We start from the raw sequence: 576,716 nt of genomic DNA, 5'->3' as shown, positions 1-576,716 counted from the left end.
CCTATTAGACTAACAATAAAATTATATGTAAGCGCAAATTGGTGTAACTGCCCTCCAACACTGGCTCAGCAAACACTGGTGAATCCAACCGACACAAATAATTGGCTCGCAGTATTTGCTAATGTGTTGCGCCAGGATCATGCTGCATGTCTCATACTGGTGCAAAGAAACAAGCTCTGCTGATCATGCAAAGCTTGGATAGCTTTCAGTATGCAAGACCCATAGTAGCTTCTATGCACCGAGGAAGTAGGCACTATTCCAGACATGTATGTGGAGCCAGTGAATGACAGGCCCACATAATATTCTTGGCCTAAAGGCCGCAATGACATTACCTCTTAACATCAGTTCTAACCAACTCCAAACACAACAAGCAGCCCCTCCTATGGGTAAACAGCCCACACCCTCATGATCCCCCAAGGACCAGCCCAGCATGCATTAAGATAAGTCCAACAGGCATCATGATATTAAATGAAGACGTCATAGAGAGGGATCACACTGATAACCGAAGGTTAAAGTAATTGTCGATGTCCTCAGGAACAATAAGCATGGACAACCCTAGTCTCATGAAATATCATCTTATTTCTTTCAGCCATTTTTACCAAATCTTCTATTCAAGAACACAATGTTCACATCTGTGTCAATGACAAACAATGAAATAAAATGGAGATTAATGTGTGAACTTAATTGGTTCTGTATTTGGATTAGACTCATTCAGTTATGCAGCTATAGCTAATTTTGTGTACATCGATTATATATTAGTGCGCATAGAACATGTATTACACAAATGATGGAAGGGTCTTCATTTAGGGAGTTTGTTCATGCCTCAGAAATGCCTTTCTAATTTAAACAGGCTTTTTTTTCTGGCAAGAGAAGGGAATTTTCAACCCCTGATCCCTCGCGCTCTAAAATCTTTCATCTTTCTCTCTCTCTACCATTACTGTCACCCCCAGCGGTCTCTCTGTTGGCATTTGAAGAGCTTTTAGACAAGGTCACCTATGAATAAGACATGCTTATTCTCCTCACATCATTGCCGCAACCCCGTTTTGCCTTACGTCTCCAGTGGTTGCAGCTGCCTCTGCCTGGCTTTCATCCTCTATTCATTAAACAAGAGATGACTGGCATTTGCTGTTAATTACTCAAACCTTACACAATTTATAGCATCTGCATGCTTCTTCGATATGGATGTAACATATTTAAAGTGGTGGTGAAAGCCGTGTTCATGATAGAAAGAGAAAACTGTCAGCCTCCTTGTTCTCACCATTTTTAGTCTCCGATCTCGCTTTGCGTGTATTCATTACTGCTATTCAGTGTACAGTCCTCTGCAATGTCCAGATAATTGCTTTTTATTTTTTAGGTGTACGCAAAGTTCACAAGGTTTTCTCAGCCAATACGTCTTTTCTTTCTTTAGATTGTGCCGGATGCGGTCGAGATATTATGAATGGCCAGGCTCTCCTAGCTTTAGACAAACAGTGGCACCTTGGCTGCTTCAAGTGCAAAGCTTGTGGGAAAGTGCTAACTGGAGAGTACATCAGCAAGTAAGTAATGTCCATTGGTTTGAGCTTGTATTCAAATGGTTGCATTTTTTTTTAATCCTCAAGAGTAGACTTTATACAATCAAAGGCTTGGAGCCGATTATGATTGTTGCAAGTTTAAAAATAACCGATAACCAATTCTGATCACAAGATAAGGCAGTATATTGTTTTTTTAAAATATCCTTTTAATTACAGCATTTACATGTGTACTGTGTATAGAGTATCAACAAAAATAATTACATAACGATAATGTGTAAAAAATAAAGGATTTTTGCGATGTTTTAATAATCTTTGACATCCTTAAAAGTTACAGCGATGCACAAGTAAAAACATCAATAACCTTTAGAAGGCATTTAAGAATTGGCCAGACATAAAATGAAAGTTCATTCAGGGAAAACAAAATCAACTTCAGAGAGAGACATAATGGAGGAAACAACTTACTTTAATTAAATTACTATATTGAAATTAAAATTAAAGTATTAAGTAAGTAATACATATAAGAAACTATCGCTACAGCAAAAATGTGTATTAACTCTATACTTTGAACAGTCATCAGTGTGAATACAAGATATAATGTTGCCCCCCACAACCTTTATACAAGATTTAATTTGCGGAACAGATCAATGAAATAAACAATTGCTCAGCAAATGACTACAGCTGATCATCGACCTTGCATAAAGTTGTAAAAATCCGCATTCCTGATAAGAATACGTACACAACAACTGTTGCTGAGTGTACAATGGCAAGCTGAACTGAACTGAACTGCACTGCTTGGCGGAAACCTGGCTGGATATTTATTTATATTCCTGTATTTTTAGCAACTGCTTGTAAAAAGAATGTTCCCGATGTTCAATGCTGACTTCCTTCACACAGGGATGGTGCGCCGTACTGTGAGAAGGACTATCAGATTCATTTTGGAGTGCAATGTGAGGCGTGTCACCAGTTCATCACGGGCAAAGTACTTGAGGTAGGAGACAAAACCATTAGCATAAATGACAGTTGAAGTACGTTCAAAAGTTGGAGAATCTGGCTAACCGAAAGTTGTTCTTTTTTTTTTTTTTTATTTATTTCAAAATGTGGATTTATATAACATGCAGTGAACATCTAAATTCAGTTTGCCATAAATGTAGTTTGTTAATCTGTGTTGTAATCTCTTCAACACGGAGCCAAACGGTCTCTTGACATGAACGTGTTCTGCTAAAAGATTAATTCTGGGTAGATTTTCAGCTTTTTAAAACTCTAAATGCTTGCATACTCAAGCTTGTTTTGCCACCAATTACATAAATATTACATAAAATACCTACTGTGATGTTTCAAAGCCATTATGAAAGTATTTCTAAAGCATCCCAGAAACTGGTTAAAGTCTGTATAATATACGGTAAATGTTATGCTTGTTTGCAAACGTAATCATTCAACGCTTCAGGCATATACAGTAGTAGTATTCCCATCAAGCTTGACTGCCCAGCAGACAGTGATCCAATCAGACAGTGCGTCATTTAATGGTATGAAAATGTTACTGCCAGCTAGCCAAGCTTAGAGTAATCCAGTATTAAGGGTGGACTATATGACAATAGGAAAAGATCTCTGCATCTCCCTCCTCAGCTGCTGCCAAAGCAACAGCGCTGCCAAAGTGATGCCAGGCTGTCGACAGTTTAATCAGGGACATAAGTTAAACATCTCTTGAACACTACTGTCTTGATGAATACCATGCTTCCTAAGAACACTATGAAATATATGTATCATTATCGTAGATCACTACCACCACCACATAAGCTTCATGCCACAGCTGGCTGAAATTAACAGCCTTGATAACGTATGAGTATGGTAAAAAGAAGCTCTCCGACCGAAATATTTTAACGCAAAAATGTCACTATCCTTGATTTTTTTTTCATTCTTTACAAAATTGTGCTATTACTCACATTTGTCATGCATTTTATGTTATCCTGCACTTATTGCACTTGAGTCTTGTTCAAATTTATTTGAGCTCATGCGTCCTATTTTTCGTACTATACGGCACAGGGCAGTCTCAATGAACAGGTCTGTTTCGGGAAATTCCCAAATGTAGGGCACACATTAAGGGTAAAAAAAAAGGCAAATAATGCATGTCAACTCAACATTATTTACATTGCACTTTAAACCAGCAGTTTCTCCATAAAAATTCTAGCCTTTATTTCTCCTTAAAGACTCTAGTCTTTATAGAGAAACTGCAAAAATGAAGACAAATACAGATTTTTTTTTTTTTTTTTTTTTTTTTTTTTAGTAGCATTAGAACCGTTGAGCCATGAAATATTTAGAAGCATTCAATTGCACATTTATTTTTTTCAAGAGTCCAGACATTTAACCTCAGGTACTCATTGATATACAGCATATATTTTTTTCAGTTTTTTTTTTTTTAGGTTTTGCTAAAGGTTCTAAAAATGGCAGGCACCAAACTAATTAATTACTAAAGTACTGGATTACTTTTGGTAATTAATTAATGAGGTAAAAATAGAAAAGGTAATGAAGTATTAAAGTAATCAATTACTTTATGTAAGGAAGTGCTTAGCAATTAATTGAGGAAATTAAGTAATAAAGTAATCTATTACTTTGGGTACTTAAGCACTAGAGTAATCCATTATTTGGATAATTAAATACTAAAATAATAAAGTAATTCATTACTTAAGTAATTAATTTATTTAGTAATTACTTTACGTAATTAGGTATTACAGTAATCACAGGTACTACATTACTAAAGTTATTACTTTAGACCCTCCTTTAGCCAAAATCATGAATTTAAATGTGGAAAAAAATATCTATACTTTAAATACCTGGTTTATAATGTCTGGACCCATAATATTGTAAAAATATGTTTCTGGAATTGAATGCATTAATAAGCATGAACATCATGCAATAAATGCATTGTCACAAGGTCTCACAACATTTTTGGAACAACAGCTCAGCTCACACTACCGTCATAAAATAAAATATAAAATATTGCATAGTGCTTATCATGATGCGCTTCGATGCAGACTTTAATAAGCAGTGCATTTTTGACGTTGAACCATTTTGAACAGCAAAGAGAAATTTCACACGGAATTTACATTTACATACAAGTCTGAATTTAAGCATACGATTCAACAACTAAAACAATCTTTCCTGTTCATGACTGTTTAAATAACTAACAGTATTTCATATTCTCTGAAAGACATTTTGGCTGCAGCTATTGTCAGTCCCTTCGCTGGATCTGATGAAACGTCCCAGGGTTTAGTCGGCTTTGGGGTTCCGAACATAGCTGAGCGAATTGGGATTATTTGGGTTTATTTCCTGCCTCGCTGCTACAGATGTCATTGATCTTCCCATTTCTCTGAAGTCAGGTCTTTTCTTTGTGCCGTGTGTTTTGCAGGCAGGAGATAAGCATTACCATCCCAGCTGTGCGAGATGCAGCAGGTGCAATCAGATGTTCACGGAAGGAGAAGAGATGTACCTGCAAGGTCAGCACATATGTTCTGATGTCATTATCCACACGCCATTTACCACCAGTTATAAAAGCAAGAATATTTGGTGAATTTAACTGTAAATAATACATGAAATGCAAATCAAATAAACATTGAAGTTTTTCTTTGTAGCTTGTACATATCACGTGAGGAGCCAGAATTTGGATCCAGAAGCGGCTAAGACACACAAGTGGAAATGTAGAACGTTTTTATAGAGAAAAAGCCTACAGAAAGCATCGGAGACTGCTTCCCAAAACTAGATGAAGCTGTTTCTGGAGAAATTGTGCGTGAATGCTTCAGGCTGATTGAAAAATTATGGAAGTGTATGGAATGCTTTGAAATCATAGAAGACAATAGAATGATTTGAAATAATATTAAATGGTATTGAACAATGTGGAATCAACAGGAGAAATAGTGAACAATATGGAATTATAAATGATCTTGACTTTTTTTTTGCTTTTATTTAGAAACATGGGGAAAACCATTATAATGGGGTTGAGAGGGAAAGTGCAAAAATATTAAAATGCTGTCTTTTTTGTAATTAAAAAATGTGGTAGGAATAAGCTGAACAGTTTGAAATCAGTCTGGAATCATTGGAAAAATTAACAGAAAAAAATAAAAGCATTTTATTTTTGGCTTTTATTTTGAAATTTTGAAAAATACAGTGGTAAAGACGAGCTGAAGCGTTTAAATTTGGAACTTGGGTATTATATGAAAAATTGTGAAATTACTGGTACTAGCAAACTAGAAATTTTGGCATATTATTTAGACTAAATATGAGATGAACAATTTAAAGCTGGAACAATGTAAATAAGTAAAAAATATATAGAAATTAAGGGTACAAAACTAAAACATAACATTTGATATTCTATTAGACTTTTTCAAAAAATTGTTTATGTTTTGTGGAAGGGGTGAGCTAAAGAGTCCAAAACTGTAACGGTAGGAATGAGTCAAAAAGTGAAGGTAATCTGATGTATAGTGAGAAAATGATGGGGATTTTGTGGATTTAAAATGTGTGAATTTTTGGAATGAGAAAAAACAACCGGGAATGTGTCATTCATTCCTTCTACAGTATATCACAACATTACGTATTTTCAACATACGCTTATGGTCCAATCGTCAGATTTGAGTAGAATTTCTCTCAAGGGAGAAACACGTCAGCAATCCTTTTCCAGAATTGCGTGACACTTAAAGGAGTCTAAGTGCTTAGACTTAGGAAATAATCCTTCCATTGTGTTTTTTTTTTCCAGGATCAACAGTGTGGCATCCTGGCTGCAAGAACACAACTAGAACAGAAGAGAGACACAGGGAGCGGGTAGGATTCTGCTTGTTCCATTATCCTTGTCTTAACCCTGACTGAAAGCCCTTTCTGTTCAGGTCCCATGACAACATTCTATGGGAATGGAGACCATTTCTGCATGTGCAATGAACAATTTCTATAAGGACACTCCTTTGCTAAGTGAAGAAGCTTAGGATTTAATCACATTTGGCTTGCTGCACACTTTTTTGACATTGCATTAGTACACCTGAACATTATGCTGAGATTCAAAAATGTATTAAAAAAAGGGAGATGAAACCAATGATTGTTTTAATAATCAATTAATCTGGCAGGTGCATTGTTGATTAATAGATCAATTTAAAAAAGAAAATCATCCCTTCATTAAAAAACATCAAAACTTGTTTTTCAAAGTGACATGTGCGACAATGATCTTTTATGATTCATTTACTGCTTTGATCAAGAGCGTCACAAAATTGGCTATAATATTAATGGTTGTTTCCCAAAGTAAAAGCAAATGCTTGTAAATGTCTTGTTTTGATTCAACAATATGTTAACCAGTCTCCTTTCATATAGGACAAAAGAACTCTGAGAATCTTCACTTAAGAAAGGCAGAAATTCTGAGGATTTGGACACTTTAGGTCTCTCAACAAGTGGTTTGAAATAATGTTTCAACCAACCACTTGCAAACCAGTCGAAAGCATTTTTGGATGAATTACAATATGCGTATGATTTGTTAAACTTTGAAACCAAATCTGAAGTGGTATCTTAATGGGTACTTTATTTTGCAACTCCAGGAGATACATTGCATCGCATCATCTGTTTTATTTCTGGCTTGTCACGGGCACACCTACAAGACATGTGATTGACGCCTGCTCTCATTGGTCGATGGTCACGCCAGGAGCCAATCACGTGTTTTGTAGGAGATTGATGATTGATGGATATCCGGGCAAATTAATATACACAATTAACATTTAAAGTATTGCCACTTTGGCTGCGTCATTCATCACTGATCATTGATGTTATATGTGTACCTAATGTTTTGGCCGTTAAGTGCATGCAGGGGCGTCGTAAGGTGAAAACAAAAAGCTGTATATACTTTCCCAAAATAATACAGCAATGTTGGGGCCCAAAATACAATTTTTTTTCACTGAGACCCAAATCACTTGCGCCGCCCCTGAGCAACTTTGTGACATTTGAGTCGGACTGGAGAGAAACAACCCCTGTGTGATGTCCTGTGAACCCCTTCTCCCTTCCTCCACAGCTACTGCCTCCGTCCCTCTTATTCCTTCAAAAAACAGAAAGGCAGGTACTGTATTCGCTATGGACTGCGAGGTGCACCATTGTGTTCCACCATACACATAGTTGACAGGGCATTGTCTGCTGCCATCTGATGGAGAAAGCTTACAGTGCCCTCTCCTTGTTTCCACATGCACTCATTCAGAATAATGACGAATTTGTCTTCTATAAAAGGCCCATTAACCCATTAGGTTCCAAGCTCATTTGATTTTAGCGCATTCAAGATTGTTGCTGTCATCCAAACAGTTCATTTTTCATAAACCGGCAAAGGCAAACTCTTCGACGCACTCATTCACTTTGCACAATTGCAAATGAATGACCTCATCGTGAGTTGACACGGTGAAAAGATGTGAAATTGCTTCGCATACTTCCCGAAACATAAATACAGGGGTTGCAAATCTCTGCCATCACTCATGCTCATAATGGCTAAATGATGTCGCGCTGGAGTGTTTTGGTTGATAATGCAGTCGGTGAAGATAACCTGCCCAAGTGCTTTGACTAAATGTCCTGTTTGTATGCTTTTCCCTCCTGCAGCCAACGAGATCGTCATCTGAGAGTATTTGTTCCAGACCTGGTTCAAGCATACCTGGCTCACCGGGTCACACAATCTATGTAAGACATAGCACCCTCACATACCCACTGTATGCACTGTATGTCTCTGAACGTGCCTTTTCTTCCCTCTCTCTGAGTGCCAAGATCCTTTCCTACCCCGTACAAGTAATTGTTATAATTACTCAAGATGGGAATGCTTTTACATCAGCAGTATCTCTTTGCTCATGTCTGTGTGTGCATGTTTGTCTTTATTTGTCTCCTTAGGCAAAAGTAGACAATGAGATTCTTGATTACAGAGACCTAGCCGCCATTCCAAAAGTCAAAGCCATTTATGACATTGAGCGCCCTGACCTTATTACCTATGAACCTATGTACACCACCTCCCTGGAGGAGAAAGATGAGAGACGCGAAAGTGTAGGAGAGGTAAAGCGGACTGCATGCTTCTCCCCGTGAATGTGTGGCATCCTTGTGCTCTTGTTGAACAGCAAGAATGCAAATACAAAGCTGATCCTCTGTTTTGTTGTCAAATGTGAATTACTCTGGTTAACATTCTGAAAGAGTTGTTTTTTTGTCAAGATTACTGGTGTACTTTCTATGTCCGCTAATGAACTTCCCCATCCCTTACAGCTCCTCAATGCCAGGAGGGAGCGCTCGCCTTTGCCTGATGAAAAGGTGAGTTGTATCAGATCCTGCATCAACCATTCATTTTCCGTCCTGCTTATCTTGTTCAGGTTCGAAGGGAAGCTAGGGAGTTAGGAGGAGAAATGTACACAAACGTCCTGGATCCTCTAGGATAAGGCAGACAAAAAAAATTCACACTTTCAATTCACATGTGCTAGGACTGTGGGCGGAATTTGCCTCCAGACTACAGATTTAGTGTTGTTTTATTAATGTCCAGTGTCCTTGGGGGTATGGAAAGGTATTTACACATAAAATGTATTAATGTTTTTTATTCCCCAAACTAGGATTGGTGCAGCAGCTCAAATGTTTCTTGTTATGAAGTGCTATTGTGCTCTCCTTAAAGTGAGGCTCAAGTCAAGATGTTCAGTTTTTCACCAACAATCTCATTTTATGTATATTGCTTATGTAACTTATGTAGTTTTTTAAATGAGAAATTATAAAGATTATATTAGCGTTCAATTTGATCAACTGACAAATGACAAAATGCACCCCGGAAATGAACATCTGGCAGCAACTCCTTCTATCTTCAAATCACACGGGCATGATGTGGACAAAATTTGTTCATTCAAAAACATTGTACGTACATTGCTCTCATATGACAGATAACACGAAATAATAAAATTAAAAAAAAAGAAACTAAAATGATTAATAACTGAAATGTTAACAAGGCAGCACTTTCTTAAACCATACTCCTCTTCTTTCCAGTATTTTAGAACCATGTCTCCAACCCTGTCCAATGAGGTGAGCTGTTTCATCAACCTTCATTGTCTTCTTACATAGCATTCTAAGTACATAGTACTGTGTAAAATGTCACCTGTAAAATTTCATTTTTTTTACTTCCCATATGTATCTTTGTGTATTGTGTATGTCAGGGATGTTATGACAAAAGAGATCGCATTCTCCAGAGGTCCACCAGTCAGGGCTCCTTGGGCTCACCTGTTTATAATCGCCATGGTTACACCCCTACTCTGTCACGGTCCCCGCAACATTTTCACCGGCCAGGTGAGTCCTTTGCGGATAGTCCATGCACACAATTGTACTGATGATTTGTAATTAGGTAAATATACTAGTCTAGTAATTTTGGGTTCTCACTTCCTGTTATGATTTTTACCACGTTAAAAGGAAACCACTGAAATTGACTGGTTGGGTGTTATAGCTTTCTGTGATTGATCTGAAAAACATAAGTGTGTCATAATCCCATAGCAACCAGGCAGCCAATTTGCCTCCTTGGCATGACACTTCCCTTCCTTTAATTGTATATATAAGATTACATCTATATTTGATTTGACCTTGCTTCTGATTTCTTTGCTCTTTTCAATGCCTGCAATCTTTTTCATTTCCCCCCTCACTTTTTCAACCTCTATCACTCTCCCACAATTGGCCACTCTGGCGGCTGCTGGTGGGGGTCGCGTTCCCTTCCTCCCCGCAGAAGTTCTGACAGGCATGCAGAAACTCTGCTCTTCCTTGTGCAGTAACAGTGTGGGCTCCAGAAATAGTGACTCCCGCCCCACCTCCCCTTTTAGACACCACTTCCTCCCCCATAGTCAAGGTAAGACCCCTACCCAACAACCACCACGCCTGTCTCACTCCCCCAAAGAAAGCACATCAACTCCATTTCAGCCCGGGATGCAACCTCATGTGGGTTTCATCTGTCATTTTGGACTCGTCAGCATGTCTCAGTCAGATCGTGCCAGCATTCATGACACTGGCGCCACATTACTTCAGCATAAGCAGATAACAGGCTCTTGGTGTTTGTTTATTTGCTGTTTGCATGCCATTGAAAGGTTATATTCATCCCTTTCGGCTACGGAAGAAAAATTATACGATTTTCCACATGAGATATATTACCATTACTTTAAAATCGTAATGTTGTGTTGTGTAAGTTTACATAGCGGTAAATGTTGCATTGTTGGAGGCCTAGTATTTAGCAAGCAGTCATGTAAACGGAACAAATAAGACTCGTCTCCATAACGTACCATGACATAACTAACATTGACCTTAAATTCGCCCTCTTTGTCCATTTGCGTTGCCCCATTCACACTGGTTTCCCTTATGCATTTTTGTTTACATTCCTTTTTTGGTTCTTTTCAATGGAGGCACTGACCCATCAAGTGGCCGGAGCTCCCCTCTCCCACTTCGGCCCGACAGCCGGCCGGGTACACCGCCTATCTCTCTGACCCCTAAACATTTTCACCTCCCAGGTAGGAGCCGGAGCACACCCTGTCGCTGCTCATCCATCCATCTATCTATCTATCTATCTATCTATCTATCTATCTATCTATCTATCTATCTATCTATCTATCTATCTATCTATCTATCTATCTATCTATCTATCTATCTATCTATCTATCTATCTATCTATCTATCTATCTATCTATCTATCTATCTATCTATCTATCTATCTATCTATCTATCTATCTATCTATCTATCTATCTATCTATCTATCTATCTATCTATCTATCTATCTATCTATCTATCTGTCTGTCTGTCTGTCTGTCTGTCTGTCTGTCTATTTGAATGCTTGCTACATTGCTTTTTGCATTGCTTTTCATCATTTTATTTCAAACATAGAAATTAATTTGAGTTAGGATCTGTGGGAAAAACTATTATATGATAATTCTATAGTAATATACAATTTATGTATTGAATGTTGGTTATGTGCTTAAAAAATGCTGAAAGGTATTTAAATGGATTTTCTATATTTGACACATTTCAGATCAGGGCAGTAACATCTACAGGAAGCCTCCCATCTACAAACAATATGGTACCTTTTCTTCTATTTACAGTTTCTTGTCTCATCTGAATTGTGACTAAATACTGATGTGAGTGATTCATGAGTCAAAACGTGTGAAATTTTCAATGTCTTGTGTTGAAAATGTTTTATTTAAACTATAGTTACCCACTCTCAGTGTATGTGCACTGTTTGAAGTCTGTCTCTAATCGACTTCTACCTCACCTGCAGCATTTATCCATCAGAACAAATACCATAATGATCGGAACCTTTTTACTGATACCTAATGGTTTATAATGCGTTACTTTTGCCGGTAAATCAAATGGAACGATAGGGATACAAGTTATGTTCAATACTTACTAAAGGGTTGGGGTATTTCACATTCAATTGAGATTTTAAGACAGTCCAAAAATGCACTAAAGCTCCTTCAAGTCATCTTAATTTGACCTTCTTAACCAATATAGATTATTCAGATTCTGTTCTTTTGGCAGAACAAATAAACTTTTTGGCTTAATTATAGTTTGAATGGCCACTGATCTTATAGAGAGACTAAAAGGGCCACAGAATAGCATAGAACTGGATGTCCTTGAATTTTTTTCTTGAATCGCAGTATATCTGTTGTGAATTTTGCCATTTAGTCTCTGGTTAGAGGACCACTAAAAGGACTGGAACACTGAAAGTTGGTCATTTGCATTCATATGACCAATGTTCTCCTGTTAAGAATATAATACTTTTTAAGTTCTTCTTGAATCTTATTGTGTGTAATGTAGTAATTCCAAAAATTACAGCATTTCTAACTCAGTTTAGCATCAGGCGACGTAATCTTTTTGACCATATAAGTGTGGTTTATAAGTCTGAAGTGACATCTTCTGTACAGCGACAATTCCAAGTCCTACCTATGAATAAATAATCGCTCACTGTCACCTACATGAAGCTGACTCTATGAAACTTTTTTTTTTTACTTGTCCAGTAGAAGAAATGCTTTGCTTTGTGTAGGCCATACGTTGCTCTTACGTTTAAGCTATGTGGTTGAGCCAATGTCACAAACGCTGATAGATCAGTTGCCATGGTTACCAACCTATATACAGCTGCCATAGCACGCCAAAGCAAGTCGGCTGATGACATCATCAGATCTGCCACCTTCCCTGCTGCCCATGCTCCCTCTCCAGATGACAGCTCACTGAGCGAGGGTGATTGTTGGCCCTCCTCTAAAGTTCTATTAGGTACAGTCGGCTCCTAATGGGCATGCTTGCAATGCAGCCATCTAGTGGCACAATTCTTCCAACTAATTCTTGTTCCCCCTGGAGCTGCTCTAAATCCTTTACTGCACCCTTGCTTTGCTTTCAAGCATTCTTGGAATCTGACACATTTGTTATCGCGCTTGCCCGTAAAGTGCTATGTTTCTTTTGCTGCCACCATTTTTTTTTTTTTTTTTGCTTAAGGTAGCATCATTTGCCCTCTTTATTGCATTATACCAACACAATAAAGCCACAAATGGCTTAGACAGAGATAACTGAGACTGACTTCAAACTGACATGTGTCCATGTGTCTTACATCTGTGCTGTTCTGTGTGTTAGACGTGCTGTAAATCCAGGGGAACATGATTGAAGTCACCAAAATCAACATCACATCATGTCAGCGTACCCAAAGATAAAAAAAAAAAAAGTCCCGTTTGTCTGTCCTGTCAGCTCTGTCTCACATTTGTGTTCTTTTTTTTTTTTTATAACCCTGTATGTGATTTTCTTCTTTGTTTGTTTTCACAATGTGTGGAAATAAGTCTTTTTTTTCCATGTTATTTATAACTTGTTGTATGTCAGTTGCAATGCCCAAATATGTTTACCTCATGATATCCTTCTGCAGAAAGTGACCGTACTCTGAAATTTCTTATATTTTTTTGGGTGGGCTGTATGTGGATTCAGGAGGTACAGAGGGGAGAAGACGATCCAGAGAAGAAGAGGAGGAAGATGCCTTGAAAAGAAAGCAGCTTCAGGAAGAACACCTCAACAAGGTCGGTCAGATAATGAAAAACCATACGGTAATTAGATACTCTACTTTGTTTTGTATTCTGAATTGCCCTGTTTGGAATGAAACTTGACTGAAAAATGTCTGTATTTAGATTCAGTCAGGCTTGGGAAAGCTAATTCTCAGGGAGGAGATGGAAAAAGAGCAGATTCGGGAACGCCAGGCAAGAAGTGTATCTGCTCAGCGCTATGACACCAAGCAGGATAATGGGGATGCAGGTAGTGCGAAGCATCCATGTCTTTTCACTGAATTCAGCTATTTCTGATTTGATTTGATGTTTGCAGTGGATAACATTTTCTTTGGAACTTTCAGATCCAACTTCTCCAACTAGAACAAACTCTTTGCCTGGATATGGGAGGAATGGCCTTCACCGGGTAAGTACACTTATCATACTCAAAGCAATCTTACGTGTAACGTGTGTAGAAGACGTGTAGAAGTTTCATGTATGTCCCATTGTTTTTACAATGCAATTATACATAAAATAGTATATTTTTCGGACAATAAAGTACACATAAATAATTTAATTCTCTCAGAATTTGACTGCGCTTCAAAATCAGTTGTCTCTTATGTATGAATGAAGGAGGTTTGACTTGCTGTACTGGTTTGTTTCTTTTAAACCTGCTGCACTGAAGCCACTTTTGCTGTTGGTGTATATCAATCTTTTGATCCACCACAACAACACAATGTATCTGAATTTAAAAAAAAAAAAAGTTTTTACTGAAATGTTTAGATGAGATTAAAAAGAAATTAATTACATAAACCAATCATGAATCTGAATTAATTCATCACTTTTTAAATTTTTTTTGGGCAACACTACCTTATAACTATCTGTTATATATGTAAATTTCCCCAAAACATAGCTTATTCATGGAGTCTGTGCCTTATAATTCGGTGCATTATATTATCCGAAAAATATTACACATGGTTTATATGTTAAACCAAACTAAGCAGATTTCCTCCGCCCCGCAGCCTCAGTCAACAGATTTCACGCAGTACAACAGCTACGGTGATATGTGCGGAGGAGGCAGAGGTGAGCACAGCTACCAAAACATGTTGCACAATCAAATTTCACAAGAACTGTTCCTTTAGTCGAATGTTAAGATAAAGCTTTGCTTGAGGTTGCCGTGCATTTTAAACCCTCTGTTTAACGGTGCCCCCAATGCAATGTGTCATCGGGGACATGTGTTATACAGTAGCTAGTACCCTGACAGGAAACGTGACAGCAAAACCATTAACTGTGAGTCTCATTTTCTGTCCCATTTTGTCCTGCAGAGTTTCAGGTATGTCCCCCATCTGCTTTTACACATGGCATGCTCCCTCACTTGGCTTCACAATTTCGCTTGCAGTAGGCATCTTGCTCCGAATGCACACTCTCCACTTGTGCTACATGCTTGCGTCGTTGTCGAACATGTTGTTGTATTGTCATCTCCTTGTCACCTACAGGGCATGCAGTCAGTTGAAATGCACTGCCCGGTAGTTGAGCAACTGTATTCTACGTGCAAATTGCAAGCATCACCTCATGTGTTGTTTTGTTTGTCTCTATACCGATGTCATGACCCTAGCTAAATGTTAGATTTCAGCATTGTTTATTTTTTTTCCGTCAAAATTCACCTCAGGGACACATAAACATAAACTGGAATAACAACTGCCCATCTTGAATACTAGGATCCGAAGCGGTAGTCAAGCTCCTTGCTCCATCCAGTGAAAGTGTGCCCAATGTCCTAAAACGACAACATACTCATGCCATTAACCCTGCAGCCCACTGCAGTCCTGCCACTATATTATATTTGTTTATCTTCTATTCTTTAGCACATTAAGGATGGCCGTGCAGCACTTGCAAGGATGGACAGGGGAGTATCTATGCCTAATATGTTGGAGCCCAAAGCAAGTACCTTCTTCTTTTTGTACTGATGGCAACACTGTGAACAACACTATATGGACAAAAGTATTGAGACACTACCTTTTCAAGTGCCTAATAAGTCAGGGTTTGGACTTGACTACTCCCGGTAATTGTCCTCTTGAATCTTAATAGTGCAATGGATGAAAAGAAAAAAAAAAACCTCATATAGTCTGGAATATTTTTTACAGACCATTTAAAAACCCATGTGCCACGATGGGTTCGGGTTGGGTTAGGGTTAGGGTTCATGGTGCAAGACCACCCCCAAAATTGGATTGTTTTGCCAAAAACAACCTAAAAAGTCAGAGGTCAAATGAACCTAAATATTGGGTCAGTCCTTTTTTGGCCCGTAATTTGGTTATTTTAGACCTAACTGTTTTTAAGAAAGTTCCTTGAATGCTAAAATGGATATTATTTATGTTCCTTTCTTTAGGTACAGTACCAGTCAAACATTTTAAAATACCCATTATTTCAGTGATTTTTTTTTTTTAAATTATTTCCTGAGTTGTAGAGTAATACTTAAATCTTGAGTGATCTTATGAAGAAAAAAATGATAGGATTATTTGGTAAACAAAATATGTTTATCATAAGAGAATATGTTTTATACTTTTTGCCCAGAGAGCAGCCACTTTTGCTCCGAGAACAGCATTGCAAATTGTGGTATTTTCTCCATCAGCTTAATGATGTGGATGATGCTTAATGGCGTGAAATGACTTTCAGGTTACAGGTGTGCATCATCAAGAGCCAAAAGCTTAAATGTCTTACCGGATAATCTATAGGGAGTTAAACTTGGAAGTGTTTCTAAACATTTGACTGGTACTGTACAGTGGCAGTGTTAGCTATGCATTTGATAAAATGTGAAACTCCTCAAACAGGGAAAGATGTGGGAGTAACGTAAAAAAGGGTGAAGATTGTTTTCGAAAGAAGGCCCCTGTCACCATTTGTACAGTCTTATATAAGACAATTTAAAAAAAAAAAAAAAAATTGCAAAAGAGATGCAAGAATTTGTATTTACAGTACTGTGGAACCCCCTTAAAGTTAAACCCAAGTTGTTCATTTAGTTGTTCCAGCTAAATGGCAGCAGGTCGCTCGAGAGGAGACACACGTGTACACACCCACAGAAACTGCACTGTGTTTTTCCCCGCTCAGAATGTTTTCAAACTTCTTTACTTGGTCCCCGATTGTTGTTGTTGTTGTTTTTTTTTTCTTTTTTTTTCCAAGGTGCTTTCATCTATTGCAGCTCAGGATTGTGACGTTTGTCACATGTTGCAAGTCGAATGAATACAATCTGGCCGTTGAAGTCACATGTCTAAAGATTGAATACATGTCTGATTTAGGACCACATACCCAAGTGGCCAGGTCGCATTTGAAAACATCGGCTGAATTGTTCACATGGATGGGGCAAAAAAAATCTGAATTGGGTCACTTCAAGCTGCATTGTGAAGGTATCCTTTTGACTACTGGGGATGGGCAAGTATTGATTCCATGTCTTGGTATTGAGCCAATATGCAGCCATATTTCAAGGTATTGGTACTTGCAATGGCAGTTGATACTAGTATTGGCAACTTTCTTGGCGCAGTTCTGCGATTGCAAACTAGAAATCACAAACTGGGAGGAATGAAGATTGCTATTAATTTCAAGAAATTTAAAGGAAAATGCAATAACAAAATAGAGCTTTCTTTAAAATTAGCTGTCATTATGTTTTGTGGGCAAAATTTGTGCCTCAAAATTACTTGTAGTATAGATACTTGTTTTGTGGGCAAAATTTGTGCCTCAAAATTACTTGTGGTATAGATACTTGGTATACTCTAGAGTACTTGTATGGTATTGGGCTGAAAAAAGGGGGTTTCAAACAAGAAAGGTATGTGTAAATGTTATTCTGCTCACCCATAACCCTCAACGAAATAAGCGGTAGAAAATGAATGGATGAATGATAATTTAAATATCATAAAACAACTCATCATTTGAGAGAGAACAGAAAGTAAAATCAAATGACTCAAATGGATTTCCCTGAAGAATTTATTTCTGATCTTTTGATCCAAACCTTTTCGATGTTTTAAAAGCAGGAAAGAATCCCATCAATTCTTCTGCATGCCAAAAAAAGTTGGCCATGGTTAAATGTGTGCTGGAACTGCTTGAGGAATACCCCTTTCTGTTCCAACATGACTGCACAAATCAAGGCCCATAAATCCATCCTTATATGTGTTTGGTGTAGAAGAACACCATCAAAAGCCCTCGAGATGAACTAGAGCAGAAATAATGTAATAGCCAGGCCCTCTCTGGCCTGCAAGTGTTCTTCTGGGTAAATGGACAAAGATACAGCCATACACTCCAAAATCTTGTGCACTTCCAAGCTAAAATTGTCAGGGGTCCCAATACTTCTGTTCATATATTGTATGTTAAAAAATGTACTGTACAGCAAACCGACACCGACAATACAGTTAGCTCAAAGCAAAGGTTTCAGCTACCCTATAAACAATTTTTTTTGACACATTGCAAAGAGGTTTGTTCATAGATAGAAGCGCGGGATGGAAGTAATAGTGCAGGGACATTGTATCTAGTTCCCAAGTTTGACAAGTTCCAGATTTAACATGCTGCTTTTCTGCAGTCACTTTAGTGCTTAGCATGCCGGCTTCTTCATGTTCATCTGCACATAGCTTTGATTTCTGGTGGCTGGATACTGTATGTGCCATACAGTGAAGAACCAACGCCTATATCTCATCTAAAGCACTCATTACCACTGTAGAGTACATTGTAGATGAGGCGTACCAGCGCCACAAAAGATGTATTTCAAATCCAAACTTTTTCCCCCCTTCAAAGACTAACACGATTCCTTCAGCCTCTTGAGAGACTGAGGGGATTGCGAGCATGCGCGTTTGACATGGCGAAGCAGCTACAGGTTTTCTTGCTTCTATGTAGTCTCCACTCTTCCCATACACTGAATGAAGCAAATACGGCAGGGTCTCTCTGGAGATACGGTGCTTGATTGCTGATACGCCTCATATCGAGGAACGCGATCAAAATGATTTGGGAATTCAACCGCCTTGTTAGCTTCAGACTTGGCTTTGTCAGACCTCTACATCGAAGGCTCTGGCGTGCTGTACTCAGAAGAATCATTTCCGGTACTGACTCCCCTAGCAAGCTGGACTCATCAGAAGATATTCGTGTACTGTAAAAGCATGTGGACCAAGCATTAAGAGAAATTCAAGCTCACAATTTTGTACATCAAGGTGGTATTGTAATTTGGGTTTGAAATATATCTTTTGTGATATTTGTTCTGGAACTTTTCTGACAAAGCCCATAAGGATGAATTGGTCGGAAAATTAAGAGAAATGCTAGCACGTTGCTAATCATACACATTGCTACGATTTTGATTTGCTGCTTCCTTCTTGTACATGTAAATTTAGTTATCCAGGTTGTAGTTTAGTCTTCCATGGTGAACATTCTCGTGTGATTTACCTGGCCAATTCAACGGATTTTTTTTTTTGGAAGACTCATATACCACAGAAGGGCGAATGTGTCCGTAAAAGTGGCTGCTGTTTTGATCTCATCGGAGTGTGTTCAAGGCCGCAAACATTTGCCAAAATTTGACAGGGATTGCCGCAATGTAGCCAGTGATCGCCAGACACAAGGAAATTTTGAAGATGCCATTAAACATAGCTTGGGAATATGTCAACAGCAAAAGAGTCTTGTTGGCCAAAAAAAACAAATAAAATCATGGCTGCTTCAAGCTGAAAAGTTCATGTGTTCACTTGTGACAATGGCCCTCCTGTGTGGAGTTTGCATGTTCCCCCCTTGCCTGTGTGTGTTTTTTTACAGGTGTTCCTTTTTCCTCCCACATTCCAAAAACATGCTTGATACTGTAGGTATATTGGACACTCTAAATTGTTCTTACGGGTGTGAGAATGAATGGTTGTCTCCTTCTTTGTGCCCTCTGATTGGTTAACAACCAGTTCAGGTTGTGTAGGTGGTTACAATAATGGATTGATGAATGAATGAATAAAACTGTTGCAGAGCATTTGGCAACCTTTGAGGACATTTTGGCAAATAATGGCGATCTTGAACAAACCTTAACGAGATCAAAACCACCGCTACCTTCGATGACACTCACCAACCTTCACCCATCCGTGGGATAAGGGCTTAGAAAATTATTATTGTTATTGTAGCAATACTATACATATTATATATGTATTGTATTCCTATTAAACATATGAAAAAAAATTTAGTCATCAATTTAGTTATAGGCAAAATATGAACTTTCTCCTAATGTAAATGGCTAAAATTCTATAAATTGGCCTCAAAATAAAATACCATCCTTACGTACCTGTGCCCACCTATTGTCTCTTGATCTTTTGCATGTTAGCGAATTCACACAAAAGCACCCCAACAGTTTTTCCCCAACAAAACCCAAAAGGACTGTTTCCACTGTCAGTCAACCTCCTGTCACATAGCTGTTCTCCTGACGAATCTTCCCTTTGTCACAATTTCCAGCACATCCACATACAGTTATTGTTATTTAGTCAAAGATGCTAATGCTAACACAACTTGGGTGTGTGACCCTGTGCACTGACGAGTGTCTCCTTCTGAAGGTGTATCCCTATGAAATGCTCATGATAACCAGTAGAGGGAGAGCTAAACTGCCCAGGGATGTGGACAGAACCAGACTGGAGGTATCGGTGTTTGCCCGCCATTTATGCAAGATTTTCAAATTTTGTGTAATAGCCTGTTACACGAATAGAGCAATTAGCAGGAACGTTCACTGCTTCTCATCATTCTTGCAGAGATCATTGTATAATGGCTTTGGTGCTAACCCCCACCTCCCCTCCTTTGTTGTGTCCCCTTTTTTAGCGCCACTTAGCTCCTGAAACGTTCTTTGACATCTTTGGAATGGAGATCCAGGAGTTTGACAGGCTTCCCCTGTGGAAACGCAACGACATGAAAAAGAAGGCCAAGCTTTTCTAACGCTCGCAGCAGCATGCATCATGTACACTCAAACAGACCATTTATGAGAACAATCTAGCTAGAAGTGGGTTTGTTTCCTTACTATTTTCCCCCCTTACAATCTGACATGAACTCTTTTTGCTCCGACACTTCCTGAAACTGTGAGCGGAACGGTGCGACTCATTGGATTTGCGCAGGAAACTCGTAATGTAGACTCGATTTCACGTTCGAAAATGACAAAGAATGAATGAGAACAAGGATTATGATATTTGTATTGATGGCGCTTGTTTTTTCTTGCTTTGCTTCCTTCCTTTTTATGCTTGTTGCTTCCTGCTATTTGTTGCTTTTGACTCCTGTGGAACTTTGTAAGTGCAGTAGAACCTTATGGCACCACAGAATGTCCACGCTTGTAGCCTGAACATATGTCTGCTTTCCTTTGCTTGGACTAAAATATATTTGGTCCAAAGGTTGCATCAATTGGCTCAGTGAGTCTTTGAATAATACTGTAGAAGTAATTTAAAAAAAAAAAAAGTCACTGGGAAAGCAGTCAACCGACTAGCCGTTGAAACAGATTTGCTGCCTCTACATGGTAATGATCTAAGCATCTACACGAAGCCTTCATCTTGACTCCTGGACATGCCAGCTTCATTTTCATTAGCCCATTATAAAGAGAAAACGGCACTCTTCTCAGGCTCTCTGAAACATGGCCAGAAACTTACCCTTTACATGTGTTGGATATATACATCTAAATATATTTTGTTGCCATACCCAATTTACAATAAGAAATAATTAAATAGTACACCTAATGTAAGCAAGCCTGTGTTTGAAAGTTTGTTTTTCTTTTTTTTTTTTTTTACAGTGACTCAAAACCTACACTGCCGATTGTTGTTGTTGAAAACGAAGCCAATAAAGCTTTAAATCACCATGAATCACACGATCCCCAGCTATACCAAAGCTACTCACTGCCTCTTTTCTGTTGACTTTGTGTTTCTCGATCAAGCACACTTACACTGGGTGAGAGGTTGTCCGAGGACAAGGTGGCTTTTATGGAGCCAATCAGGAAGTCCGCACATTTCATTTTCGGTCTTTTGCTTTAAAACATAGTATTGTTTGAATTGTTAAGTGTTGCAAGGTTAGAATAAATTGGCAAAAGAAAACATGTCAAATTGACTTTTTTGTGTCAGGAGTGAGGCGCCATCTTTAGAAACAAAGGTGAGTCAGAAAAATTCAAGCTGTAGACTGCACACTACAAAAGTCATATTACTTTAATCTATTTCGTCGACATGAGAGATGGTGCAAAGTGTAATTATGTATTCTCCTTTTCTCCATTTTTTGGGGGGGACATATTCGGTCTGGCTGCTCTATCTATTGGGGAAGTTTCTAAAACATTTCAACCTTATGAAAAATGAAATTATGTACATTTTGCCACTAACCATCTAAATAAAAAGATTCAATTTGATTCATACTTTTTCAATTTAAATATATTGTTGTTTAACAATACCTAGAAAGGTAAAAATTACTTTGGATATATGAAGTCTGTGATTAATTTTAGAATTTATTAGATGGCATGCACATGCTGACCAGGCAAATGAGATGCAATACAATATGAGAAAATAATTATATTAGCGCCGTTAAATTTCTGCGGGTAACACAAAATGTTGTCAAAGGTGTTGAAGTACTTTTTGTCATATTAAGAAATTTTTTAATAGCTTAATTTGATAGAAAAAGAGTAACCAAATGTTCAGTGGCCTGTGTAGGCGTAGGCAATACAGTAGAGTATAATGTGAGAAATTGTCTAAATCAGCGTAAATGACCTAAGTAATTGGTTACTGTGTCAATTCATAGTAAGTCTTTATTGCATTAAGAAAATAATGCTTAATATGAACTGTTCAGTCATTATTTGAGGATATTGCATGTTCAATATTTGCACCCTTCTCTGCAGGATTTGTTAAAAAGTCATCAAGAATGTCTAAAGATGAGGAGGGACATGGTGAAAGACAGACAGAAGAATCTGGCCATGCAACAATCAGAAATCACCGTAAGTTCTCAATGGGAAAAGTCCCATAACATAAAAGCTAAAATATATATATATATATATATATATATATATATATATATATATATATATATATATATATATATATATATATATATATATATATATATATATATATATATATATATATATATAATATATATATATATTGCTGCTCACTTCAAATCAAGCATTTCACTTAACTCTAAACTCAGACCAACTGGACAAGAGGTTCGAAATGCACTTGCAACTGGAGTTCCATGTTCATTTCCTTCTGCATACGTACATGGTCACTCACACTCAAAATATCTCTGAAAAAAATCACCTACTAATCTCCATAATGTTAACCACTATTTTGACTTAAAAGCCAGATAAGTGCGTTGATGACAATCTACATGTCTTTGACCTTAAAGAAAAACAAAGTGATTTATGAGTGCTTGTGCCTCAGAAAAAGTCCTATGTGCTAAAGGAGAGCATAATAAGAAAACATCTGGAGATCCAGGCCATCCTGGACAAGGACTTAAGAACCACGCTGTCACACCTGGAGACTGAGGAACGCGCCGCTGTTTCGGCACTGGACTGGCTCATGGAGAGGAACCGATCTCTGATCCAGGAGCTCGAACGGGACCTGACTGGAATCACAGCATCTCTGAACCATGTGGATTTGCATGCTATTGCACCGGTGAACGTGCATGGGCTAGAGTCATACGCTTCAAATCATACCTTTATAGTGTGGAGTATATGCTATCAATGGCAGGGTTTTGGGAAAAGACAAACATTCACTCATTCAAAACAATTCCGTCTTCAATTCACCTAACACAGTGGTCAGCAAACTTTACTTCTCAAAATATAAAAACGGTCAAGAAATCTGGGATATTTAGTAAAGGTAGCTGTACATAAAGAATAAAAATAGAATGTCTTTAAGTATGGGCACATAAAATTAAAGCCAACCTCAAATGATGTACCTGCAGCCACCCAAAAATGCAATCCATAAGACCATCTGTCATCATTGTATTACGTGAAGATCATGCAATCAGACTTCCCATTGAATTAAGGACTATTTCACTTAATTTAAAAAAAAATATATATATATCCACATTATCATTAATTCAAAGGGCGTAAAAACTTTCAAATTCAAATGCTCTCAGACATAATAACTCATCAAAAAACTCAAGCTGTTAACTTTTAAGAATGTACAGTTCTGAACTCATAGTCATTACAGTTTTTAAATCAGCATTCACATCATAAATTTACCTAAGAAGATACCAAGACGTGTAAAGCTGTCATCTTAGATTGTAGACCCCTGACCTAGCACATGATGCCCAGGGGCTGCAGAAATACTTTTAAAGATTAAAAAAATAATAAAATGTTTGTACGAAACTACTCTGCCAGGAATAGCTGTGCAATACAGTACTTGAGATTTTGGAATCGTTCAATATGAAGTTAATACTGGTCCCAGTATTGTCAATACTGAGCAAGTACTTTTGTGTTCACAAAACATTATGGAATATCATTTGCCCTAATAATGACTTTTGGTTTTAAAACAAAATTTCTTTCTGAGGTCTTGACTATTCCATAACAGTATTATTAAGTTCTACAATTAGCATGAATAAACTAAAATAAATAAAGTGATTTTCAGTCAGGAAAACCTGAAAACGAAAGTTTGTAAAAATCAATAAATTGTGCCCCAAAAAAGTATTAAACAACACTGAAAATACAAATGATTGTAGCTATAGCATAGCGTTGTAACCCTAACCCACGCCCTCAAAAGGGATTGCATGAGACGCCCCTGAGAATCCAAGATAAATACAGAGAATAAATAAGTCTAAAGGACTGATACAAACTCATTTAAATATCAACTTTTGTATCGATTCTCACGATACTTTGGCTCGATCAGCCCAGCCCTACTGCTGAGTGAAATTCCAGTTCTGTGTGGTTACAACATTGCTAAAGCAACTTAGCAACTTATATAACGGTGAATGAATACATACACTTCATTTTATCCCATTTTTCTCGCTTCTTTACAGCCAGACCACCAAGGTGCAGCAGTGATAGATAAGTATGTGACACCATCACAATTTAACACCAACCATAATGAAAAAATATAAGTATTAATCAACGTGGTTCCATTTTAAACTGTCTACAGAGCACCAGATTCACTCAGTAAGTTAGAATGTTGCAATGTGAGCTTGGACGTCACCAAGGCTGAGCAGATTCTTAGCCTCACCAACAACCTGCTTCTGCTCATCTCCTCCCTCACTCCTACCATGAAGAATCTTGTGAAAAGCTGTTAGTTAAACCACAAATTGTACTTATGGCAATTTCTTAATGGTTTATTTTCACTGAAGTGATGTAGGATGTGTATCTTCAGATCGCAGTGACGTGTGCTTGGATCCAGACACAGCCCATCCCAAGCTTCTCATCTCTCCCGAAGGGGACAGTGTCACCTACACAGACACGTGGAAGGAGCTCCCAGACACGCCTTCCCGCTTTGACACTACCCTTAATGTCATCAGCTTGCAAAGCTTCAGTTTTGGCTGTCATTACTGGGAGATGGACGTGAGCGGCAAGACCTACTGGGAGCTTGGCGTCACGTATCCCAGCATTCCACGAAAGGGTGACACTGAGGACTGCTGGCTGGGTCGAGGAGATGACTCGTGGTGCGTGGAGTTTTTTGCCGGAGAGTATACAGCCTGGCATCGAGGGGTGCCCCATTGGCTGCCTGTCACAAAACAATTCTGTAGAATTGGAATTTTGTGTAATTTCTCAGCCGGTTCGGTTATGTTTCTGGGGGCAGACGATATGTCACCGCTGTTTTGTTTCTGTGCTGGGAGTTTCTCTGACAGCCTCCACTTAGCTTTGTGTCCTGGCCATGACCACGGCGGAACCAACGCAAAACCTATTGTGATCTGTAATGCAACATCTCCAAATGCTTAAATAATTTATATGGGGCTTGGCATATATACAAGTGAAAATATCCATCCATTTATTCTTTTTAAATTGTATATCCTTCTGTGGTTAATTTGGGTACTTCTTGCTGTTTGCCAAACTGTCTCAGAGACAGTATGGTACCCTTTTGCCACCACATCACACGCAAAATAGCACCTATGGGCAATGTAATTTTTAATTCACCTCAGATACACAGTTTTAGAAATGTGGAATAAAATTGAATAACTCAGCAAAACAGAAGCAGAGGGAGATCACCTAGCTGAGATTCAAACCCAGAACCTTAGACTCAGAGGCAAATATGCTAGCCACGGGATGACCACATTTTCAAAAATGAAATCTGGGACAGGACAAGTTTGCTCAAAATGAAATCTTCAATTACTCTCACCATGAACTATTAATAACGAATGTGATCTCTGGTTAATCTGGTGACCGGTGTTTATGTTGTTACTTTATCTCAGGGGTTCTCAAAACTTTTGGATTCAGAGACCCCTTTTATAAAGCTAATTTTCCAAGCACTCCCACTGCAAATGTTTGCAAAAAAAAAAAAAAAAAATATTCACCTAAAGTGACAAGTATATTTGTTACTTTTCAGCTATACTGCAGTTTAGAAAATAAAAATTGCACATCGCACGCTTCCTTAAAACACACCGGGTCCATTTATCTCAAAAGTTGCTGCCAATTATTTAGTCAAAAACAGCATAATAAAATTCAATGCCGCTTTAGCTTTGCTGGCTTCATCGTCTCATTAGCAAACAATTGTATACTCAAAATGCATTTTGACAAATTTCACAATTGTTACTTTAAAAAAAAAAAAAGCCCGCGGACCCCACTTTGAGAACCACTGCTTTAGCTAATGTGAAATTCTATATGAAAGACCATTAAACAGGTCAATACTTGATCCTGGTGTTGATGTTGGTGTTTCCATGTACCCTCTGCAATATGTTCACAGACGAGTCATTGCTGTTTGGTATACTGAATTTTTGTTTCTAATGAAGTTTAAGATGCCCAGCTGTGTCCAGTCAACTGTTTTTCTGCTTCAAAAGTAACGATGGTTAATGTGAGCTCCTTTTTTGCAAAATCTTGTTCACAAAACTGAACATCATTTAGCACAGCATACCCCGCTGTCCCACATTGGGAACACGCCACCAGAAAGTTCATCTTCCCTATGATCTGACTCAGTTTTCCATGATTTGTCAAAAGGGAGCAGGAAGCAGTTCCACTTCCTTTTGACTTAAATGTGTAATAAACTCTTGAATTTCCTTTTTGATTTATTTATCATATAAACTGCTATGAAGGCTATGTGACTGACGAGCGCATGCTTCAAATATTTGGCTTGGTGGACTAACAAAAAAAAAAAAAAAACAGGCATTGCAAGTAGCATAGCAAAGTTTGGGTTGCCAGTTGTCCCAACATTTCAGAGTTTAAAAATGACCTTTACAGTAAATTAGTCATTCATATGCATGAGGAAAATGAATTTTGTTCTGAGGGTCTATTAATTGAGCTTCTCTAGAAATGTTCATATTCAACAGAATAAACCTGTATAAGCTTCAGACAGGTCAGGCAATGTTTTCATAGCCTTCCGAGCCAATTAGGGTCATAATAATACCCAATACATAGCGTTTATGATGATTTATTGAAAAAGCTGGCATTTAATTTGGTCCTTTGTTGACGCTTTGGTCAGTTTCATTGCTATATGCCTCCTGCTAATAATAATGTGTTGAAATTATGGAAGTACATTCCAACATAATGCCTTCTCATGTCTAAAATGTCTGAATATTTAAAAATAATTTGATCTAGTAAAAAACCACAATATAACATCCTAAATCCTCTTGATCCACCCAATAGATTGGGTTGTTATTATGGTGCATTCGTTGGGGTAAATGAGTTGAAATAGTAATGGGAGTTTATCTTGACAGTGAGCCAATGTATGTAAATCCAAAGTCTACAGCCAAACAAATAGGTGCCTTGCAAATGAACTTTTCCCTGAGGGGCACAAAAGGGGGGGTGTTGAGATGCAGGCATGCAAGATTCCATGTGTGCATTACTGTACTATAACAGACAAAAACAATCAAAAAGAGGAAAATACCATCAGAACATAATAATCATCATTAATTCTCACTATAATAATACTCATCAAAACTTCCGCTTTTTCCTTTGTTTGCAAACTTGAATAGGAGAACAAAAAAAAGAAGGGTCTTTGTTGTTTATTATTAATATGTTCACTGTTTGCTGAACAATATTCTATTTGTGCCTGCATAAGAATCTTCAAAAGTATAGAAAACAATCAATATCATCGACCCGCAGGATGCTGAATCAAAGGTTAGTGTACTCATGCAAACGTTCACAAAAGTGAGAGCGATCTGTTCCTGCACACTCTTAGTTGTCTACACGTCGTCTCATCTGCTGCCATCATGAACCTGAAGCTCCTCTTCTTTTGCCTCTTTATTGCTGCGATCCTCATCCCTGCCGAAGTATGTATGGCTGTTCATTACTGGCGTTTATTTATTATGGCACAATTTTTGTTGTTGTATTGCCTTGTCTTTTGAATAAATTGGAGCCATTTACCAGCCGTTTTTCTTCCAAATGAATCTGTAATGCAGAAATAATGGTGACTAATCACTAGTAGAGTTGCTGTTGTTTTCAAAGCTGGAAACGTTTCATAGGAATTCATGAGAAAGAGTTTGAAATGTTTAAATTAATGTGAGAGAGCTGCAGAATTGCAGGTTCATTTATAACAGGAAACTTGGTTGTTTTTGTCCTTACGAAATATGACAAGTTGAATCCGTGAAGACATGAGCTTTAATGCCATATGAAGAGTTTAATTTAAAAAAAAATCTTTTTCCATTGCAAATAATAACCCCTAAAAGACGCTTATGCTATTCACCAAGGAATGTATTTGACATAGATTTTAATTTTGTTCAGATGAAACCTCACAAGCACAAAAAGCATCATCGCCATCTTGATCATCATGATCACCATCATCATCGTCGTCGCCATGATCATGGACATGGCCCTCATGATATCAGGGGTCATAAACGTGGGAAACATGCAAAAAGGAGAGAACGATTTAATGACATAATTAATGGTAAGTAATCCACATTTCATGTTCTTTCATGTCACTGATTCATATATTTGTATCATGTCACGCTTTTTAGACCTCTTCTTTAGAATTTTGGGAGGTTCTGTTGATGATGATGATGATGATGATGATGACCCAAATGAATGGCTTTTTGACCTTCAAGAGCCAGCGGGTGAGAAACACTCAACCAAAGAGTGCAGTTATTTTATGTACAATATGATTTGGTAGAAAAAAGGTGCTATTTATTTTCCTACAGTTTTTCTATTTGTTTTCCTACCTTTAGGCCAATGTAACCCAAATCCTTGCCAAAATAGTGGCGTATGCAGGGAAAAAGGAAAGAATAAATTCAAATGTGACTGTCCAAAACATTTCAAGGGAAAACGCTGCGAGAAAGGTGAGAAAACATTTTGCAGAAAGCGTTAGAGGTTAGCAAGAAATAACTGAAATATAACACAATTAATATTCCAGGCCCAAAGTTTTGCAAGAGAGGCGTATGTGGCCGTGGCGAGTGCGTGTTGACTTCCACTCGGCCTTTTTACGAGTGCAAATGCAAGCATCCCTTCCAGCCGCCAAATTGTCAAACATGTGAGGAATCCTTGCTCTATTCACGCTGATGGCCTAACTTGCTGAAGGTTGTTGATGGCCTGTACATCATGTTCACTCTTTTTCTATAGTTTCTGTTTGTGAGCCAAATCCATGTAAGAATGGTGGACGGTGCATCAGGGATGATAATGACTTTGAGTGTGAGTGTCCTTCAGGCTTCAGAGGTCGTTTCTGCCATGTTGGTAAGTGTCACATGTCATAAAATGAGGTCTGTTGAGCAAAGCTGTGTATAAGATGCAAAATGAAATAAGAATTTTTTTTTTTTTTCTATAAGCCACTATGATTCATAAATCATATATTACACATGTGCTGCCCAACTGGTCTGCAAGTCATAGCTTGATAGTGGCAGTTATGCGACAGAGCTAGAAACTCCCATACTTTTTGGACCATAAAGCGCACAGAATTATAATGTGCAGTGTCAATGTGCAGGTTCATTTTTGGAAACATTCATAAATGTATAAGTGAGTTATGAAGTGCATTTCAAATCTAGATTTGATTTGATCGGTAATCGGTAAACATTTGTGTACTGAATTTTTAGGGAAACATTTTTAAAAATACATGAAATTAAAGATAAATTGAAAGCTGAATACTATACTGATTTACGTTGCATATTTTCGAGAAAATTTAAGGTCTAAAAAGGACAATGTGTAAGATCTAGCAACCTCTAGTGGTGAGCAAAAATTAATTAATCTTGAAAACCCATTATGAATTTCATCCATCCATCCACCCATTTTCGATTGCCGCTTATCCTCACTAGGGTCACTGGCCTGACATGCCTACTATAAATTCAAATAATCTGCAAAAAAACTTGTTTTAGTCACATCAATATACATTTTTCATATAATTGTACTTCTCGTGATCTCTAACTACATACATAAATCCTGCCTGCCTAACACGGGGCTGACATGTTTCACTGCCATCTTTGTGCTAGGGATAACCGAAGAATAAGAACCAGTCTAGTGGTAGTAGACTTGTGGAATGGGAGCTCTCGCTAATATCTGCTAGTCTTCTATGGTGTTTGCCATTGTATGCTAGTTTACATGGGATATTGATGATTGCAGTGACGCTCTATGTGCAGTACATTAATTGATTATTGTAATCTGATCTTAATGGTACGTTATATCTGGCAAATTCTTGAAGTGAGAGTGTTATGATTCTCAGGCCCCAATGACTGCTTTGACGATGATGGAGAATCATATCGCGGCACGGTGAGTGAGACAATCAATGGCGACGAATGCCTTCATTGGAATTCTCACTTCATACTGGAGAAAGGAATGGATCCTTTCAACTCATTTGAGGACAGTGACGGCCTTGGCCCACACAACTTCTGCAGGTCAACTTTTTCCTCCAAGGATGCCGAAGAAAAAAAGAAAGGCATTAAGTGAGATGTTTTCTATACCCCAGGAATCCAGATGGTGACTTGACGCCATGGTGTTTCTTCAGAAGAGGCCGAAAGCTGCTATGGAATTATTGTGATGTAGATGAGTGTTCTGAAGGTACGTAGACTTCAAGATGCAATTTAAAATTACACATTACTTATGTGAGTGACTATGAATTCTTCTGGGTGATGCCAGATGGAACTGCCCCTACATCTCGTCCAGTTCCTCCAGCTCCTCCAGCTCCTCCAGCTCCTCCGGCTCCTCCAGCTCCTCCAGCTCCCCCAGCTCCTAGTGAGCCTTCTGATCCAATATCCCCAGCCACCACCTCTCGTCCAGTTCCTCCAGCTCCTCCAGCTCCTACTAAGCCTTCTGATCCAATGCCCCAGCCAATGACACCCGCACCAACGCAAAAGCCCGCGCAGCCTCCACAACCCAGTGACCTTGCACCTACTTCTACACCTTCTCTACAACCGTTTAGCACTTGTGGCAAGCCTCAGCCAAAGAAAGTCATAACTCGAATCTTTGGCGGATTGAAGGTATCTCCTGGGGCATTACCCTGGCAGGTGTCCCTGCAAGTGAGACCCAAGAAATCCATTCAGCCGTACAAGCACATATGTGGAGGTGTTCTTATTGATAGTTGCTGGATACTGACAGCTGGACATTGCATGTAAGGGCAATTCTTGACATACTCATTTTAAAAATGTTGCAAGTGTTTTAGATGTAACGTTCATGTGTTTGAACAGTGAACAGGCAAATGATATGCAGGTGGTTATGGGAGGTCTCGCTCTGGACACTGATGAGCCTACTGAACAGATCTTTAAAGTTGGAGAGGCTATTGTGCATGAGGACTACAGGGAGACTCCAGTATCAGTTCACAATGACATAGGTGAGCCCTTTTCATTGATGTGACCTTGCGGTGTTTTCAAGAAATTTGAGGAATTGCGATTAATTCATTAAGATTTGTAATTGATCAAATTAATATAATTTCAATCTCACCTAAATTTTGTGGGAAAAGCACTCAGCAGAGCTTTTTTTTTAAATTAAATTCAGATACATAGTGTTGCTGTGGAAAATCAAAGATTGGTATATAACAACAAAACATTGGCTTCACTGTCATTTTTCTCCTTTAACAATGAAGTTGTAAACAACTCCTGCTGTATTTGAAAACTTTCTCTAGTGCTTGTTGCAACATTTATTTTCAATTAACAGGAGGACAGGTGCTGTTTTGTCAACGCCAAATAGCGAGAAATCATTCAATTAAATATCCTGTGTATCACAGATTTGCTCAAACATGGGTTGTTCTGGAGATTATTTTAGCAAACAACTTTGCTATGCCTCGCTACATTAGCATTTTTGTTGCTACCGTTAGCTGTGGTTGCAGTCCAAGCCGGCTGCTTTACATTTATGTGGTAGGCTAAAATTGAGCTGCTTCTGTGGGAAGCAAGTTCCCTACAAATAATGCATGTCACTTTACCTTTATCAAAGGTGCCCTCAGGGCATTTTTTAAACTTCAATTTGCTATTCAACGAACCAACAACCTCACATGCTCTTCTATTTTCATAGTCTTCCTTTTGAGCTTTTTCACCAATCCACAAGAGGAGACTATCAGGTTATGCCAATCACAATGACAGCTCATGAGTGTTCACTTCATGGTGTGTTTTTCCACCTCCAACAACTCAAGCACAAGAAGCTTGATGCATAAAATAAGACCTAATTATCATAAGAATGCATAAAGTAAGTGATTAAGAATGAGACTCGCGCCATTAAATAAAATAAAAGCTTTAACCATCAGTGCAATCAATTGATCGCAATCAATCTGTGAATATGACACCCGGGGTCTTAACCACGATCAATTTGTGGTTTTGTCTGTGAAACCTATGTAGCTTTTTGTATAACAACTCATCTCGTTGCAAAATCTCCATATATTTTTGGGCTCTGCAGCACTTACTACAACATGCCACCAAAACTCTAGGAAAGTGGTAGTGTAAACTAATTGGAATAAAGGAAGGAGGTTGCAGTGATACAATACTGTATTATATATATGTAATAGAATGCTGTAAGATTTAAGTATTTTGGGATTATTGTCGGTACAGTATGTCACATGTAACATAACAATGCACAATTATCTGTTTCTGTACAGCATTGCTGCGACTGGAAGGCACTAATGGTGTTTGTGCCAATGAGACCCAATTTGTGAAGGCAGTCTGTTTGCCTGAAGGTCCACTAGATGATGGGGAGGAATGTAAGATTTCTGGATGGGGCGCCACTGAGGAATGTAAGTCCAATTTCCTACGAGTCAAATGAATGACGAAACAGATATTCTAGTTATATTAGTGGTAAAACATTTCCGTTCAAAAACCCTTGACTCTTATTGCTGCTATTTTGCAGCTGACTTTGGTTCCAACCATTTGCTGGAGGCCAATGTTCTGCTGATCAACCAAGAGAAATGCTCTGAGAGCAACATTTATGGTTCAGTTTTGGACAAGAGCATGTTATGCGCTGGGCATTTACAAGGAGGTGTTGATTCCTGCCAGGTGAGCGAGGCAAACGTCAAATGCTAATACATACAACGTTACATTTTTTAGCGTGGCTGTGAGTTTACTGGCTGAGGCCATTTGTTGTTTTAGGGCGACTCAGGAGGACCTCTGACCTGTGAACAGAACAACGTCCATGTGGTTTATGGTTTGGTGAGCTGGGGAGACCAATGCGGAGCGAAAAATAAGCCTGGGGTGTATTCACGGGTCACTCACTTCCTGGACTGGATCAAATCAAAAACTCAAGCATCAGCTTAATAAAGAGTACTTACAATACAACTGCATCCAGTGGAACTTGGGGCCAGTGATTCGCTGAACCTCACTCATTATGTGCCAAGCTTGTGTATTTGTGCAGTAGACTTAGTTTTGATTTTAATGTAATTTTATATAACCCAGGCTTTTATTTATAAGGATAACATCAAGAAGTGTTCTGCCGCACATTTGTTCATAATGTGACAATAATAATGACGATGCCGTTATGAATTACATAAAAGCTTGGAGTGAAGAATGCTTTGGAAATTGCTATTCTTATTTAATTTAATTGACTAAAAATAAAGTCTGAAGGTAGTTTTTCTCAAAAATTGGCTATGTTTACACATATTATATGCCAGAAAAATAGATTTCATGAATCTATGAGTGAACAAAACTTCAATAGGATTTTATTTCTCATTTTCTCTATGATCTGTGAAAGTAAACAGCGAAACATACAAAGATGCAGCGTCACACACATATTCCAACTTGATTGGGTAATTGGTCCTGCAAGCCGCCCCTGCAAGGTACACTGAGATGCGACACCGAAGGCACAGATGACCTCGGTGCTGCATTGGGCCGAAGGTTATGTAGTGAAAACAACTAGACACAGACAAGGTCATTAACTCTGTCAACTGCGTGAGAGTAGTTTGCGCCAGAAATGAATGGATTAAATATTTACAGTGTATTTTGGTGTCGGTTACTGACTAGTTAATATCTAACGTTCAACACCATTTACAGTGCATTCTGAAAGTAGTCACAGCACTTTACTTTTTCATGTTACAACTATTTGTCATGTTACAACTTCTATCCAAACTGTTTTATATGAATCCCTGAATTCAAAATTCTACACAGAATGCCCCCATATTGTTAATGTAAAAAAAAAGTTTTTTTTGTTATTGTTGACATTTTTGAATTTGTTAAAAATAGAAAACTATGAAATCACATTTACAAACACGTTCATAGCCTTTGCTTAATACTTTTATTGGACATCTGTGTACAGCCATTTCAGGTCTCTCCAGAGATGTTCAATTGGTTTCAGATCTGAGCTCTTGACATTCACAAATTGGTTCTGATTGCTTTAAAGCATTTACAACCTTTGCCATGAAGCTCAAAATTGAAATCAGGTGCACCCGTTTTTCACTGATCATCCTTGAGATGTTTCTTCAGCTTAATTGAAGTCCACCTTTGGTAAATTCAGTTGATTGGACATGATTCGGAAAGGCTAATGTCTATATAATGTCCCACACTTGACTGTGCATGTCATAGCACAAATGCCAAGCGTGAAGTCAAATTAATTGTCTGTAGACCTATGAGACTGTCTTGAGGTACAAGTCTGGGGAAGCATACAAAACGATTTCTGCTCTTTTGAAGGTTCCAAAGAGCAGTTACCTCCATTATTCATAAATAGAAGAAACTTGGCACCACTAGGAGTCTTCCTAGAGATGCCCGGCCTTCTTAACTGAGCGATCAGGGAGGAAGGGCCTTAGGAAAGTGACCATGAACCCGATGATGACTCTGTTGACTCCAGCGTTTCTCTGTGGAGACGGGAGCCTTCCAGAAGGACAACCATCTCCACAGCAATCCAATCAAATCAGCTTGTTAGAGTGGCCTGGCGAAATCCACTCCTTGGAAAAAGTAACCTGACATCTTGGCTGGGATTTGCTCAAATGCACCTGAAAAGGACTCTCAGACCTTGCGAAGCTAAACTCTCTGGTCTAATGAGACAAAGATTGAACGCTTGGGTGTGAATGCCAGTTATCATGTTTGATGGAAATCAGGCACCTTTCAGCACCAGGCTAATCACAACCTTACAGTGAAATGTGGTGGTGGCAGCATTTTGCAATGTAGATGTTTTTCAACAGCAGGAACTGGCAGACAAGTCACGATGGAAGGAAAAACGAATGCAACTATATTGAGATATCCTGAATGAAAACCTGCTCTCGCGTCCTCTTGACCTCAGACTCAGGGCCAAAGGTTCATTCTTCAGCAGGGTAACGACCCGATGCACACAGCCAAGATCTCAAAGGATTGACCAATCTGTGAAACAATCAGAACCAATCTGTGAATATAACGTAATATAATGCAAATGTCATGAGAAGCCTTTTTCACATTGTCATATTGGGGTATTGTGTGAAGAATTTCGAGGTCAGACATAGATTTAATCCAATTTGGAATGAAGCTGTAAAGTGACAAATTGTGTGAGTGAAGTGCTGTGAATACATTACGGATGCACTGTATACATAATACGACAAATGAGAAAGTCACTCGTCACTTCCATCCGTGTTGACACTCCAATCCCAGGGGTCCTTAATCCAAAACATGGTCAGGGGCTGCTTGTTCAGTCCATTCACATCAAAGCAGGGGTTGAACACTGGGAAAAGAGGCTCTTTACACTCCACGCAGAAAGAGTGAAGCAGGGTCATGGTGTCTGCATTGTAGAACGACAGCTCCCCCTTTGGGAGATTTGCCAGTATGCCCAACTTTCTGACTTTATTCCCAACTTGCAGTTGTTTCTCCTGGGTGTCATGGCATGCCATGTACTGTCCCTCAGCATGGTATATGCACCAGGACGTCTTATTCACCCCCTGACTAGAAGGCCTCCGACCAGCCTCTCCAATAACTGGACCAGTGGTAACACCAATCAGCCAGTATGGTTTCTCCTGTACGATGACTTCCCAGTAGTGTCGTCCGGTGGTAAAACTCTTCTGAGCCAAAACACTGTATTGGGAATCATAGGGCGGAGTGGTTGCAGCCAACCTGTCAGCTTGCACTCCCCAGCACACTTGTCTGCCATCCTGAGATATCTCCAGCTTGGGGTGTGCTGTTTTCAAGTCGAGAACAGGACAACTTAGATCTAAAATGACACATTAAAATGCAGAACACGATTATGGGGGTTTAAAAAAAGTTGTCTTTAAAATTGAAAAACAGTTTTCATTTTTTTCAATTTGTTTGTCCCACTAACCCTCAACCCTGAGAACATTGCACAATTTGGAACCTTCATCCAAAATCTTCAGATAAAGTACACCTCAAATCAAACAAAGTTGAGGTTGATTTCGGGTGTGACATAACGTAATTGCTGAGGAAATGAAAGCACCTGGATGCTCAATAGAATATAAAATATGAGCCATTAAAATGAAATGTTACAAACAACACAATGGAAACTTGAGAAACTATAATGCCCACACAGGATGGCAGAGAGACGTTAGCTTTTACTTAATTAGTTGATCAAGCAAATGTCCTTTTGGAAAATGGCAGTAGACAATCAACATAGCAACCATATGATACAAAATACTGGTACTAAATTAATTACATAAGTGACAAAATAATTTATTACTTTAGGTAAATATGTCCTGACTAAAATAACAGAAAACTTGAAGTCCTTAAGTGATTTGTCAATTTAATACACACTAAAAACTAACCCTAACCCTAAAAAAAACAATAATGGGTCAAAAAAGACCAGCCAAATATTTGGTTCAATTTGACCAAACTTTCTGTGTTGTTTGATACGAAATAGCTCAATTTTTGAGATTGTACAAAACGTTTTTGGGTTATGTGCAAAATAACCCAGAACGTTGGCTCAAGTCGACCCAAATATTGGTTTGGTTCTTTGTTGCCTAAACCAATAAAAGTAATAGATTACTTTAGTGTTTCAGTACAAAGAGTAGTCGATTGCTTTATCGAAATATATATAATATATATTATCTAAAAATAGATTACATAAGTATTAAATTATTTAGTATCCAACTACATTAAGTAAACAATTACTTTAGTACTTAATTCATTTTGTTTTAGCCATTTTTAGACCCTCCTGGAACCAAACATTTGAAAAAATGAGAAAAATACACGTATAAATAGGTACCTGGGAATTAATGTATGGACTCTTTAAAAAACAACAAAAAAAAAAGGATAAATGTCTTTGGGATTGAAAAAACTAACTAGGGATAAAATATTTTTCAATTTAAGTAAGATAGAATTCTTCTAGCATCACAGAACTCATGTAAGAGTTTGGAGTTTCCAATATAATTTTACTTACAGGACCACATTCGAGGAAAATGCTGTGATAAAGCAACTGACAGGTCATCCACCAGCTTCTCTACTGTTTTCATCTTGCCAGGTTCGCACAGCTCCCTGTCTATTTGCTGAATTGGTTCCAACTTTGGAGGTTCACTACAATTCAAACGGAACACAATCAGATGTAACAACAAATGTCCATCAAATTTGACAACGGAAACATGAAAGACAAATTTACTCACCAAAGATTCTGGGCTGTGATTTGCTGTAAATAATGCAAGCTTATGAATGTAACTTGAGATACAGCCATGAAGTTTCAAGAAGTTTGATGTGCTCCACAATATTTGAACCTACCTGTATAAAGCTCAAGTTATGCGTTTCTTGTAAAAGTAATTTACTCGAAACTCTGAGGTCATCTATTTCCTTGATGCGAGCCTCCACGATTCCTCTCTGCGCTTCCAGCCACTCGCTCATGCATTCTTCTTCTTCATCAACGATCTGCATCATCAGACGCTCGTCACCATCCATCACAGCTCGGATCCTGTTGTACTTGTCAGAGATTCGCTCTCTGAAATCTGCCGCTGACATCTGAAAATGATTTTTTAAAGAAAATGCTAGAATATCAATTAAAAATGTTACAGTCCCCTCCAAAAACATTTTAATCTGGCAGTTTGTTAAAAAAAAAAGCCAAGTAAATCAGTGGACCTAAACCCAATAGAGCATGCATGTTGCCCCCTGAAGAAGAGACTGCAGAAATCAAATTGTCTACTTTACATCACAAAAAGAGAGAATCACCATCTAAATGCTTTTGAAGGGGACTGTGTTTGGTGTTTTAAAATGACATACCACTGTTTGCGTGTACATGAACTCCAAGTCTTTGATGGCGTTCTCTGCTTCACATCTCATCTGCAGCAGTTGTTTCACTGTTGTCTCCAACATGCTCTAAACAGATATACAAATCATTCTTGAATCCTGGCCTAGAAACACACTCTGTCAAAAACATGAATGACCTTTAAGTCGGTGCAAGCTTCATGTAGCTGGGCAGCTTTGTGATTCTTGTGCGCGCCAACCAGGACACACAAACAGCAAACAGGTACTTTCTCTTCCAAGCAAAAAAGTTTAAGCTCTTCGCGATGCTCCTTGCATTTTAAAGACAGCAGATCCTGTGTCACCTCCACCACGGTATGCTCCCTCAGAGCAGATCTTTGCTGGTGCAACAAGGCATGAGCCTGGCATAAAGAGGCGTCACAGGTCAGGCAGGTTCGGATAGCTTCTGATGGTGCATCAATGCAGTGGTCACAGCGAACAGATGACGAAGATTTGGTTTCTGTCAGTTGCAGCGATGTTGCTGATTTCAAAATGAAGTCCTTCACTTTGCTTTGTAGGCTTGCATCTATCTCCAGGGTGAGGTTGGATGGTAGCAGAATCTGACACTCTGGGCAGAAAAGAGGACCCTCTTCACAGACAGCTTGGATGCAGGTCAGGCAGAAGCCATGTCTGCAAGGGAGTTTCACAGGATCTGTCAATATATCCTGACAGGCAGGGCACTTTAGAGTTTCTTCTACAGTCCCCATAGTTTTGCTTGGCCCTGCTATGGTGACTCTGCAAGAATGCCTTGCGCTGCTTGTCCTGCTCATGAATGTTTCACAGGCCTCTTTACGCATGCAGAGCCAATCACGTGCCTCGGTATCACATTACGAAAGATGTGCTGATATTTTTCCATTTTATGGATTAGCTTACATCGCAACATCATTTCATCTTGTTGAGCAACATTTTAACATTGATCCTGCAAAATATTACATACATATTACAAATTACACAGAAGACAAACAGGCAGGCAGGCAGGCAGGCAGGTAGGCAGATAGATAGATAGATAGATAGATAGATAGATAGATAGATAGATAGATAGATAGATAGATAGATAGATAGATAGATAGATAGATAGATAGATAGATAGATAGATAGATAGATAGATAGATAGATAGATAGATAGATAGATAGATAGATAGATAGATAGATAGATAGATAGATATGTAGTACAGTACTTGTGCTTACTGTGCATAATAGTACACACAAACACAAGTGCGTTGACCCAGGTATGTGTAATTCTGTGCAATATTTTATAACGTAATCAAAATTATGCTACTACTGATAGTTGTACTTCTTTTTGGTCATAGCTTTAGTCAATTTACTTGCTTCTTCATGTCATACAGTAATCCAACGTCGTTACTGTCATGACCTGCCACGTCTCCCCCTTGTGGGGCTTTGTCTTATTGCAGGACAGGCCTGACCCAGTAAGGGGTGGAACCACCGGCTGCGCACCTGTTCTCAATTCTATCATCTATTTAGCGCAGCAATTTTTGACGTCGCCGTCCTGGTGGTTCCGCCCTTGTCGGGTTTTGGTTTTATTTATTCTCTATTCCCGGTCGCGTGTTACGTGCTCCTTTTGTTATTAAATTTCCTCCTCATTTGTTACTTTGTGTTCAGTCTCTGTTGGGTCCATACACGCCCGTTATTTCCGGTGTCGCAAAGCGTCACAGTTACAATCCTTTGACCTGACTGTCAAATGTAATTTCTTTTGAGTCCGATTTAAAAACTTAACATAGACGTGCAATGTCGGTGATCATGCTTAATGTTTATTGTTTTGCTACACTTTACGACAAACGACGGTTCGATTTTTTTTTCCAATTGTAAATTGTTTTCCCATATACAGTACAGTATTTACATGACGGTATACAGTACTGTCTTTGCCTACGCCAAAAGACTGAAAAGTACGTTGCGGTGCTGTGTAACCAGAAATCTTACGTAAACATCATTTGTGAATTTCAGCTCCGTCGCACTAGCCGTAAACGTGGGCTGTGGATGTGGCAGCTAAGTGCTGTCACTGACTACGTGTCTTCGCTCCAGAAGTTTACTCAGGTGTATTTGGACTAATTTTCTCTCTTTTAATCATTACCAGGTAAAGGCTATTTAATTCCCTTTTGCTCTTGAGCGTTTTGCAATATTTGCATGTATTGGGAACATAACTTAAGCTAATGCTAAGCTAGCTGACATATGTAAACCTAGCCTTTGCATGTATAGAAACGTGCAAACTGAAACGAACTAGAATAGGACTGCTTATCGTATATGCAATGGGATCTGTTGATTTAATCAGTACCAACTGTCTATATATTCAAAGGTATTTTTGTTTTGTTTACATTAGAAGCCCATCACCCCACATCAACATTCTAGATAGTTAGGTCACTGGCAAGTTCTTTTTGTCAAGTTCAAGCACCTTCACCGTTTTTGAGACAAAAAAATCCATCCATTTCTGTAATGTGTTTCATCATTCCGTGATAGCTAGACTCTGTTCCAGACTTTAGGTGCCACGGCGAGCCATCACACCCAAAAAGGCACTTAGTCCATTAAGCCAGATGTCCTGCATTAAAATATGTATTGCTCTGTGTTTGTCACATTTGATTTTAGGTCTCAGTGAGATGTTTGCCAGACTCTACTTGGGCTCTATCTTGCCATCCAGAATTTGGCAAGTGAAAGTCAATCCTGCCACCATCAGAACATTTTCCCAAGCAAAATGTAGGTAACACATGTCTCATAATATAGCTACAACTTACAGCATTTCAAATTCTCACAAAATTTCTCACAATAGGACTTGCACAATATAAGATGATGCAACATATGATTGAAGTGTAACTTCAATTGATAGCAAGTAATGTTGTCAAGACATCAAGCATTGTATAATAGTGTGTATCTGATTTCAGTACAGAAAAATGTTGATATTTTTTTCTGGTGCATAGAGATGAAGTGGTCACACAGGTCCGCCAAAACAAATCGTAATTTTCTGAATCTGATTGTAGGTGCCAATATTCACAAATATTTGACTCATGCATTTAAGATGGGTTTTGTTCTATCTCTTGAATGACTGTCACGATTTACCGGTAAACCATTAACCGTTTCTTTCCAAACACGCCCTTCAGTCTCGCACCCACGCTCCCATGGCAAGTCTTTTGCCCATCGGAGTGAGTTAAAGCAAGCCAAACGCATCGTAGTGAAACTCGGCAGCGCTGTGGTGACACGAGGTGATGAATGCGGTTTGGCGCTGGGACGTCTGGCCTCCATAGTTGAGCAGGTAATGTACTAGTCAAGTTGTTCATCCCTAGCCTTATAATACCAAGGACCATGTTTCGTTTAAGATACTAACTGGTTGTTCTGGATTGTGTCAGGTGGCCATGCTACAGAATCAAGGGAGAGAGATGATGATTGTCACCAGTGGCGCTGTAGCATTTGGGAAACAGAGGTTAAGACATGAAATCCTGCTGTCTCAAAGTGTCAGACAAGCTTTCCATTCTGGCCAAAACCAGCTAAAAGAAATGGTAATTTATTACTTTAGAAAAGTGTCTATTCTATAGTCACCTTCACATGTGTGCCTCATTTTGCAGGCGATTCCTGTTCTGGAGGCAAGGGCTTGTGCAGCTGCTGGACAGAGTGGCCTGATGGCATTGTATGAAGCCATGTTTACCCAGTATAGCATCTGCACTGCACAAGTATGCACTTGAGTTCTTTTTTTTTTTTTTTTCTTCAAATTACGTACAGCTGCTTGAATGTGATTATCACTGAAGGCTTTTTTACTTTTGTGTTTTTGTAGATTTTAGTCACAAACTTGGACTTTCATGATGAGCAGAAGCGACACAACCTTAACAGCACTATCCTTGAACTTCTGCGGATGAACATTGTCCCCATCATTAACACTAATGATGCTGTTGTGCCTCCACCTGTTCCCAACAGTGACTTACAGGGCGTCAACGTGGGTACTGAGTGAAGGATATACTAGGGAATGCAAAGTGTGTTCCATGTTGTGTATGGGGATTTTTGCATCAAATGAAATACCTTATAATATTTCTATTTATTGCAACATTCGCATTTTGGGCATTTTTGTTTTTTACAGGGATTTTCATTATTTTCTTTGGCTGTATTTTGAGTATTTTCTCCATTATGATGCATGTTGCACATTCCTTTTTATTTTAGCTTGAAAGAGGTGTACTTTAACCATTTCATGAGACCTGGCATCTTTTACTGTATAACATCTATTTGCCGCCTATCAATTAAATCATAATTAAGTTTTTCTTATAGACTAAATGATTTTATACTTTTCAGGTAATAAGCATCAAAGATAATGACAGCTTAGCTGCCCGTCTGGCTGTTGAAATGAAAGTGGACCTCCTAATTGCCCTGTCGGATGTTCAAGGTACAGAATTATCAGATTGACCGTTGTCTGTTAACCCTTTCACTCCCCATTTGGACAACACGTCCCACAACTTTTCAAAAAATCGGAGTGGTTATAGGTATTGTAGCAATAACATGAAATGGCATTCCAGCAGTTTCTTACACACCTATACAAAGATACTAGTGGCATTTAGCAACCTTTCCAAACACAAAAAGCCAGTACTGAGCCAGCTATCTACAAGCTATATTGCGTGCAAATTCTCATGAATTAACGATCTAGTACTGCGGAAATATATTGACAATATGTGCTACATATGTGTGTTACGAGAGATTACATTATTCTCATGTAGGCGTTTTGTGATAATTTTCACTACTCTGGCACATTTTTTTTGTACAAGTATCATGGTCTTTGAGATTTACAGTCCCGATGGTATTTCTTGGTGGAAATGGAAGTGGGAATTTTTTAACTAATTTCCCAAGCATCCTAGACTTAGAAACAATATCTGCCATAAGTTAAAAAAAAAAGAGTGAAGGAGTTAAACAGATACATAACTTATTTTGCCATCAGCAGAATGAGGTACGTAACTTATTTTGCCATCAGTAGAAAAGAAAATACGGTATTTTGTCTATAACTAATTTGGTAACTATATTGTTTTTCATGTGCAAGTAATGTCTTTAAAAACACATTTTGGCACTTGCTGTCGACGTAAAATGACATCACGAGCTCGGGGCTAATGTAACAACCAGTTACGGCTCACCTGCTTTCTGGATTTGGTCATGTGTCGTTCGCAAACTGTGCCCTGATTGGTTGCTTACATTGATTACAATTCTCAGTTAACAGCAAGTGGCAAAATGAAGGTATTCATTGTAAATGAAAATAATTTATCAAATTAATTATAGATCAACTATAAAATTTTCCTGCTGAAAATGAAAGTAAGTAAAGTGTTCCATTAACAGTAACATTTCGAATTTTCAACTCAACATTCCACGAATAAATGTCTCAATACGTACTTTCAAAATCATGAATTATGGGATAAAATTACGTATTTAAGTTTATGTTATGTCATGGACTTTCTCCAAGTACTAAGGCTTCTTTCCACATTCCAAAAAAACAGATAATGTAGCGTAAATGTAACTTCAAAGAGTGGTTTATCTATATCTGCCCTGCTATTTACTGGCAACCGGTTCAAATCGTGTCTCACTTACCACCCAAACTCAGCTAGGTTGGCTCCAGCTCACTTTTGACTCTAGAACAACTGCCATTGAAAATTAATACATTTGCAAAATCATAATCACATGAATCCAAGCAGAAATTTGTATTAAATATGTTTTTCCAAATTTTCAAATTTGGTAGCTTGCCTCATTTTATTTTTTTAATTTTCAAAACAAAGTCTGCATTGTTTGGATGTAAAGTTAAATGTGAACATAAATAAATAAAATCTCTTCCACAGGCCTATATGATAGTCCACCAGGGTCAGATGATGCCAAACTAATTGATATCTTCTATCCTGGAGACCAGCAATCCATCACTTACGGAACCAAGTCCAGAGTTGGCATTGGTGGCATGGAAGCAAAGGTTGACACGAGGCACACAAAATGTCATCATAGATTGTAGATGGACTTAGTGAAAAGAAACATGTGACTATTGATTAAATTCAACAAGGTTTTGTAATCCAGGTCAAAGCAGCCCTTTGGGCGCTACAAGGTGGGTCATCCGTGGTCATTGCCAATGGCACAGATCCCAAGGTCACAGGTCATGTCATCACGGACATTGTGGATGGGAAGAAAGTTGGTACCTTCTTCTCTGAAGTAAAACCAGCAGGTGCGGTGAACTAAATGCAAATGATTTGTGATCATGTATTTGGATAATGAGGGTGATAAATATTTGTGGGTTATACACTTGTTACAATCAGGTCCCACTGTGGAGCAGCAGACAGAGATGGCCCGTCATGCTGGAAGAACTCTAGCCTCACTGCTGCCAGAGCAGGTAAATTCCTTCTTCCCTTAAACTTTTTTCAACATGAAATTTTTTACAACATTTCTTTTAAAGTGGCACTATGGATTATTTGCAGTTGTTGTTTACTGGTGTTACGTGAATGCAGCATGCGCACTACGGCGTCACAGAGAGAATATACTTTAGAAGCATGAACCATGCGAGCAAGTGAATGATCGAATACAAGTACAATTCGCCATATTCAATTTGCCATTGGTTCCAGTGCATATTAGCGTTGAACCTACAAAACTTGGGCAAATATGTCAACACTGTTTAGTTACCCCGCGCTTCCGCAGATGAAAAGAAAATGAAAACACAACTCGTACCAATTAAGTAGAATACAGAACAGTGATCCAGGAGGATTAATCATGATTAATCACATATTTCAACATCAACAACGATATTTTACAAAGCTTGTAACATATATTTACTTGCCGTAAATGCCTTTATTTATTGTCTTAGTGCCAGCGATAATTCAGTTTGGTTGCAGCGTAAGCAGAGGTCAGCTTCCACAGGAAATACATAGAACTGAGTTCACAGAGTAAATTAATTTTACCTCTGTATAAAATTTACACTAATCTCCAAAGTTAACTTTGACATTTTACTCTGGAAATTATTATTTAGAATTATTAGAAATTATTTATTGATTGATTGATTGATTTTTGCTACATGCCTAGAATAAAGGTTACGCCATAGACCAATTGTGCACATTTTATGCATTTCCAGAGAGGAGAAATCATCTGCAGTCTTGCTGAGTTGCTCACAGAGAAAAAGGATGAGATTCTCAGTGCTAACAAGAGAGACATGGAGATTGCGACATCATCAGGTAAAGATGACAAACGGTTCATGGAAATGACTAAACACAGGCTCCATATGTGTCAGTGAGTTTGTCTTATTCAAACTCAGTAGCTATAATTTTGGTTTCTGTTTGTGATGGGTTTATGCATGATTGTGAGCAGGGAATCTTTGTTGTGGAATATAAGCTCAGAGGGTACCAGTCTTTTCTGTGGCTGAGTAGGAAGAGTAAAAAGTTCTATGTCCATCACTAAGTAATGTTATTTTACAATTGTTATTATTCATTTGTTTCCATCGGAATTCTTCACAGGCCGCTTCTCTCAGGCTCTAATTGACCGGCTGAGTCTGTCAACAGCCAAACTTAACAGCCTCGCCATCGGCCTCCGTCAGCTGGCTGTGTCCTCCAGGGATAGCGTGGGCCGGGTGCTGCGGAGGACCAGGATTGCAAACAACTTGGAGTTGGAGCAAATCACTGTCCCTATCGGCGTCTTGCTGGTCATCTTCGAATCACGTCCTGACTGTCTCCCACAAGTAATAATCACTGGGGGCTTTTTGCGCTCATAATGATCGTTCTCAATGCCAGCTATGATTTGAAATTGGATTTGAATGGTGTGTTTCAGGTATCTGCTTTGGCTATTGCAAGTGGAAATGCTTTGCTCTTGAAGGGCGGCAAAGAAGCTTCCAACACCAACAGAATTCTACATCAGCTCACCCAGGAAGCACTTTCCATTCACGGAGTAGCAGATGCTATTCAACTGGTGAGATTGGAAGTGTTCAGTGATGTACAGTATAGTTAGCGAAAGTTTACCTGGGCTGACAGTCTTTTTTTTTCCTCGACTATATTATGCAGGTTAGCACCAGAGAAGAAGTTGAAGATTTATGCAGACTGGACAAGATTATTGACCTGATAATTCCTAGAGGTTCATCTCAATTGGTGCGAGACATCCAGAGAGCAGCAAAGGGTATTCCTGTACTGGGCCACAGCGAGGGTGTCTGCCATGTCTACATTGACAGTGAAGCAAGCATTGACAAAGCCGTTGAAATTGGTACGAAATCCTGTTCTATCTGTACTGTTTTAGCTACAATTGGCTTTTAAGAATTGTGTCTCCAGGCATTCAATCACAGGTACACACAAATATATATATATATATATATATATATATATATATATATATATATATATATATATATATTTTTTTTTTTTTTTTTTTTCCTCAAGAGTTCGGCTAAAGAACGTTCTAAAAATGTCTGGTTCTAAATTAATCAACTAAAATCAATTACTCTAAGGTAATTAAGTACTATTACTTTGTAAGATTAAGTACAAAATTAATCAGTTATGTAATTACGTTCTAAAATAATAATTTTATTCTAAAACAAAATAATCTATGAATTATTAAATACTAGAATAATCAATTAGTTTACTGAAGTAATAGAGTCCTTTAGGTACTTAAAGGAAATAGGCTCCTCCTCAATCTTCTATCAATGACAGGTACTAAGTAAACTTAAGTAATCAACTAAAATTGATCACTTTAGATACTAAAGTAAACATTGAAGTAATGCATCACTTTAATACATTGATTTAACGCCAGATGTTTTTACACTCTTTAGCCATACTTGAGGGGGGAAAAAAAAAAAAAAAAAACAGTACCTGGATGAGTTAATGAGAAAATGAGTGTTTTAAACCACAAGCATTTTTGACCAACGAAATTACCTTAAGAAATGTCATCCTGCTCATCTCCACAACAAGTTGTTTTACAAACCTGATAAATGACTCGAATATCATATCATTTTAGAAATATCCAAAATATTAAAAAAAAAATAAAAATAAGGTGAGACTGAAAGTGTTTGACGTGCAACAACTTACATGTACACATGAATGCATTTGATTGCAGTCCGAGACGCTAAATGTGATTACCCAGCGGCTTGCAATGCCATGGAAACCCTGCTCATTCATCGAGACTTATTGCGAACTCCAATGTTTGACCAGATCATCGATATGCTGAGGACAGAACATGTAAGATAAATGTTGTCATTTCTGGGATTTGTCCATTCAGCCCAATATGGCTGAAATATTTTCAATTTCCTCTTTAAATATTTAGCTTGTAACCAAAAAATGACTCCAATTTGCCATTTTGATTACTTCAGGTAAAGATACACGCTGGTCCCCGGTTTGCATCGTATTTAACGTTCAGCCCATCTGAGGTGAAGTCCCTGCGGACAGAGTACGGGGATCTAGAGTGCTGCATCGAAGTGGTGGACAGCATGCAGGAGGCCGTGGACCACATCCATAAATACGGCAGCTCCCACACCGATGTCATTGTTACCGAAAATGAAGAGACGGCTGAACAGTTCCTGCAGCAAGTGGACAGCGCTTGTGTATTCTTCAATGCAAGCTCTCGCTTTGCTGATGGCTACCGCTTCGGTCTCGGTATTGGCAATATTGATTTAACCTCGTAGTTTGAGAAAATTATAAAAATCAAGTGAAAGATTCAATCCAGTCTTTATTTTTCCAGGTGCGGAGGTGGGAATCAGCACAGCACGTATCCATGCCAGAGGTCCTGTGGGTTTAGAAGGGCTACTGACCACCAAATGGGTTCTTCGTGGAGAAGGTCATACTGTGGCCGACTTCTCTGAGCAAGGAAGTATGAAGTACCTTCATGAAAACATCCCTATTCCCCAAGGGAGCTTCAGCTAGGCTCCTGCTCAAACCTCTATCAATGACTCAAGTTTGTGGAAATCACACATCCAAAGTTTTGTGTCTGAAAGGAGCACTTAACTGCTGCTGCTTCATTTCTTCAAAGAATCAAGCGTTACTGCAGAAAGCTTGTATACAGAACAGAGGCGCACATCTGGACTCTTTCCAATTCAAATGAGAAAAAATGCCATGGCCAAATATTCAGTAGATGCCCAGCAACTCCAGTTTCGCCTCCACTGATAAAAAGGTCATCACAGAAGTGATTTTTAACTTATTTTTCTACACACTCTCTCCATCATTGCCTTTTTGTAATTTACTGTAATAATTTTACAGTTCTGTGTCACAGATATGTATTTAGTGGCCAATCTTCCTATTACAATTTATTTGAATAAATAGCTCCTATGGTGACGCGTACTCATTTCATATTTCCTTTGTTAAATTATTCCTGTGGGCTCTTATGGTCTTTTCTGTTTCATTATACACAATTCTGACCAATATCATTCCTAAATGCTCAACACATAACTGGTACCCATATCTAATGTCTTCAGTGATGGACAGTACCAGGCTGCAAATATGACTAAAATACAAAAATACAGTACCAGTACTGTTTTACAACAACTTATTTAAGTATGCTTTTTTTCAGGTATCTTTCTTTGGAAGAGCCTGGATATTTGTTTTTCTGTTGTGTATTTACTAATTTAATTTGAGAGCAAATAGCAGCTCTTTGTATTCCTTACAGTACTTTGTCAAATGTGTAAATAGAGGTAAAGTATACCATGACTAACATTGTAGCAGATTTGGGTGATTTAAAAGGTGGAAAAAAAACAGTATCATTCTGGAGGGGCCTGAACTTGGAAGATTTTGATTTGTCAGATTTTGATTTGTCAGAATTTAGCTTGTATCAGAGGTGTGCACAGATTTTGTTTACCATCCCATTGTAAATGTGAGCAAAAAATTGCTTTACCTTTTTATATGCTATTCAGCCCGTCTGTACACCTTTTTTGCTACCAAAGGTGCTAATCAGTACACAAGAACGTATACAATTTCAAAACAAAAACATTGCAAGGATTTTTCTAAAATTAGTTTGCATTTTTTTCTTTCTGTGTTTACGTTTTTTTTTTACCCCCAGCCATACAATTTATGCACAATGATTGCGTTTTTAGCGTTTTGCAGTTTGAAATATTCCATACTTGCAACGATTTTTTTTCAGTGGGTTTGTGAATATTTGTGCGTGTGTGTGTGTGTGTGTGTGTGTGTGTGTGTGTGTGTGTGTGTGTGTGTGTGTGTGTGTGTGTGTAGGGTAGCTCCCCGTTTTTGCAGCATCCGGTCGATTACAACGCATTTGCCACCGTAGTGAATTGTTTTTATACTGTCTTACTAGCCTCAATAAAGTTTTTTGTTTTTCTTTTTTCTTTCATACGGAACGCTTGAGCGCGGTCTGACCAGCACTCTGATCGATAAACAGTGCATTACGGTAAACTGCCAACGAGCGCCGTTGGCCACCTTCAAAGTGAGAGCGTATAACTAATGCAACAATGACTGCAATTACACTGGGAAAATATATTAAAACAAAGTTACAAAAACGCTATCCTGCAATCAGAACAATTCTAGGAAAGACAGGGTATAGAACGGTATAGAGATTCAGGTATACATTTAGCCAGATCCGGCGTTGCTTTTCAAAGTAAAAGGTCTCCAAATTCTGCAAGTGACCATTGCACCTTTAATAATAATAATAAAAAAAAAAATCATAAACAAAATTAAAAATAGCAAAATTAATTTGGATTTTTTGAAGATTTTTTTTTTAATTCGGCCGCAATTGTTCAAACTGCAAACTTTTTATGTTTTTATTGAGAAAAGTATCAATGGATCTGAATGAAAGTACCTGTGCAAAAGTCTTGCTTTGATTGAGTCTAGTTGCAAGACAACATTTTTTTAAATGACTTTATAAAATCCAGTGTAATTGCAGTCATAGCTGCGTTATTGAATTTTATTTTGAAGGTAATCAATTGCGTTTAGGCACTGCGCGTTACCGTAATGCACAGTATTGACAATCGAGGATAGTTTGACTTCATCTTGAGGAGCGGAGGCTGGCCTGACAGCGCAGTTCACTAGCGCTACCGTGGTGCTCTGACAAGCTACCCCCACGCATCTGTCATCGTTTTTGGGACTAAACATGTCAGGAAACAATTCCTATACTATTGTCGAATACTTCGGCGGTGACGACGGTTATCGCTGTGGTTACTGCAAAAATGAAAAGGGAAACTTTTCGCATGGTAAGTCTCATACAATAGCCTCGTGTAGAAACCATGCTAACAAACTAGCGCTTCCTGTCAGCATTCGCCGATCCCTTATTTTTGCATTTTTATTTTTTTATTTTTATTAATACATATATATATATATATATATATATATATATATATATATATATATATATATATATATATATAGTCAGACGATAAAACATGAACAATGTGTCTTAAATGCCTAATGATAATATAGACGATACTTGGACTGAACTATTTTGTGTCATTTTTGCCCTCTTATTTTTTTTAAACTGAAGTTTTCCATTCACTTCTGAAAAAAAATCAATGGGCGTCGAAGATTATGACTTTTGCACGAAATTAGACGAATCGAGTGTGCAACATAGTTGATTTGCAGTTTGACTGCGAACCTGCTGTTAATTTAGCATCGAGCGAGCCACTTATTGCTTGCTCACTGGCAAGGATGTGTCCGCCCATGCAGTACTACCACTGCTGTGTCATGCCTGCAAATTTTCGTTAAAGTCTATAAAGTGTAGCAATTCGACGAAGGGTTCGACATTTAGCTACACTGGCATATATCTCCTCACTGCGTGATCAAAAATTAGCTTTCCGGTACTATACTAATCCGGCAGAGTTACTGCACTTTTGACCCAAATTTGGTGATGCATTCGTGGAAAGTGGTAAATGGGAGTGATTTATACCACTTGAATTTGCCAGTTACGACCCGAAAGAGGTAAATGTAAACAACGAAGACGGCTGTTTCCAATAGTGATGTTCTGGTTCATCACAAGTTTACAAGACAATTTGACCTCAAGCAAACATTCTTCGTTATTTTCTTAAATGAATGACTTGTCTCCTAATTTATAATGTGTCCAGTTTCAGCATCACCCAAAAAAAATCTATATTGATCAAGCAACCCAATTTGTTGCAGAGCAGCACGATTTACAGTGTCAATAGGATGAAACAGTTTTGTTATAATTAGGGCTCAGGCGGTACATTACACAGCTAGTGAGTGATGCAGACAAGTGTTTCTCTAATCAGTGATAATCTGGACTAGTTACATCATGTGAGCAGCAAGAATTGTTCAGGACTGGAAAAGTAAGCAGCTAGTGACGAGCTGCTAGTCATTCCTGACTGTATGCTTGCTCCCTATTTAGACTGTGTTTGTACTTTCATGCTACCGAGTATATAGCAGTTGAAACATTTCTCAGAAGTTAAGAAAATTTAACTAATGAGTTGATAAAATAGTGTGGCGACGGATTAAAATGACAGAAAATCAAGTGTTCCTTCTGGTTTAGTCCTTCATTTTTTTAAATGTTTTCGTCATTTAGCAGTCCTTCAGCCAAATGTCAGTCAGTACCGACGGATAGCGATGGCCAAGTGGGACTTTATTGCAGCTCTGAATCTTTTCACGTGCTGGTTCATTGCTCGGAGCCTCGATGACACAGTTTAAGGAGGACTTTAAATGAAGCACAACAAAGTCGTATTGAAAAATCAAATGACATTTTATTCTGTAGCATTCATATTTAGATGCACAATTTATCACAAGCATTAATGGATTGTTTGGAATTTGATGTTCTATGCACATTCTTGTTTGACTACACCAGATGATTGCATGGTTTGTAGTCAGCACAGTAATAATATAATTAACATTAATAACAATAATGACTGCAAACGTGATATGCGAATTATCTATGTATTGTTTGATCTTTCACATTAAATCTTAGTTTTGATTGCAGACCCAGTTGAATAATACTGTATTGTTTACATACCTTTGTGAAGGATTCCTGCGCGTTCGGGTATGAGCCGGGATAAACACACATGCACACGTTCATCGCGTCAACAACACTTCGAAGATTTATTATTACCAAATTGTCTGATGCAGTTTAGTAGCCAATTATCCAAAACAGAGATCTCTGGATCATTCCCGTGTCACGGTGAGAATGATGCCGGTTTGTCTTCCGGTCTCATCTTTTGTATTCGCCGGTCCACCAAAAGGGGTGGTCCCATGGCCAGGTCAGCAAGTTGTTTCCGGTCCGCTGCTGCCCTCTTTCGGTTGGAGGGTTTGAATCTAGCCACCTCAGTACCTTGGCGAATACTCTTGGAGGTCCCCACAGTCCGAGACCTGTGGGCGTCAGTTGACTGAAATGTGTATTCGAGGTTGAGAATGGAACAATGCGCAGTGGAGGCGTTTTCCTTCACTTCTAGGTGTTATGGCGTCTGTAACTGCAGGAGGGCCCCCTGGGGGGTGACCAGACCACAATGTGCAACTGATCTTATTACAAGTCAAGAGTGAAGAAGAAACTACCAATCTATACTACACTAGAATAGCTCCAGAGAACATTAATAAAGCTTCATTATCATGTATAAAAATCTATAAATCCTTCAGTAGCTATAAATCTCTATAAAATGATCTATCTTTCTGTCATAAAATGCAACAATCCATTAATGTGGAAACAAAATGAACCGACAATCTGAAACTTGACCAACTCCCTCTCAATGAAAACCATTTCAAATAAGGACGCCGATCTCCGTGGACGTTCGAGCCTAGCGAGTGACTCGACTTTAAACAAAGCAATCAGTTGATTTGAAAGTGTGTCCGATGTCATTTGTCGCATGACCAAACCACGCCCCCGTGCAGTGATACGACGCAATTGCTTTCTGAGCTACGGCGCATGTGTTGGAGCTTTCGCGTGTCAACAGCCAATCACTACCAACAGACTCCCCACTGATCCACTCTGATAAACGGTTGCATGTATGCCAGTTGTGTAACCTGGTTAACCTTGAGGTGCACACTACAGTTGTGATGATCAATGTAGCTCTCAATATGTGTTCATGATTGTAGCAGACAAGGTCAAATGTCGAAATGGGATATTCGCCTCCACTCTTGGGAACTAGGATGCAGGCTGACGTTTTTGTAGATAAGTATGCATGTGTTTAACAGGGTTCTATGGGAATGTTTGCTTAGCATTACTTTTAAAAAGATAAAACCCACTTTGGACACAACTGGACAGAACTGACGCACTGTGAAAAGGCTGCGCAATATAAACTAAGTGACTCTTAGTCATGCATCTACAGAAAAAAATACTTCCATTTTATTTGGATACTTCTTTTTCTGTGTGTTTAGTAACTGTACTTGCAATCATAAGATGAGACAAAATGTGTCTGTCTTGATTTTTCATGAAAGTATGTGTTTTTTGCTTAGGTTTTGTTAATCTGAACTACAATCTAAACAGACTGGCTGCTTTATTTAATATGTAAATGTAAATACCTGCAAATAATATGATTTTGTCCCTGGAAAAAAAGAAAACTATTGCACTGCATTTCTCCAATGTAGCTTGATAATATTTTTTCTTCAGGTATGTGGTCTCACGCCATGACAGTACAAGACTACCAAGACCTCATAGACAGAGGATGGAGAAGGTACAGCACCTAGCAATTTATGTTAGCATCACAACAATTTTCATCTGACAATAAGCACACACGTATATATAGTGAAGCCCAAAAATGTGTTTTAAACCGTAATTATATATTTCACCTTGACATATCCATCTTTTATTTTTCTTCAAGGAGTGGGAAATATGTTTACAAGCCCATAATGAACAAGACATGCTGTCCACAATATACCATCAGGTAAACATTTTCAAACATGATGCTGGAAATGCATGCTTATTGTTATTTGTATTTGTGAGATGACAATTATAAAGATTTTTTTTTGTAAATACTGTATCATGTTGTAACCAAAGCTGCTTCTCTGTGCTCTTTAAGATGCCATGTTCTAAAATTCCAGCCTTCCAAATCTCATAAGAAAATCTTAAAGAAAATTAATAAATTCGTTGGGAAAGGAGTATTACCAAAAGTGCAACCTGGTGAGTTTTCTTTTGAATCATTTTTGTTGTTGTATTAAAGTGTGTTTATATTTATGAATTTTATCCCCTAGTGGTTGTATTATTTTGCTTTTTACATTTTTTTTTTTTTTTTTTAAAGGAGATCCCGTTGGTTCTGTGTACGAAGTCACAGGTCCTCAAGAACCAAATAAAGGAATGGAGTGTTCTATTACAGACATTGAAAAGGTATTGGAGTGTCCAGTTGTAAGAAATGTTGAGCGAAACGAAGTAGATGTCACACCCACTGGCTCAAAACCACAGAGAAAAGAACCAGGTTCCATCCCGGATGGTAGAAGAACAGCCACAGCTCCTAAACCTGGTAAGAAATCAGATTACCTATTGCGTGACAAGGGTGACTCTGTGATACACTGGTTAGCTCGTCCGCTTCACAGTTAAGGGCCCCCAGTTTGAATCCAGCTGGTGCTGGCCTTCCTGTGTGGAGTTTGCATGTTCTCCCCAAGCCCGCCTGTGTTTTCTCCGGGCACTCCGACTTCCTCCCACACTCCAAAAACATGCATGGCAGGTGTATTGGACATACTAAATTGTCCTTAGGTATGATTGGGTGCGTGGATGGCTGTTTTTGTCTGCAATTGGCAGGAAACCAGTTCAGGATGTAACCCTGCCTAGTGCCCGATGTCAGCTGTGATAGGCACCAGCAAGCCTGCGACCCATGTGAGGATAAGTGGCTATAGATAATGGATGGATGGATATTGTGTGACATTTCTGTTTTTGGGTGGTTAGTATTTCTGAAAGAGTAGTGATGATTTCTCTGTATAGTGTATCCTTAGTAGATTGTGCTCTTGCTGAATTAGCACTATGCGGATTGTGACCAGCAACTGAACAATGACTATATGAAACATCAAATGTCATCAAGTTAGAAACAAAATAAAAATTACATCTTGCAACTGACAATCTGTCATAGTTTTTATTTTATTTTATTTTTCCCCCCATGAGGCTGTGATGAACTGAATCATTTGAAGCAATTGAATGTTGTTTTGGTACAAGTACACCCACAACAAAGAAGCTTGATTGATTGAGCCACCCACAACAAAGAAGCTTGATTGAGAACCTGGGCGCTAAGAAACAGCCTACACTATAAACCCAAATGTTATTTCTACTTAAATTCAAATGCAATGCTCTTACACTATATTTAAAAGGTTTGTTGCACAATTTGAATAATTCAAGAATGCACTACTATTTTGGGTGTGTACTACAATGCGTTAATAGATTTCACCTTAAAAAGTAAACATTTGTAATTTAGTCTAAACCCACACCCCTATTCTAATTCAAAAGGAAGTGGGATTAAGTGGTTGCCTGTCATGAATGACATCAAGGGCTGGAAACACTGGCTACTGCCATTTTGGATCAAGACTAGTTTGTGTGATATTCTGATAGTTAAGTTTGTGGTGAAAAAGTTGAGAGTGTATTAACTGTGCAAAGCATACAAACATGGTTAATGTCACAATTAGATGCTTCTAGAGGTTTCCTTTTCCAATCATGCTTGGCACTGAAAGAGTTAAAATTGTGATCAGAATTCATGCAGTCTTGTGGTTTGATTGTATTGTTGTACAATCCCATGGCCTGCCAGAAGGAGGCGGTGTTATAATTTTGCTGGTGCAGTGAATGCACGTAGCTTCTTATATTTTCTCCATTATCATACTCTCACATGTCACCATCAAACTTTTAATGAGATAATCAGTCATCTTTGCAATGGCTCTGCCAGCCATATTTCCCTGTTTGAGAAAGCTGTTACTTTCCAGTGAACCTTAGAAAGTGCCTAAATTCCCCGTTTACTGTTAAGATGAGGTATCCCTCTCTTATGTTGCTGCAGGGGAAAGTTGGAAAGTGAGCTGCTGGTTGTGTTTGGCAATTTGACAAGCAGGAAATGGTCCTCGTTTCCTTATTGCTCTAAACAGGATGTGGGCGTATAAACTGTTGACACGGGATGCCCGGAAAGCTGGAGGGCTTGATAGGGGATCGTAGTGGAAAAGAAGAAGCCGGAGTAGGGGACTGCCGGGGTGCCACACACAATTTTAATGTTCCAGGTCACACTTAGTAAGGAGCCGTTGAGTATTTTTTGCATTCCGATAGCCTACAGGAAAGTCAAATGGAATATTGAGTATTTGGGTGAAAACAAAAATCTTAGTTTTTTTTTTTTTAATTGGTCGAAAAATAATTAACATAGAAGACTAAATACTGTAACACATTTACACTTAATTATCTATGACCAACTTTGAGAATTCTTTTTGATGATCAAACCTTTTTTAAACTTAAATTTAAACTGCTTAACTGCACACCACTTTTCTCCTCCTCCTCCAAATCGTTCACCATAAAGTTTTGTTTACGGGATGGATTTGCCGACTGAAAAAGTCCATTTGAGTTCAAATGGAATATGATCTGTCGGAACAGCAACTGTCAGGCTGTCATCATCAAAGTGAGCAGTCATCTACATCTAAGTCAAGCTAGACGCAGCGTATGTTAAGGTCAATATCGCGTAATCAAGTTGTTTGTTATTGCCCCGAATTGGCAAAATTTGAACGTAATTTCAGGACAATGTTGTCTTGTTTGTATTAGGAGTTGGGAGCAACAGTTGTAATAGATAAACTAGTCTGCTGGAAACTGAAATGCTGCCAGGAACAACTTTACAATAAGTGTACCAAGGCATTTGTGGCCATATATTATTTCAGACTTAAACTTTATTTTAAGTTGGCCTTCTCTGCGCGTTTCCAGCGTGTTTAGTGTTATGCAGACCATTACCGAAATGCCCAGAGAGTTAAAAAAAAAAAAAAATCTTTTAAACTGAGGCACGCAAAATTCATTGTTTCGTTTCAGCCCTGTCAATGAAACTCAATGAAATTGGAGTATGTGTTCTTATGATAATGACAGTCCACACATGCAAGATTGAGCTTTGTGAAGACGTGCATCTTCATTGCTTTTATGACTGTCTCCTCTCTGTGCGGTGCAGGTATCGGAGTAGACCCCAACAGACCCCCTTGTCGGAAGGCCAAAGATTTAAGGAAGGAACGGCGTCAGCAAAAAGAGCAGATGAAATGTAGCGTTGTTGGGGTCTCCTCCACGTTGACCACTAGTCCTCAGACTGCCACTCAGACAAACCAAATCAAAACCTTGGAAGATTTCCTCACAGAGAAATGCACTGACAGTCCATCTCATTGCCTTGAGGTAAGCCAATAGTGCTTTCCGTTCTCCTTTTGTGTGCGACTTGAAATAAACATTTGCCTTTTATGATGATTGCATCAATCAAAACTAAATTTTCACTTCCATAATTATTAGCCTGAGTTGCTTCACCATGTTTATTATGTTTGGGAGATAATTGGCCAAAGCAGAGTCTGCGTTTGTGTGTGTGTTTGTGTGTGTGTGGGTCTGAGATCAATGGAATTGCAGACACACCACAGACTTGGGTCACGTTACCCTGATGGTGACATTAAAACTGCTGCTCCCACATCAGTATGAATGGGAGGAGAGGAAAAAGAAAAGGTCCATAGATGAGATTGGCGGAGTCATGTCATTCTTGGTTTTGACCAAGACTTGAATCAGATCCAAACTCTCGTCTTTTGTTATCACACCCTTCTCACGGATGTTTGAAAATGCATAAAGGATCTGGATGCATGCCTCTAAATTTTACCGTTGATCGCGTGCCACAGTATATTGCGGGCTCATTTTTCCAGGACAATCATGTCTAAACTACTGTTGGTGATCCTGGAGCCAGACTTGATTGATTAATGAAATGTTTTGAAATAGTTTAATTGTACCCCAAAACATGTATATACATTTTGGAGATATAGGACATCGCAGGAAAAACAAAAACAAAATTAGGAAAACAAAAGAATATCTTAATCGGCATTCACGTTTTGATGTCACTGCTGTAGAATCCGTCTTGTTATAGATTGCTATCAATTTAACCAACTAAATACTATCCTAATGTACGGTAATTATTTTTTTAGTTTCTAATCGGATGGTGTGGTTCAGACTTCACCCACCAGAGGGCAGTGGGATGACATGATTCTTTGCACTTGTAGGTCTCATTGCACTTTCCAAAGCATTTACTGGTTACACAGCTTCCTAATCAGCTTTTATTTTCAAGCGTAAATAAAAGAAGGGAAAAAATGAAAAAAAAAAAGCAAAAGTTTAGTCAAGAATCAGGAGAAAACTATACGCAACACAGCCCAGTGGAATTCCTTAATGAACTTAATATCACAGAATTGTCAAAAGAGCAAACATTAAATGTAAAGTGAAATACTTTCAGTAGAATATATATATTTTTTGTCACTTACACCAATGTGAATAGTGTGAGTGTATATACATATCCAGTCATGGTGCAAGTTTGTCATTTTCTTTAAAAGGTGTTGCATGATAATCACATTTATGTTTGTATATTTTGGCTCTATTTGAACATTTTTAGGATCCAACTATTTTTGTAATGTTGTAGCACTGTTATGATAGCTCAGAAAAAGATGAAAAAAATCTCACCACGATGCTGTGAAATGTGGCGTGCCTCAAGTAGTTCATCTTGTCAAAACACATCTTTTCATTTATGTGAACTTGTTTAACCAAGACAAATAGATGGCTATAGTCATATGAATCTAGTCCTTCCCAGTCTAAATCCAATAAACCCCCAAGCTCCAAGCCCCCATCCAATTTGCCTCAAAGACTCAATTGACACATTGTCTTTGGCTTGGTTGAAAAAGTGGCATAAGGCAGAATCTCAGGAAATGAGTAATTCCTTTTCGGCATTAGAAACACTCACTGCCTTTCTTACTGTTATCGGGCTATCTTATCTTCACCAAGACTGGCATGCAATACACACAATTGAATGTGTGAATAATATGCATGAATATGTTTGAAAGAATCTGTAAAAAGGAGCAAGATCCAACATGCATCAACAAAGATTTTTGAGGCATTTCGATATACGAGTATTTTCTTTTAAAGAAAATAAATATTTTAGTCTTAGCGAACCACTGGAAATGGTTGTGTTGCTCTTTGTTTTCCAATCAGTTTGGTAACTGAAGGTCTTATGTTTGTGTTTTTACAACATGCCTTTCCTTTTCAAGCAAAAAGGTCCATAAGAGCAGCAGCTCTGTAGAAAAACAGATAAATATTGACCGTCAAAGAATATCAACCAAGTACGGCTTGGCATTATTATGGCAGTGAGCAAGGAAAATGTATTTGTGTTTGTGCAACTCTCATGTCACAGTGGCTTCATATCTGTCCTCGGAGTTGTTTTCTATTTTCCTATTGTACTTTGTACTCTTTCTGCAAAACCCCCATTTTGATATTAACTATGTTTTACCCCTCTCCCTTTTTTTAAATTTTTTTGTTTTTTTTGTTTTCTGTTTTTGAAGGTGAGGCTAGTGCGCACCAATCCCCCTTGCCCACAGTTCAAAGCCTCTTTCGATGCCTCCTACCAGGTGTACAAACTCTACCAGATGACAATTCACAAGGACCCTCCTGACAAACCCTCCGAGAGCCAGGTTAGGGGGATGCAAGCATAGGTCAAAGTGCTCTTGGCCTTCTGATAGTGGGTGGTAAATGATGGATATGCATCTAGAGGGACATTAAAAGCAACAATGACAGGAATAATGATAGCATAAATATTAATAGTTATAATTAGGGCCGCAAAATATATTGCAAAATATCACAAAAAAAGCTCATACGATATTTATATCGCAACAAAAATGAGATAAATTAACATGAAATTGCATCCTTATATCCGACTGACCTATCAGATATTAGCTTAAAAGGCGTTAATAGTCTGAAATTGCCATCCGATAGGGAACCCGTATCTAGCGGGCATTATAAACACTAAATAATATTGATTTCAAAAAATACATGGACCCCACTTATTCTGCTGCGTGAAAAATCATTTCTTTAATTAGATATTAAAAATGTTATTTCTTAAGGTAACAGTATATGTAAAAGCTTGCAATGTCTTTGTTGCAATGTTCAACTTCCATATTACGCGGTTCCATTTTGTGCTGCCCAAATTATACTGATAATTATTTTGATTTAGATGCAATTTGTCGTCCCTTCTCTCTTTTAAGGATGCATTTGTTTTATTTAGGAGAAGTTTGATTTCTGCTTCATGACATACAAGTGTGCTATGTATGTGTAGATGGCTTATATCGCTTTATATACATGAAGGTAAAGCCATCACTTTAGGGGAAATATCAAAGATGTCAGTGTAAGAGGAAAACCATTAGGCTTCAGTCTGAAATCACATGTATGTGTCAAAGAAAGATCATCAAAAGGGAGATAATGAGGTGAAAATGCTTCCATACGCCAGGGTTGAGAGCAGTGTTTCTCCAGGTGTCTTGAATTGGCTGCCTTGAGTTAGTCGGTAGGGTGTTTATTCTTGTCTGGTTTTTGAGGGACAGCTACCCCCCCCCCCCCCCCCCCCCACACACACACACACACACACATTTTCAATGTTTATACTCATCAGTGACCCTTTTATCACCTATGTTCATGCTATTTTAGGTTGGTAAACATAGCATTGTAAATGTGCTGTTCTACATTATTATTATTAGCATCTTCTACAGAATCCCGTTGGAGCTGCTATGACACTGGGCACGCTGCAAAAGTTGCTCTGAAAGGAGTCACGGATTGGGTCGTCATGCTCATGGTCTGCTCCTCTTTCAAAAAGTCTTAAAGGTTGACAATGCTCCATCTGTGAAAAATAGCATTAGGGTTAGGCCTGGGTCATGCACTAGTCTCACCTTCAAGTTCCCCGTTCGAGCTTACCAATAGCGTGTACAGTCAGTCCCCCTCAAATCCTTTTATTTAATCGTTTTATTCCGTTCATTTGTACTTTTTGTCCAGCAATGAAAAGAACATACGCCATTTGCGGCTGTAACCCTGATCAAGGTAACAATGGACTCTAAGTAACATAAAACATTGCTTTTGACCTTCATTGCTTTCCCCTTTTACACTTTTGTGCTTGAAGGTGAGGCTAGTACCAGTCAGCTTTGATGACCCCCAATTTACGGCATCCTATCAGCAGTCTGTGGCCCTGTACACCTGTTACCAGATGGCCATTCATGGGGATGACCCCAGCGAATGTAGTGAGAGTGAGGTACTGCACGATTTTTACTCTGTGCTTTATGCCATATATACAATATACATATACAGTCAGCCCCCGGCTTACGAGCACCCTGATTTGCGAACAATTCGCCTTACGAGCGTGGATCAGGGAGATTTTTGTCCTCCGCTTACGAGCAAACCTCTCACCTTACGAGCATTCCGACAAACCAGCCACTGAGTATATAGAAATGTTCTCGCCTAACTGCGTCAACATATTCAGCAGATGCGTCATCCACAATCATTAACAGTTACTTGTGGCGGTAACGTGAACGCTATTGGTCTTACAACCTCACACTGACTGTCTCACTCACGGTGTCTAAATATATTACCATTTAAGTGTAGTGTTTGTACAGCTAAAGGGAAAAACAGCTGACATGAAATTAAATGTGCCGATTGCAGGACAAAGAATTGTCATTGGTTTAAATGTGTGTTTTTTTTAAATTAATTGTCAATACATTCCAACCGTTTAAAAAAAAGTGCGAATAATTATCAGTCAGTCAAGGAGACGCCAATATGCTATTGGTCGATTAAGGTCACACGGTCTCACTCACGGAGATGCTATTGGCCGGCGTCACACGTCAATCACAGAAATGCCGATATGCTATTGGCCGAACGCCTTTATCTAGCTTGATGGGACAGGATGGAAGGAAGTAGAGAAGATGAGTGAAAAACGGAATGTTTTGAAGACTTTGCAAACTTTATCTGTTAGACATAGCTTCTAAAATTACTAGCAGCGGTAAAGGAAGAAATAAGAGGATGATGTTTTAGTATCTCCGTGATTTGCACCATGACTGAAAGAGTTACTGTAACCCTGTAAGACCAATAGCCTATCTGCGTTGCCGTATTAACTCATGACGTTAATCTCTACACCCTGTTATGGGTGGTATTACAGTGCTATATAATGGTTGCTTGACAAAACTGCATGTCATGTTAGTCGGCGACCTCCCGACATGCTTTGGGACAGCGCCATTGTTGCAATTCTGTGAGTTGAAACCAACAGAGAACTGACGCTCGAACAAGCCATGAGTGTGGTGCCTAGTTAATACAACACACACAACTTCTCCTCCGCCTCCACCCAGCTCAATTCACGTCGGGAAAAACAGCTGACATGAAATTAAGTGTGCCGATTGCAGGACAAAAAATCGTCACAGGTTTAAATGTGTTTTAATCAATAAGATGTCAATACATTCCAACCGTTTAAAAAAAAAGTGCGAATAATTATCAGTCAGTCAAGGAGACGCCAATATGCTATTGGTCGATTAAGGTCACCCGGTCTCACTCACGGAGATGCTATTGGCCGGCGTCACACGTCAATCACAGAAGTGCCGATATGCTATTGGCCGAACGCCTTTATCTAGCTTGATGGCACAGCTGGTTGGGATGGAAGGAAGTAGAGAAAACCCTGACTGAAAAAGTTACTGTGACACTGTAAGACCAATAGCATATCTGATTTAGCGTATTGACTTCGAGCATTCATCTCTGCTCATCTCTGCTTATCTCAGCACAAGTCACGTCTTTCCAAAGGTAAAAGTCATTTTTCCTTTGTATTTGTTATTTAATGCAACTGTACAGTAGATTATGTCACTCAATATTAATATATGTATACATCGTGATGATTTTACCTAAGGCTTCTGCGCGCGTTGCACGCATTCACGAATTAACATGGGTTTGGATTGCCCGCTATACGAGCAATTCGAGATACGAGCGTAGCCGCTGAACGGATTAAGTTCGTAACCCGGGGGCCCACTGTATTTTTAAACCAACAGTACACTGCTTTAGCCATTTTTAGTAGTGAAAAATCCTATTTTGTCAACAATTAATATGATTACTAAATTAATTTTCTCCAAAAACACATTTCACATTTCATTTGCAAATGCAGTTATTAAGCAGACATTATGCAGGTATTAATTATAGATGTAAAATAATTTAGTTATCCAATTATAGACAATATTTTTTTTGCTGCTAAAAATGGCTAATTAAGTGAACTGACTCCCTCCTATGTATTAAAAAAGAAAAATCACGGTGACAGTTTGTTTTTTAAGAAATCAAATAACAGCTAAATGGTATAAATTGGTTAAAAAGAAAAACTATTAATCTGCCACTTATAAGAATACAGTAGGATAACTATTTGTTTGTTTGCAGAGCATGTATGTACAAGCAACAGATATTTTTAATAAGCATAAAAAGAAAACCAAGTAAAGAAAAGAAAACATACATGTGTATATATATATATATATATATATATATTAGTGCTCATTTTACCTCAAAGTGTTGGGTCCCTGGGACTCGCAACACTAAATAATTATGGGTCCCATCAGATATGTTTTGAATCCCGCGGTAAAAAGGACAAAATTTAAGATTCAAACTGTATTTACTGTGTTTACTGTATTTTTTAACAAATGTCACAGTAAAATGTATTCAAATAATAGAATGAACTTGTGGCCTCTGTCATAATTTTCTTCATAGATTTGATATAGAGTGTAATGTTCCATTTTGGTAGAAAAGTCCACTCAGCTCCAAGTCAGGCCGGCATTGGCGCTGGGTCGTTCTCAAAAGCCAAAAACCTCTTTACATCTTTGGTGCATAAGAAAACAGGAAATAGAGTATGAAGTACGAGCATTTGTCATGGTTTTTTGCAGTGTACAGTTTATGCCCTGATAAATTTGAAGTGGAGCAAATTAAGTCAAGTCAGGATTCAGAATGGCTAAACTCTTTCCACAAACCTGAGTTGGGCCAATTGTCCCAGAGGGCTGGAAAAACAGCTACCGTTCCTCCCCAAACTTTCTGCCAGTAGACCTTTATAAATGACTAAATTCTTTGTTTTCAAATATAAGGTAATTCATTAATTCTAAATGTAGTATGGTTTGGGAAAGGGCCACTGGTAGATTCTTTCCTAGTGCCTTAATACCGGCACTTCTGCTCTGTTTTATAACCTTCATGATCGGGAAGGTGCTGATTCAAGAACAATCTGTTTCTCTACTGTGTTTGTTTTGACCAACTAAATGATGGAATTTGTTGATGTTTTGTCAGTAGAATTTGTAAATGGCGTGATGCCTATTGAAAAGAGCATTGCCAGTTACTGTTAAGGTAACTCGAGTGTGTTCAAGGTAGGCCTCATTGATCTCCACAGTTGCAGATTTTTGTTTCTTGGACTTGATTAAGAATACATTTCAATTTTAAATTATTTTTTATTCAAGTTGATTTGACAATAATTTGTGCTTCAATCGATAGCTATGCAAACTCTTGCTCCTGTCTGCTTAGCCAGACAGAATGACAAATGAAGGTATTAAAGCATATTTTTATTTTTTTTTTATATTTGAGTTTTGAATTACAGTTTTCTCTCGCTACTTTGTGCTTCATCTTTCACACCCTCAGATCTTTGCATTTTTCTTTTCATTAAAAAAAAAAAGGAGAGCGGTGAGGATGAAAGAAAGCATCCACCTTAGTTCGACGTCTGAGGTCCGTTAGTCCAAGGGCAACCCCAGTCCCACCTTATTCCCCGACTACAGCCAGGGGATGGAAATGGGAAGAGATAACAGTACAGTTACGGTTTAAGGTTTAATAATTGAAGATATAAGTAAATATGTTTACTGCAGCAATCTTTGTCTTAAATATGTAAAATTTAAATACTTTTCATATTTAAAAAAAAGTCTGGTACCCACATGCGGATGAAAATTGGGGGTGGGTGTCAAATTGCTATTACCCTTGGAAAAGGACCTCGCGGAGGTACACATGGAAGAGAACATTAATTTTAAGAATGGTGTTTAGGTGAATAAATAGCTAGTGGTTGAAAAGAAAATATTTACAAAGGTGATCTTTTTAATGTGGATTTTCAACACTTTCTAGATATTGGTTTTGCTTCCATACTTTAACAGATTCTGCATCCTTCACCTCTTCTTATACGGCACAGATCTAAAAAATAAAATAAAAAACTAGCCCTTTTCCACAAATCTTTATGAAAGGTCACTGAAAAAAACATTTAACTTTGGTGTGAATGTGGATACCAAAACTTATTATTATTTTATTTAGCAGAAACTTTTGAATCTACCACAACCCACTAATGCTGAGTCTTGGAGAACTGGGTTGGATGGCTCTGTGCTGCGTGTGTGCATTTAATCCGTTTTGAAAAATACACTGTATTTAAGAGCACAAATGTCTAGGGTCCAAGGAATTAAGTCTAAGCAAATGAGTGTGTTTATTCGTACCGTATGTGTACATTTTAGACTCTAATCGTGCACAGATGAGTGTTTACTGTTGTAAAACGAAATAAATAGGAAGTGATGTCCTCCATGTGTTGCCAATGAGAACGTTTCGTAGGGTACTTGAGACACAATCTGTTTGCAGACTATTGTGAGGTTGCGTCAGAGAAAGGAAGCTGTGATTGCATTCACATGGTATTGCCTTGCTGTCAACATACCTCGGCGATTGCACCTGCATGTTACTGCCTATAGATATTCTTTTTTACACACTCAATTCATGCCATAAATAATGCACCTCGGTTAATATTATATTATAATATAGCCGAGTAACCAAACAGTGACTGCTAAACCATTGTATAAGCTGTGTAGAACTGTGGCGAGATTGTGTTGTAGGTGATTTTTATACACCATGTTTTTATGGACATAAATAGCCTTTCTCGGAATTTTTTCATTCAATTTTGTCGTATTTTCCGGACTATGAGCCGCACCGGTGTATATAAGCCGCACCAGCAAAATATGAGCAAAAAAATTATTTTTGTCAATAGCCGCACTGGACTATAAAACGCAGGTAATAAAATGAGATATTTCTGTAAAAAGATGGTACATGGAAGTTTATAATTTTGTTTTTGTTATTTTATTTTGTTTGTAATTGTTTGCCAACAGCAACATCCTCTCTTTAACAGACTGAACATGCCTGCATGTTTAGTCCCAAGATATTTTATAGAAAGGGGATGGATGGATAATTTCAACACTAACAGAAAACTGTTCGTTAAATAGCAGGTCCAAATCAAAATAGCATCAATAGCATCTTTTCTTATCTCCCTTTGTGTGATCGATTAGTTTAGTTAACATAAAAACACATTGCACATAAATCATATCTAAAATCATAAATACATTAAAAAAAAGACCTCAGACTGTGGCAAAGGTTCATTTTTCAGCTGGACAAAAACCCAAAGGTCAGCCAAAATCTCCCAAGGATGTGCTTCAGACCCACTATATGAATATCCTGGGGTTGCTCTGAGTAGATTTTTTGTGGTAGATTAGTTTGGAAAGAGGCTGTAACACAACAAAATGTGAAAAAAGTAAAGTACACACATTTGCTTGCTGGTGACTAGTAAAAAAAAAACAAAAAAACAACAACAACAGATAAGCCACACTGGTCTATAAGCCGCAGGGGTCAAATCATGATGAAAAAGTGCAAGGTGACTCTCTTTATGAGGTTCTCTCTTTACTCTCAACATAAAATACTAACGTTTATTGAGTAGTAGGCTTAGTAAAGTAGGGAGTGTGTAATATATTTTGAACTGGTCTAAAGTGGCAACATCGTTTTTGCGCAAGTGGGAAAGTCAATTGAGGAGAATACGTGATGAGGATTTTTCAGAGTATCATCACAATTTCTACAAGTCCTGATAATACAAGACTCTCCCACTTTTTTATGTTTATCAGGAAGGTGGTCATAAAAGGTTAGATTTCCCTGGCCCATACATGAATTTCCAATCATATTACAGCAGCGCTTGTGCTTTGAACTCAAGTGGGATTGATAATATACTGTAGCTGCACACTGCCCCAACTCATAAATGAATGAATGAATAAAATTAGAAACACATACCGGAGATAAAAAAGTGGGTTTGAGACTTTAATGAAAATAATAAGAAAAGAATAATCCATGTCAGAGGTGAAAATTTAAGCGTTTTAAGTTTTTTAAAACTGGTATACTGTCAAAACAGAATGCCAACAAACACATTCAAATTCAGAGACTTATTTTTATGTTGTTTTTTTTTTAAGAGTCCAGGCAGTCAGTCCCATTTATTTGTTTAAAAACTTCGTGTTTGGCAATGAGAGTCTAAAGGTTCTTAAGTAATCAATTTATTTTGGTAAAATACTAAGGCAATAGACTACATTAGGGAACAAAGTACTAAGGAAAGGTAATACTTCTGGTAATTAGGTACTAAAACAATTAGGCTACTTAGGTAGTTAAGTATTAAAGTAACTGATCACTGCAGGTCATTAAGTACTGTACTGAAGTAATATATGATTTCAGAACTTTATTACTTAGAGTGCCAGCCATTTTTCAATCCTATCTTGAAACCAAACATTTGGAAAATTTTGGGGGGAAAAAGGTTCTGAGCAAGTATGAAGACCATCCACAAGATTTGCAGTTGTTGATTTGTAATTTTTTTGGCATCAAATAAAACTGGATGCAAAGCTTAACAGAAAATAATCTCCATCAAATATTAAGTAGGCTAGATAAAATTGTACCCCCTGCATGTAAACTAGGACTTCTTGCAGAGTTTTTTTTGGATCATTTTAGTTGTAAAAGAAATGCAAGAAGTGGACTGAAGCAAATTAGAGAAATGCAATTGTGCAAAGTCAGTCGATAGTGCTTTTCTATTTTTCTTGTTTTATGGAGTTCTGTTTTCAAGATGTAGAACTTCTGCAAACACTGCTCTCAGTACTGATAGAAATCACTCAAACAGTAGAGAGGACACATGTTTAATAAACATGCAACTGGAATATTTTTATTGCTATTTGTTTTTATTTTTGTCATACAATGATAGCGCGAGTGGCAACAACAAACGTTTGTTGGCCATACTTTGACACATACATGTGAATTATGAGACATTTCCAATAAAGCATTCTCGCTCACCCTGAAAAAAAGGCAACAATTATGGTCCCTACCAAGTATCTAGACCTAAAAGGATGGAGAAAATGGAGACCAGGTTGAAACATTCCTCAGAACTGTCACAATCATCTTCTTATCTAGTTGACTGCCCTAAATGTTTTCATTTGTGTAAACCTTAAAATGGCCCTTTGTGACTGTTGGGTATTTGATACTTAAGACTTTGGTGAAGATGAAATTGTGCTAACTTATTTTCATGACAGAAATATAAATGATTTTTGTGTAATGTTTCTGATATTTTTGTAATAAGGTTAACTCACTTTTTTTTTTTCTTTTCCATCACCTGCATTCCACTATAGTTCCGGCGATTTCTCTGCGATTCACCGTTAGAGGTATGTATTTCCTTTGAGTTTTTCACATTTTTTAAAAATTTGTCTTTTCAATGTTTCAGAATCATCGTTTATTCCCCCAGATTATTTTCTTTGACACCACATCACTTATAATTATAAATAAATATAATTAAAATGTAATTTCCTTTCCACTTTACATTTTGTGCTATAATCTCCAGTTTCAAGCCCTCCAGCTAGGGTGAGTGAGTCGTGTTTGAGGGATTCAGGAAAAGGGTTAGTTTTTCATTACCCAGTACGAGTGGAAGAATGAGCAAAAGTGAAGTTGAAATGTGGTGTCCAGATTGCATCGGGATTGAAAAATGCCAGAAACAAAGCTAACACTGCTCTTGATAAAATGGGACACACCTGCTATGTGGCCTGGTATTCTAAAGTTGGCTATTTGGTTCCCTGTGCAAACATAATGCAGGTTCTAGGTACTGTTAATTTAACAATAAAGGCAAAAATCTGTGTCTTCTATGCCATTGTTCACTTCTATGTAATCGCTAATAAATGGAGAAAGATGTGCTGAACAAGCTAATTATATTTTAGCGTCAAGGTGAAGTAGATTAACTACTCATTTTTCAAGTACCTGCTCACTTTGTGGTTGATCTTATGCCCATCTAATTCAGGAAGAATGGCCGAATATCTGCAAAATAGGGATGCAGTTATTCAGTAATTTCGATATTTGGATATTCTTGGGAAAGTTGAAACCGAATATTGAGTATTTAGAATAGGTGCCTCTTAAACAAATATAAAATCTGTTCTCTAAAAGCAGTTGTCTTAAAATTACCCAATCATGGATCAAAAAAGGACCCACCCAAAATTTGGGTCAATGTAACTAAACTCTCTAGGGTGTTTTGCTCAAAACAATGGCGTTATTTTGTATAAAACAACTGAAAATGTTAGGTCAAAAGACCCGACTCCACAGATGTTATCTACCCTACCCTAATCTGTTGTACTCGATAAATTCCCAGTTTCTGCCCAGAAATTTAGTCGCATGGGCGTGAAGTGAATATCATCTTCTAGTTGATACAGTATTCCATCAGCCACAAAGCAAGCACCGGGTAAATAATTCTTCCACACTCTCCATTGTTTATGTTATTGTGTGCAGAGCACGCTTGCTATGGTCGCTGTTAACATGACGTCAATGGCAAGGTGAGGAAAGTCACGGTGGAGACAGACGCAATGTCCTTTGGTGTAGAGCAAAGTCGAGAAGGTTAGCTACCATAGGTGGCAACATGGCTTAATTGACCCAAGTATTGGGTTGGTCCTTTTTTAACCCAATGTTTTATACAGTGTAGAATATCTTGAGTAATGGGCCACTTGGCATTTCCAATTCTTATTGTCTTACAAATGTAGAAAGAGGACAGAATTATCTTTAGTGAGTGGCCCGGGACGTTTTTAAGCTGAACCCAAATCCGACAGCCTTTAAACCCTTTATTAATTGTATGATGGTTGGTACGGTTAATCTTCGGTAGACTTGGCCATGAGTAACATGTATTTGCAGCCAGGCGTCACTGAGCCCTTAGCAGGCATTGTGAACTTCAGCCTCTATAAACACCAGTGGACATATTAGCTCAGGTCAATTATACCAGTACTCAGACCCGGGAAGGGTACACGGAACAGCAACTTTAATTAGATTGAGGTGCACACAAATCCCTGTAGTTTTGGCGTGTGGCTTCCCTTGGGTCTTCCTTAATGGGCATCATTAGACTTTTTAAGATACAAGCTTTTATCACCTTGTCAAAGCTGGCCACGCACATTTAAAAGCCTCTCCCATGCACACTCCCTCATGTGCTGCTTTCACTCACTCTCCTCAGATGGACTTAACATGCCTTCTCTGTTCATATGAGCCTTTGTTGCCCAGTCTGTTTTTATTCCAGTTTCTGATCTCCCACCCGGTCCTCCCTGCTCATGTCAAAGTTATTGTACGTGGCTTTTCTGTTTTACCTCCGCTTGTTAGTCTCCATCTGTTTCCAATCTGTGGCCCATTAAAATACATACACTCGCCACATGGTGTGTGTGGTTCACATTTTGCTGCATTTCTTCTCTAATGTATGCAAGTCACTTAACTGTAGATATTTAAGGCCTGTTTTTGCTTGTTTGTTTTCGCCAACACTGCAGCCCTTTCGTATTTCAACAGTTACATGTGTTAAGACATACTTACAGTACATACTCTGACATCAATTAATTTGTGCTGTCTGACACTCATTTGTATATTAGTACCTGTTAATGTGATGAACAGCAGCCATGCATGCATCATTTCAAATGTCGCTTGTGTAGCAAGAAGGGGCGTATGCAGTACAATTTACAGACCAGATGTTCATAACGTGACTGAAGGCAACACACGCCAACTTAACCAGTCAATGAAAATGTCACTTTTTTAGCCAACGGTATTCTAATATTGGCACTACATCTTGTCCTTGTAATTGAAAATGTACAATTTATTCTTTGACTTTCCAAGAATTGTGTCATTGCACATCTCCTTGTACGAACTAGGAGATTTAAAAATCGTTTTTTAATCGATTAGTTTATTCATTACGGTTAGAAATAAAATATTTATATATTATCTTATGTTGAACGAGAGTTGGAATTGATACTATTGTCTTTGCTTATTATCTTCTATACCTTTGAAGTTTTAGACTCTAACAAAATTGCTCATGCTAACCGGTTAGCAATCACGGTTACCATTAACTCACTAGCAATTACTGTTTAAGGTCAAGAAACTCTAACTACAATTTACTTCACATAAACAATGTTATGAATATTACACGTGTATTAGTGTAAATAAAGTCATTTACAGATGATGCTTCAGCAATATTCTAACTACTATGAGGTCAATAACTTTCTGTTTTCTTTTTTTTCATCTTCTTGATGTGCCGACAGAGCATACTCCATGCTTGACTGTAAACTAATGGTTAAAATTTGAACACATAAAACCGAGCCACTACATACTGTTTTCAGTGAAAGGTTATATTCTCGGATAATACAGGCTTTGTGCTTTTTGGGAAGTTCTTAAATTTATTTTGGGAAGCTCCATGTGATAATATTGCTTTTAATGAAAGCCCGCTAACTACTAAATCAGTAAGTGCATTTTAGCACACAAATGGCACCTTTTCAGCCAAGTCGGTGGTGCACGGTCAAGCAATCGAGCCTTATGTCAAGATGGTCTTTGCATACATGTTTTCTTTTTTCTACTGCTGTAGTGTGGCTTTTCCCTTTAACAATAATTGAACATTGCTCTACTTTTGTTACTTGTTATTAACTGTAAATGCTCCCAAACTTGTGATTTATGCTTTTTTCTGCATAGTCTTTCTCACTCGCCAACATTGCAACACTGCGTACATTTGCAAAAAGGTCAGTGTAGAAAATCGCAGAGCAAATATGGTTTTGGCGAGTATTTTTTGTGACCTACTTTATTTTTTATTTTTTTTACCTTATTCCCCCAGGCCTTATATACACTTTTTGGTTGTATTTCATTTTAATTGAAATGTTTAGTTTGTAGTTCTTACATATTCACTTAGCAGCCAAGACAACTGGCAGCATCCCTCCCGTTAGTATCAGAGCGCTCCCAATTTCTTTTCTACTATGGTGATCATGACACACTGAGTTCATGTGACTGACAGTTCCACAATAGGAATTGTCCTTATATAGGGAAGCTTAACTCAAATATGTTTGATTCAGGTTAAAAGACAACCACTTCCTCACTGTCAAAGTGTACTGCTCACTTGCTCCAGTCTTTTTGGCCATATGTGAGTGATTTGGGGAGCACATGCGAAGCTCTGGGGTGGTTTGAAGTGTTCCAGAAAAGTTTAGATTACGGTGGCAAGGACACGACCATTAAGTTGTCGTGTGAAGTGACATGCAGGTTAGTAAGAGAGCATCAACCTTGAACATCACATGAACCCATAAACAAATAAACAAACCTCAGACAACCATTACATCTGCTGTTCTTACATTCATATGTAATTGTAGTAAAACATGCACATTCAAAGTGGGATGATGAAAATGTCTGCCCTTTTTTTTTTTTTTTTTTTTTTTTAATTTAAACATGTTAATTATGGCACAGAGACACGCACACATACGAGGCCAAACTTTCTTGGGACCTCTTTCAAAGACCCCAGTGTTTTTAAGGGAAGCTGTGCCAAAAAATAACAGTCTGCCTGCTTACGCAGATGGAAGTTTCATCCAGATTTACACAAACAGATATATGCATGCCCATACACAAACATACACACAGCCTCACTTGAGGTTTTTTTTCCCTTATTCATTGGCTGCTTGCCAACTTATAAACACTAATGTGGAGCGAACCTACATCAACATTTTAATATTGTTAACCTCTGATGTAGATAAAATTGAATGTGATTTAGTTGACAACAATTTTGACTTCCAATAGTGAGGAAACAAACTTGAAGCCAATTAGTCTTCTGAAAAATCAGTTTTGAAGGCATGTATTTTGTATGGTTAGTAATCAGTTTTTATGAATAAGAGTAAATATGCACAACATTCTGAACACACAATTGCACCGCTTTCACATTGTGCAATCAAAACCATGGCGGGATATATGTTGTTCCATATTTGGTACATCATACACTGCTGTCATACTAATCGGTTAAACGCAAGCAAGCATGTACCTCCCAGAGCACATTATTTAATACCAAATGTTGTGAGCAGACATAGACATACTGGAGAAAGTGTGGTGGCAATCCACAGCTGGCTGGTAAAATGCCTTTTTTGTTTTAATTGAAAAGTTTTCTCCCGGAATGTTTCTGAAGCCAGGACCAAATCTACCCCAATTCTCTTTTGCTATTGCACACAGTCCACATTTGGGACCCATTAGCAGCCTGAAAGTGAGGCTACTGTACACCCCCACACATAATATGTGAGGCCTGGCTGAAAAGAATGTCTTATTATACATCTATCACAATGGCTTCTTATCCATCTTCTGTATTTCATTCCAGGCAGAGATCTCGGATGATGGGCCGGAAATGGGTTATGGCTCCTTTCACCAACAGTACTGGCTAGATGGCCAGATAGTGGCAGTGGGAGTGATTGATATCCTGCCTACCTGTGTGTCATCTGTCTACCTGTACTACCACCCAGACTTTGCCTTCTTGTCTCTGGGGTCCTACTCTGCTCTCAGGTTTGTTGTCAGAACTTAGGCTGGTTGACCACTGCACTTTGGCTTCCCTTTTTGAAGAGCAGTCAGCTGATTGAATTTTCAGTTTAGGACATGGACTTTAAAGAACACATTGTCTCTAGAAAACGTCACAAGTAAATGGACATTCTGCTGACCCTGTGGAACTGCACTTTTTATTTGAAATTTGTTTGAAAACCAAGTGAAATTTGAGCATTTTTGTTATTTTGAAAATTTATTGAACTTCATTTACTGTAGGAAACTAAACAGAGGCTTCTACTTAGTAAGTTTTCATTTTGCTTTTTCAGACATACTGAGGATCCTGGTAACTCCTTGAACTTTTACAACAAAGAATGGATGTTTCAATTTCTTAAAAAAATACTCCTAAGAATCACTGTCATAGCTGCTTTAAAGTTTGGGTGTTTCAATTCCTTAAAATATACTATTTATCTTATCTGCTTTAAAAAAACACAATAGGTTATATCTAGTTTCTATCTGTAATTTATCTTAATTGATTAGCAGATGCAGTTTTCAAACTGTGGTTTAGATGGTGACAGATGTTTCTGTCGAAACGATATTAGAGCGCACATACAGGATGCGTGCATATGCTGCACACGCTGCTGGCACATTTATGGCAATTCCAGTAAAGTGTACCTCAATTAAATGGGGAAAACGTTTTCAAATTGATGATGGTGACCAGTATGCCTTTATAGGTGATTTTGTGTGTGCAATCCACAAAAATGTGAGACCTGTCTAGACAGGTGGGCGCTGCTCATATTGAGGGGATACTTTGGTGATTCAAAGTGCACTGCTTCCCACCACTCATGTTTTTATCCCAAGTTTCATTCAAGAGTTAGACAAAGTGATTGGGTCTTGGAAGACATAGCCAGAATAGCCCGTGTAGCCCAGTAATGCATATGTGTGCGCATTCGAGTGTCTGACGTCACAGAAGATTCAAAGAAGGCGTACGTGTGAAAGTTACGGACCACCACTGATATATTGTACATGTATACTGTACATCACATACCAATGTTGTACAAGATTGCTGAGATCATGTTGTCAGAATGAGACAACTGATCGCTTCCAAGCTATTTTGCATTTCCAATGAGTACAAGTGAACGGGTCATTTAACTGTTCAGTTGCATATAAGTGTAATTCACATGTGCAAACTAAGGAGGGTGGTGTTGAGTATGTTCTTCCATGAGACTTAGTAGGTACTTGAAGCAGTGTAGAATAAAGGACAATCCAGTAATTCATTTTTTAATTTTTAAACATTATTCTGCTTCTTTAATTGCCACAATTGTTTTCATTCCAAATTCATCAGACTGCAAGAGTGTATACCTGCCACACATTTTAAATTTAATTTAGGTGTAGCATTTAGATACTGGCTAGTCACTGGACTATTCTAATAGTTTTTGTTTTTGTTTGTTTGTTTGTTTGTTTTTTGCACCAATGAAATGCTAATGGTTCAATTCCCTGTTATTATTGGACAGTTTTGAATCAAAGTAAACTATATTTTTTCAAGCTTTAAGTCCTATTATCTTAATTTGCTTATTCTAGCTGAAGATGAACTTGTCTTGTATGTACTGCTGTGGCAAACATGCTTCACCATGGTGACATTGCTTTCCCATAAATTGATTTGTTTGTCAAATTATGCTGTTCCGTTTCATTGGTCTGAAATTTTCTTTACTATGAGTAATATAAGTGATTTACACACTATATACCAGTATATTGCTGAAAAAAAACAACTAAATACTCCACTAAAGGGCATCCGTTTAGCCACCTGTTACCTGTTTTTAGAATCTTTGAGTTTTACTAAACAAACCCAGAATTCAAAGCAACGAAGCAAATCTGGGTCTAGGTTGAGCAAAGATCATCATTTTTTTTTTGTGCTGTCATTTATTTTTCCCCATTGTGACATTCCAAAAACACCACTCAAGGTGCTTTTCAATTGCTTTTCATGGCACCCTTTCTAAAATGCTGTAGATTCATACACAGTCTGGTCATTACTTCGGTTTACAAACCATCCTACCCATCTAATTAACACACTTGGTTGTTTTTGAAAAATGCTTCCTTTGGTCATACCAGGCTGCACCCCCTGCGTGTGTGTTTGTTCGTGTGTGCGCACTCATCAGGGCTTGATAATTGGCTTGTGCTGGAGTGTCAGATGGCTGAAGAGGGGATAATAGTAAACTCAAGCTGCTGCCATTGGGGTGCGATTGGGGGTGTGAAGGGTTCAAGAGAAAGACGGGGGGGTCTTCAGGGGTTTTTGTGAATGGACCCCTCGCTTTTCTCGACAAACCCCGCTCCCCCTCACTCAATTCAGGCCTTTTGTGATGAGGGGATGGGAACCCAGGAACCTGGCAGCAAGTGGGTGACCTTCTAGCACCTCGCTGTAGCTGCCTCTCCTCAGCCTTCTTTTCGCTTTCTCCAACATGCTCTTTTATATTCTCCTCTTGCTCTCTCTCCCCTTCTTTCTCCCCCATTTTCCAGTTTCCCTGGCCTGCTTTGTCACATGTCTTATTTTTCAGAGCATCTATTTTACCTTTAGGCCTCTTTCTCTCACTCAAAAGTATTAAAAGAGTTCTCCCTCTTTATTTGGGTGAATGAAAGGTGGTAGAAGGAAAGGTGAAACAAAAGAAGGTGGAATTTAGTTATGGAATGGCGAAGGAAATGGCAGATGGAAGGAGAAATGGAGAGTTAGTAAAAGGATGCAATTAGGAAGAAACCGCTGGGGGAAATAAAGAAGGCAAGACATTTACTGTATTTGAAGAAGCTGAATAAATCTTCAGTGTTCTAAATCTTTTTTTACCACCTGCTTTTGTGCTTAACGCCTCAGTGCTTATATAGAGAGAAGGTCATTGTTTTTGTCTAATGAAATGAGACAAGAAAAGCTGCCTCTAAGTTTGGGTGTTTACTTCCTCAGCTTGGGTTCTGGTTTTAACTGTTTTGCAAGGACATTAGTAAGACACATTTATTACCTCATATCTGCATTATTTGCTGCTTGAAAGGTTGCACCGAGAAATTGATGTTTGTGTAATTTGTTGGCGTAATTTTCTCAGTGATCTTTATTCTTTTTTGCATGCACAGGTCTTTTTATCTGGATCACATCTAAATCACATCTTCAAAAATCACATCTTCAAAAAACTATGACATTCAAATTCAACAAATTTGTTTTTGACATTTATTCATGTGTGACATATTTTAGCCTTGAATGTATTCATTGGCAGGGTCATATAAATTCTGTTTGGCTTTGAAAATCTTACATGTGGATCACATTAGCCGGTCTTCCAGCATTTTTTTTGCTAAGCAGTCTAATCGGTATTTCAGTCACCAATTACTTGGCCAATTAAAGCACAGTAATCCTGTATATTTGAAAACTGTAAGGTAAAATAATATGCCATTATAGATTAGTCGAACAAACTATAGTTTACATTATACTCAGAAACTAAAATGTCCAATGGTCTAAAAATGTTATCCTGTTTTGTTTTGGTTTTCCCCATTTTAGGGAGATTGCTTTCACAAGGCAGCTACAGAAGCAGTCCCCAAAGCTGTCGCACTACTACCTGGGCTTTTACATTCACTCCTGTCCTAAGATGCGATATAAGGTATTGCTGTTTTTACCTCTCATAAACACATTGTTCTTTGGAGTATATTTTTTACACAAATTTTAAACAAATATTTTGAAATGACACATTATACATTTTTTTCCATAAATGTTTTAAAGTATGAAATGAAATATGCATGTGCGTGGTGGTACCACTGTTATGTTAATTTTGAAGGAGGTCTCCACATGACCTCTTTTCATCTGTGAAGCCCTTTGAGACTTCGGTGATTTAGGGCTATACAAATAAAATTTGATTGATTGATTGATTGAAGCTAGTTTATAAAAATACTGATATCTCATCACAAAATGGTGCAATATATCTAATTAAATAACTCAGTTTAGTTACTGCACATACTTGTTTGTATTCTGTGTATAGAATAATAATGAAAATATCGACATAAAATTTGTCAAGCATTTTGCCGTTTTAGGGAGATTGCTTAATGGTCTTTGCCATGCATAAAACTGACAAAGCTGCACAGGTAAAATTATCTTGGATCATTCAAGAACTGGCCATTAAGTGAAAGTTTAGTCAGGTAAAACTAATCAAATTGAAATAGAAACAATGGATCCAGCAGTTTACTAACATTACTTCATATTATAATTAAGTTACTTTACAGCACAAAGTAAACACCGCAAATAAGGAACTGATGCCCCAGCAAACATTCTTCTAGCAATAAAATGAGCAGTCACACTCGTGCTATTTGCATTATCACTGCATACAAGTGAATTGCAGATAGATCATCCAAAGGTGAAGATAGACTGAACACAGATCCACTTTTCTTAGTCAAATCTATTAAAATCATTAAAACAAATCTCAGGAAAACGACAGACAATGCAAAACAATTGCAAAAGTGGAAAACTACTGTATTGACCGGAGCAATTGAAATTAAAGTCATTTGTGAAGTTAAATTGAAATATTGATCAATTTGATCAAATTCAGTCTTATCTTATTCCTAGTCATGTTTTGTCTGAAACTACCGTTTCCACAGTACCTGTGTTGGAATTAAACCGTATTTCTGTTTTTGTGTTTTTGCAACTTCAGCATCATGCTCAGAACCTCCACATTTCTTCCTTTTTATCCCCTTGGGGGGAAACACTGAACAAGGGTTAGAAGGTTGCCGAGTTCCCACCTTGGGCTCTTACATTGCCTCAGAAACCCTAACCCATCACACACGGCTTGCGCTGCGTGCACCACACAATGTCTCTCCCTCCATTTGCATATGAGCCTAAGCACTTCATTAATGCGCACACATACTGTGAAGTTGTTCAAGATGGAGTGCCCCTAAAATCCAGCATCATTGTATTGGAGGTTTACTCATTTCTGGATCTCATTCTTGTTGTTTACCTCTACCCATCAAAGGACCAGCAATTGAACCCTGTTGGACTCCACTCAAAGCTCTTCAATACCACTCGTTTTTTTTTTTGTTTTTTTTTTACCTCAACAACATTCACTTCTCCCTTGGTCACATTTTCCTGGGACCTCTAATGTGGTACACTCAGAACTGTAGGAAATTATAGTAAAATTATGTTGCGATCACAGACGGACTGCAACAAATTATTTTCAAGCTGTTTCTCAAAGCGTTCTGTCATTTTCAGTTTAATACTCTTTTATGGTCCATATTGATGTGCTTTTTAAAGTTCAACTTGCCATAAAGTGTGAGAGAAGTGTGACTCTTTAAAGACCGATCAACTAACACGTGAATTATTTTCTTTTTGTTTGCATGTCAACATTAATTTGACAAAGAAACAAAATAGATGTTCTATTTAGCCAAGAACTGACCAGCGCGGCATGTGTTGAAAACGAATCCGAGTAGTGCTCGCACCCAAGATCAGGGTTACACAAGATTTGGAGGCCAGCCCAGAAGAGGAGGTTGCCTGGCCTGTGTCAGAGCATCTCCTTTGTTGTCAAATCCGAGACTGCGTGTCCCACAGGGCCTTCCTGGTTTGGCTGGTGGTTTTGTGGACGGATGTGACATCCTGCCCCTGGCTCTTGTCGTTGTCCCTTTGGCACACCCTGGCCTTCTGATGTTGAGCTGTGGGGAGCAGAAGGTGAAGCTGTTGGACGCTAAATGAGCCCAAAGGTCTCAGGCCCTCTGACCCCCCCCTAAAAAATGCCATCTGAATGAACCACACTTCAGATGTATTGATTTGAAGTACTTTTTTTTATGTCAAATACGGTTCCTTCTCTCTCATGCCGCATTCAGATCGAAATTGAAATATTGTGATGCAGCAGCTAGCTTGCTTCCCACTTCAACAGGTTAACAAACTTATCAGACTCTGTGCTTGTCTTGCTCCAAACCATCTATTTTCTGGCTCTGTCCTGGTACGCCTCGTACATCTGTGGGTAGTCACAAACGCCAATGATTAACTACTCCTCTATTACTGCACGTTTACTTGCACAGTCAGTGTCTACTGCAACCACATATTGTTGGCAATGTGACGAAGTGAGGTGAGAGAACTTGCTAAGCTGACGTTGCTGCCAAAAGTTAAATTCAGCCTTTCTTGATCAAATTGGGCAAAAGACCACAATTTTCACTCCAAACAACTCAGCCACGCCGCAGTCATGCAACCACGCTTTCCTATGTATGGAATTACGCCTCTGGGAACACCTAGCACGTCTTCCAATCTGCATTAAACATAAGTTACCAAATTTGAACCCGCAATAAATGTTGTCCACAATCTCTAGTTTTTTTTGTTTTTTTTTAAGTTTAAATCTGCGTTCTGTCATTGGTTAAAATCAGTTTAATGTAAACTGCTCCAAAAATAAGACAGGCTGTTATCAATTTGTGGCACCCTCTGAAGATTTACCTGTAAGCCTATTTGAATAATAAAGATCTTCCCTTTTTTCAGATACAGTGACATCTGTAGTTCACGCTCTACCTGCCTATGGTCCAGAGTTGCGGGTTATAACTTGCAAAACATCTCAGGTAGCAGGCTGAATGCATTTTTTTCGCCCAAGGGGCCCCTTCTGCAGTATGTTATGTGTATGGGAATGTGACCTCACATTCTCAGTGTCACTTGTACATCTAGGCAGATTAAGAATGACAGTGACTGAGTATGAGATGTCTAGTTGTGGACTTTCCACAGATGCCCCCCTTAGCCTTTTTTTTTTTTGGTCGCAAGCACATTTTCATTTTGTTTTGGTCTTTCTCTTTGACTACAAAAGACCTACATACATTCTAAATGGTGTCATATACTTCTCAGGTCATACAGGTCTAGACACAGTCACTATTGTTTAAAAACAACAACAATAAACTGGTATCTTATTTGTGGTGATATAGGAAGCAAGCAAACCAATGACATCAAGTATGGCCTAATTCAGAACTAAGCATGTCAGCAGATTTCCTTGAGTCTTTTCTGGGATTTATTGAATAATTGTTTGCACTGTATTTCAGCAAAAGTGAGGATATTGTTTTTCCACTTGTTTTTTTTCAGCTGTTTGGATCACTTTTGTGCCATTCTGAATTAGTCTAAGGTGTTTCTATGTTGTGTTTAATGTTGTACTTTAGATCCCATATCCAGATTTGAGATTATATTTGAGATTATTTTAATTTAAACATACTACATTTGTTTTAATCTTTAGAAATCCCTCTCAGCTCCATTTTCAACTTGTCCTCTGGTAAAACGTATTCATTTCACTCTCTGCCCTGCCTCCGTGGCAAAATTTCCAACTGTTTGATTCAGCTCCATAGGGGACCACCAATGGTGTACCTACTCAACAGACATTTGTTTAAATATTTTTTTACCATTACCATTCTTTTTTCTCCTTTTTTTCTGCCCGATCAACACTTTTTTTCTTACCTTGTCGTAGTTGTGTATCTAACAAATCACTAACAGACTACAACCTGGTCTTGTGGCAACCAGCACTTGGCACCCCTGGGAGTAGTACTGACAGGGTGAGCGTCTGACAGAGCAAGGTTCAAAGGGTCAGGTCAGGGGAGATTCCGTTGCATTGTGGATTGAATGATGCAGTTGTGGGGTGTGAGTGGTTGCGTGGTGCAAGCAAGGGGGTGGTTCGAAGGTCACAGGGCTGAAAGTGAGAGTTTAGAGATGGTGTCATGCTGAGCAGATCCAGAGTCCTTTAGCTGCCAGCCTGAGGTGTTTGCCTTGCCATTACCTTTGCCAGTATTTATTTTTTAAAACTGCTCCAGCTGTTTCATTTCGTCTGAAAAAACTGGTCAATATTTGTTAAGGTATTTTTAAAATCACTCCTGAATTGCAATTAAAAAATTATTTTTGTGTTGCTGGGTGAGCTAGATCGGATGCATGAGGTGGACTTGTATAACTAAAATTGGTTGTAGCTCCACTTTTTTGCTGGAATGGGTGTATTTGATTCGATACAGTGGACCACAGTATTGTGGGCTTGTCTACAAGTATTAATGATGCCGATCTAAAAAGGTTTAGATCTTATTTGTGTTAACCTTGATTGCTCGAGTCCTGCTCAGCCCCTATATTGTATGGTGTTGCACAGGGTTCTGCTGTTCTGACTTTGTTTGCTACCCTTAGGTTCCATCCTTAAAAATAAATAAATAAAGGTTTTCTTCCACTGCAATGTGAATGACAGCTCTTATGTCCCACTAAGCAAAAAGATCCTCTCACCTGAAGGTCACTTTTTCCCTGTCTAGAGGACATCAAAGCTTGGGTGTCACAGAATTTCACCAAAAAGAAAAGTTATGGTGTTTGGTCCCAATGGCCCTTGTACATCCCACCTGTTGGCCTAAGCCCTTTGGCATTTGGACTAAAGCCAAGAGTCTTAAACTTTGGTTTCAACATAGACAGTGGCTTTAAATTGGACTGGTAAATTAGTACTATTGTTAAATCCAGGTTGCGGCACTGGTTTTAAAGTGCTTTCTAAATAAAGTTGTTGAGTGTGAGTCAGGCTTGCATGCGTGTAAAGACCAAACGTGATAAAGAGATAAAGGTGCCAAAGCTGTGAAGTGATACCCATAAAAGCTATAGCATTGGTTCTCAGGAGCCACTTGAAATGTGATCTTATAAAAATATTTTCTCCTCATTAACCTGTCATCCATGCAGCCATGACGCATTTCTGGGCGAGGCTGAGCAAGGGGTTGAGTGGGTTGGTGTTGGGATTATGAGGGCTGTCTTGGGGCCCACAGCCTGGATACTTTATTTGAAGGCTGTACTGCGGTTATACGTTGACTAGGGTGAAACAGCCTTGGCGGGCATTGTGTGTTTAAACTACTGGCTCTAGTATAAATCTCCTCCAAAACGTAGACTCCAGACATGTTCGGGACATTTGTAAAAGGACCTCCACCACTACATAAATACACACATTGTTGCGGACTGCAGTGAGAGTGAGAGAGTGGGTTTGTGTAGGTCCCTATTCAGAGGCATGTCTTGTTTGGACATGTCTTTCAGTGGTGCTATCCTCGTGTCCAGGCTGCTTGGTGCTTAGTGTTATTTGTCTAGCAGCATATGTATGTTTGTGCATTGTGCTGTTTACATGTTTCCATCAGCAATGATCCTTGGTGTGGCCACAATGTGTACATTTCAACAACCTTTAAAATGGGAGTATTGTGAATGTTGTATGTTTGAGATGGAGAGCAGATGGAAGGATCATGGCCTATGTTTATTGTTTTTACTTTTTTTTTTTGAGTGACATTTGCTGGATCTGACCCTAGGTCAGGGCACAACCCCACCAGGCTAGATTAAGTCTGCAGGGCTATGGGTCACACTAGACCTCTTTGTATGAAAATTATTTTTCTTTTATGGCCTGAGTGAAAACCAACTGAATAACTTACTACAGATGACCTTCACGTTTGACAAAAATGCCATATTGTACTGTTGGGTCACAAGCGCTTGTTTATGTTATTTCTACGCATGACCAAACTCAAATACAACCCCCACCCCCCTTTTTTTGTTTTAAACATTCTACCATACGCTTTCTAAAACTACTGTTTTAATGTACATTTGGTGCATTTATGTTTCTTACTGTAATATCCACATTACGTAGCTTATACACACTTGCAGGGAATGAGAAGCCTAAATTGGAGGTTCAGTAAAGGGAAAACTTAACGAATGATACCAACAGGAAATAAGCAGCAGATGTGGATGTTGCAAAAAGGAAAAAAAAAAAACCCTCGCACCACAGACACTAAATTCAGTCTTCTCGTCTTTCTTTTAGCTTGCAACTTCAGACAATAACTCTCAGATTCTCACACTGAAATGGTCCTTTATCCATTAAATGCTCTGAAAAATATTACCTCATACCTCTCAAATAATAATTTACTTAAATATCAGTCATGTTACTTGTGCGAATCGGAGAGGACTCAACTATTGCTAAGGTTGATGGAGGCTGATGGAAAGAGGAGACGATGACAGGTTATAGATCCCGACTGTCTGTGCTATTAGGTTGTATTAGTTTCAAGAATGTGTTCTTCCAGTTTCTCAATGTTATTAAATAAAGATTGTTTATTTTGACTGTAATCCAAATTGTTTTCTCATACTAGCCTGTAACTGGAGAAGAAGCAAATAGATGTCTAGGTTTTCACAAGGATTCCTTGTTCTTTGTAAAGTGCACTAGATTAGTGTGTGATTAATTGGCATTCTCATAAATGATCTCTATTGGGCTGAGGCAATGCTCATATCTTGAGGTGTGCAGGAAAACAAGGTCAGCATCAATTGCAGAATGCCTGAAAAGAACAGAGCTTTTGAGTGACATTTGTGAGGTTGATTTATCTCTCTATTGGCAGAAGAGTTCATCCTGTCAGCATTTTTTCCACTATTGTGTAGGCCTTGTTTGAATATGTTTCTCTTAATGACTGCAGTTGGGATGAATTCAGTGTTGAACTAACAATGATATTTAGATGGAGAGAAATAAATTGACAAATATACAATGAAGCATAACTATTACAAAGTTTGGTTAATTCACTCGCCCCGATGTGACCTTATCAGCTTTCCTACCTTTTTTTTTTCTCTTGTTACCTTTTGCCTCACCTCCTGTCAACCTCTTGAGTTTTCAAACCTTGAGAAGTTCTAACATCCTTTCATCACTGGACAGTCTTTGCTCACTCTCAGACTGTCCTCAAATCCATCCTTGTCTGAGTTATATGCATGCCTTTTTCTGCTTCTTTCATTCATGATCCTATTTTCTTTTCCTTCAAACAATCTTTGAAAGGTTGCTTGTCACCAGCATTATGTCCATCTTTGTCTAGACATGCAAGGATGGAATGAAGAGGGGAAAACAAAACAGCATGGTGACTGATTGGATCTTGCCCCATCATTATTAAGGTCCCTTCTCACCAAAATTACCATGGGCTTTTACTTTATGATACAGATATTTACAAAAGTACCACACAAAATTCCCCTTTGTCCTTCATTGTTGTTTTGCATTCACATTGATGCATTAATGTAACAAAGTAGATAAAGACGATGATTATTTTTATTTGTTGGTCGTGTGCACGAAATCTGACCTCAACATTTCACACATAGCAGTGAACATTTACTGTAAGAGACACACACTGTTAGTGGCACCCATTGGATCAGGGGGGTTTCCTAAATGCCCTTGGAGCAGTTTGGGGTATCGGTGTCTCATACTTTGGAAGATTACTGTTGTTGTGAAGCATGTTCGTGCAGTGCAATTTAGGTTTAAGCTTACCCTAACACGTCATTATTTCCTGCATTCACATTATGGTTAGAAATAGGACTCTATATAACTCATTCACTGCCGTTGACTGCTAAAGTCATCAAAGATCTGACATGCATACACAATCTCTGTATTGCTCCTCATCATATTCACAACTTTAGACCGAATTTTATTTTGGTATTGAAAATGTTATGCTCATCTTTTTCTAGCTTTGTTTCCTTAGAGGAAATGTATGTGGATGGTATAGCTCTCAACTGTCCTGGAGCGGTACTTTATTAGAATAAGGGAATAGATATTATTACAAACTTTTGCCAGTGTCCATATTTTATGACATTTACATACAGTATGTTCTGAGGTAATCATTAATAGTCATCCCTGTATTCACACCTTCATTTACTTTGTTACCTATTAGTTGGCCAAAGACCAACCAACTTTTTACATATACTTTGACTGTAATTTCAACTTTTGGCCTACATGAGTGGAAACTAGAGACTTTAAGGAGGGCCACTTCGCTTCTACAAAACTTAACATACTTGGGTGTATTTTGTCGTTTGTAAATATTTCCGATTAATTTTTACAGTCCATGTATTTCTTCTTCGGCCCTTACGTTTCTTTGTTTATTCATGTTGGTGATGTCTAACTAGAGGTACCCCAAATAAGTTTCTTTTCATGTCCTTGTTTGCCCTATTGCTGCAGCCATGAATAGTGCATGCCTTTATCATTGTGAAATGATTGGTGGAAAGAAAAGAAGGTTGTAGAGACACACAATCTACTCCGCTTTTACATTCGCACACTGGGCCGCAATGCATTTACATTCGCGGCCATGTGGCGATCTTAGTCGCAAGAGTTTTGCAAAAGGTGGCAATACTGCGTTGCTATCAATGTCAATGCATCGTGATAGCCACTCTGCTTGTTTCGGTCAAGGCACTGGCGAATTTTCTTTCAGTGTCTTTAAGTGGCATGGTGTAGCGTACCTGGACTCTGCTATCTGTAACATTTTGCACCACATGAGAATCGCAATTTTGTGAATGGATTTTTTATTTTTTTTTTTGCACCCTTTTCCTTTTGCCTCACATCCATACATTAGTTGGCCTGTGTCATAGAGAAGAGTAGAAACATTATTAGTGTTTACTCTGGCTTGTGTTTGGACTTCCTTTTGAAGAACATTCATAAATATATATCTTTGTCCTGTTAGAGCGTAAACATGACCAGCATGGAAAGAAATCTAATTGGAGAAATGTCTCTCATCTCCCTCATTACACCCTGCAATGATTTCTCTTTGAGCTGAGCTGCAGAGGCCTGCAAAGAGGGAAATAAGTGTGCTTTTCAGCCAAGCAGGTGTGTGTATGCATGTCTATTTAGAAGTGTTTTCCAGCAGTGTTGAAGGAGTCTATACAGGTGAGCTAGAGTGTGTGAGTGTCAAGTCACCTGTGCTGACAGTTGAAAAAGGCTCTAAGCTGTTGGGACATGGAGAGCATCAGGTCCATGTGTGTGTCCGTTACGACTGAAGTTGCAGAAAATTCCACCTAAATGCCGTCTGTTAGCACAAGCACTTTAAGCATGCTAGTATCTGTTTTATGCTCACATGTTTGTTCTTCATGTGTGATTGCATACGTTTGCTCATTTGGTTTCCTTTTGAAGAAGTCAAAACCGTGGACATGTTTCACCATATATTTTGTCACTTGATTGTAGAACTGTGAATCGGATCTTTGTTGTGGGTGCCTTTTTCTTTTTAGCACCATTTTGTCTCTATGAAGCCAAATGTCAGGACACAAGTCCTTAACAATCGTCTCTCCTCTTTTTCTCATTATTGTGTGTTTGCTCAACAGCTGTTTTTGTTCAGGTTGGTCAACACTCCAAAATCTTAAGTTAAATTCAGGGTCATACAAAATTTACAAGAACTCATCACAACGTGCGGTCGGCTTGTTCCTGCTTTTATTTTGCAAACAACTTATGAGCCGAGACAAAGGCATCACGGTTTAAGCAAAGAAGAGTCTGATCCTGTGCTCAACCCTGATGGGAAATCACTGTTTTGTGGGAGTCATTTTAAAACTTTTTTCACCTTTGACCTGAAAATCTTTTTTAATAGTTTTTTACGAGGATCGCAGGTTACAAATGCTGTCGTCATACAAGACCCTTCAAAAATTAATAAAGTCATTAGTGTGCTCATGATTGTATTAAAAAATTCATATAGACAAAGAACAATAGTCTTTTAGGTTTGTCTGTTATTAATTATTATTTCCAATTCTAAACTCTGAAAATAATTCAGTCAAAAACAACTGTGTTCTAAAACCGAAAAATAATTAAGGAGAGCAAAAAGATGACGTATATCAATGTTTAAATAAATGTTCATTCTCAGAAATGTTGTCATTGAAGACCGTAATTTGCCGAAAGCACATTGACAAACTGCAACACTTGAGAGAATGTTATTTGGACGAATGAGATAGAACTTGAGCTTTTTTGCAAGTCACTTCTGCTCAAAGATTAATCACACAAACATCATGCAAAGAAAATAATGCTATACCTATTTTTAAGTGTGGTAGATGTTCTGTTATGTTTTAAGAATATATTGCGCCATTTGGTACATACAGAAAATGTGCATGGCACAAAAGATTTTCACTTAATACTGTTTTAGTAATATGAATGTATTAAACCAGCACGTTTTATGATATCGTTTTCCAATCTCAAAATACTTCTATGACCATTTGTTTGGGGGTGTATTTCTCTAAAAAGAACAGTACCAGCTATTTGGCCTATGTATGTACGTATCTTCATTAAGAAAGAGGCATATACCATAGATTAGCCCTCTCAAGATAATCTGTGCTTTCTTTCTTACTATTATAGGGACAGTACCAGCCTTCAGACCTGCTCTGCCCAGAAACCTTCTCCTGGGTACCAATCGAACAATGCCTCCCACACCTGGAAATTTCCCGATATGCCCGATTCAACCCAGATCCTAATAAAGGTAGAACAACTCACCTGTGTCTTTTTATGTTAGCCCTTGAAGTTGTTGAGTAACCCCCTCCCCCAATCATTTAAAATATTGGGACACAGCATTCGAGGAGTAACTAAGGAGAGGAAGGAATGGGGACAGAAAGAGAGTGGGGGTGATTCTTTATACTGGAGCTGCAAGGAAGGAGAGAGGTTCTCTGAAAATAGATCTATACTGACAGGTAAATAGAGGCAAATGGGAATTTATAAATGTGAGAGACAACCTAATATTGTCTTGAGAGTGATGTCATACTTTGAAATCCTTCTATTTAGCAGTAGTTTCAATAGTTCCCTCCTTCCACTGCTCAAGATGCTTCCTGTCCTATGACTGTACTTTTAGGCATTGGTTGCCTCATTGGTATATGCCAAGTCTAATTAAACATCACCTGGTTTTGGATGTGAGTGGTTTGAAGATTAAAAAGCATTAAAAAAAAAAAACAAAAAAAAAAACAATTAGTTTCTTGCCGTTAACATTACTTTCAGTTACTTGTCAGCCAGATAGTCATGTTAGACATTTTCTTTTCATTAATAGTCTTAATCCATCAGTAGACACAAACACCGATGATGTGTCATGGTCAGAGTTTATATTTGCTATGACAAGTTTATGTTTGTGGTGCCTCCATTCCTCCATGGTCTGTTGATCTTGGCTGGACACGGACATTATTTCGGGCCTAACTGTCCAAACTCACTGTCAACATGTTTCAGTGCTAGTCGTCTGGATATTTTGCTCTCAGGCAGCGTTGTTGCCAAGCTTGTGGGCCTGGGCATCTGCTGGTGTGGAGGATTCGGACCAGTTTTCCAGAAATACGCCCAGTGATGTGACCAAAATGGCCCTCCCAAGTGTCATAATAACAGCATAGCACATAATTTAGGCTTATGTCCACGACCTATGCAGTGATTTAAAGACATGTCATGTCGTCACCGAATTTGTGGGAATAGGCCTTTTCCAACCAACGTGTATAAGTCCAGGCCGTGCAGAAATAAAAAGGAACATGTAAAGAGAGCTAATCTAATGTTTAAGTAACCGTCCAAAGCAGGCCCGCATCGATCACATTAGTTTTCACTTTACATGCCCGAAGACGTGGCCTCTCACAAGTGTATCGACAGTATTTACTCATTCTGCACAACACATACGAACTATCTCACGCATTTACTGGCATTGTTTATTTGAGAGTGAAAAAAGCCAGGGTCATTGTCCATTCTGCTGAATAAACGCAGCAAAACAATGTTTCTAAGGGGTCAACCCATTAAAGTAAACTGTGTACTGACCATGCATGTGACATGCACAAACTTTGACTTGACATTTTCAAGATCATTACCTTTCTGGTGGTTCCTGATTTGAATGTGAGCGTTTCGTACTGTTTTTTGCCGTCTTCCTACTACATAGATCAACAATAGGAATACCTGTCAGTACCCGTCAGTCTCCTCATTCTATTTTTCTCTCTTGTGCGCGCAGAAAAATATTGTCCCTAGTTACAAAAGAAAAATCAGGATAAAAGGCAACATTGTTGGCTCATGAGACAGCAGTGCTTGCTCAAACAGGACTTTAAATGTAATGTTATCACTACCCTCGATGCCTATTTTTTTTTTTTAACAGTTTTTGATTTTATTTTTGAACTGTATTATTATGCCGGCTTGTGCACAATGGAGAGACAATAGTTATTTGCACTGATGTTTACTGTGATCTTGCACTTTTCATCTTAAATGCTTCATCCACACTTCCCACCAACAGTTCAAAGCGTAGAACTAACTAACTAAAATTCACATTGTCGGCTAACACATAAAAAACATACGTAACCACTTTGTGCTGATGTTAGCACTTTAGCGAGTTACTGAATGACATCACATTGGAAGCACTTTGCATAACAAGATAATCCAAAATATTATTGCTCCCGTGGACTTGGAAATCATGCCTAGATCAATAGAAAGGTAAAATAAAAACGTACAAAAATAAAAGAACTAAAAAGGTCTGTCCACTCATCACCAACACACCAGCATCATCTTAAGTACAAGTTCAAAACATTACATTATGTTAATTACATTAATTTTTTCATGCAAGGCATTTGAATAACATTCACAAAATTGAATACTTTTCGCTGTTACTATCTTCAGGAGATTCTCTGCTCACGTACAAACAGAAAAGAGTAGCATAACCTCCGTGTTTGTGGAAGAACGTACTTCATACAGTATATGGAAAGTAGAAACATACCCTTTACAGAAAGAAATCCCGAATCGATGATTAACTATATTTCATGTAGATAAGATATTCCGATGATGGATGTCTGGATCCTATGATGGCAACATTTTAACGCAGCCATACCTTAGTCAGTCTTCTGTTGGGTTTCTTGCTGGAAGGTAACATTGTATAGAACTATTGTGTCAGAGAAGTTCCAGGACTGGTGACACAAAATGTGTATTTCAAATATAATAAAATACCAACTACAAATTTCCTCTGAAGTAATCACCCTTTTCTTAACTCATAACTCACTTTCTAGGCTTCTTTGCCATGCCTTCTTGTGCTCCTGGACGGGTCCTTCTGGGATTCTCCACAGCACGTCACACTGAAAGGAAGCTGACTGACATGAGGTCTTGAACCCTGTTCATTCAGTCAAAGACTGTCCCAATACTACACCGACATGTTGGCCTTTTTCCTTTCACACGTAAACCACATTCGGTCTTGCAACAAGAGGTTCAAGGAAGTGGTCATGTTCAAAAGAACTAGCTGGTGTGCCTTTGAGCGACATCCGGTGTTGAGAGTATTTTAAGTTCAAGATGCATAAAAAGAGCGACAAGTGTGGCGAGGTGTCAAGGCCCCAAGCCCCAGCCCTGACCCGCTCACTTCCAGATCGACCCTCAACACTCCTCTTTCCCCGACCCTTGAACCCGGATGCTAAAGAGATGTGACCACAAAGCACGATGTCACTGGACGTCCGGTAGAGAGACGCACAAGGCGATAGTAAAGGCTGTCTGGATTTACTCAAACTGCGGATGATGCATCAATAAGGAGACGCAGAAAGAGTGGACGTGAAAGAAAGTTGTTTATATTTGCAGCGGATGTTTGGATTGCTGCAAGTGAAAGGAGGCAAAGGACCTTATGGCTCCACTCTGAATTTTGGTCTGTATTAAAGTGGAGGTTAATAGTCTATCTAAGAGCTGCTACACACCATTAAGCTCTGCGCGATGTTCACACAAAATAGTTTGCACAAGAAACTGATACTTTACACTGGTGTCAGGACACACCGCAAGTGTAGCTGGTCACTAAAATGAACCGAAGAAGGCAATCTGAGATTGTAGCTTAGAGGCTTAAAGTTACTTTTAATTTTACTTTTAATACAGTATTTTGTCATCAAGTCCTTCTTAAATTAAGATTGGTGTCATTCCATTTTGTGTTTCGATTGGATTTTTATCAAGATATACATTACTTAATTGTTTGTTGAATATGAAATTTTGCATCAAATGGTCCCATATTTTTAAGAGAAGGTCAATTCAGGAATTTTATGAGCAAATCTTAAAAAATAAGCCAACATAAAAAATATATACATGCATAAAATCTTCTGTCAAGATGTTTGAATATTGAATTATTTATGATTGAACATTCAATTTGATTGACTGCTGTAGTCGAAGAGGACTCGTGCATGATACACGAAGAGAGGAGGCTTCTGCAGCACACTGCGGTTGCATGTTAAGGCAAATGACAGGGGACGGGGAAAAAACAATTACCAATTCTGATAGATTTGGAAGGTTTTATATAATTATGACTATTGCCAATGCGGTTATAGGCTCGCGCTTTTGTCTAATATTCAAATGTCTTGACGGAGAAAAAAACAGTTCCTGGCAAATGTTTTTTTATGCCAAATCTTGGCTGCAATAACAAAATAGTATGATAATGCTTTGATTACGTTTTTTAGGGTAATTGTGACCTAGCATTTATGTAAATTAAGTTTAAACACCTCCTGTGTTCCTAAATTCCTAAATTTGCTGCAAGCTGCGCGATGGCTTGACCTTGATGTCAGCGGTACCTTTGAGTTGTATAGCATGTCTTACCGTGCTGCAAGAAAATCACAGGAATGGCTCGAGGAACCAAAGAAGGAGTTCAAGATGTTTATTTGGCCTTCACATTTCTGCTCAAATGAAAAAGTGCTTGGGGATACATAATGGCAATGGAATGTTTTGCCATAGACCAACAGTAGATCGATGTCTGTGTAAATGGTAAATTTATAATAAATATAAGATGTGGTTACTGTGTTATGGAAGACTGTGAAGTATGGAACTCTGGAATGCTTTTTAAAATGAGAAAGAGGAGAAGCGGTATTACACCAACATTTATAGTTTGTGCAAACAGGCGCCTTAATAGGCAAATTACTTTTCCAGCAGTATTGTGAAATCTCTGAATCATAGCCTTCTCTTTCAGGAGGTTTACTTATAAATATTTTTAAATGGATGTGGCATAGGTACTGGAATAACGGTCTTTTTAGGAAATGAGACTGGCTTGAGAATCAATATCATTGGCAACATAGGGCTATGCAATATATCATATTAATATGTCATTTTAGAAATTGAACATTTGCAAATTAGCTAAATTGGGATTTTGCAAAAGTGGCAGAATGCTGAATGGCGCTTTACAAGATCTGTTTACATGAGGTACTAACATCCGATTGTGGCATTTAGAAGAATGGTCCACTTTTTGGAAGAAAAAATCGGGTATTTTATTTACGCTCGTCCATGGCACTGAATGAGTTCAAATCATACTTTTCCACAATGTTGGAGGATGTTTTTTGGGGGGGCCTATGGCAAGATTATAAGCACGGATTCTTTCTTCTCATACACAGCTTATGTATTTCACATTGTATACGTAGCTTGCACTTTTCCCTGCTGCGTACTACCTCTTCCTCTTCTTACTGGCGCCGGCTGTGGGTACTTTGGCTCAGCCTTTCTCTTCAGGAGGTGGAGATTTTAATATCAAAGAGAAGATCATCATTTTTCACCCTTTTTCCAAGGACCACTTTTAGCTGCACATGCACTTTTGAGAATAACAGTGTTTTCACAGGCCTAATAAAAGCTGGCAGTGTATGACACAGGAGCTAATGAGATGCTGACGTTGACAAGCCAACACTGAGCAAGGCCACATAAACAAGGCAAGCTAACTAGCCCGCTCATGCGCTGCCATGACTTCAAGTTTAGGGCAGAGTGTCGTTAATTTTCTCTGGAGCAAAATTGCTTTCTGCTCCTCCAACTGCTTCTCGGAATAATAAAGCAACTTTGCCAAGAGGTAAGTCCAGGGAAGAGAAACTGAGGCTAGTTTATTGCGTTACGCTGCAGTTTGTTCCTGAGTTTGTTTACGTGTGCATCTGTGTGTCTGTTTCCAGGAGATGTTCGGGTCTTGACAGATGTGGGCAAAACTCTGGTGCTACACAGACGGACCATCATGCCCTACGCAGTCTATTCCCGCAAACAGAAAGGCTCGAGTGACGAGACGGAAGTGAGAGAATACGCGAGTTTGGTCGGCCAGGACTGCGCTGAAAGAATTTTGCTCTATCGAGCCTAAATCGGAAGAATCGCAATTCTGAAGCTTTTATAATCCATCCCCCAGCAAGAATCTGTCATTTATACCTAATTTCTACCGTTCAATAGACCTTCAGTAGAGTTGAGTTAGTTGCATTTCCACTGTCAAGTTTGGCAAATGATTTCCCCATATCATGTCGTAGGTTTGCGCAAGAGGACATCCAGCTACAGTAGATGCACGGCTTTTCAAAGCCCACCACGTCAATTTGATGCCAGAAATTGAACATTTTTTTTCAACAGAACTTGTCCTTTGCCAAACTGCTATGTTTCATTCAATTACAACCCCCCCCCCCCCCCCATATTCAATTCAATGATGATCATTTATATATATATATATATTTTTTTTTTTTTAAATCAAATGTTTGGCTAGAGAAGGGGCTAAAAATACCTGGTACTGAATGAATTAGGTATTAAAGTAATTTGTTATTTAATACCTAATGCTTGCATACTTTTGTTTTTTAATTATTTATTATTTATTGAACTCTATTAACTAAAGTAATTGATTACGTTAGTCCTTCATTACTTAAAGTAATCAAATACTTAAGTACATCATGACCTAAATTATTCCATTGCTTTAGTACTTTATTACCTGAAGTAATTGATTACATTAGTACGCATTACCTAATGTCATTGCGAACCTTGGTGCTAAATTACCTTAAAAAAAAATTTTAGTACTGTATTTACCTCATTTCATTTAGAACTACCATATTTTTTGGACTATAAGATGCACCTGTATATAAGCTGCAGTAGCAAAAATTGAGCAAAAAAAAAAAAAACATCTTTTGCCATGGACAAGCCGCACTGGACTATAAGCCACAGGTACTGTATATGGTGGTAATATGAAACGTTTAAATTTTCTTTTTATATTTTTTTTATTTGTCCACCAACCGCAACATCCCGGTTATAAAGTTCAAATTCTGAATTTTGGGGGATTATATTTAATAGTTTGGATGTTCAACATTAGGAGAGTGTCGTTTTTATTGTTCTGAGTTAACCAAGATGGCCGCCATCCTGGGTGGAAATGTGACTGAGGGCTCATGAGATGTCTGATCAGATATCCAAGATGACCGCACGTCAGGGTTGATGGGAAATGGAGTCTCAGTGTATGTGTCCAAGATGGCCCCCTGACGACCCCATGGGAAATGAAGTACTTTGTGTAGCTAAGAAGTAGTCAACGAAGGCTGAACGCGCACACAATGAAAGACCTTATTGAAAATGAATTGGTTTATTAAAGGTACAGTATGTGGAATTGTGGGAACATTTTGAATTCTGGTAATAGGTAAATGAATACACCAATGAATTGGCGGGGAGGAATGGAATCAATTAGAGTTTGAACGGTCGGAATCGGATGAAGAATGACGAAGCCAGAAGGTTTCAAAGTTTTGGCAAGAACAATTAACTGAGGATTTATGGTTAAAAAAAATGTAAAAAATTAAACATTTTTCATGCAAGGGTGTTCTTGGCGTTCTTACCCATAATGGGAAACACCTAAAAAATGGAACGATAAGTATAGGTCGGACGCAAATGGAGATATCACAAGAGGAAACATAAAAAATCGGATTTTTCGCGAATTTTAGGGGGCTATTACTTATGCAAAACAGATGCATTGTGGGTAAATGAGACTCTGAGGTCATAGGCAAGGTCAAGATGAACGGTTAAGCGCTGAACCGGCCTGAATCGGACAAACCCCTGTAGTCATTAAAGTGAAAAAAACTATTTTTTGAATTTTGTAAAATATCACAAAATTTCAAAAAGTGAGAAAAAAGTACACTTAAAGTTCAAATTCTGAATTCTGAACATTATATTTAGAGAAAATGGATGGATAGATACAACCGGATACAACAGAATTCTGCAGCCTTTATTAGCAGTTCAAACTCAAAATCAATCATTTGATAGCATTCCGTCTACCATTGTTTTATTGAGAGCATATTTTAGTGAACAATGCACACACTGTAAATGAATATTATATACAATCATAAATTTATAAATACAATCATATATACTGTATACCGTATATCAAATTTACACGTCATAAACTTTTATACAAGATCATATTCAATTTAGACATTTTTTAAATATTTTTAATAATATATTTTATAACTTTTTGAGCAGTTATTGATTCACATCTTTTCAGTTCTATTTTATAGTTCTTCCATAAACGGACTCCTTGAACACACATTTGCTTGACCGGTGTGGAAAACCCGCAGATAAGCCGCACTGACTATAAGCCGCAGGGCTCAAATCATAATGAAAAATGTGTGGCTTATAGTTCAAAAAATATGGTAAATATGTCTGGGATTGAATTGAGTTAAAATGAAGAGGCAGATATTTTCATTATGGTTATTGTCATGGTTGATGTACAGTTCAGTATTGATACTTTGTATATTCATGATATAAAATTCTACTTCTATTTGCAGATTTAATGCAGTGTCATCAGTACCATAGCTATCTTATATAGTCATCAGAATAAATGTTTACACCAATTTTCTACAGGATTTATTTTGAGGACCAGCAAGCCTGTGACCCTTGAGGATAATCGGCTCGCGAAAATGATTGATGGGTGGATGGATGGATTTATTTTGTGCAATTGTCTTTTTGATTCATCATTACATTGCTCTAGATATAAAAAATGCATTGTGCTCCACAAAGGAAATACATTTGGCTTCTTAAAAAAGAGTATTTACTGTTTAGGTCTTTGTTAGAAAATAGCAAGTTTTGTTGAAGCATTAAAAAGTTGAACCTGTGCCTTCCACAATTTTGAAAGATAATTACATTCACCAGTGATGATTATAGTTCATTTTGAGTTCATCATGTAATTTATGATAAAAACTGAATTTCCTAAGATTTGCGTGATTAATGTAAGCTCTAAACATATAAAAGAAAGAAAACCATGGAATAATGGCATTTACTGTATACGTCAATGTTTGGCACCTAATGTCTTATTTTAAATTGAGAGGACAACTTGAAGACTTCACAGGCTTGAGACAGTACTGGATATTTTATTCATTATTCAGGCATTGTTTTGAGAAATCGCATCATTTAACCATGTTCTTTTGGAGCGTATATTGATCATCGACATGTTTATGGATGAATCACCCCCAAAAAAGGAATATTGACCTCCTATCACAACCATATTTCCTTCATGGCCACAATAAAAAGGGCATCAAGACCAGCTGTACAGTACCAGTACTTTAACTAACAGTACTGCTTGGTGTAAATGTAGGTTTTTGGTCTGGCCCTGTAGCTTTGCTGCCACTCTCTGTAGTGCCTCTGTGCTTATATCGTCATTCATCACAAATGCCACTCACATACGGTATTACCCGCATAGGCATGTATATGTGTGTGCATATATATATATATATATATATATATATATATATATATATATATATATATATATATATATATATATATATATATATATATAATATTTGCTTTTTTCAAATTTTGTTGTGTTACAGCCTCTTTCCAAACTAATCTACCTCAAAAAATCTACACACAGCAATCCCAGGATATTCATATAGTGGCCATATAGTCATTAAGTGGGTCTGAAGCAAATCCTTGGACATTTTGGCTGTCCTTTGGGTTTTTGTCCAGCTGAAAAATGAACCTTTGCACCAGTCTAAGGTCAAGAGTGCTCTGGAGCAGATTTTCATCCAGCATATATTTATCTATATTGTTGCATTCTTTTCTCCTCCTATCCTGACTAGTCTGACAGTACCTGCTGCTGAAAAACATCCACATAGCATGATGCTGCCACCACTATTCTTCATTGTAAGGATAATAATGGCCTGGTGATGAGCGCTGCCTGATTTGCTCCAAACATTCTTTGTCTCATCAGACCAGAGAATTTGGTTTCTTGTGGTCTGAGAATCATTCAGATGCCTTTTGGCAAATTCTAGACGAGCTGCCATGTATGTACCTTTTACTAAAGAGCATCTTTCTTCTAGTCGCTCTATCATACACACTTGATTGATGGATTGCCTTCTCGAAGGCTCTCCTCTTTCCTCAGAGGAACGAACGTGAAGGGCTGTTAATACTTTCCAGATGCACTGTATGTAAATGTGATTTATTAGTTTTTCTATTTTTAGTCAATTTAAAATATGTCCAATTTTTCTTTCACATTGTCATACTGAGGTGTAGTGTGTAGAATTTTGAGGTAAGAGATTAACACTAGGGCGGCTTGGTCCAAGAGTGGTTAGCACGTCCGCTTCAGAGTTCCGAGTTCAATTCCCGCTTGTGCCAGCCTTCTGTGTGGAGGTTGCATGTTCTCACCGAGCCCGCATGGGCTTTCTCCGGGCACGCCGACTTCCTTTCATATTCCTAAAACACGCATGGTAGGTGTATTGGACACTTTAAATTATCCTTAGGTGTGATTGCGTATGAGAATGCTTGGTTGTGCCCTGCAACTGGCTGGCAACCAGTTCATGATGTCCCCCGCCCAATGTCCGTAGACCTAAAGAAAATGGTTGGATGGATGAATATAATTTGGAATGAGTTTGTAAGATGACAAGAATGTTGAAAAAGTGAAGCACTGTGAATACTTTACATACGCACTGTACTATATGTGATGTGTTTTCACAAAAGCAGGCAAACGTCGAGGATTTTTAAGTTAACAAAAATGCTCATTTTGGAGGGAGGTGGGAGGAAAAGTGTGAGCGACGTACATGCATGCTGGAGTACAAGAGAAGCAAGTCATGCGCGCATGTTGACACGACATGTTAAAAAAATAAATAAATAAATGAAGAAAGCAAAATGACTGCAGCATTGTGAACTGTGCTTCCCCATCATTATGGGCTTTAGTTTGGGCTACGTGCGATAGCCACTATGACGTAACTAAAGCTCTGGAGAGAGAATCCCCAGTTTCTCCTGACTGCAGTCAATGGATGTAAACAGTAATGAACAACACAGGTTTAGTGGTGAATTACTTTGTGTTTCTGTATGGTGGCGGGAAGTGGAGCTTGAGTTGAGGCTGCATATATATATATATATATATATATATATATATATATATATATATACACACACACATACGTTTGGTGTGACCTCACAGCGTTTATTAACCTTAAACGTATCCTGTGTATGCTTAGGTAATGTTGAAAATAAACATGTGCAAATGTCTTTCACAGTTAAAAAATAGGGTGTATTTTTAATTTTCTATCATTACAGCTCAAAACCTTATCATGATAAGTCACAGTGTGATAGCACTTTTAACAGCTTTTGTATTCATAGATAAATGTGCTTTTGTTCAATTTTGATTGTTGTATTGATCAAATAAAGGGCTGTATATCGCCTGCTGGACCATGTGCTGTTCTATTTTTTTGGTTTTTGTTTTCTCAAAACTTGCATTGAGACAATCTTACTGAGATTCCTGAGAAATGAACACTATGAATGTATTAAAAATGGAGCAAAGGACATGCTTGTTTTGTAAAAAGAGTTGACGGGAAGACTTGTTTCTGTTGCAGTCACGTATCTGAACAGCTCACAATCCCGTACAAGTTCAAACCTGTCTGCCTTCAACCAAACCAAAGAACACTTGACATTCACTCCTCGGCATTTTACCGTCTTTAAACTCAGTCTGGTTTTTAAGATCTTACTTACCCTTAGAAATTAAGACTAATGGACAATGCTAATTTTGCCAGATTGTAACATTAATGTAGGTAAGTGTCCCAAGTTTGATTGTGTCCCACAGTTGATATGATTCCTAGCCCCACACAGGCACGATTCCGGCACTCTGCAGGACATTTTTCTTTTCACTGAAACCGGAACATAACCGAAACCTAAATTCTGGTTAATTCATGAGTTATTTCTTGCTCCATGTGGACATTTTCTTCTTGAGTGGGATTTGATCGTCATCAGGACTGTGTTGAGTTTAATGAGGAAACATATATACACACACACACACACACCCTTGGCGCTGTCATGAGAAGTTAGTGTTGGCGTTTGCCACGTAGCACAATCAGCATTAGTGCTGTGTAGACTTGTCAAAATAAGTGACCCAGACGTCTCAGCTGGTTTGTAGTGAGTTCACAATATAGCATGGCACAGCGTGGCAGACTTTCGATCCTTGTACACAAAGTATGAGGTCTGCTTTAACCTTTAACTACCCTAGATCTTATTCTAATGTTGGAAAATGAAAAGAGGAAAAGGTGAAGTATGGTCCTGTGATCACGTTTAAAGATGCACGTGGTTGTGTTTTTAGCAGGTGTGAGCAAACACATAATAGGATAAAACGTGTATGTCAAAGATTAAGTCGTCAGGCTTGAGTAAATAAAATTAGACAAAGTGATTTCGATCCAGGTTTTTGCTCAAAAAGTGCTACTCTTTTATTTAGTAATGCAAATGAAGCTATGATGTATGGGTGATTATGGTATTTCTTGCATCAGATAGATTTTCCAACCATGCATGAAGCGTCCTCTGTTTGTACATATGGAGTTTAGTAGGCCGTGACGTGTTTTGAGCATGCATTCTGTATTTCACCAGTGGAACAGAAACTATGCTATCATACTTTTTTACTTTTTTTTTTTATGTCTTAGGTTTAATTGCTCCTATGTGTGGGCTTTTGATTTAGTTTGTCGCCTCACACCAAATTTGTTGTCACCATTCCATCTGTCATGAATGTTTAAACTGTACATGTGTTGTCTGCTACATTGTGATGCAGACATGCATTATTGGCTGGTGTTTGCACTGCACCCACGCCCGGCCCCCCAAATCAGCGGAAGCTCCCAAGCCAGAGGAAGTGCCAGGGTCTTTTGTGAGCAAGGCCACCCTGGACTATGCATATCTCATTCTAAATGCCTCGTCTTTCTTCTGGGGATTATGGAAGCGGTCCCGTGGGGGGGGGGGGCACTCCTGCAGGATCTTGATCACCCGGATTCAACACTCTAGTACCAGATTGATCTTTGGTAAGAAAAGGTTCTATGTCCTTGGAGATAAAGCTGAAGACGATTTCGATATGGAGCTTCTGTTTCCAGTTTGCATGTGTGGTAAATATCTACAAAGCATAAAGTTAATGTGTAAAAAAAAAAAAAAAAAAAAAAAGTATAACAGTGACTTCAAGGTGACTGACAGGTGAATAATTTAATTCATTTCAGTATTTTAGTAAAAAAAAAAAAAAAAAAGTAACACTTGTATGTGTTTCTCATTTGCAATTGAACTTTTACACTTTAATTTTTTGAGGTCTTAATCAGACCTAACACTATCAGAATCATTGGGGCCGATCATGATCGCCCAGCAGCTTGTTTAAAAAGTAACCGATCCAATCACAAGTATAGAGTAATATTTCTATTTACCGTGAAATAAGTTGTTTACTGTGTATTCTTGTATATGTTAATTGGAGTCTCAACAAAAATATTTGTGAAATAAAGCCTTTTTGCCATGGTTTAACAATCTTTAGTAGGCCCACAACTGACAGATATTCAAAGGTAAAATGACTTTACAACACCAAGTAAATACCGCAAAAAAGGAACCGAATGCTACAGCAAACATTGCTATAACTCATTAAAATGAACACCCACACTATTGCAAATCAAAAGCGTAATGTAATTCCTCAGAAAATTCAACATATAATTTGCGGAACCCATCCGTGACACTATTGATCTCTGGGTAAATTACGACATTGCTCCAGATCACGATGTTGAGCAAAATGGCCAATATCAGACATGAGCAGAGTCTAATCTTCATGAATTTTAATCTCTTTGGCGCAGAATCCTTTTCAATTAGTAAGCAATGTTCAACATCTTAGAATCTGAATATGATGAACTAGTATTGCTATGTTAAATGAAACATTCTTCTGCCATTACATATACAGTGCATGACAGCACCCACTTTCTTTTAATCCAACCGAAGACTAATGGAGACAGGTCAACTTAAGTGAGGTAAATGTCGTCATTAACACCCTCAGTGTGTTTGTGCTCGCCCCCGTCCCAAACACATAAATGTCTCCCCTTGTCTTCATTGTCCTTTTTCCTGCCTCTCGGGCTTAAGCTTGTATATCTCACTCTCTCAAAAGGGAGTCATACATATTCTTACTGGCATTAGAATAATAATGGCTCCGTGTGAATAGTCAAATCTTAAAGCAGTGGTGGGAGTTGACCAACTAGCCTCCTCTCATATGTGCGCTGTCTCTCCTCCAGGGAAGCTAAATCTTCTCTCACTCCCTCTATTCTTGCTGTTTTTCCCATTTAAATCTCATTTATCTCCAGCGAGGAAGCTGCCCTCATGTTCTATTGAATGTGGCAAGGCTGCTGAGAAAACAGGTGGAGGTTCGAGTCATTCCCTCCCAGGCCTGGCTCATGAAAGCAATGGCGCAGTCAATATTTACAGAGCTTTAAATCTTCACCTCTTGAATGCTGTCCTTGTTGTTGAGGGGGGTGCTTGGCATCTGATGGGGAGGCCGGCCTGTTTTGGAAGACTGAACATGGCTGTCCACTTAAGATGATAAAACTTGATATTTATGGCTTTATGACACTGACGCAACCGCAGTTGTGTTAATGACGTCAGACAAGGGGAGAAAGAGCGAGAGAGAGAGACGTACTGTACATACATAAACTGTGTCACTCACTCATTCACTTACTCACTCACCCAATTATTACCTCCCCTGCATTTCTTGGAATGTGGGAGGACAATGGAGCACCCGGATAAAATCCACGCTTGCATGTTGAGAACATGGACACGTGGCCAAAGTCATACATTACCCTACGACAAAACGTGACAACTTCACTGAGCAATCAAATACCAGATGCGTTGCTTTTTAGACGCTATCTTTGTTAGCCAATGCTAATCATCGTATCCAACTGCAGAATCACTTCAAATTATGCGTTAGGTTTGTAGCGGTAATTTTAAGGGTTAGTGTCTACTGGCTCCTCTCAAGGCCGATGAGCAGTGGCTTGACATAGAGACCCTCCTGGATATCAGAGATTCTCACCCTATCCCTAAGGGAGAGCCACTTGTATCCACTTATATCCGGGATCTCGTTCTTTCGGTCATGACCCACAGCTCGTGACCATAGGTGAGGGCAAGAACGTAGACCGACCGGTAAATAGAGGGCTTTTCCTTTGGGCTCAGCTCTCACTTCGCCACGACAGACCTGTACGGAGTCCACGTTATAGCGGACGCTGCACCAATGCGTCTGTCGATCTCACGTTCCATCCTACCCTCACTCATGAACAAGATGCCAAGATACCTGCCTCCACTTGGGGCAGGAACTCATCCCCGACCTGAAGAGGGCATTCCACTCTTTTCCGACTGAGGATCATGGTCTCAGATTTGGAGAGTTTTGGATTTGCATATGTGGTATGGTGAATCATTGCAACAATTGCATACTGCCACAAAATCCAAATGCTACATGTGCTGAAGATGACCACTGATTGACATTCAACAAAACAATTCCTTTGCCGTGACCTCAGACATTGTTGAGGACTGTCTAAACCACAATTGTTTGAAATATTCCTCTCATTGTTCTCTGCTTGGACTTGTGTCTCTGCTTGTGTCAAATAGCACATTCAAGTCTCGATTTTTACTTTGCGGTCTCTTCATGGCGCCCTTGAATCAAACCAAATTAGGACTATGGCTAGAATCCCTGCTCACACCAAACAGCGAATGTGATTTTCTCAGCAATATACAGACAGAAGATTATGACTGACCCCAGAAATGTGCCATGGCATGCAGCCTGGCCGGCTCTCATCCAGTCACTGTGGCTGCTGGACCGCGGCCCATCGGTGGCTTGAACACCCTCATCAATCTTGTAGACAACTATCATTTCCACATTGCTTGTTTGACTCTGTTGGCTCCATTTTGCTTGAGAACTTATGCAACATTATTTGTGATGCAGGAAAAACTGTATTCTTTACGACATTTAGAAAATACACAGACTTACAGCAGGAAAAAAACGTTTAGCATATCACTTCCATCTTGTGTTTTTGAAGTCTAGTCACATTGCAACAAAGTACTTGCAATGTGCTTAACATATAATTAATTGTTGGGTCCCTACAATACATCAATTTCAAAAGTGTCTTAATGGTTAGAGGAATTTTTGAACCCTTCTTTTAACGCATTCTATGGTATGAGCCAACAGGAGGGGGCCACTTGGTGAAAGCGCATATTTTACAGGGGAACCAGAAATGAATGAAAAACTAAGAAGAGTTGTAGGTTCATTTTTCATGTTATTTTCTACAAAATGCATTGTTTGGAAGTGCAACAGACAGAATGCAACTGAATATCATGCTGTGAAAGTTTGTTTTGCTTTTTTCTCAAAATGGGCGTTTCACAGAGATATGGCCTTCAAAATAGAAAAAAAATGAATTCGATTTCAAACGCGGGTTTTCTCCACATTGTTTCTCTATGTACAATGAACAAAAAAAAAAAAAAAAAAAAAGAAAATCAAAGATTTCACCAAGTGGTCCCATTCTTATGCCCTGTGCTCATTTGCGTCCATATTGAACTGCTAAAGAAAGAAACACTCTTTTTCTGTTTGAGCAGAACTAACAGACCCCTACTCGGGTCAGCATTTAAGTCCACAGCAAATAAAGTTGCGGTTTTAGAGGCTTTCTTGGAAAATGGCCCCTCGACTGGCTTGAAAACCACAAATCCTTGTTTTGGACTGTTTCCTTTGCTGAATGCTCAAAAATCAGAGGGTATCAAAAGGCAAATAGAAGAAAACATGGAGCTTTCTGACAAACGAAAGACTGATTCTGTTTATATGTTGTTTTTTTTTTGGTCAAAAGTAAGGAAAAAAGGGAAAGATGAAGAATGGGGAGAAATAAACATCACTGGACTGGCTGGCCTCCTATTTCATTTGGCCAATTGAGGCTCACAGCTATTACAGCCCAGTCATTACCCAGGAATCCGGAGTTGGGAAAATAAAACCATGCTCTTCCTCCCTCTTTTTCTGTACTTAATTTCTGCCTCCATTTCTATAGCTTAAGCTTTTTAACACAGTTGCCATTTTACTTACTTTTTGTGTACATTGTCTTTTGACCCTCAGACCGATTTCCGGCTTCTTCTGCTCTATATGAAAGGCTGTGCTGCATTGATGGACGATGTCAGCTGATTTTAGGTGGGAAAAAAAAATCAAACAATTTGCCTTGGATGACTATTTTAGGTTGTTGTTTACAAAACAATAGGTCATCATCCCAATGACCTAACAAAAACTCTGCTGTGGGAAAGGAAGTTGAAACATCCGTAGGTTAGCTAGGTTAGTAGAATTATTCTCTCATCTTCGGTAAGAATGAGAAGCCACATTGGTCTGCGGTCTCCGCGTTTCTCTGCTCGGTAAATAGAAAAGGGAAGAAGATGGTCCCCACCACACACGGAGAGAATGCGAGAAGGATCAGTATCGGAATCAAAAACGTCTGTGCGGGAAATAGTTCGAAGCTTGGTGCCAGCTTCACCACATATGATATGAGATGGTGGAGGGAGTTCAGTGAGCTAAGACTATGAAGCAGCAGCACTGCTTTTATATATGTTTTTTTTTTTTTTTTTGGTCATTGTCCCATTTTGGATGTTTTTTTTTTTTTTGGTCATTGTCCCATTTTGGATGAAAATGTATCAGCAATGACATTAGATAGAGACAAATTGAGTAATAGGTCTTTTATGAATTGCATAATCCATACCACATTGGAACCTAGTTGTGGTTGCTGTGGAGCTTAGCAACACAAACTGGATACTGTCCTTATCTTCTAAAATGGGGAGCAAACCTTTTGTTATGCTTGGCTATTCTAACAAGCATGACATATAAAGGTGTCAAAGTGTGTAAATCTGAGGCTGCCCTTCAGACTAGGTCATTTTCTTACTGAAGACCTGTCATCCTTTTTCTTGTGAGTTAATTTCACCTTAATTCACCTTCACGTCATAAAAGTAGCTGGTCTCAGAAACATGTTCTTGGCCTATGAGACAACTTTCCATCAATCTAATGTGTGTCTGGCAAAGGGACTCTGCTGGCTTAGACGTCCACCTCCAGTCCTCAGTAGAGGGGTGAGACACTCGGCTGTGGTCTGGTACCTGTCTAGAGCGAAGAGAATTGTTGGTACATGGATGGATTGGGAACATTTTTAATAGCCTTTCAGGGCAAACATGTTGTGTAATAGCACATGTTAATTTCAAGAGGGAAACTGAGAATTCACAGATAAAAACGAATTTGGTGTACCTGAAAATATATTGGTCATCGTTTTGAGATCTACATTCACTGTCATCACAGGACTTGAATCAGGGGAAGCATTTGGACTCTTTTTTTTTTTAACACCAGCTTTTAAATGCATTTTCAAAGGCAGGTATCCCCGGAGTGACTCTACAATTGTCACGGTTTTAACCGGTTCAGTGTTTTTTTTTTAATTTAATTTCATTTTTTTAGTTTTACAGCAGAGGTCTTTCGGTAGATGCATATTTTTATTTTCTTGATTTTTTTAGGACCTCTACAGTAAATCGCGATGATGCCGTGTATCCATTGTCTGCTTACAATGTAGCCAATTTGGCAGATATCTATTGTATTTGTTTTGGGTTTTTTTTTTTCTATTATGGGTTACCTTCCAGGATCATCTGTGTCCCTGTTCCGCAGGGCGTGTGGCAGCAGTGGCCCCCCTTTTAAACAAGCCTTCTGGGCAGATTGAGCAGAGAGCACTCTCTCTTTTTTTATACAAGCTTGAGTTTGGCCTGGTTGGGACAGTAAGAGACCTTTTTCATGAATGGATGAGTTCGACTCAATGGGCACCTTGCCTGCACTGGGATCCATTTCTTGCAGTGGTGGACTGACGAGTTACGATAGTGCCAGACATATTTTCATTCGTTGATGAATGGCAGGCCGTTTTTTTACATGTCTGTTGATGAGAAGGCCTGAGGGGCTCTTGTGGAGTTCATGAGAGTGTGGTCTGGAGGGTGACTGCCTTGTCAGTCTGAGAGTAGTTTGACAGACAGAAAGGCTGCGGGAAGGCTGAGGCCATCCAGCCCCTTCGTGACCTAATGTGTTTTTTTTTTTTTTTTTTTTTTTATGGCTTTATTAAACTGCAAACCCCTCCTCACCCCATGCTCAGGAAACAAATTGAATGGAGTGAGCATGCCAATTTTTTGTTAATCTAATCTACCTGTAGCCATCTGGCCAAAGTAACTTCAAGTTACTCTGTATAAGCAATGGGACTGCTTCTTTTACCAATCAGATTTCAAGAATTTGATTGTCATCATTGTCCACCCTCTGAGTGCTTAGTCAAAGCAAAATTTGTTACAGCTAGCTTTGACTAGCAAAACGTTTCTGTAAAATACAACGGCCCTGAAGTGCAAATCAGAAAAGCAAATAACAAACAAAAGAAAGGGGTAACCAATAAAGAAGGCATTTTTAAAGACAATATCTAACATCAAATCCAAAATCATGAACAAAAAAACAAGCTAAAGAAACTCTTTTAATGTTCAGAATGTGACTCTTATTCTTATATCAATACTTCATTGTCACTACCCTTATTGTCCTATTATTGTTATTATTGCCTGAAAGTAAGTCTGCTTGGCGTGAAAAGAATAAGAATTTCACTGTGTAGTGTTACTATGCTTATGACAGTGAAACTCTTGAATCTTGCATATTCATATTAAAATACAGAGCTCAAGCCTTTTAAAAAAATGATCATTGTGACAGCAAGGTGCCCATTAAACTGACATTTTAGGGATGTTTGGAGAAGATTTGTTGCATTTGTTGCAACTTGACTTGGAATGCTAATGTGAGACTTTTAATTGGGGGCAGTCTCAAGCCCTGTATCACAGTTTGTAATGGACCGCTCTAGTCCCTGTGATGCATTTTATTAAGTTGTTTGTTTTTGGTGATTTATTTTCAACTGGTCCTGTTGCGTGCTGTTAGGTTGCATTTTTTTATTGAATTGGCGGTTTATACAATTGTAACGTGATAGTCAAATATTTGATGACAGTTCCTTTTGTGGTTGTCATTAGCTTGTATACTTAATGTTCTTGCAAGTGGATGAACTGTATACATATTTTATAAATGGATCAAGTAGCATTCAGGCTGTGAAAAAATTGGAGACAAATGAGACGGATTGAGAACAAAACGAGGCTGAAGGTTAACGGGTCGGGGGGGTTGACAATAATACAGATTTGAAACATCGTCAAAACTTTTAGGAAAGAATGTGGTATGCTGACAAATGATCTTCCATGCGAAGCTGAGTGTGGTCGATGCAAGTCCAAATCATAACACTGCAGTCAGCAGTATCATGAAACGAAAAAAAAGAAGTCTCCTAATCATAGTCAGACATTGTGGCTCGTCACCACATGCATCTCCATAAATCCTCTTCTAAGTCTGATATCAAGGAATCGTCCACGTAGCTCCCTCTTTGTCAGACAAGCAAGGCAATAACCTTAAATGTGCCAGAGGGGCCAAACAGGCCAAGCGCATTTATACGGGGTTGACCTTTCACCTCTGTAACTGGTGTTAAGGGCAGTGAGAGTTAGATGTGAGGTTCTATGTGTGTGCACTAAAGAGTGTGGCTGTCAAGGTTGTTCTGGTCCAAGCTGGTGCGTCTGGCCTCCGCATGGCCCCTGTTCTGTGCGACTGCGTGTCTGGCTTTGCTTGTCTTGCACACTCCACCGTCTTATTTATGGCCTGACAAGATCTCAACCCAACTGCCTGAAACAATGGCGGAGCTAGGGGAGTACATAACCACTATACAATATATTCCTACGCACATGACTGATGAACAACTTGACTTTATCGGACCGTTCTCAGAATGAACTTTCCGAATTAAGTTGCAGATTCAGTTGCCGCTTCTCCAGAGACTTGTCAACAATAGTTAGCCCACAGTTGTTTCCTGATGCTGTGTCATCATTGATATTTCTGTGGGACAATTGTTTTTTTCTTCAAAAGATATTCTAAGTAATATGCGTGCTTGGCATTAAGCATTGTGATAATTATGTGCAGACAAAGCAAACAGTCTTTTCTCAGAAGTAGCTTCCAAAAGTAGAAACATATTTTACATACATACTTACATACATCCAAACATATTTATTAACCATGACCTTGAAAGAATTTCAAGTAAATTAAAAATATGTATACAAATTGAAGTGATTGATGTGAGCATCTCAGGTTTGATTTCAGTACAGTAGCATGTTCCCACGTGAAATCTGTTTTGCAACATGTGTGGGTCGAAGGAAGACTGACAGTACTACAAAATAAAACGTAGGATATCAAGTATTATACTGTATTAAACAAATGGCAATGAGACACTTTTTGATCATCTTTACCTGCGTGAGCAGCATTCGATATAAACAACGCTGCATTCTTTTTTTTCTCGATTGAAGTTCTTTTTGGTGAAATCAAAACAAACATGGTGGATGATGTTGTTAAAAATGTTTGTAAGTAGTCAAGTTTTGTTGAATAAAAGTAGATGGATGATGATTGATGATGATGCATCTGATGGAGGCATTTTGATTTGAAAGTCACTGCTTATAGATACAAATTATGCTCCTCACGTGACATTTGAACACATTCTTGAACACAAATTAATGAAAACAAAGAAACATGGCTGTAGCGTTGTGTCTGACAGACAACAGACTCACAAACATTTCAGAGACAGCCAACAGCCAACATCGAATGATGTTGTTTTCTTGTATCCTTGGCTAAATAATTAATAATTAACATTAAAACATCGTCCATCCTGTCTGTTACAGACTTGCTTGAACATGAAGTGCTCTCAACATTAGTTTGGCTCACTACATTCACATCTTTGTTGCTATTGTTAGCTGGGGCTGCAGTCTCAGCTGAGCGTTTTGCATTTATGTGGAAAGCTGAATTTAGGATGCTCCTTTTGAACATTGTTCTTAAAGAGGCCTTTTCATGTTTACAGGCACTTCTATTGTTACCTCTACTAGAATACTTAAACATATTCAGCAAACAAACAAAAAAATCAAGCATTTCGTTCTTTCACACTGCCTATGTTACTGCATTTATTCTTTTTGAGTTTAGACTTGCATATGTTGTAATTGTTCATACTAATGGTATTGTTTTTGGCAAGACATTTTCTGCACGCTTGTAGCATAGTTCTGCCAAGAAAACCTGTGCCAGTTTATGGCTCAATAAATTAGCTTAGAGCATTTCATTCTGACAAGCAGACCCCAAATGAAACAAGAAAATGTCTCTCAATAACCGATATAGAGCTACAATAAAGGCTGGCCATTCGATGACAAATTAGCATCAGAAATATCACTCATAAATAGACACAAAAGCATAAAATGAAAGCATTGTCACACCTATAAACAATTTATATTTTATCACAATGCAGGCCAGGTCCAGATGCACCGTTTGGAATATTTCCGCAGTTTTCTATTTTTTTTTTTAGATGGTATTCAATCACTTTCAGACCAACATCTTGCCACATGTTGTTCCTATTTTCTTTGATCTGCAAACAAATCTCAATTCTATATCAAGTACCCCAACTTTAAGGCACCAAAATAACCTTTTTATTGATGCTAACGACCTTCATGCCGATTTTGTATGTGGGACAAGCAAGAGAAAAGAAAGATGAGTGCTTCAGAGCACACCCCTCTCTCTTTTTTAGATGCACCCCTCCTTTTTTTGTGGTTAAATGCTGCGGAAAATTGGATGTCCCGGCAAAGCAGAGGTGGATGTTTTTCCCTGAAGCAGAGTGCGGATGGAGCACATTCCAGGGGAAAGCTGTGTAAATCCCTCCATTGATTTGGTGCGAAACCCTCCTGACCTCTGGAATACATTAGAAGATTAGCTATGTGCACACAGTTCTCTGGGCTCAACCGTCAGCCTATTCAAAGTCCATGGCAGAAGCAGGCTGCCCGTGGCCCCCCAAACACTGAGCCCGGACATCAGGGGCAGATGGGCCCACACCCACTCTTCTACTCTAAACCCAATTACACTTTTGTGTGTGAGTGTGTATTCATTCACGCGCTGGTAGTACCTTAAAAACATGTTTACTCCGCTTGCAACTGAGCCACCCAAACTGGGAGTTTATTGTGAAATTCTTTCGGAAGATTGTTTTATGTAGTTGTTGGTTGACTTACAAAAAGATCTAGATTTCCTGGTAGGCAGTGTTCTGAATATTTGTGGAAGTTGTTTTTCAAAGGCGAGAATTGGCTGGTGACCACTTCAGAGTGTTACCCCGCCTCTCACCCAAAATATAGCTGGGATTGGCTCCAGCACGCCCACCATCTGAAATACGGGTAGGCCGTACAGATACTGAATGAATTAATTAAATGCTTTTCTAAGATAGCAAAGATACTTAAATAAAAGGGGTGTCAAAATCACAGATTCTTTGTGATCAATTCGATAATCAAATTTAAAGCGTTATTTTTTTTCATCTCTTAACTTTCTGCTTTCGCTATGCTGATTTGATATGTTTTTGTGCATTGTGTTTAGGTAGTTGAGGGGCAGACGACAAAGGTCAATCACAGCTTGAAGTAGAAACAGGCTGACAATGCCTGTTGTGGGTGGGAGGGCAAGTTCAGTGGCAGAAGAAAGACGTGGAAATGGAAAAGCATATGGGAGTCAGCAGTCGGATGATTGGTAAATTCAACTTAAAAAAAAGTCGAAATTGCGCTTTTATGAAGGTAGAGTAATATGCATTGTTTGTAAGGAGCAACCGGCTTGAACTGAAGCATCCTAAATTCAGCCTACCATATAAATGCAAAGCACCCAGTTGAGGCTGCAGCCACCGCTAACGATAGAAAGAAGACACTAATGTAGCATGCCATAATAAAGCTCTTTGCCAAACTAATGTTGACAACATTTCATGTTTGAGCAAGTTTGCGACGGATGTTTAATTTCAATGTTATTTTCTAAATATTTGTTGACTGCCAAAGGGAAAACAGCACTTTTTCTCCTGATAGTTGAAATTAAAGGTTGCAGCCAACACTTGGGGCTAGTATCAAATACAAGGTAATGTAATGTAATTCTATAATGTAAATTAAATAACTGAAGCCACTTTTATGTTGTTGTATATCAATGTTATAATCCACCACAATGATACAATGTATACAATTTAAAAGAAAACATGCTGAACTTTATTTTTAGTTGAGATTAAAATCAGATCCGTCATTTTTTTTTAATCTCTTCAAACTATATTTTATAACCACCAATGTGTCTGAACCTAGGCAAACTTCATTTAGCTGTGGACACTTAGAAAAAAAATAACTCTTGTGAAAGCTTGGTGTAACTGCTTTGATCTTATGATCACTGAGCTGCAATTATGCCCAGTGCATGATGGTTGTCAGGATGGGGGCCTGGCCTGGCCTATCAAAGTTGTACTAGTGATTCATTCATTTATGTTATTTATGTTATGTGTGAATAATTTTTTTTTTCTCTGAAAACACATAACAACCTACGACTATCTCTCCATGGCTAAGTTAATGTTTACACTGCAATCGATGGGGCTTCTGAGAGTAGGTAAACAACAAATGAGCATTACTACCTGAAAATCCGATCAAGCGCTCACTCGGCGCAAGAACCTTTTTGAAAATAGTACCCCGAGCCTACAGGTGTCATGTTCTCACTGCACCTGTGATTTATTCCTCATAGTCAGCTGAACCTTGGTTCATGTTCCTCATTCTTTTTGCTCACTCTTTTTCCTACCATTCCTCCCTCCTCCCCTTTCCTGCAGCTTTTCTGTTTCTCTGTCTATTGGGTATTCTTCTTTTTCCTGCTCCCCCCGCACAGGTTTATTGTCTATGCTGCATGCACTTGGCCTCTCACGGAAGAAGCAATTGCACAAAACCTCCAACTCAGCTCTGCATTTGAGAAGGGGCGTGAAACCTAAACAGGCCCCTTTCACCCCTGTGCTGGCTTTTGTCTGCATCAGAGGTGTCAGAGGTCACCGACCCTACAATTTCTCAACCTATCATCTCCCATGACAGGACCCTATGAATTGTCAGGCCTGTTTCTTTGGTCGTTTTAAGTTTGTTCTCAAAATGGCAAATTGGAGTTAATTTTAAAGAATTGCGTTTCTGCAAAACGCAAATTTGCTATGAGCAATTTCATTTTCTATTCATTTTTAGTACTAGAGTTTTCCAAATGATGAGAGGATGGTGGGTAAAAGGAGGGGTTCTTTTGCCAGGGTTGTCAGTGCAGTAGCAATAGGGGAGGGGTGCTCAGTGTTGAACATTAGGATTCTCAAGGATCGTCTTACAAGGTGTGTCTCCTTCCCTGACTTTCACTGTTACAGTAATTATAAGCATCAACATTTTCTTATGTTTCTCACCGTTTCATCTCTCTCAAAAACTCTCTCCAAATTCCAAACCTCATAAAAGGTGTCAAAAAAATGCACAGTTTTTACAGAGGGACCACGAAAGGTCAATAGGGTTTTTAGCAAGGGAAGACTAAATAGAATCAATTTGTATCATTGCATGTTTCTTTCTTGATAAATTCCACTGATGATGATATTTTGGACTTCAGGATTCAAAACAAATCTTAGAAATAAAATGAATAACAAATGTGAAAACAAAAAACAACAGTTGTTTCAAGGATATCATTTTTAGTTGGACTTCTCAACAAACTGGAGTGCTGATTACCCCGTTAATTTTAGTTCTGTGGAATTTTGAGACAAATAAATCCAAACCTATGGAGTTGTGTTTTTTCCCCAAGTTTGTTTGCTGTTGTACTTATCAATTCTAAGGTAATAATCACTTCTGTGGCATTTGGTCGTGCATCTGTTCCACGGCAACAAGGGTCTGCTTTTGAGTCCCTGCTCAGTTTTAATGTTTTCCCTATACACATTCATACTCCAAAAAAGTTAACTGGACACTCTAAATTGTTCATCGGTCTGAATATGTGTGAGGGTGAATAGTTGTTTATCTATAAGCATCACAATTATTCTGACAAACATGTCCACGGCTGCAGTTATGCTGTACTTTGCGACACAAACTACATTTAGTCTACTTTGTTGAAATGTTCTCTGTTGAAACATTTGTGCATAGTGGCCTCCTCCCATTTTTCCAGCATGACATGACGATGATTGATAGAATCTGCACAGGGTATCCAGCCTGCTTTGAAATGAAGTGGAGCATACAACTTGATTAATTCATTTATGCAGTACATTTTTTAAACAGGGACATCCATTAGTCAACACATGTTCAGACATCTACTCCAACAAACATTTCTATATATTTTCCCTGGCAAGTTTCGGAGTTTAGTTCACCCTTAATCTTTTTTTTTTTTTTTTCTTTTTAATAAATGATTTGGACAAAAGCCGTTTTGTCTTGAGGTGTATTCAGCTCTGCGGAACAGCTTTTCCAGGTGCATCCACTGTTACCTCCCTAGTTAACATGCCTGGAGGAAATTTTAAATCCATCCTGCTTTGCACAACTCACGGCTTCAAACATTGCTGACGGCAAGTTGCTGGTGGAATTAGAACCCGGCAAATGCTGAGAGACAAGTTTTTCGGGGGGTGATGCCAGAGCTCAGGAACATGATCGGGACTTGCAAGATGTGGGACATAATGTAAATCTGTCAGCCTGAAGCGCTCAAGTGGGCATGCCGCAACCTGAAGCACTGAGTGGAGCCAGCTCACTCACAGTTGATCCTCTGTCAGGAAGCACAGGAAGTGCAAATATTAAACATAAACTCATAATGGAATGTTTGGTTCATTTAATTTGGATTTCCAGGGCAGAGTAACTGTCATACATGAAGCTTGTCGAGGCATATACCGGATGAAGTGCTCTTTTCCACACCACCCTAAACCCATTTAGATAGTTTTAAAAAAAACTTGTTTTAAAAAAAAAAAATCCTTGGTAACCGATTCATGAGCTCAGTCAGAACACGTTTATCAAAAGGTGGTGTGTGCACAATAAGGCGCTTGGAACTTGTTTTTGTAATATGCCGTCTATCTAATTTTAGAGCGTTTCATGTTTTCTTTAAGAATCGTTCTATCAACCACTGGATGTTGTGCAGACACAGCTTGCATCAAAACAATCAAAGTGCAGGGCCCTGGCAAGGAGGTTATACCTCAGGAGACCGTACCTCCCAAATTAGACCGTAGATTGGCGTTCACAGTCAAAACAGTTGACCTTAGCTCACCTCACTATCCCCTAAAAAAACATATGCTTTGCCTCACTGCCTCATTTTATTTTAGCATGGGCAACATTCACAAACACACAGAAGTAATTTAATCTTTCTATCATTGGACCAAAATATACCGAGAAACAACAGACAGAATTAAATGTGGGAGGTTGTGGCAAACAGCACATAGTCAGGGTCAAGCCCAGAATTGGCACTCTGCACAGTAATTTAGGTGCAATGACGAGGGTTTTTGGCCAATAGTGGACAAGAAGAGAGACTTTGGGTGGGATCGTAGAGGTGTTGTGTGCGTCGGCGGTAATAACTTGTTGATGACATCAGAACATAGAGCAGAGTCTTTTCTTGGCTTGTCGGTTAAAGGTCAGATAGTCCATTCGCTGACCTTGTGATTTATTCCTTGGGCCCCTTCGATCTATAAACACAATGAGAGCTATGTGTATGCTGGGAATTTGCGTCTTTCTAAGGTGGCAATGTCAAAATGTCCCTAAATACAAATAGTTGGCTTTCTCAAGCTTATTTAGTGCTTTTTATCACAAATACCAGTCACAAGAAAGAGTGAATGATGGGCAAACTATGCTCATTTACATTCAAGTGAAAAAAAAACGTTCTGATTACAAACAGATGACTTGACAATAAAACGAAAGTCCATCACAAAAGTCCCTCAATGAGAAATAGTCCCTCAATGTTGTATTAACAATAATTACTTGTCCTGTGAGATATTACACCAACTGCTTGTTATCAAAGACGGAATGGTTCTGTTCAACGTTTAATTTTTAACCTGGCATCCTGTTGCTCCCAGGAAAGAAACTCCCGGGACCACTTTAGTCAGCAGAAATGTCTAACCTGCTCTGTTTCCCTCCAACAGTTCGACCAATTGCCAAATTATTTTAATTCATTATACTAAAGTCCCGAGTTCAAATCCAGCTCGATCCAGCTTGTGTGTAGTTTGCGCCTGGGTTCTCTCCGGCCTCCCACACTCCAAAAACATGCATGGCAGGCCGATATATCGGACATTCTAAATTGTCCTTGGGTGTGAGTAAAAAGGTTGTTTGTCCCTATGTGCCCTGCGATTGGCAGCTTGGGTGTACCTCGCCTACATCGATGTCTTTGACATTGAAGGAGTTAAGGTAATCCTTTGAAGGAGCGTTTTTCATCTTCTCATCATAGATGAGTGTTGGAAAGACTTAGCATGTATTGCAGCACAAATGAGACTTACTGTACTGTATAGAATGACATATTTGACAAACATTTTTCATTTAATTTGAATTTAGTTATGAACAGTCAGCATTTGTTTGCATGTATGAATGTAAGCATGCGGTTGGTAACTCCAGCTCAACTTTGGGGAGTTAAATAAGCAAATGCTCAGTTCTGAGCTGAAAACATCAACTTTCTCCCCTTTTGCTTTTGTGCTCAGCGTTTAGCTGAGTTGCAGACATCTGAGGTATTTCAAACACTCTTGAGTATTGAGGTGGAAACATGTGCGGAATCTGGAGGATTGACCCTCTTCACCGCTGTCCTCTCCTGCTATTCATACTCTGATCGGAGCGAGGTAGGCTGGCCTTGATGCCAGGATGATGTTGGGACTACAACTCTGGATAGCTGCCCCTTGAGCTAGTCACAGCAATCACTTAATATCGAGCTGTTTACAAAAGTGCAATAAAAGCTGATGCTGATGTAAGACTAAATGTGTGCGTAGGTCTTGTCAGTGGAAAGAGGATGATGTAAGATACCAGTTTTAATTCTGTGGTGGGGGGAAACAATTCCACTGTGACATAAATTTGGCCAACTTTTTATTGGAAGATGGGTTTTGGACTTCCAAGGCTTTGAAGGTTGGACTAACATGAAAGATATAGCGCGATACTGTATGAAAGTGCATTGTTTAAGCCAAAATTACCTGTTATCCGTAGTGGGAGTTTTTGACTGTCTCGTGATTTGATTCAGTTACAGTTTTTAGGTCTATGATTTGATTCAGAATTGATTTTTGATTTAAAACGATTCTGTTGAATTCACAAAAAAATATTTTGCTTCATTCTTATAAATGTGCAAAGAATCATCATAAAACTTCATTCTGCTTTGCAAGATAGAATAACAAAAGAAGACAATGCTTAATTTGTTTTTGTTTTTTTATATTTATTGAGCATGCATTTTTCAAGAAGAATAGCATGTGGACAACTGCTACTCTTTGACGCTAGCGATACATTTTTTCAGCTTTTATAGAATAAAATAAGATCAAACAAAAATAAAGAGCATCTGTATAATAAAATGGTGGAGCAAAATACCTTGTCATTTCACAACAAAATGCAATCAATCGAAATTTGATTCATAATGAATGTTGATTCAAAATTATTTGACAGTGATTTCTGCTTCAAATCGATAGATGTGCAAAGAATTGTCATGATCTACTCCAATTTGTTTTGATGGAGACATGATTAATGGAGACATTAAAGTGCCATTTTAAAATTGTTACATTTATTGAGTTTCTATGCGTAAAGAGAGGGTCTTTTGCCACTAAAACAGCAGCACAACTGCTTCTCCACTCTTTATTTTGATTCATTGGCATGCCAACCACTAGAATGGAAGGCAGAAGCATCTTTATTTGATTAGGCAAGTGACTTGATGGATCATTTATTGTAATTAAGATAAATATCAAAGTAATTACACCCCCAACATTCTTCTTGATATAGGTCAGCTTTCATATACAATAGATTGAAGCCCACATTGTTGAGATGTTTGCCATTATTCACGTGGAATGCATTTTGGGAGTGACATGATGTGATAAAATAAATGCAATTAAAACGGAGTATTGAAGAGGGGTAAAGTTAGCTGGTAGTAACCAACCCTGCGAAGGCCAATTTCAAAATAAAATCATGCCATTGCATTGATGTCCATGTATTAATTGGGATGTTTATTTTGGAGTCTTTACAAAACACCATCAACGTGTGATGTAATGTTTGTTGTCTCTTTCTTAGTAGTGCACATTATGGGTAGTTAAAAAGAAGCCATCAGCAATCTGATTTGTTTTTTGTATTTATAAAATCATTAATAAAATTTTACATTTAATTTGAATTGTATAAAATGAGAATCTTGATGCTTTTTTAAAAATATTTTTTTCACTCCGATTGTTTATATCATACTGTCAAAAGCTCTATTTTTATGCCCGAATATTCCCCGTCGAGAAGCTATGTATGTTCCAAATTAAATCTGATGGCATGTTTCTGCCTACCTTGCGCTGCATTTTGCCCCCAAGCCTGACACAGATTTAAGCATTTGTTTCATATTTTGCACAGGATGTGACTCACTTGTGTTTGATATTTTAATTATACAGTCAGTGATATAGTGACGGTGCGTGGAGGGGCCTCGCTCGGATTTGTTGTAGTCCACTTACAACAACATATCGCTGCCATTCATGATCAAGCTGAGGTGGGCGAGCCTGAAAAGGACAAGCGTGCTTTGTGCTCTTTGGATATTTCTGTTAGGCCTCCCTACAGAAGGACTAAGTTTTGCTTTTCTGGCCCAGTTGACTGAAATGGAGTGGAATGTACTGTATATATAAACCACTGCAGTAAAATACATTGCACTGGTTGACTGGCTCAAATGAAGGAACATTCCACAAACACCTTCTGTGATTAGTGTCCAACAACTTTGTACACCCTCAAAATGTACAATACAGAAATGAGAAACAAGAGCTGTATGTAAATAACCTCCGTTGCAAAAATGTTCAATTATGATTGATGCTGTCAGATGAGTGTCAACTGTTAATTTACCACTAAGCAAAAGGATACTGCCATACCATAAACAGAATAAGCAGTCTAGAAAATGGATGGCTATACTATGGTTTGGACAGCTCTTAGCTTGTGGCGAGGCTACAGAATAGTGGTTGCTGCTTTTAATGCTCCCAAGAACATAGTGGCCGCCATAATTCTTAAATGGCAGAGGTTTGGAACAACTAGGACTCTTCCTCGAGCTGGAGCCTATCCCAGCATAATAGATGGACTGCACCCTCAACTAGTCGCCAGTCAATTGCAGGTTGACATGGACACTGAGTAGGAACAGATGCACGAAAAAGTGAACAACTGCATTATTACAATTTCCTCTAATGTAAACGGCATTCATACACGGTACATAATTCAAATTAGAAAAAGTTTTCTGTATAGCCAGCCTTCTGGATATTTCTCGTACCTCTGGTGCTCCGCTGAGGTAATTATATACTCATGCAGACTTTCTGGTGAAATCAGCATCCAAAAACGAATAGTAGAGCAAGGATTTACTTGGCTCAACTTTTGAAACAGAAATCACCTAAGCGGAATATTGTGTTGCGTTGACACAGCTGAAGCAGTTCTGGGGAATTGGATGCCTGACGATGTCAGCGTGACTGCCTTTTCATTTAAAGTGTACCTGTGGTGCTGAGAAGAAAAAAAACAAATTAAGTTAATTAAGAAAAAATGCATCCAAACATGATTTTGGTTTTGATTATTGTCTCAAAGCAAGCTTATAATTGCTCAGGGAACCTATTTGTTGAGACAACATGTGTGCTGCCATACTTGCCAAAAGATACTGTATGTGACATACTGTAGCATCATTGACAGCCAATCCTTTCAACATAATATATAGTAAAAACAACTCAACAATTTATTTTGGGTCAAACAAGGTTCTTGCTTTATTGTGGTAACAACATTCCACAAATGTATATGCGTATCTTAAAGTATCTCTGTTTTGTAGTTGTACCCTAAAGAAAAAGATATATACAAAGTTGTGTTTTTTTTACAGTGAGAATAAGCCACGATTGTCCAGAACATCTGTCACTTCATGAAGTATACATATCACCAATATCACTGTGCTCTTGGGAATATTAATTACAGGGTTTTTTTTAAATTAGCATTGCCCATATAATTGATGTATTTAAGCAGCTCCATCGACCCCATGTGTAGATCTCAAAACTAATTTGCATTGCCAGTTTTCATCCCTGATACGTTATCAAAACAGCCTAAAATGCTTTTTTTTATGGGGTGGGGTGAAAACTTCCTGGGTGCACTTTTCTACAACAGCGGGCAGAACAGAATGCCCCAAGTAAGTTATTATCACTGGCTTAACAAGAATAGAGAGTTAAACGGAAGACATTAGCTGGCCCAAGGACAAAGGGAAGCTAGTTGTTGATTAGCTCACTTCACCAGCATCTTTAATGCGGGTAGCTGCAGGAGGGATGCTGCAATAGCACAGGGAGGCATTAACAGTAAGCAGAAAGTGCCTCAGCGTTGATAATATGCTCACATGCAAGCTTTCCATTGATGACTTACAAGAACAATAAGAGAGAATCAATGTGTTGCTTTCAGATGCTGCTAAGATTGCGTTGCCACGTTCTACCCTTTTCATTGCCTTTCATTGTTTCTAACAGAAGAGCAGCGGGACGAAGGAAGCAAGAGGACCAAATAAAACATTGTACAAGAACATAAATGACATGTTGATGGATACCACAGTGCCGGGCATTGGCTCCGTGCTAGTTTGTGGTCAAAAGCTCTTCAGACGCGGCTTTTCCCAAGTTGAAAATTAGATGCCCAAGCCATGGAGAATCATTTGGAAAGGGATAATACATTATGCAAGAGAGAAATACAGTGTAGGCTTTTTTTTTGCCACACTTGAAAAGTCAACACAAGATTCCTCCTCCTGAGTCCAAATCACATTTTATTTCAGGTCACATCTACTGGATATTCTGATTGCTCCTCTGGTAGAGGCGGAGGAGGAAGAGGAGGAGTGCTAAATTACCCCTTCGCTTCATAAGATGTTGAATGGAAGGGACTCATGCACTGTCTGTAGCCTTTTCAGAACATCTTGAGAACTGAATCAGCACAGCAGACCACTTAAGCAACAGGGCTGAGTCATGGGGGACCAGAACTCATTCTTGTGTGGACTGCAAAGGAAAGTTGATAAATATATCCATCAATCCACCTGTTTTCCTGTTCAGGCTTACAGCAGGGGCTTGGCACCATCCCACTTGTTGTTAAATCGACTTATTCCAAAGTCTGCCTCAAGGCACTTCAAAAATAACTACACATACAAGTGCGCTTCAAATTTGCCGGGTAAAAAAATGTGTATAAGAAGTCTTTTAATTAACTGATTATTGCGAATAATCGGAAGTGTAATTAAACAAATTGAAAAGTGATCAACAGCTGTCTCTGTCGCTCTAATTGTTTTTGATAAGGTAAGGTTTGTAATGAGAAGTAAACGTTTTGGCCCTTTCATATACAGTATTAGCTAAATTTGCATGATACTTTGGTATTTTGTAACACAAAGTTTAACAATTCAGCAGTAGTTACGCCACTGCAAACTATTAGGGCCACCACAATAAGCACAGTGGATAGGTAAATTGATACATATCCGTTCTCTCATTCATTCACTCATTTTCTGTACCGCTGGTTTATTGGGTGAACACAAGTTCAATTAGTTCTGCCTCTCAGTAGCTACTTTGCTCTTAGCTGCCAGTCTGCCAGAATATTTGTGCAATAGGTTATTATCTAGCATGATCATCCTTTTTGTTGTATGGTGATAAACTGTTGTGTGTTATCGACTTGATTCCGTTTTAATGTGTCTCCCTGTGATAAGTGAGGCCATAAAAAAAGTACTCATCTGTTTGTTTCTGGGTCAGGTGAAAAAGGGCTTCATAAAGTTGACGGATTAAAACAGCCATCGGGTATGTAGTGTAACCATCAATGGTTTTACAGGGACCCCGAAATCAAATCTTGCTCTGGTCCCACCACAGAGGCGTGGGTCAGTTCTGCCTCGGGTCCGTTGTAGAATTTGAGATGTCTTGCCTTGTACACTAGAGGGCGCTCAAACTGCGGAGCCCGTTGCGGAGTTGCGTCTCCCGCTTTGAAGCGAGTTGAACACGGTCACACACGCTTGAATGGTTGGATGGGCGGAGGGTGGAGGCGAGGCCCAAAAGCACTGCGGCCAGGAAGCAGCTCAAATTTCAGCGAGGGGGAGCGATGAAGGAGGAGGGAGGAGAGCAGTGTGCGGAGACGTAAGAACGAGAAGAGCTAGTAAGCCTGACAAAGCGTCTGCGTAAAACACTGCGAGGAGAGTCGGCAGAGAGAAGAGGACACGGGCTGATGGATTTTTAAAACATTTTGCATCGGACGTCTGTACCATTGTACCTTCTAATCCTACATCCACTTTCGCACTGACTTTCCTTTGAGTTGACAAGTGCACAGCTGGATTGTTGTTGCGCCCTGGAAGAAGAAACTTGGTGACGAGGAGGAAACTTTCAGGGCTACTTTACTGTGCCTTTTCCCGACTCCACTTCCACGGATAAACGCGCAAAAGTAGGATTTCTTTGCATGGCAGCGGACTACTCTGCGAGTCAGGCTTGGAATATATTTCGTGATTTGTTCTGAGTGGATTAGTAAACGCCAGACAGGTTTTCTTTTCGGAGCGTTGAGGAGTTGGGAGACATTCCTCCGTCTGGATTGAGCCCATGTTCTGTCCTCCCTTATCCCTGCATGCCAAACAGAAATCCACGATTTTACTCCACTCTGGTAAGTGTTTATTTTTATTTATTTATTTATTTTTTGGTGTATGATCCTACTCGTAAAGAAAAGATTCCATTAACTTTACCCGGTTTCGCTGCACTTAAAACACCTTTGTAAATTTTTGGGTTCAAGATAAGTTTTCAATACCAGATCAAAATGCATTACACACAACTTTAAAATATTTCAGGACAGGCAATGTCAGCATGATAAACTTCTCTGAAACTTCTCTCCTGGTACAAAAAAAAATACCCATGTTTGTTTAGGAAGGAGAAGAACTATACAACACCTTGCATCATCACTTTGGAGCCCATTAACGTGGGTCCTGGTTATTTATTACAATGCTTAATTTTCTACATAGCCTTTATGGTGCCAATTATCCCGTGACTGCAGTTGTTTTTTTCTCTGCTTTGGTGCCGGGGCCCCTTAAATCACCGAGCAGCTCCAAATGACCCCCCATTGAGGAAAAGCCAACTGATTTGAATCTCAATAGGAATTCAATCAGCGCCAAGAAATTTCATTCAAAGTCTGCTTTAAATGAAGGCGACCCTCACGTTTGGAGCAAAGCAACACGCTCTGACACTATTTTCTGCTCAAGTCTTTTTTTTTTTTTTCTCATATCAGTTTGATAGTCATTTGTAAATTTTCATCATTTTGAGTTCTACTAAACTGAAATGTGGTAAGATTGTTACCATTGTTGTAACTTAACATTGAAGAGTATTTTTCGCATTTTTAACGTTCTCTTAATACGATCCTCGTTAATGCAAACAATAGTAAAAAAATATAGAACTTAGGGAGTTGGGATACCACTTAAACATGCAGATACATTTAAGATCTTCCAGTATGGCTACCATACCCACAACAGCACAGCTATATGCATTAAAAGTTCCAATAATAGTGTAATTTTTATAGTTGATTTGCATAATTGAGTCACTGAAATGCACTAAATAGCAGAGGCGTGCAACAGGTTTGTTGCATACTCTGTGCACATGTAGGATAAGATTTACTGAAATTGTAGAGGTTGAGAGAAATTTTTGATATTTCGATACTACGGCCTAAAGTGCTAAATTAATATGTTACAATTTTGAAGGTTGTTGTCTAAGCTCATATTGCTGCAGTAACTAAGAATAACATTTGAGTTTGGTTTTGTATTCACTGCTGGTGTCTCACAGCTTCATCACATCTTCAGCATCAACTTGTTATATAGTATTGTAAAGGCTTCCACGTTACTGTTCCCCTTCATCCTTAAATCAGACGATCTAGCAAAAAAAAAAAAGAAAGACCGAAAAAGCACCTATGGTGCCTTGAGTAACATATTTGTCTTATTCCACTCTCAGCCCAGGTGATCAGGTGAATTCCGGTGCGTGACAGTCCAACCCGGCAGCAGTTGATGGTTGGGCGGACCCCCTCAGATGGGATCAGTGTCCAGGGGGCGGCGGAGAAGGGAGGTATGGGGAGCACTGGCCCCCTCTAACGGGATGGCCTCGTGGGCCTGGCTGCTGGCTGCCGTCCTGCTGTCCCTGTCGACTGTCAGTCTGGCCCGGCCCCCCCTCACTGCCACCAAGGAAGTGGAGACCACTCTGGAACCTGAAGGTGAGCATCCGGAGCACGTCAGGAGAGATGAGTTGAGTCGCTGATGTGGCGGTTTTGTTGGGCTTGCTTTAATGAAGCAAATGTACACGGGTTGTGGAATGCGAAGGCCGCGTTGAGTTAATGCAAACCGTTAAAAAAATACAGGATGAATATTTTGAGAGAGGACAACTGACAAGCCTTCTATATTGTTGTCTGCTGCAGGTTGTGCGTGAGTGTGAAAGGCAGGTTGGTTGGATGGGGTTTGGGTGGGACATTGTTTATGCTGGCAGCACACTCATACCCTGCTCGCTTGCCTGGATTTAAGAGAAATGGAAAAGGAGAAACTGGAAATAGTACCCTATGCGTTCACTGTTTTGGGAGTTAAACATTTTAGCGGTAGATTTCATATATTTCATATATATATATATATATATATATATATATATATATATATATATATATATATATATATATATATATATTTATATATATCAAATATATATATTTGACTTGCTGGAGTAATAAGTAGTGGTTCTGTGAGAAATCGTTTAGATGAAGTATATTTGGTGGAACTGTTAAAAATACGCTGGCACCCAATGTGTTTTTGTGTGTGCACAGCAGCCAGACATGAATCCAGATCCCTATTTCTTTTACCTAAAATGATCAGTAACTAATACTGTAATTGCATGTGGAAAGAATGCAATTCAGGAGTTGATGGAGGCAGTTTAGTTTGAATCTTATAGATTGGACTTGCCAGTTAACTTGGCATTCTATAAATTGAGATTTACCCTTGTTTTTGTTGCTAGTCATTGCTAAAACTGTGTTTGTTGTTATTTCTGTGAAAAATAACATTCCAAAGCCTTTTGCTGTACTTTCATCAGCATGCTAATTGTTTGTTTGGAAAACAACAAAACATCACTTTTCATCCACCCCCCACATATCGGACTTCTCTTGTCCTTTGCTTTAGAAGTCAACAATGATTGTTTGTTGTGTTGATGAGAGGGTGTCTCGCTTTGCTGTGGCTCAGGGGACGAACGCGGGGTCAGCGAGAGTTCTTCAACCCTCCAGGTGTCTTTTCAGATCATTTGTAAATATTTGACTTATTCTTGAAATGAGATTTCATTGTGTTGGACTGCGTAGTAGTCTTCTGACTATGATTTGTAGACGTTCATTCGTGCAGGATATGGTTCAAATTCACCGTCTTCTCCGTCCTGGCTCCACTGGTGTCACCTGGAGGGCGTACATGTCAGGGAGACAGAGTGGCTGCTGATCCCACCCTCTCGGTCTTAATAATACCCCCCTACGGAGATGTTTGGGATTCCCTCCAGCTCGCTCTGCCCTGCAGCTATGCTACGTGGACGCGTGGGAGTAAAATAGCTTCAGATGGGTGAGATTGCGTTTCAGGGTAGATGAGCTTGTGTGGCCCTGCGAGTTTTTCTACCTGTAACATTTGTAGCCAAGCCAGTGTGGTGGTTAAAGCCCTACACAACAGAGCCATTGTTGTCACTGAAGCCGCTGTGGTATCTGTGGGAGCGTGTTTACCTTGTCCCGGCGCACTCCCTTTGCACTCTGACAATGGCACCAAACACAATCATTTACATTGAGTTTCTGCGGTTCACAGGCCTTGCTGAAATAAATAAGAATAAAACTGGCACACTGAAAGCGAGTGCAGCTGACAAAAGTCAGTCCATGACTTGGCCCCTGTCCTGCTTTCCCTGCCAAACTTTGTTCTTTAAAAAAACATTCTGTGTAGCATGGAGACCAACTTTTCCAAATAGTTGAGTGCTTAGATAATTACAGACAGCAAAGTTGAGCCTTTCATGTTGAGACTGACACAACTAACATTTGGAAGTTTTTCAAGAGAAACAGCCTTTATTTGTTTCTTGGTGGCCGTGTGAAAACTGTAGTCGTGTTCTTGGCACGGACTTGCATTTGCTTGATTCCACAATGATTTTGAAACAAAAAACAACTGCATGCATGCTGTAAGCAGTCATGGTCATGGTGGTCAAGTGTTTGTGAAAAGATCCTCTGGGTTTTGCGGGTTTATTGCCATTTTGTAGCACTGTGCTATCTCATAATGGTAGGAGGGCAGCTGTAAAAGTATAAACGTGTCAGTTGGCTAGCTAGTGACACGCAGAATGTGTGTGTTTGAGGGGGGGAGGGTTTTGTTGTTGACAATAGACCTGAACTCCAAACCAACACCTTAAGTGTCGCTGATCCACAGCAGGAGGCAGAGGTGACGAGAGAGGAAAACAGTAATATACCAGTGTAAATTACTAGTTAATAGAGTTTGCTTTTAACACATAGGTGACAGTTCTTTCCCTGATTTGTACTGTAACCGCTCACATTAGGCATACACTTGTAAAGATGATTATTCATCAGCTGTTAGCTTTCTGAATGACAATTTAAATTAGGCGTGGGCGAAATGGTCAAAAAATATAATCTTGCTTTTATTTCCTCCTAGTCATTCAGTATCATTATGATTCAACTTTCTTTCAAAGTATTAAACCTAATGAATTGGAAAAAGGTTTGAGTTAATAAAAACTAAATTTTTTGCAACAAAATTTCAATTTGTAAAATGACAAATTCAAGTAATTTATCCTATTTATTGCCCAGCCCTCATGGACATTTTCTTTCAATCACTGTTCTCAAATGCATTCAACAAAAAAGGACAAAAAACAAGCTTTTTTCATGGCAGAAAGATAAAAATATGTTGCTTTATAATGGTAGTGTGCGTTAAAGTTAGACGATTTCATGTTTGGCAATGTATTATTAAGGGAAGATTAAATTGTGCAGGTGTAGCGTTTAGACAGCAAGTTGGACAAGTGGTTAGCACATCTGCTTCACAGTTCTGAGATTGAGGGCTCAAATCTGGTCTTTGGCATTCGCGTTTATGTTCTCCTTGCCCAAAACATGGCTGCTAGTTTCATCATAGACTTGAAATTGAATATGAGTGTGTACAGTTCAATTGGCTGACGACCAGTCCAGAATGCATCCCGCCTCGTGCCAGAAGTCAGCAGGGAAGGGCTGCAGCGCACCCGTGACCCTAATGAGGATAAGCTGTATAGAAAACGGATGGATAGAAGTGTAGCGTCAATCTTGTGGCTGATAAGTGTACAAAATAACATCCTTCACCTTTATGTGAAAGCAATAGAATATGGCATAGAAGCAAAGACATCTTTTGACTGAGCATCTTAACCTAGAAAAAGATGAGAAACATTTTAAAAGGGTCTGGTGGGTTTCAAGGAAAAAGTTGATTGGGAATGGCTGGGGGGGGTTGCAAAACGAAGGGGCTGTTGCCATGGATTTTAGCTGGGGGCTGGTTCACGGAGCCTATCCTTTGTCATCGCATAAAAAGCAAAGAAGGGATTTGAATGTGAAAGGACGAAAACGAGAAAGAAAAGAGGGATAGACAAGAAAGCAAAGGAAGGTCCTGGGATTTTCTACGTGAGCAGGATGCAAAGGATGAGGAGAGGAAAAAGAGGGATAAGAGGAGTTACACAGATAATGTAATTTGGTAATGTGTGTGTATGTGTGTGTTCATGTGGGTCCTGAGATGAGATGAGAAGACACAGGAAGTAGACTTTCAGCTAAATAATCCAAATGTGCCTACACTTCACCATATGCTCTTTTTGGGTAAAAGAAGTTGGTGCTATTTGACATTTTGCAACTTTCCACATCACTGCTCAGTCTTGGCCAATGAGATGAAGCACAGACCAAGAGATAAGTGCTGGATAGGATGGCAGAGATGTTTTTAAAATGACTTTTGCCCTTGACACATATTTTAGCCATTTTGATAGCGGTAGACTCCTCACACGAGACACGTGAAATACGCGAGAAAAGAAATGGACGTTTTTCAGCAAAAGGACTGACGGTGATGACGAAGCTGATTGATAATGAGCAAACGTGTGTGTGTGTGTGTTTGTAATAGAGAAGAGCAAGATTCCCTCCCCCGTTCCTGTGGTGCCGAGGGGGATGCAGCTTTGCAAAGATGAAAAATCTGCCCTTTCAACTCTTCACCCCAGCATGCGTCCTTCCACTTGTTTGCCTCAATGTGCACATATGTGATAGACACGTTTGTTATTATTAACCCCGTGTTCATGTTTATTTAATCTCCCCTTTTAAGGCTCCTTGCGGTTGCTGATGTATTCTCAGTATGTTAAAGTGTGCTCACATATGAACAGTCAGGCATGCTGAAGGTGTTAACAGGGCCAGGTCAGCTGGGTCAGGGGTGAGAGTGCGGAGGGGGGTGTTTGGGACGGGGGAAGGAGAGGGAAAAACGGAAAGCGAGGTGAAAGAGAGAAACGAGGAGGCAGTGGGAGCTGGAGTTGATGGAGTGGCACAGATGGGCTCAGCAGAGATAAAACAAGTGATGAGGGCAGAACTAACACGTCGATGCTTTCTTTAATTAAGCACACCATTTGGAAGACCACCTCTTTTTCTTGTTTATATTTATGTAACACAATCTGTTCTCGGATTGTCGTTTAGCCCAGATTTGTAAGGATTTGACAATAAAAAAAAGATTTCCCGTGGGAAATACTTGGAGAAGCCAGTAGCTTTTGACCAGCATTAATTGCCACACAAGCGTAAAATGAAAGACATAGCAAACTTGTTAAGCCATTTTCAGCAGTTGAAAGTTAACATTTGGCCAATAATTAATTTGATAGCTAAATTATTTTTTACGCACAATTCATACTTTTAAAAACACATTTCGTCTCCTGCTGTTAACTGAAAATGACATCACATGTGCTCAAGGCTCAGGTAACAGCCAATCAAGGCTCACTTCTTTTTTGTACTTGGTCATGTGATGCTTGCAAACTGAAACGTGATACCTTTTTAAATTGACAGCAAAGGGCGACATGTGTTTTGAAAGGTATTCCTTGTATATAAGAAGCTACCCTTGGTGTCAACTTTATAACAAATGATGAGATGCTTAGTGATGCATAGTGATGCATAGTGCATTTTTATTGTAACGCCCATTGCTTGGATTAGTCATTCTTTTGAAATATGTACGGTAAAAAAATGATTGCTATATGATTGCTGAGTTACCTCTCACTGTGTCTTTATATCTCTGGAAACCTCCTCGTGTTTGTTGTGAAGGTTGTACAGTATGTTTACATCCAAGTGTTGTGTTGCTATGCAAGGAAGGAGTGTCTTTCAGTATCTTCTCTATAAAAATTAATCACAAAGCTCAAAAGACCTACAGAATGGCAGCTTCTCGTCATAAAATGTGGCAGGGATGGAGTTCATTCCTCCGCGCGAGTTCTTTCCTCTTATCAGACCACACACGCGGCTGAGGGTGGTGAAGGAAGGGTTAATTATTTCCGAATCGAAGTAAAGAGAGGAAAAAAGGACAATGCAGCAACTGTACCTGTGTGTGTTTACTCACCCAAGGGGAACGTTCTGAGGCATGCACATATGCCTTGGCTGCTGGCTCGCAGCACAATTTCCTTTCCTGTTGAGGCTAGAGTATGTATACTCTACACTTAACACGCACACATACACAGAGTGGGATATCGTGCGGGTGTAACGTGGTTGAAAAAGGTTTTTTGTTGAGGCACAGGAACGGTGGGAAGGGCCAATTTCTCCATAATTATACTCTTTGACTTGAAGCCATTTGCTCAAAATATCCATTCATCACCTTGCTTTATACCATTACTATTACTACCTTTTTCCATTTTCCTGTCGCTTTCCCATTTTTGTGCTGCAATAAAGAGCATAACTTGGATTATTGCCGTCAGAGGGCTTTGAACAAAAAGTTGAACATTCACTGTTTTGTAGCAATGAAGCCACAGCATTGGGTTATTGAAGCGTGACCTGGGCCCATAACAGCCATCATCGTCTTTCAGGACAAAGTGTACACACAGGTATTCACTTTCACATTTTGATTTTTCCTTCTGAGGAAGGATCTCCGCTCTATTTGGAGCGGAGTAGTGTTTTGATCCTCTTCCTCAGCCAGCTGAAATTGCCCAGGAGTTGTAGATCTTCTACGGACATTCCATAAACGAGAATAACAAAAGCGGAAATGAAAAACATAAGCGTCAGGTCACTGCCAGGTAGAGGGTTTAAAATTTGAGATGACACACAGGGAAACTGAGAAAACCCTCCCCAAACTAAACACAGAACATCTGCTTCTTTTCCCTTTGCCCGGCAACTTCCGTATTAGGGTTGCTGAATTCTTAAACGCTCACGATCATGCATTGGTTGATTTGGAATCTGACCAATTGTAGACTATACTGCGGCTTTTGCATGCTTTCCAATCAATGCCAGTCACTCTACATTTTATATGTACACTGGTGTTTGATAAGGGCTCTGTTTCAATTGACTCACTGGGAACACATGAGGGTGTTTACACCTTATAAAAGTACTCCTCTATTTTGCTTTGCCTGCTTCTGAATAAGTTAATTGACGTGCATCCATTTGGTGGTGTTGTGGTGTTTTGTTTCTTACACTATGGCTTTTTTCTTCCTCTCTTTCCACCTCCCCGTGCACCCTTTCCATCCACTCCATCTCCCCCATTCTTCTCCTCCTCTTTCCCCATTCGCTCTGCAGACGCATCCAACAAATACCAAATTTCTAAGCCCACGCTATGTTCTGTGCACCCGGGAGAGGTGTTGAAGCTGAGCTGCCCTCTGCCGGCAACGGGGACCATCACCTGGACCAAAGACGGCAGCTCTCTTGGCACCAACAACCGCACACTCATAGAGCAGGAGGTGTTGCAGATCCGTGATGCCACACCTAAGGATTCAGGGCTGTATGAATGCACCAGTGTGGGCAAAGACACGGTCTGCTTCATAGTCAATGTCACAGGTGAGTCAGGGACCAGGCAGGGCAGGACAGGACAGGACGAATTGACATGATTTTTTGTGAAAGCCACAAATCCTATGTGGTCTGTGGTGCTACTTGGTGGCAGAGGAAGGTTAGACCTGGTATTTTTCCATTCATTGGAAAGAGGAAAAAGTCTAAATGATGAGAAGGAAGGGATACATCTTCCCAAAAAAGAATATTTCATTCTGGAGACACGATCAGTAGCCCTACATAAAAAATGCATTCGGCGCGACAGATGACGCTCACATACACACATAATTTGTGGCAACAAGCTTGAAAATTAAAAAACTACTGGCAGCCAGCGTTAAAAACAAACAAATGAACAAACAAAGAAAGAAAAACCCAAAACATTGTAATTCTTGCACCCATTTCTTTGTGAAGCGGGATTTTCTACAATGTTCTACTGCGGCGACCAAAACTAAGTTATGGTGGAAAGAAGACACAAATAACACACTTGTTTAGGGTTGCAGCATTTAAGTACTTTTCGAATTCCAAATCCGAATTGGATATCCAGTGTTCGGATTAAAACAATTACAAATCCGGAAGACCCAATATCACAGTTCCACTTAATTATGAAAATGTTTGTCGTTACAAACGTTCATACATTTTGTTTGGTCAACTTATTTAAACTGTGCTTAGCAGCGCACTCCTTTCCTCTCAAGACATTAGACTTTAAAAAAAGTTCCCACCATAAATTTTGGTCTATGAGACCAATTTGCTAAATGGCCTGAGAAAAGGGGGTCAGTAACCCGAGGTACTCTGTGCAGATGCCATCTCATCGGGGGATGATGAGGACGATACAGAGCGAACAGAAGACACAGGGGCGGACGGAGAACAGCTACGTGAGTATGGGAGGGATTGGAAAGCATGACCCCACCTCAATGAGTCATTTGCGTTTTGAGGACAGTTTTCTTTTAATTATTTTTTTACTTAGTGTGGTTGATTTGTTGGGAAGTTTAAATAGAGAGATGTTTCAGATTATTTTTTTTTTTTATGTGATCCAAATGAGAGAAAAACTTTGCTAAATTCTCAGAAATTGGGGTTCAATATGAACTTTGTCTCTCCTGCCACAAGTTACACTAATGTAGCTTATTGAGTTGATTATTGGACTCCAGACACTCATTATTAGAGTAGCAAAGAGAAAGTCAAAGAGAAATCTGTTTTGTAGCAGTGGCATTTGTACAAGCACATCTGGGAGTAGTAAGAATTAAAGTCATTTTAACTTTGACACCGGTGCTGATGAGTGAGAGATTGTTGAAGTAGATGGCTTGGTCTCACCATAGCAATGACAGCGATGCTATTTTTCAATTACAGTGCAGCATCACATTTCTTTGTTTATTCTTTCTTTATTTTTTAACTGAGGTTCTTATTGTGTCAACATAATAGGGAAATAAGAGGAAGTAGAATGACTTTATTCTGTTGGGTATAGTACTGGTAACACCGAAGCACAAATTTCCCTCCTCACATTCCTTTCTGGACTTATGCTGTGTACTCATGTGTACTAGAGGCTTCAGAGAATACACGGATTCCTGAAATTCCTTCAGCTTGTTCCGCAGGTAGCCAGGCCTCTATAGAAGGCATCCAGCTAGCCACTCAGTCAGCTGGGCTTATCTATTACAAAAGACAAACATCTGGACCTAGTTACCCTCACGATGGGCTGTGTGTTTGTTTGAGTGTGTCTGTACTATGTATGTGTATGAAAGTGGAGGTTTTGCCCAAGTATAACTGTGCTAGTAATGTGTTTATGGAGCCATATCACACACACATGTGATGCTGCACATGCGCGTGCACACACGTTAACGTTCAAAAACGAGCTGAAGGGAAGATGAGGGCTTCCACATCTTGTTAAAATTCTCCACACACAAAATGAGTGCTTCTCCACCTCCCTGTTTGGACTCACCATAATTGCCTGAAAACCATTAAATATGGGGGAGGATCTGAACAAGAACACTGCAAAATTGGGATAGGAGAAAAGATCCAGACACTTTGCTGGCAATAAACAGGTTGAAAACCAAAGGGCAGCTGTTCTGCCTGTACAGTTCCGTTTTCTTTGAATATAGAATACATTTTGTGACACCGTGACTGTGACGAGGAGCTTTGTCCTCCAGCTGAGTTTGCACGAGGCAGTGCCTTTTCATAGTTGTGGCTGTTTCTTTTTGCAAATCCAGAACATTTTGAACATCATAACACTGATTTACAGAAGAATAAATAAATAAATACTGACAGATAGTTTGTTTAGTTGGCAGCGGTAGCTTTGTGGAAGAGACACGAAGGAGCCTCTTCATGTGAGGGAAGCTGTCTTTGGGAGAAGGGTGGGTAACGCTGATGTCATGCAGAAGGCAAAGAGCCATGTGTTTGTCACAATTTTTCTGCTTGAGAGCTTCCTTCAGCACGCTTTACATCATCCGTCGCAGTTGGTGGACCTCCCCTTTAAAGAAAACTCACATGATCAGATTGTAAGGGGAAATAATAGCCAAGGAAAATCAATTTTTATGACACTAGGGAAGACTGAGCAGAATTAGTTGCAGAAAGTTAAAACCCGATTCAAACAAAAGGTGACTTTTCTCAGTTTTTGCAATAGATGGATACATCAATTTAAACAGCAATAATAAGGATAATAATAATGACTATTTTGTTTAAATACGAGCAGGCTTGAAGAACAGTTACCGACACAAGGACTATGCAAGGAAGAAACACACATTGGCTAATAGTGCAGCAGTCAGATAACCTGAGTTGACCATCCTCAGGTTAGCGTCCATGACTGCGGATCCAGATGCATTAGGGATGGAGAGAGCAGGGTGTCCCGGGCATCGCAGCAGTTGGCCATTTCATCCCGTAAGAGGTTGGAGGGTCATCATGTTTGAAGTGCTGCACCTCCGGACGGAGGGCATGGGAAAAAGCAGCGTTCACCTTTCATGTCATAGCTTCATCCTCCAACCTGGCTACCACTTTGAGGTCAGAGGTCATTTGGGTGAGACTGGAACTGTCTTCATCTAATCTGTGTGTGGGAATGGGAACACTGCTGACAAGGAGAGTGGAATTGAAGACAGTGAGGGGTAAAGATACCAACGAGAAAAGGGAGTAAGATAGCGAGAGTGAAGGGATACAAATGGAATGACTAATTATAGATGGGCACTTAGCATACAGTATGCTACCATCCAGGAAGTTTTCTTTCCAAATATGTGCTTATTGTCTATGTGTAAATACAAGAAGAAAAAAAAGACTGGACTTAAAAAGTATCAAAATTAATCGACAATTGATTTACAAATTATGTAATCTAGTAATTTGGAGTTATTGCTTAATTTAGTATTCTTCAAATCCTATAAATCCAGCGTCCCGACAGTAAATTTCTGTAGTCCTTCATGAAAGCAGAAAATTTTGGGGGTGGTTAATCAAAATAAGGTATCTGCAAGTATCTGCTTTAACTCTGAAAAACAATGGCAGCACTACATGCGATAAATAACTTTTAAAACCAGAATTTCTGCAAAATTCAGTTTCTTCAATGCCATTTAAACAGGCAGACAAACCAGAATAACCTCATTTGGGTTTTTAAAAACCAATCTGAAACAATTGAGTTACCCTTTGTCTCAACAGAATACATGTAAACGCAATCGGGCCAGCTACTCTGTGCATGCTCTAACCACACGGAATTTGGGGTCTCGATACAAATCATATGTGCGGCAATGCTGTTTATTTTGCCGAAGTGAGAGTGTTACATGGCTATTTTCTGAGGAGCCCAGCTTTAATATAGCGAGTTCTTCTTTGCATGTTAAGAAACAGGGTGAAACTCAAAACACTACAAAGAACTTCGCTTTGTGAGCAAGGGGGAAAAAATTACTTCGTTACTGTGGCGAGTGACATGAATATAGTGTTTTTGTATGACAGAAGAAAGTAAGGAGCCTATTTGCGCGATGACGTTGTCCGTGTGTCATGGTTTCAATTGGGGTAGCACAATTGCCAAAATACATACACTACTCCTTTGCTAAAGCATGTGAACGGACATATTCCAAATATTTCTGAAACTAGAATTTTGACATAACCCACCCAGTCGTTCTCAAATATGACCCTGGGGAACAGGCTTTGCTTTTGCTGTGTGAGGTATACAGTAATTGCACATCCACGGCACCTGGTGGCACTCTTTTTAGAAAAGTCTGTGCGGGTTATAAACTTCTTAAATTGCTGTCAAAATCAGCTCATTGTTTTTATTTTTTCTTCCGGTTTGTGTCATATTGCTTTATTATTATTATTATTATTATTGTTATTACTTTATTATTGTTATTGTTTATTATTGTTCAGGTTTTTATATTTTTCCAAACACTACCAGATAAGAAACATGCATATCACTTTATTATGAACAGTAATCAGAGAAAAACGGTTTTGCCAAATACTTGAGTGCTCAATTAAACGGTATCTGATCTTTTGATTGATTAGAAAAATCAAGAGTATCGATATTCAATAGATTATTGCTTTTAAAAAATATATATATTTTTGAAAGTGACAGCCCTATGCCTCTACATTGAGCCCATGGACCGTAATTATTTGTTTGAAGACAGTTGTAGACTTCTTAGTGGGAATTTCCTATGTTGTTTGGCGGTTATGCAAGAGAGGAAGTGATGGTGTGGAAGACCGTTTAGGTTGCCATTAAAACTTTCTCTTTTTCCTTCTGAGCTCCATCTGCTTTGGCAATCTTGCTCCCAGGTGCAGAGAGGATGAGGCGGGAGGGGTGCTGTGGACAAGATCTAGCTAGCTGCCTGCTCCACAGAAATGTGGAGAAACAAACAGCACAGTCAGCATGGCAGACAGATGTCAAAGAATCAATAGGATTTGATGATCTAATGAGGTCTTTTTTTGGTAGCGTCTATTTTCTCCTTTGACAACTCATAATTGTTTTATAAGGGCGATATGCATCTGTGGTCTGCATCCTGCCAAGTGACAGGCCCATAAAGAGGATCGCTATGGGAATTGGAGGAAGTGAAGAAAAAAAGTTGAATAAAATGGAGTTGAATGTTTTAGTCCAGTTAACCTCTTGGCAGTAGCCATGCACATTCTCCTGTAAAGCATTTTTTCCCCGATCTGGAAATTACTGAGGAGTTTTCAAGATGAAAGTGTGTTCTATTGTGCGCTGATGGGTTGTGTTATTAAGTCAGTGAGTTAATCAGTGTCATCAAGGTCTTTGCTGGGACGGTTGCTTTTTGAATTGGAGGAATGCCTGCTCTTGGCTCTCCTGCAGCTCCACTTATCAGCGTCTTGGTTCCTGAGGCCAATGAGTTAAAATTGACGACACGATTCAGGGATCTCAGTCTAAGCCAACACCAACTGTTGTCTGTTTTCAGGCCCCCCATACTGGACCTTGACTGCAAAGATGGAAAAGAAGCTGCATGCAGTGCCAGCTGCCAACACAGTCAAGTTCCGCTGTGCTGCAGGAGGCAACCCCCAGCCCAAGCTGCGCTGGCTCAAAAACAGCAAGCCTTTCCGCCAAGAGGACCGCATGGGAGGTTATAAGGTAGGACAAAGCTTCCAAATATCAAACTTGTATCTGTCACTGACGTCAGGCTTTCCGTTTTCCCTGCTATGGCCTTTCCAGCTATTTGTGATCATACTGATGAAGAGAGTTAAATTTGGTTTTCTCATCATTCTGAATGTCCTTTCACCTCATTTTCATGCTCCAATGAAGACAGAGGAAGCGAGGGCAGGTTTTCTGGTGTGAAATTGGAATTGCTCATCCTTGAGGTAGCTCTCACCAGGATACCTTGCAAAATCTCACAGTAGAACTCATTAGAGAACCAAGCATGGGACTATCCCCAAAGACAGTATTGAAAAATTAGGTCGTGTTAGGATTGAACTAAGAGACTGAAGTGCCTCAATCAGGGAAAACATGTTGCGCTTGCTTTGATTCATATGCAATTGCTGTATGATATTCCTTGTGATTCACTAAATGGTTAATGAATAACTGCAGGAGGTTTCTGTTGAGCCCGTGTATGACACAATTCTGCATGGTGTTGTGATTAAACTTAATTAGAACGAAACTTAATTAAAACTAATGAAGATCCTCCTCGGGAAGCAGAAAAAATTCTTTTGCAAACATGAAAGATTTGTTTGAGCGGTTATATGATTCAGACAATTACACACAAAAAATAGCCAGGTGAAAATGATACATTCTGCCTGTTAAATAAACCTTTCCTTTTTTTTTGTCAACAATTGTTAGACAAAGGCTTTACCTGAGCCCAACCCTGTGGCATAATCGCCCTCCCCTTTGTGTGATATGTAGGCTTGTCTCGCTTCAATCATTCTGTATGTGGACAGAAATCGTTTTTATTGTTGGTCGCTCATGTGGGTCCCATACCCTGATGCAACTCACTTAGCTCAGTGAGATAATAAAAATAAGTACTGAAAGTTGTTGTCATTTTACCTTGACCTTCAGTTATTTTTATTTCATTGGAATGCTTAAAAAGATTTGTCATCTACTTCTACCTTACTTTTGTTTCTCCGGGTTTGATTTTTGATCTGTGTGACTGCTATTTTCCTGTGCTGGTAACTCATTTTAAGCCCCTGACTTGCTTCCGCAGGTACGAAGTCAGCACTGGACCCTTATAATGGAAAGTGTGGTTCCATCGGACAAAGGCAACTACACTTGTGTGGTAGAGAATGAGTTTGGATCCATCAGCCACACCTACACCCTGGATGTTGTAGGTCAGTTGTGACAACACAAATATTAGTCCATGCTATTAACCTAAGGGCCAATGTTTCTCACGATAATGTGTGTTTGTGTGTGTGTGAGATTTAGTCAATTAGTTGATAATTTCTGAAATGTGTTGTTCAGGTAAGACTTACATTTTTCTTTAGTCAGTTAGAAGAAGCAAAACTTTGTAGTATATCATGTTATCACCTATTTAATGTAAATTAGGGATGCACTGATTTGACTGAAACTGAAAATAAGAAGAGTTTGTCCGAAAACCAAAAAAAAACAAAAAACAAAAACAAAAAAAAACCGAAACCATACTCTTTTATACATCGCCTTGTGGCAGCCAATTGACTTCAGAAATGTACTGTAACATCACATGCAACATCCTCCAAACGGCAGGTTTATTCTATTATTTATTCTATTATTCTATATTTTGATGAATTGACATACAGTAATTCCTCGTTTTTTGCGATTAATAGGGGACCCCCCCCCTCCCACGCAACAAGTGAAAAACCACAAAGTAGCATCGCTGTGCATAAATAAATTGTGTGAAATATGTTTAGTGAAATCCTCCGTACCTTTCTTTCCCACTCCACGTTAGGATTGAGCGCGGGAGTACCGCATTGCATTATGCCTGCTTTGAGGTGATGGTCCTTTGGAAAAAAAAAATCTGTGATGTAGAAGCCATGATAGTAGAGGCGCAAACTAGTGAAGGTTCACTATACCAACCACTAGAATGGAAGATGCAAGCCGAAAATTTTGCCGGACCAAAAATTCTGGTGCATAACTTATGAAAATACACTTTTAATGATCAGTGACCTTTTTGAACAGGTTCCAATGAAGATAAATAGACTGAATACGACTCTGGTGTAGCATGGAATCATTATTTTTATTACAATTATTTTTTTTGTGTTACTAAGTCAGGATCACACCGAATGCTTGGGTCAGCACTACTACACTGATCAAACTTGGTCAACCCTTCTTAATGACCTTTGGAGCCCACAAAGCAAAGTATTTTTCTGCTGAGTTTGTAGAATCAATAGTCGGCAGCACAACAGTAGGATAATGGCTGAGGATCAATGTGAGCATGCATGTTAGGGTGCAGGCTGTCTCTTGTTAGTACTCGCTCGAATCGCTTACAAGTAATCACATGGACTCACTTATCTGACTGAAAAGGTCAATAATCCACAAACGGGCTGATGTTCAGCGACAGATGTTTGATCCACACAAGATGTTTACGGGTCCACTGCTCACTATACTCTGTTCTGCAGACAAATATTACCCTACTTATTATTGTCCTGAACAGACCCGAGCACGTTTGCTTCCAGTCGTGTTTGTGTATTTTACCAAATGGAGATTCATTACCTGAAGGTTGCTGCACAATCAGTGCATAGACAAACGCACATAAATACACACTCTGACTCCCTAATTCAGGCCCCCTGCTCTAGTTGACTCTGCAGTAAGCCAAAGCTGTGCTTTGGACTGCATATTTCTGTTTTTGTTCAGTTTTATAGCCAAGCAGTAAAGACTCTAAACGTTCCACAGCGACTGCCCCCTGCAACCTCTTGCTTCATTTTACTTCTTTATAATGTGGTGCACGAAGGGAGAGCAGGGGCTTTGGAACAGAAAAGGAGGGGAACGGACAGAAAAGTGTGCTCTTATCAGTGTTTTTTTCCAAATGACCCACAAGATTGGTTGTTAATACAAGGCAAAACTCGTAACTTCTGGCTCAGATTGGCCCTGTGAAGAAAGGACAGCGGTTGGATAACCATGAGTGGACACGCATCATGAAAAGATGCACATGGGGAGTCAAAAGAGAGTCTCGGTGGCCCTCGGGCATTTTGACAGGTTCTTCTTGCCGTGCTTGAGTTCCTGCTCAGGTCATCACATTCAAAATCGGCCTACTATTAGCTGATAGCTATATGAAAAGTCCTCTTTTACTTCCTACGGTATATGGACTAAATTATAAAAGTATTTCCTGTCATTTTGCTTGAGAGCGGACATTCTGTATCGATTTAGCTTTATGTCTGAATTGACGTCTTCCTTTCCCTCAGTATTGCTCTCTTGTGTAACGGATAGGATGTCTTGCCAATGACTCCTGTCATATTCCGGTAGAGTGTATTTCCACAGGACATTAAATGGTGAGAAATTATTATGTTTCGCCAAATAATTTTTATTGTCGCTTGCAGTTTTACATTTACATTGGGACAAGAGTGACTCTAGTCTCCCTTGCTATATCTGTTAAAAGAAGCAAAAATGCAGAGTTCTAGACCTCCTTAGTTATCTTGTATGCCACTGAACTTACCTTGAGGCGTCGTTTGAAAAAGGCAATGCAGTGCCTCAGGCTGAGTGATGTCATTCCATGTGAATGCGTGTGTGTGTGTGTGTGTGTGTGATGGCAGCGAGTGGTTGCTGTCAGTGTGGGGGTTGGTGAGCTCCTCAGCACGCTTGTGGCGGCCCGGTGCAGTTTGAAAGGGAGCATTGTTCAACAGGTCTCGCTCTGTTTGGATTTGCAGTCCAAATGTTTGCCTGCAGAAGAATGCAAGATAGCAGGACATATGTGGGGGTGCTGTGAAGGTGTTTCACTTTCCAACACACATGCAAGCGTAACTCTTCAATTGCCATGCCGTTTAAACGCCTAGTTTTATGGAAGTCCTCCTCCAGCATGAATTCCTTTAAGGATATATGGCCATGTCTTTGTATTATATGAGGCCTCCAAATTATTCCCCGATAAGAGGACAGGAGTCATGTTTCTGCTTGTCCAGATTTACCAGGAAATCTTTGGACACAAAAGTCAGGAAGTCCTGGAGATACTGTAATCGTTAAAATGAAATGAACAATCTAAAGATGTTTACCATCTGGTTTCAAGACATTTTACTTGATGATAGCCATTCCCACCAGGTTGAACAGTTCTAGTCGCGTGTGCTTCCACTGCAAGCTATGTGGGTGGGATGACAATATTTGTGTCAGCAGTGTAAGAAGTGTGACCTACTAATTATTCAACAAAGAAAAGGAACGGCTTACAATCAGAACAACAATGGAGTACTTCTCGTATTTGTGTACAGTACTGTAAAATCCAATTTTTCACCAGCCCGTAGAGTTCAAAACTGAAACTAAACAAGATAAGATTTGTTTTTGGTTGGAATGAAATTTGAGGCTTTGTATTTGTTGTTGTCTACACACACCTGTTCAATTGTTAGTTTTTTTTTGTTAAGTGAGAAACTGAGATGGCGATAAATTGTCCCATTATTAATATGACCTGTACAACTCCAGTGATTACAATGTTCTTTTGCTTTGGACACTGGAAATAGAACAATATGAAAGCAATGAAACAATGTGGTGTACTTACTTTTTTCAAGTTAGGATGTGGCTTTGTTGAGGATTGATCAAATTCAAACATGCTAAATGGGAGTCAGGACACACCTGTCACCATTCCGAGGGCCACTGATATATTTACATTTTAGGTGGTCTAGTAAGCTTTTCCTGTAATTGTGCTTGTTTTCTAGAAGGAACCTGAAAATATTGTGCTAAGACTGACGGCTAATTTGAAACACAATTCACAGCTGCAAAAAAAATAAAAAATACAATTATATATATATATATATATATATATATATATATATATATATATATATATATATATATATATATATATATATATATATATATATATATATATATATATATATAGTAGTCAATGAGTTTGAAAATACTCCTTTTGGTCTATTTTTTTTTTTTTTTATAACCGATAAAGGGTGTGTATACTTTTCATATCCACTGTATTTTGTGTATGTCTGTCTAGTTGGGTTTGAACTAATAAGCACCTTCCTTTTATGCAGAGCGGTCCCCCCACCGGCCCATTCTTCAAGCTGGTCTGCCAGCCAACACGTCTGTCTATGTTGGAGAAGATGCCCGCTTTGTCTGTAAAGTGTACAGCGACGCGCAACCTCATATCCAATGGCTGAAGCATATCACTCAGAATGGCAGTCGCTATGGTCCCGATGGGCACCCTTATGTCAAAGTGCTGAAGGTACGACGACGTATGCATTCTTATTTGATTGATATTATTCTCCCTTTTTTAACCAGTGCTCCACCATTGGCTGTGAAAAACTAATGATGACATTCCCACCTCACCTTTATGTTATATTAGCAGGTCTTACAGTATCTATTGTGGCTCCTGATAACTTCTTCCTCTTCTCACTTTTGCAGTTTAAAGAAGCCTTTGTTATGATGTTTGCATGTCTATTAGGGATGGGATGAGATCTTTTATGTCGAGATCTTGTGAGATGCCAATGAGATTTGTCGGCATGAGATCACAGGTTGTAGGGCTACAAGTGCAATGCAATACACAGCATAATGCGCTGACTGTAAAACATGCCGCGCTTCATAAAAAAAAAAAATATATATATATATATATATATATATATATATATATATATATATATATATATATATATATATATATATATATATATATATATATATATATATATACACAGTTGGTGATTCATTATTAAGTGGAAATTTGTTTTTGGTCCTCTGTGTTTAGAGTTGTTTTTCACCAAACAAAACAAATGTTTGTTTTTAAAGAGAATATCTATTTACTCAATAGAGGCAAGCCTATAGGAGAAATCACTTAATACTTTCAAAGTATAGTTTGGTTTTCCAGTTGAAGAAATGAATGGTAAAATATTGTCGTATCAAATAGACACTGTTTGGAAACACTGCAAAAAAAAAAAAAAACATTACGCCAAGCTATGTGCCTTAGGTTAAACCAGCTCAGCTGCAGCTAAAAAATGAGCTTGTCACAAAAGTCTACATTTGCATGCTAGCTTTTTAATTTTCTTGCAGTCTTTGCAATAAAAAGAACAATTTTAAAACTAGAAAATTTAAAGTGGGCATTATTCTTAGGTTAGAAATGTTGCCAAACTCTCATCTCATCTCCTTGTAGACTCAACCTCCTGAGACATCTGGTCGCATGGGATTTGTGTTTCGTCCCATCCCTAACATTTGTATGTTTCTGTTGTTGATTTCTCATAATGTGTGGATTTCAGCGTTCAGGCATTAACAGCTCCAACGCTGAGGTGCTCAACCTCACCAACGTGACCCCGGAAGATGCCGGAGAGTATATCTGTAAAGTCTCCAATTATATAGGGGAAGCCAGCCAGTCAGGATGGCTGACTGTCATCCCAGGTAACCCAAAGAGCTGACCGGCCTTCTCGCCTCCCCTGGTGTGGTTTCCTGGGCTTCAACCCTGACCTGCTGTTTTGTGGCGGTCCTATTGGGGGTCTCTTGGTGATCCGGGCTCCTCAACATTGTCTCTCCTCTAATGCTCCAAGTTTGTATTGCAGCCGCTGGGAATTGCTCACCCTTGGAAGCATTGAGCGGAGCTGCCTACTGAAACACTAAAATTGTCACAGCCAACACATTTGTTATCTATCTCTTGTCTTGTATGCTGTGTCAATACATAGTGTGTGTAGCAGTTCTCTCCTTGCTCTCTGTTTGTGTGTGTGCATGTGCCTGGTCTAATGTAGGCATTAGACTGGCCTCTAGTTATACTGTGGTTCTTTGGTATGGCTATGGAATGTTTTATCTTGTTATGTATTTGCTCTTAATTTCACGTTTTGGTGTATTGGGTTCTTTATTGGTCTTTTGTTCATCCCGCATCTCTACCGTGTTTCACCCACCTGATAACTTTGCTGTAGATGGGAATTCAACGTTGGACACCACAATCTTATTTCTCTTTGGTGCTTTGGGTCTCACTTTATTTCTCCCCTCTGCCCCCCCCCCCCCCCCCCCATCTTTCCTATGTGACCCTGCTTTACACCCCACCCCCCACCCCCGCTCTTATCATCTACCCTCTCCTTCTTCTTTTCCACATCCTCCTTCTTCCTCTCTCCAGACCGCGGGTGTAAACACCACAGATAAGGAGATAGAAGTTCTCTACTTGCCCAATGTAACATTTGAACATGCTGGGGAGTATACGTGCTTGGCGGGTAATTCTATTGGGATCTCCTATCACACTGCTTGGTTGACGGTGCTTCCAGGTAAATACACTGTTTGCTGTCCTCGCCTTCTATTTTCCCCAACAACATAGTCCAACATGATTTGGATTTTGTGGTTTCATTGGTCTCCAAGGCAGGTCTTCCCCACTGGAGCAGAAGGCACATAGTTCAAATATTCGATTACTCAGATGAACTTGCATGGTCGTAACACAAAAGATGGCGTCATGCAAGAGCAACAAGGGGCATATATTCTTTAATATGATCTAGAATGGAAAGCTATTGAGAGCTCCAAGCAGATAAGAGGGTCGTTTGCAGACAAATTATTATAACTCGGGGACGGAAGTGGATCTCCCAGAGCAGCTTGAGTGCCTCCAGACTCCAAAGGGACGATTTGTCTCCCACCTTCTTCTGTCAAATCTCCCTTCCTCTTGGAAGAAAGCACTTCGGTGCCAAATATAACTCCATTTTCACTCTTTTCCTGGCTCTGATAATTGTCATCTTTTTGAGTCTTTATTTCTATTTGAAATAAAGAGTGGAAGTTAAAGCTCATTTTATGCATGGAATTTGGCTTTACTTTCTAGATTATCAGAGCCCAAACTCATGTTATGAAACAAAACGTCATGTACAGTATGTGAGTGCTGGTTGTGTTTATTGATCAAGTTTGTTCATGCTTTTTCCGTTCACTGCAGCACACCAAACCAATTACATTATTATGCTTCAGGGTCATAGCATCAAATGCAGCCACCAACAAGCAGCAAGTGCCACTAATGTTAAATAACTACTCTAATATTTTTTGTTTGAACAAACAATACACATTCTTAGCCATAGTTGAGCTGTTGAGCCATAACAAAACAACTATTAAGCCTTCAGTGAAAAGAAGAAAACAAGATACGATGCATTTATGGTAGTCACGTCAAAATAACATCAATAAAGGTTATAAATAGACTTTGATCAGGATGATCAGGATTTTTGGGGTTCATCATGATCACCGATCAGTGAGTTTTCAAAATCACCAATCCGAGCGACAAGTTTGGACAAGATGCGTTAATAAATAACTTGTTAAATTCTTGCTTATAAATGGTTAGACTGTTAATAGAGTATCATATAATATTTATAAAATAAAGCATTTTTGCAATACTATAACAATCATTCCTAAAACTATAAAATCAACAGTCAGCCTAGTGCAGTCTTGCGCTGCAAAACATTAATTCAACGTATAATTTGCGAAACAGATCAGACATTGATCGCTCGGTAAATTATGACATGAAAGCCGATTTTGCAGCAAATCACGATCCAATCAATCATGGTCAAGCTGATCAGATCAGCATAAAGTCTAAAAATGGACACTTTTATATTCATTTACACTTATACAACTATAACAAACCAAGACATCGTGTGAGTCACGATTCAGACATTTTTCCACTAAACATTTTTCATTTCATTGTGGCCTTAATACATTTAAAAAAATTTACTCTGGTAGTACAGTGTTCCCCCATTTGATGGCCATTACACAAACATAAATTGTGTGTATGAAATTGGGTTCATAAAACCTTACCTACCCTTCTTCCCCATGCCCAGTAGTCTAACGGTAGTACGGAGACTGAACAGGCATTTGCCTCTTTTTAGGCACAGACATTATTTTCTTTTACAACATAGCAGTGGTCTAGTTTTAAGCAAGAGTGCCTTTATTTGTGGCTTAACAAGAGAGAACATTAACAGGCTGTTTAGACTGGTTCAGACTGAGCGTGGGCGTGTTATTGCAGTACATCGAATAGGCTCCGCTGTAAAGCAGTCACAATAAGTGCTGTAAACATATGTGTGTGTGTGTGTGTGTGTGTGTATATATATATATATATATATATATATATATATATATATATATATATATATATATATATATATATATATATATTTTTTTTTTTTTTTTTAACAAAAATGCAAAGCACTGAAGCCACAAAAATTGAAGGACAAAGAGGCTAGGGAACATTGTAGTTGTTAACCACTCTATTATTCTCAACTATATCCACCAGCAACCTCCTCCTTTGGGTATGTTGTATGTTTTTGAGCCCAAATGGATGTTAATTGACTTCATATTGCATAAAATATACATAATAAAAAAAAATGAACATTTGAGGTTCCAAGTGTTAATAGAGCAGCTCATCTATGAAGCGCAAACACATCTTCATGCGTTCATGTCTTGCACTCTTTGGTGTGTGAAATGAAGCGAGGCATGTGTTGTCTTTTTCTTGTTGTGCGCATATTAGCTCCTCTCTCCTGCGGTACACTTGGCATGCTGCTACCTGGAGAAGAGAGAGTGTTTCGTTAAGATTGCTGGTGATTACATTTACATGAATCACCCCTAAAGCATCCGTGTCTATGTTGTTCTGTGTGTGGAGATTCGAATGAAGAACATCTATGTGCAACAATGTGTAAAGTGTGTGTAAGCACTTTCCTTTAACCAAACAATCTCTGTTTCACTGTCCCCTCTTGACTTTCATTAGCCGAAGAGAAAAACGTGGAGCCCCTGTCTCCCGATTATGTGGAGATCGCCATTTACTGCGCCGGCGTCTTCCTAATTGCCTGTATGGTGGGCATTGTGGTGGTGTGCCGAATGAGGAACACGGCCAAGAAACCCGACTTTAGTGGCCAGCCTGCAGTTCACAAACTGAGCAAACAGATCCCGCTGCGCCGCCAGGTAACAGAAAGTAGATAAAGAGTTCTATGGCATTTAACACCTCTAGAGGAGCACAACAGACACACAAAACAAGACCGAAATATTGTTTTACAATAAAAATCATTACGCGTGGTTGGAAATATTTAAATACACATTATAAATCCACATTTAAAAATCTTTACTTCGAACCACGTGTTTAAAAACGACTTTCTAAGGCAAGACAACTCTACTGTGAATTTGTGTCGAGTCATGCTTTTCCTTCAATTGAAATGACAAAGGCACCAAAAAGTTTGGTGAACCCTGCAGAGTGGATCCTGCGTAAAGGTAAGGTGAGGGCGAAAAGGGAAAACAAGAAGCACGGAAGACTGCTTATCTCACATTCTTGGTGTTCACTTCTTCACTGTACTCAAAGCAGATTCATATCAAAGAAGATAAGAGAGGAACTTCTGAAATCAAGCATATTAATATGCTGTTTGTGCTACCATGACTGATAATAATCAGTACAGCACTTAAATGATTTTTGAACCTTGATAGTGGTGATCAGCCGATCTGGTTGTACCCATAGGTGTCGGCTGACTCCAGTGCTTCCATGAACTCAAACACGCCGCTCGTACGAATCACCACTCGGCGAAGTTCTGCGCATGATGACCCGATCCCTGAGTATGACCTTCCTGAGGATCCACGGTGGGAATTTGCCAGAGACAGGTCAGAGAGTTGATGATTGTCCTCTTTGTCTGAATATAAGTCTTATTTATTAAACTTCTGTTTTCCTGCTCGACTTAATCGCATTGGATGTTGTGAACCACAAATTATGTACAGAATGCTTTATTATTCTTGAAAGTAATCACTGCAGATAATGTAAAGATATACTAAATGTACTTACTAATTTGAAAGTTTTTTTTTTTTTACTACCTTTTTACATTTAAAAACATGTTTTTCCACTTGCTGTAGACTGAAAATGACATCACATGTGCTTGGCTCAGGTAATATCCAATTATAGCTCACTGGTGTTATAAAGGTATAATGTGTACATGAAAAATAATTTAGCTATCAAAACTATTCATTGAATCCCAAAGACATATTTTTACATTTTTTGAGTTGTCTGTACATTTAATTCCAGGTAGTTATTCATATTTTTTTTTTTTTCAAAGATTTTCAAGTGTTTGGCGGTAGGATTTGAAAATGGCTAGTACTACATTAAGGGATTAAGCAATGTGGGAATAGATTAATTTACTACTTATTTTAAGCTTAGTTTAGGGTAATTGATTACTTTAGCACTTGTTACCTAAAGTAATCAGTTACTTCAGTACTTAATTATCTAACAGTAGCAATTACTTTAGAAATGAATTAGATAAAGTAGTCTATTACCTTAGTACTGAATTACCTAAAGTACTCAATTACTTTAGTGGTTAATTATCTTTATAGCCAAACCCTTGATGAAAATGGAAAACTGAGGCAAGATGACACATAAAAAGAGAGAGAGAGAGATACTGTATATATATATATATATATATATATATATATATATATATATATATATATATATATATATATATATATATATATATATATATATATATATATACTGTATATATATATACTGTATATATATATATATACTGTATATATGTTTTAATATAATATATTATGGAATAAAATGGAAGCAAAGAGTGAAATTTTCTTAAGGCTGAATTGATGGCTTTTACATTTGTGTTTGGGCCTTTATACTGGTCTTGTCACCCAATGCCTGAGGGATCATGTTGAAATTGCAGAATGCTGAGGAATGCAAACATTTGCGGCTTGTGCGGAGGAAAAAAATAACATCAATTATGTGTGGCTGTATGGACAGAATGGTGGCCATTGAGTGTGGCGAGCGTGTGGAGACAGATAGGGGATTGTGTTACTGTGGCAGGCTGCTGGCCTCAGGTCCCGAGTCTTTCTCGGCCTGCAGTGAGAGTTTACATGGCCAAGTTGTTGAGATTTATGGGTGGGACCAACACTTGTCAATCAAAAAAAAAAAAAAGAAAAGAAGGAAAAGTAATTACAACCAAAACATGCCGATATTGTCATTGGAAAAATCTTAAATCTACTTTCTTCTATTTTTTTCACTATTCACCCACACGTAAATCCCACTAAAAGCTTCATGTGTGAACGATGCTTAACTGTAAGATTTACAGTAACAATAGGGTATACCAAACATAGGTAATTACATTTCAACGTGGAACTGTAGTGAGGCCGGCCAGTGTGGCAGCGTCTTGGCAACAGTCCACCCGTCCCAAGTTAATGTGTCTGGGCTGAGGGAGCTTGCCTAATGGCACAACTAAGTGTACATTAGCATTTGCCAAAGCATTCGAAACAGTCTTAAAGTGAGTGCCTTCCACCGGGATTTATCAGGCTTTTTGCCATGTCCACCTGCAGACAATGTGAAAATAAAGCATTCACCATTGTCTGATGGAACCTGCACGAAGTGACGCAATACGTGTATTGCAATATTATGTTCAGTATCCAATATATCGCGTATCGCTTTTGAAATGCCTTATTTTCACAGTATTTTGTTTTTTTAAATCGATCCGCTCCAGAGTGGCTTTCGTATCATGAGTTTTTGTCACATGATGAATCGTGGTTTGCATGCAGTAAATCATTCCAAGCGCTTCAAAAACACCACATTAAATGTTACTATATGTTACCTTTCTAGTGAGGCTACTTGGCAGCAGTGGAGGAGGGGAAACAGCAGAAAAAGAAAACTTAATGATACGAGGATAACGTTTCCTTTGTTTCAGACTTTGTGGTCATATTTTGGGCTTCATTCTCCTCACCGTCAGAGTGTTCAAGTCATCCGTAGTAATTTCCAGACATTATCCAGACATAATCCGTTAACAAGCAGTAAAATCATATGTTGCGTTTAAATGGGAATTTTGTTTTTCAATTTTTTAGTTTATATTTTTATATGCCCAGTGATTTATTATTATAAATTATTTATATTTTAGATTTTAACAATAGATTTCTCCTTGGTTTTTGTAGGGTTTTTTATTTTTTTTCCCCACCAACGTGGGTAATGTCACAGATCTGTTTGTTTATGGGTGAAGAGCACTTTCACCAGTATCCTGTGCTGGCACGTGTGGCAAAGTGCTAGCTCTGTATACCTGCAACATCAGTGCCATCTGAAAGAGTATACTTACTCTAACTGCTGGGGAAACCTTTACATAGTCAAGGGCATGCTTGAAAAAAATCAGAACTAGCTATTACAACAGTCTTTGAAATAAAATGTGTTTTATTTGATAATTTTATCCGCAGGTTGACCCTGGGCAAACCACTGGGTGAGGGCTGCTTCGGTCAAGTTGTAATGGCAGAAGCTCTTGGCATTGACAAAGACAAACCCAAAGAGGCTGTAACCGTTGCTGTCAAAATGCTGAAAGGTGAGTGGTTCCCGCGGTACTGAATTTGTATCTATAAATGCCTAACTTGGACCAAAAACCTGACTCTAAAAATGCCGGTATCCAACTTCAACTGTGTATGTGGAAAACTTGAGAGCATTTTGAGAGTTCATTGCAGGCCGAAGAGGAGTCATTATTATTTGTTATTGGTGCTCGCCGAACGACACCTATGGGGATGGCGGGTCGGCTAGGTAAGGGTTAGAAGTGGTCACATAGCTGACCCCAGAGCGGCAGCTGTCTGGAGCTCATTCAGCACCCGCACAAAGACGCGAGTCACACCGTTATTAATGAAAGCGGCAGCAAAAGTGGGCTAAAGCAGCAGAGCGACCTTTCCTATAGAAACTGGCTCTTTCGTTAAGCTCATGTTGCCGAGGAATGCAGGCAATGCCATTCTAGCTGTGCGGATACAACCGCTCTCCTATGAAAAGTGAGCTTGAGCAACAGATAATGAATCCAGATTGAGCATCTTTAAATCATTCCTTTCTCCTCCCCCACTGGCACCGAAACGATGCTCCCGTAGTCTGCGCGATTAGCTCCCCTCGGTGTTGTAACTTTAGTCCGCATTGTCTGTCAGCTGCATTTAATCAAAGCCTATTACAAAACAAGGTACTGTCTGACCGGCTGACAATGAGCTCTGAGTCAAGGGTTAGAAGGAAGGCAGGGCGTAGGCGTGTTTGTTTTCCCTGAGCATCTTTTTGATTATTCTGCTTCCACTTTTTAGACGACGCCACCGAAAAGGACCTGTCTGACCTGGTGTCAGAGATGGAAATGATGAAGATGATTGGAAAACACAAGAACATCATCAATCTGTTGGGGGCCTGCACGCAAGATGGTAAGCAAAACGGAAACGAAGTTTGTTTCCACTTCTTATTCAAAGCTCTTTTTCTTTAGTGGGGTGATTGAGTGTTTTGTTTTTGTTTTGAACTTTGGTTTTATGCTTTTAAGTTTGTCTTTTGTTTATTGCTGGACTGTGAAGGACTTTGACATGAAACTTTAGTTTCTTTTAAATAATGTATATAAATGAGCTGGTTAAGTATGGGCTTCATTTTCCCTTGGAGCGCCATCTGAAAGAATATACTGTGCGTCTAATCATCTCATCATTACATATACAATGAAGAGTAAATTGATGGATAACTAGAATTGAAATCAGAAGCTAAGAATAATGATTTGTTCAACATCTACTTTTCTTTGTTAGCCTTTTTCAGCTGTAAAAAGTTCATATTTTGTCTGTTATGAACTTATTCTATGCCAACCATTTTCAAACCATTTACATATTCCAAAATAAACAAATCTGTAAATAAGCATCTTCAATTGAATATCTGGATTCTAAAGATGTATAAACATTTGTTTGAGATTGAGAATTAATTTAAAGACTAAATTATTTTTCACGTACAATTAATACGTTTTATGGGTTTGATCATGTGACGGTCATTAGTGATTAGTCACTACCTGCTCCCTGAGTACTTATGATGTAATTTTCAGTTGATGGCAATAGGAAAACGAGTTTTTAAAAGCATTAATGTGACATAAAAACTAATGTAGTTGTCATTTATAATTATAGGCAAAATATTAAGTTTTTACTGCTGAAAACGGCTAAATGAGTCCAGTATCATTTGCAATTACTGTAGGTTCTGGTCACAAGACAATACTCGTAATATCCCAATTCTATTGTATAGTCCATTTGACGATTTAAAATTGTGGTAGCAAGCATCATGGAAGTTGGCATGCTTGATTTGGTTGACGGGGTGTCCTCGGCTCTATACATACACAGTAGATGTTGCTTTAAAGCGCTGGCACTTAATACATGTTTATTCAGCTACATTCAACAAAAAGATGCCATGGGTTCTCCAATGCAGGCCCACTGTACGTGATCGTGGAGTACGCCTCCAAAGGTAACCTTCGGGAGTATCTCCGAGCCCGCCGGCCCCCTGGAATGGAGTACTCCTACGACATCGCCCGAGTGTCTGACGAACAGCTCACTTTCAAAGATCTGGTCTCATGTACTTATCAAGTGGCACGAGGCATGGAGTACCTTGCATCCCAAAAGGTAAGATGTTTGGCACAAACTGAAAGCTACCCCGGCAGATTTTTGGCCCAGCTAATGTGTTGTATGGAGAAGGTTTTGCTATGGCCGACTCTTGTGAGTCACTGTGGGAGTTTTATCTTTTAAAAACATTGATGTCACCCCCCTGTCCAACCCCTTCATTGTGTCTCATCCCATGACAAAGGCCCCTCTGTGTGCAGGATTTGTATTTTTTTTTTCCACAATAGTAGTGCAGCCATGATGTCCAAAGAAAGCCTCACGCTCTCGCTCACTGTTGGAATGTGACACTCTCGCTCGCACACACACACACACATTCTTGCACATGCGTGATCCGCCGAGCTCCGGCTCACCACTCATGTAGCAAAGGAGGAATCCGTTTTTTCCGACACGTGTGACACTAGTCAGAGCACTGCTACCTGTGTCCAGATTTCAGAGTTCATTTATTTGTAGAATGACATAAATGTCTTCTTCTCTCGCCCTCATTTTTTCCACTTTGTGCCCCCCCCCCCCTCCATTTCTCACTCTCTCCATCCTAGTGTATACACAGAGACCTGGCAGCCAGGAATGTCCTGGTCACAGAAAGCAACGTCATGAAGATCGCTGACTTCGGTTTGGCCCGCGACGTCCATAACATCGACTACTATAAAAAGACAACCAATGTGAGTCATCGACCTGCAAGTCGCACACATGGCACCATGTTCGTTGAGGGGCGGGGGACCTACAAACATTGATTTATTTACCCGTCCTTCAAATTTGCGCTATTCCCTCATTTTTCTTTTTCACTCTTTTCTTGGACTTGTGTCTTGGCAGAGACCGCGGGTTCCCAGGCAGCCTGTGAATGTCGGGATTCTGTAGACTGCCTTGTTTGTCCCTCTGCCTCCTTTAGTTTCATAGGCACTTATACAATTAGCCAGAAAGAGGGAAACAGTGAGAGGGGGAGCAGTTTAAACATAATTGACAACTCCATAGTGGCCCAGTGGTGTCTTTCTTTCCCACCGCTGAGCAGCCCAGTCCGCACGCCCTCATTTAATATGCATGCTTGCCTTTTCATCCCAAGCACAATCATGCTGAGAACAGGCTGTCAACAACAACAGTAGGCAGTGATGTTGAGAGTAATGATGATTATGACAATGGCAGCCTTGACAATGATGACGACCACTTATGTTAGATATACACAGAGCTGCCGTTGTTGGGCTGCTGTTGTTTTAATCATCTTTATTTTCGCAACATGTCAGCATCGTAATAGGATTTTTTTGGTGTTACAATTCTATCACTTACGTGTGACTGGAATGGAATATTTATCAATGCATGGTTGAGTTGAGGCGTTTCAAGCACATGGGAATGGTAAATATGTTTAAATTTTTCATATTTATTTTGATCATCAATGAATCGGAAAATGTTTTCATGTCTTTATTCAAAAATGTCATAATTTCAAATCGACATAAATTATTTAGAGATTGATTGCAATCAATTACAGTCAATTAATGCATTCTTTATGAATTGCATTAATACCATTGTTTTTATTTTTTATCTCTATATTGATGCCTTCTCTATGCTAATTTGATTTGTTTTTATGCAATGGGCTTCTTGTGCTCGAGTTATTGGGTGTAGGAAAACAAAACAAAGGTCACACCCTAAGGAAGAACACTGATAGGCTCTTGTGGGTGGGAAGGCCAGTTCAGGATTAGAAGGATAATGTGAAATGACGCCATGACGGTACCTTTGATAAAAGTAGAGTGATACTAACCTTACCACAGAAGCAGCTCAGGTTCAGCCTGCCACATAAATGCAAAGCTCCAAGCTGAGACTGCAGCCAAAGCTAACATAGAAACAAAGACGCTATTGTAGCAAGCCATAGCAAAGATCTAAGCCAAACTAAACTCAGAAACATCACGCATTTGAGCAAATCTACAATGGACAGAATGAACGAGGTTTTATTTTAATGTTAAATTCTAATTATTTGACAATTGAGAAAAATAAAACAGCACCATTCCTCCTGATAGTTGAAACAAAAGGTTGTAGCCAGTACTTGGGACTAGTCTCATATACAATTAAAAACAGTACATAGTCTTAAAAATAATGGACTAATGCCACTTATTTGATTGTTGCCTGTCTGTCTTTTGATCTGGCACAATAACATAATCTTAAAAAAATACCCCATAGAGGATTTTTATTGGAAATATTTAGATGCGATTAAAAGTATTTAATGAGATCAATTAATTGGGGCAGCTTGTTGGCAGTGGTTAGCACATCTGTCAGTAGCACATCACAGTTCACAGACCTAAATTCAAATCTACTTCGCTCAGGCCTTCCTGCGTGGAGTTTGCATGTTCTCCCCGACCCCGCATGGGTTTTCTCCAGGCACTCCGGCTTCTTTCCACCCTCCAAAAACATGCCTGGCAGGTGAATTGGACACTCAAAATTGTCCTTAGGTTTGATTGGGTGCGCGAATGGTTGTTTGTCTCTTTGTGTCCAGCAATTGGCTGACAACTAGTTTAGGGTGTCCCCTGTCTACTGCCCAAAGTCAGCTTGGATAAGCACCAGCAAACCTGTGACCCTTGTGTATAAGCGACTCTAGAAGATGTATTGATGGCGATGAATTAATTATCGATCTTAATGAATTAATCCCTCACTTTTTTAAATAGACTGACCACACTACAGAAAGTAGACAAATAAATTCGTCATTGTTTTATAAAGGACAAGAAATGTTTCGTCTGTTGGCTTTCATGAAGGTTGACAGAATTCTGTTGATAGTTACCCTACAGAAATTAAAACTCTGAGGATTTGGAGAATTATAACTTAAGGAAGGTATCCAAATTATTCATCAATTATACAAAATGTTCTACTCTATATCATGGATTTAAATGGATCTCCTGGATAAATGTATCTTTTTTCCGCACACTCGTTTTAGTGTTCACTTAACTAAACAGCTGGATGAATATGCCATCAAACAGGTATTGATTGTGACTGGCTGTACAGTTTTGCCTTCCAGTCATAGCTTCAGAAACACAAAGACACATACCGTGCATTATCCAAGAACTTTTCATCATCTTTATTGCTTGAGCATTCTACAAGTAAATGCTCCTCCGGGAATGACTCTTCATGCCCCGCCTTCTTTGTAACGATCTCCATGCAGAGAAAGAAATGCTGATAGGACAAGAAATGAAAGTCGATTGAGCATTTTGTAAGACTCATTTTTGTTTTTTCTACAGGGTCGTCTTCCTGTAAAGTGGATGGCCCCCGAAGCGCTTTTTGACCGGGTCTATACTCACCAGAGTGATGTGTAAGTAATTTTTAACAATAAAATAAACCTAACTGTCCTCGGGCAATGGTGATATTCATATAATCTGTAATTTTCACGTTCATACACGCAATGCCCTGTGTAGCTGCGGGGCTGTAGATGGATGACGGGTTGAGGTGTTTGGTGGGTGGAGTGCTTGCCGCCTATAGGGGGCCAATGCTGTCCGGTTTGTGGCAAAAGTGAGGATTTCACGCTAGACTTGTAGCCAATGCCGTGTTACTAATCTGAGCAGCTTCAAAGGGCTCGGGAAGGAGCCCAGAACCCACCAGTACCTACTCCCCCACTGTTTCACATTTTGCTTCTCCGTCCCAGCTTCAGAAGTCTCCCCTGTTTTGGGGCCCCCGCACTCATCTAAGTGCAACAAAGCTGCAGCCCAGCATCTCAGTCCACTTCCTGCTTGAGCCCCCCGTCTTCCCCTCACTTTGAACACGGGGCTCATCGTTTTGAAGATGCTCTAAATAATCCTTCCCACAATCTTTCACCCACACCATTCTTATTTTCATTCATCTGGTATGTGAATTGCTGACCCGTCACTGTCTACTTTTTTTTTTTTCAAGTTCAAGAACACTCATTCTAAAAAGAGAACAAAGGGAGAGCATAACTCCCTTTTTGGTGTTTGAGTCATATGTGACCTGACAGCGTCGTTTGAAGTTTCTGCTCCAGACGCAGGCGGCAGAGGGTGCATGTGGCAATTAGGTAAATGCCTTGCAAGCCGACATCAAGAAAAAGATTTTGCGTCCACGTGCATTTGTGCGTCTTAGAGTCATGCACCGGTAGCAGTCTCAAAATGGAGCTGCTCCAGTTAGGTTTTGGAGTGAAATGACTTCGTCTCAGTCCACATCTGTGAGTGTTTATGGATATGTGTGTGTATGCGCTTGTAAAGAATATCTCGATGTGCACGTGATGCCATTCATGTTCCACAGAGCAGCACCAATCAATCATAACAGGAGAGTGGATGGGAATCCGGGCGGTACTCTTTGTTCGCTTAGAGCTAATTGCATTTCATCACTCACTTTTAGTAATTGTGTTTTCCATCACATAACATATGAAAGCAAAAACAAGCAGGCTGTTTGGCAATTGTGTGTGTGGAGGGGTGCTTTTCAATTCAACACTAACAACAGGCATAGGCAATCCCCACATGACATCAGATTAAATGAATACATGAATTACAATTAAGGTTGTGCCTTGTTGATGCAGACCAGAACGATGGCATCACGGTCACAGTTCTTGACGAATTAAGTTTATGCATGAAGTTTGGACACCTCTGAGCTAAATATTAAAATACTTTCTAGACCATTTAAGTAAAATTGGATAATTACACAGTTGTTTGGCAATCCAGTGTCCACAGTACATCAGAAGTGTTTGTAAATTGATCAGTTTGGTGTTGTTAACTGGAATATATAAAAGGCGAAGTAAAATGTGACATGACATGATGTGTGTGGTGTGTGTCCTTGTTTGTTGAGTCAAGGATGGGCGCACATGGACACAGAGGTGCACGGGAAACGGGGTGACACAGTGCTGAGAGGCATTTACAAAGTAGCCTAGAAAGGAGAGACGAGTGTGTCAACAAGACAGACCAGCATGAAGCTGGTACTGCTTGTGTAAACAGATGGAAGAAACTGATATATCAGCAGTCCCACTCGCCTGTTGCTGCCTTGATGCCGCTAGCACCTAGCTAAATACATCTGTGTTTGTAAGCATACTTTTGTGTTGTGTTACAACATTGATAGACTCATCTTATGTGGGTCCAGTGTGTCTAAACTTGCCCCACATCAACAACTGAATCATTGAGCATAGATACGGTATTTATAACAAGGAAGTCATTAATAGTAGGAAAGGTCAATTGTTTTTTTCTGATTTCTATGCAATTTGGGTGACCCAGTTTGTTTTGGTGTGGAATGACTCAACAATGCTAGTCTGTGTAATTTTCAGAGGAGGCACAAAAGCCATTGTTGAGGTCAGGGCCGGAGTGGCACTAGGAGTGACTTGGTGTCATTAGATGAAGGATGCCATTGACACTAGAAAGCATATGCGATCCAATGTAATATGGAAATAAACATAAAATTATGCAACTTGAAGTAAGACTTGAGGTTTGCTATGTTTTCTCTTTTTTTTTTCATGAGTGCCTTTTGAACCCCCCTTATTACACGCACGTCGTGTTTGATGACGTTGAGGTGAGCCCTTGTGGATGGGCCAGGCAAATTCTTCCTTTCTGTGCATCACTTTAAGTGAATGTGCTGCGCCACTGTTGTTTATCGTTTCTGTGCTGTGTTCTCCCGACAGGTGGTCCTTTGGGGTGCTAATGTGGGAGATCTTCACCCTGGGGGGCTCCCCATACCCTGGCATTCCGGTGGAGGAGCTCTTCAAACTACTCAAAGAGGGCCATCGCATGGACAAGCCTGGCAACTGCACCAACGAGCTGTAAGTCGTTAATCCAATCGAAACGAGCACATTGGGCCTCTTACGGTGCCTCATCAGATCCATGACTTGGGGCCTACTCTGCCTCCTCTGTCCATTCTGTCAGTTCTGTCACACAGCTGACACTGGCTGCTTGCTATCTGTGTCTGTCTTTCACTGAGAGCACAATGGGACTGCTTTGTATGGGTAGCTGGAAATAGTAGAGTGCCAGGGTGGCAAAATCAAGTCTGACAGTTTCAGCAAAATCTTTACTGCATGAACAATGGTTGTAGACAGTCCATATTGAAGAACGCTCCATGATACTGTAGTATGTTATTGCGCATTACTGTATCCTAGAATCGCTAGTGTGCCAAAAAATGCCATTTAAAATCTATATAAATTGTCCGAAAATCATTTTTAGAAAAAAAAGTCGCTTCCTGTCAGCTTCCATAAAACCACGCCAGGCACGCACTGTTAAGACAACATCATGTCGCACGCCAATGGCGTGCTGTAAATGGCAACTGCAAAATAAACACCACATCCAATAATACATAGACATCAATGCAATGGCTGTAGTATGCTTTTATTTTGAAGTTGGACCTTTGCAGTGTTGGTTGCTACCAGCTAGCTTTTTCGAGATTTAGTTTTTATTGCCATCACATCACGCCTCAACATTAAAATGCCTCCATTAAAATAAAAAAAATTCAATCGCTCATCATGTAATGTCAACAGCATGCTGAAGAGGGTTAGGGTTAGGGTTAGGGTTAGGGTTAGCACCAACTTCAAAATAAACTCACCAAATAATTAATGGACAATGCAATAGCCATAGAAGGCATTCATTTTGAAGTTAGCCTTCGCAGCTGAGGTGGCAAAGTGGCTAGCTTGAGTCTTTGCGCCTTTTTGATTGCCTTTACATCACATCTCTACCATTGTCATTAAAAAACTCATATTCAATCGCTCACCACATCACACGCCGACAACATGTTGCGAAGCCCGATCAACATAAACACATCAAATAATACATGCACGACAATGCAAAAGCCAAAGAAGGCTTTTATTCTAAAGTTAGCCTTTCTTTGTAGCTCTGGTAGTGGAGGGGCGAGCTTGAGCTTCCTTGACTCTTCGTGACGTTTTTATTGCTATCACAGAGCTACCAAAATCACAAGACTGCCATTAGAAAAGTCATTTTTAATCACGGATTAAAGACGCTAAGAAACTGCTAGTCAATTGCACTGTCATTGTACAATACGGCACAAGTATCCAGTTAGGTACGTGGGGAGTTCAAAGGAAGTCGGACAATTCAAACTCAGACCAAAAAAAATGTCCATCTATGCATGATTGTTGACTGCAAATATCTAAACAAATGTGGGCTTTCTACCAAGCTATAAAAATTGAAATTAATCAAGAGGAATAATGAGGGGTGAAATTATTTTGATATTTTACTTAATGACAATAAATGGTCCATCTAGTCACTGAGGTTTACAATACCCAATCAAATTACAGAGTTTGCATCTTTCCTTTTTGCAGTTGATAGGTCATTCGAATAAAATAAATTGAGTAGCAGTTGTGGTTCACACGCTGTTTTCGTGGAAAAAGGTGATTTCTTACAATTCGAAATGTAATAAATGCAGGAAAAATTGACACTTTAATGTGTCCATTTGTCTTTATGTCTTTCATTTCATACTGAAGTAGATCCTGACGGTTATTTTTTTATGTTGTGTCCCTCAGCTATATGATGATGAAAGACTGCTGGCACGCCATCTCATCCCATAGACCAACCTTCAAGCAGCTTGTCGAGGATCTGGATCGCATTCTCACCCTCAGCACCAATGAGGTTAGTTCAGCATCAGCGGTTTTCCACAAAGTTCCGAGAAGAGTTCAGGGCGGTTTGAAACCGTACTGCTCTAATGTTATGGTTTCCTGACAAATGGAAGTCGACCTTTTGTGAAAATAAAATGGAATAATATGATACATTCCTTCACAGCGTAGCATGAGTTTTGATCCAAGCCAAACCATACTCTCGCCAGTGCATGCAAGGTTCAGCGGAATGTTTCTCAAACCCTTCAGAGCATAATCCAGGTTGCGGGTACAAAGCATTAGTCGTGACACCCACCAACACACATACACATACAAAAATAGTCCAAAAGATTTGATCCAGACCCTCCAAGGACCCGTAAATATGACTGATCCTTACAACCATGCTCCCTATAGCGGAGCCCATTCCTCTTCCTGTCTTTTGTGGTATATGCTAGCTGAGCAGAGGAGATGGAAAGCTGTCAAAACTAATCTCTGCTCTGGAACTCCATGAAATGAAGCCAAAAAAGCCCAACTTTCATTTTGAACTTTTGAAATGTAATAAACCCCCCACCCACTCTTCTCTCTGCCCTAAACCATTGGCAGATGTGGAGGTCTTAAGGAATGTGAGCCTTTTCTTTTTGAGCTGAGAAAATGGAAGCCAGTGCTCTTTTCTAGAAAACCCACAATAAGGCGTCTTTCAAAAGCAGACCCAGAAACGGCCATCAAAAACAAGGCGCAAGGAAACAAATGGAATACACAAGCTAGTTACAAGGGAACTCGTTTGGAAAGCTCATTTGGCCACATAAACATACTCAAAACAAATACAATAGGCTTTCAAGTTTTTGCTTTGATTTTGGACACACACAAAAAGTTAGATTAATTCAAACTGTCAAGGGAACAAATGTAAAATTTGTGCAAAAGTTGTGCAATTCAAATTTTCTTTAAATGTTGCTGTTGTGGTTTAACATAAAAGGAAGAGTTTGCAAAAGTGTTTACCCGGGGTTAAAATACTGGAGTATTTTTGTTTTGGATGTGTTTCTTTAAGTGGCTTGGCTTAGAACAGAACATGGTTAAAAATCTCACGTACCTATTCACGCGTCTTCATGCACTCCCAGTGGTACTCATTTGAGAACTGTTGGTCTGGGCCATCAGTTCTCCAATGCAGTATGGGTATTCCTGGAAGTACGTGAAAACAATTCAGGGGGTATGTGAGATTTTAACTGGGGTTCTGCAGGTATCAGCAAATTATTACTTGTTAGTGATGCAACTTAAGACAAATTAAATTTCCACGTCTGACCATATGTACGGTACAGGCCAAAATTTGGTCACGCATTCTCATTCAATTTCTTAAAGTAATTATGACCACTCATTTTTCTTTAGTTCACTGAAGTTTAGCCGTAATAAGAATTTTAGCAGTTGTCCAGCAAGACTGTCGGCTGTGTATTAACCTGACTTCCACACAAGTCAACTGATGGTCCCAACCCCATTGATAAAGCAAGAAATCCCATGAATTAAGCCTGATAAGGGACATGTTTGAAGTGGCAACCATTTCAGGAGACTACCTCTAGAAGCTCATCTAGGGAATATTAATAGTGTGCAAAGCAGTGATCAGAGCAAAGGGTGACTCTTTGGAAGAAACCAGAATATAAAACATGTTTTCAGGAATTTCAACTTTTACGTACGTTATAAAACTCCTCGTGTTCATGTATGGTTTTGATGACTTAACTGATAATCTCCAATGTCATGAAAAAAAAAAGAAAACACAATGAATGACATATGTCCAAACTATATGTTGGAGGTTGGTGACAAGAACAGTACTTTTTTTTCTTTTTCAAATTAACAGCAAATCAATTGGAAAATAAATTAATTTGTGTGTCCCTGCCAATTTTGTTTATCAGATGTAACCAGTCCCCACAAATATATACTTTTACTTTATATTTATTGTACTTACTATTGCCAGCATGTGTTTGCACCATGTTGTATGCCTTTATTTTGGGACGCTTCACACTAATGCACATTTTCCATCAGGGTGTACTGTACATGGTTGCAAAAGATATTTCACAAGGGCTAGGTCATTGAAAAACTGTTCTAGGCCATGCCCCTTAAACAAACGATCCAAAACACAAATACTCCAGTATTTACACTTTATGAAACCTGTTTACATTTGTACATTTAAATACAATGTCCCAACCTTTTTTGCTTGTGTATACAGGAGTACTTGGACCTGTGCCCCCCCACAGAGCAGTATTCTCCAATCTTCCCCGACACTCGCAGCTCCTGCTCCTCCGGGGATGACTCTGTGTTCTCTCACGAGCCTTTACCGGATGAGCCGTGTCTTCCCAAGTATCAGCACATCAACGGCAATGTCAAAACATGAGCCCCCCCCCACACACACACACACACACACACACACACACACATCCCCCAGTCTTTACTGAAAATCCAAATCTCACTTAGCAAAGACACCTTGCCCTGAAAAATTCCCAGCTTCCCGGCCTACCCCATTTTGTCCACCTTCTGGATTCCGGCTGACTTATGGACCAATTTGGGACCAAGCTGGCAGCAGCGCTGTTGCGCTGCGATTTGCATTCACTACATCCTACATGCCCTCGTGTCTTAAGAAGAGGATAGTGGCCTGACAGCTGAGCTTTTTTTTTTTTTTTTAAGAATGGATGAACTGGCATTCCCATGGGTCCTTATCTCTCGCTTTTCATATTAACAGAGACTCTTTTATGCATATAAATATATATAAATATATCAGTTTATTCACAAAGAGGTTTGGAATGTACAAAGTTTGGAGACCTCATTCTAGTGGCTGTCATTCCAAGACTTTTATTTGCTCCTGGAGGAATGTATGGACCAATATGAACTGAAAGAAGAGGAGTGAAAATAGGAAAAGGACTAAGAGACAAAGCTTAGACTAACAAATCAGAGGAAGAGGAGAGCGCGCGTAGAAACTGCTTTCCTGTTTATTTTGTAATATGGATGCCTTTTTTTTTCCTTTTCTCTCTTCCAATTATTCTAGAGAAGAAAATACACTATAATGTGTAGTTCTGGGTATATTTGTAAATATCTTCAAATATGTATAAATATATATATTATATATTTACAATGATTTTTTTTTTTGTATGAACTCAAAAATAAAAAGGTACTTTCCCCACCTTACACCAATCCCCTCCACCCAGCTTGAAGTAAATAGGCAGGTTTGCACACAGTTTATACTCACATAACACATTCACACACAAACCTAAAAACCTGCCTCACACTCACTTAGTAACACATGGTTAAGTATTGGCTTTCAGGGATTGAGGTAGCATGTTAATTTATTGACTTGTGATATTTGTATTAATGAATAAGTGTGGAGAAAGAACAAAATCAGTATGATGTTATTAATGGTGAAGATATCTAAATAATCCTTGAAATGTATGGTAATTTAAAAAAAAAGATCTTTCTGCAGTAATGGGAAAAAATGGTGTATTTTTAGGGGTTTGACAGAACCGCATTTTCTAAGTTTTATATATGAATGTGAATATTAAGTTAAAATTTGAAATTTTGTACATTTTATAGCAAGCTAATTCTTTTGTTACGTAGACTTTGATGACATTCTCTATCCAGACCTTTAATCCTGTCTTAGCTTTACTTTAGAAGGTGAAAGTTCTGCTCCAAGTTTTAAGACACTAATTCTCCACCGCTTCTTTTAGATTTGTCCTAGAACCCATCTTAACTACACAATCAAAGGCTTAAAGTGTATGAAATCATTGTGGTTTTATTTTCTACTGGACCAACATTAAGCTGTTCTGTTGCAGATGTACCTGCCACATTTGCAAATAAATCATTAAAACCACATACATCTTTGCCTGTGATTTTGATATTTTGTGCTAATAATAGTTGCTGGGTCCTATTCGCGCTCCTGTGATGATTTCAAAGTGATTTCGGTGTTATGTTTACATTTTGTTTAAAGAGAAGCAGATGCATATGTCCCTTTGACAATGTACACATTTGAAAAATGATGCAAACCATAATAGTGATAATAATAACAACAGTACATGCTGTTGGTAATTTTAAAACCAGAACAAAAAAATGCTATAATTATGACCATTTTCCTGTTTGGGAATACCAAGTTATAAGTTATATTTATAGCTCAATGAAGAAATACAAAGAATTTAAAAATTATAAAATGTAAAAATGTATTTTGTAACCACATGTATTTACAATCATTAATAATAATGTATACTATATTAGCACCAAAAATATATATATAAATAAATAAAATATATATATAAATATTTCGGTTGAGGTGTTTTGTCACAGAACATAAAAAAAGACTGGTCCTTACAAAGTCTATTAATAATGCAGACACTGTCCATTGGCTTGTGTAGTTTTTTTGTTTTTGAATGAAATTCCAAAATCCACAATATTTTGTACGCCAGCTACATCTCCTTTGTTGTTTGTCTTCTATGTTAGAAAAAAAATCACACATTTTACTTGTATGCTTTGATTCTCTATTTACAACGTAGTTTCAGGAAAATTCAGACTTCCTGAACTTCCGGACAAACTGCTTTTATTTTGATTTTCATGTATCCCATTTAGGGCTACCAATTGAATTAAGAATGGGGCTCATCTTAAAATCTCAACCTCGCCTAAATTGACTTTTCCGAGAGAGCCTTTCTTTGGCTTATATCACAACAATATGGTCAATACTATCAAGTTAGCTGGGGAATCAATGCAAGTGGTCAAAGCAATTCCATTAATGAAGAAAGAACTCATCATTGTCATGATTGTGCAATTGTGGCCTGATCTGCAATTGGACAAAGATCTATTGTTAGGCCCTTGGCAGGCTCATGACTGGTCTGATTAGCTGATTGATTGATTTTATTTTATTTTTTTCACTATCAGAACAGATTTAATTCTCCAGAGTGGGTCTTTGGTTTATCTGCATTGATTAACGTTAATCAAAGTTGATTCATTGGCTGGGGTTGCTAGAGTTGGTAGCATTGGTTCTACTAAATATAGAACAAAAGGCCCGTTGACACCCACTGACATTGAGGTTTTTTTTTTTTTTTTTTTGTAAACATCACCTTCCTTCAACGTCTTAGAGTAGTTAAACATTTTCTGTTTTGATCAAAATGAATTAGCCACAACTGCAGCCTTGTGTTTTTGTAATTGGAACCTTGAGCTTTTTCAACTCCAAATTAACAACAACTCTGTGTGACACCTTGTTTATACTAAATTGATGTTTTTTTTAGTTTTTTTTAAAGGTATCTATTTATTTTTTCGGGACGGGGGGCAGAGGTTGCAGGTGGCAGCACGGTGGATGATTAGCTCAAACGCCTCACAGAGCAGAGGGCGTGGTTTGCTTCCAGCTCTGCCACCCTTGTGTTTTCTCCCTGTGCCTGTTCTTTTTTCCTGGTACTCTGATTTTCTCCCACATTCCAAAAAGTAAGCATTGTAGGTGTACTGGATATTCAAAATCAGGAATCACCAACCTTTTTGAAACTGAGAGCTAATTTTTTGGTACTGAGTAATACGAAGGGCTACCAATTTACATGAAGACAACAATTATGTTAATGATTTCTCAAACTAATTAAGGAACAGCTGTAGTAAAGAAGAAAATCGAGTGTAAACATGTAATGTAAATGTTCTACAATGTTCTATCACTTGTAAGCTATTTATACAATAGGCTACTCATGTGATCCTTGGGGGCTACCTAATGCCTGCGGGCACCATGTTGGTGACCCCTACTTTTAATTGCCATTTTGTTTGTGAGTGTGAATGGTTAAGTGTGCCTGGCAACAAGGTCATGATGTACCTCACCTACTCCAGTGACACTTGTAAGGATAAGCAATTACAATAACGTATGGATGGTTGGCTTGAAGCCATTGTGTTTGGGCCTAATGTTGAGTATACTTAATAATGTGAAACTACAGAACTGCCAATGTGGAGTAAATATTTATGACCAGCAAATGTTTGAATGTATTTGCAAGTACCGTGTTTCTCTGTGTTTCAATTTTACAAAAATGCATGTGTAAGTCAACCCCCGACGCTGTCCAATAAAAACACATGATGTGTGTCATTAAAATGATGAAAAAAATTGTAATTTTCGACGCATTTTGTCATCGTATTTTGTATAATATACTGTTGCGGTTTTGGAGGGGAAGGGGGCTAAAACGGGACAAGCGCGAGGCGATGTACGTACGAACGTAAAGCCAAACTGAAACGCATAAAACGATTTCAGGTTTCAATGCTTTATTTTTTTTGACACAGCTGAATACGAATTTTTTGAAAAGCCCTAAACGTCATCATGACTATCTGACACAGCAAATAGCTCCTCCCATTTAAATTCCAGACGTCCTTTCCTTCCTGCTCGTCATTTGTGCAAACATCACACAACGTTACTCTTCCACGGGTAGTCATCTTCGGACCCGTCTAATTTGTTTTAAGTGGAGGTCCATGGAAATGCTTTGCTGAAGCCTCCTTTAGCCAAGTGACGACTGCTGAGATCAGAGCGTGGATCAGTTGCTCTTTGCAACCCACCTGCTGAAATCATGCAACTGCTCTCACATTTTTGTCTTGAACAGACAAGTCTAGCCGTCTTCTCCTTTTCATATAAGTTCCAATGTATTTGCAAGTGTGTTCCAACATATTTAAAAGTTGGAACGTTTGAATATATTTGCAAGTAAGTTGCAATGTATTTGAAAGTATGCTCAAAGATATTGCAAGTATGCTAAAATATATTTGCAAGTACGTTCCAAATTACTTTCATTTGTGTTTAAACATTTTTTCCTCTCAAAATCTTTACTCTATATGAGCATCTAAAACAGGGCTTTCAAATTCATTCTTTTTCAGTGGATACCCCCCTAATTCACTATCTATGTTTTTCTTCTTGTGTTGTGTGGCATTTGGTTATCAAAAATAATAGTGACAACAAAATGTTTTATAGTTTTGATCCTTCAAAATAGGCCCAGATAACAGCTTTGCTTAGCATGGCATATTCAGCATCATGATGTGAATGGTTTATGACCCGTAAAAACCCTCAGTTCACAACTGTGCATTTTCAAGAGTATGAATTGAAGAGATCTTTAATTTCTTGAGCCATGAATGTGTTTTAGATCATTTAAATTTGAGGGTGCTTATTTTCGTTTATTTTCAAAAGGGGTTGTTTGCAATATTTCAGCGGTAAAACTGTGGACATTTTGAATATTTGTTATGGTGATGCCAGTCGAGTAAGCCATGCAAAAGTTACGGGAAATAAAGTGTTTGCCATGCAGTTCTGGCAACCATATAAGTCGCAAACAACATACTCTAATGAGCACAATACATCTTTATTCATCCTATCACCAGCTGTGATCCCCAGAACACAAGCACATACAAACTAGTCACGTCTTCCACTGGGACGTGCCTCCTCATGTCTCCGGAAACCTGAAAAAAAGCTTGGAGGGAAAATTCCCTCTAAAAAGCATTCCTCTTATTCCATTGAAAAAGGCAATGAAAGCATCTAAAGCCCTTGAGGATTTAAGGAGGGGTCGGGGGCAAAATGGAGCGAAGCGTCAGGATAAACTACCTTAACCTTCATTCAAGTGGAGTGGAGGAAAAGGTAGTCGGATATCCATCCGCACTTGTTAGTGCACACGTTTATTAGACTGGCTGTCTACTGGGTATCACGCTGTTGGCACACACAACGAGTGAGAGAGGTGGAGGGGCATTAGAGGACTAGATTGTTCCATTGTGACATAAAGCCACTTGATTGCATGTTGCATTCGGAAGAAATCACATTATGGGATCTCTGAAATGTGAAATAAGAGATGTTTAAACCAACAGCAGCTATTTGTTATCTGTTGTTAATGTGTTGATGAAGGGTAAGATGGAGTGGACACCTACAAACCCACTCATTCGTTCATCTATATAGCAGGTCCTATTTGGTGAAAAAGCATACAAAACTATGTTGTTGATTTGAAAAATTAATTGTAAACATTGCCAGAGAGCTTGCTATTGGCCTTAGTTTGTGTCTGGATACGTGCTTGCTGTTTTTCTCCAGGCTCTAATTCCCAAGGACTCAGTGAGCAGTGCTATTTTTCTTGACCTAATCTGATAAACATGACCTTCCGCAGTCACTCAAAGCCTTAAATTACTTTTTCATTTGAAGAGCTTTTGGCTCCATATGCTGGCAAGATTAACCTTTGAACCCCAAATATGAGTTTGGTGTGACTTATGGGGCAGTAGATGGAATATGGGAAAAAAAAAAGATTACATGGTTTTTTAGACTTGGGGCCGTCATATATATTTTGTCTTTTTGGAAGTTAACCCATTTTAGCCATTTTTTTTCCTGGACATGAAAACATCCGAATCATATGCCATTGGTAACCCTTTGAAAGAATCAAGAACTTTTTTTTTTTTTTTTTTTTAAGTGAAATAGTTGATGAAAAGGTGTGTTTTATGACTGGTCACAACAATGTAATTTCTCACTGTGCAAACATACCAAACCAATTTGTGTAAGTGCAAATGCATATATCATTGTAAAGATCATGTGTATGCAACATCTTTGTTCTATGTTTATTTTAACATACTTTACTAACCTTTTGTTTGGGAGCTTTGAGGCTGTCATCTTACTCTCAAAGTGCAACCACAAAGTAAACAGCTCTGGTCATGTGACAACATTCTGTAAACATGTGACATTGCACACATTTCATCTACACATTGTAGTATTTCAGTACTGCATGAAAATGATTGAAAAATGATTTATAGATCTTCTTAAATAGAATTTTCTTTACGGTCACTTGGGTTGGTGTTGTTTCTTCCCGTCCTTCAAAATCCCCCCCCTGTGTCCTTCATCCTTGCTTGGTCCTCCCTTGAACAGCCATCTGGTGAAGCCTGGTGTGTTAGCACAAATCTTGGCCCTCTGGAATGTCAACAAAAGGCTTTACTTAAAGCCAGAAAGGTCCATATCCACTGGAGATAAGACCCTACCAAACCTGGAGAAGGAGACGGGTGTGCTTCACTGCGATGGAGTTAGAGGGCAACTTTCATTTAAGCAAAAGTCCCAAGTGACTGCGGTAGCCCAAACCTAATCCTGATGAATATGACACCCTTTAACCAATTGCTGAAGCCAGTTCAACGGCAAGAAAGATTTACAGAGGAACCACCAAACACTAATTCAGATTTCAACTTCGCTACCTAGAATGGTCATACATTGGCTTGTTTTTAATTAATTAATTTAGAACATCATTCTCTAAATGGTTTAAAAAAAAAACACTTAAGAGTGTATGTTTTTTTTATCTTAGAAAAAAATCAGTTTATACATACAAAAATTACCTTTGCTAACTAAAATTTCATATATTGCTTAAAACAATCATAAATGTATCTGTATACAGTAAAGCACAAACTACATCTACATTTGTATTGATGACTCGATCTCTACATGTTGGCAAAAAACAAGTCATCACGAGCAAGGGGATCGATCCAAAAATGTTTTTGTGTTTGTTATGCTGAAAGTGTGATAGTGACTGTAGAACCATTTAGATATGGGATAGGCTAATACTGTGAAGAAAATTTCCTCAGCAGATTTGTAGTAGTTAACATTCATGCGCTTGTATGATGATTACAAATATTAAAGGGCAAGTGGCCTGAAGTTGACACAGCAATTTCCATCTTTTCATGTTTGAGCTGCCAGCTGTATGTCAAACAACAAGTAATGGTGCATACTGTGATGTGTTTTCATTTAGCATTATTAGCGAGTAACTTATTTTTATGCATGCATCGGTGCATTGCATGAACATAGTCCATCCAGAGCATCGTATATTTCTTAAAAAACATTTTTGGAGTTGAATTCGACTGCACATTCCTCACGCCTGCCTTTGCATAAGGTAGCAGATAATGAATGGTTCAACACAAGGTCAGAGCGTGAGGGACGGCTGTGCTTGTGTTTGATTATGTCCTGGGAAGGCACCATGTCTGGTTCTGCATGGAAGGATTACCGAGTAGACTGGATGTTTGTGTTTTGGGACTGCTGTGCATGTATGAGTAAGGGTGAATCAGCGTTGTTAGCCTTTGGGATCTTCTAAACATTTGCAGTTGTGGCTAACACGGCCCATTTTTGAGTCCGTTTATACACTGACTGTACTACGTCTGAAGGTCTGAGGTAAGAGCACTTGGTGTTTAATCACTGGAAAAGGAAGAGCAAGATCTAAATTGTTTAGAGGGAGACATCAATCCAACCTGCCCTTCCAGAACTGAAAAAAAAAAAAAAGTTTACTGCTCTCATTATGAGTGCTAATCCATTAAGATACATGAGGTTTGATACACCTCACTTTCATAGCATGTTTAACAGGTCTGGGTGTGTCCTATAAATGAGCTTACTCATAATGTCACCTGGACTGCTATGCAATGACAACAGCTTCAGGCACACTCCCCTTTGGGCAGTCCTGCAGAGATGATGTCACTCACAATCATGCCTACAAGTGTGTCTGGCCAATCTGTCAAACATGACTCTTTTATTTTTTTTTTTTAATCATATGCACAAACAAACATAATGAATAATTTGGCTAAATGTTCAAACCTGTGACTCAAATGGGTTGGGTTTAACAAAAAAGTTTTCTGTTGTCAAAAGATGGACAGATGATTGAAAAAAAGGTCATCTCAACGTAAGTTTAAATGGTGTGTCGTTCACAAACGAAGTGAATCTTTTGAACATCTTCAATGTGAATGATGGGACTCCAGTCTTTTGTAGGGAGCCGTTCCTCCCCCTTGCCGCCATTCAACCCATCCATACATTTCGGAGAGCGTGTTATTTTAGCAAATGAGTGCCATACAGTAGTAAGTGATTTTTGTTTTTTTAAGCTCTGTAGCAAGCGCGAAAATGAGTCTCACAAGGACCAAGTGGAGATAGCAGAAAGGGAGGGGCAGAGGTAGAGCTGCAGAAGATGGCGTGTAGACTAGATTTTATAGATGGGATTGCTTTTGTCAAAACATTTCAGTCGCAGTGTGGTACACTTGTGTGTACAGTGTGTTAGACAAACTATATAAGGCGTCCTACATGCTTATGTATTTACTTGTGTTCTAAAGAGAATAACAAGTGTTTGAATGTTTATTTTTTGGACTTTTTCATATGTCTAAATGAAGCATGTTTGGCACAATTCCCAACATGCCTCATTGTATTTGCAATGTATCACTATTCCCAGTTTTTATTGTAAGACTAAAAATGTTGGTGTTTAAAAATAAACCCCCAAATATAAAAGCCATTTTTAACTGCTCTTTTTAGTGAACGGTTCATGAATTAACAATTCCCTTTAAAACCCTTTCACTCACTTCAGGACAATGTGTCCCACAACTTTTTTAAAAATCACAGTGGGTATAGTAATCAGCAATAACATGAAATGACATGAAATGACATCCCAGCAGTTCATTACAAATCTATCTACACATTCTAGTGGCATTGAGCAACTTCTCCGTACACAATGAGCCAGTGTTGGGCCGACTGTCAACAAGGTAGGTTGCGTTGTACAAATTCCTGTGAATTAACCATCTAGTACTGTGGATAAATATTGATAATATGTGCTATATATGTGTGATACCGTAGATTACACCAATTACTATGTATTCTAGGCGTTTGGTGATCATTTTCACTTCTCTGGCACGTTTTTTGTACAAGAATTATGGTCTGTAGGATATACAGTTTCAGAGGTATTTCTAGGTGGGAATTATTTTCAACAAATTTTCCAACTATTCTAGTAATATATGCCTTACTTTTTTTTTTTTTAGAAAAAAAAATCGGTAGTGAAAGGATTAAAGAGCGTAAAAGTCCCATCGGTAGTTCGGTTGGATTCACAATTGGTATCAACAACTACTGTTACGGAGTATTGTTCAAACATTTCAACACTCAAAGAGCAAATATTTTTAATGCTGTACAATATTAGACTGGATTCTGCTCAAAGATAAAAAAAAACAAAAAAACGTACGGAATTCCTTGTAGCATTTTAAGCCTATAGATAGTATTGTTGGAAAAAATATCCCTTGATAAGGAGACACTGTGAGAGAACACCTAAACCAAAATTAGTAACCTCTTCATTCCTTTACAATCCAACTGCTTGAGAAGAGAAAGATTGTTTTAACAGTAAAAAGCCTGTTGTCTGCTTTTGCCTCATGTCAGGAGACAGTGGACCTAAGCACTTCGGCTCCACTCATACTGTCATGAGTAAACACAGAGCCCAGTCAATTAAACAATGTGTAAAAGCGAAGACTTCTCATAAATGACACTGAATTGAAACTGTGCAGGGGAGCACTTTGTCACCATGATGAACTCAAGAGTCTGGGGGCATTCAATAAATGTGACATCATAGTGGAGACTTAAAGCATTAGGCGAAGTAGAAAAAAATGATGGTTTGGTGCTATGTAGTGAGAATGACGTCAAAAGTGGTATTAATTACTCTCGTTGTAATCCAGATACCACACAATATGACTGTAAGTATGGGATATACTGCAATTCTATATCACAGAAATAATTGGTCATTACTTGACCAAATGTAATGAACAATGAACAGATTGAAAACTGGTGAATTTTGCTGCTTAATTCATATTTCACAAACTCAATATGAATGAGGACACCATGTTTAAACTAGTGGGGTTACATAAAAGATTTTAAATTTGTGAAGAACTCATTTTACTTATTTATTAGACTCCATATTAAATTTATTTTTCCTGCCAACACCCAGTTATGATGGAAAAGTAATCTTGTGTCCGTTTTGTGTGTTGACATTTTAGAAACAGTTAAAAACTTATCTATTTTGCTTTTTCAATTCTCAGTGTAATTATTACAGTGAAAGTAATTAAAGAATTTGATTTCGGTTGATTGGTTGGTTGAAATTTTCTGATTTTGGTTTGTCAAGTAAATAATAAGATGTTTCCACATAACCCCTGCAATATGCACATGAAAGTTAACAATTCAAGTTCCTTTTCAATTGATTTATGTATAAGTCATGTTATGTATCAGCTCATTTGTGTCGCCTCCGAGGTGAGTTGAGTGGCAATGTGCCCTTGCTAGAAGCTAATTAGCCAGCAATACAAATTCAGCATTTTATCCCTTAGTGTGCAATAAGGGTCTTTGGTGACCATTACATTTAATGTTTGTGTACAGAAACAAGTCCAACACCACTCAACGTCTCATATCTAATTTGCACAATACAACACAAAGGCCAAATAACTTGCGTTTGTCAAAAAGCGCACGTCATCATGTGTATCACAGGAAGTCACCATTTGCATCACCAAATGATTTTAAGGTATGCATGTCATTGATTGAGCTTTTGTGTCAAGATGTCCCTATTTGCATCACTAAATGTCATTAAGGCTTGTATGTCAGTTAGCCTTCATATTGAATGTCATTTAATAATGCATGCCAACATTTGTCCTCCGTCCATCCATTTTCAATCGCCGCTTACCCTCACTAGGGTCACAGGTTTGTTTCACTAGGGTCACAGGGGACACCCTGAATTGGTTGCAAGCCAATTGCAGGGCACACAGGAACGAACAACCCTTCACGCACCCAATCACACTGAGGGACAATTTAAAGTGTCTGATACACCTGCAATGCATGTTTTTTTGGGTGTGGGAGGAAGTCGGAGTGCCGGGGAGAACCCACACGGGCTCGTGGAGCACATGCAAATTCCAGACAGGAAGGCTGGAGCAAGCTGGAATTGAACTTTGGACTCTGAACTTTGAGACGGACATACTAGCCACTCTACCCCCAAGTCACCTTAAATTGTCATTAAGCCATTTATCTAATATATAAGTTGAGTTCTTTCTGTGAAATATTAGTCAGATGATAACATACTCTTCTAGACATGACTGCTTAGGATGTTTACGCTCCAATCCTGCTTGTTTTGTTAATAAATAATTGGAATTAACTACTTGCCAGAAGTTGCTTCTGGGTCCTACTGCAGCAAACCATGACAGGACTCCTACCATTAAAATGGTTTCATTGGAAAAACAATGACAAAGAAACACAGACTACATAAAAGCAGGAGAAAACAATGGGCCTGGCAAAATCCTTCAGGATTTGAGACACAAGGCTGAAAATGGGGACTGTCCCTGCTAAAACAGAACATTGGCTCACCTTATTGTACATGCACAGAGTTCAAGTGCGCAACACAGCTGATTCAGTTACTGTGGGAGAGTTTGGTTCACTCGCAGGTTCACTGTCATCCCTTTAATGGACACACACATAGCATACATGCATGTACAGATATGCAACATAAAAATGGGTGCAAATGTCTGTTTTTTATCACATTCACTTGGCAACTGATGAATGCAAAGGTTGAACCAAAGCCCACTTTTGTGGGGAATACTTTCCATCCCAGGCTCCGTGAGGTGCTTCGCCCCTCGCTGTGCACTAAGAGGGAGGCAAAGCAGCAAGAGCCCCTGAAAAGGTGCTTTGTGCGAGTTCAGAAGGGCCTGAGGCTTTCGTCTGTCAGAAGTTGTGGTTGTAGGCCAGCAGCCAGGCCTTCAGACGCCCTTGCTGGCAAAGACTGAACTATACCATCTGGAATGACGGCTCCTTCCTGGACGTCTCCGTGGGCTGCACTCAACCAGGCTGGACCACGATGGTGAAGTCTGGCGGAGACCTACTAGGAGGCTTTGTTGTAATTCTCAAGCTTTGGAGACTTAAGTCTGGGTTTTCATTCCCCAAGGGAAAATAACAGATCCACACTCTCGGATGAAACTACTTCAAGCGACAAAACTGCAAAATCATTAATTGCGATTCTAATAAATATGAGCAGAAGATTACATGGCACAGTGTATGATTTGTTAGCTGATGAAAAGAAGAAAAAAAAATGAGGCATAAAATGAGTCACAATCGTCAAATATGATATTATGTTAGAGAAATGTATCATACTTTTCTTTTGCTTTTACTTTTAACCTCAACAGGAACTACTATGAGAGCCAACACAGGTGGCGCAGAAATGATGCTCTGAAGAAAATCGCACCCTGACTGGCACTCCTGAGTTACCTCCATTTATATCACCCCAGAGAACCAGTTACACAGAAGTAACAAGTCCTGTCATATTTTTAACAATTTACGGCAACTAAGCAACTGCACGGAACATACGCTAAAAGACATATATTCATGGAATGTGTTCTTTCAAATCATCTCCTGGATTGCCCAGATATACAAAAATTAATACCACCATGAGCTACAAATGTAACCGATTTCTCATGTACAATTGAGTGCCATGTTGGTAACCTCTTCCACACTAGCCTAAACACTGGTGTTCCTCAGGGATTTATGCCGAGATATTTGAACTATTTACAGCAACTAAGACTGCACTGAATTGAGACCATATTTTGGAACTGTTGGGCAAATCAAGCCCTGGATTCCCCAGACAACTCCTAAGGGATGTGTGCTGAGACATACAGTATCTCATCTGTGCTACCGTCTCCCCCATCAAAATAGGCCTCTTCTCTAATTAAAGTCGGCCTTAATGGGGGAGGAATTCATTCTTACAGGCCTGCATTTTTCAAATGACTTCAATCTTCAAAACATGTAGCTCTGCACTTGTGGAGTACATGAACCACAGACTCTAATCTGTGTTCAATGATGGCAAACAAACGACAAAGGACATAAAACACAAAGTAAAAGAAATAGAAAACTATTGCTATTGTCTTACACAAGAAAGCAGATGTAAATTTTTTACCACTCGATATGGGGTTATCTATGATTTCACTGCTTCACTATTACTATGAACTAAATCAAACCTTGTAAGTAAGCCAACTCTGGTACATTTATTGTGTGAAGGAAAGGCTTTTAAGTACATTGTGCTTGGGTTTTCATGTGGTCTCTTCCTCTTCCCTGAATAAAAAAAACCCTTCGCCTTTTCAAGTCCACAGTTTAGCCCCGCTGAACAAAATAAAAAGCAAAAAAAGCTTAATATGACCTCTCTCGTGTGGAAACATTTCCAAGCCTCATTTCTATCTTGTTATGTTGCATTCTAGCTGGTAACTTTTTTGAAATGTCTTTGTTTTGGCATTAAGGCTAGTAGCAGTTTGGACTAAACCAGACTTCCTGTCTGTTTTGATGCTTTCATTCTTCACCCAGTGGCATATTTTTCTTTTTGATTTGTTTTTCTTAATAGGCTGTAACATATGATTGACTACATTTTGTCTGGAATTCTTTTTCAGGTTAACTCTTTCATGTTTTGTTGTTGTTGTTGTTAATGAATAATTAGCATATTTTTCAGACTAGAGGCCAGCAACATCCTATCTTCAACAGACTGAACATGCCTCCATGTTTAGCACCAACATATTTATAGAAATTGGATGGATATTTTCAAGACAGAATACTGCAGAGTTAAGTAGCAGTACAATTTCAAAATCAAGACCTCCATAGCATCTTATTCTGTCACTTTTTGTTGAATTGATTGATCATTTTGTTAACATACAACACATACAGTAATTCATGCCATTCTGCCTCTTACTACATGCATAAATAATATTTTGCACTTTTTTGCACTATATGATATATGCACTATATTACTATCACCATTGTTTCTGTTGTTGTTTTATACTGTACTATATATATATGTATAGTATGTATGTATACTACATATGTACATATGTATACTAATACTATACATATGACAATAAAAACTCTTGGATCTCTTGAATACAATGTTACACAGATAAACAATCATATAAATCAAAATTATTTGTCACAAACTTTTATAAAAGATTTTGTTCAATTTATACAAAGTGTTATATGTTTAATACTATATTTTTAAAACTTATTTGAGCACAGCGATTGATTAATTTCTTTTCAGTTCTATTCCATAGTTGTTTCATAAATTGATACCTTTAACAGATACACACTTTTGCTACATATAGCTATTTTTTTCTCTCCTGGAAAAAAGTTGCGAATTATAGTCCGAAAAGTTTAACTGTTTTGAAAACAGTGATTACTAATGAATGGAATAAGGTAGAAACTAACATCTTCTTTTATGTTTGAAGAATATAATCTAATCTTTCATATTGGTACCAGGCAAATTTGCATAGACATAGCACCCAATATTTTGTTGACCTTGAAAGATGAGTGAACATGCTCAAAATCGGTTGGCATTCTTAGGGTTGCCTTTCCCGAAAACACTTGGCACTGAAAACGATCAGTTAAAAAACAAACAAACAAACAATACAACACAATACAAAACATAATCAAGAATAAGCACCGGATCTCCAAAGCATGTAGATTGTAGATTAAAGGCAGATTTTGATCATCATTGACACATTTCCAACAAGCTAAAAATGTTGTCATAATGCGGTCCTCCTAAAGTTTGAGGTCGAAATACTTGAGACATGCATGTAAACATTCAGTCGGGTACCACTCTTCAAGAGACCACCCTCAAAGACCACGTCCCCCACCTTTCACCTCGTGATTTGGAGTGGGTCAACTTGGTGTGAAGCACTCAAATGGCCCTGTTGTTTACAGTAGTGTTAAGTGCATGCCCCTCCAGGATCGGTCGCAGCCATAATCCCCTCTTCATTGCCACTGAGGCCCAGAGTGTGTGTAAGTGGACATGGGTGATGGCAGACAGGGAACGGCTCACCAGCCCACCCATCCGTTTTAGCCATGCCCCTTCAAACACACACAGCACAATATTCTCTCTTTTCTTTAACAATCACAGCAGCGTAAAGAACATTTTTTTGAATACTTGAAGAAATTATTTCATACTAAAATCCAAACCCATCTTAATTATTTCCTTACTCTAGCCCAAACATTTTCCCATTTCCCCAAAAGCATTGTGATAGTGACTAGCAGTCTCTTGTCCCTCCTTGAAACAGCCTCCCCCTTTCGCTCTTTTTTATGTTATGTCACCTTATAAATTCTTTACAGTCTTCCCAGGCATCGCGGCTGCTGGTGCAGTCAGCGGTTTAAAATTCATACGGGATTAATTTGTTTTAAACATTTTTTTTACTAGTACCAGTTTACTGATTGGCGCAGTCCCTGTTTAAAGAGACATATTGTTGAGGATCTAAATAGAGTTGTCAAAATATCGTATTTTTCGGACTATAAGTCGCTAATTTATCCTCATGATTTGAGCCCAGCGGTTTATAGTCCAGCGCAGTTTATCTACGTTTTTTTTTTGTTTGTTTTATTTTGTTAGCCATCAGGAGACAAAACTTCAAAAGTTTTAAAAATACATCCAAAAAATACATACAAAATTTGGTAATATATCGGTGTAATGCTCTCAATATATCAACAACTGTAGCAAATTTACACCAGCTATTCTTTGTTTTGTTTTTCTGAAATTTGTGTTTTGAAGTGACGGTCCTCAATTAACCATTGCTTCTTTGTTGTGGAATGCCGTATGTGTTGCTATGTGTTTATGTGTGCGGATGGGGGCAAAGTGTAAAAAAATACAAATAAAAAGGTGTAAATGAGCATGTCACGAATACCTCCATATTGCCATTGTTTTTGTCAAATAAGCCATGTTCACAATGCAGGTTAATTTTTATTTCTAAACTATGCACACGTCACATTTTTTCTGTGCTTTGTGAACAGTACAATGATGCATAATGACCAGTTTTGTATATGGTTATATATTCGACAGGTACTCAGTGCGATGCTCGGGGAATGCTCAAGTTCAACTGACCCACGGGTCTATATGTTAGGCCATATTCACTTCCGTGAGATTAAAATAGAATGGCTCTACTGTCATTGTACAACAGTTATAAAATGAAATTGCGGGTGTTGCTCCATTTGCTGCATAGTAGTAAACGGTTAAGAAAATGCGCAACCATCTACATGTAACGAAGACCTGTTATAAATTTAGATCATGTTTCAGACCACTCAGCCCAGCTGCTGCTTGAAAGGGGCAAATTTTGGTCCCAGCCTTGCTCTCAAGTCACATGGGTAGAGGAACTTGCGGTTGAGGAGGTTTTATATACATTTCTTCTGAACCAATCACAACATGATGTTCTATTGTAAATTAAAGTTAATGAACCAATGGCAAACAAAAGAGATATCACTGATATTGAGCAGTGTACTCTAGATTATAAAGTTTTTGCCTTTTAGAATGGTGCAGCTTTGAACATGTATATCTACCCATAAAACACTGAAATGTCATTTTTTGCAACTTTTACTTTCTCTTAAACACCTCCTCGTCAATGACTTTAGCCAAATAGTGAGCTGGCCCGCCTCTGGAAAGCAGTCAGTTTGGGGCCTCTCGGAGGTGTTTGCCAACTATGCTTTAAATTGTGCAATTAGTGCTGAAGCAGCGGATTCATCCTGTACGTAAAGTGGCATGAGTAAGTCTTCATTTTATGTAGGGCCTCGAGGGGGTAAATCCCTATAAAAGCGCTTTAACTACAAAAACACCCCCAATCAGTTTTTATATGCAAATGGTAGAGTACATTCATTCCAAGGTTTGTAAGACATTTACTGAAATGAGGCCATTTTAACACCTTGCTGCCATCTCCAGGTACACATGAAAATGTGTAAAAGCTATATGCAAAAAGCCACATTTAACACATTAAACACCAAGCACCTCTTTCTTATTTGTATTTTCTGCTAGCATCTTAAAGGGTTTTCACTTGATTTAGCAACATAATGTATACTGCGGAGAGCAGAATTACGTAGACCTGCTGCAACCCCCGGGCAACAAAAATAAACAATGAATACTAAGAATGGACTACACCACTTATGCAAACACCAGTGCAAATAGTGCATTGCGCAACCAGAAAGCACATTTTTTGCTTGTTTGTCTTTAGATCACACATCTAACAAACACAAACCTGGTGTGAGGAAAAAAAAGAAAAAAAACAGTGCTTGAATGTGTATCAAAATCACTGATCCCAAATACTGCCAAACCCAAGCATGCGAGACCGTAGAGAATAAGTAAACGCCATCCTATCAAACACACCACAAAATGTATTATTCATGCACACCTTTTTGATATTGAGTTATTCAATTAATCTTTACAAGTATACCTCTAAAGAATAAATTTGGAGTTCAGGTTCGGTCAAAATGGAAATCTCTTGTGGGGAAGAATGCACCTTCCACACAAACATATTTATTCCCGATTAAATAATATGAAGATCTAATCAATGAGACTACAGGGCGAGTACAGAGATTTTATTTCGGCATTTCACTAAGTCATTGCAGCAAGCGTTTGTATGTGGGTACGCCACACGAGTTATGCCCCACAATGGTCACCAGCCTGTGTCAGAGCCAATATGAATAGCCAAAGAGATGAACCTTCTATCGGCAAATGATGCAGAAAAAAGTAGAGAAAAAAAATGCCTACAGAGTTTTTCTAATGCTTTAAGTACTTGTTTCGGTTTTGTCCAATTGATGACAGTTAAAAACATGCCTTCATTTGGAGAATTCCCAGCACAAGTACAAGCTTGGGTTTGTGTTTTTTCAGCTGCATGTTCAAAACAGGACTGCATGTGCAAACAAGCTTTCTTCTCATTCGTTGAAATTTAGTTGGTATTAGGCTGTAAACACTGAAATCTGTGTTCAACCCTGTGATCGACCAAATGGATGTTGTCCATTCAGCATGATAAGTATTACTTGCATGTTCATAGTCTTTCAACATTCGAACAAAGCTGAATGAACAGCTTTAGACTTTGTCCTGAATAATAACAATAAAATCGTTCGAGTGAAATTGTTGTTGGTTTGTGAGTCTAAAAGCATGCAGGAATGCTGACCCGCACTGAAATAATTTGCAGCATTTGGTTAAATGCGAGCCCGGGAAGACTACTTAAAAGTTTTAATGGGCCTTTTGGAACCACTGTTAAACCCCGGTGGAGCACACCTCCCTCTCCCAACATAGCCAATGTCTCCATTCTGTGGCATACAGTAAAATTATGGCCTAATTAAGTTTGGGGTCGAAGGGTTGGAGGGGTGCTTAGGTTTCAGGGTCTAAACCGCCGCTGTTGGTGCGATACTATCAGCTCTGGCTCATGGAAGCTCAGTGAAACATTTTGTCTTCACCACCCCCCTGCCTCCGACAATCTACGGAGGCAGACTTGTTGGTGCCATTACCTCCGAAACCAGTAATGGAGTCAAAGGAGAAAAATGAGCTCTTTAATATAAAATGAGCTGCTGTGGCAAAGAGAAGTTTGGGATCGTTTTAATTCATTGCAAAAAAGGGTGCTTAAATTTGTCAGTGCCTATAATTCTCCCTTGTTGCCAACGATTAAATCTCACTATTGCATCACACGGTAAATAAACCGAAAGCAACCAAACGGACATTAACGCGTTCCGATGTTACAAAAATGGATAAACAAATGCAAAATGGGCCATCTTTGTTAGAGTCCAAGCAACGATTGTTTCAACATCTTCCCCCGACTCGGTGGATGTTGTTCCGCAACCCCAAACAAATTGGTTCATTTGTGACAGCGTCATGATGAATTACAAACGGTGTCTGTAGTGTGTCAAGAGGCGGACAAGACAAATGACCCAAGTTGTCTCAGAAACAGGATGATCACATCTAACGATGCACTACCGACCATATGGTGGCACTTGACTGAACTCTTCATCAGCATTTTATTGTTTAATTTCATACAGTGTGTATGACTTCGTAAGTAAGGGATCTGGCAATATTGACTCTATGAATGCAATTGGGATTTGTGCGGTGGATAAATATTTACAACCCAGATAAACTAGTGAGATTAACGAGGGATCGTAGGATGACGAGAGCGGGAACCGTTGGTGCAATTTTTTTAAAACGATACGCGGCGTGAAAGGTGTTTATTTAAGTTGATGTGATTGTGTCCTGTACATTTCTGTCACAGTGTTGCAACATTTTCAAACTCAACTAAAACACGACATCCCATTTAATTTACAGGCTGAAAGCCGAGCACATGACATATTATCTATCATGGAGTGAAGGAGCTGGAGCTGCCGTATATGAGGTTAGTGTAAAGTTACCAAGTGGACGATTCGCCACTCAGCTAACAGCAGGTTGATTCATTGTGGGGGTAAAAGGTGATCAATGGTCCATTGCATCAGATAAGCACCTGGCTTGGTGGCTGAAGAGATCCCCTGACGGGGCTCCGATGTAAACAAAGCAGTCTTGGAGTTGCCCACTGGCGTTGGCAAGAAAGTTCCACACAATGAGGGCTTGTGAAGCGAGCGGATAAGTTGGACACGGGTCAGCGGGACTACGGAGGCAATATTATGTCATTAGCATAAAAAATAAAGTGCTTGATAGATGATGTGATACCGATCCCTCTGTGTGTGCTTATGTGCAGCGGGGATGTCAAAATTCAAGTGTTGCATTCCGGAGGAAAGATAGACATTGTTTGGCGGTAGTGTTGACGGATGACAGGATAATCATTTACAGATTGGAAGCCGACAGGAACTTGCGAGTGATCTTCAGCACCTGCTGTGATCATTGGTCCAAATGTACGACTCAGCAGAAAAAAAAATCGACCCCCCCATCCCAAATGGACAATAAGAAAAAATACACACTGATGTGTATTTAAAAATGCAGACTGTTACAACCAAGCAATTAAGGATGCATAGAAATAAAAATGTTGGTCTGAATCCAAAATGAGAGTCAAGTTGTTCTTTTTATCGAAAACAAAAGTGACCAGGTGGACATTAGACTGTAATTCAGTAAAATGTTACAATAATGTCATCTCCATACTTTTTCTTCATACAGTATGTCAGCTCTTACATTTTGATTGGAAGTCCACATTGTTTAGACATTTCCAGTTATTAACATTTAATGCTCTGACAGACTTTTCTGTTTGAGTTTGAAATGTCATTGTATTTGAATGAATCACATACATAATTGGTGGCTAGCACGAACGCTGAAGATTTGCTTCGTATCAATCAATGGAAGCGTCATTGATTAGCGGTTTCTTAGTGTCTTTAAGCAGTGACTGAATATGAATGTAATGGTGTGTTGGTTGGTAGCTCATTAAAACAGAGACACTGGGGCCTATGCAAGCCACCTCTTTCGGCCAAAAACCTCTTCTTATTGTTTTGTTGCCATTTTGGGCTGAAAAAATTAAATGGCCCAGAATTTGGTGCATCCCTACTTTGAATATTTCTTGATAATTGTACAATTTTAAGCACAAGGTATTTATTGCACGATTCATGCTATGATAATCTATAGTTGCTCATTATGTGTGTATGCTTTGAAGGCAGTATTCTAGCCTACTAAAAAAGAAAGCATTAATAAGACTTTGTTCTTTTTGAACAAAAGTCTTGTTTTTCTTTTAAAAGCTGCTCAGTGGACAATGTTCTACATTCATATTTTTCTTTCTGTCGGAAAATATACAATCAGTTCAGCAGTCATAGCTTTTCATCGTGTATTTATACATGATATGTGGAAAATTGGCTTCTGTTTTTTTTCTTTTTCTGTGGTATGTGTAGACCAAAAGTGAGGGGAAATGAAGGAAAGTGTAACCCGCAGCCTTAACAAACGACTCGTTCATGCCTATACTGACCGTGATCCAAACAAACTCTGCTCACCAGCCGTGCATTTAGTAATTGAGATATGATCTCATTTACAAGAGCACATTCTGATGGACTGAAGTCTGTGCGTGCGTGCATGAGTGCGTCCGTGCGTCCGTGCGTGAGTGAGTGAGTGAGTGAGTGAGTGAGAGTGAAGAAAAAAAAAAGAGATACATGTGAGTTCTTGTGCATACAGTTTCCCCATATACCGCTCCCATAACGACATAATGACATGCATGTATTGTATATTTTGACTTATGAATGACCATCACATCGTTCTTTAAAATCACACAATGTATACAGTGCAGTTTACATAGCATTTTCAAATACCCTAATTTGAACAGAGTTTACTCTTCTGTACACCGCCCTGGGCTTGCCAGACGATATTGGCGCAATGGTGTGGCCTCACTTTGCATTCCACTGTATTATGTCCTTTGTGGCCTAAGGCAGATATAGCTTAGCTCTCATTGACAATAACACAGTTCACAACGTCCTAGCATGCGCTAACACGTGAACTTGAAATGTTGTACCCTTATGTGATGACTGAACTCACAAAGCCAAAGAGATGGTGACCATATGTGGGAGGTCAGAAGGGGGAAGAAGCACACTAATGAAGACAAAGAGAGTAAGGTGCCAGTCAACACAGAAACTTGAGCTTTAATCTTGATAAAGGGCTGTCAGCTGGAATGAGTTAAGTAAAATCAACAATGACACGATTGGAGGAAATTGTTTTTTTGCAACTTCGCCACCTTGAGAGATTTCTGAATTATCCTCTTGGCACTGAATCAGTGAAAACACCCTATCACATAGGATTTGTCTTTACTATACTACATCACTTTGGTATTCAAGATCATTTCACATATACTATATAAACTTTTCGGCAAAAGTTAGAGATATTCAGAGTCAGGAAATTTCATGATGAACTTACAGTACAATGCCCAATGAACTTTGCTGGTGGATTTGATTGAACTTTCTAATTACTTTTCAACTTACTGTATTTTCCGTACTACAAGGCACACCTGAAAGCCTTAATTTAAAAAAAAAAGCTGTTGGTGCGCCTTATATATGGATCAATGTTGAGATTGGGATTCGTAGATGGGGAGCAAACTGATAAAGTAAGCTTTACCTGTTTCTTTTGTGTGTTTACAGTTGAACAAGGTTGGTCATATTGACATTGAGTTATTATGCTATTGAGAGTTTAGAGTTATTATTTGAGTTATATTGTTATTACTTTGAGTATTACTATATTGTGATTGAAAAAGTTTGAAAATATGTCATTGATTGAGGGTGCGCCTTATATATGGAAAAAGTTTTAAAGCATGTCTTTAATTGAGGATACGCCTTATAAGCAGGTGTGCCTTATAGTACAGAAAATACGGTACATACCAAGTTTGCACCACCGTAAGTTGACTTTAGCCGCACTTCAGCAAGAAACGCCCACATGCAAAGATTGTCTTGACATGTGGTTCAATTTTTTGTCTTGGTGCACTGCCTAGTGGCCAAATGGCTGATACAATCTATGTCTTAAAAAACTCATGCATATTCATTTATTAGTTAGTGAGATTTTATAGAGGACAATATCAGCATAGGGAGTATCCAAAGATTGAAAGACTAAAACGTGTCACTCCAAAACAATCTGTGGTCGCTCAATTTTAGGTGTTCACATAAGAGAGAGCAGTTAAGCACAAAACGTGCCCAGTCTGCTCAACGGGAAGAAGAATAATAAGAAAAAGAACAGCAAAAGAAGAAAAGTAACAGGAATTAATGTTGGAAGGATGATGGTATGAACACTTTGAACAAACACATACAGTTAAATTAGTCGGGTACACAATTGAAAAAAATAAAAAAACATTTGACAAAGAAATAGTCTGATCTGAGGTAAGTTTGAAGTTGAGGTATGGGCTGGCTTCCAAAACTCAAGTCAATTTCATTTTCGCTTTGTCTTAAAGCACATTAATTCGTCTTGACACGTTGCGCTACGGGAGAGATTATACCAATCTCTATTGATGTGATGTTCTCTCATGAAACCAAGACATAAACAGGCTGAGACACGTTTTTTTTTTTTTTTTTAACTGTGGCAACACAGCGAAGCTGTGAATGCTTCTGCCTAAGTCGCTGTCCTGGTCTGCTGGGATAAGTAACATTGCCTGATATACGCTGCTGTACCAGGTGACAAAAACAGAAGTGCAGATGCAATATGTGATATGCAGACCTTGCATCAGAATACGCTGTATTCAGCAATGGGCCTCCCTTGTATGTATGACAGGCAGAGTCAAGGGTATCTAGATGATGATACTAACAGAGCACAGGAAGGAGAGGGGGGGGGGGGGGGGGGGGGTGCTCAGTTTGTGAAAGAAAATTGGTAAGTCAGAAAGACAGAAAAAAATGTTTTCCTGACCTGCAGAGTAGATCATTGTCACTCTGAGGTGTTGTCAGGAGACCGTGTGCTCCTTTATTGACTACTGACGAGAGATCAGCTGGATCAAGGGTGTCAAACCCAATCACACAGGGAGGCAAAATTCAAAGCAAGCCTTAGGTTGGAGGCTGAACAGGATAAGCGTTTCCCCAGCATGTTTTGCTAGAGTCACAATGATCACAATGAATTACTGGCATGCTATCATGCCTCTTTAATTTGACCTTTTTAAAAAAAAAACATTTATTTAACAAACATAGTGTTAATAGACGTCTTATCAAGTAATTTACAGTAAAATCATTGCTAGCACGGGGGCGGTGAAACCTTGCGTTACAATGTTAGGGCGATTCATTTCAGTCTGTGCTGTAGTAGCACCAAAAGCCTTTATTCATTAAACTTCACTGCATTGGTTGATTTTACGCTGTTCCTCAAAAAGTTCCACAGCCAGATGAAATTATGTACTGACCAGATGTTTCCCCCGAGCCGAGAGTGTGACACATATGAGCTAAGTAGATGAAGGAATGTGTAGAAATGGACACAACCTGACATGGATTGGTCCAGCGAAGAATAGTTAAAAAAAATATATAATGAATAAAAAAAAAAAAAAAATATATATATATATATATATATATATATATATATATATATATATATATATATATATATATATATATATATATATATATATATAGTGTTAACATTTTCATTTTATTCTTCATTTCAGATGTAATAAAGATGTAATAAAGTGTTCGCTGCTTCCCTTATCCAAGGAAATTGGATGACAATGGCTCTTTGAATGTTAAAGGTTGCTGATCCCAGATCAAGTCACTTGAGTATACAATACCTAGTCACTTAACTAGGCTTCTGTCTTCTATGCCAGTTGTTAGTATGACAATGCATCAAAAATAAATCTCTATATGTAACATTTACCACAAAAATTGCATTAAAATCAGTCCCCTTTGAACAATAATTAAAGCATTGAATAATATTTTTTTAAAGCCATTGTATAGTTTCATTTGATTTCCATCTAACATTTGAAGACCGATGCAGAACAATTATTGTTATTCTATACACCTGAGAAGGTGAAGGAGGCCGCTTGGCAGATTTTCAAAGGGCAACCGTAGGAGTATGCTAAAAATGTTTTCACATGTGACAGTTGCAGATTGCAGCGGGAGTCTCCTCTTGATGTGACTCATACTCTTTAGCTGCTGCAGCCAATCATGGTCCACTTCCTGGTTTGTTGGCTTCAGTAACACTGCAAGTTACTGCAGCTAATTACTGCTGATAACGTGGCTAACATTTTTTTGCTACTTTCATGGAGGATTTTATGAATATTGCTCGAGGTAGGACACCGGTAGCTGTCGAGCTAAAGTCCAGAAGGCAAACCAATCAAACTTTTCGCCCACGTCCAAACAAAAAAAGTCAGCTGTCTGGAGGTTTTTAGCGGAAACCAAGCAGGCGACATTGTGAAAAAACAAAGAACTGGTGATGGATAAATAATGTTACAATTTTGCCTGATTATGTTCCCATCATGCTCAGAGAGGAACAAACTGGCACACGTTTCATGCTTTCTTATACAATTTGGCTTCTCACTTGAAAAAGTTATTTTCATATCTCGTTGGTGATAAAAAATTCTGAAAAATATTAATATTTTTTATTTGGGCAACAGTTTTTCACATAATACTGATATTTCTTTTAAAATGACAATGTATCTTGTTCAACTTTTTTATGTTCTTGTTTTATCTTATTTTATACTTTAAACGCGATACAATTCATAGCAAAAGTAGCTTCAAAGAGTAGGAGTTGTCCATGTTATTTTTTTGGGGAAAAAAGCATGTTCCTTACACATAAAAACTTTCCCTTTCTTGATCTGTCTTGCAAAACACACTGAAGTTGTATGATTATTATTTTCACATTTATGAATTGAAGCAGAAATAATTTTTTGATTGAATCGAATCCAATCATTTTGAATCGAAAAACATTTATGAATTGAATTGATGAACCCAAAGAATCGAATCGTGAAACAGTCAGTTCAAAATCAGTTTTCAAAATCAAAATACAAAATACATACAAGATTTATTTAAGTTCATTCTATTATTTCATTAAATTTTACTGACATTTTTTAATGTCTGTTGTTGGTTTTTACTCATGTCTTCTAAATGCAGTTTGAGCCCTAGACTTACTTTGTCTTTTTTATTGCAGTTTTTTGGACTCCAAACATTTCTGTTGGGACTCATAGTTTTTTAGTATTGTGAGTCCCGGGGACCCAACAGTTTTCAGTGGTAAAATGAGCACTGCAGTTAATCACCATTTCTCTGTTTTCCCCTCCAAATCAAAATTACCTCACTGATTTCATGATTATTAGAGTCTTTAAGAAGATTTTTTTTATTTATTTATTTTTTTTAGATTCATCATTTATTTATTTTATTTTTACAGTAGATGAGTAGCTGCCAGGATCTTGAAATAAGTGTCGCGTAAGACCGTATTAATTTTAAATGGGGCAATATTAGTCAAAGAGGCAGTAAATGGCCCCATTCTAGTCACAAGCTGAGTCATTTTTACTACCTTTAGATTGGATGATGCAATGCTTCTAAAATAGACAATTTATTTGCATCGATTAAAAAAAAGCTTCTACTTCTACAGTCCCTGAGTTAGAGTATTAGTGGTATAGTTTTCACTGCCACACCTGTTATATCTGCTGAGCAATCGACTCCATGAAAATTACTCATGTTAGTGCCAATAAGACACACAGAGCAGTTCTGACTTGTCGAAAGACAGAGAAAATATGATCACTGGATTGTCATGTCTCATCTACTACATAAACCTCCAAGGGCAGCTTCTCAAAAAAAAAAAAAAACCTGGGTAAAGTTCAAGTGTTTCATTTACTATCCTGAATCCTACTCTGAGAGCACAGATGTATCTATCTATCTGAAATAAAGCATACACTGACTGAAGTCATTTTGAAAGATGCAATTCAATCAAGCAAACCCTCAGCCTGAATAGCAATATTCTCTTGCCCTTAATTTTACAATAATTTATAAGAACTTGAATGATTTTCATGTCACTGTGTATGAGTTATGATAGTCAAAGGTTTTAAGGCATAGGAGTGAAAGCGTTAGTAATTGGTCCCTCAAGACCAAAGGGCCTTATGCTTCCATGCGCGTATGAGAGAAAAGGTGTGCTGCAGTGTGCGTTTTCATAAAAAATATGGATTTTATGTAGGGCAACCGTAAAATGTGGAGGTCCAGTGCCAAATGCGGGGCTGCTTTCCTCTTTAGGACCTGGACAACTGTCTGTAATTGATGGAATCTTGAATTTTACTCTCTAACAAAACCGTAATCATGACCTGAATGAAGCTGAACCACACTCAGGTTCTGCTGTTGGAGATCAGTCCAACACACCAATTACTCAACTTCTCAATGACTTGAAGGAAAAAATTTAAAAAAAATGTTTTTAGTGGAGTCCTAGTAGGCGTCTAGAATTTATTTCAATTAAAATGCTGTGGCAACAATGTAAAAAGACTGTTTGTGATCAGCAACCCTCCCGGTGTTGCTTATTTGTGGCAAATCTACAAGGACGAGTTGGTTCAATCGGCTTTGATATCTTGGGTTAAGAATGTTTTCATTCAGGGCCAGGTAGCTATAAATAGTTGTTTTTTTTTTCTTAATAAATATAATTAGAGGAACAACTTCTTTCAGTTAAATTGTTAGATTTTCTCAGAATGTGGATTTAATTTCATAACAAAATGATTGTGAGAAGCCACAATAAAGTATAGCGGTTTCAGAGAGACTGAAATTTTCTTTTGATTTTAACCGGTTTTGATTTTCGGTGGTGTCATGTTTCATCTTTGCCACTGAGGGATGACAGCTATTATGGTCAGAAGTCACAGAGGAAAAACAGCACGCAGGAATAGATTGTCTTTACCACATAAGTATCCAAAAGAACAAACACCATGATGCTTCACAGGGAACCACACTTCACAACAATTTCACACCAATCGATTGTGACAGACTGTGCAAAGAGGCCAATAAAGTGGCAAGAAAGAGTGAATGGGTGATTGGGGAGAGAAAGAATGGGAGACACAGCTTAACTCTTCTGTTTTTGGTAAACACAGTTTATTTGATGAACAAAACCACTCATTGGTGGCACTCATGAATTGCATGTGACACACAATCAAGCTCAAATTGAGGTATGCTAATAAGGTAGAGAACTTACTAAGTCACACTTTACTATTAGCTTGTATTGACATAATATTTTATGCCTGAAATAAACAAGTCAGTCTCAATGTATCAAGCGCTACTCAGGTTACTCAAGAAGGTTAATCAATAAAGCAAAATACGTGGCTAGTTTTGTGTGAATATATCGCGTTATATCATTTGAATTCATCAAGCTTTATTTCATGGTTGAAGTGAGTTGATGAATGTATTGTCTAATGGAGGTCAGCAAAAGCTATATTCAATTGATTGGGTGGGACTTTTTTCATTGCACTTAATATCACCATTATTTTCAGACTCTATATCTTGTGCAATTTAAGTCATTATATAAAAAGTGCGAGATCAGGATCTTTCTGTTGTAACATATAACCTTTGTACAACTTGCATGATCAGTGGCTTAGGAAATGCAAACATATCGTTGGGGCACACTCAAAAGAGAAAATGCGGAAAAAAAACAAACAAAAAAAAAAACATTGTAAGAGCTCAAACCTGAAGGAAAAATAGCACTACTCAAAAAAACTCTAAAAATGTACATTTATCATCAGTGGTAAGCAAGTTAAAATGTGCATGAACTCTAATCTGTAGCTCTGCCTATTTTGTTATGTTAAACATCCCAGTTTAACAAAAACTTGAAAAATCATCAGCAATTCTTAACTAAATACAAATGATCATCAGTCATATTCAATTCAGAAACATGCTGAGCACAGTTCTGTCCTTTACTTGTGTCTTGGGTGGAAACAGCATATACTACACAAAACAGTCACTCAACTGGAAGTAGATTTTCTCAGGCCTTCTTTGCTTCCTCACATCTCAACATTTCCCTGTTAATGTCATCTACCTTTTTACTTGAATGTGCATCTGGTCCATCTTTTGGCAGGCGCAAAAAAATGCGAACATCTCAGGCCACGAGGACACTCACTGACAGATGTAATTGACATTTGGCTGGTAACAAGAAGCAGGAAAACCTCACAGGACTAATTCAGAGTTGACTGAGACCTTGGCACAGGAGACCAGCATTATAAGGTGAACCAGAGTTTCGAAGCAGATTCCCGGACAAAGGTGTCAGCTCAAAATCTTGTTTGTTCAGATCTATAACTCAGGATTATCTCAGGACGTTCAACCTATCTTGGCGTTGTCAGTCTTGGAGCCATTATGGGTAGAGTGTCACAGTGGTCTGATACCCTGAAAGGTAATCCTTTTCTAATCTACTGACATTTGAGTTCTACAGCTTGGAACAGTACTTTATTTGGCCCCGAAGGGAAAACAAACTGTTACCTTAGTGTAAATTTTACCTTGTGGGTGGAAATGGACTCCGCCTAATAACTATTGTGACTCTTTGGGATCATAATGCAAGCACAAGTTGCGTTACCGTTCCAGTTTTTGTAAGATAAAGGCGATAATCCTGCAAACTGCACAAACAAGTGTGTGTGCATGTGTGTAACTTTGAATGCGCTCGAAGCACTTGTTTTTCCCTCTCCTCGCGACGCAGCTCGTGTTCATTTTACCATAAATAACCCTAAATTGCGCAGCATCCATGTTTCACCAAGTTTATGATCGTGTGCATATCCCAAATAAGCATAAGCGAGAATTAATGAACGAGTCAAATGGAATACTGTTCCATGTTCTCAAACCGGAGCACTCAGCTGTCTACCTTGCCCCTCTTAACTGAAGCTGGAGACATCATACCTTTTACATGATCCTCTCCATTTTCGTAATATTCCTGTGTGAACAAAGATGGAAGTGGTTCAAGTCTGCCCGCTCCTTTTCTTGAAAATAACGTCGTAACAACCTCAGCTAATGCGAGCTGCCGTCAGTTGCATCAGGCACTTAACTGACTGCCAAGTGTCATCCGCCCTCTCGCTCGTCCCGTTACGGTAATTCGTGTCAGTAAGAATATGGACGATATAAAAACGCACACCTGTGGCTCATGTGGCTGACAGACCATTCTTCTTCGAATGGTGTCGAATAAAAACAAATAATAAGTTATCATTTATGGGACGCATCCATACTTTCCATACATCCGTACATATAAAAAGTGTGTCTTATATTTGGGGAATTATGGTAATTAAGGCACCTGAGTTATGGGGGTCCTCTGGACTGTGCAGTTGCTTGCGTCGTTTCTGGCTATACCTATTGCTGATGTGCTTGCTGTGTGTTGCAGATGTACGGAGACCATTTTTTCACTTCTCACCCCCTTGCATGCTTGGCTTCGTGCGTGTGAGGATCTCAACGGGTCGCAATATAGGAAAGATAATTATCATGACCTAGGAATCCAAACCTTGCTTGGTGGATGGTGTTGCGACTGTGCTTGGATTCTTTATGTTGTCTGTGTCTTTGGCCTTTCATGTTGTCATACATCAGTATATGTAACAACGTGTCACAGAATGCTGTGCATCAACTTTGCTAAATGCGAATGGAAAGAAATGTAATACAGCTAATTTTTATTTTTTGAGAAAGACAAATTCTTTGGTGTTCTTAGGTTTTCAGGCAAGTGTAACACAAAGCCTTAACATTGTTTTGTATGTATGTTAGTTTGTTATATATACACTCATTTTCCGGCGCCAGAAAACAAAATGTAACATTATAATGTACTATAAGGAGTGTCTAGTGTTGGGTTGCTCTTTTGGGAAAACTTGTTTCTCAATCAACAACAGCAATCTGAGCGTTGAGCTCAATGAACCCAAGGACAGAAGCTACGAGGGAAAGGCTGCCATTGGCTGGAAGCGTAAAGGAATCCTACAACAGTAGCTCAGGTGACAGTGTACGCTTCTATTTTGACACAGTTGAATGAGCTGCTCCATGCACCAAATACATTTTGGAAAGGTCCTATAATTGCAAGCATGTGCAAACGTTAGAGAATGGTGTTTTCCATTTGAAAACATGACTATGAAGTCATTCGAAGTCAGTCTTTTTATGAGTCCGCCGTTTGTGTTTATACTTGTTTATGAGCATGCGTGCTATGAATGTACAGTGTAACTGTAAGCTACTGTGTGAGATTGGAGTGGGTTAGAGCCTCTGGTCCGTCTTAATGTGAGCTACCGGGGCAGAACGGGAAAGTCGATCCACCTGAGAACTGCCCAGGGAATTGTGGATCTTTGTGCTGAGGAGAAAGGCAGGACCCTCCAGCGTGTGTCTACTGAATAAGAGCCACTTGTGCCATTTTACACTACACACAATACCTCCACCGTAGGATGAACCAATCGGATCAACGGCTATTCTTCACTGCTGTGCTGTGACCTTGTTTACCAATACCAGCAATTATCACGACCCAAACCACCCTCACCTGACGGATAGACAACACCAGGAAACAATGGGAACACCGCATACCGTCTATCCCTAAAATATATGGCCTAGATAGCAATGTTCTCGTAAGGCCTGCAGCTGCTTTACATTGAATCCCCCATCTATTTAAGCCAATACTCACAACAGGCTATAATTTGCTTCATGGAGAATAATATAAGGCATTCGGAATAGGCAGATTGGGATTGGGAAACAAATACTGCTTTAGCATTCAGCCTACAAGTAAACTTGAACCTACCTAAACATATATTTATTTATTATGTACCGGTAACTTTGGAGCTTCCAACGTGATGTAAACATTTTAGATTGGCAAACTAAAATATTTCCAAGTGTAATCGTATTGTGCATATATATAATTGTACCAAACAAAGTTATTTGTCATGTCTATACTGAAGGAATTAGTCACCCAAAAAAACCTTTCAATGTCTACGCAGTGCTTTTTTACACCACTGTAAACTGCAACCACACTCTTAAACATATTTTTAGATAATATCTCTTCAGTGTCAATCAAAGTGGAGAGTTAATATGAAATATGACACCGGGCATTTTGTTACTGTTCATTAGATTGTGTGAGTGTAGCTTATGTTGTGGCTAGAGGGCACGCATTGGTGTATCGTATTCATTCTCTTCAGAAATGCCACACTTGAATCTGTGGTTTGTCTTGTTGAGACAATTTCAGAAGGAATGCTTGCTCGGAGGATTAATGATGACACATGACAGGTAAGGCCTATGAGGGCTTTTGGAGAAAAGTGAGGGGCCATGGGGGTAGGGGGGCGTCAGGGCAGGACCAGACACATGTGGCTACATGTGGAAAGCAGTCATGGTAAAATAGATCTTTGTCTAGTTGACAAAACAGCATCTCACATAGGTGAGTGCACACCTGACATAATGCAGTATATTTTTATAACAACCAAACCAACATAAAACTAAATTGTGTCCGCCTCACAGTTCAGAGTCCCGCGTTCAATTCCAGCTTCCTTCAGCTTTCCTGTGTGGCGTTTGCATGTTCTCCCCATGCCTGAGTGGTTCTCTCCGGGAGCTCCTGCTTCCTCCCACATTCCAAAATCGTGCATGATAGGTTTAATGGACTCTAAATTGTCCTTAGGTGTGATTGGGTGCATGAATGGTGTTCGTTACAGTGAGAATAAGCAGCTATAGAAAATAAGTGGTGTATTCATTTTTGTTGTCAGCGGTTTAGGAATCATTGGCTGTGTGTTAAGTTATTTTGTTGGGGACAGTAAATGATATAACTTAAAGGACAATTACAATAATGTGTGGGTAATTCTCACATTTTGTAAAATACTGTACCAACTCATAATAGACCTCCTCTTAAGAGTGTCTTTACTTTTTGACAACGGAGGGCATTTTCTGAATACATTGGCCTTTACATCGTGCCCCCACTTGGTTAAAGTGGCTGTCATCCACCAAAAGACACAAAGTGAATTAAACAATAAGAAAGAGGGAGGGGACACTGTTAAAAGCTGCTGTCAATCCCCCCTTTGACCTTTACGCCTCAACCCTCTCCTCTGCTTGTTGGTCATATATTAGCATTTCCATTTGTTTCTACTTCCCCATGACAGTCTGTGTGTTGTTCTATGGTCGGTATGGAGCACTGCATGAAACCGTCGGAGAGGCGGGCACAAAGGTAGGTCTGTTTTTCCAGACGCAAGGCAGCCGTGCAAAATGAAGCGTTGGTTTAGCCCGTGACAGCCAAAATCGACTGAAAGTCGTGTGTGCGTGTGTGTACTGTATGCGTATGTGTGTGTGTGTGTGTGTGTGTGTGTGTGTGTGTGTGAGCTGCTCCACTCTCTGCAGGCAGTACACCCTCCTCGAGCCAGCCAACACCTGAAGCCTATTAAACATAAATCTCCACTGCGCCATAGATGTAACCTGAAACTCGTATTGCCTTTTGGAAGGGGGGGGTTCATAAATCTTTTTGTCTCCCCTCCTGGTTCCCCGGCATTTCTGATATATATCCTGCAGAACGTTGTTTACATTTTTAAAGCATTTTCAAAATTAAATCTGTGAGCTCAGTTCTATTCACTTCCTGTGGCAAATGCAGGAATCAAACTTTATGGAGTGACCGGCATCAAGACAGACAGAGATGGATGTTATCAAAGTTTTGCTTTTAAAAGTTGGTCATGGCTCCCATGGAAAAAATAAAACAATCTGTGCTCTTTGCAAAAGTTAAAAAACTGTATTAATTGTACTTCTTTGGCAACGGAAAACAAGACAGGAAAACAATCATTAAGTTAAAAGATCAAAGAAAGCTATCAAAACAATTTTTGAAGTTATTTTTTTATTCAATTATGCCATGGTAAATTCCAGCATTTTACTCAAGTAAATATCCGTTACAAGCTTTGTAGGAAATAACTGTTGAAAAATGTGACTTTTTGCATTAATTTGTTAATCAGTTAAATATTTAACCGCTTGACAGTGTTAAAAACACGTCTTCATTAGGTTAATAATAGGTGTGCTATGCATCATCAAGTTGAGCTGAGAGCAATATGAAAACAAACAAGCTAATCCTCTCATGAAATTTAATAAGAGGTCATTAAAATGTGAAACAACTCAAGTCCCTGCTTGCACACTCTCAAAATATGGCAATACTCATTTTGATGGAATGTGTCACAGCACAAGAAGGATTTTCATACAATAATAATAAAGTGTAGCCAATCATTTATAAAAAAAAAAAAAAATGCGGTCACCTTTATTTGAACTTAGGCACTTTCAGTCAGGATGAAATTTTGATAGAGCCAAATTGAATTGAATAATGAAAGATTGAGGAAAAAAAATATCCGTTCTGATTGAAAAAATATATTTCTGAGAATAAATACAGTATAAAATAAAGGAAGCGATCCTTGGTTGGGGGCATTTGCTTTATCTTTGAGATGACTATACCAGCAGGAAAAAGCAGAAAATCGATACGACGACTTGCAAGTACACCAAAGCACTGTAATATATCTGAACATCTGGGTGCTATTCCCATCCAAGCTAAAAGACACAGCGGCAGGATGTCTCAAAATGGTGGGGAGGGAATGGAGCGCGGGGGGGAGCAGGGGGCTGGTTTGAATTTGCGGCTGCATCGCGAGCTGCCACTGCCAGAGCTCTGGGCTTAGAGCCGCAGAGTTCACGACATGCTTCCCTCCCTGGAAAGAATGACTGCAGTAAAAACCACTATAAAAAACGGCCAGCAAAGTGATGTGTGTAAATAAGTGTAATGAGTGTGCGCTTGCTCTATGTGTGTGCTTGGGTGTGTGTGTAATGTGCCAGTGGACAGATTGGCAGAAAGGGAGAGTGGACTCGAGACGCGTGGATGTGTTATGATCCGGGGATGTGCACAAAAGACCCTCTATGCAGGGGCACCCCATGTGTTAGTCACTTGCTCAAAACACACGAACGCGCACACACACACAAATGCGACTTAACTTAAATTTCCCCTATGGGAGCTCACATAAATAATGTGACAAATTAAAAAAAGTGAAAATGTAGACGCAAAAGAAGGACAGAAGCTTATTGTATAGTGATTTCTTCTCTGCAGCAACAATGTTTCATTGTTTTTCAGAGTTGGGGATAGTGGAAACCGCAGGCACTGCGGAATGTGCGGGTCCACTTCATTACCCTCATTTTGTTCCATTTGAAACACCCTTGTAATAATAGTTACACTCACGTACATAAACACAACAGTGATTTTCATTGGCAAGTGGAGCCTTAATGACATCTGCTCCCAACAGACACAACAGACACCGACGTGCTGTTTTCGACTGAAAGCAGACCATAAAAGTTGTCCTTTGGCTCTTCATTTACATGACAACCGCATTTTGGAGCTTGAAAGTGCAAACCTTTGAAAAAGAGGGGTCACACGGTAAAAGTTTTAAAACAAGTCACTTGTCTTTTACAACAATAAAACAAAAAACAAGGCCACCTTATTTATCATTAATGTGACACAAACTATAAAACAACCTTCCCCAACCTTTTTTTTTTTTCGCTCTCACAAGGTAATGAAGTGGCTGGTGTGGCTATAAACAATGGAGATAACCAAAATAAAGTTGTACAGTTATATATTAGAGTATAGGTGTCGAACTCCAGTCCTCGAGGGCCGGTATACTGTAATCCCTTCTGATTCAAATGATTAGGATCATTTTCAAGCTCCTGCAGAACTTGCTAATAAGCTAATCATTTGAATCAGTTGTATTAGGCAGAGAGTGATTAAAAATAACAGCTACTACCAAAATTTACGGTGTATGCATTAATACATGATTAATGTGATATACTGTGATATATATATATATATATATATATATATATATATATATATATATATATATATATATATATATATATATATATATATATATATATATATATACTGTGTATATATATATATATATATATATATATATATATATATATATATATATATATATATATATATATATATATATATATATATATATATATATATATATATAAGTTGACTTTTACTATGGATCTTATTCTAATAGAAAGCTTATATCCAGCAAATCCTTACCACTTCGAAAAAAGTATAAACCGGAGGAAAGTGGGAAGCCACCATCAAGCAGAAACGTCCTCTAAATCTGCTTGTCAGGTCTTGCTAAGCCTTTCCTGCAGACAATTTTCCATATGAAGTTCTGCTAACCCATAAATAAAGATTAACTATCTGAGTCTATCATAAGAATGCACACAGTGATGAGAAACATACGTAGGAGAGGTGATCTTAGTGGAACGTTATCCACTGATGGCCACAATCCTAAATGGACCCCATTTAAGATTCCAGTGCTCCTTTCTGTGTTTCATTCCCCAATGCTTCTGATACAGGCGTTAAGCAGTTATTCAATTAAGGATACGTGCGTGCGAAGTCATGTGAAGCCTCTCTCAAATCAATGTCACCCCGTCAACGTTTTGTGACTAATGATTTTAGTCGAAAAAGGAACAAAGTAGCTCCAGATGTAAATTCCTCAGGTAACTTTAATACGTTATTTTTTCCGGATGAATGCTCTTGAAACTTGCGCTGGACATCTGTGCAAGGCTAACAGGCTCAAGATTTCTGCTTGACAAAGGGTCAACTTAGACAGCCTTAAAGTATTGGGTCTCGTTTTTACATGTATGTTTTATTTAATATTTCTTCACTCCAACTCAACCAACATTTGGCTGGCTTGCTCAGGTATTAGCAGTGCATCACATGGGGTCCCTGGGGTTGACATGAGCAGAGGAGACAGCGAGACTCTGGATTGCCTCTTGGGGAATGATTCGACGTTTTTAAGCGGCAGTCCGGCAGCTGGTTGCTCAAGTTGATGCATGTCCTTTCTGCCAACAATAATTTCCTTTTGCCTACAGGAAGTGATGTGGTGTTGTTGACGAGCTGTGCTGCCCTTGCTCAACACTACTCTAAAGGCTGAATGTTAAAGAGGTCCAGGAATATTTATTCATGCCTAGGACTGGAATTTAATAAATTGGATGCAATTTAGTCCATAATATTTTGACTGTGTGAGATTATTTACTTACAGCAGCAGGTCACTATCAAAGAATATTTAAAATAACCCAATTTTACTGCTTCCCATCAGCATTAATTTATCTAAAAGACTAAAAAGCAAAAACACACAAGTACGGTATGTCCTTTTGTGGAACTTAACAATCTTCTCGTTCATTTTTCATGGTGCTTGTTCTCCTTGCATGGCAAACCCTCAGTGAAAAGCCAAAAGTAAAACAAAAATTCAACAGATTCTGAATTATCTCTTATTATTATTTATTATTTATGTTGTTTAATGTTACCTGTAGACAGATGAGTAATCTATATTTAAATTGTAAGATATTGACAGCTGATATCCCATTTATACATACATACATACATACATACATACATACATACATACACACACACACACACACACACACACACACACACACACACACACACACACACACACACACACACAAACATACACGCTACACAGTTAAAAGGGGAGAACTTGAATCCAAATGTTATTCGTCATCTTTGTTATTGCCAGCAAAATGTAGGAGCATTATTAAGTCACTATTTTGTTAGGATAAAGTTATTGTTGCGCTTGGAATTTCAAATCAAAAAAGAAATCTGTAATGACACTCACCCTTTGAACAATATTAGCTTAAATCTAAGACTATTTTGTCTGGAGGAAGTGGCCAGATTGCAGGTTGAGCTACCCCACTAGGCTGGCAGACCGTACAAAATCTCTCAGGGTAAGAAGCCTCAGGAACTCCTCATTGGGTGCTTCTTGCAAGATTTAATTCTCTTTCTCAGACCTGGATCATCTTTGGAACCACTTTTTAAAAAGCTGTCATTCCGTACGCTGCTGTCCGCTTGCTCAAGGCGCCTCTTAGCCCTCAAAACAACACCAAAGTGACCATGCACTTGGATGACACCAAATTCTGGTCAGTGTACGTGTACAGTATGTGCTGACCAAGGCTTGACATAACAAATTGATGAGAGTGGTGCAAAGTAGCAAATGCCTCACACATATTTCCATTCACTCCCTCTGCTCTTAATGATCTTGGCAGTCCATGGTGCAGCAAGATACCATAAGAAAATAAAGTGCGGGCCTCTCTCGCACATATTGTTCTGTGCCAGGACAAACATGTTGGGTGTTATTGTAGAGAATAATTACATTCAGTCGCAGAAAGGCATGGCTTTAAAACACCCTGTGAAAAGAAGTACAAAGGCTGGGTGGAGCATATTCTCAAAACAAAGGGGCACACATTGTTATTATTTCCACTGGTTTATCTTGTAATTCAATAGAACAATCAACTTCAGATATGTGAGATGATGTCTGCACCTCTATCAAATTCACCAAAATCACATTGCGCCACAAGTCAGACTTGGTTTTAGCGAGCCTCAACAGCATTCTCGGTACGCCGATGCGACACGCATTCCCAAATACATTCATATACACTTGTCCAGCACCAAAATAAATATTCACACATTTTCATGCCAAGCACACATGCAACTGTACATAAAAACAGGACCCCAACTATTGGGGATGTTTGGGGTTGCTCTGATAGTTCTGGACCTGGACAACTTGCTGTGACTGATGGTGACTGATATATTAAGTTCTTTATCAGAAAATGGCAAGTTGACCACCACCAGTACTTTGTGACTCCAAGCTGAGGTTCTAAACTGGATTCTGCAGGACAACAATCTCAAACATACCAGCATGTCAACTTCTGAATGACTTGGAAAAGAAAAAAAAAAAGAAAGTTTGAGTTTAGCCTTGCCAAAGTTCAGAATTAAGATGGTGTTGCTGTGGATAAGATCTCACAGGAGTTTGACAGTGTCATTTTGCCATAAACATCTGAGAATTGGAAAAATGAGCTACCGACACGTTGTTTTAATTTTTTTCATAACCCACAGTATTTACCGATATACGTGCGGCGCCATGGTCATGATGAACCTTCCAAAATAAAGGGGGATATTGTGAGCAGAAGTCGTCTGACCGCTGTGCAAGTAGTCTGTCCCAGCAAAGAAAAGTGTTTGTTTGTAATTTTCATACAAGCAACAATGAATTGTACCCTTGGCAAATAGCTTCTGAGAAACGCAGCAATTATATTGCTGCAAATATATATTGTTTGCATCTAATTGCCTGACACCTGTTGAACGCTCATTCTTGGCACTTAAGAGCGTTAAAACTTATGTCTTAAGTGGCTTTTTGCAACCACCTCTTTGTCCATTGAAAAAGGACCTAAACATTGATAGACATTGATAGAGCCATTGAAGTCTCCTTGAGGAAAGTAAGACGAATGGATTTTATTTTCAAATAACGAGGCACTGTGCAGCTCCCCACTGGTGAGTACAAATATTTGTGTGTTTTTGATATGTTTTTGTCATGGCTATTCTGAGGCATATTAGATAAGAATATATATTATAGGACATCACTGAAGGCCAAGGGTTGAAATGCACAGCTGGCCTCTGTTCTTCAGACATGAGGAAGTCTCATAGTCAGTCATAAAAAAAAAAAAAAAAAAAAAAAAAAAAACATTTTTTTTTTCACTTACACCGTATGTGAGATAATTTGTGAGCACTCTTTGAGAAAGGTACTAATTGAATATCTATTTACTCATCTCCACATACAAACATGCTTGTGTGTGCCTGTGTGCACATACATGAACTTCCAAGCAAACACTTTCACCAAGCCTCGCTGTTCGTCTAAGGACCCCGTTGTTCGCAGTCCAAATGGCTCAATTTATGAGCAATTTATGCTCAGACAAAACGTCTCACTTCCACAGCAAAACAAAATCCCTCATTAAGAAGAAAAACAAGTGGGAGGAGATAAATTTGGTTACATTTGCCTAGCATGAGACCCAAATGTGTACAGTCATGTTGTGTTCCCAAGATGTAAGACGCGATAGATGCATCAACGCACTCATTTTGTCTGAATGCGCTGACTGGGTGTTTAGACGTTCCATTTCACAACAAATTTGAAAGGTTTCCGTTAAAGAAACCAACAACACATTTTTACCCTCTAGCAGTATTTCAGTCATCACACGTAGCAACAACTCGAAGTGCATTTTCAAGCAGCCAATCAGCTACCCATTAATCATTTTAATGAGTCTGAAGGAGATGTAAAAATGGGGAAAGAAAAGAGACTCATGCAAATGTTGTTGTTTTGTTTTTTTTTAATTGATGACTACTAAAGACCAACGGCTCTTTCCAAACAGGAGACAACAACATGTGTGTCTTGTTGACTTAATCTCTATCACATTGGCACATTAATCTGTGTTCAGGGGACACCAGGTGATATATGGCATACTTGAATACTTCCCATGATGAATCACTTATCTAGCTGAGATTCGTTAGATGTAAAGCTATTCAAACTGAAAAAGATTTTTACAAGCCTTAAATAAAATTGCACAACTAGTTATTTTAATTTTAAAGTTTATACCATGTTTAACTATCTTAGATTGCTGCAATGTATTTTTACTATTGATAGACATGTAGGCAGCTTGCAATTTCTAGTGGTCGAGTACTGGTAAACAGATTGAAGACTGTGCCTACATTTAATTCAGGGGCCTAGAAGCCACAGGAAGTATGCATATCACTGCACATCAAATTTTAGAATGTTGCTACATACACTTCTTCTAGTTATTCATATCTATCTATCTATCCATCATCCATCCATTTTTCTTTTGCAAACTCCGGCATCTGTGGTACAACAGTCCATTCAACATCAATCTCTATTGTGTAATTTTTACAATATGCCTTTCTGTACTGACTACCTTTCATCACGTTCCTGGAATTTAGTTGACCAAAACGAGACTGAACTGTATGGATGAACAGAGTTGGTGGACATGTGTGCTTGAAGAACTACTGTGGAAAATAAAAATAGTCTGGACCAAAAAAATGTTTCAGTATGGTAGCTATAGCTATACTGCTCAGAATATCATGGATAAAATGGGTGTACAATGGTGATGTGCTGATGGAAAAAAAAAAAAAAATCTCACAGATACCTTCTTTTGTAAATTTCAAATTCTCACAGTACCTGTGGGACACCAAGATGGATGAGTGTCGAGCCAGAACAGGAAGCACAGCCTCCGGTGTGTCACCTCAGAGAGAATACACAGCAAGAGGGGGCGATATTTGTCCGAGGGCTGGGAACATCGCCGACGCTGTTTAGACAGCCACTCAAGTCTCTTTCCCGCTATAACTCTCCGAGTCGTCTCCTTCCACTCGCAGCTCCCGGAACTGGAAGCAGAGATGACAGAGCCAGAGCAAAAGAAGTAAACACATAAAATTGTTAGACATTTGCAGATGCAGATCATCTGCCACTAAAAATGTAACTGTCAAAAATAACTGAATCGGGAAAAATGATATGGAAATAAACATCATCTCAAGTGAGATTAATGCGCGCTGTCATTTGCTGGGCTGTTTAAATATCCAGGACAATTCATCGACGTTTACAGATGAACTCCTCTGCATGCTCCTGCATGCTGTTGCATGCTGGAGGAAATGACCTTAGTTTGGATGAGAGAAATGGTGCCTTTCCAATTAAACATGAATTCGACAGGCAAATATTCAACTTAAATGATTAAACTAGTTTATCACAAGTCAAATAATTGACACTGAAACTGAAACCAGAGAAGATTTACATAACTGAGTAAAGATCTTTAAGTCAGTAAAACAGCAAAAAAGAAAATAAAGAAAAACAAACAGGAGGTCATGTTAATCATTTCAAAGAAAAGGCAGAATCACGACATCCGGGCAAGAATTTTGTGAAAATGTAGGCCTATAAGCAGTATGCGCCGCCTGCACAGACCTAACTTACGCGAGCCATAATAACAAAGTGCTCAGACGTGGGCCCCAGAGTCCGTTTACTCAGTGGCGCAATGTTTGTGCTCTCACAGGCTACACGGCAGCCCTTATCGGGGGCCCCGGCATGCTTCACTATGGCCTTATAGAAAGCCGTGGCTCGGCTCTGACACTGCAAACAAGCTTCACAGAGGAGGGAAAGAGAAAAAGTACAAGGTGAGGAGGTAAAGTCAGTGGTGAACAACAGAGGGTTGTGGATATTTTCCATAAAAGGGGCCTCCCGGAGAAAAAGAGAAGTGGAGGGTGGAGGTAAAAGTCTCTGTCATCATACCCTGGAGGGGTGTTGGCTTTGGCTGCAGAATGGTTGGATAATAGCAAACCTAAGACCCTGCAGACACGCAGGGCTTGACTGGATAAGGCTCAACTAGCGTGGCAGCCAAAAAGACGGAAGGGTGTCTGGGTCCCACACGATTTGCAGACCAAAGACTGGATTGATCTCAACATGATTGCAGATGTTCACTTGAATGTGAGAGTCATTATTGCATGGGAAGCAAGAAAATCTCAGAAAAAAAAATATTCCTGGAAATTTAGTCAAATTCGTTCCAGCTTGTTCATGTAATTTTTTTTGGGGGGGGGTTGATTATTGAATGCAGAAATTGGCATTGACGCTATTATTTAAAACGTCCATATTTATCAGCGCTCATCCGAAAATCTAACGTTGTACCAACTTTAATGGAATTCAGCAAATCGGTCTCATTAAATGAGGGAAAATCCCAAATTTTTACATGATATATTAGCCCAATCCAAAATGAAACCCAATATTTCCCCTGCAATAGATTTGGTTAGTTAATGCCAGGGAATTTTGCGGAAATGTTCTGAAAAGCCATTCAAAAACATTGCTCCAGCACCCACAGTGTAACCAAGATGCCTTCGGTCCAACCCGCAGAGACTGTAGCTTTCCTCCGCCTTCTCTCTCTGGTTTTCCCTAAAAACCAAAAGCAAAATAGAATGCAGGCTAACCAAACCCATAAAGAGGATACACAGACAGATTCATTGCTCATTCTAGTCTCCAAATGTCAAAAGATGTTAAGCGTATTCACTCACACAGATTCCGGTTGATGTGCCAGAAGGACCGATGCGCATCCAAACTGCATGAGGCTTCCTTGCCATTAGCCATAACTTCTCCCGAAATATTTTCACTGACAATGACCCCTGCCATTATCCCGGCTCACCGACCGCTGCCTTGGAAGCCATCAAAGAAAAGAAACAAATGAAGCTTAGACAGCTTGTGTATTAACAACTAGAGAAACAAAAAAAATATTATGGTGATTACCGGCGTTGTTAATTTTGGACAGCTGTGGCCAAAACTTCACATTGAGTGATGGCCTTTTTACAGTGCCCATGTTACACCTTTGTACAAATCTGCAAGGAGGGAACGATGAGAATTATGGGAATATTTGACCGTCTCGCGATTCGATTCAGATTTTGGGGTCTGTGAATTATTTCGATTTGCAATTCAAAACTACTGGTAATTTTAATTGAACATGATTCGGTTGACAATGATTTCTGCTTCACTCTTTGGCTATAATAATGAATCTTCATGATCCACTCCAGTCTGATTCACAAGAAAGAATGACAAATGGAGCTTGATGTGAATGAAGCGAGTCCTTTGCACGGCCCTCCGCTGTGAACAATGGCAACCAAGTCTTTATTTTGATTCATTAACATACCAACCACTAGAATGGAAAACGAAAGACTTTTTATTTGATTTGGTATTGGAAACATAAGTGACTTGTAGACCATTTATCGTAAAGAAAATATTATGTGTGACTTGGTGCGTGAATGGCTGTTTGTTACTTTGTGCCCTGCAATTGGCTGGCAACCAGTTAAGGGTGTCCTCCACCTACCGACTCTTTTGCGGCTACAGAAAAAGGATGGATGGCTGGATGGAATAAAATATATAAAAATAACTTCTCCCCCATCACTTCACAATTTTTGACATGTGTCGGTTTCATTGGATTGATAGAAATATTGTTTAGAATTTTGGAGTTGTTAACGTTTAATGTATGGATGAACATTTTCTTCTGTTGAGTTGAAATATCCATCTGCATTTGAATGCATCAATGAGTTAGTGGCTAACACTTATGCTGAAGACTTCTGCCGGATTATATCATACAATGATACCGTAATTAACTTGTGGTTTCTTTGTTTGTTTGTTTGTTTTTTTATTGTGATGTGATGATGATTGTATCTGTGTGATATAGCTAGCAACTGAGTAAAGCTAGCTTCTACACAACCGCTGCTATGAAAACTAACTTCAAAATACTGTAAAAGCGTACAATGGCAGTGTGTCCGTGAACTCTTGGATCACGTCTCAAAATATAGTTACAGAAATGCTGGAAGGAAGCGGATTTCTTTCTTTTTTTTTTGTATTTATAAAATCGATTTTGGGGGACCTTTCATATTGATTCTGAATCCTAGCCAATAAGAATCTTGATTCTATTTGAATCGAATTCTTGGGGCACATTTTAGTTCAAAGCACGCCTGTGCATGTGCCCATTATAGACGCTAAAACCGCTCTAGTGGAGACAAATGTGAAATGTAAGTTTCTTCCTTGCCTTGGGCAATACCGCTTCGCAATGTTTTGTGGGATTCAATCATTCATTTAATGTCTATGTCACTCAAAAATGTTCTTTTTCAATCTAAAAGCGTGTAGTACAAAACAATCCACAAGTTGCATGTTTGCTCAAGGCGGGGGTGAGGCCTGCTGAGCTACAGCGTGCTTCGAGTTTCCAGGAAGGCCACCTGAGCTCCGGAGAGCTTGCACACCTGTTCTCTGTTTGGCCAACAGCGCACTCATGGCACGGTCATGCGGTCCATCGCTATCGCTGACGATCTGGAGAGCAAACCAGCACTTACCTCTTATTGGCTCACGTAGCAGACATTGAGGCCAATTAGAAGTTCACCCTCCGGTTGTGACTGAGTCGTCTCACTGGACGGCTGCTGCACTTCCCGGAACGGTGTGAACCAAGCAGGAATTAAACTTCTAAGCAAACATCACAGGACATAAATTCACATGTATATACCGAATAGAGGTGTTTGCCCAGAGGAATAAAGAAGGTGTGGCAGTGGCTGGTAAAAGCTGCAAAGCTCATCAAATCCATTAAGTAAAATGGAGGATTTCATGCATGGTTTGTCAGCTGTGCATCAAAAGTCCTCACGGTACTGGGATTCGTGCAATCAAGTAAGTGTGCAGAAGGCCTATCGCTAGTGACATTAAGTGCTTCTGACGTCAGTCTTCAGCCCATGCTATAACAGTGTCAATATACTGTACAGTGGAACATCTAAGGTTGAACAGTTTGATATGTCAATAAAATGTAAAGACGTGCCTGTAATTAAGTCTGATGAGGCATGGTGGACCCAAGGACAAACTTGCAGTCAGGGAGTTGATTCTCTTTTCACAAAACCTACAAAAATAGTCTTTCCTAGTTAACGTATTACCCATTGAATTTAGCAAGCAGTACTTTTGTTATTACACTACCATTGGATGGAAATACATTCCTTTGCAAGATGTTTAGAGGTGCAAAGATTAATGGACAATCAGATTAATCGATACTCAACTTAATGAAGAATTATTTTTACATTTTTAACCAGTGCATTGTTTAGATACCTTTTTTTAAGCTTCTCCAAAATGTTTTATCCGATTTCTAGTCCACCATGAAAGCAAAACGAGCTTAGGAAAATCAGAAATAATACCTAAATAATGATTTTGTTAACATGAATGCAAATAAACATCATTTCAGCTGCCGTGAGAAGTGTAGACAAACTGAATGATGCATTCTCATCTCACATTTCACTCATAAACACATTCTTTCAAGTAGATAGCAAACAATTGTTTAGCTGGGTTATTTCAATTTCAAATTTTGCTGACTGTCAAGGCATTCTTGAGGATACAGAAGTAATTAAAAAAATATATTTTCCATAGATCTTTACTATCCTAAGTGAAGGGAAGCCAGCGAGGGCTCAAAAATACACACATACACACATTTTTCTCTTTCCTTTGGATGAACTCATTGGTATACGTCAGCAAACTGCAAAGTTTGACCAATGCAATGATGATTACTCACAGACTGACCATTAACACTGAGAAAGCGCGGTGAATATTGATGCAAGCCTGGCAACATTTGGACACCATCACACGTACATACACACACACACACCCGCACACACACCATCTGAAACTTCCACTTAGTAGCCCTGTGTGACGTCATCCTCAAGTCTGCATGCTGAGTTTGTGTGCACGTGAGAATGTGTGAAATAGACCAACAGCTGAAATGAAATGTACCCAGACTGGAGTGCTGAGGGAAATAAATTTAAAAGAGCAATAAATGTCATCTGTTTTTGTACTTTAACCCACGAGTACTCAACACGTTCTCATACATGTCAAATATTGCACCCGTTATCATGTCAGTTGGATGATGCGTTCAGATGAGTGGGTCGAATCAGATTAGGAATGGGCTGTCACTATTAAATATTTGTATTCCCTCAGTTGATCAAAAAATAAATGGTTGTTGTTTATTTAGTGTTGTGTAGTGATTAAAAATGCTAGACAACAATTGGGTTACAAGAAAAGGCTAAATTGTAAAGACAGCTCACTATTTTATTCCAAATAAAAAATACGACAAATGTTGAAACTTAGATACAAAAATTAAAAAAAAAAAATCAGTTGAATTACTGTAAAATTTGTCAATTTTTCTATATAAAATTTAAATATAGCAATTCAATGTTACAAGTAGGGCTGTTACAAGTGAATATTTTAAAAAATGTACTCGTTGAATTTTGTATTGATTATTCAAATCAATATTATTTATGTGTATAACAATTCTTTTCCAGTTTTTTATTTCCAAATTATTGTTGTTCATTTGGTATGGTGATAATAGGAAAAAACAATTAATTAAACGATAAAACAAGAGGGAGTGCTGTTGTACAAAACCTTTCGAAAACCATTCAATTACTGGTGTGATTGTCATGTTCGCTAACTAAAAGCACATCTTTGCTAAAATCTTATTTAGAAAAAGACAATTAACCTGCTTTCATGGACTAAAATTAGACTTCAGAATAATTACTGCTTAGAGTTTGATATTGGGGGATTTGAACATCTTCAAGTTAACATATCTCGTCATAAGGATTACTCGATTATGAAAATAGTTCACTTTGATACTCGATTAAATGTCGATTGTTCAGTTAATTGTGAGCTCCAAATCAGATAATACTCAGCAAAATAGTTGTATTCAGTCAAACATTAGATGAACAGTGAAACTATGAAGTTCAGAAGTATTGGGACAGTGATTGACATTTTATGGTTTTTCCTCTTTTACAACACTTACAATGGATCGGAATAAAGTCTTTTTGATGGCCATTTTGCGCAAATGACTTTGGTTTTTAGGGCTAAATAGTTTTATTGGCACAGGTATATCTTACTTAATACTTAAAATCCTTTTGCAGTCAGTGACTGCCTGAAGTCCACGGACACAGGCTTTGCTTTTAAAATAAGGCCAGTGACTTTGTAGATGAAGAATATTGCATTTCTATGCCTTGAAAACATTTTCCGTTGCTATTACAGTGTGTTAGGTTCATCCTATCCATTTGCATTGTCAAGATGCATCCATGCATTGAATATTATTGAACGCAAGTATTGTTAGCCCTGCACAGTCCAACTCGCAATTCATTTTCTGCAAAGTCCTGGCGACATTTAGTGGTCCACAGTTTCACACAACAATCGAAAATCTAAAGCCACAGACATTATCCTGTAGCCGCTCTATCAGTGAAACATCTAAGAAGTGAAAAATGAAATCAATGAGTTACATATGTTTGACAATGTACAATGATTTTTTTTTTTCTCCGCTCAAGAAAATTGCTCATGGATTGCATTGAGGGGCAGCCAAGCCACGCTGCAACGGCTAAAAATCAGACACGCAGGGCACGGTCCATCTGAAAGTCTTTACGGGCTTCGGTCTTCGTTTCATGTGAGCCTTCCTCGGTCGCCCCGCTCTCGTCATCCTCGGGCTGTGTAAGCTCTGTGGTTTTGGCATGCCAGCACGCATATCACAGTGGCTCCTCCTTTTGCGGGGATCCACTTTTCCACTCCCACACGGCCACAGTTCACAGATCAGTTATCGTAATTATCATTTCACCACACAGAGCCATTATACCGAGCTGCTGCCACAGGGTTTGGAATGCCAGTTTTGTCTGTTTGAGATATTTTGGTTCTGCGGTGCCTGTCTTTAATTTTCCTCTTTCTGGCCATTCGGTCCTGGGAAAAAGTAACACACAAGGATAGGCGACGTACAAAGATGCATTAGAGCCTACAAAAAATACAAAGGCCACCAAACTAGACATCCTTGATGACTTTGTTGCGCCAAGAAATTACGTCCAGAAGAGTTATCAACATGACAAGTGGCAACATTGGTGGAGTCTAACTCTTCCTGAAAACAAATTCAACTTACCGTCGGCGAAAGTAAACATAGCCAGTGCGAGGATGTTTTCACATTTTAGGCTACTTGGTTTTATCCAGTCCTTCTCAAATAGTGGGACGGATGACCCTCGGGAAAAAGGCTTTGCTTTTGCCAGGGGAAGTGTATATGCAATAAAAGGATCGGCATGCATTTTTTTTTCACACACTTTAATGCAGTTGGTAATTTTTTCTGTTTTAGACTAACCTTGTCACGGGGGTGCACGGCGGGTGTGAACGCCGGCGTGGTTGCGGAGGACCCAAAAGCAGGGGAGCGTCGGGACAGGGGGTTGATGAAATCCATGTTTATTAATACAACGAACGGGAACAAAAAGCGGGAAAAACAGGACGGCAAAAACTAAGGGCGCAGGCAAGCTGGAAAAACGGAAAACAAACACTACGGGCAGGCTGGCAGGAATGCACGAAACTGATGGGCGAGACGAGACGGGACTACAAGACGACAATGACCTGACACGACAGAGACAATGATCCGACACGGGCTGTAACAGACACTAGGCTTAAATACATTCACAAACTAATCAAACTAACACATGGCAGCTGGGCAGGGACAACAGGCAAAGGGAGCAGATTGGAGGACACGAGGCGCAGGTAACAGACAGGTGGACTAAATCAAAACTAACGCAGGGAGACGCGACAGGGGCAGAAACCGGAACTATAAACGTAAGCAGAAACAGAACCCCTCAAAATAAACCCACAACCCAACAAACCATGACAAACCTGTAACCTTCAAAACGGTGAAAAATGTCATCAACAGTTTCTGAACATTGATTTATATTGCTTTTCTCTTTAGTTAATGTTAAAAGGATACAGTTTTAGGTTTACTTATACAATTTTTACAGAGAATAATCATATTCATTGCCGGCGTGATGAGTGGTTGGTGAGGCGTGAAAGATTTTCTCTTCCCTTTGCAAAATATAATTGAGAAACAGGGGTTTAATCTACTGCTTCACTAGCCCCATAGAAGAGGTTGTACATTCTTTTTCAATGAATTAAAAAAAAAAAGGACCATTTGGATACTCTTTTTTTTTTTTTTTTCCTATTCTTAATATATCAGCGAATAATTGAATCCGGACTCGGTACCAGCAGATTTACAAAATCATGTCAGTTGGAAATGGGCTTGAGTGCAAAAATTGTGACATTCCTATATAATCTGTGAAGATGATGCGGCGATAAATTACTAATTTGTGTTTTGTCATTTTAGGAAACCACATGAACTTTCTGGCTATTTTAAACAGCACACAGACGATTTTATGTGCCAAAAAGTACAATTCACAAATGAGTTTACATTTCACCAAGCTTAGGATGTTAATTCTGGCTTGAGGTTTAGTCTGATCTGGCCTCCGTGTCAAACAACAATCTACTGTGATTGCACTTAAAAAGAAAAGCTAATGACTTGCTCACAACCCTCTCTTATTTCAAGGCGTTTTCACACTACATTAAACCACATACTCATCCAAACTCACTGCTGTTGCTAGTCACATTTCCGCCATTGATATAAAGCTCGCCACAGGAGTTTGTAGTGAGGCCTGATACGACCTGAATAGTGAAGCTATCAAATGTCTGTTTCAGAAGTATTGGGAGAGACATTTTAAGTGTTCCATTTTTACATCACAATACTGTACATCTGAACTAAAACAATCCTTTTGGTGGCCATTTTCTGCAAATTTCTTTGTTTTCCAGAGCACAATAGTTTTTGGATTCAACATGCCGTAGCAAGATTCTGATGCCAACGTGAAAGCTAGTGTGACGTTTCCACTTTCTGACACAAGCGATCAGCAAGATATTTAGTATGAGGGCAACAACTGCCATGAAACATATCAGCCCAAAGTGTGGGCTTTTCAATGACTGTGATTCCACAACCATGAAATGGAAACCTTGTGCCTATATGAGATCTTAAATCCAGGCAATGGCCTCATTATAAGGTTATTAATCCTCTCATGTTTTTGTGTCTTCAGTAGTTGAATTTATGCTCAATTTAACACATTCATGTTTAAGTTGCACTTTTTTATTTGTTTTTTCAGACAAACTGTGACTTTAGGTGTGTACAATGACACCCAAGCTGGTTCCACTTGTAAATTGCGGATCTCATCTAGGAATTGTGAAAAAAAGAGACGTTGTCCACTTATTACAGAAAGTGTAGTTCTGTACTGGGTTGGGTCTTATAAAAGTGCTTAACAAATAAAGTTGTATTGTATTGTATTGGATTGGATTTTTTTTTTCCTTCCCATTATTTGAAAGCAAAATAGACAGGTTGTCCATCAGTCCCAACCTAGTGCCCACCTCTGGTAATAACGACACTATTTGAATCATGAGAAGAAGAAAAATGGATTGACTTACCACACGATATGGATATTATGTTAAAATACTATAAAGATTGTGAAGCTCAAGTTAATATTTTTTAACGTTCTTGTTTGCGGTTCTTCCTACTCACTTATATCTGTCAGAGACAAGCCTGGTTTCCATTTTACCATCTAATGGCTGCAAACTACTTAATGGGCCAAGAAAACAAACCCAGGAGTATCATTTGTTTCCAGGTGGTAAACGTTAAAGCCAGTGCAGATTTTCAAGTCTTGTTGACTTGTCGGGACTGATGTGCGCAAATCTAAAGCTGCTAATGTGAAACGCTCATGTCACCATTCATTTTAATCCGGCCTCAAAGCTAATTTCTCTGTTCCATTTGATTAGTTTTAGTTGAGTGGCCCTGTTGATACACTCTCGGGATCCTGGAATAGCGCAAGTCGTCAGAAGTCAGTGAGTCTGCGCTCACGGAATCTTCAGACTAAGCTTCGAGGCTGAATGCAAAGAATCTTGCCTTGCCTAAACGGGTTTCCAAAATCTGTCTTTGTGGTAAATGTCACCTGGTCCAGGTGCGCTTTCCCTTTTTGGAGAATAAATGAAGTTGTGCTGAAAAGCGGTGATGCTTCAGGGCGGCTCAGGTTGCCCAGCAAGCGTGTCCTGTTCCTGCTGAGCCTCCCTCTTCCAAATGTTCAAGCAGCCATGTAATGAAGCCTTAATGAGTCTGTCATTCCAACTGTCACACCTCTGACATTGCAGTGTGCATTACTGAGTGAGGAGGGCCAAATGTGGAATGTCAGGAAAGTAAATAAAAATTAACGTCACTTTATGTATGAACCAAATGAGTTTCCTTAAAAGTGTTAGCTGTTTTGAGTGAAAGTATAAAGGGAATTAAAGGATCGTAATACTAATTACAGTCTTCTGTAAACATTATGCAAATAATTGATGTTCGCATGAAAATGAATGCTTGTTGTGGATATTGCTATTTATTTCCTTTTTTTAACGTGGGCTAGTTGGATTTTTTTTTGTTCTTTGTTTTTTTTTTTAACTTCAGTCAGATTGTAGATTGCACAACATATTTTTTATGCTTACATGCTTACAAGAGCATGTAATGTATGTACATAGATTCGCAATAGATTTGCAAAATTTTGTCCTAGGCAAGGTTGCATGATCCCTTCTTGCGTCAAAATCAGCCCTCAAATTACTCCGAAAATCATCCAGGTCAAATAAATCACATCACACATGTGAAATTCACATTTTTTTTTCACTCACAATGCACAAAATATGGTATTGTAGTGTGTCTGATAGATCCAATCCAAGCTGCACCTGGTAAGAGGATAAGCTTTTACCTTTGTTTGTGTGCACAAGCAACTTTGCACCCACTTTTAAATTTAACTCGATGTTTGGTAGATTTTTGACTGTAATTAACATGAATACATGTCCTTGTTAATTGACAGCAAGGAGCTAGAAGGCTGTATGAAGAAAGCATACAAGTCTACAAGGCGCTTTGCCCCTTTATAGAGACAGAAAGCCTTTCTCCTCTTGCAGACACAGAGAAAATGTTTTCATTATACAGAAGTGGAGGAAAGGAAGCAATAAGAGAGGGAATAAGGTGGAAAGAAAAGGGATTGTGCTGGGGTGGGGGTGTACAGTCCACTGGCCCAGTCCACAGATTGCCTGATTAAAAGCATGTGCAGTGCACTACTTCCATGCTATGAGACAAGTCTGAAGCAGGCACACATGAACCAAAACTTCCTCCAATGAACAGCTACAAACAATAGAGGCACATGCAAACATGTGACAGTTTAATATTCCCATAGTGGGACAACAGCAGTGTATGGCCAATGAATTGTTGAGATGACAAAATATAGTTCTAATTAGGAAAAAGCAGATAACGTCCATAAATAGTGTGAGATTTTAATTTTTGAGGTTGTAATATTTCAAGGGTACTGAAACACATGGAACTATTCAAGGTGCTTGTGGGAGGGGACTAAGGAGTAAGGACGTTTTCATACCTCCATCTACGAGGTTACTACTGTTGGCGCCATCTGGAAAATTCCAAATAACAATGCGGCTAGATGAGAAATTCTGACCTCCGTGCTATTCTTTTATAGAAGCTGGCTCACGTAGCGGACACATAACCTCCTGTTTGGATGAGTCGTTAGTGATAATAAACACACTCATGAGAGACAAATAGTGTGTGTGTGTGTGTGTGTGTGTGTGTAGTGAAATAGCGTCCCTGGCTCATGACGCAAACGGGAAGAAAGTGATAAACGGAAGTGAAACAAATGAAAAGATCAGCAAGGGAAATGTTAACCCCTCTGAGAGAAAATATTGAATGTGCATACAATAAACGTTTGAATGATATCCCAACCAATGGAACTCCAGCAACGATATTTTTCTCCAAGTGGTTTTCTATGCTGCCAGGCCTTTGAAGGCACTTGAAGCAAGACAAAAGAAAACAACATGACGGGAAATGCCTGACCATAATGCAATGAAGTTGTGCTTTTTTTCCCCTTCTTCATATACACTTTGTGTGCGTATTCTCTTCCACTGTGATCGTGTGGCCTCGACTGTGGAATATCAAATATTTATCCAATCCCTGGAACACATTGCTCCGTCTTTTCTCACTGGTGTGGGTTTCAAAAACACACATGCTGACAAGTTTATTTCTAACAAAACATTTTTAAGGGAGGATGTGGGGGGTGGAATTAGTGTAAAAACACATCCATCTTTGTGTGTCAGCGCGGCCTTGACACAATAGGGATTTTGCATGGCACAAAGCGTTAGCAAGCAGCACCAACACGGACAGTAAATACAAGACACTTCAAGGTTCTCTGCCAATGAGACGCCACATCTAAGGCTCTTATTCCCCTAGTACTGAACATTATATCTTGATTCATAGGCCCTACCTGTGCATGAATGCAGTCAACAAAATAAGTTGTCAAGTAAAGTTTATTCATATCCCCCTTAATCAAAAAGAGTGTAAAGAAAAACAGAGCGTTCGGTTAATTTAAATATTTATTATAGCCCCAGTCCTCGTTTTAGTGTTCCACTTGTCCAACATACGAAGGGAAAGGAGGCCAAGAATTGAAGAGTGCATTGTTAAAAAGTGCAGATACACTCAACCAGCTGGGGAGTGTAGCTCTTAAACTTGCTATGCAAACTCTTGCCTGTTTTCATATGTCAAAATTTATATGGGACAGGATAGGAGGCGCCATAAGAGATTTGCTGTTAGCATAATGGGTGGGTGGTAAAAGTACTTCTCCAAATATTTTTGTGATAACTGGAGCAAACAGTTAACGTACATATGGCTATTGTAAACATGCCGGGCCTGCTTGTGTTATGATGCTATGCTTCTATTTTTTTTCCTCTGTGACATCTGCCCAACAGGCTGTGATAGTAAAGTGCAAAGTCTTACTCAATCCTTTTATGTAAACATAACATTTTTGCTGCACTGTGACGAGTGAGCTTACCTGTCACGACTTGAAATTTGCTGAGGTTTGAATTTGTCAGGATGTACCACACTTGTAACAGTTAGGAGATGCTATAAACAATTTACTGAAACAATGTGCAGTAGTGCATATGTACATACTGTATATTTCTTATGCGCCAAGCAGTGCTGGGAATGTGGGGACCGCGATTATTGGGGAATCACCTAAATGTCCTGGGACTAGTGGTCACTTCCTCCCACGCCTACTGAGCGGGCATTTGTGTGCTCCGACATCATGTCTGTGGTTTACCACACTAACCGCTTGGGGTGACCGGGTCGTTGAGGCTATGGCAGTGGTCCCGCCGTCTTTACACTTGGGGCGTCAGGCCACTTTTCAAGCCTGTGGGCTGCCTACCTTCTACTACCACAAAATGGAAGTCTTGTTCCGATGGTCTATGTTGCTGAAAGAGAGGAAGCTGAAACCGGAGGTTGGTTTTCGTGGCCAGCGGCTCTTCAATGAGGCACGGGTGGAACTTGTTGCTTTGCAGGAGGCAAGTTACTGCCTTTTCTGGTCCCCTATGGTGGACCATGGCAGTCCTTTGGGACTTTGTCATGACCAGGTTGCTGTCCACTGCCTACTTCTGGCTATTTTGGCATTCTTTCAGGGTCTCCTTAATCAGTCATTGAATTGACAGCATACTCAAATAAGGTTGTGATTCCTGACCAATACTGTACTTTGCATCATATGCATTGGCATGAAGCAGAAATAAAACAATTTTCTACCTAAAGTTTTGATCACGCGCGGTTTTCTATTCAAAAAAGGTAAGCTATTCGACCTCAATTCCCCCACACCCAAATCTATATTCGATTCCATTGTGGATCATATCTAAGAGAACGATGTGCAAATGACAGGCTGATCAAACACATTGGGAAGACATCAGCAAAGAGCACAACCATATCTGCTCAGACCAGTATGGAGTTCCACAGTAGACGTTTGGTCATACTCATTTATGATAACCCAAATACAACAAACCCATTGGCCTCCATCACTGTGATAACAAGCTGGCGCCACAGCTGATATCTCACAGCAGCGAGTGATTTGGGAGAAAGCACGTCTGTCAAGAAGATAAAACTGCAGCTAAGCCAGAGTTCTTTAGTTCTAATGGATCCCCAAACCCCCCAAACAAGCCTTTACACTCCCCTTGGCTGCCCAGTCGTCAAATTTGCCTGCCTGAGGAGACCACTACTCCATCCAGAGGCCCTGGTGTGATACCGCCGCCACTGTCAGGGTGATGGAGAGGGGTTATCACCTCTAACACCTTCCCTCCTCCAGAGAAAGGCCTGGGAAAGGAGAGGAGGCCACATAGATGGAGGAGGGCATGAAGTTGAGCATTTACGCTATTTCACACAAGAACAAGCTTGTGTAAGCATTTTGGGAGGTTTTGAAAACTTTAGTTGCACACAGAATATTCATTACAAGGGAGCCATGGAGAATCTCAGTTTGATGTCTCTCTTTTGAGCCTTATTTTTTTTTTCCAGTAATAGGGATTCTTCCCAACACCATCACATCCTTTTCATGTAGCAAATCCTCTGTAGACAATATCTGGATGCTGCTGATCATGACGTACCTACAAATTAAGAGATTTTAGTCCGGGTGTTGCACAAACATATACATTTGGATATTTGGATTTGTTGCATTACAGTAGAACCCTTCTATAATGAAATCATGTTTGTTTACAAAAAGCATTCATTTTCATACTTACATCAATTGCTAGCAAAATGTCTTCATCCATCTTTCATTATTACTTTTATCCTGTCTTAAAGTGAGCTCTGCGTGGCTCCTCACGTCAAAATGACGTTGTATCAGCAACTACGCCCTCTGCGCAGAGTCCACGCGGGCCAGATCTTCCGCAACATGTATCTTCCGGAATTTCTATACAAGCTGAAAACATAGCGGACAGACTATTGCTTATATAAGTTCACCAGTACAAACTCCTTTATGATTCTTCTGAAAAGGACAAGCGTGATCTAAATACGTAAAACAACTCCTGATGAGTAGTCTGTTAGGATTGTTTGAATCTACCTCTGTTGTTTAAATGCTGTAGAGTTTATTGATTGCCACCTATAGTATGGGAGAATATCATCTGACTTAGGGGAAAGCCGCTCTTAGTAGAAAGTGCCACAAAACACATGCCGGCGTGTCAAGAATAAACCAAGCTAGATATTTGCTGCAGGCTGGTTTTCTTTATTGTGAATTTGAGTACAACGGAAATGCAGGAAAAAAAGAGAAATTTTATATATATATATATATATATATATATATATATATATATATATATATATATATATGTGTGTACACACACACACACACACAAGGAATATTAAGTTCTCTCAACTGTGAAAAGAAAAAAGAAAGTTAAAATACAGTTTCCATCCCTTACAGTTGGTATAATCTACGTCATTAGATTGTAGATGTGAAATCACACACAAATGTGCACACTTGCAGTAAATCTGGTCCAGGCTGTGAAAAGAAGCCAAAATACACTCAACTAAGCTACTTGATCTAGCTATTTATTGATGATGAAGACTTCAAACGTGTTGAAACTGGAGCCACATGCACCTCTTAAACCATGGCCAATGCAATTTTCACTAGCAGGCAGGGAGGGGGGCCATCAGAGGTGGGTAGCGTTTATTACACGCGGTCACTACGGCACAAACCGATTCTTCCTCAGTGATGACCCACAGAGAGGGCTGAAAGATGAGTCGCATTCTTTTTTCGAACCCCCTCCACATTGACCCCCCTCTCCCTTCCCCGTTCACCCACCTAGTTTATTAGTTTGCCTCTCTATGACAAGTATGCAGTACCCTCTTTACCTGTCACACACCCACCAAGCCAAATATGTTATATTACTGGCTAGGAATGTATATCCCTTTTCTGAGTACAAAAGCGACCATACATCAGCTTGGGCCCATCACTCATGACAGAGGCCCCTCATAGACACTGAGCACATTTGAACATGGAATCACGCTTATTGATGAATACAGCACGATGAGCAGGCAAGGAGACAGCAAGCCATCTATCATTGCGAGCAGTAATAGAAATAGGCATTATTAGACGCCGAAGTGACTGTTGCTTCTCTAGAAGTGTTTTTAAAGGCCTGTCATATTGTACCTCTGGACTTGACAAATTGCAGCACTGAACATCACTTTATGCTATATCAAAGAGGCTTGCTTGTCCATAGTGACACTCTTCACACTCACATTCACACCTTCTGAAAAAAACCCACAAGAACTCCTGACAGTAGACCCAGAACTACAGACCGGAGGGCAACGTGCTAAGCTTTGGGCCATTTGCTATTTTAGAAGACTTCTTCTTCTTCTTTGCAATTCTAAAGAATATTAACATGAAGCCCACTCAGTAGAGCTCAAGAGCTCTCTGCCAAGGTGGAAAGAATGTGGTCTACATATAAACACAATGAATTACTGGCAACGAGCACTCTAAAATTATATTACTCTATTAAAAAAAAAGTACGTTCTAAGAGCAGTTAATGACTTTTTTTTCTTTAGCTAGTGGAACTGGCAATACAGTTCTAGGCTTAAGAAACAAGCAGCATTCTGTCAGAAAAAGGCAAAATAAAGTTACTACATGTGTTGCCCACCGCAAAGTTATGAATATGCAGGAATAAATTGGCACCGTCGTGTTTTTGCTCTTGGAGGTTATATTGATAGGCAGATTTTGAATAAGGACACTGAAACGCACTTTCTCTGAGGGTCACTTCACTGGCCAGGAATGTGACCCACCGCAGGTCTCCAACGAGCTCTACGGTTCTCTGAGGTTTTGATACCCTCAAGTCCAGCTGGGCTTTACTTAAAGCCTTTCTGCCTCCGCAGGGCTATCGGGTTACTTGGATTTTGGGTCAGCTAAGCACTCCTGGTTCCACTTTTAAGAGCAGCCATTTCATTATTTTAGATTTATCACCACCATGTTTGCCTGTTGCTCTGTTTTCCTTACAAAAGTGCCTGCTTAATTCAGAGCATCCAATAACGAGCAAAGCAAATTATTTGACGGCACTGCAACTTTGAGCTGTTCCCATACAGTCAGAATTATGGGCTGTGCAGGGGGCCATGCGAGAAAAAGGGGAAAGGTTTTCCTTAGCGAAACGATGTTCTCAGCGGAGTGAACAGCTCTGCCTATCTATCCCATCTTTACTTGATGGACTGACTGAGACCCGCACCCTGCTTCCAGCAAGTCCCAGGGGAGTGCAGACTTGCCAAAATTGTGTCATGGATGATTTGCAAATCTTTTTAAATCTAGCATGCCATTATGTGATTGTTTACCTTACTGAGGCAGAACATCATTAGGGTATCATTAACGGCGGCATTTGGAGAAGATCCATCTCTTTTCCCCCGCTGCCGGTCGGCCCTCGCTTAAGGGGTAGGAAAAAAAAAAAAACATGAACCCTTTTGTGTCCCTTTCTAAATCATTGCTGACTGCAAGCAGAGGTCGTGCAGATACAGGACATACCTGTACAACAGTATGCAGAGGTGGGATGTAACAAACAATGCAGTACCACTCAACAGTTTGTAAACACTTTCTATGTTTTTAGTTTAGTTTTCCTGAAAAGTATATGAAAATAATCCAGAATATGCAGCTACAAACAATTTAGATTCTTCAAAGTAGGCACCATTTTGTAAGATTTTCTCATGCAACTTTATGATGTGAATGTTGTGTCATGACCCTGAAAGTCTTCCTCTATACAGCTGTGCATTATCAAGTGGTGAAAACTTTGAATTTCTTGACGTCTTGAAATACATGTACTTGAGTAGATTTTCAACTATTTAGTTGATTTACAGTAGAAGGTCTAGTCCTATCTGTTTTTTACACATTACTTTAACAAAGGAGACATTATTTTTTTTTAACCTCCGCAGTTTTTTCCTTCCACATAACGTAAACCGTAAACAGAGAGAGGAAAAATAAGTTGCGGTTTACATCGTTAAATGGATGTGTTTTGGACTTAAAAGTCGCTTATAACAATATGGAGGAACAAGAATTAAGGAGCAAAAAAACAATGATGAACAACAGATTCAGTTATGCAAGATATTGCGTTCCCTGTTCAAGGTCAGACTAAACACAACAAACTCTTGCCCCACCAAAAAAAAAAAAATCTGGAATAACACTTTTTTTTTCAGGTGTTGTATCGCTTCACAAATGTTTTTTTAAACTTAGCTGAATGCAGGAGCAAAGCTTAGGAAACAATGTTTTAATAGCCCCCCCACCCAAAAAAAAAAAGCATGCGTTAAGTAAAAACAATTCCAAAACAAACAAACATGTAACGTTACTCTTCGGTGCATCACCCACCAAATGGGCCGTGTGATAATTGACGGGAAAATTATTATCTTTGTACTTCTATACAAGACAGCATTACCTGCTCATTAAAATTGATTACATCTTGATCTTCTCAACCTGTCAGCACACTCGTCTCCTCATCCATCGCCATCCAGCCTGATGCGACACCTTTCCAGATGGTCAACAGTTCTACCTCAATGAACTAATGAAATTGATGGTCATACAATATGTAAAAAAAAAATGTTTTGGTGTAGCGGTGGAATCGGGTGTCGACACTGACTCCAAACTTGCGGCGGGTGTCAGATTGTCACCGTGATAGTGGATCCTTGGCGCCAACCAGCGAAAATACAGCCACGTGTTATGAAATGGGCCTGAAAACCTTGGGACTAAGCACGCATCTGAGCCAGTCAGAAGACACATAGCATGCAGACGCACTGGAATGTGGAGCTTTTCAAAAGAAATCAGCCAGAGATCCTGTGGTTAAACATGCACTTCTAGAGCAATAAATGAAGAAAATGTTTACCAGGGGGAAAGTGTTCAAAGAGAAATTCACCCCTGGAAAGTTTATGCAATGTGAAAAGTTAAAAATAAATAAATAAATAAGCAAATAGAGGATTAAAAAAAAATGAATACACACCTGACCCAGCCTTGATTTGTGTCATTTTCAGTTAATTGTTTTCAGGCGTATGACTACGTCTACTGCCTACCACAGGACAAACATCTATTCCTCGGTCCTCTGGTGCACTCTGGTGGATCGTCATATACATATAGAGGGATGCGTGTCCCATAACTACTGTTCACTACTTTCCCAAAAGTAGTTAGCTAAATGCTAAAAACATATCACAACAGCAATTACATCCCATGGCCCTTTAATCACACTGCTTTAAATCATTTGAATCAGTTGTGGTTCTTATTATTTTCGCTTTTTTTTCCTTTTTTTTTTTTGCTGTTCATGACAGGGCACTTTAATTCGTATATTTTCTGGTCGGTATTTTCTTTTAGTCATTGATGCACGCAAGTTGCCTACAAACGCGAAGCCATGCAGCCTCGAGTGTAAATTCTCTCTAAGCTAGGTAAGAAAACAAATGCTTTCCCCCAATTCTTTTGGTCATGTAAGCATTTTTCAAATCAATTTCACCTCTAGTCATTTTTAAAAGCTGATTTTTAAATATTTAATCATTTTCATTCTTCTGTGAGTGTGTTTAAATGTCAGTGTATGTTCTTTTAGTAATTTTGGTAAACAACTTGTTTTCTCTGCTTTTGGATGTTGTCTCTGTGTCACCTTTTTCCCTTGTGTATGAAATGTGCTTAACACAGTGCATAAAACCGCCTTGCTCATATTTTGGAAGTGATACGTTGTTTACTATAACTCCAGCAGCACTGCGTTTGATTTCTTGACCGAATCGAGCAGCAGATCCCGATGCGGCCTCTCTATTGGCGCAGGAGCACGCGCTTATCCTCAGGAGTGCATGCACGCACGGGCCGCTCTGAGACAGACCCCCAGCACTGAGCCTGGAGCCCTCCCGCTCGGCCCCCCTCTTCTCACAAACACATGCCTAGCGTGTCCGGTCGTACGCGGCAGAGAGGAAACGCATATACTTCGCTTGACTAGAAACAATAACAGAAAAGTACATGAGAGACTCAGCAGGAAGGAGGCCAGGCCAGAGAGTGGATAACTGTGTACAGACTTAGAGTCCACCGAGCACATTTTCACGGGGACAAGTACCGTATATATATAAATTCCGAGAAGCACGCATACTCTACATGCACATCTGCGAAACCATCTCCACAGGAAATGGGTCAGCTGCAGCAGGTATCTTTTACTTCCTCTCCTGGCCGTCGATGTAAGCGAATACCCCGTCTCTCCTGAACTGGCCCCAGTTAGTCAAACCTGCAAGAGGCCATTTCCGTCATAATCATTCCTGATTTCCTCTGCTCTAATACTCCAAAGCATACTGACAGTCAGCTAGGAGAAAGCCTATTAATGTAGCTGTGGAATGCATGGCATGCATGTATTAGGTTATGGATAGGCTAATCAAGAAAATTGCCTTAATAAATGGCATTTTATGAACAGGCAACAGACAGGCTATCGGCCACGTAATCATGTAGTTGGAGACACATCTACGATTGGGGCTTAGGTTACACATCCTAAAGAATACTCAGTATTTCTTCATTTTCACATCTAATTTATATTTGTGGGAACCGTTTGGAGAAGACCCTTTCCATTTGTGCGTAACTGTCATTTGGATTGAATGAGAACAAAGACTGTGAGCCAGGCCCACTTGTGTCCGGGCAAAATTAAAGTTGATTACTTATTTATTTATTTTTTTTTAAATATCCCATAATGGACATCTCTGTCTGAAAGAATACATTTGAACTAATAAAATTTCTTCACAAATTTTATTTTTCTTAAATGGAAACCCCCCCCCACAGAAAACGACTGCACAATAGTGGATTAAAGCGCGGCAGTACAGTGAGCACATTGTCTTGCCAATGTAGACCTGAGCGTGTTCTAACAACAGCATAAGGCATTGTCTTGCACTTGCACTGCAGTAATGGACTGTCAGGAGCCCCCCTTGAAAAGGCAGGCACACGTGGAAGCCGCAAAGGAGTAGATGGCAATCTTTTAAAATGATCACCCTGGACTCAACTCATTATGTAGGAGCCGCTAAGTGTTTGTCTGGCAATAGTAATGTCCCGGAGTTCCTGTTGTGCCCCTATGCGGCCGAAGTCTAGACATTAGGTCTCACACCTCTTTCTCCCATGGCTCCCTGAAATCAGAGCTGTGTGGTGCTGTGGTCTACTGGCATTCATCTAAATAGAATCAGATAAAGCTGAGGGCCTAAATACTTTTTAATGCAAAACTGCCCCAGAAGGGTCCTCGGCCTGGCTTGACTTTTAGAAGGCAAATACGAGGAGGAACTGAGAGATAAAGCTAGACCCCGAAATGAGGGAAGGAAATCAAATGCCATCAGCTTTGCTTCCATTTTTCAGGTGATGAGTGATGACGTTTGGGTGACAGGGACTCACACTTCCCTCCAGGGTGGAACAAAACATTTGATGGGAGAGTGACACATACTGCATAAATGAAGTAAGGGCAAGGAACATATGCACATCGGTGAAAGCGCAGTAAGGACGAAGCGATAGTTTTAGCCTCAAAAACTGAAGTCAACAGTCGGTCATATTTCACTATGTGGGGCCTCCCTGCATCTAATGCTCCACTGAATATGAGCAATGAGCCGAGGGGTAACCCTCAGCATGGAGGCTGTCGGGAAGCAAGCTCGCACCTGCCCACCTTTTATGGACATACAGTAAAGCCGTTTGTCTGTCAGCACCACACCATAACACACTCATGGGAACGGAGTGACCCGCTGCTCGTGTTTTCATTTTCCCCTCCCCCCCGAATGATGCCGCATACAAAGGGCTGCTTAATATGCTCGCCATTCGAAAAGTTGGCTACAGACGTACTGCGTCACGTAGCCATTCCGCTCAACATAATACTTCCTATCTAAAAATGTCCCAATGGTATGATCTGGGGTTCAACTAAAATGTTCTGTAAAAATCCATCCGTTTTGGACATCACTTGCCGGGGTCACAGGTGAGCTGGAGCCTCCTTCCAGGATTTTCATTGACCAGGGTTTCTCGTTTATTTTCTGTTTCACCGTCGTGCATGCGCAATACATTCTTATTTTACGTCATTTCACTTGATTTAGGTAAGAGCAAATGCGTGCACGATTTCTGTAAATTCTCATTGTGACTCCATGCAATTGCAAACAAAAAAAGAAAATGATCACAAAAAATATTTAAACATGATTAAAAACAGCTAATAAAATCATATAAGAAAATTATTTTCAAACAAAAACAGTAATGCAATACATACACAAATGCAAAAACAGGCATACAAATATAAACAAAACATTAATTTCCAACAAAAACAAATGATAAAAGATGAAACAACAAATGAAAAAAAAAAGAAAACTAATTTCTAAGTTGCTAACAAAAATCACATCACAAAACATTACTGCAAATTCAAAATTGTCAACGAAAAAGCAAAACAAACAAACATAAAAACAAACACAAGTTTTTAAATTCGTGGTTGGGTTTTGTCTTTTGTAATGTGATTTTTGTTTGCAGTTGCTCAGGTTTTCTTTGCGGTGCATTTTCTTTTGTTTCTTTTATGAGTTTTTAATTTTTTATTTGCTGTTGTGCTTCCTCTATTGTCATGTGTTTTCTGTCTTTGGGTTGAATTTTCTTAGATTTTTCTTATGTTTTTTTTTTTGCTTTTGTTCACGTGTTTCATCTTTTGCGTTTTTGGTTTTCATTTGTGCTTTTTTTTCGTTTATTTTTGATTTGATGCTATGTTATCTTTTGCCATTTGTTTCTTCTTTCATTTCATTCTTTCTTTTTTTGTGATTATTTGTGTTTTCTTGCGGTTTTGCAATTATCGTCTTAATGTTAATTTGTGAATGAAAAACAATCTATTAATCTAGTTGATTCATCAATGATTACAACTCTTTGTAAATTCACTTTCAATAAATCGATGCACCTCTAGGTAGGCTAATTGATGACAGGAAATTTCCAATGCAACTTCAAATGTTTGCTTGTCTACATGTGCCTTGAAACTTGCCCCAAAAGTCAGCTGGGATTGGCTCCCTCTCACCAAAGAGAATATCAAGAATTGGAGAGATGGATTGCGTAGGCGTAGTTACAGCTGTCTGTCACCATGCACGTTCTGTAGCTTCTCCTTAGCTCGGAATCAAATCACATTACAACCTCAATTCACGACTAGCAGATGGAAAGAAGAACCACACTGAAGGAGGCACAAGTTTTGCGTAAGGTCTACAAGTAAAATAATAGCACAAGCGGAAGGCAGAAGTAAGAAAGGTTGTTTGGGAACTGCACTTGGGGCCAACTAACTGGGTGGTAGGGCAGCATGTTCAACAAGAGAAGAAAAATGCTACGCGGGACGCTGCATACTGATGACCGGGTTGTAGCGGCTGGATCGGCTCTCCGGTAGTTATTCATGGGGTCCGTTACAAAAGAAACACAATCAAGTCATTTGTGTGGCCTTCTTTTTCGCACTGCTTTTCTTCGCTTTGAGCTCAGACGAACAAAGGACAGAATGCACGTTGCTGAGTGAATAAATAAATGTGAGGAAAAGAGGAGGCCAGCTGTTGGCCCTCCTTTGGAGCAGAGAAGTAATGAATGGCGGAAGCGGTTTGTGCGAGAACTGATTCAATCCAAGACAGTTTTACGAATGAGTGAACATTTTGACTATACCTGAGCTGTAATGAAATAAAATGACTGCAGATAAGCCTGAATACAATAGGCCTTTGTAGCAAAGTGCCTGCTCTTGTGAGGAAAAAGCCAGAAGGCTTAAGCGTGCCCTCTAGCGGCCATAGTTGCAAGTTACAGTGATGACAATTACATCGTGGTACAGTAAATATTCATTTTATTGCCATTTATATGCGGTATAATTCTATGTTTTAAGACTTATTTATGTATAGCTTGAAGCATCACTGAGTAGCCATCAAATACCAATGAAAAAATCGTGCTTACTTTACAATAATCAATTGCAATGAATGAGTAATATGTGCTCCTGCAACACGACTTAGCTTTCCACATTATTTTGTAATGTACAAAATAATAATAACTAAAAAAAAAGCACCAGTTCACTACAGGCTAAAAGGAACTGTGTCTACTGAATGTGTGTCTTCCATCACAAAACTGCATTAAATTCACAGCTGCACAAATACTGTATACATCAATGGTGTGACTGTACACGCTCTTCACCAAAGGGTATAAAAAGTCTAAACACCGCACTTCAAATGCCAGGTTATATATATATATATATATATATATATATATATATATATATATATATATATATATATATATATATATATATATATATATATATATATATATATATATATATATATATATATATATGTATGTATGTATAAAATGCAGATAAATCACTTCAAAGGATTTTCTACCATTAATGCAATCTAACCTACACAACTACCGGTATTAAAAAAAAAAAAAAAAAAATCAGTGATATTAGAGATGGGCATGTGTGCACAACCTTTTACAAAACGAGGCTGAGGCTGTGTTCTAATTTAAGCATTCGTGTTAAGCGGAATAATCTGGCATTTGAACAATGATGGGTGTGTGGACTTTACATCCACTTTGAAAAGTGGGAAGAGATACACGAGAACACAGCTGTAGATTGACACTGCTTGGTTTCACAGTAGGGAACAGCACTGGCGTGTTTATGAAACACAATAACACACTGACGGTCCCACAGAAGACGTTTCTGCCTGACTGCAGGACAGGTTGACACATCACAAGGCGGATAACAACAAAAGGGCTGTCAATGCATTGTCGCACGTATGGTTTTGATTAGGTGAAGGGGGCAAAGCACAGAGTAGGTACGACGAGAAGTTGCAACCCTTTTTAGTGTGCGTCAACAAGCGTAACACAGATTATGTGCATTAAAACAATTTTTTCCATCACAAGTTGAAAAGATGATGTTGAAATAAGCCGATGACTCAAGCACTCATTACAAATATCGAGCAAAGCATTCAGCCGCTTGTTATCTGAGTCTGAATATAATGTGAAGCCCAAAAACGACTTAACATGGCCATATTTGGACTTAAATTTATTTCTTTAATATGTAGAACGCACAAAAAAATAAGCTGCACTGAATTATGGGTGCATAGCAAATATATTACAAAGTGTTTTTGTTTTTTTAAATGGTCTATACCCTTTTATTTTTGAGGAAACAATCTCTTGAACTATTGTATCCTGGTAACTTCTAAAGCACTCTCATCAACTTTACGAGTGTTGGCTACGTCTGTATTGAGGACATGAATATACACAAATATCCTTCAGCTAAAGATTATCCATTCATCAAATAAACATTTTTGTGCAAGTATCTAATAGGAATGGATGTCGTGTACGATTTGGCCACCTAAGGTGAAACCTCTGTAGAATCGCATTGAGACCCTCAACTGCTGGAATGGAAAGCTAAATTAAAAGTGCAATGTTTTAGAAGAGAGTGATGGAGAAGGTTAACGGTGAGAGCAACATTTCAAGGCAGTGGAAACTCAACATACAGTAAAATAAAGGGAAACAAAACTTGTGGCAACTCAATGCCACATTTCATCAGAGCAGTAGAACAGCAAATGCATTTTTTTTCACCAAATGGATTCAACACAGGCACACATTAGTACGCAAACCCACCATCTTATACTGTAAGTTCAATTTGACAGACATCAAGTCAACAACAATGTGCGTTACATCATTTGTTGGGAGGATAAAACTCAAAAGCAGCAACATGCAAACACAGCTGCCAACAAGCACAATGATCCCACCGTTACAACAAAGACATTACGAAATGTCAAACTTGTCATAGCCACAAACGGAGGAAGACAATGAATAAACTAACAAATGACACAATGTGACCTCTTCATCCCTCGCCGTCTTTAGATGGTGAAGAGATTAAGACCCTTGCTCCCTGGTCCAGATTAATTCTCAGTAGTTAGTCCCTTCACCTTCAAGAGTCGATGGCCAACTTGGCCTCGTTGTTATCAAGCAGGACCTCGTGCCCCCCTCCCTCTCCCTTGAACAGCTCCTCCACCAGTTGCTCGCCCGCCGTGCCGGCCCGCGACGCCCACAGGGCTGCGCCTTCCCGTAGGCCGAGGGATCGCAGCAACCTCGCGTAGTCCAAAAATGCGGCCTCGATGAGTTTATGTGGAAAAACTGGGTCAAGGAGAACTAGCAACAGAATAAACATCAATAAAGCTGAAGTGTGTGTATATACTGTATGTTTGGATGCTCTGCATGTGCTAAAGTAGCAGTTTGAAGCGCAATACTGCAATTCGCATTCCCTCACTCGATGTCCCTTAAAGACTCCCTCACTCACTAGCAAGCCACACACAGCTGTAAAAGCAGGAACTAAACCCAAAGCAAATATATATTTTACAAACATAAATACAAGAAAATATGAAGAAATTACAAAGATGACATTCATTTTGTTTTGTTTAACTGATGGGGCATCCTATAAACGGTAACATAGAAAATACCAGAATTAACTTTAAAATTAAGTCAGATACACAGGTGTGTCTTATATTTGGGGAATAGTTATACTAACATTTATGATCATTTCTCTTGGTCAAGTGTTTCACATAATATGTTAGCATTAGGCTAGCAGACATTTCATTGACGGCTTAATCATTCAGGTGTTAACCATACGATCTTTCACATAATTATGTTGGCATTAAGTTAGCAAACCCTAATTAGATAAAATAATATGGTTTCATTAAAAATTTGCCGTTGTTTGGACAGCTGTGCAAAAACCTCTCAGAGAAGTGATGTAAAAAAGTTCCCCATTTTTTTTTTCAGAGTAAAAAGGTATGAAGAGATACTTTAAAAACTAATTCATTCAACTGCCAGCCCAGTAAAAATGGATCTTTGACATATAAAGCCATCACTGGCAGCGAATGAGTATAATGTTCTTCTGTGAAATGGCATATTAAGCCATGGCAGGATCATTTATTTTATTTAAAGCAATACATTTTTGATCTTCGATATATGCCAACGACATACACTGACAGGTACAATAATGAATGAGCATATTCACTGCTAGCCCGGTAAAAATGAATTTTTGACATCTATAGCCGTCATTGGCAGTGAATGAGTAAAATGTTCTTCCGCAAAATGGCAGATTAAACCAGATAGTATTATTTATTTACAGCGAGTAATTCATATACCAGAGACATCTAGTGACAGGTACAATAATTAACGAGCCCATTTACTGCTATCCCAGTAAAAATGCAACTTGAATGGCCGCCAATGGTAGTGAACGAGTTTTAGCGTGTGTAAACATGCATCAAGCATGCATGTGATAAGCAAAACTACTGCATAACAATGTTTTCGTATGACGATTAATGCAATTTCTTCCTGCAAGCGCATGACAGTGCCGGGTCATAACTGTCAAAAGCTATATGAATTATATTTTAACAAGAAGGAAGGATAGAAAATTTCCCCTGTCTCTTCACAAAGGACTGATGCAGGTATGCTATTTCTTAGCATCAAGTCATTCAAATGAACTCTTCAATGCTTGTTCTGAAGAAATCTGCTCTTAAATTGGTTTGTGAAAATCTATGTATTTTTGTAAATATACAAATGACTTGATATCAAGCGAAAAATCTAAAAAAAAAAAAAATCTAATTAGAATAGAAACAGTATTATTTTCATCATTGTTGAGTTTTTTTGTTGGGTCTTGTGTATTTGTTAAGAATTCATTACTGCATATCTGGAACAGAGATGACCAAGCGTTAACGCAGCAGCAACAGTACAAGAACCTATGGCCCCTGTTGGAGTGTAATGGGTGTTAAAAAAGGATATTAGATGAGTCGTTGGCCTCCATGACCCCGTATTTCAGGCAGGCTTCGATAAAGAGAGCGGCGCTGTCAAAGTGCCTCATACTAGACGTAAAGTGGAGGGAAAAGAAAGACGTGCAATTGTCAGAAAACAGCCTGACGTGCCTCCTGAAAACCTTTAAAAAAGTAAGACACAATAAAAGAGGAAACTATCAAGAAAATAGATGAGAAAAGAGGCAATTGTATGCCCATGACACAACGTATGTCAAAAAATATACGTGACTTAAAGGAGCCATGTAATGGTATTTCAAATTTTCTACAGGTAAATATATGCATCTAAATGATGAAATCCTACCTTTGGCATTGAATTTCTCATGAAATATGAGGTTTTTTTTGGTAGCGACATTTCTAATCAGGAAATGAAACATCTCGTTGACTGAAGCGACGCCTCTCACCATGCGGTTCCCCCGCCTGAATGTAAATGCTTCATTTTTATACTACGAAGCTAAGGTGGACTTACAGCTATGGCCTCTCCATTGGGTGCAGTTGTGGGAATTGCTCCAGTTATTATTTGTAATTTTACAGCCAATAGACTTTTGTATTGGTGAAGATTCACCATGCAGTCGCCCAAATAATGATGGTCACAAACGCCTCCTGCTTATCAGGCCTCGTGAGGAGTTTCGTCCACATTTTCGCTACTTCATTTTTTTACAGTAAAACTTTGTAATTAATAGATGAAATGTTGGTGTTTACATGGTGTGCTAGGTGCTAAATCTCTTTTCCCCAATTCCAGGACTAAAACAAAAGTAAAAAATGCAAGGCTGCTTGGATATTGTGGGCGCGTGTAAAGTTTACACAAGCGGTATTAGTGCTGTGTAGAGGCGGGATGAGGGCGTTCCTCCTCATTCTGCCATTATCAAGTAAGATGCAAGAACGCAAGTCTCTTATCTGCTCGGGCGGGGACGGTGCTGAGAGTGCCGCAATGATGAGAATTTTCAGAAATGGGTCAATGAAGAAAAATGATGCTTTGGGCGTGTTTAGGGTGAGTAATTAACATTGTAACACGGTTAAAAGCTCCAGTAAGTAAAATTTCCATGATGGAGCCCCTTTAAGTGTAGTCTAAATTCATGAAATGACACTTGCCGCAGATGCAAGTTATGTTAAAACATCAAGATATGGCTCAATACAATAGTGACATCATAATTAGCTAATTATTATCACAATAATTATTAATACAATAATACAATAATAATAACAATAATACAATAATCAATACAATAGTGACATCATAATTAGCCCACAATAAAGCTGATATGTCATACCTGTGTAGCATCTCCCCCACTTTGTAAAAGCAGCCCAGGGATAGCAGCACCAAGATAGCTTTGGATTTTTGGTTGACCTGTGGGGAGCACAGATGCTCTGCCCATCTCTTTAGCACATCTGAACTCTCCGCTGGATTGAGACGCACCTGACAAAAGTAAACAAACTCACGTCATGCAGCTTTGTAACGAGAGTGCTGTTTAAACATGTCGGCTTACATTATGACAAAAGGAGCAGTGTATCCCACATGTATGTACAGTACTTGTGATGAAATCCGGGTCAGCACAAAATTGCTCACCTTACTAGAGAAACCCCTTCCTGCATTACGATGCATGTATTATTCAGCGGCGAGTTAAAAAGCATGTGCATAGATGCTGATACAACAAAATTTTAATGAGTTCTCCCTTGGCTCAAGACCCACCCGTCCAAAACGCTTTGTGGGAATCAGAAAGGCAATTTTCGAATTCTTCCCACCTACAAACAGCTATGAAACAATCAGTAATAATAAGCACTCCTAAAAGCTAACTAACTAACCCTAACTAACCCTTACTAACCCTAACTAACTCTAACCCAAACCCTAACAACAACAATGAATCCATATGAATCCATTGTTTTTTTTTTAAATTACTAGCCTGTTAAAAGCTGTGTGGAACTGAAGTCTGTCCCAGGTGATTATAGGCAGATTGGACCTGGACCAATCACCTGCCAATCACAAGGCTTATAGAAGGTGAATCACACTGTCGCTGAGTTGGAATTTAATCTATGCTTGCCTACACAGATTTTAGGCAAGTAAAGCACAACAACATCAGTAAAAACTCTGTCGTATAACCCCAAATGTTCTTTTGCAAAATTATCTACTTATATTTTTTTAACCTTTCCGTTCTGTTAAAACGTATCTATTTGCTGCAAAAGTACTGCTTTGTCACCATCTTGTGGAGTCATGATGCTGTGATCTGTCTGTTGACGAGGGCAATCATTTACAAAGGTTTATTTGTACAAAAACAGTGCTTTTCCACTATCTTGTGGCCGCTACAGGCAGTCTCAAACCTTTTAGAGAGCACCTGGAAATGTCAATGGCAGGATAACACTGTAATGTTATATTAATAGCTCTCTGACAATATCAATTTTAAAGTAGCATGTTATACGATCTTATTAAATTCAGGAAGTGTCCGTATTGTCAGTGCCAGTTAGATAAGGTGAAAGAAACTCAAGTGTTGGCAACTTCAATGTTGAAAGTGCCTTTACCCAGTGTGCTGCAAAGATACATCAACTCAGGCACTGCAACAGAGACTCATTTTGCCTGCATCTATCCAGGAGTACAACATTCCATTCATAATTCATTACATTGTGTTGCTATTAAATTGACACTGACAACTTCCATATATACTGTTTTAGACACCCAAACATTTCAGGAACTACAATAAATAAGCCTGACTATCTCTCTCTCTCTCTCTCTCTCTCTCTCTCTCTCTCTTCCTCCCTCGCTCAACATGTTGCTCTCCACTCACTCGAGGTGTGTCCTCTCTGCATTCCCAGTTTTGGCACACACTAAACATATGTGCCACAAAGCCAGCCAATCAAGGCTAGTAAAAGTGCGTTGATTGACTGCTTGGTCTCCAATTAGATTGCTTGTTGTGTTCACCTGGAAAAAGCAATTTAAATCACGTGACACTGACTTGAAACGGGAGAAAGCAGACTTCTTTGGAAACAATGTCATTTGACAGTACTTTGTTAGTTTTTGTACTTTAATGATATAAGTCCACCTCCCGCCCAAGTTAGTGTGATGCAGTATATATATATATATATATATATATATATATATATATATATATATATATATATATATATATATATATATATATGTGTATGTATGTGTATGCTCTAAACCATGCCTGCTGAACAAAAGACTGCACGTTCAATCCAACATCACATTACATATCCCCCAAACCACCTCTTCACACTTATTTTTGCCAAACATGCTTTTGCTGAGGTACCTTAGCAAGCCAGGCGGCGCGGTTCCACTCCCCATAAGTCTGCAGGTAGCGGCAAGCATCTGCAGCCTTGTCAATCAAACACAGTAGCTGCACACCCTCTGGTAAAAGAATGGGATGAAACGTTGTAATGTGATAACAACGGTGGTTCACATCACTTTATTCCAAAAAACTGTAAATGTGCCATATGCTTGATGCAATAGTTGGATATTATTAAAAAGGGATTTTTGGCTTGACTCTTACATATGAGTGAAACGGAACCCACTACAGTGATGAATTACATAAAACATGCATCTCATTCAATTAGCCTGGTGTTTACCTGATTCAAATTAAGCCAAGCAGACCTTGGCTGTTCTGCATGTACCCCTTCGTAGTACACAAAGTTGCTATGAGATGTGAAACAGTACCTGCTAATTTGCCATTGGCGATCATGTTAGTGGCCACCAGTTTGATGGTGGACTGGGAGGGACCAGAAGAGGTGATGGTGGTCACCAGACAGGCTTTTAGCGAATCACAGTAGTAGCTGGGATTGTCTGCACTGGTCTCCAAGAGTAACTGAACAGCACGATCCGTCTGAAAGCAAGACCAACGTACAATAGAAGGTAATGACTGAGGTATGGATGATAATAACAGTTCCCTGAGATAGGCAGCAAGTAATGGCCATACTATAGGGGGATTATATTTATTATCATCCTTTCCATCTGGTGGACGTAAAGGCTTTGTGCGAGTGTCAGAACTGACTGACCTCTGTTTATCTGCCAAGATAGGCGCCACACATCCAATACAAAGAATGCTGATTGCAGCCTGTGATTAGAGAGGGAACAGTGACATTGGGAGCTGACTACAATCCCCATGGGCAGAGATCCTACAGAAGAATGAGGGAGCTATTATCTGCCATCTTGCTTAATTTGGCCAACAACAGGGCAAGGCGAGCAAGGATGCCTCACCCAGCGAGCCACTGGACACCTCGCCACAAGGGATGTCCAAACTACCATGGCAACAGCAACTAGACGCAGCCACATTATTATGCACAACAAATGTAAGACCTTAACAGAATTTTATATATGACAAAAAAAAAAAAAACTCAAAACAGCTGACAGTGTCAAGTGAGCATTACAGGATTTTGAAACGCAGAAATAGTCTAACAATACTACCAACAATACCAATAATGGTATTGGTCCCATTATATTGTGTTGTTGTTGTCGCTGGTGCTTCATTAATGCCACTTGAAGCTGAACACTTTGAATTGGTCTTTTCTTAGTTTCGTTCGCTGTACGTAGGGCAGTCAAAAGTTGTGTTGGAGCCGAGTCCACACTTCAGTTAGTTAAAGCAAGCCCTTCCCCCTGTCATTGTGGCATTCAAAGTGCACTAGACAATTGGCCCAGCAGTATATCGGCATGAGCAGAGGTTAATTTATATGAGATAACCAAATAAAACAAATTTCAATAAGGATGATACAGTTTTTATGCAAAATCCTAATCCAAAATGCCTTTTTAAAATTTGTTTTATTTTTCACAAATATACCAAAATATTACAAGGGAGGCTTTTACTCTATGGTTAATTAATGACCCCCCCCTCAGCCAAATCATGCACACTGTAATAGTAACTGTGACCATTGGATGGCAGTGTTTCCAGACTTACAACTCAGATATTACCTACATGCAATTCAAAGTAAGGAATGGAAATAAATCTTTCATATGATACCACTCATATTTACATAGACAATGCACATACTATTCTGTTGGCCTTGAAAGATGACTTCAAATGCTAAACATACTGGCCCCCCCAGAGGTTTCTTTTTCTGATAACACTTAGCACTAAAATACTTATTATGGTAACTCTTGGGAGTCAGTGATGCTAATATATACGAGCCTCTGAAAATACAAGCACTGTGCTTCGGAAATAGTTTTATGAAATCCCTTGACTTGATATTTTACTGCGGTGATGTAGAAAAACAAAATTCATAAATAATAATTGTTCAAATACTTATTGCACAAAAAGAAACAGATTAAAGGGAATATTATACAAGAATTTAAGTGGTAGTAGATTACTTACCTGACCCAGAAGGAGGAGTTGGTCAGCACATTTTTTAGTATGATCATAACTGGAGCGCTTCACTTCCTGCAGGTGAACACGATCCAACTGGAATTTCTGTAGCAAATCAAAAGTTATAGATAAGATCAGAACCAATCATACTGTACATTACAGGACACTAATAGTAATAAGGAAGAGCAGTTATTGAGCAATGAATTCAGGATACAGATTAGCTCTGATTAATTATAAACGCTTTAAAATATTCAGGAGTTGCTGGTGTTTCTAGTGCTGCAGTCCTTAGAAATGGTGCATTATTCCTTGTTATATAGCACAGCATGCATCCAATTTGGGGATCTACTTTTCTTTCTTTTTTTTTTTTTATAAAACATCACAACAGAGAGATTTCAAAGTCAGAAAAGCTCTTTGTGTGAAAATTCCAGGAAAAATAGAAGACAATGAATTACACACACACAAATGGCATGTTAGGCAACGTGCACAAACTCAAATGAAAGAACTCAACTTAAATGACACATAGATGCTTCATTTTTAAAAGTTTAATTTATTTATTGCATATAGTCATGCTCAATTCTTCAGTGAGCCACAGCCAAGGACATAAATCAAACGTGTTTAGAAGCTTCAGAGCTGTGTGCTCTCTGTTGGGGGCTTAGATATTAGTAATTACAGCCAGGCTACTGCCACTGCGGCTGTTTTATGACAACACAAGCCAAATGCAGCTACACACCGTCTGGGTAGTTCTTTGAAAGCCTTCTATTTATGCTCACTGTGGAGCTCCTTATTAAGATGGAGTAGAAATTTCATTAAAACAAAATTCTGCATCATCGTGTTTTTAAATCATGGGTGCGCTTTGATGGTAAAGAACCTTTCTAGGGGAAATTAGAAAGCCAAATTGCATGTACATTATTCAACTCCACATGAAAGATTTTCCTCCCGGTTTGTTAATCTTGCAAACATGGTGCAAAAGTTGTTTGCACATTTAGTAACATAATTATTCTGCATGTAACTTTAGAAACATTTTTCTTTTTTGCTCTTGATGGAAAATGATGCTCAGGTAAAGATTAATAGTGACTCATCCGATTTCTGTGTTTGGTCATGTGAGTTCAAGTTTGTCATGATTGTCGTAAGAATATGTGACTCACAACATGTCTTTTTCAGTCGACAGCAAATTGAATATGGACAGAATATTAACTTTTAACTGCTGACAATGGCTAAATAAGTTCAGTATCCCATTTTCAACCTCCTCAGAGCGAATGCTTAGAATAATAATGAATAAAAAGGAATGAATAAATGAATGAATAAAATAATTCAGTGTTCACGAAGACCTGAAAGCAACAAGAAGCATATATTTTTGGCGTCAAGCATCTGCAGCCCCAATGTTTACATAGACAATGTAATACAATTCTGGGCTGAATTCTGAGAATTCTGGCACTTCTAAACTGTACATATGCAAGTGCAGCTGGAAGTTGGTTTCTGCATATAAAAGTGCCATTTGCTGTATCAAAACAGCCATCAGCCACACTGTAATGTAAGGGCTCAGCAATTTCTGGGCAAAGACAAACTGGAGTTAAGTACAGTATGAAGTAAAGAAGCACCAGCTCTTTTTTATCTCATTGTGTATCAAAGTGATTTGATCCACATAATGAAGATAAGTCATGTAACGAAATTCTGAGCAATGTTGTCTTAATAATGCCATTATAATGGTCAAGCTTGATATTCAGTGGATTATACAGGTATATGAAATGTTGTTCGTAGATAATACTGAAGATGAAAACATTTTTAAGTGTAAAATTAAACAATCCAGAATTCAGCAAAGGACACTAAGAATTTAGCGTAAGTTTACGTAATAGCGCAAGAGCGAAATTTATCAAGTGAGGTATTGGATGGTAATGAAATTCTAACTGTGGCCATGGCAATGTTTTAACAGTGGAAAGGACAAGGGGAAGCTGATCCTGTTTACTGCTATTAATCTGTGATCAAATATAAAAAGGAGGTCCTTCACTTTCCTTACTGACCTGGAAATAGGAGCTCTCACACAGCATGTCATGGCAGATGTCCAGGTGATTTTGAGGAGAAGGCTGCGCTAATTCACTTTGAATCTGACCCTCCGATTGGGTCACACTGAGCTGACGAGCCTGGGCAAATGACTGGAGGTAGTGTGAAGCCACAGTCCAAAAGTGAAGGTCAGACTCATCTCCGAACAGCCTGTGGTTTGCCACAACACCCCAGTTAAAAGCAACATTCTTAAAAGCAACATTCTTAATGTTTATCTAAACATAATATATATATATATATATATATATATATATATATATATATATATATATATATATATATATATATATATATATGTGTATATATATATGTGTATATATATATATATATATATATATATATATATATATATATATATGTATATATATATATATATATATATATATATATATATATATATATATATATATATATATATATATATATATATATATATATATATATATATATACATATATATATATATATATATATATATATATATATATATATATACACTGTATGTATGAAAATTACAGTGGTCTAATGATCACACTTCCTACTCCTTTTAGCACCCCCCATCTCACCGACGCTGCCCAACCATATGCTTCTGTTATTTTTCTTGTCATTTACTGCTCTGAGCCTCCACACAGCTGTTGCTAGGTTACCAAGCCACATTAACAATGGCATGCTAACTTAGGATGGCCAGATGCAGAGACATTACAGATTCATAAGCTCTATGAAAGCATTCTCATTATTTGCAAGCAAATAGTTTCTTTTATTCTTGCCAAGTAAATTGCACTCAAAAACAGACTGAATCGTTCAAGGATTGCTGGAAAACAATTAGCGAAGGAGTAATTATGGCCAAAATAATAATCACGATTATTTTGGTCAATACTGAAATCACAACTAAAATTAATTAAATGTTAATATCGCCGAGGATCAGCCTAATTCATCGTGGCAACCAATATTGTGATCGCGATTAAAAGTCGATTGCTTGTTCAGCCCTAAAAAGGAGCAAACATGACATCAACGTCTTAGACACCTCCTCAACATAGTTTTTTTTTTTTTTTTTTGCTGAGATGTGATACAATGCTGAAAGCACATTTTAGAGGATTACAAGTAATTATCTGTCATTGCCTGATGATTCAGGATAGTCATAATAATCCTTTAGTTAAATGATTGGTAAGAATTATGATGATTTTGTGGAATTTATTGTTCATTCATTGTGCCTAAAAGCAAGTCATGCAACATGGAGTGCGCTTTTTGGCTGTAACTAGCATAAATGTTGGTGATTCTGTGAAAGAGTATGCGTTCTAAACAAAATGTTGTTAGAATGCAACATCAAGCTAGAGTAATTGTAACGATAAATATTTTTTGAAAGGAGGCTCTAATGTTCACAGAAAAACAACACGGATGTATTTGCCATCAATGTATTGTACAAAGCAAAAATGTTTGGACAGCTCTACGTAGTTAGTTTAATGACTTTGTTCACACCGACCATTTAAACGTAGAAGTAAATGGATACAGTTTGAAAGAAAAGAGAAAAAAACAAACAAAACAAATGTCATTCCTTTTTTTTATTGGGGGGTTAGGACCCATTCAATTAATTACACATTCTTTAAATATATTTAAGCATTCCCATTGGAGGTGTCTTTTCCCATTATTTACTAAAATTGTAAACGCTCTTTTGGACTATTTAAAAGAACAAAAAGTTGGAGAAGCCTAAGGAAGAGAGGACAATGCATACTGACAGCAACTCACCGTGATACCAGAAGGCAGCGTTGCAGCAGACTGAGCTCTGGATCCTGCAGCACACTCTTCATGTCACTGGGGAAGAGATACACAGTAAAACCAGAGCAAGACTAATGTATATACTGTGTGTAGGCATGCACAAGACTCAGTATGTACAGTGGACCCCCGCCAAATGTCATTAATCCGTTATCGTAAAGCGAAATTGCCGTATGGTGGGCAATATAGATGTATGGTAATGGTAATTAGCTAATGCATAAAACATAATATTTTATATATATATATATATATATATATATATATATATATATATATATATATATATATATATATATATATATATATATATATATAAAGGAAAAACAAAATTTTATTTACCTTTGAGTGACGTTGACTGAGCTATTAACAGGCAAAATCCCTAGATAGGGTAGCCAGCCTAACCTAACCTTCTTTGTATTTCTTGATTATCTCCAGCTTCCATAGGTTTCCATAGTAATCATCTTCCTACTTCTCCCTTTAACATCACTAGCATCTTGGGACTAAGTTTGAATTTAGCACAAAAATGCACAGTAAACACGATATTGTAAGCACTCACTGAAGATCAAGTCTTCATGAAACAGACGAGAGTTTGTGCATTGTTGGAGGGATTTCGGCCAATAGCATGTCAGCATCTTAGTGACGCTGACCAATAGTAGACCAGCATCTTAGTGACCTATGTAGTGACGTTTATAGTGACGTATGAACGTGGTGTAAGCACATACGCACGCATACTGACCATTTGTTTGAATTTTGACCGCCTCAAGTGAAATTGTTGTTGATGTCGTAAGGTAGGAAAAATGTCGTAACATGGAGATGAAAAAACTTAACATATTTCATTCCGTAACTTTAAAAAAACATAAGCTAGGGATGCTGTAAATCGGGGGTCCACTGCATTTGAAAATTATCTGCATATTCAAAACCAATCCATAAATTCACAAAGCGAAGCAAAAACTTACTTTGAAAGAGAATTGAGCTGTTCCTGGATAAGACCTTTTATTTCATCTTTTTCGTTGTAGTCACTGAAAAGGCAAATCCAATGATGTCAATCGGTTCCTCACCCAAAATACAAATTGAAACGCAAATTGCAAATTACTTGCTGTGTAATAATAATAATAATAATAATAATAATAATAATGAATTATTTTTCTTAGTTTTTTTGGTGAAAGTCTTTAAATATTTTACAACAATACTATGTATGATTTCAGTTCACCTTTAGAAGTTCTGCCCCCAAGAACCTAGTGAGTAATGTCATCTCAAAATTCGATAATTGCATTTTGCTTTGTTTCTGTTTTCAGTAACTTCCATTCACCCATCCATTTTCTAGAGCTGCTTGCCTTCACAAGGCTGGCAGGCTCGCAGCTGCCAGCTGACGTAGAGCAGTAGGCAGGGGACGCCCAGAACTCCTTTCCAGCCAATTGTAGGGCACACGAAGACAAACAACCTTTCATGCACCCAATCACATCTGAGGACAATTTAGTACGTCCCATACACCTGCCATGCTTGTTTTTGGAGTGTGGGAGGAAGCCAGAGTGCCCAGAGAGAAGTCAAGCGGGCTCAGGGAGAGCATTCAAACTTCACACAGGAAGGACGGAGTGAGGTTGATTTAAATTCAAGTCGTTGAACTGTGAGGTGGACGTGCTAACCACTGTGACACCAAGCCGCCACTTGCCATAACTTGAAAAAAAAAAGTTTTGATTGAAGACTTGTTTACATTCACTGTCCAAAATCTAATTAGTTTATAAAACATTGTTTCCAAATAATTTTATTTAAGTGAAAAGTGGCTGATGGATGAAACCACTAATTAATTAGATTCATGTTTTATCAAAGCCATTACTAAATATTTTATTACTGTCATCCTAGTTAGTCGCCCCGCAGAGAGCAATCATGATTCTGCAGTGAGCAATCTTGATTCCTCTGCTTGAAATTTGATAAGGCAAATTTGATTTTCCTAGGGCATTAAAAGACAAATTAAAATGACAATTTGTGAAGCAAATTATTGTAATAATCAGAAGTAAAGATTCTTTCGGGAAACTATTTGCAAACTTAAATCAATCATACAATCAATCACTGTAGTTATAAAATAATTACCGTCAATATTCCGTTTGTTCATCAGTTATGAGTGCAAAATATTTCATCTAACTGGTTATGATGCATAACAAGTAATATTAAATCAAATATTTTAATAAAGAGTAAACTATCTACGTAGACAGTTTATTTATTACGTGTTGCAATGACGTGATCTTTAGCAGATGTCTCCATAATTGGAATGCCTCACCTCATATCCACAAACTACCGTAAATTCCGGACTATAAGCCGCTACTTTTTTCCCAAACTTTCAACCCTGCAGTTTATTCAGTGATGCGGCCAATTTATGTAATTTTTCTAACGGCCGCCAGGGGCGCTTGAGTAGAAAAGGTAAGATTAAGACCGGTGGAATATATGCGTAGAGGAAGACTGCGACTTTCTGTCTTGTGCATAAATTAAATTAGCGTGAACATACCCTCATCATGGAAAATGCAAAAAGAAAGGCATATGACGCAGGACAAACTCCATTCCAGCTGTGATTCCTGGGGGCACAACGAAGTATTTGCCGCCGCTTGACATTAGTGTGAATCGTGCATTTAAAGTGGCGCTCCATGTTGAATGGGAGAACTGGATGACAAGCAGCGAGAAATCTTTCACTAAAACTGGCCGCATGCGAAAGGCAACTTTTTCACAAGTCTGCCAGTGGATCCTGACAGCGTGGGGCAGCGTCAAAAAATTCACCATCACCAACGGGTTCCGAAAAGCCGGTCTGCTGCGTGACGGAGAGGAGGGCACAGTGACAGCGAGAGAGAGGCTGAGGGAGTGTGTGACGACATCTATATGACACTGTTTCATTCCGACACTGAGGAAGATGACTTCGATGGCTTCAGTTCAAAGGAGGAAGATGAAGACGGCTTACCGTGATTTACACCAGTATGTTCTTTTACCAGACCTGTTTTACCAGATCTGTTATACTGTGTTGCTAGCGTGTTGCTAACATGTTGCTAGCGTGTTGCTACCATGTTGCTCCCGTTTTACTGCCCTGTCACAGGCACTGTTTGGGCAGAAAGTTACATTATTATTAATATTATTAAGTTATATTATTAAAACTTTGAAAACTCCCTCTGTGTACCGTCTTTCTTTGTAAATATGTTTACATGTTTTAATGTGGGCACATGCGGCTTATATACAGGTGTGGCTTGTGTATGAACAAAATCGGTTTTCCTCTAAAATGTAGTGGGTTGCGGCTTATAATCAGGTGTGCTCTATAGTCCGGAAATTACGGTATATCTACCCCTTCATCGCTCCTCTGTATATATGAGATAAAAGGAAGAGCTCCGTCATGCTGGACCATATTTACTTCTATAAAGACTGCCACATGATCTTATCTTTTGCACATATCACTTGATACTGTGCGCATGCGGGTCACATCATGGACACGTTCCACTTACATTAGAAGTCACACTTGTTTTTGTGATGTGAAGGTGTACATAAAAAACACCAGATTTAATGTGAAAGCAGACTTACACATGTATCCTCTCTCTTGAACTGCAACATTTAGCTGCAGTGATTAAAGCAACATGAAACTGTATATTCTGCAAATTCCCCTGTGTTTTGTGGGCTGCTTTGATTTCCGTGGAGGGCTGTGAAAGCTGCAGTAAATTTCTGAAGGGACTACCAAACATTTAAAGTACGTTCCGTGGGGTGTTGCTCAGTGACAGTTTTAGACCACTTTCGAAAGAGGGGGCCTGATGAGGGCATATATGACACACTTACAGCTTATCGCACAATAGTTAACCTTACCACAACCATATAACAAAGTAGACTTATAGCCTGGTCTACTCAAACAAGTATTTCACTCCATTGCTTTTGCTTTTGTTCAAAAAGGAAATTATTGCCTATTTCTGTACAATTAGGGCATATAACATGGAGACAGACATTGAGATAGACATTGTGACGGAAATTGAGAGAGATAATGGTGTTGAGAAAGCTGAGGAACAGCAAGCTGAGAGAAAGCCAGAAGACTGAAGACTGAAGAAAAGTGTGAGACACAGAATGCGCGTCCAAAAGCATAGTGTATCACTTTTTTACCATTAAAAGAAAACACCTGTATAACGTGTGTGGGGTGTATTGTGTGCGTGTTATTTCAATTACATAAAAAAACTAACAAAAAAACATTCAACTAAACTTTATTTAACTTTATTAGGTCTTATACATAAAACAACTGTTCTAAGATGGAAAACTGATGTATAAATGTGTGGATTCAAATAGTCTGTGTCTATTTTAACTACAAGCAAAATTCAACTGAGAAGAACGCACATTTCAGCACATTTCAGTAAACTAGTATTTGAATAACATTTGCAAGTCTCTTCCAAATGCAAAAGTTTAAACCTGTTTGCTCAAACGTCAAATTCGGGGGTGAAATTAATCTCTAGAATTGCTTGAGATAAACATACAGTAACAAGAGGGAATGCTTAAACTTACACTTGTGTAATGTCCATTGTGAAAGTCCCAGACCACGGCTGAAGTAGGAGGAAAGCTTTAAGAGTGAGGGCAGCTCGGGGTAGCAGCAAATAGGGGCACCACACTGAATCTGGATATAATGGTCAGAACATTAGGGGAAAAAAAAAAACATGTTAGGAAGAGGAGAATATAACATCTCCATTTAAACTGAAAAGTACTATAAATTCTATTTTTTGTTAGTCCTCTTTACTATTACTTTTCAGCTGGCAGCTTACCGGTGAGATCTTGTTCATCCATACGATAGCTGGCGGACTTCATGGCCATTTCCAACACTCGAATACAGCCATCATCTGAGGCCAGCACGACTTTGTCGGAAGTGCACCAGTCAATGTCTAAGACGCGATAGTTTACATTGCGACCGACACGCATGCTGCTGACCATTTGGACCTACAACCAATAAAGGTCAAAACAAAATATTAAAGTCAGAAAAACAGATGTCATACAGAGGAATTAGCTTTGACAAAATCCTTAAATCATACTGAATAAATAAAATTTGTAATGCAGAAAGGAAGACACTTAGTAAACAGCCTTGTCAAGTGGTGCAAACTGCTTTTCGGATTTTAATGGCAATGTGCAGAAATGAGCATACAGTATAAGCCAGCTGTCAGCAGAGTGCTAAAGCATTTGGGAGCTTTCTCCTACTCCTCCCTTGCTTCTACGACTGCTTCCCTCTGCGACTCGATCCATCTGCTGTCTGCCTTTTACGATTGGGGACTGAGCAGTGCACCTTATCTCAGTTCCTATAAAATATCCACCTATCTTCCTGCTGCCTACACTGGTAATAGTATACACAAGAGAATAAACCTGTGCCCACCTCTCCATGGTTCATACCTCACTCTTGCTGGAAAGCTATGATGTGTTAAAGGAGATGAAAATATGGTTGAGGTAAAAATGGTATTCCAAATATCAAATTATTACTTTTTTTGTTAGGAACCAAGATAGTACTGAAGATTTATGAAATAATGAACATCCAAGTTCCTTGGTCTACACTTCTTTTCATCAATGCAAAGTTTATAAAACTTTGAATGCATGTTTGTACAGAGCAATGTTCAATGACAAAACTTGCTTAATTCCATTGACAACATTCTGCGAGCTACAGTACAAGGGAAGTACTGTAGTCCTGAGGATCAAATATGTACTTAAATTTCAATTGGCAATAAACACCTGTCACACTAGAAGATAGATTATTTCACTTTTTCTCAACATAATGGAAATTTAGCATGACAGAAATTTTGAAAGCACCACACTGAAAATAATAATGAATACATTCCCATCAGATGATTGCACAAGCTCACATGGAGCCATACCTCTTTGGTGTCCCAGACCTCTGCTCCATCAGTGTACATAACCAAGAGTTTTTGGTTGCCTTTTCCTGGTGCAAAGCGAATTTTCTTCACCCAGCCGCGGTGAGTTGGTATTCCCCTAAACACCAATGGCATTGTGGAATTCAGTCATCTTAAGTTGTTACCACTTATCACTTATGTGAAACTGCAACTTCACATTTCTAGGATTTGTTTTTAAACATACTCCTTTTCGAATGGTAGAAAAAGTAGACTAACAATAATCCAGTACTATGCCTTTACAAACAAGACTTTTGAATTTACTTAAAGATATGCTTCGGGTTGTGTTAAAACTGATGATGTGAGTTATTTTTTGGGCTCATATTATAATACATGAAACGTGGAGTGAGTGCATTCCGTTGTGCATTTGACACAGCACAACATGAACAAAAAATGGTTAAAAATGAAACCTTAAAAAAATATTACAGTGAAATCAGATTTGTACACTTATGAACCTGCTAAAATACCTGAGAAAAAATAACACATGAAGCAGTGAAATGATACAGGAAAAGAATAACAAGGGAAGAGAACATAAAATAAAATTTAAAAATTTAATAAAACATACCTGGACAAACGTGCTTTAAGATCCCAGAAGTTCAGATTTCCATCCACATCACCGAGCACCAAGGTGTCACCTTTCCATGCAATGCAGGCAATACTACCCATACTGCCCTGCAACATATTCAATACACAGAAGAAAATGACAATTGCACATTTCCAAACCTTTTCTTATATAACACGATCCCTGACACGCATCCAAAACACGATGCAAATGATAACTGGAATATGTTTATTAATATTTATGACTGCAAGGTGGTAAACACGCATGGATGAGCTAAAGTTAGATTATGTCACTATACAAGACTGCTGTGGAGTCGCTGCATGCGTCTCACCTACGGTCTGTATGGTGTGGCTGACAGGATGAAACACTTGAGGAGAATTTCTGTCAGTGTGCTGACACAGATATGAAGGCTGCAAAGCCTTTGGGGTATGCAAATTTATGTGAAATGAATCTGCATCAGTCATGAAGAAGTTATGAAGGACTTAAAATCCCTGGGTAGCCCTCTGGTCTCTACAACTGTAGTGTGAAAAGATGCAGGTACGGAGAAAGGAGGAAAACACTGCTTCAGAATCCAATCTACCGTTTAGAAATATGACACATGATTGTGATTTCTCATCACACACAGACAAAAAAATGAGCTTGAAGACCAACATAACAGATGTTGCAACCAAACCAGCAAAACAACAGTGAAACTTGAATGTATAAAAACTGCCGTTGGTAACAGCTAGTATCGTTGCCCTATTCTACTCTTTACTACTAGAAAATTATCACCAACAGTGCATTTACATATAGTTCAATTATTACGGTTAATTCACCAATCTGCAGGAAAAAGTTCAAACTCAAGAAACAGTACAAAAGCATTCATCTAAATTCATAGTTACTTCAAACTGTAACACAGGTATTAAGAAATTAATAAACAAATATATAATGCATTAGCGTCTCGTAACTGCAATTCAGGCAACCACTTATTACTAGTATTTAGGGTTGCACCAATTGGATATTTTGGTATTCTAAAATTCTAGTGATAGTTTTATAGAATAAGCAGCTATAAAAATAAAACATAATTTTGATTGGTCAAAGGACAATTATGAATACAGAAAACAATAGAACAACTTTTGACTGAATGATGAATACTTTTTATCAATTTTTAGAGAATCAACATATTTTCACTTACATTTGAACTGTATGAAGCAGTAGACGGTTTTATTTTTTGCTTATGAAACAAAGCCATGTCAAAATCATGGTAGCATTTCTTGCTGGCAAAAACATCTTTGAGTAAGCCTGTTTTGTTAAAAAGTGATCAGTGGGGAGGAGAACTGCATCAGTTGTGTCATATATGTCTATTAAACTGCCTATGAAAAGCATTCTGACGGCTCCTACCGATCTTATATGGTCAATTGAGTGTTGGTTGCCGCTCAAGCTGCTAGGGCTGCTAGATGCAACACATGAATGCGCCAGTGTTTAGAAATAGGATTGACTTCTTGGAACAAAATAAACCGCCAAAGCAACAATATGACACAAACAAAAAAAAAAGAATCATAGTCTGGACTCACATCAGGTGGAATACGGGCACCATCTTTGACAGTGTTGCCCTCTACAGTGATATGGTAGACTTGCCCATCTGTATCAGTAAACACAAAATGTTCCCTGGCAGATATGGCTTGGGTGGTCTCTGACTTGCTCTCTGCATCCTGTAGCAAACTAGAGAAGGAATCAAATAAATGTACAATTTCCTCAGATATGCACTTTGTATCATATACTGCTCATCTGAAATAATGTGATAAAAAGATTGTTGAGTGCTGACCTGATAACTGAAGATTCAACACTATTCTGCTCAGCGTCTGACACTGTTTGACGAGCCATGGCTTCCCTTGCTGCCATCTGCTTCTTCTTTAAACTCTTCAAGTTGTGTGATGGGGACCATTCCTTAGAACAAAAATAGGAAATTTGAGGAGCAGACCAAGACAAAGGGTTAAAAGCGGAAAGACAACAAGGAAACGAATGTGTTTTTATTCTCAGAAAAAAGTAAAGCAAACAAGTTATTCCCCAGGCTGGAGTACTGAAGTGGTGGTTTTGCATCTCAGGTTTACAATCAATATGGAAATAAGACAGCAATGTGGTACTGAGGACAGCCAGCATGTATTATTAAGGCTACTGCCGGTTTTACTTGCTAGTCTGTAGAGAATTTTACAGCCCCACTGTAAAGTTTGTCCCACATAAATCTTTTTTTATGAGCATAGCTGGCCTAAAGATGCCACTATGTCTTGCTGAGCAAAGATATTTTCTTACAGAAATCATTACAATTGCCCACATGAGATCAGACACGTGCACTGTAGATGACAAAATGTAAGAGAAAATTACTAGACTATGCCATCAACATTTTTTAGCTCAGCAGTTGAAGGAATTATTTAGGACACAAAAACAACAGACAGTAAACTTTATGGAGATTTCTTTTTTAGGTACTGGAGATGTGCAAATTCTTATCATGCAGTGTATAATGTAAAACAAACAAAAAAAAGGCATTTAATAAGTAGTACCAGAGCTGTGACAGTAGGGAAGTTCTTTGCCATCTCCCGAAGAAGCGTCCCTGTTCTGATGTCCCACAATTCTAATGGTTTATCTCTGAACACCACTACCAGGTACTGCCTGAAAACAAACATGTTAAATTACACAAATGACAAGAAATAATTTTTTTATGTCTTTGGTCAACAGAACTTTGGAATGCCAACACTAAGTGGCAGCTTTGGTAAAAGGCATGATGTTAACCTTCATTTTACGATAGACCTTTTTCTTGTAGGTATATACGCATTAAAGTACATTTGCACAGATGCAGTCTTATTCAAATGCCATGGTAACCTTTTGTGCTCACTTTGCTGCAAATTTGACGCTGCTGCAAAACCCTTTATTTAATGTTGCACATTAACTTTTGATCATTGCTGACCCTTGTCAATAATGGCTTTCTATTCTGACTTTTTCCCCAAAATGACCACCGTGACTCTGGTAAGATTTTATTTGGCTTCACTGATTCTTTTGTGATGAAGCAAATTATTAAGTAAACAATTAAATAAATAAAATAAGGCATTTAAGTCTTCTAACATTTTAAACATTGTTGTTCATTTCAAGTAATTTCCATGTTTCCCAGCACTCAAGATTTATTCAAGATTGAAAACCCAAAATTGCACACATATTACTCTTACCTCTACAAAATTGACTATCAATCACTTCACAACCAGCTGAATGAATGCAAAAAAAGTGCTGTTCTAAAATCTTTTATTTTTATTATAATACAGGTGATTAACCTAAATACAGTCCACTAATCTACAAAGAATGAAATTAAAAATACATGTTAAAATGCAGTTTGTGAGAGCAATTTTCTTAAGGATAAATAAGAGTCTTCAGTTTTAGGAAAAAGTATACAAAGGTCCAAAACAAAAATCTGAATCCAAATCTGGCCCAATGTGCAAAAATAAATGCATAAATAAATACTGCACTAAGAATAATATTCCCCCGAATTAAATAATGAATTAGCTGAGTTCTTAAACTGGTCACATATAAGCCATTTTTTTTTAATCAAGAAATCAAGCCACAACCTGAAGAAATTTGAAGATCAAATGAGGAACTAAGTTATTGAAATCTATATCAGTCTGGAAAAGATGTTACAAAGGAATTTCCAGGCTTTGTGATGCCAGTAAACTGCAGCAATAGCTCACAAATAGAGAAGATTGGGAACAGTAGTAAACTTTCCCAAATTCGTCAGACAACCAACAGTGCTCTCATTTGCTCGCATCCCTTGTGCATAATTTTTGCCAGGAACGTATACTTTCAAATCAGGTTTCCACATATTATTTTGGTACTGCAATTTCCTTTAAAATGACAATCTTGGCCTACCCTTTAAAATTTTTGTTTCATCTTTTTTTATACTGAGCAAGTTATTCCTGGGTGCGTTTGTGTATGTATCTATTTTGATTGTACTTCTATACGCCCAATTGTATAGCAATTTAAACATTTCTTCAAAATTTGAAAGATTTAACTGGGTGAGTTGACAAACCATTACCAACAGTGTCAGGTGACAATTACAACGATGGATTTAAACAACGGATGTCATTTACTGTTCCATCACTCTTACTCCGTCGTTTTTAAAACATTTTCATCATTCAGCAGTCCGTCGGCAAAACATTGGTTCGTCACAGCGTCAGCACAATGTCGGTCCATCATGCATTTGGAACTGAGGTCGCTAAGTAAGTAGAACAAGTTTGTGTGTGTTGACACTGGTTTTGATATGTTTTTTTTTTTATGTGCGTCTCAGGCATATTTAAGTACAAGTACAAAAAATGGGATTGCAGTGATGCTTAGTTTTTTAGTAAATTGGAAAAATATGCAACTCACTTGAGGTGTGAAACTTTTATCATCTCGATGGGTGGCTCATCGTTTCCTCGCTCACCTCTGAATGCAAAACACCGTCCTGGAAAACACAAGCATGTAAAAGCATAGCTCAAGCGAGTGCACTTGTGAATATACTGATTCATTTAATTTTACTTTATTCCTGGTTCCTGAAGGTATTAACCCACTTTTTAGAATGTTAAAAGAGGAAACAACAAAAAACATGCTTACCTGTGCTGCAATCTACACTTCTCAGAATAGCATGCATTGATTGAATCAAGAATCTTGCTTAGCTGAAGTATCAACAAAAGAATGCCCTTCAGTTGTTCTATCAGGAGTTGCTGATCTGATTTGGTGAAGGCCATTTAAGTGAAGTAGTTTATAGCAAAAAAAAAAGTTACAGTGCATAGAACAGTTGGCTTGAGGCTTTTTGGGAAAAACGTGACTCAACATTTATGTGAACACTGCAAAATACTGTCTAACCGGAAAATAATACATACATACAGCATATACATATAGCTCAAAAGAACACTTGTGACTTAAAGGTGCTAATTCAGCAATGGCAAAGAATTTAGACATTTTTCCTTTTTAGATATCATCCATGCTTCTCATGTTATTGATCGCATCCATGAAGATTAAGGGCAAATATCTTAATATTTTAAACTTTCCACAGTGAAATACATGCATATAAATTTCATTTGGGAAATTGGCAATTTAATTTCTTATTACATATTAATTTTGTGGTACTAATATTTCTAACCAAGAAGTGAAATGTTTCGTTTACTACAGACACACCTTCATCGAAAACCTATTGGTCTAATTATTAACAAAGCATGAAATGTTTGTTTGGTGAATGATTTATTAGATCTTATTAGACTTGTGCAGAATGCAATTTTTTTCTTTTTTTTCCTGGTATTTAAAAAATGATGCAACCCTCTGGCACCATTATACACGCTAGTTCACACCCATCAATTGGACACAATATTAAAAGACAAAAAAAAAATAGGCAGTGCATCTCAGGTCTGAAAAACTACCCTGAATTGGCTTAAATTCATTTACACTATATACGTACAGTACACACAACCTATAGACTGCAAAATGATATGCATGACATGATAATACAGAATGCTACAGTATACTGTAGCTCATTTGGTAGATGCGATCATGGTTGCACTCAATAAGTAGATCAGATTCCACATCTTTTTCATGGACAATTTAGTGTGTGCCCATTTTTGCATATGCAAGCCTTTAAGCTTTCATTGCCTTAGTGTTGTTTGTGTGTTTCTCACCAGTAGGCATGTCGACGTGCTGCAGCTCATTTCGAACCAGGCCCAAGTTGTTGGGAGAAGATGTGGCAAAAGATAAAAAACTGGTGAGACTCACCCACTCAATTCCCCTGTGGAATGAACACACACGGCATGCCAAAATTGCAAATTACATCAAATCAGCCAAGGGTGGAAAATGAATGTTTTTTTTAGAACTCCAGGAGCAGAAACTGCACCATAATGAGACGGTAAGGACCCACATGATTAATTAGACAATTTTCCCTGTAGATGTAAATGGTATGCTAAATAGTTTGGCCTCTTTGGCTATGGTGGGGCATCGACTGCTCAGCTCATCTGCATTAAGGCCTGTTGCAACCTCCAAAAATACTCAAATGTCACAAGTTATAGGACTACGTAGAACTAACAGCATTAATGTATACCAGGGGTGACAAACTCACTTTAGCTCAGAGCCCGCATGAAGGAAACTCTATCTTCAAGCGGGCCAGACAGGTAAAATAATGCCATTTATTAACAAAAGTTAGTGTCAATTAGATGTAAATTTTATGATATGCTCGCTGGCATGGTCCCAATTCCTTGCAAATAGCTACATTCAACAATAAATATGTTGTTTAGAAGTAAATTAAAAAAGAAAATAGTAAAAACTTCCTTTCTGGTCCCTAATGTATCACAATGTAGCTTTTTTCTTAAGTTGCATGAAATGAATGGAAATTTTCTATGATCTTTTTTTTACCATTTGTTAATAAAATACATAATTTTGTGTATAACACATAAGATGAACTACAAATAAATAATAAATACAATTAAAACAAAAATATCCAGAGGAAGGAAAATGACCCAATCAAAACCTTAGATTATACAACTTTGCACAAGAAGTGCAGTGAACTGCAAAGAAGTGAATAGAATGAAATGGTGCTGTGGTGTCTCATTTTGGACTCTGAGTGGCACCCACACAATGATGTACACAACAGAAGACAGAAAAATTAGTCATGACATCATGTCAACGACATTGGAGACCCAGATGGTGACCCTCACTCACTGTGAATCTCTTCGGGGCGATTGTAGGATTTTACCGGCACTGAAAAGTAGTGTGACGAAGCTACATGCTAATGCTAACGTGAACTTTCCACTTTCTCACTGAAGCAATCAGCAAGCTGTTTGGCACAAGCATGGTAAAACTGGTCACTTTCACTTTAGGTTGCAGTGCTGATCTCGGCATTGCAAGTAAAAGTACGATTTTTATTTATTTATTTTTTTGTACATTGTAACGTTTGTTCGTTGTCAGGCACAAAATAAGCCTGCGGAGGAGGACTGAGAATCAGTTCAAGCACGAGCGTGAGTTGAGGCTGACGTCGGGATGACGTACTTGTCAACTGTTTTTTCTGATTTTCTTTCAATAAAACAAAAATAGGACAGAATCACATCCAAGTGAATCCTTTACACACGCAAGGGTATTATAGTATTATTGACAGCGGACTAATCGGTCCGGTCCCATTCATACTGTATTGTTTAATGCTTCACAAATTCATTTTGCGGGCCAGATTAAACCTCCGCCGTACGTTTGACACCACTGCTGTACACCATGGAATTATTCAATGCTGGACAAAGTTTGATGTCAAAAACTTTTGTTATGGAACATTGAACTGCTCTAAAATGTGAGTGGTTTTATCCTTGCTTGCTATAACTAGAGCTGCTTCTAGTTTTTATACTTTGTTGCCGGAAAGAATTTGACCAGTGGTTATGCCCATGAGAAGCAGTTTTCACCACTGACACTTTCTACTCTGCTGCCTTCCTGTCTTCTGTCTTCCCAAGTCCAATTAAGCTCAGCAATGACAGAGCTCAATTTCGAGTGTAAAAATTCCCAGGGTGAAGTTTTCCCTTTGAGACACTGTCACCAATCACCACTCAAAGTTAGTTCAAATTAGTTCCAACTTTTAATCTACAGTGGCACATTGTGACCAACCAATAAAAAGTTTTTACACAAGAACTTTGTCAGAAATAGCAACACTCATTTTGTCTGTAAACAGTGTGGTAACCATAAATTATCTGTGTTAAAGTAATCTAGTGTGCTTTTATATCTTAAGGTATATTCTTGGCCGTACATTGTATATCACATTTATTACAAAAGCTTGACTAGTAATGAAATTTGGCAACTACTAGTTAATATTTATTACATTCGGTGCTGTTTGAGAGAATTATTTAAAATGTGTAAAGAGGTTTCAGTCATTTATTTTCTTTAACAGACTTAAATACAGTATATGGAACAACTTAACCCCTGATGTATACAGTACGAGACAAGTCCCAAGGGTTGGCTGCAACCTTTAGTTTTAACCATTAGCGTAAAAGTTGGTGTTTTCTTTTGTCAATCACCAATAATTAGACAGTGAAGTTAAAATAAACCATGAACCACCTTGTCTGTTGCAGACTTGCTCAAAAGGAGGGTGTTCTCGACTTTTGTTTGGCAAAGAACTTTGCTATGGCTCACTACAGTAGTGTCTTTGTTTCTATCTTTAGCTGTGGCTGCAGCCGCATTTATGCCGTATGCTAAACTTGAGCTGCTACTATAGGGTAAGTAAGCTTCTTCTCAATCTACCTTTATCAAAGTTGCTGTCTGTTTTCTTTAAGTTAAGTTTAAGTTATGTCTATTATTCAACGGCCTGACAACTGTCACATGCTCTTCCATTTTCATGTCTTCCTTCTGCTCCCACGAACAACAGGAACCTATGAGTTCATCTCAAACACAATGAGAGCCAGTCAGTGTCCACCTCAGGGTGTGATTGACAACAAGAAGCCAGATGCATAAACACGTATGTAATCATCATAGTCAAAGCATTGTTTGAAATTAAAAATGAGATAAACATGATTACAAAAATCATGCATAAACTCTGACTGTAATTCATTGATCGCAATTAATCTGTTAATTTGACACCGTTAATGGCATTTGTCCAAAAACTTTAACAGAGAGGATATGTTTTTATATAGCAGGGAGAAACGTGAGAAAAATGAAGATATTACAAATCAGAATAAGTAGTAGTCACAGGTCACTAGGTATCAAAATATGGGATCGGTGCTCAACTTCACCCATGATCGATGATTTGCAAACCATATGTTTGCACAGTTGACTTGTAAAAAAAAAAAAAAAAGAAATTGCCAAAGGGACCTTAGGACCATCACAAGAGATGACTACTGGCTAGAGTGCTTCACATGAATTACTTAAGACCTGACGGATTTCATGTGGCCCAGTCACACACAGAGATATAAGGACACCTCTTTTTCTTACAGTAAATGCTCATTTTTGCCATGACGCCGCTTCTGGTAAATATCATATCAGTTGTCCAATGCTTGATTTTCTAATTTTAGATTGATTCTCCCAGAGATGGAACGTAATAACTTTAACATAAACGCCAACTCCAATGAAGGTGGGATGTTGTGGAAAATGGAAATTAAAACAAAATTCAATGATGTGCAAATCCTTTTCATCTATAAAATGAGTACCCCAAAAGGCCTAATTGTTCATTAGCAAGGATGATACTATATTGGCCTGTCAGCCTGAAGCAAGAATGAGAAAGACCACCACCATTGGAGCTGCAACAATTAGTGTTATCAGTTCCCAAATACTTATTGAGTACTGTCAAAAGGAAAGATGGTTTTATACAGTTGTATACATGACACAGTCCCAACTTTTTCGGAATATGTTGCAGGTGCTTGTCTTCCAAAATTATCACTTAATCATACAGTGTCCCCTTTTTGCCACAGCGACTCCAAATCTTACCTTACTTCACAAGAATGGACACTGAGCTCCTTGTGGAGAAGACCACTGGTAAGGTTGTAGACCAGTACAGACCCATTGCTGGTGCCTGAGAATAGACAAAAAGCAGCCAAGCAAGATAAACACTAGAAACCCACAGCAATGATAAGCATACACTGAAAAAGAAATGAGAAAATGAGGCATTGGTAGAAACACAAACAAAATGATAATTAGGACGAGACATACTCTATATTACATGAGATCATTATAAACACAGGCAGCTTTATTACCATGTTATTTTTTTCAATGAAACAAGAAACATCAGTACCACGGTAGATACATTTGACTCAACCTACTGTGTTCGATAGTGATTAGTAGAACTGCCACCATGTCTGGATGTCAACATCAATGTGTATAGTTTTGATTTATGTCTATGAAGCTACCTCTGAAAAATACCATAGTTCCGCAAATAGATGCATCTGTGTATAGGACACACCCTTAATTTTAGGCACAAATTCTGGTACAGTATTTTCTATCTTACTGTGTAAAAGATGCACCAAGAGTTTGGCAACAATGTAAAAACTGTAGAAAAACTGAGTAAATCTATTTTTTTTGTATATTCTTCAAATTTTCTATATATTGTGGATGAGGTGTGTTTCAGATTTCCCACAATGTGAGCAATCAGTGAACACCACACCAGTGTAATGTTGAATGTGATCGAAGCAGTTGTTTTTCCTTTTCCTCGCGATGCAGCAAGACTTCATTTTGCCATAAATACCCAGAATTGAACACCATTCATGTTCCATCAAGTTTTTGATCGTGTATATAGCAAATGAGAGTGTAATGTTGCACATCAATTGAGTAATTGTACAACAACAATATAACAATCATTATAATACAGCAATAACACCTGCAATCAACATGCAGTTCAATGTGCCTTCCGCTCATAATATAGATAAAGATGCAAACTGTGAGGCTGCTACAAGGTTTGGGCTAACGTTGTAATGTCCATCGCACGTCCACCTTAAAGGGAGCCTGTAGCCGACCAAGCAGGATTAGGAGAAGGTACAATCAGTGTTCACGTTTATTTCAACAGCCCTCCTCGTGAAACTCTACCCAAGGCTCTCTCTAAGGTACCCTCACTTGCTCCCTGCAGGAACTGTTGCACCGTCTTTCTCACTTGCTAACCATTCACTTACCTGCAAGCTACACACAGGACTCACTCAATATAGCCACAACAAATATATAATTTATTTTGTTTTGCTATAGTTTTTAAATTGTCCCCAAACTGTTGGTGCGTCCAATATACAGTAAAATAGAAAATACTAGAATTTGATCCTGAAGTCATCCTATACACAGGTGCGCTCTATATATGGGAAATTACAGTAACTCAACATTAGTTAGCTTATGTGCATTCAGCTGTTGATACTTTACATGTAATGTAGAAAATATAAAAATAAATTAGGAAATGCAAATTCATACCCCAAAATCTAAACATGTGACCTTGAGGTTAACACAATTAAAAAGCCGCCAATATGTGAGGACACATCCAGATCATAAGTACCTATGGTCAAATTCAAAGAGGGTCCTTCAAGACCAAAGAAAAGAAAAAAAAATCTGCTGCAGTTTAACCATATATTTTTGTGTCCATTGAGCTCTGTCATCAGTTTTCAAGCAGGTACTGTTCATTCCAACAAAACTAGAGTAAAGCAATCACATAATTTTCATTAGGCTTATAGGTAGGGCTCTGGGAAGTTAAGTAATCATCATTTATCATCACGCTCTTTCAAAAGCATTGATGTAACCTATTATCAAATGAGCCATAGTGGTCACTTCTATATTCTCAACTCAAACAGCGTTTCATACAATTGACCTTCAACTTCAGCATCATTTCTCCGCAAGGGTGCCTTCAAATGTTTAGTATTGATCTCTTGTAGTTAGTGTGATTGATGGTCAGTAACCGAACTTACACTTACTGTATATATCCGCGAACACTTAATCGAAGTTGTTTCAGTTTGACTCGCAGAAAACTGTGGTATTGGTAGGGTGGAATTGGTAAGACTATTTTCTATGGTTAATCCAATTCAGATAGCAAATTACTGAATCAGATAACACACAAGACAGGATACTAGTGACATGACTATTTTCCTGTAATTCGATGAGATAGTTCCCTTCCCAAACACATTTTTCAGTTTACTCTGTATGTAATTATCCATTCACCCATTGCCTGTTCTGCGTGAAAGCTTTTTAATTGCTTACTCAATAGCCCAGATACCAAAGCCTCTTCTGCCTCTTGAAAATGTTGCTCCCATTGTCAACCAATAAGAAGAGAGTGCAATATCGTGCGGTTTGTTACTATGCAATAAAGCGATAAGAACTCAAAACACTTCTAAAAACTCTTCAATTGGATCGCAGAACAGAGAGTGAACAATATGTGTGAAGTTGTACATGTATGTACAGTATTAGTAGGAGCATGCATAATTGCAGAATGACCTACCAACAGCCAGCATTGGTTGGTAGAAGTTGATATTTTTGGTTGTAAGAGGTGGACACATACGAATGGCAAAGGGTGGAAGTGGCAAACCAGAGAGGAGGCCAGTCAACAAGAACTTAAGCTGGACCTCTTGCTGGTTGGAAGACGGAAGAGGAGATTCACCAGCAATTAAAGTTTGACCTATAGAAACAAACAATACACCAGCAATTTTATGTTGAAATCTTATCATTTTTGTTTTCATATTTATGTTCATTCAAGTGTTTGGCAAAAACCAAAAAAGTTGAATTGCAATTCAATGTCAACACCAAATGATCAACAGACAATTAATGTGTATGTGAGTTGTAGAGACTGTCTATGGTACAGAACAAAAGACAAATGTTGACACACAATAGTGTAGACGCGCAGTCATACCTATCATGCTGTTGAGTGAGAGATTTTGAATATGCTTCTGGTTTGGAGCCAGCGGAGCTCCACAAAAGGACACTGGAGAGTAGAGTGGGGACAAACCTGAACTGCAACACAAGGTGTGAGAACAAATATTAATCTAATATATCATGAAACTACAACATGCTGTAATTATTCAATCAATGTAATGATATTTAAATTTGGAGGAAGATAAATGATTGTCTTTTCTTCATTAACCCAATCATAATTCTGTAATGAATTGACTTTGTTCCATAAAAAAATAATACTTGGTGACAATCTGATCCAATCAAATACCAATAGGTGTTTTTCTTCTAAGGAAATATTAAAATGATTGCTCCAAACTCAAATGCATCAAAATTATGTCTTCTTCATGAAGCATCACAAAGAAATGTTAATAATTATGTTCACCCTAAATCATACTTTGTATATGGAGTGATTTTTATGTGTACACCGATCACCAGAAAGTTTACAGATGTACCTAAAAGAAAATTGGCCTGGCATTTCATTTAATCGAATCTGTTTGTCTTCAGTGAGCTAAAAGCAGAGGATTTTTAAGACGTATTGAAACTAGGCTGTGCTACCATAATGTGAAGCTGTGAAAAACATGACATGCATTTTTATTTAATGCTGTCGCTGGGACTAATTTGCAGATATTAACTTGACAGTAGGCACAGGGAAACAAACAAAAAAAAAGAAAAATAGCCATAAAGCCTCAACAGAAGATTGGTAATATCCTATCAAAGAAAAATGAGATAGCTTAATTCCCTGCATGGCCTACCTGTGACAGTCACTAAGAACCCTAAATTTAGGTCAGAGGATTATACAATTTTTAGGGAAGTTTATCTTTGGCGCCTGAAAAAGTATTGCAGAAATATTGAGTAGTGTGAGTGTGTGCGTGTGTGTGTGTACTTGTGTACCTTGGATTGGTGATAGCTCTGCCTGTGAAGGCTTTAAGCTCCCATAGCATGACTCTACCATCGCTAACCATGAGAGCAGCATTGTTTTCGTTGACAGGGCAGATAACCATGCGGTATGGACGGACAGTCTTGGTGACACGGATAGCATCGCACTGAGAGCGAAGGTCATAAACAAGCTCCTGGGTACTCTGTTCTGGGTCTTAGAAAGAAGAATAATTGATGTAAGTGTGACTGAAAAGTGGACAAAAAGAGTCTGAAAAGAAAAGATGAATGGCAAGCATAATGTTGGGCATGTGTATACAGGGAGACAAGTATGGGATAAGGCATTGATTTGTTAATGAAAAAAAAAAGAAGGCAAGAAAATAAATGGGAGTAGATAGTAAAAAAAAAAAAAAAAAAAAGTAAGCGTGAGAGGAAATGAGAATAGGAAAATAAAGCAAGAGAGGCTTAGAGAGATAAGTACCAGGAACAGAAATATGTGCTTAAATCAGGGAGGGAGAGACTCATAAAAGAAAATGTCCGGGAAGCAAGAAAAGACGCTGGAGAGATCAGCAAGGAAGAAATAAGTGGAGAGGGGAGAGACAGAGACATTTGCTGAGACAATAGACTCCCATTGGCCTGTAACACTAAGCCAAAGATAAATGAGATAGTAAGAGTCTGAATGCCCACTGGAGCATAGAGAAAAAGGCTTCAGGCTCTGACTGCACAATACGACGGGCTGAATAAATGAAGAGGAGAAGAAAGTGTTGCGGTGAGTGAGGGTTGTCATTGAGCATACAACAAATGACGCCCACTTTATATATGAGAGAAAACATACCTGTTGCTGCTGATCCTTCTTCAAGAGATGCAGTGGATCGACACACGCGAAGGGTGATACACCCGTTCTCATGGAGGCAGTACAGGGCATCCCTCTGGGCGCAGGGGATAACCTGAGAGTTGAGGTATAGACGGCCCACGTTATCATTCTCCATTCTTGTTATTGTCACAATTAAATGTGTTCATGTTCAACACCCTCACGGGTTCATAAAAATATTTTCTATGGCACTGCAGTCAGTTTCATTGATAGTTACAAAAACAAACCAATAAACAACAGCATAAACTTTAAAATGTCCTTCTGAGGGAAGCCGTAACTACAAAGTGGACCATGACAAAAACGAGAAACCCTTTGAGAATCCCTCCTCTACTAATAACATGACATCCTTAAATGAACCGAGTCTTTTGAAAAGCTCTTCACTGTAAAAGTGGGAATCGAGTCTTGATAAAACCAGTTAATTCCCTCCCCCAACCCAACCAGGAACCAAGCAGACAGGGGAGGTTTGGTTTTAGTTGGTTGGTTTCAAATTTTAAGCAGTAGGGGGCAGTCAAGTGCGAAATGTGTGAAGTCCAGAAGAGGAAAAAAATTAAAAAGAACAAAAAGTTAATGACCTCCAAACAGGCAGCGCCATTCACATGCTTACACATGAAATATTGTTGAAGCATTGTCTGTAAGTGACTTAAAGCAGCGGGCCCCAACAACAAGGTCCACGGCCCGGTACCAGTCTGTGGATCAACTGGTACCGGGCCACGTGGGCCGCACCTGAAATAATGTTTGGGAACTGAATTAGTTTAACATTTCATTCATTTGTACTTCGTTTGGCATGATCTTTGTTTTTTGGCGCCACTTCTGGCCACTGTTGATATTACATAGTGAGAAGGATGTGCTTTTGAGAGCAGTCAGTCGGTGACGCGTACCCGGTCCGCAATATAAATCCCAAGCGTTGACCGGTCCGTGGTGATAAAAAGGTTGCGGACCGCTGACTAAAAGGACACTATTAGAAGAGTATCGTAAATACTGTATACAAATAAGGATATGTGTGAACTAACTACTGTTGACCTTGAATGGTAATCCCTAGTGTACAAATGCTAACTGTGATTTGCTAACTAATTGGCATAACCACATTTTGACATTGGATAATAAAAGCTTAAGTACAGTGGACCTCCGGACTACGGCGTTCCTGGCTTACGATTTTTTTTCACGTTACGATGTGGAATACTAAGTTTTTCATCCCCTCTTTAAGGTATTTATCCCGCTTTACGATTAACATCAACAACTGTCATGACCTATGGGGTTAGTTGTGTTTTGTTGTTTTGCCTTCCTCTTGAGGCGTTTTTAGGTAGTTGCTCTGATTTTCTGTTGGCGTCAAACTGCGTCCCCTCAACACATCACTACAATGCTGGTCTGCTATTGTTCGGCGTCCCTAAGATACTGGTCTACTATTGGTCAGCGCACAGGGTCACAAAGAAGGCTGCCTAAAGACTTGATCTCGTGTTAAAATGCTTTCAATATCTTATTTATTATGCATTTTTAGTGCTTAATTCAAACTTGAATTGATTATCCATGAGTGACAAGATTGCTAGTGATGTGAAAGAGAGAAGTAAGAACATGATTTATATGGAAATAAAAAGGGACATAATCAAGAAATACAAAGAAAGCTAAGCTAGCCTAACCTAGGCTAACCTTACGAGGGAATATGGCCATAACAAGCGCCACTCAAAGGTAAATAAATCCTTTACGTATTTTATATTTATGATGTTATTTGATGGTATGCATGTATATTATAAATAAGTAGCACTTACTATAATATTTTGATTCCAATTTTTAATATGCATATACAATTTTTATGTTTTTACTTGGGATTTTACACGTATTAGCTAATTAACATAGGTCTGGAATGCCCACCACACCGCAAATTCATGTTACAATCCCAAACGCGAAACGGATTTATTTTGTAAACCGGGGGCCCACTTTATCCACTCAATAACTATGAATGACTAGTTATATCCACTCACTTCATTTCACATTCAATCTTAGTAGATGTATAAAAAGATACATAAAATACCATACATTTCATTTATTTTTGGGTTGCTGATATCTAAATTATTCAATGGATTAATCAATCTAAAAAGGTTCAGTAGTGACAGCCTTAAATGTGATAGCGTTTGTGAAAACATATGAGATGCATTGTACACACTTGTGCTTGACAATGTATGTAACGTTTTCAGCATATTTATTTTCTTATGCTCTAAAGAGAGTAAACAAGTATCAAATACTGTATGTAATGTTATCCTTTTTCTTGGTCAAAATGAGGCGGTTTTGCACAATTCCAAACAACCCCAACGTACTGCTTACTATGACATGAATTCAGCCCACGTCATTAAAACTTAAAATATTTTATAAGACATTAATGTGCCAAATCCTTAACTTTTAAAAGTGACACAAATTGTGAAGCATCACCAGTCCCAGTGTTTATATGTTAAAACAAATATTTTAAAATATGCTAACAAAAACAAAAGACCCAGTCTTCTGAACAGCTACTTTTGTGAATGCCGTCCTTTAAGAGCCAGAGGTTCCATCACTCTACATTAAACTATGCTTAAGATTTACCATATGTCATTTAAATTTGCTGTGTTGCTAGAATTGGAAAACACTTTTGAGAATAGGAGTTCTTGACTATGCAAAGTGTCTTATCATGCCCCAGACAGACTGTCTCAATGACAAAATCAGGGGTCACCAACATTGTTCCCATAGGCACCAGGTAACCCTGAAGGACCTCATTAGCTGGACGCTGGCCTACTCTAAAAACTGCTCACAGTGAAAAGATATTATGACTTTCTGGTAAGGTTGACTATTTGAAAATGTAAGCACTTACAGCAATTCCTAAAGATAAAGTGTGGCAATTTTTTTCCTAATCATTTGTAATTACAATGAGAAATTATTCCCACATACTTTAAAGTGATGAATATAATTGTGAAAAATAACAAATAGCAAAATTAAAGGTAATTTGAGCGGGGAAAATTTATTTTGGAAGTGTGTATTAAACTTGTTTCTCTTGACAATAATCAGTCTCCAAAAAGCCTGAAATTAACCCACAACCTCTGAACCTCTGATGTGCAGTTGATGTGCTAACCAGTTGTCCACCATGCCATCGCAGTAGAAACCTCAAAGAGATATGGAATTAAATCAGTAGACACAAAACAAGAGAAACCCATACAATCCAGTAAGTTAACTGCACTACACTGCCTGTGGTACTTAGAAAAACTGTATGCAAATGTGATTTAGGTTGTGCTGTTTGTGTTAAGGCAAGCTTATAATAGCTTGACAAAACTATTTTGTCAAGACATCATGTACGCAACCATACGATGTGAAATTATGGCGTTGGCAGCGGCTGACAATCTCTCAATTTTTTTTTCATCAGATTCAGACTAATCTGAGTCAGCCCTGCAATTTGAATTTAAAGACTTTCTATCAGTATTTAAAATTGTGAGATGACTCAAGATTCATCAGAATCAAACCAAAAAATGGCACATGTTAAATGGGAGAGAGTAGCAGCCAAAGATTGCTTTCAATACCACCGCGCCATGTCTCCAACCCCTGCAACAACTATGGCTGCGCGTATTAGCAGTTATGACGTCTCAACAAATACTTTCCTCGAGTGATTATGTGCTTACTTTAATACAACGAATGAAACAAAAACTGATTTGGATGCAGCTTTTCCTGTTAAAACCTATATATGTTTTCTTCTGAGCACCACAGACATGCTTTGAGAGATAGTTTAAACTCCATTAAGAAATGTAACCTTCCCCCAAAGTTTCCTCTATTTTCAATTAGAATTCTGTTTTTTAGTTGAAAAACAATTTGACACCCAATGGTCGGTGGTGCTACTGAATCAAACTATTAGGATGAACAAGACATCAAGTGGAGGTACAATGTTTAGAATAATTTTCTGTGAACAGTGCAGCCATGCTCTGCTGGTTTCTCATTGCATTGTGATGTGGTGAGCAACTGAGATAGCGAAAACTATCATGAGTGCAGAGAGAGGGGTTGTCCTCTTGGAAAAGTCCTCAATATAAAAGATTACTATAAAACCTGGTGAAAAAAAAAAAAAAAAGACTAAAACAGTTTGTAAGGTGACGAAAAGATGGTGAAGTATAGAGCATGAATAACCACAACAGTAATGGTGCAGGCTCACCTTAGCTAACTGAACCATCGGGAGAATAACAACAGGTATTAAAACTTAGTTATGCAAGAGGTGTTTTATATCGGGTTCTTGTTCATAAAAAATGTTGTGGGCGAAAATAATTTGCTTGAATAATCAATGTGATTGGAAATTTAAATATATAAAGTAAGCCTGATTTATATAGAAGGTTAAATACACAAAACTTTGTTGATACAATTTTTCCAGCAATTTACAACTAAGGAGCCTCACCTGGATGAAGGGCACTCCAGAACGCTCAATGGCTACAACTCCCACAGTTTGGCTAAGCTCCAAGTCCAGGATGAGGATTTCTCTGGGGTAAAGCAGCAACATGTGGTTCCTTTTGGATGGCAGGTAAGACAGCTGCAAGCAGTCATTCAACGTAACTGCCTCTGCACTATGGACCACAAAGTTGAGAGGAACAATGGTAATGTAAGAAACGAGAGACAGAATTTGCAAAGGATCATTGCTTCACATTTTACACCAAGTTTCTACATCATATTCAGAAACACGTAGGACTGGAGCCTAACCAAAATGTCTTCAGGGTAAAAGGCTGACACCAACTTAAATCGGTGTGACGTGATCCTGCAGCAACTCCACAAGTCGGCTGTGTGAGCCACTAAACCACTATTGGTACACATATGTGACAGTGATGATCCTTTATGGTTTAACAACAATAGATCAAATATAGGATATATACAATACACTAATCTCAACTAGATCTCCATCTATGTTATTCTTTATTATTTTGAGCAGAAGTCCCTGTCCGACGGTCTGCGGCCTGGTTCCGGTCCGTGGATCAACTGATACCGGGCCTCACCAATTCAAACTATTGTCCGCATCTGAAATATATTTTATTTGGGAAAACCTTTTATTTTGAACAGTGGCTGGATTTTGAGGGATTTGTTTCAATCACTCACATAGAGGTAAAATGAGTAAGAAACAGATGTCTTTGGTAAGGTGAAAAGAACAAACCATGAGACAGGAGATGAGCTTACAACTTCGAAGAAAAAGAAAGCTTTTATCAGGCAATACAGGAGTCCTACTTGAAATAATGACTTCTCTCGGTAAGGACTTTGAGTGCAACTTTGGAGCCAAAAATGACCCACAAATTGACAGCAATGGATTCGCTACCTTTTTGTTACTGAACCAGATGAGCTCGCAAATGGTTGCAGCCTCAAAAGTATTTTCAAGACTATCGACGTCCCATCTGTGAGAGAGAGAGAAACAAGCTGAGGGCTTCCATTAGTTTGGCGTTAATGGCGAGCTCATTTTTATGATGCCTCCAGCTGATTCAATTATGCTGTGTGCACTGGTTAGAAAACATGGAAAGGAATTCCTTTTGACTTGTTTATCAATTGTATGTGTATACTGTATATACATACAGTATACTTACACACATATATATATATATATATATATATATATATATATATATATATATATATATACACATATACATATACACATATACACACATTATATATATATATATATATATATATATATATATATATATATATACATATATATACATATATATACATATATATATACATATACATATATATACATATATATATATATATATATATATACATATATACATATATATATATATATATATATACATATATACATATATATATATATATATATATATATATATATATATATATATATATATATATATATTTTTTTTTTTTTACAGGAGAAACGGGAAACATCCAAATGCAAATGAGATCATGATCATATGGTGAAAGTGATGAAGACAGAAATGACTTAAAAAAATAAATCAGAGATGCTGAGCTAACTTCACACGATGTGCATGGGGGGCCAGAAATGTCAGCGCCAGTAAAGACAGCGTCACAACAAACCTTTAAAGTCTTTGAGGTCTTACACGCAATGGCAGATGCAACAGATCCTCAGAGGGCAACACAAAAAAGAAGGGAAAAAAGGAAGATGGGGGCAAAACATTCAGCTGTCCAGTTCCAACATCATCATCAGTTTGAAGAAATACTGGCTATGTCAAACAAAGAAACTATCAGAGAAGCATTGATAAGCATAATAAGCAGTGGTGCTGTATGACATTAACAGCGGATTCTCGCACACTATCTTGCTTCTCTTCTCTGTATGCAGCATTTTGAAAGGTTTTGCCCACTTTGAGTATTTTTTTTGTGTTGCCAGAGAAACTGTGTGCTGTTCTTAGTCGGAACTTAGTCAGGAATCTGATAACAAGATGTCCCTGAATTATAAACCTCAACATAGACTTTAACATTTGACTGTGTGTGAAAACTGACTGCAAAGCTGAGAACTGAGAGCTAACCAAATGCTAACCACCAGCCTGCCTCGTGTATAATGAAGTAATTAAATGCATGTTTAAAAAGTCAGATGTTTTTTTCAAATCTGCCAGCAATCAAACATTGCTAAAGACCTGTGAGAGCCGTCACAGTAACACTGGCCTGTTAGATTTAAATGACACAAACAAGAAATGAATGTGATGAGAGAGAAAAGAGGAAGAGCGAACACAAGTATGTATGTGTGTGTATACGTGTGGGGTGCGTGCGTGTGTGTAAAGCTTATTGGCTGGCTGTGTTGACAGACTGCAGGGTGCTACTCTTATGAATAGCCCAGTGTAATAGGGAAAACGTTTCAAGCAGGGGAGCTGCCAAAAAAATAATGCTTGGTCCATATTTGTACTGTTTTTCTGTAAAAGGAATTTTACTCGTCAGCTACTTACTAATTTAAATGGCAACCCTTGCATGTCTTCTTAAAAGCTTTTAGGGCATCCTTCACCAGTCTTCAGGCAATTTATATTTGACCATTTTCTGATTTGTTTCACATGTTGAAATTTTTGAAACCATCTGCTTGGGGCCTGGGTGATAATTCATTACAAATATGTAGTGCATTACAATTCACATTAATAGAAATTACTAAGAAGTGTGAGTACCGATACCAAGATCTGATAACAGGCCAATACTTGGACTTATTTAGAGGTGTCGGTACTTGCGATAGGAGCTGCTACTAGTATTGGTCGCATTCTTGGCTAAAATAGAAAATAACCATTAACTTCATTAAATTTTAAAAATGATGACATGTTCAAATATGAAGGTCTTTATTTAAAATTATTTATCATTATGTTTGTGGGGAAATTTTGGATACCAAATGTTCGAGCAGTATCAGTACTTGGTCTGAAAATTGTGACTACTCATACAGGTTGAACACCCCAAGGAAATACCTCTGAAATAATGTTCAATAAAAAATATATAACTCAGAAAGCAAACTGTAACACCCCCAGCATTGTGCATGTTGTAGGCAGAAGCTACCTTGTGGCGTTAAAGATTTATGCCATAATTACAAGCACAAAAGAGGAAATTTTGAGCACAAAAATACCTAAATTCAGTCTATTTATCCTCCAGGTCCTTATATTGAATAGTTAGATTTTAGAGCACGCAATAATTATTGATAAACAAATGACATATCAGTACTTATATTTTGACACACTTTTAAGCCAAATCGCCCATCTCAACCATCTGCATTTGGGATTTGAAGCCATGTGTTTTATATAAGCTATACTTTTAGATTTGTACATTCAGTAAACTGACGAGTGATTTATGAAAAAACAAAAACATACTGTACATGTTGTACAATATAACACAGAATAATTTCGTAATTTCGACATTATATAAAACCCTTTAATTTTAAAGTAAGGCTACAAACTACATACATCAGGATTTGACACAAATTGTGTTTTAAAAATGGCACGTCAATTAGTAAATAGAACCATAAAGTAAATATATGATTTGTCCTACATATCATGAGGCTACAAAAATCTATTCAGATACTGTGTATTATCTTTGCTTTGGTGACCAGAAACTGTGCTTCTGTCAATGCTTGTTAACTCAAGTGGATATGGTTTACCCTCCCTTTAGGCATTGTCTACACTTAACCGGGGTTCTTGCAAACATAGGGTTAAAATGTCTCCTGTTAGTCCTATCTGCTATATGTGCTTGTTGTTTTTTTCACCCCATCAAAACCGAAGGTCTAAAAAAACTCAGGCCAAAGTGGAGATTTGCCTAACCCAACTGATTGGACAGAATTTGGTGACACAACTGCAGCCTACGACTTGGCATGCTTGTAAATTAATAAAACCACACTATGCAGATTTCTGTAGCAGTATTTTTTTTTCAATAAAGAAAGCTATGTGGATGATCTTTTTCTTTTTTTTTTTTAAACACACACAGAGGGGTATATTCAGGTTTAAAGAGCCCTGGTTACGTGTAGACAAGGTCTAAGTCAGTTCAGAATTTGAGTGCAAGGTGGTGTCTCTTACGTGGGTTTTTCATTGGTGATTAGCACTTTGACCTTGTTGAGAGCCTTCTTGGCACCGGTAGGAGGTGGGGCAGCTGTGGGTGTTGGCTTGGTGTGGGCGGGGCTTGCGTGCGGGCTTGCAATATAGACCTTTTTGCCTGCACTTCCTGGTGGTTTTGAGTGGGAAAAGTCTGTGATGAAGACTATACCTTCACTCGTCAACACTGTCAAACAAAGGTTAAAAAAAAAGATCACACTTTTCAGGAACGATCAGGTAATTAGACAACACTGCTTCAATAAAAAATGACCATATACGTACATGCCATGTTAGAAGGGTCAAATGGGTCAAAAGAGAAGGACAGAATGTTTTCAGCATAGCTTTTCTTCCACAGCTTGGTTCCCGTGTCTCCATTCCATAAAACAATGTAGTTAGGTGGATGCACGGCCAACAAAAGATCACGTGACACATCCTGATTCCATAGCCACTCCAAATCTGAAAGACAAAAAAAAAAAAGTCAATGTAGCCAGATAAGAACAGGCAGGAATGAAGAAGATGAATCCATGGTGTTTATAGCAGGACATATAGAGTGATGGCAATAGCACTGTAATGAAAACAAATCGCACAAAACTTAAGAGTTACTTGACAGAATAGATTGTTTTCTTGGCAGGTCTTGCTAGGGTAATGTTCTGCCCCAGGATAAAGAATCAATTTAGGCAGCGATAAAAAGGGAGGGTGGGGTGTCTCAATGATCTCTTACCCTGGATGGGTTTGGAGTGCTCTTGGATCTCACAATGGGCAGTGCCGCTAACAACATCCCACACTATTATCTTTCCAGAGGCATCTCCGGAGGCCAGTCGCAAACAGTAGGGTGAGCTCAAATTATGGTAGTAATTTTCTCTTGACCACTTTACCTAGAGGAAGAAATAACAACCCTTATTTGTAATTCTTGAAACGTAAGACACAAGCCATAATCGGGTGTAATTACTTGTGGGATATGCGCAACCAAAAAAAAAAAGATCTTGACACAATAATAAAGTATGGATGGCATAGCAAAAATTTACTCCAAAATGAATTACTGAATTTAATAATTGCATCACCATCTCACTTTTTGTTGGAAAAAATGGTGTAGGCATACTGTGTATGTAGAACAGATTTTGACACTAAGACAAATTAACGGGTTAGTGAAAATAATGTTTACTAGTACAAGGGGCTTAACATGTTTTTCTGCCAAATCATTAGCGAAGATCCCCGGTGAAACACTACAACAAAGCAAAAGCTACCCAGAGCTGCGCTGAGATCTGGATGCACAGAACTGTCTGACCTAACTTCTAATAAGCGGTAGGGCTTGTCAATTAACTGAAACTCCATTGTGATTTTAATTCTCAAAATGAGAAAAAAAAAAGTTATTATCAAAGTAAAATGATGTATGTGCCGAACAGTACAGTGACTGGTAGTTACAGACAGTGTGAAAGCACCCTGAATGCACCACGTTGTTGCAGCAAGTGTGTGACTTATATGTAACTCTGCCCTAAATAATCATGCTTTAAGCTTTTTAATTAAACCAATGTTGGAATTTGGAGAACCAAGCACACAAAACATAATGATATGCATTCCTTATTTAAATACAAGACAAACTTTGTATTCCAATCATCGTCAGCACTAATGTTAAAGTCAATGTATAATTGGGAAACTGGCATCAACACTTGGGGGTGATGTGCTTTTAAATAACAAATATCTGTCACACACAGATAACGAACATTATCACAGACTGTAGAAAAACATACAGACAATTAATGCAACAATATTCCAATTCCTAATCTGTGAGAAATTAGTTTTATTGATAGAGCTGATTTGCAACTTTCAACAAGCCACTACTTTCAGTTTGCATATTGTTTGCCTTCAATGGTTCATGAACTTTTTTCATACAAAACTCATGTTTCCCGATTGAATTGTTATAAAAGCATTATAAAGAATTCACCTCACAACAGAGGTCATCTTTGAGCTAATAATGTATTTGGGGGTTATTCATAATGACCTCACTGAAATGTGAGTAAATATGACCTTGACCGTTTAAATAAAATAAAATGGCAGGATGTTCAAGATCGAATAAATCACTGGAGATATATTATTGTGATTCCTCATTTCTCTTTAACTTGATGCAGAAACGTTGTTACTGCAGGGACTGCTCTAAACATTTTATTGCACAGTGAATGTTTACCATATATATCCACATAACTGTGGAGTGAGTCCATGCTGATGTTTGAGGCTTATTTGTGTGCAGCATTGCTTCAAATACAATACAAACTCATAATACAAGCTCATTAGTGGTTATACATACTGTATATTTTCTTATAAAATATGTTGGGTTGAACATGAGCAAGGGTGATTGGTCTGTGCATTTATTGTGTGCATATATTTATGACTTCAATGATCCGCAGTTGCCAGAAAACTGTGCAAGTGAAACTAACAAACCCGTAAATGGTAACAGAATTGTAAATTACAGTACGTGGTTTTGTCAAAATAATAGCACATATATTCCAGAATTAAAAAGATGGATGAGCCTGGATTGATTCTTCCTCTGAAAAGAGAACAAGATGAATTTTGAACAGACAGTAGATATTAAAATGTCAACACCTTTTTTTATTGTCCCCCCCCCCCCCCCCACACACACACACACACACACCTTATCCCTCCTTGTTTTTGGAAACTATTTGCATGATAGACTGGTCTCTAACCTCCGTAAAATGCTTATCATATAAATGTGCAATGAGTACAAACCAATATAACTGATATTTAAAAAGACAAAATGGTCAACGCATAATAATTATTCAAACAATTGATTATTTGTCTATTTTTTTTCTTTCCATATGGGAGTTAATTTGTCCCATTATCCACCATTCTATCATCCACAAAAAAATGCCTTTTGTTGTGACTGTGTAGTGAGAGATGGTCAACTGCTGCAGCGTATCCAAGATTAAATGTGTTTTGGAGTGAAAAACAAAACCCTTAGGCAGAGCTTCGCCTCTGATAACTATTGTTGAATTTAGGCCCCATTACTGTTTGTTTTAAAAACATGCACACACCCACAGATACATAATCAGTCTTTGGAGAGAATCTTCCACAAGATCAATAATGTCAGACAACAACTTTTTAGCTCAAGGTCAAACAACACTAACAATGGATAAATGATACCATGCTTTTAGGCGCTTTTAAGGTACTCTGCAAGCAGCTGTATCTAACTTAGCGCCCAGTGTTGCCCACTAGCTATGAAAAAAACTACCTTCGAACATATAGGTGACAGTGTGACAAAGATGCGATGCAGTTTGGAACTGGTTCATGTGACCTATAGTTTGCCACTGACTGATGAGACAAAAAAATCCATTACCTCAAAATCTGAGATCGCAATATTGGTTCAACAACACGACAAATCGCAACAATAAAAAAAAAAAAAAAAAAAAAAATCGCTCAGCCTCGAATCACCCAATCAAAATGTCCACCTAAATCTTTACCCTTTATTAGATCCCTCACTTCCTTTCAGGACAACATGCATGTATGCATTTTGTAGCCGGGTACTTGAGGAAGAGCTTACAGTACCTTGACCACATTGGACTTGTGTTTTTCCAACACCTGGATGGTCTGTGATGTTTTTGGGTCGATAATGAGAATGCTAGAGTGACATCCTTGAGCTATCAGCCCCTGCCAGCCCCTGGAAAAAAATCAGCAGAATATGGAGTTAAAAATTTAGTAGTAATTTTTTATCTGGTCAAACCAGATCAATGGTTAAAATAAAAAAAAAATCACATACTAAAAGAGAAACCAGCGTATTTAAAGTACATTAGCTAGCAAACTAACAATATAATCACATTCCCTGGCTTAAAAAAATACCCGTTAGAATCACAACCAATTCATGCACAGCCCTATCAAGAACGTACAATTAGCCTAAAAAAAACGGAATTACACATATTACAAAAGAGTGGATGCAATAAGTTATTCGTCCATGCTTAAAAGCAATTTCGTCCCGCATCACGCCTCATAAAGTGTAGCGTTTTGAGTCTTTCAGAATAAAAACACTTAAAGCTTATTCAAATAAATATTACCATCTGGCCCATCTGCTCAATGAGTGCCCAATGGCTGTGTACGTTTCAGTACCACATTACAATAACGGCAGAATGTCAATATTTATCTATCATATTAATTGGTCCAAAAAAATAAATAAATAAAACAATAGTAGTAATAATGGTAGTAAACTTATATCACCATCAAGGTGACATATATGCATATTTGGCCCTCATGGGCTTCCATAGCTTCCGGAGTCTAGCAGAGCATGGCTACGGCTAAATAAAATAAACGATCTAAAAGAAGGAGTTGTATAGTCCATGATTTGGGAGTCGTTTTGTGGTTCGTGGCAACAGACGTAGAGCAATTACTGCTGCAACGATGGTTCACACACACTCATCTTGGCAACTAAATCAGAGGCACCCACCCAACCAAGTATGTAACATGTCAACCTTTGTGAGGGGAACAAGACTGCCTCATCCAACAAACTGCTACTAAAAAGTAGCTCACCAAGGAGGAGTCATTCACACACATATACATATACATATATATATATATATATATATATATATATATATATATATATATATATATATATATATATATATATATATATATATACATATATACATATATATATATATATACATATATATATATATATATATATATATATATATATATATATATATATAGTTAATCTGGAAGGCTGCGCAATATTTCCGTTTCCTGTTTTTACCTTCCCGAGACTGATTGGCTGTCTTGCATCACGTTTTGTGTCCCGTCGCACCAAACACACCCAAAAGATGTTGCCCTATCACTCACTATATGCTATATATGCCCAATCACGCAAACAGTTTTGACTGCAATTCAAATAGATCACTTGTTACCCCATCCACATAGTTGATCTGAACCAAGCATGATTTATTTTCCCAAACCATGGAGAGCCACAACATGAGGATGAAAGAGGCACATGCGGCTCCGGAGCAACAGGTTGCCGACCCCGGGGACTAGACCATAAAATTGTCTTGTTTGATCAAAAACGCTCAGTAACATTATCCTTTTTTGAAATTGTATTTTGAGAGCTAGTTTGAAAGATCCAAAAACGGCAGAGCATCATAACTTGATTTTGATTGGTAAAGGTTCGTCCAATAATCTACTAGAAGTGGGTGACTTCATCAAAATACAGTACAGTGGGCCCCCGGGTTACGAACTTAATCCGTTCAGCGGCTACGCTCGTAACTCGAACTGCTCGTATAACGGGCAATCCAAACCCATGTTAATTCGTGAATGCGTGCAACGCGTGCAAAAACTTTAGGTAAAATAATCACGACTTTATACACATTTTAAAATTAAGTGACATAATCTACTGTACAGTTACATTAAATAACATTTACAAAGGAATAAAGACGGAGGCGGAGGAGAGCAGAGACCAACGCGCAGCGTCAACACGGCGACGTAGATATGCTATTGCTCTTACAATGTCACAGTGACTCTTTCAGTCAAGGTGTAAATCACGGAGAAGCAAAAACATCATCCTCTTACTTCTTCCTTTATCACTACAAGTAATTTTAGAAGCTATGTCTAACAGATAAAGTTTGCAAAGTCTTCACAACATTCCTCCCTTCCGTTTTTCACTCATTTTCTCTCCTTCCTTCCATCCTGTGCCATCAAGCTAGATAAAGGCGTTCGGCCAATAGCATATCGGCATTTCTGTGATTGACGTGTGACGCCGGCCAATAGCATCTCCGTGAGTGAGACCGGGTGACCTTAATCGACCAATAGCATATTGGCATCTCCGTGACTGACTGATACTTATTCGCACTTTTTTTTTTAAACGGTTGGAATGTATTGACAATTAATTTAAAAAGAAAACAAATTTAAACCAATGACAATTCTTTGTCCTGCAATCGGCACATTTAATTTCATGTCAGCTGTTTTTCCCTTTAGCTGTACAAACACTACACTTAAATGGTAAAATATTTAAACACCATGAGTGAGACAGTCACTGTGACGTTATAAGACCAATAGCGTTCACATTACTGCCACAAGTATCTACTGATGATATGGATGACGCAACTGCTAGTTATGTTGACACAGTTAAGCGAGAATATATTTACATACTCAATGGCCGGCATGTCGGACTGCTCGTAAGGCAAAAGGTTTGTTCGTAAGTGGGGGACAAAAATCTCCGTGATCCACGCTCATAAGGCGAATTGTTCGTAAATCAGGGTGTTCGTAAACCGGGGGCCGACTGTATATTCATTGGTTTAGCCACGCAAACGTGTCATATCCTTCAATATGCTGCTTAGGTTTGAAGAGGTTAAGACAAAGACCTCCCACTTATGCGCCATACATACCAAACATGGTTGAAAAAAAACAAAACAGCAATTGTCGCCTAAATGTTTTCAATGACGCAGCTTGATGAGTTAACTCTGCAAGCAGTCAATCATATTCTGCTCCATTTAAATGCCCCCTTAAAAAAAATCTTTACAGGATATAGACAGCGGTTGTAGAAATGCCATGGTTAACTGTCAATCCAGTTTCAGACCATGCCTAGCATGAATGTAAGAATATTCTCCTCATAAATACACACACAAAATAGAGGCAAATACTGGCATTGTAGTGACTCGGACAAAGGTGCAAAGTGTTAGGGTTAGTGTCAGGTGTTAGGGCATCCCTAATATTTGACAAGAAATTACAGTTTTGCTCCTGTGTGCTTAGTCAAGCAATTTATTCACATATACTTTATTTGGTCATAGAGAATATGTTTTTTCTGTTTAAAATGTTTTGACCAATAAGAAAATTTTAATGAAGCCCAAACAACATTTTTTAGGCAATATTGTGGTAATGCTACAAATTGTATGATCACAAGACATGCTTATATGTTCAACTTGAAGGCTCTTGATTACAGAAATATTTGTCACAGCTGCAGTTCTGGAGGTGTGAGTGTGCATAAAAAAACGGAATATTCAATACTTAATGTCTTCATGATTTTCATTAGACTTGTGAAAGTTACTTTTCTCAGTTGCCCTTTCTTCCAGTTGTCGTGATTTTTTACTATTAGTATCGCATAAGTATTTAGACCAGTATAATGACATTTTTTACGAGAACAACAACAGCTTGTTTCCTACATACATCTTTTATTACATCTCTGAACAAGGACGAGGCTTCATGAATCCATCAGGCCCAGTAGTAAAAAAATCTATCACATGACACAAGGAGTCTTCGTTGAGTGCGGGTTTTCAACAATCGTCATATCACAAAACGGTCAACAACTAATAAAACGGGCACCATAGTAGACTAAGAAACTAGAAACAGTAAAGGAAATTGTATCAAATCCAGAAAGGAACACGATGAAAACAATGTAAACATTGTCGCTTCCGATCAATGTATCAATGCATGCTAACAAAACAACTACAGTACTTACCAATCTACTGCGCTTTTATTCTGCAAATTTAGAGTGCCAGTCAACGTCCGAGCCGCGAGTTTGATGTTGACAGTGTATGGAATCATAATTATTGATCAATGCTTGCACGTCATTCACGCTTGTTGGTCGAAAGCTGTGAAAATTGACGAGCTTCCTGGCTGGGAGATGTTTTGGAATAGAACAGGAAGTGGAGGGGTGTGACGTTGAATGCAGTGTCGTGCGGGAGCAAAATCCCAACTTCGCTAAGGTTCCTAAAAATTTCTAAGTGGTGCGCATTTGAAGATTTGAGAAAGACTCTTTATTTTCATGACTATTTACATTGTAGAATCTCACTGAAGGCATCAAAACTACAAAGATTCAATAACATTTTGGTGAGGTTCCGAAGAAAAATGGCGCAGCTACAGGAATACAAACGTTTTTAATGCACTTATTTTGAGTTATTTTGCACTTATTTGGTTGGAATTTCGGTTATAAATTATGGAGTTAACCATCATAAATGACCATTTTTGCTCTACTAAACAACACAATACATATACTCAATAATTTGTAAAAATTAGTGGCAGCCTTCAAGACCTTAAGTTCTCACCTTTTCCTATAATGTGCAGTGTTGTAGCAACTCATTAAAATTCAGTCCCATGTGACACTCTGAGAGTCAATAAATCATCAATCCTTTATTTGTCTTCAGTTTGTCATTAGTTTGTATTGCAGTTTTACCCTTTGGGGACATCTGGGCAGTGTGTAATGAACACTCTGCATTCAGAAGGGAGAGTCGCAGTGATGAACACTCAGGGTTGTACTGTATAAATTAAGTTCCGAATGCACTGAGTGTGCTTGAAAACTGCATATTCTCTGAATGAGATATCGCTATTATTTCTGCTCATAAAGCTAAGTGCTTTCAACCATAATCACTTTTACTTGATCAAAAATAAACTACACTGTTTTATAATTATGTATGGAAAACTAGTCCGTTTTTGATATGTCTTACAATACATGCAATACTTGAAGCTTGAAGGGATTATTGCTAAGTCATTTTTCAAAGGTGCATTTACTTTTTTTAATAATAGCCATTTTATTCCTATTAAAAAACAAAATCAACCATAAAAACAATCAAACAAACAAAAAAATAAAACATAGTTTACATCAGTTAATGTCAGTGGCACTCCATGGTAGTGTTGCTTCTGACATCCTTTTACATCAATGATGCTCAAAGTGGTACCTTGGTTTGGCAAAAATATTATTTTGTATTGTGATGAATTTAACACTGATAATAATAATCTGATAAAACATTATAAAGTTATATATACAGTAAAACTCCTCTACAATGACACCTGCATGTGCAAAAATACTCCCCAGTGTGAAAAAAAAAACATGCATTGAAACATTTACCTCTTTCTTACTTCTCCGTAAAACATAAAATCCCTGTTACATAATACGAAATGTTTTTTTTAGGCATTCGCCTTGCATTGAAATTCTATTAAATACGGCAAAAACAAGCCTGCAGCAAAAGTCTGGCTTGGGTTATGCTTGACACAGCGGCACAAGTTTTGGGGCAATTTATTCTGGGTGCAGCTTTCCCCCGCAGTCAAATGATATTCTCCCATACTATAGGTGGCAAGTAATGGAGTCTACAGTATACAAACAACACCAGTCTATAACAGAGAGAGGTAGAGAATCCTAGTCGTTTCAAACGATCTAAATTCTTCCAAGCGTATTTTTAGCAGACTCCTCATCTCTCTCCAACATGGTGCTCGCCAGGAGTTGTTGACGATATTTAGGTCACGGTAGTCCTTTTTAGCCAAATCGTAAAGGCGATTGTATTAGTGAACTTCCACAAGCAATAGTTTGTCCGCCATGTTTTCCGCTCGCATAGAAATTATAGAAGGTACGCGTTGTGGAAAATCTGGCTCGCGTGGTTGCCAAAATAACGGCATTGTGAAGCGTGGAGCTGCTCGGATGTCGTGGATGCTTCAAGCATAAACCAAGATTAACACTTGAAGACAGGATAAAAGTAATAAAGATGAAAGAAGGATGTAGGAAAGTGAAAGGCATTCTACAATAAATCGATGTAAGTATGAAAATGAATGATGAATGCTATTGAAGATTTGACAGTTTCTTTCTTATATATATATATATATATATATATATATATATATATATATATATATATATATATATATATATATATATATATATATATATATATATATATATATATATATATATATATATACTGTTTATATAGTCTCATATAACATATGTTCTATTCAAAATAATGTTATAGTTGTGACTGATACTGCTCCTGATATGCTCGCAGTTACACATTTCATGCCTTTCCCCTGCTCTCAATTCAGCTGCTCAGTATGTATATATAATATCTAGTTTGTCATAAATATACTGAATTTTGGGCAACAATTCTTCATATATTTGAGTAATGGACTGGAACATACATATGCACACTTATGGATTCAAGCAGAACTCTTGTTTAATTAAACAAAATTGTTCTGAATCGAATCGGAGATTTCATAATCGGAAACATTGTGAGACAAAGATTTATAGTCACAGAGGTAATCTTTCCAGAATTGAGGATTTATTTAGTCCCACAAAGTTTATAAAAAATATTTATTAAAAACTGGTGGTCATAAGGGCTGTACTAAAAATCAGGTTTGTTCTCAGAGTTCAAAATATTTTCCTCACTAAGTACAAATAAAAGTAAGAAAATAGATGATCTGAATGCAAAAACTTAAATAAAGTCTGTTCGCATGGCTTCAAAAGAACTGGCTCACAAAGTTCAAATAAAAGTAATTCAACACTGTTAAAGTCCAAATGAAGTCTGTTCTCACTTCTTTCTGGTTTTGGCTTCAGCAGTTCTTTCTTGTCTATCTAGATATGTCTATTGTCTTAGCTGCCCAGTCTTGTCTCTCTTGCCAATCAGCCTGGCCTGCTTTGATCAGATGACATGCAGTCAATGTAGTCCTTGGAATGTGGGCCATTTTGGGGCGTGGTGTTGGCTTATAGAAGGGGAAGCCCTCCACTACATGTCCTCTTGTGATATATATATATATATATATATATAAATATATATATATATATATATATATATATATATATATATATATATATATATATATATATATATATATATATATAGAGAGAGAGAGAGAGAGAGAGAGTTTTAACATAATCAAAAGCATACCATAAAACACGGAAAAAGATCATTATCCTTCATGTGAGATGTGACCACAACTGTTTCCATGCACATTCAGCCATTGTGTGCTTGATGTTTCTCTAATAAAGAATGCTGAATGACTCCCACTCTGCCTCCCAGGGCCTCTCCGGGTCTCTGTGCTCTCATTTCTGCCATTGTTGTCTGCCTTCATCATGATACTTTTGTGAGGTTAATTCCCCTCATGAACACATTGAAACAAGGGAGAATAAACAAGACAGAGGTAGTGAGGCCATTGGTTTCAAACGAAATGCTGCAAAAGGACAGCAAGTTTCTATGTCGCAGATTAATAGGTGTAAAAAATGGTTTCGCATATCCACATGGACCATCCTTTGATTCACATCTTAGGAAAATATTTAGAGCTCCATCCAATATTTCAAACAGTCTCACTGTATGCTACCGGAGTTAATGTCAGGATGATTTTGCACTACGATTGCTTTGCTTTTATCATCCAGGCAATTACTGAGCATATGCCACATCAAAGCTATTATTAATGAAGCCTAAATGAGTTGTGAAGTAAAGGAATTGTCATCTTTGTAGTCAACAGCACTGATTCCATTCCATCTGTGCCTATGAAAGGGAATCTAAATTGCTGGTTTGTAGCTGTAAAAAGAGTTATTATGCACAAACTAACTTATAATTTCACAGTGGGGAAGTGATACACTATGGGGAAATCTTATTTAGCATTGATGTGTGAATTAATAATGAGGCCATGAACATACGCTGTTTAAAATTAGTATGGCTGCCCTTAAATAATGTTCGCATATAAAGAAAATAATAATTGTTGGGCATGCTCAGTCTGCCTGTAAAACACACATTCACATTGCAGTGCTTGCTCCAACAGAAATTTGCCTGAAATGCCCCAATAAAGGAGCTTTTATCGACAGATTGCAAACGAAGGCCAAGCATTTGTATAATATGTCAAGGGACAGCAGGCATAAAAGTATCCAGGCAACAACCGCAGTAAGTGCAGAGTTTTTGCAGAATGCTATCGCAATTGATGTTGCGGAAAAAAAATGCAGGCAAAAGGAGAGATCAAACTAATAATGGAGAATCCTAACCTTCATAAAATGTAATTACTTTCAAAAACTGTGGAATTCTTTTTAATAATTTTTTCAACAAAAAGTGTTATGAACACACCATGAAAATTGCATGTTTTGGACCGGTAATTAGTAGTCATTGAAAATAGTAAATATTATTTGTCACAAACATTCAGATGAAGTTGAGCAATGAGTCATTAAGACACGAAGCACTTGGGAGTAAACAAGATAACGCTAAATCGGGAAAACTGCCTTACAATTTGACCACTGCATTACCTCACTTGCCTTGCAGTAGGTAATAACACTCCTGTACTCATACATTTCTCTTTGGTTATAACTGTAGTTGTTGAATATTCTTTCTTTGAGACTAATATCGGATTATTTCATCCCATCCAACTCCATCTCCTTTCAGATTTTAAGAGACTAAGACAGAGCTACTCAAGCATTTTTTAACTTTGTTGATTGATCTTAGTCTACATGACTTCATATCAACTTACTGTCTCTTCAATGCAGAGAAAGAGAACTTCATCCATTAATTCCACAAGCATTAAGCATAGGGAAGTCAACAACAAGCAGAAAAAGACAGACGATTCAATTCGAGATCTGCATCGGAAGAAGAAAGAAACCACAGGAAGCTGAGAAGCTCATTATCAAAACTTCAAAACTACACAGGCAGCAACTGAATTGCCTTGACCCCATTCAACACCTCCTCGGGTAAAAATGTACTCTGTAACACACTGTTCTCTTGAAAAAGTTACAGCCAAACTCTATACTTTTGCTTTTGTGTGTACAGCCAATGATATGTTAGGCATTGCGCTACATTTTGGGAAGGACATACAGAATGGGCTGTACAGTCGTACAGACCGCAAGTCTAGCGCAAACTGCGGTATGTTATATTGATTTTGAACAATTGATCTTAGACGTAGTCAAACACTGATTTTTAACATTATCATTCAATATCGCTTTTGCATAACTCACATATCATGCGTGTCGAGCATCATTTTTCAAAATTATTTTCACAGTTTAAAACTCACTGTCACACCTTTAACAGGTATTTAGAGTTATCATTCAAAGCGAACATATTGTCCAGTCATAAATTACTTTTATAGCAAGTCTTTGTTCAGGTTGTATGTCAGATGTTTTCATCACAAAGTGGAGTCAAAGGTCGAAGAAGAACTTTGGATGGGCATTTCTTTCATATGGACTGTAGTAAGAGGGGAGTGGGTGGTAACTACAATTTGGACTATTGTGTAAGGTACCAGGCAAAGAGAAAGCCATTTTGTCTCATCTTCTTAGCGGGTTGAGAAGTACTGAAGTAGAGTCTTATAAGACAAAATGGTCCAGGATCCAGATTTTTTTTTTTTTTTTTTTTTTACGCTTACGAAACACTGGATTTAAAGAGAACCAAAAGTAATTTTTCATGTGTGAGAGTTTCATTGGTAATCGTTTCACAGAAAATGATTAATTCTTAATTGATAATTGAGCTTATAACTGGTAATTGGGTGACAAAATGCACTGGTATAAATACGTGCATGGTGATTTCCCTCTTTCAGTCTTTTACTAGACTACGCATTGTAGAATTATAGGCTGTAGAGGCCACAGTGGGATGTACACAGCCAAGTTCCGGCCAATAATGGTATTCTACCTCATGTATCAAAAATCAGAAGGTACAAAGCGTAAGAAGAACTAGATGTTGCGGAAGTGAAATAGACTCGCTTGCCTGTGCATGACATTGCCTCACAGAAACATTGTAGGATCTCCCCTTGTTGAGGATGGCTGTGCATGGGCTGTGCAATTGGAGACCGCCTTGCAGCCACAATGGTAAAATACTCTAATAACCTGTAACACAAATGATGAACATTAAATGTGTGGAGCTAATATTGTAATATGTGTAATATTGTACATGTGTTCTCGCCGAGCCCACGTGTGTTCCCTCCGGGAACACCAGCTTCCTCCCACATTCCAAAAGCATGCATTGCAGGTGAATTGGACACACTGAATTGTCCTTAGGTGTGATTGCGTATGTGAGGTTGTTCGTTCAGTGTGCCCTACAATTGTCTGACAACCAGTTCAGGGTGTTCCCTGCCTACTGCCTGAAGACAGCTGGAATAGGCACCAGCAAGTCTATGACCCTTGAGCAGATAAGCGGCTGTTGAAAATAGATGGATAGACGGATTGATGGATGGATAGGTTTTTAACAGGATGTTATGCTCTGAGATGCTATCATAGATGTACAGCTAATACAGTACCTGAACTTGACTTTGCCAAGTGTGTGAATTTTTATATATTTCCAATGAGCCGTTGAGCAACTTTAAAAGTAAAACTGTGTCAGTGTCCATCATTTTCTGTCTTTGTGTGTCACCTCTACATTTGTAATGGTTACAAAGTTACCAAAGTTTAGTTGCCACAGGCAGTAAATAGACATCAGTTAGTTAATAATTCTATGTAACAAATTCTATTTAACAAATTCAATTGCTCTCTAAAGTTAAGTCTTTAAGTTTGACAGCCGTAATTATTGAACATTAAAATAATTCCCTCAGACTGCATAGTGCGACCCCCCTATTAATTTTCTTTAAACTGATGATTAATATTTGTTCAATGATATGATTTTCACAATAATTCAGTGGGAGTGCGCTACACTGTTGTCATGGGGTCATTTCAGAGTGAAATACAATGACATCCACGTACACGTGTTGCAGAGCGAAGGATCTCTGTGCCTGTGCCTTCATCTACTCTGCCAAAATCCCATTCACGTCACCTGCACCACAAAATGGACCACTTTGTCTGCAATTTAAAACGTCTAAAATTTAGTCTGCTTTTTTTTTTTTTGTAAGAAGAGCAGATGTGCCATGTGGCGAGTCCCACCATGCCCTGCTAAATTCATAAACAGGCAAATCTAGACTTGCACTGGCACAAAAATTAAGTTACTCATGTTTTAATGCCAAGCGCAGTCTACCTTCTGTGACAAAACTATTAGACTGCAAGGGCGCAGAGCCCATAGGTGCACCAGTAGACTAGACCAAAATGAAGATGGGCACATTTTTACGCCCAGCACAAAGGCACCAGTTAGCCAAAATAGAGCCCTTTGTGCCTTTTACGCACATTACAGTTTTTATTAAATGATAATACCCTGCAAAAGCATTGCAATCCAAAAGTACTTGAAGCCTGTCCCAAAGATTGTTTTAAACTGGAAAAAAAAGTGTCATCCAGCCATGCAGTAGGCTCCCTCTTAATTATAAATGTGATTAAATCGCAGTGCCAATCTTAATTATCTCTGTAAAGTCCACAACCGTGGCAGATTTGTTATACCTCATTGAATGCTACCATTGTTACTAATGAAGGGCAATATTAAACACGACAGCCATTTCACAGTGACGCTCATTGACTGATCGCATAACTTTAGTTGATACATTGAAGCACATGTATTCAGAATTGAGAGGGAAAAACCACTATTGTTAGAATAGGGTTATTCTTAGGTCATTATGATTGTCATGATTATTAGTAGTCAAGCTATGTCTGTTTGATAAACAAACATCTGATGTGTTTTAAACTTTTGGTATTTTTCTGTGAAAACCAAATAAAACTGTCAATGTGTAAAATGAATAATGTAATCTTTGTGCCTTCATTTAAATGTGGGCCAGCAAGATGAGAGAGGGTGGGGGAGGTTGATTTAACCACACTGCATCTTTACAGCGTTAAAAAAAAAATAAAAAAACTGGAAAGGAGTCGGTAAGCAAAGCCCATAAATAATGATGACAGAAGCTTTTTATGATGAAAAACAATATAAAAATCCAATGAAGCATGTGATGCTGAGATAGACTTATAAGAAGAATAACACAGCTGCTTTTTGTGCGTGATAAGAATCCAAATCCATCACTGACAGGGAGGTCATCTGACACACAAGCAGCCAAGAGTTGTCATTTGGAGGAACGACCTTCCTTGGAGGGCTTACATGTTGTGATTTTTTTCATCCATGTCTAACCATTGCTGGTATGTCCTGATTGTGGTCTGTGGTAAACAACAGTGATCAATGCTTATGCTGTGGAGTGAGCATTGATGGCAGAAAAACAATAATAATGAAACAAGATGTCTGAATCTTCGTGCTGATGGGTGATCAATTATCCAGGTTTTGGGCCGTAAGGTGAAGGGGGTGGCAAGAAAGGAGGATAAGTCAAGTGAAGAAATTTGAGGATGGCAGGAAAAATGAGCTACAGTTTCACTATAAAGACTAAATTTGATCGTCTTCCCAGCATGCGCTTATGTTTGAAGATGAGAAAGAAGATAGAATAGGACACTGCAGGTGGTGTCATCATGACTCAACTCTTGGAAATTATAATAAGAACAATAGATCTTTAGATCCCGTAATCTCACAATGAGTAATCTATATGCACTGCTATTTATTTTTGATGAATCAAGTTCTAGTCTGCCTCTCCAAATTTCCCATCAGTCAGAAGAGAAGTAGTCAAAAATTGGATGCAAGGATTGATTTCAAGATCATTTTGATGGATTTCATTCAAAATATAGATGATGTGATGATCAGTCAGGAGATTTTTAGCCTTGCACCCTAACAAATGAATAGCCCTCTTTTTAATAACAAGAAAAATGCCAGGTGTCCATACATGTTGCCATTGTAACTGGGAGTATGGGCTAAGGCTTAGCCCATCAGAGTATGGGGGTTAGTTAACTGTAGGTTAAAATAAGCAAAGCAAAACCCTCAAAAATGGCGAAATTCTGCAAGACAAGAAGTAATTCTTATGTGTTCTGTAATTCTAGTTGGACAGAAATAAATAAATAAATACGACAGACATTAAAACAACTGAGGACTGTTTCTACATAACTGCAATAGCTCTTCAAAGTAAGGCCTACACAGTGAAAATTTAAACATTGTTGTAATTACAGTAGAACTCCTCAAGAACAAAATTATATTTGCTGCCAGAAATTTTTCACGAAAGGGGACTTTTCACTATAGCAAATCTATGTCTCGGACGTAAACATAAAAAATGTGTTGTGCAATCTACAATCTGAGTGAAGTTGAAAACAAAACCATCCAACTAGCCCACATTGAGAAAAAAGAGAGAAATTGCCAAATTTAAAATAAGCATTAATTTTCATACTTACATCAATTTCTTGCATCTTTAACTTTACTTCATCCCTTTTTCATTTTTATTTCTTTTACACTATCTTCAAGTGTTACGCTTAGTTTAAACTGGACGCGTGCGCGAGCGCAACGCCTCAAATGATGTTATTTCTGCAACCACACCCCTCAAATTTTCCATAGCACGAATTTCTTTACGAGCGGAAAATATGGTGGACGAACTATTGCTTATGGAAGTTCGCAGGTACAAACACCTTTATGATTAGACTGAAGAAGAATATCGTGATCTAAATACCAAAAACAACTGGCAAGCATCACGTTGGTGAGAGATGAGGAGTCTGCTTAAAAATACTGGGAATAATTTAGATTGTTTGAATCAACTAGGATTCTTTACCTCTGTTATAGAGTAGTGTTGTTTGTATGCTGTACACTCCATTTACTGCCACCGAGATTATGGGAGAATATCATCTGACTTCGGGGGAAAGCCGCTCCGAGTATTAAGTGCTACAAAACACATGCCGGCGCGTCAAGTATAAACCATGCAAGACTTTTGCTGCAGGCTTCTTTTCGCCGTAGTGAATTTCACAGCAACGCTAATGCAGAAAAAAACATTTCGTAGAATAAAACATGGGGATTTTTCCTTGTATCATGAAGTAAGAAAGAGGGAAAGGTTTCAATGCATGTTTTGACACAAGGGGGTATTTTTGCACCTGCAAATTTCCTAGTAGAGAAGTTTTACTATAGTAATTACTTCCAATAGAAGGGCACATAATTTATCTTCTGCAGAAAACTAATGCTGGCTGAATTGCTCTTCTGTCAACATGATTTTAATATGGATTCTGCTCTCTTTGGTGAGTCGGTAATTACCTCTTACCACTTGAAAACATCTTGTAAGGGATTCATAAGAGCGATGTTATGGGAAAGACAAACATCGATGTTATAAAATTCCATAGTGAGAGCATCGAGTTTATACCATGCATTTCCCTAAAGTGGTTCCAATATGACATGGTAGTAAATACAAAAGGTGTTGAGTACAGAATCAAGGCAGAAATTATTTTTCGCGTTGCACCATGATACGTGTTATTAAACAGATGGTAGTACTTACCGAAATAAACTGTCAAGTCATACCGTTTTATCTTTACTTTGTCTCATTCAATTCTGCACTCTCCAAACGAACAGGTTTCTTAAAACTGTTTCTTTAAATAGTCATGGTCTAGAATTGTACAAAACTTCAAAAATAACAGGTGATTGACTTTCCAAAAGATGTTGTTTGTGTGCCAGAAGAAATTAACACAAGCAGAAGCATTATTTATCTCTGAAGTGATGCTGCAGATAGAACCGGTCACGCTGCTCTAAATGACGGCAAAATAACCTTTTCAAGTGAGAAATTTATTGTAAACTGCTGCCATTCAGTAAAGTTTTCACTTTTAAATACCTTGATTCAATAAATGCAATGCTAAGCCCGATGGTTTCCAGCTGGCTGCTCTCTAAATGTGCACAAAAGAGATATACAAAATAGTGCCTGATAAAACTTTGAAAATACGTATGAAAATGAGCAGAGGGCCACAATGCTATTATGGGAAAAGAATGCTACATCTTTGCATCTAGCCTAAAGCTCAAGCATGTTTGTAATAATCCTCATTGATAGTTGCACACTTCCTTTATGTACTCGATTTAAAAAAAAAATAAAGAGTTAAACTGAATGTGGTGATGGTTTATCCAGAGCCTAGGCAGCATAATGTGCTGCTGAAACTCACTGTCACGCTCTACAACAACATACACTGCTATTTTGCTTTTTATGTGTCTCCATGGTACATTCAGTAACAGCGACTCCTAATGCTCTGGCTTAATAGTCGAGCTGTTTCCCCAAACATAGAGGAGATGGACCAGCAATGCGGTGTGGCCACAAAACATAAAATGAGCAGCAACTCAGCCCACTGCGAAACAAAAGGAATTTTCTCATACATTTTTGCAGTTCAGAAAATTCATAGAACACACAGTGTCTAATCTGAGTGTCAAAGTGTCCTTAAGCAAGATACTGAAGCCCCAGTTTTGCTCCTGATGCTGCGTAATCAGTTAGTAAATGACTAGTTAGTGTAAAAGCGCTGTATAAGTGAAAGTCCATTTACCTAAATCCATTTAAAGAGCAGATTAACCAAGACATTTAAGCCTACTCTGGCCAATAGTTTTCATACTGGATTTTGCTTTGAATTTTCCGCACTGGCAGCAGATATGAAGTCATGCATGTGCTTGTGTTAGCTCATTCACACAATTGCAACTAGGAGATGCATTTTACTTTTGCTCGGAAAAGATCAACCTAGACACTGACAGTTACTCCACAGAAGACAACAAAAAAAAAAAAAAGGCAAGTGCTACTAAAATATTGACACTTGATCATGACAGATGATGACGATAGGCTACAGAATATTAGCTGAACGTGAATGCTAGTGTGCCGAGAACATTCACGGCCATATCACCCTGAGCTTTGAATGGGATTTTTCTCATGTTAAATATATTGAAGATGTTGTGAAAACGAAAGTCGTATTTTAAATTCTTTTTGATGATTGATGTTTTCTTGTCACGGACCGTATTTGACAAAACCTATCAACAGTCACCTCATGCTCTTATTACTTCATTTAAAGATTTAGACTTTAGATCTAGTAGACAGTTTTTCATACAGTGACTGTATGAAACTTTTTTTAACACGGCTTATTGGTAATTACGATTTCAGCCTCTGTGCTGATAGTCTTCTGTGATAACGTTGTGCTTGTACGAGTGCACACAGCACTGCATTATTTTTCGGCCACATGTGGCAATTAAATTTCCTGCATTTAATTAGCACTCAAGATAATAGATTAGTTAAACAGAAATGTACCTGCTACCAACCACTGATTACCTACAGCTTCTTATCCTGACTAGGATTGCAGGCTCGCTGGCACATATCCCAGCTGTCAATAGAGACGAGCGACCCAATCACACCTAAGGAAAATTCAGAGTGTCCAATACACCTGCCATGTATGTTTTCAGAGTGTGGCAGGAGTGTGCCCAGAAAGAACCCGCGCTCGCTCGGGGAGTACATGCAATCTCCACACAGGAAGGCCAGCACAAGGTGGATTTGAAGTCGGGACTCTGAACTGTGAGGCAGACGGGCTGACCACTCCTTACCGAGCTGCCCTGTCTGCTACCATTGTACCTTTACTCGTGCTTCTCACATGGTTGGCACTGCTTTTGTACCATTGACATTTGAAAATACCTCTAGTTTTTACCCTAAAAACTATGCAGTCCAGTTTGCACGAATAGATCGGCAGCTTATCACACTCCTGAATCTTGTACATGTGAATATTGTACATATTTGACACACAGGTCTGTTGATTAAGGTCCTTGTTTGGGACCACTCTCTAACTGCTATACACAGCCCTGCTGTTGTCTTATTTGTGTCTCCATGCCTTTCCCAAGTCACATAATGCAGCGGAGTCAAATTCCTACAGTATACTGTCTCTGTTGTACCATACTTTTATATCGTTTTTTCTTGTTCCTCTCTGTCCCCTTCCCATCCCTCATTCTGCTATATCTGAATATACTTCAAATAAATATCATAATACAACCGCAGATGTGGTGTCTCAAACTCCCTTGTAGCGAAGAAAAATCTTGACAGCATATAAAGTCAGACAGTGCTCTTGCTTTGAACAAGACTTGTATACCAGGATTTCTCGGGGCCTTGACTTTATCACAACTAGACTGCTATGGTTGTCTGAGAGGACGTAGAGCCACTTATCCCAGCAGGCTTTATCAGTTCATGCAAAAAGGCTGGCGCAACCTGTCCGGCATAGCCTTGTTGCATGAAGCCTGAAGATTTCAAGCCAGCTCAGAATTACAGGTGAAACATCTTTGAATGGCCAGAAGTGAAACAACATCATGAAACAACCATAACAGTCCAGTTACAATCCATTCAATGCCCTCAGAATGAAATTATGTGGGTGAATAAAAATGTTCACAAGCATATGCCATTTGTGTCCTCTACACCCCATCTAGTGCGGATTTATAGCCGCTGCCTGGCACTTGTAGCTGCTTTGGATTTGCCTATACTGGGTTGGGCCTGTTTGTCTGTATTGTACTTACAGCCGTACAGTTGTGGTAAGGATAGTGAATTGCAGAATCGCCGGAGCAGTTTTTGTTATGGACGAAGCAGGTACTGTGGAGGAAATACGTATTTGAACCCCCACTGAATTTGGCAGTTGTCAGATATTTGCTCGGATTTTTATGACAATGACCCAAAACATACACCCAAAGTCATGGAATGGTCTAGCCAGTCTCCTGACCTTAATCCTATTGAAAATCTATGGAGGGAGCTGAAGCTTCAACTTTAAAAAGCGCCAGTCTCAAAACCGTCAGGATTTAGAGATGATCTGCAGAGAAAAGTGGACCAAAATTACTCCTGATGTGTGTGCGAACCTAGTAAGCAACTACAAGAAATGTCTGACAACTGAGCTTGCCAACAAGTGTTTTGCCACAAAGTACTAGACCATGTTTTTGCTAGTGCATCAAATACATATTTCCCTCAATGTCATGCAGATTTTTTTTAATTTTTCATTTCATGTCATTTTCTCCATATTTCTTGATATTCTTTCTATAACTATTTTTTCCTTTCTATATCCTCTTCATATGACAACTGCCAAAATCAGGGGGGATCAAATACTTATTTTCTCCACTATACATGTGGCTCCAAAACGTCAGCGCCATGAAGTGGGATTTACGCCCATTCATGCTCACCTTGATAATCCTGTTACCACCAATACTACTTCTCCTAGCTCAATCACTACTACTACAACAACTTTTACTTCTAGGGCTTTTCCGATCCAATTGGTATTGGGTATTAGTCCAATATCGGCCCCCCTAAAAAAAAAAAAAAAAAAAAGCACAGTATCTGATTATATCGGTCTACATGCAAACTCTCCAATATTAGCTCTCATGTATGCGGTCTATTCCAGTCTTCGCTCCTGTTCTTCTATCGAGCAGTGTTTTGTCCCATCCTCTTAAAACATTGTGTATGTACTAAAACAAACCTGAATTGTTATTTTGCAATTCAGAGTATAATATTTTTTAATGACTTTAGAAGGGTTACTTCTCTGCGTCCTTTAATATATTTTGTATTTGTTTTATCCAAGTGCAGTACACTCTCATGTTTGAGGTGGAATTTATGTACGCCAAATGTTTGCTTTTGTTTTTTGGTACGAAATGTTAGAAGAGACGTAATTAATTGATTATATTAAAAAAAAAGAACCATTGTTAACAACAGAATGTCTGAGAAATTATGACCCATTTATTTCAATCATAATTAAATTAGGTAATAGAATAATTACAATAGTTAATAGATAATAGCTTCAAAAATTTGATTTCTTCAATGGTTGTGAGGGTTTGATTCCATTTTATCATTGAAATACATCCGACATCCACCGCACATATATGTGGAGCTTGGTATTGGTCTGCCTGCTCATTAGTCAAATTTGCCCAAATCATGTTAGACCATTGTATGACCTTGTGCTGGCACTCAGAAGTGGCCTAAGGAGGCTCAAGTTTAAATCAACTCCATGCCACCAAATTGTCAACCCGCCAGGCACTCCTGGCTTGGCCGAGACCAGTCTGCCAAATTGGCAAACATGCACAGTAAGCCTTGCGCCAATGCCGCTCAATATGTGCTGGCTATGAAAATAGAGCCTAAAGTGGTGATCACCACATTGGAACAAATACAGTCCTTGTGACACGTTGCCTGCATGACCTTACAATGTTAGATTCACTCAATCTGTTCTTAGTTTCAGATTCTTTAATCACCATTTATGTCAAACACAGAGGAAACCGTTTCGGCATTACCACAAAAAAATAACATGAAAGCAGACGTGCACAACAAAATGCAAACACCAAACTCTACAATAAACAAGAAACAGTGGGACAAGTGCAATAGTTGTAGTCAACGGCAAGACTGTACCATGGCCACAGGGGTGGATTGCGGTGAGGCAGCCTTCTGCCTGAAATCCACGACCATCTCTACTGTTTTGAGATTGTTGAGTTCCAGATTGTTGCAGCTGCACCACCTCAGAAGCCATGTCTCATTGGCAATGCTATGTCTTTTAATCATCTTTTTAGACTAAATTGCATGGGGACAGGGTGTGTGAGATGGTCTAAGGCAGAAATGGTGGGAAAAAAGACTGGATGTGGAGTCATTTGTTATCTTTTATACATCCTCTTCTATGTAATTTCAAAGAAGTAAAGATGCGACATAAATTATAAATCAATTGACAAACCAGATACACTCAATGAAAATGTGCCCATGCTAATAAAAAAAATACAAAATGCATAATTCTCTGTAATTTTTCTGTACTTCTGTACCTTTTGTATTTTGACATTGTGGCTACTGACAATTAAAAGATATTGGAATGCACAACCCACACACGGGGGTGCTTGGACATTTTTTTTTATGGCGCGAATGAAATGTAATATCAGAATTTTGCTGTACCAGCTGCAACTAAACGATTACGAACAACATTTCTTGCCTTGATGCTCTCGCAAGATACTCTCACTTGAGGGAGATACCTGGAGAAAACACACACAAACATATACAGATTTATTCTATATATCAATAGTCAGGTAATCCATCTTGTACTGGAATGAAAAAATAAGAATCACAGACAGGTACGTTAACATGATGGAGCCTGCAATGGGCTTGCCTATGAACCTGGATATCTTGCTACAGCATCCTGATTAGGGAAATATTACTGCATGATGGAAAGTTTATGTCATTCCTCAACTCTAATCTTTGACCTGGACAAGTTTTAGTATATGTCTTGTTATTACAAATTTCGAATGACCCCTTTCATTCTTTTATCTAAACATCTGTGGACATGGTGAATCATAAAGGGGGTTTCAACATTTCGTGATACAACAATTCCTTTCAAATAGTCAATATAGTAGTTATTACACAGTTATTATAATCAAACACTGGCACTGTATGATTGTACTCATACTCTTATTTGTGACAATGCTCCAATTCCACTTAACCAGCCGGACATATTGTGCAGGTGGGAGCCATGCCAACCATGTGGAGATAGTTGAGTGAACACAGATTAAAACACTTTGTTAGTTGACTGAAAATTATGCTCTGCAAATTGGAAGATGGACTCCACTTAGGCAATGATGGAGGCGGTTGCCCTGGGAATTGCGGCGGCAGGGCTAGCAAGCATTGATTGATGCTCATGATCCCAGTTGCCTGCTCAGCTCTGTTTTGTGTTTTGGGCCGTATTTGATTCAAATAAAACATATTTTCATCACATTTGGAAAATATATGCAATGACATTATTAAGTAATGGTGCTTTATGTCAGTAAATGTAAGTCACTTTTACTCTGACTTTGACTAAAAAAGTGATTGTTGCCACAGGCTACTTTTCTTGTTGGCCCATGAATGCCTCCAAGATATTTTTTTTTATCTCTACTCTCCACCAGCCTAAAATGGAATTAGTTAAACTAAATTAGAATTAGGCAGAGAAGTTGGCTAACATAATGACTGCAACTGTAAATACCTGCACCATTTAAAAAAGCACAAGCTGTACAAAATCCTATATAAAATAAAGCTATAACATCAATCAAGAATGCTCTTAGGACTTGATTTATGACATAACAAGGAAGATGTGGAATTGAAAAGAGGAATGTATCAGTTGCCAGGTGACATGTGATTTATTTTTATTGATTCTAAGTACATTAATTTCATTAATTGGTTTACATATTATATAATTGTAATCCTTAAACAATGAAAAATACAATGTAATCAACAAAAGTATCTATCACTAAACCTCACCAATATTTGGAATACAGGACCAATTTGAATAAAATATAGTTGTACTTTTGTACTACAAAAGTGTAGTTGCCCCCCCATTCTCACTGCAGTTAAAAAAAAAAAAAAAACTCAATATAGGAAATGGACAGGTGCATGCAGATGGAAATCAATCGGAGCAAAGTTTGATTTTTATGCCACGGCAGCCCTCCGAAAGGTTAAGCACAACTTTTGTTTGATAAATTCCTCAATAGTAAATGTGAAGCTGATAGAATACAACTGATGCGTTACTGTTGCTGAATACTACTGCTCCTCAAAGGGCTATGTGATCATAAACAGCAATGCCAAAATAAATCTTGGAAGTATTGAAGAAAAAAAAAATCACAGCATCACTCACGAGCCAAGAATTTGTGGGAGGAATTGGCTCATTAAGAAGTTTGTTTGACCTACTGCACAAAAAATATAAAGCTAACTTTGCTGATTATTTAAAATCAAATACACTTCAGCTTTCTGTGCCAATCCATCATACACAAATAAGTGCTAACTGTCCAATGTGATTATTTGTTTGTTCGTAGTTACCCTGTTTCTGTGGTAAGTCAGTGATATGGTTCGTCCATGTAAGCAGTGTGGTTTCAATTCAAATTCACTGACAGTGTAGATGTGACCATGGGTAGTTTTCTCTCTGAACGTGCCCTGTGATTGACTGGCAGGCAGTCCAGGGTGTTGTCTGATTTTATCACAAGCCAGCTGAGGTTGGGTTCTGCTCCCCACAACCTTGAACAGTATAATGAAGAAAACGGATGGATGCAGAAATGTCAAGAAACAACAGGACTTTGGCCTATATGAACGGCTTCTTTTTTTATACAGGTGTTTATACTGTAGTATAATTAGCAACATTGGATATGAGAAGTATTAGCAGAATAAATATCTTGTTGTTTGACAATTTATTCCACATCTATAGATATTGATCAAATAATTTTGAATTCAAAATAGTTTCAATTCATCAATTCTTAATCAAATCGGAATTTATTCTGTTCTGCAAAATTGGAAGATTAGACAAAATATCAACAACATGAAGCAAATGTTTTGTGGCAATGCTTTCTTTCTTTCTTTCTTTCTTTCTTTCTTTCTTTCTTTCCTTCTTTCTTTCTTTCTTTCTTTCTTTATTTTCAACATCACATTAAAGCAAGCTAATCAAATATGTCGTGCAGTTATTTTTGTCCTGTAATATATTTGTTTGAAGAGGTGGTCCTCCTTCCCTTCCCCTTTTTTCAGCAAAAAGTCACATTAGTTGCAATTATGCTATTGCTAATCAGTACAATAATAACAATAGCCTTAAACCTACTATTTGTTTTAGAGATTCCAAACAAATAAATCAACTATTACACTTTCTTCTACAGGCTCAACATGCATGACATATCTAATATACAGTAAATATCATATTTTGAGCAAGAGTTTTATTTTGATGAATTTTTGGGACCAAGCCTAAATTGGTTCAATTGCATGCCATATTTCACTAGCTTGAGGGCAGAAGTATTGTGAAAGGTCTGTGCAGTTTGGGATACCATACGATCTGGGGCACGCAGTGATTGATGTTCAGAGCTGATGGGTATTGGCATTGCTGCTTGGCTAAACCCAGGAGAGGCCAAGCAGAGAAGGGGGACCACAGCTGGCCTGAATAACATTTGCAATCAAGAGTGACAGAAACCTGGCTTCAAGAGTCTTAATGTTGCAGATGGATGGCCAATATATTGCTATATGTGGCTGTGGTTGCTTATGAATAAAGTATTATATTTTGTGTTAGTGACAAAATTTAATGTTGTCCTTCTGGACCAACAATCATATTTGATATGGATTAATTATGGAACAAGTTTAGCTCATGAAATACACTTTTTTTAAAAGACACTTCAGACTTATTCAGATTCAAAATCTCACATAATATTACAGTATATTGGGCTGTGTATCAGTAGTATAATGAATAAAACAATATGTCTGAAATGCCTTGGTGCTTTGCAATTGGCAAGTTGACCTTTTTTTGTGAGTTTTTTCTGACAGGGAAAAAAGACAGTTGGAGCTCCAGCTCATAAATGTGAACTGAGGGCCACAAAAAAATGTAAAAGTCAGTTACTTCACATGGTCATGTTTCGATCCTCTTCAGGTGTGTTCAGGCACTGCTAAATTTAATATCTTCAGCTGGAATTCAACCTCCACATACTGTATTAAGCATGAGCTTTAGCTTTTAATTTTTGCCCTAAGATCTACTTTTCAAGGAGCCAACAATTTGAGAGCTACTTTTTTTTTTCTTTCTTTCTTGGGTGTCTCCGAGTTGGGAGTGCAATGCTCCCAGTGAGATTTAAATTAGGGACTACTGATACAGCTCAGAGCACCACAAGTAAGTAGAATGCATGCTAATCGACGTTGAAATGAAATTAGCTTAGTACTTCAAAGGACAGCAGCTCTAAGACGTCACTTAGCGACGATAACATGAGCCCAGAACCATGCAAAATATGTTTACAAGGGATTAATCAACGTAGTGTGGCTCAACTACATTGACTGTATTTTTTTTTCCCTTGAATCATTGAGAATGTAAGGAGAGTAATGTCAACAAAGTAACAATGTCAACATCTTACCTCTGCAATAATGACAGCTTGTGCACGTTGCTTGATGACCCTATGCAATTGTCTCCCTCCGCACACCCTCAGCTCACATCATAAATTCACTCATATAAAGTAAAGAAAAAATACATTCTCAATCTACCGAAAGACTGCGCTCGGTAATAAAAGATTGAACACAGCTAATGTAGACGTTAGGTGCATTCATTCTTGTTTTTACAACTGAAAATTTCTGGGTATGTGAGTATAATACAGAATGTTTGTTATATTGTGGCTTACACAGCCAATGGTGCTGCTCAGTACACTGCTCACGTGGAAATCCATCTAATAAACTACTGTACCAGTCCATCGCCCTGTAATCCAGACCCGTTAGACACGGAATGGAATAAGCGGTATTCTTGACCTTTGATGCTACGGACATCTGTAATAGTTTTTAGTTCTCCATAACATAGTTTGAATCCTGGGAAGGAAGAATATGTACAATTTGTGAATTGTTGGGGATGGTTGCTTCATGCTTTTAGCTATGGTTTGAATGTGAACTAACCACCTTCAGTCCCTTCCGAAGGTTTCTTATTTCACACAGATGGGGTTTTTGAGTCTTTTCTTTCCCTTCTGGGAGCTTTGTTCAGGTCATGCTGTTGTGTATTCATGATGTTCTGTATGGCTTCTTTTTCACATGAAGCCCTTTGAGACTGTGCTGATTCAGGGCTATACAAATACACTAATTCAGCACCACTATAAGGGTGAAAGGTCATATACGTCACATTTTCAAGGTTTGCATGGAAGATGATTGTATGCAAGTGTGATCAAGATTTTTGCTAAACACAATTCCGTGATCTTATTTATTCATTGGCAGATAGGACAGAGAGACATTTGTTAATGTGATTGTGCACGTGCTGAGAAATGGCAATACATCAATAGATTACGTGTCTGTAAATAGGACTAAGAGGTATCCTGGGATTTTATGTTGTCCTTGAATCATTCATCTGAAACAGATTGAAGTGGGGGCTTTTCGCTCACAGCCTCCAACCCATCTGACTTTTTTTGTTTATTTTTGCCAAGGATCTATACATGAGCTTTGTAAAACAGTAATGGTACAAGATTATTATTGAAAATTCTTTGTCAGGTAATAAATGTTTAATAAATATATGTTGATGTGTAACACTTTGATACGCAGAAATCCAAAAATATATGAAAAATATGTAAATCGTGAGCTTGACCAGTGGATGTTATGGGTTTTTAAGGTACTGATAGTTTGTATCAATTTATCTCCCTTTTCATTCAAATTAAATCTAGTACAATTCAGTTAGTTGTTGTACCGGTATTTATTTTTAAATCTGTCAAATTGAGAAAAAAGAAAAATCCTATTGCGTCAGTGTGCTTCAGGAGTGCCTGTTATAGAGTAGAGATGATGAAGATTAGAGTACAAGTCCTACCTCAATGCTTGTATCACTCATGGCAGAAATTATGCTGTAATTTGCAATTGAGGTCTAGTATCAGCAGGACTAATTGCTCCTTCTAATTCAACAACTTCAACATAACTAATCTAGTGGCATACATGCCACCCTTTATATTGTAATGTTTGCAGCATAACTGCAGGACCCTCTGCACCAGATTCTTGTAAAATTGACCTCTGTTTTTATTAGGCATCATAACATTTGGTACTAGGATGCCTAAACGCATAATGTTGGTTTTGCATTTGCGTGTACATTTTATGAGGAGTCTGTGCAATGAAATGAGGAAGGGGAAAGTTTGATCCATCTTTTAAATTCTAATCAGCACACAAGTGACAAGAAAGAGAATCTATAGAGATTTGTTGGAACAGGATGTCAATAAAGCGGACAATGAAATGTTTTTCTTAGGTCAGTCAAAATGTCACAGTTATGACACGAGCTATTGCACTGAAGTTTCAAGGGTAATTGTACCAACAGGGATACAATGATACAAGAATTTCAGGACTCCCTGGACAGATATTCGCATAGCAGATTTCACATTCTACTCTGCACTGCTTTGAGACATTTCAAAAGGCCAAATGTTCACATTTTCAAGCGGAAGTGCTTCATGATCGTGTTGTATTTGCAGCTCTGAATGAATTATATTAGCTACAGCAATGTTTGCCAAACCTACCGGCTTCCTGCGTGATGTTGTTCCAAAGTGCTTGGTTATCATTAAATATTCATTATTCCACTTAAGAATTTGGCTCCACTTAATCATTTTTATTTTTGTGCAGCTAGACTTGAACACCGTGTATGGGCTATTGTAGCTTTGTATGGGCCTGAAATGCATTCAGCACAAGCATCATCACTTACAGGATTGGGGAGATGGTAGAGTTGAGATAACCCCATGTCCTCCCCTGTAGCACTTGGCATGAAACTTATCATTCATAGTCAACATCCCTTTTACACCCTTCCTTCATGGATTTTAAAACGCCGATATAACACATATCTGTATCATGTCCATAAACTTTGTGATTACTGTATAGCTGCATTATATAGATCCACCGGAGTGTTTCAGTAGCATCATAACATCGTATCTGCTCTGAATCACAAAAGGTCTGACTACACACAATTTTAATAACATAGTGTAAAGTGTACGGATTTGGACAGGAGGGCATTACTCCCACAAGAAGTGATAATGGAACAAAGTTTGTATCTATGACCGCTGTCGCCCTTGACCAAGCAGAATATAATTTCATTTGTGCTCCCCTAAAGTATTGTGTCGACGGATGGGAATCCGCAAAATCCAGTTGGAAGTTTTCATCTAATGCCAGAGGTACGGATCATGGTTGTTGGCTATATTTTCTTTAAATGCTGTAAATGTATAAGTGACTACATTAAAAACTAAATTAGTAAATAGTAAATAGCCTTAAACAGGGAAAACTGGCCTGAGAGGATTTGACAGAATGATTATACAGGACTGACTCTGAATTAAACTCGTAAAGACAAGTCATTGCATAATCAATCATCAACGGGATGATGGAATTAAATATAACAAAATTTGAAAATCTAAATGTTTATGATCTGCTTTCAATCTTCATAGAGGGGATACACAGCTGTGTTGAGGAAAAGCCTCCATTCAGCCATTAATGTTTGTCCTTTGCTAACTTTTAACAACAAACTTAATGAGCAAAGTTTTGAAATACTGTATGTGGCTCAATCGTGGACAGAGAAAAAAAAAAAAAACACCAGTCATTAATTTGCATTTAAGACAGTCTCTGTCACACACACACACACACCCAAACACACACACACAGACAACAACATGCCAAGACCCACCCTTGAGTATTTGTGGTGGATTTGGCACTTTGGCGGGTTTTACAGTTCTTGAATTAATGAGGCAGACAGAAATGACAGAAATCACTGATATGCGATGTAGCACAGCACTCGGCGGAATTGACAGGAGCATGAGAGGTACATCTACAGCTGTCTGCTTGTTGCTATTGATCTATTATGAATGTTAGTTTCCACTTAGGTAGTGATTCATGCCGAGCTGTGGGTTGCACTATGCTTGCATACAAACTGTTATTGTCATGCATGGATGTCACTATAGCGGACCTTTCAACAAAGACACTGTGGAATTGATCCAGCGTGGTGCTTGGGTTACTGCAGTGCTTCTCGATTATAGTTTGCAAACTCTAACCCTAAGCCCCGCCCCCCACCCTACCCCATTGCCAAGTTGACCAAACATGAGAATAATATTTCTAAAAATTGTATAAAAATTGTAAAAAATCGTAAAAACATCAACAGAAGGAAAAAGCAATATTAAAAACATTCAGGGATAAAAATTAGTTTAACACTGCCAGTAAAAATGCCAGTCAATAGATGTGTATCCTGTCTGATTAAATTATTCTACTCATCAATAAAAAAAAAAAAGCTCAGTAAACTGGCTTTTAAAGAGGCTTGATTATATCAACCAAGGGCTTTGAGTTACAGTATTTATGAATATATCAGATGTCAACATCTTTTGAAGTCAATGCCAGTGAAGCATTTCATAATGCTTTGTAAGGGTTTTTTCTGCATTCATTCTGCAATGTTCTTTTGTTTGTCTTGTTCAGGCTCACCGATGAACTGGAGGAGCCAATCGCAGTTAATTTACAAGAAAATGTGAACAACACACTGGGCTACCCAGTCACTTACTGTGATTACAAAATTGAGCGGAAACCATCCCATGCCACTTTTTTTTTTTTTTTTTTTTTTTGCTGTGTAATTCCAGGCAAATGAACAATGGTTTCATTCAACAATAAAAAATGACAATATAACAAATAAACTTTTAGTGCCCCCCCCCCCCAAATTACTAAAAATGAAACCAGTACTGATCGTATTTACTAATAATCTCTTTTCAGGGGTATGTATGAATGATCTAACAATATAACCGATTTTAGCAGAGGATGTCAGCATCCTCAGGAGATATTTTTGAATAATTTTAGGAGTATGAAGTCAGATTCATATCCTTTGAACCCTATAAGCCAGACCTTCTGGCTGACAAACCCATAATGTACAATAATTAACTTACCATTCCACTCCTGTCAACCATTATTAGGACAGTTATTTTGTCTCGAGACACGTCCTGAATTGGTTCAAAATTGTTCAAAATTCAGGTTTAATGTGGGGATTTTACAGACTAAAACATTAACTGAATCATAATAAAGGTGCATTTTCAGCAACATCAATTTGAAATGTCCTTTTTTTAAATATAAAATAAAGAATTGTAATTTAGATGAATTATTTATTCTGTTTCAAATCTGATTCATTCACAATAGAGAAAAAAAATGATTAACGAAAATGATGACTAATTAAATGATTATGAAAATAATCAGCTTTAAAATCTAAAAATTCTCAGATAATCCATATCAGAATCAGCCACATCAGTTTAAAACCCTGATGATAAGCGTCTTCTGGTTTGTAATGTGTGTTACGTAAAATTCATCTGTATTAACATATTCACTGGCAACCCAGTAAAAATGAATCTTTTGCCTCATTGGCAGTGAAGAATTGAAAGTCTTTCTGTGAAATGATTCAGTCAGTTATTTTCCTCAAGTATTGTATTTTTATTCTTTTATATATCCCGGTGGAATTTAGTAAAAAAGTAAAATAATTAACCCATTCATTGACAGCCCAGTAAAAATGGATCTTTGTCTTATTTGGCCGTCATCGGCAATGATTGAATTAACGTTTTTAAGTCATAGTGTCGTATGCTTGTTCATAATTTGATTATTATCTATTCTTTTTGTTATCAACAATCTTAGACAATGACAGTGAGGATAAATCTGGAGAGAAACACACATACGAGATATAGACACCTTTCATTATAAAATTGATTTGAACAAGAATCGTGAGTGATGAAAAGAAAGCCTGGGTGAGACAGGTGTATCACTACAACATCACGAGTCCAGCGAGCTACAGAGAAGGAACTGATCTCCTAATTTAACAGTCACTTTGTACTTCTGCGTGACCATGGTCTTGAGTATTGTGTAATGGCTGAGAAAATGAGATTGTACAGCTTGAGCTATAAGGGGCGGAAGCACATTTGCCTCAACAAAATGGCGGCCTTAAAGAGGATAGGTCCAGTTCTCAGCTTGAGCTGCAAATTTAATACCTAGGGCACCGTCTCGAGGACGTTAAGACACCTAATTGGGGCAAGTTAAGAGTGTCTTCTATTTACTTGACCAAAGATACCCCCGAGGGTATTAATTACTCCTAGAAATGGTAAGAAAATAGTGCACCTTTTCTTGAGAGAGATGTCTTAGAAGCAATAGTCAGCCACTTAATTAAAAAGAAATCACAGACAGATGGATAATATAAATATAATAAATAACTTTATTGTCAATTTATTACATAAACATACTGAAACACCACATCCTGTTTACTCCTGCTATGGAGATGCTCTATGAGTAAAAAACAGTTAAAAACACCATTGCAGCCTTCTGCTTTTCTTCATAGACATACAGTATTTCACATAGCTGCAATCCTTCATTGTAGATATAGTATTGAAGTGTCAGCACACTGCTCAGTGAGCGGTCAAGGTAAGACATGCGTTTTCTTTCAAAATCAACAATTTTATTTTCTAACAAACTGAACTAGCATGCCATGAACAACAATTGCTAATTCTTACACACATTTATTCTTCAGACATTTTTCTTCATAACAAATAATAACTCATTGAACTTTAATTACCTTCCCAAATCCGTTGAGTCCACTGGGTAGCGAAGTGGTGAAAAAGAGAATGTTAAAAAAAAAAAAAAGTAGCACAAATTAAATTGGAAGAAGTTATCTCTCTGTGTGAAGCTAGTGTTTTTTTTCATGCATTGTTTTAAAAAGTAACATTTACCATATTTTTCAGACAATGCGGTGCACCTCATTATTAGGCGCTGTATAAGTGAAGCTGCCTACTTTATAACAGTTTCGGAAATGGTTTATATGGCGCATTATATGTTAAACGGTCAATTCTAATTGTACCTAATGTTCATGACAAATTTAGCCGATAAAAAATGAGTTTGAATATGATTTGTCAATCAGGTGAACAATTGTGTTATTACTTTGGCTTATAATAAATGCTAACTTGGTTGACACTTCAACAGCTCTAAATACGTCAGCGACTACTCATCATTATCAAACCTGAATCGGATTACAGCATTGTGCAAGTGGGACTAAATTTCTTATGATTATTAGACATGAAAGCAGGACGTAGTTTTAGTTCCAGTAAGAAAAAAACAGACACCTGATAACGATAACATGCGAATGACAGATAATGTGAATGTAATGGTATTAGAAAGGAATTCATATCAAAGACGACAAGCTGAAAAGCTGAATGCCCCTCATACATGAGTTGCACTGATTTACAACATGCACTGTATATTTTTAAGAAATTCAAAGTTTGCATGTGCTCCCAAGCCCGTGTGGGTTCTCTTTGAGTACTCCCATTTCCTCCCACACTCCAAAAACATGCATGGCAGGTGTATTAGACATAATAAATTGTCCTTAAGTTTGATCTGCAGCCAACATCCAGTTCTGGGATTGGCACCAGCAAGCCTGTGTCCCTAGTGAGGATAAGCAGCGATAGAAAATGGATGGCTGGATAAAAGATTTTAAATGCACCTTATTGTACCAAAAATATGGGACTTTAGGTCATTGAATAGTACCAACATGAATCAAATGAAAATATGTGTGTTTTACAATAGCTACAATTCAAATAGATCACAGAAAAATCTTTGGGGAAAACACAAATGTTATGCCAGCAAATCTAACAATGGCACATTTAAGTAGCCCAATTTGAAAGCTTACAAAAACAATCTCAACACCTAAGTCATCAGTTGAAAATGATGAATTGATTCAAGTCGCCTTTTCCATTGCACTTGTGTGAAGCTTAATAACAGCTTACATGCACACCCGCACACAGGTTCACAGAAGCATTAAGAGGTAAAGAGACTGGAGCTAAAAAGACATTTGAAGGAAACATTGAAGGCAGAAAACTTTCCGCTCTATTACAAAGGAGCAGCCATATTGAGTGTTTCTTGTTTACAGTGATTACGCTAGCTTAGTGCTGGTCGCACAGCTATTGTAATGAAGATGGACAAAATGCACTGTGACAACTTATCCCAACTATACACTTTCAAAATGGCATACAATTGGGAAAGGTCATGTTTAATTATCATGCAACTTTGGTCAAACATGGCTGGTTCAAGAGAATTACTGTAATAAAATAAGGCTAAAAACTGCATAATCCCCATTTAATACATAGGATTTGCACAATAATTTTTAGTGCACTTTAAACACTTCAAACATCTAAATTCAAAGACAGATTTTTTTGTGACATTGGTTGACAGGTTATTTCTCAAGTGAGATTTTACATTCTAAAATGCCAAACATATATCGAGAGAAATGAACCACTGTCATGGTATAACAAATGCAAAGTAAAACGTATCATACTTTGAGGATGCCTGACGCACAATCTTCCCTGATAAAAAAAGTATCAACAGACACTTTTCACACTGGGGCTTCTATTAAGATTCCATGGAAGCTGTTTTGGGAGTTAGGTCGCTACGTGGTCCTAAGAATGCTAGATTATTTATTCGTGGTCCTATAAAGTGTGCTGATTTGCAGTTCTCAGCTACTCCTTGTTGACCTTGCACAATGTATTGGTGATGTGCTCATTAGGCAGCAGTGGCAGTGACCCCCACTTAATGAGGATTAATGCAGGACAAACTTGGATTTTTTTCTTTTTAAAACACAAACTTCCACAATGCCATTCCTACCTGTCCCTTAATGATTTCTATTATTACTGGGCAGCCATTTGTGTCCACGTGTAACCACTGGGGACGGGGTAAATGAAGAACCCTAAATATGAGACACGGTTGAATGGGAATTGAGCGAATGTGGATGGAAGGTGGGAACAATGAGTTGAGAAACAAAATTGTATTTTAACCCTTGTGCACACACTTGGCGAACTATATACACGTTGCATTTTTTCCCCTTATTTTGTAAATGCTTTTCAAGGCATAATAATTAAAGTTTTTTACGATCATTTTTTCCTTCAACCACTCAAAATGTTCAGTGGCATCAGTTCTATCCAAACATATGTAGGTTACATTTATTAACACCCAGAAAACATTGAACAAATGTATGATCTGTCTTTGTAGAGTAGTCTGTGATGTGATGTTGACACTTTAAGACATGGTCATTAACTGTTCTTTACCGCCACCTACTGTCATAAGGTGAAACACAAGTCACGAAAGATTTTTTTGTTTGCTGACATAGTTTGACTACCGCTTAACGGGATGGTGCAAAAGTTGCATGAAAAATCAATGTCATAAATTCTATTAAAGTACATCTCAAAATGTTTAATTATAATGGTTTTATATGGTCCCAAATTTGGAGTGTCAGAGTCGTTGCATTAAAAATCTTACATGTTTTAATCATCTGCTAGAAATTTCAGATCAGTATTGTTTTTTTCCCAAAGATTATTTTATGACATCATAAAAAAAAAAATCAAAGGAATTTCCATAATTTGTATTTTAATGCCACGAGGGTTACAGTAAGCAATGGTAGCGTGAATGGACATTGAAAGTATGCTGGATTAGTCAGTTTGAGTAAACTACTCCACTCCCCTCATAGTTTGTTGGTCATACATTCATCTTTGTGTTGCTATGGTGACCACCAATATTGTCGGGTCAGAATTCAGAGCAGCTATTATTAATTTCAGACTACACACTCTATTTTCCAAAGCAGCATCGAGGGTTAAAGATAAACCCACTCCACTCACCACTGACTCCAACAGAAAAGCACTCTTGAGCTGCAGTATTTGGTACAATCTCATCTTTGACATACTGATAAAAAAATGTGCAGCTTGCTGAGTCGAAGATTTTTGGGTTCACTGAAATGACTGTAACTCGTGTACTATTTGGTTATGATTTATAATGTGTGAATACCCAATAACTTTCCGATGTAAGTTTCATGGTGTTCCAGATGAGTGATAACAGAGCGAGATGTTATGCGTTGAGTGGAAGCTTATTTTCAAGCTCCCTTTAGGAAAATTATTTTTCGTTGAATGCTACTTGCTGTGGGACATGTAAAAAATTAATTCGACCAAGTTGCGTTCGTTGAAAAAAAAAATGGCTGAGACTATCTGTGATGTAAAAACACAAAACAAAAAAAAAACAAACATATTGATTTAGTAGTTAGCGGGCTTAGATTAAACACAATATTTACAGTACACAAGGAGGTTCTGAAAGGAAAAGAAAGAAAGTTGTAAACTTCTGTAAAAGCACCAGGCTGTATTATTCAAAAATGTAACCTGTCACTGCAAAGACTCTATAGCCGCTCAGTTTTAGGTTTACAAATTACAAAAGGCAGTCAACCATGCTTGACAAGTAGATGAAGCAGCAGCAGAAGAAAAAGACAAACAGTACGTTATTGACCTCATTGTAGCTAACAGGCAGCTTCACAAATGGAATATTGTTTACTCACGCAATATTGTTGGAGCATTATCTGTAAGATATTATTAGAAGTGTAATGTGCCTATAACATTACTGTATGTTGGTGTGAAATAAATAAATTGTAGTTATTTGTTAACCAAAATAGTAAATGCTAGCACGTTCATGCTAATCGCAATTGCTAAGCATTTAGCACAGGTATATTTGTCTAGTAACGGTGTAGAAGATAATAAAGAATGGGTATTTATATAAACTCACTTACATTCACGTTCAGTCTGAGTGAATTTTCATAAATGGATACAACAAAAAAATAAATAAATTATAAGTGAAAAGACAAATCTTTTTTTGTTTTGGGGTGTGTGTTGGGGTGTCGATTACAACCAATAAATTATAGGATAATCGATTTTAAAAGGTTTTGATAGTGACAGAATCCACCCTTATATCTTCGTATTCTTAAGTTACCATCATATACAGTATTACATCAACATCTATACTTTCACAGCTGCTAAACAAGAACAAGAAAACACAAAAAAAGAAATTTGTCAACACCATGACATCAAAATCAAACAGAATGGCGGAAAAGTGTCATTGTGTCCACTGGAATGTACATAAGAGCCATGTCGTCAATGAGAATGTGGAGGCAGGCTCATTGGCTGGCTGGGGGTGTTGAGGGTAGTCTCGGAAGAGGCCACTAGTCATAGTGGCGCTTCAGTCAATCCCTCAAGGGGGAGGGTAGTGGCATTGTCAGTGGGCCGCTGGTCCTCCTGAGGATGCGAGGATGTGTGCGCGCTAGCAGCCAGGTTGGCGTAGGCAAGGTGACAGTCCGTGTGCAGAAAGGGAGGGTAGTGCTGGCGGTAGCTGATGTATGCAAACAATAGCCCGATCACTCCTCCAACAAAGGCATCTGTACAGTCACAGGGGGATATATTTTTAAGGGTGTGACCGTTGTTAATTTTAGCCTAATGCTGTAACATCTTCTGTGAAGCCAAGAATTAATTCAGTACAACAGAATGTGCTTTACTGCCTCAGTGTGCATATTCTTTAAAACTTAATGGAAATTAACCGGAATGCAAAGCTAATAAGCTGTGATGGTCTCAAGCGGCGATGGCAAGAGTTCTGCAACATATTGTAACTATCCATTCAATTTCTATCATACAAGCTTGGGGGATATAAAATGACCTTAGCCCTCAGCCTCTGGCTACAGAGTGAAGGAGACATTTCCACACGATACACATGCTATAGGCTCTTAGGTCTTATTAAAGCCTCTACTTCTCTCTCCTTCTGGCTGAAATGAAATATAACACCAATTTTCACCATTCCGAATTTCTATAATGCATGAGCTTGCTCTATGAATGTTTCATTGACTCCTGTCAAATATATTTAACAGTCTGAGACCATGTGCAATCAATTAATATGATGGCCTCTCAGTGGCAGTGATTGGGAGTCAAGGCTTAGCCTCAAAAGAACGAGCTCACATAAAAAAAGGCAAAGGGATGACGGGACTATCAGTATTTATCAAGCATGCCACAGCTGCCTGGCTAATGGTGTTTCCCAGCTTGTGTTTACACCGTGAGTAGAGCGAGTCCCCTCAGGTTTAATGGGCTGCACTATTGCTGCATATGCTGACACTGTGCTAGGAGAGGAACGGGACAACATTTGCTTTGAGCAAACAAACAAGTGATGATGGGGGAACAAATATCCAATTTTTGGGGGGTAGAGTCTTTTTGGCTGCTCAAAGTGTGCCACGCCTTCAATTCAGAGAGTAGCTTTAATGTTTGTGTTCAATCGCGCAAGCAGTAGGGAAAGCGGTGGGGGCTGTTGCCACTTTTTTTTTTTTGGTCTTAACCTGCATTATGCTTTCATGGGACTGATGTGGTGAACTTCTGCTTTGCCATAAAGCAAAAAACTATGGTGGCTCTTAGGAGTAAAAAAGGCTCAACACTTTATAAAAAGCTGAGTATAGAAAAGACCACAGCATAGGTATTGTCAGTGGTGTGGCTCGATAAAAAACTTAAAACTGTGAAACTGATTCATTTATATGTTTCACCATTCGTATCTCTGTTTCACCATTTGTATGAGTATGACTCTCACGAGACATGACTTCATGTTTTTGCATGAATCTCTCCTTTGGATTGGTGAGTCTGATCCTTTGCATGCATGGATCTGAGCCTTTGGGTTTGAGTTGAATATGCAAATTAAGATGAGGTCACACCAAGCTACTGGGCAAAGTCAGACAATTTGCAAATCACATATACCATGTATATACCATGGCTCTGAATATCATAGTTATTCAGTGTTTTAACACCTGTTTAACACCGGCTAATTTAAAGTGCTCCAGCATTTTGTGGTTAATTTAACTATCCTATGTACCAAAGGCGGGCTTATTCTTTCGTTTGATTAATTGACATATCAAACACAAGACATAACTCTCTTTATGTAATGAGATATCGTAAACATTAGTGGCTTGATGGACCTCACATTGTAATTATGTAAAATATCAAAGTCATGTAACCCCAACATTCTTCTAGTATGCCAGGTTTTTTTGATTGATAGAAAGCCCACAGTTTATATATTTTCAGTAATGTTAAATTCATCAATGAACTTTATCTGTCTATCCGCTGCCCCTAAATGATTGTAGAGGGACTGACATGAGAATGCAGTACATACAGAATGTGGCAATGTCCTGTAACAATGCAAACAAGCATTTGTACTTGTGGGGAACTACATACACCTTATGTTGAATTAAGCTGTATGTGAAAAGCGCAGCAGAAATACTTGTAGCAAAAAAAATGAAATGAAAGGAAATATCCTTGTTACTCTGAAATGTACATGAAAGAAACAATACAATATGTTAATATTTAGATTATTGTTGGTATTGAGACTAAAAATCAGGATGTTGTTGGATACTTGAAAATCGTCCTATGACTTATTTATTTGTTTTGAAATTCATTGCGCAGCATTTGATGCACAATGTAATGTTTTGTAATTAGGGTTGAAAATCAGTGTTATGTACTCTAATATTAATCCAATAATCCTACAGTTGACTGCTTGGGACAATCACAGCTAGATTGCGTCATATTTTCAAATGAAACCTTGATCTCCTACTTTTTAAATTTTTCATCAATGAAAAAAAAAACCTGTAAAAATGACAATGCTGTCAACACAGAGCATACATTTTTTTCATTGATAATTTTCATTCACATACAATATGGAATGTCATTTTCCAATCTTTCTAGAGATTACTAATATTATTTTTAAAAGGCACCAAATAAAATCCTCCATCTCTTTGAAGTAATTATCCATGCTGCACAAAAAGTGCATGCAGTCACATAAAGATGACAAAGCTGTTCGGAAGATTGCACTTTTCATTCATGTCATTTTAATTCCTGAACTACAATGCATCATCTTGATTTAGTGGGGTGCAATTCTTGTTTGTTTTGCACACACTGATGAGGGCTGTGTTCGGATTGAGTGGCGCAATCAAAAGCACACTCTCATTTAAACCAGCGATTTGTATTGAAAAAAAAAAAAAAAAAATGTGGCACTTCATTCAGTTTTTAATTAAATAAAAATAAGTCAATAAATAACCTGCTTTGAAGGATGACGTGCAAGATTGGTGTCGAAGGTCACCTTTCCTGAACATAAGTTATCCTTGATAAAGGTGTATTTTAATATCTAGCAAGGTATTGGTGTCATGTTCAAAATCCAAACCTTTTTTTTCTCTTTTCATCAACGTTCTTCACCTGCAGAGTATTGAAGCATGCGTGCTTATTGTCTCAACGAAGTCCAAAATGCACAAGTGTTGGAATCTTTTGACTGACCTTGCCAATGGTGTTTGTAGTCACAAGTCCGGGACAAAGCAATCATCATCGCGCTGTAGAGGGGCAAGACCATGGCACACAGGCGCCAGCTACGACCTCGGCCTTGGTCAGTAAAGCACTGCAGCTTTCCCGCAAGGTAGAAGGAAGTAAATCCAAGCCCGGAGAATGCAACTAATTCACAGATGACAAAGACAAGAATAGCAAGGTTGAAGTTCCTCTTTTTTGAGACTAAGCATTGTTCCAAAATGAGCCATCTAAATCCTCATCTACAGACAGTCAGTTATATCGAGTGGATGTTTGCTGACATGAGACGGGGAATGTCTCTTTGACATTTCATATTAAACATTTCAAGATAAAACAAAAACATTTCAACAACAACTCAAAATTGGACGCTCAACCAACAAGTAAGCAAAAGGAAAACACTGAAATATTTCTTTGGCAATTATGCTACTGTATGTGGCCGGGGACGATACAGGTCTTACAGTACCTTTTTGTTTTGCACACAATTTGGGGTTTTTGTTCAGTATGCATTGTCTCAAAAACCCATTGTCTTGTAGTTAAAAGTTAGTGTTCACAACATTATTTTTAATTACGCTTATTGTATTGTTTCTTAGAAGATGTTTTTTTTCTATGTCAGTAGTATATAAAAAGGTTAAAAGCATTGTTTCTTATTCTATTGTTGTTTATACAGCGCACCAAGCCATTGTCTAGATTAAGTACATTTGTGACTTAACTGAGACATGATCATCATTTCGGTGTACATTCTTTTGTTATTCTTGTTTGGTAGTTTAGTCGGTAGTTTGGTACTTGTAGGAAATATGTGCCTTGGCTGCACATGTTGGAAAACAGTCATCTAATCTAAATGGTACTCACCTGAAAAGCTCAAATGATTAAATGTCTGCAGATAGACTTCATACGTCTTATCTAATAGGGATAGAGGATTGATGATGAGTATTTGTACTCGCTACCTGTTGACAATTATGTGTCAATGAGCTCATCTCATGCATGAAGTACCTTCTTCATCTCTTATTCACGGGACATGAACACACATGGCTGTCATCTATTTGACTCTAAACACCGCGGCGCTGGATACCCAATCAAACAAACGGTATGCTTTCATTGCACACTTTCATCTTTAATTTGAGGGGATTCATAGTCAGTAGGCATATGTTACCCAGGTTTTAATGAGGGCTGACTGGCTAGCTGCATGCTAGCATCGACTATTCTCGGGTTAAATAAAGTTTCAGTGAGAAACAAAGCATCTCGGTCAGGGGTATAGTGATTTTCAGTGAGTTGTAATTCCAACAGCCCTTTCATGTATCAGAGATCTTGCGTTGGATATACTGTGTAGCAGTGTCGTTCGACCTTTTTTTCTTTGCGTGTTTCGCCTGCAACACACTACTGCTGAAAATGGCACATTATAGTTCCAAAAATTACAAAAATATAAATAAATAAACATGGAATTGGTTCATTGCCTGAGGCACAGCTGACCGTGTCTCAAGGAACACTACTTAGCCATGGCACAGTGATTGAAAAACTTTGCTGTAAAAAGATACACATGAGCATTTTCTTCCTGTTGGTTGTCAACAGCAACTCTGTCCAGTAATGTGTCATGGCATGCATTTGGTTTGCATGGAAGCTGGGAGTCAAGCTGATCTGCAATATTTTCATTAGTATTTCCCCATTGTCGATGCATACATCATGCAAAAAAAAAAGCACTGGAGGTGATGACCTCAGGTGCAAGATGGGCTCCACTTCAGGTTCTCTGAATAGTGTTGATTTCCATCTTGTCCTCATCATTGCTGTCTTGATTGTGCTTTGTGCTCTGGAATGATAATATCTGAAGTGGTCCTGTGTTCCTCTATGAACAGGTTGCTTGGATGGAGTGATGTGGTACACAGGAGTGTGGACACACTGGAATCCACTATCACCTTGGAACCATACAAAAAATGTTAAATGTTGTACCATTTATATCACATATTGCCTGCGTGCTGATGGAGTAGAAAACCTTGTAGCTTCTAGTTAAGATAATCCATCTGGTGTCAGCTTTGTGATTTGATACATACAGCATCCATCGATTGCCCCAACAACAGTTACAGATGCATGTATTCCTGACAGTGCGATGTGGAATACTGAGTTTTTTCGTCCCCTCTTTACGTTCTCGGCTTTGAGACAAAAACAACTGTCATGACCCTGGTGGGATGGCTGTATTTGTGTTGTTTTGTCTCCATCTGCAGGCGTTTTTAGGTAATTGCACTTATTTTCTGTTGCCGTCACATCACAGAGATAATGGTCTGCTGTTAGTCAGCCTTTGGTTCTATCGTGAGTGGTTACAAAACCGTATTTATAGTGCATTTTACTGCTTTATTCAAAATTGAATGGGTTAGCCATGGGTTCCAAGATTGCTAGTAGAGAGAGAAGTAAGAAGATGATTTATATGGAAACAAAGCTGGAAATAATCAAGAAATATGACGCTAGCCTAGCCTAGGCTACCCTTACTAGGGAATATAGGCATAACAAGCGCCAGTCAAAGGTCAAAAATATATGTAGCACTAACTATACTATTTTTAAAATGTATGTACAATTTTGATGTTTTTACCTGGGATTCTAAACGAATTAGGTATTTAACATAGGTTTGGATTGCCCGCCATACCGTGAATTGGCCTTACAAACCGAAAGGCTGAGCGAATTAATCTCCTAACGTGGTGTCCCACTGTATTATTATTAATCTTTTTACATAGCATTTATTTATATTCAAGGATGCTTAAACCTATTTTACCTACCGTTAGATGTAGCACCAACACAACCATTTGAGTGTCTTTTGTCCATGATTGTCTTTTGTGCCTTGAAAAGAGATGAATCTTTATGACCCAAGCAACACACGCAAAATTGGAGCTGCATGGTGGAAGTCAAGAAACACTTGGCATGTCTTCTTGTACAACAACAAGCACGCTGATCAAAATGATGACATACTAGGATCAAAAGAGGGGACAAAGACTATGGGCTGAGAGATATGGGATTTGGCATAAGTGTGTATGTATGTCTCAATCTGCGCCATACTGCCATTCACCTGAAGTCAGCTAGGATAGCGTGATGCTCAATCATATACAATAAGATGCAGGAAAGTAATGATGGACATATACTGTGTGTGTATATATATATATATATATATATATATATATATATATATATATATATATATATATATATATATATATATATATATATATATACTTTTCAATAGTTTGATAATTCACAAAAGTTACTTTTTAAATAAAATATCATACTGTATTATAAACTATAATATGATAAACCAGGTGCAGCCAGATGTTTGTTAGTGGCATTATTTTGCCTTCACTTTTTTTACAGTCACCAGGTCACAGGTCTCTATTCAATTTTTTAACCCCTCATAAAAGATAATTGCAATGTCAGTACCTCCTTCAGATTCAGCACAGATAAAAATATGCCTCCAGCATAACAAGAACTTTTTACATATTGGTATGCTAGACATGTTCAGGTCAGTTGGGCGAAAAGAAAAATGTCAATATTAAAGTGGTGGAGGAGACCCAAGAAGCTCTACATGCACATAAGTTAGGTGGTCAAAACAGTTGACTGACTGCAGGCGTTGACAACCTACACTACACCACAAAGATTGATTTCTTTGCATGATAACATGATCATCGTGGGCAGTCTCTACAGCGTAATGATTTTTCACATTCACTTCACAAACAAAAGATACGCAGTATGAAGACTAAGGGCTCTAATTTGGTAGACGGGTGCAGGTGTGTTTGGTTAAATAACGGTGCATCTTCAATGTTGTGCTGGTGCAAGTCTAGTTTTCTGTATTTAGGGATTTGGTTGACCGCACTGCACATTTCTGGACAAGCCAGTGAACAGAGGCCGCTCACCCAGCGGATCTGACATTTTGGTAACAAAGAGCGGACTACCCAATGCATAAAAGCTGGGCGTCCTAAATTTTGTGATGGAACAGGTCCAGTCTTTCGTACATGTTCATGCAAACGGGCAGTAAATGTCTCCGTTTTGCCCGAATTGCTACATGTCGCCGGCTTTTTTTTTCCATCAAAACACGAATTTGAAACCGCACTATGCGTTTTCATATAGACATGACTTTTTTAAATAAACAAACAACGACGGCGAGGGGGAGTCTATGCGGATTTAAATAGGCCGGTTACATGTAGACAAGGCCCCAGTGTGCCATGGAAGGACTCATTCACAACAGCTTTGACTTCCTCCCAGGTCAATTCGAAATCATCTGTCCAAAAAGTCTTTTTTCAGATACGTATCCGGTACTTTACGTACATCGACTTTTTTTTTTTTTTTTTGCCATTTTCTGCCATCTGGACATACCATGCAAGTGAGATGCAACCCATTCAAAGGAATAGGAAAGGGCCGCTCAGATTGCATGTCTTGCGAATTGTCAAATCTCGGTCTGACGCCACCCTGACCATGTCTGCACCCTGCCAATTGCCAGTCTTGCGGCTGACCACCAAAATAAGAACCTATCAGTTAGCTGCAGATACGAGTTTCACAGTGGAAAGTCTTTACTCAAGAAACAACACTTTTATTTGTTTATAGCCATGTGGAGGGCTGTAAAGGAAGCAAGAGACTGATCCGAGGAACAATACTGCAGACAAGCTCTTCTGTCTACAGCAGGTAATCTATACCAGAAGCAGAGCAGCTAGAAATGTAAATAATTCAACACACCATAAAACTGTCTGTTTCATTCACAGGAATCAGTCAAACAGCTAAGAAGCATGGCCACAAAAAAAGAAAATAAAGCTCTGAGGAGAAATTTCTATTTTCAAGATAGGAGGCATGTTTAACTCCATTTATCGCCAATGTTGTAGTCAACTGGTCCCTAACATCATCCAACAAGCTACCATCCAGTGAGTTTCTCAGTTTAACAGCCCCCTTTTGATAGCTACGTCATTCATGCTGTATGTTTTAATAAGTTACATATCATTACTACATTTTCATTTCTTTTTGCATAAAATGAGTCATTCTCAATGGATCAATTATACTTTTTTTAGATCATAATTTTCAAACTTGCAGGTGAGAAGCAGCAACCTAAAACCAGTTGAAGTTTTAATTTCGGAGAATAATCTCAAATTTATACTGTGTTAAAAAAACAAAACCCTCTTATAATGTACTTTTTGTTGTTAGCAACTAAACTTTGCTAACTTTACAGACACACACACGGAGACGGACAAAGATGAACATTTACATGGTTTTACTTTAAAATGTTTGACAGCTCATTGGAAAACCAAAACAAACAAACAAAAAAAATCATACACTTTCCAAAGCCAAGTTCAAATACTGTACTTGTACTGTACATCTTTGACGTACCATCTCAGAGCAAGTGACCTCTGCAGGGCATAATTCCAAAATGTTATTCAAGTAAATATTTGTTACTACCTTCGTAGAAAATACTTTTTTTTAATTTTGAAAAAAAATTGCGATTGAATAGCTAAATCATGTTATTATTAATTTGACAGATTTGATTTATGTATACTTAAACAGCTTATCGATGACTGACTCACATGTTCTATTGGATGTAATGCTCAAATGCTGTATTAAACCTTTAAAGATGACTCACATTCATAATGGGGGGTAAGAACAACTCTGTACACAATGCAAGCAGAGAATATATCTAAGATTTATACAAGTTGCGCTTCTACTTGTATAATAGAGCACACTGTAAATACTGTGAAATGTCTTTCTTTTGTCTGTTTTTCTTTTTGTAAATCGTTGTATTCATTTTGTGCGTTGGTATCACAAGCCCCTTAAAACCGACCCCAATAAAAAGTCACAATGAAAGAATGCAATCCATCCATTTTCTTCTGCTTTATTGGGAAGAAACCCCGGGTCGAGGGGGTAGCAGCTTGAGCAGGGAAGTCCGGACTATAAAATAATGTTTTGACTTTTATCTTAATGCTAAATGATGCTGATATTAAGCCATTTTAATCATCTGAAATGCAGCCGTTTCCTCTTGCCTGTTCAAACAGTTCACACAGAGGACCCATCAGATTCTGAGCAGGGGCTTTTCCATCAAACCAGCAAAGCTGGCAGAGTTTAGATAATAGCGCTAAAACCTTTAAGAGCTGTGTTTAGCATCTGGAGAATTCAGTGGTGGTCCGTGCATGTGATGTCCTACCTTATGGAATTATATTTGTGCCACAATCGCGAGCAAGCAAAGAGAGATTTTGAGCAAGCTAGAATAGATTTTGAGCACAGGAAACTATATTGAGCAAGCAAGGCTAGATCATGAGCACAGAAAAACTTTTTGCTCGCTCCAAATTTCTCGTTGCTCACTCACGATAGCCCTTCCTCTGTCGCTCAAGATGTAGCTTTATGAGACTAAACGGTAAATAATAATAATAATAATAGTATTAAAAATAATGCCCAATAAAATGAATGTGGGTTTAAAAAAACGTATATATATATATATATATATATATATATATATATATATATATATATATATATATATATATATATATATATATATATATATATATATATATATATGATTTTTCTGCTAAAGGTCCCTGAGTCTGGCTCTAACCCTAACCCTAACCCACTGGGAGAATTACAATGAGAGAAAAATGTATATTACATTTGAGAGGAGCATGATGGTGCCTCTTTGTTGCCACGAATAATATAATTTGTTCATGCATTTTGAGCAGGGAGGTTACACGAGGATTACTGCAGCAGCAGATGGTTATGAAAGGAGAAAAGGGGGCATTACTGAAGCAAATTTGCGTCATGCCTTTTGGAAGCCTTGATAGATAAATCTATTGGGACAGAATTATTGATTACAAATGCAAGATGTGTGCAGCCTGATTGTTTCTCATCTTCAAAGGAGCAAGTGGGTTGTTCATGAGTGAAAAAGACACATGTGCTAGGACATTTTGCACCTTTGAGTTTTAAATAGAATGGAGATGGAAGCTGATGCACTTGAGAAGTTGGGGAAAATACTGTTTTTAGTATCATCTTAAAATGTTTAATCAAAGTAAAATAACATCATTCATGACCTTTGAAGCCTCAAGAAGTGGTTCACCAGTCGGTGCGATGAATGAACATACAAGAGAAATCCACATAATTATTCATATTTTAATGATAAATAAATGGATTTACACTGATACAGCACTTTTCTAACTCGGGTACTCAAGGTGTTTTTTTTCTGACAACTCAGTTACCGACTGATGACACAGCATCAGGGGCAGTGTCACTGTCAGTTCAGTGTCTTGCTCGAGGACATTTTGGCATGGTCACTATGGTCAGGGAATCGAACTCACAGCTTGTCAGTTGGGAGAAGATGACTCTACTGAACGGTGCCCCTCCTTTGTGAATGAAGCACGTATTACTTGCAGAATCTTTTTTTAATGTGCATTTGCTGTGTTTGCAGTGTTTTTTAAATGTGTTTGCATTTTATGTTTGCAGTTGGTTTCTGTTTGCTTGTTGGCCCGATTCCTGTGTTTGTCAAGCACTCTGTAAGGCACTTAACAACAACTGTTGTTCCCGACCACCAGGCGTAACACCGGGTTGGCAAATACAAGTTGACAAAATAAAACTTAATGAGATGAACTTCGACAAGAGACAGACAAGGAAAACATGACAACCAAAATCTAGGTTAAACCAAAATCCACAAAAAAATAACATAAAATCACAATTATTGTGAATCTTCACACCTAACGTTCCTGAAATTGCCATATACACATTTAGATGTGATTATTATGACATGGAATACAACAAGGACCGCAAACTGGTTAGCACGTCTGCCTCACAGTTCAGAGGTCCAAGGTTCAATTCCAGCTTGCTTCAACCGTCATGTATGAAGTTTGCATGTTCTCCCCATGCCTGCACAGGTTCTCTCTGGGCAATCTGGCTTCCTCTCAGGTTCCAAGAACATGCGTGGTAGATGCACTGGACACTCCATAAATTACCCTTAAGTGTGATTGTGAGTGTGAATGGTTTGTCTATGTGTGTCCTGTGATTGGCTGGCAATCAGTCCAGGGTGTCCCCTGCCTACTACCTGAAGGGCGCACCTGGAAGCCATTGACCTTAGTGAGCATAAGCAGCTAAAGAAAAGGAATAATGAGAACCAAGTATTTATGAAGACAAGTATGTTTTTTTTAAGGTTAAAATGGGAAAGAAATGTAATAGCTGTGAAAGGTGAATTAATAGTCACTGCAATGTAGGTCCGATTTTCTTTTTTTTTTTTGGCAAAAAGAACTTTTTTTTGGTTTTTTTTTTGCTTTAGTGGGCCACAATAAGGGATGCTTTGGGCTGCCCTTGAATTTGAAATCTTTGGTGCGAAATTTTATCTTTGATTGACATGCACAACATGCCAGTATTAACCTGCCGCACATATAAAATAAGGACAAGAAACAGAAAACGCCTCATAGAATCCCTTGAGTAGGATTTTTCTTTTTTGCAACTGGCTGCCAAAAAGCCAGGATCTACCCAGTCTTTCGCTCAAAGTCACCTGGGATTGGCATTACCCCTACCTGCAGCACCAAAGAAGTGCAGTACAGAAAATTATGATTTATTCTGTGGATTTATTTTAGATTTCTGGTAAGATCCGTAAAATAGTCTGAAAAGCAAATTGTCTTTTTCTGGTTTATTTAATTTGAAGCTTCAACAACACAACTCTTAACAGAGCAGTCTGGTGATCTATAAGATAAGATTCTTATTCACTCAAAGAAGCTAACTCCTACAAGATGAAAGATAGCGATAACCCCAAAGAAAAAATCCTCTATCCAACTGGCTTATTGGTCAGCAGAATAGAATTAATTACAACCAGAAGAGAGGCAAAAACCATAATATAATTTATGGTCTATACAGTATGTCTGTGTTGAACTTCACAAATAGCTCTCGTGTATGTTAAATGAAAGGGTCTTTGTTAAAAAAAAAAAAAAAAAAAATCAGTCAGTGAACGACAAAATGTTATACTAATACTTCTTTTCCATTATGGATCTTATTTAGTTAGTAAATGCTATATTTTGTTAGTGCCATATGCCGAGTTTTGCCTTTATGAGGGTTATAACAGAATACTGCTGCATATGCAAAAGTAGCCAATGTGAGCAGCTGGTGGGTTTAAAAGTGTACTTCCTCTCCCACTCTCACAACGATAACAATTAAATCGGTTGGCAGTAATTTTAGAAACACACAATAAGTGTGCAGAAGGAGAGTGATGGTGCTTAGAGAATTTCCCACCAGTGCATACTTAGTCATACCCAAAACCCCTTCTTTTAAAGTTTTAGTCCAGGGATCCTCAATCCAGGGATGATCTTGCACACATATACTAGCAAGGATGCATCTCATTTCTCTCTTTTTGTATTTTAATTTTATGTGACCCCTTCCATTATCTGCAAAGCATCACTCCACACCAGAGCATATTAACCAGCCGCTTAGGCATGGGTGACTATGTATTATCAGTCCTTCACCAGCTGAATCTCAATTTGTGAAAGTACTCTGAATTTCTATTATAGACATTTTACAGTTCTTCATTTTGTTTCATTGAATTGTGAAGAGGGACAAATCAGTGCTGGAATGCCATTATGTCTGTATTAGATGGCACAAAAACACTTATTAAGTCGTCATATATTGCTTGAATTACAGAGACCAATTTGACAAGAGGAATATGAATAGGGAGGACATCTTTCTAGTAAAACTATAATTATGGTGGCATTTAGTGAAGCCACTAGTCTAGTATTCCAAAGGATTACAGAGAATCTAATCAGAGAAACATTTCAAGCTAAATACAATAAGTGTCTTGTATTGTATTGTATTTAAAAAGGATTTCTCTCTCTCTCTCTCTCTCTCTCTCTCTCTCTCTCTCTCTCCCTCCCTCCCTCCCTCCCTCTCTCTCTCTCTCTCTCTCTCTCTCTCTCTCTCTCTCTCTCTCTCTCTCTCTCTCTCTCTCTCTCTCTCTCTCTATATATATATATATATATATATATATATATATATATATATATATATATACAACATTTGCTGTTGTGCTTAACTTGTTCATTTCAGTTGTTGTTTTTTTTATTAGTGTGTTTTGCACCTTGGGGCCGCCATACTTTATTACCGCAGATGTCAAACCAGCCTGAGATGATGCTTTGTTGAATCCAGATGCCACTTCAGTTTTAGAGATGCTTGTCACTCGTCTGGCCCCATGCCAGATTTGTCCCAGTAAAAGCTCTAAAATATTGAAAATTTTCCACAGATGTGGTGAAAATGGACATGGAGTGAATGTGGGATTCCCCTGTTGCTTCAGATACACTGCCATATTGCTGTTCATGTTACCATTTTACAGCCCTCACAATTACACTTATTCACAATGTGCAACAACATGAGGTTATTAATGTAGCAGTGAAGATGAATTGATTAAACATTTGAATAAAATGGTTCATTTTTAGACTGCATATCAACCCATTTTTTACACCACTTGTCCTCATGAGCTTCACGGGTTAGCTGGAGCCAACATGCCAAGTCCGCTCTTTTTATCAGCTCTGATTTTTTTTTTTTTTTTGACTGTTTTGATGCAAATGCTTGTTAAATATTTTCGACAAAATTCTTATCTTTTTGCCTCTTGACACCACCACAATGCATTTAAAATGATATGAAAAAGACTTGCTAAAACTACACGTTGTTGGAATGGAATATTTTCCTCATTTAAGGGACACCATGTTCATGTTTGTCCCTCCCAATGACACCACAATTTACTGTACATACACCTTGTGTTTTTATCCGCATGCACACATTTTGTTTTACAAGTAACACTTTTTGCCTTTATGATGACAGTGCTTGTTTTAACAGAGACAGAACACTATACATGAAGAAGGTGCACATTCCTCTTAGAAAATGCGCTGGGGTCGCGACCCTTTTCTTTTGTGACTGCTTGTATACTCCACAGTGCTGACATTGTGGCAACTGTTTCTACCACTTGGATTTGTACTGCATTCTAAACCAGAGGTGTCCAAACAATGTCCGACTGGCCATTTGCGGCCAGTCATCTACATGTTTACAGCTTATACTAAACATTAGCAATTGCTATCAAAAAAAGTAATGGAAAGATTTGATGATGATTTGATGACAGACAGTGTTAAGAGATATGGAAAAAAAATGCATCATCACCTTTTATATAAAGCCTTGGTGCATCAGGGTTTTTGTATAAATAACTACATTATATAGACATTGTGTAACTTTTTGCTTGATTGATTTTTACCATGTTCAAATAGAATTCATGTGGCCCAAAAGCAGTTTGCATTGTGCCTTTCACTATTGGTGTTGCCAAAGGTAATGAGAAAAATGAACGACATTGAATGTTGATTATTTCGTTCTAATTCATTTGTAATAAATTTCAACAGAACACATGGAATTAAATAATGATGGATTTCATCTGGTTAGATGTGTGCTCAATCAGAATCAGGTGACTTGGCCATTGGTCTGGTTCTTGTCCATCTGCACTGTGAAGCATCATCCGGTGAGTTATGAATCGTGAGGTGACGTTCATTACCGAGCATTTTGAATGGCTCTTCAATGCCAACGATGGGAATTGAGTCTTTTTAAAGAGCCTTTCAGACCTCCCACTGCTGATTTAGTGCCATGGAAGGGAAGACGTTTGAATACAACACATCATGAGGGGACGGAACGGACATGGGAGGGGGAACAACACAGTGTGTTTGGAGGAGCTCCCGGCAGCTCAAACTTGCATGGAGTAGAAGTGAGTAGCCAAAGTGTGGTTTGACAGATGTGATATCTTTTGTAAAACATCTCAGGTGCAATCTACTCACATTTGCTGGCCAATGCATGTTAAGTGTTCTTTATACTTGCTCAAGTTTACTTTTTGTTTTTTGTTATGTTTATTTTTACACTTGTCAAAATGAAGCAATGTTTGGCGCAATTAACAACATGTGTAATATACTACCGACGGCATGGATTCAGCCCAAGTCATTAAAACCTAGAATAAGAATAATAAAACAAAACCATAATTAATGTCTCGCCACTTAAACACTTAAAGCATGACATAAATTCCAATTCCCAGGGTTTACTTTATGAGGAAGACATTGATGTTTTATAATATGAATAAAGAAAAGAAAAAAAACAACCCTGAATGAGCCAGTCTTGCATGGCTCTTTTTAGTGAACAGCTTGTGAATGAATGGCATTGCTAAAAGAGCCAAAAGTCCCATTACTAGTTCTAAAGCATTTTGCTGAATATTAGCAAATAATATAGCCCAAAATAGTTCAGAATCCATCCTAATGCTTTTGTCTGCAGTGACCTCATCAATAAATGCAAACCATTGGCAGTAAAATATGCTCACCTGACTCACCTGAACAGCAAAGCAGTCAGAATAATCCCCTTACTTTTGTTCCCTTAAAAAGTGGGAGGCACATTTACAAAGTACAAACAACAATGTAATTCCTAGATTGATGGCTTGATTTGTATAAATTACCCTCAAATTAAAGATGACCGAATGGCGTTAAAGCACAGCTTTTTGCATTCACTTTTTATTATTTGTACATGCATTTGTACATAAGCCAAAGCGAGGAAGCCAGAATACCTGTGGACATAAACACAGGGAGAACACGGCAGTCTGTATGGTCAAATCCTCTAGGACCGAGCTATTAGCACCCTTGCCTAAATTTGCAAAGAATATGGAATGTTTGAACTGATGTTGGAAATATTTTCAGCCACAATGTTATTTGTTCATGATTTGCAGTCTTTACAAAAACATATACCCCAGCACGCTCCTGGATTTAGCTGCTTAATTAGATGTGGAAGAACAAAGTTCATAGTCACAGCAATGTTCATTTCACTACAATACATCTGAACCCAATCATTTTTCCATAATACATTTTAACAATTCTTCCACAATGATTGCTTTTTCAAAGTACGGCTTCACTCAAGGATTAATATGCAATTTCAAACAGAGTAAAAACATGAATATTGAGTATACATCTTCTTAGCCAAGGCTCATCGTAATCTTCCTAATACTGCATAATAAACGCTCAGCGTTAACTGATCCAAAGATAGTCAGCGCTCAAAATGCATTCTTTATGTGCATAATGCACCGTTTATTGTTGAAGCACCACGATCTCTACGGCCAGCGACAAAGATTCTAAGCATGCGAGCCTCTTTACATTAATCAGCTGGACAACAGGAAAACACTTGAATTATTAAAGAACCCTGTGAAGTAAAAGAGCATGGCAAGAGGATAGAAAACACCTTCGTAACAATGCTCATGGACAGCGTACAATGAGCAAATATGTTTGAGCTTACTTCCAGACAAACTGCCATTAGATGTAAATGAGAAAACCTCACAGTTAGGAAACACATGTTTTTGTAGAGAAGTACTGGAGTATTATTGAACATGTGATGCAATAGCTCCCATTTTGTTTCACAACCTGGGAGCGATGTGTCTGTTACTTACAGGAAGAATGACTGCTGGGAAAACTCTTGCGACCTTCTGATATCAAATGCGGCTCCCCGGTACACAGCATCTTTACATTCACTTGTCCATCTGGGAAACACCGCTGAAAGTAATCGGGCCTTGGTCTGGGAGAAAAACACCAACATTAATTAGACTGTTTTTTTTTCCGTATCTAAACCACATTTTCAACTTGCATTACAGGAAAATTTGAAATGTTTGCACTTTAAGTGGAACTGAGTCTTTTATTTGTACTATTCCTGACACTGAGGAGAAAATCTCTGTTTTAGCTCCAAACTGATACCGCATCTCAACACTGTATGAACTATGACACGATTGTTCATATCCCAAGAAAAAAAATCTACATTAATGCTGTAACAAATGAAGAAGTGTTTCTTCTTGTTTACGTGCAATGTCCATCCAATTTCTGTAGTGCTTGCTCTATATAGGACTTCAACTCAGTTTAGATGAGGAGCCTTTCATTTCTTTGTTTAATTAACTGGACAATTACGTGCTATCACAATGCCGTACTATGATGTTTCACTGTTTCTTCTAACTATCCTTATCCTTTATATGATGATGAAAAAGCAAGATGAATTTACCTGAGATGGACTTTTGGCGGAAATATACTATCATAAAAATGAAGGGTGTCTCAGTTTAAGCATTGAGAGATTTACCTATTTTTTAATAAAATGCAAAAAAAAACAAAAAACTTAGTTAACTTAGTTTTTACTTCCTGTGCAGATGAACTCTGCAACCAAACTGAGAGGAGAGTCACCAGCACAAACACAAAGATGGGTGTTAACGTAGTTTTCTTTAAAATTATGCTCAATGCCTCATTGGAAAAAAAGTGCACTTTGCGATGCCCACTATAGAAGAATTACACCAGTCCTTGAAACAAGATATTATTTTGATTATTTTTTATGTTAATTGCATTCCATTGCTCTCAAGTAAAACTTAAAAGAAAATACATCATTGTTGAAAAATACATTAACCACTATTAATTATGGGAAATTTTGTGATCAATTAGATTATTAAAAATGTAATCACTTGACTGCTCTAAATATAATACAACTGTTAACCAGGCAGAACTGTTAATACAACCTTCACATTGAGCCTGAAAACAAAAACATTTAGTGAGAAGTGCAAAGATTGTTTTTAAATATACATTTTGTTTAAACGATGAAAAAAATTGCCTGTGAAAAGTTACGCTGAAGAATGTTTTCAATTTGCTCAGGTGTAAGTACATGGGTATCACAACTTTTCTGCATACTTGATACAAGGAGTTAGTATGTGTGTGAAATGCACACAATATAAATGTTTCTCACTCTTAGCCTGACATGACATAACATGTAGTAAGTGGTCTAATAGATTATCAGTCAACGTTCTGTGGGAATTCTGTACACCTTAAAGTCAAATATAGCGGCCTGTTATGGAATATATGATATGATTTTGCTCACCTGCCAACAATCAACTTGATAGTGTTTGTGAAAACTCCATTCAGGGCGAGAGCCAGTGACACTGCTGCAGAAGGAAAAAATTCAAATATGGTCAAACAGTCAGTTTGCTATATAATTCCCTTCATATTTGGTTCACAAAATGGTAAAAGATACTATTCCACCCATGAATGAAGCGTGAAAAGGTTCTCACTCTAAACAAATGCACAAATAAATCCAACCATTCAAACACCCACAACAACACATGCACAACTTTACTAAAGGCTACAAAATGTGAAAGCCTCTAAACGAGCCTAACAATGTCGATTGGAGAAAAATGAATATGAATGAATCCATTCAACACTATCTCTGACATAAGTAATGATCAAGACCTCACAGTTAAGGGACGCGGGTTCACATCCATCACGCTCAGGCCTTCCTGTGAGGAGTTTACATGTTCTCCTCGAGCCCACTTAGGTTCTCGCCGGTTTCCCTCCGCACTCCAAAAACATGCATGGCAGGTGTATTGGTCATACTAAATTGTCCTTAGGTGTGATCAGGTGCGTGGATGGTTGTTCGTCTCTGTGTGCCCTGCAACAGTTTAGGGTGTCCTACCGGGATAGGCACCAGCAAGCCTATGAACCTATAACTGATGCTCTTGCTCTAGCAAATGAAACACTGATAAAAATGTTCAGGACACAGTAATTTTGAACTCAAAGTAAAAAAAAAAAAAAAAAAATCTATTGTAAACCGCAAAGCGCATGAGAACCTACATAGATCCAGTGAAAAGATTGATTAAATTTTCTTGTGGAGATAGCTCTTCATTGTTAAGCCAACGAATCAAACATCACTTGATGATGCCCTTGAAACTTTTTAAAAGACTATTCAGCTTTTAACAGATGCACAGATGTTGTAATATTGAGTCAATTGTTTGTTTTTTTTTGCTTTTTAAGATATGCTGAATGACTGTTATTGATGGTGGCAGACGTATCAATTAATTTTACTTTGACATTCGTAAAGGATGTTAATAATTTGTCTTGGGTTAAGGTCCAGCATAATCTTACTCCATTTAGTTTGCTGGCAAACATCTTGAATGGCTTTAGGCATACCTCTTTGGCAGAAATTCCACTTGTAATTTCTAATTTGAAGGTAATTGAAGTAACTCGAGAGTCTGTACTTGGCCCTTAGCTTTTGCTAATTTTTCATCCAGGATTTAAATTTGTTACTGCCATTTCTTTGTGTTACCTTCTTTGTGGATGATGGTAAGGTTCACACATTGATGCATGATCAGAGCGTTCAATTGTCCACGTCATATGCGCTGCCCAATAACTCATCTGCAAGGGAACTCTTGCAGTTTACCTCTCACCTCTTGAGCTCAGCAAGTTTATTTCTGCCGCCGCAATAGCAATGTCCAACCTCCTGGTTTTCATGGAAATGAAAGAAGCATGATTTGATTGACCATCAAATGTCAAATACTTCATCCCAGAAGAACCCATTAATGATGGGACCTTTGGCTCTTTAATGGGAATATTGGTAAATATACTACCAACTCATCGGGTGCACTAACTCCACATTAATCTCATTATGAAGCCATCGTTGCTTCTTTTTTACTTGTTTAATGAGTGACGAGAGGATTGCTGTTGACTGATATTTATTGGACAATCACTTAATTAGCTATCAAGGCAACGTTTGGGGCTAATTATTAGCCAGGGTACAATCTCTCACTGATTAATCTCACCATAGACTGGTGAGCAAATTGAATTCACCCCACGTTGTCAGCAATGAAATAAAAATGAAATGTGATGAAATTGATCCACCCTGCAAAGAGGAGTGCTGTGTAAATGTTTCTAATCTGGAGAAACTGCACAAATGAGACAGGATGTGTCCAATGGACCCTGCAAATCTGAAGATGCCAGAGCTTCCATAATGGAGATCAACTCTTGTGCCTGCTGCATTGTGTCAAATGCATCCCAGTTTGCTATTTGCCGCTGAGATGCTAATGTGTGTGAAACTACACAGTATCCCAATGCTGACTGAGGCAGTGTACCCATTTTTATAACTTCATTTTAGCATCAATAAAGTAGTTTTTATAGTATATCATATACTATATCATATCTGGCCAACCACCCAAGAAGAGGTTGGAGACATTATATATGTTTGGGACCATGAAAAAAAAAAACATTATTTGGATTAGTATGTTCCTTCCTAGCTGTATTAGATTTGCACAGTGGAAGTAAAATGCTGTCCATAAAACCATCTTCGTTTGCAAAGATCCAACCCCCAACCTGTTCACCTGGTCACATTTAATAACCAGATCATCCAAATACCTCAATTTACCTTATTTTTTCAATTTACAAAAAAGAAAAAAAAGAAATCAACATAGGAACTGTTGTTATTCAACTGGCTGGCTAAATACCTTGCTTGCCAGCTGACTAACTAGCTGGTTGGTGATTTATATTTTTCTTTGCATTTTATTACTCTAATACTGCACCTATAAGAAGTCTTCATCAGTCTGCTGGGTGACGTTATTAGCCCATGATGCTGTATGTGATGCTGTAGTATTACATTTAAGATTAGACCAGAAAAAAAAAAAAAATTGTGTGATTAGCTCCACCTACCTAAACATGCCTCTTTGATTTCTGTCTTGTCTGTCCTCTGAATTATCTTCACCACAAATATCACAGCCAGAGGAGTAAGGAAGGAGATTGCCTACAAGGAAATCAAGAACAGTGTACAGTTATTAGTGGCATTAGTCACGCGTGTTGTTAAAATAACCAACATAAAATTACATCTGCCTGAGGGAATGACCTTTTTCTACACTACACTGTCTTCAATGCTGATCTAATTTTCAACCTATCAAGCAAAACCCAAAAACAGTCTGCTTCTATGTGACAGTACTTATAATGTAACATTTGGGCTTTCTCTTTATTCTTATCTGGAAAACTGTTGCAGGAAAGCAGACTGCTACTTTATAACAAGTTTGGTTTAATTTCTTATTATATTTTATTATTTATGTTCCATTTACTATTTGTGGGATCAGGCTGATGCCTACTTATCCCAGATAGATATGAGTGGTAGGGTACACCATAGGGAGATTGCCTTTGATAAGAAGGACAGAAATGAATACTGGGAAATGAATATGTATTGCATGCCAACATATCTAGATCAAACAAGCAACATGGAAACAGCCATGCTGTAGACAAGTAGAAGTTAAAGGGAAACACAACTCTGTAAGGTCCTGAGCAGTTTGGAAGTGAGATTTACTGATCTAGTGCTCAGCTATTAGAAACGTATCTCTCCAACAGCCGTTTATATATTCCATCTGCAATGAGTCGTGTAATTAAATAAATGACACAAAGAGAATGTAAAGATTTACAAGAAAAGAAGACCGATTCATCTCCTTCACCTATCTGGGGTTGGCTGTGGTGGTAACAGATCTCCCTCTGCAATGGGATCATATTTAGAGATGCTTATCCTCGTCCCAGCCACTTAAAATTGAGACCTGGAACTGTTCTCTTGGTCAAATAGAATGTTGTAAAACATACATGAAACGCACCTTCCTCGCATAATGGAGGTTTTTGTTGTGTCCTTGGTCAGTTACGCTTATAACTCAATCATAATTAAGCCAAGAATGCTAAATTTCTAATGTAAGACAAACACATAAAGATAGATGCTCTGAGGCTGAATTTATAGTATAAGGTTCAACCGACACCATTCTGATTTGCTCTCATATGGCAAAACTCAATATAATAATGATTACATTCTCATTAACTCATTCAGTGCTATGGACAAGAATTCTTGTCTTTTAAAATACAAATAACAATAATAAATATGGTCAAAAAAATGGTCAAATACTGTTTTTTTTTTATGGAGAAGAGCTGACACCCTTGACTAATGCTTGCCTAATATAAGCCAATTGGGCACTGTAGTGTTAACTTTGACCATTGGATGGTAGTGTTTAAACACTTAAAACAAAGCTATTACCTACATCAATTCAACTGAACAATAAAAGTCAATCGTTCGTATGGCAGCACTCATATTAAATTAGATATAGTGCACAATATTCTGTTGGCCTTGAAAGGTAAGTGAAAATGCTAAATATACTGGCCCTCTATAGGGTTCCTTTTTCAATAACGCTTTGCACTGAAGTTAAGTTAAAAGTTGAGTTAAAAACATAGACAAGCAATTGGAATATGCACAAGGATGGGCAGACATGTTCTGAGCGCCCCATATATCAGTGGCGGATGCCATTTCATTCAATGACAGCAGTGTGCAGCAAACCTTCTGGATCATTGTAGAAATACAATTATTGAACCTGAATATGGCACAACTATGTAAACGAGTGAAGGCTTAGTGTGTCAGACACGAAGACGCCATCAATCCACTTTGAAAATAGAGCCCAAAAAACAATAATAAATAATTACACGTGACCATGCATTCAGCATAGTTGGCCAAAAACAAGTATATTAATTTTACAGGGTCCCAGTTATTGCAGGCCCATTTGATCAGAGGCAATAGATAGGACATCCAGAAAGACATGTTGCATCATATTGACACCTACCTACAGTTATGGTGTCGGCACCAACATTCGTATTACATTTGGACATCTATAGACACTTTCATTTGTTCGTGTTTTACTTCGGAAAGTGGCTGCTCCAATGCAAGGACACTCAAAAAGATGAAAGATGTAAAACATATCAGTGGATTCATCATTTATGTTGTCATGGAAACAATTTTAGGTCTTAGCGACAATACTGTACTGCACTTTAAACTTGTATCCATGAAGTTCATACAGGGTAAAAGGAAGGTAATCCTTTATATCCATCCATTGTCTATGCCACAATTCCTCAAGACGATTGCAGGTGAGCTGAAATCTATCTCAGGTGACTTTGAGGAAGAGTTGGAGTAGATCCTGGAAAGGTCACCAAAAAATTTCACATCGACAGCACAATACCTCTCAGTCTATTTCTTTTTTTTCTTTTAGCCATGTCAAAGTAACCTTGCTCATTGTCACTCTTGTGATAAAAACTTTATCTCAGGTGTCCTTACTTGCTGCTACAGTTTTCAGTGAGGTGATAATGTAAACGTGTGCTTTAGTGATAAGAAATTCCACTGTTCGGGTTTGAAAAGATACAGTGTGTTTTTTTCCGCACATTTTTCATCAACACTAATAATTTGAAGTCAATTAAGTAAGTATCAATTGCAAATTTAAGTTATTCTTCTTCTAAAGACCAGTCACCTACAAGACATTGTGATGATGACATAAGTACCTGAACTAATTCCACTATTGTTTGATTGTGACTGCTGATTATGTATTCTTTTACTTTAGAACACACAACAACAAAAGTAAGAATCTATATTATAGTTTTAAACAAAACTACCTTTCTGTGAACGATGTATTAATACATTCTGTTGCAGAAAACTTCCGAATATAACAAAACTGTCATATATTGTGCATGAAACGGGTAGAAAAAGTGTAAGGGCTGGTCTCTGCTCAAGGAAAACATCAAAAGTTGATTTGAAAAATAAGCCAAGCAAACCAAGACAAGGCATACTAAAATCCTCAATGCAAGGGCCATAGAGGAGACATCAAATGAATAAGGTTTTCCATCTGTCAGGCCACACTGAAAACCTCAATGAGCTTGTCTAGCATGCAAAGCCCCTTGCTTGCAATGTAAATGTTGAACCTGCAACTGCTTGAAGCAGAAAATGACTGACAGTGTCCACCACCACCTACTACTGCAATTGCCTCCACACATTTTGAGATGACTGGTACGTATGAATGATACAGCATTCCAAGCTGAGCATTGCTATTCCAGGATTGAATGTCACTTTGTGTGACACATGCCTTTGCCCTTGCCAAAAACATGCACACAAAAATGAGTGCTCAGAGAAGAAAAAGACACTAGCGCGCACCTTGCATCTTCTTTCAAATAAATCTTGCATTTCAATTTAACAAATTAGAATACAGCAAGAATAAATAGTAATTATGATTAACAAAAAAGAAAAGTAACACTAGTGCAATTATTTTGGTTTGTTCTCCTCACGTACATGATTTTGTCCTAAAGATTAGATGCATTTATTTGAGATAGAAATGAATGACGCATGCATGATGCAAAATTGTCTGTTGTGACCTTGTATGATTTCTTGTTTCCTAGCTGTGTAATTGATGCTTGTAGTGATGAAGCGAGTTAAAGATTTCTGAGACATGGTTGACCTCAGGTATGTGTCTTATTCTATTAGCCTGAGGTTTGAAAAGGGCATCTCTGCTTGAGCCACAATGACAGGAAAAGTGAAAGTAATTCTAAGAACAGATCAGAGGTTGCGGCAGCTCTTTGAGAGATCGTTTCTCATGAGACCAAGCACATCCCTTGGAAATTATCTTGCAAAAGCACTTTGCTATCAAGAAAAGAATGCTCCTTAGATAGTAGATAGTTACAAATGGGTTACAATCTCCTGCAAACTCTAGGTCAGAAAGGCTATAGTCTGTGGGTGATTATTGTGTCAGTTGATGACCCAGTAAAGGGTCATCAACTGACACAGTCATTTAAAAAATAACTATTGGAAAATATATTACTTGACTACCATGACTTTCTACACAAAGGAAATATGCACTTTATTATTCAATATAGATTTTATGAAATGACTGGCAATCAGAATTACGATGTTATGATGTTATCTGTCTTGACCAATGAATAACGCTGCACTTGGGGTGATTACATCACATTCAAAATATAGATAATTTAAAAACGACAAAGCATGCAATATAGTGGACACAGAGATGGACAAAATGTTATTGAGCGGCAAAAGGTCTTGGGTGAAACTTACGGTCACAACGTGGCACCTCAAGAGATGCCGTACAGTATGTTTCTATCAGTCTTGCTATGCAAGTCAAAAGCAGAGCATTTTGAAGGTTCAAAAAACAGATTGCAAACAGTAAAGACGCATGTCTCTGCAATACAGTATAGCTTTTTGTTTGTTTGTTTTTAATGTATGTGTTAATGTAGTGTAATTTCCCCTCTCCTCCTAACTTCATTTCTGAAATTATTTTTACATCTGGGTTTACTGGATAGCACCTTGGATATAGAATATGAGAGTCCTACCTGGTTATGGACACAACACATCCATGTGTAAAAAAATGATAATTATGTAACTATAATAAAAACACAAAACTTTGGTTTTGAAATGATTAATGTGCTCCTTATTTCATAATCTGTGTTTTTTTTTCCTTTTTTTTTTTTTTTTTACATATTGAAACAAAAATGAATTCTATTAAGTGTAGAGGGCCATCAATCTCAAACAGAATTTATACAAATGAGTAAACGGTAGCAAATATTCTTTAAAAAAAAAAAAAAACATCTTAGGAAAGCTAAATCCTGCTAGATCTGCAAAATCAAAGTTGAATAGATTACTATTTCATCTTTAAATTGGCTCGTGTCATCAAATGATAACACAACATGAAATGCTTGCCTGTGACTCAACTAAAATATCAACATGGTTTTACAATAAGAGGTCAGTAAGTGTATCAACATAAACTTTGTGATTTGTAATTTGATTTGCACTGTAGTTGACATTTTAGCGCAATTATGGCAAAATTCTTCCAAACCCCTCAAATTCTTCAAAAAACACTAATAATGAATCATTATGTTCCCCACATAGAATGTGGGGAAATATTGAAGACAATTCCTGGAAAAATAAAAAAATGACGAAAAATTAAGTCAAGCTGCACAGCATCAGATGAACAATGCTCAACAATACGCAACATGCAACAATGTGCAACATTTGCATGAGTGAAAAAAACAATGTTCTCCCCCGCCGCTGAGGGTGGCCATGAATCAAAAAAAAAAACTAAAGCCTTTTTTGCACACAGTTTACTGGAGACGATTGTATGAACATAAAGTTCCTGTTCCACATTTTTCAGTGTACAAAATCTTCTTTGAGGGTCTTTTCTGCCTAGTACAAGTTTGGTATGATGTACAATGTGAATCTGGGTAAGGGTAAACTAAACTAAGTTTAGATATTTTCCCTGACTCGTTCAAGCCTGTGATGTAAGAAGCACATTAAAAAGGATGTTTTGAGTGCAAACACAGCTAATCGAAGCAGCTATTTTTATTCCCTTTAAATGCCATGCGTGAGAGGCGTGTTGGCCACAGGGAGATTACAGATCTGAGTAATGGCCACTTTGAGAGTGTCTTAGCGTAGAAGCATACGGATCTGTGTACGCAAGGTGCCGCCAGTTGGATTGATTTTAAAATAGATGATAAATATGATCATTATAATGATCTAATTAATACGTTGATTTCTACAAATGACTTGGAGCAGTGGTTCTCAACCTTTTTTCACTGATGGACCCACTGTGAAATATCTTTTCAGCCAAGTACCCCATAATCAGTACAAAGCATTTTCGTGTTAAAAAACAAAAATAAAAAAAAAAGACTTAAAACATGCCATCAGTGTGTGATTTATTTGTATTGGTCCACATAAAAAAAAAAAAATAAATAAAAAAAAAATCAACCTTAAGTATCATATTTTGGATCTGGAAGAAATCTGTTATCAAAAAGAATGTATTTAATTGTTAGTGAATATTTCTCCACAAAAAAAATATACAATATAAAGTGTCAGACCTGTTACAAAAAAAAATATTTATAAATAAATATTCATCCACAAAAATACTAAACATTAAACGTCCGCTTTTGGAGCTACAGAAAAAAAAAAATCAATAACGTAATTATTAGTAAATATTTGTTTACATAACATAATCAACATAAATCAATAAATGTTCACAGAAAAATATTCAACATAAATTGCTTTCTGTTGGGATTACATTAGAGATCTGTTCACAAAAATAAATAATTAACTTAATTAACTTATTTTCCCCCCCAAAATTAATCAACATAAAATGTCAGACCTATTCTCAAAAAGAAAAAAATATATAAGTAAATATTTGTCTACAGAAAAATATTCAACTTAAAGTGACTTCTTTTGGGATGATAGTAGAGATGTGTTCACAAAATAAATACATAATTTGACATGTAAAGAGAGGTGGCACATGTCAAGTTGGGTCCAACCACTTTAGTATGGGGGAGAATCTGGCTTTTTACAGTCATGAAATTGAATGACCTCCTGAACATAACGTTTGTTTTATAAACTTATATTTTCCTGAAACAATTAATTCAATCATTATTTGTAAAGGATTTTTGCATGTTTGTATATTTTATGTAAAATCTCAAGTTTCTTCAAGTACTGCCAGGGGTACTAGTACCCTCATTTGAGAACTGACTTAGAGTGTTCAATGCATGTTGCTGTCATATTTATGAATTAAATACGGCGACATCCACCACACTTTTGTCCATGGAGCTCAGAATCTGTCTTTCTGCACTTCCATCAAATTCACTTAAAGTGTCTAACACTCCCTGCATCAATAGTTAGAAACGATTCAGCAGGCGTAAAAGTTGTCTACTTTCAGCCATCAAATTGTCTGGGGTGCTTGATATGCCGGAACAGCCAGCATGACGCAGAGAGATGAAGTAAATTCTAAAAACAGCTTGTGGTGGCAGACAAATCATGGTACGGCAGTTTTTACGCAGCTGTGTTGTCTTCGAATAGAGCGCCCCAGGGATGCAATCAATAATGATGGTGATGGTAAGAAAAACTTGTATGCTTTATTTTACTTGATATTGTTGCAATGATCTTTTTCTGCTGTTCAGCAAATCAGTGAGCTCATATTGGACACGGTGACCAAGGTAGCTGGTGTGACAGGCATTGACTTAAATATTTTAAAGACAGATTTTATGGTCTTTCAGCAAAGTGTCAAATATGATTATTACTTCAAAATTAAAAAAAGAAAAATCCCATTCAATGGTATGAAAAAGGTTTTTTTGCGTCCCTTGAGTGGCAATAGCTGAACTGTTAGCCGTAAGACATTTTCACACTTCTGCTGCTGGCCTTTCCTGCTGATCAATTTTTTTCTCCTCATTTACCTCAGATAGAGATTTCTGGTCATGTTTTACACATAGTTTACTGTGCTCTTTTCATGTGGGGTTGGTTAAGTGCTTGTATGCGCAAAGTCTACTACTTGAACTTAATGTTCTTTCATTTCTTGAAACAAGCATCTTGATGAGTGGATAATAAATTAGCATTTAAAATAAATTAAAATCCACTTTTGTTCAGGACCATTAGTTGGAAACCAATGATATGAATAATAATAAATAATTTAAAATAACTCCCAGGATTTTCATGCATTTTAATGCATTGTTTTTAAAATTAACAGCAGACAGTAGCGGACTGTATTGTTTGGACCAGAGGCTTTAAACAACAGCAGCCATTGCTGCTTTCTCGTATTCATGCTGTTTATCTCTTAAACTAATCTCTTTCCATTCTCGCTTGCGCTGCAGCTTTCAATCATGCTAATTCCAATACCAGTCTCTTTCATCACCACACGTGCCCACTGTTTGAAACTATTGTTTTTGATAGTTTTTCATAAATAATGACCAGGATCTTTTTAGGCTACGATATCTGATGGTACAGGGGCCAAATAGTGTATTAGGATCCAGCCTTTATTCTATTTGGTGGAGGTATTGTTGCTAAAAAAAAAAAAAAAAAAAAAAAAAACCCTAGAATCTCATTTTGTAGATATTAAAATTTCAAGGGTGCTTGGGTAGTTGAGTGGTGGCTTCCATGGTAACATACCGCCATTACATGTGCGAATGGTACATGGATGTTTTGACAAGATAGAATAGCTGTAATTATCATGTATAGTACAAGCTCCATTTAAACAGAAGGTGGATGATTTCAGGGCTCCTTCCAATAAGGTCTCTTCCCCAAAACCTCTGTGGAAAAGTGTTATTATTTATATGTAATAATTGTTTATTGCATTACATAATAATTTTCCAAATATACTGTGTTTCATATGGTATTATACTTTTTATTTGTGTTCTGTTACTTGGGAAAAGGAAGGAAGAAACCAATGATTAAAATACAGCTCGAGTGTGATGCAGCCCACAACTGCAAACTATAACCAACCACATTAATAAAATCATGAAATATTACATCTGACTCTGAAAACTGAAAATGATCATATTTTTAAAAGACGAGTTTTTCAAAAAGCTCATGGGTGTAGGACCCAATTTTGTAGTTGGAGTACATGTGTGTGTGTGCGTGTGTGTGTGTGTGTGTGTGTAACGCACACATAACTGGAATAAAAATGTGAAAACATATTTGAGTCATGTCTTGAATTTTGTACAGTATTCTTTTTTATTTTCTCATTTGGAAGGCATATAACTTAACTCAAACGCCACTATGCTTTTAATTGGCCACTGGTTTGTTTGAGGGACTGTGTAAACAAATGTTCTTTTTTAAATGTTTTTTTCACTTCTTTAACTAGAGCGTGCATAAAGCCTGAATGAGAAGATCTTTCTAAGCAAAGACCCATTTACTTTAAATTGTAGCTGAAATGGGCCATTTATGCCTCATTGTAAGGTAGAGTGAGTTCTTTTACACAATATCCATCCAGCCATTCATCCATCCATTTTCATTGTCATTTTTTTTTTTTTCAAGGGCTATCCAAGCTGACTTTGAGCCAAAGGCAGGCTACACCCTGACCTGGTCACCAGCCAATCACATAACACATGCAAAATCATCCATACTCACATCCACACCGTCTCTTGAGTGGTCGCTGAAGCAAAGTCACAGTCTCGAGAGTGCAGTTTGCCAAGTAAACAAAAAAAACAGAAATGGAGGACATGCTACGCATGCATTACTGGTCCAGTGTGTCAACACTAAAACAGTGGTAAACCAAATACTCGTTTTTGCTATATGCTGCTCAGGATTTGGATTTTGACAATACTCCTCAAACACAATGCACATTCAGTGTAATGGCTGCCAGGGGAGATGCAATATTTACCTAATATGTCAAACAATAAAAACAGATACTGTATACTGAACAAGGACAATTGAGAGCTAAGACACATTTTGGGTTGAATCTGGTAAGAAAAATGAAGGTAATGTGTATCCAAAATGAAACATTCCAGTAATAATGTAGTTTGTGATTTATCACTGACATTTTTTTGACAGTTTTAGGCTTATACATTCCGAATCCTTGGCAACTCAGTAGTTGTAATGTAATGACAGCTTGGGATATCATATCGCGGCTCCAGTACACGGACAAAATTACGAAAGCCCCGATTTTCTACTATTAAGAAGGGCTGGTCGTCATGAGCAATGAGCAATGCGACAGTTTCTGTTATTTGGACGCACCGTGGGTTTTCTTTTGACATTGTTTCTTGCTTTTCCAGCGTTTGCTCCAAAGTCGGTTGCGTTGTGCTTCTGCTGGTAGAAGTGGAAAACTCCTTGTACTCTGTATCGTGCTTGTTCTTAAGACGTCTGATCAGGTTACTCGTGTTAAATGTACTAGGGTTTGCGCCTCCTCTGGACACTTTAATTCCGCATACGTTACACTCGGCCTTGCTATGGTTAGGATCACAAATCTTAAAATATGCCCAAACTCCCGACATTATTTCCTCCTTAAACAAACAAGACCGTGCCCACCTGTTTTGCTGCCTCTTCTTTCCCCCCTCAAAACTTCCGCTTTGAATGTAGCACGTGTCGCACACAGCACGGCAGCATGTTGATGACGTAATAGTATCGGGTGGACTCAGAGCACGAGTACGAGTACATAAAATACGCTAGTATCGGGGCGAGTAACGATACCAGTATCGGTATAGGGACAACCCCACTAATAATAATAACTGTAGTTTCTGAGAATATAACAATACTGATGAAGCACAAAAATCTGCCATTCAAACAACCTTGTTTTGCTATGATGATTATCTTAAACCAAACCTTGAATTATTGATGATGATGAATGATTGATTTGAGGCATCGTTTGTGTAATGATATCTTTTCAAAGCAAGACTACAAGCCACTACTTTTTACCCACACTTTGAGCGCTGTGGTTAAGTCGTATATTTTTTACAAACTATGTTTTTGTTATCAATACATTTATGGGAACAAAAGGCGTGTCAATCAGGTATACAAAAATGGTATTTGCCGTCACATGACATGTTCTGCATTTTAAAGTGGCATTTCAAGTTAAGTGGGAGGCTTGGATGACCAGGCAAGAAATCTTTTACCAAAACTGGCTGTATGCGAGGAGCAACTATTACTGTCTGTGAGACGATCCTGACAGCATGGAATAGTGTAAAGAAAAAAAACACTATTTTCAACGGGAAGGCTGGACTGCTGCATGAATTTGCCTTGTGACGTAAGTGACAGTGACAGACACAACAAAAGAGAGACTGAGAAGGTGAAGATGGATGGAGTTAGGAGTTGTTCTACAGTATTCTGATATGGAAAAGGAGGTAGGTGCATTTAATGCACAGGAGGAAGATGAAGCAACCATTAATTTACTTTTCTGCAAGGCTACTGTGTAATTAACTGTGCTCAGCATTGTTTAGGAAAAGCCTTCACCTGTGTGTAAAGACCGTTGGTGAGGTCAACATGGCCAACCCTATTTTGAGTACAGTATTGGAAAAACTTTTTAAAAATATCTGAGTGACATTATTATTTGAAATAATCCCATGTTATAAAATAGACACTAGCAGCTAATTAAGTGAAGGTTACAGTTAATGTACTTACTTTTAATCGCTCTATTTCGCCTTTGCAGCTTTTAATCGTGTGTGCTATGTAGTCTGGAAATTACCGTAAATATGCTCGTCAACACACCGTGGCATTATAACGACAAATGCTATGTTTTTACCATTCAGCCTACCATCACAATCAGACATTCAACGTGAGCATGTCTTGACGTATTAGTAAATACCTTCAAATGTTCTTGCATGTCCATTTGAATGAGTTTGCCAACCAAATTGTTTACAGCTCATTGGCAGCTCCATGCTTCTGTAGTACAGTGTTTCTTTGTGACTTTGCACGTCACTTTTTGTAGCCCCAGTGCTGTTTTTTTTTTTTTTTTTCAAGACCGTAACTTTACAGCAGCACCCACAGGATGCATGTGTCCCACCCTCACCCTGGGATTCCACATACTGCGTTGCTGCTGTGCGCTTCTGCAACGACGCTGCATACCCGCCCCCACTGCATGCATCTCCGCTCTGTTGCACTGCGCTATGCCGCGTCACACATTGCTTAGGATGTTAAACTGTGCATACGTCGGGATTATCAACTCAACTCGGGATTATCAACAAAAAAAAAAAAGGTTTTCTAAACTTCTGAAAACAAACCAAGCTCCGTTTGTGGAAAGTTTACTTGGCTAAAACTTCATTGCATGCCTTAAAAAGGTCTTCTCGTGGTCTCCAATGGCGGCTGTAACACGGGTTCCACTCACGGTGAAGCCATGAATGCTGTCTTACTGCTAAACAGCACAAAACAAACGAACAGTAAGTGGTCAAATCTTCAAGCAGCACTGCGGACATGCAGCATGTGGAACCACTCTCATTCATTAACATGGCTGAGCAAGATGCAGCGGAGCTGCAACGCAGCGGGGTGGACCCACAACACTTGGAATGTGGAATCCCTGTCTTAATATAAACCTAGTATCTGAAACAATCTACCAGCCCGTTAATAGTCGGTCTTGTTCAACCTCCTATGTATGTTCTTTTGCTTGAAAAAAAAAAAAAAACAATCACTGCTCATCATTCTACATCAACAAAGTCCTGGCATATGTAATAGTGGAGCACTTATGGCTGTGAGTGAGAGAGCCACGTGGAGACATACCTACATATGATACATGCGGCAAAGGCAAATCCTACTTTTCGAAAATGACATCATGGAGGTTTTCGATCCCCATTAACCGTGTAAAAAGAAGGAACACTGTATTTGCTCAGCTTTGACTGTGAATGGTAATGGTTACAGTCTGTTCAGTCCTAGCCCTTCTTAATCACAATGGAAGGCTAATCAGGACTGTTTTCTGACACCCCTCCAAGATTAATCAGCTCAAGCAAGCTTCTTCTTAATCACCAAAAGATGAAAATTCACAGTATTAATCATTGTAAATGAAGGACTTTGCCACTGCACAAATTAGTAAGAATTAAACAAAGAACGTGCTTGTGCTACCTCGAAATAATGGGCAGTTATATGGCTGCTATCAAGATGGCAATAAAGGAAATGCATAATGATACAGTAGGTACTTACGAACATGACCCTTTTGGGAATATGATCGGACTCAACGAGCGGATTCTTGTATAGCCAAAGCTCCTCAGGTTGGATGACTCGTTCAAAAGGCTCCAGGAATTCAGTGAATCTGCAGCAAAGATTGAATAAACATAGTTTAAACATTTGAATACGAATATTGTGCATAGAGTGTGAATGGTCACGTTACTTTTTGGGGCATACAGTGTGTGCTGGAGGGTGGCTAAAAAGAGGTCATGGCCTTCAAATGATGACAAACAATTCACAGCTTCATCACAAATCACCATCACAACAACACCCAGCTGTCTTATACTCTCACAGAATGAGGACAAATTAGCAAGATACTCCTGGGCCACCCATTGATATGTCAGAGTCGACCTTGTTCACTGTCATCTTCGCAAAGGGTTTTTTTTTTCCCACCTAATTTCAAAGCAAGTCAGTTGTTTACACTCTTCTACTGTTGACACCTAAGATTCTTGCTGTAAGGTGTGGCCCTCTTAAAATTTTCAGAATGCTGAAGCTGCAGCAACAATTGATAAATACAAAAGCACAGACCGTAGGCAAGAACATTTGTCACCTCTGAAACAAATGTGTTATTGACTGTGAGAGTGGTATTGGCATTTTGTTTCCATGGATCTTGAATTCATTGCAGCTCGCAAAGAAATGTTACTTCCGTTAAAGCTTGTAATGCCCAACATAAATCATGTTCTGAAATATAGCTCTTTAGCCTGCCCTGTTAATTGTTTTGTCACTTTTATGGCACACTACAAGTACTATATTTTGTAGATGACTTTTGAAACTTTGGTCCAACAACTCTTTGGAGTGTTGAAAAAAAATTACCCAATTCTAGGTTTTCTGAATAAATGGGTACTCTGAACTGATGTTTGGGGCAAAGGATGATTTTAAGGATGAGGGTGGGACACATACATCGTGCAGGTGCTGCTGTAATTTTTTTTTTTTCAAAGCCTTTTTGCCAATGGACATGGTGCAATTTGACAATTGGACAAGTGATATGGTTTCGCTAGTGCTTGCAAAGTTGACTCAAAAAGCTGCCTCTTTAAAATAATAAAATTGCAATCTCTGTTATTTTTTTTTAATCTTTGTTTTAGTTTATTGGCATGCATGGAGGATAAATAGGAGCTCTTTGTCTTAAAAATAGCTTAAAAGTGATGGCGTACTTTGCCTTGCAAACAACAATTAAAAAGCAAGAAGATATAGAAAAATATAGATATAGATATAGATATAGATATAGAAAAATAAATACAGTATAGCTGTAATATTAACGCTGTGATGTTTTTGCTTGCTGTTATCATACTGTCAGAATCTAATATCTGCCCGGCTACCTTGGCCCGTTCCATTTAAGGTTACATTCATATAGTAGTCATTCTTACACAGTCCTTAGTGTAAATCTTGAGAACATTTGAAAAAAGATGAAAATAAATACCCAGGAAGAATTGCACTTTTTTGCCTTTTGTTAAAATTGTCCGCAGTTCTCCAGATGAAATGTGGTTTGCCAATATAGCTACTAACCTTGCATGAAGGTCGAACTAGAGATCTATTCTGTTTTACCGTTCACCATTAAAAATGGAAAAATAACAATACAATAGAGTAATATGCCTATTATATTTGGATTTCTACCTGAATACATTGGAATCACACTTGACAAATAGCCACTCTTGAAAAGCATCTAATGTGATGTCTAAAAGTGTTCAAAACAGTAGTGCAGTACCTATCCTAGCAAACACAAGTCACGCAATTATGTTGTTCTGTCTCTCCATTAGCGGCACAGAGTATGCTTCATTAATGACTCCATTTTCAAGATTGTGCTCTCTTCAGCACCTTTGTTCAGTAGCAGCAGGGAATGCTGTTTAAGTGCACGAATTAAAAACACAGGCACGGAGTACTACCCCCACCCCCACACGCACACACTTTAGGTTATTAAATAGTGACTTCAGCCCACCTGTCATTCTATAAGCCTTATCTCAAATTCAGTAGGTAAAGTCTTAATGAGTTTGAAAATGGCTACCACAAGGTAGCTAAAGAGATAAAAACTCTTTGCCTTGCTTCATGTTTCAACACAGGAAATCACAGTAGAGTCCAATCAAATGAGTAGCGCAAAGGAAATGGGTGGGAGTTTTGGTAGGTGTTGATAAACATCCAGACAAAAAGATATCATTCAATCAATAGGAAAGATAAAGATGCTCAGTTTTAATGGACACTGTTAGAGGTTTTGTAAGGATACAGTTTTGTTTTGGGCATGAATAAAAAATAACACTGTCAGTAGTTAGAATATTTTGCATCTCATCACGGCCTCTTGGCTGTCCCATGGCCAAAGTCTTTTATCTGCTTCAAAAACAGACTCTTTGAGGGGGTGTTTCCTCACTTAGGGTCAAATTGTACCCAATGAGGTTACCCGTTAACTAGACATAAGACATACAGTACATCATTCATTATATTAATATTTTTAACATGTCTGTCTTTCTGCCATTGTCTAAGCCTGTGTGGTTGTCAGGTTAATTTGTCAGACATTTGTAAGAAATTGTACACAAAAAAGGAGACAAGGCAATCTTCCCAACTCATGCATGAGGGGAGCGAAGAGGAACCGGCCAAGGACAATTCTACTGCGCTCTGCCAATCTCTCCGACTCCCCTTACTTTTATTTGTTACAGAGATCCCTAACTACATGAAGGTCCCGGCCCTCAAGGGGCAGGAAAAAACGCAAGTCTATGGCCGGGACCTTGTGTACTTGTCCTTCTATGTGTGAGCATGTGGGTGAGAAACTAATGCATGTATGAAAAAATACGTAGCGAAACATTCTGATAATGCATAGCAAAAACATCGATAAGAGTCACAGGTGTGGGAACGCTCCGACTGGCGGGCTTGAGCGGCCTTCCTTCTGCTTGAAAGAAAACAATGACGAGACAGTTCTTTTCCCACAAACAGAGCACTCATTCTCCCAGCGTACCATCAACATACCTAGCAGTACATCAGCAGTTTATTCATTCATTATTATCATTCAGTATGTGTTTATTCATTCACGCAGCAAAGCATTTCTTCATTGCGAGCATTAATATTTTGTAGCAAATGTATAATCACTATATCTATAACTATTCTAACAATAATTATTCTAACAGTGGTCCAATGGTGGTCCAACCGACTTCGATTCAGCTACCACTTGTAATTGTGTAAAGTACTTAGTTTTTACTTCTTTATACACGAAAATCTCTATAAATACGTTTGACTGACTGATTGACATTGTCGTGGCCTGTGCTTGCATGGAATCTTACAGGACAGGCTCAATACTCTTCAATGATTAAAAACATGATGTTGGGAACATAAAGACCTAAGAAATCAATGACAAAAACATTTTGTCTGCACAATTTGAAGGAAGCTGTAACCAAACGGGAGTTCTTTGCAGCCTTCACAATGCCCCAAACCAAACTGAGAAAACAGCAAACAAATTCATTTGGAAGTGGGTAAACAGTGGAGCATTGTAGAATGGCCAAGTCATTTCAGAACTTTAGCTCATAGAATGGATATTTTCATTTCTAAGGAGAAAACTGAAGGCACTTAGCACCCACAGTAGCGAAAAAATAAGAGTGGTGAAAGCATGAAAAAGAAGAAGGAAATGAGAAAGCACACATTTGGCGATACCGGCAGATCACAGGCTTGATATTATTATTTTTACAAGCAAAGCAAGGCAACCAAATATAGTATTAAAAGAAACTGATTTGCTCTTATGGCGGCTCGGTGGTATAGTGGTTAACGCGTCCGCCTCACAGTTCTGGGACCTGAGTTTAAAGCCACTCCGGCTTCCTCCCACACTCCAATACTTTTGGCCACAAATGTGGGCTTTGAATTGAATCACATCAGTGTTCATCCAATGCATTGGCTAGTACATTTAGAGTGGTGGTATGTTGTAAAATTATGCATAAAGGATAGCGTTCCTCCAGGTTTTAATATATCTGTGCTTTGTAATGAAAGTCACACTTCGCAGCCATGGACTGTTTAGGGAAGATTATTATTTTCATTTGTGCAAAATTAAATTGCATTTTGGGCAGGTTATAATATTCACCCTTCTTTCTGAGAATCTGAACTCAATATCCTCCAACAAATCCATAGTAGCCTCAGAGGATTTCTCTTGGCTGGAGATTCCATTTTAGATCAGGCCTCATTTTCTCTTCTGTAACTAGAAACTTTAAAATAAAGACTCAAATACACTTCACACACACTTTAATGACTTCTTGCATCCATTTCATCCTTGAGTCTTATTATTGTGCTCACCCTTAGTGGAATTTAATTCACCCTTTTATTGTAATTTACAGGCTGCCTTGAAGGCGGAAGCGTGTGTATCATTTAAACCTAACACATGCTTTATCCCGAAATGTGGTGGAAGGCCAGCACTGATTTCATTACAAAAGCTAATGACGATGCTTCAGTTAGTAATGACATGTAAAGCATAGGCAAGCAGCCTGACCAGCTGAGAAAAAATAGTGACTGCAAAGAAATAACAAGAATCGAGAAAGTGTTGCAGCCTTGTAGGAATTGATTCAAATGGTGAAATGTGGCCCAGCAACAAACTAAAAAAAAATACTCTCTGATCAGTGCTTTGTGATACCCAGCATCCTCACAAAGGTGAGAGATGGGCCCCCTAGATGGCCATAAACACCAACAGGCCTTAACTCATCTCTGCCTGCCAGCTACCAGGGGAGTACTTTGTCCTGTTGTATCAGCTTTTGTTTGCGCTGTATATAGAGGAAAGCCTAATGGCTTCAACGCTCTCCATAACACCATAGATCTTGTAGTTAAAAGTTTGAAAGAAAAAAATATGAAGTTGTTTGGAAAGCTTAGATGAAAGCTTGTTATCTGCAAATACGGAGCAAGTCTTATACAGTAGAGCAGTCCTGAAATTTCACAGTTTGGAAATTGACAAAACACTTTTCATGTAGTCTTTCTGCAATGTATTGCCCAACTCTGAAAATGACCACTTTCAACAAGGGGTTAGACAGAACAAGATGACTTTTGAAAATATGGCAAAAGAGCTATTTTTAGAACAGCACACTGTGTGTGAGCAGCAGCTACAAAACAAGAGCACTATAGTGTTATTTTTATGAGGCAAAACTTGTAAACCAACATGCCATTCGATCAACCATATCCTTAACAGACAGATTATAGTTACAACAAAACAGAGTAATGTCTATGCGCAGTTCCTGCATAATTAACCAAAAACTGAAAATCCACATCAGCGATTGCAATTCTGAGTAGGTACGTTTAGCGACTGCTTTCTCAGCAGAAAACATGCTACCCGCTACATAGCATGGGTGTTGCCTTTGATATTTCCGCCATGTTTTCCACTCGTAAAGAAATTCCGGAAGATACGCGTTGCAGAAAATCTGCTCCACATGGATTCCACTCAGAGGGGTGTGCTGGCCGAAATAACATCATTTGATGTGTGGAGCTTGCAAACGTGTCAAGCTTAAACTAAGTGTAACACTTGAAGATAAAAGTAACACAAATGAAAGACGGGTGAAGCAAAGTATAAGATATTATGCAAGAGATTCATGTAAGTAAGAAAACGAATGCTTATTGTACATTTGGCAAGTTTTCTTTCTTTCTTTTTGCTTTTTTTTCAATGTTGGATGGTGGTGTCACATTGTAGATTGCACAACACGTTTTTTATATTTTATCTCTGACACATAGATTTGCTTTAGTGAAAAGTCCTCCGTTGTGAAAAATTTCTGGCTGCAAATATGATTTTGTGATAGAGGAGTTCTATATCATCACTTTTCCTGGGTAGGAAGTGCAGAACAAGAGTCATTTGACAATCCCCAAAAGAAAGTAGTAGTGACTAGTAATTCGTATGTTGACGTTGCCTCAGCTATAGAGCATTCCAACATTTTCCCAGAATGCATTGCCTTGGGCCCATACTGGTGGGACAGCTCTGCTACCAAAATGTCACTTGTTAGTGATTGGAGAAGTAGAAGGACATTTGCTCTGCCTTTTTCACGCTCTACCTTTTTTCTCGCAAGTAATCAGTGGCTCTCACGGGGAAGAAGGTGTGTTTTTTTTTTTTTTTTTTAATCAACATCCAAGGCTGGAGCACAATTACAAATCAGGGACTAGAAGCCGAGAACTGATGCAGATATGACATTGGTTGGCCTGCAATCTATAGAATTTGCAAGATGTCTATTTGTCCGAGATAACATACTCCTCCCTTGAAGATGATTTCACTAAACTTTTATTATTCTACAATATTATTTTCATTGCGTTGGACTACTCTGAAAAGAAAAAGAAAAAAAAAAAACATACACCATAATAGACTAGCATGAGCGAATAAAGTAATGTTTTTGATTGATTTTAGATTGGTATACTGTGGTCACATTGATCAGTAATTTCATCTCAGCAAGCCAGTCTCTGTTGTACTTTATACGGATCCGAATCGTCAATCAAATGCTATTTGTCAGCATAGGGGGGCGATCGTCTGCCTGTCAAAGTCCACAAAAAAAAATGACCAAATGAAAATATAAACACCAGGAATCAGAATGAAAAAGGAGCGTTACCCACCAATGTGACCAGCTGCACAGGAGAATGGTTTATGTTACTATTTTTTTTAGCACAAATGTGGGAACCCTCTGTCATAAGACAACGGTGCAAGGTAAAAAAAAAAAAAAAAATGCATTCTGGACAACAAAAGTAGATTTTAAGACTTCAAATGAAAATTAAGACTTTAATATGTTTTTCTAAAAATTTGCAACACGAGAATTGCTAGCTGGTCCGTACCAGAGCGAAAGCTATCGTAAACTTAATTTCCACTCAAACTGCTTTCTTTCCCCACACTTTGAAGCTTCGGCTTGTCAGTCAGTGTTTAAGCTGTTCTACGCGACTGAACCATGTTGAACTTTCATGCCTGAGACGTAATTTTCTTCCAAAAGGATTCGTTTAGCAGATGTTGCCTTGTAAACTTTTGGCTGAAAGTGTGTATCTTATTCATAATAACGGCCGAATGTGGGGTAATTTGCGCTCAACCTCATACACTGAAGCTTAATGTAAATCGTGTAAGGTAACTTGATCTACAGACATTAGTGGCATCCTGATACTGTTACAGCTAATGACGGTTTTGTCATGGCGATAGTTCAGAACATCCAGCCATTCATTTTCTTAGCTGCTTTTCCTCACTAGGGTCGCAGGCGGGCAAGAGCTCATCCCAGCTGTAGTCGGACAATGGGCGAGTAACACCTTGAAGTGGATGCCAACCAATCAACAATCACATGGACAAAAAAAACCATTCACACTCCCCAACGTAATGTCAATTTGGAGTGTCCAATAGGACCTACAATGCATGTTTGTGGGAATAATGCAGGAGCAAACCAGAGTATCAAGAAAAAACCTATGCACACAAAAAGAAAGGCCAGGACCGGAATCAAACTAATGACCTCTGCTCTGTGATTGTGCTGAACACTTTTCACTGTGCCGTCCCATATCTGTTTTACTCGCATTATAGAACCTAATTGTCAAATGCAGTTTGACATTGAAAATATACAAAAGTATCAATGGAGATATTCCAACAGATAGGAACAAAGATCATTTCTGACAAACACATGAGACGAAAATTGTTAGTTAATCAATATTTTAATACATTTAGTGTGAGCATCTGTCTGCGCAACACAGCGACCCTGACCCCGTTCGAACAAACACACAACTAGTTTTTAAGCTTAATTGACAATGTTTATATACCACTGATGTGGTCGGGTATTGCCATGGCACAACAGACATATATTTTTTTGAACACGAGCCAGTGAATGAAAGGCATTTTGAAACCAAAATCGGTGGACAGGTTATGCCGGCACAGTATTACCATCTCAGACTTCATCAACGTGGATTCCAATTGAATTCCATAACAGGCGGTTTCAGTTCATCTGAATTTTTCACACGCAGAAACATTCTAGCATTTCATGTTCATCTTCATTACAGCCCTGCAAATGGGTCAATTTATCCTCATTAGGTCATTTTCAAATCCGCTCAATACTTGATAATACAGCAGGATTATTTCTCAAGATCTTCATCTCCTCCCACAACTTTGCATTTTGTTCAATTTAACACATCACATTTATCAGGCAGATATTTTCAAAGGTCATCACTGCACTGCCGACTCAAGGAGTCATGTCTTTAGCTGCAGCACATAACAGAAATGATAAGCATAGACTTCTGCTACTGGATCAGATGAAAGAGCTGTAGAAAAATATTCCTGATATGTTTTTCATAGTTTTTGCTTGTATGGGTTAGCGTTGACTATCCCAATAATTCCATGAATATTTCTTTATACTTCCAATGAATTAAGTATGAATCCACAATTGCACAATTGAGAGAGAGAAAAAACTGAGTTACAGTCTTTTCCAAACTTCTGTCTAGCACTGACCACGCAATCACAACATGCGCAATATAATGTTAGCCAATGGAATAACCACATTAAAAAAAAATTCTGCCTTTACAGAGATAAAATAGAATAGAATGCCTTTAACATCAGTGTACAGCTGGCATACAACAAAATTGGGAGCGCTGCTCCAACTGTTGCATATTAAATAAATACATAAAGAAGAATATTAGAATAAATATTACAGAATAAAAAGCATGATTTCACATAGTAAATATGTCATACATAGTTTATATTGTTTTTATAGGTGTTGATTTCCTGTTAGTTATATACTGTTGCAGTTTGCAATAGTGTAGTGCTGAACTTCGTCATAATGAGAGGAACACTTCAGTTAGAATAAATTTAATTCTATTTGAAAGCGGGGGCGTGAGCCAAACGCCTCGAGCGCTTATTAAAATGTTGCCGGCTAGTGTTATTTAACAGGTGCAAGGAAAAGAAGACATTAGACAATGGACCAAAAGTCACGCTGAGGTTACAGCTCAGGTGTCATGCAACAGTCTCCGACTTTATAGGTTCAATTTTGCTCCATTCTGTTGACTTACCATCACAATTATGTGGATACACAAAACTTTTGATAATACCTCATGGTGGAAATGTGTTTTCCAGACGCACATAAACTGAGCTGACCATCTGTTTCATCACAGCTGGAAATGACTTTTCTCACTGAAACAGAGGTTGGCGAATATTTTTCACCTTTTTCTTAGCCTTCTGGTCGCTCCCTGTCACTCCCTGCATATAACTCCAGTCATTTCATCATAATGCAGGATGCTGTTGAAAATGGAAGAGATTTCCCAGGTAATCGAATTAGAGATAAGACTGCTCCCACAAGCGAACCTGGTTATCAGTTCTTTGGGGTCATTTTGTCGAATTTCATGCTTGAGCAATCCCAATCACATAAACGCAGGGGCAGAAATAATCAGACTTTGGCCCCTTCCAGGTCAATGCAGAAAATTGAAAAAACTATTTTCTTGGTCCCCTGTCAGTATTAAATAAACTTCTACCATGTCGCGGCACACTCTCTTCATGGATGAAATGTGTGAAATGTGCTTTAGAACGATGTATGCTTGTGAGAACAGCGCATTCTTTTGAAAGCGTAAAGTTCTATAAAACAAATGTGATATGCTACAGGAAGGCCCTTCAGGGTTACGTGAAATTTTAACGGTTTATGCAGGTATGCGCAAATCTAATTTAATGCTTTTCAAATGCTGTGACATGAAGAAAATAATAAGAAGAAAATAAGAGCAAATCAAACAACTTAATGCTGAATTGTATTATAGTGACTCCTTTGTAAAATGCTGAATGTCATTATTTTGTTAAGTTTCAGACGGATGTGCATTTTCATTACTGATGCAATTCTCCAGCAGACAAGCAAGAAATAAAACGGATGATGCACGATTTACCTTCTAGAGCTGCCAAACTAAATATGAGATCCCACTACAAATGTGGTTAAATCAGACAGAGATAGAGCATCACAATTTAAAAGATCTGTTAAAAATCTTGATTTCATTGTTATGTTTTCTTCAAACATTCATGTCATTTGTCAAAGTTCGCGTAAAAGTTAGGTAATATTAACGCAAGCTATGTAATCAAATCTCAAATTGTATTGTTGAATGTATGTTAAAGTGAAACTGGTTTGACATTATGTGTCAAGTTTTGGAGACATTTTAAAACTACAGTACCTCTGTTCATCACACGTCTCATAAGAAAGCAGCTGTGATAAAACACACTGTTGAAAGTACAAAGGGAAGAGTTGCAATTAGTCATGGATGAGACTCACAGCAAAGTAACCCTCTTTTTTATATAATGCTTACTTGGATTGTGCATCATGAACATTATTGTATTTAACAAACATTTAAACAGAATGTATTGTAAATTGCACTCCATTTATTTTTATAGAAGAAAAGAAATAACATGAAAAATGATCAAAAGTCAAGCAAGGATTTCTCGTTCTGATATTTCACAACTATGTGACTGACACAGTACGTTGACATTTGTCAACGCTGCCATGTTCGTTGTTCATTCTGGCAAATGTCAACAGTGACAGGAGCATGGGAGAAATTCTAGATTTATCTTTTTATTTATTCAAGATTTCATCGATCAATTCCCAGGTCAACAGGTGAAAATGGCCATCAGCAGCATCAAAGCTATTAACTATTTTTTCTTTCTTACAGACACACAGCACACACTCAGCTTTACCCTGCAGTTCAATGTATGTGTTGTTTGTTTATTTTATGTTTCTCTACTCTAAAATTAGCTTCACCCACCATATGGCTGTTTTGCATGTCAGCCCTTATCTCAGACTTAAAAAAAAAACAGTTGTGATATGCAGTATACGAGAAAAAGTTGTGCACTCAGGACTTCTAAATACATTTTACGAGGAAAATTTTTGAATGAATTTTACTAGTTTATCACATTCACTATCAGCCATTTGAGATAATTTTGCCATTTTTAGTCCACAATATTTAGTTCAATGATTATATACAGCAAATCTACGACATGAAAGCATAGGCACTCCTTTCTGCCTTTTTGCTTTCTTTCATAATTAGCTGTAGAAAAAAAGTAGGTTTACGAACAAACCAAAGGTTTCTCTCAATGTTCTCTCAAACTGTGTTGATCTCACATCTAAAAAAAGGAGCATTGTTATCAAGTTGTTTCCACATGAGACATTTACAATGGAGCAGAATCAAACAGTCTGTCACTCATCCATGTTGAAAAAGAAATGTAACTGACAAGTGTACTTGTCAATTGCAGAGAATGAGTTAAAAAAAAAAAGGAAAAAAAAAACACGTCACTAAAGAAACAAACCCGCAAGCTTCAGTTTGGGAGCTCCAACCGTGTGTTAGGACATGACTGGTGTCAGAGGAAATCCTCATATAGCTAAAAGATGCAAAATACTAAATCACAGAAGCAGCATGGAATATTATTATATTTTTACTATATTCATATAAAGCCATAAATGATCCCACTGTGAGTTTTTAAATTGTGATGTGTAACAGCTGTTGTTGCAGCCTGTGCAGCCATCTGTTTTGTCACCGTACTGTTGCAGGGTTTTACGAGAAGTGCTTAAATTCGGCTTTCCATACTTTGACAAATATCACGAGACTGATGCAATGTTAAGAGGCTACGCTTTCCTAGATAGCTCTCAAACAAGAAATAACATTATAGAGTAAATATATTTTGACGTCAGTATTGCTCCAGGGAGGTCCTAAATAAATGTTGATGCAATAAAAATAAAAAGCGGGGGTGTCTAAACTATGGTCTACGGGACATGATGTTTTTAAAGGTCAATGATTTATAAGTTAATCATTAGGGTCTGAAGTGGGCCAAAGGAATTTTACATTTCCATGACATAAGGAGTCAGGTCAAGCACACACCATATGAGGGTCCAGAGTTAATAAAAGGGTTTCCAGGGGGATGTGGACTTGCTCATTCTATATAAAGAAGGTTGTGAGCCAAGATTCATAATTGAAGGGCTCCTCTTTCATCAACCCCTTATCTCAATGTGTATAGATACCAGCATAGAGCAAGGGGATGGATCAGAAAGAAAGACAAGAATGACAGTGATGTAATGAGAAAAAAAAGGTGTGTGAGGGGGCGTGTGGGGTGAGAATATGACTGTTTTCTGATTTGGATTGGGGGATGACTACTGCCGTGACAGGAAATGTGTCACCTTTTTCGATATCAATAATGTCCTTCCCAAGTATTGACAGAACGTACCGTGGTGGAGAACAGGGAATATAGTTCAGGATTCATGGGCCTAGAGTAAAAATGGGTTTTTCATTTGTTTTAATTATAGGAATCTAGGAGCAATTTCAGCCGGTAAGCTACATTAGAGTGCACAGAATCTCTCACAGGATTTGTCAGTTTTGTTTTTTTACATCAGTTGGTTCATCCCTGCATTTTCTTTGTCTCCCTTCCACAATGTCGTGAGTATGGAGACTGATGGTGACAGACCACAGCTGTATATTAGGTCTGAGTCTTAAGGTCTACGCCCATACCAGGAAGTCACAAGATCATTCTTTTTTTTGCTGCCAATTACCATGCTGGATTCTTTCTCACTCCCCTGTAATTGTTTGCATTTGTCCTTGAACATTTTTCATTATGGTTATACGTTCTACATCTTCTTGGCAGATGCAATGCCAACATTCATAATTGGTTTCAACACATAATCTACCATACAGATTCTTCCTTAGGTACACTAAGCATTACACTAAGACTATTTCCCTAGCAGATGTACATACTGCAACTAAATGTGTTATTTTGACGTGCATGTGATGAGTTGGCGGGCATTAAACCAATTACCCTTTTGATTACCTTCTCCTAACACGAAGAAACTCAGTACAGAGGATACATTGCAAAGCGGGTCATCCAAGCCGCTCACTGAACTCAAGGACTTCTCCCTGGAGGATTATGAAATGAGCAGCCATCTTTCAACTTTTCTGAGAATAAAAGAGAGCTATGAACATGAAGGTCTTTACAATTTGGATGGGAAGAGGGAAAATTAATGATTATGTGGTGGGATGTTCTCGGTGCAATTAAATTGGACAAGGATTAGTGTCCAATTTGTCCGTGCTAATGTTTTTTCACTCAGCCATGAATTCTTGATTTTAATGTTAAAACTTTTACTGAGATAAAATATTTAAAGCAATTTCGTAGATCATGTTTGCAGAATGTCTCCCAAATGATCCAGATTTAAGTGACGTCTCAAAAACTCATACCAGTTGTGTAAATGTACATTTTATAAACAATTAGATGTTTTTATATTGCTCTCATAAAGATGGAGACTGAATAATTTAGAATGTAAAATCCAGGCAGATCTCCATAAATAATGCAAGAACATTATTTAAGAACATACATTACATACATTAAGAATTCTTGCTACTTTTGATTGACTCAATTAAAGTGGTATTCATTTTCAATATGCTATGAATATTGTTCCTTTTGACAAGAACAACACATTCAATTTTGGTACATATGTTGAGAGTAAAAATGGATCATGGAATGTATTTGTCTTTGTGCTCGTAGGAATTGTTTTGGTTTTGGATAGAGGCTAAAATCAGGGTTATTTTCAGGATTTAAATTATATTTAAAAAAGAAAATGATTCCAGGCCTTACTTTCACAGCTTTTTTTCAGCTGTGAAAATTTACCAGAACGCACTACGCCTCACTGGCCATTCCCATTGATTGAGGGCATTTTATACTACACACCTTCAGCGAACATGTCAATTTGGTGACAGAAAGTAGATTAGACTTGGTTTAAATTGTGGTGCAGATGTTAACCCTGGTATGGGCACACAGATTTTGGAGCGCTAATACACTGTGTGTCGTGAATGTCATAAATATCCCAACAGTGTCCAAATCAACTCATTTTTCATCTTGATTATATTTTTATAATCACTCCCACACTGTGGCTTACCTTCTAGCATGCTCCAAATAGTGTGTTCACAACATTGGCCTACCAGTGTTTGGATTCACATCCATCCATCCATTTCCTATAGCTGCTTATCTTTACTAAGGTTGCAGGCTTGCTGGTGCCTATCCCAGCCGACTTCTGGCAGTAATACATCTATTACGTGTGCTGTTAGAATGTGGGAGGAGATCAGAGTCTACGGAGAGACCACACGCGGGCTCAGAACATGCGAGAACATGCAAACTCCACACAGGAAGGCCGGGGCAAGCTGAATGAACCCGTGAGGCAGATGTGGTAACCAGTCTCCCATCATGCCTCTAGATTAACATAAGTGTTTAGTTTGTTTGTTTGTTTGTTTGTTTATTTACCTTTATTGGAAGGGAGGGGTATAATAGTTATGTGTGTGTATGACTCAAGGGGCAGAGCACTACAGAGAAATTTGAATGAGAACAAATCTAACAAAGAGTACTGTAATTTTCACTATACCACCCACCCCATTGTTCATACAAAACCATTTAGATGTTAATAACCGCAATGCAATTGAAACAGTTATTTTTGTCCTTGCAATCTATGTTGTATTGCATTCTAATGATAAACTTCAGGCTGAACTAATTAAAGTGGTTTTGTAACTATCATAATTCCAATAGGTGTTCCACACAAGAATCAATAAGTGAATCCAACTGGTGGTCTCATCTGCAGCAAGATTGTTTTCTGTTATAAATTTATGCTTGAGCCGTCTCCTCTCCTCTTTTGTTCCCATCAAACTAATGAGGCCTACAGATTGGATGACCTCCAATTTAGGGTCTGGGATGCTAGATGTCAGATTAAAAAAAAAACAAAAAAAAACACGGAAATAATTATACAGGCAATATAATGTGTACCTGAGAGCAAAATAAAAAATGAGGCTTTTTGCCATAATACAGAAAATTATGTAAATTCATGCTGAACTGAAGATATACAGTAGTTGCTGGTATACAAGTGCCATGCCTCTGACTTGTTGCTTGTCACTTGTTATGATGGCATTATTAAGACAGGCGTTGTGCTCTGACAATTCTCAAATCACATTTACATTATGTTTACATGAGCAATATTAACGTGTATGAGAAAGGCCTAGCTCCATTTTTCTAATCTTTGAAATAAGAGGCAATCCATTCTTCTGCTGTCAGGCTTGTAGTTACCTTTAGTAAAGATAGATCGATTCTATTTTAATGTGAACATCAGCCCTCAAAACATCAGCTCTCATCCCCAGATGATTGCTCCATGCAGTAGCACTTAGATTGCACTGATATAAGCTCTACAGAGGGGCTTGTGTCCCCTTTATTTGCTGCTGTCATTTCCAAAGTCTTAATCTATGTAATATAAAATCCATTAGATCACCCGAACTCCAAGCACCTTCTCTTGTATCTGCTGTATTTCTTTTCTTCTTGTATCCTCCTGTGCCCTCAAAGTGTTGGTATTTATTAGGAGCCGCATCGGGAACTGCATCCTTTATTTTATTTTTTATTGGACTATCAATCATGTACTGAAAGATGCAGAAACTTTAAACACAGACAAGGAAGATATTGCTTGTTTGGATCTTTCTAAACTCTTGATTGGTTTGTGTTTTTTTTTTTTTTTCTGCAGTTGAAAAGGAATAAAATCCCTAATTTATGTATTCGATACTTGCAAACTTTTTTATGTAGGAAATACATTTTAACTTGGGTCAAATGGTATTATGTTAGTCTAAAATGATGTTTGTCTCCTGGAGTTCTTAGGAGGTTGTGACAAGTGCAGTGCATTTGCAGTTTGGTAGGACAGGGTCAAATGAGCATCAAACATAGTGCCTGTCAAATCAGTCAGTGCATCGCCTGAGGCCAAGTGGAAGCAAGGGCAAATGATATTTATTTTTCCCCTAATGGAAAATCCGTTCTGAGAAAAGTGGGATGTGAATAATGTGTGAAAAACCATTGGTCTCAGGATATGGATGTCCCTGAGTCCTCAAGGGCTGAAAGAAAATTATATCCCTGTAGGTGACCATTCAAGTATGTCCAAAAACCAGCAAAAGAGAAGAGCAGGGCTATCTCAGAGTCCGCAAAACAAACATTTGGAATCACGTTCTCAACAATCAGAACCCATTTTCATTTAAAATAAAACAATTTGCACACACACACACACACACACATATATATATATATATATATATATATATATATATATATATATATATATATATATATATATATATATATATATATATATATATATATATATATATATATATATATATACATATATATATATATATATATATATATATATATATATATATATATATATATATATATATATATATATATATATACATATATATATATATATACAAGCACATTCACGGTTACTATATTAACTCATATTCTTAAAGATACATAAACCAATTAAAAAAATGTTCTCTCTTTTTTGTCAGTTGAATTATGTTTCAGTAAGCTAAAAGGGGCGTCACAGGCTGACGGGCATCTGATGTAACGTCTGTTCCGATGATTACATCACCAAATGAAAATTGCAAATCTGACATTTTTAATTTGCCGTTTTTTTGTTTTGTTTTTAGCATTCCCATCATTCGTCAAAAAGAGTATCCAACGGCGATGGACTAAGGGATTTTCTGTCAGTGCTGATGAAGTACCCACCTCTACTAAATTGTCGTTAGGTGCTATTGGGTGCGTAAATGGTTGTTTGTCTCTATGTGCCCTGCAATTGGCTGGCAACCAGGTCACGGTGTCCCCCGCCTACTGTCCGAAGTCAGCTGGGATAGGCACCAGCAAGCATGCGACCCTTGTGATGATAAGCGGCTCTGGAAAGTGGTTGGGTGAATGCATGTATGTAGATGATGCTAACATACTTCATATGCACCAGAGAGGCTTATTCTAACAGATGTGCACTGCAAGGACATGTCAATGATCGGGAGTGGCACCTGGGGGGTCCAAGCAGATTCCAGATTCCTCCAAGAGTTTAATTTGGACATTGTGTGTGTTAAAAACAGCCTTTCTCTGGTTTCAGAAGGTCTTGCAAAAAAACAACAAAAAAAGCCATCCATTCTGAATGTGTTTAATTTCACCCTGTATCAAAGATGTGTGAAGTTAACATTTGTTCACAAGATGGACTCAAAAGCAGTCATCCACAAAATGGCTTGGTCTCCCACGATGCTTCTCAACGACAAGCCTGTTTAAGTGGAATTTGCTCCATCTGCCCATGAAATCTATTAACCTTGGCTTCAAGCAGGAAAAGGCCAGGGTGGTGATAGGGTTAAGTGGCCTCCCATGACCATGCAATGAGTGATACACAAGCGAAGGTGACACCTGGAAGCAAATGGAAGGTTGAAGACAAAGTGCAGAAGACCACGAGCAAGTTGTAGCACCTGGAGATGGACAATCCTGACAGGGCAAGAGAGGAGGGACCTGACTGTCTCTGAGGTCATCAGAATGGAGCAGGAGGAATATATAGTGAAGGCTGGTGCACAGGGCCAGCAAGAAAGACATAAGAAGATGTCAAGCCGAGCTATCAACTGGACAGATGTGAGGAAAATGCCACAAGCTCAACTGAATATCTTCATCAGGAAAAACAAACTTGGTGCCATTTTTTCCAGACAAAAAAAACTGAACGAAAACGTCCTGTTTTAATCTCATTCTACATCACCATACTACTCTTCCTTGTGTTGTTCAAGTTTAAAAATGCAACAACAACAACAACCACAACAACAACCACAACAACAATAATAATAATAATAATAATAATAATAATAATAATAATAATAATAATAATAATAATAATAATAATAATAATAGGCACCAGCAAGCCTGCGACCCCTGTGGGGATAAGCGGCTCTAGAAAATGGAGGGATAATAATAATAATAACAATAATAATAAACCTAGAAGCCAGGCAAGAACAGTGCGCTTTTAGACGATATTTGAGACTTTGGTGATTCAGGCTATACAAATAAAGTTTGATTGGTTGATTGATTGATATTTCAAACATTTGGTCAGTTGGTCAAACATGTTTTTATTTTAAATCAGGATTGACATTTTCTTTTTGTTTCAGTAACTATAATGCACTTTATGTTATTTTTTCTGTTTCAGGCTAACCTATAACTTGTATAAATCCTCTAAAAAGTAAAGATGACGCATGTTAAAAGTTTATTTCTATTGCTTTTTTCTTTTTTATGTAAAATACATTGCTCTTTGCAATTTTAGGTGTACTTAGACATTTAGCCAGACGTGGGCTATTGGTCAGTACTAATTGACTGTCCCTTAGTGACAGACATCCATGCACCCAGGGAATCTGGCTGAGTGCTCGAGCATTTATATACACTATAAGTTACTACTTTTAAGAGAGAAAGTGCTAGGCTAGTCTAGTCTCAATGGTGCATATATAACACACATGCTGTTTGATATGTATGCTTCCTAGTAGACATGATTACTTATCACAGTCTAGTGTAGAATGAGCACACACTAGACACTGTGCTGTATGATTGTCACGTTCTGTCTGGGGTTTTCGGGTTTCTGGATTTAGTTTAAGTAGTTCATGGTTCATTTCGTCATTCATTCGTGTTTTCCCCTGCATCTGCCTTTCTCAGTCTCGTTAGTTTTATCTCGTCCACCTGTTGTCCTTGTGCCCCTGCTCCTCTCGTGTTAGCCTATCCGGTTCCCCTGCCTCCTGTCCCCGTCCAGCTGTAGTGTGTTGTCAGTAATTAGTCTCCTTGTATTTAAACCACCGTCCCTCTGTTGCTCTTGTCGGATTATTGTACCTCGTCACTTCGTGTTCCCTGTGCCTCTCGTCCTCCAGTCTTCCCCCGTAGTCCCATTTAGTCTCGTGAGTTATATTCCGTTCCTCATTTATTTTGCTATTTTGTCAAGGTTTTGTCTTCTGCTTTTCCTGCTCTGTTTTATTATTAAAAGAGCACTTTTGTTTGAGCAAACCCTCTCCGTCCTCCTGCGTTTTTGAGCCCCTTTCCCTCCACCGCCTCACGTCGCCATGCCTAGACGTGACAATGATTAGGTTATTTGATCTTAAACTTGTTTGATTTGGATGATTAAAGTGCAGCCTGTAAAAATTAGCTTTTGCTCTGTGTTCAAGGCCAATCTGTAAAGAGTAATGTTTAATAGTTTCTATACAGAGGTTTAATTAGTTTTTTTGAGTGTGAGGATTGGCTGACGGAGTGACACAGTGGCGATTTTTGGCTTGAAATAATTGCAAACTGATGATGACGAAAGGGGGGGCAGGGCACCGCCAACTGACGGGCCTGCAAAAAATATGCAAAATACCAACTTCTGCAGTTTTTAGAGATAATGATCTTATTTAGAGTCACAACATCGAGCACTGCATTAAGGATTGATCCATCGCTTGTATTTCCATGGTCAAAATCGCTAGCTAGCTGATGTACCAAGTAGCAAGTAGGAAGAAGTTGTGAACTAGCACATCAAGGAAAAATATGAAAACGAGCTTGGGGTGGCAGGGCGCATCATTTTGCCTGGCCTGGATGAAAAAACATGTCTATATTACAGCCTTGTCTTTGTCACATTTCCTTTTGTATTTTCTTTTTGCATGCTGCTTTTTTGTTTGAATTTGTTACGTTTGACGACGATAGCGCTTTGATCCATTCGATACTTTTTTTTGTCATATCATGGCACGTTGAGACTTCATAACTGGCAGGTGTCAATGTCAGCGGATTGGACGAATTATCATGTTCTTTTCCCATACTGACTACACAGCATCACTCACCTGCCCCGAGATTTTTGATCTACAAAATAATTCGCTGCAACGGCTGCACCGGCGATATTTATGCCTCTAGAGACTATGCACAGGATGAGGAAAAATTTGCCACATGTGTGCTTACTGCTATAATGACATCTGGAATTGAACCAAGATTGATCTGTGAGACAGCATGGCGCCAAAGGGCACCCAGACTGAAAATACAAAAGAAAGAATTTAACAGCAGAAGAAACAAAAGAAGCTGCTCTAACTGCTAACACTGAAGATGGAAACTCTCAAATGCCATTTTTATGACGATGAGGGTTTTAATTAAAAGACACACACAGGTTGGTAGTTAAGGGGTTTATGTGGCTCCCAAGGAAACTGAGGGATAGATTATGACAAATTCAATATGGGGTAATTTTGTTGAAAGGAAATGTTCTCAAACCCATTTTTGTATCTGGGCATGCAAGTTAATATGTGGGAGTTTTCTAGATTGTCCACAGTGGTGTTAAGTTAGGTGTTGTCAAAAGAAAATGTACAGTATGCCATCCGAGCTTAATTAAAATGAATACAAATGTTTTCCTACAAGCTCATTTTAGGATTTTTTTAAGGACAAAATATACATGGAGTCACCACCAGTTTAGCACTGATAATACAGCAAAGGTCACCTAGCAGCATTCCTTCGAATGCATAACTGACTTTGTAACGAGGACAGAAAATGTGAAACAAAATCCAATACATTACAGCGATCAAGAACTTCTTAGCTATGCCCTTGAAGCAAATTTCAGGTAGCTTTTCATGCTGTCTTCATATGGCTTGGAACCACGATACACCACAGCACATCAGATGCCAATGTGAATCACTCAGAGGGAACATATACTGTAACAGGCTCATTGCGACACTTGACTGTAATAGCAGAATGAATTCTCTCTGCCATGTTCCATTACTCACGACACTATGAGTGCACCACATAAGGCTCTTGTCTGTTTAATCCGTTTTAGTCGAAAGACAGGTCACCTAGCCCAAGGACACATTTTGATGACAATACACACAAGTCATTCCGGCAGTATAGGCGCAAATTCCATATTAGAGTCACTTATTTTAGACTCCTTCGTCATTATCAAGGCATGTCATGTTATCCATCAATTTATTTACTGTTTTTTGATAGTGTGTAGTATCTGGGTGAACTGGCTCAACTGATTGATTATATGCAAAGGGTGAGGTACGTCAGACAATCGTAAAGCACATAATGTATAGGGCCTGGATCAGCCCAAGCAGATCTTAAGCAGACTTTTATTCGGGCGACCTTCCCATCATATTGGACAGGGGTGTCAAGCTCATTTGTTTCGCAGAGTGCATTGTAGTTACAGAGGAGCATTATGATAGTGAACTCAAATGATAATTAGTTTTGAAAACAGAAATCAAAGACAGCTGTTCAACGATTGTCCAAGTTACTGTAAAATGGAATTTTGGTACTCATTTTTTCTGTAAGTTGGCACTTTTGATTAGCTATTAAGGTGTACTTAAAATGATGTAGCCGGATATATCTGGTCGTGTGTTTGACACTTGCAAAATAGGATTTTGATGTTAGGGTCACTTCATTTGTTTCTGTAATAATTTTAACAAGATGACAGCAGTATGACTTGACTTTATGTATCGGTAGAACTCAAATTTGGGTTTAGTTCCCATTCATAGGCGGTGCAAATGTAAATGTGTAAATGTGAATGAAAATGGGATGTCTTCACATGTGCCCCTGTGATTGACGAGCGACCAATCAAGGGTGTCTGCCTTCTGCACAAAATCATTTGAGGTAGGCTCAAAAACTCCACGACCATCAACAGGATCAACAGTATAAAAAAATGACGAGTAAATGTTTCATATGTACACAGGGTTATGCGTTTGGCCAACGTTTTTCCTACCATGAAGTCATTCGGTTCCATTAAGTCATTCGGTTCATCATGTCAATGTTTGACAGTGCTCAGCTTCATTCTAAAATTTCCCCTCGATATTAGTGGCATCTTTTGGAGATTAGTATTTTTTTTTTCACGAGAATGACTCGTATTTCAAATTCAAAATACCGTTCGATTTTGATGTGGCCAACCTGTTCGCTTCTCGCCGGTTTGTGGCTGTCCACGGTTCTGAATCTGAAGTGATAGAGAGCGTCCCCTAGTGGCACTAAGATGTCAATACAGCAAAGGGGAGTCAAACACACGCAGTTGACGCCGAGAACTACTTGAGTAAAACCATAAATCCTACCAATGGGTAGCTATTAACAGACTATGGGAAGAGTGTGTCCACTTTACTCACACGAAAACTCCGAAGAGCAAAACTCGGATCCCAATCTCCAAAGCCAGGTCGCGCACGGTTTTCCTCCTGTCTGGCGATGATGACACGTTCATGGTGCTGACTCAAGCCGTCACGTGTGACGAACAAAAGGTGCTTCTAGGTCCACGTTTCACTATTTACTTTTGTAATCCGCCTGGGGGTTGACGAAAAGAAAAGAAAAGAAAAAGCGGCTTTCCCAATCACACGTTGCGCGTTTTCATCTCAACACCTGGAGCCTTATTTTCCCTTCTTCGTCCTCTTAACCCCTCCTTCCACTGGTCAGCTTATGTCCTCTCGAGAGATTCTTTTAATTGGAACTGTGGTCGTGACAGCCCTCACTTTGTCAAGTTCAACTCTAATTTCTTCACTCGAACAGACACGAACGGAGTTAGTGAGGAGGAGTGAAAGTGAGGAGACTCTCTCTCCCTCTCGCTTTCGCTCTCCCCCTCGCTCGCTCTCCCTGTCTTTGTCCCTCTCCTCTCTCTCTCTCTCTTTGCAAAAGATGCAATTTAATAATTTTCTCTTCTAAAAAACATTAACTAAATACAGAATAAAGATCGTTGTGTTTAAGGCCAGCTAAAATCGAATTCAACGCTTTTAACTTTCAGGATCAGAACAGTGCATTTTCCTTTTTCAAATTAAGAAGAAATTAATTGAAACATCAACTTATTGCTCAATCGTGATATACTGACTCCTTTGTAAAACGTATACTTTTATTTGGTTAAGTGTTATACGGGTGCGAATTGTCATTAGTGATGTAATTTTCTAGCAGAAGAGCCAGAAAGAATGCCACGATATTACATCGTTTATCGTTGTTCAGTAAAATATATCCACTGATACCACCACTCTGTTGATCCAAAATTCAATGAATCAGACACGGATATACAATCTTTTTTCATCTTATTAAATTAAAAATACTATGGGTACTTGCCTGAAGAAAAAAAAATCCTAGGGTATACCATTGAAAAAAAAATGATAACCACTGTCCTAAGACATTCTTTGACAACACAACGTTTGCACAAATAAATGCATGCAAATTTGCGACAATACAACTTTAACAAGGTGATGGGTATGCAAATGCAATGTAGTTAGCAGATAAGATAATAGTTAGCCTGGGTTAACTTCAAAATAATTTGTTAGTATTTTCACACTGGGACCCAACTTTTTCGCAATTTACCCTACAAGGCTCACAATTAAACCCCTTTGGCTTTGACATGGCTTTTCAGATGGTGTCTGAAAGGTGACCGTCATTTGAAAGTGTCTGGATGTTCAGCAAGTGTAGCTTCCAAAACATTTAGGGCCACTTCTAACATTGGCGTAGAAAGATTCGAGCCGCTTTCAGCATCGGTGTTGAAATTTGGTGTCAGTGCAGCAGTGATGGCCATCAGGGCCAGCAAGGCCTTCTCTGCTGGCATAACATAACCTGACATCATTATCATAATAAACTATAATAATTATATATATATACTAAACTAATATATATATATATATATATATATATATATATATATATATATATATATATATATATATATATATATATATATATATATATATATATATATATATATGTGTGTGTGTGTGTGTGTGTGTGTGTGTTTTTTTTTATAAAATTATTTCTGCAATGGTGCTTTTAAAATGATTTCCGCTATGGTGCTTTTAAAAAACTTTTTGCAACACCCGAGGGGATACACTCTACATCTCAGTGCCAAGAGAAAGAGACCTTCATAAAGAAAAGGTGACAAAAAATTGGAAGATATTGAAGAGAAATGAAGAGACTGATCGATTGCGACCGCCGTTTGTTTTGTGAGTGCAAGCCTTTTCTTTATTTATATTTTCATTTTAAATATGTTTGTTATTTTCTTCTGTTCATATTCAATTAAAAGTAAATAAATAAAATGATCTTCTTATACAGTATTAAACTGTGATTTGTAATTTGGACTTTATAAACTTTTGTGGATATTCATTTTAAATTATTATTCATTTTTTATAGTTTTGACAGCATCACGTTGTCACACGTTTTAATGGCTGATGCGGGTTTATTGACGTTTAAAAGCTCCAGAAAATAGCCTGTGTAGCCCAGTAAGGCGTTCGCGTGCGTATGGGGGAGTATTTATTCGAGAGGCTGACATCACAGAAGGCGTACGTCTCATGGCCCGCCACTGCAGTGCAGTTACTATGTAAATTAGAAAAATGTTTCACATATTATTGCAATTGATAACAAAAGCATTTGATTTGTTGATTAATTTCACTCTTGATGGCCAAACAGGCACTCCGAACCCCAAATGCCCTATTTCTATAGAGCACTTTAAAATTCAATTTTCCGTTACATAATGGCATAAAACTGAAACGTTTAAGGCGTTATGATGATTGTTTCATATTTTCATTCATTCCACATCTTGGACCATTGAATTGAAAGATTCCACTGTTCAAATAAACAGTGTGAAACATGATGTTACATTACTGGGGCCAACAAAGGCCACTTTAAAAGTGTCGTATTGCTTGTTGGGTCTCCCCTGCCCAGGATGCAGAATTCTTATCTCCTCAGGGTCTGCAAAGGCAGACCTCGATAAAGGAACACTGCCAGTTTACCTGCAGGCCATGAGCCCTGGCCAGCACTTTGTGGACACACATGAATATTTGATGCTCCATAAAACTTGTTTTCCTGCTGCCCTTGCCAACATTCATGTATAAAACCATTCATGTTTGCAGCCCTTTTTTTTCCAACACATTTCTTTGATGTCTAAAGAGGCTGCAGTGCATCTGCTTTGCTCTTTTCCTATATATTATAGGATTGTGCCTGAGAGAATCAATGGACACATGCACACCTATGGTTTAAATGTTTACTTCCTCTCTGTGAGGAAGAAAAAGGTAAAAAAAAAACAAAAAAAACAAACAGCTCTTGACAAGTTTATACCAAGCTCCATGTGCTTTTTTTAAACTCCTAACATTAAGGCACTAATGCTTCTAATGGTTCAGTCACATGACTAGAGACTTTCCAAATGTCAACAAGCATCTACAAGAACAACACAGTGTAACTTACTACACATTTCAGCAAATCTAAGAGAAATTAAAAAGTGCTTGTGATCACCGCCTTGCAAAAGGGAGCATACACAGTACAATGGTGAAGATATCCTCTGTGACAAAGTGACTCATCATGCAGCAGAGGGATTTGTTGAAGAGGCTCCTTCTGTTCATTAGGCAACTTGTTACTGGAGATCATTTCTGTGACATGCTTCATGTCCAGTTCTTTTTAAGTCTAGATGAATTAGAAGATTTGTACAGCCAAGATATCATTCCAATTGAATCCAAAATGGGGAAAAACTAAAAAAAAAATCTCCATCTGCATTTGTGACAAAAATAGAAATTCACTTGCAATGTTCCAAAACTACACTTAATTCCTTTTAAAATGATTTACAGGTATACTACATAACGGTAACTAAAAAACTAACAAAGTTACAGCAATTTGAATGTTGCTAGGTTGAAATCTCTACTTTTGAGAAAAAACACATTTAAAGTTTTGGCACATACATCTTTCAAGGTTCCATAGCAACTAGTATTTTGGGAGAAATATAGTGACCTCAAACTTTCAGGGAGTGGAAATTCCAGTAGGAGGAAAAAACATCCTCTGAGATTTTACTCGTGTGCTTTTAAAAGGTGAGGGGGTTTGACCTCTGAACAGATGAAATTGGGTCAAATTGGTGAATTGGCCTCAACCTCAAAACAACAATGAAAATTCCATTAAGCTTACATTTCTTCTCCTGGGGCATTGGTTGTCACAAATTACTTGTTTTATCATTGATATTGATTGTGTGTGTGTGTGTTTTTATGATGGTCATATAACCCCCATGGAGAAATTTGATTTAAGAATTGTATGCCAAAATAATATTTGCCATTTGATGTGTCTTGTGACAAGAGAGTTTATTGATATTTTAACATAGACATCTCAAATGCACTTAGCCACACATTGAAAACGAAAATGCATTGATAGTTTTAATTGGTATTTTTTTATTTAATGTAATAGAAAGGGACCACATCAAGTCACTTCAACTGTGTTGCATGCATTATTGTGGATTTTTGGGTTTCAATGTGAACAGCGTTCATATTCAATTTTATTTTCAATATTTACATGTCTACCTCCAACTTCAGTGGGATGTCTTCTGCTCACAAGTAAACACAACAGGGCAGCGTCACGCTCGTTTGAGACATTGCTATAAATACATTCAATTAAAATTAGAAATACATTTGTTACAGAATTGAAGATTAAATTATGAATTCTGAGGATAAGAAGTCCAGACGATGGATTACATTTGCCGATGTTCAGACCACATGACAACAACATAGTAAACAACACAAACATACATCAATGTTCTGTTTGTTTTCATGCTGGAGGGTAACATTACAGTCTTTTTCAACTCTTCCTAGTTGCTATGTGCCTCTATACTGTGTGAAGAAATGTCGCTTGTGGTGAGGATCTCTGGTTTCTTTGTTGACAGCTTTACTAGAATGCACTAGCTGGCTAAAAACATGAGATATGATGTAAATTGTATATAATCGCCTTTTTCATGTGTAATTATTTATATCGTTTTAAACTTGTGGCTACTGGGAAATTAAAATTGAACCTTAAAGGTATGTCCTGAAGTATCTCAAACTCGACTGTCCACTCAATCTAAATTTGACATTTACGTGAAACTTTATCTGTCAACATGCAGAGCCTTTTCCCAAAGCTTGTAACAATTATTGTCATTTGTCACCTATCTGAAAAATTGCAGTAGGTCAAACAGAGAACTATATTGTGCTTTCAATTATGCTTGTGCCATTCAACAAATTATGTCTTTTGGGGGGGGGGTCAAAACACAATCAACTTAACTCTGTTTGCTGCTGGAATTCATATGCTTTTACAATTTGCAATGTGAGATGACTCGTCTGTTGGTAGAATTACTCATCTGTTTAAGTTTTTTTGTGACACTTTTGACCTCACTTGGAATTGGTTTGAGAACAATACCATCTATAATGAGTCATTGTTAACAAGACTGTAGTCTTGAGGCTTATTACACTTGGAGTAAGCGAATATCAATGTTAAGGCCATCAGTGGAACTGATGATTATTCTGACATGAATGTTGACACCTTGCAGTCAATACTGTAAAATATATATCCTAGTTACAGCAAGAATAGGAATAGTCATGAACTACAGATATCTGTTTGGGTCTTCATTGATTGTGTCTGTGTGTGGTGTGTCTTTATTATTTTCTTTGCCATAATGTCATAACTCCACCTTTTAATGCAAGTTGCTGTGCAATTTTTGTGGAAGCAGTTTTATGTGTATAATAAACTCCACTAGTCCTAGAGGGAAACAAAAGAGAAGCAGCTCTAAAACAAATGCACATCCATAATATGAATTGCATCCCAGGTGAAAAATGTGTTTGAAATATCGAGTTAATAAAAACACAGGGATTGTAATCACTGTCTCAATAATTACACACAACAGCTTACTATTTATACATGCATAACACACAAAAGTGCTCTCTTAATTGCCCTATGCAAGAGCAGTTTGCCCAAAAAAAAACCCAACAACATTCCAGTATACACCCAAAACAAATCTTGTTTGACAAAACATTCTCTTGTGATGACTTTTTGTGAGGTGCACATTGCAGCATTGTTGTGGACATAGTTTACAGTTACTGTATGTCTACACGCTATGACTATTTGATCAAAGTGCATATATTTGTAGGAGATTCAGAAGTATGTGCGCTAAACAAACAGCAACGATTCCATTGCAGATACTCTTGTCTCGTGCAAGCAAATGATCATTATTATTATCATTTATCGTTTCATATTATCATCTGCATTGTTCTCTGCCATCTATCATCGTAGTCAAAAGTGAAGACTGGAGCGTCATAAATTTGCGGACACTGAAGAAATGGTTTATGTCAAACGTGTATTCATACAATATGAATTCAAGTTTTTAAAATTTAATTCCTCTATTAGACATCATGGGGTTTTTGCAACTGATTTGTATGAAAAACATATCACTTCTTTACCTCTAGTATTGCTATAAGCACTATGTGTGACTGCCCTAAATAAAACTGTGGAATGTGTCTGCAATTAAAAACCATCAGTATAGAAGATGGATTAGACAAACAACTATAACATCCATCTTATGACATACAATTACAATCAATTGACGGTTATACTGTGGAACTAAGATTCGTGCAAGAGCCACTCACACAATTTACAGTAATGCAGGTCATGTATTTGGCAATTAGCAATTAATAATAATAAAAAAAAATGAATAAAAAAAGTGGTGCCAATGTTAGGAACCCAAACTGTTTTCCGCTTCAGGCACCTTCTGCATGACAGCTGTTTGGTCATTATCACAGTAATACACTGCTCAGGCCCTCTTTCACTTGGTGCATAAACATGCAGCTGCTCAGTGTTGAAACAGGATATAGCATGTTGATAATGTGGACAGCATTGCACAAAAAGTATTTTCATCTCTTAAATCTCAGGTTAAGTTTTAAACAAGGTCAAATTTCACACATGAGCTGGTCATGAATTCAATTCAATTCAATTCCTGACATTTAAAGGGGAAGTCGAGTCTAAAACATTATATACAATATGTTCTATACACCCCCACTATGCTGAACATTCTGAGTACTATTGTGTGACTATGAATAAAGCAGCAAAATCCACCAATTTTTATCCATCTCAGGGGGCAACCATTTTACCTCTTGCTTTCAACTGAAAATGACTGAGAATCACCGTTGCTCAGTGCTCAGATCACAATCACAGCTATGATATACGCAGACTGAGCTGTGATTGGTCAATACCTGAGCCTGGGATACTAAGCACTAACGTTAACTCAAATAGACATATATCTTATCCTCACTTCTGTCTTTGCCTGTGACACTTACACAACCCGGACCAAGCTTCCTCAGTCGCTGCAGCAAAGGAAGACCAGTCCTGTAACCCTTATAAACCCTGTAAAAAGTCAAATTAACATTTGTTGATTTATATTGCTTTTTTATGTCAAAAGATGCAATTTTAAGTGTATTTATGCCATTTTTATAGATAATGGTCTTATTAATAGTCAGCGCGGGAAGTAGGGTGTGTGTGTGTGTGTGTGGGGGGGGGGGGGGGGGGGCACCTGCCAAAAAATAACGGCACTGCATTAAAGATAGGGTATAAGTAAATCCGCGACTGACCCCTGGAAAAGATATGCAGTAAACTTAAATTCCGCTAGAGGGTAGCACAATCCCAAAGAAAAAAAAACCCTCTGGTCAAATTTTCTCTACACACCAAAGCGAGGATGACTCCTTTACCTTACACTTAACACTGAGTTTTTTTTAGCCTCAGAAAGGATACAAATTATTTCCACAACCCTTATCAAACCATACATTACGGTATCCATGGTAATGTGTTAAAATATTTTACCCACTCATTTTTTCATTTAATTGCACATATGCCATACGTAGGAACGTCAATATCCATATGTTGAACATGGCATCAGTTGTGAATGATGAAGGAAAGCACTTTACTCTAAAAGAAAAAAATAGCAAACGTGCTCAAACAAACGCTATCAAAAAACACCTAAATTCTAAGGTTATGTGTGTATAATATGTACAGTATAAACATATATTGCTAAAAATAAGTGCATGTTCATCACGTGAAACAGCTTAATCTTTCCTACACAAGATGGCGCTGATGTGGCAAATATGAACTTTGTCCAAATCGTTAATAATAAATAAACAAATAAATAAATAAATAAATAAATAAATAAATAAATAAATAAATAAATAATAATAATAATAATAATAATAATAATAATAATAATAATAATAATAATAATAATAATAATAGTATTGTTATAACAGTTTACCTTCAATTTATAAAGAACCTATACTACTGTATAGCTAAGAAAAAAATATACTAACTACTACTACTATATACTAAAAATATACTACTGTATGGGTTCCAAATTTTCTCAAATATTTCAATTGCAAGTCTGAAAACTCGCTAAACTATTTAGATATTGGCAATAACGTTATGCACAAAGTTTGTGTAAAGTACCTATTCTTGATTCATATACTTTGACCGCAAGCTTTTGAGTAGAACCAATGATTACTTGGGTTATCCGTAACACAGCGTCACCATATGGGACACTATCCCAGTACAGCACCTGTGCGGGCAGCCAAGTTGCATAACGAGCTGCACACTTTGAAGCGTGCGTATTTTGCGTGTGGCTCGTTTGCAACACGGCGGGTGTGCAGTGGGTGATGACCAGGGCGAGGTGCGCGGTGATCGAGTCAAGGCAGCGGGAGAGATAGACTAGAGAGGCAGGGAGGGAGAGAGTGAGGAAAAGAGGGGATCACATTCTTGGTGAGGCATCACAGCAGGACAAGAGATCCAATCTAGAGGTTGTCAGCCGGAGACGGACTCGGACGAGGAAGGTAGGATGAGTTATTTCAATCTAATTATCACCCTCCTCCTTATTGTCATCAGTACCTGTACGGCATTCAGTTGCCTCCCTTGAGGGTTTTAGGGGTGGGGCATTGCATTGGTGCACATTTTTTTTTTGCCGGTTTTGGTTGAACGTACAGCACGTGCTTTTCATACGCATTGGTTTGTTTGCATGTGGGATTTGTTTTAGGAGACTTTGATGCTTACATCTTTAATTGTGTGTTTGTGTGTGTGTTTTAAGTGCGTGGTCATATTTTGGAAGACATGGCAGTTCAAAGCGATGATAAAGTACAATAAAAGTTTTCCTAAAACTTTTATTACCGCTTGTTTCATGAGCGTAATTAAGTAAATGGTTGGTAGGGCGCATGCGCGGCCAGAGGTGTCAGGTGAACACAATTATCTCAGGTAACTGCACAAGTGACTTCAGACGTGCCTGCTGGGGAGCGCCTTGCACTCACTTACTTATTTATGCATCTGTAAGTCGATGCGACGTTAGGTGAATACTGTGACGACTCCACAGTCTTTAATCTTAACTTTATGAGCGGGTGTTCATTTGTGTTTTCATTCATATGCAGATGTTATTCATCAGTCATTAGTTAGTCATGCTCGTGTGCAAATTTTTCTTATATTCAAATGTAAATACTTAATTGTCAAAACATGCTTTTGATGCAAATTAACCAATTATGCCATGTGCTCTGAAATAATTATGTAGTATAAATGACAGCAGACTTAGAGACAATTTTGGATACAATTATTTGGTTATTCATTTAAGTAGGAGATACAAGCAGAAGTCGAAAAAAAATACTCATGGCCATCATAAAATATTTACGTCTAGAAACCTGTAACCCTGCTACGATTACCGTTACCCAATGGTTCCCAACTTGACATCACATTATTCCCTTGTTGTTTCACTTGAACTTTCATATGTTTTTACTTTTGATGAAACAATACAAGTGCTAGACATACCTTGACTTGGTTGTGTTTTCCACCAACCACTCATGTTAAAAATAGGCAAATATGTGAATATTCTAAACCAGTGGTCCCCAATCAGTGGTCCATTAACCAATACCACGGCCCATTTTGGACTAACATTTATTGTTACAGTAATATTTTTTTAATTACTTATCTATGCATAAATGTCAAACCCCCACATCAATTACTTTTGGAAGGGTAATAATAGTAGGGCTGGATTGTTACAGGATTGAGAATTATGGTATTATTACCAGCTGTGAGATGTCTTTTGAAGATGAAGCTTTTTTGATGAGAGTTCCTTCCCAAAGCTAGTGTTGCAGTATTCCCAGAGCAACAGAGAGAAAATCAAACCATTGCGCAAAATATGTAATCAAAACAAAGCAAGAACACAGACCTGTTGATTCATTTGAACAAGTAGCACCTAAATGATAAAGTGCAAATCATGGAAACGCGAACGGAGTTTGCACAGTCTGAAAACATAAACATTAGTTAGCAATTTAGCTGCTTCTGAAAAGTGGTTTAGTTGCGGGACCAAAACAGCGATCAGTCGTGCCATCTTTTGATCATGCCTGTTTGGGAGGAGCTATGATGTTAAGCCTGTATGAAGGGCTCAAAACCTAAACATATGTACTATGTGTTCATTTAAATAAAGATATCAAATCTTATTCATTATTCCTGAGGGTTTCATATTTAGTACACAAGTTTCTCAGTTTTTTTCTAATACTGTTCTACATTTGATGTGTTGTTGAATAAAAATGGTTAAAAGGAATTAAAAAAAATAACTTTAATTTTTTTATAATTTACTGCCTTTTTAATACAGTGTTTTGTTACATGTTACAATGTTATGTTAAATATAGTTTTATTTGTTTTCAGTAAAAATCCTGCTGGTTTCTTGTCTGCAAAACAAAAAACATGTAAGCGTCTCAACTGGTCTGTGACACAAAAAAGGTTGGGGACAACTGTTCGAAACAAATATGTAAAGTAGGAATTTCTATAGCATTGTTAAATCAAGAAATACAAGTTTTGAGATGTGATGAACTGGAGGCAGCAGCCTTTTTCTCATTTGTTATGTAGTGAGCGTACGTATGTATCTGACTCTTGGCCTCTCTGAGTGTCACTCTCATTGAGCGTCACACTCATGAAATTCATTCAGAATAGGAAAAAAAAAAAATCCGGAATGGAGAGTCCATATCTGACACGTTGACTGACAGACTCAAATGGAACACAATATAAGGAAGAGAGGACTGAGCGTTATGAGGTCTCGGAGAGGAGGCAAAGCAATGTGAGCTCAAGGAAGGACTTCAGTGTTATCAAATTGGAAGAGGCGTAAAAGTGTCGAGTGGGGAAAGGGAGAGAAGGCGATGTATGATGTGGAAAAACTTGTTTATTTCGTAGTGATGGTTGCTGGAATGGTGCCTGTAATAATTCTTGTTGTGTTGCCATGTGAAAGTTGTGATGAGTATTCATCCTTTGGGAAAGGCTTGGCCATGATTGCCAGGGTGTGAAGGCTTCTAAGTATAAACACATTTTGTACATATATGTATTTGATTAAATCATCCTGCGGCCTATAAATGTTTCTTCATCTTTACTGCTCTAGGATATCTGACTGATTGCTTTAGCGTTTGTTGTTGCATTTTGAAGTGCAATGTAGTCAGGAGTAGGGCCATGCAGACCTATGAGCTTTGAAGAAGAGCATGATTTTGCTTTTTCCGTTTGGAAAAAAAAATCCAAAAAAGCCAGTTTAATCAAAACACATGCTTATGGCTGAATGTACATTTGGTTGGAGTGGGAATTTTGTGCCCTATCCTACCCTGTGACTTTAAGAAGCATTGGGTTGACGTCTGGCTGGAGAGCTACAGGTATTACAGTACTTCACAAGCTGGCACAGTTAAATAATGGTGTCGCCGACCACACACAAATTGTGGATTGCATGAAACTTTTGTGATGTCCAAGGATGTCCAAATATTCACAGTCACACTCTACGCTCCTTTACTCTCAATTACTTTCTAATAGACAAGCTCCAATTGTAGATGTGTACTGTACAGTATGCTAACTGCATGTAACTTTGGTATAAAAATAAGTAAATAGATCAAAACAATAACTGACATTGGAGGTTTAAACGCATTTGAATCTGGAAGTCAGTTTTGCAAGCAAAGCGACAAGTGGACGCTATCTGTTTTTAATGAAAAAAAATATGGAATGCATGAGCACTTCAAAAGGAATGAATGAGCACTTAAAAACAATTGATTGCTTTCATTCATAAACAATTTAGTTGCCCGCATTGCTTTTTGAATCAATAATCCTCCATATGCACTAGTTAACACTAGTTAAGACGTTTAAAAGCTGATGCTAATTTTTACACTTCTCAGAATTTTGGCCTGTCCCTGAAAAATTGGTGGATATTTTCACATGAAACTTGTCAGCCAATCGGAGAAGGGTTCCCTGAGTAAAAATGAAATGGAAAAAGAACTCATACTGGGGTATTCTAATTTGAGGTCTTGAGGTACTCCGCTTCAATTTTTTACAGACATTTTGCATTATGACAGGTTTTCACTTTTTATAAAATCTAGTCACATTGCTACTTTTACAATATTATTAGTATGCCTTGTGGCATATATTCTAACTGTCTCTAAACTTGAACTGAAATATGATGTGAAGCTTCCCGTCCAAGAGCATATCCTTGGTAAAGAGTCAAAGTTTGAGAAATTATTCTGCTAAGATCTCAACTCCATAAGTATGTTCATGTTATTGATTTTTTTGTGGTCTAGACATGAAGAATACACCCAGTTATTGACAACACTTAAGTCTTTAACTGTGACCAGTTCAAGTTGCACTCTCTCCAAATTTCCCTTGATAGGCTTTATCTTACAAATGAAAAGTGTGTACATAAAGTGGATGAATTGTTCATTTAGAAATGCAGAAAACATTCAAAAGCAAGCAAAGAATTAATTTATTTTGCACAAATGTAATAATTGAAATCCCTTTCTGCATTCCCAGCATATAATAATATAACTTTTATGCTCCAGTGGAACTAAATTCTGCCGAGGAAAAAATAAAAAAAGTAAGGAGCAACTGTATTGGCTGTGTTGTGTGATAAATTGTCATTTTTTAAATTCACACACAGTGCTGCCCTGCGATCTAGATGAAATGGAACATGGTGACCCAGGATGTAGGGAGGGACAGTGAGGGTGAAATGATAAGGGCAGCTCAGCTAGACCAGAATGGAGGTGAAGTGTTGAGATGCAAAGGTCATTTGTACCGAGAAAGAGCAAGTGTACTAAATGGTGTGGATAAAAACCATCAGCTTTTGTAGGGGCGCTCAAGACTCCACATGGATGTCGAGAGCAACAAAAAGAGATGAATGAGTTTCTACAGGCCATTGTCTGCCCTCTGACACTGCCTGTTTGTGTTTATGTTGTCTACTGTGCACACTGGCCGAGCAAGCCATATACATGTAGCAAAATATGTTGGTCGAAGGACGATCAACTGGCCACAAAACTAACCACAAAAGACTAAGAAATCAAGAAGAGACCACTCTTTGTGGATTAATTCAGCGGTGTAACGTTATGGTGATAGTCCTGGTGCATTATTTTTTTTATTTATTTTTTGTGCCCTCAGAACCCTGCCATAAACACAGGCACATGCGCACACACACACGCATAGCCACAGTGAAGAAGAGGAAGATCAGCAAAGACAAATGAGCGTGTTGAACATGGGGCCATTTCTTCCTGGTTGTTAGTTCAAACAGCAACAGAGGAACATTTGAAGCCGAGCTGCACAAGGCAATTTGAAATGCTACGCTATCATTTAGTAGCATTTCACGTTCATTTATAAACAAACCGGTTGACTGCATGGGCATAAAAACGTAGATCTATGCCTTTGACTGGCTGCACTTTGAGCAAGTCCCTCTTACAGCCTGGCTGGTATCATAACTGCACGTCTGATTTATTTTTTTGTTTTTTTTTCTTTTACAATCTGCATCAAAATTGCTGAAGATTATTGCTTACATATCTGTGGTCAACACTGCTAGTTAGTTAGTTGTACCAAGTAGCTAGTAATCAGAAATTGTGAATAAGTTTATCAAGGATAATTATGAAGACAAATCTGTACAAACGTTTAGTGGTTTTATACTTAATGAATTGACACATTACATGGGCAGCGAGTTTCTTCATTTTTATTCCTATTCTCTCCAAGCCAATAAACATTTCATTTCATCCTTTGAGGCTGTGCAGGAGGCAGGTATGATGCCTTTTAATCATCCAGAAAAGCAGGACGCAGAAGGGTCAATGTTGCTTGTGCAATCAAACCAGCTGGAAAGCTATTGCTTGACTTTGGCGGAAGCTGCGGTGGTGGGACGCAAAATTCTGCCTGACCTGCACTTAAAAACATGTCTACATTTCAGCCTTGGCTTGGTTATGTTTCTTTTTGGATGCAATTTTTGTTTGTTTATTTATTTTTAACATCCACTTGCTATCCACTTTTTTTTTTTTCCAACTACTGGCATGTTATTGAGAGTCTTCGCAACTGCATGGCAGATGCCAAGGTTAGGTGATTGGACAAATGATCATTTCCTCCACACACCAGCCACACAGCATGACTGACCTGCTTTGAGCTATTCAATTTAAAGAATTATGCATTATGATTATTTATTTATTTATTTATTAAAGAACCTTTACGCAGTCTCGGGTACGTTGATCCGCTATACACGTTGAACCCTCAATATTTACTCTCCTGGATCCATTTAAGATCTTATTTATCAGAAAGGTAGTCAGCACTTGAAAACAAAATTGAGCGTTGAAATCATATGCTTAAGAATATTGCATGATATATGTCATGTTAAAAACATGCAATTATCAATCATAAAAGCACTACTGTACAAACTCCTCCTACTAGTACACACACAAACACACACACGTAAATACGTTGACATCCAGTGTCAATATTTTTTAATATACCATTAGTAAAAGTACCACACAGTTTTGGGCACGTGTCAACTATTAGCTTACTCTTTAATTATCCTCATTAGTCAACACCGGTTCACAGGCACGCAGGATCTGACTTGATAAAGCGTTTCACATCAAGGGCATGATGCCTATGCTCTGCATCTTTGTAATAATCACTGTGACCACATGTGCTGTGTAGGCTGCACTGTCTCTAGCTGAGGTTTTTTTTTTTTTTTTTTTTTTTTACACCTTCACCATCATTATGTACAGTTGTACGTACACGATTGTAGGGCTTCCCAGTAGAATCTCGAGTGGAAGTGCATAGATTGACTTGATTATACAAGGAATGCCCTTTTTTGCCGGCCAGGGAGTTTGTAATCATTTATCTATCAGTGAGAGGAGGTTTCAGCCAAGCTCCCCTTTCAAAAAGCAAGTCAGATGTGAGGTGTCCATCTCTAATTCTAGTCTACACCCTAAAAACAGTTCGGTTAAAGAACTTATGTAAGTTAATAAACTAATATTTGAGTAGTATGGATTACTTCAAATTATTTCTTTTTGTTTTCACCTAGGATGTCTCCTGTTCCCATTTGACCACTGTTCTTGCATTCCTCTTAATGAGTACAAGTACAAAAATGGTGTTTATTCAAAGTCATTCAAAAATGTAATAAAGGAATGCATTTAAGTGACTGACCTCATGTATGTTTTCAAATATTCAAGCACCCTTGACAACCTCTTTTGTAAAAGAAAAATATATCGTACATCTTTAGCTTGTCATCCATTTATTGAACAAGGGGGTTTCTTTCCACTCTAGCAGAGCAGTCTGCTTCTCAGCATAACCACGAAGGCCAAGGCAGACATTCTATTATAAAATATAAAATTAAACTTGACCACATGTATGAAATGCACTGAGCCAAATGTTGCATTTTAAGTGCTCAACTCAGCACTAGTCATCAATAAGCAAGCAGCATGCCCACATTAATTTTTGTATCATCACACATAAAAGAGAGGACATCATTGCCAGGCGGCGTTATGAAAGAAGACATCGTTTCATTAATGATTGTTATAGTCGACAAAAAATATTAAACAAGTGGATCCAAACAGAGACTAATCAAGGAGTCGTTTGGAAAAAGATGTTTTCATAACAAAAGAAGCACAAAGCATGCGAAAGGACAAATAGTAACAAGGTATCAACAAAATCACAGCTGGTATTTTCACGAGACAAAGTAACAAACAAAAACGCCACAGAGTGAGAATAAATAAAGGATGATAACTCAAGTATCACTGGGGCAAGAACTCAACAGGGATATTTGTCGGACTCTAAAAAATGCAAAGTAACAACAAAAAGTGACACAAGTACTCACTTGGAAATTAAACAGAACAGGAACATGAATGATTTAAGCGCATATGGTCCTTTTTCTTCTTTGCCATCATTCCTAAACATCTTTTGAAATATGGACCTATCAGATCATAGTACATATTTCCACTTTGTATCAGTCCATCAGTTGGTCAGACCCAGAGAATCAAATGGCATTCCTATGTGCTGTTGAAGTATGTATTTTTCTTTTTCCATGGTAGAGCTTTAACATTCATTTGTAGATAGGGACACACTCTGTAAACTGACAGTTGTTATCTGTACTCTTTCTGAGCCCCCCCTCTATTTTTTTTTTAACACACATGTCGTTTTTGAATGCTGCTTGAGGGCTCAACGGTCAGGGGGCATTCATTGTTGTTTTTTGGCCTTGCGGTTTACATGCAGAGTTTACAGATGTTTACAGATATTCGTTTGTGAAATATCTTCTTATATTTTTGTTTAGTATTTCTAAACTTTACGAGTCATTTGCTGCCCCTGTCTCTAGCTTATTTATGTATTTATTTTTTTAATAGAACATGTTACAAATATCAACTCTAAAATGTAAAAATATTGGCAAAAAATAGAGCAATAATGGTCATCAGATTCAACATTAACAATTGTATATTTCTTTTGTATCATATAGAGTTGAATATGTTGTAGGTTGGAAAGAATTTCTAAATAATTGCATTTAGTTTTATTTACATTTTACGCAACATCCCAACCTCATTAGAATTGAGCTTTGCGGTTTTGTTACCATTATTACGCTTTATTTACTATGTTGGATTATTCCCCTTTTCCAATAAAGCAATACATGATCTACTGTCGAAATCACACCACGTTTGCCTTGTCATGTCATTCAATTGAGCTTTGCAGAGTCAGACTTTAATTGTCATGTCATGTTTGAGATAAAGAGATCAGGAAGGTGGGACAGAAGCCATTACGCAGCTCATCAGAGCAGCACTGCACCGCTATCTCCCCTGATAAATCCAAATGTCTCTTAATCTCTCTGATCACTGTGCTAATGACCGACGGCTCTTTCATGAGTATAGAAAGAAGACTAAAAGCGATAATTGATTTACTGTTATATTTCACAAACAATGCCTACCTTTTCAAGTAATAAGGGGTGGCTTGAGGTCAAAGCCAATCAGAGCCGAATGGCCCGTAATCAGTCATTTGGAATGCTGTAAACCGGATGAAACAATACCAAGTCTTCGGTGGTATTCCAGTGGACCCAAATACTACTCATCTCTTAATACAGCTTTAATCACACATTACACTTACATATGCTGTAAAACCACCGCTCATTAAATAGACGAAGGGCTGGATTAAGATGTACTGTGCCCACTGGGACCAGTACTTGTTCACATTCGGCTACTTGTAAACTTAATATGAATTTAGCCAAGATCCAGGTCATGCATGCCTGCAAGAGTTACAAGGTAATTCAGTAATTCCATCTATCCATCACTTTTCAATATCAAGTCTCATTATGGCCTTTGGTGAAATGGACTATGCTGTATATCCGTTGATTTGGGGTGTATTAGATCCTGGTTTCCTGAGCACACTGGTCACCAAGCAATCACAAAGCTCATGGCATCCGCAATTTCCATGTGACCATCAACCCCTGCCATCCTGGTACAAAACAGAGTTGACGCTACTTAGCTTGCCCCATCAACTGGGATTGGTTTTGAAATTTACTATTTGGTGTCAATGGTTATAATATAAACTTTTGCAATTAAAAAAAGCCCATTTGCAAACATTTAGGAATGGATGCATCGTTTGAACCTCAATCTGTTTTGACAATCTATAGTAATTTTTAGAAATACAAATGTGTAATCTTCCACCTTGGATGGTATCTCCTTCAAACTTGGATCTTCAACCAGAGGCTTGTGAATTTGAAGGTTCTGTGTAGGTTCTTAGCTGTTCCCAGTATTGCACTCTTCTGCACGAGGTTAGATGTGTTAGTGTGATGTGTCGTACCATCTCTGGGACTTCTTTATACAGCCTGGACCTGGTGTAGGCTCTCTGGTGTTGTAGATCTGACCTCTATTGAGCTTTTCTTTAATGTTTAAAGCCTGTCCTTATGTTGCCTATATCAGTCAACACAACCTGGTTTACTTGTCTCTCAATAGTGTGATTTATAAAAATGAATCAAATTTGACTTGATTTATGACATATAGTTCTTTATCGACACCATATAGTGTCATAAGTGTTTTACGAAACCCAATCAATTGAACGCTACGACTGTCACTATGGAATATTTTTGGAATAGATTATTCTATCACTTATTTCATCGATTGATCTGATACAATTTTACATTAAAGCATATTCCAAAATCATTCACCCCAGTCACTGTTTCTTTACTATTGTTTAGTATAAGAAACAACAATTAAGCAATTCCACAAAAGAGGGAATGATGTTCTATGCACTATATTTTGAAACTTATTCAGTTACTGGTTTTGTCATTAATTTCCATAGTCAAAACAGATGCTTGCAAATGTTTTTTTTTTTTCTATTAAATGCCAAAGATAATCAATTACTTTCATCAACTGATTAGGTACAGTAATCAAAGAAAAACTACTACTGGGAGGCTGAGATCAGAGGTACTGGACAATTTTAAGCTACCAATAGCTGATTTACTTGAATATTAAAATGATTGTCGATTTATTTGATAACGCTTGAATGACTTGTTAAATTTTTGATTAATGTTGACAGCTCTATCATGTTATTGAAGTTCTTCTAAGTTTTAAATATCTTACCTTAAGAAGAATCTCACATTGCATTGTGGCCTATGATAGAATCAAGTCAACTATTTTCCACAGTGATGTAAAACAAGAAAATAGTCCTGTCCTCGAAGAGCATGGGTATATACAGTAAGTAGCAAAAGAGCAAGCCTTATTATTTATTGAATTCTTCAGCAGTTTCATACAAAACAGTGATTCTGGTGACGTCACACCGATTTGGTGTGAGTCAGCAAATTATCATTTGATTATAAATTTGCCATGCCCACTCAAATGAATGGCCAAATTATCACCAAAGTTCTTATTGAAGTCATATTTATAAAGTGCCAAATGGCTAAAAAAAAAAAATGACACCAGGCAATATGAGAGTAGTATGAGAAGCTGTCATGGGTGAAGGAGGTGAGCATAAAATGAACAGGGACCCTGGCAGAGAAGGAGGAAAGTGAAGATTTAATAAATTGTGACGGTATAGTCAGCAGAGTGGGACAGCGCCACGGTGGGGAGCAGCTTGCATCAGCAATCACCCTGCTGTTTGCTCTTGTCCTACACTGTTTAATTGCCACATACATAAGTGAGTGAGGGGAACATCCCAGCATGGCCTAATAGTGTTTTACACAAATCACTAACCTGCGTGCATATTTGACTTAATTGGATTCACCTCTACTCAGCTGGCTTGGATGGCACCCTGTAATTTGAAATGTGCACACATAAACATATTTAATACTAGTGAAGAGAACAAGACACTTGTGTGCAATCGGAATGGTCACATAAGACTTGAATTCTTCGACATTATTAAATCACATTTTCTGTGCTATTCCAATGGAACGCCTGTGAAGAATATTGTAATAAGTGGCACAGTCACTATTTTGAAATGTGCAGTTGGCGGAATTTTCCATTTAAGAATAAATACACTGAAGGCATGACAAAATTAAGAGTGGTTAGCAAATCTGCTATTAAGTGCTTTCTGCAAGAGCAATGGCTTTCAATCCAATTAAAGAAAACATGGCTGTGTGGTTAATTGAAGACTCTGTGGTGCCTATTTAGCTGTGACACCACTGTAACCCTAATGCATAGGTGTCAAAGTCAAGGCCCGGGAGCCAGATCCGGCCCGCCACCTCACTTTTTGTGGCCCTTGAAATGCTGATTTTACTTCAGGTTTCTGACTAAAACACCAAAATTGCAAGTTTTCTTTAACTTTTAAACATTTGGGGGAAGAAAAACAAACATTTTCTTATTCTCCAAATCTCTTTTGAACAGTTTTTGCTGGCTTCTGATATCAAATCTTGGTAAATGTGTGATCAACACACTTGAAATATATTTGAATTCACAGTCATTCAGGCCCTCTGACAGAAACTTTAACTATAACGCTGCCCAAAATAAAAATTTGTTTGACACCACTGCCTTAATGAATAAGTGGTACAGCAAATTGATCCATACATGGACGTATTGATGGAAAATTGACACCTCCGTTTTCTGCATAAAGTTTGGAATGACCAAACCCTGTGGGGGTATGCGGCTCTAGAAAATGGATGGATGGATGGATGGATGGATGGATGGATGGATGAATGGATGGATGGATGGATGGATGGATGGATGGATGACCATTCAATACCTACACAATATCTGGAAAAGCTCCACTATGAATGGACAACAAGTAGCAACATGAAGGAGCATGTGCAATTTATTTTATTGCCTCTCAGACGTTTTTGCACTTAAATGCATATCTGTATTGTGCTATTTCAGTCTGATTAGTGGACAGGGAAAACAGAGCAATGTGCTGTGCATTCACGAGCTACCATCATATGACACCGTGAGGGCACTTGGGAAGTGAAGAATTTAGAAAGATAACCCTTCAAAATTAAATTGCTACCATTTAAGATTGGTCACTATTGCAAGGCTGCACAAGGACATTGGTCGATTGTGGGAATAAAAAATAGGAGTATGATGAACAATGTGAGTGTTTGTCGAGGTGGGGTGTAGACACTCGTCATAAAAGGCCTTGAACGCCTTTAAATTCTGTCTGAAGTGTCTCTAATTCATTTACTAATGGATTTAAATACTTCAAGTATGAGTTGTGCCACAATGATCATACTGACCAAGAAAATGCATCTAGTTGTGCAGTGTAATTGAACTGTTAACCAAGTGAAAACAAATCTCTCCGCAGAGTGAAATGTGTTTTGTCGACAAATTCATGTGAAAGTGAGCGTTCACTGTCTTCTTCAAGAAGACTGCCAGGATTAGGTAGGACTGAGAATCAGACCGCTGATATTAGGGATGTCAAAAAGGGGTCAGTTGTGGAGGTTGAGGCAAAAACTCACGCAGATCCAAGCGCAGGGAGCAAGCAAGGTAGGAGTCAACTTTAAAAAAAAAAAACTACATAAAATTGAAAATCAGAATGTCCAAAAACTGTGAAAAGTTGATAAAGAACTTCCACCCCATAGACAGGGCTCGACCAAAATAAACAGAAATCAAACACAGGCAGATCAACAAGGCACACCTTGAAAATATAATAGTATGAATGGAGAGAACTGATACAATGAGAGCAGAATTGATGAGACCAGATGATATGTTAACAGGCACAAACAGAAGAATTTGGAACACAAAACCCAAGATGTGCATACCTATATAGAGTATACAGTATTAAAAAAAAAAAAAAAAGATCAGTCAAGGAATCTAGGGCATCCGACAGAAGGTGCTGAACTGTATTATTCCGGAGGACGGCCCGTGATACAAGTATACAGTATTGCAACACTGAATGTCAGCTGCAGGTGTTGCACCGCCAGAACAGGGTCTGATACTGGTTTCAGCAAGGGCTCCCACTGAAATATGATTCAAGGTTCAAGCTGTAACAAAACAAAAATTGGAGCCGTAAGCCACCCGTTGTTCAGAAAAAAGGGATGCGGAGTGCGCAGGCATTGAAGTGGCTAAACAGACTAGCAGCATGAGAGGTGAGGTAGATGACAAACATTAAACTAGGTGAGGAAGAGACTGGAAAGAAATTAACAGAGAAAGTGGGTGAGCACAACAACAATTACCTTCCACTGGGTGCCTGCAATGGCCACCACTTGGTATTCCTTGCCTGAGTAAAGGTTAGAGGTGAAAAGAAATAATTGACAACTTGGCAATTTACAAGGCAGAACAACAATGATCAAAATCGCAGTCCAAGTCATATTGAAAAGGAGATTATGTAGTTGGGGCTGTAACCTTTGAAATCTCTATATTCAGGTCGAATGTGTGGAAAGGAAAGTAATGTCGATGAAGGGGCTAGGAAATGATCAAGGAGACCGAAGAAACACTGGACACCGGTGAGAGGAACAGGTAGGAAAGCATAAGAGGACTTATTGTCTGACGGGGCTTTGTTGGAAGGTTGATAGTGAGCAGACTGTCAGTGTGTGCTTCCTGCTGGGTCTTGGTATGATCTTTAGGCTCTCGAGGCTCTTTAAGGTTGAGTGGAGATGAGCAGGTGGTTCTAAGTACAGTCGGCCCCCGGTTTACGAGCACCCTGATTTACGAACAATTCGCCTTACGAGCGTGGATCAGGGAGATTTTTGTCCTCCGCTTACGAACAAACCTCTCGCCTTACGAGCAATTCGACATGCCGGCCATTGAGTATGTAGAAATGTTCTCGTTTAATTGCATCAATAAAATCAACAGTAGAGACATCATCAATCATCAGTAGATACTTGTGCCAGTAACGTGAACGCTATTGGTCTTACAACGTCACACTGACTGTCTCACTCACGGTGTCTAAATGTATTACCATTTAAGTGTAGTGTTTGTACAGCTAAAGGGAAAAACAGCTGACATGAAATTAAATGTGCCGATTGCAGGACAAAGAATTGTCATTGGTTTAAATGTGTGGTTTTTTTTTTAAATTAATTGTCAATACATTCCAACCGTTTAAAAAAAAAGTGCGAATAATTATCAGTCAGTCACGGAGATGCGAATATGCTATTGGTCGATTAAGGTCACCCGGTCTCACTCACGGAGAGGCTATTGGCCGGCGTCACACGTCAATCACAGTAATGCCGATATGCTATTGGCCGAACGCCTTTATCTAGCTTGATGGGACAGGATGGAAGGAAGGAGAGAAAATTAGTGAAAAACGGAATTTTGTGAAGACTTTGCAAACTTTATTTGTTAGACATAGCTTCTAAAATTACTAGCAGCGGTAAAGAAAGAAATAAGAGGATGATGTTTTAGTACCTGCGTGATTTGCACCCTGACTGAAAGAGTTACTGTAACACTGTAAGAGCAATATCATATCTATCGCCGTGTTAACTTTGAGCATTGGGCTCTGCCCCCCTCTGCTTACACCCAGCTCAAGTCTCGTCGTTTCAAAGGTAAAAGCTATTTATCCATTGTAATTATTATATAATGCAAGTGTACAGCAGATTATGTCACTCAATTTTAATATATGTATACAGTGTGTCGTTTTTACCTAAGGCTTCGGCGCGCGTTGCACGCATTCACGAATTAACATGGGTTTGGATTGCCCGCTATACGAGCAATTCGAGATACGAGCGTAGCCGCTGAACGGATTAAGTTCGTAACCCGGGGGCCCACTGTATACGGAATCAGGAGAGGCGGGATTAAAAAAAAAAAAAAAACATCTCGCTACAACTGAACAAAGGGCAAAGACCTGACACAGTTAGGTAAAGTCAGGAAGTAAATGCAAATAAATATACAGAGCAAATCCGTAACACCACACTCAGTTGTGCCATCTCTTTTTTGAATAGTTCCATACTGCGAAATGTTTAGCTTTACACTGTCAAATATGCCCTTATAAAGAATACTATTTCTTGATTACCAAGCATTCGGTACTAGTGTTTTGTGGTGAGTTCACCTTCGAGCCATACAAAATAAGCACTTCCCTCAAAGCATGACATTTAACGCATCTATTACTATATCTATTTATGAAACCTCTTCCTTGACATGAAAAAGCCATGGATGAATCTTGCTTATATACACTATATTATGTGTTTGTATTTTTCAGGTGCAGGTGATGTCATTGAGTCTGGGTATTGGCGGCAGGATGACATTTGCCAAGGTCCTTCTTCCTTTCCTTATTCTTAACTCATGTGAAGGTGAGCTGTTCTCTCGATTATTTTTACATGTTGAATTCAGCAAAAACTATCGTGTTAAAGGGGAAGTCGTGTCAGAATTTCTTAGCAGTAAAATCAACTTGTTTTTATCAACCTCAAGGCGGCCATTTTGCTTCTTGTTTTAGCCCTTTGGTATTTTGATGTCATTTTTATTCGACAGCAAGTGGCAATGGATAAATACAGGTACATTTTGCTGCTTAATTCATATTCCACAAACTTAATAAGTATCATAACATTTTGTTTACACTTGAAGAGTTGTATAGAACATATAGTAAAATGTAAATCTTTGACTCTATTTCTTCTCAATTGCAAGAATAATATGTCAAGGGAAAAATAACAATTTCAGTTTATATTATTATTATTATTATTATTATTATTATTATTATTATTATTATATTCCGTTTATATTTTTGGTCACCTCCTTGTAATCACTTGCCTGAAAGTAAAATTCTGCCTTTGCAAAAAAAAAAAGCTGTGCTTTTTTTTTTTTTTTCCCCCCTGGACACATTTTGCTTCAAGCCAATGCAGTTTGTTTCACATTTCATCATCTGTGCCAGCCCTTCTTCTTTTTGTTCACCCTCATCCATGATTGTCCTACAAACATCTTTAAAATGTTTTTGTGTTTTTGCTGAGTGTGCCTTACGAGTCTCTGAGTCGGACAGAGTGAGGGAGCGTTAGTGCAGCGGAAAGTCACGCTAAATGTCTCACAGTGACAGGCAGGAGACACATCCAATCACACGCAGCGGTGAAGCAGCAGAGAACGTTATTAAGTGAATGCCACAACATGTTTCCATCAAATACAATGAGTTTATCTGTTTGTCTGTTTGCTTTTTTAATAACTGGAGTCCCTCAGCCTTTTGCCGCTCATTCTTATCTAGCACCTAATGTTTGCATGTTGTATTTGTGTAGCCATCATTTTTCTCTCCTTTGCTGTCTCCCGTTCACCTTCACCTTTCTCTTGTCTTTAGCAATCCATTAACATGTTGAACCTCTGTGTGACCCGCTTTGTCTGCTAAACTAGATAAACGACCAATGCTGTCATTATTTACTGGCTACAATTTATCTGCATTTCACAATCCCAGCATGACATTTAGTGACACATGGGCATGCAAAACCTGTTTTTCACCAATTAGTAAAGTTCAGTGTACCGTGAAGGGAATGGATTTTCATAAAGAAGTGATTATTTGCGAGAAAGTTGTTTTTAAGTGAAGATATTTATTTTGACGGACCGGCTGTGTAGTGTTTTTAGAGTATTTATGTAAGTATGAGGGGCATTCAATAATTAGATCAACGAAACTTTGTACAGTTATTAGTCATAGGCGCCATCCAGAGTTAAGCGTTTCTCCTATCGGTTGATGCAGCTATGGAGATCGTTTTTGTAAAACACCCCAGGTTGGTCGTCCAACAACAACGTGACCGTAAATTAAGGTTGCATCATTTGGGAAACATTTTCCTTTCAAAAACACCTTCATGGCTGGGAAGAGGTGAAAGTCAGAGGGTGCAAGTTCAGGAGAATAGGAGGGATGGGGGAGGATGTCATAGACACAAGCCTGTGCCTTTGATCTGGCGACATGCATGTTATGGACTTGAGTATTGTCTTGCAGGAAGAGGATGTCTTTGCTTATCTTGCCCCGCTTCATGATTTTGATAGCTTCTTGTAATTTCCTCAAAAAAGTGAAGCATAATAGGCTCCTGTAATTGTGGCACCCGTTGCAAGCGGAGGGCTGCACTCTTGCCTTCTTTGGAGGTTGTGAGTCCAAGTGCTTCAGATGCATTGGCTGGGCTTTGGTCTCTGGATCATTGTAAAAGACCCAGGTTTCATTCTGTGTAATCAGTCTTTGGAAAAACTTTGACTCATCCTCTTAACACATCTCCAAATTCATCCTCGAGCATTAGACACGTTCTCAACTCTGGATAGATGTCCGAAATCTGGGAAGCCATCTGGCAGACACATTATGCAGATATGGTCATGAATGATGGTTTTCGCACACTTAGTACAAATCTTGACCTTTTGAGCTGCTTTGAGCATACCAGAAAAGGATGTCAACTACAGGTACTGAATATTTTTGGTATTCAGACATCTTAAAGAAACTGTGAATCAAATACAGGGTATAGATATACAGTATATATATATATATATATATATATATATATATATATATATATATATATATATATATATATATATATATATATATATATATATACAGTGGGGCCCCGGGTTACGAACTTAATCCGTTCAGCGGCTACGCTCGTATCTCGAATTGCTCGTATAGCGGGCAATCCAAACCCATGTTAATTCGTGAATGCGTGCAACGCGCGCAGAAACCTTAGGTAAAATCATCACGGGGTATACATATATTAATATTAAGTGACATAATCTACTGTACAGTTGCATTAAATAACAAATACAAAGGAATAACGACTTTTACCTTTGAAAAGACTTGACTTGTGCTGAGATAAGCAGAGATGAGCAGAGATGAATGCTCGAAGTCAATACGGTAAATCAGATATGCTATTGGTCTTACAGTGTCACAGTAACTTTTTCAGTCAGGGTTTTCTCTACTTCCTTCCATCCCAACCAGCTGTGCCATCAAGCTAGATAAAGGCGTTCGGCCAATAGCATATCGGCACTTCTGTGATTGACGTGTGACGCCGGCCAATAGCATCTCCGTGAGTGAGACCGGGTGACCTTAATCGACCAATAGCATATTGGCGTCTCCTTGACTGACTGATAATTATTCGCACTTTTTTTTTAAACGGTTGGAATGTATTGACATCTTATTCATTAAAACACATTTAAACCTGTGACGATTTTTTGTCCTGCAATCGGCACACTTAATTTCATGTCAGCTGTTTTTCCCGACGTGAATTGAGCTGGGTGGAGGCGGAGGGGAGGTTGTGTGTGTTGTATTAACTAGGCACCACACTTATGGCTTGTTCGGACGTCAGTTCACTGTTGGTTTCAATTCACAGAATAGCAACAATGGCGCTGTCCCAAAGCATGTCGGGAGGTCGCCGACTAACATGACATGTAGTTTTGTCAAGCAACCATCATATAGCGCTGCAATACCACCCGTAACAGTGTGCAGAGATCAACGTCTTGAGTTAATACGGCAACGCATATAGGCTATTGGTCTTACAGTGTTACAGTAACTCTTTCAGTCATGGTGCAAAACACGGAGATACTAAAACATCATCCTCTTATTTCTTCCTTTACCGCTGCTAGTAATTTTAGAAGCTATGTCTAACAGATAAAGTTTGCAAAGTCTTCAAAACATTCCGTTTTTCACTCATTTCCTCTACTTCCTTCCATCCTGTCCCATCAAGCTAGATAAAGGCGTTCGGCCAATAGCATATCGGCATTTCTGTGATTGACGTGTGACGCCGGCCAATAGCATCTCCGTAAGTGAGACCGGGTGACCTTAATCGACCAATAGCATATTGGCATCTCCTTGACTGACTGATAATTATTCGCACTTTTTTTTAAACAGTTGGAATGTATTGACAATTAATTAAAAAAAACACACATTTAAACCAATGACAATTCTTTGTCCTGCAATCGGCACATTTAATTTCATGTCAGCTGTTTTTCCCTTTAGCTGTACAAACACTACACTTAAATGGTAATATATTTAGACACCGTGAGTGAGACAGTCAGTGTGAGGTTGTAAGACCAATAGCGTTCACGTTACCGCCACAAGTATCTGTTAATGATTGGAGATGACACAACTGCCGAATATGTTGACGCAGTTAGGCGAGAACATTTCTACATACTCAATGGCTGGTTTGTCGGAATGCTCGTAAGGCGAGAGGTTTGCTCGTAAGCGGAGGACAAAAATCTCCCTGATCCACGCTCGTAAGGCGAATTGTTCGCAAATCAGGGTGCTCGTAAGCCGGGGGCTGACTGTATATATATATATATATATATATATATATATATATATATATATATATATATATATATATATATATATATATATATGTATGTATATGTATATATATATATGTATGTATATGTATATATATATATATATATATATGTATGTATATGTATATATATATATGTATGTATATGTATATATATATATATATATATATATATATATATATATATATATATATATATATATATATATATATATATATGTATATATATATATATATATGTATATATATATATATATATATATATATATATATATATATATATATATATATATATACACGTAATTTCATCTCAACCTTGTGTTGTTTTTATCGTGAGCAACATTTTAATGATGTGTACACTAAGAAGTCCAGACAAGAATAAATGCTTATCTGGACTTTCAGTTTGTCAAAACAGTGATGTAAATCTTGTATTATTTATTTAGAAAACAATTATTATAAATTCTATATTACGTATATTTACTGTTTTTTGTAATAAGTTAGGGTTAATTATTTTACTTATGTGGAGCTTTATTACTGCTGTTGTTGTTATATATAAGGATGATTTGCATTGACAATACTTACTTCGTACATGTTTACACTGAGCTTTAAAGATGGAAGTAATCAGTTGTTTTTCTCATAGCAACAAAAGAACAGACGCAAAAAAGTTTGATTACTGAAATATTTTGGAGAAAAAAATAATTTCTTACTTGATAATCATAGTTTTTAGATCATTTCATTCGAAATTTTCTAATTGCATCCAAACGTTTGGTATGTGATGAAAATATGGATGCCCAAACCTCATATGCATCTTACTCAGGGGTGTCAAACGTACGGAGTTAAGTAAAGCCTAAATCCAGAATATTCAGGTTTAATCTGGCTCGGAAAATGATTCCATAAAACATTGAAAAAATGAATAGGACTGAACCCATTAGTCCGATTTCAATAAAACTGTAAAAGCCCTTGCTTATAAAGGATTGACTTAATCGTAGGACTGTTTGGTCACTTTTTTTATTGAAAGAAGTATAAAAAAAAACGGATGGATAAGCACATTGTCTCAAGATGCTGTCAGGCGCAACTCAAGCTAGTGCTTGATAGCAACTGACTCAGTCCTTCTCCGCAGGCTTCCTCGTGCACTACAACAATGTTACAACAAGCAAAAATTATTACTTGTACAAACGATGCAAAGATCAGCACTGCAACTTACAAGCCAAATTGACCAGGTGACAAGCTCATGCCAAATCCCTTGCTGGTTGCTTCAGTGACAGAAAGTGTACAATTCACGTTAACATTCACATCAAGCTTTGTTGTAGACTACACAGCACAAGTAACATCCCTCTATCCCTCTGAAGAAATTCCTAATGGGTAGGGGTTTCCATCTGGGCCATTACCAAATATTTAGCTTTGATAACTGTTGTATTATAAACAATCAGCCTTGTATTTCTTTATGAATTTACATTATTTGTAGTATTATGTAGTATTAGCAAATAATTTTTTGATGGGTATCATTAAGTGGGTGCAGTTCACTGCACTTGATGCAAAGTTGTACAACCACATGTTTTTATTGGGGCATTTTACTTCCTCTGGATATTTGATTGTTTACTTGTTAAGTGTGAAATACAAAAAACATGCATCCTTTCATGCAACTTAAGGAAAAATTATGTATGATACATAGGGGACTTTTTTTTTTTAATTTACTTTTTGACAATATATTTACAATTGACTGTCCAACATGTAATTAACACTGATTGTTTTAAAGATGTAAAGCAGATAAAGATATATATTTACCTGCCCAACCTGCTTGAGGACCGTTTTTTGATCCACGCACCCCCTGAGCCAAAATGAGTTTGACACTCCTTATCAATAACATATTAATTTTTTAGCGTGTTCGGAGGTAACACATGCAGATGGGGCTTTTTTTTCTCATTATATTACCTCATACTAATAGGTCTATGACTAATAAACATGTGAGACAAAATGTTGAAAGAACCAAACAATCCATCAAAAGGTTTCAGGCTATAATGGGAATGACTCTTCTTTACCTTTCTTGCCTCACAGGATCAAACCAGCCGCCACGTTTCCTGAACTACTTCTTCTCAACGTACCTTCTGATCTATGAAGATATGCCTGTTGGTGAGTCTGTGTGGGCTGTCACTGTGCTCTATATCATGTACAACTGTACGTTGTTTGAAGAAAGTACAGTAAAACAATCTTTGTCACCTCTCCGGGGTATTGCAAACATAAATTGAGAAAACAAGCAAAGGGCTGTCAAAAACAAGAAACGACAGTGATCGCAATGGCTGTCTTCTATCTGGACGGTTGTCTGCGTAAGTTTTTATGTGCACTGAGAGCAGAAATAGATTTCGGCTTCTACTGGGTAGTCACATTTTTCTGACTCAAGTGGATATTGGTGATGATCTTAATGCAATATACTGTTTTAATATTCTTAAAATGAATGCATTGTATCGTATGATCATACACATCTGGGATTCCTACATGATACTTTTCTCATACTTCTGTTACGCTTCATTTATCTGATGTCATTTCTGTTGCTTGTGGTGATCGACAGACCAATTTGATGATCCCGGGATCATCATCTGCTGATTTGACAAAGGCCAGGACTTTTTCTTCTACTAGATTGAGCACAAGGGCATATTTTTTTTTTCTTTGTTTGTGGCATGACCTTTCTCCGTACAATATTGGGCTTGCTTACCTTGGCCTGTTCTCTTAGATTTCAAACGTTTGAAATGGTTATATGCTGCTCTCTAACCACTTGAAAGTCTTTTTCTTTACTCATGAGAGTATGAAATAAAAGCCTTATCTTCATTATTCTTGTAACTACTTTCGACACCCTTGCTCTCATCATCTTTATCATCATCATCTCAGTTGTCTGTTTACGATTGTAGCCAGGGAAGGGCATAGTTACCCTGTGAGGCAACCGTACATCATCATCATCATAACCCTATAGCAATGTCAGGTTTTGGCAGAGGTCCATCATTTTTTCCAGCTTGTGTATCAATAAAGAGTTGGGCTGTGTTGTTGGGTGCTGCTTATTTCCCGAACTGCTGCGCCTGGGTTGCCCTATGACCATGAATCATTGTGTCCTCTAGCAGCTGGGCTGTGCTCCAGCAGAGTACATTCCAGTGGTCCAAAGCTCTGTCAGTCATGTCCCTGGCCCAGCCTGTGATAGATTCTTCAGCAGTCTGATGATGAGGGTGGGCCGAGAGATTGGACAGTGACTGTTTGTCAAGATTATTGTTTATTAGCTCAGCAGATGTCCTCGTCCAGGAGGTCCTTCAATACATAAACACATGAGGCCGTGCACAAACACACGAGCAACTGCTTGTGCGTTTTGTGTGCACTGGGTGTTATATGTCCAACCCACACGCTTCCTCACAGTCATAACCCTTGATAAGTCATTATCAAGCAGCTAATACAAAAGCCTGATTGCTGTTTCAGTGATGACATTGATTTGAAGAAATCGCAAATAAATAATTATTTTTACATTTTAGTTGTGTGGAAACTTTGTCCAAACGTATAAAATGTCATGCTTTATTTAATGGTCACATTGTACTTGCCTGGCCATTATTTCACATTTATTTATAATGCAAAACTCTTCGAATGTGTACATGTTTGACTGCCTGGAGGAGAAATAACATGACATGAGAACAGATCACATTTCCACAGCCACTCAAGTTACTGTACTGTTTGTTTGACTCATTGGTGTGGTAACAGCATCGGGTCAAAGTTGTAAATTATTTGTTGCTCAAGTGCATTGTTAACAACAAAGTTAAATTTACATTCCGATATACTGACTTCAATTGTGAGTACAGCTCATTTGTAACCCATGTAAGGTATTCTTGGCATATGCTAAGGGCGCCAAAAAATACCTTAATGTCCTGTAACTATATAAAAGTGAGTTGTTCTCATTACATCTCAAAATGAAAGCGCTAAATTAGATCCATTCAAATGTCCATAATGAAACAACAGTAATCCCTCGTTTTTCGCGGTTAATGGGGACCGAAACCATCCCACGATACACTTTTAAATTACACACTGCATTACACTTTTAAATTATAACAAAGGAATTGTAAAAATCGGCGGCTCTGTGGCGCAGTGAATAACACGTCTGCCTCACAGTTAAAGGGAGCTGAGTTCATATCCACCTCTCTCCGGCCTTCCTGTGTGGAGCTTGCATATTCTCCCCGAGCCCACATGGGTTCTCACTGGGCACTCTGGTTTCCTCCCACACGCCAAAAACATGCATGCCAGGTAAATTGGACATACTGAATTGTTCTTAGGTGTGATTGGGTGTGTGAATGGTTGTTCGTCTTTGTGTGCTCTGCGATTCAGGGTGTACCCCGCCTACTGCCCAAAGCCAGCTGGGATAAGCACCAGCAAGCCTGCTACCCTTGTGAGGAAAAGCGGCTCTAGAAAATGGATGAATTTTTAGAAAAATATATCTATTAAATTTGGTTGCATTGTATGTCCATCCAACTTCAACATCCGCTTATCCTCACGAGGGTCGCTTGCTTGCTGGTGCCTATACCAACTGTTTCCAGTGGGAGAAAGGCTCTGCTCACTGATCAAAGCCACACATGTTTATGCACAACTGATTTCACCAACAAATCTGTAATTCTAAAATGTTTTATCTCATATATACATGTATGCTGCCCGCTCTGGTCTTTCAAACGTGCCCATTGTCACTTTAAATGCCTGCAAATTTAATTACCTCTGTGGAATTTCTAATTCAACAATGATTAAGGAGGTGCAAGCAGCCCCAAGGAAGGAACATGTTTATAATGTGTGTCTACTCTTGCTGCAGCCAATTCCCTGCTGTCAGCTACTGAACACACTCTACTTTTTAACTATGGCTTGTCAACACTCTCCAATGGACCCGTGGTCTTCCTAAGCTTTCTTCTTCAATACATATTGATTGTGAAGCATTTCTGCACTTTAAACAAATCAGTATAGCAGCCTGCTCTTGTTTGTAGCTGTTTGTATGCTTGTTAGAAAGCACACTTATTGTGTTTCCTCCTAAACTATACCTGACACTGACAAATGGTTTTGTTGAAGCATTGTTATGCCAAAATACTAATTTGGTATCAAGTGACAATACAAGTTTCACATGCTTCAATGTACCCCAGTTTATTCTTCAAAAAGTTAACTCAAATGAATTGGACACACCCATATTCACAATACATGCAGCCCTGTGTCTGACTCGTATCGGGAGTTGATTATTGATTAGTCAGAATACTTTATGTAGTTTGAATAGTTTACAAGAAATTATTAACACTGGCGCCTTTAAATCAATGGCGTAAGGCAGTTAGGTGAACTCTCCTCGAAATCCATTATGCTAACCATGACAAATAATTGAAACAATTAACACCCTGTATCAAAAGTCTCCTATATTAATTCAAGCCATTCCCCACATCCATTTTTAATTAGCTGAAATTCAAAACACTTTCTGCTTTAGTCAGGGTATGCAGGATAATTGAACCATCTTGTTGATGCCCAGGTTGCTTTTGGTTTAATGTCTGGACATATTTTTTTTAAAGGGCCCGTAGCCTAATATGAAAAGTTAACTTTATGGAGCTTTTAACCATATGCCAAAGTTGATTTCTCAACCCTAAACACCCCCAAAGTGTGATTTTCCTTAAATGGCGCATTTCATTTCTAATCATTCCTTGCATATTCTGCACACTCCCACCGGCCCCACCCATGTAGATGAAAAGTTGAAGTGCGCTTATTACAACAGGAGAAACACAGGAGCAATTCGCAACTCCCTGCACCGCCTGTGCAAGAGAAAATACACGCTGACCTTATCCGCGTCTTTTAGTTTTGTTAAGGTGTCAGAGCTGAGGAGGAGAGATTTTGCACCGAGTTGGCCAAGTAAATGGCAACGTCTCTTTTATTAGCTTCAACAAAGTTTTTTTTTTTTTGTACAAATGCGAAAGTGGCCAAAATGTGTGGGAACTGATTTGATAGGAGAAATGCACGTTAGTAAGAGCAGTGTATTGATGCCGTTTTCCAATTTAATGTCAGTAAAACGCTAGTTCTTAGCCACATATTTATCCTGCTGGAATAGTCTTTATCATCCGTGAGCCTCGTGATGATTGTGTGGCCCGCTGCCACGCCATGAAGGGGGGCAAGACAGCAGCACGGTAAGAGGCGACGTCCCTGCAAATCAGGCGTTTTACTTCCTGGTTAGAAATGTTGGTACCATAAAACTCATATTTAATCAGAAATTGAAATCGCCAATGTGCCAAATATAATTTATATGCACATATTACACAGTGGATAGAATAAAATGTCATGTAGGTTCTGTAAAATGTATTGAAACAATATTTTGTTCCCACAATTTTGAAGCCTGCGTTTTGTCATGTCTGATCAATGAAATTACAGAACACGTCACAGTTGTCCACTGAAACTGTACAAGTCCGCCCTCATACTAAATATTCATCAGCTATTTCGATGCACTTTAGGCAGGATCAGCTACCTGTGACAGAGAGAGCAAGCAAACAGGCAAAAGACAAAAACAGTGAAGCGCACAGCTGCGTCATTTGCAGCTTGTAACTCTGTGTTTAATGAGCATGAGGAGCAATTGCAAGAAAAACAGCCAATTCTGTAGTGGGACCCCGCTCTAAGTTCAACAGCAAAATGTGACCTGTGCGACACAAAAGTATCTGAGAAATATTCTGTGACACTGTGTAATTGTGGTCAGCATTGTTGTTGGGGGAGTCTAATAGTGTTTAGGGTGAATAAATGTTTTTTTAAAATCCACCTGTAAAACATCTCCCTTTAGAAATATCCCATTTAATAAAGTTGAAACCCTAATACAACATGAGCAATATGTATTTTTCTTATGTATATATTTAAGTGCTGTGACTTTTCCGACAATTGAATTAGGTCTGGTTCAGACTGCTTTTTAATATCCGATGTAGTTACCAAAATTGCAGTCTCAGAGATCGATTGATACGGATCTGATTCTTGTTATGAATATAAAAGTTGTTAATATTATTTTGATGTCATTTTTTTGATTCTGGATTCTAAAAACACCATGTTGACAATACAAGTGATGATGTGCTCATTTGATGAAAACACAGAAAACTGAAAATATGGCAACCATGGCGCCAGCTCATGTGCATGACATATCACTCAAAGTGTTGAAGATATATAATAGATGGAGCTTTTGAACAGGATTGCACTGGTTCTCAAAAAAAACAATCAGATACATAATCAGCCATGTTGGCTTGGTTCCAATTGCACCATCCCTTCTTGTAATGTCGATATTATTTCAAGTTTCCTGGTCTCAGTTCTTATGAATGTTGAGTGCTGTTTTATCACAATCAGAATGTCAAATAATTTCGGTATGTTTTTAGATGACATAGTTTACCCAAGACTTTTCAGCCTGCACAGATCAGGTAATTTAAAGCTCAAATGACGATAAAATTAGAGATAAAATCAAAGGCTGATCAAGGTAAAAAAAAAAAATGGGAGGAGTGAAGAGAAGAAGGGAAAAACGACTCTTTTCTGGGATTCTGGCTGGAATCCAAGGGCCATCTATTCTTGCAGAATACACGCTCTAAATATTGGTTTCAGACTGTGCAGGCCAGTGCAGAAGTCTGTTTACGCTCCCACTCTCAGCTCTCATTTAGTCAAATTGGCATGAGATGTGTCTGTCCTCTGTATTTCTGCCAGCTTCTGCTCGAGCTGTCACCGTTTGTGAATTTGAGTTGGTGGATGAGCTATGAGAATCACAGTGGCTGCGTCTCTGTCTGCATGTTTCTTACCTTTTACAAATCCTATCTATCAGCTGCAGAAGGCAAGTATCCATCCCCGTAGAGGTTTGAACTACCTGATCTCTGCAGCAGATTGAATCCCGGCATATCCGAGAGATATTCTTAATGACTGCTACTTTTTCTTGCCTACCTCACTTAAAAGGATTCAAATCTCCTTACACCGTGATACAGCTTTCTACTGTCATTTGGCTATCCCACAATGGCTGCACTATAATGTCAGCTGACTGCCACTGATGAGGGACCTCTGTTTTGGTTCAGTCAATCATCTCTTATCTCTACCCCATACCTCGCTCATCCATTCCTTTCCCAGGAATAATAGGGCGCATAGCTCAGCAGCGTCTGCAAACACATCATCCATCATAAGGGTGCGCAAGATTGTCCCGGCACGTGATTCGTTAGTGTCATAATGAAGCATCTCAAGGCTCGGCATTTTCCATATTCCATTCAATTCACAATACAAGTTATCTCAAGACGCGTTTCACGGAGTAGGCTAGAAGCGCCGCTACATTTATCTGCAGGCCTCTGTGTCAAAGTACCAAGTCCAGCAGAACAACTGAATAACGTTAGTATAAAGTTATGAGCTACGTGGTTTAACACGCCTAACTTTTAACTATCAGGTGTTCAAGAGACAATCTACAGTGATGAAGAAATTTAGGCATACTGTGTAGGGGTACATCAGCTGGGAGACAGTACTGTTTGGTACAAAATATTAAAGGTGCAACAATTAATCAATTAGTTGACAATTAGTTGCTAATAGAGCAGCTTGGAACAGTGCTAGTGTGGTCGTCTTGCCACCCAGAGGTTGTGGGATTGAGCCCCGGATGTTGTGACCATATTGAAGTATTCTTGATCAAGAAACTAAACCCCAGATACTTCTGATGCTGCATCATCATTAGGTCAAACTGTAAGAGGCTTTGAGGACCTTGAAAGCTGGAAAAGCGCTATGAAGAGGACATACTTTTTATCATAATTAAACTGATGAATTATTTGATAATCAACTCCTCGTTTGGAGACCTAAATTTGACAACAACAACAAAAAAGTCAACATCTAGACATTAAAAATTCTCATATTTGTTTCGTCGATGGAAGGTGATGCAATGTCAAAGTGTCAAAATCAGATATTCACAAACATCTGCTGGTATTTTGGAAGACAATTAGCTGTATTTAATCCAACGTTATGGACCAAATTAACTCTCGTTAAAAAAAAGTTATTTTTAAATTTCTGATCAGTAAATTTGAGAAAACGTTTTGATTTTGGATAGCTGTGACTCAATAGTTCAGTAAGGAATAGGCACTAAATTTCATGTTTATTAAATGGCTTTAATAAAGATCTAATACTTGTTTTTTTTTCACTGGGTACTGGGTTTTTGACTGAGAGCTTACCGACCTCCCATATGTCACTTTAGGTTAGAATTACAGGGAAAACAAATAAGCATGACCAGCCATGGCTCTCCTCTTAGGTTTTCAACTGTCTGCCATGGGCAGTGTACTATTTATCACATGGTATGTTTTCAAAGTCCTTTTAGTTGAAAGTAAAGCAGGTCACCTTTTAAATTAGAGCCTCAGAGTGGTATTTCACCATTTGGTATGTTTGTAATATGCCACAGAATATTTGATGTAAATAGTGGAAGATGCTGTTTTAGAGGCCTTGCATTGTAGTGATCTCTACTCCCTCTCTTGAATAGAAACACATATTGCTTCTTTTGTGGTTTCACATTTTCCTGTGTAATGACCACACCGTTTGTTACTTTGACTGCAGAAGCAGGTTGAAAAGCCGCTGGCTGCGTGTGTAATAGTTTTGTGCGTGTTGAAAGTTAATTGAAATCGTCTGGGGAAAGGTGATGCGGGACTAGGGTGAGCTCTTTTGCCATTGAGCCAATCACTGAGCTGACATGCATCAATGTGAGCCTGGTAGTGGTCATCTCACCATGAGTGATCAGGCTCTTAGATATTGACTTTTTGCCTACATCGGTGTAGATCAAAATGAATTTAAATTATATTGTAAGTGAGATAACGTTGATTGGTACAGGGCTGATGAGAACAGGTAGGGAGGGAAACGTAATAACAAAAGACATAAACCTGAGACACATAGAAATTGCCCCCCCCCAAAAAAAACAAAAAACAAAACAAAACAAAAAAAACTACCAGTACATCTAGTCAAAACAAAGTCAACAAACACAAGCTCTGGTAGTAACCATTTATAATATAAATCACATTCAATGGATCCAATGGTACTTTATTAAAGTATTCACAATGTACTCATTATTTTATCTATCAATCCACATTAAAGTCCTCATGTTTTGTATCCGATATGAACAACTGCCCAAGTTCCCCATCTAACTCACGTTTTTTTTTAGCAGTAGCGGATGAATAAAGTGTATGATGGATTCCTCAATGTTTCTCAGAACTTCAAAATCACTTTTTGTGAAGTGCAGTTAACGCTGCAAAATGTAAATTACCTCACTAAGCAAATGTTTTATGCTGAAGGCACATATACATTTCTTGAACTTAAAAGGGCATCGTAGTGTTTAATGTCCACAGCTGTGTAGAGCCGATGAAATTATTAGCCCACTCCTTCCATAGTGGTCATTTGTATGGTCGTGTGTACATTTTGGACACATTCCAAAGAGCACAACAGTTTTTTAAAATTAATTCTTTCAAGTTCGCTGTTTGTACGTGTGTGTGTGTTTATGTGTGTGCAGGCATTACCACATTCTCCATTACAAAGAGGTGCATTGCTGGATGGCAGATCAGCTTTTTGCAGCTGCTTATCTGGCCCAGCTGGGTCACAGCTGATACCAGCCTGAGCCACACTGAGCAGCTAACCTGGAAATTGATGTTTCACATCACCAAGCACCCATTTTTGCTTGGCTGCGGGCTAGCTATAGGTGTGAGTTTAGGGAATACGTGTATCTTTGTTACTTGAAGACATGTTGGTGTGACTGATACACTCCAGTTCAACTCTTGTCTTCCTTGGATGATATACCATCAGTTTCATGACTCGAATATAAACACGTTGTGTTTATTAAAAGGGTTTCATCAAATATTCCAGTTGGGAATATAAAGTAATATTTAAAGAAGAAATTAAAAAATATAATAACATTTCAGTTTTTTTGCTCTGAAGGAGTTTACCGTAATTAATCTTTTGATTTTAAAGAGAATTGGCAGGAGACTTAGGCTATGTTCAGACAGCGATTTGAAGTGACCCAATGTAACCAGTATCTGATCTTTTAATGGCACTTTGAACAAAACAAATCAGATTTTTTCAAATGTGACCCAGGGTACTTGCGTTCAGTTTTGTAGTCTTAAAACCGGTTCATAGCCGGTGTCTTGTCATGCAACTTCAGTCTAAACGGCCAGGTCCCTTTCATATGACCCGCACAAGCAAAATTTGTGTATAAACTCTGTGTCAGTGAAACGAAGAGCATCTCTCATCCATCACTCTTGGCTTTAACTCTCTTCAACTCAGCTCAGGCATTGCTCCCATTGCTCCACAAAATACCACGGCCAAAAACCTCACACATCTTCTCCTCAATTCTATTGTGACACAATTGTTTTACATGCGTTACTCGCATACCAGGACGTACAATTTTTTAAACATTTTTCTATTATCAAAATCACTCTTCCTCAATGTCCTTGTCTGTGTCGCCTGCACATTAGCGAGGCACCGTCTGTGTCTGCACACAGCCAGCCTGCGCCCTCGAAAAGTTTCTTAAGTCCATCAATTATGGTTTGTGCGGTTCGTTTGGGACCCAGTTTAATTAGTCCAAGAGAGGTAGAGGTAAATTCTCAGTCAAACGTAAAGCGAAAACGTAAACCATCTCTTTTTCGCACCTTCACGAGTGACAGATAGCCAGTCCAACCCGCATCAGTAAACAAACAAATATCCTGAGAAGAGGAAGATGTGAGACACGCATGCTTAACTTTATGAAAGGTAAGGGGAAAACTATTACGTGGAGCTTGCCTTGTTCCTACTGTTTGTCTCTCCACTGAGCAAGAGGGCTATTGCTTCTCGATTAGCTTGTTCGTTAGTCATAAGTAGCGCTTAATTTGCCTGTCATATAAAGGATGATTGAAAATTTTCAACCCTACATCAAACGCACCTGTTTTGTCTCCTAGCTGGGTACATGAGCGGTAGGTAAATCTTTCACCACATCTAAGCACGCGTCAAGCCATGGCACATCTTGGAGCTTCTTTTCAGGAAAAAAGGTTGCGCTCAGGTTTGGTTGTTGTCTTGGGTGCAAGGTAGGTCGGTAATATTAGTATAGACTAGACCACTTTTAATCACCAGACCCTTATTTTTTTTCATCATTCCTAAAGCCTGTGAAAGTTCTTATTTAGGAGATGTCATATTGAACTCAACTCAACATATTGAACTACATATCACGTGTATGAGGGTGATATTTCCAAATTATCACACCTGTTCCTAATTTACACCAAAACTTTAGAGCGTGAGCAAGAACAGTTATTCTTGGTTTACTGACTTTGTTGACAGCAGGTTAGACAATTGATGTACTACTCAAAAGGTGACAGGAACGTTTTGGGGTTGGGATTTGGGGAATTCCGAAAGGCCGTGGGTTCGATCCCCCAACCATCAAGACCATGTCTAAGTGTCCTTGAGCAAGACATTGAACCTCCAGTTGCTCCTGATGCTGCGTCATCAGTAGGTAAATGACTAGTTAGTGTAAAGCGCTTTGAGCACCTAAGGTAGAAAAGCGCTATATAAGTGAAAGTCCATTTACCATAACTCTTTCAGTGCCAATGAAGATAATTCTCATCTTTGAAAATACCTAAATAATGTGCCAACTATGAGAATTCTTGTCAGATGTTTTTTTTTTTTTTTTTCCCCAATTCATGGGTAGCTGAGACCCTTAAGTAGCGCTCCTCTTAAGTCAAGTCAATTGAGCCCTATAGTGATCAACTGTGATCATTTGATTGCAGTTTTACTCACGCTGGGTAAGAAAGCCAGGTAAAGAACTGGAGTAATGATGTTGGGGATGTTACCAGAGAGAATGAGAGTGAAGGGCAAAAACAGAAGCGATCGAATTTAAATTACCTCACAATCAGGCAAACTATGTCTCATAGACATAGCACACAATATTTTGTCGGCCTTGAAAGATGCGTAAAAATGCCCCAAATCGTCTGGCACTTGAGCCTTTTCCGAGGACCTTTGGTACTGAAAAGTTTAATAGCTAGAGATTAACTTTTTCCTCAAGCAAAATGTAATTCAGGTATAGCGTTAGCATTAATGTTCGGGTATTCAAATGATGAAGATAACTGACACTTGTTCATCGCACTCTTCTCTTACATTTGTTACAATATATGCACAAGTTTGAAATAAATTTGCGTCTCTTTTTAATAGTGCTTTTGCCAGCTTTACAATATGTTAATACTTTTTGCTGATTATGTTCGTTTTGAGAAAAACAGTTACTGCTCAACTATCCTTCTCATCTTCTACATGTTCTTCTGCTGATCTCCATCTCCCTTTACAGATTGACCTAGAGGTCAATTGCCAATTTGCCAGTGCCATTGTCTTTGTCAAGCAACAATATAAATTTTGGCTAATTAGCACCTGCAGCTAATGAGCACTACAGATAATGGGTTCATTTATAATCTACAAAACAAGTCTGGCGTCTTGCAGAGTTAAAAAGAAAAAAAAAGACTGAATAGGACAGCCAGACATCAGAATTGAAGGGCCTCTCAAATCTCCACACTCTTTTTTTGGCTGTTTACTGTCTGTGTATTATTAGTATAGCTCAGTCCTTCTCAAATAGTGGGGCGCGTCCCCTCTGGATGGCAGGGGGCGAGTAGGGAAACGAGTTTTGATTTTGCGCTGTGTAAGTGCACCTCTACGGCACCAGGAGGTGCAGTGGGATTCTCTGTCAACTCTGCAGTAGTTCTAAACGTTATCAATGTGTCGCTATCTGTTTTTTTTTTTTTCAAAATCAAAATTAATTATTAAAAAGATGAAAAAAAAATAAAAAAATCAACACGTTTTATATCAAAACATTTAAGGTACTGGTCTTAATGTTCCAGATCAATTTACACGTATTATTATTTATTCATTTATTTTGTTTTTAGCATCAAACGGTTCAGTTGCTCGAAAATGTTTCTAGTTTGAATAAAGATTGATTTTTTTTTTCATTTCAGGCACGTGGATGCACTTTAAGCTTTTATTGTAAGATTCATATAAGCTGTAAACTGTAGAAACCCAAAAAAAAAGAAGTAAAGTTAACATTTGTGGGAAGTTGATTTCAATGGCCCTTTTCTTTAGTTAATGTTAAAAAAATATCATGTTAGGTATACTTATACAATATTCATCTATGATTAGCTCATTTATAGTCACCACAGCGAGTGTGTGTAGTTAATGGTGGTGGTGGTGGTTGTGGGTGAAATGTTTTCTCTTTCTTTGGGGGTGCTTTGAAAAAAAATAAACGAGAAGTACTGGTATAGCTGAAGCAAGCAAGGTTTTCTTTGCCGATTATGCACCATAATTGTATTTGCAACTATACACCACCAGCCAAGAATTTTAACATTTTAAACACTGTAGCTTTTATAAACACCATAAAATCAAACCTCTCCAGCACTGTCACTGACAAAGTACTCGTGATAGTGAGATGAATCCCCACGAACCATCAAACCATTCGGACTACTGTTTCAGCACATGTAACAACACTTAATTCGGATTCATTTACTCTATGGTGCCATTTAGTGTTCACTAAATTGTACTACAATCAAATTTCTCCCTGCAAAACAAGTGATAGGCTCCAATTAAAAACTCAGAAACAGGAATGTGCTTGTTACTTTGTTCTCTCCGCAATATAGCTTTTTTTTTTTATGACAAAACTCCACAATGCAATGAAGGCGGGAAAGATGAAGCAAGAAGTGCTGATTGCGGTACTTAAGTTTTTTTTTTCTACTTTTTTTCTACTTTTAATAAATTCGAAAAACGAATTTTTTTTTTTACATCACATTGACTTTCACATTGCTATAATGGGGTGTTGTGTGTAGAATTTTGAGGTAAAAGTAATTTAATATAATTTGGAACGAGGCTGTAGGTCAACAAAAAGTGGATAAAGTCAAGGGTAGTTAACACTAAGATGTAGAGGCAACCTAGAAATGATCGTTCTTCCAAACTCATTTGAAGTCTTTTGGTGTGTTAACACTGACCATCTGTTGCTATAAGATTGTGCGTGTGTTGGTACTGGCATTCCACACAAGCATGACACAGGGGCTGCAGTTACGCTTAAAAAGCGTAAAAAAGCGACGACCTCTGCAACGCACTTTTAATGTTCAACAGGTATTACCTCGCACTTGTACCTTCAGCACGATGCCAGCAACACACTGACCAAATGGCAGATATGTAAACTGAAGCGAAAAGACAAAGAACTTTTTATTTCGGTGTGATAGTGTTTCTATGTGGCCTCGCAGTGAAAGTGACATGTTCCATTACTTGGCTCTGATTTGGCTCAGTCTGAGGTAATAGTCAACTCGACTGAGGTCACCTTAGGGCCAACACAAGAGAGTCTGAATGTGCGTGGTGCGGAAAAAGAAAGGCAAACAACAAAAACAAGAGCATTAGTATAAACTGAGCAGCAAAGTTTAATGTTGAGAGCACAACTTGCCTTATAGGATCGGACAGGCATCACAAAGTGTCAGTGTTGATGGACATTGGTTGAAGTGTTGCGCTTTTGGCTGGATGTCGCCTGACAGTGACTGAGCAAACTGGTTTGGCTGTCACTCTTGGACCCTCAGAACCACATACCCACCTGTCCAGTCCAATCTGAGACGCCTGCATCCGTCTGTCTGGCCTCAACAAGCAGAACGAAGGCTGATGAGAGGATGAGAAGAACAAGTGAGAGAGAGAGTGAAAGGGAATACTAATATAGAAACGAGGGACGTCTTTCTTTTGTGATTTGAGAGCGACCAGTGCTGCATGTGAATTTGCAGTGGCAGGTCTGTCGCTCTTAAGCAACGCGTGAGATGACTCTCCACTAATGTCCCTCACTGTCCAACTTGACTCTGAAAGTGATTGGTTAGTCACAGCCTTGTCACTCAATGCTCTCATCATTGCACTATTCGATAAGGAATGACAAAGTGATTCATATTAGAATCAACCATGCTTCTCTATACTATACTTTTCTCATCAAACTTCTGATTATGCACATCTTAAATAACCAGCAAAACGGAAATTATTTTATTTTGTATTAGGTTAAGTATTTACAATTCATATCTGGTAACTCAATTAGCATTTGTCTTAATCAATGAATCTTACGGTGATTGTTTTATAATTTAGCCCTTGAGCCCAAATATACCCACTAGGGAGTTCAATCCAGGATGAAGCAGGATACATTTCAAAGTTAAAAATCATCGAAGTAACATTGAAGTCATGTACAGAAGTGTGGAGGTGCCAATGTTTAATGAATCATTTTTAATTAACTTGGCCAGCAAGTACTACTTTTGACGTCTTTGCACATTTGAACACATTTAGATATATTTAAATGTACAGTATTTGCTATTGCTTTTCAAATATATTTAAAAGCATTGACATGTATTTACAATTATGCACAAATTTTGTTAAAAATACATTCAAACAACATTTGAACGCACTTGTGCAATTTATTGACTTGTGCGTGAGCATTACACATGGCCTTACAGGAAAAAAAATGCCAAATAAACATAATAAAAGCATAAAATATACTCATAAACATGGAGTAAATACATATTCATTACATGTAGGCAAAAAGCTAAAAAAGTTTTTTTATGTATATTTGAACATATTTGCATATGCGTTTGAATGTATTTCCACATACCTGCAAATGTATTTGCAAGTGAGTTTGAACGTTTCTACAGTAACCTCATATGCATTTAAATGGCAACATAAAAATAGTTGTTTTTTTTGTTTTTTTGTTTTTTTTTTACTTACACATGAGTGAGTCAATACACCATAGGGAAAAATGCTGTATTTAGCTTTTGGCCTACAAATATGTTTCTGACATATTTGCAAGTATATTTGAACATATTTGCTAAAGTTTTAACATATTTGCAAGTATGCCTGAACACATTCACAGATGTGAATATGTATATGCAAGTATATTGGTAAACATATTTCAACAGATTTACAAGTATATTTGAACATATTTACACATTCTATGTGCCCTGCAATTTGCTGGCAACCAGTTCTCGGTTTCCCCTGTCTACTGCCCGAAGCCAGCTGGGATAGGCACGAGCAAGCCTATGACCCTTGCAATCAACAGTGACCCATTTTGTGTGTATGAAAGAGAGTTTTGATCAACCACCTCCTTGTCATCCCTTCAACATCTGGTCAGATGCCTCAGTACATAGACATGATTGACAATGGATGGTTTCAACAGTCGCTGTGAACAAATGGCATCCAGGTCATCTCGCAGCTCCAGTTCTACTTACATGGCTTTAAAAAAATAAATCCTTGCTGTGAAAAAAAAATTGCAATGAAAAAAAAAATCAGTATATATATATATATATATATATATATATATATATATATATATATATATATATATATATATATATATATATATAAAAAGCACTCTTTCTGAATCTGTTGTTTGTGTGGTCTCATGCTCAGTTTGACCCAGGAGTGTGCATTTCTCTACAGCATGTCTATTGAAAAGGTTGAGGGTATTCTCCTTCCATGCGTGACCGATTTAGTCATAAATCTGTTGGATTAATACACAGCCTCCCAAGGACTCTTGTGGTTTGTGTTGTGAAACACAGGAGTCACTTAAAGCCAGACTTCTGACACTATTTGTCTTCAAGCTCATTGCTTTTGCAGTTAACAATGTCACACGGACACAAAAACACAGCAGGAAAGTAATGAGAGAAAACATTGGAAAAGCAGTCAATATTTAAGGAAGCAAAAAATGGAAAGATCATTCAAATCAAAGAAAATATCAGAAAGCCCAATTCCACTTCAGCTATGATTTCTTTCATTTCTAATGACTAATTTGTTTTCGACCTCAGCAGTGGTGTTGTTGATAAGAGTTTTATTTTATTGACATCAAGGCTTGCAAACACGCTCGGTTGGCTTTTTCTTTCCTTCCTTTTTATTGCCAGTTGTCTAATTGACCTCCCTGAGGAAACTACTTGCCATAGATGTCCTTATCAAACAAAGAAATGGACTGCCCGCATCCAAGCTTCTCTCTTCTATTAAAGATGGCCCCTGAACACACACACATCTCGCCGTATGGAAATAGAGGTCCAAGCACATTTCGGGCCACCCCACTATAATAATTTGAGTTAGATGCGCTAAGTTTATGTCTTCATCGAGATTACCTCCCCGAAGGAAGCCAAACTCCCCAAACATTAACATAACAATCCTCACAAAGGCAGAAGGAAGGAATGATATCGTCATTTCAATTCATTTCCATTGTGCGTTCATTGAAAGCAACAAAGGCCTAATATATTTTGTTTTTGACTGGAGGTAAGGGTCCTAGTAAGTGCATATACCCCCAAGAGATCGCTTAAAAGGATGAGCCGGAATTGTCACTTGAATCCTGTGAAGGAATCTGACTTCTAAATTACCTTCAATGTGCTGCTATGTGGCATTGTATCTATCCAGTTCTTTTTTTATAGACTCTAAAGCATTAGCGACAGTAACAAGTATGAATCATATCACAGTATTTTTGAGATCAGTGGTGCCAATGTTCAACACTGAAGAGACAGATGAAGTGATTCTCTATTTATCATGTGTTGTATGTCCACTACATTGAAATTGGAATTTAAGTACCACGTTTATAATGTCAGATCAAGATAATGTATTTGAAAAGGATGTACTGTGAACATAAGATCCAATGAACAGGTCTTTTGTTTTGTTTTTTTATTAATATACAGAGGGCATACTGGATCATAAGACACATTTCGGCACAATGAGAAAAAGAACAAATGTTCAAAATATGAGTCAAACTTCATTCATTTTCAATTCTTGATTCAGCCCTATTTTGCCAACTGAATACTTTTTCAACAGATGTAGAGTACTATTTTTTGCTTTCGCTGAAGTAAAAGTAAAGGAAGGAACTTGAATTAAAGTTTTAATTCAAGATGCAGAAGTGAAAAGTTATAATTGGATGTCCACTAAAGATTACCGATTTTAGAGGCCCCGCCAATAAAGCACTGAAAATATGTATGGAAAATTAAACCAAAACAAGAGGAGGGATGCTGAACGCTATCTTTCGACACGCACGGATACAATTTGGTTTTGTTTTCATATTCTATTTTTACTTTATTTATATTTATTATCTGTTTTGTATAATTTGTGTTTGCCTGTGTTTGTTTTTGCATTACCATTTTCACCACTTGTACAGAACTTTGTTAGCAACAATGACTCTTCTAAAGTGTTAAATAAACAACATTGTTAAGATGATAAAGCCCACTATTGATTTTTGAGGTAGTGAAAGGGTGTTACGTGTGTCTTGTCATAAAATAAAAAAAATAAAAAAAATGCAGTTATGAAAAAGATTAAGCTGATATAGCATTATGTTCCACAGAGAATCTTCGATTCCTTTATTTAAATTTGATAGTCTTTAAAATGACCGTGAAATAAGGAACCAAGAGTGCTGCATGGAGTGATCTCATGCTGCCAAGCGAGCTGAAGTCCGTATTTGTCCATTTGAATTCATGATGGAGATGATTGATGTGAGCCAGCGCAGCTTTAGCGAAGCTTCAGTTTGGCATGGCTGATGTGTTTGAAGGCTCTTTTTGTCCGTGGATGGACACCGTGGTAACATGAGTGGCACCCCACTGACTCATCAGACTGCTGATTGTATGACTTGATCCCTGAGGCTCAGTGGCTCTGCCTTTTGAATTGTCATCAATTATTTATTAACAGGTAAATATCTCTATTCCTCTCGCTCTCTCTCTCTTGTCTGGAGGTGTCTTCCTTTTTGTTTGTCCCTGCTTTGGCAGGTGTCCTACTGAACATTGTCCCTTATACTGCTTAGGCCACTGCGCACATAAAATTCACAACTATAATTCACAACAGGGATGAAATTGGAGTCTTGACAGTGCTTGTCCCAACTGAATCAGCACACAGATGAATGACAGGTCTAGAGATGTCACTGACATAATGAACAGGGCTTTGGCCTCCAGGTCCTTCTTGTTCCTAATCCTAGGGTCCCAGGAACAGGTGCATGTCTATCATTCTTATGACCCAGAATGAAATGATGGCCTCCATCCACTGATTTAGTATCCCGAGACCCCTTTTTTTTGTTTGCCTGAGTAAACCTGGTGAAAATGTTGATGCAAATCTGCATAAAGAACTAATGTACAACAATGTGCCTGTAATGGAAACTTGTGACTGAAAATCAGTTTAGTTCCCAACCAGCCAATTTTGGTAATTGTGGTATTTTTGCAATGTGGAAAAGATTGTTGTTAAAGTGAACCGATGATTCATAAACAGTGTTGGGCAAGTTACTTCAAAACTAATGCATTATTTATTACTTAGTATTGTCATTTCAAAGTAATTACATCACAAAATTACTGTATTTGAAATGTAATGCATCACACTACTATTGCATTACTTGTATATCACTCCCACCGCCATAAATGGAAATATGGATTTGCCATTCTAAATGTAACTCATTATGCTCATTACACGTCCAGTGAAAGCTTGGCATAGGTCTAAAACCAGTACAAATCATTTTGTCTGTATTGTATTATAAACCTTTGAAGACAAGATACAAAATCTATGTTTGTATTTTAATCCCATTATTACTTAGCTTCAAGGCATAATGATGCATTGTTTATGCTTTAGGGCAAAAACAGTTAGTGCATTCCACAATTTCAATGTTAATATTCAAATTCAAGTTCAGTCGGTTAGGTTAGGCATAGACGTTTCAAAAATAGATGTTTTAGGTGGGGCTAATGTTAGCAGCTAGCCTACCTCATCATTAAAGTGTTTAACGTATTGTTTAACAGGAGTTTTTGTCTGCTTCATTTTGATACACATTGACATTAACTATTCATAGACTATTATTAATCAAAATTGTACTGTGAAAATTAGCGTTAGCTTACATTGTCATTGTTGCTAGTTGCGACAGAGATTTTGCTGGCAAGGTTTCCAACCACTGTGGTTAGCATTAGCATATCCCCTAACAAATCTCCTAACCTCATGAGATGGAGGTGGCATCCCTGAGTGAGAGAAATTTGTTTTATCCCCACTTGCAACCATCTGTGTGTTTTCTTTGACATAACTTCACGTTACTAGAGCACAGCTCCAAATGTGTGGAGAACTGTTTAGTTGTCATGCACAAAGTGCACCTAAAATGATAATTTTTTTTTGTCTATCTGTGACAAACTTAAAGCAATGGCCGTATGTTCATCTTGTGTACGTATTCAACATATTCAACCTGTCGTCTTCTGCCGCCGCATTCATCTCTGGATTTCTCTGATCTTGCGGTGTTTTTGGAGAATTAAAAAAAAAAAAAGAAAGTCTAGGTTAAAAATGTATTCCAATGCATTGCGTTACTCTGATTTGTAATAAGTACAACTTTACTATGTTTTTTGTGTGTAATATGTTCCGCTACTGTGTTACAACAACAAGTAATGCATTACAAAAATAATGTAATTTCTGTAATGCATTACTTTTCCCAACACTGTTCCTAAGTGTGATCAAGTTATCACTAGCTGCTAAATCGGCTAATTTGTCACTAGAAATGAGTGCCGCAGTGTTAAAGATAAGAATTGATTGATGCATCAAATCATAAACTTTCTCACATCATCTGTTAAGCCTGTTAAGCGTTCACTAGTAACTGCCCTGACCTTAAACTAAAATACATATATTTAATTGACAGCTCATCTAAAGAGGTCTAATGGTTATAACTGTGAACATATTTTTGTTTCTCAAACACTTTTAATATTTTATGTGCTATTATCTTTTAGGTTTCTCTTTTTAAAACATATTTATCTTCACAAATTAACAGTTTATAAGCATATTACCTAGCGTGGTTTGTGGGGTTGGGTGTGGATAAGCCGAATGCCCCCCCCCCCCCCCCAAAAAAAAAAAAAAAAAACATAAAAAAAAAACCACTTTGCAAAACTATACAAAATTATATAAAGAATAAGAAGAGCACCCCCTACATATCATGAAAAATTAAAAAATGAATCCCACCTGAATAACAAAAACAGATCATGGCACTCTTTTTGCACTATCTACTGTAGGAATGTGACACATCATGACGTGTAAATTTTTAACTTTAGTTTGGTAGTGATGAAATCGTAAGATCGGTTGAGATGATTTTTACTAGATGGTTATTAGACTAGTGTGTGCCAATAATGTATACATTATATCAGTACATGCAATCTTTTTTTATTGGGTAAACTGTATAGAATCAATTACTCCCAGACAACAGACTGACCATAGATCAACACTATTTTCCAAAGTTGGAGTTAATGTTGCATAAGTGGCTTTCATACATGCCATTAGTCTTGACTGACCGTTTGTTATTAGTCATTTGAAAGTATGCCTACCCTTATAGAGCAGACAGAGGAGGGAAACAAATTATTGATGACTATGAGGTAGAATGCTTAATTTGCACCGTCTTCTACCAAATTATAAATGATATTGAAAGTAGCTGAATTTGCATAAATCTCATTAGACGCAATGAGAGGGGTTCATAAATCCTTATATTAATTAGTCATTTTAGCCTCTTTTATAGGAAAATAGGGTGTATTAATATAACAAGTGAGGAGTGTAATTGTCAAGCCTAATTGGTTGTTGTGTGAAGCAGTTTGGTGCACAAATGGCAACACTGATTTAGTTTTGCTTCCGGTGTATTGATAATATAGCTGCAAGCAAGAAGTCTTGATGAGCATGTGTGGTGTGAATAGTTAACTGGATATCATTACATCTTTATCCATATCAAGAAGAAAGAGACAATAAGTAAAACATTCAATCTTATGTATTGTTTTCCATTATTACCCCATGGTGGCTTGTCACAAGGGGTTGTAGTGCTTTGAATGCTTTAGAATTAAAGATGCAAATGAAGGGCTACAATCAAACCCGTCCGAAAACTGTAAGAATGCAAGGCTGAGATTTTTTTGAGAACCTTAGTTACGACAATCATTGGAACAAGACATTGAATTCAAATGTATTTAACCTTGTTTGCATAAAACACCAAAGTGGCTGAAAAAAGAGCAAATTATGACCCGAAGATTATACTGTAAGTAAAACGCAAATATGCACTTTTCTCCATTCATACCAATGATTCAACAATAATGTTGTTTTTGTTGGTTGCTGATCTTTTCATACACAACATGGCCAGCGACCTTGATGCCATTTACCACACAAGATATTTTGCTTGCTGAAGTCCTCCCGACAGCTCTTAGGAAACCCAATTGTATTATGTAGTGATAGACTACTCTATATTCATCCATTCAATAAAAAATGTGTAGGGCCATGAGGTCATTCATAGTGGCTCACAATTCCTTCATGGATGATTGTCTTATTCACTGTGCACCACAGTCATGGAGGAATGGTAAAGAGCCTTGGACCCACTAACTTGGAGGTTCAGGAAATTGCGCCCACTCCATCAAACATCTATACACAAACTACGTCTCTCTCAGGGCTGAAATTACGTCTTGAGTAATTCGAGTTACTTGGTTAAAAATAAAATGCTCTAGGCAATTTTTCTTATATGGATACCCGTTTATTTAGTGTACATGTCAGGAAAAGTATGTCAAGTGGATTGCAGCCATAATTGTTTTTATAGGACAGTAAAACTAGCCAGAAATGCAGTGAAAGGGCTAACTTCAAAATAAACTTAACCTTACCCAAAAATATAGACACAAATATGTTGGCACACTTTAATTTTGATGTTGTTTCCGACAGTGTGTCGCGGCACTGTGCCTGTTACCTTCCAAAGGCAGGGGAAAAAAAAAAAAAAAAAAAAAACTCTGCCCACTTTGATGCTGACAGACTTGCTGTTCCTACTGATCACTTTTTGACGAACTGTTGCCGACTCAAATTTATGGGCCAGGACGGTGTCTAAAATCCTGTTAATATTTCTAAAGAGGAAAAAGGTATAAAAAAAAAAGGTATAGGTATATAAGTAGGTATAGGTATATTTATATAGGGAGGGGAGTGTTTTCACTTTCCTTGGGGGAGCTTTGCAAAAAAAAAAAAAAAAATAATTGAGAAACACTGAGCAGATCTTGGCTTTGACACCCAAATCTATTTTTCAGATTGCTAACAATGATCAATCAAAAACAAGCCAGAAGAGAGGTGAGAGAGAAAGTGAGGAAAAAAGGGTTAGATATGGATATTCTGAGACTGAGTAAATGTGTATGATCACTAATATGATTAAAATGAATAAAACTAGAGTATGATTTAGTATGTGAGCCCCTAAAATTTCTACTTGGAGCCAGTGTGCTCCTACTAAAAGGAAATTTAAGTCTGGGTTTTGTTTGGGCTCAAATAAAAGATAGTGATAGTCAAGTAAATATGTACGACATGGATGTTTCATTGTAAAGTTTGAAACAACGCATTTATCTGAGCATTTCGAACAATTTTTTGAACATATGTGGAGGTTGTTGCGCATTGGTCTAATTGTGTTTCTTTGTGGCAGGCTCCTCAGTGGCTCAACTAAAGGCAACTGACCCTGAAGGGGAACCACTCATGTTTGGGGTTTCAGGAGAGGTGGCAATGCGGTATTTTTCAGTGAACAAAGACACCGGTGTCGTGTGGCTTCGACAGCAGCTTGATCGCGAGGTACAAGCATCCAAAGAGCAAGCACGCGAGAAACTGTGATTTCCTGAAATGTTTAAATAAAAAGAACAATGTTGACTGAGAGAAGCAAATGTGCTCTGATGTAATTTATGTTTTTCAGACCAAATCAGAGATGCAGGTTGAATTCTATGTGAGCGACATTCAAGAGGTAATCGTGGAATTTTGTCTACCATTATGTCCTTGAAATTATCTTACATTTATACAGCCCAATTATTGAAACATAAAAGAGAGTGTACCTCTTTACTGTAAAACTAATTGTACTGGATTAATTTAGATAATTTGAACTTGATTAAAATGTAATTTAACAAAACAAGTATAGCCGAAGCAAAGTAATATAAAAAGACCAAAATTGAACAAAAATCACACAGTAATAATAATGATAGTAATACTTAGAATATTAAATGCATTCATTTTAAAACTATGTCTCTTTTGAAAACATCAAACTCTATGTCTTTAGAGCGCCTCTTATTTGATTGTGGTGTCACTACAGTAGTAGTACAGTAGTCATGAAAAATAAAACTGCACCTCTTTTTTTGCTTTATGTCTAATGATCAATATTTATAGTTTATAGTTATATGCCCAAAAGGCCCCAGTGTGGACATGGAGAGTGTAAGGGTGGGTGACCTCACCTATTTGTGAAATTCTGAGACAAAAAAATACTTGAAGATTAGCAAAAGATTTATAACAGTGCATCTGGTAACACATTTGCTCAGGGTCAATAAGAAAAAAGTTAGAACTTCAATAGAAAGTCTTGCTTGCAAATAACCTAATGTGACCTGTGACCCTCCCGATAGCAACGCAGCTATTTTTGTCGGGTTTCTGGCTTGTGCTTGTCATTGACCTAAATGCTTTCCTGACAATGTACATTAATTGAAGTAAATGTGCAACTAGGGTTAACGTTAGCCAATAGCTTGTTTTCCCATCTTCTGGGAACATGTCAGACTTCAGTTTGGTTTTTAGATGTTTAAAAGGAAAGTCAACCCCAAAAAAATGTCTTTACCATAATTTTTTCTATTTGCTCACATTAGTCTAAACTTGACATTTTGATTCATTTTGGTTTTTGTTGAAAATTAATTGAGGAACAAAATCCAACTGTATCCTCCTGGAGGTGGCCAGGAGGCTGTTACCTGAAAATTACATCGCAGTTGCTAAGGGCTTATGGTAAAGACAGTTACGGCTCAGCTTGTGAATGTCATGTGACCAAACAGGTGGGCCATGATTGGTCATTTAAATGAGTTCTGAGCAACTGTGATGTCATTTTCTGTTGACAGAAATTGACAAAATTGCCTTTGCTGCATATTCCAAAAACACAAGTTTTTTAGAATACTGTGTTTAGACTTTGTGGGTATGCATGGAATATATGATAAAGAACATTTTGGAACCCCCCCATCCTAGGATGTTCTAATTTTCATTTTTACATTCTTTTAACATTTCTGGATTTGAGATTATGTGTTGCAAGTGGAGGGCATTATTTTACCAAGATATTTTCCTCTCAGGTGGTGAAAGACACAGTCAACATTCAAATAGGAGATGTGAATGATAATGCACCGATCTTTCATGGACAGCCTTACACCGTTCACATCCCAGAGGTAAGAAAATGAGAGAATAACTTCCTTATTCCTGCATCTAATATGTTGAATAAATCAAGGGCTGGTGTTGCACTTTTAACTTCACCATTTTCATTCTCATGATCTGAAACAAAATCGCAATACACAACATATAAATTGTAATGAGAATCAGAATTGCAAATTATGGCAGGTCAAAAAAAGCACTGATAGTAAAATGCAGGCTGGATAAAAAGACAGTAAAAAAATGAGTTAACTACTTGTAGTTTACAGATTACAAAATAATGAATGACACCTGATTTCTTTGCATTTCACTACACTAGTAAACTATCTACTCACGATTTGTAGAATTTGCTTCAAACCAGTGTTTCGGGTGACTGTACAACCTTACGTTTGATGGAAAGAAAATATTCACTTCTGAGAAACCGCATGCTGTTTTCCCGTAACACGTTTCTGTGCTTCTCTGACCTCTCGCTGGGTATGGTACCTCACTCTTCTCCATCCTTCTCCTCTTTGCCCTCTCCCTCATCTAATCCATGATATGAAGTAATTGCCAGAGTGGAGTGCAGGGCTTCAAATAGGGAGCTAAATCCACACACTCACAAACAAATACACACACAGACGCACCTAAACACACACACGAACAAACACAATTTGTGTTTATATTGAGTCCATAATTTTCAACGTTTTCACCAAATCCTCAAAGTCTCTGGGTTTTTCCCCCTGCAATCCTTAAAGCCAAGCAAATAAAGAGGTCCATTTAGACTGGGCCACTAGCTGGTAATGTTTTCTCTTGACTCCCAAGTTCGGTTCTTATTACTTATCCTAACATATTTGTCAATGTGCGCACCTACCCAATGAGTTCAATCTTGTGGTTTGCGTTACGGATAAGGGGCAGTTCGAATTGAGCTGTCCGCTTGGGGAAGAGATTTCACCACGTCACTTTTCTTGTATAGCTTCCCCCACTTTAACGTGTTTCTAATTACACTTTGGTAGATCCTTTTTAAGCAGGGGTCAACAGTAATGGTGACCTGATGGCCCATGGCCACCAATTGACTGTCCAGGCTCTGGCGGTTCAAAGTTAGGCAGAATCAGTCATCAAGTGGAATCGGGACTATCATTCCGATACTCCCGGAAATTTTTAGGTTTTGAAATGTCAGTGCAAAATGTCAATTACTAACTTAAGTGTGTGGGTGGTGCGCAGCCCCTCCTGCCGCTGAAGCTGCGCAGTAGCCGGGAACGCAAGCCCGGCAGCAACACCTCCTCAAATGCGGCGGTCACTGGGACCCAGCTGTAGCAGTGGCGTTGAGCTTGCTTGCCCACCTGGTCGCCTGCTAGCGTTAAAAATTGGGCAGGATGTGAACCCAAAGTCAGAATTGGCTAAGTACATCTTGGCAACATTGAACCAACAAAGAAAACTGTAAAAAAATTCTAAAACAAGTGAGTCAACTCACAAACTTCTTAAAATGCAGTTTTCACATAATTCTTTTTTCTAAACTGTGGCATTATATCATTTTTGTATTTTCCTAAGGTTCTCAAAAACAAAGCTGTTAAAATTGATATACTGGTTCAAAACAGCCCTTTCTCATAGTAAAGTTCGCAAACGTTAAATAGTTTATGAAACTAAAGAATAGAGTTCAGTTCAAAAAGTTTGTTCAGAATTAAGTAGTTGGAACCCCTTTCCCCCGATTTGTTCAAAATTTAGTTACATCCTCTTTTTCAAGGATTTATTCATTTATTATCATTTCCATTTTTCCATTGTTTAGAGCCGCTTACCCTCACAAGGATCGCAGGGTTGCTGGTGCCCACTACAGCTGACCGAGCAGTAAGCAGGGGACACCCTGAACTGGTTGCAGGACACACAGAGATGGACAACCATTCACGCACCCAATCATACCCAGAGACAATTTAGTATTTCCAATATACCTGCCATGCATGCTTTTGCAGTGTGAAAGGAAGCCGGAGTACCCGAAGAGAACCCACGCAGACTCAGGGAGAACATGCAAACTATATACAGGAAGGTCAAAGCAAAGTGGATTTGAACTCAGGTCCCTAAACTGTGAGGTGAACATGCTCTTATTATTATTATTATCATTTTTTTTGTCTGTTTAAGAATCACAATCGAAAAACAGGATTCACCCAAATTCAAATGACATTCAATAATACTAGTGACTAAAAATATGGATTTTGAAAACACATGAAATTGCCTACCCTGGAATAGGTTTTAGATAGAACCATGTTAAGTGGTCATCAGGGTAGCATGGTGGAAAACCGGTTAACACATCTGCCCCACAATTCAGAGGTTCCGGGATCAATTCCAGCTCACCCTGGCCTTCTTGTGTGCAGTTTGCATGTTCTCACCGTTCTGTCCGTGCTCTCTGAGCACTGTGGTCTCCTCCCACATTCCAAATACATGCATGGCAGTTACACATATTGGACCGTCCAAATTGCCCTTAAATGTCATTGTGAGTGTGATTGTTTGGCTCTGCGATAGACTTGCAATCCCCGGGGTGTCCCCTGCTTACTGCACCTAGCGACTAGTGAGGATCATGGCACAAACATGCCGTGACATCACTCCATCATGCTGTAGCTTGCCACCACATTTATAGTGACTATAAAGACTATTTGGGGGTTGTGACAACCAGAAATATTTGGCAGCACCATAATAACCCAATTAAAAAAAAAAAAAAAAAAAAAACTCACATTGTCGGCCATGAGTGCACACAAAAGTTACGAAAACAAAGGTGCAAGGGGAAAGGCAAATAATCGATTGTGACACCCAGCCCAATGGTTTTGCGTTGGTCATATTTAGAGCGCCTCAATGTCAGCCAAGCAAATATGCTCTCGCAGCGCAAACAATAAACGTCCTATTTTGCCCAGCGCATGTAAGATGCAAAGTTCAATCTACCTGTGTGCATAGGTGGAGCCATTTTTCTTTAGTATACGGGCACAGTTATAAATGGGCTGTTGTGTGAGTGAACACTGACTTGATTCCTGGCCAATCAAAGCGGCTCCCTCATTCTGTCTAAATTCAGTGCAAGAGGCATGCAGTCTTCATGGCAGAAGCATAGCAGAATTAATGTTCATGCAGGTGGTTGGCATGCATAAAGTACATTTAGAAGGAATTGATTCCATATTTGGGCACAAAAATGCAGAAGACAAGTACAGTGCAATGCGTTAAGCAAGTCAAGCAAGGGTCGTGTTTCATAGTGTCATATTTGTTTGTAGAGCTATAAAAAGGGTGAAGAGAAGCAGGTGGACCTCCTTAGTTTTCTCTGCATGTATGTGTTAATTAACTGCAAGACTAAACCACCAGAGTCTGGATGCCAGACCTGTAAATTTTCTCAGGAATAATTTTTAGAATGAACTGCAAATGAGTACAAACTATGAGACAATGATGAGTACTGTTTCGAAATTCTTCCTATGGAACGAATAAACTACGTATATTAATCGAGAAATGGCTGAGGTTCTCTCGAACAGGGATCTTTTAACAATTTATTTAATGCACGGTCTAGGAAAATGTGTTACAGTGTCATAGATCTGTCAAAAATATTGTATCCTTTTTTTATAATGTCCCACTTAGAATAATGTTTGAATGGATTGCATCAACTCTTGCTTGCCCCACACTCACCCACCTGCTCCGATTTCGCATAGCTAATTTTAATAAGAGCTGTGTCATTTGTGTGACTGTCCTGTCTTCTGACTATAAAAGCTGCACAAAGAAAACATCAAAACTGTTCTTGATCTGATTAATTCCATTATGAATTAGACTAAAATATTTGTCATTTAATTGGTTTTAGAAATGCTCCTTGATATTTTCTTTCCTTTTTTTTTTAACTCTCTCTGCATGAAAAAATTCCTCCATTCAATACACTGCACTGACAATGCACATACTGTACGTTTAACTTATCTTGACATATTTTGCTCTTCCTGAAAGCAAAACACTGAGATTAATTTTCTGTAACCTTATGGTCTATATTTTACTATTAAAGAGCATCCAGTAATTTATTTGCTAAATTACTGATTTGAGAGACATGTTCGAACAATAGCAAAACAATCAGTCATGCACACACTCATACACAATTATATCACATAGTAGATATCATTTTCTACCTGCAACGAGTACACCTGATATGAACAATGAATGGAATTTAGCCAGCCCAATAATGGCTCCGTGTCTGCTCTGGCTGTCTCTCCTGTATCATAATAGATTGTTGTGGCTGCGGAGTTGAGTGGCTACTGGTTGACTGGCTCAGGTCTCAAAGAGATTTCTGCCTGACACTAAGACCCTGAGCCCCATACGGAGGGATGTGGGATTTAAGGAGAAAGGGTGGGAGAGAATATGAAGTAAAAAGATTAAATGAGACACTCAATATTTTATCCATGGCAGGCTATAGACTCTTTATAACTTTCTGCTTTGACTGGATTCTATTATATGGACCCTCCTTTCGCTTACTAACAGATATCTCGAGACTACTTCTCTCTATACTTTGAAATCAGTTTTTTAGTCTCATGTGTGTACACTTAATTTAGTCTCTGCCTTCGCATGCGTGCCCAATGATGCTCTCATGTACCTGCTTTATTTTATTGAACCTGAGTCTGTTCTTTCGTCTGGCATCCTAATTAAGGCTTTTTTTACATGGACGCTTCAGGTCTAGACTTTCTTTAGTCTGCACTCGGTTCCCTCTAAGCTGCGCAATTTGCACACTGCTTTGTATTTTTATACTCACCTCAAGTCAAAAAGGTTTACTTGGCAAGCTGACACGTGTGGTTGAAGGAGTGTGAAGAAAAATGTGTCAATAATGGCAGGAAATGGGGAAAAGAATCGGAGCATTCCAGACTAAAATGTGCCCGGTGTCACTGTCACACTGACACATCGGGTAGTCTAGTGACCATGCGCTCCGCCGAAGATGCCCACTAAAGTTAATTTGACCTAGTCTTGTTTTATGTGCAGCTTCTTTTCACCGAGCCACCCAGAGATCTATTTGTGTCTGTTAATTATGATGCCGATGGTTCCTGCAGCTGCTTTTTCCACCAAGATTAGCCTGTCCTGATACAGTTGTCCTGGATGTCTTCTGTTCCAGAACAGACTTCTACACAATGCGGTTCTGATCAATTTGATATTATAGTTCATATACAGTTGCAGGTAAAGCACGTGAAACATTTTTGATTACAGTATCTGGATTTTTGCTTGGATAAAGATAAGTAAAGATCTTTCTGTACAATAAACTCACGACAATCAACAAACTCCTTAAATTAATGCCACCCAAAAGTGTGTGCATTTCAAAGTTTCACATAATCTGTAAAGTAAATTGAATAAAGACAACTGAGTTGTTCTTGTTTAGTGAAGACAAATCATTTGTTTTCATGTCACTTCTGTTAAAAAGAAACACTTTTGTGACATGAACTGGTCTCGTTCAAGATTTTTTTTTTTTTTGATGCAGCAATCACGGCAAACAACTGGAGTGGTCACAGCTTTTTTTTCCTCTTTGCAACTGTAACATTTCTTCCTGTCACTTTCACCTTCATCCCCCAGACCACTTTCATGATGCGTGTCACCTGTACGTAGATAAGAACATTTCTTCCTGTCAATATTCTCTTTAAATTTTTGTATCCATCTGCTCTTTTGTTTATGCCTGCCAGTTCTGATTGGAATTTACAGTAACATGATGAGCCTCTCTCCAAACTAATCTGTTCTTTTCAAATCCCACTCACTCAATTGAAGCTGGTGCAGTTCATATGGTAACATTATCTTCAGACTCAAGCTGTTCAACCAGCTGTTTGCAAATATATTTCAAACAGAAACAATTCTGTAAGCTGTTTTCTGTCATGCATTGAGCTTGTTATGTTTGCGCTGAGTGTGTAGATTAATATGTACAGATATACCGTATTCTCTGTTGGAAGCCTTCATTTACTTCTAAAGGTACTGGTAGTTTGTTTGAGCATTCATTTCACATTTGGTAAAAGAAAAAAAAACAAAGCACCAACATATGAAAAGAATGTTAATCTTATCCTGCATTTTCACAATAACAACATGATTGCACCTTTTCAGTAAAATAGAACAGAAATCACTGAGTAATTTTCAAGTTGACTGGTGATTACTTTCAATAGTTTAATTAGCAAACAAGAAATATTGATTAATAATAGACTGGTCTAAACAGGAGCTGGGTGAATATTGGGGCTAAACAACAAACAGGCACACATATTCAGAGTACTGTATGATAAACAGCTGTTTACCTGAATGATACCATTGTCTAGTTAAATATCAGCGCACACATCCACAGATAAACAGTTCAGGTGCACTGCTCATTGATGCACAGGAAAGCAGCAGGAGCAGGAAATGCACCACTGATTTGTTTTGTGGATGTCATGATATGAGATTTTCCTGTCAGAAACCTAAAATGTAGGCATCCTGGACGGAGAGAGTATAGAATATTGTTTTTCAAGCAAAAGAAAAATGTTTTCAGAGTTTTTACTACAATCATGTTCATGTCTCTTTTTTTTTCTATTTGAATGTCAATCGAGGGAGATCGTGTACATGTCAAGATGATGGATGGGTCAAATTATTTTATTTGGTGATTTAATTTGGACTTCCATGAATATGACACATACTGCAAGTAGCGCAAATTTCTGTCATTTGTAATGTCACAAGACATCAACGGTACATCTCTGCACATCTTGGTATGTAGATGGTGTTTTTTGTCCTAGAATGACTTTCAGTTCACAGCTTTGTATTATCAAGGATTAGTAGCTTGAATTTCTTGACATCTTTATGTGTTTGAGACCATTTGAATTTGAAGGTGTTTTGAAACATTTGACTGCTGCTGTAAATGCAGCAAGCATCAAAGGTGTTTTATTTAAGCTCATAGTCAGCTGGGGCTGGCTCCACCTCCCCTGTGACCTTAATGAGGACAAGCTATATAGATAATGGAAGGATGGAGATGCAAAGCACCTTCACAAGCTCATAGAAATAGATAGTTTGACTGTTAAATGTGAAAGGTTCTGTACTGTATTTTTTTTAGGTCTCTTACAACAAAAGGAAAAAAGTGTGTTGTTTGGCCTGTAGAACAACGTTCGCCTGCATTTTTTGCATGTCCGGAGTTAGAGGTAAAAGTGCTACAGAGGCATTACATGGACTATGAGACTCTTGATGTTAAATCACCTCCTCTTTCTCTATTTATTTTTCTGTCATTTAGCTCAGTGAGCATGAAGAGCACCTTGATTTACAAGCTATGTTGAGATGAGTGCATATTTATCTGTCAAAAAAGGAGAGGCTTTTGTTACAGAGTGACCATCATGAGAGGGAGGGAGAGAGAGAAAGTGAGATGTGAGAAAGAAGGAGGTAAAGAAAGGAAAGTGGGTGCAGACAAGAAAAGACGGCATGAGTGGGGCAAGATTGAAGGGAGGGAGAGAACGGCTTGCACTCCCAAAAGCCATTAAAGTTTGATTCACCCACTCCTTACTCTTTGAATAAATCAACCTGTCAGTCCCTCTCTGCCTTTTCTTTCAAGTGTGTGGGGACCCTCCCCTCCATCCCAGCCCCCACAATGCCTTCGGCTCTCTCTTTTGCAATGACACTCACTTGGCAGAACTGAGAATTCTGACAAGGTTTTACTAACAAGATGATGGTTGTGCATCTTTTTAGTCTCTCCTGTTTTGTGGATGCACGGGTTATTTTTACGTTATACTGTGTATATATTTAATACTAAGCTTGTGGGAACAAAAGTGTACTGAAAGTATAAGTGTCATTAATCTGCTGGACATGCTTGGATTTTTCATGACAAACCATTATAGCTAAAGCAATTTTCTCAACTACATATTAGAAGACATGCATGTGATGTCAAAAGCAGCAAATTGTCTACTAAACATAGGTATGAAATTTTACATTCAGTGCTCATTTTACCTCTGAAAACTATTGAGTCCCAGAGACTCGAAATGCTCAAAAACTATGGGTCCCTACAAAAATGTTTGGAGTCCCGAAAATTGTGCAGTAAAATTGATAAAGTAAGTCGAAGGTTGAAACTGCATTTACAAGACGTGAGCAAAAATCAACATCAGATATTAACAAATGTCACAGTAAAATGTATTAAAATAGAATAAACTACATATAGCGTCCGTCATCATTTGCTTTGAGACATCAACGGACACCTGGGCAAGACACATTTGGTGCAGGGAGCTGATTCGCAGAAACAAGGGTTGACAAAGACAGGTGGATGCAATCACACTAATAAGACGTTGTTACATTGGGACCAGAAAAATGAACTAAAAACGAAACCCAACCAACAAACCCAGAATGTGAAAAGACAAAAAAAAAAAAAACAACAACAACAGAAGCCCAGAACAGAACATGATGGAAAACCCCAATACCAACCCAAACAACAACAGATACCACCAGAAGAGTGGGCACTTGCCAATGTTTGCCTCTCAGTGGAATTGGGGCTTAAGAAATTAAACACTTTGGAACTAAGACTTTGGAGGTATAACTGCCATTTCCAAATGGGATTGATGAATACATAACATGCATTCTTCTTTAGTCTTGGCAGATTTTTAAAATGGAAACCCAAGTGAGGATAAACAGTATTGATGATAGATAGATAGATGGATGATATGACTGGGTTGATCCCAAGACATTCCTAGGTTGCTGAGACCACCCAATCGAACCCCTTCATTATCTTGGCTGCATCTAAAAATTTTGTCGATAAAAGTAATCGACGGAATCAGTGGCAATGGGCAGACTATAGTCCAACGCTCAATAGATAAAGAACGAACTTATTGCAACAAATGCAAACTAAACAGACACCAGCCCTGCAGAGACTGAGCAGCTTTGGCAAACACCCTTGCACACTTGAAACTTGTAAAGGGAATAGAGATGAATTTCACGCTTGATGTGTGGGCAGGAACTCCAGAGACCCAAATATTTGATACAAAATGGACATATGCGGGCAATTAAAACGTCGGTTTTACAAAATATGAATCTTTATACAAATAGTAAGAACTGTGTACAGTTATAGTCTCATCATCGGGATACCTTTTTCATCCAAGTGAACCTTGTCATTCCATCATTTGTGGTGTCCCCAACATAACTGCTGTGATGTATAATTGAGTTATGCGCACGGCCACTGCTCGCCTCCATTCGCTCTCTCTATCCTTGTCCCTTGTAGGACCTGGCTCAGAGAGAATAACAGGAGCTGGGAGAAACAATAAGATGCATAAGCTAGAGACTGTAAATTGCGCAACATTCTTAACAAGGACTGCAATCATCAACTATAACTTCAAAATAAAAATTGCGGTTGCACAATGTCTCTCAATCTTCTTTACTAAATAGTAATCACATATGTGATTGTGATATCATATTTAAAATACAGTATAAAGTGATGTGGATACCTCATCCTGTTATGTGAGATCTGTAACAGATAAAACAACTTTGTCACAAAGACTTTGAGTGTGATAATTGCTTGCGAATTGATTAGTACACTCAGCAGTATTCTTGTTTAGTGCCGTTCGTGTTGGCAGTTTTCTTCCTTTAAATTGATTTATGATCACCCAGTAGGTTTTGTACTCAGCCCTGTTAAACATATAATTTAGGTTTGGTTTATTTTTTATGGTGTCACTTCGCTGGACATGCAGAACTTTTCTTGTGTTCTTATAACCCTCTCCTCTCTTTTTCCTGCTGCAGAGCTACATGAAGTGATTGCAAATGGTAGTGTGACAGTTTATCAGCACATTTTGTTTCTCTGTTCATTTCCCTTTCCCCTCAGCTTGACTCTCACTTTGTTTCGCTTTTTTCAGATAGGACTTTGTGAAGTAAAGCATATTAAAGTAACGTGTAATAATTAGTGGTGTGGTGTGTGAAAATGGGACATTTATATTTGAGTAATTTAAATTCTAAATTCTAAACACAGCAGTTGTACAATGCTTATGGTCTAACCTACAGTAGGCTCATTTGGAAATTGTCTGAGTTGGCAAGGCTGCCTCCTTAAAAAGACAAATAATGGATATAAACAGGCAAGCACAGAAATGCTTTTTTTGTAGCGACCACTGGCCTTCAAGCACACTAATTACATGGAGAAAAGAATGCTCCTTGGGTTCAGAGTTCAAGAGATCTGGATTCATGTCTTCACTAACGTCTGCTATTGTTTGATGTTTTGAAGCTCTTTATATGATGTGTTTTTATGGATTCTTGTGAACCACTAAATCAATGCGTGTTTGCGTGCAAGTGTGTGTGCGCGCGCATATGTACAATAAGTATATCATGGATAATATTAGAGTTCTCAAATGATTAAAACTTAATTAAAAAAATCTATAATTACTCACAATTAATCACATTTTTCAACAGCTATTTTCTTCAAAGCTTTTTACAGATATTTACAACTGAAATGAACTCTCGACGAACTCTCCAACTTTAAGGTTTACGGGGAGTGGCCGGTCAAAGAGCCAGAATATATACAATTAAAATCAACCTAAAAAGCTCATTTGAGTAATTGACAAACAAAAACAAAAAAAAATAACATACAAAAACAAAAACAAAATAACATTGTCACTATATATTAGCAGTAATGTATGACTGTAATTGTAGTTTTGTTTGTTCTGTAAATTTAAAATATAACTTGACTCAATTTTGAAAAAAAATCTTTTTTTTTAATTTTATTTCTTTGTTATTTTTTAATTGAGTTTTCCTGATTTTTGTTATTTTCATTAACTACAAGAACCGTTCTTATAAAACAGAATACATTTCTTCTGTTGAGAAGCACCTCAGGCATTAAGCTGCATGGGAATAGAGCCCTTTTCTACACTGACAATACCACATTGCCCACACTACAGATAGAAAGAGACATGGATATACTGTAGAGTGTGGTGTACCTATAGCAGCAGGCAGCAGAACAGGGAGATTCAAGGGTCCAGAGGTCACAGTGGTGTGTAAAAAAAACACATACACACACAAAAGACTTGAAAAGAAGTGAAGACTGTGAGTCAAGGAGAGAGGAGAGATGGGGCATCATTTGAAAAAAGTCAATTGTGTATTGAATCCCATATGGTGTTCCTGTGGAAAAAAAATGGAACTTCGGCATAGTTCAGTTGAGAAAGTTATGTAGTGGTCATCATCCTGTAACACGAACTGGATCATGGAGCAGAAAGTAAAAAAGTCTGAATAGTTAAAGTTAGATTCTGTTCAAGTCCTGTTCATTTTGTGTAGGCCCCCAACTTTCCTATGCTCTGCACCCTAAGAAAACACCCCCTAAAAAGTTATTATAGCTGGTGTTCTAGCTTAAGAGCTACTCCGGGAACAGCCTGTGTAAAACTCTCTCGGTTAGAAAATGTACAGTAACAATTGATGCTAATGAAGATGCCAAGATGATTATGCTCACTTTGTCTTTATAGTGTGAAACGGTCTTGACATTTTATGGAGAAATTTGAATGGCGAAATGTGCAAAAATGTAACAAAATAAATAAGTGCATAAAGCCAGATAGTCTTGCCTCCAAGGATATGTGCGTTTATATGATAATCAGCTTGACTCTCATTTGCATTTAATTCTGGTTTGCAAGCTCTTGAAAGAAAATAGATATCTGTTCCTTTGTAATACTGTATATTTTGTAGGTTAAATTATTTGTACTATTTTGGAAAACAACGCTTCCCACACCCTCCACTCCAAAATCCACATATTGTATTATACCATGGCAGGCTATTTTTTTCTCAATGAGGTCATTTAATCTCTTATAAATGGGTATCTTAACCAGTTGGATATTCTTCGGTGTCTAGCTTATTGGCTTGACAGAAATCCTTGGCTGTTACGGAGTGGGCCTCCAGCAATGGTGTTGTATATGATAATCTGCATTCACTGGACAATTCAAATGAGATCTATTCCAAGAACTGAATACAAATATTAGAAACAATGCTCAGTAAGTTGTATTACTTTTGTGTTTGTGCCAATGTTCACGACTGAGCATTCTCACCTTTATAAAAGGCAAACATTTTGATTCACCTTTGATACAGGTGTACCTATGGAAGGATCCGGCCATCGTTTTTGCCATCGTACTCTATCTGGTATGCTTTATGCATGCTGATTAGATCTGTTGTCATGCATCGGGCTTCTTGCACTTGAGGAGTTAGAGGTTGAAAACAAAGGTCAATCACACCCTGAAATGGACAATGATTGGCTGTAGTTGTTTTTGGCATAACCTGATAGGTTTATGTTCTGGGTGAGGGTGCAAGTTCAGAAGCAAAAAAAAAAGAAAATAGATGACCATGTGGGAGTTGTCAATCCCATGAAAGGTAAATTCAACTTAAAAAAAAAAAAAAAACTGCCGACAACATTGATCAAGTTAGAGTGATATACATTCTTTGTAAGGAGCTTACTTATCACAGAGGCGGTTCAAGTTTAGCCTACTGCATGAATGCCAAGCACCTAGTTGTGACAGATAATTATAGCTAATAATAGCCATATAGACACAAATTCAGCGCGCCATCGCACATTTCTTTGCCAAACTAAACTCGAGAACACCCCGCGTTTCAGTAAGTCTGCAACAGGCAGGATCAATGTTTTATTTTAATGTTTAAAAAAAAAAAAAAAAAAATATATATATATATATATATATATATATATATATATATATATATATATATATATATATATATATATATATATATATATATATATATATATATATATATATACTGTATATATATATAATCTTAAAACATATATTACTTGTTTATTAGTCTAGAATCCTTGGAAAATTACTTTAAAAATTCCCACTTCCATAGATGACGTTACAGGCCCTGGGCTTTTTTTGTCCTATCGATATTTAATAATTCTAACAATAATAATAATACAAACATGCCAGAGGAACAAAAATGATCAGCACACACCTACAATAGATAGTAATCAGTGTAATTTATACTAACACATATATATATCGCACATACTATCAAAATACTTCCACAGTACTCGATCGTTAATTTATGAGAAATTGTACAATGCAACCAGTGAACTTCTGGGATGCCATTTCATGTTATCGCTACGATTCATATACCCACTTTGATTTTTTTAAAAGCTGTGGGACTCCCCAACGGGAGTGAAAGGGTTAAGGCAACTGCATTTGTTCAACAAAATAAATGACTGAAGCCAAATTTTGTTGTTATTTGTCAATCTTGTGTACCGCCACAAAAATACAACAACTTTAAAAGTTAAAAAAAAAATAATAAACAGTTGACGGGGTTGTCTCAGAAAGGCGAGTTCGAAATGTAATCCGTTAGACCAATTAATTACAGTTCTTAATTAATCAACCTCCCAGTTTTTAAAATATCTTGACGGTAGTACGAATAAAATAAACGTTGCCCACTGGTTCGATTACGCTAGAAAATATTTTGAAGAAATCTATCAAATTCCACTCAAAAGCAGGGCTCCAAATGTCACCTATAATGAATATATGTATGAGTGCGAAACTGTTTACTTCTAATTTTCATTTCTCAGTCAAGATGGATAACTTTCCAAAGGAATCAGGCAGGTGTTGCAAGACTTGCTGATGTGGCCTGTCCTTGTAGCCATCCCAAAGGATGGACCCATCTGCCTCTCCTCTGTCTTTTCTGGTCTCTGTGGATCCATGTGGCATGCTGGACTTGATTACCTTTACATTTAAACAAACAGCCCTAGCTATTTGGAGGCAGTGAGCCATGAGCTGTGACAGGAAGGTTGGGGTCAGACAGTTGGGAGAGAAGACTAATCAGAAGATAAGGATGTTATTTGTCTCTATCCTACACTGATAAAAGGACCTGTTCACGTACACAAACACTTATGGACACCCTTATGCAGGGGTGACCAACATGGTGCCTGCGGGTACCAGGCAGCTCCCAAGGACCAAATGTAAACACTGTCAGAGATTTGTTTTAAAAATAAGTTTCCTAATTGTTGTGAGAAAGAAACCAAACAATATTAACATACACAGTGGCTTCACATACATAAATATTATTCATTACAATAACGTGAGCTTCAGTACTCAAAAGAGGTATGAGGGTTCAGTTTTAATAAGATCAATTATCCCTGCCCACTTCCAATGATCAATTTGTCACACCTAAAACTCAAGTTACCCAAAGTTGCATTTATGTTTTAGTTCTTAAATTGAATACACCACAAAATCTATCTAAAGAATACTGTAATTTCTGGACTAAAAGGCACACTTATTGTCGTGTGTCATAAAAGGACAGTGTACCTTAAGAGCAGGTGCGGAAATTAAGTTGAATAAATGTTTATAGTATAAGTTTTAGTGTTAGTTTTGCAGCTCACCTGTTTTTTTGGGTTTGGTCATGTGGTGCTTGCAAGCTAAGTCGTGATTGATTGCTACCTGAGCTTCTGAATACACGTGATATCATTTGCATTCAATAGGAAAGTATTAATTCTATATGAAAAATAATTTCATCAAATAATTATAAGAAACAGGACTGCTCAAAAGATGTATACACATTTAGTATTCTCGTAATAGTTTTTTGTGTATTGTAACAGATTTTTGTGACAGCATTTAAAAGAATGTGTGTTTCGAATACAGCAAAAGTTTTTTTTCTACTTTTTAGAATTACTTGAGGGTATCTCAGAACAGTCAAATAGAGGCAGGCAAAATTGGAGTTAGGAGAAAATAGGTGGCTTTTTAAGACTGAAGGTATCATGGCATTTAAGAACTGAGAAACAGAAAAGCAATAATGATTCAGAGAGTCTGACAACAAACAAGAATGGCTGTCAGGGGCCAAAATACAAAGTCATTCTACACTTATGTTGTCATCGGGAGAAAAAAAAAAAAAAAAAACACTTTTTACCCAACATCCTTTCTGTTTACTGCAACGGCCTCACTCAAGGAACACCGGTTGACATTTTATATACCACCACAATAGATTTGGAAATTTGCATTTGCAAATGTTGATGTTTAGCTTTAATGAACCACTTACATTTTAGGTAATGCAACCATAAAATGTACATTGTCTTCTCTTCCAGGGCATAAATAGCATTGTGGCAATGTATAACTGTGTATGGTACCACCATTTTAGAACTGGAAAAATGCTGTGTAATAAATGAGTCTGGATGCCTTGGACATCACTAAATGTTGAGTTTCGGTTCTTGCTGCCTTCAATTTTTCTTCTGTACAGTCGTGATTCGTTTATGAGACAACTAAAAATGACAATCTCAGAATCCTAGTATTGGCAGGCGCTGGAACATTACTGTCAGAGTAATTGTGAAAATAGTGATTATACATTTGCTACAATAGATATAACGGCTTGCAATGAAGAAATTAATAGCTGCGAGAATGGATGCACTGCTTGCAATGAAGCAAGTTTGCTATGAGAAGAGTGCCGTGAGAATGTCACTGTCTCGAACTTCACCATGAGAACGATGACCCTGACCAGCCCAAGCTTAACTACAGAAAGATATCACTTGTTATGAAATATCTTGCATAATGTCTGGACACACACAATGCTTTGCCACACTTGTGATAATGATACACACACATAAAAGACATGTGTACTGTTTTCCGGCCATGTTTTTTTTTTTTTTTTTAGAAAGTGGAAATAAAGTCCTTGGGTAAACGTCTACATTATTTGAGCAAATAAACATTGAAGCATTGAGCATGGAATTCTGATTTGTAGTTAAATTGTAACATTATAAACAGATTAGTAATATACTGTAAAAATCCTAACTTATCTTTTTTGAGGAATTCTATAAAGCATGAAAAACATACATAATTTGAGATCTTCTTAATGGACACAAGACTTAACTTGGACTTACAACCTAAAGACTTGAACATTGTGGATGACACTTGAAACCTGACCCGGACTTGGCCTTAGGGTCTCTACACACCAAGCCGACGTTGGAACTCGTCGTGCGCCATCAGCTTGATATGGCAAAACAAACATGGTGATTTTTCTGAGCCAATCTGCTGAAGCAACAGGCCAATGCTGCAGGGGGCCACAATGTCCCATCGTTGGGTTGGTGTCTGGTGGGCCTAAGAAACTTGTGCCCATCCCTGCATTAATTGGTAATTTATGAAGCTTGGTTCCTGCATGATATAATCTCTCATCATTCACCCCACATTCATAATTTTCTCTCTGCTGTCATTTTGAAGAGTAAAAGATTAATATAATTGTTATACTCTCTTATTGCAGACAGGGCTTCCTGATGGCAATGCAGCGCATTGTATGCTAGAATAGAATACCTTTATTTTCATTGTCCTGCAGGCATACAACAAATTTGGGAATATCGAGAAATATGTAACATCAATGTAAAAATATTCAGTATTTACTGTAACTGTGCTCAAGCTGTTGTACTACCAGTCAGTTAGCCAGACCTTATCCCTGGTCATGTGTTGGTTGAAGAGCTGAAGCCTCATTGCATCTCAGTCGCACAAGTCCATGTACAAGCCATTGGGAAATAGAATCTCAAAAGTAAGCCTTGTCGCAAACGTACCTCCCTGTGAGTGGAATTGTAATGTTGGCCACATCTTTTTTTATTAGCTGGCCTGGCCTATCGTCTTGCAGGTGCAACTGTGCTGGGATGTGATTTAAAGATTTAACTGTCTCCTCTGGACCAGGCCATGTGTTATCTTCAGGTAACATATTACAGTCAGTGTTGCAATAAATGCAGTTTATTTTTATGCAAGAGGATGGATTTTTACCCTATTTTTTAGACTTTAAGTTGCATCATATTTTAAGGCACTCAATGAACACGTGGTAATTTCCATACATACAGCAAACTTAATAGATAGGGCACCATGTCATACGGCACACTGTCATTTTTGGATGAAAATAGGAGTGCCTAATGACTAGGGTACCTAGTGACTGACCATTTGGATGTTTACAGGCTCTTATCTGAATTTTTTTGTCCAACAGCATAAATACTATACTGTAATATTTATGACCACAAGTTTCAATCCTGAGCTTTAGAATGTAAAAATATTCACAAATGCATTACATGGGTTAACTAAAACACACATTGCCTTTCAGCGTATTTTTTATTCCTGTTATAAATCACTTTTATATATTTTTCTCTGTTTTCTGTTGGATTTATGTGGATAAAGGAAACTGTTGCATTTAAATAGGTGTTAATTATTGATAGACTAATTTTAAAAGGTACATAGGGCTTTTTGTGTCACTTCTATGTTTATTTAAGTGTTTCATCTGCTTTGTTCTTATTCCAGGTTTGCAAATTTTTACATTTATTTTTATATTTTCAACAAATGACTTTTCTTTGGCTTTGTGCTGCCCTATTGTGTATTCTTTGCTGACTATATTGTTCCCCACGCTACCCACCTTTTTTTTTCAGTTATGATTTTGGCTGTTATCCCCATGTACATTTGTTTTTTTTAAGTTGTGTCATAAATTTGATTTAAAAAATATTTTGAATTTATGTTTTGTGAACTTTTACTGATAGCAGGAAGTTCTGGAACACCCGTGATAGAGGGGGGGAATGCTGTTCATTAGAAATGTCAGTGGAAGTGTGACAAGGCACCACGGGTGGGAGGCAGTCACGGAAGGGCTGATGTGAAAGGCATGAAATGAAAAGGGGGAGAGTAAGACTGGTAAAATCACCAGATGCCTGCTAGGTTGGAAGCAGAGCAGACAGCTGGGGAGGTACGAAATACCTTGTAAAGCAATGTAGGCGTAATCACAGCTCTATTGTGGTGAACAGTTAGAGTTCTGCCTAACAGCAGGAGTCTAAGACCCGGATCACGGTAAATCACCATATGGTTAGCATTTCTTATAAAAATTGAAAAGCTCATACACTAATCACAGATTTCATCAGGTAGCCTATGTTCCAAATAAAAATGTTCACTTTTGATGATTCTTTCTCACATAAAAACAGTTCAACCAGAATGTTGACTTGTGTGTGACGTGCTCTGTAAAATACTTTTAGACGTTTTTCATACCATGCTCATCTCCAAATGAACAAGGATATGAATGGTTTTACCGACATAAATAGACTTTACAGGATGCTTGTAAATTGGGGGGTCAAGACGGAGCAAGACGGATTTCATGATGTGGCAAACACCTAACCATTGACTGCAAAATATTAATTGCAACAGTTTAGCAGAATATATGTGGGGTTTATGCATCAGTGAGTTTCAGGCGTGCTCTCACTTTTCAGTAGGGAGGTGATATTTAAAGTGTCGCTTACCAAAATCACAGTTGAGAAGTCACCTCATCTCCCTACAACTGTCTTTCTGTTAAGCACTCTATTTCCCAGAGGAAAACGATCAATTCAGATGGTGAACACCTCATGCAGTCCTACATAAGTATTATATAAGCCATGGCTAATTGGCTGAGTTTTGCACCTATGATGATTTGAAAGCCATTGACATGCACAATGTGTTTGCAACACAGCAACAGTTTCAGTCGTTCATTACTGATCGTGGTTTCTTGTTTGGCTTTATTGTGAGAACTGATAGAAAAGTCTCTCAGGTTAATGCAAACAAAGGTATATATTGTCAAGCATTTTCTGCCTCGTCAGTCCTATTGAACTGCTCCCTCTATCAGAAAACTCCAATCAATGGTTGAATGGTGAGGTCAGTGAGCCCTGTCGAAAGGTGAAAAGACAATGTCTGATGGCCATTAGCACGCCCACACACTTCAAAGAGTCATGCTGCTTGTGAACTATGGTGCCAGATATGGACTGTGCACTCCCATATATGGCTGCATTACAATGGATCTGAAAAGTGTCTACAACCCTGTTCAAAAAGCCAAGTTTTTTAAAGAAAAATGAGACAAACAGTACAGTATTAGAGTTAGGGTTAGGCCTTGAACGTTTATTTTGACTGTACAGTATAACTTTGTGAGACGTGAACAATCCAAAGTTATGTGCTAAGGCTTAAAAAGAATGTTTACCACATGATGACTTAAAGTCTGTTTCAAAGACTGCTGTGACGATCATGATACAGTAGGAGCTAAACTGCCGCAGTAACAATGTTATATTTCATACGACACAGACATGCGCAGAATTTTACCAATCCACAAGGGAATTTCCACACTGCAGATTGGCAAATCATGATGGACACACACACACACAATCAAGGTACTTAATCTACTTAATCTAGTAATTTAATGGAAGGCTGCATGATTATGTCTAAAATAATAATCCCGATTATTTTGGTCAATATTGAAATTACGATTATTAATCACAATTACTATTATGTTTGGTTAGACATGTCTATCTGTTGCCCTTATTTAAAACAAGCAGTATATAAACAAGGCTTCAAAGCTTGATACTTATGAATAATAATAAACTAAATTAAATAAACAGAGTAAATAGTATTTAAGACAAATTCACCCAGGACATGGCAAAAACTTGGCACACAAGGGCAACACAGTTAACTTGACTACAAACCAATGAAAAAGATGAAGCCTACTTAGAACGGAGCACATTATTTACCTTTAAACTAATTTTAATCCAAAAGCAGCCAAAATGTCATTTTCAGTCATTTTAGACCAAATGTATTTCTTTTTTTTAAATCAAAATGCATTTCATTTGACACCAAGCACAGTACATATTGGGAATCAGGTGAAAAACTGTGAAGGGAATCATTTTGTGCTTATTTCTATTTTGAGCTATTTCTAGAATAGTGTGCATTGCTATCCATTTATGCAGTCCTAGTTCATCTCGTCCCAGTCCTTAGATAAAGCTGTTGACACAGGAAAGTGTGAGCTGGGACCTTGGCCCAGCTGTTGGTGGCGCTCGACTGCGTCTTTTTGTTATGTCTTGTAATGTGCAATGCTTGAATAAAAAGCAGGCAGGGACACTTGAGCGACAAAAAATACTATTGGCAACACATGAGTATGTACGCCAAGCTCTTTTCCCTTTGCCTAGGCGGAGAAACGTCAATCTTGGCTGGTCTGAGTTACTATTTTGCTATTTAGCAGCAGGACTTGTCTTAGGCTACTTTTAAAGATAACCCTGACAGAAACTCAACACCATTTCACACTGGCAAATTCGGGTGATTAAAAAGCAGAGGCTGTTGTCATGCAAACTTGTGGGAAACATTGCTATGTAAAGGCTTTTAAGATTGAAAGCTGAAATCTTGGGAGGATGCCAGGACGCCAGACAGGAGGACACAAGGACAGAGAACTAGGGAAGAAAACAGGAACTTGACACATAACCAAAAACCCACAACTAGAAAACAACCCCCCCCCCCCAAAAAAAAAAAAAAACTGAAAAACATCAACCAACACACAACTAAACAATTAGACAATTGCATGAGGAATTAACAATTTAATACATCAGCAATATAATACTATATAATATGTATGATCTAATACAGAATCAGGTAGAATAGATATTATAAAATGTATAATATGTCATGTGCCATTGCAAAATAAATTATATTTAAACAAAATCATTTCTTGCCAATCATGATTCATTTACATATTCTGCATTCATATTGCTTTAATTGTAATTTCCTAGATGACATTGTTATTTCCAGTTATATTTGCTAGAACCAATTGGCTCATCTTGTCGTGAACATGTCTTTGCTGTTGGCTCTAATTTGATCAGTTAACATAAGTCACGGACTGGCTGTCTGCTTGACTGTGGCTTTCAGAATACACAAGTGGGCAAACTCATTTTTACGGTCAACGCTACAGACCCAGACCAGGGCACCGGAGGCAGTGTGCTCTTCTCCTTCCAGCCACCTTCTCCCTTCTTCAGCATCGATGGAGCCAGAGGCACTGTAACTGTCATCAAACCTTTGGATTTTGAGGCTATCTCAGCCTACCAGCTCACTGTCAACGCCACGGTCAGCCACTCTCAACTTTTCTTACATGCATCAACGGCAATATAATCCGATTTAATGTGGTCAAACAAATAAATCCTTTTTTTGATTTTTCCTAGGATCAAGATAAAACAAGACCCCTGTCTCGGCTTGCCAACCTGGCTATCACCATTACGGACGTCCAGGACATGGACCCTATTTTTACCAATCTTCCCTACAGTACCAACATAGAAGAAGATGTTCCACTGGTCAGTAAAAGAAAACAATTTTCAATATGTGCGGAGTAGGTGCATTTGAAATAGTAGCCCTTTTTTCGAAGCAGGTAGTGGCATCCCTCTTCTGTTCTCACACAACCAAACCCAGGTCCCGCCATACAGCAATGTGGCTGCCGTGCACAGTAATTACCGAGTGAGATTTACAATGCGCTCTGGAGATGTGGTGACTCGAACAAAGGTCACAGGGGCCTATTTTATCTCACCATGCTGTGCATACAGCTAAGCAACAACACAATTCAATACAATGCAGCAGCAACACAGCTAAGTTCCGAACATAGAGACTCAAACTATGAAGTTATAAGCAGTGGGGTTTCACCCTGACCTTACCTTTGTCTTTACCACACGGTTTTAATGGGATTCTAATATACTGGCTGCCTGTTTCACCGCACGCCATGTGTGTTTTCTCCTCTGGCTCCGACATCTAAACTGGGTTCCCAGGTGGCTAATGGTCCAGCTATTGATGTTTGCACTGGTAGAGATTGAATTACACACATGGGCATCATACTTCCCTTCCCTAATCTCTGTTCTCTCGCGCTCTCACTCTCTTTTTTAGCACTTCGACTCTTTCTGCGTTCCTCTCCTACCTCACCCAACCCTACATCCCCATCCACGTGTCCCTCGTCCCCTGCCTGCATGCACTGTAGAAGAAATGTCAAGTGCTACATTTGCATGCATATTAACGGGGCGTGACGGAGTCGACGCCCGGTGTCTCCCCACCTCCCTGATTCATCAACTGTCACCGCGAAGGTCACAAATGGAAGAGGGGGAGGAATGAGGGGATCTGAAGGGACTTGAAAGATGAAGCCAATTGACAAAATTGGTATTTGGAACCCGGTAAAAAGACAACAGAAATATTCAATGCTATAGATACAGGGCCCATTTTTTTAGTTTCAAGATTTGATTTTCTTTTCTTTTTTTTTGCATATACAATAATTAGGAGTGTCAGATAAACAGTTCAGGATCAGAAGAAAGACATAAAAATGGAGAAGCATGTGATAATGGTAGAATGATATGCATAAATCTTTCTTGCGTACCACAGAAGCATCTTAAGTTTAGCTTACCACATAAATGCAAAGCACCCAGGCAACTGCATGTTAGTGATACCAACAACGTCGCTATTGTTTCAAGCCAAAGCAAGACTCTCTGCCTATTAAAACTCAAGAACACCCACATTTGAGCTTTGAAAGACAGGATGGACGATCATTTATCTTGATGTCAATTTGGAATTATTTGATAAAACAAAACATATAACTTGATGTTTGAAACTGAAAGTTGTAAACTTGGGATGAGTCTCAAATACAGCACAATGTAAATAAATGGTTACAACTACATATATGTCCACTCAAGTAGGTAATTGACAAAATTGACTTTTGTTGTTGTTGTATATCAATCATTTGATCCCCCACAAAATCAAAATGTACCTACAAAAAATGAGAAAATAGATCTTTTAAAAATACAGATTTTATTTTATTTTTTTAAGTCTCTTCAATGCATTACATTAAATAAACGATCATACTGATAAGGAGGATTATAGACATTGGCTCTGTGACTTGAGGGCAGTTTGTAATCCTATTAGTGATACCATAGCACCAGCGATGAGAAATCCAGGTCCAGAAAGTAAGACCTCTGCAATCGTTTGGCTATAGCCACCAAGGACCAAGGGGTCCCAGAACACCAGGTCACTACTGCAGCAAATACAGTAAATGTTTCAGTGGCCTCATGAGGTATTCTATCAGGCATGTGTCATTTCAGGCAATGTTTGCCAGCGCTAATCCGATGACAGAACAAGTGTCAACTCTTCTCAAGGCCAGAATACAGACAGGTGAAGGGATATGCATTTGGAATTCCAGTTGATGGCCGTTTCTCAGAGGCGTGAGCGCATACCCCGATATATACTCTTCCAGCCTCTCAGTTTGCTTCGCAGTGCCTGCCTCTTTCGTCTTCCTCACGTGTTCAACCTGTCATCTGTGGAACACTTTGAAAACGGAGGATTGGGGAAAAAAATATCACAGGGCAGGGTTATTATCTGTTAGCTGTGAATCCATGCTGCTTGGAGTGACGTTTAAGCCCCTTTTAGGACAAACACAATTTGGCTGTCAAATCAGTATGGAGAAAGAAGGAAAAAAGGAAGGAGCTTTACAGGGCTAATGCACTGGATAGCTGCAATAGAAAGATGAAGGTGGGGAGAAGGGATCGTCCAGGGAGTATATGTTTGCAAGAATGTGAATTGTATCTTTTACACATGAGCGAACATGTTCCACTTATGTGGACAGCTTGATAATATTGCTGTGTATGATTTCAGCATCATTTCACAGTGTTTTCTCTTGCATGGCTGCTTCGTGGGAGCGTGCTTGCAAAATAAGCCTCAATAACATAAGATAATTCACTTAAAGCAGCATATCCAGTATACATTTTCACTATTTCACAGAGGACATCTCGATTGCAAAATGTTCAAAAAGACAGTATTAGTACACCGACATCTGATTTTGATGCCCGTTGAGCTTTGCAGTGCATTTGTAGAACTTATTTCTAATTACTCAGCTCACTGAACTCATATGCATTTCATCACTCTTATCATTAACATGTTATGAAAGACAAGTATAATACTATAGTAGTAATTTTTGAAGGAGTGAACGATTAAAAACAAACGATAAAACAAAACAGCAAACCCTTGCCAAAAGCAAATGTTAGTATAATGCTTTTTAAAGCCGTGACAAGAACAGTGCAGTTTTCTTTTCAAATTAAGACAGAATCAATTGGAACATGAAGGATCTCATCACTAAATTGTCATAGTGGCGTTTATGTTTTTATTTTGGAAATTTATTACAGATGCCCATTGTCATCAGTGACCTAATTTTCCAGCCAACGAGCCAGAAATACAGATGATGTGATACGATTGATCTGTAGCACCGTGATATGCCAATACCACTGTCATTCCAAAACTTTATTCAATCCAACACGGATGGCCGAGCACTCAGTTTTAAGTTCAACAGCGCTTTGCTCTGGTAAAAGAGGATTTGACTGAATAAAATAGTTCATAAGGGCAACATCAACATTGAAAAAAATCACTGGCTTACAACATAAAACTTAACAGAAGACTCATTAAAAACTAATCCTGCAGATATCTCATCCTAATTGGATGTTTATAATTAACAAACAAATATCCCTCCAATAAGGTTACGTTCATGTCTTCAGACTCTTCAAAAATGAGGGAAGTCACCCAGAAAGGCGCGTTGACATTTAGTACAGGTGACTTAATTCTGAATGTGTGCAGTAATGATCAGAGCTGGGCCATCATAATGAGGTCCCATCTGACACAAGTACTTTCACACATCCGAGGTCAATGTCTCTCCATCTTTGGTTTTAGATGGATTAACACTTTCTGGGAAGCTTTGAGTATGTTACCGGAAACTAACAGGCATCACACACTTATCTGCTTATTTTCCTCTAGATTGAGCAATTTGGATCCTATAAATGCGCGTGCGCAACAATTTAAATATACTCAAAACCACCGATTACAGCATAATAAGTTTTTTTCTACAAGTTTTCAGAGGGGTTGGAGCAATCACAAGGAAACTCATAGAAAACAAGGCCTGTTTTCTATGCTTCTTCTTATTGTAGTTCCCATCCCAAAATATGTGTGCATATGAGTGAGTCAGTACTGTACGTGTTGTTTTCCTCCCAGCCTTTAATCGCTTGTGAATCAGTGTCTGTAAAAGGCTTGTAATTGATTCTGCTGTAATTGGTCAATGACAGGAGCAGCTTTGGCAGAAATGGAGCATAAACACACCTCAGACACAATTTGCAGGATCAATGGGAGAGAGCGGGTTTCTGTGTGGAGAGTGAGAGGATGGGACAGGAACAGCAAATGTGGAGTGGGGAGGGCCGCTTCATCTCACACTGCAGCACAAGGATATTTAAGTATCACCACCATGTCTGATTGAAGCACGGAGGCTGAGAAAGCTCAAGGGATCAAAGACTTTCGAAAAGCCCCTACCATTCTTTGTTTTTTCTCCCTGGCAAAAGTCATACAATTGTTTTGTCAATGAAAGAAGAAATAATGACAAAATTAATCCCTGTTATCTCTATAATTTTAAAAAAAGGTTGAAATGCCATTTGCGATGTATATTGTGTATTTATTTATTTATTTGTTGTTTATTGTCATTGACTGGTGCCCATGCATTCCGTAAAAATGGCTGCATCTTTATTTTGCTTTATTTTGGTGCCAGCACAAGTCTCGTCCAGTGCAGGTCTAGTGTAGTGTTTTTATGAATTCTGTAGATTAGTTGTGCCTCATTGTGTTGCGATAGGCGTGACAGAACCCACCCCATAGCCCAATTTCTTATTTAGGTAGAAAAAGTGGACTAGGTTTCTGACTACCTCAAAGATGGTATATTTTGTGGCGCAGGTGGTGTAGACACGACTTTGATGAATTAGACTAGAGGTGGATTACACTGAATAAAATGTGGACAGATTATGCGCTTGTCTGTACTTCATTGAGAAGCTAAAGACTTTTCACAACTTTAAGAAACTAATGAGAACAATTTCACGCATGTTTGAACATACAACTTATTCCCATCAACAAAAGTTTAAAGAGTGACAAATAAAGAATTTGGACCCACAGAGGTTGTGGGTTTGCGGCTCCGGCCTTCTTGTGTGGACTATACATCAGCTGGGATAGGCTCCAGCGTGGCTGTGGCCCTAGTTAGGATGGATGGATGGATCCATGTCAACTGATCTCTTTTTTGGCCTTATCATGAGCTAAAATGGATTTGAATGGCGATAAGTGTGTTTCTGAATTGACTTAGAGAAGCCTCAGAAAAGAAAATGGCTGTTCATTTACAATATCGGGGTATAAATTTAGTGCTGCTATTGTACAGTATATGAAAAATGCTGAATTGCAACAATACCAATCTACACTGAGGTCAATGCAATAATATGTTTTGAGTTTATGTGTGTGTATTTTTCTCTGCAGGGTTACGAAGTACGCAAGATAACTGCCATCGATCAGGATTTGGGACGACCGAGGGGGATCGGCTACACCATCATCTCAGGTCTGAGTCTGAGTCACACAATCAATTTGACATCCAAAGCACAGAGTGGAATCGATCCCCTCTTATCATAATCCCGCAGAAAAAATAGACAAGGCTCATCAAACACAGCAGTCAATAAGAGTGGAGAGCAGTGCTTTAGAATGACAGAACAGGCTTGCCTCTTTAGTGTTTATTAATCATCATGGTGTGAGGAAGTCAGGCTTCAGTGAGTGTTATTCAACATGGCGGTGGCCATCCAAATTGGAATAACTTTTTTTTCCCAAAGAAACATGGTAATTACATTGTTTTGTTTCTGTCGACTTAGGCTGTTTTAATTATTATATTTGATATATGTCAGGAGGGTTTGGTTAAAATCCCAAGTGTCACTACTAAAAGCCGTCATTGTGAAATCTTAAGGTTGTAGAATGTGACAGAGATTGTAGCGAAGACATGTTGAAGCTGCAATTTGCATGGAGCTGATAAGGCTGTAGCAGCGATCCTGTTTACATATTCCTGAAGTGAATTTTCTGCTGCCAAGGATGCGATGTTTTTGCCTGCCAGTTACTTTGTCTATCTGCCAAGAGGATATCTCATGAACTTGTAAACGGATTTCCATGAAAATTGATGGACAGATCAACCTTGGGACAAGGAGTCCCGTATTAGATTTTGGTTTTGATCCAAAGTAAGGATTCTTACTATTGGATTGGCCCACTATCTTCTTTTCCTAGCCCTACTTAAACTGAAAATACAGAAATGACTCTAAATCTCTTTAGTAACTTGAGCCAAAGTAAATAACAGCAAATGTTAATGACTTTTGGGAGCATGAAAGCAAACTGTGTTATTCTAAGTTTGGATGTTTTTAGCTTTTCTCAAGGATGGTCGAACCACAAATATTAGAGGGCCTATATCATGGTATTTTAAGCTTTCCACGGTACATATATGCATATAAATGATGGAATCTTACCTTTGGTGGATAGGAAATTACATTTATTGTGAAACATGACTTTTTTTGGTGACTGGATTTCAAACCATGAAGTGAAACGGCTTGTTTACTGTAACGCAGCCCCGCATCGTGGGGCTGCCCTGCCCTCTTCATGATGTAATTTTTAAGCCGACCGCCATGACTAAACAACAACAAAAAAGCTAATATTGTAGCGATCAGCAATAAAAGTCAGGCAGTTAGTCAGAGGTGAGTGAATGAAGAAGCCAAAAACAGGTGTTTTTATGACACTGAAATGAACTGGAGTTGCCAACAATGCAAAAGATGTGTCGAGAGCACAGAGTAAGAATTGTTCTTCCTAATAGATCATGAAAAATCTCATGGGTTTGTGAGTATATACCCTTCAACGGGCAGTACAAGATGAACATATGGTGGTTCATTGAGTGATAACATTGTGGTTACCTTCTTGACGAATCACGAAGCACTCCCGTTCATTACTGAACTGGTAATGGCAGTGCGCGTTTATGAGATGCAAACAGATAACACAATAGCAGCACTTTCACTCATTGGTTCGTTCTGAATGGGAAATTGCGTACATTTCACTTACTAATTCGCTCGCAAACGAATCATTCCCTCACTGCCGGGTTCTGATCAAGAAGCGTTGTGTTTCACTTACTGATTCGTCTTAGAAAGGAAATAAAATCAAGTCCCTTCCCACCAGACGCTGCCCGAAGTTTGGTCATAACTTCACTTCAGGTAACGACCCTTTCACTCACTGATTCTTTTGAATGAATCACTCATTCCAGACACAACACTACAGTAAGTAAAGCATTGGTTTATGTGGGGAAAACACACGGGAGGGGAATATTACAAACATGTGAAGTATACTTTGCATGCCCTGTCAAGGGCCAGCATAGCCAAGATGAAAGGACACCAGCGCTACATATTCCTACAAAACAGAGGTATTAGTTTTGCCAGCTGGCTTGAATGGAGCTGGCACTGCTAGTTTAGCCTGGCGAAAAACCGAAATTTGGGGTGATGGAGATCATCATCATTGTCAGACCATCTGTTGGGTTACCGCTTGACCTGACTGTTTGGTGATGAAATTTGACTCCGTATGTGAAATTTGAGCACATGTATTTGACTGGTGGCATGTGTGACAGAGAGACTCTTGTGTCTTTCATGATTGCATGCACTTGAGTCCTCCTGAAGCAAACCGTTTCTTTGTACGACTTGTTTAAACATCCAGCTGCATTTCAAGGCATAGCCATCCTCGGTCTCTTCCTGTGAAAAGAGCAAAATGCCTTGTTGTTTTGTTTGTGTATTTATTTCAAAGTTGAAGGGACGAATCAAGCTCCAGAGGAGAAGAACATTAAAAAGACATTAATTACGTGATGCAACGTATTCCCAGTCAGTTAAAAATAAGTTATTGCACTGCACTAAGCTCCTATGCGGCTTGATAAAATCATTATAAGTTTGAAAGATAATGAAAGTGGAAGGGTGATGCAGCGGCAGCGCATAAAGGTGTAAGGGCAAGGGTTCCAGAGGACAGACGAGGGTGTGTGACTGTCCCCTCTTAAAAGTAAAACCAAAATGGAACAGAGTGCTTATGCATTTGTTTAAGATAATGTTATATCTATTACATCTCTCGTGACTCTCATACCCCAGCACATGTGTGATTACTGGCTTAAGGTTGACTGGATAAAACCTTTTGTGTTGTTCCTCACTCCATGTTCTCAAAGAGATCAGCTTGTTCCTGCGGGACTCGTCTCATTAGTTCAGTAATTAAGATAAACAGGTTCTTAATTGCAGCTGTGATTTATGTTAATTATTGTGAGGCTTAAAATGTGGATTTTCCTTGCCTCATCCAATCAGAAGTCATAGCGGGGACTTTATGAACACAAGAGGATTCCTCTTGCAATAATGCAGTTGTTTGTTATCATGGTGCAGAGTAACTAGAAGGGGATGGTTCATGCTAAGATCTCTGATGCACATTATGGACCACTGTCATACTACTTATTAATTCTCAAAGGCTCTCAAATCAAATGGTCCTGAGAATTGATCGTTTTTTGCCATGCACTGTACGACATATTCTTGAAATTTGCTAGATTTTTAGCCTACTTTTACACTGTTTTTACCATATCTTTATATTTGATGACTGACAATGATTGTTTCCATCAAAAGAGTTCTAATTCATGTTCTAAGTGGTTCATTTATATGTATTTGCCACAGGCAATCACATTATTCGTGTATGTCCTATCATGCATTCCCGCAAACAAAATGAGACACCTATTGCTGTAATTAAAGCAATTCAAAATTTGCCTTATTAACTTTTAAAAAGTTCTCGTGAAAATTTGCTTGACAGCACATTTAATTTTGCCATTATTGGTTTACATTAGTGGTCACCAACCTCGGACCTCATGTGCACCTATCCAGCATGTTTTTGGTTTAGGTTTTCCCCCAAAGCATCTGATTCAAATGAGCAGGATCATTATAAGGGTTCTGCAGAGACTCCTGATGAGCTGTTTATATGTTCCAAGTTTGTCGAAGAAGGGTTACATAGAAAACATGCAAGATAGATGCCTTCAAGGACCACAGTTGGTGATCGCTGGTCTACTCCTTGCTGGAGGTATGTATGTATCCACAGGTCATAAGGCCTACAAGTAAGGACAGGTAAAATGTGTTCCATGTAAATTTTAGACAATTACATTAAAAGCATTAACTCCATAATCTGTCGCTGAGCCATGAGTTATTTTAGTGAAATCAAATGATAAAAACTGACAGTCAGTTTCAAATACTCAACATGGCTTAGAAAACACACTTACTCTGAGGATTATACTATTTGAAACATTAGGCATTGGGGATCATTTAATGGCACACTCCATAAAAAGAAATGACCCTATAACAGGCATTTTAATAGCTACTCCCATTTCTTTCTTGTCATGTTAGCGATCTATGATATCTGAGTGTAGTTTTTTTTTTTCCCCCAGTACAAACAATTCCACAACGTCACTCTTTATCCACTTCAAACAGCCCCCAAAGACAAGCAGGGAATGGTGCTGTAGACAGTCTCCCCTCGTCTCACTGACATCGCCAGCCCACAAGAATGACAGACCAAAGTGCCGATGGCCTTATCCTGAGACCATGGCCACTTTCCTATTTGCATGTAGACATATGATGCATTGAATAATTAGTTTGTCTCTATGTTGCATATACAGAAGAAAAGAAGTAAAAAACATACACATGAGGCTTAAAAACAATGAAACACACTTAAACGGAAGTGACAGTGGCAATTAAATTTAAAGTCGTATGGAGTTTTCAAACAAATCCGTTTTTGTTACAAATTTTCAAGCTACATATATGATCTGATAATAGGGCATGAATAAAACGAAGTAAAAAAAAAAAATCAGCACTCTCTGGCATAATAATGTAGCTCTAATTGACTGACGAGATGTTTTGCCATTAGCTGTGCGCTCACGGTAGATGCATTAGTAATGCATTTCCTTGACTGCTGCGTTTCTCACATCTTTGTAGGGAAAAAAAAAAAAACATTCAAACTGCTAACATTTAGTTTTATAGAAATACTCCATTACAAATAAGTCATGCTACTAAAGAAGTAGGTGTGGCAATTTTCTTTAATACTAATTCTACCTTGGTTGATGATCGAAATCTCTGTTTTTGAAACTGTAACCTTGCGATTTTTTTTTTTTTTTTTAATGCTCAGTAAAGTTTTTGTTTTTCTGGGATTTATATTACACTAAGTTACAACATAGGACTTTGGTGTCTGCTGGGATAAGAGTTAATCTATTGTGTAAAGTTTGTGAGCCTCACCACTGTGCTGTAATGATAGTATAAGAACAAGCAGCGGAAAAATCAGCCAGCCGCCCCCACAAATGAAAGGACATCCCTGAAGCCTTTTATATCAGACTCTTGTTCATCTTTGTGTGCTTCCATCTCTTTTGTCACACGCTAGCACAACTAATCCCATCTTAAGCCTTGTTCCATCCTTTTCTTTACATTCAGACAATTCTCCGTTCGGATTGCATCTGTTCCGTTTGAGGAACGGTAGCAAATACTGACCTCCAGGGGATTTATCTTGGAATTATATAAGCCAAGTAATGGTTAAAATAGATACAACATGATAGCTTTTATTTTCATGTCATTGCACCAAAAGTCAACGGTGGCAAAAGTACTTACACTCTGTACCTAAGCAGATGTACAGAAAAGACAGTTGAAAAATGTAAAACCAAAAGCAAAACTATCACTTCTGATTCAGGAGCAGTACTTTAAGGTCAGGGAGCAAAAATCTTGTTGGGTCCGTTAACATTCAGATTTTCATTATTATGTTTTGTACTACTACATGCACATAAATTCTAGAAGGTTGTCAACCATAGTTTGATTAAATACTGGTTTATTATGTTAGGGCTGAGTCAACATGGCCAAAAAAACAAAAAACAAAACAATAATCTCAATCTTCTTCGAATGAACTGCATGATTATGATTTCAATCAATTTTACTGCAAGAAATAAACTCGTATTTAAATAGTTGACGTTAAAAACATCCTGTGAAAAATATTCAGACAAAAATAATGAATAGAGATTTAAAATTTGTTTCAATTTAAATTTCAGATTTATGGCATGAGCATAACTTGCTTGGAGGAATAGTACATTTATTTTGCTATTTTTAGCACTAAAAAGTTAATATTTTGTGAATAATTATATTGAAAACTAAATTATGACCTTATTAAATTATGATAATGTACAATCAATACCTTTAAAAACATATGAATCTTCTTGCTGTCAACTGAAAATGGCAAGGCCTGTGCTCGAGGCTCGGGAAACAGCCAATTATGGCTCACCTGTGGGTTTTATGATGTTCATGAGCTGAACTGATTCATTGATCATTAACTCCAGCACGTAATGTCATTCGTATTTGACAGCAAGTAAATAATATATGTTTTTAAAAGTATTTATTGTTTGTATATGAAAAAGAATTTAGTTATCAAATTAACTCATTTGATCCCAAAGACATCATTTTACATTTTTAACAGTCCAGTAGGGTGGCTGAAGTGCAAGTAAAACAAACAAAAAAGAGGCAAACGAAAAAGGTCATCAAAAGAAAAAAACCTTTTACTAAAAGTTTACTAAACCATACCCTCAGTTTACTAATCTGTACCCTCAGGAAACAGTCAAACAGTGGTAAATTAAGCACAATATTAAGGTATGTAATTATAGTAGATGAAGGTCTTAACGTCCTCCAGTGTTTTTGTGGTTTATGCATCTGCCTTTGAATACAGTGTCGTTGGTTCAAGACATGCTGATGGCATTTTGTCTTCTGTTTAGTGTTTTTCTTTCATTTGCAAATTTTTGCCATCAATCAGTTATTGAGAAGCAACCATTCTCTTGAATAAGTACATGGATAGATAATACCTTACTTCTTCAAATTATTGCATCATCAGCACCGCCTTGTTTTGTGTCTCGTGTCCCTCATTTGCTCACAAGACCTCAACCACTAAGTACATTTGGACTGCATACAGGTTGTATAATATATGTCACCTCAGCAACTAGATTGATAGTGAAGATGGATGGAAATAACATAGTAAGCCATTAATTTAGGTAAAAAACACACAATAAAATAATTCCCCAGCAGCGATAAACTCAAGCAAACACGATTATTTCCCCCTAGTCTTGCTCTTCGCTCATATCTCTATCTCTCTGCACTGCTACACCCTGATGCTCTGACTCCATTCTGCTATGACCAAGCTTATATCAGCACACAAGTTGTAATATGGACAAGGCTAATACCTGTTATTCTGGAGGGAGCTCTTATTGTGACTGTTGTGATGCTGAGATCTCTCTGGTTTTCAATTAGACGCTCTGAGGCTCTCCATTGCTTGCTGCTCTGTAATCTCTCAGACAAGGCGGACAGTCTACGGGACACTGCTCACCACACAATCCTAAGGCTTGTTGAGTTTGGAGTGTAGAGGGATACTCTTCATTGGAGTGCAGACCTCATTGACTTGCATTGTGATACTCCAACAGTAGACTTCTCTTATTTGCATTTTTGCTTTCCTAATTCAGTCACTCCAAGATATTACTCTAGTAGTGTCCGCCCACAACATCAAGTATACATGCAAAGACCAGACGGATATAGGATCCAAATCATGAGGCTCATCAGAAAATCCACCATTACAAATAGAAATAATTCTTAGTTTTGATTGACGCTGCTGGAACCGTTCTGTATGTTATTTAACTAGCAGTTTATTGCTCTGATTGTAGCCTACAGTTTCAAATATTTGGGATCTGAAATTCAAACACATTAGCATCATTTCAATGCGGAAGACCCTCCAGTAAATACAGTAAGGCTCACCAGATAGGAAACTAGTGACGTTTGAGTCTATGAGTAAATGCAATGTAATTTTCTTTTGCGTTTGTCTTGCTATTTATGACTTAACTCTTAGTGCTATTTATTGTTTATTGGAATGTGTTTGCATAACAGTCTAAATTTTGTTATGCCATTGACTATGTATGAGTTTAAAAGAGCTAGTCCTCTTATTAGTATTATTATTACTATTATTATTATTATCATTATTATTATTATTTTTAATTTATAATTTAATGACTAACTTATTTACAGTTAATACTTTCAAATCCAAATTTTGCCACTCGCTATTGAGAGCAAGTAGATCTTTAAAGGTATTAAATGTGCGTAAAAAATATTGTGGTTATCAAATCAAGCCTAGACAAAATATTAACTTTTTACTGCTGAAAATGGCTAGATAAGTGGACTATCTCTTCTTCTCATTCATTGCCATTGATAGCTTTCGACATAAATTCATTTTTATTAAGCTGGCAACGAATGTGTTAGCTCATTTAGTGCCTCTAACTAAAATATATTAGTCAAATATCGATTATTACTGGGCTGCCAGTGAATGATCCAATAGCGTTTTTGATCATTTCAATGATTTACTATGGTTATTCAGTCAATCAAACCTGCAAAAAAAATGAATAAAATAAAAATTAAAAATTTCGATACCTCACTTTTTTCGAATCAAACGTTATTTTTGGTTTGTTTTTTTTAATTATTGAACTTTGCCATCTTGATGGCACTGCCGAACACAATACCTTGGATAATAAAGCAACATCTACAGTACATATACACACAACCAGATACCTACATCAACAATTTGAAGAGGAATACAATTACCAAAACTCGATAAATTAAGGGATATATAAAATAACATTTTCAAAACCAAGTTCAATTAGTATTTGTGACATTCAGCTTGCCATTAAATTGGCAGAGATCATTTGCATAGGAATCCCATTCACGCGTCGGATTATGCTGTGGCAATATAGTCCTGTGTATGCTAAAACACATCTAAACATGTCTATACTAACAATTAGGAATTTGATGTTGACGTAGTCTGAAAAACAATAGTCCAAACGTTATCACCAGCATGATTTGCCTGCAGGTGTTATCCTTAAAAGTGACACTAATTTGTGTACATTTTGCAAAGCACACAAAATCTTCGCCTCAAGACACAGAGCTTTGGTTGTGTGCCATATCGCATTACTAAAATGTTCTCGCTCCCCCGTGGTGTTGTCAAAAACAAGAGAAAACAGTTGTCACTGGATTAGTCATGGTGATTACACTTAGAGAACTCTTGCTTGGTTTTCCTCAAATTTGGATTTGCGCCGAGAAAGTTATTGTCATAAACCTTTCACACGATTGAAACTGTGAGATTATATGTGAACATTTTTTGCTGTCTATAGGATATCGGTCATCTGTGTGCCCAATAAAAGGCTGGCAACCAGTTCAGGCTGTACCCTGACAGCTGAGATAGGCTTTGGCGCCCCCAAGACCCTAGTGAAGATAAGCGGCCTGGCCATGCTCGGGCCATAGACCCGGTCGACCCTAACTCTAAATTTAACCCTAACCAAAGGGTCAGACGGTCAAATCCCTTTCTGTCCGAGTTATGTGTCTTTGTGTCCTTGGGCACTTCACCCATCTTGCCTCCAATGATGGTCTGTGGGCCATAGGCGCAACCATGCTTCTGTCAGTCTGCACTAGGGCAGCTGCAGCTACACAACGTAGCTTACCACCACAAGCGCGTGAATAATGTATCAATCGTAAAGCGTCCAGAAAAGCGCCATTTAAAAGTGGTGCATTATTCTATTCTATTCTATTCTATTCTATTCTATTCTATTCTATTCTATTCTATTCTATTCTTACACCTGTTTCAAAGCGCCCATATCCATCCATGCATCCATTTTATAGGGCCGCTTATCCTCACAACAGTAGCAAGCTATCCCAGCTGACTTCGGGCAGTAGGCAGGGGACACCCTGAACCAGTTGCCAGCCAATTGCAGGGCGCACAGAGACAAGCAAACACTCATGCGCCGGATCATACCTATGGACAACACAGTATGTTCATTACACCTGCCCTGCATGTTTTTGGCATGTGTGAGGAAGCTGGATTGCCTGGTGACAACCCACTTAGGCTCGGCAAGAGTTAAACATAGGCATATAAATGATGAACTCTTACTTTGGACTGTATAGTGATTTAATTTCATTTGAAATACAAGGTATTTTAGGACTGGCATTTCTAACCAGAAAATGAAACATCTCATTGACCGAAGCCATGTGGCTGCCACGCCCCCTTCCTGACATTGTTTGAAAACCGTCCAGCCATCCATTGATCCATTGAGAGTATCACAGCGTTGATCCTTTCCCAGTAGAGTGAAGGAGGAGCCAAAAACAGATGATATCAGAATGAACTGGAGCGCCAACAAAGCAAAAGAAGTGTCAAGAGACTGCACACGGCAACACCCGTTCCTCCAATCAAAACTGTCCCCTCAGGAAACTACTATTCATAACAACAGATCTACCTGATTTGGTGCAAAGTCTTTGAAAACAAAACTATCCGAGAAGGGGGACATGTATTTACTATTTCGTGGGTGGTTTGGGGTGTAAAGGCAGTACATGGATCTTCCTCCCCATTGTGACCCTACAGAGAGATTCGAGAACAATGTATTTACTATTGCGTGGGTGGTTTGGGGTTTAGAGGCAGTACATGGATCTTCCTCCCCATTGTGACCCGACAGAGAGATTCGAGAACAGAAGTCTCTGATTACACTTTTGCTAGTTGAATTAATAATTTATCAACCTTAGCTGATGTATTTGCTTTGTAAAATAAGCAGATCAACATCTCAAAATGTTTTAACGTTCTTTTTTTTATTTATTTATTTTATTTTATTTTTAATATTGTCTTGCTAAATTGCAATATGACCTTGATATGCCATTGGTTATCTGATAAGGATCACATTTAAATACACACCAAAAATATATAAATACAGCCTCAAAGTATGAATACTAAATTCAAAAAGTAATTTCTTCTGAATTGGGTTGTGTATGTCTGCGTGCTGCAGTTCTCCTCCCCCGGGTGTCTAATCGTTGTGTTCTGCCAGATCACTGGAGAATATTCTCTATCAGCAATTAGAATATGATTATATTTTCAGCTGCGGTGGTCCCTGGGAGTGACTGCATGTGATTTCAGCCTCTCGACGAGTTCAGTCGTGTGGAGCCAATGTTAAAGTCAGAAAACTGGGATATAGCATGTTGATAGACTATAATACTCTTGATCAGAAACTTACCACATAACTTGTAGGTGTCATTGTGTGTGTGTGTGTGTGTGTGTGTGTGTGTGTGTGCGTGCGTGTGTGTGTGTGTGTTTTTGTAGTTATCTGTTTCTAACCAAGTAGCACAACCAAGGTCAGTCACAGCAAGGGCTGTTTATAATTGATAATCCTACTGTTTATTCCATCAATTAATCGAGTAATTGATCCTCACACAACCCACCACAAAATAAAAATTATTTTATGATACTTTACTTTTTTTTTTTTTACTCTATAAAATAATCTACTAAGGTTGACTATAAATTGAAGTGGATTACAGCTCCTGCCCTCATTGGTCGATATTGCGCCTGGAGCCCATCATGTGTCTTTTAGGAGTACCCCTGAGCTGATTGACTGATCTTCTCACCAGTTCAAGCTATTGACTGGACTACCAGGAGCAATCTCCGACTCATACATGACGGGAGGAATACTATTTAAACAAAATAGAGCATTGGAAAGATTTTACAAGAGAAATTTTGAGTGTAATCTCTGCTTCCCTGTTGTCATTAATTGTCAGCAACGACTCCACTTACAATCAACTCGTCTGCTTCACAGCACGTGTCTCTGCAATAGTATAGCTTTTTTTTCAACTTACCCGACCTGTTCTACTTTTTTTTTCCCCCCCAGCCCAAGTCACAGCACCCTGGGTTTTCTAGTGTAGGCTTGTTGACTTTTTTACAGTAGTCCGTCTGTCTATCCGGACATCCATCCAGGAAAACAAACTGCTTGTCCTGTCCTGTTGTCCTCAGGCACGCTGCCAGGAGCATTAAAGTTCTAGACCACTTAGCCTCTTGGGTAATTGGGACACACATATGGTGGCTCAGAGAGACAACTTCAAACCCCCCATTCAGCACAATCTTGTAACATATCTTACTCTGGGTCCACTAGATAAAGGATTATAAAGACCAATTTGCGATTAACAGCCATTTTGCCCTAAAAGAAAGTCCCTTTTTTGTTGAAAGAAATTCAGAGCAAAATAAATAAAATAATACCCGTGCTCATCTATTATCAGTCACTGACAAACACGGCCAACACATTTTGATTGATTGTGGGGAATTTCTGAGTTGCTTGGCATGTTCAATGAACAGCATTATTACATATTAAACAATGGTGACACACACAGGTTTCACGATGGCACGTTATAATCAGGACGACCAGTAAACATATTTTCCTATTCCTATTCATGCATCCTGTCGTATGAATGTACACAACTTTTGTGACTCCAAGTGTTGCCACGGGAAGAAGCTTGGCAAGAAAAGTTCTTAAAACAGATGTCACCGTAGTGGGCCGAGGCGCCTGGACATTATATGGCATACAGACTCCGTGAATCCTGTCAGTTCATTTCACCTGCCTGATGCCCCAGGCAGTTTCACTGGCATGAATATCTTCTCTATCGTTTCTGAGAGGGCACAGCTTTCTGGTCAAAATATTACCACAGTGTTGGCGCATGCAATATACAGTACGTGCCATGTGCAAACATTGGCACTGATTGTGTGAAGCAGCTCTCTGCTATTTTTGCTGAAGGCAAGATAAATACTGATGCGCATGAATATTGAGCAGATCTGTGGAAGTTTGCTGCGTACCTTACATACATATGAACCATTTTAGGATTCTGCTGGGTCAAAAGGAGAGAATATGGTCGTAGTGCCCTGTTCAATTTGTCGACCGGCCAGAGCACTCTGACAGGGCTGTATCTTCTATTGCAAGAGCAGCCTTTTGTCAGTCTTTGTCATTTTATCTTGTTAGAGTGGATCTCTTTCTACAAAGTTTGAAAATGTCATGGTTAATGTTTTCAGCTCCATAAGGGTGGATGCCAGCTTGTTAGACCAAACAAAAGAAATTGTGGGTAAAGGTTTTAGCCAAACTGTCATTACGTTTATTGTACTTTACATATACTGGATAGCTGAAGTGATAGCCGGGAAAGTACGCCGGACGATATTTCAATCCAATCAGTCAATGCATGCGTTAACTGCATTTTTAATTCGATTGTGGTATTTCAACCTCTGTTGCAATTAGAACTGACCGGAATAGACTTCGCAGGCGTTGTTGCAGAAATGAAAAGCAATTCAGCAGTATATTATTTAAAATACAAGCTACTATAGCAGCCTGAAGCAAATATGTTTACAACATGAGGCAGAAATTGATTGCTGGTGAAAATACCCCATAATAGGAATTAGATACTGTACAGTGCCATTTCAGTTTATACTTGAGGTACACATTTCCAATTGACTAACTACTTCGGACTGAATATACGTAAACTGACAGCACAAAAGCAAATAGTGGCGTCAAGACATTAAAGGTTTTAGATTACTGGTATTTAAGATCTGTAGTTAATTGACAACAAGGGCCTATCATGCCAAACACAATGAGAGCCAGTCAGTGTCCACTTCGCGGTGTGATTGACCTTTGATTTTCAACACCCAACAACTCAAGCATTAAAAGCGTGATGCATAAAAATGGATCTAATCAGCATACAGAGTGCAGGGTTAGCGATTAAAAATTAGATTAACACAATTAAAAATAAAATAATGCTTTAGCAATGACTGTAATGAATTGATCACAATCTGTTAACATGACGTCCATACGAAAACATTAAGCATCTATAATATCCAGACAGACATTAGCTTTATTTCCCCACACAATTTTGAATTCTGGAAAAGCCTGACATAATTCTTTGTCAATTTCATCCCTTTGCCCCTCCCTTTGTCCACCTTTTGGCCTCAATTGAGGTTAATTACCTCAGGGCTCAAATGGAGCTGTCCTCTTCTGTCCACAGACTTGCCCTGTGCTCTCGCTTCTGAAGGTTCCCTCCTCTCTATTTCAGATTTACGGGGCAATAATAGAGCAGCGAGTAGGGAGTGAGGAACACAGACATGGGTTAATCTGTTGACCCAGCTGTTGTGCACTTTGGACTTAGCATCTGGAAGTACTGTATGTCTTCTCTACTATGCTACAAACCATCTGAAGAATGATTTCTAATCCCTTAAAGTACAAATCAAGGTTCATTATGAAGCCGCACGTGAAGAGAATGGCAAAGTACAGAACAATTTCTAGTGAAGGTGCATGGCTGTAAAGTAATGAAATACTGACAGACCAACTGAATTTGTAGTCATATTAAGTAGCGGTATTTCCCTAGTCAAGTCTGGCAACAGAAACTTAGAAAAGCTTGTTTTAGGAATTGCTCTGTAAATGTTCTGAAATATTGCAGTGAGTTCTTGGTTCTAAACGACATCCCAAATCTGTATGGAACCTGCATGTTCCTATTATTCTTGTATTGGTTTTATCTGTATATATCTGCCGTCACATTACAAAAAAACATGCAAATTATATTAATTCAGGCCCCACTGAAACAAGAGGGTGAATCGAGGTGCCCCGAGGAATATGTTTTTTTTTTCAACATACTGAAATAAAGAGTAGTTGCACATCCACTAGGGTGGTGGTAATATATTAAGTCTGGTGTAGGCCGCATTTACGCCTATAAAAGCACAACCATCCTATGCAAAACTTACCTCTCATTTACACCATGTGTCATTCAGGATTTGAGGTCTCTCCTTTCTATTACTTTCTATTACTTTTGTCCAACCAAATGAGGCTCGCGGTCAAATATTTTGTCGTGAAACTAATCACGTCCCGCTCGTAGTCCTGTTGACCAGCATTTAAAATACACGCTAAATGCAATTAAACATTCGTCTACAAGCAGACAGCAGCACTCTTACTGCGGTCTGAAGAGACACAATTCCAGTTTTTTTCATTATTATCCAACCTGTATCTGATCTCTTCATGGTAGTGTGAACGACACATTAGATTTTTTCAAATGTGACCCAGGTCACTTGGGTATGTCGTCTATCTAATAAAATGTCTCAATTGCCTTAAATGTGCATCAAGCTGTGAAGGTCAAGCATCCAAAAGCGACTACGGGTTCGTTTAAACCAAGGCACCACTTATGTATTCTCTGCGGAAGTCTTGCAGCTCTTTGATGGTGACTTATTGAAAGAGGTGTATATCAGCTGGAAAGCAAATGGACTTTGGACTTTTACATATATAGCACTTTTCTACCATGGGTTCTCAAAGCACTTTACACTAACTAGTGATTTTACCCACTGATGATGCAGCATCAGGAGCAATTGGGGGTTCGGTGTCTTCGAACCCACAGCCGCTCGGCTGGGAGACCACTCTACCGCTCAGCCATGCCGCCCAAAGACTTAAAATAGTTTTAAACTATGTTAGGTTAATTTCTTGATTATTTCCTGTCATACAGATGTTTTACTGCATGTTGGTAATTTTCAGGACTGTATTTGTCACCAAAAAGACTTGATTACAGTGGAACATGTTTACACTGAATCTACTTTAATATCATGAAAATTGTCTGCCATTTACAGTGACTAATATTTAAAACTGAGAGACTAAATTTTGTTGAAAAAGAAATTTTGTTGAAAAAGAAGACTTATTTCCCTGTTTTTGACATGTAAAAGTTAAATGAACATTTATTTTCAAAGATATTGTCATGCTGTTTTTTATCTGGTGTGTGTATTTTTATTTTTTTTTAATTTTGTTGAGATTCCGACCACTGCTGTCAACCTACTAACCCGGCAGCCGACATTAAAAATTAATGATAGCTCTGCAGGTGCACTGAATAAATCTACCCCTGAAAGTATTTTAGAAAAAAAAAACACACAGGAACTCTTTGGAAAGACTACATGGCAATGAAAAAGAAACACCATTTCAAACAACAGAAAAACATGAGGCATCCATTTTTATTTGAAAGTCAACCAAACAAAAGTCAATTGAGAGTTGTTTGTCCCTACATTGACAGTATGGCAGTGAGAGCCTAAAGCTTTGTTCAGCAATTTATATCCCCCATGCAGGGTCCACGGAGGGGGGTGTCAAGATGAGAGACGGGATGCACCTTGGACTTATCACCCGTCAATCACAAGGCTAACACACAAACAACCTTCACATTTACACTTACAGATTCCAATGGAGCTACCTAGTATGTTTTTGACTGGCGGAAAGCACTATGGGAGGATTCTTGTCATGATTTGGTTTAGCTACACAAGGGAAAAAAAAAGACTACATTTTTCTTTACATGCAGGACATTTCAAGACTATGACCAACCACACCCACATAAGGATACTTTAAAATCTCCCTGATGCGTGGATGAAAGGCATCAGCATCACATTCAGAATAATTGAAAAACTCTTCTTTCTGACTTTAATGAAACAATGTGAATCACTGGCAGCAGAGCTGTGAAACACAAAAAGTTGAAAACATAAAGTATGAGTCCTCCAAAAACTTTTGCCCTTGATGCATGTACAAAAAATGGCCAAGGAATTGAAAATTTCTCAATAGCGTGTATTGTGAAAAATATGAATTCTGCAAGCCACGCAATATAAAAAATCGATACTTTTCATTGTATTATTTTCTTCGCAAACAATCCATGCAAGTGCTGACATGGTTTAACCCACTAAGTTGTTGTTCTGCACTCAAGACTATGTGTACTGACGTACTTCATCGTATATGTGCCACTTTTTCATAAGCAGTGAATAGGTTTTGCTGAGCATGTTTGCACAGTATTCAGTTTAGCATACACAATGTAACGACGAGATAGAGGAGTTTGTGTGCCGTCAGCTGGTCAGAACGGAATATATTGACATAAGACATAAGTGAATTAGTTCCAGTCGGACTTGACTTGACTTTCAGGGTTATTTCATTCAGCTCCGTCTGCTCTATTGTTTGCCTTCTTATTGAGAAGATCTTCTCGATAACATTCACATGTATGGCTTGTGTCTATCTACAGATTGCATAGGGGCCTCTCCAGCTCTCCAACAAATGCATACTCTCAAAATGGATGACAATAAAAGCGAGAGAGCTATTTTTGAATTGTAATGCGTAGCGTGTGTTGATGTGTGTGTGTGTGTGTGTGTGTTTGCAGTCATGCAACAAGAACAGTCTCTAACTCAGGGGTGCCCAAACTTTTTGGCCCTGAGATCTACTTTTCCACATTCACTTGTTCACACATGATGTTCACTCCTGAACCTTTGTAAGGAGCTATTGTTGATATAATAGCGGGTGATGAAAATGCAGCAATGTAAATTCAATTATTATCTCCTCTTTTGCGGTGATATCACCAAATAATGTTGTAGTGATGTTACACTTTACTAAACAGTTTAGTAAACACCATGTGTGTAAATACACATCTGGGCTGTGTCATTCACAAGTTCAGATTTTTCTAATTGCAGTGTAAGAAAGAGTCTAAATCGCTCCGCTTTAGGCTTTCAGGGGTCATTTCTTCTCTTATCAGACAGGGACCAGTATTATGACCCACGCAGGATAGAAATGTTTACCGGACAATAACCATGGAACAAGATCTGTTTTTAATTTTTTTAGCTTGTTGACCTAGAAGATAAATGAGACTTGCAGAAAATCTGCTTCCTATCATTTTGTCAAGAGACCAAACAATGCTTGGATTTGTAAGGCTTTTAACTTGAAGTTCATCCCTGAAGCAAGGTTGTGACGATCTGTTTCTTGATCATCTTTACCTCCCAGTGTGAGCAGCATTCGATGTAAACAACGCTGTACTCTCTATTGACTTTTTTTTTTCTCAGTAGTGTGATGTCACGCGGTCGACTAACAATAGCTAGACGTGCTCATGGTCGACCGCGATCGACACAATGAATACCCCTGCTCTAACTAGTCATGTAAAACTAGTAGCAGTCAGGCTTTTATTAGGCCAGGGCTATCTGAGGAGGTCTTCAAAACAAAAATTCAGAAACACTCTATGCGTATGCATGCATGTAGGCCCAAATCGCTGTCTAACATATTGTTTTTGATGCATGATATTTGTGTGGGCCATCCAGGGTGCCCCTCTTTTTGTGTTTTCAAGTGACTTTTCAGAGTTATGCGTGGTGGGTTTACACGAAATTTTCACAAAAGCCAAAATGGTCAAACTTTGTAGTGTTTCAACGACAATTAGAGAATGGCTGTACCGTGTATTAAAACCATTAACTTTCTTCTAAGCATGTCTTGAATAGTGTCAAGTTGCCACAGTGAGTAACATTCACAACTATAGGGCAGAGGTGTTCATGTTTATCCTTTAACATGTACACATAATGCTTTAGTTTCAATTTCACTTACCAAAGTTTCACTGCTTATGAATAGTTTTCATTATGAACAGTTTAAAAGTCTACATTATAAATCAATATTTTCTCATGACAGCTAATTAGCTGTTTCATTAGTCCCCTGTTTATGTTTAGGTGACATTTTGATTAATCACTTATTGAAGATTATTGGACTTTTAAAAACTAATAATGGGTAATAAAGTTGTTTTGATATGCTAAAGCATGATTTTTGTAAACCTGAACTAACAATAAACATAATGCAGTTGCCAGTATAGAAAGTGCAGCAGGGAAAGAGGCTTGGACAGTGGAGATGAAATAAGCGGATGCAGTGTGAACAGGTTAGCAGTGGTGGGTCAGCCTAAGGTGGAGTGAAGAAAGGGAGAGCAGTAGAAGCTCCATCCATATTGCATGAAAGAGAAATCCAGATTGCTGGTCCACCACCTTTCCCTTCCAGAGGCTCTGTATTGCATCCCAGGGGTTCTGTTGAATTAAGCACAACGCCAGTCCCGTTTGCCTTCCTGACTTTCTTATCTTTTTCCCCTCACTCTCCATCCATCTTTTCGTCCATCCATCTAGGGAACACCAACAGTGTTTTTTCCCTCGACTACATCAGTGGTGCTCTGACAGTGAATGGCCAACTGGACAGAGAAAACCCACTCTACTCAGCAGGATTCACGCTTACTGTCAAGGTGAGCTGATAAATGGCCATGGGCGTTCATGTCTTGGAAAGATTTCTCACGGCATAGAGTGAACAGGCATGCCTCTGCGTCGCCTTTATCGGGCTACAGACAAGTTTGTATTGTTGAGTCACATATTCTCGTTTTAGTTTATTTTAATGAACATCAAGCTAAAATCAAGCAATCGAGAACATAACATGGGGAATCAATGGCTGATTGAAAAGGGTTATGGCTGAAGCATTGCATGTAATTGCCGCACCCTCATATACATTTATTCATATGCATTCTCTCCAAATAATTCAATCAAATAATTGCATTTCTGTTATGAGATATTTTACATGTTTAACATACATTTGCCTATAGATTCAATACACAATTACAATAATTCCTAAATACCTGCTGCAACAATTTAACTTGGTATATAGTGGTATAAGGTATATGGCACATTTGTCAAACAAAAACACAAAAACGATTCATAATTTTCAAGTTTTTTGTTCATGAACAAAGGTCAACTCATTTATTTTCTTTAATGTTCAATAAAAATTATTTCGTATTTTCACTCCATAAAATGATTCGCTACTGCTTTTCAGTGTAGTGTGGTATCTGACTTCTTCAACATTTCCTTTCATAATTAAATTATATTCTTAAATTGTCTGCATTAAAACATGTTTTCAATATTTCCTGGAAGCAGTTTATGCCTTGTTTTATACATAATTTGAGCTATTTTGTAATATTCAATGCCCTTGATGTAAAAAAAAAAACAATGCATTGATGCATTAATAATCCACATTGTACACTATTTCCAAAACTCTATTTTGCATCATTTGAAGCATACTTATATATTTAATTCTCCAAACTTTAGCGCATTGTCATATACATATGGAAGACCTCAGCTATCAGTGAAATTGAAACCCATGAAACAGTAGTAAAACCTGTAGTCATGTGTTATAAAAAGTGGAATAAAATGCATTCTAAATAAATTAAAAAAAATCCTAAGACATCAAACTTCTGAAGTTTTGTTGTTTTTAAGGCATATTTGTGTAATTCTTTAACTTTATGAGCATTCAAATATATGGCTCGTCAAAAAATCCATTCACAAAATAATCTAAATTCTCATTTACTATCCTTCAGAATCGATATAGAACGTCTTCAAATCAATTTTTTAATAAAAAATATGAACCGAATTTGCTTCCTGTCAGCTTCAGTGTAACAAGGTCGGATGGGCAGAAACAAAAAGTCATCTCATGCCAACAGTGAGCTGCAGAGACCAACTTCAAACCAAACACACCAAATATAAGATGGACACCAATGCAACGGCCATAAATACACTATTGTTTTGAAGTTGGCCTGCACAGCAGTGGTTGCTACATCCTAGCTTTACTCCCCATCTCGACTCGTGCGTCTCCGCCCACATCGACACAACAACTTTGAAAAATCAGATTTAGTCATGATTAAGGACGCTAATAAACTCCTCGTGAATTACGCTATCACTAGCCGCTAGGTATCTGGTGCAATCAAATGCAGTTGGACATTTCAAACTCTGAAAAGGAGTCCATAAATTAAACCGTAATTACTACAAATATTGGGGGCTTTCAATCGATCTATAAAAGCTGACGTATACTGTATCAAGAAGAATTACGAGCGTAAAATTGCATTCCTATTTTACACTAATTACAATAAATGGTCCAACGAGTCACATATGTATGTGATGTATCAAATAACTAGGCTTCAGTCTTGTTGAATATGATCATTTTGTCATGGATAAGAAAAAAGGTGACACAAGACTTTTGTATTTTCTTGGAAATCTGAAGGTCTAAACGCTCCCTTTCAAGGTCAAGAGTTCATCTAACACATGTAGACCGGTAGATAATACGCTCCTGCAAAATTGTTATCCCGATAATGTGCACAGGCATTTGTGGTTTGATCCTTTGATAATGTCCCCTTTGCAGTTTTGTGAGCAGTAAACAGCCCGCAGTCTGTCCAGGGAGGGTTTGTGGAACTGAGTAGCACAAGATAAAGGAATAGGATTTAGTACCCTCACTGATGCTGTGAAGGGCCCTTATGTTGCTCCCTCCCTCTCTTCTTTGTCCTCCTTTTTTGAAGTAGATGCCGTCTCTCAATTCCTGTCCGTGCCCTGAGCCTAAAGTGTATCACACTTGCCTTGCACACCCACTATCTCCTCAACTTCCAACCTCTGTTGTCTCCCCCCGTAATTTCTTTTCAGCCACTATTGTGCACGATGTGGTTTTCACAGTGCAAAGAGGGTGCGTGAAATGGATGTCGAAGAGCTGCTGAAAGTGGAAAGATACACAATCAAAGAGCTTTTGTTATCAATGTGACTGTGAAGTGTAAAGTTCCAGTCAAATCGTTTGCACTTGAACTGCACAGTAATGCTGCTCACAATATGACCCCCTAAAATGACAAATATTTGCCCCAAATTAACCGTTCATTCCCAATGGCATTTTTAACATTTCACACACACATACTGGTTAATGTGTATTTGAAATTAAAAACAAATTAAAAATGACAAAAAACAACAAAATGAAAACATGCAGCACATTCAATATTTTCACCATTAAATACATACACACTTTGTAAAATGAATAAATAAATAAATCTTTCTCTACTCTAATTTCAATTTTTTTACAAGGTCAACCACTGCCAATTTAAAATTCAGATTGCCGATGCTAAAACACTGATACAAAAATGTATATATTTTTTTTAAATTACCTGCAAAATGTTGTGTTAAAATGTTTAAAATGACTGATTACTGCGGGGTGGGGAGGTGCTAATATTTTTTTACATTGTTTAACAAATCCAAGTACTGTAGATACATTTTTTTGCTCATTCCTACCTATGTCAAAAATCCCAATTACGAAAATTCAATGTTTTTGTTGTTAAAATACCCGCAAAAATAAAAGAAAATAAGATTTTATTCTTTTTTTTTTATGATTACTTCTACATTTTTTGACCTCTTCCAGGCATTTCAACTTCACTTCATGTTATTTCTTATGAAGCCACAAATTCCCAATTTTCAAAGATTTGACATTTTCACCATGAATTATTCAGACTAAAATATTCAATTTTTTAAAATATGCTTTCATCCTCCAATTTCTACATTTTTCTCTCACCATTCCAATTCTCAAGTGTCAGGTGCACTCCTACCTTGGAGCAATGATTCCTATTGCAAACATTCACACATACCAAAACTGAACACATTTTTTTTACCCGAAAATACATTAGAACGTTAGAACAAAAGACTCAATTATTCCCTCCTCGCTCATCATTTCTTAATTGATTCAAATATTCAACTTCCAACATGTTCAGATCACTAAGCCTATTATATTATTTGCATTTGTCCCATTCACTAATTACACAACATTGTCAAAAGCCAAAAATGCATTTCTTTCCAAATCGTTCCAACTACAAGTTCAATTTTGTCTAAATATTCTAAATCATTGTACACATTTTAATTCAGCCTCTCAGCTTTCACACGCAACTCCGTGTGAATTTTACTTTCTAATTATCGTCATACAGATCAGCACGTATTTTAGAGTGAGGCCAGTGGTATCTTTCGCTCACGTTTTCTTGGTTTAATACAAAAAGTGATTGTCACAAACGTATTCTAGTCTTAGTTCATCATTTTAATTGAAATCAATAATTTTAAAATAGAAAAACAGAATAAGGGAAAGTGCTGGAAAAAATGTCACCCAAAAATGTATTTATAAGATATAGATTTTTTTTCCTCCCTACATTTTCCCTCTGCTTATGCTTCCTTGGTGGCGCTGCTATTGATTTTTGTAAGGCAGAGTAATGCAACTAATTTTTCAACTTCGGTCCAGATAATGGCTGAGATTATGAAGGCAAAGTGACATTGGAATGATTGGGGCTATACTACCTTTATTATCTGGACACAAGCAGTATGCTCTACTGATTGTAGCACTCCTCTATCAACTATCAACAGACAGTAGAAAGCCCAAGCCCATTTTCAACCCCGCCCCCCAACCCCCTATTTTTTTTCTTTGCAGAGGGGCTTCAATACTCAGACAGCCAGGGAAAGAAATTGTGTAATTAGGTCTTCTCAATTGGACAATTTTCTCTTAAATCTCATTGTGTCTGTGAGTGTGTTGGTCTACCTGTGGCAGTCCTCCTTTGGCCTCACTCTGAGCCCTCCGATTCAGCCTGTGCTCTTTTTGATTCGATAAATGAAAAGCTTTAAATGCCTGTCGAGATTGTGCGCTGACAGCTTCCATCAGAAATTACATTTAGTGTGACGTATTGTGTCTTTTGTCTTGGTCTCGTCATCCTTTTCTACACAATGGCCGCTTCCTTTGTGGATCCCTCAAGGCCACCGAGCTGAAAGAAGATCGCAGTCCATCAGACGCTACGGTTAGGACCACCTTCACCATCCTCCTTATTGACAAGAATGACAATGCCCCAAAGTTCAACAGTTCTGAGTACCGTGTCCGCATCACTGAGCTTGCCCAGGTGGGCTTCGCGCTGCCCCTCTTCATTCAGGCCGAGGACAAGGATGAGGTGGGTTGATCGGTGCCGCTGCTTTTCGCTATAATGTTGACTTGATAACATTGTCTGTCAATAGTAATCATTTAGACATTTTTAAACGGCGCGCTTAATGTTCCTGCCACTTACCATTAGCCTTATCTATTTCTCAGTCAGTCACAACACATGCACACTCTCAGCTCACGTTAAGCTTTCTTTCACTCCGTTTCATTCTCAGATGCCGCGCGCATGCTTGTGCACACAGCCGACACCTGCACATTGGACTTTGCTACGATTTAATTTGCTCTGGAAGAGATGGGACAGAGCATCAAATTATGCCTAACGAGGAAAATCAATCACTCGGGGTGCAGATAAGCAGAAAGCTAGTCAACTCTGATTGATTTAGGCACAGAAGCAGTCAGGGTGGAATTTGTCAGATAACTGCAAGTCAAGTGGATGGTGGGGAGAGGTAGAGGAGAAGAGCGGCTGTAAAAATAAGGCAACTAATGGGGGTCTGCAAAGAAGCATAAGTTTAAACAAGTAATGTGCTGCTGCGTGGAACAGGATTGTTTACCTCTTAAAATCTGATTAAAATGTAATAATCATAATATTAAGTGTCCTCCAAAAATCCTTTGATTATCTAATGTAGACGTTAATCTTTTTTTTTTCTTTTTCCCAGTTGACGTCAAAAAAAGAATTTGCAGTTGTGTGTGTTCAATGCTTTGTTCAAATCTGTACATTGTCCACTTGAACTAATATCATTTTGGTATTCAGATAAAATAATATGCACGTAAACACATTTCTACTATGAATAACCAAATTTTATGTGTACATTTTTTTTTGTTAATCAACATTTTATAACTGAACTTTTTCCTTGGTTTTGGATAACGCGTTCCACATAAATTTTGGTCGATGTGACGTAGTGACATCAGAACCACGGGATTGATGTTGCCGGCTCAAAAACACTTTTGCGTCAGCCCTGTTTGTTAAAATGTGAACAGCAGGAACTGCAACTTTGTCAGGATGTCAACATTAATGTGTACACAGTCGTTGCCTTTATAAAATTGTCTTTTACTGTTGTGCAGGGAATTAACTTTCAGGGCAATCTCCTGTGTACTTTATTAAACTTCTGACTCCCCCAAAAAGGAGAAAATATACTTGTACTATTCAGGAACGAGAAATCTTGTGGCATTCTAATCCTGTGAGTTCTCATCGTATGAGATCTAGTTTTAGTTGTTTTTTTGTTGTTGTTTTTTTTAAGGGCTTCATATTGTGTTAGTTTTTGCTAGCTTCAGTATCATTTAGTATCGTTACGAAGTGTTGATAACACCAAAGGTTCACAATTCCAATTTTCAATTTGAAATGGTTGTAGATTCCCAGCCCTTATACAAAGAAGTATGAAAATATACTCATCAGTGTGTAAACAACTGCACAAAGACAATCCACCATCCCCTCAACATCAAAGAAAGTAGATCTCGACATGCTGGAGGTTGATGCATTCGTTTGACATCCAAGTGCATGTTTTAGATATAATTTGTTTTTGTTTTGATTTGCTGTTGCGATCTGGTAAAACCCACTTGTCAGCAATGATCCGCACACTCATTCACACTCCACTACCTGTGCAGGAATCTTAAATTCCTGTAGTCCGGGGAATAATGGGCAGATGTTTTATTTTTGAGTCTATGACACAAGTGGTATTTACCTCTCTCTCATTCTCTCTTTGGCTGTTACTTCTTCCATCCCTTCTTCTGCTCGGCTGGCATCCATAAAACTTTTTTCGACTGGAACCTGTCAACAAACTTTGTGGATGTCACTCGTGACAGGGTACTTTTATCAGGGGCTTCTAAAGGCTGAAGTAAATGGATGAGCAATTATATTTATGGGCAGTTTGAGGTGACATCCCTGCATATTGGATGGTCTTTTAAATAGGAGCCATCAGCCACAATGGTTCTCACACAGATAAAAACAAAAACAAGGGGGCTATTTGAGCTGCCAGCAAAATACCAATCGACCAGTGCACTCATCTTCCTCTGCCTGCCACGGCGGTGATGCGACCGGCTGCCCTGCAGCTCTCGAGAGGATGAGGCAGCGCTCCAGAGATGGTTCCTTGGCTCAAGGCAGCCACGGACTTCTCATAGTTGTGGTGTCATCTTGACCCCACCGTGATTTATATTCATGTTTTCTTACTTGAGGGATTATCGGAGTTTGAAAGACAGACTAAGACATTAGGTGCTTTTTGAATTTCATGTTAAATGGAAGGGCATTTCCATTGCATAGTTAATAATTGCAAAGTGCCTACTCTAGAGCCACCTCAATAGTTTGCACTTTTTTTCCAACTCAAACGCCATCCCACATAGACTTGGCAGCTTTTTGTAAGCCAAAACCAAATCCCCAATGTACGTTTCTGTATTTAGGTAGATAGTCACGGTTGTCATCAGAAATCACAACATCTCTTTCTGCTCATATAACACTTCTTAAATGTATTAAAACAAACAGAATCCTATACTTTGATATGTGTCCAAATGTAGAAAGAATAACTGGAAAATCCCTTTGGACTGTGTCCAAACGAAATCTCCGGACAGAAAAAGTGGAATCAGAAAGTTTTCTACATCACTATTTGGCTGCCAGCCTTCCTCCTCTCTCTATCAATGCTTTAAAAGTTGCTTGAACTCTTTTAAAATGCATTAGCCTATAAAAAGCCATAGATCAGCTGCAACATTTCCAAATATTTTGTGTCTACTAATGGTTTCACTACCTTTTGAAAAATAAGATATATCTTGCCCCACCATTTATCATTGAAAAAAAAAAACATGCGCAGGCTACTGTTAAAGGCATCGATTTTATCATCCATCGCTTTCATTGAATATATCAATATGTCATCAATCATACGACAATCCATTTTTGTCTGTGTAATGCTGTGTAACTGCTTATCCTTCCTGTGGCAGGGAGTGAATAGCATGTTCCAGGTGTTCCTGACAGGAAACAATTCCGAATACTTTACCATCTCCCCCACGGCCGTTCAAGGGCGTGCCGACATCAGAATGAGGGTTGCAATGCCGCTAGACTTCGAGCGCATCCGCAGCTACAGATTTTCGGTAAGTTTGCTTATTTCCTTGCCAAATATGCTTCATGTATAATAACAATGTCCAAATATTACCATGTCTGTTCTGTATCCAAACTCTGAAACTTTGGGAAAAAAAAGTCAAAGATTTGGGCAACAAATATGAATTCCTTTGGTGACTGAGTAAAGTCTCAAACACTGAAAGACCCATTTCCTAACAACAGGAAGGTCTAAAATAAATGCACTTGCAAGTATCAAGTATCAGCTATATAAACAAAAAATGTGTTTGAACTCTAAAATTTAGAGAGTCACCTTTTTATGTGTACCTTCTGTGACCTTAAAGTATCCCTAATTCAATTTGAAATGTAAATTATAGATGTAAATCATGTCCTTCTTCCAGCTCTTCGCCAATGAGTCCATGTCTGACCATGTGGGATTTGCCCGCATTTTTATTGACCTTATCAATGAGAATGACAATAGACCCATCTTCAGCAAGTCTCTCTACAACATCAGTCTTCCTGAAAATACACCAAGCGGGACCTCGCTGCTTCGTATCCTGGTGAGTGCACAAAGACCACACATCCTAGTCAAAGATGAGTGCCAAATCCAAATGAAAGTCCCCTAATCAATGTCATGGAAAATTGTGCACTAAACCTGTACAACCACATGTTGCCATTTATACAAAGGAATAAGGCCTTTGAGTATATCAGCATATTTTTCAATTTAGGATGACCAAATTTTACTGAGAAAGTACATTTATGAGATCCTCTTTTGGTGCCATTTTGCTTTGAAAGTGTACAGTAAAAAATTCTACAATCTAAAATAACGGCCTTAACTGAATAAAAGTTGTGAAACACTGGTATAAAGTCCTCCCCAGGAAGACATGTTCCCAACTCACTAAAACAATCCACCTACTTACTGGCACAGGATCAACATTGGAGAACTTCATTGGTTTAGTTTTGAGGGTGGAAACAAAACCAAAGTGTATCACACAATATCAATCTGCCAAGTAAAGGTGTAAACATGTGACACAATATCATAAGTGGAAAGGAATTGAAGCTGGAAACCAGAGGGATTATGGGCAACAAGCTGGTGTGTGAAGATGGCGGCAACCAGGAACAACAAGCTAGGGACAAGCTAGGAATGTCAAGTTGGCAGCGATCAGGAACATCAAGCTAAGGGCAAGATGAGCGTCAAGCTCGCAACCACCTGGAGCATAAAACTGGCAATGAGCTGGAGCTTCAAGCGAGCGATGAGTTCAAGCAATGAGCTGAAGTTGCAAGCTTGTGGCGACCAGAATCAATGAACCGGCAACAAACGAACCTGGCAAGCCGGTGGCAACCAGGAGCAACAAACTAGAGGCTAGCAGCAACAACAAACTAGCTCTGGTAGGATAGTCAAGCTAGTGATAAACTGGAGCGACCAACCGGAGTTGCATACAGCGGTGACGAGGAAGGGTGACTAGATAGTTATGCTAAGCTGTAAGTAATATCAATCCGTTTGACCATTTTCTTAACTGCTTGCCCTCAAGGGTCGCACATCAGCTGGTCAACAGGCGGCGGTACACTTGATGTAGGCCAATCACATGGCACCCAGAGAAAAACAACCTTTTAGACTCACAAATACTCCTAAGGGCAATTAAGAGTGTCCAATGTGCCTCCCGTGCATGTTTTTGGGAATGTGGACGTAAACCAGCGTATCCAGAGAAAACCTACTGAGGCATGGGAAGAACATGCAAACGCCGCACAGGAAGGCCGTAGCCAGAATGGAAGCCACAACCACTATAGTGCATTGTATGTAATACATATTGTAAAAATATCATCTTGATAATACTCTAAAAGTGGATTCATATTATCACGAAAGTAGGAAAAAGGCATAATATTATTATTCATTGCCGGTCAACACAACCAGCCAAAGCTGCATTCCACCTGATTCAAGTGCAAAATCCACTGTGTGAAAATCAATAGTGTTTATAGACTGGTGCTCATGAAATGGAGATTGCGGGGCAAATTTAATACCCGATAAGTCTGGCTGATGTTGGCTCTTGTGCAGCCTGTCTGAGAATATGGCGTACTGTTTGTGGAGAGTAAGCGGGCTGTATAAAGAAAAAGAAAAAAGGTTCGCACTGAGATCTGTACACGCACAAACACATTCTAACCACTAGATGAGGGTGTCCATTGTCTGGTCGTCTCAAATATATGTACATACTGAATGCCACAGAAAACACAAAACAATCGTTAAACAGATGTTGCCCACTCATGGCGAGCCGTTCAGAAGGAGAGTGCAATGAGGATAAATTCAAACACACACTTACACACAAAGCTACTACACGTGCTCCTATCTCCTTCAACTCTCTCAAAGTCAACACATGGCTAAAATGAGACAGTGTCATTGTGGGCTGTGCTCTATTAGTTAGTCCACATGATTACAATCTAGTGTTGTGTGTATGTGTGTGTTTGTCCGGTAATGTGTTTGCACAGATTTGTTTACCAGTGTGGGTCTGTCATAATTTAGTTCATTAGTAATTTAGACAGTGAGTTACAACGTTTGTGATGCAATGAATGCGGCAGGCACTTTATTTTCATGCTGCCGTATGATTAACCAAGTGACGGTTCATCCCCTATGTCTTTGTGGTGGTCAATTATTTAAAGTTGAAGTAGAATTTTTATCCATCAGTAATGTTCTGTACTGTCTCTGATGTCACCACTGTCTTAATCTGTGCATGACAAAAATATCCCCATTTAATGTACAGTCACTCCACAATCCTGTTAAAAAAATTCAGATGGATGGATGGATGTATAGATAGATTCACTCATTATTATTATTATTATTATTATTATTATTATTATTATTATTATTATTATTATTATTATTATTATTATTATTATTGTTGTTGTTGTTGTTGTTGTTGTTGTTGTTGTTGTGTCTACTTGCCTGAAAATTAAAAAAATAATAATAAATGAGCACCTTTCACCTTCTGTGCAATTACACATTCTAATACTACAAAAAATGTGCATTCCTGTGTATGTGCACACACATACTCCTGGTGCCCCCCCCCCCCCCCTCCACACACACACACACACACGCACAAACTATAATTTAAATGACGTACTAATAGATAACTTCAAGCTAGATTTTGATTACTTGTTCTCACATGTTCAACACATGTAATTTGAATTTGACCTCATGTTATTCAGTGTATATTATCATCATAGACCTTGTAACTCCTTTGTGTCTCATTCATTGTCCTCCATGGCTTTTTTTGTCTCCACACACACACACACACACACACACACACACACACACACACACACACACACACACATATATATATATATATATATATATATATATATATATATATATATATATATAGAGGTAGAGAGACAGAGAGAGAGAGAGAGATATCCAATGGCTTTAGACGTCTGTGAGAGGCAAAAGAAGGGAGAAAAAGAAGGGAGAAATGATTTTTATTACAAAAAGCAATGATGACTCTCTCATTTTAATGGTCTGCAAGTCCAGACATATTATATCTATACAATGACTTACTGCCAAACTAAATTGCCTGTTAATGCAATAAACCTTGAAGAAGGTATAATGTGTGGAATTGCGCTTGTTTTGTTGAATCTTTTTTGTAACCTCACATTGAGACAGATCTTCCTTTGCTTCAAACGGTATTGCAATGTATTGCAACTGTATTGTATTGCAATGTATGACCCAAACAGACCTTAACATGAGTTTTGTCAAGAAAGCATTAAGTAGATTTACTCCAACTGTATTTGCTTGAACATTGATTAGTTTGAATTGGTATAAGTCAGTCATTCTCAAATAGTGGGGCCGCCTTCCTTGCGGGGGCCAAGGGGCGATGCCGGGGTGCAGATGATCCCATGGAAAGGGCTTTGTTTTTGCCATGTTAAGTGCAATTGCAAAAAATATTTAAAAAAATGTATTTCATGCACTTTGATGCACTTTTTTCAGTTTTAGACTAATCTGTATAAAGGCTGTAAAAAGTAACAGTTACTGAAAGATGATTTCATCCATTTCATTGCTGTTGGGTTTTTTTTCTTTTTATTGTAAAAGATTACAGTTTTAGGTATACTTAAACAACTTTTATAGATAATCATATTTAGAGTCAGAGCGGCGGGTGGGCACATAGTTTTCTCTTTTTTAACCTGTAAGCTGTATGAACGCCGTAAAAAAAAAGTTGATTTATATTGTTTTTTTTTCTTTTGTTAGTATTAAAAAGGATACAGGTACATGTTTTTATAGATCTCTTATTTGTAGTTGGTGCGAAAAAGTGTGTGTGGGGGGCAACAGGTTTTTTCTTTCCTGGGGGGTGCTTTTCAATTTATATTTGAGAAGCACTGCTATAAGAAGTCAAGTATTTTGGAATTTGAGTTTTCAGATGAAAATTGAAACTGTTGATCGAGTATCCTCTTAGATAATGTGCACCTTCATGTTTAAATAGAGGCAAAATGAGTGCCATATGCTATAAGGTTGCTCTTTTCACCTCACAATGATTGTTATTATCGTCAAAGGGTGTGTTATGTGCATTTCTCTGTGAACTGTCTCAGTGGTGTGGAGAGAGAGGCTTCAGGATAGGGTGGAGTCTGGCTAATGTTTATACAATGCTTTATACCTATGCTAATTGGAATTATGCATGTTGTTGCCAGCTCTTCTCAAAAGTGCCCAACAAGCAATCTAATAATGTTGCTGAAAGGCTAGGTTTAGGTTAATATTCATTGCTCATCTGATCGGAGCTGATGTACAGAGGTAGCTGATGCATTTTGTAGTGCCCACTCCTGCATCCCCATGGACACTTAACGCCCAACACATAAGTACACACACAAACACAGCTGTTTAATATTTATGCTTTGCAGTGTTACTTATCAGTATAAATATTTATTGTGATTTACGCTTTTGTCTCTATCTGTTCCTCGCTCACTTCATCTCTTTGTGTCTTTTTTTTTCTTTACTCTTGGGACTTTAGACATTAGCAGCTGCTAATGTTTAGAGAAATCAATGTGATTTTGCAGTAGAGGGTTACAGAGAGTGTCTCTCCTATCATTTTCATTGTTTTACAATTACAGTGTGAGTAGTTTGGCTGTTGCTTTTTGGCCTCTGTGGGTCACTGTGGTTTGCGAGCTTACAGTTTTGCAGTCACTTTAGCAGCATTCCAACCATGTCTATTGCTGGAGTCAAAGTAGCCTGGTTGGTCCTTGCATATGTCTGGTAGCCTCTCATTGTAATAATTGTGACTTAACATGTCTCTGGAAAAGTTTTCAAGTGTTTTTTTTTTTTGTTTTTTTTTTTTAACAAGCAAAATCACACCTTGGTGTCTCAATGCACTTAACATTACTAAGAAAAACATACAAATACATCTACAGCAACTACCATAACCAAAGAGCAAGAATAGCCCATTTCAAAACAGGAACCTTTTATGTACAGTACATTGTAGTAGACAATTCTGCAAACATTGCAAGAATCGAACAGAATACGGGCTAAAACTTGAGGCTGAAACTTGAGGGCAGCCCAAATATTGATGTCATTCATATTCTATGAAGACTTTTGAGTCTCATTTTGAGCAGCTGAATAGAAAGTGCATTCCAACACTACAAAGAAGGTGATTCCAACAGAAAGAACCACGGGAGGACAACACTGCTTCCCACTGATTATTTAGAAGCATAGTATAGAGGAGTGTCAGGTTGCTAGCATTCTATGCATGAACATGATGGTGAGAAGGGGTGATTAAATCAGAGAGATGGAAGAAAGCTTGGCCATGAAGACATTTGTAGGCCAACAGTAGTACCTTGAAGTCTGATGAGGCTTCCCTAGGTTGCTTTTGAAGGGACTTATGAACAGGAGTGATGTAATCACATTTTTTGACATGAGAGTATTTTGTTTTGTGCAAATTTGCAAGATGAAGTCCAATCTAGGGGAAATAAACATGGATTATAGTCTTTCTAGAATTTGTGATGATATGCCAACAAGATTTAAGGTGAGTGATTTATGAAGGGTCCTAAGGAGGCAGAGGCATTGCATGTTGAGCTTAGAGATTTTTGCATAACAGCGGAATTGACTATGATAGTGAAAAAGTGTTGACCTAATATAAAGCATGTAAATAGAGAATTGAGAACTGAGCATTGTGGAATCCTGTAGTTTATTGTGGAGAAAAGGAGAAACATCCTGTTTGTTAACTAGATGAACCATTAACCATAAACTCCTTCAAACATGCATTTACTGACCGCCTCGTGCTCAGAGTCACAATCATGCTAAAAGAGGATAGTACGTGCCCCTGTTTTAGTTTCCTCATTTTTGAAGTAAAGCATCATCACAAAACATCTTGCTCAATCCTTGACTGGTTCAGTCATCGATTGGTTGGGTGCACTGGCGGGGGGAGTGGGTTAACTTATTTTTATTTTTTTTACAGAAGATATTTCAAACAGATGTTGTAAATGTGTTTGTGTTTTGTTTATTTTTAACATTTAAAAAAAAAAAGTTAAAATGCAGATTGTTTCAAAGATTTTGACCAAAATGAATATGTCAAAACTTCATGGATTTAATAACATATTAACATATATAAAATGGTTGTTTGTTACTGATACAGTGTTTCGAAACAATGAGATTAAAAATCTCTCTCTCTCTCTCTCTCTCTCTCTCTCTCTCTCTCTCTCTCTCTCTCTCTCTCTCTCTCTCTCTCTCTCTCTCTCTCTCTCTCTCTGCCACTGGTCGGGCGCTTGATTGAGACCTTGTGTACATATAGCCGGGTTGATTGAAAACGGGCAGTAAATGTCTCTGTTTTTTGCTAAACGTGGCCGGCCTTTTTTTTTTTTCATCAAAGGCACATGTTTCAAAACTTCCGGCCAAAGTAGAGATTTGCCCAAGCCTCCTGTTTCGTGGTTGCGTGTAACCAGCATAAACAGAGATCTGCGTTATCATGCTACTCTTTTTCCCGCCAAAGACGCACCTACTTGTGACGTCAGAGGTGAAAGTTCTTTCTGATTGGACACGTCAGAGCCGGAAGTTTTTTCTGGTTGGACAGAATTAGCGAGATTACTGCCGCCTAGCGACTTGGCATGCTTGTACACGAATTTGAAACCGCATAGTGTGGTTTCATATAGACGGGACTTTTTTAAATAAACAACAAATACGAGGGGGAGACTGCGGATTTAAATAAGCCGGTTACATGTAGACAAGGCCTGAAAGATGTTTTCAATGATTCCTGTCAAAACAGTGTCTCAAGACGTACAATTTACTCGTACTAGTGGCAAAACTGGTTCTACATCAGGGTTTGGTGTCTGTGTACAGATCCCTTATAAGGGGGCTGATAAAAATTACTTTAAGTACATGTTGAATTAGCTTCCATTTCATTTTGTTGTGACAAGTTATCAAGCATGAACACAATACAGTTCAGATAAATTGGCTGATGTGCGGTTTAATCATGTCACTAAATGGCACATTTCAGTTAAAAGAACATCTCTGCCCTAGTTCTGGCTGCATGTTAAACATGTCTTTTGTGACTGTGTCATGTCTTGACGTCAGCTCTGCTCCCTCATCATTCAACGAAACTGCTGCTACCACTTTGTCCCTTTTATTCAGTGTGCGTCTTCAGTGTAGTCACAACTCTCTAATCTCATTCCTTCATCATTGAGGACAGAGGCAGAAAGAGAGGGGGAGGATGAAGGCCTTTCAGCAACACGGAGCTGCCAGCTGCTTTAAGCCTTTTCACTGGCAGCTCAAACTGGAGCTCCGGTTTGTGCGTCCAATATAGTCCCCCACCTTTTTTTGTGCCTCTTTTCTTCGCTTCTGAGTTAAAGGCTATTTTTTACCACTTCACATGTGCTTAGAGTAATTATAGCTTCTCAAACATAACACTGGACAATTTCCCGCTGCCACTGCGCCATGTGAGGATGGGAGCAAACCAATAATACAACTGGCAGAATAATACAGTCTCGATGCACTTTTTGTATAGGCCTAAAGATTGTTCATTAATTTTTTTTAACTACTTTGCTGAATGTAAAATGAGCTTTCTTAGGGTCGAATTTTAGCCCAGTGTTTAAGTGGTTAAACCTAAGAGTGCTTTATTCTGTAAGCCAGAACACCTATGCGAAAATAAAATAAAATGATTCATACCAAAATGTAATGGCTTTGGGGTTTTTTTTGGTCCATGCCATGCCTCTATAATCTTGGAGATGATCAGTTTTACAACTTTTGTCAGTTAAGAACATGTGTGCATGTGAACATTTGTGTGTAAATGGCATGTTTAAAGAAAGCCTTTTTGGTTTAAAGCAGGATGCCCCGATCACTAACCGAGTCCTAATTCAGTACTTCAGTAATTAAGAACAGAAAAAACAATGTTTTCAAATTGTGTTTTTAATTCTTTTATTGTTTAAAAATGTACAAAAGCTTTTATATGGGTAGTTAAAGAGTGGTTTACTAGACTAAAACATGTTTCCGAGTGACTTTGTTTACTTAACTGCTCATTCCATATTGCAATGTTGCAAGATCTTATGTCTATTCGTTGTTGACCCTTTAGGTTGTGATCTGGCCCAATTTTCAATCACATGATGATGTGATATATATATATATATATATATATATATATATATATATATATATATATATATATATATATATATATATATATATATATATATATATATATATATATATATATATTTATATATATATATATATATATAAAACCAAATAACCCTGGAAATGTACCAATCCATTGGTTTAGCCTCATCTGCACACAGAAGCACCGATAGAAGCACGTCATAGCATAAAGACGGATGTAAAATTGGATTATGCCTTGTTTTCCAACATTTACTGAGCCAAGGCACCTATTTTACATCTCATATTACCACACCAAACAAAAATGTCACAGAAAGTACTGAAATAATAATGATCCTATATCAATTTACTGACTACTGTACTGATTCAGTGTGAAGTGGCCTGTTTATTGGAACATAACACTATCATTCTGTTGTAGGATTGAAAACTGAAGCGTACACAGGTTAATTGTATCTTTTGCCATCCAATGAAAGAACATTAAATTGTTCTTCCCGTCAGTGTAGTTTGTAGGAATAGGTTGAAAAACAAAGATTTGTGAAGTTGACATTAACATAAGCAACAGTGTATTATAGAAAATCTTCACTGAATCTAACAAAAGTCCAGAAGTAGCTGTCTCACAATCAGAATAACTACGGGTTCATCACCGTGAGAAGACTGTAAATATACTCATTTTTGCCTCCACAAACACTTCGCTGGAAATGGCGTTCAAATGGTTCAAATCTGTTACTGAATACAAAAACACTTCATACATTAATTTTGCTCTCCACTCTTTGTAATGAAAGGAATTGTGTCTCAGTAAAATGGGAACAACACAGTCTACTTTAGTGATCTGTAGAACTGCAAGATCAGTCAGGACATATCTTCTGTTGCGAGTTTTACTTTAGTTGTGAATATTTTATGTTTGTCTGTGCTTTGTGAAAATACAAAATAATGTGCGAAGCATCTGTGAAAAACGCATCATCTTGAAAGGAGAGTATATTTAATGGAGCTGATACTTGCAAAGCTCAGGGATCAAAGTTGTGGGACAAAACCTTGTCAGCCTATTTGCTTGTCACCATAATTTTCAGCCACTGGACATTTTAATTGTTGTGGGAGGGCTTTATGTATTGTTTGGTGCTAGTGATGACCAATAATAGATTTAAGTTTTCATGCCTCTCAAAGTTTCTAAAGAAGCATTTTCTTTTCAACAGGCAATCAATACAATACCAGCCACATAACATAGAAAAGCAAGTGCAACTTTAACTTCCAGTCCCTTTCTCCAAATATATATATATATATATATATATATATATATATATATATATTACTGAATAATCCTGGAAATGTACAAATCCACCTCACCCGCACACAGAAGCACACATTGTGTGCACCGACAGTCATTAGAACCGGGCATATTACTGTACATGATCACACAGAGAGCCACCATAATCAGGTTTGTGGACTGACACATGCACAGGTACTCATATCGTGAGACATACACACATACTCTAAGTGTGTTTGCCTGCTGGCCTTCCCTCTCTGATGGAAAGAAACACATCATTTAACCAAACTGGTCAACTGAAAACTAATTTCTCTTTTGTAGTTAGTGCCTGAGGCCCCATGGGGGTTTTTAGAGTTTATATTGGCAATCAGCAGCTCACTGACTTTTTGTGCACCAACTCCTTAACAACTTTTTTCAAAAAGAATGCTGACGATAATACTTCGCCCCAGTGGGGATTTTACCCAATTTGACTTTCGCAGTACAGTTGCACTCAAAGAACAGTAATAATAAAAATAATAATAATAATCATCATCATCATCATGTTGATGATTGATTACATATTATATCCGTTTGATTACGCTCCTTCCAGTGTTGTAGTTTCATCCAATCAGAATTCAGCTAACTTATGTCGCCAGGCTGTATGGGCATCTGTGTACTGTGAATGAACAGGCACGTAGATTTAATAGACAGTTGCAATAGCTAATCAGATCACGAAGTGGCGACAGTGTGGCCAGCTAGAAAGCCACACGTTGAACGTGACATGTACACGATGTGATTTGATACTCAGCATGGGAGGCTTGGCTGTTTGGCTCCCTTTGTCCTGTGCGTCCATAGAGCTGCCATTCTCTGCCTTTTTAAAGCGAATTAAAACATAAGAAAGAAAAGGATGTATTGTTAGAACTGAACTGCACAAACAATCAAGCAAGTACAAGCAAGTCATTGAAGTCTTCTTGAGGAAAGAAAGAAGAATGGATTTTGTGTTGGATTAAGTGTTAGGGAGGCAGCCGTTTGGTGAGGGCAAGGATGTTATTCATGTATTTTTTCATTTGGAATATTTTTATTTAATTCATATCCAACTAATGGTAAATTAATAAAATGATGTTCTTATATTAAGCTGTGATTTGTGACTTGTTTGCTTTTGATGGGCTTAATAAAACTAAGGAGATAAAGAATTGTAAATTCACTTTTAGTTTTAAGTTTGGACAGTATCACGTGTTGTGATCAGTTTTAATTGCTGATGCGGGTTTATCGATGATTAAAAGCTTCAGAAAATAGCCTGTGTTGTACACAGTTAAGGTGATGCAACGCCCAGTAATGTGTACCCGTGCTTCTGAGGGATATTTATTTGAGTCGGGCATCACTAAAGGCGTAAGTGTGAAACGCATGGACCGCCATTGATACCCAGTATTTAAGTAAAGTTGTAGTCAGAACACTGTGTACAAACGCTATCTGAAATGGCCTTGTATGCATCTAAAGTTGAAAGTCTTTGGCTTGCAGTTGGCAAAGTGACTCGTCAACACTGTCATGCTGATTGTTCAGACGATGGGAGTTAATGACTGATGGGAGCGAAAGAAAAGATGGCTATCGCCTTTACTTCTTAACCCCGCACCCTTCGCAAACGCTTGCTCTCCTTTTCTGTCGCTAAGGCAAGCGGGGCACCATAGCTCCCCAGAGGAGCTTCTGTCGCCGCCTCGATAGCTGTCACGCTAACACCCCCAATGCTATCATTGGAGCACTTATGGGCCTGTCACTCACCTGGGAGAGAGGGAGCAAAGGAGAGCCAGAAGCATCAAGGGGAAAGAGTGTGCAGAGGAGATATGTTGAGGGAGTGCATGTGAGAGAATGAGTGGAGGATACAATATGGGTACAGGGGGTGAAGACAGAAGGAGTGTGGGAAGATAAAGGAGGAGAAGAAGGGATGAATATAAATTTCAAAATAAGAGGAAGAGGAGATGTGTTGCATTTAAGAATCAGCTCTTTGAGACACGGCAGACGAAGCCTCAGAGGTTAATAAAAGAACCTGACTGGCGTTCCAAAGACTTCTTATGTATTTTCTGTCCGTCTTTGCAAGTTTGCAGCATGTGCTTCACTGCATTTGACAACAAAGGGATTTGGACATAAAAAAGAAACATTGATTTACCAGCCGCGATAATGTGGAGGAAGCGCTGTGAATTTAGAGGCTTGAGCAAAACAGAGCGGTGACTTTTTTTTTTTTCCACAAGATGGGAAAAAGCAGATGATACAGCCTTTACACTATCTCTGGAATTGGAACACAAAGTTTGAACATAAGCGATGGACCACCAGTTTTCTCACAAGAATATGGGGTTCATCCAGAATTGTTTGTATTATTTTTCTTTGCACTACGCCATTAGGGGTCATTGCACCATGGCCACATGATTAAATTCTTATGCTGGATGTCCTTTGTGATGCAACTTTCCCACATATTAGGTTTGAAAGAGTGATTGTGATTTTAAACGTAAGTTTATTCTTCTGGCTGCACCCTTGTTCAGTCAGCTGATACAGGCTCCAGCACACCTCCAAGTGAGGCGAAGCGATATAGAAGATGGATGGGTGGATTTTTATTATTTTACTGTACTATGCCCTAAACCTGGGTGGGCAACCTTTTACTATCAGGGGCCATTTCCTTTTCTTATAAAGCCCTCCGAGGGTCAACTAATGCCAAAAACAATGTGATGATCAAACAAATTGTCGTTATTATAACCTATTGTGGGTTAAATATTTTGGGTATATTTATAAAAGTTCCTCTGAGGTTTCTTTTTTTATGCCCCTCACATGCCATATATACTGTAGCCTAGGGGGTTTAGGTTTTCCTTCTTTTTTCTTGCTGTGAAATTATGGCAAAATAAAGCATGTCAGAATGCCTGCACCACATCCACCTTGTTTGTTGACTTGCAATTGTGCTAGAGCCCACGTGATTTGGGCTGGTGCATTCTTTATGCTTGTGTTTTCCAAAAGTGTTTAGCTATAACCTAAGTATAAAGCAAATTAACTACACCTAGCATGATTTTCTGTATCATCCTATATCCATTAATTTCTCATAGGAATATATTACTTGATCACAGTTCTTGAACTGCTTTCTTGTCTTTTTTCTAGGCTACAGATGGGGACCTTGGCACATTTGGTATTGTGCGTTACTTCTTCAGTGATGAGCCAGACCAGTAAGATTCAACTATATACACTTGCAAATGCACTTGTCAGTGTTATCTTTTATTTTGTTATGTACTTCTGAGGGTTAGGGATATGTGTTATCTATTCTGCTCTTTGAAATGGCACCAAGAAACAATTCTCTTTAGCAATGCAAATTTGGGATTTCTGAATGAGCTGTGTGCTGCTGACATGGAGCCAGTCACAAAAAGGAGTCATGGCATTTAATGTTTCACAAAACCTCTTTTAACCTTTTCTGTATGTTTAGGTCATTTCAGTGCACTGTGACAGTCGGTGTCAGTCTACAGTATTCAGCGCAGATGCCATCATGTGCTGTGCCATGTTTTCAATGCAATTTTGCAAGGGCTGTGCATAGACATCCAAATGGCACACACTCAAAATGGGTTAAAAAATAAATAAATAACCCTTGTTAATACATGGTTGTTGGCATTGGTCCAAAATCTTGTCAGAGCAATTGATTCCTTTTCTGTAACACAAAATGTTTGCTTCTTTTACTAACATTTGTTATTGCATCACTTCAAACTTACCCTTGTGGGGCTCTTCCTATTGATCCATTGTAAAAACCATCAGACCAACCTAAAGTACAAGGAGTCACTATGGTGTAGATTGTTTGTAGTGAGTTGATATATACTTGGATATTACAGTGCTTGTGCTTTTGGAGAAGCTTACAACTTCCTTCGATTTAAATTGTGAATTTCCATGGGCTCATACTGTATTGCCTGTAATGAAAGTCCGCTAACTACTTGGGGGGAGTCTTTCTCCCTTGGCGCAATTGCAACACTGTGTGCATCTGCAAGAAATGTCCTTAAGGAAAACAGTAATTCAAACATGGTTCCGGCAAAGCTTAGAGGTGACTACAATTTAGTCGACTTATTTTTAAGGAAATCATATACTAGGTTGTCATCATTATGTGCTTATTTCTTGTCTAGAATAGTGTGAATTGCTATCTATGTATGCAGTCCTAGTTCATCTCGCCCCAGTCCTTAGATAAAGCTGTTGACGCAGGAAAGTGTGAGCTGGGACCTTGGCCCAGCTGTTGGTGGCGCCTGACTGGCTCTTTTTTGTTATGTCTTGTAATGTGCAATGCTTTGCTGAATGAATAAAAACCAGGCAGGGGCGCTTGAGCAGTTGAATTTGTGCCGGCAAAGCATGAGTTTGCTCGCCAAGCTTCTTCCCTGTACCATGGTATAGAAAAGTCAATCTTGGCTGGTCTAAGTTACTGTTTTTGCTGCTTAGCAGCTAGCCTTGTCCTAGTCTTCTTTTAGAGATTTCTCTGACAGTGGACTACCCAACTCGGTCGACTTATTTTGCTATTTCTTATCACGTGCACAATGGGCCACCAACGACAAGCACATCACTCTCTGTTTTTTGGGGGGGTTTCTTTGTTAATAAGGCCCAATGTAATGATATACGTCCCCACAGCTGGGGACTATCAAGCCAATTATTATTCTCTCTTGCAGGTTTTCCTTAGATCCTGCGACAGGCTGGGTGATTCTGCGGGCCGGTTTGGATTATGAGTTAATGCGTCGCTTCACACTGACCGTGTTGGCGAGAGACGGAGGTGGGGAGGAGACCACCGGCAGAATCCGTGTCAACGTGTTAGATGTAAACGACAACGCGCCACTCTTCCAGAAGGAGGTGTACGTGGGCTCGTTGAGAGAGAACGAACAGGCAGTCCAGCCTGTGGCCCGAATAAGGGTGAGGGGTTGAAAACTACAAATGTTGAATATGTGACACATGAAGATCTAAAATTATTATTAATACGCTACATTAGATACTTTATTGCTGTGGAAATAATTTCAGACGCGAATACACAGTGTATTCTTCATTGTTGTTTCCATTCCCCCAGTTCCTTGTCTTCTTCGTCATTGTTTAATCATAGAGTTCTATCTTTGTGTGCACTGTACCCAAGAAGAACAGGCTGACCTGGTGTGTTGGCTATTCGTCACTGCCACACAAAAGCCAGAGGTGCACAGGCACAATGGTAACTAATGGCTCAGCACTTCCTTTGATTGTGCCCTCAAGAAAGCTTATTACATGGCTTGTAACGCAGGGTCCAACGATGGCTTTCCCTTCCGCAGTGCACAGTGGCGGCTCGTGTTTACACTGCGGGACTTCAAGCGATTACTTGGTTCAACGCCTGGCTCGCTGTGTTTGATTAGTTTAAGCTAACCTTAAATGCTTTTGATATTAATAAGCTGCCTTGAAGGAGGAATTAGGAAGCCACATGTCACCAAATGCTGGGTCAGCAATTTGCCCTAAAACAGACCTCATACGCTAGACCAGGTGTAGCCTACATGACAAGCATCAACATCTCCACCCACAGTTTGTTGAAATCGGTTGCTCGTGAAAATACAAATAGTAGAGAGAAGGCCTTACAGATTCAGAGGTTGATGTTGTTTACTAAGAAAAATCTCATTTCCTGTGGTTGTCCTTGTTGAATTAGGTTGAGATCAAAGAGGGGGCTCATGCTCACTTACATGGTGACCAACAGAATAACAGCAATGACATCTATTAGACTGGAGACATCTGGAAGAGACATAACTAAGTCCAGCCAACAACAAAAAAACGAGGGGGTGTTTTCGTTGTTGTGACCTAGGGCCTGTTTGTCTTGGCCTGATTTTAGCTGACTTGATTTTTTAATATGCTGAGACTAATAGCCGTAACCAACTTAACTGTTGACAACACATGCTGGCACTGATAAACAGTTTTTTTGTTTTGTTTTGGGGTTTTTTTGCTCAGTCAGAATGTGTAACTATAGATTTCTTCTGTACCTTCTCTTGCCTGCAGGCAACAGATGAGGATTCTCCTCCCAACAACTTCATCACATACACCATCATTTCAGCATCGGCTTTTCCTGATCACTTCAGTATCATCATGGTGGAAGGTTATGCAGGTGTGCTTCGCATTGAAAACATGACTCCAAGTTCAAACATACAGTACATACATAGGCTACAGGAAAAAGTGAAAACAGACCTTGGAGTCAGTTTTTACTTTGTAGTTGTCAAACATCTACCTATAGGATAATTCTATGCAATCCACTATCATAGATTTGGTATGGACTCTCGCCTGATTAAACGTGATTGTGCCCCAGTACAAAAAGTAAGGTCCAAAAAGGAAGCTTGCATGAGATTGATATGATCATCTGTCAATGCATACATTTCTCTTGATATAATCTTATAGAAGGTCTTCACCAATATGGAAAGCCTTACCTCCTATTCCCTTCTTCTTTCATCAGTGATTAGTGTAATCAGGCCTCTGGACTACGAAAAGGTTCCCAGTGGAACAATTCATCTGACGGTGCTGGCCAAAGATGGTGGAAACCCAGCGCTCAACAATACTGTAGCTGTCATTGTGGAGGTTATTGTAAGTATAACCCAACAAAATACACTCACGCAGAAATACACGCGTGTGCTGTTTAGAATGAGAATACTTTAAAGCCTTTATTACATATGCATGTCGTGTATATCTTATATCTTCAAGAAAACAAAACAATCTCAACGGTCAAGGATGGCTTAGAGCTAGCTGACCTTGGGCAATCGCTGGTATACACTCTGACTTTGTTGCCAACCAATTGCAGGGCACGTATTTAAAAAAAAAAAAAAAAACATGGACTAATTTCATAGCCAAAAACCATAGAAGTCTGAGGCAATTGTGCGAACCGATTGTATAGAAAAGCTATACTGCTGAAGAAGTATGTAATATTCAGTCATAATAGAAGTATGTAGAGAATGGCAATTTTCAATTCATGAAGTGAAAGGCAAATCAAATTTGGGTATTATTATTTCCTTGCGGCCTGTCAACGGACAAATATTGCAATAATAACTCACATGTAAATCAATATAAAAAAATCTGGCCAAGATGTTGTACAGGTATGTAGTTCGTAGCTACATCTACAGCTGTCTTTAAACTGGTGATTGTAAATGGATCAACAGCATTGACCCCAAGCTGCTGAAACCCTCGCCGTTGTTATGAAACAGCGTCATCATTTTTTATAAATGACTTGTGAGAATTCAACATGCTATGTGGGTGGAACATCTGCCACAAAGTCAAAGGTTCTCTGCTGTGATCGCTTAGCTTACTTTTTTCTGTGTGAGTTAGTATGATCTTCACTTTCTTTAAAAACATGCACATTATATCAACTATGACTTCAGATTGTCTTTATGAGATGTCAGATTGGATTATTGTGTTTGTGATTCAGTAGCAATCAGTGCAAGTGTGTATGCCACCACTTGGCCGAAGTGCTGGAATATAGGTGGATTAATAGCGGATGTAATTTAAAAAAAAGTGTTTGGACTATTATGGAAATTGTATTACATTATTTCAATTGTGTTGAATAATTTCAGTATCACCAACCTACTTGAAAAAAAAAAAAAACCTCCTCCTCCTCCCACTACAAGTACCATCCATAGAGCAAAGTTATTTTCTGTACAAGCTATCAAGTATGTTTGTTTTTTTTTGCAGTATAACATCAATAAATAAATAAAGTGCTCTACATTTAAATGCAACATGCAAAACACTTTCAAGTGTACTTAGTGTTACACACCACACTTTCCACCCAAACTTGAACATAATTGTATGAATTAGGGCACAAGTAAGGATATGATTCCTGCTATTTAAAACCGCAGTCATGAATACGAATCCATCCATTCTTTTTCTTAACCACTTATCTAACATTATCATCCTTGGAAAGTAGAAATAAAAAATACTGTAAATACCAAGTGGTGACATATTCTATCACAAGTGTAAAGTCTCACAATGGTAGCAATGAAACCATGTTAAAATATAATGGGGCAATTTGACCCATAATGACATTTAACACATGATAACCAAAAATAGCAATAAAGCTCATTCATTCACTGAGAAATTTGCTGCCTTTTCATAGACTGATCCAAATACACAAAAATTAAAATATCTATTATAAAAATCAATAAATAAATAAAAACTCCCTTGGACATGTCCTGCAAACTATAGTACTTGTCTACTAAAATGTAAGTTTGATTTTTCGATTGGGATTATTTTCAAAACTTGGAGGTGGCTATAGGGGGACTTTTGAAACTATGAAACAACTTTATGCTGGGAATATGCACTTTTTTCTTTTCTTTTTTTTCCCCCAAAAGAAAGTAGTAAGTTAGTTGCAGTGTTCATGAAGGAGTCCCAAGATCTCTCTGTGGCCTGTCTCATTGGTTACCACAGAAACACGCACCTGTTGTTTTTAAAGGTTCATAAGGGAACCCTGAAACAGTAAAAATTAAACAATGATCAAACACACGAAACATGAGGTGCAAAAGCCATTCAGAAGGTGGAGGGGGTACATTACACATGCCCCCTTCAAAAAGAAGTACTGTACACTTGCAAAAATGTTTTCCTTTTTCTCAAAAAAATTGACTAAGGATTAATCATCCATTAATAATTTCAGAAAGGCTATTGATATTGTTTTGAAAGAATGATATTTCATCGGTTGATATTGAACATTATTGTGATGATATTGTTGGCTTGGATCATTTTTCCCCCAGTTTATTTAATTAGTATTTTATAATTGTTATGTATGCCAATTAATCAACACACTGAAGGAAGTTATGGCAAATGTGACACAGATGAGATTAGAAGTTCAAAAAGCAACTAACACACTTTTTTTCTACTGCAAACACTCTTGAACAGCAACACTTTCTCCAACACTAGTGCAAAAGCAAAAGATTAGACAATTAAGAAATTAAAAGTTTAGAAGCTGAGCCAGGGTTGTTGACGTAGAAATACAACCAATATTATCCACAAAATAAGGGAATTTCAGCATTGTCATTGCGTTTTACAGTTAAACAAAAACTAATGTTAATGTTTTCAATGTTGCAGGACAATGCTATGTTCCCAATTAACTGTTGGACATTAAATTATTATTATTATTATTATTATTATTATTATTATTATTATTATTATTATTATTATTATTATTATTATTTGCATCATATAATTGGGGGGGGGGGGGAATCATGATTGCCATTCAACAAGTTTAAAAACTACCCTAATGCTATATGAGGCAATATGTGTACAGTATTTAAATTACTTGTACTGCATATACTTGTACTGTTAATAGAGTATCAACAAAAATATGAACATAATATAAAATGAAGAACTTTTGCCATGGCTTAACAATCTTTGCCAGGAAACCGGCAGAGATGCACAGGTAAAAACATCATTGACCTGGAAAAAGCATTGAAGAATTGGCAACATAGAGTTCATTAAGGTGAAACAAAATGAGCTCGGGACAGAAATAATGGATGCAATATCTTAGTGTAATTAAACTAGTACATTGCAATTAAATTACTTTACAAATAAGGGAATGATTCTAGTTGCTACAGCAAACATTCCCATAACGCTGCAACACAAGTTTGTCATGTTGTTCTTGAGGTTAGATGAATTGAGAATCATTTCTTAAGTCAATTGTAGTGTTTCAATTCGGACTCGCAAGTCGGCAAGCATGTCAAAACGAAGGGGGGCATTAAAGATTCACAATGAAGACATCTTGATGTCACATAATTTAATTTCTGGCAAGACCAATTGTTTCCAATAGAACTCAAATCTGGTAAATGCCCAAAGAGTGGCCCAGGCCCATTGTGAATCTTTGTGGGGCGATCGTTCAATATGATCAAAAGCTGACTTTTAGCGCATGGGCGGTAATGCTAATGCTGGCGTAAACTCTACTTGCTGTAATCACATAATCCTAAATTAAAAAAAATATTTATTATTGAAGATTGCATGATTATTAAAAAAGTATACATTCTAATATACATACACTGAGGTAATTTTCAGATAGAATTTCTATATATCAGGAATAATATTCCATGTTTCTAGCCAGCTAGCATATTCTGGAGTACTCTGGAGTCAGCAAAGACAGAAAATACTGTATTTCCATATGCATCCTACATGAGGAAAAACTGCTGCCAGGGAAAATATTTCCTGCAAAGCAAACCCATCAGGGAGAGATGATCATAATTCTGCATTCTGCCAAAATCTTTCTCACTTCCTGGTCTCCAGTCTGCCAGTGTGTTGTGACTTATGCCACTGTGGTTTATCAAATAATGACAGCATCACATACAGTGCCGAAGTGTAACATGGAGATCGCATTGATAATGGTGCCGGTTAAAGTTGTAACAGCGTTAATTCGCAAGTGCAGCTCATAGCAGAAATCATCACAATGAATAACTAGGGAGATTAGTTGGTGTGACAAAAGACTGAACTGCTATAAAGGATGTGAAAGAGGCTGAAGACTGTGAAGGTTGACGCACATTTTCAATATAGATACAGAAGATAACTCTCAAAGCTCAATTATTTTCATTTGTTTCATTCAAAGCAATACATGGATGATGTCCAATGCCATTGTGCGATCATTTTCCTTGCCGAATTCACCAGATGTTGCGCTGGTGAAAAAAGTGTGTCACATTTTCCTATAGTGTAACAGTTGAACGGGGAAATGAATCTGTATGACTTAACATACAGTGGCCAGCACATGAGTGGTTAGCACATATGGCTAACAGTCCCGAGGTCACTTATGGAATAATTTTGTTTTCCAAGTAATTTCCCGAGTGTGTTTCTTTCTGCCTTGCTACAATGACTGCACAAATGATCATAAAAATAATCTAAGCAATTTGGTTAATTTACATGGCTGATGCCCCTTGACAATCTGCTTGTGAAAGTGCATTTTTTATTGAATCACAAATCATTTTACTCTGTAAATTTTAGCACTTTGCGCATAAAAATGTGTTAATCCCAGCGCTGTTGAATGTTGTTTTTCCAACATAAGTGTGCTCACATTGTTCCCCGCACTGAACAGCTGTTGATGTTAATAACACTTCCAGGATGAAAATGACAACCCACCCAAGTTCAGCAAGCCATCCTACATTGTCAAGATTCCAGAGAACATTAATGCTGGTAAGTAAACCTTTACCCATAGACTTCCTGCTAAGTGCCTTCAATGCAATTACTGGCCAATACGACATACTATGCGCAGTTATGTATCTATAAATCACTATATGTTGCCTGGCTTCTGCTTTAGGGTTTGCTTTTTTCAGACCACCCCCCCCCCCACCCATGTTTGATTGTTTTCAAGCCTATACTGCTTCATTTGTTTAGACTTTGTATGTTCAAATAGTCCAAATACTGGCTATTGACTATTCAAAGCTAAATCACTAGCTGCTATATTCATTTTCATGCATGCATTCAGAAAAACCTTTTATCCCAGACATTAGATTAGCTTCCACTTGCTAGAGGGAAATGAGATATTTGCCTGCCCTCTTTCTCTCTCTCTCTTTCTCTGAGCTCAAGCTTCAGCTCAGGCCACCTTTTGTGTCTTAGATATGATTTGAAGGAGCCCATTGCTGAGCAGTTTGGGCCAACGCTGGGATTTACAGGACTATGACGAAAGCTCTTGGGTCTCAGTAGAGGACCTATGGTTCTGGTTGCAAGGAACAGCCCTATGGCCAGACTTGATTGTATTATCCTGCCCATGCCAATCATGATGATGATGGCTTGCTCATCCATAAAGCCACTGTCTGCCATACAGTACAATACAGATATTACTGTTGTCTTTTGTTTCCCTTTTACCCTTTCTAGATTTCAGATACTGTATGTTTGTATAAAACTAATTATATATATATATATATATATATATATATATATATATATATATATATATATATATATATATATATATATATATATATATATATATATATATATATATATATATATATATATATATATATATATATATATATACACACACACACACACACTCGCCCCGTGCTCGCCCAAATTGCCCTTAGGTGTGATTCCGGCGACCAGAGTGAGGATAAGCGGCTATAGAAAATGGATGGATCAATGAATTTTACTCATTCAACTGTCATATCAAACTGAGTTTTTTAAATCATAAAAAAAGTATTTGTTGATTGCTAATTCTGATTATTAATAAATCAATTACCTACACAGATCATCTTGGTGACTTTATCCTCAGCTCTTTTTCACTTGTGCAGTAAGCCAGTTGTGTTCCCGCCGCCTCTCCACAGGAGCTACAGTGCTGGTCGTCAATGCCACTGATTTGGACGCCTCTCGAGAGTTTGGCCAGGCCTCACTCATCTACTCCCTGGAGGGCTCCTCCCAGTTTCGTCTTAACTCGCGCTCTGGTACGTGTGCATTTTAGTGTGTATTTTAATCAACTGGATCCTTTTAATTGGCAGAGTAAATCTGGACAGTGCAGTCATAACAGAGAGAGTTCTGTAGTTTATCACCCGTCATTATTTCTTGTTTCAACATGTCTAGTCTACATATTTTCATTTACCTTCATCATTTCTCTCCAATTGTTCTTGTCATCTTGATAAAATGGAATATTACTTATGTTCTTGTGGCTCAGGAGAAATCACAACCACGGCCTTGCTGGACCGCGAGCTGAAGTCAGAATACATCCTCATCGTCAGAGCTGTAGATGGAGGGGTTGGCCCACAACAGAAGACTGGCATTGCCACGGTAATCGCTCTAAGTAACCAGGATCATTTCATGTGCAATTTAACAATTCGCCTCCCAATTTGACCACATTTTGTCCTTTTATTTAGAATTTTGAAAACAACTTTAGTGTTTTTTGTTTGTTGTTGTTTTTTTTTTAAATACAGTATTACAGTTTAATACAGTAGGGCTGTAACTCAAAATGTGAGAAAACTTTAAACACCATGTTTTCATGTTGGTGTTGGTTTTTAACTGGATTCAATTATTTATTTATTTTTTTTACACCAATTTCCTCTTTGTGCAGGTGAACATTACCATCCTGGACATTAATGACAATGCCCCCCAGTGGAAAGACGAACCATACCATGCCAATGTGGTGGAAATGAGCCCAATCAACACAGATGTCATTTCTGTGAGTGCACCACACCCGTCTTAACAACGCTGGCTACTGAAATACCGAGTTATTACACTGGAAAGACAACATTAATCCTTCTCTTGAGTTGGACTGGAAAATTTATTGCATCACATTATGTGTCCTGTATGTAAAAACATCCTTCAACTGACGGAGGTGTCTTACATTTAAAAAGCTTCTTTTTAAAAAAAAATACATTTGAATGTGCAGTCCATTACTACCCATCCTAGTGCTCCATGCGACTACATGGACAAATTGCACCCACTGTGTAGGTCATCGCAAAGTAAATGCTTGAATATTGCTCCCAAACTCCCTCATTGTCCTGCTGGTGTCTTTGGCTCTGTGCTGTTGGAAATTAAGCCCTGATCATTCATTAATTAAAGAGGCGTCGCTGAGTGTAATTAAGGGAGTCCGATTGCTAATTAAAATGTAGCCTGCAGTCATACACTTTGCAAATTATTCAGCTGCGAGGCAGGAAAGTGAGAGCCCGTCTTGTACAGAGACCAATGGTGAAATAGTGAAGAAAGACACAAATGTTGCCATTTTAAATTGCTGGGAAAAACGGCCTTAAAGAAAAATCTTAGGATTTTACTTTCCTACAAATTTCCATTTTTCAATGTTAATGTTTTTTTCTGTGTGTCTTTTTAGCTTATAATGTGTATTTTTCCCCATCGGGGATTGCTGTGATGTAATCTTAACACTGTTTCCCCCAGAATTGCTTGCATTACCTTACCTAATGTAAAATATATGTTATTTACAAGCAATAGAATTATAGCTTCATCTCAGAAGAATGTTCATTTAATCAAAGCATTTATGTAAACACAATCCTTCGTAAATATAATGTTAACAAGTTAACATAAGATTAACCATTTTAGACTAAGAGTTACATCATCTGCTTTTTCATGTTCTTAACTCATGTAAAGTTAGGCAGGTAAGTCCTTTCAGTTCTCTTCAAAAGAGCCTATTTATTTATTTATTTATTTAATTATTTATAGCAAACCAAACTACCACAGACTAACAGGAACGAATGCAGTGATGGGGACACACATTCAATATTTTAAATGATTAGCTACTTTTTCCCATAGATACATGAAAGTATTTAGATTTACAGCCATTTTGATTCAACCCGATCAGTAATGTGGGTAAATGTGTATTTATTTACATTTAAATTGCAAGTCTGTTCTTGAACATAGTAATCAAGGAGACACATGGTTGAAAATTTGTGTAATTATTACTGAAATAAAGACAATATTTTGTGTTCATCTAAAAACCACCACAGCCTTTAATTATTGTGTGAGTGCCACGTTTATTTTTATTATTATTTAAAATGTCTTCCACCATATTTTGTTATTGAATTGCTATTCACACTGTTGTAACTTCAACATGATCCAAAAATTCATGCTTCATAGGCTGTTACTTTTCTCGTTCCTAACTTCCTCCTAACTTTCTCATGACATGTTCAACATTCCAGACCAAATTACTTTTACTTTAATCATGCCCATATTCCCTAGTAAGGGTAGCCTAGGCTAGGCTAGCTTCCTATTTCTTGATTATCTCCAGCTTCATTTCCATATAAATCATGTTCTTACTTCTCTCTTTAACATCACAAGCAATCTTGGGACTCATCCTTTCAACTTTGAATCAAGCAGTAAAATGCACTATAAATACGGTTTTGAAACCACTCACACCAGAACAACGCTTTACCGTTCCGCCATTTTGAAATGAGTGAGGCCGACCAATAGCAGACCAGCATCTCCGCCTTGTGACGGCAACAGAAAACGTCTGTAGATGGAGACAAAACAACACAAATACAGCCAACCCCCTTGGGTCATGACATATGTTTTTCTCGCAAAGCCGGGAAAATACCATAAAGGGGAGACAAAAAAACTCAGTATTCCACATCGCAACATGAAAAAGCGTGGAACACTGTAACATGGGAGTCCACTGATGATATATATATATATATATATATATATATATATATATATATATATATATATATATATATATATATATATATATATATATATATATATATATATATATATATATATATATATATATATATATATATACAGTATATATATAAAATAGTCTTTCAGCCTCTTAATATAATGAGCTGACGATCTTCTAATGTGTTCTTGTGCTCAGGCCAGAAAGGGCTCGTTCAACTGACCCCATGTGCACACTTCCTCGCTTTTCATAACACCTACAATTTCTGTGCAGTTGCTTATCAATAGGCCTTCAATTTGCCTGCTTACCATGTCACCTTAATAATTAAATACCTGAAAAACCTTTGTTCCTCTAATGACCAATTAACCATTTTCCAGCGTTTTAGTCAGCGCATTGAATAATTGATCAGCTCTTTAAAATCCAGCAAATGTTTTAGCCGGGCTCCCCTTCCAAAGCATTCATCACCAAGATCACCTAAAGAGACGTCAACTTTTTTCTTATTACTGAGTGCTGCGAGAGAGCAGTCACCATCAGTGTGTATGTATAAGTTACTCTGAAGGTGAGGTGGAAAATGCGCTGCACTCACATTATCATTCCTCCCCTCCTGTCATCTGTCAGTTTCTGTCATCTCACCAATTAATTCACACGTGTTAAGCACACTTTTATTAAGACATGCCATTAAAGCCATGGTGTATTACCCTCATGGAGTATGTTAAGGAAGCCAATGGAATCAGCATATCTGTGTCACTCACTCTCCTGACCAGGTGCTGGCCCTGGACCCAGACAACGGGGAGAATGGAACTGTGTTGTACAGAATCAGCGTAGAAAACCCATTCTACACCGTAAATGGCCACACTGGGAAGATCCGCACCAGTGGGGTAACCCTGGACAGGGAAAGCTCCGACCCCAGGCTCACAATGCTCATGAGAACCATCATCATCTCTGCTGTTGACCGTGAGTTGTCTTACTTTGTTTGACTCATCTGTATAGCAAGCCTCAGTGACTTTATACCATACTGAGTAGAGTGCTTTCAATTCTAGGTGATTAGTGTCTATTTTCAAGACTCAGTCCTTAAGTTTTATGTTGACCATGAAACGTTTTATTGAGCACGATAAATTCCCTTGACAACGGAATGTGCCTTTTTATGTTTGTCTGGTGCCCTCTGTAGGTGGTACACCTCCCCTGCGTGCATCAGCAAGTGCAACAGTATTTGTCAACCTGCTTGATTTGAATGACAACGACCCAGCCTTTGTTAACCTCCCTTTCGTGGCTGAAGTACCAGAGGGACTTCCGATCGGCTCGTCAGTGTTTAAGGTACCATTTTGCACAAACGCATATGTAGTGATGGCTGTGGATTTGGTTCCTGGGATCAGTGGAGACTTGCTTGACTTAATCCACCACTGCATATCAACGACACAAAATGCAATGTAATGGAAAGCATCCATCCCGCATACATCATCTGGAGCTGTTTAGAAACAATGTTTACTATTTATTAATGTGACACAAACATAATATATATATTTTATATACCTTTAGGTGTGGGTTTGAATGGTCGTTCTTCTCTGTCGGCCCTGTGATTGGCTGGCAACAAGCAAAGGGCATAACCCGCCTTCTGCCCAAAGACAGATGGGATAGGCACTCGCAGATTGTGAGGACAAGCGGTTAAGAAGATGGATGGATGGATGGATGGATGGATGGATGGATGGATGGATGGATGGATGGATGGATGGATATAATACAGTCCTTGCACTCCTACGTTATCAAACGTGAAGCTCCAAGCCAAATTATATAGACAGGACAACAGGCTAAAATCTCATTGGACAAATATATATGCAATGGAAGTAGTGCAACTGTTAGGAGTTAATTAATTTCATGAAACAAATATTGAAATTTAGGTTCTAAATGTTGTATTTCGTGTACTTAAAAACAAGACATAATTGGAAAGGCTTGGTTGTCCTCTACTGAGCACACTGAGTGGAGTAGCTTGAATGTGTGGGGAATCAAAAAAAAAAAAAAAACTAGAATTATCTTGGTCCTATTGAGTATATGTACATTTTGTATATTTTGAATATATGTACTTTTCTGACGATTCCAATCAAAATGGTGTACTATCAACCTTGGTGTATTATCAACTTTCCCTCTGCAGAATTTTTGAGGCAGCCCTTCATGCAGGTGTTTCTTGGGGAATGATCAATGTAAATACGCATGATGATTTAGTCTGCATTGCAATGGAGTGTGAATAGTTTGAAACAGTCGCTCTTCACGAAAATATTGTCTCGTGCAAAAGGGAAAAGCGCTCAATATTTTTTTCAGTTCTACTATATGTCAGGGCATTGTGTGGATATCAAGTCAAAAGTCAAAGTTTGCTTTATTGTCAATTCTACCACATGTGCAAGGACAGACAGAGAATTGAAATTACGTGACTCTCTAACCTCAGTGGCAAGTAAAAATGAAATAAAGAAATAAATATATATAAAAATAGACAACTGCAAAATCTGACAATATCTATGAACAAAACACAAAATAAAAACAGGTGAATGGAAAAGTAGCTGACTACAAATAGTGCAAATGTATTGTCCTATATACATACACCCCCCCACACACGCACTTACGCACACGTATACATACATACCGACATGCATGGTTGTGCAAAAAGGGATGGTTATATAAAGTGACTAGATGACTATTTATAAATGACTGTTATAAGTGACTATTTATAAAGTACCTGTTATAAAGTGCCTATTGTAAAGTGACTGTGAGTAAAGTGACTGTTGCTTATGAAATGGAGTGGGACTGGGAAGTCAGCGATCTATATTTGTCTGAGATATATATTTGTCTGTCCACTAATAATTGTTTTTATACACTTCTCTCACTAGCTGTTTTTGTCCTCTTTTAGGTTCAGGTGGAAGACCCAGATCAGGATGAGAACGGATTGATTACAATGGCATTGCAGATGGGTATGCCTCGGTTGGACTTTTTCCTGAACACTTCCACTGGAATTCTCACCTCATCTGCAATCCTTGATCGGGAGCAGATTGGGCAGTACCATTTGAGGATTATAGCTTATGATGCAGGAAAGTTCCCTCGCACTTCAACATCGACTCTCACTGTGACTGGTGAGTCTTTAAATGGGTCTTTCCTCATACTATCTTCCAAATGAAACCGTTGAAGGATTTTAGGAGTAAATTCTCACATTCATTGGGGGATTTCCCTTTTTTGGTTTCAATTCTGTGAAATCCACTGAGAAAGATGCTACCACCTGCTGGTAGCACTTGATTAAAACGAGACTGTCAACATGATATATATGGTCAAACAACACCATGAACCTAACAGATGGGCAATTAAAAATGAACTTTCTCTCCTTATTGTCCTGTTTATATAACAAATGTGTGTGCGTGTACGTGTGTGTGTTTCAGTGCTGGATGTAAATGACGAGACCCCCACCTTCAACCCTCGTGTATACAACGTGTCCCTGAAGGAGAGTGTTCCGAGAGACCACATTGTAGCACGCCTCAGCTGCTCAGACAACGACGCAGGCCTCAATGCAGAACTTAGCTACTTCATCACAGGTTAGAGGTCACGGTGAAGGAACTTTTTAGGTTCAATGCCTCAGTTTGGAAAATCATTTCTTGGTCACATTCACTATTGTATATGCAGGTGAAGTAATATTTTGTCCATTCACTGTATGAAATTGTGTTTGAATTGTTTATAGGAGGTAATCAGGATGGTAAATTCAGCGTGGGTTTCAGAGACGGTATTGTTCGGACAGTGGTTGACCTGGACAGAGAAACCCAGGCAGCGTACAAAATGATCATCGAAGCTATAGGTGTGTCACATCTTCCTGTGTTTCCATTCTTTTATCATCTTACAAGCAGCTTTATTTTGTCTCTATGAGGAAGAAGCCATCTCAAAATTTTGCTCAACTTTCTTTGTTGTTTGACAAGAACAAAATGAAGTTTTCCTGTTTTGGAAACCCTTGAGTCAAAGTGGCTTATCTGCTTGGGAGGACATGTGACTTGAAAGAGTTGCCGAAATGAAGACAGAATGCAAAATGCGTGCCCTAATTCACTAGGACTCGATTGAGAGAATAGTGGGGGAAAAACAGTTTTTTGTTTTACATTTGGAAGGTTGTAATCCTATTCTTAATACATTCACTCAACACACAATTTGGTTTGCATTTGTTTTCTTGGCCTTAAGCAAGAATGTGTCCATTTAATCCACCTTTTAGCAGCATCTCCGTAACCCATGTTTCATCATTGAGACAAGAAATATAAAAAAAAAAAAAAAAACTGTGGAAGCATGCAATACCATCTAGAGCAGTTCGGTTTATCTGATATCATTTTTTTTCAAACATTTATAAAACACACAATTACTAAAATTACGTTCACTTGTGAAAAATACAAAACATACATACCACAAGTCATCAATAACAAAAGATTCAAAGTAGTCAAAAGTCATCAGAAAAATGATACATGCGGTACTTACACATTCAGAAAGGGGTAGAAAGAATATTTTGCATATTTTGCCTGTTGAACCTATTTTAACCAATCAGAATGGTTGTGGACCAGCAATAATCCAAATGTGAATGAGCAAAAAAAAAAAAAAAAAAACCTACAAACATGAAATAACTGAAAATGAAAAAAAAAGAATAAAAACCCTAGGTTGTAAATTCAAATTATATTAGAATTTAAATATTGTAGCTCATTGTTTTGTATTGAAGCCAGAAGATTATCCTTGCTGGACAAGTAGTTAAAGCGTCTGCAAAGTGAAAAAATTCTTGGTTAGAATCTCAGGTCAAGATTGTTAATGAGACTTTTGCCATTTGCGACTGTACATCATCTTCTGGTATTCTTCTTTCTTCTTCCTTCCACCGTCCAGTAATGTTTACAGTAGGTGAATTGAAGAATGTAAATTGTCTATCAGTGTAAAAGCGGTTGCTCTGACGCCTCCATCACGACTGCATTTGTAGTCATGATTTCTAATGCAGGTTTTCTATTTGTTCTCGCATACTAAAAACACTTGCTGCATTGTGCATATGATGATGTCACATGCAAAAGTAGATCATTTGTGTAAAAGGTTCTGTTTATGCTCACAGACAATGGTCCAGCAGGCAGCAGGAGGACAGGGACAGCCACTGTGTTTGTTGAAGTTCAGGATGTTAATGACAACAAACCCATCTTCCTCCAAAACAGCTACGAGACCAGCATACTGGAGACTGTGCCGAAAGGAGCCAGCATCCTTCAGGTGAAAACACACTACAACTTTTCAGTCTGACTTAGAAAAAAATGTTTATTGTCCAATACAACATTTTCAAGCAAACAAATCTCCGCGTTTGGGTTACATTTGATCTTTTGGTGTCAATTACTATACAGTGCAATTATGAATTATAGCAAGACAATTGCTTGGGCCTTGCATATGTCAATCACACTCGAACTACTTCCTGCTTCCATGTTGATGAACCATGGGAAATGATAGACAATACCAAAATGAGCTTTCTTGTGGTGCATTCCCAATGTGGAAGAGCGAGTTGTGTCTCAATTGATTTTCAGTTTGATGAACAAGATGTTGCAAAAATAAAAGTGCTTGCAATCATTCGCCAGATTGATTAGTAATGAAACTTGCTAGGGTGAGAATTAATTGCTTATTTCATTTTCAGCTAACTTGTCATGTCACAGTTTTTTTTTTTTTTTAGAAATCTGGTCACCCTAGCCATGTTGCATTGCTAAATGTTCAACTATTATTGTAGCCACACATATAGTATGTGATTTAGACAATCAATGTTGACACACATATTTTGACAAACACCATTTTGTTTGAAAATACAGATTGTTTGCACAAGTCACAATTTATAATGTTAGGTGCAAAAAATAGCTTTCAAAGGTATTTGCGCTTGATACACATGAGGAACATGCAAAAACATTAGGAAAGCAAAACGCATTTGGGTAGTTTTCTCTCACGCCATATTTTTTTGGCCTACCCTTTCAGTTTAACCGTCCATTCTTGGCTAGTCCTAGATCTCAGTGACGTAGTCATACAGACACGGTGTAGTAAGCTGCAGCTCCATGTTAACCCCTGGCTGCGTTGTCCGTATGCCTGGAGAATGCGAAGCACGCGTGTTCCCGTGCTCATGTGGTCTCCGATGAGGAGGTCTTCTGAAGGACAGATTGTAGGAGCGTCGATAGGAGCCCAGCCTCTTCCACACTTTGAGCTGTGGTTCACTAGATTGCCTTCTTCCATGTTTTAGAGTCTCTCCTGAGCCACAGCTCGCATCACACTCCCCGTCTTGTTCACAGCGTTGACACACTGCCATGAAGATGGCCAGCCCAGCCAGCAGCAGTGATAAGCCCAGCACCACTATTATAGTAAATTCTGGGTCATGGTTGTCTAAAGAATACGAGGAGGTGGTGGGGGTGATTGTGATGGTTGACACATTGAGCACCGTGTTTTCTGTGGTGGAGGCAAGTGTGAAGTTGGTTCCCAGATCTATGTTGTTCATGTTGTGACCTGGTTAAAGAATGAGAATAAAAAAATAAAAACACTGTGATATCAAATGTGTCACTAAATTGCAGGAGTCAGCTTTCTTTAGGGTGCAATGTATTGCCTCACTGACGACGCTGAGTTGCTTTATTTGGGGGTGTGTTTTGATTTGATTGGGATCATACACTCAAGGGCTTTCCTTCATATGCAGACACATGCACAAATAAATGATTACAGCTTGCATAGATATGCAGATTTGGCAAGTGTTTGGCATTTACAGCAATTATGTGGCTATTAAATCAAGGTTAGAAAACAGCAATGGCTTGACATGAGTACCTCAATGCAAAACAAATTGGGTTTATTAAAAAGGCCCTTGTAAAACGCAAGGCATCCACCTCAGTGTGGGTCTCCAATTATCCCCCTTTCTTTCTCCGCGCCCCCATCTTAAGCATTGTAACATTTGTAAATGTCATCGTCCTTAATGCAGCAGAGACAAAGCGTAGCTTATCGGTTTGGCGGAAACACACTGGCATGTGAAATTATTTTCAAGACTAAATGCCAGGAAAGCTGTGAGATAGGCCAGTGGAGCAAGAGGCTTGTTAAAAGAGTCCCTTCATTAGTCTGTGACTTAAACGCATGCTTTTTATATGCACACACAACTTCACAAAGTTTTTGGCATACTCGCATTAGACTCTTCACAGATCATTTCAGTGTTAGGCCGGCTATTTACGTAATTCTTTTTTTTCTTTCGTCAACAGCGTATTTCCTGAAGCATGTGGAAATTCTAATTATCTATCTATCTATCTATCTATCTATCTATCTATCTATCTATCTATCTATCTATCTATCTATCTATCTATCTATCTATCTTACAGATGTAAATGGAATATTTATTTTCATAACAGTAATGCAGTGCTTCTCCAAAAAAAATGTTTTTGCAAAATCCCCCTAGGAAAGAGAAACAATTTTTGCACACCCCGCTTCCAACGGTGACTGTTAATAAGGCCATTATCTAAAAAAAAAAAAGCTAAATATATTCCTTGGGGTCATCTGTGTGCCCTAGCCCCCCCCCCCCCCCCACAATATTTGAGAATGACTGGAGTAATGTAAACATATAACAATCATATAGAGTATATTCAAACAAAACATTGAAAAATAGATCTTACTCACAGCCTCCCTTCGTGCTTTAGAATAGCACTAGATCCTAAAACTGAGGTCAGACCTGTTCCTTGGCTCCACACACTTGTTTCCCCCCCCAAAACTGTTCCTTTCCCAGAAACAAGAGGGGAAATACTTGGAGGGGGATGAGGAGGGAAGCTGTGAGGGAATGGGGTGAAATGTGGGTAACAGCGTCAAAGAGTAAACATCTGACTTTTGTTTCTTTCCCAGCAAAACGGGCACAGTACCTCCAGCTGAGTCAAACTGGGACTTAGTGGTGAACCACTGTTTGCGGACATGCAACACGTCTTTACCCTTACAACATCTGGCTCCTCAGGATTCTTTCTAAGTTTATGCACCCCCTTTTGTGGCCTAAGTGGTGCAGTCCACTGTGTATAAACCTATTCATCAGTCACCACTCTGACCCCCCGGACTTTTTTCTCCTCCTCTTTCTCCTCTCTTCTCTGCATGTCTTTATAAAGCTAATGAGACTGAAGTTGGGCCCCTCTTCACAGTGCCAATGAGAGAGAGCAAAGGACAGAGAGAGAGAGAGAGAGGAAGGGAGGGAGGAAGATGGTGTGCTTGTTTGTGCGTGTAGATGTGTGCACACACATGCATACCTGAGCAAATGTGCTTGACTGTGTGTCGTAATGCAATTTAATATGCACTTTGTGAGCACCGCTGTGTGTTTTGACACATCCACAGAGGAGCACACTGAGCCATGAAGTTGGCCTGATCCAGTGCCAGCAGATCTCTAGATTCAGAAGTCAGTCTCACGACATGGTCCATTCAAGCGTGCGCCACTTTTTATCAGCGTATGCTCCACAGAGCCATGCTGTCTCTGCTCGCCTTCTTGCTGCTTTCTGAACGTCTGCCTGCGAAATGGAGAGTGAGAGATGCTTTTTCCATGCCGAGCTGTGTGGGCTTGCGTTGTGGTGGAAATAAGACGCTGGCCACCAGCGGCTAACACAGAGAGAAGATGTTAACAGTTTCCAAGTACTGCATATGGGGGAATTAATGAAACGAAAAAGGAAATGTGCTTGAACTCAAAATTAGATCAACTGTATGAAACCTGTGTATGAAACTAACACAAGGTGACAATAATTATCAACTTTATCCAGATTCTCACCATCCAAAAAAACAGCCAGGTCATTAAGAATAATATTTGATTTGTTTGCTGCAGAGTTGCACATTTGCAGAAAGGTGCTGTATTAGGCTTTGTTTGTTTTATAGCTTTTATTTCTATCTGTGCATTTTTAGGTGCAAGCCACAGATGCAGACCAAGGAGAGAACGGTGTTGTCCTCTACAGGATTGTCACTGGTATGAATGTCACAGCTCCCCCCAAGTGGCTTTCAAGCATTATTCTTATCATGCTAATGCCGTGATTCTTAACCAGAGTGACATGAGAAATCATCAGGGGGGCCATGGAAAATTACACTCAGTTGCTCATTGCTCCAAAAATAAAAAGAAATCATCATCAGTGATATTATGATTTATTTACCTACCAAGGGCCCCAAAACAACACCTATTTTAATTATTCCACGTTTTTGTGCTTGTTCCTGTGGAGAAAAAAAACAATGATCATCCTGACAAAAACAACAGTAAAATAGTTCAAACTTTATATCTTTTGTTAGAGCTGATATTATTGAAAATATTTGATTGGAAGATTTGTTGAAAGCAAATAATCAAAATAATACCATTAATAATGTACACACTTTTAAAATGAGGACTTTTTATGGTGCCTATGGGTCATATAAAATGTGTTTGCGGGAATATAGTGCATACTTTGTGTTTATGCCTTGGAAAAAAAAGTTTATTTTGGGGGGCAACATAAACAGCATAAACTTTTTTTTTTTTTTTTTACAAACCTTAGATCTATATTTTGACAGGAAGTTTTTTAAAAGATCTGATGAGTTAATAATATTGTATTATTTGTTTTAACACTTTTATAATGGTCCCTAAAGGTTTGAACATTAACCAAATGTCAAGGTACTTCAAGGGTTGATCAATTTAACTTAATTTATTAGACAATTAGTTCTCATAAAAATACTGGCTCGTGACAGACCACTTCTATGCATTAATTAATTATCATCCTTTAAATGATAAGTAGTTATACATAGATGGATATGTGTGTGTGTATATATATATATATATATATATATATATATATATATATATATATATATATAGATACTGTATACAGACAGACAGACAGACAGACAGACAGACAGATAGATAGATAGATAGATAGATAGATAGATAGATAGATAGATAGATAGATAGATAGATAGATAGATAGATAGATAGATAGATAGATAGATGGTCATAGGTGGCGCAATGATTAACACTTTAAGTCAATCTGTGAGGTTGTCATTATTTCAGTTCGTACTTTTTGTGCTATTTTTGTTTAGTGGTGTACTGTGAGATGTTTTAAATCTAAAACTGATTACCTTGACCTTGACTAAATGTTGACAAACACTCAGGGCAGGGAACATATCACAGTAAAATTTCCAGATTCTGTGATCAAATATGCAAATTAATAGCTAAAATTTTTCATTCCATTTTCACACTTTTTGGTGAAAATGACATCTAATTTCCATTCGAAGAAGCTATTCACTCTGTGAGACAAAAGTTAAACGAGGGTGTGTGTGCGTGTCTGTGTTTGTTTGCGTGTATGCTGCATATGTGTTTCAATCCAGGTAACAGTAACAACCTGTTCAGCATTGACAAACAAACAGGGTTGCTGACCCGAGGCCCTCGTGCTTTGGACAGAGAGACAAGCAGCTCTCACATGTTGGAAGTGGAAGCGTACAACAGTGATGAGGGAAGCATGAGGAACAATGTGAGGGTGAGCAGACCAAGCGTGTGTCAGCTTGATGCTTCAAAACTGCATCATGGAGATGCTGGCAATCGTACCACGCAATTAGTTTAACTACATACCCTGGCAAAAGATTATAGAAGCTCATTCACCACAAATAATTTGAATCTGTAGTTTGTGGCGGAAACAAAAGGCAACCCAACATCGCTTGTATTCAAACTACCACTTTATGGCTTTAAGTAGCATACATACACATTAAAAAAAACACTAAGATAAAAAGTTGTTGCTGTAAGTCAGAATTTTGTATTTATGTAAACTCACACAGGTGATAGTGTATGTGGAAGATGCCAATGATGAGGTGCCAGTGTTTACCCAGCAACAATACAACCGTCTTGGCCTTCGGGAGACTGCTGGTGTTGGCACATCGGTGATAGTGGTTCGTGCCACAGACCCTGACACAGGTGAGTTCAGTTGGAAATGAATGCAGGAACTGCAGCTTATTGATTTTATTACTGGATTTTATTAGTTTTGCTGTGCTTTGCGAGGAAAAAGGAATAGTTCAATCTCCTCTTTTTTTTCATTTGTTACAGGTTGCTCTGAATAAATCTTTCTAGTCTGTATAGTTCTACCTTATATACATCCTGTGTGATTTCTCTTGAGACTGCTCTGATAAATCCTTGGTTCATAAGATACTTGTAATTGCTTTGCTAAATAAGCTGATTGCAAAGACTCTGAAAAAGTTACAGGACAGCTATATGCAGCTCAAGTGTAAATGGAATAGAAGTATGAGTTGACCAAAGCTTACACTCTGACTCCAAATCAGTCGTGGCCAAGAGACATTACCTTCATTACCTAAAAACATTTAGAGGCCAACAAATAGTGGATTCGTTTTAAAAAGACTAATTGTAACTTTAGTAGGTTGCAAAATGCCAGAAATGTTAAAGCCCAAAGAGATCTTTAAAATTCACAGGAGCAGGAAATCAATGGGACATAGAACTGCAGCCCAACGGATATTATAAATTTATTTGCAGGACAAATCAAACATACATGAAAAACTGTCAGGATCCGGTGAACCGTATCAGGTATCAAATCTATCCCGTTAGCCAAAGTGTATTCATACAAAGCCCCACTGTGATTCAAATACAGTAGGAGTTCCATTTATACTAGAGACTGCTCTGAACGCTTGGCAACAAGTACAATAAAATGTCAGCGTCATTAAGTTGTTTGTTTTGTTTTTTTTTAACACCCTGAATCGGCTATTAAACGTGAGGAACGTTGTGCTGTTAGAATTGGGAGTCAGGACTCACTCCAGGAGGAACAACTTGTCAAGTCAGCCATTGTCGCAACACGCTGCCGGGGACAACTTCAAAATAGAAATACACCAAGGCATTTGTGACCATATATTATTTGGTATGGTAGGGATTATTTTGAAGTTCTCGCCACTTTTGGCGGGGTGTTTCACTGTCATTATCAGGTAGCGCATTCTCCTGTGTACTCTATTACAAAAAAAGAGACAAAAGAAAACAGGTATCGTGCTGTGCAAGAATGTGGCATGGTAATCTCGCAAGATCTCAGGGTACTGTGTAAGGCCTTGTCCACTCCCGAATAATTAAAGAGAACCGCGCAAGTACGAAATATACTTTAAAAATGCATAAGGAATTGTTCACCTTGAATGTGGCTTTCGTATCGAAGTATCGAAAACTATGCCAGGAAATGTATCCTCAAACTGATTGCTGTTCTTCAAAGGCTGAAAGAAAATACTACCTGTTTTTCTCTGCGATCAGGTGATGGTGGAGCAGTCGCTTATGCCCTTGTGTCCGGCTCAGACCGTAAATTTGAAGTGGACGTCAGCACCGGCCTGGTAACTACAGTAGACTACCTGGACTATGAGACGAAGACCAGCTATCTGATGAACATTTCAGCTACTGACCAGGCCTCACCCTTCCACCAAGGCTTCTGCACAGTTTATGTCACTTTACTCAATGAACTGGATGAGGCAGTGGCCTTCTTTTTAGCCGGTTATGAGGCATCCCTACGAGAGAATATTGCCACAGGGACGGAAGTTGTTCAGGTGCAGGCCCAGTCTGCTGACAACTTGAACCAGCTGACTTATAGATTCGACCCAGACACATCACCTGCGGCCCTGGCCCTCTTCAAGATTGATAGTGTCACGGTGAGAACATTTCTAAAAAATGTGGCTCTGTTTTTTTTTTGTTTTTTTGTGTTTGTTTGTTTTTTGTTCTGCTCAAAGTTTGGATGGAGGGCAAGATTTATTATTATGATGTTTCAGGGCCGGATTACAGTCACAGGCCTTCTTGACAGAGAGAAGGGTGACATGTACACCCTGACTGTTGTCGCCGATGATGGAGGACCAAAAAAGGATTCAACTGTGGTATGGAAACTTTACTGACAAACGAGTTAAGACCTTGAATTGATTTGTAAAACAAAAGCTTAAGTGAGACAATTTAGTTTCCTTTAGGGGAACAGTCATACCTTTAAGTTTCTGGTAAACAGCAGTACGACATACCGGTACTTCTTCAGTTTAGCCTCTAGCATACCGGAACGTTTTATGACGTGCCGGGACTTCATATAGGCCCACGTAGTAAACACTCTTGCGTTTTGTGATTCTCATATGACTCCTACTGTAATTCAGGTGCCACAAATTGAAGATAATGCTAACATAAAAATAATTAAAGTCAATGATGCCTTCATTGCAAGATACAGCACAAAACTCTGGCGTCGGCAGCTAGCCACTAAGGGGTGTGTTGCAATGCCTACGAGACACGAGGTGCATGCAAATGCATTTGGACATTTTTAACTCAGAATTATTTATGGTTATATTATTACCTATTCTAGATTTATTTATTCCTTAATTTAATCATCTTCTATTTCCCAAAGCCTAATTTATCTGTTTTGTCCCACTTAAAGCACTAGGAACAGTTCGATCAATTTCTGGTCTTATGTTCTTTGATACTGTATACGCAGTGAAGATATAATTGATGGAGTTGTGTTTGGAGAAACTAGTTTTGTCACCAACATCATCAAGCACATGACATTAAAATCCGTATTCTCAAAAATTTTAATTGTTTGTCATAAATGTCTTGTTATAACGTTTTTGTCAATAGAGTGAATGATTAAATGAAACCCTATTGCTAGGGAAAAACGTAATAATATTATTTTTGTCTATTTTCATCTTCTATTGGAACAACAGAAGGTAAGAGCTTGTTTTCATCCACAGGATTACTACATTTATGTTCAGTTCAAGTAGTCTCAAACTAAATTCCATTTCACTTTGTCCACTGAAAGGTGTCCATCAGCATACTTGATGAGAATGACAACAGTCCCGAGTTTGACATCACTTCTGATACTTCAGTGGACATCCCAGAAGACACCGCCATGGGAAAGAGAGTGGCTGTAGTTCTAGCAAGAGATCGAGATGCAGGACTGAATGGGCTGGTAAGAGAGAGAAAGGGAAAACATGCTCCCCTTTGATCTGATGGATTGCCATTTCATAACACGTACCGACTGTATGATTACTCCAACAAGATGAGCTGGGGGACGTTTTCAATCTTCTGTCTCTCACTCCTTCTATTTGTCTTTCCCTTTATTACTCCTCATGCCATCTTAGGTCAACTTTACTTTAGTCGCAGGCAATATGGAAGATGTGTTTAAAATCAAGACAGTGAACCACACCTATGGGGAGGTCTATGTCAATGCTGCTCTGGACAGAGAGTCCGTGGATCGCTACCTCCTCAAGGTCAGAAATTAATGTGCATAAATTACGATATCACTAAATGATATTCCCATGATACCTTTGACAAATACCCAAACATTTTGGGTTGCTCAATTGATGCTCAGTTTGAAGTTTTTATTTTATTTTTAATGTGACGATTTAAAATTTGACTGAGTGGACTTTTTTCGAATGCGATGACTGCTGTGCTCTCAAGGGAAGTCTGACTTTCCCTGCTGAGACTTCTGCCCGACGCAACGCAACCCTGGATAAAGCAGGAGATGATGGCTGGATGGGACTAATTATGTCTTCATTCATTTTAAATGGGAAAAAGATTCAAGATATCATGTACTCTTTTGTCCTTTATAATATCCCCAGTTGACAGACAAGCACATTTTTTGGTGAGTACAAATGAATGGTGGCTCAGATTCAAATGCATGTGTATGCTGTTGCAGGTGCGTGCCACAGACAATGGGTCACCTCCCCGACACACAGACCACTCCCTCACCGTTAATATCCTAGATGTCAATGACAATGCGCCTATTATTGAGAGTCCAAGAGGCTACAATGTCAGCATAAGTGAGGTGGGACAGAAACAGAGCATGAGAACACTTTCACTTTTAGATTCAACTTTTCCTCGTTTAATAGTCTTTTGTCAGCATCAATAGGAATGGATGATTATATTGTTTTAAACACAGAATGTTGGAGGGGGCACCTCAGTCCTGCGTGTGATGGCTACAGACTGGGACACGGGTCCTAATGCCATGCTATTTTACTACATCACGGCTGGAAACCAAGACCTGACATTCCGTATGGACCGCATGACGGGAGAGATGGTGACACGGCCTGCCCCTCCTGATCGAGAGCGCCAGCAGGAGTACAGACTCATTGTGACTGTGGAGGATGATGGCACACCGCCTCTGTCGGTAAGGAGAACTAATAATTACCATATTTTCCGTACAATAAGGCGCACCGGATTATAAGGCGCACCTTCATTGAATAGCCTATTTTAGAAAAAACAGAAAACAAAAAACTTTGTGTATAAGTCACACTGGATTATAAGACGCATGGAATCAAAGTTATATTGAATCAAAGCTACTGTAGTGGCTGAGGCTGCATTTGCATTCTGTTGTGTATCCACTAGATAGAGCTGCACTTCAGGGAATGTCAACTCAATGATCAGATAAGCCACTCAAACTTTATTGAGAGAATCTAAGCATTCTCACAGCTCTGTTTACTCCAAAAAAGGATAAACAACAGTTTTATTTTTTCCAGAAGTAATGTCGGTATGGTGGTGTTTTCACAACAGAAATTTAAGGCTTTTGAGTGCGCAAGGAATCAAAGCTACAGTGGTGGTTGGGCTGCATTTGAATTCTGTATGCCGTTATATTTGTGCCACAATTGCGAGTGCGCCCAAAAAAAATTGAGCGAAGAAAATAAAACTGTGCGAGTGAAAACAGATTTTGAGCGCAGGAAAAAACTATTGAAAATAATTTGCTCGCTCAAAATTCCTTTTTGCATGCTCGCAATAGCCCCCTCTCGCTCAACATCTCGCTCAAGATACTCCTCCCTCCCTCGTTCAACATCGCGTTTGCTCAACATCGAGCTTTCGCTCGCTCGAGTTGTGCGCTCAGTTCTGCTCCACATTACGTTTGTGCCACAAAGATAGCCAATCAGAGCTTGTAAAAGCACATTGATTGACAGCTTGGTATCCAATGAAATTGCTTGTTGTGTTTACCCGGAACAAGCAAACGAGAGTGCGTCACATCGACTTGGGCGGGAGGGGATGGGCTTATATCATTAAAGTACAAAAACTAACAAGGTAGTTGTCAAATGATATGGTACAGCAATAATAATAATAAAAAAATAATAATAAAAGTAATGCCCAAACATTGTTTCTATATTGTTTTGTTTTTGGATGCCTTACGATACATGAACTTATGAGAAAAGGACTTCTGAAAGCATCACCCAGAAACGGACAAAAGCAATAATGTTTTGAGTAATACAGCACTAGATTTCCCTAAAGTACATATTTGCCCACAAAGAAATTGTAACGTTACTATTTAGTACCCTGTTCAAAGAGTTGTGAAGACTGCAGTAAGTGACAAGCCATTGGACGTTACATGTACAAAATACAGCATGTTTTTTCCTATAGTTTACAGTACTCCTAATCGTAAAAGTGATTGTCTTTTCTTACGTGTCATCATAATTTGGCACCACTGTTTTGTTTCATTAAAACTTTACACTCCCAATTCCCTGTATTGACAAGAGCGACAGATGCAACACTAACTACACCATTTGAATGTAGATCATACACTTCACAGTAGACTAAAATGAGAAGTTGTTGACAACACAGGAAACACCTTAGCAAAGAAAGCCACAAGCCCTGTTTTCAAAAAGGGGAAGAAAAATGTTGCATTTCCAGCTGAAACTTTTCTGCAACATTGAAGAACATTGTGCTGGCTGGGGTGGCACGTGGAAGAGTGGTAGTAGTGACTTTTGCTAGGGACTCCGGTCTATCTTTGCGATATTCTCCCTGTGCCCGCTTGGGTTTCCCCAGTTTCCCCCCACTTTTCCAAAAACAAGCCTGGTAGGTATACTGGACACCTCAAATTGACCTTAGGTGTGTTTGTGAGTGTGGATGTCCTCTGTGTGCACTGCATTTGGCTGGCAAACTATTGAGGGTATACCCCACCTATTGCCCAAAAACAGCAGGGTTAAAAGGTGGATGAATGATGGATAGCTAGACAGACGGACAGGCTAAATGTTTTTTCCTATTATCTGACCATGTAATCATGTATTTAATCAATGTTAAACAGGAACAAAACTTGGTCATCACAATCTGTTGCATTTTTCCCAATCTAAGTACAAAAGGTAGAAAGATAAAGTGGAAGAGCTCTGTTTTTTTTATTACCAATAAAGCTTTAATTAAGGACAACATACAGAATATTTATTCTCTCACATTAAGGAAAATGTACAAACATATTTGGCAACATTAAACTCCAGGAAAACACAAAAACAATATACCTGTATACAGAATACCCTGTTCTACGACCTTACGACAAAACATCCATTCACTTGCTGTGCACACAATGTGCGAAACAAACTCTCTCACACTCACAAACTACATTTTTCTATGCTGTCATCCATCCACACTTACATCTGATAGTCACACAATTTTCAAAAACTCAATTATCAACTTCCAACAACAAAATAAAATCCACCACCACAGGAACAGTATGACAGCAGTGATTTTAATGTTACATTGGTTATTAAGAAGAAATCTGGGCAAGTTTTCAAACTTGACATGATTTTACAAAGATGTATTAAGACGATAAGATCAGAATGTGCTGGAATGAATGTGAATGTGGACAAGAATGTAGCTATTGCAAATTTCTGACTATTGTGACTAAGAAGGAATTTGTATTCTGAAAGTTCACTGAAAAGAATTGAAAAAAAAACTGGGACCACTGAGGAAGGTTGTAGAGTTCACTTTCACATCTTCACGTTAGCTCGCCTGACCAGAAGCAAAGGGAACAAAAACTCTCCTTCGGCAAATGCAAGTTTTGTTTTTGCTCATTAGATAAATAAAGTAGATTTAATATGACATTTCAGTTAAAATATACCATTACTGAGTGTAATCTTTCAACATGATTTTTACATAGTTGACTAATTGAACATTTTTTTTCACCTGAGGAAAAAAAAAACAGCTTGCAATGTCTGTACATGCATGGTGCTACAGCAGCCTAAGCGACAATCTTTCATTCATTTGATGTGGGATCAGATAGGATCTATGCGTCACTCTCAATCACTCTGCCCCACATATGACTGCCAACCAACCAGGCCAGGGTGTAGCCTGCCTCTCTCAAAGTGGGCAGAAAACGTTTTATGTCATGGATGGACTAAACTTACTCCAGTCTCAAACAGCTGGACCCACCCACAGCCGCAGTCATCGTTTAGAATGGGTGACGCCCATTAACGCACCCTCAACCCTGCTGCCACAGCACAAGACTTCTCAATCAGTTTACCCCGAGACAGTGTCCAGCTTTTGCAGGTGCAGGAAGTACAGTTTGAAATCAAAATTCAGTCAGTCTGTTACCTCCTACAGACCAAACCCAGTGCACAGACGACATTCCCAACAGAGGTAATTGTGAGAAAGACCAAGGGAAACGTTGCTCTGGGGTCACAGAGGAGAAAAGAAAAAAGTCACAAAGCTGTTTCCAGGTCAGAAGTTAAGAGCAAGGAGGGAGTCTCATCCCTCTTTAAAGCAGGAGCATGTCTGGAGACTCAGGGATGGTGTCTGTAAGGAAGAAGAAAGAAGGTCTATAAGAGCAGAGAAATGGTAACCCTCAAAGACCTTCAGTGGATTTTAAGCAAAGTCAACCTTTGTTTTAAAAAAAACAAAACATTCTAGTCCAACAGAGAACTGATCAAACCTTTAAATGATGCCTCAAAAAAACGAATGCTGCGTTCAGAGCGAATTCAAAAAATTGTTTTTCTAAGCTCACTCGCTCGAGGGGATATAGGTTGTTCACAAATTCACGCGAGAGGTGATATATATGTGTGTGTGTATATATATATATATATATATATATATATATATATATATATATATATATACATACACACACACACACACACACACACACACACACACACACACACACACACACACACACACAGATATATGAGAGGAATTTCGCTTCACTTTCCATGTAGCGTCGCCCACCGTGCTTTCTCGCTCCATGTTGAGCGAAATACTGTATATTGACACTAATTTAAAACGTTCTGTTTTTTCGGATTTCAAATGTTCGGCCCGAACACAGCATAAGATTTGATTGGCCTGCCATGTTGGATACTTTCCCCATCAACTGGCATCAAATATTAGTTTTTTTTCTTGTTTTCATTTTATTTCAGAGGTGTCAATTCACATTTTTGCAGTGTGTGGATGGGAGCTAGATACAGCCCAAATTTTGTTTTTATTATTTTTGTTTTGTACTGTGTAGTATGTATTGAATATACTGATGCTTGATCCCTTCATAAATATTATGGGAGTCAGATTGTGATCAATTAATTACATACTGTCACAGTTAAGATGTTATGTGCTTTAATCACATTTCACCTCATTTTTAATTTCTAACTTTTTGCTTTCTGTGTGCTGAAAATCTGGCATCGGGCATCTGGTGCTGGAGTTGTTGGGGTTGGAAATAAAAGGTCAATCACAACCTGAAGTGGACACCGATTAGGGGTCTTTCTGTATTTGGCAATAATTGATGGGCTCCTATTGTGGGCAGAAGGGCAAGTTCAGGACCAGAACTTAGATGTGAAAATGGAAGAGCAAATGAGAGGTGTCTATCTGATGAATGGTAAATGTAACCTTAAAAAAATGCCCTGACAGCAACTTGAATCAAGGTCAAGTGACATTCTTTTTTGTGTGTGTGTGTGAGTGTGTGTGCGTGCAAGCAGGAGCGTGCAAACCACAAAAGCATAGTTAAACGTAAAAAGCACCTTGCTGCAAATGCAACAAGGACTAACAATAGCAGCAGCCGTAGCGAGCCAAAGCAAAGCTCTCTGCCAAAGTTGAAAACACCATGCATTTCAGCAAGTCTGCGATGGACAGGACGAGCAAAGTTCATTTCTAATTTTTGGGCCACTGACAAAAGAACACAACACCATTCCTAAATGAAAGGTTGCAGCCAGCACTTGAGACTACGTAGTCTCAGAGCAGAAGGTAAATGGTTACAAGTGCATCTGTTAAAGTCTGTAAATTACATAAATGGCTGAAACTACTGTTTTGGTGTAGTATATCAATCATTTGATGTGCCACAATAACACAATGCATGCAAATTTAAAGGGCTTCTCTTAGAAATGTTTATGTAAAACTAAAAAGCTTGGATGAATTAATTACAAATCATAATTGTTCTCATATTTGAATCTCTTGAGAACAAGAGTGAATATATTCATCTAAGAACACACCAAAATATCTTTTTTTTTTTTAAAAAAGTCTGAATTGCAACATATTCACAATAAGTAAGAGGAACCAGCTGCTTGGAAGGTTCCTCTCAATGTAAGGTCAGATGGCTGAAAAAGATGAAGAAGAAAGCTGAAGTGGGGCTTTTATTCGCGCTGAACAAAAAAGTGTGACATTTAATTGGGTTGCATGGTTTGTCACATTTGTTAACAGCTCAAGAATTTTGGCAGGGAAAATCCAAATAAAAAAAATGACCAATACTTTACTTTTGTTACTTTTCTTCCCAGATAGTAGCGCGAGTGGATTTGTACAAAGCATTAGTAGATGAAAATAAGAAAGACCAGACTGCTGAGTTGGGAAATTTGGTTTGAAAAGGAAAAGACCTGAGTTCTCAGCTATGCGGTGGAGATCCACTCAACTTCTTAGTAACATCTGTCGCAAGCCATCTCATCTGAGTGTGAACACGCAATTTTACACAAGCATCCGCCAACACTTCCAGCAAATGTGGGACATTTCAACACTCTCAGGCCATGGTTACGCTGCCATTGCGTCAGAGTCTTTTATCATTATAATTTTGAAACCCATATTTCAAATTTTTCCTTTGTACTTCTGCAATAGAACTTACATCCAAGAGCGAAAAAGGTTCAAGAAAAAAAAAAAATCATTTGAATGTGCCATTGATGGAACGATCACAAAGGTTCCAGCGTACTTATCCACTTTTTGATTGTTTCGCTGTTTAGCAGGGATATAACGGTATAGTCTTACCTTCTATTGGGAAGAAAACATCCCCCTGTACGGAAGGGGTCATGGGGGTTCCTGGTTCAGATAACAGATGGTGCCCCGTCCCCGAGGACTGCCTTGTCATAATTTGAGCAACTGTGCGGGTCTTCACTCGTGGTGATTCCCTAAGAAAGACTGGGTTTTCATGACCCTGAGCTTCACTGAAAACACAAGAAAAAAGGTACTCAGTTTACACTATGGACCGAAGATAATCTTCTTTACAAAACATTTGGTAAATCTCGAGCACAGCAACTAAACAGTGACATCAAACAAAGCAACTATAACGTGATCAGAAGTAGCCTTGATGCTTCGTTACTGTTGTCCAAAAGTCTCTACAGATGGTCTAAATATGGCAGTAGTTTGGGTATTTAGAATCAATCCATGTGGAAGATATTTAAAAGAGCAGATGTGTTATGAAACGCATCCTGTAAGAACAGCTGCCGAGCAGACTGTGGGAAAACATACCTGTCCATCCTCACCAGCTCTTGTGCACCTGGGACAGAGGAAATAGGAAATAGGTTATTGTGAATGAAGCCAAACAAAGCTGAACGGCACATATAGTGTGCAAACGAGTTTCCCTTCTGTGTACCGTTGATTCTACTCTCCAACAGGAAATGTATTTTCAGACAAAGCGCAGCGAGAAAATAATTGAGGCCAAATCACGTTTGATGTGGAACTGTTTGTGCTTCACTCAACCTCATTTGGGCTGGAGTCGGACCTGCTTTCCTATCATTTTACTAGGACATGAAACATGAAATGTGTGCGCGGCGCAAACTCTGACCACAATAACAAACGTGTCGCTAATTTAACATCACAGTGTCATTAAAAGCTACTAATCGTAAAGAACTTAATTTGATACTGAATCCTAATATATTGTGCAGTCGTATCTAACAAAATGTCCTGTTGGTGTAACAGATCTAAAATACATACGTCTGTTCGAATGGTTGTTCTGCCTCTGCCTGTAGACAAGTAGCAGAATAACAGGCAGCGAAAGCAGAGCCAAGATGCAGGCTGCTATGGCCAGGGCCACTGGCACAGCCCCTGAAGATAGAGCGCACACAAATGTCAGTTACAGTAATTGCATAATAAACAGAATGTTTAGCATGCTATTTAGTGATCTTAAATCAAATGACAAACCTCCAGGTAGTGCAGGATCAATGATGGAACATTCTTGGGATCCATTTCTTCCTGTAAAAGGAATGGTGTGATTTTCAAATAATAACATTTAAGGACGAGTCCATCAAAAATATTCATCTAAAGGTACTTTGAATTCTTTCAGTCTAGTGAAAATAGTTAAATTGGCCTTCTTCACTGTATTAGCTGTGCTACCAACATCAACAACTCAGCTACCAACATCAACACATCATTATTTAAAAACAAAAAAACAACAACAACAAAAATCATATTCAGTTGCTGACCCGCAAATCGGTTACGCTGTCATAGTATGACACGGCAAATGTATCATTGTGTGTGGAGATATATATATATATATTATATATATAGTGTGTAAAAGTGTGGAAAAAAAAGTTTTTTGTTTCAGCCAAACATTTTCATTTTGGTGTATCGCTAGCATTAATTGTACATGAAAAAACATAATATCACATATTGACAAAATGCAAACTTTTTACTGACGAAAATGTGGAAATAGGTTTAGTATCTCTTTAATATAGCCTTTGCATTTGAAAGGGATTATCAGAAGAACTCAACTGAAACGTTTGATGGATTTATATGTTCGCAGCGCCTTACTTACTTGGCGTCACATGGAGTATAACATGACTGTGGGAACTCTGCACAACGTTTGCATGTTTATGGTCTTGTTGAAAGTCCAGGACCATGCAGCAGTACCGCCCCTGGTCAGCGATAGTCACATTCTGCAGAACCATCCACAGATTGTTCTTGGAATATCCAAATTTGAACCCTGCTGGCAAGGTGTGGTTTCCATGCGGTTGCCCGTAGGTCATGTGGCGCGGGCCTAAGCGTCCCATGCAGTGTTGGTCGCTATGTGGCGTGAAAAGCCAGGCGTGTTTTAAGACATCAGAGGGGGCCAAGGGGACCCCTGTCTGAGCACAGTCGGGTGCGAATGTTGCCCCTTCCGGACAGGTCCAGTAAAGGTGAGGGGCGGAAATGCTTAATGAGGATAAGGAATGGGGTATCTTCCCGGTAGCTACAAAAAACAAAAACATGAAATACATTATAATTAGATTACATCACACATGTTAGACATTTCAACTGCTGCTGAATTCTCTTTAAAATCAGGCTCACTTAAGTTCCAAGTATTGTTCCCTTTAGGAATAGATTATCGGTTCCGATATTATGCATTTGAACAAATATATTTGTTTTAATTTCAAACAAAAACAAAAGGTGCACCAAGGTCACAGGAGCAATAGTATCTCTTCTGAAGTTAAATGAAGTTTCAAAAATGTGTTATACTGTATGTGTTACTTAAAACAAGTATAAATTACCAGCCCTATCTCAATCACATGGCTGGGAGCCTAAACTCTGACCACAAATTCCCCAGTGATAAGACATGAGCCAGACAGACATGAGGACTGCTATTTTTATGCCAGTAGTATTTACTTTCATAGATTTACACATGGAATACAGAAATCCTTTTGGCAGTAAAGAGAGCAAAGTAAGGCCTGGTGCAATTGCAAATGTCTACCATGTAAAAACAATAACATCTATCGATCCCTTGGGCATAACAGTTCTTACAAAGTACAACAACATCCCATGCCCTAATTCAGTGCATTACAAACTTCCTGGTTTTTGTGAGTATTTGGTCTGAGCAGCACGCTTCCTCTTCCCTATGCTCGCATTTGGAGCACTTTAAATGGACATATGATGAACAGCTGGGTATTATGAAATGGAAGGTTGTCAAAACAATTACACGGGGGGTGTATGAAAAGCTTTAAGCATGAGAAACTAAATTGAATAAAAGATTTTTGAACATTTATTCTTGGTCCAATGGTGCTTAAGCGCTTCAATCCTATAGTAGAAAAACTCATTTGTTTGGGATTTGCATTGACACTTCTTATACACAATGTGCAAAACTTTTCATACACCCCTAGTACTCTTCAATTCTACGAAGTAAATGAATTGGTGTAAAGCGCAGTATTATATTGCTGGCATTGGGATGAGATGTCATAAAAGTCACTTTTTGGAGATTTTTTTTTTTTTAATCTATACTATTAGTCAGTCTACAAGTGTGATCTTATTTTACAAATTGTTACATCAGAAGTGTTAAAAATGGCTTGACTGATTGAACAAACTTTCCATATTTAGAGTGTATGCAAAAGGGTTGATTTGGGAGATATGAGGATTCCTCCTGATGCCAGCGATATGGAAAGAAGACACTAGGGAGCTGAAATTTCACCCAGAAGGCAACAACATGTCAAAGTTCATAATGGCATGACCACTTATTTATCACACTACCAGGAACGTGCCATTCCTTGGATAAGATACTTCGAGAACGATGTGGAAGAAAAATACCCAAAAAATTGTCAAATAAGTAACTGAAACTTGCACTTCAAAATTTGTTACGATGGCAAAAAAAAAAAAAAAAAAAACACACACACCCATAACATTTTAATTTATTGTAAATGTTTCAATGTTTGCAGCAGGACTCAGGCCGCACGCATTTTGTAGAGTAACCCAAGTGGCTAACCATAATGCATACACTCAGTCACAGGGGTGGCTGTCGTTTGACCACAAAAATGATTAACGGCAACATTGCAAAACTGATTAAAAGAGAAATATTAACTTGACTCATATCTGAATGTAATTACTGAGTGACACACATGACTCAAAAATTCCCAGAAACATTGTTTGGGTTTGGCCAAAGACAAGTCATCTATACACAGGCTGCGGTTTAAGGGCATAGCTCGAGCAAATGCTGACTGCTACCATTTAGTTTGTCCTCACACCCAAGGCATGAGTCTGGTACTGAGGGGATGCACGACAATGAGTTGCTCTTAGCCTTGTGGCATGTGAGGTTCTTACAAAACTTATGTCGTACATCTGCCAGCGTGAGTGGTTGGCCTTTGGTGGTTGACGATCCAAGACAGGCTTTTTTTTTTTTTTTTTTTACTGCCAGTTGTGTTCTGCGCGGAATGTGCTTCTGTCATATGTGGTTATCGTAAGGGTAAATCTCAAGAGAAGTAATTTGACTCCATTTCATCCCCTCCTAAGTCTTCAAAACAGTGCCGTGTGTGTGGTTTATGCGTATTTTCTTTTTCTAAACACGGCACTATTTTTGACTGTAATAAAGCTTGGGCGGGATTGAATTCTGGTCTCGCCTACAACCACTACTGCAGTGTGGTAAACAGTCACTGTAGTGAAATAGCAGACCGAGATTGTTATGCTTCTATATGTCCCGTACGTTCCGGAAGCCAAAAACACACGTGAGATTTTTTGTCATACTGTATCTAGCAACAGTTTTCACCGCATCCTGTTCACTGCTGCACACGAATCTTCACATAGGTTACATTAAAGTTTAATGTGTGGCCTATAACATGTATATGCTAGCACAATAACGTATAGGATATATCTCGCCATTTTAGGGCTGCAGCTATTGAGTATTTTTTGTATTTGGATATCCTACCAAAAAGTTTGAACCGTATCTTTTATTTAGATTTTTTTTTTTCTTAGTGAAAAACCACCATAAACACAGCAGACCAAATCACACATTTCCACGTAACTATGAATGACCAGCTTTTGTAATTTTTTGATAATCAACTTTTTTAACCCAAATATTAACTGTGAGATTTTAGATTGGTAAATTATTTTTTAATTTAAATTTAAACTGTGCTTAGCAGAGCACTACTTTCCTCTCTAGAAACTTATGATTAGGGACAAATCCCTCCCTGTAAATTTGGGTCAGAGAGACAAATTTGCTGACAGAAACAGCACATTTGAGTCAGTATGTTATGTTAAAAAGTGACAAGTAGGATTGGTAGGGCAGGCTGTGAGCATCATAGTGTGCAGGGTCGTATAAGTCTTATCATGGCAGCCTATGTGGAGTGATGCTAGCTATCATCTAATTTATGCTACATGCACCTAGAATATGACGGAGCCCGATCCATCAATAAACATTGGGGCCGTATGTCAGTGCAATCAAGCCGTTTGCTTGAGATTGAAAGTAACTTCGGAACAACATTGTGTTGTTTTCTATATCAGAGTCTGTACCACCAGTTGCAGGGGAAAGACAAGTCAAACTGTTACAATGCGACACACTGCAGGGGCCAACTCCAAAATACAAGCGTACCAAGAGATTTGTTTCCTTATATTATTTGGGAGAGTAAGTTTCATTTTGAAGTTTTCCTTCTCACAATTCCAGAGTGTTTTACTGCCATGCAATTCATTAACAATTGTTGCTGTGATTGGCTTGACGTATTTTTTTTCCTGATATGTACGCTAATAAGTGGCTATACGGAGCAAGAAAAAAAATGCCTCAAGCATTTTTTTTTTTTTAAAGTACTCAGCCCTAAACTATTTTGTTTACTGCTTGCCGTTGTTTTTCTGTGTTGAAGCCTATCTTAGTTGACTTTGAGCAAGAGGCGGGATAAACTCTCATAGAGCACATACCAACCATTCCTGCACACACATACATTCATACCTATGGACAAATCTGGGCTTTCACTTAACCTAAGACATGTTTTGGGCCATTTTATTTTTGTTCTACTCAATTTTTTTGTGAGATTGATTTTTTTTAAACTGATTTTTGGGGGGATTGAACATTTTTACACTTGAATAATTTGAGATGTAATTTTTTTTTTGTACAATTTTGATCACTATGGTAGAAAGTGTTTTATTTAACAGCGGCGATCAGACTTTTAGCTAGGGACATTCACCTTCAATTTTCCATAATGCAATAATGTAAGACAGTGGATGAGTACGTGCAAGAAGAGCAAGATGTATGCCTACTCTGTGAGCATTATTGCAGGGGTGCTAAGAAGATTTTAGATGAGGGTGTGTCAGGATTTAAGGAGTGGACATCCTTCCTGAATTCCTCTTCCCTCTCGCCTGGCTCCTTGCTAGTAACAACTAAGTCCCATGAAGAGACAGCTGCTCGTTTTCTTTAGGAGAACATGGCAAACAGGTTGCATGCAAACCCACACTCAATCCAAGGTGATGTTGCAGGTGTTTTGTATCTGCTGACATTTGTGGGAAAAATGTTGCTTGTGACTGGAAAAAAAAAAACCAAAAAACAGGAAGCTCAGCCTATTTAAAAAAACTCTTCTTTCTCTGCTATCCAATGAGGAAGCATACAAGTGTGATAGTAATGTTTTTTGTTGTTGTTTATCTTGTTTCGGCTCTGCAAAACTTCACAGCAATGTTTGGATAGGCTGTATGTTTGCATATGTTATATTTAAATGTGGATGTGTGGTACAACAGTGAACTCTGCACCACCCATTGTGTGCTGGAGGCAATAGGAAGACCATGCAGGATTGATTAAAGTGAATCTTGCCCCCATGGCTGTTCCTGCTACTGTGGGTGGACAATAGGAGGGGAGGCACTCATCCACTCTCGTTTCACACCCACAACACTTCCTCTTTGGCTCCTATTTGGCATCTCTTCCGTTGTTTCTTTAGTAGATCATAAAAAGCATTTTATTATAAATGTATATACAGTAACAGTTGTAAACTATGAGATGACATCATATGTTTAACTGAAGTTGACCACACCACATTGTGAATATCTAACATCATAAACACTGTTGGGATGGTGGGGGGTTTTGCCCAAGTATCAATCAAACTGGGATTAGGGGTTGGTTATCCTTTTTTTTGTTCTTTTGCATCCAACAGACGTCTTGTTTGTGCTTTGTTATAAACCTGGTTTCCCCTTCTCTCAGGACATTGATAGTCCCTTGGGGTACAGAAACAGTCCCCCTTTTGTTATATGCTTGAATGCCACCTGTTTGAATCACATTGCCTCTAACAGCTTTCTTTTTGACAACAAATCCACTATATGTACTCATGTTTAATTCTATGAAACCCTCCAAGGTTACATTTGGACATATGTGCTTATTTTAACTTCTACAAGAGAGGTCCTGCTCCAAGACAAGTGACCAACTGGTAGATCTGGTATCATTTCACTACCTGTGTTTGCTCAAGTGCCTCCCCAGGCACACACCCCTGTTCACACCTCCTGCAAATGCAAATCCATGTGTTGTTGATGAGACTATTAAGAGTTAATGAAACCAGCAGGAGGAACAAAGACTATCCCTTCGACACACAGTTTCAGCCGAAGCCTCTTGTAGAGACAAAAATAAAGATAAAACAAACAAACATTGTTTAATAGCTCAGAATACTGAAACTGTAGGTAGTCGGTTTGCTTACAGGAATTATAATTGGTCAAGGAGCAAGTTTTTCCACATCCTCTAGTATAACCACCAATGTGTAAGCATTTTACAACATCATCTTATCTGCAGCAACCATTTTGAAAGAAGAGGCTATGGTTTGCCATGCATACAACACAACAATACAACAATTACTATATAATATTATGTCAATGTTTTTTTCAGTTAATTGATGAATCTGATTTTTTTTCAATCCATGCTTCAATTAATGACCAAGACCCTGTTTCAAATTAAAAGTGCAGAAATTGCGAAAATAAATTGATCATGAATCACTTGCTCATTTGGTCCACAATATCTCAAATCAAAGTCACATTTTGCTCTAAAGCATAGCTGAGAATCACATATGTTAACTGGCTGTAAGGCTTGTACTTCAGTACAAAACTTGGGCAAATACTCAAGAGGCACATCCAGACCGCCAAGGGCCTTTGACCAGCCTTCATTCTTTTAATTTGAAAGCTGTTCTTTCACATACAATAGCTACACACAGTAATATACGAAAGCAATCAATTAAAAAGTATTTAAAAAAATCGATTAAACTCAATTATTTAGTTGGTAAATTGGTTTCGAAGCGACATCGCAATAACATTAACATACGATGATTCAGTTCCTGACGTGAGAAAAATTGGCAAAAATATTGATACTATTTCCCCAAAGACAAAGTTCATGATTGTCAATGTCTTACACAAAGATAAGAAATAGGAGAATATGTACTGGTGAGAGGATGAAATTCCGAGGATTTTGGCGATCATTATTTCAACCAGGTCTCAAAACGATTAATCATTTATCAATAGTGCTTTTTATTTTTATTTAATGACACAATAGGTTTCGTAATAATCTCTTCGGAAAAAAATATATGTTTTTTCTAAATACAAATAATGAGCATGTTGGCTTATACAGCTGCAGAAGTTCCGTTTTTTGTGGCCTCTGCAAAATTAGTTGCCCTGCTGACATTGTTGTTGTTGCTGAAGCAGTCAAGGTTATATCATTCACAGTCAATGTTGTATCCTTGATACTAAGCAAAATAACCGTTGAGAGATTTTCCAGCAGTGGAGGCCTGTTGTATGGTATTCACCTTTAAGAAATGCGATACCCCAAAAATGACAAGAAAGGGAATCTTCTCACTCCTCACATCCCGTCTTAGAAGAAAAACTGCCCGAGGCCACATCCTGTTGATGAGACTGACCCAGGAAACCATTTTCAATCACTGCCCCCTAATATTGACTTATTTAGTGCAGATGATCAATGCATTACATTCGCTGTGCTAAACAGGAGGGAGGGGGTAGCAAACAAGATTAAGCTTGCATAGTCACATCCTGTGTGGTGCATTTTTGACCGTCACCATGCTACACAGGGAGTAAAATGTTTATCTCGACTTGGAAACACTGATTATTGTTTATCTCAGGCCATGGTTTGTCAAGGGGCAGGCTTTGACTGACAGGGGCACAAACAGCTGTTTGGGCTCAAAAGGAAGGACAACCTACCAAATAAGACATAACAGTGCTGTGAGCAGGAGTAGGGGGCCGCACTGGAGATGTTTTCTTAATCGTCCTCAGCAGCTTCAACAGTATGCATACATAATTTCCATCTTCTCAAATGAAGCATTTAAATGATATGCTGAAGTTTATGTTAGTGGCATAATGCTTAAGGCGCAAAGTGGTCAGAGAGGAGTCAGCACCCTACGCCTGAAGGCAACAGCTGTCCCATCTCTATATTGGTCAGCTGCAATGAAAAAGTCCTTGACGAGGACACATAGTTCATTAATTAGGCCAAGTCATTTCAGCCTGCGTGGTTTACTACTATGTCTTGTGCAATATTTGCTTAAATTTCAAGTTGTGCCGTGCAAAACGTGTACTGTACTTTGCATTGTGCAATTTAAGATTAGAATTCATTCACAACTGTATTTCAACAACGCAGTTTGGTGCTGAAGAAGTTCACAAAGAACATGAAAACTTTAAGTAAAGCCAGATGTGTCATCTTAGCTAAAAACCTTTTTACCTCATTAGAGCCCATATACTTATTTTAACCGTAAGTCTCTGGGGAATGGAAGTTACTTAAAACAATACAAGCTGAACTTGAACAAATACTAAATTGGAGCAACCTGAATATGCCAGACGAAAAAAAAAAAAAAAAAACAGGCAGTCAGTGTGCGCTGCAGACGCACAAAGTGGTTAAATGTCTAAGTGGGTGTTTTTATCGTAAAAGTTCGCTGTGACAAAGGGCAACGTGTCAACATGCAGCCACACGCCCGTTCATCAACTCACCTCCACTTGAGGACATCAGAAGCCAGCAGCACCAAAACAACATCGTCTCACTCCCAAGTAATCCGGAGTCCATGCTTGTCTGAACCCGCTGTCATAAAGATCGTACTTTCAAACTACTATGATGTGGATCGCACTCGGGTAAAAGTTGAGTTTCACTCTAATTAGCATAAGACGACTGATCCGTGTCGCCCCAACTCCTGCGTGTGAGATCGAGAAGTTTGGACTCGACTCAAGTCACGTGACGTGATACAGCGGTTCTGTTGGCACCGCCCACAAGAAGTACGGTTGAGAGCTTCAAAGATATTTTCCCTAAATATTTTACACGGTACTTTTTATCACGCAATAATTGTTATTAGGATTTTCGGGTAAAGACAATCAGCCTCAAAGCTGAGCGATCTCGAGACGACAAAATTTAGGCCACATTTATAGTTATTCAGATTTTTTTTACACTCCTCTAATTAAATGCTCTATAGCTTGACCAAAGGTCAATGGGATTTGAGAAGTTCTTACTCCTACGTCAGGTTTGAATATTATGCACTGTTGATTATTTTCCATCACTTAAATTTGATAATTCTGGTTTGCGATTTATTAAGATAGTTTCACCATTCCCAGTGATTGACTTAATTATAATCTAATTTATTCTGCACAGTGCACTTTGAGAGCACAGGAAAAGGTCTTTCTCACAGCAAACGTGTATTTTAAACTCAGTTCCATATAAAGATTTTTTTATGACTTTCGCTGGCATACCAATCATTCAGTGGGATATTTTCTTTCTTCTTCCTTTCTATTTTAGGCTGTAACTGTTGTGTCTAAGAATGTTATTAGTCACTTTTCCTGAACACGATTCAAATAAACATTTTTAAGTTTGAATTGATGTGCACGATAAAACAAAATGCAATGCAAATGCAATGGAATTCTAATTGCTTTTTTTTTTCAAATCACAGGTAGCTTGTTTAAATTATAATAAAAATAAAGGGGGGAAACGTTCAAGTACGCAGATTAAAAAGGACCCAAAAGTTCATTTGCTTCTATGTCTGTATTTGAATTTGTTAAAAGAACATTAGATTATGATGTGTAAATCACTATCAATATTAATCAACCATTTCTTATGCAACATCTTATGCAATGTTTGGCGGATGTCTTACGTCAGTAACAGCGATGGCCTTTTTTTAAAATGTAGTTATTGATTATTTATTTACCTATTTTCACACAGACCTCCACTACCATTAACGTCCGAATCGTGGATGAAAATGACAACGCTCCAGAATTTCCAGAGGAGGAGTACGTCACTGTACTGAGCGAGGGCCCCGACACAGTGGGTGCCACCATCGCGACAGTAACCGCCATCGACCCGGATGAGGATCTGAACGGCACTTTGCGATATGCCATCACTCAGGGCAACTTAATCCAAACTTTTCACATCAACAGTATTACGGTGAGCTTTTCAAATGATCATTATAGTGACAACTTGTAGAGAAAAAAAAAAAAAAACTATGTCCTTGTTTTGTGTGTTTAGGGGAGGATTACAGCTGTGAAGGAACTTGATTATGAGATCAGTAATGGACACTATACTTTGGTTGTCACGGCGACAGATCAAAGTCCAAATCCTGCTCATCGTTTAACTTCTAGCACCACAGTAATTGTTTTTTCTTTCTCTGTTTCTCTGTTTCAAAAAATGTACTTGATCCCCAACTCTCTTTTACTCTCTTTTTGCTTTGACTGTCACCCTGTCAAATATGCACTCAGCAGACGTACAGACAATATAGACACACCTGAAAAACATGAGATCATTTTGAATTGTCATTTCTACCATAGGTGCTGGTGAACGTTCTAGACGTGAATGACGTGACACCCACTTTCCCCAGAACCTATGAGGGCCCCTTCGAGGTGACTGAAGGCCAGCCAGGTCCTCGAGTCTGGACGCTCAAAGCTACTGATGAGGACTCAGGGCTAAATGGCAAAGTGGAATACAGCATCACCGGCGGAGACTATCAAAGTTGGTGTTGTTGTGCTTTCTTAGTTTATGAACGGCAATGTTACTCAGTTATTTATCAACTCTATATCTTGCTTTACAAGACGAGTTCATGATTTCTCCTGTGGAGGGGGAACTTCGAGTGAGGAAGGATGTTGAGTTGGATAGAGAGACCACTCCCTTTTACAACATCACTGTCACAGCCAGAGATCTCGGCACGCCGTCGCGCAATAGCTCGGTGGGTGCAGACGACACAAGCGTACCTTCTCACCTGTGTTTTTCACTCATAGTGCTGGTCAACCTCAACCGCTGGTCTAATTAGCATCATTTTATCATGGAATGAATGGAAATAGAAATACTTATCTCCAGTATCAAACCTTTAACATCATTCAGCTCATCTCAAATGATGATGTAGTTACCCTTGTAGGTATGGGAAGACACTTCAGGGGGTATGTGGGATTTCTTTCTAATTCTGTTACAAGAACAGTACATGTTCTTTTCAAATTGAGAGAATATATAGAGAAAATATATAATACTTATAAAATAATTATTTAAGTAAAGAAAGTATTTTTACTTAATTATGTTACTATGCACCATTGCTTGTGTGGTGCTTAAGTGTAACTATACGTCAACCTGTTCAAAGGTATTCAAGCATTTCCTGAGTTTGTTTCAAATTCTATGTCTCCTTTATTCTCTTACCAATGTGTATTCTTTTTTTTAGTTTCATTCATCTCTGTTGTGCTACCCTTAAAAATACTTGCAAGGAACAACCACCCGCAGTGTCAATTCTGCTTATAACAGAACTCTTGTGCAGACAGGTGCATGACAGTGTTGTTAGTATCTCACTACCTTCGTATTCAAAGGTTCCTCTGTACTGTGTGCTGTTTTTTTTAACAGGTTGTAGTGGGGGTCCGCGTCCGAGACATCAACGACAACGACCCCGTGCTCCTAAACCTGCCTTACAACACAAGTGTGAGTGAGGGTGCCTCAATACATACATCGGTGGCACAAGTTCGAGCTAGGGATGCAGATAGTGGGCGAAATGCATTGCTCTCCTATAACATCACTGCTGGCAACCGGGATGGAGCCTTCTACATCAATGACACGGTGAGTGAATCAAGATTTTACATTGTGCCAATGTCATGCACTTTTCAATTCGCAATTCTTACTACAAACCTTAACAAACTGTTTTGGTTTACATGTAAAAAAAAATTGCACTACGTATGTGTGTCTGTGTTTTGCGAAACTAAGGAGAAGTTAACATTCACATTTGCATGTCTGTGGTTAGGCTGAGCTTTAACCTTTCCAAAAGCGAAATTCTCATCCTCTTTGCATCTATCAGTCAGGTGTGGTGCAGGTGAACAGACCATTAGACAGAGAGCGAGTGGCTGAGTACAGACTCACCATCACTGTCAAAGATAACCCTGAGAACCCTCGCATCGCTCGCAGGGTAATCCTGTGTTGTTATATAACAAAATGCTGCATGTTTGTGCTGTGTTGTAAAAGTCATCACAATTACAGTACTGAATTTCTTCATTCATATTTCTACAATGCCCTGGTTTCTTTCATGATTCCTGGATTCCTCCTCTAATTTTTTCTGTTGCACACTACCAGGATTCAGACCTTCTGGTCATAACCATACTGGATGAGAATGACAACAGACCTGTGTTCACGAGAAACAGTTACAGGGCTGAGGTCACGGAGAACGCTGCAGCAGGTAGCATCTGGTAGAGCAGGGGTCACCAACTCCGGTCCTCGAGGGCACCTATCCAGCATTTTTTCAGTGTAACCCTCCTCCACTGCACCTGATGCAAATTATCATGATCATTTTGGTGCTCCTGCAGAGCTTCTTGATGAGCACATCCTATGAATCAGGTGCAGTGGAGGAGGGTTACACTGAAAAAATGCTGGATAGGTGCCCTCGAGGACCGGAGTTGGTGACCCCTGTGGTAGAGTGTGTGTGTGTGTGTGTGTTTTGCCTGTTTATTTGTTTCTAGCTGAAAACCTCATTTTTAACACGTCTGAACCACTTCCTGTTTTTACACTTTAGTTTTTAGTTGAGTGTGTGAAGTTGTGAAAACGAGAAGTCTGAACTTTAAAAACAACAGAATGTATTTTCCAACATTGTGGACCAGTTCATACCAGAAATCCCCACTACTTCATTTCATCTTTGGATTTCAATGTTGGGATCCTTGAAAATTTAAAAGGACGCTTATTCAACCTTTTCCAGCAGTAAAAAAAATAATATTTTCTCCATGGGGTCATTTCATGCCAAATCTCTGGGTTTAACCAAGCACATTTTGATTTTCATGAAATGTGGCTCACTTTATGATTGCGATGCTGCATCTAAATTTTTAGGTCAATCAAAGCTGAATTTTGATATTTTCAGCAAAAGGGGACATGGCTGCCGTCCTTTAAACCCTTATTTCTCAGAAACTACTGGGTCAGTCTTCAAAAATTAAGCGTAATCGTAAAGGGAAATCAACAAGGAAATCCACAGAATCTTAAGAGGAATGATGGACTAAAGTCACTAAGTCACTAAAACTTTTGATCAATTATTTGACTTTGAAATTGACCTTACAGCTCATGTGAACTTGACCACCTTTTTCATTATCAGTATTTTACTGTTAGTATTGTTTTTTGTTTTCCAGCATTAAAGAGTAAAAGTAGCCATACCCACAGATATTTATAATCGTTATGTATCATCATAAACAGTCAATACACATAGAATGAAAGAAATCTAAATTAAATTTAGCTTGGTTAATATTTATTCAGATTCAGCATTAAATTATCCTATTGTTACAGTTTGTTAACTAAATTTTCAAATTTTGCCACTTGATCTCAACTGAAAAGCTTGCCAATGTCACATTACCATACCCAGAAAATAGGTGAGTTATGATTGGTCATTAACTGAGCACATGTGAATTTTCAATTCAGTTGACAGCAAGTAGCAAAATTTAAAACAACTTATTTCTCTTTTTTTTTACCCACTTATTTATGAACTTTTGTAGATAACTACAAATTGTCATCAATGGAGTTTACGATGGGCGTCACTTCGAGACACTAAAAAGAAGAAAAACCCCATCTGAAAAAAGAAATAAGATAAAGAATAACAAAGTCTTGAAATATGTGTTTAATCCAAATGTATTAAATCAAAAAGAAAGTTACACAATTCGAATGGTGAATTCCAAACTCCCTGAAAACAAGTTCATACCTTGCTTTGTGTCTATCCTTCAGGCAGCACTGTAACTGTGTTGAATGGGCCGATTCTGGCTGTAGATAAAGATATTGGACCAAATGCGGTTGTGAAGTATCGTCTGTTCGGAGCAAGGGTGGACCTTTTCGCTGTGGATGCTGACAGTGGTGAGTATGTATGAGCAACACAGTGCAAAAGATAGCTAGAAGATACCTCTGCAGATGTTTTACGGTTGGTCTCGGTCTCTTCTTGTAGGAGTTATTCATGTGCAACCGGGAGCCAAATTGGACCGCGAGGCATTTCAGGAGCCTCGGATAGAGTTGGTGCTAGTGGGAGTGGACATCGGAGGATTAAACAGCAGCGTTCCTCTCACAGTGACGATCCTGGACCAGAATGACAATCCGCCTGTTTTCAGCCCTGCTAGTTTCAGTGTGCGACTTCCCGAGAATAGCCCAACTGGTGCGTGCGTATTGGCGGGCATCCCAATTATTGGCAAAGGTAAGAATGACTCAAGATTTATTTAATGTCTCCTCCAGGTGTGGTAGTGACCCAGCTGTCCGCCATCGATGCTGACTCCGGTTCGAACGGCTGGCTAATGTATCGCTTGGTTAGCGGTGCTCAGGATCGCTTTGTGGTGGACGCTGTCTCCGGCGCCGTCCTAGTCGGCAACACCACCCTGGACAGGGAGGAGCGTGGATCCTACCGCTTGGTTGTCATGGCAACAGACCGTGGCACACCGCCCTTGTCGGGCACGGCCACCCTAACGGTCATCCTTGACGATGTCAATGATTCGCGTCCGCGTTTTATAGAGCCTCTGACCATGATTAATGTCAACGAGTCCACGCCGCCTGGTGAGGTGGTCGCCACGCTGACCGCCGAGGACCCCGATCTGCATCCCCGACTGGAGTACTACATCATCTCAGTGGAAGCAAAGGATGATGGGAACAATCCTGTAGATGGCTTGCAGGAGTCCTTTGGGATTGATTTGCACACTGGTCAGTCTGTTGAATATCATTGTTATGTGATTAGGTTGATTCTTTAAATATATGATACAATTTTTGGTTTTACTGAAATTTTAGGTGCAGTGTTTGTACGCAACCCACTTAACAGAGAACAGGTTGCTACTTTTGAGATTATCGTGTCTGTCCATGACAACGCCAGTGAGGTTATTGACAAGTCTGGCAGTGTTCCAAACGGTAAGGACAGTTTCACCACTTTGAATACATTTCTGAGACTGTAGTCTAAACAGCTGGAGTAATTAATTTGATGTTGGTTGGTTTTTTTTTCATCACCTTAGCAAGATTAACCATCAACATTTTGGACGTAAATGACAACGCTCCTCGTTTCCGTCCCTTTGGAGTGACCAATTTCACAGAGAAGATTTTGGAGGGGGCGCAGCCTGGCACAACACTGCTTTCTGTGTCAGCTGTGGACCCGGATAAAGGCCCCAATGGCCAGGTCATCTATCAGCTGCTACACCTACCACGAGGCGGCTACGTCAGACTGGAGGACCCCTCCACTGGTATTACAACCAGTGCACCCAAGCGGGCATTTACCCTCCAATTGTGAACATCATTCCACACTCATGCGATATAAAATAAAACCCATTTTATTATACAGTAATAACCCTCAGGCTATAATATATTCAGCTGGTACAAAGTATTTGAGATCGCTTTCATTGATGGTTCTCTGAACGGTGATTATAGATGTCTTAGGTGTTCACATGAACATTGTGCATGTTGTGTATGTAAAAACAGTAGCTATTTATCTCAGTTAATATTGTTCAATGAGACCAGGGATGGACAATTTTTCTGTGTGAGCGCTATGTAGGAACATGCGCTTCTTAAATAAGAACAAAAATGTGTGTCATTTTTCTTGAATCAAAGTGCGAAAGTGTTATTTACAATATGTTAACGCTTAAATGCATATACTGTATATCTTCCTGAGACCCTGCCTATTCATTCATGTCCACTGTTGTGTCCATTTTTTCCTCAGCAAGACAGCTAAATTAATTAAAAAAAAAATTGGAAATGAGATGTCTTCTAAATGAGCACATCAGGACTTAATCAGACCAAAAACCAAAATCCACTACAGTGGACATAAATTATTAGGATGGGTCTTAAGAGAGTACTACTATAAATGCAAGCCCCAATTCTGGATTACACTATCATAGAATAGAATAGAATAGAATAGAATAGAATAGAATAGAATAGAAAATTGGAGCATCAGAACCATAGCAGAATTTCCATCAGAACCAGCCCAAAATGATATTAATTCTCAGTCTCTTACAAACTTCTTAGGTAAGATTGTGGCCAACCAGACAGTGGATTTTGAACAAGTCCAATGGCTTAATTTCACTATTCGGGCGAGGGACCACGGAAGTCCTCCTCGGATTGCTGAGTTGCCCGTTTATCTACGCATAGTGGATGTCAATGACAACAACCCAGTTTTCTTACAACCATCATATCAGGTACTGAGTATAAATGACATGCATAGCATTATATAAGTAAAACCTTTAAGAGTAGTGTGTACTGATGAATGTATTGCTGATGATTTTATACTGAACAAGTTTTTTCCCTGTCGATAGGAGCCTGTTTTTGAAAATGCGAACCTCGGCACGACCATAGTACGAGTCAGTGCCACAGATGCCGATTCAGGTCTCTTTGCTGTTGTTGAGTACAGCTTAGTTGATGGGGAGGGCAAGTTTGCCATCAGACCAAAGACTGTGAGTTTACTTTAACATGTTAACCAACATGGCTCCTCTTAGATATCTGTTCCTCATGTTTCCTGAAATTGTTGAGAGGTTTGTCTTCTGAGTTGTGTTTTATTTGTTATTTTTTTTCCAATGTAAATTCCGTATATACCTTATTCGAGAATACTGTACATTTTGTGTCAAAATATGTGTGCCAGAAAAAAGTATGAAAAAGAAATGATAGAAGTTTCTTCCCCAGTCATCCTACCTCATATGTTTTAGGGTGAAATCTACATCCTCTCTCCCTTGGATAGAGAGACAAAAGACCACTACACTCTAACTGCTGTTGCCCGAGACAACCCTGGCGGCAGCTCCAACAACAGGCGAGAGAACTCTGTCCAGGTATATACTATGATATGACAATACTACAGAAGTTTCACACAAAAAGACCACCACCAAAAATATATAAATAAATAAAGACAGAGAAGTTTGCATAACTCGAACCCTCTGACATGGTCCAATATTGGGTGCGTTCACACTTTGCTTAGGGTGTTTTTTTCTTTTATTGAAAAAAAAAAAGACTAAGAGCCCCAGACACATGTGGAAGAACCACATATAGCCTGGAAGTGCTCCATATATTGGTTACACACTAATGTGGGTTGGCATTCCTTTCCTCCGAGTCAGTCAAGTGTGGCTGTGATGGTCACATTAGCACAAACAGCACGCCCGAGCTGATCACACCAGTTTTCAGTTGAGGTCCGTCAGGATTGCTGGCAGGCCACACCCATTCTTTTCACCCTCGAATTCTTGAGGTAACCTGATAAACACCACCCTGCAGGGAGTGAGAAGTCATTTTGGAGAATGGAGTTCGATCCCAGACTGTGGAAAATTGCAACTGCCATCAATTGTCAAATCTGGGGGTGTGAGAAGTCATCAGCAACAGCAAAATTGATAGTTTGGTGACAAGTTGCCACATTTTTAGATGATGGTTAAAAAAAGTATGAAATTCATTGGCAGAAATCAGAACTACAGTACAACGATTCAAGAATATTTAGAGTATTTAGAATATAAGAGTTAAGAATATTCTGCAGGAATGACTCGCTCTGCTTATTGGTGATCATTAGGTGCTTGTGACAATTCTGGATGTCAACGATTATCAGCCACGTTTCTCCGAGCGAGTATTCACTACCAGCGTGTTTGAGAACGAGCCCAGTGGAACATCAGTGATCACAGTGAAGGCTTCTGACCTGGATGAAGGCGAGAATGGGGCACTACTCTATAGCCTTCTGGGAGCCCATTCAGGTCGGGATTCACCGAATTGAATTCTTCATTTATCTTTTTTTTTCTACCACAAAATTTGTAACTACCATAATTGATCATTAATTATGTACTCAAACAATTGCGTCTCTTTTATAGATGCTTTCTCCCTTGATCCAAACACGGGACTTGTGCGTTCGCGTCGACTGCTTCAGTCATCCGAGAGCTTCAACCTGACAGTGGTGGCCACAGACCAGGGGCGTCCCCCCCTGTGGGCAACCGCAGACCTCATCATCACAGTCATAGACGTCAATGATAACCGGCCAGTATTTGTCAGACCAGCTAACGGAACCATCATCCATATCTCAGAGGTAGTTGTCGTGCATGCGGTTGTTCATATTCCTTTTTTAGGGGATTTTTCAAATTGATCCTCTAATAGGAAGTTTTTTTTTTTTACTGTAACAGTGAATTACTTTTATTATACCTGGCTACACAAAAGCTGTCATCAGGAGTTTTCAGAGCCAAATCAACATCACAATAACTATGTGCAGCTTTGCTTTCTGTTTTGTTGCCGTGTTGGCCAAAGGGAATTCAAATGTGGGAACTGAAACATTCTAAGAGCTTTTAACCTTTCTCAATGCATTGCTAATGCATAATAGATACCACCTTGCTTCACAATGAATCATGTGACAAATAAAAATGCTAATAATGCGGCAAATTACAGTCGCTGTTATTGCCTGCACCAATTACAGACAATACCAATGTAAATTGTTACATATGCCCCACATGCAAGTTTACGTATTTAACATGTTTATCTCTTTCATCACACTTACATGGACAATGCATATCAGCAACATTAATGTTTTTCAGTGTTTACATCTTGTTTCCAAATGGTGAATGGAGAAGGTTACAGAGCACTGATTATTCATGAATGTTATGACATAATCCAAGGCTTAAAATAAGCAGTTTTAAAACGCTGTTTGCAATGTAAATTTTGGACTTAATGCCTCATGTAAACAAATCTTAACTGAGAATCAAGTGCCTGCTAACGGTTCCAAATGATTTTTGAATGGCACTTTATTTGTGTTCAAGTTTCAACAATTATAAGACTTAATTCCTGATGTGTACAGAACAACTGCCATGCCACATGTATGTGGACGTCAATGCTTTGATTTTAGTTTTCTCTCCGAGCGGTGGTTGCATTTTGATTGATTTGACTCGTCCCCGAGACTCTTTTATCCCAAATGATACCAACATAAACACACTATCATAATCATGTTAAATTCTTGATTAAGAACGCCAAGAAACCATTTGTCGCTTACGCTCTAATTGCGTATTCGACACAACGTCTCCGCTAGCTGCTAAAATGTGAACAAAACACATTGTACATTCAAATGCTGTCAGACATTTCAAACTCAGACAGAAAAAGGGCATTGATGCATTAAACATGAATTACTGTAATAATAATAAGAAGAATGATAACAATGACAACAATAAAGATGAATAATGTCATCATATTGAACTGAAAATCGATCCTTAAATGGTAAGCAACTTAATGTTTGGGAGCTATTTTAGGATTAGAATTTTAAATGTACTTTTTTTTGTTCAAAATATCTTTACGTACCCACGTAGGAGCAGCCTCCGGGCCTGCCAGTGTTTGAAGTCTACGCAACTGACTCGGACGAGGGTGTGAATGGAGAAGTGCGCTATGGCTTCTTGCAGACCGGAGCGGGCAATAGAGACTGGGAAAACTTCCACATTGATGCCACATCAGGAGTTATTACAACCACAGTCAAACTTGACCGAGAGAAACAGTCTCTTCACAGTGTGAGTAAAAATGGCACATTTAAGTTACAGTAAGGTTAAGGTTTCTGAGTGCAAGTGTCTCTTACAGCTTATCATTGTGGCCCGTGACATGGGCCAGCCAGTGCCTTATGAAACCACACAACCTCTGCAGGTGGCGCTGTTGGATATTGATGACAACGAGCCAGTCTTCCTCAAACCACCAGTGAGTAACTGGTGTTTCTCAGAAAGGGAATGACCCTGGTCTGAATGCGGTTATACGCGCAGTTGAGCATTGCTCCATTTGTGTGTCTGTGCGTGTGTTGTGCACCCCAGCGTGGCAGCTTGCCTTACCAGAGGCTGTCTGTGCCTGAGCACTCCCCTCCAGGGACTGTGGTTGGCAATGTAACCAGAGCTGTGGACGCCGATGAGGGCTCCAATGCCATTGTTTACTATTTTATTGCAGGTGATCCAGCCCCCTTTCTTTCTATTCTGTCTGAAGTTAAATGGCGCACAAATCACACTGCATGTATTTCCATGTCCTCCTGAAGGAGGAAACAGTGATGGAAACTTCGGCTTGAGTCTAGACGGAGAGCTAAAGTTGTACAAGGAACTGGATCGTGAGGAGGTCCCAGTCTATTCTATCATCGTCAAGGCCTCCAGTAACAAGAGCTGGAGTCCCTCCAGGGGTCAAAGGGCTTCACGGGCCAAGGCCTTGGACCCCGCCCGAGACCCCAGCCTATTGGAGGTGCGGATTGAGCTGGAAGATATCAATGACCAGAAACCGCGATTTTCCAAGGCAGAATACACTGCTGGTAATCTTTGTTCGTTTTTGTACGCGTCTTGGTAAAGCTGTCGAATCATGTTGCTATTCTTTCTTGGTTGCAGGTGTGGCTGCTAATGCCAAAGTGGGCTCAGAGCTCATTGAAGTGGTGGCAATAGATAATGACATCGGCAACAACAGCTTGGTGCAGTATCACATTGTTACCATCCGTTACTTCCCGTCACAGAGAAATGGCAGCGAAGATGTTGGGAGTATTTTTATTATTGGTGAGTCTCCTTCTTTAGCATTGTGCCAGATGCTTAAAATTACCTTCATTTATGTTTGATACTGCATATGTTTTTTTACACAGTAATAAAACCCGAATATAAACATCCCAGTTCAATATATATATATATATATATATATATATATATATATATATATATATATATATATATATATATATATATATATATATATTATAATTAATAATCCAAATACTAGATACCACTACAAATGCAGTTGTAAAAAAAATAGTTTGTATGTTGACTGCGCTACATTTTACTGAAAAGTTCACAACATGGGCTTAGTTATGGCATTTTTTTTTTTTTAAGTCATCTGGAATGTCAGGTCTACAAAGATATATTTTGGTGACCAGTACTTTTTCTTTGTGACCTCCGCAGGTTTGGCAGATGGTATCATTCGCACCTACGACCTCTTCACAGCTTATAGTCCTGGATATTTTCAGCTGGAAATTTTGGCATGTGACCTGGCAGGACATAGCACCACCACTAACGTTAACATCTACATCCTACGGGACGATCAGCGTGTGAAGATAGTTTTTAATGAGATACCCGACATGGTCCGTGAAAACCAAGATGATTTCATTAATTTGCTATCCAACATCACTGGTGCTATTGTCAACCTGGATGACATACAGGTGAGTGTTTTTTTTTTTTTTTTACGCTAACTAATTTATTTTCATTGTGGGTGTTAAAAATGTTTGCCGTTTGTTTACTTTGGACCAGTTTCATGTTGACAAGAAAGGCAGAGTGAATTATGCCCAGACAGACATGCTGATACACGTAGTCAACAATCAAAGCAACACCATTCAGGATGTTGAAAGGTGAATTCCAAACACAACAAACTTTTCAGTCACTCTTAATCCATTATAAACATGTTCCTGACTGTGCTTAAACATAGATTTTTTTTTCTTGCATTACTGATATTTGCACTGCATATTTTTTGTATTATTTCCATTTTTCTATTTTTTTCCCGGAGTTGCTCCCGAAATTATCTGCGCCATACACAATGAAGTTGCTCTTTTTCACTTGCAGAGTGATCCAGATGATCGATGAAAATAAGGAGCAGCTAAGAAATATGTTTCGAAAGTACAACGTGGTGGATGTTCAGCCCGCCGTCGGTGACAAGCTGCCCGACGACATCACCACATTGCAGGTCAGCTCGACCCATTAAAAAAAAATGCGTTTGTTATGTGCTTTCGTTGTGTTAAATTTCTATTTTGTCTGTCTGTCACAGCTGGTCATCATTATTCTGGCTGTGCTGCTGTGCCTGGCAGGAATTTTGTTTGTCTCAATGAACTGGCATTATCGCAGAGTGTAAGAGTGTTTCAACATGTCACTCACTCATGGAATTTATGTGTCTGCTCCGTCACATTTGAAGCAAGATCCCTCCAGATTGTCAAGAGTAGTGACTGTTTTGTTTGTTTGTTTTTTTACTGTTGCAGGCATCAGAGAAAGCTCAAAGCTATTGTTGCAGGATCAACGGGTATGTGTTCATCCATCTAACTGCATGTGACCATACTGTATGTTATAGTGCAAAGGATAGATCTTAGATAAGAAGTTTCTGGGAATTTCTTTTTCTTCCCCCATCCAGGAAACCAGGGTTTAATGGATATTCTGGACATGCCCAACACCAACAAGTACTCTTTTGAAGGGTGAGATTTTCATACCATCTACGTAAATGAGTTGCGTGATGCATTTTTCAGAATACTAGATTATGTTTGTATTTTTATTTATTTACATGCAGGTTGATTTGAACTCAAATGACACCATGTGGTTTGGAGTCCATATCTCAGTTTAGGTCTTTCTGCATGGAGTCTCCAACATATCAAATGCATGCACATTAGGTTCACTGCAGAACATAGATTGTCTATTGGTGTAACTCTATTTGTTAGTTGTTATATGGCCTGCAACTGAGTGGAAAAAAAAAATCCTGGGTGTATTCCAACTCTGGCCTAAGTCAACTGTGATAGGCTCCAGTTACCCAGGAAACTTATTAGTAGAAGGAAAGGCCTTTTTGGTCAAATGAAACATACTGTATATTCTATTAGGGGAACAGAAGTTGACTGATGGCTTTATTACTTGACATTGTATTCATGTTTGATGAAGTGGTTACCATCTAAAAGCAGTTTACACTGCCTCCTCTTGTATTGTATTTCCAAGTAACAGTGCAGAACTCTCTAAGACCATAAGGGGAATGTCATATCAAAAAATAATAACATAACTGACAAATAATGACATGAATGGACAGAAGAAGTGGCAAGAGTACTAAATACATTTAAAAAAGCGTTAAGTGTACATCTCTGTTGATCCCTAAGTCCAATATCTCGCCACAGAGCTAATCCGGTGTGGATGGATCCATTCTGTCACAACCTGGAGCTGGCCGCTCAGGCAGACCACGAGGACGACCTGCCTGAGAACCTGAGTGAGATAACAGACCTGTGGAACAGCCCTGCACGCACTCATGTTCGTACCCGCAAGATTTCATTCATCATGCACAGTGTCCAGAAAGTCTCTTTGGAAATCCATGTAGCTACGTTTTAGAAAACTAGTGCAAAATTGTGTGTTTTATTGTTTGCTTGTTTAAATTTGTGGCAGTGGGTCTCTTCCTTTACGATTTTGTTATATTAAAGACACGCATGCTCATTCTTATATGGTAGTCAACCCAAAACTGGAAAAAAAAAGTTGCACGCACTCACCTAAACATGACATTTTCAATCATTTTGTGTTTGTGAAATATGAACTAAGAAGCAAAATTGACCTGTTTTTGTTTCCCCGCAGCACATGATGTAGCCATTTTGCCACATGTTGTCAACTGAAAATGACATCACAGTGCCTAAGATCTCGGCGCTTCCATGTCACACAATTCAGAAAACACATGATCCATGATTGGTCGTTACTTGAGACGATTTAATGTTATTTTCAGTCGATAGCAAGTGTCAAAATGGCCACCCTCTGAGGTGGATTTTGCATCATCATTTATTTTCCACAAATGCAATATCAATTGGAATGCTACATTTAGACGAAATAGACCGAAATGTTTTTTTAGGGGCGATACCGATGATTAGTGGTCAAGGAGGTTGATAATATTCCATCTATCCATTATGTTTTTTTTTCCATCACAGGGAACATTTGGTCGTGAACCTCAAGCGAAGCCTGATGACGATCGTTACTTGAGAGCAGCGATTCAGGAGTATGACAACATTGCTAAACTGGGCCAGATCATGAGGGAAGGGCCTATCAAGGTGAGACATCAAATGTTGGCCACAGCGAATTGTATCGCTCCAAATTCAAATGCCACTTGATCACTCATCATACTTCCAAGTGAAAACTAAAATCTCCTTCAGTAATTTCTGAGAAGAAATCAGGACCGCAAGCAAAATGACTCAGCAGCTTTCATGTTCAACATCTCTAGTAAAAGGTGTGCTTCCAAGAGTTTGATCCTACCTGCCATCCTGTCAGGGTTCCCTTCTCACAGTGGTCCTGGACGACTACCTGAGACTGAAAAAACTATTTGCAGCCAGACTCGTCACTGTTTCCACCAGCCAGGGAGAAAACTCATCAGTCACTGAGGTGGGATCAGTTGACTGCTGCGTGCTGTCGCTGCCTCCTTTGGCTTTCCATCTGATCTGGCTTTTTCCTCATGCCTCGGTGACTTTGGGGGAAAAAGTGTTGCTCAGTGATAATGTATTTGGTATGACACCAGGAAACATGTTCTTCCAAGTGGCTTAAAGGTGTTCTCTAACTAGAAGACTATACAAAGACTTCTAATTTGACCAAAGCCCCCTCACAGGTTTTGTTGCATTCATTTTGATTTTTGGGGTATCCACATTCTAGCGGATCCGCTTACATCACTCATAGAACACAAGAAAATAACGTTATAAAGATGATGTGGAATGAAAGGAAGTTTTGTCAGAGTATTTTAGAGATTATTTTCAAGCTGCAGTTTAACTCATTCGTGCCATTGACAAGTATATTACGTTTTTCTACCACGGTACATTTCAACCTTGGAAACAACTTTACCATTGCACAGTCACCATCAGATAGTGACGACGTCCCATGATAGATATGAGATTGAAAATGTCTTGTCTTGCAAATGTCAAAATGCACTAAAGTGGCTGTCGGTGTTTAAAAGTTGGCTTTCCATACCAACTTAATCTGATGCAGTCCTAACCAAGATTTATTGCATGAACCTATAAATAGGGATGTCCCAATATGAAATTGATCACGGATATTGATCCAATATCAGACCCCCAAAATATTACCACATTATATCAGTCTACATCCAACATCACCATGTTTTTATTGGTGTTATTTCTTTGGGTCCATTATTTTATTTTGTATTCATTGCATAAAGTTATGGAAGCCAAATGTATGGTATAAATAGGTCTTATGTTCTCATGCCTACTGTTACTGAATGTTCTTTGTTTAAATGGTATCACTTGTTTAAGTTTCTTCTAACATTTCATACTAAAACATGAATCCAATATTGATATGCAATATTGGTTTAATGCGGGCCCATAAAACAGTATACGTACAAAGAAAGAAAATTGTATCATCTTGGCTGATAACGAAATGATATCAGTCTCGGACAGTACTGAATGCTGCAATATTGGTATCGTATCAGACATTAAAAAGTTGTGAAACGCTAAGTAAAACCCTTATTAATAAGTATGCTCGACTGAGGGACAAAATGTCATTTAAGACAAGCAGAACAGTCTGGTTTTGGTTCAACATGTTTTAATTCAACACCTTTTCAGGTCTGGCTTTTCTGCTCTCAATCTTGCTTCCTTCTCATGTTTATTGCTTTTTCTATGACATGTTAACGTTCCTCTTCAGCTTTTTTAGATTTGTTTGTAAGCAGTTTTTAACCTTATTCATTGCGTTCCCCCCCGTCTTTTCTGCCTCTGTCTACTATCAGCTGATCCAGAGTGACTTGGATGAAGATGACGAAGAGCGCGTAAGTGTTGGTGGAGGTCGTGGCACTCTGCGTTTCAAACACAAGCTTCCCATGGAACTGAAGGGGCCGGAAGGTGTGCACGTGGTTCACGGCAGCACAGGTACCCTGCTGACCTCTGACCTCAACAGCCTGCCAGAGGATGACCAGCGGGCTCTGGTGCGTTCGCTAGAGGCTCTAAACGCCGACGGGGGGCTTTACTCGGAGCGCAACGCCCGCACCGAGTCGGCCAAGTCGACGCCGATGCACCGTCACAAGGACGGCGAGCTACCGGAGAGCCCCTTGGAAATCACTGAGTTATGACTAGCCGAGGCCTCGCTGGTCTGAGCCCAAGCATGACTCAAGTGTGTGTGCGTGTGCTTGTGTCTCCACACCACCACCTTGACCCAGTTGGGGAAGGTACAGGGAAGAACCGAGAAGGACCAGAGCGTGAGTGTGCTAGTCCTTAGCCCACGTGGGTCAAAACTCACAACTTGATTGGTTTAAGTGGATGGCGAGCCTGTTTAAAAGGGTTTTTCTTCTCCCTCAAATTGAAGAGGGAAATGAGCAGCAGGGCGCAGCGAGACCAAAACTTAGGCATCATCAAGTTTCGTCCATATAATGAAGAAACATTCCTGTGGAAGAGACAACGGTATAAAAGCAGAGTGCTCCATCCAAACCTGTTCTGCTTGAGGCATACTTGGATTGCATCCACTTACACTAACACAAATGCACTCACACACAGCTCCACACATTCAGACCAGCGAATGGCCTTCAACGGGAGACTGAATATTCCAAGTCCTTTTCATATTATGAGTTCATTCCTAAGTGTAAAACCAGTGTCTGTGTGTGAAGATGGAAAATGAAGCTCTTATTTTAGTAATGATGGGAAAGTTATGATGCAGTGCGACCGCAATGCCTCAAATATAACTTCTTGATGCTTGAAAAAAGTCAACTTTCCATCTGAACTGTGGAAATTGATGAATCCAAAATAAATGGCACCCAACTGGCCAAGCTGGAACATGCTGGTCCACCTTAAGCATGTTCCAAGTTTGTGGTTCACATGGAGAGCCCCAACTGATAACAAAAACACCTCAACGGATCATTCAAGATGGTTGATTTTGAAGCAAAAACTTTAAGTATTAGTCCTTAAAAAAATTGAAAATCAAAAGATATCTTAGCTGTTGTATTTTATTGATATGAAGATGGCAACTTGCCCACAAAGACTTGACACTGCCACCCGAGGGGAGCTAGAGTCATGCTCAAATGGAGCCATGTTTACTTTATTTTTTTATTTCAAGATAAGTATTGGAATTATTTTTTAAACATAAATGCCTGCTTACCTCAACAGGTAGGTTTATTTGGATGTCTGTGGACATACATGTGAATTGTGCAAGTGTTTTTCTTTTCTATGATGCTGTTTCTGATGACTGGTGTGTTTCCCAAGTTCATTTTTATATGTACATTTTGTATGTTTTCATTTCTTTGTCGTTTCTGTCACCAGCCCTGAGATCTGTGATAATAAAAGAAATATGCAACCATCTCTCAAGTTCTTAGTAGGATGACAGAAAAACCGTTTGGTGTTGATAAAAATGGTGGCCAATTAAATCATGTGCATTAACGTGAACAATACTTTCCCGACATTGATAAATAAATGATGCAAAAACGGGCATCTGTGGCATCATTGCCACCTAGTGGTTGGAAGCAGTAAACACAATTTATAAGACCATCAATTTGCTGATTTATTGTTTCCAAATTATATAGAAAAGTCATCAAAAACAGATTTCAAGAGACCTTACAACAACAGCCAGAGTCAATGCAGAGGTCTCTTTACTGTTAAAATTCAGCTTCATCGGCTTGTGGCGCTCCCAGAAGTGGTCGTGGAGCTGCTTGCTGGCGTCTTCTTCAGTGTTCGGTTCAACTGTGGCGGTGGGAGCGCAAATGAGATATTCAAGGACAGAAATTTATGAAAACGTTTAAACAAGAAAAATAACGACTGAAATTTATCAATACTCACCTCCTCAAACTTGTGAATCTGCCGGATGAAAAAGTCTCCATATCGGCGAGCCACTTTGGTGTCGGCTATGTGGATCATGTCCTTAGAAGATGAGAGGAGAAGCATATTGACAAACAAAACTTAATAATTTGCTATATTTCTAATCCAGAAGAGGTAAAGTATGCTAAAACTCCACTTTTCTTAACGTTTGGTTGCCTCTTCGCTTTCATGACATTGTCCAAAAGCTCTTAAATTTTTGATACAACTAAATATGTCTGACATTTTATGCTTGAACTGGAAGCCAAAACCTGTTTTAAGTACAAACGGACTCCATTGCAAAAAAGAAAATGAATGTGTATTCCGGTCTTCTCTGAAAATGCGGCTGTATGATTATTCTGCATGAGTGGGACAGTTCTCCATTTGTTACGTGACAAATTGAGGACCCTGGCCATAAGGGGGGGGGGGGGGGGGGGGGGGGGGGGGGGGGGCACTTTGAGGGTGCTATTGTGAGTGAATTAGCATGGCCAAACTTTTTTTTAAGTTGATTTTCCATGACACGGACAATTTAAGGAGGGAATAACAAGGCCTGGAATGTGTTTGGAAGTTAATGGAAAGAAAAGTTGATACACAGAAAACAACTATGACCTGGTGATGGCAAATAATTCACAATCACATTCTAAAGTAGAACCTGTCCTAGTTCAGTTCTTCCAGGAAGTTAAAGAACATTCCTTATATTGGGGCTGTACCTTGTCAATATAAAAGTCAACTTCAGAAGCTGACTGGAATTCTCCATCCAGAGCTGAGATGCCACTAGTCCACACCAAGTTCTTCATCTTGTGCTTGAAGACGAGCAGCTGAATCCGGAAGTCCTGCTCAGTCATGTCCAGGAATCCTGCCAGCTTGGCCACCGGCATTGTGGTGTACAGCTTCAAGAAACTAGAGTGCAACACAACAGCAGTAAGATAAGCTTCCCACGTCAAAACAAAGCAACGGTCCACTTCAAAGCCAGTCAGTCGGTGGCACCTGCGGATAGTGGAGAGCTGAGCCTGCTGCTGCACCTCCTCTGAAAAGACCTTGAGCTGCTGCTGGAAGGGCTCCTTGTGATAGTTGACATTGACAGTGTCATAGTTGGGCACCACCGGAGACAAGAACTTGGGGCGGGCGAAGCCAAACAATTCTTCAAACACCTGCAGGTCACTGAGGCGGAAAAGGTCATATTTTCTGATTAATGGCTTGTCAGTGAATTGTAAATCTTGCTCCTACTCTAACCATGGAGTGCCAAAACCTCTTTTCATTGCTGGCCAAATTGCATATCATTGCACTCCTGTTATGGTTATAATGATGAAACCACTGATGGACATTCGAAATTAACCACGTGTGAATTCGCCAATTCAATCTTTTTTTCTTGTCTTTGTTTGTTTTTTGGTTAGTTAAGTTATTTTCCATTATTTATTGAAAAACATACCTAGCCGCTGTTATGCATTCTTTCGGCACAAGACAACAACATTGACAGGTCAATTGAAAATAACGATTTGGCACCATCTTATGGCAAGTATAGGCAAACAAAGCTTTCTTAATTACAGCTTTAGTATTTCCGTTTAGCATTGGATAGCTACACACCAAAAATCAGTAATTGGTACAGACCTGAGAGTTAAGATCACAGGGCAGGCCACATTTGGCAAAGTAAGAGGGAAAAATCCAAATCAAAAAGCTTAGGTTCAATGTGAGCAGGAATAGATGAGTAAATTTAAAAATTAATGACCGACAATTTAAATGCATTTTTAGGGAAGTGCAACACTTTTTTTCTCAATAAATGTTGGAAAACTGTACTTCTGCAATAGTTTAAAAAATGCTATGAAACCAGTCGGACATATTCGTAATTGTTTCGCTAAAAGGCTTGGGAAATGTTTGCACGTTTATTTCATCTTGTTAAAAAAGCCATCTCTTACCATGCTGAGCTGCATTATGTTTGCATCCAAACAAGGTATGTGGCTCGTGCGGGAAGCAATTAACCCATACTTATCATGTTCTGTATGGGAACCCAAATAGTTGCCTCGTAATTGTATAATTGATCTGACATTTGGCATTCTTTTGACATTGCTACTCTTATAAAAAGTGTGGCAAGTTTTTATGAGCCCCATACTGGGCCGCACGCCTCGAGTAGGGACTCCTGTGCTTTCAACAACGAAACATAACACAAGATAACAAAATAATATTGATCAAATAAATACCCTTTCTGCATGCGCAGCATCTTGTCTCCATACTTGTCCCTCAGCTGGGTGTGGATGCTCTCATCGATACGCATGGGATACATGGTGAGCGCAATGGCTAGGAGAGCGTGCATCTGCTCGTTCTGTTTGTTGATCTGCAAGCACAAGCGCATGTATTTAAATACAGCATGGGAACACAGCAACATTTTCAAATCAATATGTGTTTAGTGAGTTACTTTATAATTTACTGTAAAAAGCCTGAAATGTGACTTGTATAAATTTGGGACGCCAAGCCTTGAGAATGAGTTGAATTTGCTTTCACTTGTTAATTGGTTCTAATATGACTGTGCTTGGCTCTATATGCATAGCAGTTTGCTGGAAGTTCTTCAATTGTTCGGCCCTAAACGGGACTAACCATCTCATATTTATACGTTGACCTCTGGAACATGTTTCTCGTCCTCTGGATGTAAAGCAGGATGTTTGCAAATACTCGAATGGCATCCTGGTACCGCCTCATCATTAGATAGGCAAAGCCCACATAGTAATAGGTTGTGATCTGGCACTCGGGCACACGGGAGTACATACTCTGAGGAGAAAAACAAAAGCAGTTCAAAATGAATTTACAGGGCTTGATTCGACCTAAGTGAGTTTTACCTTCTTGTTGAGCTCAATGTTCTCTAAGACTTTAATGGCCTGGTAGTAGTCTCCTAGCAGAGAGTGCAGCCTCAGCAGCCCCACCAAGCTGAAGTAACCCAACATCTTGTAGAGGGAGTGACGCCCATATTCCCCGGCAACACTCTCCGGGTCCCCTGCAACATATAGTAGGAAGGTATTTTGACCTTGACCTCCTGAAACCTGGTCAAAGCATCCTTGAGAAGTTACTGAGCTATCCGGTATTTAAACTATATCATACACTACGCAGTGTTAACCTCATGTGATTTTTGACATGTCACTGTCTTGCTAGATTGAACAAGTGGTCATCATCTTGTGACTGGTTATTGTAAAGGTAGGACAACCTTAAGATGAATTTCATACCTCCGCTGGTGTAGACTTCAAGCTGGCGGTTTATGTTACTTTTATCCACAAGGGAGTGGAGGACGTTCAGAACGCTGTGTACGTTCCAGATCTTTGGGTTATTGCGCAGGAACTCGATCTCATCCTCCGGCTTCTTGGCTGTCTTACAGCGGTACTGACTGAATGACTGAAACTGAAAAGAAAAATGAGTTGAGGTTATGGTGCGACCTGCAAATATAGGTTTGTTAAATCCTTCTTTCTCTTGCTACATTTTATTTCTTTGTAGCTTTAATGTACATATTTACCTGATAGATAAATTCATCTATTATGTCCCAGAGCCATTGATTTGGTAGTTCCAAGGGGGCAGGACCATCAGCATCTGCGATAAAAACCAAAATCCCCATGATTGACATTGCAGTGACAACTGATGAAAGCAAACATATTTTTTAAACTTACTCAGAATGTAATTGAAGAGATTGCAGTAATTGTAGTAGGACTCAAAACGTTGGTCTAAAGTCGGTCCCCCCTAAACAGTAATTAGATGGGTGGGTTATTAACACAGATGAACTCTGAAAGCTTTCCCATGAAATGTAATATTTCTGTGAGAGAAATGGTGATGACATACGCTGACTTTAGCATAAATATGCCTGTAGTACAGTTCCTTATAAAGAATGAGGAAGACTGCATCTGTTAGAGGCAAAATGGGACAGGTTAACATCAGTGGAGTCACACAAGGTGCATTCAAGACTGTTGGAAAATCTGAAAGACACATTTTGGAGATTTCGAGGTTCGGCCAATCTTTGTAGTCCAATGTAAACCAAAAGTATGACCAAATACACATGTGCAAGAGTGGTTATATTTTACTAGCTTTAGTGCTTGTTTTCATTCGGCTTGCAGGTGACCTGAAGCTCATCCTAGCTGATTAAGGGCAACATGCAGACCAACACTCATACATTGGTAATTTAGAGTCTTCGTTTAATGTGTGTATTTTTGAAACCTGGGAAGAAAATACATGAGTAATTTTCCCCATTGGAGACCAAAAAAAAAAAAAAATAGGTGTATAGCTGTTACCAATGTCTTCACAAAGACTTAAATCAACTCACTCACCATTGCCAACAAGTGATGAAATTGACTCAGCTTCTGGCCAAGGAGACGTCTTGAAAAAGCGGTCAGTCAGCTTGTTCCAACTTGAAAAGAGTTGCATCACAACACGGGTAACCCTTAGAACAAAGGTAACCAGCACCAAAAGATGCCATTTGGAAGAGGGCCTTTACCTGTTTTCATAGACATCTTGGATCTCGTATATTTTCTGTTCAATACTTTCGCTGGACACACGGTTAGACTGCAGTTCGTACACCTTCTGGTCGATCAAGTCCGAGATGGTTTTGTGAAAGTATTGAAGGAAATTCTTGATCACCTCTGGGATAACATGGTAGGTCTGCTGCTCATACTGCCGCTCATAGGCCATGTCAGCTTTGGGGTCACCTGCGATTACATTGATATTGATCGTTAGGCATTTTAATGCAAAAGGTGCTATATCATGCACGCAGATGGGGAGAACGTTCACTCACCGGTGTGGAGGTCGTACTCGTTAGAGTAGCCATCGTACTAAGGAGAAAAAAAGGTAAAGAAGCATGAACAACACCTGTCACAGAATACAATCATCAATGATGTCTAGAAATGCATATACTATGCCAGCCACGAACGGCGCGCCATCTACGGAACTAAATCAGCTGTCCTGATTATACACGCTAAGGAAACCAGAAAAGAGCAAACGATTCCGATTGCCGTGTTGATTTGATCAACACAAGACCCGTTAGTTCGGGAATAAGGTTATCGTTCACAACTACAGCTAGCTAACCGGGTATAACTACAACGTATCGCATCGCCTGCTGCAAAGACAAAACATTAAAACGGGGGAGGGGTCTACTAACATCATCATCGTCGTGGTACGACATAATTCCAGATGTGATCCAACTGAGAGTTTTCTTCAATGAAGGGGATTTTATCAATATATGATCAGCTAGCTAAACCTGCTAAACCACGCAGCTGCTGCTAGCGGGAAGGCAGGAAGCGGAAAGAGTGAGATGACGTACAGTTGAAATATCGCGATATTAGAAAATACTTTTCTTTTTCTGCATGAAAAAGAGATGCTTTCCTTTTCTTTTTCCCTTTTTATGTGACAAATTACAAACAAACAAACAACAACAAAAAACAAGATAAAATAATTATTTTTCCCTTTCCTTTTTCCTTTTTTTCAGCCAATAGCCTATTGACTCACATTTGGATTAATTTAACAACATTTAATCCACGAGCAACAACCCATCCTTTTAAATGACGCATCACTGGCAAATCTGCGTTATCATATCAAGAGAAGTCAAATTTATTTTTTAGTCCTGTCAATTTGTACCTATAAAATGTTGAAGAACTTGTCATTTTATAAGTCTACCGCTTGATGGTGCTATAGCCACAATCTGTTTGTAAACCACGAAAACCACGGCGAGCCCTTTTAACCAACGTCAAAGTATCAACGTTCCCTCTTAAATCCCTCTCAGTATATTTGAATTAAATATTTTATTGTATCAATAGCAGCACATAAACGATCCTTAACTTTTCATATTGTCAGTGCAGTATTTTGTGTCAAAGTTTTATCCATCCACCGCCACAATGAAGTTACAATTAGGATTTTCGGTAAAGAATACTGCAAATTCTTCACGTCGAGAACTACTGTAATGTGTTATTTCTTTTTTTATTTTAAATGCAAGAATATCTAACGTCTTGGTTGAAGACTTGGTCTTTCCCATCCTCCCACCTTCTCCTTCTCAACTGGAGGTGCTGTGTCTGTCTGCGAAGAGTGGAGGGAGGGGGTGCACGAAGTTGATAAAAAAAAAAAAGTCGGCTAGGAGAGGAAGGAGAAGTGGAAGACACTCTGTGGGAGGGAAAAGGGTCAGGGATACGGAGCTTTATCACACTGAGTGAAATGAGAAGAGTTGCTCGCACAAACGGCTGAGCAGCAGCTTTGGTGACAAGTAGCCCATAATAAACCAGCTCCTGTTTTTTGTTGTTTTGGCAGGAAATATTAATATTGTCTACACATCTCTGAGTTTCCGGCGTTTTTTAATCGTTTACTTTTGTAACTTATTGTTTATTTTTGTTTCATTTTTTGTGACATCGCACAGGTGTGCTTTTGGACTGAGCTTGATTTGAACGGCGTTGCCACATTGCGCCAGGATGCGCGTCTGTCCACTGATGGTCTTCCTATGCCTGCTGAGCGCGGGATACGCTCAAAAGTTCTCAGCTCTCACGGTAGGAACAACTGCCTACTCGAAATAAACCTATTCACCTAATGAGATGCATCTACTTCTCCGATGCCGAATTGATGCTAAAATGAAATGGAAAGACTGACAGTTATTCTCAAAGGCACTTTAGTTGTGTTTTTTGTTCCATATTTACTGTCACATTCTGAAACACAGCACCTAACCCAACTGTGCTTTATGTGCTTTATGTCCATGCACTGTGACATTAACTTGTAATATAAATAAATAAATAGAGAAATACCTAACATTACTGTCGTATTTTATAGATAGAAAAACCGTTGTCGTTTTTCAACAAAAATACCAAGGTTAATCCTTCTGCATTTCAACCAAATGTGTTATACAATATGTAATGACACAGCAGATTGAGTAACTGTTAAAGCTTTGAGTCTGACTAATTTTTCACAAAGCCTTGTGAATTGCTTGTCTTACATTTACCTGCCACAATTCAAATGGTGTTCCCTTTTTCAACACTCTTTGTCTTTTTAGTGAGCTCTTTTCCATCCATCCATCCATCCATCCATCCATCCATCCATCCATCCATCCATCCATCCATCCATCCGTACATCCGTACATACATACATACATACATACATACATACATACATACATACATACATACATACATACATACATACATCCTTTTTCTAGAGACGTGTCCTCACAAGGTTCGCAGGCTTGCTGTTGCCAATCCCAGCTGACTTCGGGCAGTAGGTGGGGGACACCCTGAACTGGGTGCCAGTCAATTGCAGGGCGAGCTCTTTACCAAAACTCTGTAAACCCATTTGGATCTGTTCTGAAGAAGATTACTTTTATTAACTCCGGTCTTCACGATTAAAAAAAAAAAAAAAAAAGAAAGACCCTGTTGAAACAATGCTGGGCAAAAAGTTGATTGCATATTATTTTCCTTTTCTTATTATTTTCTTTGCCAGTTGGCACGCTGAACACATGGTACACATGGTGTTGCTTTAAAACAGCACAGAAAAAAAATCCATTTTTAATTTCTTTTTTATTTTCTTTAAACTGCTTTGCTGCTGTATTACACTTTTGTGGAAAAAAAAATATGGTCATTATCAAGTGCATGTACAGGAGCAGAGCGGAATGTGCTCTGTCAGGGGCTTTCCTGATTTAAAGGTTGATGTGACAGCTGCCTCCCCAGGCACCATTATTTATGTTCCGGGCCAGAATGCCTTAATATCCAGTTGGAAACAAATGACCATGAGTTGTTAACCTGTAGGTGAAGGGTTGGAGAACTTCTCTCCTGATGACACACTGGCGCTGTGGAATGTGGGAGGAAGTGTTCCATGAGCAGATGCTCTTATTAATTTTATTTATTTTGCTTATACTGAATCATTTATCATGAGTACCAGGCTCTGCCATGTGAATAAAACATATTTCATGGCAGGTCTGCGTGAAAGTTCCCCATTGCGGTTTTTCACTTGCTTTTTATTAGAATAGCGCATGGCAAAGTGGATTGGCTCTCTGCTTGTGATTAATGGCGTATTGTTTGAATGACACAAGAGGCTATTTGGTTTCCTGAAAAGGCTTCCATGTACTACTTTGTGCATATTTGAGGTCAAACAAGAAGATAGACCTATGCGACATTTGGGACATTTTTATGAGAACAACATTTTTTATGGTTGATGGCATGAAATAGTGTGTGAAAGGATGTGAGCACATTAACACTGCTGTTTTCTTGTCAAAACTTGAATGGTTCTCAAACATATGAGCTCCAATGGTCCCCATGATTTCATTAAATTGCGGGCCTGCTCCAGGAGACTTTTTTTTGTTAGCGTCACGTGATGAACAGAGGCTTTTTTTCACCATCACTGTGTCTTTCACAGCAATTAAATGCCTTTTCCTTTGATTGAGTTAGTAGCGCGGGTTTAGGCTGTCACTTTCTTCCTTTTCCACTACACTTGAAGCTAATGATCCCCATAGCATCCGACTGACCACGCAGGAAACTCCCGCCAAGGCCATTTAACACGTTTACCTCGACTCTCAGCTGGGGACCCCATTGACCCTGTGAGGCGGCGGTGTGAGGGGCCTCTCAGGGCGTTGGAAGTAGGGGCCCCCGAGCCCAAAAGGCCCTTATGAGCCTACAATGCGCTCACTGCTGGAGTTTGCCTCCTCCATACGCCATTCATGACCACAATGCTGCCGAGCTTGGGGGAGATAATTGGATTTGATTTTTATGCTGGTTGGTCTTGGACACTCCACCTGTCTATTCCTTTCTTGACTCTCTTGATATTCTGCCATCTGTTGGTACTATTGTATTGCGTACAAAAGGCAACTTGCTAGACAGAACATGAAAATAGATGTTGGTCAGTAAGTTAGTTTAGTTTAGTTTAGTTTAGTTTAGTTTAGTTTAGTTTAGTTGCAGCTTCTCATTTATTTGCAGCTTCTCATTTATTTTCATGATCTGCCTAACAAATTGCCCAATAACCCAAATTGGGTGAAAAGGGGAATGACAACTTTTTGGGTTATCAATTCAGTCCAAAAGTTGGGTCAAATGGACAACCCACAAAACAACCCAATTTTGGGTGAGAATGAACTGATTTAGCTGAAAAAAAGAGAACTGAAGTGAAAATATCTTATGACACAGGTTAGGATATTTTTTGACCCAACTCATTGAAGTAAATGAGGAATACCAAAAAAAAAAAAAAAAACTATTTTTTCATTCATATGATCGATTGTTGGTCCTTGTTGACCCACTTGGGGTTATTGTTAACCCAACTGTTTTTAGAGTATGCATAACTAGAAAAAGTGTGATATCAAATCATGTGAATCTGGACAAGAAGTTGATTTGTGCAATGCTGTAAATTGGTTAGTGACACAATCCTTTGCATTACATTTACTTTTGTTAATGAAAGTAATAATGTTGTCTTAAGATATTTAGTTATGAATCATAACTAACTGTGCATGCTACCTTTAAGGGATCTTTTACTCAGTAGGTTGATGCATTAGGCGGTGGAATGAGTTAGTGCATAGAACTGCCTGACGCGTCCATCATCGCTGGCCAAATGCATAAAATTTTGCATTATTTTGCATCTGAAAGCCACGTTATGAAAAGCTGGTACAGGAAAAAAAAATGTATTGAGGATATTCATCCCAGTGTTTTAAACAAGGATTGAGGATTGTGGGTGGTTGATTTCATGGCTCACTTGGTTCTCATCGCTATATTCTTGGAAATTTATCAGAGACTCACAGACTCTTGGCACTTTGCTGTGTGCTACTCACTGGCCCTCGAGGAGGATGCTTTGATGAATGAATCTGTTTGGGTTGTCAGACTGTTGGCTGGCATGTGGAGATAATGATAATAGTAGTGTTGTACGGGCAATGGGGTGTCCAGCATGAGTTGTGGAGAGGCTTGCAGGCCACCATCATTGCTGGCAACAAACATTCTGTTTTGGGGGAGACTGAGAAGAAGCTGCCTTCTTGGTTTGTCTTATCTGTTGGTCAGGATGGAAAAAAAAGATGAATGTGGACTTCAAGCAGTTCATAATTGTTATTGAAAATGTGAAGTATCAGTAGAGGCAAAATGTAGATCAGCTTTATGCTTGACCACCTGTTTGAGCACAAAAACAGCAAAAGATATGCAGCGGTTGAAAGGAATAAAATATCTTCTTTGCATAACATGGGCATGTTGAATGTGGAATTCTGTTAAAAGATAAAGAACAATGTTTCTATTCACACTTTAAATATGCTTACATTCCAGCAAAAGCTTGTCCTTTACTTTCAGTGTACTCAAATGTAGGTATGAACATTTCACTATACATTCTTGGGGGAATTGAGATACGAGGTTGTTTTTCAGAAACAAACAAAAAAACTAACGTGCCAAAAAAAATATAAATAAAGCTATGTGCAATTGCACTGATTATTGCCCCATGATTTAACTCATGTTTCTGCATTGATATGTTTCATCATAAGTTTTATGGTATCTGCAAGTGGAGATCTATTTGCAGTTTCTTAAAAATGTTCTTAGCGCTCGCTGATATCCTGCATGGTTTTCAGTTAATCTGTTATTTTTCCCATAGACCACAATCCTCTCTTGTGCCAAATCCAAGACGCTTGGACTGGGGAAATGAAGGGACTGGGAATCAAGTCGGCTGTTCACTCCCATGAAGGCACAAAGGTTAATTCCTAATGTGCCCATCAACAAAAACAAAAAAACAAGAGGCATGAAAAAAGAGCCACTACAGTTTCTCTCTTTTTTATTCCTTCTACCTTGCCTTTAACTACAACCACTGAAGTAATCTAGATATATACATTCATTGCATAAATATATCGATTTTCCTGTCATTTTTTAAACAGCACATTTGGGTGCTTACTTGGGTTGATTATGGGTGGAAGGCATGAGCAACCAGAACCAGTGGCCAGCCGTTTCTAGGGAACTAAGGGCAATTTAGATTGCCATTTAAACTACGCTGCAGGTCTTTGTAATGTGGGAGGAAACCGAAATACCCACAGAAAACCCACGCAGGACGATGCAAACTCCACACAGGAAGGTCAGAGCCCAGAATTGAAGCCCCAACCACTGCAATGCCAGATGGGTGTGCTAAGCAGTGGACCACCATCCAACTAGACTAATAAATTTTTAATTGAAATAGATTAAAACACAATCAAAATTCTAATACTTTGTTCTTACTTTTCTTACTGTTGTTACTTTTCTGTTCATACTTAGGTATAGCAAAAGTCAGATGCTTTGAGACTTTTACCCTCGTACTCATTTTCAAGGTGTCATTAGCTTCTACCAGAGTACTTTTCTGTCAAGATACTTAAGACAGAAATTGAACAACAATAAAATTCAGCACAGTCAGCAGAATTTTCAATCATCCACTATATCAATGTGTTTGCATATAAAAAAGTATTAAATATTATATTTTTAATATTTACATATTTTAAATATGTAACTATATTTACATATATTTAATATATCATATTAAAATTTAAAATAAGATATATCAAATATTATATGTCAAAGTGCTTCTCAATTATATTTCGCGCACCTTTTTACAGCTTAGTTTAAAACAAAACAAAAAACCCTTTAAAATGATGTCTATAAAAATAATCAAGTGCATCAAAGTGCCTGAAAAAAAAAAACTATGAAAATTCTTATCGTATTGCAATTACACTTCATGTGACGAAAAAAAGCCTTTTCCCAGGGGTTATCTGCACCCCCCCCCAGCATCATCTCACGCCCCCCTCCCAAAATAAGAGAATTTGGTCCGAGGTTTAATTGACCAATGTGCTTATTGGTGTTGTTGTATGTTCATACATATATGAATGCATTGCATCCAACTGAGAAGTGTTTTTGATTTTTGTATTTTCTTTCTACTCTTTCAGATCAATAAAATATCAGCTACGCAAAACATAAAATTCATGATTCAGCTTTTGTGTTTGCGCACCTTATAAAAGTGTTCCGAAAAGTGAATTGGCCCAAGGTATTCATTTTATATTCAAATATTAAAACATGTTTACCTGCTTAAAGATGATTACTTAAACACCCAGTAGATTATTTACTAAATTAAATTGGGTAATTTCTCTGTGCCGCAGTAGAATGTGCAGCTGTACCTAGAGGTCTGTCACAGCTGTGGCAATCTCAAACAGTCACCCTCCATTTCGCACTTGGTGCTATTCAGCTGTTGAAGTACAGTATTGGCATTTTTGTTCCTTTTTAGTTATTGCCAACAAGGAAGAAAAGCCGGTTCTCTCATTTCGGTTGAGTGATGACAGTTGAGTGTTGAGGCATGCGTTCTCATGAAGCGAACATCTCACCAGTTCTTTATCATTAGTGTTCATTTTGTGTCCTCCCCTTGATGACTTGCTGCTTTGAAAAAGGACATAGGCATATTTCGGAAGGGCTCATCAGAAAAATGATTGTTTTTGAAATTTGAATTCGATCGCTTCAAGAACAACTCCTCTTCCGATGCGTTTTGACGGGCCTCTTCACTTTGGCAGAATTTATGAGCCAGGTTGACAGGATGGGTTCAACCCCCATCTGCACCCCCCCGCGCTACCAGCCCTAGGCAACATTGCCCCCCTCCCTCCCCGCCAAGCCCCTTCCAGGTGCAGTGCAGCCCTGCAGCCCTGCAGCCCTGCTCGTCTGAACACAGGAGGCTGCTTTCAAACACCGTCCCTCACTAGATTTGTAAGACGTCAGACGCAACAAATTTGTTTTATTGCCGTTCATCCCACCCTCTTCAGGCTTGTGCGTGTCATTACTTCTTGTTCCGTGGCGTGCCGTGCCTTCGCTTTTGTTAATTCCCAACAAATTTAAGGCATGAGAAATACTCCGTTTGTTCAATGAGTAACTGACAGAGCATATTCACATGTCTCTCATTTCAAACTGAACAAAAGCAAGAATAGAAAAGTTCTCTTGTGTGTAAATATTTTCTTCATAAAAGCAGACTTGTGAAAAGTAAAAGTCTGAAGAGACATTGATCAGGAACTCCCCTGAAAACGGCACCTGCACGTTGTTTATCCCGACTTAAATCCGTGTCGCAATTCATTAGAAAAGACGTCTCACGTTCACTTACAAAAATCCAATTCTTACACTGTAGTAACACAAAGATCTCTGACATCTATTTGCCTAAACCACTCTATCATCCACTGTCTTTTGAGTCATTGTAGCAGTCACAGTTGGTTACCACCCCCTTCACTACCACCGCCCTATTATGTGGCTTGGCCAAGGGGTTTCATACCATGGTGGTTGATACAATGGTGGCATTGACACAGGTGATCCGATGCGTTCAGCGAGAGTCTGTGTTGTCATGTTTCTCTTTTCATGGCTCAGTAAAACATGCACGGGAATGACTCCAGGTGCAGGTGTTGGCATAGACATTTCCTCCAGTTGACATTGCCTCGAATGACTTATTTTGATTTTTAAAATCATTTTAGAAATCCTACAAGTAAAGATGAGTAAAAGATGGATGATCATATCCTATCAATACTGAAGATGCTCCAGGACTTCCCTCAAAAACATTATTATTAAAACTAACCCAAATTGGGTTGAAAACAGACCGATTTTTTATTTTTGATTATCAAAATGAAATCCACATATTTGGTTTGTTCATTTACTCCCCTAAAGAAATTTGGATCAAATAACTTCTAACCCAAATTTGGGGGGTAAAAAATGCAAAAACTTTGGATTAATGGTTTAACACAACTTTTTAAAAGCAATAATCCAAAAAGCTACGTCAAACAATGAATCATAAAACAATCCCTTTTTTTTCCAAAACATCTGATTTTGTGGGGGTTATTTTGTGGGTTGTTGTTTCGACCTAAATGAAGTATGAAATCCAAAATGTTGGGTCAAATGAATAACCCAAAAAGTTGTCTCGGTCCTCTTTTTCATACTTTATTTGGAGCATCCAATATACCTAGCACACACGTTTTGTGGGTTTTGTGGGAGGAAACCGGAGTACATGGACAAGCATGCAAGCTTCAGGCGGAGACTATATGTATGACTATATATATGTATATTAACTGCACTTTTACACATTTTTCACTCAAATGAGACGTTTAAGGCGTGCAGCCACTTATTTGAAATTCATCATTAGTTTTGGGTTGTTCTATTTTCTGGTTCAGAAAATAAAAACCTTCCTCATAATTTGTACATACTTTCTCTCTAAATTTTTTGCAAGTTGTTTGGTAAATGTATTCTTTTTTTTTTCATTTTTTTGGTAGTTTAAACAATAGCTTTAATGCTATTTATAATTTATACATAGCTTTAATGCAGTACAAAGCACAATTGTAATTAAAAAAAGAAAAAAAACAGCTTTGTTGGTTTTGAAACAATAAGCTAGGCTTAAAAGAGAACCGACTTTGTTCAGGCCATATTGCTCAGAGCCAGTTAAAGGAAGAGCAAAATGCAATGCACACAATGTCACAAAAACCCCCTGCCTGACAGCACTGAAGAATTATGAATTGATTTGTCAAATATATCACTTTAACCACAAATCCCATTTTAAATCATTTGTAAAAGCTCTCACATGTAAAATCCTTTTAGTTTCATTTAACAGTCTGGAAATCTCTGGATGTAAAGTTTGCTGTGTCCCAGAAATAAGAAATCTAGCAACTGTTTCCTTAGCTTATCTCCATTTTTTCTATGTGTGACAGTTTCTGCGGGTGGATCAGGATAAGGAGTGCAACATGGAATGTAGCAGAGCTCCTCGCAAACCCTTGTGCGCCTCAGACGGCAGGACCTTCACATCTCGCTGCGAGTTCCTTCGAGCCAAGTGCCGCGACCCCCAGCTGGAGGTCATCCGAGGGCCATGCAAAGGTCAGGTCATGAGTCACGCTTCATCGCCGCCTGATGCTCTCAAATGCATGCAGGGGGTCACAGAAGAAACTTCTGGGTTAAATTCATTTCAGCATAATTGATTCTTTGAGTGCTGGGAGGACAAGTGGGGTTGACATGGTGAGAGTGTGTGGGAGGCTTTACTGCCTGAGTTCAGAGGCTCACGTTGGCAGTGGGTGGACATTTACAGTTGTTTATTTGATCATTTTTCTGTGTGTTTTAACATGCTTACACTACATGACATAGTACTGTGCATGTGGTCAAGTGCTTTAGATTAACTTGAAATGGCTGTGGTCCATCTGTTATGTTGATCACACCTCTTACTTATTTAGTTAATTGATTGGGGTTTGTGCAGGACCTTTTTGTTGCCCTTGAGTCATGTTGGGCAGTTGTCTGAGTTGTACATTTGCAAGACAATGTCATAGTGGATGAAAGAATGGAAGAGCCTTGAGCTCAGTCCATTAAACAACTTTGAGATGAAAAGTAATGTGTCAAAGGACATGTTTTCATATGTTCGTCTTTTTTGTCCCTGGGCATATATCTAGATTACAGTGTTTCCTTATTTGGCAGACCACGCTTCCCCATAATAGGTATTTTGGTATATTGTATCACATGTTCCTGGCGCATCAGGCAATTTGGTGACTGAAGGTAGACTAGATTTGTGACATTAAGTTTAATGTAAAAGATTGGATCGTGTGGAAAAAAACATTCATTATGACAATTTTCCCAAAACACCCTGCTTGAAGTCTATTTTCATTTCTCAGATTTCAATTATAGTCTTTATATAAATCAATTGCAGTCTTTATATAAACACACATTTCAACTAAACTTTGTCTACAATGTTGTTGTCATGGGATCCAGACACTGGCAAATTGGTAATCTATCATCCGGACCACATTTTATTGTTATTGACTGCATATTATTAGATTTAGTGAACATGTTTTGAAACACCTTGAACGTAATAATGTCATGTAAAAATGTCATGTAAATAATGTGATATTTTGATCACTTCTCGGTGTAACCATTTTATGACACGCTTTTTAGTGATGACACGCCCAGGTGCGTCAGTCACAAATGAACCGTTCGCAGCAGGGTGGTAAGTCCACTTTATGTTGTACGAAATAGGATGAACCATAACAGTAGTTTTGTTCCTTTCTGTGGCAAAATTTGAGATATAATATCCATGATAAAACACCCATATGCTCTCAAGGGCGACCACTTCCATTGGCTGAGTGATGGCTTAGTTCCCTCCCACAATGAAGCACAATGATGTAAACTCTCACTTCTACAAGTACCTGTGCTTGGCTGGGAAAATACCAAAAGAAAGAAAACTTTGCGCTCTACACAAAGGCAGGAAAAAGCATTTCTTAATGTTGTGTACGTAATGAATAAAAAACTGACATGAAGAACAAAAGGAAACCAAGCGCGAGTGAAGCCAGGCAGCTCACAGAATCCCTCATTGTTGCTCAGCGTTAGAAGGGGGAACTGAAGATCCTCAGTGTCACTCCGGCCTACTATCCTGCAAGTTAATTGGGGCATATTGCCATTTGAGAGCGTCTGAGTGAAAGTGTTGAGATAAAGTAAGGTCTTGTTTGATAGAGAAGCATTTTCCACAATTGTATGCCCTTGCCGGGTGTCTATGGCAACACGTCTTAGCAGACATCTGCACGGAGAGGACAGCGCCGGCACACAGAATAGAGGTTTCCAGCTAGGAAGCTGAAAGGGCCGAAAGTCTATGAAAGTCGTATTGTATGTGTCAAAAACGTTGAGTCTATGGCCGTTTGGACCCCCCTCTGCTCCTGGGTTGAAAGGAGCAGGAGCCACATTCATAATCGAAGCTGAAATGAGACAGAAGTCTCATCTGGTCCAAGAGCACAAAGATGGTGGGAACGCTTTTACATTTGTTTTCTATAACTGAGCTGGAATGAATCAAGTGTCCTGTCATTTTTTCCATGCAGCCCTTTTGGGTTAAAGCCCCCTCGGAGACGGATGACGGTTTTGGGATTTTCCAGTAAATCTAACTTTAGAACTCCTTAATTACCCGTTTTCCTCCATCACCTGCCTCACCAGTGACACACATGCAGGCACGCAAAACAAAAGATAAACGAGCATGCCCTACTTCGTGCGTGATCCATATTGGCTGCGTACGCCATGCCAATAACTTTCAGCCGTGTGACCAAATGGATACATTTTTCAAACATTGCATGAGTCATTGTTTTAAGGACTATGAACCTGCCAGACAGATGGGCACTGCGTGTCACACCAAGTTACCATTAAGGCGTCGCTGAGAGCTTAAACAGATGGTGCAACTGGCAATCAGGATTAGTTGAAATTCTAGCAGTTTTTATGCCCTTTAAATGCATTAGCAACAATTAAAATCCATCCAACTATTCATGATCTTAGCTGCTTGTCTTCACGAGGGTCACGGGCGCACTGGAGCCTATCTCAGTTGTCTTCGGGCAGTAGGTGAGGTACACCCTGATTCAGTTGCCAGCCAATCGCAGGACACACAAAGATGAACATTCATTCTCACAAACATACCAATGGACAATTTAAAATGTTCAATATAACTATCATGCAAGATTTTGAAACGTGGGAGTACCTGAACCCACTCAGGCATGAGGAAACCATGCAAACTCCACACCAGGCGGAACCCGGAAACGACCCTACGAGCTCTGCACTGTGTGGCGGATACTGCTGACCACTCTTCCACTGTGCAATTGCATTGCAAGACACTACATTAACATACAATGTGTAAGCTCATTTTACCAAAATTACATCAATATAGGCATCATTGTTTTTGCAACGTTATTGTTCCAGTATATATTTGGGCTGAGGCCCTCTAAAGGACAAGAATGAACGCTGCCAGATTCAAATTTCTATTTACAACCCTTAAACTGGGCACATGATGAGATGGTAAGAGGCAGACTGAGGAAGGTTTAGGTTTGCCTTCTGCATGGTCAGCCCTTTTCTCCATCGACTGGAATGCTCTGCAGAAGCAGCACAAGACGTCTCCTTCCGTAATGGCTTTACCACCAGGCACCATGCAGACCAGCATGCCGTGCTCTTAATAAGACTCAAAGAAGTGTTGGTTCTATTCCCAGCCACACAAACATCTGATACGCTGCTTCCGAAATGTCTTGAATTATTAGTAATCCATGTTCCAAACCCATATGCTTCTTTTTTTTTGTTTTGTTTCATCATCAGGCCTGTGATTCAGCCTCTTGACTTCTTGAAAATACTGAGCCTACAATGTGCACAGGCATAAAAAAGTAATGGCTCTTTGGGTCGTATCATGGCTTTCTGTGAAGTGCTGTGATTGTGGTGATTTGTGGGTTTTCTCAGATACATCCAGATGCGTAGCAGAGAAGAAGTACACAGAGCAGCAGGCCAAGAAGCTTTTCCCTCAGGTCTTTGTGCCAGTATGCAACCCTGATGGCACATACAGTGAGGTAACTAAATAAATGTTAACTTTGGGATGTGAGGGATGGTTGCTGTGCAGATTTGATTCACTTTTCAGTATTCTCATCAAACCCACTAGAAATGGATATGTAGTAGACAGCAGCGCTCTAATATCGCTGCAAAACCTGATATTTGGGTGTTGACTGCTTTACAGGTACAATGTCACAGCTACACTGGATACTGTTGGTGCGTCACTCCTAATGGCCGGCCGATCAGTGGCTCAGCTGTGGCAAATAAAAAGCCTCGATGCCAAGGTGGGCACAGCTTCCCCCACAAAAAGTGATAATCAGCCAGGAAAGTCAGAGTATAATAAATAAATAAATAAATAAATAATGACACTGCTGCGGCTTTGAAATGCTGATTGATGTCACTACTACTTTAAATAATAATATGAATACATTTATTCAACTGCTAATTTTTTCTTTTGTTAAATTTTAAGCAACTTTTATCTGCGTGCAATTACAAGACAATTTACTTTAAATCATTATTTATATCACTGTGGTTCTGTTAAGGTGCAAGTAGAATTTTCCTTCTGGATTATTTGAATATAATCAAAAGTAAATGTATTTTATCAAGTATTATGTGTTATCATTGAAAATGTTCAGATTGTTTAGAGCTGTTTCACTAAATTCAAGGATTTGCTTTTCTTTAGGGTCAAAACAAGAGCGTGCAACCACACGAGAGCCAGGAAAAGGTGAGAAGTCAATTTAAGACAATGTCAAGTCATTGATGTTGTCTTTGTTTTTCTCCAGCTTTAACCCCAATTCAAGCAAACAATTTAATTTGCACATTTCATACAACTTCAGGAGCCTCACATTCTCATTAGCTTCTCTTTAACTCACCTAATACACATTTATTGTTCATATATTTTAAAGTAGCTCCAAGTTGAAGTGTTCATGTTGTAAAATCAAATTCATTCATAGATTTAAAAATTTGTTGTTGTTTTTTTTCTTCTGTAATCATACACTTTTACTTAAGCCCCTATTCCCACTGACTGAAATACGAAGATTTGGGAGTTTTGAAAAAGGCGGCGGCGGTTTGTCAGGGTTCGTTCAAGGTTGCAATTGTTTTCAAGAAGCTTTGAAGACATTCAAAGCCGGTATAGTCTGAGGGATAAATGTTGGCCAGTGTCAGTGAAGGTTCTGGCTCTTTTGATCCCCCCAGGGTTTTGTTCAAGTCGCAATCGTTCTTAAGCTTTTCTTAAGATATTTTCAAGCAGTTTTGTTCTTATTGTCTTATTTATATTGTATTACATATACTGTATTTTATTATTATCTTATATTATCATACGCAGTAAAATTTGAACATGTTCAGAATTTTGTACATGAAAAACAATTAACACCATTCCAGTAAGTCTTGAGAACATCTTAAGAACAACTGTGACCTTGAACAAACCTTGATGAATGTCTGGTATGAACATGCTTTTGTTACCTTTGTCAACACTTGCAAATGTTTGAATCTCAGTGGGATAGAAGCCTTAATTGTCTTTTGTGTTGAAATTTTCAACATGGTCAAAATTTCCTTGCAACATGAAGAACAATTACAACGTTTCAGGACAATCAAAATAAAATGTCAGATTCCCTGGGGAACTTTTCACTGAAGAACTAACCTGTCTTTAATGCCCAGGTAACACAAGCTGGCAGATCAGCCTGAGCTAAGAACGTACTGTATTGGTGTGAAGGAAGTTACAAGTACATTTTACTTTTTTTTTTTTTTTTTTACCCCCAAATCAAATTAATTTAAAGTCATTTATATTTAATGCTAATGTTGTAGGATGAGTTTCAACCGATTTTCTACCATTTACTGCTTTTACAATACAGTACACGCTATATGTTCTGTTGTATGTACTCTTGTGTCAACCTGTATGTGCGCACTTTAAAACATGTATGTGTGCGTGTGTTTGCCCGTATCTGTGTCGTGTAGATTTGATCGCCTGTTAAGGCTTGCATTTACTTTATCCAACTGAGAGGGCCTGAAGGCTGATATAAAATAAATCTGTTAATGTTAATGTTTAGGCAGAGATGTTTTGAGATAAGGCCGATGATGGTTTCTTTTATTATCAAGCTCAAACATGATGTTGATTTAAGCTGTCATCCCAAAAGCCTTGTTTGATGATTTATTTGTTCTTCTACTACTATTGTGATACCATTCTGCATTGATGATTTTTTTCCTCATATGAAGAAATGTCAACACTTCATCCTAATTTACCCATCCAAAATATCTTGCACTTACCCTTTATAAATTCATCTATCTAGCTGTGAATGATTTGAAGAATGTGTAATTTGAGGATTTACAGTTGATTCATGTATTCTTGTGATCAGTTACTGTCTATGTTCTGTACAGATTGCAGCGCAGTAATTTAATTGTTAATGTTGTTGTGATAGTCTCGGGTATGGTGTACATCTGAGATTCCACCACAAATTAGATTAACATCAAGAAGCTATGCATAATTTTAGGGAATGGATTATGATGGGAGAGATAGGAAATGAGTTTCCAAAGCGTGTGTCCAAAAGCAGAGTAAACTGTACATTTGTGGTGTGCCTGCACTGAAAATAGCTGTTAATAGCAGTAATATTTTCATCCCACAGAAGCCCATCAGTACCAAAGCATTCCACAAAGTAGTTTAAGTGCCAAGGCATCGAAGCATCATTAAAACACAAAACGGTTTACCGTAAACCCTCTCCTGGTGCTTAACTTGACAAATTCATTCAGATGTTGGAAACATGTGCTGCTTATGACTGGCAAACGGTAGTAAATCTAATGCATTAAGACCACAAATTGCGCAGGGGTTTCCTGGCAGATGCAAAAAGAGGTGTTGCAGTCATGTAAAAGACCGCAAAGTAAAGATAGTGGTCATTAGTGGTTCATCATAAATCCAAATCTTAAATACACTTATTCTGAAGGCATTTTAATACTTTACTGCGGATCACAACGATGTTGTTTTATCCACCAATCAAGAAGATGAACGGCTGGTATAACAAAGTTATATTCACTTGAATTGCCTGCAATGAAGAATACATTGTTTAAACAAAAAATAACCCTCCATCCTTGTTTGTGGGGTCATCCATTGGATTTGTCCAAGTTAACAACTTTACTTTTGGAGAATGAGTGACCCACAGTGAGGTTAACCACACCTATGGCCTTGGCTTCACCCCGAGAGACTGCAAACCTTCGTCCCCATCCTCTTTTTACCGCAAATCAAACAAACACGCACCAAACAAACATTGAACTGAATTCTCCCTCATTTCATTGTTTTGGCTCTGCCGCTGCATTCTTCAACACTTGAGTTTCTTCTACCTTTATTTATGCTTGCAATAAGGAGCACAGCAAGGACAACTGGACATGTTCATTCATTACATTTATTTTGAGCCCTCTTGGAATAAATGACCACTATTTTCTTTTTTATCTGACTGAAACGTTCCTTCATACCCACACTCTTTTCTATCACCCCTATTTCTATCTCTACCTTTCTTGACCGGGCAACGTGCAAATCTCAAAAAGTTTTGTGTCATTTCGATCTAGTTTACGCTTGTAATTGTAGTCTCTTTGCAAATATTCTCCATTCTGAATGCAGATGAGACTGGCCTAGTGGTGGATCCACAACCCCCAGCAGATGAAGAAGGTGAGTCTCCTATGAGTGTCACTGGCACTCGCCTGTTCTATTTAACTTTACACGATCATGATTGCTGATCAGTGACTAAAAATAACTATTGCAAATCCAATCACTATATGGGGCAATACTGTATGTCTGTTTAAATATCTTGTTTAATTGCCGCATATATGTGTATACTGTTCATAGAGTATAAACGTATCAAGCTTTTTGGCATGGTGAACAATTTTGCCGTGGACAAAAGTGACAGACACACAAGTAAAAATGTCAATAACCACTAGAAGGCATTCAACAATAGGCCAGTCAAAACGTTCTCCCAGCTCAAACAAAAAGAAACTGAGACATAAATTTAGATGCAACAACTTACTGTAATTAAATTCCTATGGTGTAATTAAATCACTTTACAATCACAGGTTATTACCTCAAATAAGAAACTAATGCTACAGCAAACATTCCTATAACTTCATGAACTGAACTATCACTCTATTGTAAATCAATGCTAAAATTTTGCACACAAAACATTTGCCAAACATATATTTGTCGAAAGAATCGGTGAAATCATTGATTGCTTCATAAATTATAGCATTATTTCTGATCAACAAATGTGTAAAATTGCAAAGCCGATCACGTCAGCATGAAGTCGGTTTTATACTATTAAAAGTAAACCCATTTTTAATGGTTGTTTATATCTGTTCCGTTGGCCCATAACCGCGCACAACCAAAATAGTCCCTTCTAAGAAGATCCCAAAAATAATGTTTATTCAACCATTAGCGGCGTATCCTCGAGGAGACATGCCATTTCCAACACTTTAGATTTGTACAGAAAATGATAATAACAATACCAACACATGTGAAATGGATTACAAAATTGTGATTTATTATATTTCGACCCGGTGTTGGCGATATGTGCTCTGCAACTGGCCGGCCACCAGCATGACCCAAAGCCAGCTGATATAGGCCCAAGCTCCTCCGCCACCCAATAACATACAATTTAGAAAAATTGATGGATGTAAGTACTGAATTTTTGTAACCATACCTTGTAAGCAATGTTCTTAATTATAGTAAACATTATTAAGTGAATTACTGTACTTTTATTACGCTACTTTTATTGTTGTTTTTTTTTTTTTTTAATTGGTGGATGTGGAAGTTTCCACATCCACCAATAAAGAAAAAAAAAAAAAAACAGTAGTCAAGGAACTACTGTATGATTTTTTAATCTGCAGTCCAAAAGTTATATTTAAGTTATTTCAAGTTCTCTTTGTCCGTAGAAGGTATCATTTTCTAATGATACAATCAGCTAATGGCTAAATGACACTCACAGCCACAGTCTATAGTTTACCTATTCCAGATTTTCCCTTGTCCCAGCCATATCTGTCAAATGCAGTTTACTTTTTGCAATTTGAGATCTTACAACCTTGATGTGATTTTTACAGTCTGTGAGTTTTGGAAGCACCGCGTTTGGCTCCCATCATATATGACTGTGTTTTCAATTGATGCTAATAAAGCTGTCATGGTAATTTCTTTCAGACATCATTTCCCAGTACCCCACTCTGTGGACGGAGCAGGTCCGCAGCCGGCAGAACAATAGAACCAAAGCACCATGTGAGTTTGATTTTTGATTTTTATGTTTTCATGATTTGGTGTTTGCTGACCTCAACTGAAAGCAGGCTTTGTGTTTTCCTGCAGACTTTAGAGCGCAATCGTTTTTTGTGGCTGCTCCTCAGTACTGATGGGGGGGTACATGATGCTTGTGGTTCTTTTTGTTGCAGACTATTCGTAATTATCAGCACATGGCACAAACACAGGCTCTTCTATTCTTTTGGCATGATCCGTGCTGTTCTTTGGCACGCGTTGATCCGAACACACGGATCAGTTACCCATTCAGTCTGTGGGATTTGTGTTTTTTTTCTGCATAAAACATCTAGGCTGAGAAGCCAGCGTGCATGAGTGCATTTGTGTATGAATCCCATTATCATAATTTAATACCAACAAAAAAAGCAAGATAAATGCGACAATGATGGTTTTGATTAACATGCACTCTTTAGCATATTGAGTGGAGTCGGCAGGAAAAACAGCCCAACAAAGAGAGCCCATATGGAGGTAGTGGAGCAAGGCGAGTCTGTTAAGAAAAGCAGAGAGGCGTTTCATTCAATCTCTTGTTTGTGTGCAAAGATTTTTTTATAACAATAAACAAAGAAAAAGGATATCTATAATCCTACAGTTGTTTCCGTTCCTTGAACGAATCAGCTAAGAAGAGCCTTTTTGGTTAGAGGGGATCAACTTGCATCTATGACTTTAATGCTTAATGTCTCCTGGATATCTACAGCACACATCAGATTAGATCTTTTTTTCATCTTTATCCATCATATTATCATGTATTGAAAAAAAAAACACAGAAGCACTCCATTTTGTCTGGGAAATGTGAACATCAAAAAATCCCTGTAGCTGCGCACTACACTGCAGTAGGGTTTCAATATGCGTGGGGGTGTGAAGGCAAAGGCCCAATGGACCAAGGCTTTCATATTTGTCTTGTCTCTTTCGCCCGCTGTCATATACATCCATGGAGGACAGCTTAGTTTTTAAATATTTACTCAAGTTGTAGCATGGGGTGCAGTGCTCGTGTGTCATTAGCCCATTAATGTCAGTAAACAGTGCCACAGGGGGCTGATATAGCAATCTACACACCCTGTCTCAAAGCACTCATCCTCCACTGCTTCCTCCAGTGCCGCAACTTCTACTGCCTCTCGCCACCATAGTAGCACTTGCAAGAGCTACTGAAACTTCTCTATGTTTTACTTTGTTACGCTATGTTTAAAATTGTGTCAACAAGATGCGGTTAAGCTTAAGACTAAATTCATGCTTTAAACATCCCTTAGCATTCAAGTCAACCTGCAATTACAAGAAAATGTGTTCATGTGACAACAATGCCTGTATGATCCCGCTCTCCAGCGTCATCATGTGACCAGGAACAGCAGTCTGCTCAAGAGGAAGCAAAGCAGCACAAGAACGACGCTGTGTTCGTTCCTGATTGTGGCCAAGCTGGATTGTACAAGCCAGTCCAGTGCCATCCCTCTACTGGCTACTGCTGGTGTGTCTTGGTGGACACTGGCCGGCCCATACCTGGAACTTCCACCAGGTAGGACAGACTACGTTAAGGATGGACTAACTTGTAACTACTAGACATGCTCGCGAATTTTGAGGCCAACCAAAACGTTCATCCTAAAATGGGAAAAAATGCATTTTAGTTTTTTAACTGAAAGACAATAACTGAAAGGATACACCTGAAAAAGGATGTTATGATGACACAACAGCCACTGCATTTCACACAAACACACATGGGTTGGGGAGGAGGACATAATAGGCAACTATTGCATTTCAACTGGTCGAAAAAAGATCACTGCAGTCTCCACTTCTTTCCTGGGACTACTGGCTCATGTAAATAGACCTACGACAGAAGATGTAACATCACATCAAACGCCAACGGCGTTTGACAATATGGACGACAATACAATCGCCTAGTAGGCTTAGCCTTTGCAGCTGTGTCAACGGAGTAGCAATCTTAAGATTATATTGCCATCTTATCGCAAAGCTACCAACACCAATACACTGCCTTTAAAAAAATCAACAATACCATTTAATCGCTGATTATGGAAACTAAGAAACTGAAAGTCAGCTTCACTGTCACTGTATGATATTGTACCAGTCTCTGTATAGCACTAGCCGCTAACTATGTAGTTCTTGCACACGGTGCGTTCAAAAAAATTTTGAGCTTTTGAACTCAGCGAAATTCATTAAACGTTGATAAATGTCTGGTAATGTGGTTTGTCTTTCAATCTATAAAAGCTGAATATCAAATATTCAAATAACTGGGCTCCTGTCTAAAATTCGAGTTGTTGGTATGGCAATGGATAAAAACCAAGAATAAACCCACCTTTGTAATCTATAATTATTTCTACATTTACCACCCAAGAAAAAAAATGGGAGCACATTTAAATTAGTCTCAATAATTTAAAAAATGATTATTATTTTGCACTCTTTTTTTCTAGCAATTTTTGCTGAATACAACATGTTTTCCAACATCTATTCATCTATTAATGGACAAAATAATTGACAATTGTCAACTAGTAAATAAATCGTTACTTGCAACCCTACTAATGAGCACTTCTTTGCTTTGTTTTGTTTAATATTGAGTGAACAAATTTGTTCTGCATACAACTGAGAAAGTTTTTGCATGTTTTGTTTGAAACCCAAACAAATGTCAAATAATTCTATTATTCTATCAGCTAAAATGAATTTTGTCATCTAGGTTGTTCGTAAACTGAGGTTCCAATGTAAACTATTGATAGAAAAGAAAATGAAGACAAGGAGGATCACTCAGTTGAAAACAGAGCTCTTCCAAAACTAAACAACCAAATGGGAAACTGTGAATGTTATGAGGTACTTTGTCAAAGTTTGGGTTGGTAAGCAGGCTAGCATTTTGCTTTTACACTGGTTGATGTAACAAATAGGCTGGAGATGAGACAGAGGTCATATAGACTGGCAGTGTGTGGCATCGGTGCTTTTGGTATTGGGACACATGGTATGTTATAAGATTAACAAAGTTCCAGGCAAAGAGCCAGAGAGCACATTAGCACACACGGAAGTATGGATTGTGACAATTCTCTTGACTTGTCCCAGGCCGGCTTTTGGCCCACTTGCAGAGCAGCCTGAGCGGGGCTCTGGCTCTCTGAGGGGAAACTGTGAAAGCTTCCTTGTGTCCCACGCTCCCAGTCTGCCTCTCTCTCTCTAAATGTCTCATTGTCACCCTTGCTGACCCCATAACAGACCCCAAATCATTCCCCCATTTTGGCTGTGTTTCAAGGCTGTCACTTTTCCGCAAACATTTGAATTTTATTGATTTATAGCAAATGTCACTGTTGCAAAAAAATCTCTGTGGTGCAATTCACATCAAGCGATAAGACACAGAGTATGATTAACCTGTTTGTTTTGTTTTTCTTTTGCTCGAGATATGAGCAGCCAAAATGCGATGGCAATGCGAGGGCCCATCCAACAAAGCCCAAGGACCATTATAGAAGCCGACATCTCCAAGGTACGTCTCAGATTCAGTTTTTCTTTTCAGTTCAGACCACATAGGGAAGTTCTTCTGTCATTGGCTTCCAACTGCTGCCAACTATCCAAGGTTGTGATAACAATGGAAGTGTGTGTGTTTGCTGATATCATTAGCAGTGTTGGTCAAGGAAGGTTTTGATAAAAGACTTGAGGATTGCCAGATACTGCCCTTCCATGGTGAGTAAACCAGGAGACAGAGACGGATCGGTGGGGATCCATCTACAGTGACATGTGGAGATGGAGGATAGTGGGATGAGGGTAGATAGGAGATAAGGAAAAGCAGCAGGAGAGAGAGTTGGAGGTAATGGATCAAGGGGTGTAAGGAACAGGCAGTGATATACAGCTTGACAACTGCACAGATAAATCAATTAAAGGTGAGTATGGGATTTGAGAGTGTTGCTTACTTGCAAAGTTTGGAAATAATGTGACCCTTAACCCAGAGACATGAATGTTTTTCTTTGTTTTTTGGACTCTTTCAACTTTATTAATGCTATAGTGGTCCATACTGTGTACTGAGTTTGATTGTGAATGATTGTCTAAATGTATATATGCACTATCACTACCATATTAAGTCCTGTGCATACCCTAGCTCTTATCAGGGAATGGCTAATGAGGACAAGCTATATTGAAAATCTTGAATGAGCTTTAAAATATTTGTATTTGTCTTTGTGACAGCTTGCCGATTTTGTTATCTATTACCTATGTTATCTATTAAAGGGTTTGCTGAAGATAGTCGAATTGAAAATAGAAAAATGTGATTAATCACGATTATTCGTGGGAAGTGTGATTATTTCGTGTGTTAAAAAATGTAATTAATTCACAGGACTAAAAAATACAAAAAAGTGTTATTCTGTAAATTACACTTTATGCCAATCTGATTGGCTTGATCATGATCGGCAGATATTTGGCATTTTATGCAAAATTAGTGATCCACTTTCACATCAGAATTTGCTGGGTCATCGATGTCACTGATCAGCGAATTATATAAATGTTTTGTGGGGAAGCAATAGGCCTTTTATTACTAGTGTGACTGTCCGTTTTCTAGAGTTAGAGTAAATTTTGCTGTAGCATCATTTCCTTATTTGAAGAATTTAGTTGCTGTTGTCAAGTCTTTTAATTTCTATATAGTCATTTAATTACATTAAGATGTTGCATCAATGGTTTCTATCTCAAGTTGCTTTTTTTCGCCTAACTGAACTTTCACTTAATGTCTGGCCAGTTCTTCATTGGCGATTGATGTTTTTACCTGTGCATCTATGCCAGTTTTGGACATGGCACACGTTAAATTTTGGCAAAAGGGGTTTATTTCATACAAAGTATGTAAATATTTTTGTTCATACTCTATAAACAGTATATAAGTATATACAGTGATTAGGACATATTTCCCCTCGTCTTGTAATTGGATCGCTGATTGGTGATTGTGATCGGCCCCAAAAATCTTGATTACGTTAAATCTCCAATGTATTAATAAGCTGCAGCAAAGAAGATGAAAACTTACACACAAGTCAAACATAAGAAAGAGTTTGAAAGGGTAAATAGGGTTATGGTGGCCGTGAGTTGTTGGGATTATGTTCAATTTTCACTGATGAATGCATGGATAAATATAATCACTCAATTTATATTTGAAATATTTGACCATATTCCATTACCCTTTACATAAAGTCAAATGCATGTTGTTGCATTTAATTGTATCCTCCAGGACTCCACATAACAAATTGCAGACAAAGTAAAGCAATTATAGCTTTCAGGTGCATACAAGCAAATCATAGTTTAAAGCTCCTGGCACTGAGGAAAGTTTTTTTTTTTTTTTTTTTGTGGTATTTTGGTAAACATGTTAATAATCCAGAGGCAAATGCACAGAGCTTCTACTGTTCTTCTGCAAACCGTGTTTATGCAGCCGTGCTCCAGACCAGACAGGCTCGCTGGTTACAGGTGCTGCATTTTCGCAGCAAAGCAACCCTGGCTCTGCTCACACATGACTTGCATCGCCAAAAAGTGTTACAGGCTGTCGTAGATGAGCACTGCATGGCAGCAAATATTACAAATTTCGGAGTGAAATGGCACTGAACTAATATATTTGTCATGTCAGCAACACACTTCATTCTGCTCTACAGAGAACCAACAGCCAACTCCCATTTTGTAATACACCTGGGAAGTGTTAAAAAAAAAAGCATCTTATTTTCTTTATGACCTATTGCGTCAATGGCTGTAAAGCTGGTTAGTGTATAAAACAGGCATAATTACAAATGTTGCCCTCACATCACTTGAGTCCGCTGTTGAAGCACTGGTGTTGAGGGGTTTATGGGGCGAGATGCGAAAAAGGAGCCACTTGCCCCGAAAGGAGTTTGAGTGGAAAGTAGTGTATTTGTATTTGATTTTCTTTCTTTCCACATTGGGATCATGGGATACTTTTTGGGCAAGCAGTGGGAGCCGCTGATGTGAGTGCTGACAGGGCTGTGCCCCATGTGATTCCATAAAATAACATTGCTTCTCATTGAAAGCAACACACGGGTACACACATGCACTTATTGGCCAACCTTTTGCAGCACGCAGCAGCTTGATAAATGGAGGCATTGGAACAGATGCAGGAAATAATCTCATGATTTGATGCCTTCTTGACTTGAACTGTCAAACATGGGCACTAAGGTACAATCATAAAAACAAACTCAGATTCTATTTGAAAGACAGCTGTTTCGGTAATGGGAGCCAGACATCTGCTGCCAATTGAGGGAGCGCTTAAATGATGATCTGCATTTTTTTCTGTAACGATACAAAGCCAAGCTGTGCTCTCAAGCCAAAAATCTCACCTCCTTCAACAATGGCATTAAAAAAAAAACACTTTGTCTTCTGAAAGTGCAATTGTGTGAGTGTCTAGACAAATCTATCACAAAAGCACCATTTTTGGGGCGAGCAGGTGGGTCACAAATTTTACTGGACCGGGCCATGAGGTTCCACAAAACTCTGAATACAAATGTGATCCACTCTGAAAAAAGGTTTGCTCATCGGCGGATAAACTTTCTCATAAATGATGACGATAATCATTTGGGCAATCACTTGAAACATTTTTTCACAAATGCACATAGAAACTAATAAAAGTTGAAAAACCATAATGTTACACTCCAACATGAAACTAAAAAGACTGACATACGTATGCCTGTCGTGTACAATATTGTCATCAAGGTATCTGGACACCTCTGAAATGAATCTCCTTAACCTAACGAAATATAATTGCATGTAATAATGAAATGTAAATAATGTAATTTAAATAACAGTGATTTGATCACTTCTCAATATAGTCATTTCATGCAACATATTCTTTTGACACAACATTCAAATTGCTGTAACCATCCTTTTTTGAGGTACCTCCACGCACTGTATTATAAATCATTTTAATGGATTTAAGAGTAGAATTAGAATACTGTATATGAATAACTAAATCTACCACATGACACCATTTTGCCAGAGCCGCTCGCAAATATTCCCAGTGTGTAAAGAAGAGCATGGAAGACTTTGGGTTTGTGCACCTATTCAAGCTAGGACCAAGGATCTGCACTATTTAGGAGAGGTGGAACGGAGGCGTGGCACTGAGTTGCCACCTGTTATAGAGGGCCAAAGCATGCTATTATCTCCGATGCGAGAGAATCTGGCCCCGTAGGCCAGAGCCGTAAAAAGAGCAACAGTGGAAAAGCAGAGGAGAGTTGGACTGTGAGAAAGAGGAAAGAGGAGAGTCAGGAAAAATATCCAAGATGTTTTCAGACCTCTGTAGCCTTTAGCTCTTCTACGATAACCTATATGCCCCACTCTTAAAACTATATGGCCAAACAGACAATTACTATTATTAGGGTCATTCCAACCCAGGCCCATTTTAATTGTTCTCTTTTTTTTCCACAGCAAAATTGTCCTTTTTTTTTTTTGTTGTTGCCTTTGTGGTGAGTTTCTTCTAGAGTGACATTTGACATGGTTCCACCATTGGTCTGGTCAATTAATACTTGGCTGCGTTTGCTCTAAATTAAGCTTTAGGTGGGCATAAACATACAGTGTTATGAACCTCTTCTGTGTCCAGCTGTTAAAACTACTCGGGGGGCCTTTTGAATGATTGGCAGGTATCCTCTTCCTCTTCCAGATTGAGGGGAGGTCTGACACATTATGGGAAGGACTTAAAGACAACTGTGAAAGAAGTGTTTGTGTTTATTTTGCCTTCTCTTCTCTAACACACTACAAACACAATGCCTGTTACATGACATACCATCCCAAACTTTTATTAGGCCACCTATGATGGCAGCATTCCACATTCGAATGTTGTTGACGAGGTGGATCAGTTTTGTGATTGCTGGGATCCAGCTTCCTGAATCTGTTTGAACTGCACGATTTCAAAGATTGCAAACTAATCCAGTCACCTTGTTTTCCAGGCTGTCCTGGTGCAAAGAAAACGGAGTTCTTGACAAGTGTTCTTGATGCGCTGTCGACAGACATGGTTCACGCAGTGACGGATCCAGCATCCGCTGGAAAGTATGATGTTTGCTCATGAATTGATCAATCACAAAATCAAATTTTGTGCTCTGGTCAAATAAGTAGCAGCTGAATTTGTAAGATGAGGAAAAAAAAAAAAAAAACTATAAACTGATTTTGAAAGCCCAAATGGATAATACAGCAATCAATTGCAGGGCGAAACAATTTTTTTTACTGATGGTGACTTGACCCGAATTTGGATGCGCATCAGAACACAACCTGTGTTAACGTAGTTGTAATTCCAAGTAAACATTTGTATAAAAAAAAAGCACTTCTCAGCTCTAAGTAATGTGCAGTATTAAACGAATGAAAAAAGGTAAGTATGACGGTAATGGGGCAAAAGTGCCTGTGCTGCATTCATACTTGTATTCATATACTATGTGCGGTTCTGTCAGATGTCGGGTCCAACATACATTTAACCCTTTGTTGGTATTTTGCCACATTTTGGCTCATCTGATAATGCGGGAGAGTGCTACTCAATGAAAGATATACCACATTAGGGTTAATTGAGATGCCGTATAGATCAAATACGTATCATGTGTAAAACACACATGCTCCTTAAAAAGCCTTAAACACTAAGCCAGAAACTGGTCACACTGACAAAAAAAAAAAAACTCAGGTACAAAAAAAGACATCCAACACATTTAAAATGTTCTCTTTTTTGACAAAGGCCATCATACTATGACAACAAAAACTGCCACACACATGAACTTTCTGACTCACAAGAAAACATCTCACAGGTTCCAATTATGTCTCTAACACGCACCGAAAAACCACATATTTACCATAAACCCTATCATCCACCTTATTCCCCAAAACAACTCTCACTGTCAACAAAGCAAGCACACACCAAAACCATAGGCAAAAATAGATATCTGATTTATCCAAAGTCATCTTGATAGTATGGATGCGCATTTTCCTACAATAGTGATTCAAATTTTGAGTTGTGTTATCCCAGGGACATTTTACTTAGGTAAGAGATTCCACTGTAAAGCCATGAACTAACTATTGCATCACAAGTGACAAGCAGAGGCAGGACACTGGATAGCAATCTGATGATTATCTGTTCTAGGGTGGTGGAGCCTGACCCCAACCACACATTAGAGGAGAGGGTGGTCCACTGGTACTTTGGTCAGCTGGATAAAAACTCCAGTGGCGATATTGGAAAGAAGGAGATCAAGCCATTCAAACGCTTCCTGCGCAAGAAATCCAAACCCAAGAAATGTGTCAAGAAGTTCGTGGAGTATTGTGATATCAGCAACGACAAAGCGCTGTCCCTGCAGGAGCTGATGGGCTGTTTGGGAGTGACCAAGGAAGAAGGTGAGCTGAGAAATACCACCGTGTAAATCTTTTAAGCCTCGCAACAGTTAAAAAGGGGATTGGAGGTTAGGGAAGGGTCAATTTGTGAATTCAGCCTAAGTATTTCCTCTGCACAAATGCCATTTAAAGTTTCTGTCACTCTTTGTCTTACAGGGGCCAAAACAGGAGAAGGCTTATCCCCGAGTAGACTTGTAAGTCAACTATACATTCTGCCCCAATCCCCTCCCTGTATTAACCATTTCTGTTGGCTTTCTTCATTTCAAAACTTCACATGCCAAACTAATGTGACTTATTTTTGCCCTTTCAGCACCCTTCGAAAAAACAAGGCTAAAAGAGCAACTAAGGAACCCACTTCCACATGGAGATTCTGCCCTCACCATTCGGCAACAACAAAAACCATAGTATTTGCACTTTGTACTTTAAGGAAAATGTAAATTCACTTTGTAGAAGTAAGGTATTTAAACAGACTGCTGAATCTGTGAATGTTGTAGTTAGCTTTTTATGTGTCCTGACAAGCAAAAATTATTAACACATACAATGTATGTGTCCTTTGAGTGTCTGAGTTGTACAAGTTTTCATGTTTGATGTTTCAAATTGTGCCCCTTTCTTTCTATGTGGATTTTCCTCTTTGTGTTCATTTGGAACGTAGTATCGTTAACAGCAGCTTGTTTCAAATGCTAACCATGAGAAACATGCTACAGATGCCCATGTATACCTGTTAATTAGAAATAAAAAACTGTTTTATACATATTTTGGTTTTGTGCCTGTCTAGCAGTCTGCTAATAACATTGGGTAATGTTTTTTTTGCGTGTGTGTCAATCTAATCCAATTAGACGTAGACTTATTTACGCATATAACTTAATTGCTGCGTTTTTTTTGTTGCCGCGTGCGTTCTGTTCAATAAAACACCTTGTTGACAGAATCCTAAGAAGCCAAGTGTTAGTCATACATAGCAAAGGTCGTGTATCATCCGACTTTCCGACAGCTTGCCAAATTCCCCCCAAGGCAACATTTAGACAGTCATTATTTCTGTGCTCATCACAGGTTTCCAATGTAAATTGAGGGTAGATGGATGGACCAATCCCAATAGGGTAATAAGTGCCCGTTTAAAATACGATGCATGACCCAGTGTGAATGTGTGTATTTGCATAAGATTTACTTACATACAAGAGGCTGAATGGACTCTTTCTTGAAAAATAACAGTCGGCTCAGAGCAGTCATGACATATTACACTGTGGTACATTGTTCCAGCCTGATTATGTGAGGCAACCAAAGGCTAAACGGTGGCTTTTCACACAGAAGGGCTTCTATAGGTGAGTCAGTGACCTCAGACTGACCTGTTTGTTCGACGTTTGCATCTAACTTATTATTAACACGTTAGTCTCCTTTCTGTGATTTAATCCGACCCAGTGGTCTGGTTAAAGTCAGCCTGCAGAGATTTGGAAAGCTTGAGAAACCTCTCTAGCCAAAAAAACAAATGAACAAAAACAATTACATACTTGAATGTTCTTGCAAACTAAATCAAGACGCCTTAATCTGATTGATTAATACTTAATCTTCCCCCTAGTTATTATTTCACAACCCTTCCATTTGAGTTTCCAATTTCCCCTATTTGCCTTTTGCAAGCAGCCATGTAATCTGCCGATGGGTGCTTGCAACATCTTATTGTTCATTCGTAATTACGTTTTAGCAGTATTTCCTCCAATCTCGTGTCAACGCAAGTCCGGGACTTCTATTTCGTTCATACTGTGCAAAGCTCAAGTCTTGTCATTTATGATTTCTTCTTCGTTTGGGTTGAGATACACATAAACACCTTTTACGAGTTGGACGTGTGTCAAGATATGGTTATGTGTTCCCATGGTTGGATTCTTGCCTGAACCATTGGAGTAGCTGAAGAAAACTCTCCATACTTTTTGGCTTGCACAATTGGCAAGGTTTCCCCCTCCTTTTTTTTTTCTCACCTCTCTCCGTCACACAAGCACAAACAAACCCCCTGAGCACAGAGATACTATTGAGTCGGATTTGTGGGCACAGTTTGTGTGCTTTAATGGACAAGAGCAGGCACCCGATCTCACCACTGGCCTGCCCCGTGAGTTGTGGACTCATGAAGAAATTACTGTCAAAAGCCATCAGAGCTTTAATAGCTTCTGGCTTGGCTGTTATTTCCCCCAGGCCCTCAGAGGGGCTTTGGCCTGTGCGTAAACAGTGCCAATGCAACCTGGGACTCACCACTCTTCACACTGAATACCTGGTGTGGTTTAGGGGCCCACTAAGCATCACAGAACACTAGCACTTGCTGGAGTTGGTTATAATGTTAATAATATCCAGTATCATTGAACCATACAGTACATGCACCATGTGTTTCTAATGCATTGTAAATCTGTCAGTGATTGTCACACATTTCCTGTCAGGTTTGTCCTCAATCGGGTTGCAGGTGATTGCCTATTCCAGCTGACTTTGGGCAAGACAATCAGCTGGCTTGGTTTCCAAACAAATACAAGACATAGACAAGCAACAATCGCACTCAATTTCACACGTTAAAATTTAAAGTGAGGGTGCTCAACCACATCGATCAGAGTCGACTGGTCGCTCGGGAACAGCAGCTAAATTATACAATTCATTTCACAAAAAGAACTTATTAATAAGATAAGATTTCATTTGTTATTATTTTTTATACCTGTGCATTTTTTATATGAGAGCTGGTGTGGGCGCTGCATTGGACAATTCCGTGATGACGTCGTGCTAGGTGCCCATTCCTCCGCCTTTGACATGTGTTTGAGCTAAGATGTTTACATTGCTCTTCATATATTTTAAACAATTAAAGCAATCAAACTCAATTACGGTGGTTGGCTTGTGCTATATTGATGAATCCATTGTAAAGCAAACTTGATGTGGCTTTGGGCTAATGTTGTGGGCACTGGATGACCGCTGTCCATCGTTGGATGAAGCTAATATTGCTAACACTGATTTGTGTGCATTGTACTTACTTTTAATGCTGAGCTGTATCGGCAGCCTATAATTCACTTACTCATTCAGTCACTTTCTGATTCTGGTCCGAATTGGCACAGATGAAACAAAACCCTAGCTGGTGAATTAGCTATAAGCAAAAGTAAGGGGCAAACAAAGCAGTCATTGCTGTGTATACAGCTACCACTGCTGCTTGTCATATTTGTCTTTCTTTTGAAATGTTGCTTCCATTTTTGCAGGAACAGTTTGGGGAGCCGCTTTTTTTGTGCCATTGCCACGGTACCCTGGGGCGCCATAAACAGGAGAAAAGTAATGTCGAAATTAAGGGCGCATGACTGACAAGGGCCCGAGAAAATAATATTTTTGGCATTGATGTGATGGATTTAAAAGTGTCCTAAATCTCTGACTGCTCCCCTTACTGTTGCTGAGAGCAAAAAACAAGGTCCATGAGGCATGGTTAGATGACTTTGGTGTGGAAGAATCTGAAAGCCCTGATTTGAACCACAATCAAACACCTTT

General features: G+C 38.4%; 14 protein-coding genes across 39 annotated transcripts in view; 8 read left to right on the top strand and 6 right to left on the bottom strand.

Moving 5' to 3' along the window:
* The window catches only part of LOC148420231 (actin-binding LIM protein 1-like), a 46,078-nt gene extending 24,736 nt beyond the window's left edge, over nt 1-21,342 (top strand). For 2 of the 16 annotated variants that reach the window (XM_088421371.1, XM_088421370.1), the window contains exons 5-23: nt 1,409-1,535; nt 2,406-2,499; nt 4,915-5,002; nt 6,256-6,320; nt 7,546-7,590; nt 8,115-8,192; nt 8,397-8,555; nt 8,760-8,804; nt 9,519-9,554; nt 9,686-9,815; nt 10,243-10,362; nt 10,910-11,014; nt 11,531-11,578; nt 12,634-12,768; nt 13,465-13,553; nt 13,662-13,785; nt 13,880-13,941; nt 14,537-14,597; nt 14,840-15,284. In XM_088421371.1, coding sequence (XP_088277497.1) covers nt 1,409-1,535; nt 2,406-2,499; nt 4,915-5,002; nt 6,256-6,320; nt 7,546-7,590; nt 8,115-8,192; nt 8,397-8,555; nt 8,760-8,804; nt 9,519-9,554; nt 9,686-9,815; nt 10,243-10,362; nt 10,910-11,014; nt 11,531-11,578; nt 12,634-12,768; nt 13,465-13,553; nt 13,662-13,785; nt 13,880-13,941; nt 14,537-14,597; nt 14,840-14,916 — 1,688 coding nt within the window. In that variant the 3' untranslated portion in view covers nt 14,917-15,284. Of the gene's footprint in view, nt 1-1,408; nt 1,536-2,405; nt 2,500-4,914; nt 5,003-6,255; nt 6,321-7,545; nt 7,591-8,114; nt 8,193-8,396; nt 8,556-8,759; nt 8,805-9,518; nt 9,555-9,685; nt 9,816-10,242; nt 10,363-10,909; nt 11,015-11,530; nt 11,579-12,633; nt 12,769-13,464; nt 13,554-13,661; nt 13,786-13,879; nt 13,942-14,536; nt 14,598-14,839; nt 15,289-15,376; nt 15,452-20,053; nt 20,135-20,312 lie in introns of those variants that run through there. The other 14 variants (XM_088421375.1, XM_088421359.1, XM_088421367.1 and 11 more) reach the window with 14 other exon arrangements.
* A 148-nt stretch (nt 21,343-21,490) lies between these two features.
* LOC148420230 (zinc-binding protein A33-like) lies at nt 21,491-26,648 on the top strand. The gene is made up of 6 exons (XM_088421385.1): nt 21,491-21,617; nt 22,348-22,443; nt 22,889-23,122; nt 24,468-24,499; nt 24,587-24,729; nt 24,812-26,648. Exons 2-6 carry the CDS (start codon nt 22,381-22,383, stop codon nt 25,375-25,377), a joined length of 1,038 nt encoding a protein of 345 aa, XP_088277511.1. The 5' UTR covers nt 21,491-21,617; nt 22,348-22,380; the 3' UTR covers nt 25,378-26,648.
* A 1,044-nt stretch (nt 26,649-27,692) lies between these two features.
* On the top strand, nt 27,693-33,268 carry LOC148420229 (factor VII-activating protease-like). Its single transcript, XM_088421377.1, has 13 exons — nt 27,693-27,860; nt 28,312-28,474; nt 28,545-28,640; nt 28,752-28,862; nt 28,937-29,053; nt 29,143-29,253; nt 30,233-30,404; nt 30,476-30,567; nt 30,646-31,117; nt 31,194-31,336; nt 32,591-32,725; nt 32,839-32,984; nt 33,078-33,268. Exons 1-13 carry the CDS (start codon nt 27,801-27,803, stop codon nt 33,240-33,242), a joined length of 1,983 nt encoding a protein of 660 aa, XP_088277503.1. The 5' UTR covers nt 27,693-27,800; the 3' UTR covers nt 33,243-33,268.
* Nucleotides 33,269-35,497: 2,229 nt separating this feature from the next.
* Nucleotides 35,498-38,821, bottom strand: LOC148420228 (tripartite motif-containing protein 14). Its single transcript, XM_088421720.1, has 6 exons — nt 38,258-38,821; nt 38,094-38,189; nt 37,602-37,835; nt 37,490-37,512; nt 37,270-37,403; nt 35,498-36,090 (listed from the first exon to the last, which is right to left on the bottom strand). The coding sequence occupies exons 1-6, from the start codon at nt 38,819-38,821 to the stop codon at nt 35,498-35,500; spliced, it is 1,644 nt and encodes a 547-aa protein (XP_088277846.1).
* A 1,236-nt stretch (nt 38,822-40,057) lies between these two features.
* LOC148420227 (delta-1-pyrroline-5-carboxylate synthase-like) lies at nt 40,058-48,364 on the top strand. Its single transcript, XM_088421306.1, has 17 exons — nt 40,058-40,206; nt 40,713-40,820; nt 41,222-41,373; nt 41,468-41,617; nt 41,684-41,788; nt 41,890-42,048; nt 42,399-42,489; nt 43,919-44,043; nt 44,145-44,289; nt 44,381-44,454; nt 45,187-45,286; nt 45,566-45,786; nt 45,876-46,013; nt 46,106-46,301; nt 47,148-47,269; nt 47,401-47,683; nt 47,769-48,364. The coding sequence occupies exons 2-17, from the start codon at nt 40,724-40,726 to the stop codon at nt 47,948-47,950; spliced, it is 2,340 nt and encodes a 779-aa protein (XP_088277432.1). The 5' UTR covers nt 40,058-40,206; nt 40,713-40,723; the 3' UTR covers nt 47,951-48,364.
* Nucleotides 48,365-50,035: 1,671 nt separating this feature from the next.
* Nucleotides 50,036-94,556, top strand: ate1 (arginyltransferase 1). 4 transcript variants are annotated; one of them, XM_088421307.1, is made up of 13 exons: nt 50,036-50,223; nt 53,571-53,634; nt 53,782-53,844; nt 53,980-54,080; nt 54,199-54,417; nt 57,064-57,278; nt 59,459-59,587; nt 61,060-61,188; nt 68,375-68,407; nt 73,366-73,547; nt 77,050-77,149; nt 87,599-87,719; nt 93,112-94,556. In XM_088421307.1, exons 1-13 carry the CDS (start codon nt 50,124-50,126, stop codon nt 93,288-93,290), a joined length of 1,635 nt encoding a protein of 544 aa, XP_088277433.1. In that variant the 5' UTR covers nt 50,036-50,123; the 3' UTR covers nt 93,291-94,556. The 4 variants fall into 4 exon arrangements, with proteins under 4 accessions (XP_088277433.1, XP_088277436.1, XP_088277434.1 ...); XM_088421310.1 differs by lacking the exon at nt 59,459-59,587; XM_088421308.1 differs by lacking the exon at nt 61,060-61,188.
* A 26,737-nt stretch (nt 94,557-121,293) lies between these two features.
* Nucleotides 121,294-162,433, top strand: fgfr2 (fibroblast growth factor receptor 2). 6 transcript variants are annotated; one of them, XM_088420897.1, is made up of 18 exons: nt 121,294-121,858; nt 123,187-123,442; nt 129,974-130,231; nt 131,017-131,091; nt 135,583-135,752; nt 136,816-136,939; nt 140,771-140,961; nt 141,986-142,124; nt 145,438-145,638; nt 146,177-146,315; nt 148,905-149,026; nt 149,766-149,876; nt 150,901-151,091; nt 151,625-151,747; nt 154,301-154,371; nt 156,673-156,810; nt 158,515-158,620; nt 160,796-162,433. In XM_088420897.1, exons 2-18 carry the CDS (start codon nt 123,262-123,264, stop codon nt 160,958-160,960), a joined length of 2,505 nt encoding a protein of 834 aa, XP_088277023.1. In that variant the 5' UTR covers nt 121,294-121,858; nt 123,187-123,261; the 3' UTR covers nt 160,961-162,433. The 6 variants fall into 6 exon arrangements, with proteins under 6 accessions (XP_088277023.1, XP_088277021.1, XP_088277024.1 ...); XM_088420895.1 differs by lacking the exon at nt 141,986-142,124 and adding an exon at nt 142,834-142,978 and having other exon boundaries at nt 121,295-121,858; XM_088420898.1 differs by having other exon boundaries at nt 121,295-121,858; nt 145,438-145,631; nt 146,176-146,315.
* Nucleotides 162,434-226,514: 64,081 nt separating this feature from the next.
* wdr11 (WD repeat domain 11) lies at nt 226,515-275,114 on the bottom strand. 2 transcript variants are annotated; one of them, XM_088422095.1, is made up of 29 exons: nt 274,949-275,114; nt 271,057-271,168; nt 268,220-268,373; nt 267,781-267,954; nt 267,484-267,685; nt 263,382-263,547; nt 258,953-259,064; nt 258,136-258,334; nt 257,204-257,304; nt 256,796-256,972; nt 254,323-254,407; nt 250,557-250,663; nt 249,274-249,349; nt 247,425-247,533; nt 246,692-246,813; nt 246,441-246,588; nt 244,891-244,997; nt 244,293-244,407; nt 243,201-243,372; nt 242,947-243,055; nt 239,394-239,456; nt 238,411-238,476; nt 236,628-236,817; nt 234,619-234,714; nt 232,971-233,136; nt 232,567-232,664; nt 230,575-230,720; nt 229,278-229,357; nt 226,515-227,621 (listed from the first exon to the last, which is right to left on the bottom strand). In XM_088422095.1, the coding sequence occupies exons 1-29, from the start codon at nt 275,032-275,034 to the stop codon at nt 227,425-227,427; spliced, it is 3,735 nt and encodes a 1,244-aa protein (XP_088278221.1). In that variant the 5' UTR covers nt 275,035-275,114; the 3' UTR covers nt 226,515-227,424. The 2 variants fall into 2 exon arrangements, with proteins under 2 accessions (XP_088278221.1, XP_088278222.1); XM_088422096.1 differs by having other exon boundaries at nt 263,382-263,490.
* A 25,440-nt stretch (nt 275,115-300,554) lies between these two features.
* plpp4 (phospholipid phosphatase 4) lies at nt 300,555-360,754 on the bottom strand. The gene is made up of 7 exons (XM_088422203.1): nt 360,387-360,754; nt 338,517-338,625; nt 325,991-326,081; nt 323,397-323,460; nt 321,940-322,064; nt 308,490-308,660; nt 300,555-305,572 (listed from the first exon to the last, which is right to left on the bottom strand). The coding sequence occupies exons 1-7, from the start codon at nt 360,476-360,478 to the stop codon at nt 305,364-305,366; spliced, it is 861 nt and encodes a 286-aa protein (XP_088278329.1). The 5' UTR covers nt 360,479-360,754; the 3' UTR covers nt 300,555-305,363.
* An 8,049-nt stretch (nt 360,755-368,803) lies between these two features.
* Nucleotides 368,804-539,927, top strand: cdh23 (cadherin-related 23). The gene is made up of 69 exons (XM_088421399.1): nt 368,804-368,855; nt 383,866-383,956; nt 389,960-390,034; nt 412,305-412,447; nt 412,566-412,613; nt 413,962-414,054; nt 434,602-434,796; nt 434,892-435,020; nt 440,023-440,101; nt 458,389-458,501; nt 462,837-463,025; nt 465,935-466,084; nt 466,451-466,609; nt 479,003-479,067; nt 480,535-480,772; nt 481,865-481,970; nt 482,313-482,440; nt 486,928-487,000; nt 488,134-488,250; nt 488,478-488,590; nt 488,871-488,978; nt 491,696-491,885; nt 492,100-492,245; nt 493,828-494,047; nt 494,348-494,500; nt 494,644-494,757; nt 496,027-496,175; nt 499,827-499,887; nt 501,267-501,415; nt 501,711-501,846; nt 503,170-503,558; nt 503,676-503,777; nt 504,597-504,599; nt 504,692-504,841; nt 505,014-505,142; nt 505,571-505,699; nt 505,814-506,041; nt 522,698-522,919; nt 523,001-523,120; nt 523,300-523,480; nt 523,561-523,694; nt 524,354-524,563; nt 524,799-524,906; nt 525,071-525,173; nt 526,694-526,819; nt 526,908-527,111; nt 527,189-527,647; nt 527,732-527,848; nt 527,950-528,174; nt 528,953-529,122; nt 529,240-529,377; nt 529,627-529,746; nt 530,469-530,646; nt 530,761-530,972; nt 532,234-532,428; nt 532,496-532,609; nt 532,720-532,849; nt 532,935-533,198; nt 533,272-533,433; nt 533,830-534,086; nt 534,175-534,272; nt 534,484-534,604; nt 534,686-534,765; nt 534,894-534,934; nt 535,043-535,103; nt 535,785-535,914; nt 536,574-536,693; nt 536,911-537,021; nt 538,370-539,927. Exons 2-69 carry the CDS (start codon nt 383,875-383,877, stop codon nt 538,706-538,708), a joined length of 10,101 nt encoding a protein of 3,366 aa, XP_088277525.1. The 5' UTR covers nt 368,804-368,855; nt 383,866-383,874; the 3' UTR covers nt 538,709-539,927.
* Nucleotides 496,203-498,663, bottom strand: LOC148420222 (uncharacterized). 2 transcript variants are annotated; one of them, XM_088421401.1, is made up of 2 exons: nt 498,579-498,663; nt 496,203-497,435 (listed from the first exon to the last, which is right to left on the bottom strand). In XM_088421401.1, the coding sequence occupies exon 2, from the start codon at nt 497,425-497,427 to the stop codon at nt 496,942-496,944; it is 486 nt and encodes a 161-aa protein (XP_088277527.1). In that variant the 5' UTR covers nt 497,428-497,435; nt 498,579-498,663; the 3' UTR covers nt 496,203-496,941. The 2 variants fall into 2 exon arrangements, with proteins under 2 accessions (XP_088277527.1, XP_088277528.1); XM_088421402.1 differs by having other exon boundaries at nt 498,575-498,660.
* vsir (V-set immunoregulatory receptor) lies at nt 508,008-521,692 on the bottom strand. Its single transcript, XM_088421598.1, has 7 exons — nt 521,485-521,692; nt 513,617-514,030; nt 513,004-513,054; nt 512,797-512,907; nt 512,332-512,359; nt 511,852-512,027; nt 508,008-509,415 (listed from the first exon to the last, which is right to left on the bottom strand). The coding sequence occupies exons 1-7, from the start codon at nt 521,555-521,557 to the stop codon at nt 509,378-509,380; spliced, it is 891 nt and encodes a 296-aa protein (XP_088277724.1). The 5' UTR covers nt 521,558-521,692; the 3' UTR covers nt 508,008-509,377.
* A 174-nt stretch (nt 539,928-540,101) lies between the features above and the next one.
* On the bottom strand, nt 540,102-545,684 carry eif3l (eukaryotic translation initiation factor 3 subunit L). Its single transcript, XM_088421400.1, has 15 exons — nt 545,539-545,684; nt 545,176-545,212; nt 544,879-545,089; nt 544,712-544,791; nt 544,230-544,291; nt 544,061-544,130; nt 543,910-543,983; nt 543,626-543,797; nt 543,245-543,399; nt 543,006-543,176; nt 542,612-542,745; nt 541,404-541,577; nt 541,127-541,316; nt 540,402-540,482; nt 540,102-540,305 (listed from the first exon to the last, which is right to left on the bottom strand). Exons 1-15 carry the CDS (start codon nt 545,560-545,562, stop codon nt 540,234-540,236), a joined length of 1,707 nt encoding a protein of 568 aa, XP_088277526.1. The 5' UTR covers nt 545,563-545,684; the 3' UTR covers nt 540,102-540,233.
* Nucleotides 545,685-546,555: 871 nt separating this feature from the next.
* On the top strand, nt 546,556-573,980 carry smoc2 (SPARC related modular calcium binding 2). Its single transcript, XM_088422243.1, has 13 exons — nt 546,556-546,910; nt 555,040-555,202; nt 558,566-558,672; nt 558,837-558,936; nt 559,335-559,376; nt 562,257-562,304; nt 563,820-563,894; nt 565,242-565,428; nt 567,299-567,381; nt 571,811-571,910; nt 572,983-573,230; nt 573,384-573,421; nt 573,538-573,980. Exons 1-13 carry the CDS (start codon nt 546,836-546,838, stop codon nt 573,559-573,561), a joined length of 1,290 nt encoding a protein of 429 aa, XP_088278369.1. The 5' UTR covers nt 546,556-546,835; the 3' UTR covers nt 573,562-573,980.
* The last annotated feature ends 2,736 nt before the right edge of the window (nt 573,981-576,716 follow it).

This window comes from Hippichthys cyanospilos, chromosome 8, assembly GCF_059441005.1.
Source record: "Hippichthys cyanospilos isolate Australia breed blue-spotted pipefish chromosome 8, RoL_Hcya_1.0, whole genome shotgun sequence".
In the NCBI taxonomy this organism is placed as follows: Eukaryota; Metazoa; Chordata; class Actinopteri; order Syngnathiformes; family Syngnathidae; genus Hippichthys; species Hippichthys cyanospilos.
Note: the sequence above shows the minus strand (reverse complement) of the source record. Positions and strands in the feature narration are given on the sequence as shown.

What these genes read in the sequence shown, in the direction of transcription:
- LOC148420230 (XM_088421385.1), top strand. Translation starts at nt 22,381, where the DNA reads ATGAGGAGGGACATGGTGAAAGACAGACAGAAGAATCTGGCCATGCAA. An exon ending in TGCAACAATCAGAAATCACC is followed by an intron (nt 22,444 to 22,888) that starts GTAAGTTCTCAA and finishes CTTGTGCCTCAG; the next exon opens with AAAAAGTCCTATGTGCTAAA. An exon ending in GAAGAATCTTGTGAAAAGCT is followed by an intron (nt 24,730 to 24,811) that starts GTTAGTTAAACC and finishes GTGTATCTTCAG; the next exon opens with ATCGCAGTGACGTGTGCTTG.
- LOC148420229 (XM_088421377.1), top strand. Translation starts at nt 27,801, where the DNA reads ATGAACCTGAAGCTCCTCTTCTTTTGCCTCTTTATTGCTGCGATCCTC. An exon ending in GGGAAAACGCTGCGAGAAAG is followed by an intron (nt 28,863 to 28,936) that starts GTGAGAAAACAT and finishes TTAATATTCCAG; the next exon opens with GCCCAAAGTTTTGCAAGAGA. An exon ending in ATGGGGCGCCACTGAGGAAT is followed by an intron (nt 32,726 to 32,838) that starts GTAAGTCCAATT and finishes GCTATTTTGCAG; the next exon opens with CTGACTTTGGTTCCAACCAT.
- LOC148420228 (XM_088421720.1), bottom strand. Translation starts at nt 38,821, where the DNA reads ATGGGGACTGTAGAAGAAACTCTAAAGTGCCCTGCCTGTCAGGATATA. An exon ending in ATCACAGCCCAGAATCTTTG is followed by an intron (nt 37,404 to 37,489) that starts GTGAGTAAATTT and finishes TTTGAATTGTAG; the next exon opens with TGAACCTCCAAAGTTGGAAC. An exon ending in TTTTCCTCGAATGTGGTCCT is followed by an intron (nt 36,091 to 37,269) that starts GTAAGTAAAATT and finishes GTGTCATTTTAG; the next exon opens with ATCTAAGTTGTCCTGTTCTC.
- LOC148420227 (XM_088421306.1), top strand. Translation starts at nt 40,724, where the DNA reads ATGTTTGCCAGACTCTACTTGGGCTCTATCTTGCCATCCAGAATTTGG. An exon ending in ATAGCATCTGCACTGCACAA is followed by an intron (nt 41,789 to 41,889) that starts GTATGCACTTGA and finishes GTGTTTTTGTAG; the next exon opens with ATTTTAGTCACAAACTTGGA. An exon ending in GTGACTTACAGGGCGTCAAC is followed by an intron (nt 42,049 to 42,398) that starts GTGGGTACTGAG and finishes TATACTTTTCAG; the next exon opens with GTAATAAGCATCAAAGATAA.
- ate1 (XM_088421307.1), top strand. Translation starts at nt 50,124, where the DNA reads ATGTCAGGAAACAATTCCTATACTATTGTCGAATACTTCGGCGGTGAC. An exon ending in ACAAACCCTCCGAGAGCCAG is followed by an intron (nt 59,588 to 61,059) that starts GTTAGGGGGATG and finishes TTGTGCTTGAAG; the next exon opens with GTGAGGCTAGTACCAGTCAG. An exon ending in GTCCTAAGATGCGATATAAG is followed by an intron (nt 77,150 to 87,598) that starts GTATTGCTGTTT and finishes TTACTATTATAG; the next exon opens with GGACAGTACCAGCCTTCAGA.
- fgfr2 (XM_088420895.1), top strand. Translation starts at nt 123,262, where the DNA reads ATGGGATCAGTGTCCAGGGGGCGGCGGAGAAGGGAGGTATGGGGAGCA. An exon ending in GGCGGACGGAGAACAGCTAC is followed by an intron (nt 131,092 to 135,582) that starts GTGAGTATGGGA and finishes GTCTGTTTTCAG; the next exon opens with GCCCCCCATACTGGACCTTG. An exon ending in ACTATAAAAAGACAACCAAT is followed by an intron (nt 151,748 to 154,300) that starts GTGAGTCATCGA and finishes TTTTTTCTACAG; the next exon opens with GGTCGTCTTCCTGTAAAGTG.
- wdr11 (XM_088422095.1), bottom strand. Translation starts at nt 275,034, where the DNA reads ATGATTCCATACACTGTCAACATCAAACTCGCGGCTCGGACGTTGACT. An exon ending in CTCACTCAACAGCATGATAG is followed by an intron (nt 256,973 to 257,203) that starts GTATGACTGCGC and finishes TTGTTTCTATAG; the next exon opens with GTCAAACTTTAATTGCTGGT. An exon ending in GTGGGGGAGATGCTACACAG is followed by an intron (nt 229,358 to 230,574) that starts GTATGACATATC and finishes CTTTACGTCTAG; the next exon opens with TATGAGGCACTTTGACAGCG.
- plpp4 (XM_088422203.1), bottom strand. Translation starts at nt 360,478, where the DNA reads ATGAACGTGTCATCATCGCCAGACAGGAGGAAAACCGTGCGCGACCTG. An exon ending in TTGCTCTTCGGAGTTTTCGT is followed by an intron (nt 338,626 to 360,386) that starts GTGAGTAAAGTG and finishes TCTTTGCTGCAG; the next exon opens with ATTCACTGAATTCCTGGAGC. An exon ending in TTCCCAAAAGGGTCATGTTC is followed by an intron (nt 326,082 to 338,516) that starts GTAAGTACCTAC and finishes ATTTCCTTGTAG; the next exon opens with GCAATCTCCTTCCTTACTCC.
- cdh23 (XM_088421399.1), top strand. Translation starts at nt 383,875, where the DNA reads ATGTCATTGAGTCTGGGTATTGGCGGCAGGATGACATTTGCCAAGGTC. An exon ending in TGCCACAGACCCTGACACAG is followed by an intron (nt 501,847 to 503,169) that starts GTGAGTTCAGTT and finishes CTCTGCGATCAG; the next exon opens with GTGATGGTGGAGCAGTCGCT. An exon ending in CCTTCTACATCAATGACACG is followed by an intron (nt 524,564 to 524,798) that starts GTGAGTGAATCA and finishes TGCATCTATCAG; the next exon opens with TCAGGTGTGGTGCAGGTGAA.
- LOC148420222 (XM_088421401.1), bottom strand. Translation starts at nt 497,427, where the DNA reads ATGAACAACATAGATCTGGGAACCAACTTCACACTTGCCTCCACCACA.
- vsir (XM_088421598.1), bottom strand. Translation starts at nt 521,557, where the DNA reads ATGGACTCCGGATTACTTGGGAGTGAGACGATGTTGTTTTGGTGCTGC. An exon ending in GAACAACCATTCGAACAGAC is followed by an intron (nt 512,360 to 512,796) that starts GTATGTATTTTA and finishes CCTCTGTCCCAG; the next exon opens with GTGCACAAGAGCTGGTGAGG. An exon ending in TGTTTTCTTCCCAATAGAAG is followed by an intron (nt 509,416 to 511,851) that starts GTAAGACTATAC and finishes TCTTCCTTACAG; the next exon opens with ACACCATCCCTGAGTCTCCA.
- eif3l (XM_088421400.1), bottom strand. Translation starts at nt 545,562, where the DNA reads ATGTCGTACCACGACGATGATGAT. An exon ending in TCTCTTCAATTACATTCTGA is followed by an intron (nt 543,984 to 544,060) that starts GTAAGTTTAAAA and finishes TTTTTATCGCAG; the next exon opens with ATGCTGATGGTCCTGCCCCC. An exon ending in ATGCTGCGCATGCAGAAAGG is followed by an intron (nt 541,578 to 542,611) that starts GTATTTATTTGA and finishes TTTCCGCCTCAG; the next exon opens with TGACCTGCAGGTGTTTGAAG.
- smoc2 (XM_088422243.1), top strand. Translation starts at nt 546,836, where the DNA reads ATGCGCGTCTGTCCACTGATGGTCTTCCTATGCCTGCTGAGCGCGGGA. An exon ending in ACCCCCAGCAGATGAAGAAG is followed by an intron (nt 562,305 to 563,819) that starts GTGAGTCTCCTA and finishes AATTTCTTTCAG; the next exon opens with ACATCATTTCCCAGTACCCC. An exon ending in GCTTATCCCCGAGTAGACTT is followed by an intron (nt 573,422 to 573,537) that starts GTAAGTCAACTA and finishes TTGCCCTTTCAG; the next exon opens with CACCCTTCGAAAAAACAAGG.